This window comes from Papio anubis, chromosome 2 (assembly GCF_008728515.1).
Source record: "Papio anubis isolate 15944 chromosome 2, Panubis1.0, whole genome shotgun sequence".
Taxonomy (NCBI): Eukaryota; Metazoa; Chordata; class Mammalia; order Primates; family Cercopithecidae; genus Papio; species Papio anubis.
In genome coordinates this window covers 111,874,561-112,451,276 of record NC_044977.1, presented here as the reverse complement: position 1 = coordinate 112,451,276, position 576,716 = coordinate 111,874,561, and the positions used below count along the sequence as shown (strand labels likewise).

At 38.3% G+C, this 576,716-nt stretch overlaps 1 protein-coding gene and 2 long non-coding RNA genes across 4 annotated transcripts in view; 1 reads left to right on the top strand and 2 right to left on the bottom strand.

Annotated features, from left to right (window-relative positions):
• Positions 1-287, bottom strand: part of LOC108584625 — a 51,660-nt gene extending 51,373 nt beyond the window's left edge. The window contains exon 1 of the long non-coding RNA XR_001899925.3: positions 1-287. This exon is cut by the window's left edge and continues 2,936 nt beyond it. This is a non-coding gene — a long non-coding RNA (uncharacterized LOC108584625).
• Positions 288-53,670: 53,383 nt separating this feature from the next.
• On the bottom strand, positions 53,671-72,621 carry LOC116273797. The gene is made up of 3 exons (XR_004182214.1): positions 67,761-72,621; positions 64,257-64,382; positions 53,671-57,468 (listed from the first exon to the last, which is right to left on the bottom strand). It is a non-coding gene; the product is annotated as an uncharacterized LOC116273797 (long non-coding RNA).
• Positions 72,622-120,371: 47,750 nt separating this feature from the next.
• KCNMB2 (potassium calcium-activated channel subfamily M regulatory beta subunit 2) lies at positions 120,372-426,074 on the top strand. 2 transcript variants are annotated; one of them, XM_017955685.3, is made up of 5 exons: positions 120,372-120,873; positions 383,831-383,953; positions 408,227-408,397; positions 410,809-411,004; positions 424,277-426,074. In XM_017955685.3, exons 2-5 carry the CDS (start codon positions 383,898-383,900, stop codon positions 424,559-424,561), a joined length of 708 nt encoding a protein of 235 aa, XP_017811174.1. In that variant the 5' UTR covers positions 120,372-120,873; positions 383,831-383,897; the 3' UTR covers positions 424,562-426,074. The 2 variants fall into 2 exon arrangements, with proteins under 2 accessions (XP_017811174.1, XP_017811178.1); XM_017955689.2 differs by lacking the exon at positions 120,372-120,873 and adding an exon at positions 128,526-128,629 and having other exon boundaries at positions 424,277-426,055.
• The last annotated feature ends 150,642 nt before the right edge of the window (positions 426,075-576,716 follow it).

Genomic DNA, 576,716 nt, shown 5'->3' with positions numbered 1-576,716 from the left:
TTCTATCTAACTCTGTTTGTATTCGTTAACCAACTCTTGTTCATCCCCAAGCCCTCGTCTTTCCCAACCTCTGGTGACCATCATTCTATTCTCTGACTCCAAGAGATCAACTTTGTCAGCTCCCATATATGAGTGAGAAAATATCTTGGCTATTATGAATCGTGCTTCAACAAACATAGGGTGAGAGGTACAGGTATCTTTTTGATATATTGATTTCTTCTCATTTTAATAAATACTCAGTAGTAGGATTGTTGAATCATATGGCAGTTCTATTTTTAGTTCTCTTAGAAATTTGTCTTTCTAGTCCTGGCTTATTTTGCTTGACATAGTGACTTTCAGCTCCATCCATGTTGCTGAAAATCAGAGCACTTCATTTTTTTAATGGATGAATAATGTACATATACTACATTTTTTTAATCCACTCATCCATTGATAGATTTAGGTTGATTCTATATCTTGGCTATTATGAATCGTGCTTCAACAAACATAGGGTGAGGGGTACAGGTATCTTTTTGATATATTGATTTCTTCTCATTTTAATAAATACTCAGTAGTAGGATTGTTGAGTCATATGGCAGTTCTATTTTTAGTTCTCTTAGAAATCTCCAAAGTGTTTTCCACAATGGCTATACTAATTTACATTTTCATCAACAATGCATAAGAGTTCCTTTTGTTTTCTACTTTTATTTCAGGTTTGGGGTACATGTGAAGATTTGTTATGTCGGTAAACATGTGCCATGGGGGTTTATTGTACAGATTATTTTATCACCAAGGTATTAAGCCCAGTACCCGATAGTTATCTTTTTTGCTCCTCTCCCTCCTCGCAGCCTCCCCACTCAAGTAGATCCCAGTGTCTGTTGTTTCCTTCTTTATGTTCATAAGTTCTTATTATTTAACTCCTACCTCATGAGTGAGAAAATATGGTATTTGGTTTTCTGTTCCTGCATTAGTTTGCTAAGGATAATAGCCTCCAACTCTATCTATGTTCCTGCAAAAGATATAATCTCATTCTTTTTATGGCTGCATAGTATTCCATAGTGTATATGTACCACATTTTCTTTATCCAATCTATCATTGAAGGGCATTTAAGTTGATTTCATGTGTATGCTATTGTGAATAGTGATGCAATGAACATTCATGTGCATGTGCCTTTATGGTAGCATGATTTATATTCCCTTGGGTACATATCCAGCAATGGGATTGCTGGATCAAGTGGTAGCTCTGCTTTTAGCTCTTTGAGGACTCACCATACTGCTTTCCACAATGGTTGAACTAATTTACACTTCCATCAGTAGTATATAAGTGTTCCCTTTTGGTTGAAGTAATTTGCACTCCCATCAATAGTATTAATATATAACTTTCCCTTTTTTTCACAACCTTGCCAGCATCTGTCAGTTTTTGACTTTTTAGTAATAGACATTCTGACTGGCGTGAGATGGTATCACATCATGGTTTTGATTTATATTTCTCTAATGATCAGTGATTTTTTTTTTCATATGCTTGTTGGCTGCATGCATGTCTTCTTTTAAGAAGTGTCTCTTCATGTCCTTTGCCCAATTTTAATGGGGTTGTTTGTTTTTCTCTTGTAAATTTGTTTAAGTTATTTATAGATGCTGGATCTTGCACCTGTGTCAGATGCATAATTTGCAAATATTTTTTGTCATTCTGTACATTGTTACTCTGTCGATAGTTTCTTTTGCTGTGAAACGGCTCTTAAGTTTAATTAGATCTCACTTGTCAATCTTTTGTTTTGTTGTGATTACTTTTGGCATGTTTGTCATTAAATATTTGCCTGTTCATGTGTCCAGAATGGGATTGCCTAGGTTGTCCTCCAGGCTTTTTATAGTTTTGGCTTTTATGGTCTGAGTCTTTAATCTATCTTGAGTTGATTTTTGCATATGGAGTAAGAAAGAGGTCCAGCTTCAATTTTCTGTATATGGTTAGCTAGTTATCCCAGCATCATTTATTGAATAGGGAGTCTTTTCCTCATTACTTGTTTTTGTCAATGGCTTTTGGGTAAGTAATAAAATTAAGGGGGAAATCAAGAACTTTTTGAAAATAATGAGAACAAAGATACATGTACCATAATCTCTGGGACCCAGTTAAGGCAGTATTAAGAGGGAAATTCATAGTGCTAAATACCCACATCAAAAAGTTAGAAAGATCTCAAGTTAATAACCTAATTTTATGACTGAAAAAATTAAAGAAACAAGAACAAATCAACCCTAAAGCTAACGGAAGTTGAGAAATAACACAAATCAGAGCTGAACGAAGGGAAATCGAGACATGCAAAACCATTCAAAAGATCCATGAATCCAGGAGTTGTTTTTTGAAAAAATTAATAAAGTAGGTAGGCCACTGGCTAGACTAATAAATAAGAAAAGACAGAAGACCCAAATAAGCACAGTTGGAAATGATGAAGGGAATGTTACTACTGACCCAAAGAAATAAAAGCAACCATCCCAAACTGCTACACACACCTCTACGCACACAAACTAAAAAATCTAAGAGAGATGGACAAATTCCTGGATATATACACTTTCCAAGACTGAGCCAGGAAGAAATTAATTCCCTGAATAGAACAATAACGAGGTCCTGAAATTGAATCAGTAATAAATAGCCTACCAGTCAAAAAATGCCTGGACCTGATGGATTTACAGCTGAATTCTACCAGATGTACAAAGAAGAGCTGATACTATTCCTACAGAAACTATTCTAAAAAATTTAGGAGAAGACACTCCAACCCAACTCATTCTATGTGGCCAGCATCATCTTGATACCAAAACTGATATAGGCACAACAGAAAAACAAAACTTCAGGCCAATATCCTTGATGAACATTGATGCTAAAATCGTCGCCAAACTACTGGCAAACTAAATCCAGCAGCACATTGAAAAGCTAATCCACCATAATCAAGTAGGCTTCATTCCTGGGATACAAGGTTAGTTCAACATACACAAATCAATAAATGTGATTCATCACATAAACAGAACTAAAGACAAACACTGCATGATTATCTCAATAGACACAGAAACGTCTTTTAATAAAATTCAACACTGCTTTATGTTAAAAATTTTCAATAAACTAATTATTGAAGGAACATACCTCAAAATAACAAGAGCCATCGATGACAAACCCACAACCCCCACAACCAACATCAACTGAATGGGCAAAAGCTGGAAGCATTCCCCTTGAAAACCTGCAAAAGACAAGGATGCCCTCTATCACCACTCCTATTCAACATAGTATTGAAAGTCCTGGCCAGAGCAATCAGGCAAGAGAAAGAAATAAAAGACATCCAAATAGGAAGACAGGAAGTCAAATTATGTCTATTTGCAGATAACCTAAATCTATACCCAGATAACCCCCTAGTCTCATCCTGAAAGCTCCTCCAGTTGATAAATAACTTCAGCAAAGTTTCAGGATACAAAATCAATGTACAAAAATTACTAGCATTCCTATACACCAACAGCAGCAAAACTGAGAGTCAAATCAGAAAGGCAATCCCAGTCACAATCCCCACACAAAAAAATAATACCTAGGAATACAACTAACCAGGGAGGTGAAAAATCTCTACAGTGAGAACTACAAAACACTGCTCAAATAGAGAAGACACAAACAAATGGAAAAATATTCCATGCCCATAAATAGGAAGAATCAATATCATTAAAATGGGTATGCTGCCCAAAACAATTTACAGATTCAATGCTATTCTATGAAACTACTAGCGACATTCCTCCAGAACTAGAAAAAACTATTTTAAAATTCATATGGAACCAAAAAAGAGTCCAAATAGCCAAGCCTATCCTAAGCAAAAAGAAAAAAGCTGGAGGCCTGATGTTACCCAACTTCAAACTATACTACAGGGCTGCAGTAACCAAAACAGCATGGTACTGGTACCAAAACAGGCACTAGGTATACAAAGAAGAGCTGGTACTATTCCTACAGAAACTATTCTAAAAAATTAAGGAGAAGACACTGTATTCTGATATAAGCTCAAAAATAAGGCTGCACATCTACAACCATCTGATAGCCTGTCACCTTTGACAAAGCTGACAAGAACTATTTTTTCTCTGTATCCTCACTGGCATTTGTCATGTTTTTGATAATAGCCATTCTAACTGAGGTAAGGTGATATTTCATTGTAGTTTCTATTTGCATTTCTCTGATAATGTGATATTGAGCATTTTTACATATTCTTGTTAGTCATTTGTGTGTCTTTGGAGAAAAGTCTATTCAGATCCTTTGCTCTCTTTTTGATGAGATTTTTTTTTTTACTGTTGAGTTGTTGGACTTCTGTGTATATTCTGAATATTAGCAGCTTGTTGGATACATAGTTAGCAAATATTATCTTCCATTCTACAGGTTGTCTTTTCACTCTGTTGATTGTTTCCTCTGCTATGCAGAAGTTTTTTACTGTAATATAATCCCATGTGTCCAGTTTTACTTTTGTTGCTTGTGCTTGTGAAGTCTTAGCCATAAAATCTTTGCCTAGACGAATGTCCTGAAGTGTTTTATGATTTCTTCTAGTAGTTTTATATGTTTTGGTCTTACATTTTAGTCTCTAATTCATTTTGAATTGATTTTTGTATATGACGAGAGACAGAGATCTAGTTTTATTCTTCTGCATATGGATATCCACTTTTCCCAGGACCATTTATTAAAAAGAGTGTCCTTTCCACAATGTATGTTCTTGGTACCTTTGTTAAAAATCAGTTGACCGTAAATGTAGAAATTTATTTCTGGATTTTCTATTCTGTTCCATTGGTCAATGTATCTGTTTTATATCAATACCATACTTTTGATTATGATAGCTTTATATTATATTTTGATGCCAGATAATTTGATACTTCCACCTTTATTCTTTTTGCTCAGAATTGCTTTGAGTGTTAGTGGTTTTCTGTGGTTTCACAAAAATTTTAGGATTGTATTTTCTATTTCTGTAAACAGTGGCATTAGTATTTTGATAGGTATTACATTAAATCTCTAGACTGACTTGGGTGGTTTAACCATTTTCATTAAATTAATTCTTCCAATTCATGATCATGGGATATATTTATATTCTTTGTGTGTGGCCTCTTCAATTTCTTTCATCAGTGTTTCATACTTTTCATAGTAGAATTCTTTCACCTCCTTGGTTCAATTTGTTCCTAGAGTTTTTTGTAGCTATTTTAGGTGAAATCACTTTCTTGATTTTTCTTTTTCTTTTCTTTTCTTTTTTTTTTTTTTTTTAGATGGAGTCTTACTCTGTGGCCAGGCTGGAGTGCAGTGGTGCGATCTCAGCTCATTGCAACCTCTACCTCCCAGGTTCAACTTTCTTGATTTTTTTTTTTTCCAGCTAATTTGTTATTGGTGTATAGAACTGCTACTGAATTGTGTATGTTGGTTTTGCATCCTGCAACTTGACCAAATTTGTCAGTTCTAAGAGTTTTTTGCTGGGGTTTTCAGTTTTTTCTACATATAAAATTGTGCTCTCTACAAAGAAGGACAATTTGGCTTCCTCTTTTTTCAATGTGTATGTCTTTCATTTTTCTTCTCTTGCCTGATTGCTCTGGTGAGGGCTTCCAGTATTAAGTTTTAGAGTGATGAAAGTGGGGATCTTTGTCTTGTTCCAATTTTTAGATGAAAGGCTTTCATCTTTTCCCCATTCAGTATGATGTTAGGTGTGGGTTTATCAAAAATGGACTTTATTATATTGAAATGTGTTCCTTCTAGGCATAATTTGTTGAGAATTTTTATCATGAAAGGATGTTGAATTTTATCAAATGCTTTTTCTGTATCTGTTAAAATAATCATATTTTTTGTCCTTCATTTTGTTGATGTGATATATTACCTTTATTAGTTTGTGTGTTTTGAACCATTCTGGCATCCCTGGGATAAACCCCACTTGATAATGTTTGACTCCTATATCAGCGAGTTTCATCTTTGTGTGTTTTCATTACGGCAAATATCATCCTTTCACTTCCAAATATAGTACCTCTGTAAGCATTTCATGCAGGGCCAATCTAGTGATGATGAATTCTCTCAGTCTTTGTTTATATGGAAAATATTTCATTGCATTTTTTAAGGATGGCTTTCCTGGGTAAAAGTATTCTTGGTTGGCAGCATTTTTTTCTCAGCAATTTGAATATATCATCCTATTCTCTCCTGACCTGTAAGTTTTCCATTGAGAAACCAGCTGTTAGTCTGATGGGAATCTCCATATATATGACTGGACTCTTTTCTCTTGTTGTTTTTAGAATTGTCTCTGTCTTTGAATTTTGACAGTTTGCCTATAATGTGCTTTGGAGAAGACCTTTTTGAATTGAATCTATTTGGGAATTTTGAGCTTCCTGTCTCAGACTGTCTATGTCTCTTGCAAGAATTGAGAATTTGGGCCACTAGGTGACATATGTAAGTAGCAGCAGTGGAGAATTCAGGTGAGTTGGTCCTCAAGCCTCCAGGAAGCATGCTCAGGTGCCAGCAGTGGCAGCAGTGGGTCAGGTGGGTAGGTCCTCAGACCGTTAGGTGGTGTGCATGACATTGGAGTGGCAATAGTGAAGGAAGATTAACCTTTGGGTTCCGAGTGGCATACATGGGGGCCAGCAGTGGTAACAGCCAGCTGGGTAAGCCAGTCCCCAGGTCCCTGGGTGGCATGCATGAATGGGTACCAGTGGTATTGGCAGTAAGCTTAGCAGGCTGCTCTTTGGGCTCTCAGAGGTATGTGCAAGGATGAGTGACCAGTTGGGTTAGACCCTTCTTTAGGCCCCTGGATGGCTTGCATGTGTACCAGTAGTGGCAGGCAGAGCTGGTCAATTGGAAGGCCCCCTACACAGTGTGCATGGGCAGTGGCAATAGGTGGGATAGACCACCCTCAGGCCCCAGACAGTGTGCATGGGTGCCCACAATGGCAGGCATGGCAGCTCCTTGGAAGATGTACACAGGCACTGGGAGCAGGGCAGACCTGTCCTCAGGCTCCTGGATAGTGCATGCAGGCACTGGTGGTGGCAGGTGGCAGAGATGAATCTCCAGGTCTCTAGAAGATGCGTCCAGGTGCCAGCAGAGCCAGCAGCATATGGGCCAGGCCTATCTTTAGGCTTCTGGATGGTGCACACAGGCGCTGGCAGCAGCAGGCAGGCTAGGAAGCATAAGACATTTTGCAAATATATATTGTTATTCTTCTCCATATTTATTTCCCTGCCCCACCCATGATCATCTTTCATAATAAAAATAAATCATCATATGATAATTAGAATAATAACATTAACAACTAAGTAATCACATAACACATACTTCTTAATATGCAAATAAATCTAATTTATGTTCTACTCTGTACCACAGAGATAAAGAAGAAATCTAAATATAAGATAAAACATAGAAAAGCAATCTTGTTTCTGCAGTTTAGTAAGTGCTAAGCATTGTGCAATTAGAGTTATAGGCATTATTTAATTTAATCTTCATAGCAACTCTATAAAGTAGAAATTATCCTGTTATGTCAGTGTGATATGTAAGCATTTAGGTAACTTTTCTATGGTTCACATAGGTAATGCCATATCATCCTCTAATCTAGGATGATAGTAACATTATTGTTTCATTTACCACTCACGGGGACAAAAATATGGCCAATTAGACTATAACATGCCATCAATTTCAATTTGTGCCTCAATTTCAGAAATGTTACATGTACAGGAAAAAAATGCATCTTGTTAATTGATGAAGTATTATAATTGATAGCTATGAATCCTTTTTTGCTGTCAATCAATACACAATACCACCTCCCAAAAGAAAACTGATTTATAAATCCCTGTTTCAGGGGTGTCATTGTTTCTCTAATACTTGGTACCACAATCAGTTAGATTTGGAGTATGGTCCAATAAGCTTTAAGCCAAACAAGCAAGCAAGGAGACATATATTGTTTCACCAGCTGTACCCCATTTTATTTCATGGTATTTCCCATTAAGAAGAATCATGGCAGGATCTGAGACTCTCAAGCTGTTCTAAACATGAGACCACTACTGATAGTGCTGAATTTTTTGAAATTTACAGCCAGAACAGTTCTTCTGTGATAAGAAAGAATCAATTGTCCAAGAGAGATTTAGAAATGACTGAAAACTCTCTTACAAAGAAGAGAGACCATAATACCCAAATAAGTTGTCAAACAGATGTCTAGTTGGCTTCATTAAAAGCCTTACAATCAATGAGGATTCAAGATATATTTTGTTGCATTACTAATATGAGGTTTTTTTTTTATCATGATCCCAAAAAATAAACACTGAGAATGCAAACAACACAAAAAATATTTGTTTGGCTTTACAAAGTGCATTGAAAATTATTTATGTTATTTAACTCACATATTGTTACTTTGAAATTATGTCTCCCCTCCAAGTACTAACCATGCCAGATCCTGCTTAGCTTCTGAGATCAGATGAGATTGGGTGTGCTCAGGGTGGTATGGCCATAGACACTTTGAGATTATGTCTATAAAGCAATCAATAAAGGTAATACTGAAGCCACTTGTGAACCATATACCACAAATGAGAAATTACATTGTAAGTAGTCAATACAATATTTCCACAAAGCATCAACTACCTTCAGTCTCTCTAATGCTGTCTCCAACCTCCAGTCCTATGTATCTCTCTAAGACTACACACCCACACACAGTTAGAAGGAGCAGGTGTCACCTCAGAAATCACCACTCAGCCTAGTATATACTTCCGATCCCTTAGACATGTTAGTTAAGGAACCATAAAAAGCCATGAGACAAACCAACGATCAAAGAGAAAGGGAAGGCAAACACACTCATCCCAGTTATTTGCACTAAGTTAAAAAAACTCCAGATAGAATCACAAGTGTTTACCTGATCCATATAAGACTGTGAACTCCAGGAGGGCAGTGCTGGAACCCACTCATCTGTATTCCCAGAGTTTAGCATGGGGTGACACTCAGTAAAAATTGGATGGGGCAAGGCATGATGGCTCACACTTATAATTTCAACATTTTTGAAGACTGAGGTGGGATGATTTTGAGACCATCTTGGGCAATAAAGCAAGACCACATCTCTACAAAAATATTAACTGTGTATCAGGCATTGTGGCACATATCTGTAGTCCCAAAATCCTGATCCTAATAGTTATGTAGGAACCATCCAACCCAGTTTTGCATAACTAAGCAAATATAACTTAAAATAATTTTTGACCAGGAGTTTTATGACAAATGAATTTGTTAAGAATAATCAAAGCCACACTTTTTAAATGAGAAGATAATCACATTTACATATACATGATAAGCTCTAAAAGATAACTTAAGGATATTCAGTGGGTTATGCTATCAAACTCTAGATTCTTTTGCACATATAATAACCCATAACTGGTGAAGCAGGGGAGTAGCTATTATCCTCTGATAGCTCCCAAGCTATTGTTTGCTTCAATTGTCAGCAACTGAGATGCTTATGCTTGACTTCAGAGCCCTCCTTAATAATTATTGGTCTTGTTTGCTTGCTTTTTGTGTTTTAAGTGTTATATTTTATCATATTATTAAAACATTTTATGCTCTTGGTGATGCATTTCATACATAGTTCTTGGGATATAGTTGGTGCTTCCATAAACATTTTTGAATGAAGGAATAAATGAGTAATCATACTTGTGCTGTCAAAAACTTCTTAAATGCTAGCCTCTCTGAAGACGAGAACTACAACTTAGCAAAGCAGTGCAATGTGTACAAAAAAATTTCTATAGGAACCTTTATGATTCACAATGTATTTTTATGAACAGCATTTTATTTCATTCTTGCGATAGCCTTGTGACTGACATGAAAGTAAACACATTACATAGTAGTGAGTGGCAGTATGTATAAGACACAGAGGGGCCGGGCGCGGTGGCTCAAGCCTGTAATCCCAGCACTTTGGGAGGCCGAGACGGGCGGATCACGAGGTCAGGAGATCGAGACCATCCTGGCTAACACGGTGAAACCCCGTCTCTACTAAGAAATACAAAAAACTAGCCGGGCGAGGTGGCGGGCGCCTGTAGTCCCAGCTACTCGGGAGGCTGAGGCCGGAGAATGGCTTGAACCCGGGAGGCGGAGCTTGCAGTGAGCTGAGATCCGGCCACTGCACTCCAGCCTGGGTTACAGAGCGAGACTCCGTCTCAAAAAAAAAAAAAAAAAAAAAAGACACAGAGGAAGGAATGATGGACTCTATCTGGGAAGGCATCCTGCAAGTGTTGACCTACAAATTGAGTTTTGAAGGAAAAATAGATTGCTTTCAGGTGGGCCTGAGCAGGATAGACATTCCAGATAGAAGGACTAGCATGTTCAAAGGCAGATCAGGCATCATTATTCCCATTTATTAAAGGCTTAAAACCCAGTTAGTGAGTGATAGGTAGGACTTGAATCTACTTCTGATTTTTAAGTCCTGCATTATTTCACTACATTATATTATCCTTCTAGTTCATTTAGTATTAGCCAATCAGTTGGTATACCCTGAAAGACAGGAACTGAAAAAACAGCTGCAGGCTTCCTCAGAAATAACTTGTTGGGTCACTACAGTAAAATCTATAAAGAAGAAAATTCAAAGATAAGTAATAATCTGTGAAAATAAATCTAGACAGCAACAGGAAATAAGGACACAGCATCAGAGGCAACCAGCTGAAGGAAATCAAACACCTAATAGGTGCCCTGAATAAACATAATAACAACAGTAATCCTGAAAATAAGTCACTGTGAGTATCCAACTTTGGAATACACCCCAGGAGAAGATTAAATAAGTCATCATGAAAACAGACCAAGTATGAATCCACTAAAAGGAAAATATTTTATTTTTTAAAAACCACACTAAGTTAATAACTATTTTAAAAAATCTTTATATAAAACCTATTAAAAGGTCCTCACATCCCACAGTAAACATCGTTTTTGCTATAAAAATGTGAAAATATTTTTATAATTTTCCTTTTTAAGTGCTTTAGATCTGACTAGTTTATTTAATTTATGATCATCAAGTATCCAGCATTCATGGTACATGCTTCAGAATTCTTGTAAGTGAGGAAACTTAACCTAAAAATTGTTTTCAAATATTATAAAATGTTTGTAAATATTAACTATTAATCAAGCTTATATAATATTTCATTTTAAGGCTACTAGGTATTTTCAAATTAATATTACCACGATTTTTCATATTTAGGGGCCGATAAATTATATCTTTCACATCTACTAAAAAAGCCATAAATCCCTGGCATTGTATCTGTATGTCCACATTGGCCAGTGTGTAATAAAGGACCTACTTAAAAATTTATATATGTACATATGATGTGTGCAGATTTAAAGTAATGAATCTAAGTTACAGGGTCAGGTGTACTCTTCTATTTTTAAAATATTTATATTTTATTTTGATATTTTACCTGATTTTGGTAACAGATTTCTAATCTCAAGAAGAATAGCATCCAGGTAGACTATTGCAGTTTCTTTCCCTATGGCTTACAACATTTTCAAATGCAGAGCTGACCTTTTGTCATTTACATACAAGTCTACTTAGAGATAGTAGGATACATACAATGAGACCTGTCACAGTGCTGCTTTCCTGCACAAGCTGTCAGGAATTAAACAGTGTTAAAAGTGCACACTTTAAAAATGCTCAATGAGTTGAAACTAAGTGAAATAAAACAAAACAAGAAAGGCAATCATTTTTTTCCCCCAAAAACTATGTGATGTGGTTTGGATGTCTGCCCCTCCAAAAGTCATGTTGAAATGTGATTCCCAGTGTTGGAGGTGGGCCTGGTGGGAGGTGTGGATCATGTGGGGGGGAGGGGGTGGTTCCTCCATGAATGGTTTAACAATATCCCCTTGGTGACAAGCGAGTTCTGACACAGTTCACAGGGGATGTAGTTATTTAAGAGTCTGGGGCCGGGTGCAGTGGCTCACGCCTGTAATCCCAGCACTTTGGGAGGCCAGAGCGGGCAGATAACCTGAAGTCAGGAGTTTGAGACCACCCTGGCCAACATGGTGAAACCTCGTCTCTACTAAAAATACAAAAATTAGCTGGATGTTGTGGCAGGCACCTGTAATACCAGCTACTTGGGAGGCTGAGGCAGGAGAATCACTTGAACCCGGGAGGCAGAGGTTGCGGTAAGCAGAGATGGCACCACTGCACTCCAGCCTGGGTGACAAAGCCAGACTCCATCTCAAAAAGAAAAAGAAAAAAAAAAAAAGAGTCTGGGACTTCCCCCTTCTCTCTTTTTCTTGCTCCCTCTCCTGTCATGTGACATGCCTGCTCCCCTTTTACCTTTTGCCATGATCGTAAGCTTCCTGACGCCCTCAACAGAAGCAGGATGCTGGAGCCATGCTTGTACAGCTTGCAGAGTCTTGAGCAATTAAACCTCTTTTATTTATAAATTACCCAGTCTCAGATATTTCTTCATAGCAACTCAAGAAGAACCTAGTACTCGATGTCAATAATCTTGCCATCCAGCCTTCCCCAAAAGCTTTCTATCAGAAGCATATACTAGGAGACTTTAACAAGAAGGGAATTTGATTTAACTATAAATGAGATTAAGTCTCCCTTCATCCACATATCTAAGCAGATTTTGTGAAGAAAGAGTTTTTGTGGGTTTTGTGGGGGAAACACCTTATTCAAAGTATGAAGACATTCCAGCTTGAGTACTTTAAAATCATGTTCTAAGTTTAACCTGAAAAGTCAATTATCCCAGAAAACACCCAGGAAATCAGAGTGAAGACAGGCATCGAAATGAAGCTACCAATGTTTCTCCAATTCTCAGTTATTTCTTTTAATGACTGAAATTCTCAGTTATTTATTTTTCGTTTCTGACTCTGACCAAGAAATGGAGCAATAACAGAAATTATGACTTGTCTGGATGCATCTTTCCATCTGGCTTATATTGAAGCCCTGTATTATTACACAGGATTACAGAGTAAGCATCAACAGTGACAGTGGGTGGTAGCTCAATTAATAGACATTCATTCATTCACCTATTTATTGCACATTGATAGTGAGAATGTGGTCTGTTCTTAATGCTTGGGATACAGAGACATCTCTGCCCTAAAGAAGCTCAAAATCAGGTATAAAGCTATGAATAAATTATTTATAAATTGGAATCAATATATTAACAAAGAAAGTGATAAATATAAAGTAGAAGCCTGTATAAATGTAGAGTCACAGAACAGAGAAGAAAGAGATTAATAACATTTGTGGAGACCCAAGAAAGAATCATGGGAAATGGTAATATTTCTTCTAAGCATGTAAAGATGAGTAGGAGTTTACCAGATGAGAGAAAGCTCATTCCAGGCAGAAAAAAGACTGTGCAAAGGTCCATGGTTTGAAACATAACTAGTGTATTTGGGGAACTTACATTTAGCTTGAGATTCCTGGAGCTGAGAATACACGTGTCTATTGAACACTTGAAATGTGTGTAGTATCAAAAGTTAATTAACATGATAATATTCTGAGTAACCTGTTGTTGTTTGGATGTATTTCTTTTATTTGGTTAGTTGGTTTTTCCTCTCATAATGTGGCTACTAGATAATTTTAAATTACATACGTAACTTGAATTATATTTTTATTGAACAATGCTATCCCAGAGTGTAGAAAACGAAGAACTGGCTGAGCGCGGTGGCTCACGCCTGTAATCCCAGCACTTTGGGAGGCCAAGGTGGGTGGATCACGAGGTCAGGAGATCAAGACCGTCCTGGCTAACACGGTGAAACTCCGTCTCTACTAAAAATACAAAGTAGCTGGGCATGATGGCGGCGCCTGTAGTCCCAGCTACTCGGGAGGCTGAGGCAGGAGAATGGCGTGAACCCGGGAGGCGGAGCTTGCAGTGAGCCGAGATCGCGCCACTGCACTCCAGCCTGGGCAACAGAGGGAAACTCCCTCTGAAGAGCCTTTTGTGACGTGAAAGATAGTCTCCACTTGCTCTCCAGAAAAATCTCGTGTAATAATCAAAGAGCAGTCACGGGAGGTAGTGTGATAGGGACATTGCAGGGTAGGAAAATCTTGCAAAACTCCTAGGGAGGCAAAAAGGAGAGGATTGAGGCAAGAGCACAAAGGTAATCACCACTTAGGTGGGTAGATCTGCATGATGAGAAGAGGAAGATTAGTTGGACGGAGTGATCACAGCCCAGAGCATAGCACACATGGTTTTACAGTGGCTTGCATCACAAGTTCTCATCATCTTCATCATCCAATTATTAGGACTTTGTATTTCCCAACGGAAGCAGGAAATAGTGCCTGGCTGCACTTTAGACAGTGTAACTGCGGGTTACACTGGGCCTCGTAACTTGGCAATGTGACTTTACTTAATGAACACTCTTCCTATCATTTAATACCCAGCTTGGGAATAGACCTTATCTTGGCAGACAACTGGTCATACTCTCCAGGAACAAGCAGAAAACTGAAGGAAGTAATGTTTTCAAGGCAGCAGATGGCACTCTTTTCTATGCTTCAGTACTAAAAGTTTCAATGAAAGAAGCTCTGTCTGCTACAGAGAATCAAAAATTTAAAAGACTGCAGCACTTTTCAGGAAAGTGAGGGGTGCTTGGTTCTGAAGTCTAATCTACACAGAAATGTTCATGCCAAGTTCTAGAAATGTATTCTAAGGAAATGATTTGAGAGAAGGAGGGCATGGAAAACATGCCCATCCAATAATGGGCATTGCAGTACCGTTTGTAAAATTAAAAGCAATATGAATACTCATAGATAGGATATGGGGAAGTTTTTGTCCATGTAGTTAATACAATGTAATACAATATAATAATATAATATAATATAACCATAAAAATGATAGCAGTTGAAAAATGCTTCCTGGCTAGATACAGTAAAAATGATATTTATATAAAACAATCTTTGATCTGTAAATACATAAAAATTATATGTATTATACATGTACATATATACACACATGAATATTAGACTGAAATTTTTGATACAAAAATAAACGTAGTTGTTTAAGGGTGCTGGTATTATTAATGCCCTCGTTTTTCACAATTCAAGTAGTATCTAAGTAATTGTCTAAATATGACAGCATAGCTTCCCCTCCTAAGAGAGACTTACCCAGGAAGCACCAGGGTAATCTGTGCTTTAGGTAATTTTGAAATAGGGAAAGAAAGTTAAAGTAGTCAAAGACTCACCAAAGCTCTACCAAGTTGTCAGGCAATAGGAAAATTGACCTAGCATAGTGTCTAGAGCTAGCTTTCTCTAGAGTTGCTATTGGACCTGATGCAGCGTTTCTTACCTTCCTTGAGGAAGCTGTTAAGAACTGGCTACTCAAAAGTGAGGCTCTGGTGTTACAATTCCAGAGCTCGCATCCAAAAAGTACATGAGGCTGTAATGATGGATAGTTGTTGGAATTACCATTGATCTCACTGGCCCCAAGAAAGGGATCTGTGGCTCTGCAATGGGGAGAAAGACAGGTTGCTCCTTGCTTTCCATGTCAGCAGTATGGCTCAGAAGGAAGCACCATAGCCGCAGTCACCCCAAGGAAGTATGAGGCACAGTCTCTAAACACCACTAAGGCATCACCGCTTCAAGATTCATTCCACCTTAGGGGAGGCAAGACAAGGCTGAGTGTGCACTGTGTAATTACCATTTACTGAGCCTCCATTGTTAAGCAATCTTCGTGTCAGGTGCTTTATGAATGTTATACACCTTACCTTCAGAGCAACTCTAGACAGGTTTTACAAGCTCGACTTTGCCCAGAAGGAAACTGAGACCCAGAAAGATTGAGTATTACATCCAAGATTTCTTAATAAGAAAGTTACTGAGTTGAAATGAAACTCAGCCAGCTGATGCCATGCTCTTTTCACAACACTACATGAATGCAAATGGTCTCCTCTCCTGAAACCTGGCATACAGTGGCTCCTGGAGAAGCTTCTCCTTAGCTCTGAGGGACTAAAGAAATGAGAGCACAACAGAATACTGAGTTTCAAGTTACTCAGAACTCCCTCAGGAAAACTTCCGTGTTTTACAAATGTGGAAAATGAACCCCAAGGGGATAAGATTCTATTTCAAAACAATATTTGCACAATACTGTTATGGACTGAATTATGCCTCTCCAAAATTCATATATTGAACCTCTATTCCCTAGTACCTCAGAATATGACTGCATTTGGAGTAAGAGTCACATTTAGGTTAGTTTTTATGAAACGAAAGGGTCGTATAATGCCAGGGAACAGGCTTTCATTCTAAATGAGATTCTTTCTCCTTCTGAGATTAAGCTAAGTAAAATGTCTTGTGGGCAGAATCACAGAATATTAGAGACTACTTGTTGAGATTATCTCACCTCTTCTCATTGTCTAGATGAATACATAGGACCGAGAAAGACTTTTTGTGCTTATTGTACCAAGATATGGTTCTCTCTTTCATGAAATTGAGAGAACTAGAAATCAACAAGTAATTGGCAGCAATTCGTGTCAGTATTGCTCTTATGCATTTAGCTATAAACAGAAGGGAGATATTTTTAATATTTTCTTTACTTAAAAAAGAAATACTACAAACAAGTTCATATTCTTGTGGCACAGTAAAAATCCTTTGTCTATTCCCAATTTGTCAAAAGCACAAGAATTTTCAAGCTCTTGACAGGACCCTCAGAATGTAATCATTTAAAAAAAATGTTTTGTTTCTATTGAGAGTTCTTCTCAATTATGTCCAGTAGGTGGCATTACTTTAACCACACAAAGCAAGGAAACCATGAAAAAGCCAGAATAATTCTGACACAGATCAGAAGCTCTCAAATGTTGGTCTTCAGACTAGCAATATCACCATCACTTTGGAACTTGCTCAAAATGCAGATTCTTAGACGCTACCTCAGACCTATTGAATCATAATCTCTAGGGAGGGGGTCCCAACAATCGTGTTTTAATGAGTGATTATGTTGCATGCTAAAAGGTGAGAACCACTGAGATAGAAAATCAAGTTTGCATGAAAATCAGACAATAGTTTTTCACGCTGAGGCAACATGATAATATACATTGCAAACGTTATTTCCTAATGAATGCAATGTTCTTTTTTCAGAGTCAGCGTGGACAAACCTCAATCATCAATATCATTTCTGTTGGCCTTATTAATTACTTACTATGGGCCTAGTATTTCGCCAGTATCAACTCATTTACTCTTTATAACAACCCAGCATGGCCAGTGCTCTTATCTCTGTTATTACAGATGAAGAAACAGAGGCTTTGATGTCACAAGACTGACTCCTATTATGCAACAAGTAAATGAGAAGACAGTACTCAATATCAGCGAGATCTTGACACCAAAGCCCTTGCTTTTTTTCTTTATGCCCATGTAGGGCTGTATTTTAGTGAATAAAAATACAGAACTTCCAGTTAAATTTTAATTTTAGATAAACAACACATTTTTTTAGTATATATCCCATGCAATATTTGAAACATACTTATACTGAAAATGTATTTGCTGTTTATCTGAAACGTGATTTGATTAAGAGTAATTTTATCTGACAACCCTATGCCATTGTCTCTATCTGTTTGCATTCCAATCAGTTGCAGAAAAAGGAGCTAGAAAATAATCTTTCTTAAGTGTTCTTAGGAGTAAATCTGAGCTTGGGCCTCACTCCAGAAGCTGCAGTTTAACATCAGTCCCAGGTGATTTGTATGCACATTACTGTTCAAGGAGCAATGCCCTTAGAATGCGTACAATCCAGAATGACTGTGGTCTAGAGCTAGGGACAAAATTTAAAGACCCCTCTAGACCTGAGAGTCTATGAATCTATGAAGGAAGTGAATGTGAGACAGAATAACAGTTTACTATTTTTTGCACTTACTTAAAATTCTGATACAACTCCATATGAGGCAATCAAAACATTTAAAAATCAGTAAATATTTTATGTATAGAATTACAATACTTGAATAGGTTTTTGAGGATAGGAACAAAATTAAGCAGAATTTTACAATTCTTTTGTAAAGCATCACAAGAAATATCTTTAATATTGGATTTCAACTCTCTTCTTCAAGTCACAAACAGAATAGTTACAGCAGAAATAATGCTACTCATTTTATGAGTAAGAATACTTTTGCTTAAATTCATCACATCAAGTATGAGATGCAGAGAGAGTAAAATAGTTTCCCAAATGGTCCATGTGCTTGTTGATTCCATGTTTATTGAAGCCCTGGGGGCGGTGAAATGTGAAGATGTGTTATGATAAACATGTGCAATTCATGGGGATGTTATGTCACCCCTTTATGCAAAACTTTAAATAAATGGTCTGTTCCGGGAACCTGCTTCAAGTTGCTAAGACAAGAATGACATCCAGGCTACACACGGTGGCTCACGCCTGTAATCCCAGCATTTTGAGAGGCCAAGGCAGGCAGACTATGAGATCAGGAGTTTGAGACCAGCCTGGCCAATATGGTGCAACCCCCGTCTCTACTAAAAATACAGCTGGGCATGGTGGCACACGCCTGTAGTCCCAGCTACTCAAGAGGCTGAAGCAGAAGAATCACTTGAACCTGGGAGGCAGAGGTTGCAGTGAGCTGAGATCTCACCATTGCACTCCAGCCTGGTCGACAGAGTGAGACTCCGTCTCAACAAAACAAAACAAAACAAAACAAAAAAAAGAGTGACATCCAACAGTTCCTCCTGCCATGCCTACAAAAATCATTACAGCTCAAATAAACGTATGGGCAGTTCATTTAGCAGACATGTATTCATTTCCTAGTATGTTCCAGGCTTTAAAGAATGGGCGTATATGTAAGAAAAAAGGGACAAGGAAATACCATCATGTGCCATGATCCAGAGGACTAGGAATGATAGTACTATCCAGGACAGAACCTTGAAATGGAGAGAGAGAGAGACATGTGTGTGTGTGTGTGTGTGTGTTTGTGCACGCGTGTGTGTATGTATGGTGTTGGTGAAGAGAGGCTGGATACAACATCGGGAAGCCAGGCTGGGGGATCTGATTAGAAAATCTCTGCATTCTCTATTCTTAGACTTACTATCTAGCCACTGCCTTGCCTCTAGCCACAATTAAAGAAAAGTAATTCATTTCCATCTGTCTGGTTTTAAGTAACTGGAAAGTCTTTCTGCTTTAATACATATGCATTTTCCATATTTTTTTCTCTCTGACATTAATTTGCACATGGCTTAGAAAAAGGTACTTCACTAACTATTAACCATGGTACTTAAGAAGTTGGGGACTTCCAAATCATTAATCATAATAAAAATATATAAATCCATCTCTCTTACTATTTGGCCCACAGAAGTTCACATTATGAAAAGAGTTTTAGTGATTTATTTGGTCTTGAACCCCAAGGTTCTATTTTTCATAAATCCCTTATAAACAGTCTCCATTTTGGACAGTGAACAAGTCAATGCATGTTGCATTTTTTCACTGAATCCACAGGGTTATTAAAATGTATACTTATCCTCCAAACAAGAATCCAAGCTCAAGCACTTGAATAAGAATAGCTCAAGCCTTTCCTCTTTCATTTGCTCTGTGGAAAACAACTACAAGGCAGGGATGAGTCAGTATGTGTGTCCATATAGCACGAGTAGGCAGTAGCCCTGGTTTATGCTAAGTCATAGGGGAATTTTGCAGTCATTTTGTGCTGTGCTGTCCAGGTTTTTCAACATCAGTGGAACCTTTTGGGTTTCACCCACTGTATGGAAAAATCCACGACTGTCCTAAGAAACCTAAGAACAAATCACCGGTCTGCCTATCCTTCCTACACAGGCTATTAACCACAGTAGCAAGTACCCCGTTCTGGGCTGATACTTAACATTTTGGGTTTTCATCCTTACAAATTTACATAAAGATATGTGTGATTATCTCATTTTGACAGAGGAAAAGAAAACACAAAGTCAATCAGCGAACCAATGTCAAGGGGAATCTAACAGATCTGTCAAAAGCCAAAGTCAGTTTTGTGTTCACTAAGTTGTACTATTTCCTTACTCCACATAAAATGTGATAAAAAACAAATGAAAAAAAAGCAGACTTGGAAGGAAAAGGCGATGACTGTGGCAAATGGGCAATATTAGGTTCAAGCATGGAGCAGGGTGGAGCTCAGAGCAAAGTCAGCCAGCCAGGCCTACTGATTATGTAAATATTAAAAGTGTTTATACGAGTGTTCATTAATCTCCATTTGCACCTGATGGGAGGTAACTCTCCACAGCATTTCTGTGAGTCTCATGACAGCTTTTGTTTAGGATGATCTTTTCAAGGACGTGTGCATAGCAAACAGCCTTGGAAAGTAGATATAGTCTGTAGCGTACCTCTCTAGGATAGAGATAGGGAAGATTTGTTTCCTGACCAGGATAATATAGATAACTTCTTCCCCAGGGGACAAAGATGTTTTCTAGCATCCCTCTTGAGTGGCTTCCTAAGTTCAGTGTTCCTCAGCTGTGACACAACTCACAGTGAGTGCAGTATCCACCAGGACCTGACTTCGCATGGGCGCCATGGAAACTGGAGAGTAAGGGGAGCTGAAGCCAACATGAAGCTCATCTGCCTGTTGTCCCACGAGCAATCAACTGAGCAAATCAATTTGTGTTCATTGTCTCCTTACCAGTCAAACCTATGGACTTCTGCAGAGCTGACCTAAACCCTTCCTGATGCTGTTTAAGGACTGCTTGACATCATCATCAGCTCCTGCATCCCCATCCCTTCTCCACACTTCTCTGTCTTGTTCTGAGCCTGGGCTTCCTTGCCTCTGGCTTCCTGGTTAGAATTGGCATAATGGGAGGTGTTTGGGAAGATGGGAAAATAGGAAGAGTGAGAGGTCAGGATATTTATTCTTCTTGTTCCTTCTCTGCCCCTGTGGCTACAGCTCCTGCTCGTAGTCTCTCTTTCACAGCCATACTCTGGTAAAAATATTATGTCATTCTTGCTAGACCTTGGGTACATCACTATCACTTATTAAAAACTTTCACCGGCTGGGCGCGGTGGCTCACGCCTGTAATTCCAGCACTTTGGGAGGCCGAGGTGGGAGGATCACGGGGTCAGGAGATGGAGACCATCTTGGCTAACACGGTGAAACCCCGTCTCTACTAAAAATACAAAAAATTAGCCAGGTGTGGTGGCGGGCACCTGTAGTCCCAGCTACTTGGGAGGCTGAGACAGGAGAATGGCGTGAACCTGGGAGGCAGAGCTTGCGGTCAGCCAAGATCATGCCACTACACTCCAGCCTGGGTGACAGAGCGAGACTCCATCTCAAAAAAAATAAAAATAAAAAATAAATAAAAACTTTCACTCTATAAACAGCTTTATGAATCTCTATAAACAGCTTTCACAAAGCTATCTACAGTAAACTATTTTGGATGTGCCACCTTGTTTTTAAAAATAAGTTAAGGCAGTCTCTTACATGTATGAAACAGGTTATACGCATATACATACAAGACTGCTTTTAAAACCATAAATTACCTCTCGTCCTCATTGTACTGAGTCATTGCAGCTACCTAGGACCTCCATAAGGCAAAGATACTTGTCTTAATTTATGGTACTCTAGAGAAGTGTCTGACTGGACCATGTTACAAATGCATTTTCACCTGCTCCTGGCCATTTGTTTTGATGCCTATAGAAGTCCTGTGGCTGGGCATGTTAGTGGACATGTTAAAGATGCCTTCTTTGGGCTGGCGTAATGGCTCATATCTGTAATCCCAGCACTTTGGGAAGCTGAGGCAGGCGGATCACGAGGTCAGGAGATCGAGACCATCCTGGCTAACACGGTGAAACCCTGTCTATACTAAAAATACAAAAAATTAGCAGGGCATGGTGGTGGGCACCTGTAGTCCCAGCTACTCGGGAGGCTGAGGCAGGAGAATGGCGTGAACCCGGGAGACAGAGCTTGTAGTCAGCCAAAATCGTGCTACTGAACTTCAGCCTGGGTGACATAGCGAGACTCTGTCTCAAAAAAAAAAAAAAAAAAAAAAACACAAAGATGCCCTCTTCGTCAGTATGCATCTCACTGCACCTCTTCTCGCAGACAGTTATGGTTCCCAGTGTGCAAATAATACACTTTAAGTCTTGGTATAGTTAAATAAATGTATAGAAAATTAAATAAGGACCACAGCATAAAAACTTTCTACATAAACTTAGATCATTTGAGGAAACTTCAAGTGAACTCAGAACCACAGTTTGTAGTTGGAAGAGATCTTTAAAGATTTTTAATAAAACTCTATCATTGTACAGTTCATTTGATTTTTGGAAAACTGAAATTGCATGAGTTCTTTTAGTCCCTGTCAAAATCATCACATTTTCCCTTTTTTAAGTATTATTCCTATGACACACCAGAAGAAATTACAAGAACAGTTCTAAAATTCCAAAATAATAGAAAAGTATATTATCCCAGTAGTACATCTGAACAGAAACCTTTTGTTGACAATAATTACGACGATGAGACTGTGATGTTCATGCTAGGTCTCAAAGGATGAGCAGGTGTGGGCCAGGAGGATGAGACTGTGCAAGGTCAGCTCAAGCAGAGCAGGCAACCTAGGCAAAGGCCTGGAAGGGAGAAAGAAATTGATGTATCCAGGGAGCTATAAGCAGGTCAGAGTTATAGGAGCATCAGCTAGAATTGAGGGAAAACAGAGGAGAGAAAGGTGAATGCCACCATTTAAAATTATGTGTTTCTAGCCACACAGCCAGGTTTTCTCACCATAAATGCCTGCCAGCACTGGGCTGGAGAATAGCCAAGATCAAAAACACTCAGATTCTCAATTGACGAAACAATCATGATTAACTATTTGAGAGCCCTATTTCCATTAATAGTTCTTGAGCACTTGCTGTGTGTCTAAGCACCGTGACAAGTGATTCTATCAAAATCCTAAGTAATTTGATTCAAATTAAGTGGTCATTATGAACCAAGGTCAATGCATCTATTGAGCAGTTTTCATCACCAGTGTCTCTCCCAAGAGTTGGTTTTTTATTCTCTCCCATGAAGTCTAAATCCCAAAAGCATCTAGATCAATGCAGTTCAAGATAAGGCTAAGTTCTACATGGATGAATGTGAGTTTGCACAAGGAGTTGTTTGTGGATAATTACCCTTTCCACAGTCTACATCAGTAACTCCTAAAGCCTCACCTAAATAGCCATACAAATATAAGTAAAAACAGAATGCTTTTTATTTTGATACAACTTCCAGGTGGGTTGCCCATCACTTAGCATCTCCCCAAAAACCAGTGTCTTCTCTAGACTTCTTTATATAGAAATGTGACCTAAGTAGAATTTCTGCATAATATTTTTAAGGGAGGATTTTTGAGAAAGAGAAAAGTTGTCTCAGAAATTAGAACAAAGGTAGGAATGAATAAAAAGACATTATGTTTCTGCTAGCGAACACGTTATATTATAACTAAATAGATAATTATTTTAAAAAGCAATTAATAAGAGACAGTTAGACAAGCCCCTTTGGTTTAATGCTCTGCTGCTGCCATCTTGAAATTCTTAATGATTTTTAAGCAAAGGGTCCCATGTTTTCATTTTGTATTGGACTCCACAAAGTATATCTCTACTCTTGCCTGTGATATGGGAGTCCTCAGATGGGCAGGCATTGCATGCACAGCTGGTCAAGGAGCAAATGAAAAAGAAAGACTTAATCCAGACTTTGAATAAAATTTAGGAGGTAGATAATTTAGGCAAGGGGAGGGGGAGACTTAAAATTATGAAATAATATTCCTCCTGGGAAAAGAGCAAACAAAAAAAAAGTAATAATAATAAAATTAAATTAAAGCCTGAAATTAATCTCCCAAAATGGTTTCAAAAAAATAAGTTACTCTGCTTAGGCTTTGCCTGTTTTCTCTGATTTAAATAGCCAGTATATTTACTGAAATCTACATTGTTGTTTCAGCTTCCAGAAAGTATTTATTATTGTACACAGACCATGAAATAAGTTCATAATTATCAGAGAATTCCACAAGGTGTCAGCCTCAAGCTAAAATGATAAATTCAATGCTGGGAAATAGTTTTAATTTTAAGAAATGAAGATTTGAAGTCTCCATTTTGAATTCTGTGTCTGGGGCCTATAGTAATGTAGCAGCCCCTATTTTTTGGGTGCCTCATATATGCTAGGCACTTACCATACATTATTTCTAGTCTTTAAAATAACCCTGTGCTATGGTATGAATGTTTATGTTCCCCCAAAATTCGTATATTGAAATCCTAAGCCCATCGTGATGTTTTCAAGAGGTGGGGCCTTTGGGAGGAGATTAAGTCATGGGCCAGAGCCCTTATGAATGGAATTAGCATCCCTAACAAAAAAGGCACAGGGGAGCTTGTTTGCCCCTTCCACCTTGTGAGGACACAGCTAGAAGGCACCATTTATGGGGAAGCATGCCCTCTCCAGACACCGAATCTTCATGCACCTCGATCTTGGACTTCCCAGACTCCAGAACTGTGAGAAATAAATTTTTCTTGTTTATAAACCACCCAGTCTATAGTATTCTGTTACGGGTGCCCAAATGGACTGAGATATCTCTATTGATTTTAATCCCCATTTTACAAATGAAAAAATAAGGTTAATGAGTGTTAAGTCAATTTCCCAAGGCATACAGCCAGAATAAATATTCAAAGACAAAACTATCTGAACCCAAATCCTGTGCAATTTCTGCCATACTGCCTCAAGGCCTCAAATAAACAAAGCAGTAAAAAGAGTTCAAGAATGGATATAAAACAAACTCTGGGACTGTCTCCTGTCCAGGCTCTATTCTACAGCAGCTAAGGGTGCTGGACCGTCACACTGGACCTAATAAGCATCAACCCAGCAGCTCCTGTCTCCTGGGTTTTTGAGCACAGTAGGGCCACCTGCCAGAGCAACTCCCAGGATATAGAACCCTGCAAAAGGGCATTTCAATATCCATTGGTTTTTATCATCATCTATTATTGTTGTTATCTAGTATTGTATAAGTTTCAAAGTAATGTTTGGTGGAAATCATAAGCGTTAATATTACTGTTGCTTCAGATGTTTCTGATTGGGAAATCACAACGGCAGGAATTTCTGCTCTCAGGAGCCTCCTCTATAACCATAGTTTCTTGACCAGACCTACAAATTCAGCCCTTTGCCTTCTGAAGCTCTGGGGCCATTCTTCTCTTATTTAGAAGGTGATTTAATATTAAGCTTACTGCTGATTGTTCTGGGCAACATGGTAGTTGAACCTTAGACAATCCCTTCTCTGTCCCAGGCTCTTGTCATTTGGACCCATTGCTTTGTTGTGCTGAACTTGAATCCCTGCCTTGGGAAGGCAACAACTAGCATGAGGATTAATATCTCTGGCTCTGAGTTTGAGTCCCAGTACCGTCACTTTTAGGGTGACCAATCATCCTGGTTTGCCTAGGATTGTCCTGGTTTCAGCACCAAAAAGTCCAGGATCCTATGAAATTCCTCAGTCACAGGCAAATGGAGATGGTGAGTCACCCAAAGTTCGCTTCCTAACTGCTCAACCTTGAGCAAGTCACCTAAACTCTCAAGGCCTGATATGTAAAATAGGCAAAATACTAATATTTACTTTATCACATCCTTGTGAAGATTAGATGAGAAATGTATACAGGGCTTAGCATAGAATAAGCATGCAATACATTTTAGTTAACAATATTATTACTCTTAGCCCACTAGTACTCACTCAGCCTATCATTCTTCTAGAGCTCCTAGGACTGGAAGACTGCTTTGTTCTTGCCAATCATTTCCAAGAAAGGGAAGTCCTGCCCTAGAGCCCAAGATAAAAAATGGGGGCCCTTCCTGCCCTCTATCTACCCTTGCTTTTTCATTTTTCTTGTTCCTACGCTATCAACTCTCCTACTTAACAAGCCTCTGGGAGCTCTTTGTTTTTAAGCATCAGTAACCATTTTGACAGTTCACACTCCCAAAAGCCTCAGTGACCATGAGAATGTCCCTCTAAAAAGGCAAAGCCAGTGATCACGGGCCCAGGAGGGAAAGCCTGAGCCTGGTGGTGCCTAAAATCTGAATGTGGCTGAAAATGTACACCCTGATTCTATTCACAGGTATAATAACATGAATCTAGCCTCAAAAATAATTTTGTTTACTTGGCCAATAATCCTTCTCAATTCAACTGCATCTAATGTCCTGTGTAATTAATGATCTTTCTCCAGCCAGGCATTTAATGGCTGTTATGTTTGACTACACTTTGACATGTATATCTTCATCATTATAAATATTGCATTTTACCACTTTATAAAAAATCATATATATAATTAGATTCTGTTTTATTTTATAAAATAACATTATTTTTCTTTGCAGCAAGAAAAGGAAAACATGGCTAGAAGTGGTGCCTGCTCTATTTTCTTTTTCAATCTTCTGTACACTTGTGTTTATGTTCAAACACATTAAAACTATCTGTACATATTGCCTCACTTAGGAAAGCTTGCCAACACTTTCTGGCTATATGTTATCTACTACTCAGGAAATCATAACCAAGAGTCTACAACTGAAAATAGTGTGCTTTATTTCTATCTTCTAAAGAGATACTCGGGGTTTATATTTCCTCTTCATAGGATACTGTCACTAAATTTTTAGATTTTGTCCTTTTAAGTAAAATCAATACTATGGGGCAGTAATATCTATATTTTATCCATTATCTTCTTATCTAAAATGTCTTATTAAACAACTGAATGGCTTATTTGTACAGGAGAGCCATTTTAGATAATTTTTCATGCAGATTTCTGTGTAGCTAAAGTCTACCTTCTTCCCACGGCTTAAATGAAGTTCTCAGGTTATTACTCAGTAGACTTCCTTCTTCCTGTTCTAGCCCATTATTGAATCCTTCTCAGAGAGAGGGATACAAGATGGATCCCCAAAAGCTGTACTCCCCTCTTAACTCTGTGGGAGAGATTCACCTATCTACACAATATCTAGGCCTATTCTCTGGTTGGCTGCATAGGCCCAGTCCAAAGAGAGAGCTGGAGATAGAGTATTTGCTAGTTCAGCTGGGGAGGCATCTGCATCTGGATCCCTGATCCACATGCCATGATTAAACAGGAACACTCAAATAATTAAGATATTACTATAGATGATCTCTCTATTAACCTCCAACCTTTGGGTTTCATGACTTTGCGATTTAAAATGAATGGACTTGAACTATATAAATTACCATATACTCATGGTGAAGAATAGATCTATGATGCTGGAATGGGAGGTTCTGGTTTCTGGAAAAGTCAATCAGGAAACCACATAGTGGGGATAGAGATGGCAGGAGCTTGAGGGTGGAAAAAGAGAGAAGAACTTCAAGGCACTTTCCTTTGACATGTTCGAAGGAAACATTGACTGTGTCAGCATTACTTGCCCAGCACAATTGCCAATATACTATCAGGAATACCAGAGGCAACAAAAAGGACTTACCTAATGAAAGAATATTATCTTATTATAAACCAATCGATCCTTTAATTAAAGACTTCTTGGTCCCATGAAGGTGAATATATCACCATCACGCCAATGCATGTTTTTCTTGTTGTGAGCATCTGTTCTTTGGATATTCCCAGAAATGAAACTTCATGGGATATAAAATCCTGCATCCTTAGGACGTTAGACCTGAGGATATTAGCGAATCATCTAGTCCAGCTCTCTCATTTTTCAGATGAGAGAATAGTTCAAATTGTGAAGCACAGGTTTATCCAGACAGGACTTCACCTCTCCAACAGGGTTTCAGGATTATAACTTTTCATTACCACAAAGAAGAGATGTAGAAAATTACAGGTTTTGAATGTGATGATAATTCTTTTAAAATACTCCTTGCTCTTGATCTCTGAATTATTGGACCAGTTCCAATAAGTTAAGGTTGTCATTAATTTTTAACTTAATCTCGAAAATAACAAAGAAAGCTACATGATCTCACAAGGAGAAATACATGGAAAATTTTCCAGCTCATTGTCCATTAATTTTTGTACAATTATGCATTTGTAAATCCTAATTATACCTCTGCAATCTATGTCAGCACACTCTATTGGAAGTGGCTCTCATTATGATCTCAGACCTAGCACAGAGTTCCTAAAGTACATACATTCTAGAAGACATGGAAAGTTTCTGAGAGTGAGAAAGTTATGCGCAATTTCAGATTGGTTCATTAGCATAATTGTTTCAACATCAATAAGAAAGATTCAGGCAATTTAAGATGTTTGTGTAGAAAAATATGTCTATAACTGTCTCCTCGACAATGCAACATGGAAGAACCACTGATTCACTGTCCAGAATCACCTCATCAATAGCAAAAAGAGCTTCCACTTCTTTAACTGTTGCTCGCAAGTGTTGACATCCTGCTTGTAATTTCTTTCCTGAAGAAATTCTGTCCCATTAATTCTGAAATTCAGACACTTACATATACTCACTTAATCTTACACATCCATGCTAAGAACAATTACTTACTTAAAAATGAGTTGATGACTCTAAAGAATGACAGAGGGATCCAGTCACACCATTTGTGGCAAGTATTCCAATCTTTGATTCGGTGGATTAATCACCACCAGATGAAACACAGTCTCACCCACAATACTGGATAGGGTATAACTAACAATGATATAATGATATTCCAGACTTTTGTATAAATTTATTCCATTTCCAGGTTTGTTATATGACTTACTTCCAAATCAGAAGATTATCTCTGCTCAGAAAATTAAAGTTGATAGTTTCCCAAGAGAATAGAAACATCAAAGACAGAAAGCCTTACTTTGATCTTGATTCCTCAAGGGTAGGGATAGGAGGATGAGTTCACCCAAGAATGAAACAAAACTTGACACCATGCAGCCCCCATCTGATTTATAAAGAATCTTTTCTCTCAGGTCTCATTTATTCATTCATTAATTTGGCCAATATTTGCTGAGCACCTACTATATGCCGGGTACTAGGCCAACACCAGAAATTCAAAATCAAATAAGCTATGTTCCTTCTCTCAGGGAGCTCATCATTAATTAACCATGTTAGCAAATAATTACAGTGCTCCATTCAGGCTGATATCTAAAGTAAATGCTTGTGTAATTCATGAGCAGATGGCACAGATCAAGCTTCAACCCTTTCTGTACTTATTGAATTGGTATTAGTATCTCTGCATATCCCCTCAAAGACTAACAGTTTCATACTTTAGATGATTCTTTCAACAATGCTTTGCCTTTGACTAAAATAATCAATACCTGACCACAAAGATGCCCAAAGTTATTAACCACGTAATTTCGCATCTTTCAGGAATTTAATTCCCCATTCCCTTCCTCCCCATACACATACACACACAAAGCATTTGTCTCACAGTGAGTTAATTCCTGAGTGCTTTTCCAGCCTCCCTTGGCCTATAGATACCGTTCAATTACAGTGACAGGCAGTGAGTCCACTTACCACCTGATACCCCAAAACACTTCAGGAACATCAGGTAGGTAGCTCTTGACATCAGGAAGACTGACAGTTAAACCAAATCCTAGTTATAGGACTGGAGTTTAGAGACATGAATTTTCTACTTGTACAGATGTTACAAGATCAAGAAAATAGTCACTATTATTCAGTCCTTATCATAAGCTAGGCACTGTGTGTTAAGTGTTTAGCAGGTATTATTTAATCCTCACAAAAATGAGGTAGATACTGTGTATTAGCCCATTTTCATGCTGCTGATAAAGACATACTCAAAACTGGGCAATTTACAAAAGAAAGAGGTTTAATCAGACTTACAGTTCCACATGGCTGGGGTGGCCTCACAATCATGATGGAGGGCAAGGAGGAGCAAGTCATGTCTTACATGGATGGCTGCAGGCAAACAGAGAGCTTGTGCAGGGCAACTCCTGTTTTTTAAAGCTATCAGATCTCATGAGACCCCTTCACTATCACAAGAACAGTATAGGAAAGACCCACCCACATAATTCAGTCATCCCTCACTGGGTCCATCACACAGCACGTGGAATTATGGGAGCTACAAGATGACATTTGGGTGGGGACACAGAGCCAAACCATACCATACTGCTATTATTCCCATTTTAGAGATAAAGCAATTGAGGTCAAATAACTTGCTGAAAGCTACATAGCAGTAAGTGGTGAGGCCCTGATGGAAAGTCCAGCATGCTGACTTCAAAGCCTACTGATTAGGAGGACATAGTTAAAGAAACTGGAACCCCAGATCTTAGGGTGGCACTATTAAGACATTTGAACGCTGACTTTAACTCTTCATATTTTCTTTGAGGACAAAATTATCCTTAGATTTTGATGAACACCAAGTGCCATGGCAAAAGTCCATTAACCACACAATTTTGTCTCATCTCAGTAGAGCCTGATTTGCACAGCCATCTGCTTCCAAATTTTACTGTTTCTGCTGTATCACAATGGCTGTTTATAAAGCTTATCTCTGGTACAGATATAAAAGACAATAAGAAGTTCTGAAAGGATCAATAGGACTATAAAAAATAGATTTTCAAGTTTTACCATCTCTGTTTTATTAAATTTAGCCATTTATTTATTTATTTATTTATTTACTTATTTAGCTAGGAGTGAGTACAATGCTGGTTGCATCTGAAGAACATTTTATATTCTGTTTCAGAAACTTGTTGATACCTTGCTTATTAATTTAAAAATAGTCTGGGTGCCTTGTATTCAGGCTAAGAAAGAGACTCCCATTGCCCTGAGTCTCCACTAAAACAGAGCACAGAGTCAACCACTTTTAACATTCAAAAATGAGCCTCATGGACACATCAAAGTAAGTCTAGTTGAGAGCTGTGTAGCAGCCAGCCACAGGGCCCCACCATTATTAATGGTGTCAATATGAAGTCCCATGTCTGTAATCTGGGGGCAATGTTTGTGATGATGGCATATTCCTCCTTTCAATTCTCACTTTCCTCTTAAGGAAGACTGCTCATTTTTATCCCCTTGTTAGGATGTTCCTAACAAGACGGATGTACCATCATGCCTTTAAGGAGGAAGAAAAAAGGGCAACTGCAGGAGTTCAAGTGAAAAATGAAAGCTGAATCATTCTCAGTAATATCGCAAATTTATATCCCTTAGTGTCACAAACTGAATTACCTCTATAAACATTCATTTAGAAAAACAACTTTTCACTTACAACTGCATGGTGAAGAACCACATCACATCCATACAGGAAGGATCTTATTTTCAATCTAATGTGCCAATGGCAGTTTCCAATAAGAAGAAGCAATTTGCCAGCCTTGCCAATTACAATTTGTCCTTGGCTGAAGATGACAGCAAAGTCTGTGCCTCTGGTTCATTGAAAACATCAGAAAGATATCCCTAATACTTAGTCTGTTTCTCTGTGAAGTTAAGCGCTAAGGAGGTGATTAAAATTCAGCTTAACTTTGGTACCAAATCAAAGGAAAGATATTGCTGTCTGATGGTAGGAGAGGGTTTCAAAACTATCCAAAGCAGCAATAACATGCATTTAAATTCCAAGCCCTGTGGATGACATTGAAGCTTGGTGCCTCCAGTTTCACACTCGCCAGGAAGCTGAGGCTCTGTATCCTGTGGATATAGGGCCAAAGAAGGTATTGACACTACTGCACACAGATTGATATAAACATGCAGCTCTTGCCTCATTTAACACCACTTCTATTAAAAGATGACCCTTGGCCATGAAAGAAAGGTCTGGGAAGAAATGGCTCATATTATGACACTGATTTTCTGTGTAATGACTAGAAAATTATTTTGCCTCTTTTTGCCCAAGCTATAATGTTAAGACACATCAGAGAGTTGATTTGTGAGGTTGCTATGATGACAGAATCACATGAAAAAGCAGATTGGAGATATTAGCTGTGTTAATCGGCTTTTAAAGATAAGTAAACCGATGACACCCAAACAATTATCCAAGAAAACACTTTTGAAGTTGATCTGCCACTATTACATCAATGCAACACTGGATTATTAGTGTGAGGAAGTGGGAGACTTTGCTTCCTAATTAAAGGTATTTCTTATGTCCTGACAATGATTTGATGCACAGGAAATTAAGCCTAAATTATCTCCTCTGGTTCAAGCTGTGTGATAAAAGTTTTAGGGAGAGACAGGATCTGGTGATGTATTTATTAATTCAACAACCCTTCACTGAATATCAACTCCATGCCTGATTTGGCTTCACTAGAGGCACAAAGATGAGTAAAACTGGGCTCGTGCCTCAAAGTACTTGCAGAAGACTGAAGGGGGCATACCTGCTCCCCAGCCCTAGCCACTACAGCTGCCCTCACTTGGAGGTTCACATTCTCCATGAGCTACCTGCCTGCTTTCCATGCTGATCTCTGTGGGAACACACTCTACTCCATTTTTACCTAATTAACTCCTACTTATCATTCAGATTTTAGCTCTGTGCCTAGCACATGGTATTTGCTCGATAATTATTATTGAATGAATGACTAAATAAACAAAAATCATAATACAATACGAGAAGTTCTCAGATACAGGAGGAAGCAAACAGCCCTTGGGCACTGGGACCATGGTAAGGCTATCAAGGAAGGCTTCACAAAGGGCATTTGAGCTCCTGGTATTTAAGATATATTTTGAATGGAATTGAAGGATAAATAAGGACAACATGAAGAGAGGGTTACAAAGTGATGAGAAAAGAGGAAAAATTATACTAAACAAAGGGAATATAATCTGCAAAGTCATGAAGGTATACATGAGAATGAATTGTTGGACAAACAGCAAGTTTAGGGTGACTAAAACATAGAGCACGTTGAGAACAGTTTAAACTGGAAAGTATGTGTGAACCCTATGTTGAAGGCCTTAGATGCCATAGTTAAGAGTACTGATTTTTTTCCTAAGGTGATGGGAAGTCTGTGAAGGCTTATACACAGGTGTATGCATTGAGATTCAGAGGCAAAGTAAGTGAAAAACAGTAACCACTCTAGCTTAAGGAGAAAAAGAAGAATTTATTAAAGAATATTAAGTAGTTCAGAGACACTCTGGGAGAGACTGTGAGTCCAGACTTAGAGGCTCCAGCAAAGACCACTGAGCACATACTCTAGCAGTCACATCAAGACCCTGGGCACTAGTCAGCAAAACCTCCACCAGTGCTCTAAGAAAGCCATTCCTGTCACCCTCAACAGAAATGAATTTCACACAGCACCTCCTTCCTCCCATTGCTTTTCTCCAAATCAAAGTCATGCTCATATTCTTCTGATTGGCCCAGGTCATATGCCAGCACCACAGCTGCAAGGGAGACTGGAAAGTGAATTTCTAGCTTCTATGTAGGAACCCATGATGTGAAAAATTTCAAGCATAGCAAAGGTATTCTAAAGAACGAAAAGGCTACAAATCATAGAAACTATCCACTGCCACATGGAAGATGCATAATCAAACTGACATCATAAAAAGATTCATTTGGTAGCATTATTGAAAATGGATTGGAGAAGAGGAGAGTTGGGAGACAAGGTGATAAATATAGAAGGTTAGAGCAGGCAAGAGACGAAAAGAACATGGACTTTAGTGCTGACAATGGACACATAAGAGTGAACACAGAACAAGAATATGAGATCATAGGAAGCAAGAACCTGGACTGTCTTTTCACTTCTGGGACAACAGCACATAGCAGTTACTCAATTATTTTTGTTTTTATTGTTAAGGAGTCATTTACATACAATAAATTTCACCTTGTATGTGAATTCCGAACATTGTTGTTCATAATGTAACCACTACCACAATCAAGATATAGAACAATTCCATCACCCCCTGAATTGCTTCATGTTGCCCTTTAGTAGTCAATCTCACAACTCCAGCCCCTGGCAACCACATACACACAGTATGTAACCTTTAGAGTCTGACTTCTTTCATTTATCATAGTGTGTTTGAAGTTCATCCTTATTGTGGTTGTATCAGTACTGTGGTACATTTTTGTTTTTTCCTTAGTAGTATTCCATGGTACAAATATACCAGCATTTATCGAGGCCCCAGTTGAAAGATATCAGACTTGTTTCTCATTTGATGGAAAATAAATCATCCATATGTTTGTGCCAACATAATTTTTATTTCATTTGGGCAAACACCTAACTGTATTTGGCACTGGGTCATATTATAAGAAATGATTAAGTTAATAACATACAGGCAACTGTTTTCCAAAAGCAATGTATTAGAGTTTAAGTTACTCTGCATCCTTTCATGTGCTTGAGATTGTCATTGTTTAAAGTTATTCTACTAGGTATCCAGTAGTACCTTATTATGGTTTTAGTTTGCATTTCCCTAAAGACTAGTCATGTTAAACATCTTTTCATATTCTTATTTATATATGATTGATCTTTTTTGGTAACACGTTAAAATATCTTGCCATCAAAATAAGTATTTGATGAATTTATAAGTAAACTTATATTAAAGATATTGAGAAAAACAAGGTTGCCTTCACCTGAAATAATTGGACATTGCGAGGGAAAGGGAAAGGATGGGGTTGAGGAGCACACCACACTTTTAAGTGAATATTGATTAACAGAGTTTGGCTAAAGGATTTAGAAAGCATGACCAAAGATGGCTGTTCCTGAGCCTAATTAATTATTACAATTCAATAGTTTGCACCCAAACCTAAAATACATAGAACTGGATAGCTTAATAATGCTTCCTAGAAATTTTCTGCATTTGTAAAAACAGATAAACTTCAATTAGTTTTTACCTCCTTCTTGTAAAATAAATAAATAAGTCTTGAAAGCCAATTCCATATCATTCACCAGGAAATGCTGGCAGTGGCTGGGTGTTTGCTCTCGCAAAGAGTACTAAATAAAATATTCAATGAGGAGAAAGAGAAATGTAAAACTGCAAACTGTAGGCCCCAGAAGCTAATTAAATGGTTGATCCTTTGTAATCACCTTCACTACAGTGAAGGAAGCTGAATAGCAAGGTCAAGAGATTAGACTTTGCTGCCTTCTGAGTCATTGAAGAACCATAGGTTCTTGGACAGTAGTGGGTAGCTAGTACCTGATGGAAGAAGAGTTGCTTTCTTTGCCTAGAACTTTCAGATTATAAAAATAACACTGTAGGTTGCATCTGAGCCAGGCCAGCACTCCACTGCATCTCTTGCTGCAGCTGGGAATGAAGATTGCTGCATGGCCAGAGTAGCTGACAGTCAAAGGAAGCTGAAGCCAAAGAGTGGACATGGGCCTGCCAGCATTTGGAAGCTTCATGAAAGATGAACTAATCTTGTTCTCTATTTAAACAGTTATAGTAGAGCAGTAGACATCAAGAAAAACTGAAAGAAGAAAATAAAATATGGAATACATATCATGGTGTTACTGTGAAGTAAAAACATTAGCTGAAAAAAAGTGCACTGTACCTTGAATCAGCCCAAGCAACATTATGAAAAGGCCAGACTAGGGGGTGCGAATTTTCTCCATCCTCAGTTGAATCTTCCACTGGAGTAAAACAACAGTGTGGAGACCTCAAAGATCACTGATTTCAGCCCTCACTTCCTCGATAATATGCGTGATAGAAAGGTATGGTATAAGAGAGTTTATGACTCCCCCATGCACAGGAAATTATTTGGTGGCATCACAAGTTAGAACTTGGATCTGGTGATTTGCCACTCAGTCACTCTGTCAAAAATGTCAATGAGAAAGAATGCAGCCACTATGGTGTCTGTAACTACACACTTCCCAAAATTTTATATAGGTATTTTGATGAAGCCTTTGCTTTACCCCAACCCTATTTCTGCTCCTAAAAAGTAAACAAGTTATCAGAGAACTTATCATTTAATAATTTTTAAATGCATGTTATACTTAATGTAAAAAAAACACTTTATTTAGTGTAAAGCTAAGAGAGATGAAAGAGGAGAAATAAAATTAATAGAAGAGCATTTCTATAGCATGGTCTTATGGAAATGACTGCATCTGGAGTTAGGTGTTAGTCCATGAACTTGAGAAATACTCCTGGGGTTCTGTTTGTTACTAAAATGAACATGTTAGTGCTTTCCTATTAGGGATGTTGTTGGCTTCTCCAGATCTCCAGGATTGTGCACATCCTACACCACACTATTGCAGGACTTTTCCTTAATTCAGCTAAAGATGGGGTTCTTTGTCCCACGGCCATGAAAATTCAGGCTCACAGACAATTTGAATGATGAGTGAGACAGGGTTTTATTGAATGAAGAGGAAGAAAAGGGGGGAAACAGGGACTCTTGCTAGGTCAGAGTCCCTTCTAGAGCACTTCATGCCCATTGTTAGAATCCCAGGTTCCACACAGGAAGAGAAAGAGCCAGACTCCTCCCTGCTACAAACATCATAAACTTCCCAAGGCTCCACCTCAGTGGGCAGGCTGCCTGGAGATTCTCTGAGGACTCCCTCCCACCTGGCTATCTCAATACTGCCTGGGCATAAAATCAGAAGCCACAAAAGAGAAATCTCCCTCTTCCTCGAGGACTTATTTAGTTCTACATTAAATACTTTTAATTATTAATTTTTTATTCAAATAAAGACACAGATAATAGGAAAGAATGCAAAATGTTAAGAAATTTAATGTACATTACATGATTTTCAAAAAATTGAAGGTTGTAGCAAGTTCCTTTGCCTATGCCTTCAAATATATTTTCTCTACTTCACAAACACAAACGAAAACAAAACTCACACTCTTGAGAAGTGGCAGCGTTATTCAGTGAAAAGAGTTTTGGAAAGGAAATATTTTGCTTGTCATTAACAGTTTCTTTCCTCTGACAAATTGTCTCTAAGGTGGGAAACTACATGTGCATGCTTGACACAACTTGAAAACAATACAAAACAACAAATCACAATTGCAAAATCATACAACACAAATGGAATCACAATCCGTAAGGGTGGCAAAGAAAGAGAGTGCATGTGGTGGGCAATATTAAGCTGATATGCAGACCTGGTAAGTTTCCAAAGTGTTCTGGGACTAAATCAGGGACGGGAATACACAGAGGGAAGCCCATACGTGGTCGAGGTTGATTCACGGCAGAAATGACAGTTTAAAGATCTATGTAACAGTCCCTTGTTCCTGAGAGGGCACCGTTTTCACATTCAGAAGGGCTTGTCCCTGGACTAGATAACTGCCCAGAGTTATTTTTCTTCGGTAAATCAAAGCTATCAATTACAACCTCCTAGAGCAGCTACTCCAGCTGCTGTAGGATAGACAGGGATGAAAAGGAAAATCATTGACTGTGCATAGCTCCTTCTGGGGTTGTTTCCTGCCAGGGATGGTGTCAGACAAGTGCTAAAGGCACTGTTTGTTTCCTGCCCCCATGCTGAGCTCAGACCACAACCGAAACCAGAGCCTGCCATTTATCACTTGACCACGTACATCTGAACCTGCAAGACCCTTGCACAGCCTTCACTGAGGTGTGAAAACTGACAGTTTCCTTCTCCTGCCACTGGTTCTGCAGTAATTAAAGCTTTTTTGCTATCGCACTGCTATTAGTCTCTTGGTTTTAAAGATACTGCTAACACAGATAAGTGTGTATGACCAAACTCTGAATTAAATTGCTTTTACAAGCCACAAGAAAACCAGATTAAGCTTGCAATTTTCATAAGAAAATGTCTTAGTAAAAGGTTCAAAAACAATGGCTTTTTGAGCAGAAGTTTAAATAATTCACAAACGGTAATGATTTTTAGAAATCATTTGTTCAGATAGTAACTATTGATTGCTATTTTGAGCTAGGCACTGTTCTAACCTTTACACTAACACCATTTGATAGTTGTTCATATGGATTAAGCTTAAAAGAATTGTTTAAAAGTAAATGATTAATACATGCTTGTAAAAAATAAGTTAAAAATGCTTGAGGACAAAATGAAAAGCAAATGCCTTTCCCATGAGCACCATTCCCATCCTATTATCAATAATCTGTTGTTAATTCTGCAGTCATTTTTCTCTCTGTGTGCAATGTGTGTGTGTGTGTTTAAATATAAACTGTTTAATAGCGTTTTTTCTTTTGGAAAAAAGTCATAATGCTATACATACAGTTTTTTGACATAATTTTTTAATTCAGTAATGTATTGTGGACATTCCTCCATGAATCATACATATCGTTTTTATTCTTTTAACAGCTATATAATGTTATACAAAATTAATTTACCTTATTTCCTCTATCAATGAATATTAAGTTTTTTTCCAAATTTTCCCCATGACAATAAGCTGGTTATCCATGAGCACCCTTATATTTATATCCTTGTGTGTTTGGGATCGCAATTCCTCACACCCCTGTCAATATTGGAGATTATCAATCTTATTACATTTTTGCCAGTCTAAATCTTTTTTAAATGCATCAGTTAAGAAGTTTATTTTGTTTTTGATGTAAGAGATGGCGTCTCACTCTGTTGCCCTGGATGGAGTGCAGTGGCAGGGGTTTAAGTGCTCACTGCAATCTTGAACTCCTGGACTCAAACAATCCTCCCATCTCAGCCTTAAGAAGCATTTTTAGTGTCTTCAATAACATTTCCCAATCACTATTAAAATTGAACATTCTTTCATTTGCAGGCAATTTTCACATGTGTGTTCTACAGATTGCCAACCCATATCATGTACTTGACTCTTCCACGAGGCTGAGCTCCAAAACACAATGCTTTATCTTCGCATATTTGCTTGTAGAAGCTTTTCATAGAGATATATGTCCTCAGTCTTCCATATATATTTTGCAAGTCAGGTTATGTGTTTTTCTATTTGTTTTCGTCTGTCTTCCATGTGGCATACTTCCAGTAAAACCTGTTCCCACTTGGCTGTTCTTATTTAAAAGTGAAGCATTTAAATCCAGGTTTAAAACTCTGGGTGCAGAGATGGGACTTGCCAAACAGCAGACTTCATTGAGAGGTCTGATGGAGAGCTGATTCCTCCCTGAGGGACCCCAACATATTAGTGTCTGTAAGTCTTTTCCCTGAAACTCCCCAGCTTTTCCAGAAAACAATCTGCCTCTGCCTGAGAGAATTGGTGAGGTGGAAGCTTTTCACAGATATTCTGGAAGGCTGTCAAGGGAAGTGAGCTTGGGATTTCACTTTTCAACCTTCAGACTTTTAACTAATTCCTCTGTTTTCAGCCTGGGTCCTTACACCCGCCTGTTCTCTGAGTTAAAAAGATCTCTGGTCAAATTTCCCCAGAGTATAAATAAGCCCATCAATCCCCTGCTGGGGAGATGGCATTCACCTGGTTTCATAGATTAGAGGTGGGGAGCTGGTGGCCTGACTACCCCTAGAGCCTTTTAACCGAATGTCTCGATTCAGTTCACTCCTTACTTTATTGCTCTATGGTCCCTGGCGCCTCTATTCCGGAATCATATGATGCTTTGTGATGAATGAGTGTGCTTGTCATGGGGATCCCATTCTCAAAGTACTAAATTTTTGCAGTTCTTCCAGCTGTCTGCTTTCCATCTTCTAAACTCTTATTAAAATCTCAAGTCCACTATTGTTTCCTCTTTTGTTTTATTTGCCCTCATGGATTTATGCATTCAAAAATTTTTTTACTATTGTTTTAGCGGAATGAAGGATGAGAAAAAGATAAAGTTCTGAGTCCAGTGGTTCCTGTCAGTCTTTCCTAAATCTTGTCTCGACTGCAGATATTCCTGTGAGAGTCTGTCAAACAGAAATCATCAGCGGCTCTCTTTTGGTTTATATATAACATTAACTTATGTGACAAAATTTTCCTAAGTAATCCTTGTAATTGGACAGAGAAATATTGGGACCAATAGAAAAAGCCCTGAACTAGAAATCAGGAAATAGGCTCCAGTTCTGATTCTGCTATGAATTAGCTCATTTTCATGGACAAATCACTCTACCTCTTAGAGATTACGTTTGTGGTGGTTGTTGTTTTCATCAGTAAAATGAGAGGGTTTAACTGCAGGAGCACTAATGTTTCTTCCTTATTTTATAAAGTGATGGTTATTTGAATGAAAATGTTGAGACTGGTAGCAGGATAATTCTGGATCATGGGGCATGTCTGAAAGATGGAAGTAACACAGAATGCTGCAGCCTAAGATGCTGTCTGTGGTATATACCTGGGGTTCATAGTCTGGTACCAGGAAAATTTAGAACACAGACACACACGAGGAATTTAGGAGCAGAGAAAAACAGCTCTCTGTCTATAAAGGGGTTGTCAGAGTGCAAAGACTGGCTGGCCGTGGATGCGCCGGATTTTATAGTCCAGCTTGAGATGGTGGTGTCTGATTTACATAGGGTCCACCGATTGGTTTGATCAAGTGTGACGTTTACATAGTGTGTGGGGAAGGTTGGTCGACCCTCCCTATGCAAATGAACGCTCTCTTTGGCCTGCACCATCTTGTCTGCTCCTTACTGTACAAGTGGCTGACACAGAAAGGAAGATGGAGCCACCATCTTGAAGATGAAGTCTCTAGTTCCTGGTAGCATTCATTCATGCAAGCTCCTGGCTTGCTTATGGATGTCTGCAGGTCGACTCTACAGGCTGTTCTTTGTTAGAAAATTATTTGGGGCTGCTTTTCATTAAAAAGAAAGCCTCACTGAGAACCTAAGTGATTGCTTCTTAACTCCTATACCAATACCACTTCACAAAGAGACAACATAGCTAGCGCACAAGAATTTGGAGATTTGGAATCAGAGACCCTTTGTTCAAATCTTCAACACATAAATATATTTGAGTAACAGCTGTGTAACTCCAGAGAGCCTCATTTTTCTCACCTGTAAAATGTAATTTATAACACTTATTTTACAAGATTTGTGCTTTTCTGTTTTTAGGGTGCTTTTGATAATTATAATTTGTAATTTTCTATACAGATACTCTGAACAACTTTTCTGCCACACTTATTTTCTGAAATGCATGATTCTGTCTCCATGATCTGATGCACAAGAGCCCAACATAACTCAGGGTGAGACTTGGCTATATGGTATTGATAGGGTTTGACTGTGTCCCCACCCAAATCTCAACTTGAAATGTATCTCCCAAAATTTCCATGTGTTGTGGGATGGACCCAGAGGGAAGTAATTGAATCATGGGGGCCGGCCTTTCCCATGCTGTTCTCATGTTAGTGAATAAGTCTCACTAGATCTGATGGGGCGATCTAAGGGGTTCCTGCTTTTGTTTCTCCCTCATTTTCTCTTGCCACTGCCAATCATGATTCTGAGGCCTCCCCAACCATGTGGACTTGTAAATCCAACTAAACCTCTTTTTCTTACCAGTCCGTGGTATGTCTCTATCAGCAGCATGAAAATGGACTAATACAGTAAATTGGTACCAGTGGAGTGGGGCATTGCTGAAAAAATACCTGGAAATGTGGAAGTGACTTTAGAACTGGGTAACAGGCAGTGGTTGGAACAGTTTGGAGGTCTCAGAAGAAGACAGAAAAATGTGGGAAAGTTTGGAACTTCCTAGAGACTTGTTGAATGGCTTTGACAAAAATGCTGATAGTGATATGAACAATAAGGTCCAGGCTGAGTTGGTCTCAGATGGAGATGAGGAACTTGTTGGGAACTGGAGCAAGGGTGACTCTTGTGTTTAGCAAAGAGACTGACAGCATTTTGTGCCTGCCCTAGAGATTTGTGGAACTTTGAACTTGAAAGAGATGATTTAGGGTATCTGGTGGAAAAAAATGTCTAAGCAACAAAGCATTCAAGAGGTGACTTGGGCGCTGTTAAAGGCATTCAGTTTTATAAGGGAAGCAGAACATAAAAGGTTGGAAAATTTGCAGCCTATGTGTTAGAAAAGGAAAATTCATTTTCTGGGGAGAAATTCAAGCCAGTTGCAGAAATTTGCATAAGTAGCAAGGAGCCTAATGTTAATTTCCAAAACCATGGGGAAAATGTCTCTAGGTCATGTCAGAGACCTTCACAGCAGTCCCTCCCATCAAAGGTCCAAAGACCCAGGAGGAAAAAGTGGTTTCATGAGCTGGGCCCTAAGTCCCTGTGCTGTGTGCAGCCTAGGGAGTTGGTGCCCTGTGTCCCAGCAGCTCCAGCTATGGCTGAAAGGGGCCAACGTACAGCTCAGGCTGTGACTTTCAAGGGTGGACGCCCCTAACCTTGGCAGTTTCCACGCAATGTTGAGCCTGAGAGAGCACAGAAGTCAAGAATTGAGGTTTGGGAACCTCCACCTAGATTTCAGAAGATGTATGGAAATGCCTGGATGCCCAGGCAAAATTTGCTGCCAGAGCGAGGCCCTCATGGAGAACATCTGCTAGGGCAATGTGAAAGGGAAATGTGGAGTCAGAGCCCCCACATAGAATCCCTATTGGGGCACTGCCTAGTGGATGGAGAACATCTGCTAGGGCAGTGTGGAAGGGAAATGTGGGGTCAGAGCCCCCACACAGAATCCCTATTGGGGCACTGCCTAGTGGAGCTGTGAGAAGAGGGCCACCATCCTCCAGATCCCAGAATGGTAGATCCACTGACAGCTTACACTGTGTACGTGGAAAAGCCACAGACAATGCCAACCTGTGAAAGCAGCCAGGAGGGAGGCTGTACCCTGCAAAGCCACAGGGACGGAGCTGCCCAAGACCATGGGAACCCACCTCGTGCATCAGTGTGACCTGGATGTGAGACCTTGAGTCAAAGGAGATAATTTTGGAACTTTAAAATTTGACTGCCCCACTGGGTTTTGGACTGGTGTGGGCCCTGTAGCTCTTTTGTTTTGGCCAATTTCTCCCATTGGGAACAGATGTATTTACCCAATACCTGCACCCCCATTGTATCTAGGAAATAACGAGCTTGATTTTGATTTTACAGGCTCATAGGCAGAAGGGACTTGCCTTTTCTCAGATGAGACTTTGGACTATGGACTTTTGGGATTAATGCTGAAATGAGTTAAGACTTGGGGGACTGTTGGGAAGGCATGCTTGGTTTTGAAATGTGACAACATAAGATTTAGAGGGGTCAGGGGCCGAATGATACGGTTTGGCTGTGTCCCCACCCAAATCTCAACTTGAATTGTATCCTCAGAATTCCCAGGTGTTGTGGGAGGGACCTGGGGGAGGTAACTGAATCATGGGGGCCAGTCTTTCTCGTGCTATTCTTGTGATAGTGAATAAGTCTCAAAAGATCTGATGGTTTTATAAGGGGTTTCTGTTTTTGTTTCTCTCTCATTTTTTCTTGCCACTGCCACATAAGCAGTGTCTTTCACTTCCAGCTATGATTCTGAGGCCTCCCCAACCACGTGGAACTGTAACTTCAATTAAACCTCTTTTTCTTCCCATTCTTGGGAATGTCTTTATCAGCAACATGAAAATGGACTAATATAGGTATGCTAAAATCGTTTAAAATATTTGTGTTGTGGGAAAATGTAGGGAGAAACTGCACGTTGATGAGTCTGGATCTAATATATTGGATTGGAACATGGAACTGCCCTCTGAGGGTCAGCATCCAGTTTTGGTCAATCTGAGGGGTCTGCTATCAGCATTAAAAGGTACAGTTCAGTTGGTGGGGCACAACCTGATAGGTGCAGACAACGCGTGAGCCTTGAAATCAGGCAGCAGAGGGTGCAAAGACTGTGAGTAGACTGAGCTATTCAGAGAAAAACTAGTCCTGTTCCAAATCTGGTGACTAGAGATTTTTAAAAGTCATCCCTGAAAAGGGAGACTAGACAGAAGGCTAGGTCTCAGCCAAGTGGGCTGAGGCTGTGAGGACAGCTTTGTGGTTACAGCAGGAACTTAGATATCCAACTTAAAAATATATACAGCACTGAGGCAGAGGAGCAGCTAGTCACGTGGCTGGGTCAAGAAAACGCCATGGCACGATATGCTTGCACATGTCCAGAGCTCCCATCAGTGGCTATGCAGCCAAAATTAAATCCAGCTTCCTTCTACTTCCATGTACTGTCTGCCTTACCCTAGAATGGTCCCAGAGTTGTACAAAACCATACCTGCAGTGATCTCAGTTGAGCTAGGCTTGAGGAGACAAAATGCAGGCAAATCATTATACCCATGTTGACTTTGCAGCTCAAACAGAGGATAGACAACAGTCAACTGCATTTTAGCAAAAAGTCAAGGAGGACATTGAAAGGAGTGTAACTGTTACAGGTGTTGCACAATGGACTTAAAAGAAGGAAAAATTGTTTGGGAAGAACAGCTTCATGCCTATCCTGGTAACTCTTTTCTCCAAAAAGGGAGTGGTTGGGAGAAGAAAAGAGCTAAATGAATGTGTTAAATATCAAAATTTCAAACTATGAAATTAAGATAATTTCTTGGAAGAGTGTGATCTAAGGCATATGAATTCAATGAGACTGAACACAGAAGCAACCAGTCTGTCTGGGACTTTATTACTGACTCTGAATGTTTGGTTTGCTGAGTACCAGGCTTTCAACGGAGACACAAAAGAGCAATATTTTAAAAAGAAATTTTATTTCAATGTTGGTAATCAAGTTTATTAACATTCTCAAAGCTCATTTAAAAATGAAATTTCAAAGAGCTGTTTCTTTTTCAATTACTCAAGCTGACGGGTCCATTTTTGATGTGTCATTTCTGATGGATTAGGCCAGTCAACTTGCACAAGATTATAAGTGTCACACAGCACAGCATTAGTAACGTCACTGAACAGGGCATACATATCAGTGATGACTGTACCAGAGAAGCTGTTTTATGGAAGACATATGCATCTCAATATGGATTTCTCATCTTTGATTCTTTCTCTAGAACTTCATTTTCTCTCCATTGTGATTTTTCTCGTATCTTATATCTTGGCCTCTTGAATGCCTTTCCTGTGTGTTTGACCTTCAGTTTGCCCATTCTCCAGAGAGAACTGATTAGTGAAAAAGCATTTTTCTAGCTTACCTTGCTCAGTCTCAATATGAACACCACAGGAGAAGAAGACACACGTGAATGGCTTGGCTTACCTTGTTGAGACTTAAAAAGTACTCTAATAGTATGACTGAAGTTTCCAGGGTTTTTACTGCTGAACCTATTTCATTTGAGGTTCTTTTCCTTTAAACAATGAATATTGAGTCAACTACCTTTAAAACATTATACAGGTATGATATGGGGTAACTCACAGCACTGAGTGGAAAACTGAAGAACAGTCTTTGAAACAGGCAAAACCCAAAGATCTCTTGAAATCTACATGGTAGGGATAAATCATTGTCATTGGGACTCCATCATTTTTGGGTGTTAGGTTTTCTACTTTATGTGCTAATTCCAAGGAGAGAGGGCTAGTGTTCCTAACTGGGTCTTTTTCCCACTTTTCAGCTAAAGGAAAAAAAGAGCTGCCTGATTAATCATCCCACTAGCCTATACTCATTGTAGAAGAAGAGATTCCCTTCACTTTCATTGGAAAGTGAAGGGGAAGAGCTGCTTGGTCTGCAAGCCCCCAGATATCCACTGCAGCCCTGAAGGAGCTGGTTGCCATGAAGCTGGATCTGAGCAGTAGAGATAGCATGGTAAATAAAACATTGTGCTAGAATTTCGGTAGTGTTGGGAGATCACTAAGTGGGAGAAGCTGGGGATGAGTGCCAGGTCACAAAAACCAAAGTCAAGGGGCCCACAACCAGCTGGTATAGTGGAGGGGTTAAGAACTTAGGCAGCAAATTCAGGGAAACATGACTGCATAGCTTAACCTTTCTAATTATGTTTCCTCATCTGTATAATGAGGATAAAAATAACACCTCCTTTGAGAACGTTGATGTAAGACATGCATGATGTAATGCCCGTGAGGGGCTTAATATAGTACCTAATACTTAGTAAGCATTGATATATGTTCTCCTTCTTGAGATAGTCCCAAGATTGTCAAGTGGACATTTCTTCATATGGCTTATTCCTTTCAGATGCTCATGCTTTGCCTCTATTATCTGGGAGAATTTTCCGCCTGAAGGAAGTGTGTTCAGAAGCCTGTGTTCAGAAGGCTCTGTTAGACATTTGCATGACTCAGGCTGGAGTACAAAACAAAAACAAAATAGTTCCCTTTTACCCTTCTATACTCAACCTGACCTTTGTCATGATAAGCACATTTCCCTCCTGTATGTTACTCTGTACCTCAAGGGACCATATAGGATGAAAGTTTGACAGAGGTACGAAGAGGAGAAGAGAAGAAAAGTAAATGAAACCAGGAATAAAATGTATGATGAAACTCTGAAAGTCTACATATTCTTAGAAGCCAAGAGTGAACTGAACCTACTCAAGAGCTCCTCCTCACCTGCAGCCCTCATGTTCAGCAAACCATAACCAGGACTTTTTAACGGGCAGTGCTCATTCGAGGCACCCATCTTGTAGGGTTATATACAAAGAACCAAAACAAATGTAACTTCTCAGTTATCCAGTTTCAATCAAAGACCTCCAGAGAAATGCTCAATTCCTTAGTCCCAATTGGTTTCAAGCAATTAGAATTCCATTTCTGCAGATTAGAGAATTGCTAACAACTTTCTCTTCTCCAAAGGTCATTTAGGATTTTAGGAGGTTGTACTTTCACCAGGTTAACACTAATTGGAGCTGGTACTGAGATCTGCAGATATTGGAGCCACAGACATTACATCGACTCCTGGTCTTCCATCTGATCTCATCCAGAAACATCACTTTCCCTTGTGGCTAGCAGTTCCTACCTTCTTTTCTTTAAGACTGTTATAAAATTTAGCTTGTTAATTGTGTTATATGGTGCTGTAAAAATATCTGGGGAGAAAGTTCACATTAATGCTTGTCTAAAGCCCAAAGAATATAAAGCATTATTATTGGCAGAGGAGATACAATTATAGTGACATAGAATTCAGCAGATAGTATGTTTTTCATAGTCTAGGGAGAGAGAATAATCTTAGGTTTTATGAAATTTTAATTAAATGAACATATAGGCTCAAATAATATATAGCAGACACAAGACATACAGATTTTCAATTAATCTCCAGTGAATTTTCTGTTCTTGAGGTGCCAAAACGAGAAATACTTGGCAGATGGGCCATCTATGCAACACATTATGCTGATGCCCTCACATGGCTTTGCATTCTGCAGGAAAGATGAATCTGAAACTTCAGTTGTATGATATAACTGAATACTAGATATAATATTCAGTTAGTATATATGTAGTATATATATACTATATATAGTATTCAGTTATATATGATATGTATATATAGTATTCAGTTATATCATATTACATATGATATATATATCTCATATATATGAAATACATATATTTATATTTAGGACTCTCTTGAATATATATATATGTGTGTGTGTGTGTGTGTGTGTGGAGGAGCTCTTGAGTAGGTTTAGTTTGCTCTTGGCTTCTAAGAATATGTAGACTCTCAGAGTTTCATATATACATGAGATATATATATCTATATATATATATTCAAGAGAGTCCTAAATATAAAACAATTTTTAGACCTAAGTACCTTGAAATGTCCAGGATTTAATTAATTTATAACTTAAATTCATAATGACTTTGCCACTTGGGCACACTATTGATAACCTGTTTCATAGGCTATCTTTTATTGCTAAATTATAGAAATCAGCAATTATATCAGGATGGGTCCATAAAGGGGCATCAACTCCATTACTAAGGAGACAATGGAATTTGTCCCAAGTCAACTTCAAGTCATCTTCCTGAAATTGTTCAATAGGCATCCTTAAATAATTTAATTGGACATCATGAAGACATCCTAGTCTACATAGCAATGAAGACAACTTTGATAACAGTAAAGATGCTGCCACACATCATTAATCTTACTGTTCAAAGATGAAAGATGCATCCATGTGTCTACTGCCAAATAGAAGTTTATGAGAAAAGCATCCAGATAGTTGACTAAAATTTTCACATTTTTTGCTTAACATTTTGGCACCAGGAAGATAGCCTCACATGACACACTCTGCAACTACAACATCCTTGCCTCAATTCCAAAAGCACTTTGTGAGTGACGTGTGAGGTCCTGTGGAAAACACTGAGATAACTGAGAATACTTCAGACTCCAGAGAGATGGAAGACTGGTAGAATATAGTAGACACATTGGTAAACCACTATACTGTAACCTGAAAGAAGTAGTGCCATAAAGAAATGATGACATGGAAAAGAGAAAGGGGGCAGGTGTGTAGAGAAAGTGATGACCCTGGAATTGTGCAGTGCAGGAGCCTTGAGAGTAGCAGGTCCAGGACTTTGAGCCAGACTTGAATTTGAGTCCCAAACTGGACATGTATGACTTGGGCAAGTCATTCAACATGTCTGGATCTTCCTGTCCTCCTCTGTAAAGTGGAAGTAATCTCTCTTCACCAGGTTGCTTAAAATTTAGATAATGTATGTCAACCCAGTATTACTTGAAATGCGGATAGATAAGTTTCTAAGGTGGAATTTATTGGCCATGTAAAGCATCATTTAGTAATTATTACTGGTTTTAATTTTGAGAGCAGTTTTAAAAGGCCTCTAGAAACTTTGATGCATGCTAAATAAACAAACATTTAAAATGTGTTTGTTTACAGTAAAATGTAAAGAAAGAGATTTAAGTGTAAAATGGCAATGTAATTCTGTTTAATAATTTAAACTTTATAGTCTGGTTTTAATAAGTTCAAATACAAGCTGTTGGATGACATAAAAGTGACATAGTGCTACTTCATTTGGATGATTAATGCAGCATTAACTTTTTTCTTTTACACACCCAGCTAATGTGCTCATGTATGTACATATTCTGTCCTGGGAATAATTATTATTGATGAGGTGTTTGCTCATGGATAATTTTTAACTACTTTGTAAATCTTTTCAGTTCAAATGTCACTTTCTATTGCAAGATTAGTTTTTGAATTAAATGAAGATGTAATTTTAAGTGTTGGAGTCTCCTCTGAGATTAAAGTTAATCAAATAACATTAGACTGAATTTACACAATACTGCAGCAAAAATAGAAGTTTCCAGATCCCTTCGAGAGTGGAGAGTTAAATATGCAAAGTAATTCATATGAAGTACCCAGAACAGTCAAATTCATAGAGACAAAAACCAGAATGGTGATTGTCAGGGACTGGGGGAGGGGGAATGAGGAATAATTGTTTAATGGGCACATAATTTCAGTTTGGAATGATGAAATGGAGACAAATAGTGGTGATTGTGGCACATCAATATGAATGTACTTAATGCCATGGAACTGTAAACTTAGTAACAAGACGGTAAATTTTATGTTATGCATATATTACCACAGTTAAAAAATGTAACTTAAAAATTTGCATATCAGCTCTTTTTTTTTTTTTTTTTTTTTTTGAGACGGAGTCTTCCTCTGTCACCAGGCTAGAGTGCAGTGGCATGATCTCGGCTCACTGCAACCTCCACCTCCCGGGTTCAAGCGATTCTCCTGCCTCAGCCTCCCAAGCAGCTGGGATATGCCACCTCCAGCTAATTTTTGTATTTTTAGTAGAGACGGGGTTTCACCATGTTGACCAGGATGGTCTCGATCTGTTGACTCCGCGATCCACCCACCTAGATTTCTTTTATTATTATTACTAATTTTTTACTGTAAGTTCTGGGATACATGTGCAGAACATGCCTGTTTGTTAACATAAGTGTACATGTGCCATGGTAGTTTGCTGCACCTATCAACCCATCATCTAGATTTTAAGCCCTACATGCATTAAGTATTTGTCCTAATGCTCTCCCTCTGCTTTCCCCCGACTCCCTGACAGGCCCCGGTATGTAATGTTCCCCTCCCTGTGTCCATGTGTTCCTATTGTTCAACTCCCACTTATGAGTGAGAACATGCGGTGTTTGGTCTTCTGTTCCTGTGTTAGTTTGCTGACAATGATGATTTCCAGCTTCATCCATGTCCCTGCAAAGGACATGATCTCATTCTTTTTTATGACTGCATAGTATTCCATGGTGTACATCTGCCACGTTTTCTTTATCCAACCTATCACTAATGGGCATTTGGGTTTGTTCCATCTTTGCTATTGAAAATAGTGCTGCAATAAACATACATGTGCATCTATCTTTACAGTAGAATGACTTATAATCTTTTGTGTATATACCCAATAATAAGATTGCTAGGTCAAACAGTATTTCTGGTTCTAGATCCTTGAGGAATTGCCACATTCTTCCACAATGGATGCACTAATTTACACTCCCACCAAAAGTGTAAAAGAGCTCCTATTTCTCCACATCCTCGCCAGCATCTGTTGTTTCTTGACTTTTTAATGATTGCCATTCTAACTGACATGAGATGGTATCTCATTGTGGTTTTTATTTACATTTCTCTAATGACCAGTGATGATAAGCTTTTTTTGCATATGTTTGTTTGGCCACATAAATGTCTTCTTTTGAGAATGTCTGTTCATATCCCTCACCCACTTTTTGATGTTTTTGTTTTTGTCTTCTTCTTGTAAATTTGTTTAAGTTCCTTGTAGATTCTGGATATTAGACCTTGGTACGATGGATAGATTGCAAAAATTTTCTCTCATTCTGTAGGTTGCCTGTTCACTCTGATGATAGTTTGTCTTGCTGTGCCGAAGCTCTTTAGTTTAATTAGATCCCATTTGTCAATTTTGGGTTTTGTTGCAATTGCTTTTAGGGTTTTAGTCATGAAGACTTTGACCGCGCTGGGAAAACTGTCTAGCCGTATACAGAAAACAGAAACTGAATCCCTTCCTTACACCTTATACAAAAATTAACTCAAGATGGATTAAAGACTTAAATGTAAAACCTAAAACTATAAAAACCCTAGAAGAAACCTAGGCAATACCACTCAGGACATAGGCATGGGTAAATGAGCTTTTAATGATATCCCACTTCTAAATAATCCTGGGGTTGGGAGGTTTTGTTGTTGTTATTGTTTATTTGCTAATTTCAATTCACTAGGGGTAAGAGGAAATATTAAAAATAAAAAAGCGCTGTAGTGAGCTATGATCATAGCACTGCACTTCAGCCTGGACAACAAGTCTCAGTAAATAAGTAAATAAAAGAGAAAGTTTAAATTATAGTGGCATCTGCAAAAGTTTTTTCAAATTAAAGTTCTTTAGAGATTGCACAGACAATTGAAAATATCTCTAATGTTTTTACCCATGTGTGTCTGGCTTCAGATAATGCACAATTTCAAGGAGGAAAAGAACTGGTGTTAATCAAGTGCTGAGCCAGGTACTAGATGCTTCCTGATGGCTTTGTCCCACTCTATTCTCACAAGAACTTGTGTAGCACATTATTATTCGCATTTCACAAAAGAGGAAAGTAAGACTTCAAGATTTTAACTGACAAGTTCGGGTTTATGTTCCTAGTAATCTATGAACTTGGTGATTTGAATCCATGTCTCCTAAATCAAGGCCCTCGGTAGACTTTTAAAACTTTGGTTTTATTAATGCGTTAAAAAATTTGTATTTTGTTTCCTTCCCCTGTATAAATAGCTAGTTGCTTCAGCAGTATTTCGCCATTCCTAGGAATTATATATGGTATACCATAGCAGAAGGAGTAATAGCTAGGAGTTTGGAGCAACACTCCAGTCACAGCACTAACCTGCTCTCCTAATCACTTGAGTTGATCGGTGAATCCTGTCTGTGCCTTGCTTCCCCCAGCTGTGAAGAAAGAGAGTAATATCTATTCTGCTTGAGTGAGTTACGCATGAAAGGCCAAAAATGATCATATGTGAAAAAAATGCATGATTATGACAGTGATTAAGAGTTATAATACAAGTGAATCTAGAATTTGCAACCACAATGTTTATTATGGCAAAGATCTGTTCAGGTTGTCTGACTAACCTATAATCATGCAATAATCTAAAACCTTTTTATTTGAAATCTCTTATATTCATTTTCTCAGGATAATCTCTCCATCCTTCTTGATAATGTTAGTCAATGCCATTCTAACATCATCTGGTGTGGAGACAGTGTAGAGTTTTATGAGGTTGAGAAACTTGTCTCCACAGCAATGTTGACTACTTCCCTTCTTGCTCCACAAGCTCTCCAGGCCCTAGCCTTCCCCTTCTCAAGTAGAATCTTGGAGTCAGTCACTGACAAATGAAAGTTCTTGGTGCCTATGCAACAGTTTGGGAGCCCTGGTCAAATTATGTGTCAACATGACATTTCTAGATGTGTAACTGGCTTTATTGTTTGGAACTGCCTTGGAGATGGTGTACTGAGAGCCTTCTGGACTGGTAATAGGTGATAATGAATGAGGTGGTTGTCATGAAGATAAACTAGGCTGGCAGGGAGGACAATTAAAATGATGTGGCCACAATGCCAATGCTATTTTAAAATTTAATCATGCTGCTGGGAGGCTTATTGGGAATTTATTTTCCATAATAAAGAAACCATGCCGGATGCTGGTGCTGTGAATTAGAATCTATCCACACAAAACAGCAAAATGCTGTTCTGAAGATGAACCAGGTTAATTTATAAATGTAGACAGTAAAACAGCATGACTCAGAACCTAACATTATGTTTTCTCTCTCTGATTTACTCCATTGTTTGCACTTTAGTGAAGCCAATCTAGTAATTACGAATTGGCCTTACTTTTGCTATATGGACTCAGCCTGAAGAGGGTTATACTCACAATTCAGGGTGAAAAAAATGCAAACACTCCGGAGAACTTTAAGAATTCACCTGATAAACTTAACTTCCAAACCAAAATAATTTAGTTCTAATAAGTAGTATCTTCGAAGGAGTTATCCTTACTAGGTGACACCATTAGTATTAGACACACTTTGCGTTTTTCACTCTTTGATATGTGCAAGTAAGTAGGAATACAGTGGCTAAGATCTCACCCTCTAGAACAGAAGTTGGCAATCTACAGACAATAGGCCAAAATGTTTATCATAGTTTGTAAACCATTTTTTAAAAATCAAAACAAAATAGTTTGTGACAGGTGACAATTCTATAACATTCAAATTTCAGTGACCATAAAGTATTATTGGAACACAGCCATACCCATTCATTTACATGTTATCTATGGCTGTTTTTGTGCTATAACGACAGAGCTGATTAGTGGCAATAGAGATCAGATGGCCCTCAAAGCCAAAAATACTTAATATCTGACCCTTGACCATAAAAAAAGTTTGCCAGACAATGACCTAAAATTATTCTACTTAAATTCACATCCTTCCGTAATTCACTTATTAGCTGGGTATTCTTGGGCAACTTAGCCTTCCTCTGCCTCAGTTTTCTCATGTGAGGGTTATATTACCAAATGCATGCTATTCAACAGAACTGAATAAATTTGTATGACAAGGACAAAACACTCCCTGGTGCACAGTAAACATTCAGTAAGTGTCATTATTATTATATTTCATCTTATTAAAAGTTAAATGGTTATGCTAGTGTGGAAAACTGTAAGAAAAAGTCTTTAGTAAGTGAGAAAATAATTGAAAATACAAAATCAATATAAACATTGTGTTATGAAAGGTCAGCAAAAAAAAAAAAAAAAAAGTCATAGGGAAAAAAAGTAGTGCACATGTATTATTCACTCCATCACCCTGCAATGTTCTCAACCAAAAATCTTAGTATAATTTTGAAGCCTATTAATTCAAAACTGAAAATACACTTAAGTAAAAACAATTGGATTGGCACATTGGCCATATAGCTTAAAGATAGGATTAAGGCCCCTGGAATTATTTCCCTAATATAATACATAATTAGATATTGATCGTGAGGCTGAAACACCAGCTTCAATTTAAATACTTATTACCAATTCTATCAGCTCATTGGATTACCTTATGTATTATAAAATATAAGACAAGTGGTTGAAATGCTAAAAATATTTTAATTTCAAAATTTTGCTTACAGGCTTTTAAGCAAACTTTGTCTACTTTTACCTTGAATCAAATTTAATCTGGATTGAAATAGATATGCTTAAGAAAAAAACAAAGCAAAGGTGGGTGGTGGAAGACAATCACCAACACAAAAAGAGTTACTTGAAATTATTAATGGTAAAGAATTAAAAATGGATAGGGAATATAAATAATAACTTTAAGAAAAAACACAAGTGGTAAACAAATCAAGAAAGAATGCAAATGGTAAACAAATGAAAAAAACTCTTTGATTATATTGATTCAATTAATGTAAGATATATTTACTTGTAATATAGCACAGATTTTAATGATAATAATGTTAAGGGTAGAATAATCATAGCAAAGGCTGATGCAATGTTTACTAGGGGCCATATTCTTTTCTAAGTGCTTTGTATGAATTAACACATGAAATTGTTAGAAAAATCCCTTAAATATTTTACTAATAAAGAAACTATGGTCCAAAATTATATACCTAGTTGGAGGTGGATCTGCTATTTGAACCCAAGCTGTCTGGTTCTGCAATTGTGACTTCCAATCATTATGTTATTGATGGAAATATACGGATGCATTCATTATCTGCTGATTTCAGAGAAAACATTGCATATTGTGAGCTGAGGACTGACAAAGAAGGGGAAAATGTTCTTCATTGATTTCTTCTTGACCTTAACCTCTTCCAAGTGACTATCCATTCTTAGTATTCTACAGCCAATGGTAAATATGTTTTCAATAATATTTTTAAGACAACATAACAAAAGACTTTCCAGGGCTCATGACAGCAGTTATTGGTCAAGTCAGAACTACTACACGAATACACTGTTTTTGTTCCCAGGTTTAGGGTCAGATGAGCAATCACAAATTTAAGTTACAGATGGGGTTTTTGTGTTGATATGCAGAAAAGAGAAGGGACAAGCATTTATTGAGGTTCTGCTAAGTCCTACGAGCTCGGCATATGTTGTCTCATACTGACCTCATAACTCTATGAGATATTATTATCTACACTTAACAGAAGACATCTCTAGATCAGATTAGCTGAGTTATTTTAATTAACAAAGCTCACACAGCTAGAGACATAGCCTGGTTTTAACTCGTTTATCAGATTCCAAGACTGTGTTCTTTCCAGTACACAGCACTGCGCTCTATCTAAAGAGTTCTTATCTCTGATTTTATCTGTACACCACGAGGAAATGGAATTCTGATATGTCTTGTTGCAAGCTGGGGAACAAAACCAGGAGAGTGCAGAGGGAGTAACAAATACAAGAGCAGGAAAGGACACTTAAACAGAAAAGAGGGAGGACAGCTTGGATAAACAGTGGGATCAGTAGCTGGAGCCCATAGTTGATTTTTATGTGTTTCTTTGGCATGATATGTGAGTAGATTCGATCAAAGGGTTGAGGACACACACTTTGTTTACAATCTATCATTAATATCATTGGAAGGCAGCATGGAATAATCCACTTATGTGGGCCACTCCTCATCTATGATGATGAAAACATACATCAATAACACCCATAAAAACTAATGTAGGTCAATACCTGGGCATCCGGTAGAACCACAAAGAGGAACAGGATGCAGATTCTCCGGAACAGGAGGACTCCAATATGTGGTGAAATGACAGCATTACAAAGTCAAGCTAATGGAGGGAATCCTGCCTCGTCAGTGCAGCTGATAGGTAAACACCTAGCCAGCAGTCAGTGCCAGAGGGCCTGCTATAAGCTGACAGGATCCCAAGATAAGAAGAACTTGGGCCTAGAGGAGCAGAACTACACCCAGCAATGGCTAATGAGTTTCATGCTGATCTGTAAAGCACTCTTAAACCACTTTACCAAGCTCTGTTCTTATACAATGATGTGTCTATACATCTTTCCCACTAGACTGGGAACTCTTTAAAGGCAGACCCTAACATAGATTGTAAATTTTATAGAAGATGAATAGATGTAACAAATGAACTTAACTACATGAATTTGATGGAAACCCACTTACCATATTTGGGTCACAAAAGCTCAGAATAGGCGTGGCAGCCAAGATAACTTGATACTGATTCACAAGAGTTACCAAATAAAGGCTCCTAATATTCTGTTAACCAAGATCAAAACTGTTCCAAGGCCCGTATATGGTTGGGTCCTCAGGCGGGCTACTGTAGCCACTGCAGTGGGATAGGAGCTATGCCAAGGGTTGGAGCCAGCTGGTCAACACAGTGAACTTTAATGACCATGCATTACCCCCTTGCTTCTATGAAATAGTATGTCATAGGCATTACTTGATGCCTCCATGAGAAATATCAACTACCCCTCCCCTCAATTTCAAAGCAAATAAGTTTAATTGACCAGAGTCATACTGTGAGTCAGCAGCAGACCCAAAACATGAACTCAGAACTCTGACAGTCCAAAAACGACTCTTTATCCCTGTGTTTCCCTTGCCCTTTAAATGTAAGGATGATGCTGTGGGCCTGCTAACCCAAGACGTGATACATTTTCTTGAGCTGATGAAGCTCTATAGAATCATCAGCACTCTCTAATCCAGCCGTTTATTCATTCATTTAGCCACTAACTCAGTATTAAATAATAAAAACACGAAGAACAAAAACAGCTTGGCCCTACCTTCCTGGAGCCCACAAACCTTTCCCAATATATTTTTGAACGAATATGACCATAGATTTAAAAGTGAGTTAAAAAAAGATTTTCTAGGTAGGGAAAAGTCTGACACATAACTAGATACATCTGACTATGTATGTATCTAGTTTATGTCTGGATATGTCTAGACATATCTAGAACTAGAATGTCTAACTGGAACTGCCAGGCATTGTGATGATAATAAATGAGATGAAGATAGAAGACTTGTTTAGTTTCATTGCAAATTTTATACTTCTAATGATGTGAAGGTCTTTAAACTACATGGGATCTGAAATCTTAAGCCTTAACGGCCACTTTTCAGTTCAAAGTAGTTTTGAATTTTTACTATGTACCAGGTAATTGTATGAACTGGTATTACATTTCCAAATAACCCAATTAAATGACATCAAGGGATAACTGAGCTTCAGAGAATTAAGTTGCTTGCATAGGATCAAAACTACAAAATAGCAGAAGGAAAATTGGGATCCAGAGCTCTGGGTCTTCAGAGTCCATGCTTTCTTCACTTCCCCAGGCTACTCCCCTTACAATAGGTGAAGAACAATTGGTGGTTTGGGGAGGGAGAGGAATCTCTCATGATTCCATTGTAGCAATTAGTGGGTTAATTCTGGCCCCCCACAGGGAGTGTGCTTAGAGACTTGGAGTCACTCTAGGGAGGGAGCATCTGTACCATCATCATAGCAGCCAGATTTTACCAAGGGTTGGAGGAAAGGGAGAATAGGAGGGTGTTTACTTTGTATTGGTACCTGGGAGACTGAGGCTTCCAACAACTTCACCAGTAGTCTAGGTTCACAGGGAGTGCATTTTATTTAATGCTTTTGAGTTTCATGAGGCCACAGGATTTAGTGAAAAGAGTGAAAGTGAGTCAATAGGAGCAGCCTAAGCCAGCAGTCAATGACCTGGGCTTAAGTCAGACTCTGCTCTGATGCCAACCAGCTCTGAGCTGGCTCTTTGTCCCTGAGTTGCCACTTAGGAAGCAGTTTCTCTACATTATGCCTCAGGTTACACGCTGGTCTTAGCCACATGGAAATGATCTGATGATACCTTAAAATAAATGTGAACAATACAAAATGCACTATACAAACCCTAATGTATTATTTTCTTCTTTTAATATTTTAAGACTGTGAAAACCAAGGCTTGTTAAAATACTGTTCCGAAGGGTCACTTGAGTAATCTAGGCATGGGCTATGCTCTGTGTTGCAGCTCACCCGTCTTCTTCGAAATATGCAAAACTCATAACTAAGAATTAAGACTTAGTTATCAGTATTTTCCATCTGACTGCATAATTATAAGAGTTGATTAGAAAGTCTCTTTTTAGCTCATTTGTATCTCCAGGGTAGACACAGAATTAGGCGGCTGTAATTGCAGAGGCTGGAGAAACGTGAGGCTTTAAATGGGTGTCTATAAAATGAAAAGGGGAAAAAACAACCCAAAATATACCCAGTTAATTTAGCGTGAGTTTTTATTCACTTGCTTCTGATTCTCTAGTACAACCATACAGGCTTATAAACAAGTTTTCTTTTAGTCTACTGCTTTTCTCTTATTCTCCACACATGTGTTAATGCATTTTGATATAAGGGTGAATTCTCACAAACAACATTCATCTCCTCGTATGTATATATTGCTAACCCAATGACTGGCTAGAACATTAGGAAATTAGTTCTTAGTCACACACTGTGATCGATTTAATATGCAGAGACCTAAATCTTGCAAAAAGGAAATCATGTTATCTAGAAACTTTCATTTAGATGCAGCTAGAAGAATAAAACATGGCCCAAGAAGCATAGAGAGTCTGAAGCATATGGCAGAATTTGACCCTATTTTATTTTTTGCTTCTACTCTGTAGATTAAAATTTTATTTTAACTTGAAATAAACAAATACACACATCTTTCTTATTTCCCCCTTCCCCCAAAAGATAACAGCAAAATAAAATTATCTTTCATTTGCAGCTGCTACGAAAACCATCAAGAGATAACACTAGTAAATAATGTAGCTACATAAAAAGCTTTGAAGCCCACAAATAAGCTCTTCTTTTGCTAGAGGTAGGGGTAGCAATGCTAAGTAAAGAGAACGAGAAACAGTCAAGCCAATAATTCCTGGTGACAGTCTCTGCATCTATCTATGTCAGAAGGTTCTTTGAAATATGAACCTTATTATCTCAGGTAGCTCGGCTCTCAAAGAAATCATTAATTTAACAAATACATATGAGAGTTTATTCTGAACTGGGTAAGGTGTGTTTTAAGAGCAATATGAGCACATGAAACACAAATACATCTGGCCAGGTAGGTCAGGGAAGGTTCTGTAAAGGAGATGACCTTTCATTTGAGTTGGATCATCAAGTTAACAAATGTGGAAGAGTATTCCAGGCAGAAGGAACAACATGAGCAAAGTGCTGAAGACATACAAGTGCATGGAAGACTGAAGTAATGATTTGAAAAATCCCACAGAGCTAGAGCATAGTGTACTTAGCAGGAATGGGTAGGAGATGGGGCTGGAGAAATAGATGGGGCCAGATTATAAAAGCTCGTATCTGAAGCTAAGGAGTTTAGGCTTTAGCCTGAAAGCTGTGGAGAACCATTTGAGGTTTCTATGCAGGAAAGCAACATGAAAGCTGTAGGAGTTCTATTCTGTTTGTTCAATAAATTTTGTTGAAGTATAATAGGGACACAAAATAAGTGTTCAACTTATTGAATTTTACAAAGTGAACATATGTCCACCTCAGGCCCTGGTCAGCCAGATAACCAGTAATTGGGTCAAGAAACATAACATTGCCAACTCCCCAAGAGACTTCCCCCCCCCCGCCCCGCCAACCCCATGCTCCTGTCATAACCTCCCCCGCCAACAAGGGAATAATTACCTTGATTTCTAATACTGTTGATTAGTTTTGCTGATTTTGAACTTCATATGAATGTTGGCTTTTTTGGCTCAATATTAAGATTTGTAAGATTTTATCTACATTGTGATGCAGATTGAATTCATTCATTCCCATTGATGTATAGTATCCCATTATATGAATATACCATAATTAATCAGTTCTAATGTTGAGGTGTGCATCTGGCTTATTTTCAGATTTGGATGATCAACAAACAATGCTACTATGAACACCTCATACAAGACTTTTGATAAATATGTGAGCTTACTCCTGCTGAGTATATGTAGGAGGAGCAGATTTGTTGGATCAAAGGGTATGCTGATATTCAACTTTAGTAGATACTGCTAAACATTTCTCTAAAACATGCAATTCACACTCCCCCTAGCGGTCTATGAAATACCAGTTCCTCCACATGCTCACCAACCTTGGTACTATCATATTTTCCATTTTAACCTTTATCAGGGCATATGGTAGTATCCTGCAGTTTATTTTGAAGAGAGTGATAGTGAAGAGAGATTAGAGGTTGAACGGCCAGTTAGGGAACTATGGCAATAATCCAGGAATGAAGGCATGGATCCAGGGCAGTGTCAGTATTTGGAAGCCAGCTTCTGCTGAAGCTGGTATTTGTCACGTGTCATACGTATCCAGTAAAAAAGATCATATGCAATAATATGAAGCTTAGTTTCTCATCATTTCATGCACACTTGTACTTTTTCCTTTCAATGATAAAATAATTTCCATTTATATAGGATCTTTAATCCCAAAGCCCTTTTCAAATGAAGCCAAAGAAATGCAGCACAGTCCATGTCAGTTATAGCAGAAAACAAAAGGCCCAGGTGTGCCACCCACCCCCACCCCGACTGCCTCCTTTGTCAGGAGCAGGGTTGTCAGGCTTGCCTCCCCAGCACTCCCTGCCTACTGTGCCCTGGAGTGGCCTTGGACCTGTGAGTGCTGGGCCCTCAACTGCCATGAGGGTGGCTTGGGAGGTAGCCTGCAGGGAGACAACCTGGCCTGATCGGCACCCATAAAAGCATTTGCTCCCTGCTCTAGGAGTCCTGGTCACCAGGGCAGCCAGGCGAGGATGAGGGACCTGGAGAATGGGTGGGAGTCCAGCCAAGGCACCTGCAAGCCAGAGAGGGGGTTTCAATTTCCTCTGAATAGCTTGACTAATGATGATCACTTGCTATAGGAACAAGAAAGCTTTTGATCATGAATTTTAACTTTCAATCCCAAGTGTTTTAAGACAGTTTTTAGAAAGTTGGTAGGTTATACCATTTAAAGAACCGTTTCTGAGAGGCAGGGTCTGTGTGAGGTGTCAGGAAAGTGGTATACCCCCATCTATTATACCCGGCCTTCCAATACAGAGAGAGGCATCAGTTCCCTTGCATCCACTTCGCACCATCTTCCCCACCCCGCTATGCAACAAGCCCAGCCTGGTGCCTGGGGGCAGTGCGCTTTGTCACCCACACAACCAGCACAGTAGCATTTGCTGGGCTGAAAGGGAGGGTCATGCAGGGGTGCTTCTTCGGAAGGGCTGGCACCTGGAGAAAGCCATGTGGGTTGGAATTGGGATTGTGAAAGAGTTTATAGAGGAGGCTTTTCCTACTAGATCACCTTATTAAATAGCACAGCATTCTTTCTTTAAAGCAAGTAAAAGTGTATGTCTGCTTTCTTCCTTTTTTGGGGTTAGTTCCCTCTTTCAAACAAATCTCTCAGCCCATCAACGTCTTTTTAGCCGCCCCTACAATCCCTAACTAATTTGAACTCTGGAGTCAGTACCTTAAATTCCTTAAGCAAAGCATCCCCTTTCTCAAAGCTGTTCTTCTCCTTTTGGGTTGCCTTTCCTGTCTCTGCTGATAGCATAATCTATACCACCAGTCACTGATTCAGAACCTTGGGGGCAGCTTTGACTTCTGCTCCTATTCTGACTTCTACCCACCCTACTCCATAGAGTCCCATGAGTTCTACCTCTCACACCACTCTGCATTTCACTTTCTGACTTCTATTATCTTGGCTGGGTGCTCTTGCTTGGAACCTTGCTAGACCCCACCCTGAACTGCTCACCTCCAGCATCTCTATTCTGATGCATCCCACATGGCACTGAAAGCTCAACCTTCCTCAAATACATATACATATGTGAAGCATTTATTTCCAGATGTTGGGGTTTAAGTGCCCAAGTTTTTCCAGTGTCTCCAGAATAAAATGCAAGCTTTTTAGATGGGCCACTGAATAGATGCCTTAACCCATCTTTCTAACATCCTCTTCATCAAGTACTTTGCAGTCTGCCCCAGCAGATTTTAAATTGTCCTCAATTAAAGTTCAGTGAATTTATATTTTAGTGGAATTTGTATTTTTAGCGGAACTTAGGCATTATTTTGGGCTAGGTTAGGGAAGATATTTGAGGTCCAAACAGACCAAGAGCTAAGGAAATTCAACAAGATTAAAAGTGTTGGGAAGGAAATCAAATGAAAATCTAAGAGGAAATAGATCAAATCTGAAGAAGTAGACAAAATTGAAGACAAAGTAAGCAAAAGGCCTCAAATCCAGGAGTTAGCTGAGACAGTAGCAGGAAGGAGGAAAAACAAAAATCTGAGCCTAGTGCTAAAATAGAGACAGCTCAGCTTCAGTCTTTTTTATGGTTCTTCTAAGGATGAGTGATCCTTACTAATAGATGTTAAAAGTTAGAGCCTTGCACTTTGGGAGGCTGAGGCAGGCAGATCACAAGGTCAGGAATTCGAAACCATCCTGGGCAACATGATGAAACCTTGTCTCTACTAAAAATACAAAAATCAACCGGTTGTAGTGGCATGCACCTGTAATCCCAGCTACTCAAGAGGCTGAGGCAGGCGAATCCCTTGGATCCGGAGGCAGAGGTTGTAGTGAGCCGAGATCGTGCCACTGCAATCCAGCCTGGGCAACAGAGCAAGACTCTGTCTCAAAAAAGAAAAAGAAAAAAAAAGAAAAGAAAAAGAAAACGTTAGAGCCTTTACTTGTGGCGTGACTCCAAATGTGGTAGCAGCAGGAAGTTCTGTAATCCTTAAGGTACTCAAATGAAAAAAATATTTCTCATAGAAGCAGCGTATGATGTTATTAACTTGACTTCATTCTGAAGGATTATGTTCAGATTTTGTCAGGCATTTGATACAATCATACCAATAATGAGAAAGGCAAAGATAGATTCAACATGCAGCTAACGTTTTGTCCATACTGCCAAAACTTTGTGATGGATTTTAATGAGAGATCAATTGGAGTCAAGGGGAGTGGGGGGAACTGGTCACTTCATTCAGCAAGCATATACCAATCAATTAAGTGGTCCATTAAGAAACAGTCGATTCAGTCACAAATGGTTGAGATTGTGTATGTGTGTATGTACTCAAACAAAAGTAGGAAATATTGATAAAATAATCTTTCGGTTATTACAGCCACTCAGAAAGCACTCAGGTATGTTGTTTGGTGACCTCTAATGGCCCTTGGTATTAAAAACAATTAAGCAGAGCAAAGATCTGTTTCCATATCTACTTTTAGAAGAGATAATGAAAACAGCAAAGTCGTGAAAAGATAAATTACTCTGTGTGCGTATGTGTGTATGTTTCTCCCACATGGGGTAAAAGACACAAAAGTTCAGAAGTGAGTCACCATCTCTAGAACCAGTGAGTGCAGGCTTTAGGTCTAACTTCATTTATGTAGAAATGAGGCAGTTCAGCTATGCACAGAAATTAAAGTGTACGGGGGAAAGCGCTAAACAAAATATGAATTGTAATGAAATCTAAAATGCCAGTGGTACTATTATTGTGTGTTTTATGTGGCCGTGAGGTCAAACAGCATGGGTAATGAGAGGTCATGATAGCTAAAACTCAGAGCACTAATGGCTCTAACCCACTGGTGAAAGCAGTGATCTCACTAAAATGCAGCACTAATGGAAATAGCTCCATTGGGAAAAAGCCAGCATCTGTATCTTATGAAAATGGAGAGAAAGAGAGAAATCTTTTTAATCCACCTAAAAATCTATTGTTTCAAAGAATCATGCTTTTAAAAATCGCTTGGGAAATTTCTCTTGCAAGTGCTTGCTTCTAATGCTTCCTCTACCCAGACTCCAATCTTCTAGTTTTCCCTCCAGTGAGCGAACCAGCCAGCTGTGTCAGTGCCATTCGGAAGTGCATTCCTGGATATGGCAACTGTGATCAACATCCCCATGATATGAGAGATCTGTGGTTAAGCAATGTACAAGGAGGCTGCCAGGAAAAAAGATGGCACTAGTTGGAGCTAAATATTTCCTGAGGCTTATAAGTATCCAAAAAGCCCCTGAGCCTCCCACCGCAGCCAAAACCAAATCAGTCAAAGAGACCCTCCCTGTTCCTGTACAGCCCATTGGAAGAGATAGCTTCCCATTGCCTTTTACTGTTTTTTGTTTGTTTTGTTTTTGCTTTGGTACAGTTTTTACCTCATTTTAAGAGAAAAATGGTAAAGAGACCAACTTCAGGTTTTGCCCCTAGCCATGGAAATTATAAGAGGACCTCTACTTTGACCACTCTCTCTGTTCAAAGAGTTCTTACATGATACATTTCACTAGATGTTAGGCCAGGATTATTTCTAAACTTTTTAAAAAAGTTATCAGTATAATGTTCTCCATTTATTTAGGAGAAAGATGGCAAATGAAACATAAAACTCCACCATATATCAGAATTGCTGAGATAACATTTTTAGTCCCATATCATGGAAATTGAAAAAAATGGGAAATTTTAAAAGATAGTGAAATATACAGACAGGCACACAGCGAGAAAGAAGGAGGAAATGTATTTAGGAAGAAAAGAGATTAGATCCTTCTATTCCCTAGCGTTCTGCCAGCTGTGGAATCGTGATGGGAGGCAAACATTAAGCTCATTTCTTACTCAACCATTCATTCCTTTCATTCCTTTTGAGAGTATGAAAACACATCCAATTTGCCTCTCTCCAGACAAACAGAGTGTTCCAGAGTCTTATAGTATGATTTATATTTTTACAAGACAGTTTTATATAAAGAAAAATTTCATATATTGTTTTAATCTTAAAACAATTATTAGCAAATTGGATGAAGAGGCATAGAGAAGCCAATGTGAAAAGTAAGGATGGGGAAAGAAAGATGTGATAAAGAGATCAATACCCAAACAAAGACTAAAAAGAAGAAACAGAGGGTGAGGGAGAAGAAGCAGAAGAAGAATTGAATACATTACAAATGGAGTGTTCATCAAAGCAGGTAAATTAGTTTTGTGAGTTATTCTTGTAGCCCCTGTATTGTTTGCATAAGCTATTGAATGGCAAGGCAATGAGGATTAATACCTCTCTTAACAGTATTGTTGGTTAACTTGTGAAAACAGTCTTCAGTTGTCTTCCCTAGATCTTAAAAGGTTGTGTTCTGAATTATAGACGAACAACAGTCCATCTGGAGTAAATTATTCTCTTGGTCTGAAAAACAGGGAGCAGAACATCATCCCACTTTCTAGCATATTGATTCTCAACTTTCTCCTTCATCCAATCACATAAGAATGTCACATTCCCATCACTCATGCAGTGATCCCCCTTGAGAAAGGATGGTGGGGGTGCAGACTCCTCAAGATGGAGGCTTCACAATTCCTGGGATGGACGCTGAGGGGTGTGGCAGGGGAGCAGGGGCACAGTCATGTGGCTGTTGGAGTTTGAATCTCCTTGCTAGGAAAATCCCAGTGCTTCCAAAATAACCCCTACTGCTTGCCACACCTGGTTGTGAATTATTGTTGTAGAATTTTAGTATAAATCAAGATCCCCAGTTCTAAACTAAAGCCTGATATTCAGCCCAGAGAGAGCATGGAATGACAGAAGTTTATCTGGATAGCCAGAGGGCAACAGGAAAATGATGTTATCTTGCCTTGCGAAGAAAGGGAATAGGGATACCCACACTGATTGCCTGAGCCGCCTGCCTTTTATTCATTCCCCATGTCAAGCCATCCCACCTATCTTCCCCAAATCTCCATGAATCATGGCACCTTCTCACTTAGAGCCCACTGTGTCAACGCCCTCAGTATAATAAAGCGTCTCCATGAACTACCCCTACAACCTTCTCTAGCTTCACCTGCATAGTCTACCCCCTCCAAATGACCCATGACCCGGTCACTGTTCCCCACATGGTTCCCCTGAACTTTCAGGCCCCCAAGCATTCCTCAAACTATTGTCTGCACAATTGAGCTTCCTTTCCCTCACATACAATTCTAACAATGTTCTTGCTATTATTTGTGATCTAGCTCGAATCACAAATCCTCTAAGAAATGTCCCCACTTCAAATCAAAATAAGTCTTTTATTCTATTTATGTTTATAGCACTATGGACTATATTTGTATTTTCTCTTTCATCCACTCACTGCTGTGGACTGAATTCCATTCCCCCCACAATTCCTATGTTAAAGTACTTACTCCCAGCATGACTGTATTTCAGGAGGTGATTAAGGCTAAACTAGATCATAAGGATGTGACCCTAATTCAATAGAACTGATGATGTCCTTATACAAAGGGGAAAAGATAGTAGAGACCTCTCTCTCTCTTTCCTGCCCTCAACTCCAAGCACACAAAGAAAGAACAACCATGTAAGGATACAACAAGAGGGTGGCTGTTTGCAAGCCAAGCAGAGAGGCTTTCGGAGAAACCAAATCTGCTGGCACCTTGATCTTAGACTTCCAGTCCCTGGAACTGTGAGAAAATAAATTCCTGTTGTTTAAACCACTCAATGTGTGATATTTTGTTAGGGCAGCTGGAGAAAGCTAATACATTTAGCCAACTTGTGTTGGGAACCTAATATATATTAGACCTCTTGATCATGCCCCCTGTGTAACACTGCCAGCTGTGCATCAGTATAACTGCCCAACGGGAAGCTCTTTGTGGACCGGTAAGGCTCAGAGTCAAGTACATGCCTTCTTAAGACTACAGGCTTACTCATCTTCTGAATTAAAACCAAATTTTGCTTAAACTACATGTTGGCCCTAGAGAAGAGGAAGACATTTGCAGTATGATAGACAATATTGCCTTTCCTCAGGGCACATTTCAGCTCCTCTTCTGAGCATCCCACTGCACATGTTTATCGCATTGTTTCTGCCTGAGCCCTCCTGGCTCTTGAACGAAGACACTTCTAAGCTAAGGGAGCACAGCCCATGAGTTGGTTTCTAACCATGGCCATGGCTGCTGGCTTCCTCTTACCACCTAGTCTAAGAAAGACAAATGCATTTGAAATCCACTTCTTTTTCTCCAATGTACACCCTCCTTTTCTTTGTTTTAATAATTCAGTTTGTTTTCACATTTGGAAAAGAACAAATGAGATGCACAAAATTCCCCTCTTTCTCTACTCCCTTTGGCTTTTTACAATGGACTGCAAAAGACTGTCCAAGTTCACGAAAATTGACTATTGCCATTTAAATAATCTAATCTCCACAAACCTCTTAACACCTAAACAATAACCTTTTAAGGCACAGCAAGATAATTAATACTGAAAATAGTCTCTGCAAGGGATCTGTGTATCTGCCTGCCCACATTTCCCATTCTGAAGAAATATCTAGCTTGTAGTTGTAAGTTTATGGAAAGATTTACCACACCAAACATGAATTATATTTTAATAGGCCTCTCCTTCCACATATTTTACAAATTGATTAACTTAACTGACCAAATACTAATTAAATATGCATTAGGAAATGGTTTGTATTCAACAGCTTCGCTAATATTCTTGCTGATGTTTTTGAACCCACTGAGTCGGAAAATCAATGCCATAGAGTCTGTTTCTCTGCCATATCCCTGCATACCGCACCAGCTCCCTGGTGCTGATGGGTAGTGCACTGGGAGGAAAGAGTCAAGCCAGGGGGAGGTGGGAAATCATTATTTAAAGGCCAAATGCCACCATTAGCATTGCTAGCAAATTCAAAGATGCATACGAGTATAGAGATAGCTCCCCCTTATTATTCACCTTGTTTTTTTGTGAATTGAGAGCATCCAATGGAACTGGATTAATATACAAATCCTATCTAGCAAGAACCCTTGTCCCTGACAATCCTGCAAACACTGCTCATTCTGAACACTACTCTTGCTGAGGAAACACCTTTTTCTCCTGAGTACCAGGCCCAGTCACACCCTGTCCCTAAAGCAGGAGTTCTTATTCTGGAGTTTGAGGACAGGCTTCTGGAAATCTGTGAAGCTGCTGAATTTTGAACGTAGAGCACATTTTGGAGCGAGGATGCATAGCTTTCAACAGATCTTAAATATACCCGTAAGTTCAGAAACATCAGGAATGAAAATTCTCCCCAACTCAGTCCTCTAATTGCCCTGGCTTATTGCCTTCCTGCAGATAGGCAGTTGCCTTCCTTCTCCACCTTACACCTCTTTCTGTACATGCCATGTCATATACCTAGAATCCTCCCCACCTCCACTGCCTGACTATCTCTTACTCATCCTTTGGATGTTTGATTAAACGTTGGTCTGACCGCTCTGCTCCAGACCATTTCCCCTAATAATTTTCTTTGAAGGCACTTAACACAGTGTATAATTTAATATCTGTTCATTTAGTTCACTAATGTTTGTCTCTCCCCTTAAACTATAAACACCATAAGGATAGAGACCATATCAGTTTTCTTTTCCATTTTATCAGAACATGGAATATTGTACGTGACTTATATAATGTTTGCTGTGTGAATGAAAAATACATGAATAATAAATACATAACAAATACATTATAATAAATATATAATAAATATATATAATTACATGTAATATATATAAATATATAATATATAATGTAATGTATAATAAATACATAATAAATTAATGTGTATACCAAGCCTCATTCTCTATGCCTCCTACAGCTAAACTGGCTTATACTGTCCTCTTAATTTTCTGAAATTCTAAATTCTCAAGCACACAGTGACATCATTCATTTGGACAATGTTACTTTTTACCTGCCTGCGTCATCTAAGTCTTAGTCACTCAGGTGACCTAAGAGTTCTTTGGGACAGAGAAAGGTCTTACAACCTTTGTGTAACTCCCATTTCACTTGGCTCATAATTGAGTGTGCATTAGGAAATAGTGAGATGCACATGTTGAATATAATAAACTCAACCCAGATCTGCTGTCGAGTACCCCAAAGCCAGCCAGTCATATTTAGCTCATTCTGTTCCATACTAATTTACAATAATTGACAAGGTGTTAAGTATTTGGCCTGCCTTCCAAATTGATCACCAGCTTCCTAAGAGCCTGGATTCTTCCTTCTTTTCTAGGACATCTAGCGTGGTGCTGGATGCTCAATGGATTCACAATCAGCCTTATGGCTGACCATAACACAAAGAATAGGGTTAAACAATCAGTAGCTATGTTTTCCATGAGACTTAAAAAAATGTAAATGGGAAAAAAGTCAAGACTGGCCTGAGTTTTCTGATCTCCTTTGGTTTCCACAAGTTTTAGCTTCCCCATTGCAGAACGCTAAAGAACATCACACTAACTTCTGTCGGGAAATCTGAATGGGTATCCATTAGGGCTCTAGCCCTCATTTCTCACAGATGAGCCACTTTTTTACTGAATCACTTTATGCTGCTCATCCTGATGCCCTGACAATATTGTCTTCTCAGTTAGAAACCTGCAATATGAACTACAGGGGTAGTCCATATCTTTCTCATTCACTTCCCATCTGCTGTTCACCTTCAGGGCAAAGCCCACACACTTAATCAGACCTCACTGATGAGTAAATTTTGGACAGATTAGGGAGAGAAAAATTAAGATAGATTACTGTATCTGGATGCCCAGAAGCTCAGGCAATGGGAATATTTCATACATCAGTCAACAAATATCTGAAGGTAGCATCTGTTCAGTATCATTATTTATGAGAAAGGTAGGAGCAAAATGCATGGAGTTTGTGAAGCAAAAGAGATTCTGTTACATATTCTGAAAAGAAGCAATATTACAGCAACTATAAAATTGGTATTACCGTTGTGCCTTTTGATGCACCACGCTTTTAGAGTTGGAACATGGCAACGGTATACCTCCTTTTGGGAGGTAATGAAACGAAACTGAGTGTCCTTATATTAAGGTCAGACACAACTCTATCTAGGAGAGCGAATAACACACATCAAAAATCTCCATGTTGAATGCTTTGTTGCAAAACACCCATAGGAAATCCTTTGTATTAGTTTGCTAGGGATGCCGTAACAAAATATCACGGCCTGGGTGGTTTAAACAACAGAACTTTATTTTCCCACAGCTTTGGAGGCTAGAAGTTCAAGATCAAGTTGTAAGTGGGTTTGGTTTCTTTGAGGTCTCTCTTCTTGGCTTGCAGATGCCAGCCTACTCTCCATGTCCTCACATGGTCACCCCTTGGTCTATGTGTTGTCTGTTTCCTAATCTCTTCTTTTTTATAAAAGATATCAGTCATATTGAATTAGAGCCCATTCATATGATGTCATTTTACCTTAATTATCACTTAAAAGATGCTATCTCTCGATAGTCACATTCTGACATACATACTGGGGTTAGGACTTCAACATATGAATTTTGAGGAGACAAAATTAAACACCCTAGTTTCTTGCAATAGTATTATCTCCTCCTAACCTGTCTCTCCCTACCTTCAGTACCTTTCTTCTCTAAATTATACCACGGCCAGAGATTTTTCCTGAACACAGGTCTTACCTTGTCATCCTCCTGCCTAAAAAACACCTTATTTTCTATAGATTATAAAATGAAATTCACACTCTAACTGGGCACACAAGGCCATTTCTTGTGTGTCTTATCTGTGGCTCTTCCATTCACAAATTAATTGAACTCTGCCCTCTTCTCCGGATAGGTCTCCCAACTGACAGCCTATGGACCTTTAATTGTAAGTTTCCTTCTGCCTGGAATTCACCACCCACCTCTACCCCTTCCCAAAACACATCTACTCAACAATCCCAGACGCACCAACCTCCAGCACCATCATCATAAGCCCGATCTTTCTAAATCACAATTCTGTTCATTTTAAGAGAATTCTCAAATCCTTCCTCCTTTAGTAACTATGTCCTGATCCCCCTCAATAGAAAGAAATCTCTTCTTTCTCCAAATTCCTATTATAACCAATCTTATTGCATTGAACAACAATATAATATACAAAGAAATATGTTATCTTATTTGGAGACTGGATCTTCATTAGTTTCCTGAGGCTGCCATAACTTATTACCACACTTTTGGTGGCTTAAGCAACAGAAATTTATTGTCATAGTTCTGGAGGCCAGAAGTTCAAAATCAAGATATTGGTAGAGTTGCATTCCCTGTGAAAATTCTAGGATAAAATTAATTTCCTTTCTCTTCTAGTTTCTGGTAGCTGTGGGTATTTCTTGATTTATGGCCACATCATCACTCCAATCTCTGCCTCTGTAGCTATGTTGCCTCATTTGTTCTTGGAATTAGGCTTATCTTGATAATCCAGAAGTATTTCTTCATCTTAAGATTCTTAATTATATGTGTAAGGAACTTTTTCCAAATAAGGCTTTGGGAATTAGGACTTGCACATATCTTTTGTGGAGGCCAGCATCGAACCTATTACAGGATGCAATCTGATCCATTTCTATATCCCCACAATGTCTAAAAGTGTCCTACATAGGTAGGTGCTCAATAGATATTTGTGGAATGGATGGATAGCAAGTAAAATAATCTAGTTAGTTCAATCCTAACTGTTGATAGATAATTCACTGAATGAACAAACTGTTACTCTGAAATAACAAAATCAGTGGATTGTTTTGGTGTTTCCAAAATAATGCTTTTGAGCATTGCCGTTGCAAAAAGGAAACAAAAATCATTGATGGGTTTCTAGTATAATTAAATGTCTTAGCTAGATAAACTACTTAATAATAACGTTTATATCAAAGACAATTTTTTATATGTTTCAATTAACATTTTCTCTCCGTTCTGTTGTATTCTAAATACCTGATATTTAGAATACATTTGATAGAATGATTCTTATGCAAAACAAAATAAAACTGACTTATAGTAAGTTTTAATTTCATACATTAACAAACATTTCTTGCAAAGCAACAGACTTGTATATTACTCATAGTCAAGTGTTGATCATTAATTATTTAAAATACGCATCATTTCTTCTGAAATCATTTATTTTGTGGCCAGATATTGCATGAAATCATTTAGTTTGTGGCCAGATATTGCAAACAGCACACAGTGCAGCTTGAAGTAGACGTTTAAAAGATAATTAAACTTACTTTTATTTTAGCATAGCTGCATTTTTGCAATGTAGAAAAGACCTGTTTAAGTTAGCACCTTAACAGTGGGCAGCACTTTATGCTCTTTAAACTCCTTCCCTGTGTTGTATTATTTCATGAAATCACATGACAAGCATGAAAAGAAGATAAGACCTACTTGATTCAAATTTCTAATCACTGGTGAGGCTCTTTTCAGAACGTACTTTTGTAATGGTCAATAAAATCCCTTTCACAGGGAACAAATATTCACCAGGATCTATAAAGATAAAAGACTTTTATTTTTTCCTACACAGCTTGCTAAAATCCATTCTGTCCATTTTGTCTGTAGATAAAAAAGACACGTGACCTAGGAATAAGCAAAGGAAAGCTGTATCCTTAGAATTATTGATTGTTGGCTTTTAGAGTTGGAAAGGGTCTTAGAAACGCTCTAGGCTTCAGACTTCGTTGAGTCTTAAAGGGGTTAAGTGACTTTTCCAAGGTCACTGCATTCCCAAAAATTTAAGACTTGATTCCCAGGCCTGTGACTACCGCACCGCAGTTGGAATTCTCAGTCATAGACTTTATATAAATATATATTATCAATGTGTCACATGATGCAACCTAGATAATGTGATTTTGTAGCTCTCGTGTATTATGTGGGTTCAGGAAGATGAAAAACATCCAGTGGCAGCTTGTTAACGTCTGCTGTCGGCTCTGTGTTCACTGACATCACATTGGTAGTGTTTATACCATGGAAATCAGCAAACACTACAGATTAGGACTTAACTAGTGAGGAGGTGGGTATAGTTAGCTAATTTTTAAACATTTGTTAGTATATCGCTGATAAAATTCTCACCCTCCTCTGTAAGAAGAACATTCACCTTTGATTCCCTGGATTCATCATAGAAAAATGGGCTTAGAAATATTATTTTTTCTTTAATATCTGAATGTGAAATAACAAGTTACTATTCATTATATGATTACCAATATGCCAGGAACTCTTCGTGGGATTTTACATGTTTTGCTCTTTAAATTTGCCCTGATAGTCCTTTAAGGTTGGTACTCTTACTACCCTCATTTCACATATGAGGAAACTGAAACCTAGAGTTAATGTATAATTTACCAACCTTTGCTGATAACAAGCAGAAGAACTAGAATTGAAAACCAGATTTTGCTCCAAAGTCTTTGTTCTTTCCTCAATATTATATTCTTTTCATCTTAGCCCTATGAACTATATTCTTTGAATTAATAATTATAGCCACAGCTACTGGGTGTCTACTAGTGCCTGATGTTGTGTTAGGCCATATACAAATATAAATTATCTTGCAAAGTGGGTGTTATTAGCACCTTGCATTGTACTGATGAATAAACTGGCAGAAAGGTTAAGTGATTTGCTCTCAGTCACAAAGCCAGGACGCTGTGGGTAGAATCTACAGGAGGCCTGCCCACCCCAGACCTCTACTTCTCACACCCTCAAAAGGACTGTGAGCTGACAGCTCCAACCCATGATGACATTTGGTGAATATGACTGATACACCACAGCTGTAACCTCCGCCAAAGTTCCACCTTTTGTTTTTTGTTCCCCGTGTCACAGGCAATGCAGAGGCACTTTAGAATTCTTCTATAAAACAGAAGTTGTAGTAACATATGTATCAAGACTTTGGTGAAATTACAGAGCTGAGCAGAGTGACTATGATCACCCAAACAACGTGACCTGAGCCTTCCAAAAACCATCATGGTTATTGATAGACCTTTCATTTCTACTTGGAATGAGCATACAGCAATTTTTTTCTCTCACTCATTTGCAGACAGCCTCAGCACTCAGATCAAAAATGAGAATGATTTTTGCTGCTGTTATTATTTAATTTTTTTCATAATCATAAACTTAAGTCTGCAATACAGTTAGGCATGGAAGGGAATAAGGAAAACATGGAACCCAAAGGGAATGAGAGCACAAAGATTATAGAATACTGCAAACAAATGGGGTGGAGGGGTGCTCTCCTGAGCTACAAAGGAATGGTCTGGTGGTTAAGGTAAAACACAAGTCAAACTTGTTGGAATTGTCCACAGTCAGCAATGGTGATCTTCTTGCTGGTCTTGCCATTCCTGGACCCAAAGCATTCCATGGAGTCCACAATATTTATGCCTTCTTTCACCTTGCCAAAGACCACATGCTTGCCCTCCAACCACTCAGTCTTGGCGGTGCAGATGAAAAACTGGGAACCATTTGTGTTGGGTCCAGCATTGCCATGGACACGATGCTAGGACCTGTATGCTTCAGGATGAAGTTCTTGTTATCAAATTTCTCCCCATAGATGGACTTGCCACCAGTGCCATTATGGTATTTGAAGTCAGCACCCTGACACATAAACCCTGAAATAATTATGTGAAAGCTGGAACCCTTATAACCAAATCCTTTCTGTCCAGTGCTCAGAGCATAAAAGTTTTCTGCTGTCTTCTGAACCTTGACTGCAAACAGTTCTAAGGCGACACGGCCCAAGTGCTTGCCATTGACAGTGATGTGGAAGAATATGGTGGGGTAGATCATGGCTGACAGTACGGGGCTATCAGTGTTGGTGGTGTCTGCAAAGCAGCCGAGAATGATTTTAAAATGCTCAGCCTCCCAAATGGCTTTTGAGGTCCAAGTTGCATAACACAATAGAGCAAATACTTTGAACTACAAAGAAGAAAAAAACTTTATGCTTATTACCCATCACTGCTTCTGGCCTTCCTCTACTCCAAATTTGTTGATAGTGGTGGTAGAAAGCCCAAAAACTCACATGAAATATAATAGGAAATGTGAAAAGTGATCATGGTGGATTTAAAAAAGAAACACTTCATGGTAAACCATGAGAACTGATGTAAGTGGTTAGAATGGAAAGGAGGACCTACACATTTTTCAGCCAAATATAAGTTATTAAGTGTCTGGTGGAACTCAAATCTATGTCTCTAAACTACTTCAATTATCTGGCCAATTTATATGGCTGTATTTAGCCCCATATGGTTCTTCAGTGTTGTGTCAAGTACTAGGGAATGGCTGAGAATATGCGGAGTAAAGGAAACTTTTGTTTCCTAAGTATTATTTCATTTCCTTGTTATTGTAGTAGCTTATTATCTATCTAAGGAGATAAAGCTAACGTCTTCTAAACAATCTAGGAATAATTACATGTTAAATAGTGTGTCTCCATACAAGAGAAGTATGTATGCCGGCCACATGGGCTAAACTTGTCTGGATATCCTTGAGAGAAAATAACTAAAGAGTAGGAGAGACATAGGGCTTGACTGGCTGTTTAATAATGAATATCATTTACATAAGTAGTGAGCAAGTCATTCCAGCCATTTAAAGTGAAAACAAAGGGAAAACCAAAATCCTAGGTAGGAATGAGCCCGCTGTGGTCTGGGAACATTTCTCAAATGTTATTTTCAAAGTGAGAAATAAGACTGTAGAGGAAACATGGGTCCAATCTGAAGGCCCCAGCTGGCCACTCAGGGGAGTTTGAGCTTAAAGGGCAAGGCATCAGGAACTCATTCTAAGTCTTCGAAAAAGAATAACACAATGAAGGTGGTGACTCAAGAAGAAAGGTCCGTTCTGCCTCTGCCACCCCATGTCTCTACATGTTTGTCTCCCAGTGCTTTCCTGCAGCTCCTGAGCCAGTCCTGGCCAAAGCAGGCCACAGAAACCTTCAGCATTTGGAGCAACTGTCCCCTTAACCCTATTGGTGGATCTCGGCAATATTTTCCTTCACATTCTCAGTATTTCAACGCTGACTCTTCACATCTTTCCCTAACCTGCCAAAAGGTGTGGATATCTGCTGATAACCCCTAGGCTCCTGGGTGACCCTCCACCCTCCGGGTGCACAGGGACTATGCCTCCTAAAGTCTCTACATTGCCTTGTCACCATCCACTCCTGCAGAGGTAAGATGTTTACTCTACAGGCTTTTTTGGTGCCTAAGGCCTTGCAGCTTCATGTGCCATCTCTTAGGTGAAGACTGCCTGGATTTACCACCTCTGTGCTTTGACCTCCCGGGGACCCCTGACCTTTGGAGAGCTAATGCCTGTCATATATATTTGCTGTGATTTCACATTTTGTGTTTTCTGAAGCAATACTAGCCCACTTAGCTACATCTCCACTATTATAAACAGCTAGAGCCATCAGGCCTAGACCTCCTGATCCATCCTTCCTAGAATATCATTTTTTTTTTTTTGGTCTATCAGTTAACCTGGTAAACATTTATTCACCTCCTGATATGGTTTGGCTCTTTGTCCCTACCCAAATCTTGTTGAAATGTAATCCTCAATGTTGGAGGAGGGGCTTGATGAGAGGTGATTGGATCATGGGGGCAGACTTCTCCCTTGCTGTTCTCATGATAGTGAGTGAGTTCTTATGAGATTTGGTTGTTTAAAAGAGTAGCACCTCCTTCTTTACTGTCTCTCTCTCTCTCTCCTTGTCCACCATGTGAAGATGTGCTTGCTTCTACTTCACCTTCTTCCATGATTGTAAGTTTCCTGAGGCCTCCCCAGCCATGCTTCCTGTACAGTCTATAGAATTGTGAGTCAACTAAACCTCTTTTCTTTATAAGTTACCCCCTCCAGGTAGTTCTTTAGAGCAATGCAAGAACAGACTAATACAGAAAATTGGTACCAGGAAGTGGGGCATTAATATAAAGATATGTGAAAATGTGGAAGCAGCTTTGGAACTGGGTAGCAGGCAGAGGTTGGAATAGTTTGGAGGGCTCAGAAGAAGGCAAGTTGAGGGAAAGCTTGGAACTTCCTAGAGTATTGTTAAACTGTTGTGATCAAAATGCTGACAGTGATATGGACAATGAAATCCAGGCTGAGGTAGTCTCAGATAGGGATGAGAAACTTTGGGAACCGGAGCAGCAGTCACTTTTGTTATGCATTAGCTAAAAGGATGGAGGCACTATGCCCCTGCCCTGGAGATCTGTGGAATTTTTAACTTGAGAGAGTTGATTTAGGGTGAAGAAATCTAAATAACAAAGCATTCAAGATGTAGCCTTGCTTCTTCTAACAGCATATGCTTATATTCATGAGCAAAGAGATTATCTGAAACTGGAACTTACATTTAAAAGTGAAGCAGAATATAGAAGTTTGGAAAAATTGCAACCTGACCATGTGGTAGAAAAGAAAAATCCATTTTCAGGGGAAAAATTAAAACCAGCTGCAGAAAATTACAAGAGTAAAGAGGAGCCAAAGGTTAACAGCCAAGACAATGGGGAAAATGCCAGGAAGGCATTTCAGAGACCTTCACAGTAGCCATTCCCATCACAGGCCCAGAGGCCTTGGAGAGAAAAATGGTTCTGTGGGCTAGGCCCAGGGCCCCACTGCCATGCACAACCTCAGGACACTGCTACCTGTGCCCCAGCCACTCCAGCTCCAGCCATGGCTCAAAGGGCCCTGGATACATCTCAGACCAATGCTCCAGAGGGTGCAAGCCATAAACCTTGGCAGCTTCCACATGGTGTTAAGCCTGTGCATACACAGAGGGTAAAAGCTGAGACTTGGGAGCCTCTCCCTAGATTTCAGAGGATGTATGGAAATTCCTGAATGTCCAGGCAGAGGTCTGCTGCAGGGGCAGAGCCCTCATGTAGAACCTCTACTAAGGGAGTGCAGAAGGGAAATGTGGGGTTGGAACCCCAACACAGAGTCCTCACTGAGGCACTGCCTAGTGGGGCTGTGAGAAGAGAGCCATCATCCTCCAGATTCCAGAATGGTAGATCCACTGACAGCTTGAAGCTTTCACTGTGTGCATGGAAAAGCCACAGGCTTTCAATGCCAGCCTGTGAAAGTAGCCACAAGGCCCATACCCTGTGGCACCACAAGGGTGAATCTGCCCAAGGCCTTGGTAGCATACCCCTTGCATCAGTGTGGCCTAGATGTGAGACATGGAGTCAAAGGAGACTATTTTTGAGGCTTAAGATTTAATGACTGCCCTGCTGGGTTTTGGACTTGCATGGATCCTGTAGCCCCTTTGTTTTGGCCAATTTCTCTCTTTTGAAATGGGAGCATCTATCCAATGCCTATTTCCCTATTGTATCTTGGAAGTAACTAATTTGTTTTTGATTTTACAGGCTCATAGGCAAAAGGAAATTGTCCTGTCTCAGATGAGAATTTGAACTTGGATTTCTGAGTTAATGCTAGAATAAGTTAAGACTTTGGGAGACTGTTGGAAATACATCATTGTGTTTTGAGATGTGAGAAGGACATAAGTTTTTGGCAGGGCCAAATGGTATGTTATGGCTCTGTATCCCTACCCAAATCTCATGTTGAATTGTAATCCTCAATTTTGAAGGAGGGATCTGGTGGCAGGTGATTGGATCATGGGGGCAGACATTCCCCTTGCTATTTTCATGATAGTGAATGAGTTCTCATGAGATCTGGTTGCTGAAAAGTGTGTTGCACCTCCCACTTCACTCTCTGTGTCTCCTGCTCTGCCATGTGAAGACATACTTGCTTCCTTTTCACCTTCCACAATGATTGTAAGTTTCCTGAGGCCTCCCCAGCCATGCTTCCTGTAAAGCCTTCAGAATTGTGAGTCTTTTCTTCATAAACTACCCAGTCTCAGGTAGTGTTTTATAGCAGTGTGAGAATGGACTAACACACTGCCCAATTCATAGCTCGAGAAACCTCTGCCCTCCCCCTACCCCTCCAACACATACATGCACACATGCACGCATGCGCGTGTGTGCGCGTGCACACACACACACATACACACATTGCACTTTAGTGCAGACCTCACCTTGTCCTCACTATGCCCTACTGGATCTAGAAAGCTTTGAGGGCAAACCTGTCACATTTCTCTCTCCCCCAGCAGACCAAGAGCCCTTTGAGGGCAAGGACATGAGAGTTTCTTCCTTCACATAGATGGAGAGTGAATTCCTTAGTGATGAATCCAGAGCCATGTCATAGCTCTTTTCTCCTCTCTGTATGACCTGGATTGATAACCATAACCAGTGATATGAAAGAACAGTGTGGTCCCAGCCTTCTGAAGGAACAAATAATTAGTAGATTTTCTTTTTTTTTTTTTTTATTATTATTACACTTTAAGTTCTAGGGTACATGTGCATAACGTGCAGGTTTGTTACATATGTATACTTGTGCCATGTTGCTGTGCTGCACCCATCAACTCATCAGCACCCATCAACTCGTCATTTACATCAGGTATAACTCCCAATGCAATCCCTCACCCCTCCCCCCTCCCCATGATAGGCCCCGGTGTGTGATGTTCTCCTTCCTGAGTCCAAGTGATCTCATTGTTCAGTTCCCACCTATGAGTGAGAACATGCGGTGTTTGGTTTTCTGTTCTTGTGATAGTTTGCTAAGAATGATGGTTTCCAGCTGCATCCATGTCCCTACAAAGGACACAAACTCATCCTTTTTTATGGCTGCATAGTATTCCATGGTGTATATGTGCCACATTTTCTTAATCCTGTCTGTCACTGATGGACATTTGGGTTGATTCCAAGTCTTTGCTATTGTGAATAGTGCCGCAATAAACATACGTGTGCATGTGTCTTTAGAGCAGCATGATTTATAATCCTTTGGGTATATCCCCAGTAATGGGATGGCTGGGTCATATGGTACATCTAGTTCTAGATCCTTGAGGAATCGCCATACTGTTTTCCATAATGGTTGAACTAGTTTACAATCCCACCAACAGTGTAAAAGTGTTCCTATTTCTCCACATCCTCTCCAGCACCTGTTGTTTCCTGACTTTTTAATGATTGCCATTCTAACTGGTGTGAGATGGAATCTCATTGTGGTTTTGATTTGCATTTCCCTGATGGCCAGTGATGATGAGCATTTTTTCATGTGTCTGTTGGCTGAAGGGAGCAGGGGAATACATTTCGCACACTGTATTCCACTCTACTTAGGTGCCAGGGAAATAAGAAATGGCATGAAAGAGTATATGCTCGCCCCTATGTTAGCAGTTATCACACTGTATTGCAATTTAATTATCTGTCTCCTTATTAGATTCTGGACTCCATGGGATTCAGCATCATGTCCTTTTCATTTCTGTGTTCTCAGGCCCATCTCAATACCTAGCCATTTGCAGCTCAGTGCTGAGGGCTACTCTCCATCTCCTGCCACATCATGTGCTTACACCCTCTGCCCCTAGAGAATCAGAGGGAGAAGTATTGGCAGGTTTTGAAGTGGGGAGTGATAGTACGCATTGATCTAAGCATGCCCCAAAATTGAGACCTGTACACTACCTGTGGCATAAACTCCATGGATGGCTGACCTCTTATCTTCAGTCTACATCTAGTAACTTACAGTTGGTTTTAAAGAGTAAACAGTATCTTGGAAAAAAGATCTGTTAACTCCAGCAATCCCAGACTTCCAGTGATCACTGGGACAGGAAGGTGACACAAGGTGAGGGGGCAATCTAAAACTTGACAAGAAGAAAAGAATATTTGGCTAATCTCCCAACTTCAGGAAACACAAAACCCTATCAGCCTGAAGAAACATTAGAAGTTTATGATGCAGAAATAAGTAGCTTGTGTGTGACACATTCCCAACTTATGTTAAGATAGCTATTACAATGGAATGCTCTCCAATGGATGGGACCAGATTAGACTCCATTGCTACCAGCCAAATGCAGCTCGGGAAAATTGGCAATTGCATGCAAATGGGAAGTGATTAGTATTATCTCTGCCATTAGACTCTTCCCAATGGGAAGGTGACAGAGCAGTCTTTGAAATAGACTATTAGAAGAAGCAGACATGTGTCTGGCTTGTCTTTTAAAGACATTGTTTTGTCTCTGCATTTTTTTCCCTGAATAGTGTTTAATTATGTATTCATTAATTTAATTAACGTCATTGATTGAGCACCTCCCAGTACTAGGCAAAGTGCTCATCTCTAAAATTCTAAGATAGATAAGAAGATCCTTGCTTTTCAGACTAGTAGGGGAGAAAGGTGAAAACAGTTAAAATTACAATGATGTAGTCAGAAATGGCCAGCTGAATAAGACTTTGTTTTTTTGTGGAAAGGATAAGAAGTCTGGAAGGTCAGACTTTCTGGTGAATCTTTTGTTATGCCAAGTCCTGAAGTGTGTACAAGGAGTGGGCAGGCAGAAGGTTGTTCACCAAGGCATGCAGGTAAGGGAGAAGGTCATGCTATGGGAGAACCTCAGGTCTCTCATTAGAGTAGGGGATCAGAGGCATGAGGCAGGAAAGAGGCAGTGCTAAGTTGGCTTGATAATCCAATCCAAGGCATACCTTAAAGGATTTGATCCTATAGAGATTTCTTTTTTTTCTAACGACAAGGAGAATGAAGTATTTATCAATCTCACTACCCAGATGAGGACTTTCTATTGAGATATAGTCCACTTTTGTTCATTTGCTTTGCTTTTGGTGGAGAGAAGGGGAGTGGTAGATAATATTTTTAATCCTTTTAAGTATTAATGCTTCTAATCTAATAGATGTCAGGACTTCAAGGGACCTTAAAGATTATTGAATTCAATCTTGTTATTTTATAGATGAGGAAATTGAGCTCTACAAAGGTTAAATGACTTACTCAAGGTCATGTAAATAACAAAGAGCCTAGAGCCCACTTTTCTTGCTTTTTAAATCCTTTGAGTATATCACTGAAATTTACGAACCAGCCCAACCTTAACATACTTCACTTTTCAGAAAGCTCACCTTTTCCGTTGTGTCAATGTACAAGCTTTCATCTAGATACTGCTCTTTCCTGGCCTCTTCCCCACATTCTAGGGTTGTGCCCACTTTGAAGGCCATGAAACTTCTTCTTCCTCCTCTATACCCACCTCATCAGACCCCCTTGGTATGTGAAGAACATAGAAATATATTCTAGCCTGCCAGGTATGGCTCAAAGATGCAGTCTTCCAAGCTGTTGGGAGTGGTATGGGTATATTGCTTTAGTTCTTGTTAAATCCTTTTGCTTTTATTTAAAAAAATTAATATTTAAGTAATTGTCCCTGACTTAAATATTCCCTATAAATATGATACTGACAGACCTCAGAAAACCTCCTAACCATTTCTGGCATCAGCCATCAATCTTACCTTCTCTTTGTCTCCCACTTCTTCGAAACTCGGGATGTAGTCAAACTAAAATGCAAATATGTATTGACCTATTTTTCTTTATTTCACAACTTAAGAGATATCTTTACCAATCCTTGTAAAGTTTGGTCCTATATCACTGTCATCACTAAAAGTGAGTCAAAATTCTTTTTGTTTTTTTGTAAATTATGTTCGGAGGAAGTGATTCAGATAATGGAAAATTTTAGCCAGGCTGGCTTCCTTTGACAAATCTCATATCAGAACCATATTCAATAGTAGTCTAAAAGAAACCCTCCTGGAATGATGTAAAAGTGTTTGTCTCCCTCAAGAAAAATGGTCAGAACTGTAGTGTATGCATCACTCCTAAGACATCAGCTGTGGACTTGACTACCGAAACTTGACCATGGCTTTCACCACCTTATCCCAGTAAGTGAAGGCGGAAACCGGCTTAATAGCTATCCATGTTAATGCAAGCAGCTTGGGTTACTTCTTTACACATCACCTAAAACATAGGTGATCGAAGATTGTTTGAGTTATTTCTCCATGCTACCTAACACAAGTGATCAAAAATCGCTTGTAGAAATGAATGAAATAAGAGTAGAAAGGAGACTTGCCAGGCTTGAATTCTTCTGTCATAGGGGTACTTTTAAGCCTAGGGTTATAAATGCATTCCTCTGGGACTATGTTTCTGCAAAACATGTCTCTTGAGACCAGGTTGTAAAATTGTTGCCATGATCCTCTCAGTCATGTTCACATCAGATGCAAGAGTCAAAAGTGTGGTGGTAACTACTTCTATGTTGTTTTTAGACCAATCCACACCATTGTCTTGTATGAGAAAATGTTATCTTAAGAATGAGTATGGAACAGAGCGATATTACATCTCAAAAAAAAAAAAAAAGAAGAAGAAGAAGAAAAGAAAAGAATGAGTGTGCTTATGCTCATCACGATGGAGACTTTTGATCTTCACTTTTAGAAAGCTCTCTGGGAAAATATTTGCCAGCTCTTTGGATTGGGAAATAAAATGGAGTTCATTAGGTTCCTCCCTCAAGTGCCATGTTCAAGAAACCATGTATTGATCAGGCAGTCACTTTAGAAATGTGACCTCCAAAATTCTCAGTGAGGAAGTAATCTATTGCCTAGGAGATGTTTATTTTCCACCCCTCTGATGATTAAATTTAAATCTTAGCCAAGGTTTAGGCTTCCTACCAAGTCATCCGAATTTTAAAATAATACGACTGTGCATGGACGTACAGAAAAATATAATTTAATACAGGGTGGCAATTAATACAGTTTAATACAATATAGAATACATATGTGTATTTGTGGGGAGTGGATATAAGATTATGAAAAGTAGTAAAGGATGAAGCTGAGAAATTAGGCTAGTGCAAGATCACAAAACTCCTTAACTCTCATACTTCAGAGTTTGGGATTAACTACTCCTGCCTTTATACTCTCCGTTTCCCAATCAGTGTCATCAGTGTATCTATAACATTCATTCACCTGATTGATTTATGTTTACCTTTCCTACTAGACAGTAAACAACACGAAGGCAGAGCCTATATCTAAGCAGTCTCTTTCTTCAGTGCTTGGCATCATAAGTAAGGGGACCATTCCAACAAATGTTAGTTGATGTCAACATGATTGCTGTACAGAATCAAAACAATGATTTTTTTTTTTTTTTTTTTTTTTTTGAGTCTCACTCTGTCGCCCCAGCTGGAGTGCAGTGGTGCGATGTCTGCTCACTACAACCACTGCCTGCCGGATTCAAGCAATTCTCCTCCCTCAGCCCCCTGAGTAGCTGGGATTATAGGCGCATGCCACCGTGCCCAGCTAATTTGTGTATTTATAGTAGAGACAGCTTTTCACCATGTTGGTCAGGCTGGTCTCGAACTCCTGACCTCGTGATCTGCCCATCTCGGCCTCCCAAAGTGCTGGGATTACAGGTGTGAAAAACAATGATTTTTTAAAGTAAAAGCAAGAGTGAATGAATGAAGAATCTGGGTATGTGATCATGTTTCATTGCTTCTCATTGTGTTGTATGTCACTCTATAAGAGTAAACCACAAGGGAAAACTTCACTGACCCCAGGCTATCTCTGTCACCTGAGGCAGTTCACTTCAGTCATATAGGATGCAGAGCAAAATTCAATAAAGTAAACACCATTTGCTCATTGACTTTTACATTAAAATTAGATTAAAATGGGAGTTAATAGGCTCTGCTGTGTTGCTTGTGCTTATCAGCTCCTGAGGGAGTTCCAATTAGGCAGATTAATTCTATGAATCAGTATAAATTTAACCCATATAATATTCTAAGACTATCATTCCATATACTACTACAAAACTTTCTTCTATTTTATAAAATAAGAACAGATCTTATAGACTCTCTCTCTTACAGAAAATGTTTAATTCACAACTCAGCCAATAAGGAAATATATCATACCTTGGTATCCATGCAGTATTGATTCTAGGAATCTTCCCCACAATATCAAAATCCACAGAAGTCTCTTATATAAATGGTCCAGTATTTGCATGTGACCCACACCATCCTCCCATATACTTTAAATTGTCTCTAGATTTCTTGTAATACTTAATACAATCAATGCAAATGCTATATAATGGTTATTTTCCTATATCGTTTGGGGAATAATGCCAAGAAAAAATTCTGTACATGTCTGGTGCAAACACAACCATCCATCGTTTTTTAGTATTTTTAATTTTCAATTTTTTTTTTTTTTTTTTTTTTAGAGAGGGTCTGGCTCAGACAGGAGTGCAGTGGCATGATTTCACCGCAATCTCCTCCTCCTGGGCTCAAGAGATCCTCCCACCTCAGCCTCCTGAATAGCTGGGACTACACGTGTAAGCCACCACACCTGGCTAAGTTTTTTTTCTTTTTCTTTCTTTTTTTTTTTTTTTGTAGAGATGGGGTTTAACCGTGTTGTCCAGGCTGGTCTCAAACTCCTGAGCTCAAGTGATCCACCTACTTCGGCTTCCCAAAATGCTGGGATTACAGGCATAAGCCACTGCACCCAGCTAAAGTATTTTATTCCAAGGTTAGTTGAACCCATAGATATAGAGCCCCCGGATATGAAGGCCAACTGTAGATAGGTTCTAGGACTTCTTTATATTTGAGATTTTTGCCATTGAATAACAAATAATAATAGTAATAGCAATAACATCTGAACAATAACAACCACTTTGGTCATCTGTTATGATTCAGAAACTTTTCTAGCTGCTGCTGAGTAAGAATATTACTCCTATTTTCCAGATAAGAAAGCCGAGTTTAAAAAAAAGTCAAAGCATTTGCATGAGAAAAACTAGTAAATAATTAAACCAGAAGTAAATTCTTTGATCTATCCAGTTCCAAGCTTCAACTCTTTTCATTATGACACTTCCTTTTATGCATCCTTTTATATACTTTATAACAAATTATTACATTCAGGTCATCCAATTTCAGTATGAGTCAAATCCCAATGTGGATGCAGGAAAATGCACAAACCCCTGACAGCAAGCTTCTTGGCATGACCATGAGGAATGAGCTTGTTTGGGGTGATATTATTATGATGTTACATGAGTCATTTGGCTAAATTGAGTTTAAAGGGGAACTAGATTTGGGGAGAAACAAAGAGGCATATGGGAAAAGAACAGGTGCTTTATTTGGTCTTGCCTATAATTTACAAAAGGCGACAATCCCATCAAAAGAAAAAATAAGCAAATCTACCAGTACATAGAAGATAAATGGCAACCTGAGAATATGTGTCTCTTATGATCATCTCTGATACATTTACCTTAACAGATAGAGAATAGAAATTGTGAGGGAGGAAAAAGAGAGGAGTGGTGTTGGGGAGGGGGGCTGGAGAGGAGTATTCTGTGTGTATGCTCCCAACATGTTCACATGGTTAACAGTAAATGCAAAGAGCATGTCACCTATGAAAATAATATCCTTTGAGGATTTGAAGCCAGTTATCGCTACTCTGAAACAATAAACCTGATTACATTAATAAAAATTCTTTTTATTTGTCCAAAATTTTGTAACTTTTTGTGATTTCTTCAATTTTCTCACAATTAAAATCCATTGATTCTTATTCATATATAAAATTCTAAGTAATTAATCCAAAGTTTTAATTTTTATCCAGTCTTAAGTAGTAGAAAAACTATTCTTACAAATTAACAACTAAAATTTCTTAGTTTTTAAAAGTCTAAATAGAATGAGTTTAGAAAGGGAGATAATATAGGGTGATATTAAGAGCATGGGATTTGATTGATACCAAGAAAGCCTCAGATACCCAAATGTTCTTCCCCAGTGTTCTCATCTACTCTGCTAACTTTTTATTGTCAGGGAGTCTTTGCTTCCCATTAAGTGTTGTACTCCACCCATCCTCTCTTGCATGTGTAAAAATATCTAAGAGGGACTGATATTACAACTCATTAATGTGAGCTTGAAGAAGCCAACTAGTCATTGGACAAAAGATGACAACTTGCTTTTACCTTGCATTAATTCGATCAATTTGAAACACTAGAGATTCATGTTGAAAAGGACAATGAAGCCAGACAGATTCTATGGATATGAGAGCAATGCCTGACCCACACCATCTAGCATGTCACTTGTCGAGTGCTTCCATGCCTGTTCCAATATGTTCATGTGGCAGAAGAGAAAACCTTAGCCCACATTAACGATGGCTTGCTGTCTGCCACATAGCCAATCTAGAGGTTGGACAAAGAAATTAAAAGCAAAGATTATCCAGCTCTTGAATCTGCAGGTACAGTGTTCCTCTTTTAAAAATATATTCATGTGTCTGTTGGCTGTATGAATGTCTTCTTTTGAGAAATGTCTGTTCATATCCTTTGCCCACTTTTTGATGGGGTTGTTTGATTTTTTTCTTGTAAATTTGTTTGAGTTCTTTGTAGGTTCTGGATATTAGCCCTTTGTCAGATGAGTAGAGTAGATTGCAAACATTTTCTCCCATTCCTGTAGGTTGCCTGTTCACTCTTGGATGGTAGTTTCTTTTGCTGTGCAGTAGCCTTTTAGCTTAAATTTAGATCCCATTTGTCAATTTTGGCTTTTGTTGCCATTGCTTTTGGTGTTTAGACATGAAGTCCTTGTCCCATGCCTTATGTCCTGAATGGTATTACTCTAGGTTTTCTTCTAGGTTTTTATGGTATTAGGTGTAACATTTAAGTCTCTAATCCATCTCGAATTAATTTTCATATAAGGAGTAAGGAAAGGATCCAGTTTCAGCTTTCTACTTTTGGCCAGCCAATTTTCCCAGCATCATTTATTAAATAAGGAATCCTTTCCCCATTTCTTATTTTTCTCAGGTTTGTCAAAGATCAGATGGCTGTAGATGTGTGGTATTATTTCTGAGGACTCTGTTCTGTTCCATTGGTCTATATCTCTGTTTTGGTACAGTACCATGCTGTTTTAGTTACTATAGCCTTGTAGTATAGTTTGAAGTCAGGTAGCGTGATGCCTCCAGCTTTGTTCTTTTGACTTAGGATTGTCTTGGCAATGTGGGCTCTTTTTAGGTTACATATGAACTTTAAAGCAGTTTTTTCCAATTCTGTGAAGAAAGTCATTGGTACCTTGATGGAGATGGCATTGAATCTATAAATTACCTTGGGCAGTATGGCCATTTTCACGATATTGATTCTACCTATCCATGAGCATGGTATGTTCTTCCATTTGTTTGTGTCCCCTTTATTTCACTGAGCAGTGGTTTGTAGTTCTCCTTGAAGAGGTCCTTTACATCCCTTGTAAGTTGCATTCCTAGGTCTTTCACTCTCTTTGAAGCTATTGTGAATGGAAGTTCATTCATGATTTGGCTCTCTGTTTGTCTATTACTGGTGTATAAGAATGCTTGTGATTTTTGCACATTGATTTTGTATCCTGAGACTTTGCTGAAGTTGCTTATCAGCTTAAGGAGATTTGGGGCTGAGATGATGGAGTTTTCTAAATATACAATCATGTCATCTGCAAAGAGGGACAATTTGACTTCTTCTTTTCCTAACTGAATACCCTTGATTTCTTTCTCTTGCCTGATTGCCCTAGCCAGAGCTTCCAACACTATGTTGAATAGGAGTGGTGAGACAGGTCATCCCTGTTTTGTGCCAGTTTTCAAAGGGAATGCTTCCAGGTTTTGCCCATTCAGTATGATATTGGCTGTGGGTTTGTCATAAATGGCTCTTATGATTTTGAGATACGTTCCATCAATACCAAATTTATTGAGAGTTTTTAGCATGAAGGGCTGTTGAATTTTGTCAAAGGCCTTTTCTGCATCTATTGAGATAATCATATGGTTTTTGTCTTGGTTCTGTTTATATGCTGGATTACGTTTATTGATTTGCGATGTTGAACCCGCCTTGCATCCCAGGGATGAAGCCCACTTGATCATGGTGGATAAGCTTTTTGATGTGCTTCTGGATTCAGTTTGCCAGTATTCTATTGAGGATTTTTGCATCGATGTTCATCAGGGATATTGGTCTAAAATTCTCTTTTTGGTTGTGTTTCTGCCAGGCTTTGGTATCAGGATGATGTTGTCATCACTGGCCATCAGAGAAATGCAAATCAAAACCACAATGAGATACCATCTCACACCAGTTAGAATGGCAATCATTAAAAAGTCAGGAAACAACAGGTGCTGGAGAGGATGTGGAGAAATAGGACCACTTTTACACTGTTGGTGGGATTGTAAACTAGTTCAACCATTATGGAAAACAGTATGGCGATTCCTCAAGGATCTAGAACTAGAAGTACCATATGACCCAGCCATCCCATTACTGGGTATATACCCAAAGGATTATAAATCATGCTGCTATAAAGACACATGCACACATATGTTCATTGTGGCACTATTCACAATAGCAAAGACTTGGAATCAACCCAAATGTCCATCAGTGACAGACAGGATTAAGAAAATGTGGCACATATACACCAGGGAACACTATGCAGCCATAAAAAAGGATGAGTTTGGGTCCTTTGTAGGGACATGGATGCAGCCGGAAACCATCATTCTCAGCAAACTATCGCAAGAACAGAAAACCAAACACCGCATGTTCTCACTCATAGGTGGGAACTGAACAATGAGATCACTTGGACTCAGGAAGGGGAACATCACACACCGGGGCCTATTATGGGGAGGGGGGAGGGGTGAGGGATTGCATTGGGAGTTATACCTGATGTAAATGACGAGTTGATGGGTGCTGACGAGTTGATGGGTGCAGCACACCAACATGGCACAAGTATACATATGTAACAAACCTGCACGTTATGCACATGTACCCTACAACTTAAAGTATAATAATAATAATTTAAAAAAAGGAAGGTAAGAGGATTGAAGCGACTTAGATAAATTCCATAGTCTGACTTAGATTCTAGAAAATAGGTCAAAAGAGGGTAGGACTGTGTTCAATGTGGTGGACCCACTTATATTACTTTCAACTGTGTAACATTTTTGTTAAATAGAGAAATTATTCTCCAATAACTGTTTATCTTATTTCATTTAAACTTGTAGTGTTTCCTGAATAAGAGTTTAAATAATTTTATACTTCTTCTTACTGAGGCATATGTGGTCTTGGTATATGTAGTTGTGTTTTTTAAAAACCAACATAAATGATTCATTAAAAAGTATATATAATGCAAAAATTCTACCAGTCATATGTAAAATTATGTATATAATATGTATCATGTATGAAATATGCTCATATTGAAATGTGACTGAATAAAAATGAGATTTTCTTTCCCTATGAAATATTGAGCAAAATTATTATCTCTGATCCCCAAATATGATTATATTTTAAAATAAATCAAAATTATATAATAAAAAAATAAATAAACAAAAATATATTCATTTATAACACAATTTGATTTAATTGTATAAGACCCCTAATATATTCATTTATAACACAACATGATTTAATTGTATAAGACCACTTTTTACTATGCAAAGGGTCACTGAATAGTGAAGCTGGCAGAAGGAAAAAATGTAAAACCTCTGAAGTTTGGCGATAATTGTAGAATTCATTGGCCTAAGTCTTTATAACGTTCTTTAAGAAAGAAGACAATGAAATCCAAAAACACTAAAAACCCAAAGCCAGAGATGTAAGCTACTAATTTCTATAGAACTTCATATCCTGAACTGATGGAGCAATTTGTATAAGCAATTCAAGTATACAGAGAACATTACTTACGGCATTTTCTAGACAATTTATCTATGTGATAAGCCAGAAAATAAGGGAGAAATATTGCTTGCCTCTGCTGAGCTGTCAACAATGAAACATACAGGAATCAAGCATTATTAGAAACAGAATGGGAAATCCTGTATCTGCGTTTCGTAACAATGGCTTATTATTGATGTATACATAAAGGTCTCATATCTAACTTCTGTGCATGATTAGCCACATTAGCTGATTTTGCAAAATGGACTCCCATGTTCCGTAGCTGAGAATCAATTGACTTGTCTTATTTATTTAACAATAGCACCATACTTAATTATCTAAAGTCCCGACTCAGAGCTTTCACAAGTGACACATATTTATCCTAGCTAAAAAAATCAAAAGTCCACAGTTTCAAACAGTGCCTTATTTGCCTCACAGAATCATTCCTACGATTTGTTAGAAAGAAAAACTGACTCCTGTGGAGATGTTTGATTTCTGTAGCATTCCTTCTGTTCCTAATCTGTACCAACGTGAAGTAATAAGTGACACAGGAAGAGGCTGCCTTGAATCTCTTTCTAGAGGAGACACTCCTTTCTTGGCATGCCTGAGAGGGCTCTAAGACAGTGCAAATATTGATGCTTCACCCTAGTGCAGGCGTCTCACTTAATTCCCTGAAACGAGCCTTAATGAGGACAGGAAATGGATTGACGGGCAGAAAAAAAAAAAAAAACCCTATATTATCATATGCAATATGCCACATACAATTTTTTCACATTTAAACACAAACATTGGCTAAATGTGGTGGCTCAGCCTGTAATCCCAGCATTTTGGGAGGCCCAAGTGGGAGGATCATTTGAGCCCAAGAGTTAGAGGCCAGCCTGGGCCACATAGTAGGACTCTATCTCTACAAACATAAAATAATTAGCCAGGCATGGTGGTGCATGCCTATACTCCCAGCTACTCAGGGGGCTGAGGCAGAAGGATTGCTTGAGCCTAGGAGGTCGAGGCTGCAGTGTGCCATGATTGCACCACTGCACTCCAGCCTGGGTGACAGAACAAGACCTTGCCTCCAGATTGAAAACAATAAAGAAAGAAACAAATGTAAACAGCAACTATAGTAATATGCCCAATGCAAACAATTGTTTATTTGATATGTCAGATGAAGAACAAATTACTAATTATATTATACAGCTTGGTAGAGCAGAAAGTCTATGGCTTTTATAGCAAAATGTAAGTTTGAATGTCGGTTCAGTCACTAATCAGCTGCGTAAGTGCATAAGCGTAGGGACATTGCTGCACTTCCTTGAGACTGCTTGGCCTCTATAATATCTACCATGCTAAGTTTCTTTAAGGGTAGAAATAGTACGTAATGTTTAGCTCTTACTAGGTACTTATTTGGACATTATTGTTATCATGATTGCAGTATGATCCTGGTGTTTGTGTCCATATCTAGATGATGCGGGGGGAGGTCTGTATTGGTCTCAATAGGACAAGACAGGACCCCCCCCCCCCCGCCCCGCCCATCCCATCACCATTTTTTCTACCCTGCTCCATGCCTTCTTTGGTTGAATGATCTTTTTTCAGTTTCGATCTGACATTTTTTTGGTTCAGCCAAACGTTTGAAATCAAATGTTCAGCAACGTTTGATTTCAACTGTACGGCTACTATTATATCTAATTTCAAAAATTTTAGCCATAGGCATCTTTCAAAAAAGTTTTAATGATACAAAACAGAAAAAAGTAGAAGTGTTCTGCCGGAAGTCTCCTCAACCCCATAGAGATTCGTAAGACGTAGGCAGAACGCCTGGCACTTTTTAGAGTGAGCAGTGGTTCTCAGCCAAGGTGCTGGTGAGCCCTGGCATGCACTCGGAAATGTATGTGAGCCATTACAGCTGTCACAGTGATGTCTGGAGTCACTGCTGGCATTTAACAGGAGAGAAACAGAAAAGCTAAATAATCTACAAGGAGAAGGACCCCCTCACTTTGGAAGACTATCACCGCCCCCAATGCCATTAGTGTCCCCAATGAAAAATTTCAGAGCTCTATCTCTTCTTTCTTTTATTTGCACAAGCCTGTGTGTGACATAAACGAGTCACTCTGGCAATGCCTTGTACACACAGCCTTCTGCTCCACTCTGCTTGAGTGTGAGAGGTGTCGTTTACCTCAGTGGCTATAGCATGGAGTGAAAGACTATCTTCTAGGCCAGATACCTCTCTTGTAGCCTCAAATTGTGAAAGTCATAATGACGCCAAGCAGAAGTCTGAAGCCGAGAGAAATTATGTGTCTTTCCCAAGGTCACACACATAACACTGAGGAACTGGATCTACTGGACTCCAAAGCCCATTTCTGAAGTCCGAGAAACTGCCTCACAAGCCAGTGATATTAATCTCCATGTTATCAACAGATGCTCCCTGTTAAGCACGGTGCAAAGTCCAAAGTAAAATGAAGGCACAGTCTCTGCTCACAGAAAGTTCACAATCTGGCTGGATCCATGGGACATAGACATTGGAAGCACAAATCCCAATATAGCAAAATTGCTGTGTGCCTTATAAGTTTAGAGATTGGAAAGCTCAGTAAGAGTAGGAATCATTCAGAGTGCTGAAGGGGGAAGGTGGTATGTTTCCTACTGCTAAAGGTTTATTTAGAGGAATTAGAGGATCTGCAAACTTTACCTGTAAAGGGCTAGACACTAAATATTTTAGGATTTGTGGACACTACATTTACTGTTGTAACTACTGAACTCTGCTATTGAGCAGAATCGTAATGCGATAGCCACAGGCAATATGTAAACAAAAGGGCATGGCTGTGTTCCAATAAAATTTTATTTACAATAACAGATGGCAGACTGGATTTGACCTGAAGGCTTTTTTGTCAGCCCCTGGGTTAGACTGCAGATTTAGTTATAAACCTCTTAATCTGGACTTCAAGGCCTTTCCAATTGGACTAAAATCTACCTTTTCAATACCTCTGTACTTCTCATCAGGTAGACCATTAAGGCAGGAGTTCCATTTGCGCAAAGATGCAAGAATGCAAAAGTCATGTCCTAGGCAAAGACATGTCAGCATGGCTAGGGAAGAGGATTCTTTTGAAGAGTAGAGAGAGTCTGGAAACATAGATTTGACTCCAATGGCAGAGTATCTGTCTCTTGAGAGTCAGGTTAGGGGATTTAGACCTGAACCTATAGGCAATGGAGATACTTTAGGCATTTAAGTAGGGAAGAGAGACATTTTTATAAGGTCAATATTTTTTCAGATCAAGGTTTTTCTGACCTTCATAGAGATCAGTAACATTCACTATATTTGTGGTAGACATGAATTTCTCCCACCCAGATCTCCCTTTATGGAAGAACTTGCTGTCCCCATGAGGAATGCAGCCTGTAGCTGGCCTTCCACTGTCTGCTCCTTCAGGGTCTCCCTCTACTTCAGAAACATGCCCCATCCAAGGTCAAGTCCTTCCTAGCAGCCCACACCCAATGACTGAGTGAGGCAAGGGTGTGAAGGCTCACCACTGCCTGTCAAAGGACACTCTGATGGGCAATATTTCTTCCAAAGCTCACTGCCAGAAGGTCCAAGATTTTGGAGGCTCTGCATCACAGCTTAACTTCTTCCTCTGCCCAATGTCACTTCTTCCTGCTTTCCTTCACATATATATGTCTTGTACCTTGTATGGGTTGAATTGTGGGCACCCAAAATTTGTGTGTTGACGTCCCAGCCCCTAGTATCTCAGAATATGACGTGATTGGAAAACAGTCATTGTAGATGTAACTTGTTAAGATGAGACCATAATGGAATTAGGTAGGCTTTAATGCAATATGAGTGGTGGCCTTACGAAAAGGGGAAATTTTGACATAGACACACACACAAACACAGGAAGAACGCTATAAGAAGATGATGGTAGAAATTGGGGTGATGCTGCCACAAGCCAAGGAAGACCAAAGAATGCCAACAAATCAGCAAAAGGTGTGTGGAAGTCATAGAAGAGAGCCTTCCCTCATAGCCCTCAGAAAGAACCAAGCCTGCCACACTTTGACTTCAGATTCAGTCTCCAAAACTGTGAGACAATGCATTTCTGTTTTGTTTGTTTGTTGTTTGTTTTGAGATGGAATTTTGCTCTTGTTGCCCAACAAGTACATTGCTGTAGTGCAATGGTGCAATCTAGGCTCACTGCAACCTCCACCTCCCAGGATCAAGAGATTCTCCTGCCTCAGGCTCCTGAGTAGCTGGGATTACAGGCATGTGTCACCATGCCTGGCTAATTTTGTGTGTTTAGTAGAGATGGGGTTTCTCCATGTTGGTCAGGCTGGTCTCAAACTCCCACCTTCAGGTGGTCTGCCCGCCTTGACCTCCCAAATTGCTGGGATTACAGGCATGCACCACTGCACCCAGCCAAAGTCTCTGTTTTTTAAGTCACTCAATTTGTGGTACATTGTTATAGCAGCCCAAGGAAATTAATTCATACCCCAAAGTCTGTCTCAGTGTCAGAGAAGCCAAGCTAGGGCAATATTATCTTAATACAAAGATAACTTGAAAATGTTAAACAATAATGTAGCATGCCCTGAAGTAAAGAGTAAAACAAAATTAATAAAGAAGGTTTCACGTAGACTTTTACATCAAGTATAAAACCTTCAAATTATTTTCATTTACAAAAGGAAAGATTTGTGTGTGTGTTTGTGTGTGTGTATTTGTTTTTCTAAGAAAAGTAAAATAAAAACAGACACCAGAGCAAAAGTAAAGAAGCAGAGGCAAGAATGAGCAAAAGTAAAGATGCAGAGGCAAGAATATGGGAGGATAATAATAAGTATAACAATATTTTTATGAAATATTGAAAACATGGTTTAATTAGGTAACATAAAATTGTTGATTATGTGGAGTATCCACAATGCAGGGAAAATAAATGATCCAGGTGAAAGTTCTGCTTTGGTCTATCTTTAGATAGAAACCACTGTGTTCCAAATTTTTACTGTAATTAAATTATGAACTTCCTATTAAGCTTAATCTACTTGTTGCAATTGTGAAATATGCTTTCTTTGTTCTAAAAGGTATCTGGATTAAATCCAATGCAGCAAACATTCCTTTCTTATAACAAGACATTTTCTACAGATTTTTTATTTGTAACCTTTATTTACGCTTATATTATACATCAGTGACAAAGTTTGGGATTACCATGGCTTCAAAGATCTTAATTTATCATAATGGTACCCAAACAGATCAAAGGTTAAAGCGAATGAGAGAAGCAGGGTACAGATGGAAACAATTAAACATGACCATCTGGACTTTACTCTCAAATCAACCTCAGATGAGGGTGTGACCTTGAGTAAAGTCTCTTCCCTACTTAATGCCTAAAGTATCTCCATTGCCTATAGGTTCAGGTCTAAATTCCCTAATCTGGCTCTCAAGATACTCTGCCATTGGACTCAAATCTGTGTTTCCAGACTCTCTCTACTCTTCAACAGTACTTGCTCTCTTTAATTGTCAATTTTCTCTTCTGTAAAAGTGAGGGTTAAACCAGATGACCTTTACGTTTTGAACTTTGTTGTTTTAAGTTTTGAAAGAGTGGACGTACAATGAGCAAAAGAGTGAGGGATAGCCACAAATATAGGCTTCAGGAGAAGTGGTTGTAAGGCACCAGTTTTCAGCTGTAAGCCATACCCTTCTGTAGCACATCCCAAACACCCATGCGTTCTGGCATGAGAAGCGATACCCTCAGCACGCACTCAGAGTAAAAATTGCTCATTTCACAGGGCATCCCTTCTATACTGCTGTGATCGTGTTCTCCCCTCCAGCAGAGAGGAGAATACACAGGCCTTTTAACAAGGTTGATCTGGGCTCAAGTCATACTTTTAGCATAAACAGTAAGTTCCTTTGTATATACAACATAAGTCCTATGAAGTTCTTTACCTTGCTGGTGAAAGGAAGACAACAGTGTGAATTATATATCAATAAAACTAGTTTTTAAAAAAAGATGACAGTAGCTGCCTTAAAAGGTCACTGAAAAGAGTGGTCATGATATGTGCAGAGAATCTGAATTTAGGAAGTACTCAAGTCAGCAGCTACTGATACTCTACTCTCAATAACATATGTTAACATGAGCATTTTAGAGTTTTCAATTCTCTTTTACTAGCATTTGCTTCTTTAATCTCCTCGGCAGAATTAATGAGTCTAAAAAGCAAATAATAAAGCTAGGGAGGTTTCTAAGAATGTACCCACAGAGCACGTAAAACCATGAAATTATCTTTCCTTTTCCCCTCATGCCTCAGCTGATTGGGGAAATAAATGAATCTTCAGTAAACATTCCTGGCATCAGATGATATTTCTAAGAATTGTATTATGCCTCCAATGTCTGTGTAAGTTAATTATCTTCATGAATATTGGTAATTATTTGGAAAGCGTGCTCCTAAATCTATTCAAACCATCATTGAAGACTCAATCAGGAGTCTATTCGCACTCAAAGCAGATGTGAAGTAAGTTATCTGCTATATGTGTACCATAGTCTTTTCACATGAAAATGGGGCAGTTATGATGGGGTGAGGGTAGGGGTGATGGTTTCATCAAAAAAGTCTTTGAGAGCCTTTAAAAATCATTTAGTATTAGACTTAGAGGAAAAATTAGAGAAACAGTAATTTAATCTACTCCTCATTTTCATTTGAAGTTACTGGGGCATAGAAGTTTAAATAATTTACCCAAAGCTACAACTTTGTGGTGGTGTAACTCAAACTAAAATCTTTATGGCCTAACTTCCATATAAATATCCTTTCCACATACTACCCTGCTTCACCATGGCAAAAAAAAGATACAAACAACAATAGACATGGGAGTGCAGCTATCTCTTCAATATACTGATTTCCTTTCTTTTGGGTAGATATCTAGCAGTGGGATTGCTGGATCATATAGTAGCTCTACTTTTAGTTTGAGGAACCTCCAAACTGTTCTCCAAGGTGGTCATACTAAAATAACATTGACACATACTTCATGTTACTGGGCACATTAAAATCCGGATGTTTAATCTTATCATGTAAACATATATTTCCTCCCCTGCTGCCAGCCCAGAAGCTACAGAAAGTGAGAACATGCCAGAAGACACAAGTGTGCTAATATGGTTTGGGCCTGTGTCCCTGCCTAAATCTAACAACGAATTGTAACCCCCAATGTTGGAGTGAGGCCTGGTGGGAGGTAATTGCATCATGGGGGCAGTTCTTATGAATGGTTTAGCACTATCCCCTCGGTTGTGTTCTTGTGATAGTGAGTGAGTGAATTATCATGAGATCCGGTTATTTAGAAGTGTGTAGAACCTCCCTGCTCTCTCTCCTCCTCCTGCTCCTGCCATGTAAGATGTGCCTGTTTCACCCTCACCTTCCACGATGATTGTAAGTTTCCTGAGGCCTCCCCAGAAGCAGAAACCACTATGCTTCTTGCATAGCCTGCAGAACCATGAGCCAATTCAACTTCTTTTCTCCACACATTTCCCACCTTCAGGTATTTCTTTGTAGCAATGTGAGAATGGACTAATAAACGTGCCCTATGGAGCCCTGTGATATCATAGGAAGAATGCAGACTTTGACTCCAGAATGATAGGGGCTTAAATGACATTTTAGTGTAACTTTGAGTTTCTTACTCCACCAATATGAGCCTCAATTCCCTGTCATTCCAACAAAGTAGAGATGATGCCTGTCTTGAGGGATTAACAAGGAAGCAGAGAGTGCACATGTAAAGATTCTGGCACATAGTAGGCATTCAATAAATGCCACTTATTTATTACCTTTGAGGTTCACTCATGGCTCAGTCATTTTGTTCACCACCACCACCACAAGGTCGTTTGGAGAGGACTGAGAATATCACGTTGAGAAAAGGCTTGAGGTCTAACTGCCTCCAGCTGCAATAGATATTGGAGCTTGGCCTTCCTCTTGCCTTGCTTGGGCCTTGGCTTTGGTCCATAAGTGGGGTCTACAGCCTGCTTTCTTCACCAGGTGGTGAGCTTTTGAGGATATCTTTGTTTCCCCAGTGCTTTTCCCAGAGGCTTACAAGAGTCTTAAATCAATCCATGTGTATGAAAGGAGAACACTGCAGAGGAATTCAGAGTAGGGGAGACCCACCTGTCCTGTCTTTCCCTTCTGTTTCAAGGAAGCATTCTCCTAACTACTCTGAACACTCCTGCTCTGAGGTGTCCAGGCATTTCATTGTCTGCATTGTTCTATTTCTAATACACACACCCTCACAGAAATCCACAGCTCTCACATGTTCAGTTTCATCTGAAAAAGTCACATTTTCTCAAGAAAACTAAGTTCATGCTCTCAGGCAATAAAAATACCTTGTTTGTTTATTCATTTCCTCCTCCATTCCCAAACCCCATATTATACGCCTTGATGTGATTCAAAAAAGCTGTTCTCAACAGCATCTCCCCTCCCTCCCCCATTTCTTCTTTGAAAATATAGCATGACATTACTAACCAAAAAGACATCTGCCATCTGGTGAAGTCCTATTTTTACTGCCAAGGAAGCCAAAATATTAATTACCTTAAAATAGTAACACCTTTTTTTTTTCCTACTGATCCTCTTTTTTTTAGTCTTTAACATTTATATATTTACTTATTTTTAAAATACAACACAGTTATATTATTATAATTATCTTTTAATTTGACACTTTTTAGTTTTTAAAAAACGTTCATCTTTATTTTAGATTCATAGGGTACATGTGCAGATTTGTTACATGGGTATATAGTGTGATGCAGAGGTTTGGGGTATGACAGTCTCTGTCACCCAGATAGGGAGCACAGTACCCAATAAGTAGTTTTCAGTCCTTGCCTTCCTGTCTCTCTTCCCCTGCTAGTAGTCTCCAGTGTCCATCCACATAAAGACACATCCTATATTTATATCCATGTGTACCCAATGTTTAGTTTCTACTTATAAGTGAGAACATGCAATATTTGGTTTTCTGTTCGTGCATTAATTTGCTGAGGACTTTTTTTTTTTTTAAGAGACAGGGTTTCACCATGTTGGCCAGGTTGGTCTCAAACTCCTGACCTCAAGTGATCTGCCTACCTTGGCCTCCCAAAGTGCTGGGATTACAGGCATGAGCCACTGCACCCTGTCCAAAGAACATAATTTTGTTCTTTCTTATAGCTGCATAGTATTCCATGGTGTATATTGTACCACATTTCCTTTATCCAATCCTCCATTGATGGGCATCTAGGTTGATTACATGTCTTCGCCATTGTGAATAGTGCTGCCATGAACATATAAGCACATGTCTTTTTGGTAAAATGACTTATTTTCCTTTGGGTATATACCCAGTAATGAGATCACTGAGACAAATGGTAGTTCTGTTTTACACTCTTTGAAAAATCTCCAAACTGCTTTCCACAGTGGCTGGACTAATTTACATTCCCATCAGCAGTGCATAAGCCTTCTTTTTTCTCTTCTGCAGCCTCACCAGTATTTGTTATTTTGACATTTAAATAACAGCTAGCTGGGTGCAGTGGTTCATGCCGATAATCTCAGCTCTTTGGGAGGGCAAGGCAGGTGGATTACTTGAGCTCAAGAGTTCAAGACCAGCCTGGGCAACATGGCAAAACCCTGTCTCTACAAAAAATACAAAAAAAAAAAAAAGAAAGAAAGAAAGAAATTAGCTGGGCATGGTGTCACATACCTGTAGACCCAGTTACTCAGGAGCCTGAGGTGGGAAGATAAGTTGAGGTTGAGGCTGCAGTGAGCCATGATCGCACCACTGCACTCCAGCCTGGGTGGCAGAGCAAGGCAGCATCTCAAATAATAATAATAGTGATAATAATAATAATAATAGCCATTCTAACTTGTGTGAGATGATATCTCATTGTAGTTTTGATTTGCATTTCTCTGCTGTTTAGTGATGCTGAACATCTTTTCATATGTTTGTTGGCTGCTTGTATGTCTTCTTTTGAGAAATGTCTGTTCATGTCTTTTGCACACTGTTTAAAAGGATTACTTTTTGCTTGTTGAACTGTTTAAGTTCCTAAGAGATTCTGGATGCTAGTGGACCCCTACCTTTCAGCATATATAAAAATTAACTCAAGATGGATTAAATATTTAAATGTAAGTCCTCAAACTCTAAAATACTAGAAGAAAACCTAGGAAATACCATTCTGGACATCAGCCTTGGCAAAGAATTTATGGCTAAGTCCTCAAAAGCAACTGCAACAAACACAAGAATTGATAAATGAACCTAATTAAACTAAATAGCTTCTACATGGCAAAAGAAACTATCAACAGAGTAAACAGACATGCTACAGAATAGGAGAAAATATTTACGAAATAGTTATCCTCTTTTATAAATGTCTTCAAAATACGTTTATCAGAAACAGTCACAGGCTATTTGAGATTAAGAGGTGATCACCCAACCACATATGTCATAGATAGTCCTGTGATTTAATTATCACCCAAGTATTTAAATAAAATAAAGGTCCAAAACATGCATTTGGAGATTCAGAAAATAAATGACAAATTGCAACTTCTAGATTTACATAGATGGAGCCTTCTCTCTTTAATGCTGCCAGCAGACAGTCTGAATATTGAAGCTTTGGGCTCTTTTGAGCTTTTTAAGACATTTGAAAATCAACACCTTGAAAACCTTTAGACATTTTCCATCGTAAAATGTAGAGTTGATTTTTATATATAAGGATTTGTGATCTCCAAAAGCGTCAGGGAATGTACCTGTCTGAATGAACTCTGCTGAAAAAAATGCATCTTCAACTCCATCATCATCTTCATTGTCACCATTTACCAGGAGTTTACTATATATCTGAAATTGTACGAAGGGCCTTACATGTTGCAATTCACTTAATTTTGACACTAACTCTAAAAAGGGTGTAATGCCAATCTTATTTTATAAGTGGGAAACTGAGGCACAGAGAAGCTTATTTCCCCAGTCATGCAGGTAGAACATAACAGAACCATAATTCAGATTCAGGTGAGCCCGGTTCTCAAACTCATGCTATCGCCACTACCAACCAATTTCTCACTGAGGTCTTGATGTCTGTGACTGATGAAGTACGTCTTCTAGAATCTTAAGAATTGAGCTATTCATTAAAATATCTACAACTCATTTGTTAATAAAAGGAATTAATAGAATCATGGGATACTGTGAAAACCATGATATTCTAAAATAGAAAATGAAATCATGACACTAATAAATTTGTTGAGGCTGAGATTTTTTTTAAAAAAATTAGCTAATATGTGCTTTTTAGACTCACTTCTTGGAGGGGAGCCTTCTCTAACTGTCAGGGGCTACAGACTTCCTGCTGCTGTTGTTTGCTAACACCTTAGTCAGCCTGCTTAGGAACATGCTGACAACATTAAAGACGGGCTGGATGTACTCATGGAAAGATAAATATTAAAAATGAGCTGGTGGACAGGAGTGAGGCTTTTGTTTTTCTTCTCTCTCTCTCTGTGTGTGTGTGTGTGTGTGTGTGTGTGTGTTTTCAGCACATGTCATTAGGCAAACAAATGATGCCATTTTCTTTGCTTTGTTTCTGAAACAAAAATGGTAGTAGGTAGAATAAATCACATCTCAGAGATCAGTAACTTTACAGTCAGAATCAGACCATTAAAATCCTCAACAGGCATCAAACATCAAAAAACAGAAACAGAACACTTGGAGACAATACTATGGTAAAGATGCTTCTTTCCCTCTAATCAAACCTACCCTGATAAAAGAGATTTACAGAATGAAGAAGATATGTCTGTACATTGTTGCCTTAAAAAATATTTGTTGGCTTCACGTTTCCCCTTACTATTAAATGAATGTGTGACATTATGAAAATTTGATCACTTGCTAAACTTTTAGTTCACTTCAACAGATGAGGCCTCTTGTAGGTTGCTGAAGGTGGAATTGGGCTTTTCAGGATGAGTCTGTCTCCATCATGGACCCTCAAGCAACTAGTACAAGCCAAAGAATAGAAAATGCTGGAGCTTAGCATGATGTAATAAAGAACTTAAAGTTAGAAGAAACTTACTGTAGTTTATCCTCTGCATGTGAAGGGAGAAAAGACTATGCTTAGTTGTTACTGGCAAGGACTTCTTTCTTATAGCTCATGGGAAACTCTCAAAATTCTTTTTAAAATATAATGCCTCACCGTGTGGTACACTATGGACTGCAAAAAGTTGGAGTTGCCTTTTTTCTAGTGAAATGCCAGACTTTTTTTTTAACCTATTCACATAGATCTTGTAGTTATGTACTCATTTTCATTCATTCCTTCATTAAATCATTTCATAAATAATTATAGAGCACACACCATGTGCCACGGGCACTTCTAGGTCTGAGAATACAAAGATGAATAGATGAGTAAGATTTGATCTGTACTTTCAAGAAGCTCACATTCTAATTCTATCCAGTGTGATTAATGAGCCTTTAACAGGGGAATGTACACAATGCAGTAGAGGCGAGTGTAAGGGATGTAACTCTACCCAGGAAGGTCAAAAAGGGCTTCACATGGAGTGAGGCTTCAGCTGAGACCTGACGGATAAAGAACAGTTCGCCAAGTAGACATAAGGAAAAGGGGCTGTCCAGGAAGAAAGTGAATTTAGACGAGACACAGGGTGCAATGGTCTTCATGCACAGTCGGACCTTTACAGGTAGTAAACTTAAGGATTCAGTTATTCAAGAGATAATATGGGCTGAAAATTAGAAAATCTTTAAAATATTTTTGAAACTTTCTAAACAACTGACAATAGTTTAATAAAGGAGGCTAAGGAGGGTTGGGGTGCCTCCTGCCCTAAATAAGATTAGGTTTCTTCATTTTTAGATAACAACTCTCCCATAATGGATCCCTTATGGCTCACATTAGAAAGAGAAAAGCCATCTTCACTCTGCAGAAGTGATCAGAGTAGATGTCCTAAATAAATATAGACAGGTATTTAACCAGAGACATAATCCAAAGCTGAGAAGACCACAGGCTTCAAACTAATAATCCATATGTGATCTGTCCAGTTATCCCTCTAAGAGGAGGCGCACCTTCAGATTTTGCTCCATGCCACCTTCCTGTCGTGCCCTGCAGCACTCAGCTGGCTCTTCTAACTGCAGTGCCGCATTGCTGACTCACAGGCAATCTGATAACTACCCAGAACCTCACTTTCTTTTTCTGCCTTTCCACACATAGCTGGCTCTTTCCCCTCATAAATATGGGCACATATGAGCCTTCTCCCTATCCCCTGTCTTCCTCTGCTCCTAGTTAGAAACGAGTTTTCTGTATTTATTTTCTAAATCACCAAAGTCACTTTGAATTCTGAATCTATCTTTTATGAAAGTAATAGAGCCCAGTTTACACAGCCTTGTCACTGATATACTTAATAATCTCCACTGGTCTCTGCTGTGTCATTGATTGAAATGTGACTTACCCTGGTTCTAAGACTTCTTGCTACTGAACATCACTTGTATCTCTAACCGTTAATTTTCAAAGACTATTCTCAGATTATGTTTTTAGGAAGATGCTATGTAGTTAGAAGTGTATGTGTTCTTAGTCATATTTCCATAAGGACCGATACTGTGCTGCAAACTCAATTTAGAAACATTACCAAGGTCAAGAGAAATGACATCTATAGAAACCAAAACTACCCTTCTGCCCTACGTGAGACTAGGTTTTTCTGATGGGGCTTGATCTTGACAAGCAATAACCTCAAGACCAACTGGCAGTTGTAGTCTTTAGAGTATTCAAAGGGATTTTATACAGCTGAACCTAATGTTGATTCTGTGAGGTAGGTATTTGAAGTCCTATTTAACAGATGAGAAAGCTGAAGAACACAAAAGTTAAAGGATTTGCCCTGATTCGCACACAAGTAAATGCCTAAACACAGATTTGAAGGCAAGTATTCCTAGGTCAAATCCTGTATCAACTCTAGGGTTCTGGAAAGATGAATTTTATAATAGTTTCCCCTATTAAAAAGGTAGAGTTATAATCCTATAATCTTCCATGCCATCTCTAGGCACCTTCCAGGATTCCTATTAATTCTTTTTAATTGAGCTAATATTCCATCAACAAAAGCAGGTCATGGAATGTAAGTCAGCCCAGGTTTTCAAATAAGAAAATCAGTGAACCACATCTGAAAACACATGTTAGCCTAGGGACCTAACGAGTGACATTCAGTAGAATAAAGTCTTGCAGGCAAGGTAAGTAACGTTTGAGCAGATGGCGTCTCGAAGAGCTCAGACTACAGATCTTGTGTGACCATTCCTTGCTCCATTTCTTTTTCTGCCTTTTAGTTTGCTGTCTGCCCTTTTCTAAAGAACTTGTCTGTATTTTCTATCATGCTGAGTTTTAGCATATTGTTTCTAAAACACTAAGTAATTGAAATTGAAAAATGGCAATAAGAAGATGAAATCAAAGTATGTGTAAATTTTTAAAAGCATTATACCAGATTTTTAATCTGTTTTTTTTTTTTTTTTTAAGATAGAAGGAATGAATTAGCCCCAACACTTTGATAGGTGAAGCTAATGGCATAAACTTAATTTAAGGTCATAGACCCAAAAAAAGCCTGTTTTATGTGATGAAGACAGCATCTTAGGGAACTGATAAGAGCTCTGTGTGTCAAATTTTCCAGATTATGGATGGATAATTTATTCTCTAAACTGCTTTTGATTACCCTAAAGAAGGAACGGTGGTAGTAACTACTGGAAGGCTTTGGAGAAATTAACAAACCTAAGAGAGTAGTGATTGTGGGACCCCTAAATAATAGTGAAATGTGAGGGTTTCTAAGTCATTGTAGGCTCTGCCAGAGAGATAACGTTTGATCAGTAATCCACTACACCAGCAGGCATCAATTGACTCTCAGCAGAATATGTAGAGGGAGGGGAAGCTGAACCAACTTCCCAGCACTCACATGGGTCTATTTGAAGCCAAGTGAATTCTGTGACCTATCAAGGAAAGCAAGAGTTGGAAATTCCTTTGGAATTACCCAATAAAGCTCTTATACAGACAGCCCAATTTGGTCAAATGCCACCTGCATATATAAATATAAGGAATCTCATATAGTTTTGGGAGAGAACTAAAAAGTCCGTCAGCAAGCAGTTTTGAAAAAGGATGCTGCGATTATTCTATATGCTTTCCCTTTAGTTATAACCTGCCATAATTCCGTCTTTGAAGGATTACTAAAGCCTTGGTTATGCCCAGAAGACAAATCACTTTTATTATCCTTTTTAGAGTGCTCTATATTCTTTATGTGACAAATATTTTTTAAAAACAGTATTTAAGTGTACTAAATTAAATATATCATGTGACCGAGATGTATACATTGAATATGTCAAAAAGAGCAGAAGCAACTTTAGCAGCTTCGTTCTGCATATAGTTTTACATTTTATCAAATGCTGTCTTATTTGGTTCTCACTATACTTTTATGAGGTGGGGATACATATTAGTATCCTTATATTAGAAATGAGAAAGGTGAATGTACATGACTTTTCCAAGATGACATTCAAAATTACTCCATGCAAATTTCAAAAAAGCAGTCATGATACTGAAATCCACATTTCCCAACTATAAATACAGTGCTTTTGCCTCCAAGCTAGGCGTCTAGAGAAATATCACCAAAGTGGCCGGGTGCGATGGCTTACGCCTGTAATCCCAGCACTTTGGGTGGCAGAGGCAGGTGGATCATGAGGTCAGGAGTTTGAGACCAGCCGGGTCAGGATGGTGAAATCCTGTCTCTACTAAAAATACAAAAATTACCTGGACATGGTGATACGCACCTGTAATCCTAGCTACTTGGGAGGCTGAGGCAGGAGAATCACTTGAACCCAGGAGGAGGAGGTTTCAGTGAGCCGAGATCGTGCCATTGCACTCCAGCCTGGGCAACAAGAGTGAAACTCCATCTAAAAAAAAAAAAAAAAGAAGTATCACCAAAGATTGCTTATTAAAATTTTCCCTAGCACTGGTCTCCTTCATTCTTTAAGAACCCACCAACATGGATATAAAGAGTTCAAATGAAGGCAGTTGGTCAGTCAGGCTACCTGTCTCTACTGAGCACCTGTTAATTTCTAAGCAATTGCTAACAGCATTAATAAACGAGATTATGGAAGTCGAAAGACATATACAACCCAACCTCATCTCTAGAGATACAAACAATTGTAATTAAATATGGCACATTATAAAATACTGACATGAATAAAGGAAGAAATCACAGCTTATTCTGGGTGGGGTCAGGTAAGATTTCCCTGAGAATATGGCACTTGAAATGAGTTTTGAATTTGGAGGGGTGTGGCCTTAATTTCCATATGGTACATTTTACATGCCCTAATAAACAGGACAACTGACTATAAATTATACTGATTATTAAAAATTTTGCAGGTTGGCTGGAATTAGGAGAAAGCAGTTAAATATAAGCTACTAATTGCCAAGCATATTACCTATTCTTCATTCCCCTTGGAGAAGTAGCATCTGGAACAGATGTTTTAAGGAACGGTCAGCCAGACCCTCAACAATTTGATAACTAATGACCAGACAAATGAAAGGGATGACAGAGTCATGTTTACAGGAGAATAAGAAAATCTTTCACATCTGGGCCATGTAACAATGGCAGATGGCAAAGGCTAGAGTGAGAGACAAAAAAAAAAAAAAAAAAAAACCTACAAGAAGTGACAAGTTCTAGCAGCTGCAGAATCAAGCTCACCTACTGAACTCTTCTGAATTCATTCAGAAGAAATTTTCCCCTTGACAGCCTTGAGATTTGTAGTTAAAAAGATGCATGCTGCACAAGCAATGATTGTCAAAAGTGTTCACTGAGTCATCAGCCAGCAAAATACCATAGCAAAACACTAGAGAATTTGTATAAAACACCATGTAAAAGGTGAAGACTTCTTCTGGATCACTGAACAGGGCTTCTGGAACATCTCTGCCCCCACCCTCATCCCATTCTTTCAGGACACAATGGCAAGAACAAAGGAATAAGCAAGTAATCTAGCAGATATGGACACAGTTGGCAGTTCATGAAGTAGAACACGAGTAAAATCCATTATCAGCACCATTTGTCAGGTGTGCATGTGGCCATAAAACAAAAGAACACAATTCATCCATTCACAAAGAGACAAGTTTTGTCATCATCATGAATGGGCCTCTCAACAGGAAGTAACCACCATTGCTGTTACCAGGGGTAGTAAAAGCAAGGCAATAGAGGCTTTAGTATTGGTGGATTGTTCATCTCTTCATACATTGATTCAGTTAACTTTTATCGCACATGTTCTATGTGTCAGGCACAGAGCTAGATACTGGGTGTGCAAAGAGAAATGGACCTCATTTCTGTGCTGAAGCAGCCTTTCTTATGAGGAATGCATGGGCATCTATGGGAGGGCCAGGAGTAGGTCTTAAAAATGAGACATTCCCCAGATGGAAAAGAGAGGAGAAGCATGAGCAGTCATGGAAGGCAAAGAGGGCAGCACGAGCACAAGCAGAGATGGCAGAAAACATCAAACATGGGGGCTAGACAAAGATCTCAGTGGATAGTGACCTGTAAGTAACACAGTGAAGAAAATGAAGCTCCAAAAGAAGGCAGGGCCATGCAAGAATGCCTTCGTATGTCAGGAAGCTTGAACTTCTTGATAGACCAATGTGGAACCAATCACGAGTTTTGAGCTAAGAATCCCTAACTAATTTCTTATTTTAACTGAAATTTCCTTAGAGTTTTACATTTAGAATATTTGCCATTGAATTTTGGAAAACAGTCTTTATTATATTTAAATTGTCTTTCTTTTTTCTTTTTTAAATTTTACTTAGAATTTTATTAGGACTGGATATTGACTTTTATGAAATGCCTTTTAATGTATTTTAGCAAGATAATATGGCTTTTCCCCTTGAATTTGTTGAAAGCTTATATTAATAGATTAATAGATGTTGCATTTCTTGAATGAATCCTAGTTTGACACAATGCATTATTACTTTTTCCAGAGTAACTTTATTCTGGTTTGTTACTGAAGTCATTCTGACTTTATAGAAATCAAATTAAATGATTTACTCATTTTTTATGATCTAGATTAGAAATAGCTTTACAATTAACTATTCTTTAAAATTTAAGTAAAATTTCAGCTGTGAATACATCTGATCTTTTATGTGATGATTGGTTTATTAGCATGCTTGTTATCTAAGTTTTCACATGTTTTATTTTATTACTATTTTCAGTGTATATATTTACAGTTATATCTTCCTTCTATATTTTACAATTATATCTTCTTTCTAATTGATGTCATGTATTTGTGCTCATTGTGTTTTCTCTAATTGCGCTCACAGTATCTCTATTTCATTAGTTTTTTTAAGGTTTTAGATTAATTTGTCTTTCCTTTCATTTCCTTTTTTCCTATTCTATTAATTGCTACTTCTTTTTAAAAATTACTTTTCTAATCTTTTCAGATGTATACTACTTGCTTTCCTTTCTCATCTTTCTTTTCTAATAGTACAGGCATTTGGAGCTGTATATTTTAAGAGTAGTAACTTACAGAATAAAGAGTCTCCCTTTGTAGTTCTTAGACAAATAATAATTTCCATTTGACTTCCCGTTTCTACAATGGTAATTCAAGAGTACTTTTTAAAATTTTATTTATAAGAAATAATCTTTCTTTAGCCACGTCTCATTTATTTATGCCACAAATTATACTTGACAGAAGACCATGGCTCATGGCTCACACCCAACTTTTAAAAATTTGTAAGGTTTTCCTTTGTTAGTCAAGTACATAATTATCACCATTATTATTATTACTATGATTATTTCATAATTGTAATTCTCTATTTGAAAGATGGAAGCTTTTTACAAATACTTACTGATGTATGATACTCTTCAATTGCTTTATGATTTTACTTATTTTTTGCCTATTTAATCTGTCCAATTCTTAGAGAGAGCTATCACTTCCTTAAATTAGCGTCACCTATTATAATTTTTTAAACGTTCTCAAATTTTTAATTGTTTTTGCTTTGTGTATTTAACTAGTTGATGTTTTCTAATTAGTGGGTAAATATAGGTTTATGATTATCATTACTTCCTTAAGTAGTATCAGTTTTATCATTATATAATATTTCTTTTTATCCTCTATAATGCTTTGAAGTTTAAATATATCAACTGCCACTAATAGTATAACTTTCTATTAGCTTGCATTTGTATGATACCTCTTTTTTCACCTCTTTATCTTCAATCTTTGTTCACCTTTATCTTATTTTCTTTTAAATATGGGTTTTCTTTTAAATATGGGTTAAATTTGCTTTTACCCAATCTGACATCTCAGTCTTTCAAAGGGAAAATTTTGTCAAATGACATGGTAACCATTGTACTTGATTTTATGTCTTCCTTTACACTTTATTTTAATTATTTCTTTTAATTATTTTATATTACTTTTTTTTTCTTTCCCCTATCTTTGCTGATCATGCTATTATCTATTGTGGTTTTTCTTTTCTTTTTTTTTTTCTTGTTAATTTGGGACTTTTATGGTACTATTATATCAATGATTATCTTTTCTCACACTCATTATTTTTGAGTGTTAAATGCACATTTTCACACCAGAACACACTGTACAATCAAGATGCTATATTTCCTCTCAATTTGCTCCCTCTCCTGTCCTCTACAATATGAGATCTTAAATGCCTGGCCTTCTCCTCCTTTCCCCAGATAGGAATCCTTTGGAAAGTTTTTACTTATTCCCTCCCCTAGCCTGACTCCTAGTTTTTGCTGAGTCAGCGTAGAACTCTTGTTCTAAGCTTTTTAAAAATAATAATCCAAATTCCTCTTTCAGTAAGACTATTTATTCTACTTCAAGAGTCCTTACAGAGCACTGTTGCCAGCCTTTTCCTGTCCAACATTTGTGTATGTGTCTGTGAGTGTGGATGTGCGTACCAAGTGTCACCGATCGCCATGTATTCTTTTCATCAGCCTCCACCAGTTGTTTGATTCTTTCAACAAATCCTGTTTTAGTAAACAAGGACCTATTGGAGTACTGCTCTTTTAAGACTATGATGAGAAAATTCAATAAATCCTGCTTACAACAGGTTTTCAGTTTTACCTCTGCTGGAAATAATATCTTGTCTCTTTTTAAAACTTTTTCTTCTTCTGCCCCTATAGCTGTTTTTAGCTGTTCAGTTGTTTGGATTAAATCCTCAAGTCTCTTATCTTTTTCTGATTCTTTACATTTTTGCTCTGTGCCTCAAACTGTACCTCGCACTTGATCCTCACCTCAACAGTGACCAGCTTCTTTGATATCTAATAAAAAGTGTAGTTGGAAAGTCATGTGTTCAGCTCTAAAAATTGTGTCCAGAACTTGAATTTTGTTATTTACACACACACACACACACACACACACACAGAGAGAGAGAGAGAGAGAGGGAGAGAATGTTGTATTTTGTCTCCTTTTGAAGCTCTATTTTGCTGATCATGTATTCAGTTTGTTTGGCATACTCATTTTCTTTCTAGCTGCTGAATCCTCTTAGATGGGTTGTTATTTTCTTTGTTAGCTGATTGGTATCACATATGATCCCTGGAGAATCCAAATGTAGCATTCTGGGAGTGTCTACTCCCATGGGCCCTTGACATACAAGTAGGCAGTGTTGCCCCCTCCTGAACACCTGAAGGAAGTCTCTTTGTTTTCAGGTATCTTCACATTCTCCCAGGATCAGTGCCAAAGAGGAGACAACCCACATGTTTTGCTATTTCTTTTCCTGTTGGATTCCATAGAAACCAATCAAATTTTAATAAGGAGCTTCCCCAGGAATTTATAAATCCCATGGGTTAAGTCTTCCAATGATATGCTATTTTCTTGTCATTGCCCTGTGACTTCCAGCAGTAAGTTTCCAGGCATTCATCCATTCCTTGGAGTTCTCTTCACAGGAAATTCAACAGAGTTCAGGGTCACACCTGCAAAGGGCCATCAGTCTATTGGAGAAAGGAAAAGAGTGGAAGTGAGCCACACTCAACTAACTGCATCATAAAATCTCCTCTTCTTTGTTAATACATTTTTGCACTTACTATTGTTTTTGTTAAATAACTCACTAAACATTTCTTCATCATTTAATACAGCTGAGTAATTTGAAAATTAATATCACAAACATGACCATTAATAATACAGTATTAAATAAAAATAGACAATTATCCAAGTTATCATGAAAATATAAGGAAAAAAGGAAAGTTAATCCTAATCCTTTTTAAAACACAAATTTGCCACAATTATTTTAGCCTGTGCTACCACTTCTCAGTTGAGAAATACAAGACTATCGCCTGTAGTCATGCAGGTTTTCTATGCTGTGATTCCAGAACTGCCATTCATATATGTAGACATCATAGTGTTTTTCTACTTATTGAGACTATTTTCTAACAGAAAGTTCATAAATTCTGATGAAGGGGTGGCTTTTTCTAATTTTTACAAAGTCACCATCTGGCCACATGCATGGTTAAGATTTCACCAAAGTGTCTCTATTTTATGAGCTTCATTTTCTAAGAGAAATAGGAAAGGTAACGCTTTAAACTTAAAGATAATGTGGGCCGGGCGCGGTGGCTCAAGCCTGTAATCCCAGCACTTTGGGAGGCCGAGACGGGCAGATCACGAGGTCAGGAGATCGAGACCATCCTGGCTAACACGTGAAACCCCCTCTCTACTAAAAAACACAAAAACTAGCCGGGCGAGGTGGCGGGCGCCTGTAGTCCCAGCTACGCAGGAGGCTGAGGCAAGAGAATGGCGTAAACCTGGGAGGCGGAGCTTGCAGTGAGCTGAGATCCCGCCACTGCACTCCAGCCCAGGCGACAGAGCAAGACTCCGTCTCAAAAAAAAAAAAAAAGATAATGTGAGGTTGTTTTGAATGGCTTCTTTGATTTTGTAATGCATTCTAGTACCTCTACCCAAGACTTTTTCTTGTAGTTGGCAAAACTCTAGTGATTTTTTTCTTCAAACATTCTGTGATTGTTTTTTAAATTTCCCTTCAGAAATGATAGATTCATGGAATGTTTATCCATTGTATTCTTGTATAAGAAAAAAGGTCATTCTCTATTTCCATAATAATATACACAAATTTTAAATAAACATTTGGGTACATTCTACACTTTTTGACAAGTCCAGATGCTTCTCATTATGTATTTTCCAGACATAGTTGGGTCATGCTATCAACAAGCTTGATAGCTTGTTGCTATCAAGCACTTTGTAGAGAGCTTTAAGGATGTAAGTTTTGACACGTGTCAATAATTTCAGGTTATTTTTAATTTCCTTCATTATCTTGCATATTTTCTCATATTTCAAGCTCATTTTAAAAAAGTTACTGTTTTTAGCTAGCCAGAGATCTATCACAGTTGAAAATATAACTTTAGAATTAGCATACTTTAGACATAAATTAGGTATGGCACTAGAATCATGCACACACACACAATTTAAGTTACTTCACTGGTAGAAATTAAAATAAAACAGGGACTCATTTAAATTAACATTTAATTGAATGCAATTTTAGCAAGATGTTGATCTGATTTGTATGTGGGCAGTTTTCTTATGTGTAACAACCAAAAAAATACTGAATCTTAGAAAGGAAATAAACTCTTTCTTCATATAGCAAGCAACATAAGTTTCTTCTAACTTGCCAAGAAATTGTATGCTCCCACCCTTTTGTATTAGCATCACAGTTCCCACTGAGGGCTTGTTTTCTGTTCATTTTGACTTATATCACAAAAGCTCCCTGAAGACAAAAAGCTTCCAGATCCCAATGACTCCTAGTTCATAAAATTGCTCTTTTTTCCGAGTTTACATTATTAATGATGTTGAATAACCTGATTTTATGCATCTGTTAAAAACTTTGCAGAACACAAAAATTCAAAACTCCTGTCCCTACAGTCTTTGATCAAATTCATTTTCCAGGAAAACGCACCAGATTTACCATATGGATTTGCATACATCAGAATCCCCTGGAAGTAGAAATACCCAAAGTTTTAAAGGACACAGTGAGGAAGAGATTCTGCTTTGAGCAATAGGAATAACATGAATCTAGGGACCAGACTTTGCAGTAGTTCTTCACTTTCCCTCTTCCCACAATAAGAATGAGAACATTTCTACTTCAAGAAACTGAAACAAAAATGCCAACACTAGTTATCCTTTTCTTTTGCCCCCTCTCTTCCCTCTTGTTATATGACGAGTGATTTCCACTTTAGTCCCCAAAGCAAAAAGAAAGTGAAATAAACCTGTGTGGAAGATTGGAATAAAGCATTCTTTTCTCACCATGATGTCTCTTCTGCCAAAAGTAGAGTCATACTCCACTCATGGAACTATGAAAATACTACAACCCTTCAACAGAGCAATTCAGCAAGAACATACCAAGACCCTTTAGAATGCTCGTACATTTCAGCCCAACAATCCACACATAGAAATCTATCCTAAAATAACGTAATTGGAGATGTAGACAAAGATTTTGGTACTAAGCCTTCAGCAAAGCCATTTTGCTAATGAAAAATGAAAATAACTTGTGTGTTAACCAATGAGGGTTGTTGAAACAAATTATAGAGATGCATATGATAAAATACTATACTTTTATTTAAAAGATTTAAACATTTCAAAATAACATGGAAAGCATATTGTAAGGATAAGGAGAAAATAAATATATAAAACTCTATGTAATGAAATTCTTACTTTTTAATATTATAATAGAAGTTATCTCTGGATTGTGGGATCATAGGAAACTTAAAATATTCTTTGTATACTTTTGATTTTTATGTGTTTTCTATACTCTGATTTTTCAGTACTGAGTGTATATCCCTTTTATAATCTGAATTAAACAAGGTTTAGGGATTTTTTGTTTTATTTTTAAGGAATAAAACAGGACATACAATGACACTACCATCCTATCTTTATGAAAACAACTTTACAAAAAGACTTCAATATACAAATATATGTGTTTATATCCATTTTGCTGATTCTTTTTCTAAGTAAATTATGAAACAGGGAAATATGTATTAAGACTTCCTAGATGCCTAGCATTTAATAAGCCCTTAAAAATTCTCCACCTAGCAAAGATATAATACATTTATCAGAATTATGCTATCATTTGGTAAAGCAAAACGTTTCACAAAAATATCCACATTTTGATAAAAAGTATTTTGTTTGTTAAGTGTTCCTTCTTTTACTCTAAGAATCTAGCAACATAAAATGAGCTAATAAAATATACACATGAATGTAAACACCAACATACATATAAATTTTTGCGTTTTATAGCTAACCTTGGAGCTCTCTGCATACCAAAGATTTTTGTTTTTGTTTCATTTCGTTTGGAAGACAGATGTCTTTTAATTAACATGATATTGAAAGCAGCAGGTATCATATCTAATGCTATGTTGTATAGCAACCAGTATCATCTTCCCATTGATTGCACATAGATACACTGAGCCTGGAGTGCCACATTCATATAGTCCGTGTTTCCAATAAGCAGGAAGACTGCAGCTAGGTCCTGGGAAGTAGGAGATTCTAAATGAAATAAAACCTCAGCAACTGTCAATCCTCTATTTTATATTTTATTTTAAAACTGATTTATGTTCAGTACTCTGACAGGCTTCAGAAGGATGGTAATGAAGCCCCAATAAGCTGTCTGCCAAATGCAATGCCTCAGCCAAAGAACTATGGCTTCTGAAAGTGGTTAAACTAGCTTATTCCAGTGCTTTCTCATGCGATCCAAGAGTGGGCTCTGCAGCATCTCTATCTGTGTTTGGTGGGGAATCAGAGAGTGTTGGAGAGGGTGTTACTGTTCTGAAAATTCGGATAAAATTAATTAACATGTATATCATATTAGCACTTACCTCCTTCTCCCATTTAACTATATGCATACAGAATGGTAATAACACTACATAAAACCTGCAGGTAAGGCTAACTGCCACAAGGTTGGTGGTGGGGGTTAGGTTCTATAGGACTTGCTCTCTTAATTGTGGTAAAGAGAGACAGAAAAGCAGTCAAAGAATCCAAGAACATGACCCAAATCATGGTCTTACTGGGTGGATTTTTGCTTGTAGCCCACAGGTCAGGAAGTCCTGTGCAGCTGCAATTATTACAAAATGATTCAATATTGATTCTATAATTAGAATGATTATGAATTTCTATAGCTTACCTTTTAAAAATATTTAGCAACTATATCATAATTTGCAATAAAACAAAATGTTTCTTAAAAGCCATGAGTATTTGCCACATGGGAGGAGAAAATATATATATTTTCTAGCAATCTCTTATTTTATGCTTTTTTTCTGTAGTTTATTTTAAAAACTTTATTTTTTTAGAGCAGTTTTAGGTTCACAGCAAAGTTGAGAGAAAGACACAGAGGTTTCCCATATACCCTCTCACTGTATTCCTTGCCTCACATATGCAGTGCCTTCCGCATTATCTACATCTCCCACCAGAGTGGTACATTTATTAAAATTGATGAACCTATACTTAATTTTAAAATTGTTGAACCTATATTTAGGTTCATCATAATTACTCAAAGTCCATAGTTTACATTAAGGTTCATGCTTGGTGATGTACATTCTATGGGTTTGGACAATATGGCATGATCCATCATTACAGTATTATGCAGACTATTTTCACTGCCCTAAAAATTTTCTGTGCTTTGCCCATTCATCCCTCCCCTGACCTCCCATCCCCTGCGATGATGATCTTTTTACTGTCTCCATTGTTTTCACTTTTCCAGAACATCAGGTTGCTGAAATTAGTATGTAGAATTTTCAGATTGGCTTACTTCACTTAGTAATGTGCATTTGACCATCCTCCATGTCTTTTCATGGCTTGATAGCTCTTTTTTTCAGTGCTGAATAATATTCCATTGTCTGGGTGTACCACAGTTTATTTATTCAGCTACTGAAGGACATCTTGGTTGCTTCCAAATGTTGGCAATTATGAATAAAGCTGCTATAAACATTTGTGTGCAAGTTTTTGTGTAGACACAAGTTTTCAGCTCCTTTGGATAAATACCAAGCAGCCTGTTTGTTGGATCATATGGTAAGAGTATGCTTTGCTTACTGTCTTGCACAGTGGCTGCACCATTTTGCATTTCCACCAGTAATGAATGAGAGTTCCTGTTGCTCCACATCCTCTCCAGAATTTGGTGTTGTCACTGTTCTAGATTTTGACCCTTCTAATAGGTGCACAGTGGTAGTGCGTTGTTTTAATTTGCATTTCCCTGATGACATATGATGTGGAGCGTCTTTTCATATGCTTATTTGCCATCAATATATATTTCTTGGTGAAGTGTCTGTTAAGGTCTTTGGCACATTTTTAAATCAGGTTGTGTGTTTTCTTATTGTTAGATCTTAAGTGTTCCTTGTGTAGCTAGGATAGCAGTCCTTTATAAAATATGTTTTGCAAATATTTTCTACCAGTCTGTAGCTTCTCTTTGTGTCTCTTATTTTTAAATTAAAAAAAAAATCTTCTGCTGCATATATTTCTGAAGTAGAAGTTTTAACTAAAAAATATAGGACCTAGGTGAAAAATTTTATGAAATAAGAACAACACTGGATTATGATGACATACTCACAGGCTACATGATTGTAAAAAAAAATCATTAAACCTCCCTTATCTTCAATTTCCCTAGATGGAAATGTAATTGTTAATATTTGCCTTATATTATATATGAGCAAATATACTCCAGAAATGTAAACTTTTAGAAATTATAATTTCATGAAAACTTTTTTAGAAAAATTTAAATTTGAAGGAAAATTTTTGTGAAAAGTGATACAGACCAATCATTTCTATTTAAGAAATAAGACACTAGTTTAATGTTAGATTTTCTTCAACTGTTGTCTTTAATTGCCTTTTAAATTTATGCATTTGAGTTTATACTAGAAAATGCTTTTTGTATGCACCTAATGTGGAATTGTAGATCACTTCAGAGTGAGTCAGCTTCGACATTCACAGAAATATAATAATAAGGAAGCAGTGTCTAAACTAACTTTCCTGTTGTTTCTAGAAAAATAGTCATAATAGGGCAAAAGCAGTTACTTGCTGTATTATTCAGAGCATAAATTATAGACTCCAAAATATAATTAGCACTTGTGTCTGTAACAGATAGCTACATTTTCTGGTTATGTATCTATCAAATTTTCATTTTAATAGTGATGACTCATAATGAAATTATGCATTCATCGTTCCATTCATTAAACCATTTTACTAGCAGGCTGTGCATGTGAACTGCAAATTCTGTGCATGTGTGATCACACCACTCTCCCCCAGTCTCGAGTTCTTAACCTAGTATTGGTTAACACACACAAATTCTTTCCAGAACAAGTTCTCGGATGTACATTCAGGGAGCAGATGCAGTTGAAATGTTATCAAGTTACAGATGCACAAAGTATTCTTGCTGAATGTGTTTGGTAATATAGCTCTGAAATGTCACTTCAGACCCTGCCTTCTCCTGGCCCAAACTTCACTCTCCAGGGAACCATCCAGAAAAGTGATGCTAAGAGTTACTAAATTCACTCCTCAGATCAGCTGTTTTCAAAATGGTAGAATAAGCTTTCAACAAATTCAGCATAGGTTTCTCTCTTGTTGAAGAAGGTATGAGCTTCAAAGACACTTTATTATCTGAAACTTCATGATAGAGGTAGAACTAAATCAACAGCTATTGAAATGTGATCCAGAAAACAAAACAAACGCAAGAAAGGGATTGTATTGGCCGGGCGCGGTGGCTCAAGCCTGTAATCCCAGCACTTTGGGAGGCCGAGACGGGCGGATCACGAGGTCAGGAGATCGAGACCATCCTGGCTAACACGGTGAAACCCCGTCTCTACTAAGAAATAAAAAAAAAAAAAAAAATAGCCGGGCGAGGTGGCGGGCGCCTGTAGTCCCAGCTACTCGGGAGGCTGAGGCAGGAGAATGGCGTGAACCCGGGAGGCGGAGCTTGCAGTGAGCTGAGATCCGGCCACTGCACTCCAGCCTGGGCTACAGAGCCAGACTCCGTCTCAAAAAAAAAAAAAAAAAAAGAAAGGGATTGTATCTTATATGATTCAACAGCAGAAATTTTTCTCTCTTCTACCTCCCCTAGAGAGGTTCTTTTCATGCTTCCTTTTCTTCCTATCTCTTTTCTCCTCTTTTTCGTTTTGTGGCCCTCTCCTCATCTTCAGTCATGCATCTCTCTCTTTCTTCCTGCTCTGTAATAACTGATATTTATTTCAGTACGTCTCTTTATAAAGAGCTTTACTCATACATTATGTCCCTTCACTCACATCACTGCAGTCTTAGAACAGCCGTTGCTATCATTTCATTTGATCATAGTGAAGTGTAAACAGGCTAGCAGACTGTTTCAAAGTCAGGCTGCCTTATTTCATACCTGTTTCCTCTTCCAACACCACGCTACCTCAATAAATTCTTTCCTCCCTTCCTCATAAATCTCTTTTCTCCTTTTTCTCTTCTTTCTCTTCCTTCAGCTTCCCTTCCTCGTTTCCTGCTCTTTCACTACCTCAACAAACCACCTTATGCTCCACCCCTATTCCCATCTGAACACTGCTCCTTCCAGAAACCTCCTTTATTCTCAGATGGGTCGAGTTAGGCACTTTCTTTGCTCCTCCAGAAACAGAGTCTCAAGAAAGCATCACTAACAATCCCCGCCCCAGGCCCACCTTCTCGCTTTATCCCATTATCAAAATCTTATTCGTTTATCTCTTGTATTTTTAGCCACTGTTTTCTGAATTAACCACAGATAAAAATTGGAGGGAAGTATACAACTGGGGTATTTTTTCTGATTCCTCCTCTCTGCTTTCTTCCCCTCCCCTTTTCTCTTCTCCCTTCTCCTCTCCTTTCCTATTCCTTTCTTTTCTCTTCTCTTCTCTTCTCTTCCCTTCTTTCTCTAAATCATATAGTGGTGTTTAGGTTATAATTTAAATATTTCCTTACATTTGAAAAAATAACTGTGATATATAATTTATAATATTACTTTTCCTTTTTTTATTATTTATTTATTTATTTATTTTTGAGATGGAGTTTTGCTCTTGTTGCCCAGGCTGGAGTGCAATGGCATGATCTCGGCTTATCGCAACCTCCGCCTCCAGAGTTCAAACAATTCTCCTGCCTCAACCTCCCGAGTAGCTGGAATTACAGGCATGTACCACCAAGCCCAGCTAATTTTTTGTATGTTTAGTAGAGATGGGGTTTCTCCATGTTGGTCAGGCTGATCTTGAACTCCTGACCTCAGGTGATCTGCCCGCCTCGGCCTCCCAAAATGCTGGGATTACAGGCATGAGCCACCACGCCCAGCCCCATTATTTTTAAAAGAGAATATCGCAAATACTTTTGCGCTGAAGTAATTTTTCTATTACAAATGTTTGGATTATTTGCTTGCCTATAAAAGACAGGATTTTCCTAAAATCTTGAAGCATTGTTTTCCAACAATTTCTTTTCGGAGTTTTTATACCCTCACTTCAGTGGTGTCAGTTACTCCAATTATGAACTGTGAAGCTGAGGTACTAAAGAAAATAATTTTGTATTCCCTGGACTCCTCACAACTGTGAAAATTTAATTACTCTGGTGAGAAATAGTTCCTCCTGGATGACCATGAGGCTAGTGAAATGTTTTGGACACTTAACATGAAAGAATTTTTTTTCTTTTACTACTCGGAAAACTGAAAATTTGAAAAAATCTTTTTCTCTTTTTCCTACCAACTAAATGGGCAAAGTTTTTTTTTTTTTTTTTTTTTAATTTTAGTTGCAATAAGTATTTTCTGACTTTGGTTGTCCCAGGAAAACCACTATAAAAGATACTCAAAGAGAATAAAATATAATTATGGTTTGTGATACAAGGAAATTTTTCCTCTAAATCACATTTCATTCCTGAGAAGAAACTGTGAGCAGTCAAGCAACAGCTAAAATTCACACACCATCAGGGCATATTCAAACTGACAACCAGGAGTCTAGAAAAAGAAAGGTTCGAGAACACCCTGGTTAACATAGTGGACCTCTGTCTCGAAAGATAGAGAGAGAGAGAGAAAGAAAGAAAGAGAGAGAGAAAGAGAGAGAGAGAGAGAGAAAGAGAGAAAGAGAGAGAGAGAAAGAGAGAAGGAAGGAAGGAAGGAAGGAAGGAAGGAAGGAAGGAAGGAAGGAAGGAAGGGGAGAAAAGAAAGAAAGAGAGAGAGAGAGACAGAGAGGGAGGGAGGGAGGGAGGGACAAAGGAGTGGAGGAAACAGTATCTTTGCTTTATCAGACATCTGAGCAATTCAGATATTCGGTTATTACATTAATAAAATAATGGATGCTATGACCTGATCATTAGAGCATTTCTAGATTACAAAACTACCAGTAATTAAATAGTGGTGATTTATAATCATTCTCTCCAAGATTTTGTTGTAGTAGTTTGTAGCAGTTTTTGTTTGTTAATTACTACTCATTTTTAGTTCTATAGGCCAGTATAATACACATCCGTCCATATTACATCTGCTGCTCTCTTTAACCCCTTCCCTGGAGCAGACCGTCTGGTTTCCGTAGTAACTACTACAAAACTATTGCTCCTGGGGTAGCAGGAAGAAAGGAAATGCAGAAGATAATGAATAAGTTGGGTAGTTGGAGGATAAAATGTTACTTGAGCTACTAAGAACTTTCTCTGCTTCCTTACTTGCAAAGGTACTTAACTTTTCAGAGTAGCACTTCCAGCAGACTAATACCCTCTTCTTTGACCAATGTTAAGAAATCCCTCTTCTATCTTCCATGATCATGACTGTCCAAAGTGGAACATGACAGTGTACACATTCCCATTCTTTCCGTCCACCATTCATTCTTTCCGTTTGACAATTGTGCCTGACATGTGATTGCTTCGGTCTGAAACACAAAGCTTTGCGAGTCAGCATAAAATAAACACTTTGTGCACTAAATGATCCATTCAGTCCAGTTGATCTATAATTTGAGATTTTGTGTACATGTGTACCTTAAGTCATACCTCAGTAATAATGAGAACTTTTCCTCTTTGGATTGATTCTCATACCTAACTCCAGAGAATACTTATTTTTGTAACTGGGAAGAGCAGGTATCCCTTACTGGGAGTAAGAGAATTGCTTGGAGAATCCTAGATTGTTTACTACCAAGTTCACTTTCCGTATCGAAAATACCTATTTGGCTGTCTCTCCTATAGTTAAGGAGGATTTGGAAATCTGATCCAGTGCAGGGCGATGTCGGTCTGGGAAGGAAGACTGTGAGCCCTCTCTCCCTTTTTAATATGAGAATTCGAAAGCAGTGGGGAAGTGATGTTGGACCTATCACAGCATTGCTAACAGACAGCCTATTACAGTATTTAATAAAAACAGAAACAGCATGCCTATCATAGGCTAATAAATCCTACCTCCTGCACGCTTTAAAACAGTATGAAGCAGCTTTAACGGAGCTCCAGATAACTAATTTCAAGCATGGCTGTCTAGCGTGCCTGTCACTCCTATTGTCCTTCCAAACTCTTTCAGACATTTTGAGCAGGGAGAATTAAAGCTATGAGTTAGAAAGGGTTGTGACATTAATGGTCCACAAAGGCTTTAGGCACAAGAGGTAATGATGATTACCGGTGGCTATTTGGAGGACTGCACTGGATCGCTGTCATTAAAAATTAAGCGTGGCTTTTGAGGAAGATGTGACAACTACCGGAGGTAGGATTTGCATGTAAAACAAAGGAATCTGTTGCTGTTTCATGCTTTTTTGTTTGCTCTGTGGCGTGCGGATCGTGAATTGCAGCCAGGTGCGGAGTGAGAAGCAGGAAGAGGAGGGAGAGGGGAGTGGGAGATGGTCTGCTTAGAGCAAAACACAGTGGCTAGTATTATGTTTTATGGCAGAAATGCCTCCAGGACAAAGTGGCACCAGGCTTATAGCCTGCTGAGTGTACATTCCACTCTGCTTTTCCTGTGGAGTAGAATGTTTAGAGGTCACGAAGGAAACACTTTGCCTCTTATCTGTGGTGCCAGCTGGGCTATTGGTGGGGCTGAGTGAAGACTTTGGTGGGTGGAAGGCATAAAGGTCCAAGAAAAATAAAGAGGAAGCGGTCCTTAAGGTTTGAAACCTGTTAGATAAATATTTTATTTCTACAGTCAATGTGTTTTGATGGTCAGAGTCTGATTTTTTCAAAGGGGAAATTGGAAGATTAGGACAAATTTCCCTGACAAAGAACTACTTCCTATGTAATCTATTATAAAAGAAAATTGGGTACCTTCGTCCGCTTTGCATGTTGAAAGGCTGACCCACACTGTTTGCGTTCATGATTTTGCTAAGCAGAGCAAGAGTTTTCGACTAAAAGAAGGGGCTTTCTCTCGGTTCCTGCTCTTGCTTTTCAACAACTGCCGGGGCTGCAGATGGAAATGGTGATTTGTTAGAGGTTATGGACTTGACATTTTACCTATTTGTTTTGTTTTGTTTTTCAAATGAACAGCATAAAAACACAATTCTCCTTCAAAGATGAGAGGGGCAGTTGGGTTCCAAAGTCCGGTGGATAATGGGTAGATTTACAAAGGAACTTACTATACTGCTTTGTACTTTATATGGGATCGGTATAGCACAATCAGAAAAGGAAATGTCAGGAAATCACAAGCTGAGATTTCTAAGGCAAAAGTACAATGATCAGAAACCAGTGTTTTCTCAACTTGATCTATGGTGCAAATTTCAGTCTTTGTCATTGCATATGACCCTCAATGTGAAGTGGCAGGAACATAGTAAGTGAATTTCCCAGTGCTGTTGTGTTGTTTCCCCAGTGGACTTCACAAACTCTGAGCTGTAAAGATGTTGCTTTATATTCTGAAAAACTCTATATTCTGAGGCATAGATTGGTTATAACGAATGGCAGATACATGAAATAATTATAAATTTATAAAAGAATGCAATATTCTTCAAATGCATCTAAAACTTCCATACTAATGCAGAATTAACTAGAAATAAAAGTGTAAGACAATTAGAGTATGTTTGTTTTCAGTTAAATACTGCAATTAAGGATAAGTAGGGCTTTTGCTCTTCTCTGATGCAGTTGAGTTTGTGTATTTGTGAGCTTCTGTATATATACTGTAATCCACATACAAAGTTGAAATCATTGCCCCATAGTAGATGGCATCTATGTTAAAGTTTCCTGTTTGTTTTTCCTAACAGTGTGGTGGATTTTACTGAACCAGCCGAACACTCTTGGCTGGTCTTTACGTGACCAGACCACATGTCCATGAAATGACTGTATGGAATTCTTGGTGCATTTGATAGCTATGACATCGTTTTCTGCTTCTATGTGGCCAGTGGAATGTGTGCCCTTGACCTTGTAAAGTCCCTTCTCCAGCCAATTGACCTCACCAGTCAAGAATGCATGTATAGAAAGAGAGAGCTCAAAATACACAAACAAAAATACACACATACATTTTACTTACTGTTGTTAGAGGTTTAAAAATCGATATTATTTCTATTATTTTCATTAATTTCATTCAGGGTAAAAGGACTTTCACTGCCTCTAGTCTTACCAATATCTTCTGAATCTAATTGCATCAAGTATTTACTTTGGAGGCAATTCGTGCCATGAAAGTTGTGAACAGGAGAAATTATTTTGCTGTGGTTATGCTCACAACACTTTACTGATAAACTAAAATGAATTTTTACAATTTTCACAGATTGATGAGGAAAAAGTTTCCGTATTAATTCTTGATGATATATGTGTCTGGACTGAACGCCCACAACATGAAAAATATAGAGGAGATATGGTGCTTGTTTTTCCTCTTTGTAAGCTGTGAGGAAAGCCAAACCAAGTAATTTAGTCAAAACAATCTACTTTGTATCACAAATTAATTTCATTGCCTGTTTACATTGGTAGATATCAGCCAAAACATTTTGAGATGTCTTTTTCTTTCAGCTTCTGCTACATCTAGTAATAAAAAACAAACAATTCTCCAGCTATGCAAAAAGCAAGTCTGCAATCCCCCTTGATATAAAAAATAAGCACAGCTTTAGTCAGTCCTGTTTCCTCAGTCCCCATGGATAACACAGCCATCGTATCGTCACCAAGACACTTAGAATCCGAAGTTGTCCTTGTTCTCTGTCTCTCTCATATACACAGACAGTCATCATCCTGCTTTATTGGAAGACATTGGACCAGATATTTCTCAAACTAACACAATCTTCCCTTGGATCATCTCTCCTTCTCATCAAAATATAATTAAAAATAAATCTTCCAAAGATAAATTTCTGCTATTATATCAAATAAAAAAGCAGACTGCAAGAATGTATATATAATTTTGTTAATGCATATGTGTGTGTGAAAAAAACTAGAAAAAAATGCATCAAAATGTTAGCAGCAGTTATCTCAATGAGGTGGAATTGGTGCATTTTATTCTCTTCATTCATTTGCACGGTTGCTATATTTTTTTCAAAGAGCATCTATTATATCAATAGCAAGAAGGCATGTCATAAAAGTTTATTTCTAGCTCCTGTTGCCATCTTTGCCCATGATCCTCCTGCATATCATGTACTATGTCTTCACCTCAAATTCCAAAGTCATTTGCTTGTCTAAGCACAACTGATTAAAGATGCCATTCCATTGTCAAATCCTCTTCATCCTTAGGTTTCTTGGTACTTCATGAAAAACAACATTGTCCTTTTTCAGGGACTGACTCCTACCTCTTAACTCAGGTTTCTGAAATAAAAGGAAAGAGAGAGAGAGTGTGTGTGTATGTGTTGAGTGTGTGTGTTTATCTGAGATGTCTCCCTATTTTGTAAATGGAGACTTTTTCAATCTCCTGCTGGTTCCTCATTATTTCCTAAATCTTTAAATGTTGGAGTGTTCCATGGATCAACTGTAAATTTCTTCTTTATCTATACTTAAGCCCTAAATGAGTTCAATCTAGTATCAAGCCCTCAGAAACTTCCCATATACAGAGAGCTCACAAATGCTAATCTCTAACCTTGACTTTTCCTCTAACTTCCATACTTACATATCCAACTACCTATATAACATTTCCACTTAAATGTCTTACAGGCATCTCACACAGGATATGCTCAAAATCAAATTTCTGAATTGCACAAAATGTCCTCCTTCTATATTTTTCTCCATCTGGGTAAATGGGAACTTCACCATTGCACTTGCTCAGAAAAACCTTGGAGTCCTCGGTGATCCTCTCTTTCTTTTGCACATCACAGGAAATCCTAGTGCCTCTACCTTCAAACTATGCCTAGCTTTAATTGTTTCTTATCATTTCCACTGCTGCCACTCTGGGCAAGTCACTACCAACTCTCACATTATTACATATTTTTCACAGTTGGTCTCTTACTTCTGCCTCCCTTCTCCCACCCACATGTTCTATTCTCTACCCAACACCGGTGGTCATTTCAATATTGAAGTTAAGTCATACCTTCTGCTCAAAAGCCTCCAATGTCTTTCTGTATGACTGCAGATAGAAGCCAAGGTCTTACAGTGGCCCGTGTGCCCTGGAATAATCTGGTTCCTCCCTGTACCCTTCTGCTACCACTCTTTCCCATTCCACTGCCACCATGCTGGCCTCCTGGGTTAGGGCTCAAATCCACCAAGCACTCTCAAACCTCAGAGCCTTTGACTTGCTCTGCCTGCTGCCTAAAGAATTCTTCCCCTGCATAGTCACTTGACTCAGTTCTTTACTTTTTTTTCAGGTCTCTGCTGAATGTCAGAAAACTTCCCTGAAAACACCTTTCAAATCACAACCCTTTGCATACTTCTTATTCCCAGACAATGCTTTCTTTTTCTCTGCAGCATACCATATTATCCCCAGGACATTACATGCTAAGATTTTATTGTCTATCTCCCTTTCCTCAATTGTAAACTCTATGAAAGCAGAAATTTTTATTTGCCTTCTGAAGTATTCATAGCACTTAGAATAGGGCCTCTTATGGAGTAGGCACTTAATGAGCAATTGTCAAATGAATGAACAAGTTGTTCAATGTAGGAATTAAATGTTTTCCTTCATCAAAATCCATTAGTAGCATTAGATTCCAAGTATAAGTTTTTCAACTTGAGAGTCAGAGCTCTCAACCTGAGTGTCATAACATTCTGTTGCTTTTTCCAAAGAGAAAAATACTGAGCACCTTCAAGAAAGTTAAGGAAATTCATTAAGATGGTTTTCTTTCCCCTCCCTGCACAGGAGGGGGGGAAAATCACATCACTGATTCCAATCCATGTCAAAGCAAATGAAAATTCAATTTGTCTGAATTTGATCTTATCCAAAAGATGACTTCTATTTCAAAAAGGACATTTTCACAGATCTCCTATACAAATGACTGTAAATGTTGACATGTCCTATATTTTCTTTGCTCTTCCCTGGTGATAAGGAAAGGAATGGTAAAATCAAGTTGGAAGGGATGATTGGGGTCAGTATGGCTTCCTAAGGGTACAAGCCCCAGTAGCCTGTGCAGCAATAGGAATCAATTAATACTAATCAATAATCGTACTGTTCATTTACACTTTCAAAATCAGCATTGTACAATCTCATGGTCTATTAAACAGTGACTTCTCTACCATTTATACATTTTTTTCAATCAATTAAAATATAATACAATAATCTTATTGTACAAATTGGATGTAAATAATAATGTCCAATATTTCTAGAATGTTTTATAGTGTCAAGAGGTTGTGTGATGTGAAAAGGATGCAGCATCGGAGATAAATACAAGTATTAAGACAAGATAAACTTGGTTTGAGTCTCACTTCACGTTGTTAGATATGGGTTCTAAATTTCTTTTCAAAGAATTAATATCAGTATGTTCAATTCTTTGCCTTCTACTTTTAAACTTAACTTCCTCGTAAAGCAACCTTTTTTGATTACCTACTCCACCCTGACTCATTCTGATCACCTGCTCCACCCTAACTCATTCAGATTGCCTGCTACCTGCTCTTACCTGACTCCCGCGGAAGCACTCACCCTGTCATTCTCTTTAAATTAGCCAATCGGAATTAGTTTATCCTGTGCAGTCTAACCCTAGCCAATAGGGGAACGACACAGCAGCAGGGGCCACGTGTCGTTCCCCTCCCTTGTCCAAGTGTGCGCTCACCATTGCTCCATCTGTAAGGGTGCACCCTTCTATAGAAGTAACTTGCCTTGCTGAGAATTAAAAAGAAAATTTTACATTCGAGTGCTATTCCTTTTGCAGCACCAAAACTTTAAATATAACAATAGCTACATGATGTTGAGCAAGTTTCTTAAATCTTACTGAGCCTCAGTTTCCTCAGTGGTAATTGGTGACGGTAATAACTACCTGGTTGGGTTGAAGATTAAATGTCATAATATATACCACTTTCCCATTAGAGTAACTGGCTCAGAGGAGAAGCTCAAAAAGTAATAGTTATCTTATTACTATTGTTATTTAATCTTCACAGCATACCTCAGCAGTAGATATTATACCTTCCATTGAACAGATAAGAAAACTCAGAAGTAGGAAAGTTAATCAAATTGCTCAAGGTCAAAGAGCTACTGTGCTATCAAAATTTAGTCTCTATTCAGCTGTAAAGACTCCTGATAAATAGAATGTTAGATTAACCGTCTTTAATGTATTTGATGACTGAATGCTACCAGTGATTAGGGGGATTTTTTTAAAGGAAGAATCTAAAGAATAGAATCGTCTTTCATATTTGAACAATGCAGGTGTCTCATGTGCTCTTTCCCTAAAGAAAGTACACTCAAACTCCCAGGAAACAATTTGAATGAATGCAAACTAACAAATTAAGAAGGCCCTCTCTAGACACGCCGTATCATGGAGTATTAGAAAACCAGTTTCACAGCCCTGAATATCTTCCTTTGAATCCCAATTCTGCATCTTGCCTGAGTCTCCCTTTCCTCAGCAGGAATGTAGGTAGTAATGGTATATTATTCATGGGGTCACAAGGATTAAATGAAATAACCTGTGCCCAGGTATCAGCACCATGCTTGGCACAAATTAGTGCATAATGCCTTGACCCATTTGTATGAAACTATTATGATCTTAGATGAAACTATCAAGTTGAATTGTGTTTATTATAATACTGCGAGATTTGGTTTAAAAGTCTCCTTTAGTTTTTACTTCTTGGTATTTCATGTCTCCAAATTCATTCAATGGATGTCATTTAAGAGTCATTTGACCAGAACCAGAAACCAATTTTCCTGAAATGTATGACATTTGCTCATTTCTTATTAGACCCAAAATGAAAGAAGCAATTCTGGAAAAATCAAAGAAAATGTCTGCCTCTCTGAGATACCAAACCTAATTTTATAATTCACATACCTGGGACAGAACTTCAACCCAGTGCCTTCCGTTGGCATTGTCAGGCTTCAACTTCAACATGTCCAGTGTCTTCACTCTGTGGCTGCACTGACAGAAACCCTGAGAAACTGACCAGGTGAATGCACGATCATACAAATGACTTCAGTGCACAACGTGCGTGAAATTGGCAATTAGCCTCATCAGTTACTCTAGATTTAGCATGAATTTTTGAATCCAAAGGGTGTTTCATTTAATCACTCAAAAAAAATCACTACCTCCAATTAAGCTATTTGGAAACTTTCAAACCCTGGTCTACTACATAGGTTAAACTTTTCTTTGGTCAATTCTGAGCTTCATTCTGCACCAAATAACTTCTCAAATTTATGATTCCTGAAGCTTGGTAACTAATGGTTGAATTTTGGGGGATGTTTTCCTTAACATTTTGTAATTTCTCAAGTCTTCCTCTGTAAGTGCAACTGGTCCCAACACTAATATCTCTCTCCAAAAGTGTGTATGTGTCACTGTCATAAAAATGTCACAGATTTTTAAGATTTGATTTTTTTTCTTAATCTTCACAATATGTTGCTCCTTTTTGTTGCAAGAATACTCTGTGCATGGCCTTTATTACACTTTGCTATGATCTTTGGTTCACTTATCTGCCTCCTTCCACCCCTCCTTAAACTGTAAGTCTCTGAAAGGTTAAGGACTAGGTCATCATCATCACAGTACTTTCAGTGCCTAGCAGAGTTCACGGCAGTAGTTAACGCTCAATAAGTGTTTCTTGAAAGAACAAATCAATCATATCTATAGTAGATTTCTTAGTGTCCAGTTTGACCTAAAAAGGGTAAATGCCCACATGGTCAAAAAAAAAATCATACACCGCAGAAATACAGTACTGCAGGGAATTATTTTATAATAATTAAGCCCTGGATCTGCCATGGGCTCACTAACCTCTCATTCACCTGTTCTCTCACCTCTTCTCTTTATATTCCCAGGCCCACATCAAATGCTCTTTTTGACTGTTTCTCCCTTCCTTCCTCTCTGCTGTCTGCCTACAGCCACTACCCTATTTTTCTAAAGCACATGGTGGGAACTTCCATTCGAAGCTGACTTTGAGTTTGACAGCCCAGACAGCAAATGCCTAAACCCCCTCCTCATCAAAGCCAGGGTGACAGATGAGCCTGGGTGAGTATTTCAGCTCTGGGAAGGGGAGAAAATGAATCAGCAGTCAAATGTCAAGTTTGCTGACTCTTTAGGAAAGAAAGAGAAGATACTTATAATACTGGACAGGAGGGCTTTGGCTTACATTTGCCAGCTTTATACTAAATAGGGAAAATGTCAGCTGAATCCCACATGTAGATTCCTTGTCATCTTGGTGTTTTCCTGAGTGTAAAATTAAAACTCCAAAAGATTCTGGACATGAGAGCTCATTTTCAGTTTTCAACAAATCTAGCTGATGAACAAAAACACAGGCAAGTAGTAAAATATGCAACTAAAATTTTAAAGTCTAATTTTTAGCCAGATAATTAGGTTGCAAACTCATTGAAAGCAGCAACGATGTTTTTATAAATCTCAGATGACTAGAACTATATTAAAAATATACAATAGGTTTTTTAAAAACAATTTCTTGATTAATATATGTCCTCCTCCTCACCCTATCCCCTAAGGTAAAGCCATGTTAGGGAAATCAAGAAAATGTCTTATCTTTATTTACCAGGCTGCTTGACTGGGGATTTAGGGTTCCAGAAACCACACAAGTTTTAATTCCACAGAATCCCCTTTGCACACCGTGGTGTAGAGAGGGCACTTATAGAAGGGGAAGGAGATTATAGAAGGGGAAGGAAAGAGCAGCGTATGAGTTCTGATGTTGTCTGTTTGTTTGTGGAATCCTGTCACTCACAGGCATTTCTATGATTGGAAATCATTTACAAAATTAGTCCACATGGATTCTTACTAAGGAGGATTCAATTTGGAAATTTCTTGAAATAAAGCCCTTACTACACTCTGTGTGTCTGGGAATGTCACTGACATAGTTCAGGACTTCATAAATAATGAGTTTGGTTTTGTAAGACATTTGAAGTCTTTTCTTCATTGGATTTTTCACTGGAAAGCTGGTAAAGGTCAAGCACCTGACTCCATAACTCATCCACAAAGGTAAAATATCTCTCAAAGTAAAACTCTGAGAAAGTTAAAAATAGCCAGCAATTCAAATGCAAATCTAGAATCTTTCTTGCTTTGCATCAGATGCAGAGAATCATTCCGGACATGCTGCATAAGGCACTTTATGAGAAGGATAGAGAAGCAGTTGGTAAATCTTGCTCATGAGATAATTCTTGAATGTCTTCAGTTTGGTCCTGCATAAGCATCTGAAAATTTCAGACTACATGAAGAACGTATAGTCCATGAAATTGAACTCCTACAGAAGGATTCTATTTCTGTAGAAATGCTGGAACTATTGGTTGTCTCTGGATTGTTTGTTTGTTTCCTACTATATTTCAAATGAGGAAATTAGAAGAAGGGGAAAAAAAAACCTGACATCCAGAAGAAAATAATACCTAACTTTAGAGGCCACATTTTAATCACGTTTTAACAGGATTAGTCCCATTTCTCCCTCTCTGTGAAGGTGATCATTCACTGGTTTAACTTTGCTTCATGGTGGTTTTATTTGGTCCTGTGTGGTGCTTGGGAACAGCCATGTGAGGCTGTCTGTGTAGATAACTCAAGGTAACTGTTTGCTTTGAAAACATAAAAATAGAACAGCACAGGATTCATTTCTCTGTTGGAATGAATCAAAAGAAAAGTTGAGAGAGAGAAATAAAGTTTATGTATAAAGGAGAAGGAAAGTTTATGAGAACTTTCAAATATGAGAAAATTTTTGTAGGTATAGAAAACATAACAATAGAACTGGTACAAAGAAAACTGGCTAGAGAATGTCTGTAACAATCTGCTTCTCAATCTTCTGGGTCTATTTCCCCACTGACAAGTGGATTTAGTGTTTGCTGAACTGAAAGTGAAAAATAAATGGTATAAAGAAAACAAATGTGCTCTGATTTACATGCCTATATGAAGAAAGCTGTCTTTTTTCATATAAGCATATAAAGTTGTAATTTTGATTTCAGGCACATGGTGGTATTTAGTATGTTCATTGCAGCTTACATCCTAGTGAGAAGTAATAAGAAAATTAATAAACAAGATAAAAAGGAAGCTATTTACATCACCTCAAGCTATGAACGTCCTAAGGTGTCTACACATTTTAAAAACTCATTCTCCATCCTACTACCCTTTAAATTATAGCCTATTACAGGGAGTAAGTGGGGACCATGCCCTGACAGAGTGTCAATGTGTCTGGAGAGCAAGGGTCAGCAGCATGTATTTGGAAATAAGGCTAAAAGGTAGAAAAGAGCCATGCTAGGTAAGACCTTACAGGTCACATTAATGAGTTTGCTCATCATTCTAAGAGCAATGGAAAGCCATCCAAGGTATCAGGCAGGGGGCTGACAAGGTAGTTGCACTTTCCAAAGGTATCTATGACTGCAATGTTGTGATCAAAATGGAGAAGAACAAAAGTGGATGCCAAGAAGCCAGATGAAAGGCTACTGTAGTAATCCAGACGATGCTAGCCTAGCCCAGGCAGCAGTGAAATGGCGGAAAGACAGTCAGAAAAATATGTGTCTGTAAAGTGCTATATTTGAATACATTCCCAATGATCATGTGACAGAAACTTAACCCCCAATGCAACAGTGTTAAAAGGTGAGACCTTTAGGTGAGTAGATCATGAGTGCTCTGCCCTGAAGAATAGATTAGTGCCATTTTCGCCGGAGTGGGTTAGTTATTGTGGAAGTGGGTCCCTAATAAAAGGACGAGTTTGGCCCCCTTTTCCTCCTTCACCTCTCTGTTATGTGTGTGCACTCTGTTGCTCTTCCGCTTTCCACCACTGGCCCCTTGACCTTGAACTTCCCAGCCTCCAGGTGTGTAAGAAATAAATCTCTGTTCTGTATAAATGACTGAGTCTCAGGTGTTCTGTTATAGCAGCATAAAATGAACTAAGACAGAAAATCACTTCATAGAGTTGCTCATAGACTAAATTTGAGAGGTGGGTAGAGAGAGAGACAATGTCAAGGATAACTCTATATTTCTGGCTTAAACAACTGGATAGATGGTGAGATTATGGAACATTGGAAAAGGACTAGAGTTCCCTTTCATCAAAAAACATTTTAAAATTACGTGTGTGTGTATGTGTAAGTGTGTGTGTGTGTATATATGTATATGTATATGTATGTATGCATGTATGTATATTCTTCAAATCCTCTCTTTATTTGACTTGAATTATGTTTAACTATTTAACTTCCCAGGTTCTCTCCTACTTTATAGTTCTTTTTATCTTTTCTCCTTTCCTGGATTCTTTATCTTCTCTTACTCTTTAGAGCTTTTTTCAGTAATTGCAAATATCATCCATCCACACTTAAAACCCAAGCCAGCTGCAACCTTGCTCTTCTAACCCAAGTCCTATGTTGTCTACTACCTATGTTGACATTTCCCTGCTGCTGCCATTTTTAGACTTCAAAATTCACTTGGCAAAATTAAACACTTATCAGACCTAATAAATCTATACAGTCTGATGTTTCTATTCATTGTACCACAAATCTTCCAGCTATTAAAGCCAATAATTATCTTTGAATCCTCTTCCAATGATAGACCTAATTGACCTACTGATTTTTCCTTCAAAATATCTTTTGTTTCTGTGCCTTTTCTCTTCATGGACAAATAAAGTCCCTTTACTGGCACACTTTGGTTATTAGGATAGTTTGCTAAATAACCTCCTCAACTCTACTCTCACACTTTTCAAAGTGGTAGTTATTGAATCACCTGCACAAGAAATATCTGGGGAGCTTTGTAGAAATATCAATTCATGTGGCCCATATTTAATCAGAATCTTTTTGTGTAAGGCCTGGAAATTTATCAAATACTATAGATAGATCTAGTATATATTATACATTTTGAGAAAAAATGTTCCAATCTCTTTCTGCCCTAGGTTTCTTCTACATAGATCATCCAAATGAGTAGTTTCAAAGCATGACCTCAAGCATGGAACTTCCTTCATCACAGCCATTGGCTCTCACTTAACCAAGCAAATCAAGTCTCCTAGGACTAGATGTCAAGACCCTCCAATTTCTGATGGCCAGATAAATTTCTAGCCTAATCCTTACCTCCCTTCTCTCACTCTGTTACAACTAAACTATACTACTTGCCATATCTCAAACATGCCTGTCATGTCTTTATACCTCTGTCCATGAGCCTCATGCATTTCAAACCTCCAGAAAAGGTCTCTTTTCCCTCTCATTTTCACCTGTCAAAATCGACCAGTTCTCAATGCTTCCTCCTAAATGAAGCCTCCCCTTAATCCTTTCCCATTTTTCCTCTTCCTTTTCTATTCCTTTCACTCCAAGCTAGAAGGAGCCTCTCCAATCTTTGAACTCCTTCAGCAGATTTTACCTTTTGGTACTTACTTGTCACATAATTACATGTATAAATAAGTTTTCCTTTTTCACTTCTACTCACAAAATTGAAGACAGGAACTATGTTTTATGAAAAGATGAATTGATGAATGGAAAGAAAGTTGACCTGAGTTCAAAATCCATCTAGTGCATGTCCTTGGGCAAATAATTGAGTTCCCTTATTAAGTGAGATTATGTCACTTACTTTATAGAATTTTGGTCAGTGTAAGTAGAGGTATCTTATAAAAAGTTGAGCAACATGAAATGGCAAATATTTCATTTTCACTGACAAAATGGAAATTTCATTATACTTGGTGGTTCTCTACATTTTAGTATGTTTTTCTTTAAAATATTGTGTATACTATGCTTTACATCCACTTTACACATCTTGTCCACTGAATATATAAATGAACATAGTAATGCTATTCTTATTAGCATGAAGAGAGAGAAGAATTAGAGAGACTCTGAAATAGAGAGAAGAGAGAAAAGAAGGGAAACTCAATCTGCCTCAGGGCTTACCTTGCCTCTTCCTTTTTCTTTTCTTTTTTTTTTTTTTTTTTCTTGAGATGCAGTCTCACTCTGTTGTCCAGGTTGGAGTGCAATGGCACAGTCGTGGCTCACTGCAATCTCTGCCTCTCGAGTTCAAGCGATTCTCCTGTCTCAGCCTACCGAGTAGCTGGGATTATAGATTTACAGGCACACACCACCACGCCCAGCACTTTTTTTTTTTTTTTTGTATTTTTAGTAGAGACGAGGTTTCACCATGTTGGCCAGGCTGGTCTCGAACTCCTGACCTTAGGTGATCTGCCTGCCTCAGCCTCCCAAAGTGCTGGGATTACAGGCGTGAACCACCGCGTTGGGTTGCCTGTTCCTTTTTCAAAGCAGGTGAGCACACAGCAGTTTTAACAATAAGCTAAAGCAAGCTCTTTTCTAATGAGAAAGTTCTGTTAAATAAAGGTCAGCAAGAAAAGTAGCAACACTCATTGTCTCTTGTTTATGGTCCATCTGAGCATCATGTAAACTTGCTCAAATTTCTCTCCTGTGCATTGTTATTTTACCTAGAGTTTACCTAAATCACATTCCGCTCTACCCTGGCTGGAATTCTTTGTCATTAATCAGAATAACAATAATGTTTCCAAATGTAACTTACAAGAAAAGTATGCATTTTTTTTTTCTTCTTTTCAGCTATCTTTCCATCCCCTTGCATTATTTATGAAAAGAAAAATACCTCTTGACCAGTTAACTTAAAGGAAACTCTTACCTTGATAAGGTCAGTGTTATGTCGGCTATACAAGTAAATTAACTAAGGAATTGATGTCATTTTCAGGTTCTCGCTTTAAATCTTCAGACTTTGCAACCCCAAGGAGAGATTCTTTGTCTAATACTTCCTTTGTTAAAAAATAATTTGCCCCATGAAGGCATTACATTAAAAGAGGTCCTTGAGGATTATACATTATTCAAGAGGTATGTCAAGCTCCCAGGAGTTAGGAGTGAGCTAGTGAGACAAATACCATGCAAAGGTACACAGTGCTTTGGATATTTTCATAGAAAAAATGTTACTAACAGAAGCTAAGAAAAGAACAAAGCTCTAAGAAGGAACATCAGTATTAGCAGGGTTCCAATCTCTTTTTTGCCACTAGTGTGGCAATTATGTGATATTGAGCAAGTTAGCATCTTGGTGCCTCAGTTTCCTCCTCTGTAAAATGGGATCGGAATACCTGCCACGCAAGGGCTTCATATAAGTTAAATGAAATCATGTATGCCACATGGCTGGCCCAGTGCAGCACATAGTAGCATTTCAATAAATGATTCCTGTTTTTATTATTAAGATGAGAGTGGGTAATCATGTCAAATATTACAGAGAATTCAAAGGAAAGGCTTTGGATTTTGTGATTTGGGATCTGAATTCAATGACAAAGTGGGAGACCATTTTCCACAAAGAGGATAAGCACCAAAATCAGGTTGCAATGACATTAAAGGACTGAGCAAGTGGTGAGGATGTGGATTATTCTTTCCAAGAAAAAATATTCCCCAAAAGGAAAGTAAGAGTGAGGGCAGTTGACAAAGGGCTGGTGAGGATGAAGGAACAGTACAGATGCTTTTTCTTCCCAGAGGCTGGCTGTGAGGGCCTTTTGGTAGTTGATGAAGTAATATCTTATCCTATTTTGTAGATTACACATTGAATTCACTCAAAATTTATCTCCTATTGTTCTCACAACTCTGTGTGGTGAGCATCACCATCCCCATTTAGGACAGAAAAACTGAAGTTAAAAAGCATTGAAAGCCCTATCCCATGTCCCATGACAAATAATGGCAGAGCCAGGATTTCCACCAACTCCTCTAACATAAACTGCAGGCCACACCGCCTGACCTAACTATGAACCCATCACTTCTGCCTTTCGAACCTTCTTCACTAAGACATGTGCATTTCCGGAGAGGATTTGGAGGGAAAATCCTGGGAGAAATAGTTGTTTGTTTTAAGGTGGCCACTGCTGACAAGTCCTTAAAAATATCCACAGTGTTACACAACATTTATTGAGCACTTTGCAGATGGCAGACAGTTTACACAATAATATCAGTTATAGCTTGTGAACCTTTATTAAGTCAAGGATTGTACTAGGCATTTTACTTGCATTTGAAGTTCAGAACAGTCCTAAAATCCCTATCATGCACTTGAGAAATCTGTCACTCAGAAAGCATGATCAGCTTGCCCAGGATCCAATATTCAAGCTGAAGCCCGCCAGACTGACAGACTTTCAAGTATCCCATTTGACACCTGCTGGCCATTTGGCACACTTTCTCCCTAGGTACCAGTGTGCACAAGCCCCAAGTGTGCAGGTCTGGACTATGAGGTCCCAAGAGGGCCACACCCAGAGCTCCAGAACCCAGAAGAAAGCACATGACTCACACACAAACATCTGGGGCAGCTAACCCAGGCAATCTGCTTTTCTGTGGATCAAAATCTATCTTTTGTCTTTCTATATGCACAAGGTAATGCATGGTGCTGGTCCCCATCCAGACGCTGACCAAGGTTTACAGATACGATTCTAAATGTCGACTGTGGAAGAATGATGTAACAGCACTCCCACCACAAACTCCCACACTGAGGAGTTGTGAAAGAGAAAGAAGAGTCCAGCAAAGAAGGAAAATGTTTTATAACAGATTTCCTATTCTTTTCTTAACATATCATCAAATTGTTTCTCTATTTTTCTGCAGTTTTATTTTTTGAATAACCCCCCCACCAAAATATTCTATTCTTTTGCCACCATCTCTAAGACAGTTCAGTTTGACAACCCGTTTCAGACAAAATACAATTATGCCTCTATTTTATTTACCTAATAATTTCCATAACTCTGTATATCAATGGCAATATAAGCTTTATTTTCTTTCTGTCTCATTTCCCCAAAATCAGCCTTGATCTCATTAACGTGATGCATGGGCTGCTTTTCTGTAAAATCACCTTTCCCAAAACTAGGTAGAATTTAGGCCACAGTTCTTTCCATCTCTATTAGTTTTTTAAATACGTATTTGTAACTGTTTTAACTCAAGCAAATATAATAAGTATCCTTGCTTTCGCTTTTTTCTAAATTATCGGAATTCAAACAATCTATTATTCTAAAATTATTATAATTTGTATTCAAAAGCAATGTCCTAATAAGTCACATATTTTAAGCCTCAGTAGTCTGCTAGATTTGTGAATAAATACCATAGTCACTTGTGACAGCCCCCATAATGATGCTTAGATTTCTCTCTTTGCCAACTAGTGCAGAGTTTGATGTTATTTGTGTTTCGAAGACATAATAACGCCTAAGGGTTTCTTACTGGTAGTTCTACAATAAAGATAAGCAGAAAAAAACTGCCCTATGTTGTTATCTTAGCTGGATTTTTCTCACTGCTTGTCAACTTGCTTCCTCTGCAGTGATATTGCATTCATTCATAATCACAAAAGAAAATCAATTTTAATAAAACATTAAAACGAAATTTCACCCGAACCTTCACCTGAAACTTGAACTTCTAAATTGCAGTTCACCTAAAGTCAGTTAAGATTTATGACAGATACATAAAATGTGAGGAAGGAAACAGATTTCCCTTATTATCCTACCTAAGTACCATCTGGCACCATGCTAGAAAAGAACCCAAAATCCTGGTTTGCTGCTAGTCTTAATCTGGATATGTTTGTAAGATTTGATTTAAAATTTTGAAAAATGAACTGAATATTGGCCAACACAGACTTTAACAATGCCCACTGAAAACAAAATTAAAAGGCATGGGCAAGCCACTCAAATGCAAGAAATTATGGGAATTGTGACCCAGACACAAAAAGAGAGTTTTTGGCTGAGGAATGTCACTCAGCACTGAGCGTTCTCTGATTAGCTTCAGAGAGATTCCTTTTTTTTTTTTTTTTGGACAGTCTCCCTCTGTGGCCCGGGCTGGAGTGCAGTGGCACCACCTTGGCTCACCGCAACCTTCATTTCGTCTCTTGGGTTCAAGTGATTCTCTTGCCTCAGCCCTCCCAGGGAGCAGGGATTACAGGTGCACATGCTACTACGCCCAGACAATTTTTATATTTTTTAGTACAGACTGGGTTTCACCGTGTTGGCCAGGCTGTTCTCAAACTCCTGACCTCAAGGGATCTGCCTGTCATGGTCTCCCAAAGTGCTGGGATTACAGGTGAGAGCCACCGCACCCAGCCACAGTTTCTATAGTACTGGAGGATTGTTCATATCAGTTTTCCTAAAAATAAAAGAGGGAATGAAGGTAAGCAGAGAAAAAAAAAGCAAATAATTAGACGAAACCATTGAAAAGAGATATACCAGAGCCAGATTGTTTTAACAAAAACTATTCAGAGTAATAATAGCTAATATTTACTGATTACTTACTATATTTATGTGTCAGGTGTTACGCTTACATGATTATCTCATCTCATCCTGATGATAAAGCTATGAGGTAGGTTTTTTTTTAAATATCTGTTTCTCAGATGAGGAAACTGAGGCACAGAAAAGACCTTCAACTTCTTCAAAGTTATAGTTAACAAGAGTTACGGCCTTGATTCAAGTTCAGCTGATCCAGTCCTGATTCCAGAATGTATATACTTTATCCCTATTGTAATAAAATTTCAAATCACTATGCATATAAAATCATAACCTTCAGAGGATATGGTTGTAGATACATTTGAATCAGCTTTTAATAAGAATTCATACGTGAAATATTTATCAGAGTCAAATCTCAAAACTTCATTTGGTACCAAAGAACCATGCCTATTGTCATCTGGTGTTGTAGAATGGAACTTCAAATCATAGTGATATTTAGAGAGTTCATAAACATGTATGTTTAAAGAAGAAATTTTTTTCTCTTATCAGTGTCACCTAGAACCTTATGAGAAATGACAATTCCTTTCTTTCTTTCTGATGTAGAACAAGTGACCCAACTTGCAAATTAATTTAATTCAATTCTTTTTTCTTTCTTTCTTTTTTTTTTTTAAATTATTATTATACTTTAAGTTCTAGGGTACATGTGCATAACGTGCAGGTTTGTTACATATGTATACTTGTGCCATGTTGCTGTGCTGCACCCATCAACTCGTCAGCACCCATCAACTCGTCCTTTACATCAGGTATAACTCCCAGTGCAATCCCTCACCCCTCCCCACTCCCCATGATAGGCCCCGGTGTGTGATGTTCCCCTTCCTGAGTCCAAGTGATCTCATTGTTCAGTTCCCACCTATGAGTGAGAACATGCGGTGTTTGGTTTTCTGTTCTTGTGATAGTTTGCTAAGAATGATGGTTTCCAGCTGCATCCATGTCCCTACAAAGGACACAAACTCATCCTTTTTTATGGCTGCGTAGTATTCCATGGTGTTTATGTGCCACATTTTCTTAATCCAGTCTGTCACTGATGGACATTTGGATTGATTCCAAGTCTTTGCTATTGTGAATAGTGCCGCAATAAACATACGTGTGCATGTGTCTTTATAGCAGCATGATTTATAATCCTTTGGGTATATACCCAGTAATGGGATGGCTGGGTCATATGGTACATCTAGTTCTAGATCCTTGAGGAATCGCCATACTGTTTTCCATAATGGTTGAACTAGTTTACAATCCCAGCAACAGTGTAAAAGTGTTCCTATTTCTCCACATCCTCTCCAGCACCTGTTGTTTCCTGACTTTTTAATGATCGCCATTCTAACTAGTGTGAGATGGTATCTCATTGTGGTTTTGATTTGCATTTCTCTGATGGCCAGTGATGATGAGCATTTTTTCATGTGTCTGTTGGCTGTATGAATGTCTTCTTTTGAGAAGTTTCTGTTCATATCCTTTGCCCACTTTTTGATGGGGCTGTTTGTTTTTTTCTTGTAAATTTGTTTGAGTTCTTTGTAGGTTCTGGATATTAGCCCTTTGTCAGATGAGTAGATTGCAAACATTTTCTCCCATTCTGTAAGTTGCCTGTTCACTCTGATGGTAGTTTCTTTTGCTGTGCAGAAGCTCTTTAGTTTAATGAGATCCCATTTGTCAATTTTGGCTTTTGCTGCCGTTGCTTTTGGTGTTTTAGACATGAAGTCTTTGCCCATGCCTATGTACTGAATGGTGCTACCTAGGTTTTCCTCTAGGGTTTTTATGGTATTAGGTCTAACATTTAAGTCTCTAATCCATCTTGAATTAATTTTCGTATAAGGAGTAAGGAAAGGTCCAGTTTCAGCTTTCTACTTATGGCTAGCCAATTCTTTTTAACATCAATTATCAAGCCCCTTTCAGAAAAAAAAAGCACTTATGGTTTTCCTTCCTCTCAAAAATAAAGAACTCAAGTTTGCATTATTTCTATGAAATAAGTATAATTTACATGCAGAAGTCAGTAGGCTAGTGAGAAACTAAGGTTGATAAACACACTAGAAGATATGTTCCCTTACTCTCAAGTTGCTTGCAAATTAGTATTGATTACTACTCAAAAGAAAGCACTGTCTCGCTTTTCAAAAGCATATGGGTCTTGTGTAAGGATATGGGTCTCTGCTCTCTGCAAGTGACTTTATTATGGATAGAAGTTGTCTAGAGAGGACTTCACAAGACTGTCAAACTAATCCTTCCTTAGCAGGTAGCTGATAAGAATATATGACCAAGACCACTGTTCTTGTCATTTACATTGGGATTACTAAAAGTTGATGCCTTCAGGATGAAAAGAGAGGTGATAGAAATGTTGGCCTGACAGATCAGAGGAGCTGGCATGTTAGAAGAGTGTCCTCACACATGGAAAGCCCCCATGCTACCTGCTGCTCAGGTGGACTCTGCAACTGGGAAGTTCCAAGAGCAATGAGAGTCAAAAGAAAGACTGAACAGAACATTTTACTCTTTCTCAATAAAATAACTCTTCATCATCCACAAACCTTCCCCTAGCAAAAAATTTTCTTCCCTGTGCTGCCAACTCCTGTTGTCTGACACAATACACAATTTAATCTAATGGAATCACATGAAGTTAAGAGCGTGAGCTTTCACACCTGGGATTTGGCCCCTATCCTCTCATTACTAGCTATGTCATCTTGGGCAAGTTACTTAAGGTTTTCAGCATCAGTTTCTACATCTATAAAACGGGTGCTCATAATGTTTATCTAGCAGGTCTTTTGGGAAGTTTGCATGAAATGACATATATAAGACATGTGCTCATATGATGGGTGAGCAATCAAAACTAGTCATTGCTATAAAAGCACGGGCTATGTTCACAAAGCCCTATTGTCACTGTTCACTTTATGGTGAATAGCCATTTCCACTGTATTGCAGTTTGTGGGGAGGAGGCCCAGTGGGAGGAAGAATGGGGAGATATTTTTGTTTACTCAGATAGATTGTAAGTCCCTGATCCTTGATACTAACTACATCCAAGAAAGAATATCATATCTGACATTAAGGGCCTAACCTAAGTGGTGGAGACTATACACATGGTGCTGTATTAGAAAGTAGAATGTGCTCACTATTATACCAGACTCACAAAGCACTTTGGGATCACCAAAGAGGGGAAAGCTAATTTTGACCAGGAGTTGAGGATGCCATCATGGAAGCCTGCATATTTGATCTGTGTCTTAAACAAGGGACTGAATACAAATTAGAAATAAGAAGGAAATAGACACCTCGAAATTTCAAAAGCAAAACAGTCACAACTTGGGATGCATAGGATATGGAGAGTAAGTAGGAAAAAGAAGAGTGAAAGATAACCAGAATTTAGAAGCCCTGAAAACTGGAAGGACAGTGCTGACTGAAGTTCAGCAGGATGTCACAGAGAAGGAGTGAAATCAGTAGAAGATGATAAACTCAGGTTGAGTTTGAGGTGGAGGAAGAACATCCAGATGAGGATATATCCCGGTGAAGTATAACTTACAACTCAAGGAAGAGATGTAGATTCCAGAGTCATTTTCATGGATATGATCATTTAAACTTAAGCAATCATTTTAGGGGAGAGAATAAATCAGTAATTTAATGGCAACTAGTATAGAACAGTAAGAAGCAGCTATGCTTTGGGGACTCATAGACACACAGTTTTGTTTGTTTGTTTTTTGTTTTATGTTTTTTGTTTTTTTGAGACGGAGTTTTGCTCTTATTGCCCAGGCTAGAGTGCAGTGGTGCAATCTTGGCTCACTGCAACCTCTGCCTTCCAGTTTCAAGCGATCCTCCTGCCTCAGCCTCCCAAGTAGCTGGGATTACAGGTGCCTGCCATCACGCCTAGCTAATTTTTTTGTATTTTTAGTAGAGACAGGGTTTCACCATCTTAGTCAGGCTGGTCTCAAACTGCTGACCCCGTGATCTACCTGCCTTGGCCTCCCAAAGTGCTGGGATTGCAGGCGTGAGCCACCGCGCCCGGCTGACATATAGTTTTATAGGAAACTTTGTGCAACTGAGAAGGAAACCAGGCGAATGTAGAATCACAGATGCCAAAGGAAGAGCGAATTCTATAGTGGCAAGGGTGATTGGGAATGTCAGGCCCTAAAGAGAACCTGAGTAGCATGAAGCATGAGGGACTGTGTATGCCACATGGTGACTGCATAGAAAGCTGTTTCAGGGCTACCAAGGAGCAGAACCATTGAGAAGGTAAAGTAGGAGAGAGATGCATAGAATCATAGCTTGAGGGACAAGGGAAGGTGCTTTATTAGGATAATAGAAGCCCAAATACGTTTGCAGGTTGGAGGCAAGGAGCCAGTAAAATGGATTAAAACTGAAGAATAAACAAGGATTAATTAATCAATCAAGACCTCCAGAGCACTGGTTGTCAACCCTTTCTTAACATAAAACTCACCTAGGACCCTTATTATAATACTAACACCTGCTCCTGATTCTGATCAGGATTATTTACTAGTTTTCCCAGGTGATTCAAATCTGTATCTAGGTATGAGAGTCACTGACTTAGAAGAACTGGACATTGATGGCCGGGCGCGGTGGCTCAAGCCTGTAATCCCAGCACTTTGGGAGGCCGAGACGGGCGGATCACGAGGTCAGGAGATCGAGACCATCCTGGCTAACACGGTGAAACCCCGTCTCTACTAAAAATACAAAAAAACTAGCCGGGCGAGGTGGCAGGCGCCTGTAGTCCCAGCTACTCGGGAGGCTGAGGCAGGAGAATGGCGTGAACCCAGGAGACGGAGCTTGCAGTGAGCTGAGATCTGGCCACTGCACTCCAGCCTGGGCGACAGAGCGAGACTCTGTCTCAAAAAAAAAAAAAAAAGAAGAACTGGACATTGGATTAAGACCACTATAGATGGTTATTTTGCAATGACAAAGGCTCTCTTTTTCCTCTGAGATGAGGGTAGTATAGTACTGGGGTGGAGGAGTAAGAAAAGGATGAATTCAGAGCAGAAACATTTAGAAAGACTTTGAAAGAACTCTTGATGAATGGCTTCAAACCGAGAAAGTAGAAGGTGAGATGCTTACATTAAGGGTGCAAAAGTAAGATTGGGCCATGAAAGAAATTTAAAACATTTCAAATAACTATTAAGATTTCCACAGAGATAAACAAACTGTCCAATTACTGCTTTATTCTCTCTACCCTTATTAGTTGGCCATGCCTTTACAAAGAAAGGGCATTACTGTGTTTCCTGTTACTCTTATGAAAAAGTGAAAAAGAAATATTATAATTGGGGAAGAGCTAGAACAATAGTAATGTTAATAGAGCCTTAGTGAAGACTTTAAGTAAGGGGATCAACAATAAGGAAATCTAAGCAGTGCATTGAGATCTCTGTGAAATCACTGACAATTCATCCTTGATGGGATCTTGGATTTATCTCACCTATCTCCTCCCATTTAAATTATGAGTAAACTAGGATTCAGGGAGATTCTGTGATTTGACCACCATCAAACAGCAAGTTAGCAACACCAAGAGACGCTGAAATGAAGCCTTGGAGCCCCACACCAGTGCCTTCAGCTCCTGCACACACTTGGCCTCCTGACCTCTGTCATGAGGTTCCTGGTTAGAAATGGCTGTCGTTCTTTTGGGAGGATTAATAAGAAAATCTGTATGTTGCTTTTAGCCCTTCACAAGAGAGAGAAAAAAAATATGTTCGATTTCTTCTTTATTGCTGTTATTACGTGAACCAGATTGAATTGCTGCATCTCTGAAGAGTTTCTTACGACTAGTGTGAAGTGTCCCATTTTAACCCACGTCAATTTTAAATTGCCCATAGAATACACAGATAACTGACTGAAATAATTCAGTTGCCACACTCAATACATTGTTTGAAATCCAATGAAAGGCAAAAGGAAAACTTGCAATCCTACAGAATCAGCAGGATAGATCCTGCAAGCTGTAACAGGACTTATTTGAATTAATTAAAAAGGAGCTAGGTGTGTAGTAACAAGATCAGTGGGTCTCCTCTGCGTGGCTACAATACAAGGGTAGGAACTGCAATCCTCTGGGCTTGGGGTTTTTTAAATCTGTAAAACAAGATGAATAAGCTAGAACACTTCTTCCAGAATTAAGACTCTCTCATTTTTGTCTGTATTTTAATTTTTGTCATCCCTCCACCAACATTTCTAAAATAGTTAAAATCAAACTATAAAGAATATTTCAAGGATCATAGTTGCAGGTTTTTTAAATTACAAATAAATTTATGGCTCAATTTCAGGTTCCTTATCTGTAAAATAGAGGAGCGTTGGTGTAAATATTCTAAACTCAGCTCTGTGCTTCAGTGGGCTTTTCACTACCTTTAGTTAGTTGCACTAGGCTGGTTGCTATTTACTTTGCATGGTTGACTGCTCTCTTCCCACATTGTGTGCCAGGAAGGGCACTGCACCTTGGTACAAACACTGCTGGGCACCTTTCTGTTTTCCTTCTTTGCTTCATCCTATACAAGTATGCAGTACACTCTTGGGTTGTTTCATGAGCCCTGGGGGCACGTTGGAAGGAACTGAGAGAAAGAGCAACAAAGCGGCGAGTGGTGTGACAGGGCAGCATGCACTGTGGGTAAGCTGGACTCACCAAAGAACTGTGTTTATTTTGCATTCATCTCCATGAATTAATAAAAAGAACTGGTGACACACAAAGAGAGGAGAGGCTACGATTTAAAAGAGCTGTATTGGTTTAGATGTTTTGTAAAATGATTACGTTATGGAAAAGTGTAGAAAATGTGATATTTCCTGGCTTTGGAACTATCTGTATGACTATAAAGTCAGGAGTGGAGGCACATAAGGACTTGTGGGAATGGTTTCTTTCACAGGAAAGTGATTTTTCTTTTCTTAGTTCGATTTATGGTTATTCTTGATTCTAATGCATATTTTCTCATATTTTAAAAGATTGCATGATGTTAATTCACAAGTCTCAGATTTCAACTCTAATATAATACATCGGAATCATGACTTTTCTCAGCCTTTCAAATTCTCAATTATTTTACTATCAGAATTTTCTTGTATTTGAACAATTTTTTAGAAGAAGCTCTGTCTAGACATGCAAACTGAGTTGGAAAATGGATATAAGCATCTAGATGACTCTAGAAAAAAAATCTTAATTGTTTTAGGCAACAAGTGTCTAGTCTTCCCTGGTGTTAATTATCCAAATATGTATTTTATATCACTAATTAACTTTTCACACGTATAAATTGTCTTACAAAAACATTTAACAACACTATTATTTTCAAAGACTCGTTTTTCCTCTGCATACTAGATCACAGTATTTTTAGTGATGAGAAAATGTATACAAATTCAAACTGACAGCAATTCATGAATCTCTAATATTCCAATATGCTCTGGTATATGTTGTCCACTTTGCAAAAATGATTATTAATAGCCTGACTGCAAAATTGTTTAAGAAACATTTCATTTTAAATTAGCCATAATTAATTTTTTCAGACTATACAGATGCATGAAGTTCATTTTCCTTGCCCATATTTAGTTTTTCCTGTTTAATAAAAATTATATATAATATATATAAAATATATATTAAAACAATATATGTATTTTATATATTCCTTTATGTGTATGCAGTATATTTATTATATATATTATACATATGCCTTTTATTAAACAGGGAAAATGAGTATATAAATTACTAATATATATAAATTACTTTATATATATATATATATAAAATTAAGAACTACAAGAAAAAAATTGGCAAGTAATTAGTCATTTCATTTGATTATTTTAGATCACCAAACAGGATACTTCAAGTTTTCCAAGAGACTTTGTACCGTTTGGTTCAAATGTTTCCTCTGAGAGCCTAATTTATTAGCAACAACAGAGTGAGTTAGAGATAAGAAAGGGTGAGAACCCAAGTAATTGACATCCAATCAGGAGGCCTTTGTCTGAGAACCTGAGGTGACTAATAAAAACTGACAATCAAAGGGAGGGAGACTTCTATCTGGAGAGTATTTCTCCTGAAAACAAATAATGCACAATTAAATTAAATATATCACCCCACTGAAGCAATTGCTATTCCCAACTTTATCCTTAGAATTCTTTTTCCAAGCTTGAGATTGTTGTATGGGCAAATATTCTCCACTGAACCACACAAGCACAACTAAATCAATCAACCAGTAGTCAGTCAATCAATGAAATCTATCTAAAGCCAAAGTTTTCTTCTCCTAAATGTAGCGAGATAATTGACTTTGCTCTACACTGTGCTTTGAAGATAGAGAGTTCACTGACATAAGGTAATAAAGAATTTAAACATTAGCTAATACTTTTGAGCACTACGTGTCAGGGATGTGCTAAATGATTTCTGTCTCGTTTTTTATCAGAATTTTTGAATTAACTATATGAAGTTAGTGCATTTTTGTCCCCAAATGTGGACACTAAGGCTTGACTACAGTTGCTTGCCCAAGATAACACAGCTGCTAAACAACAGAACCAAGATGCAAACCCAGGGCGACCTGATTACCACACTATACCATCTCCTTAGGCACAGCACTGTTTTGCTTCAGATGTTTCTGGACACTCAGAAGCACAGAGCAGAGTATCAGTTATCTGAGGCTAAAAGGCATGCCATATGTTGCCTCTGCATCCAAAAAAGTGCCAATGATAATGCCACACTCAGAGTGTTGTTTGAAAAATATCTATTGAATTGTATTCACAAATGAAAACTCTTTTCTCTAATGATGTATCATCTCACTCTGCTAAGAAATCAAGTATGGTTTCATAAAATTTTAGTCATAAAGATAATGTTATTTGAACAGGAACAAGATGGCATTATGAATAATAGATTTCAATCTATTAAGCACAGAGCTACAGCAACAGTTTAACAGGATAATGCAAGGATTATTATAAAATTTTTAGAGATTACTGTAAGTAGCACATGATCCCCTTTGCTATTAATAAAAACAAAACAATGCTGAGAAATAGGCCATTTTGTGTACTTGCTTTTACATGAAACCTGTATGGAGTTGTGCAACTAGACTACGGTTAGGACAGCCGAGTTCTGGTCTTGGTTCTGAAACTAAATGGCTCTATGACTCTCAGCAAAAGACTGACCTTTTCAGGCCTAAATCTCCTCATGGTTAAATGTAGGGAAGGATCAGATGAGATAATTTATAAGGTCTTTCCAACTCTAAAATCCCATCATTCTGTAATAGTACTACATTAGATTCCAATGTTAGCATAGTTGGAAATGCTCACTTCACAATTTTTTACCTTTTGCAAAATTCCCTGTATCAGGAGATTCAAAACATACTTTATGACAAAACTCAGAAGGGAAAGAAATACAGCAGCCTTTTAGCTATAATCTGGTATGTAGCAACTATAGTGTATGTGCAAGGTGAAGGAAGAGTGACAAAGTGAGACTAACAAAAGGAAAAACAAAACTGTCACCATTACAGGACACCAGACCAGCCAAGACATGATGAAAGACATGGCAAGATTCACACAGGGAATTAGAGCAATCTGAGCCATTTTCTAGAACTTTCTCATAACACAATATTAATTGGGTTTACTTAAAATTCAGTTATCCATTTTGGTGTACATAAAATAAAATCTAAAATATTATAATCAGGACTTACTGTACTTACAATTAGTGACAGTTCCTGTACAAATACAGTTTCTAGTAACATTGTATATAAAGCAATGCTATATATATAGACCTGGAACCCTCAGTGCCGGGTTCTGTGCCTACCTTTCTATAATTAGCTGTGTTATCTTGATTAATGAATGTGACCTTTCTGACAGATACGTTGCTTAGCTCTAACACAACTGATCTTATACTGATAAAAAAAATATGTTTTGGTTATTGCAATCACTCACTGACTTCTATGAAGTAGGTTCTGGTAAGTGGAGGGTCTGTTGTTAGCTGAGGGGATGACAAATGTGACCACTATGTTTGGCACAGCTGGGCCAAGACTGCATAATAAAGGGAAAGAGATTGAGAAGCCCCAGAGAGAGGATTCTGGGAAGGGAATCAAAGTAGACTCTTTAATGTTGAATCATTCAAAATAGAAATCCGTGTCTTAAAATCCCCAAAACATAGAAATGAAAAGCCACAACAAGAAAACTGAGAAGACATCTGCAAAGTACTTTTAAAACATTGAGATTCTGGCCGGGTGTGGTGGCTCACGCCTGTAATCCCAGCACTTTGGGAGGCCAAGGCAGGCGGATCACGAGGTCAGGAGTTCAAGACCAGTTTGACCAATATGGTGAAACCCTGTCTCTACTAAAAATACAAAAATTAGCCAGGTGTGGTGGCATGTGCCTGTCATCCCAGCTACTCAAGAGGCTGAGGCAGGAGAATCGCTTGAACCCGGGAGGCAGAGGTTGCAGTGAGCTGAGGTCGTGCCACTGCACTCCAGCCTGGGTGACAGAGCAAGACTCCATCTCAAAAAAAATTGAGATTCTGATTACGGTGGGTACCATATGTCATAGAAGGACAATGATTAATATATAACAATAGTGACTAAAACAAACTGTGACTGAGACAAGAAATACAGTACCGATGTAGGTCTGAATATCATAGTACTGAGAACGGGACATTTAATCCGACTGGAAAAATTGAGAGGAAAAATCAGACCTACCTAACAATTGCATGTTGTTGCTTTGTATAAAGTAGAGTAGTTAGAAAGTAAACGGATGGGATTAGAGATTTATCAAACACCCACTTCTGGTGAGGCACAGTGCTAGGTGATGTGCATGCATTGCCTTATCTAATCCTCATATTAATCTTGAGAAAAAAGGTAATTTATTCCCATTTCTGCACAAGAAAATTAGAGCTCAGTTTTAAAAACTTGCCCACCTCTCATAAACTTGATGGATTATAAGTCAATACAAATGTTTTGGAGGGTAATTCATCCAAATCTATCAAAAAATTTAAGAAGCAAAATGATTACCTCAGTAATGAGAGTTTTAGCCATTTATTCCTCAGAAATACTTTTTCATGTGTGCAAAGATATTATGTGCAATTTTCCTCATTGCTGCATTATTTGTAATATTTAAAATTTTGGAGGCAACCTAACAGCTATTTGGTAAAACAACTTATGATACATCTATATTCTAGAATACTTTAAAGGAAATAAAAATATTAAAGTATAAGAAATTAAATTCATTTGGAAGAATATTTTAGTAATATTTCTTAGTATAAAGATCAAAATACAAAAATATAATAAGTAGCAAAATTAACTTTTTATTAATAAAGTATATATCCATCTGTATGGATATAGTGAACGATCTGGAACACTACATGCCAAGTGATTAATAGTAGTTACAGCTATAGAATGAGATGAAGAGCTAGAACAGAAGAGACCACATCCTACTTTCTGCTGTTCTGTATCATTTAAACTATCTCAAACAGAAAAGTACCATTCCATTAAAAAAGGTGGAAAGGCATAATGAACCCAAAGTCACACGAGCAGCCACCAGCATTTGGGACTTACAGTTCTTGCTTCAGTATTGACTTCTAAGTTTACATTTTGGGATCCCTCTTCTTCTGAAATGACATTACACTGTCTAGAGTGGAAAATGATGACGCACAGCAGAATTATGTGAGAGAATAGAAAAAAGTGTCCAAGGAAAATCAATTAAAGCATGGATGAAGGCCATGGCAACAGCCACAAACTCATCCTTTTGCCAAGAATTAATATATACCTCTAGACATGAAGATTGATACAAAGAAAGTGTTGTGTCACATGAGTTTGTTTTTCTAAGAGTGTCATTCTTTAGAGCAGGTCTAACTATGTGATTAAATTACCCCCAGAAGACATGGTCAAGTACACATAGCTATCATTGATAAAACCACTTTCAAATTCTCTACCAATGCATTTACAGCTCCAAACTTAAATCTTCAGCATCTCCTCTGGCTTTTCTCATATAGTATCCTGCTGAAAATCAGGATGCTGATCAATCACATCCTCACAATATAAATCTCATACCAGGAAGAAGAGCTGGATTTTTAGAAACACTACAATATTTAACAACACTGATTATAATTATTAATGAAGTCTAGAACCCAGAAACAAGGTAACAAAGAGTAAAACCTAAATATAAAAAATTCAGAAATATGTCCGAAGTTCCATGAATATTGAAGGTAGACAAACTAAATGACAGTAACTTATCTCTTCGAATCTTACTGGCAGGTTCTTACTGGCAAGGGGAATATCATGAGAATAAACTGAAGCACCCAAAGATGGTTGAACCAGATGTCCTCTAAGGTCTTTTCTTCTCTTATATGCATTTCTTCTAAAACATCTAGGTAATAATACATGAAGTCTTTCAGATGAAAATGATCAAGGCTGATCTGCTAAGGTCTATGGTAGTCTATAACTTTCTCAAGGTATAATTTTAGTCCAACTTTTTTCTGGCCTATTAAAAAACAGGATAAAACCACGTTTAGAATGTGCAGTTTACTAAAGGTATTAATTTTCTATTAGATACTTTTAGAGGTAGGTCTAAATACAAATTGAATCACATCTGTAAAGTTCAATGGTCTCAGCACTTGAGTGGCAGTATCTGGCTGTATCACACAAACACACACGCACACTTGCACATGTGCACATGCATGTGTGTGCACACACACATACACACTCCTACTAGGCAATGTTAGCTCAGAGAAAACTCATAAATACTATGACACACAAGCCATTCAAAAACTTTCTCCAAAACCAAATCAAAAGAAATATCAGTCTATCTAGACATTACATCCTGTCTTCTTCAAGAAAACCACTCTTTCTTTCTTTTTTGTTTTGAACCCAATGTCAGAGAGGAATAGCATATTAATTTAATTTTTTAAATCAAGCAAACATAAAAAAATCTATCCCTTACTTTAAATTTAGATAAATGTGTACAAATACAGAAAACTCCATATGAATGTTACTCAAGTGGGGGCATTTCAGTAAAAATTCATTTTACTAAGGATACATTCACAATGCGCGCTTTGCAAAAGTTACCAAATATTACTATGCTTAACAATGTGCATTCATATTGTATGAATTAACCACCTAATGGTTCCCCAGGAAATATTACCACAAAACACATTGATGTTGGTATAATTGAGAAGCATTCATTTAAAGAAAAACTTCCTATCTTTTGTAGCTCTAGGTACTGAGGATGCATTATGATGAATAATTACACGGATTAATAAGATGTCTTCAAACCTTCTGGTACTTAATGGAAGTAGTTAGATTATCTCCAAACAAGCATATTGAGACTCTATTGAAGGTGTACTTTGCATATCACTATTCTAGGTTTTCTCATTCTGATCTTTATCCTTGCCAGTATCTGACCAGAAGTAGAAAGATCAATGAAAGTAATGTAAGTTTCTGAGTGTACATGTAGATGAGAGTACACATCTGTGAGAGTGTGTGAGAGTGTGTGTGTCCAAATAGCTCACTTAAGCATGGTATCATTTATCAGCCAATATCTGTTTGAAAATTACCTGCAATGTAGAAAATAGTTGAGGGGGAAGTCCTGAGTAACAAATAGAAATGTCCAAAAGTGGAGATTAAGTAGACACGTATGTAATACAACTAGTGGCTTAGAGAAGGTATTCAATAAATGATCACTATATTATTATCATCATTATTCCCTCTGCATGGCTACACAGAGAACCTGAAATCACTAGCAAACTTATTTAGCCTTAAAGCAGATAAGAAGCAATCAGCTGAAATGGAGGACACATTTTGCTATAGTCAGGCCTGCTTATAATAGCAAAGAGTTACAGCTAGCATTCTAACAATAAAGAAAAAATATAGAGAATATTATCAAAGACAGACATAACTTAAAGAGCAGCATGTGCCAGGACATTCGCACCAGGACAAATAGTTTAGACTATTTGTAGCCAGAGAGAGCATCATTTAATATTTGCAAAACACACACTTTATGTTCTTAATGATGACACTGTTAAAAATAGCAGCTGTGGAGTCAGACCTATCTGAGTTCAAATCCCAGCTCTACCACCCTGTGGTTTTGTTATCTTGGCTAAGTTACTTAACCATGATTCTCAATTTACTATTCCCTTAAATAAAGAGTCCATCTCTTCCTCACAGTACTAGGTCTAAATGAAATGTTGAATGTAATTGACTAACACAGGGTCTACCACATGGATTCCATTTAGGTAACTACATTATTATTACCACATTTTGCTTAAGAAAACACAAAAATGTGTGATTTAAGATCCCTTTCAAATATTTTAATGTTATAAAACAATGTTTTCACTTAAAGAGGTAGTTTTTAGTTATCTAGAAAATTAACATATGGAAAGTCTAATTTCCACATGACACTGCTGTTAGACTTGGTTTATAATATATACTCAGACACAGATAAGAAGATATGTAATCAAAGACAGAAAGAAAAAGTAGTTTCCCTTTCTCCTTTTTATCTGAGTCAAAGCAAGTTCATAAATGTCTCAGATTCTAAAGGCTGTTGACTAATTGTTGAAACAGGGCCAGCCACTACACCACTGTGAGTGTAACTACACCAGCTTGGATGTATGTTCCTGCTGTGTTTCTTTCATGATACCTTCCTGTTTCCCTTTTTGAAACAACAGGCAAAATCTGGATCCCTCCAGAAAACACATTCATAAATGCCAGTGATATCTTGAACACTCACAATGTCAGAGGAAGGAATTCCACTTGGAAAGAGCACAAAACCTTCTGATGACATTCATGCTATAATCATGGGGAGAGTCAATCAGTTTAACAGTCACAGTACTTCATAGCTCTTGAGAGGAATGGTAAAAGAAAAGGGAGAGAAATACATCATAACCAGCACTTTTCCAGTGCTTAGAAGACACTCAATGAATACTTATTGAACTAATAAATGCATTTATCCTACCTGGAATGCGTAGAGAAATTTTTAAGATGATAGATAGATAGATAGATAGATAGATAGATAGATAGATAGATGGATAGATAGACTGAACTAGGACCTTGGTTCAAAAGAACTGAGTCTCTGTATTATTCAGAACTGTTTTGGATATAACTGACAGAAACACATTTCAAATACATCCCACCAAATATTAATTATACTGGCTTACATAAGTAAAAATATCAGGCATTCACTGGCTTAGCATAGCTGCTCAAAAGTGTTCTCTCTTTATTTCTAGGCTCTTTTTCTTTTGGGTTGGCTACATTTTCCAGAAGTTTTCCCCCATGTATTAGAAATAGATAGCCACCAGAAGCTTCAGAGCTACACAGACTTTGCCCTCAGTAGGACAGAGAGGCTCTCTCTTCAAACATCCAAATAATTACCTTAAAAGAGAACTTCAAGTGACGTGACCCTGCTTAAATCTGATTGGCCCCACACGATCATGGTGGCTAATCACAATGGTTAGAAACATAGCACATTCTAATTTACCACTTTGATTCATGTAACCACATCTATGGTGTAGAGGGGCGCACTACCCTTTGATGGATAGCCTCATCCAAATCATGGTAAGAGAAATAGGCAATTTCCAAAAGAAAGGATGTAGAAGAAACAAAATAATAGATGTCACCTACAGCTTCCTCCATAAATTACTTTTACATCCTTGGTTGGTTCCCTCCTGGAGCCTCCACAGTACTGTAGTCAGTTGTTTACAACTGCCAGACTGCCTCAGGGTTTAAACATTCTGAGCAGAAAAACATGTTTTCCTCACAACCTGATGTGTTGAACACCATCTGCACTCTTTAATTTCAAGGGGTAACTTACGCAAAACCCCTTTGTAAACTGTAAAGAATTATATAAATGTAAATATTTAGGAGAACTAACTTAATTGTCTTTACCCTTCTGAAAGAGTTAAAAAGTCAGCCCTTCTATCTCAAAATTCAGTGATTTTCAAGGGATAACGCAGAACTGCTTCCAGCAATAGCTTCTGCATCTATGCCTCCTTTACCTTATATCTGTTTATTGCATGCCTTTTTTTCCCCTGATTTATATCATGAAGGGGCTGAAGATGAAATTTTAAAACTGTGTTATTATCTTGAAACATAACTCCTGTAGTATTCATTGTAATATTATTTCTCTACTCCTGGCACGGAGCAAGATTATTTGGAATGTAGCCATGTCTGTTTTTCTTTTCTTTTGTTAGTAATGACATCTAATCTGGTATGCATTGGCCCTTTCTCCTGTGCATGTTATTTATTTTAATCTTCAGAATGAAGTAGTTTGTTTTCAATACTCCCCAATTTATTTGTAGTGTCTTACAAATCATCACTATCTTGAAACTTCCGTCTCTCACCCATTGAAAATGGTTTCCTAGTTTTCATGTATTTTTAATTATGCTGGGAGACAAATCATAACCCTCTCAAGGAGGACTATGTTTTATACATTTTTAAAATCACTCACAATGCCCTGCAATCAAACAAGTCCCCCACAATTTTTTAAATTTAGTCTGAGAAATTAGGAAGTCATTAGACAAAATGTGAAAATATTTAAAGAAAGACTAGAAACTTATCTCCTTAAAATGAACCCAACTGCAATAGAAGGTCATTATAATTAAAATATTTCCAGTCCCTTCTGGACAGTGACCAATAGTAATGATGCCTTTTTTTTTTTTTTTTTTTTTTTTTTTTTTTTTGCTCTTGGTAAATGTTTCCTTTGTTAATAACTCAGTATAACAAAGACTTTTAGTCCTCAGTTCTTTTCACATAATTGTCACTAGCTATTGTGGAGAGGAAAAAACATAAACTCTTGATTCTGGAACAAAGAACAAGTGAAAAAGGAGCAGAAGGCACTAGCTAAAAGAGCAAAAACCTGGCAAAGAAATGACTGCCAAGAGAAATATGAAATGCAGCAATTTTTATTCTCACAAAAATGGGGGTAAAAGGTAATATCATTAATGAACTCTGGTAAGAAGAAAAGGAGCTTTGACCACAAATATATGCTATCTTACTTTACAATTTACACCAAAGTTTTATCTGTTTTGCCTCATAGGATGTAACCATTCAACAATGCTTTGAAATAGCTATTATATGTTCATCACTTTGGGATTGGGAAACTGTGTTTCAGACTTAAAGTGGTTTTTCCCAAGAAAGCAAGGTTAGCCATATTCTGATGTAAACATTTTGTACTGTTTCTACAATGTCACAGAGGTTTCTATTTTCTGTATTATTAACTGTAGACTTTTAAAACACTGAATTACTATCTGTATTTATACAATCTCTAACTTATTACAATTTTATTCTTTCTACTTTTTAGTTGCTCTATGTATGTATATGTACATGTAGCAGAACCTTTTGTGATTTTTTTTTTATTTATCAGGCGTCATGGCTTTCCCTGGCTCTGTTGGTCAAGAGTGTTTTCTTGTTGTTGTTGTTGTTGCTGTTTTAACACAAATGACTGTTTTGAAACTGACAGCTTTCACATTTCCCCTTTTGATCAAAATCTAATAATGCGTTACATAAATACATGGTAAATAAATAAATAAAATAGAAGGAATATTTGTAAGTAAGGCAAATTCTGTGGATCTGCCTTTTCCTTATGGATATTTTTTTTCTGTTTTATTTATTTATTTATTTATTTTAAGTTTTGGGATACATGTGCAGAACATGCAGGTTTGTTACATAGGTACACATGTGCCATGGTGGTTTGCTGCACCTATCAACCTGTCATCGAGGTTTTAAGCCCCACATGCATTAGGTATTTGATCTAATGTTCTCCCTCCCCTTCCCCCCAACCCCCCAACAGGCCCTGGTGTGTGATGTTCCCCTCCCTGTGTCCATGTGTTCTCATTGTTCAACTCCCAATTACGAGTGAGCACATGCAGTGTTTGGTTTTCTCTTCCTGTGTTAGTTTGCTGAGAATGATGGTTTCCAGCCCATCCATGTCCCTGAAAAGGACATGAAGTCATTCCTTTTTATGGCTGCATAGTATTCCATGGTATATATATGCCACATTTTCTTTATCCAGCCTATCATTGATGGGCCTTTGGGTTGGTTCCAAGTGTTTGCTATTGTAAACAGCGCCACAATAAATATACATGTGCATGTGTCTTTATTTGTTTCCCACTCTGTAAATTACTGTACAAGTGTAAGAATTTATTTTTTGAATTTTAAATTCTGCCATTGTGAATATTTCCAATGAATGTTACACAACCACTTCTCCAAGCAAATGGAAACATTTTCAGGGGTAGCTGCACAGCACATACAAAGGAAGGGTGGTTGTTCAATGCCTATTTTTTGTGTGAGTGAGTATAACAGTTTAGTACAGAGAGAAGAGACTTTCTGGCAGAATCATGCCACTTGCTTATTTAACTGGCTCAACAAAGCTATAAAATTATATCCATACATAGAATGCATGATTACCTATTTAACAAAGTTGTTGAGGAAACAGAAAATCACTGATTTTCTCAAGGGAAGAATCATCCAAAGAACAAATGCTATCTTGTCTGTTTTTATCTATATGTTACTCTCAACTAATACTGATGATGAAAGATTATCAAGAATCTCAAACATATTACCTTAGCATATAACAATATAGTTGCATAGAACCAGTAGTAATAACAAGGGAAATGTGTTAATTTTCTGCAAAATGCCAGTGCTATCTCTACTACCTTTGAGAAAGACTTGCAATTTTGTGCATTTTGGTTGTTGATTTACTTTTCCCCATGTCATTTCTGCATCTTTAAAAATAAGACAGCAAGATAAAACAAAGGGAAAACCTCACATCTTTGAGGGAAATGTGGATCCTATGGATAATGACCTTATTCATCCAGACTCAATCCTCAGAACACCACTTACATAGGAAGAAAAGCAATAAGCAAATATAAATAACCTAATCAAGTCATAGTCTAGGAAGTTATGACTTGAAAGAATAAAAACCCTAAGCAAATGCTTGGAAAAACTGAAATAAATGAATCTAAAACTATTTACTAATTTTATAACTGGACACATGCTTTAAGTAAGATTTTTCATTTATTTACAAATTCATACAGTAAATGTTGTAGTAGGTTCTCCCTAAACTATTATGAACAAAATGTAAAACTGTAAATACATTTGAGGAAGAAATTTTTTTTTTTTTTTTTTTTTTGAGAGTCTTGCTCTGTCACCCAAGTTGGAGGACAGGGGCACAATCTCGGCTCACTGCAACTTTCACCTCCCAGGTTCCAAGATTCTCTTGCCTCAGCCTCCCGAGTAGCTGGGATTACAGGTGCCCACCACAACACCTAGCTAATTTTTGTATTTTCAGTAGACATGGTGTTTCACCATGTTGACCAGGCTAGTCTCGAATTCCTGACCTCAGGTGATCCGCCTGCTTCGGCATCCCAAAGTGCTAGGATTACTGGCATGAGACACCATACCTGGTCAGAAATATTCTAAGTAACAACTCCAAAGGTTTATAAATTAAGTAGTATAGATATTAATAAGTGCAACCAGAGTCTCTGGAATTGTTTTACATTCAGTCTTAAAGCCAGTTCCATATTTGACCAAAGATTTGATTTGGCTGTGTGCAGTGGTGGTTCATGCCTATAATCCCAGCAATTTGAGAAACCAAGGCAGGAGGATAACTTGAGCTCAGGAGTTCAAGTCATTGGACATTGTGGGGAGACCTCGTCTCTACAAAACATAAAAAAAAGAACTAGCCAGGCATGGTGGTGCAAGCCTCAACTCAGCAACTTGGGAGGCTGAGGTGGGAGGATTGCTTGAGCCCAGGAGGTCAAAGCTGAAGTGAACCATGATTATACCACTGTATTCCAGCCTGGGTAACAAAGTGAGGCTCTGTCTCAAAAAAAAAAAAAAAGAAAAAAAAAAGAAAAAGCTTTTATTTAGCAACATTGTTGTATGAGATATGACACTAAGCAGTATTAGAGAGAAACTGCTTTCTAGATGCTTAGTGTTTAACAGAAAAATGTAAGGCATTCACTCAAATAAAGCTGTGGTGCTTGTGAAAGGAGAGATCAAAATGATCAAGAAGTGTGTAAGAGACAAATTTCCCACCTAGAGGAAATAAAGACATTTCACAGAGAGGTTGCTGTGAGAAGCAAGTGGCATAATATACATTAAAGCACTCTGTAAATTATAAAATTGTGTTCTAATGTTAGATTACTTTTTCCAAGAATAGAGCCAAACATGTGACAGAACGGCAGTCTTTTGGATATAAGAACAGAGGTCCTCTAAGAACACAGAAACCAAGAAAACACACCTCTTGCCCCAAACAAGGAGATGTTAGGTAGTGCAGGTTCCCATGGAGGAAACAAGGGAAGCAGAAGCTTGTTTGGAGATCAGGCTGCACTGAGTACCCAGGCAGCAGGGCTGTGCCTCTCTGACTCTACCATTTTAACCTGGCTCCTCATGGGGCTTATCCTCCTCCTCCCACTACAGAACTAAGTGAGCCTTTTTCCTTCTGGACATATCTTATCTCTGCCGTTTAAGTATTTCTTCATATTCAACTTGTCTCTATCCGTGATGGACTCATTGCAGCTTAGAACTGCTTTCTATCCATGTTTTCACTTCCACAGCCATGATGTAACATTGATTCTCTTTATGGGTCTTGCTGCAAATTCCTAAGGGAGGGAATCTGTCTGTTTGGCTTACTTTGTCTAATCCAGTCAGTGTCAGACATCCCTGTCGAACTTAAGGATTGACTGCCCCTGAGTCAAGTACCCAACTGTTGCTCAATCAGCTTTAATCAGGGTGGAAGTGTTGTGTGGTTCAAGGCCTGACCATTTAGATTTTATCCTTCATTCACACACCTGTTGCTGTACGTGCTGGATGATACAATATACACAATTTAAATAAATAAATAAATCTGGGCCAGGCGTGGTGGCTCATGCCTGTAATCCCAGCACTTTGGGAGGCCGAGGCGGGTGGATCACCTGAGGTCAGGAGTTCGAGAGCAGCCTGGCCAACATGGTGAAACCCCATCTCTACTAAAAATGCAAAAACTAGCCAGATGTGGTGGTGCATACCTGTAATCTCAGTTACTCGGGGGGCTATGGCAGGAGAATCACTTGAACCCAGGAGACGGAGGTTGCAGTGAGCCAAGATCACGCCACTGCACTCAAGCCTAGGCGACAGAGCAAGACTCTGTCTATAAATAAATAAATAAATAAAATCTGTATCTTTGTGATGCTTCCATTCCAGTTGTAAGAGGCAATAATAAAAGTAAGAAAATAAACAAGATAAATTCAACCGTGATAAATACTATGGAAATATTAAAATACCTAAGAAGAATGGGAGTGAGGAAAGAGATGAGATGCTGGTTTGGGCCTGGTAGTTACAGAAGGAAGGGGACTCAGTGAGTAGAGGAGGAGGGTGAGTTGGGTTCTGGGTTAGGGGGTTATGTCACATCACCACAAGTAAAGCATACCAAGACTGCTAAGTTGTCATTCCAATCCTCCTCCCAACCAGGGTTAATATTAACATGCCAAATTTAAAATATGTACACTAGCAACTGTGAACTGCGACTAATCAACTTCCAAACGTGTAGAAGCACAAATCCAAGAAAATAAAGATACTAATCTAGTGATAGTCAGAACTGATGGTAATTTTGCTGTGATTTCTACTCCACAGGGTTATTGACAGGATACAACTAATATGAAATAAAAGATAGAAAAGCATTTGTGAACCAAAGGACTTTATATAGATACACAGGATCATGATCATTACCTATATAAACTACAGTAAAGGGAAGAACAGTGAGTCCCATGCCAGGTAGGCATCCACCAATCTCACTTCTTAAAAATTGTGAGTAATAAAAAAGTGCTTGCAATACATACTTATGATGTGTGAGGGAGAGAATATCACCAAGCTTGAACTTGGTAGGGAAAAATTTTTAGGTATATATATTTATGTCATCCTGTTGCTAACACTGTGAACACTGTTTAAAATAAAAATCTCTTCACTTCACCATTTATTTAGCCTAAGTACATTGCAATTTCCATAGCTGGATCTCACAAAAATGTGATTTTTAAGTCAGAAATTTGTTCCAGTTTTAGAGGTTATATTTTCAGTCCTGCTACCTTTCCTACATCACTCTAAGCTTACACAAAATCAGATAAGGGGATGGCTGGTAACATGGCTGAATAGGAACAGCTCTGGTCTGCAACTTCTAGTGAAATCAGTGCAGAAAGTGGGTGATTTCTGTGTTTGCAACTGAGGTACTTAGCTCATCTCATTGAGACTGGTTAGATAGTGGGTGTAGCCCATGGAGGGCAAGCAGAAGCAAGGTGGGGCATTGCCTCACCCAGGAAGCACAAGGGATTGGGGAACTCCCTCCCCTAGCCAAGGGAAGCCATGAGGGACTGTGCTATGAGGAACCACGCACTTGGCCCAGATACTGTGCTTTTCCCATGGTCTTTGCAACCCACAGATGAGGAGATTCCCTTGGGTGCCTACACCACCAGGGCCCTGGGTTTCAAGGACAAAGCTGGGCAGTCATTTGCGCAGACACCAAGTTAGGTGGAGGAGGTTTTTCATATCCTAGTGGTGCCTGGAATTCTGGCGAGACAGAACCATTCACTCCCCTAGAAAGGGGACTGAAGTCAGGGAGCCAAGTGGTCTAGCTCAGTGGCTCCCACCCTCATGGAGCCCAGCAAGCTAAGATCCACTGGCTTGAAATTCTCACTGCCAGCACAGCAGTCTGAAGTCAACCTGGGAGGCTCCAGCTTGGTAGGGGGAGGGGCATCTACCATTACTGAGGCTTGAGTAGGCAATTTTCCCTTCACAGTGTAAACAAAGCCACCAGGAAGTTCAAACAGGGCGGAGCCCACCACACCTTGGCAAAGCCACTGTAGCCAGACTGCCTCTCTAGATTCCTCCTCCCTGGACAGGGCATCTCTGAAAGAAAGGCTTTACATATAAGCCCCAGACAGGGGCTTATATGTAAAACTCCCATTTCCCTGGGACAGAGCACCTGGGGAAGGGGTGGCTGTGGGTGCAGCTTCAGCAGACTTAAACATTCCTGCCTGCTGGCTCTGAAGAGAGCAGTGGATCTCCCAGCCCAGTGCTTGAGTTCTGCTAAGGGACAGACTGCTTCCTCAAGTGGGTCCCTGACCTTGGTGCCTCCTGACTGGGAGACACCTCGCAGCAGGTCGACACCTCCCACTAACGAGGTGTTGACAGACACCTCATACTGGAGAGCTCCAGCTGGTATCTGGTGAGTGCCTCTCTGGGACAAAACTTCCAAAGGAAGGAACAGGCAGCAATATTTGCTCTTCTGCAACCTCCGCTTGCCTCCACTCCAGGCAAACAGGGTCTGGAGTGGACCTTCAGCAGATTCCAGCAGACCTGCAGAAGAGGGGCCTGACTGTTAGAAGGAAAACTAACAAACAGAAAGGAATAGCATCAACATTAACAAAAAAGATGTCCACACCAAAACCCCATCTGAAGGTCACCAACATCAAAGACCAAAGGTAGATAAATCCATGAAGATGAGGAAAAACCAGCTCAACAATTCTGAAAATTCCAAAAACCAGAACATCTCTTCTCCTCCAAAGGACCACAACTCCTCACCAGCAAGGGAACAAAACTGGACAGAGAATGAGTTTAATGAATTGACAGAAGTAGGCTTCAGAAGGTGGGTAATAACAAACTCCTCTAAGCTAAAGGAGCATGTTCTAACCCAATGCAAGGAAGCTAAGAACCTTGAAAAAAGGTTAGATGAATTGCTAACTAGAATAACCAGTTTAGAGAAGAACATAAATGACCTGATGGAGCTGAAAAACACAGCACAAGAACTTCATGAAGCATACACAAGTATCAATAGCCAAATCGGTCAAGTGGAAGAAAGGATATAAGAGATTGAAGATCAACTTGATGAAGTAAAGCATGAAGACAAGACTAGAGAAAAAAGAATGAAAAGGAACGAACAAAGCCTCCAAGAAATATGGCACTATGTGAAAAGACCAAACCTCCATTTGATTGGTGTACGTGAAAATGATGGGGAGAATGGAACCAAGTTGGAAAACATTTTTCAGGGTATAATCCAAGAGAACTTCCCCAACCTAGCAAGACAGGCCAACATTCAAATTCAGGAAATACAGAGAACACCACAAAGATACTCCTTGAGAAGAGCAACCCCAAGACATGTAATTGTCAAATTCATCAAGGTTGAAATGAAGGAGAAAATGTTAAGGACAGACAGAGAGAAAAGTTGGGTTACCCACAAAGGGAAGCCCATCACACTAACAGCAGATCTCTCTGCAGAAACCCTACAAGCCAGAAGAGAGTGGGAGCCAATATTCAACACTCTTAAAGAAAAGAATTTTCAACCCAGAATTTCATATCCAGCCAAACTAAGCTTCGTACGTGAAGGAGAAATAAAGTAGTTTACAGACAAGCAAATGCTGAGAGATTTTGTCACCACCAGGCCTGCCTTACAAAAGTTCCTGAAGGGAGCCCTAAATATGGAAAGGAAAAACTGGTACCAGCCACTGCAAAAACCTACCAAAGTATAAAGACCATCAACACTATGAAGAAACTGCATCAACTAATAGGCAAAATAACCAGCTAGCATCATAATGACAGGATCAAATTCACACATGACAATATTAACCTCAAATGTAAACAGGCTAAATGCCCCAATTAAAAGACACAGACTGGCAAATAGGATAGAGTCAAGACCCATCAGTTTGCTGTATTCAGGAGACCAATCTAACGTGCAAAGACACACAAAGGCTCAAAATAAAGAGATGGTGGAATATTTACTAAGCAAATGGAAAGCAAAAGGAAGCAGGGTTTGCAATCCTAGTCTCTCATAAAACAAACCTTAAACTAACAAAGATCAAAAAAGACAAAGAAGGACATTACATAAAGGTAAAAACATCAATGTAACAAGAAGAGCTAACTATCCTAAATATATATGCACCCAATACAGGAGCAAATAGATACATAAACCAAGTTCTTAGAGACCTGCAAAGAGACTTAGACTCCCACACAATAATAATGGGAGACTTTAACACCCCATTGTCAATATTAGACAGATCAACGAGACAGAAAATTAACAAGGCTATTCAGGACTTGAACTCAGCTATGGACCAAGCAGACCTAATAGACATCAACAGAACTCTCCACCCCAAATCAACAGAATATATGTTCTTCTAAGCACCGCATCACACTTATTCTTAATTGGAAGTAAAACACTCCTCAGCAAATGCAAAAGAACAGAAATCATAACAAACAGTCTCTAAGACCACAGTGCAATAAAATTAGAACTCTGGATTAAGAAACTCACTGAAAACCACAGAACTGCATGGAAACTGAACAACCTGCTCCTGAATGACTACTGGGTAAATAACGAAATTCTGTCAAAAATAAGTAAGTTCTTTGAAACTGATGAGAACAAAGACACAGTGTACAAGAATCTCTGGAACACAGCTAAAGCAGTGTTTAGAGGGAAATTTATAGCATTAAATGCCCACAGGAGAAAGCAGGAAAGATCTCAAATCAAGATCCTAAGATCACAATTAAAAGAACTAGAAAAGCAAGAGCAAACAAATTCAAAAGCTAGTAGAAGACAAGACAAGAAATAACTAAGATCAGAGCAGAACTGAAGGAGATAGAGACATGAAAAACCCTTCAAAAAATCAAAGAATCCAAGAGTTGGTTTTCTGAAAACATTTAACAAAATAGATAGACCACTCTCCAGGCTAATGAAAAGAGAGAAGAATCAAATGGACACAATAAAAAATGATAAAGGGGATATCACCACCTATACCACAGAAATACAAACTACCATCAGAGAATACTACAAATACCTCTATGCAAATAAACTAGAAAATCTAGAACAAATGGATAAACTGGACACATACACCCTCCCAAGACTAAACCAGGAAGAAGTCGAATCTCTGATTATACCAATAACAAGTTCTGAAATTGAGGCCATAATTAATAGCCTACCAACCAAAAAAACCCAGGACCAGATGAATTCACAGCCAAATTCCATCAGAGGTAAAAGAGAATCTGGTACCGTTTGTTCTGAAACTATTCAAAAAAATAGAAAAAGAGGGACTCCTCCCTAACTCATTTTAGGAGACCAGCATCATCCTGATACCAAAACCTGGCAGAGACACAACAAAAAAATATGAAAATTTCAGGCCAGTATCAGGCCTGATGAACAATGATGCGAAAATCCTCACTAAAATGCTGGCAAACTGAATCCAGAAGCACATCAGAAAGCTTATCCACCACAATCAAGTTGGCTTCATCCCTGGGATGCAAGGCTGGTTCAACATATGCAAATCAATAAACATAATCCATTACATCACCAGAACCAATGACAGAAACCACATGATTATCTCAATGGATGCAGAAAAGGCCTTCAATAAAATTCAACACTTCTTCATGCTAAAAACTCAATAAACTAGGTACTGATAGAATGTATCAAAATAATAAGAGCTACTTATGAAAAACCCACAGCCAATATCATATTGAATGGGCAAAAGCTGGAAGCATTACCTTTGAAAACTGGCACAAGACAAGGATGCCCTCTCCCACCACTCCTATTCAACATAGTATTGGAAGTTCTGGCCAGGACAATCAGGCAAGAGAAATAAATAAAAGGTATTCAAATATGAAGAGAGGAAGTCAAATTGTCTCTGTTTGAAGGTGATATGATTATATATTTAGAAAACGCCATCACCTCAGCCCAAAATCTGCTTAAGCTGATAAGCAACTTCAGCAAAGTCTCAGGAGACAAAATCAATGTGCAAAAATCACAAGCATTTCTATACACCAATAATAGAAAAACAAGGAGACAAATCATGAGTGAACTCCCATTCACAATTGCTACAAAGAGAATAAAATACTTAGGAATCCAACTTACAAGGGATATGGAGGACCTCTTCAAGGAGAACTACAAACCACTGTTTAAGGAAATAAGACAGGATACAAACAAATAGAAAAACATTCCATGCTCATGGATAGGAAGAATCAATATAGTTAAAATGGCCATACTGTCCAAAGGAATTTATAGATTCAAGGCTATCCCCATAAAGCTACCATTGACTTTCTTCGCAGAATTAGAAAAAACTACTTTAAAGTTCATATGGAACCTAAAAAGAGCCCGCATAGCCAAGACAATCCTAAGCAAAAAGAACAAAGCTGGAGGCATCATACTACCTGACTTCAAACTATACCACAAGGCTACAGTAACCAAAACAGCATGGTACTGGTACCAAAACAGAGATATAGAACATTGGAACAGAACACAGGCCTCAGAAATAACACCGTACATCTACAACCATCTGGTCTTTGATAAACCTGATAAAAGCAAGCAATGGGGAAAAGATTCCCTATTTAATAAATGTTATTGGGAAAACTGACTAGCCATATGCAGATAACTGAAACTGGACCCCTTCCTTACACCTTATACAAAAATTAACTCAAGATGGATTAAAGACTTAAACATAAGACTTAAAACCATAAAAACCCTAGAAGAAAATCTAGGCAATATCATTCAGGATGTAAGTGTAGGCAGACTTCGTGACTAAAACACCAAAAGCAATGGCAACAAAAGCCAAAATTGACAAATGGGATCTAATTAAGCTAAAGAGCTTCTGCCCAGCAAAAGAAACTATCATCAGAGTGAACAGGCAACCTACAGAATGGGAGAAAATTTTTGCAATCTATCCATCTGACAAAGGGTAATGTCAAGAATCTACAAGGAGCTTAAACAAATTTGCAAGAAAAAAGAACAACCCCATCAAAAAGTGGGCAAAGAATATGAACAGACACTTCTCAAAATAAGACATTTATGCGGCCAACAAACATATGACAAAAAAGCTCATCATCACTGATCATTAGAGAAATGCAAATCAAAACCTCAATGAGATACCATCTCAAGCCAGTTAGACTGGCAATCATTAAAAAGTCAGGAAACAGATGCTGGAGAGGATGTGGAGAAATAGGAATGCTTTTACACTGTTGGTGGGAGTGTATATTAGTTCAACCATTGTGAAAGACAGTGTGGCAGTTCCTCAAGGATCTAGAACCAGAAATACCATTTGACTCAGCAACTCCATTACTGGGTATATACCCAAAGGATTATAAATCATTCCAATATTAAGACACATGCTCATATATGTTTATTGCAGCACTGTCACAATAGCAAAGACTTGCTAGCAACCCAAATGCCCATCAACGATAGACTGGATAAAGAAAAGGTGACATATATACACCAGTGAATACTATGTAGCCATAAAAAAACGATGTGTTCATGTCCTTTGCAGGGACATGGATGAAGCTGGAAATCATCATTCTTGGCAAACTAACACAGGAACAGAAAACCAAACACCACGTGTTCTCTCTCATAAGTGGGAGTTGAACAATGAGAACACATGGACACAGGGAGGGGAACATTACACACCGGGACTTGTCGTGGGTGGGGGACTAGGGGTGGGATAGCCTTAGGAGAAATACCTAATATAGGTGACGGGTTGATAGGTACAGCAAACCACCATGGCACCTGTATACCTATGTAACAAGCCTGCACCTTCTGCACATGTATCCCAGAACTTAAAGTATAAAAAAAAGAAAAAAAAAATCAGATAGGGAGCATAACAAATATTTTAATTTATTTCCTTAAGACATGTCATGTAACTACAAGATAATGGGTTGTCCAGTTTTACAAATACAGGGCAAATCATTCAATAGGTCACTTTTTTGATTGACCTCTTCCCACATCTATCACTGATTTTCTTTAAAAGTTAATTTACATTGAGCTTTCCCTCCAGAATAATTATTTTTCTATATCCATTGTCTATATCTTTCTTAGGCCTTCCATAAATAGGAAGACTTTGCATATTATTTTGTTTATATGCCCATTTATAAGAAAAAAATAATAATGTCACTATGAATCAGCACAATGCAGAAAAAAAGACCTTGGACTGAATATTATTTTTACTGCTAAACTATTGCATGACCACGAGCAAATTATTTAACTTTTCTGAGAATCAGTTCCTCAATGGTAAAATTGAAGAAGGAAAGACATGGTATATGTAAAACTTCTGGTATAAAATAAGAATCTAATGATATTGGTTCTCTTTAAAAATGGAATAATCTTCTAGAAGTTCACTTGGTTATAAGAGGAAAGAGAAATAATCTATGTCTTAGGACTTCAAGTGAACAATCGTAAAGTATACATTATTCACTTGAGGGATGAAATGGCAACCTAGAGTTGTTAATGCATATTAAAATGCATGTTTCAGAAATAAAAAAGTTACTATAAAAATTGCTAATATACTTATAGGGTAATTGGCTGTTTAAAGTATGATCCATTTGTCATTTGCATTCCACAAAGTAACATGAGCAATTACATTAGATTATACTAATCATTGGTTAAATCTTATTTTCTTATTTAAATCAAAATTAAGCTATACAAATATAAAAAGGGAACTTAATAATGGCAAGTTTCTGTTTCTTTTTGGCTGGGAATTCATCAGAAACCTTTAATTCAGTAATTGGAGGTGATATTCTATAGTTGTAAATAGTTAAGAACTTTAAGCTATTTATTTCAAATATGACTGAGTTACAAAATATAAAAACAATAACTGTTTCTCACTGATTGGATCTTTTACCATGATGTCCTCAAGAAGACAGAATATAAAAGCAGCATAAAAATTTCCTTTTCACAGCTAAAATCTACTAGCTGTGTAATCCTGGCAAGTTACTTAACTTTTCTGAGGAACAGAAATTTTTATTCCTAAAAGTGGGAATAATACCTTATTCTCTTCACAGAGATGTTTTGAAGAACAAATGAGACAATGCACATAAATGTACTCAGAAACACTAGGTCAGAAAGGAAGGAACTGACCAGAGTTAATGGTTCCTTTCTTTGAGTTCCAATAGCAGGCTGTTCACTGCACTCCACAGTATAATAATTACCTGTTCTCATGGCCTGAAAGTGATGCAGTAGCAGGTGGAAGAATTAACCGGAGGTCTGTGAAGCTCCACACTAAGCTATCTTCCCTGTTAGGAAAACTTGGGTTAAATCATTTATTTAACCAGAAATTGTGTTATTTTTGTCATGTTTTGTAATGTCTAACTTCTCCAAGGGTGCTGGCAAAGGAGATGTACAGAAGACAAAAGGCAGCTAGCCAAGGGGTTGTCCTAACTGGCAGAGCTAACATGTCTGCTTTAAAAAGATGATGAAAGGGATGGCTTATGTATCTGGGAATGGCTTTTACATCCCAGCCCACACACAAGTTTAGTGGCTCAAAGCAGCTTGCTGCTCACCTTAAAAAACCCTGAATGAGAATGAGAAACTGATCCAAGGTTGGTGTATTAGAGGATTCTTACATGTACAGACTAAGACAAATTAGGGAGGCTTAGTGAGAGACAGTGCTGGGTACTTTGCCACAGGCAATAGTTGTTCTGACTTTATAGGAGAGATCCTGCCCAGTCTCCCACAGGTGCTCTTTCCCTCCTTCCCTCCCTCTCCAAAAGAAAAAGTTTGTACGAAAAGTCATCCTTATTATTTTTGTTTTGGATTAAGTAGTCAAATTTCTACTATATTAATATCATGTAAGTGGCAGCCATTTAAATTCACTCTCTTGATAGAAAGGTGAGTTGATTATCACACCTGCTATTTTTTTTCACTGCCAAAAGATTGCAATAAGCTCCCTCCATCACCCTCAAAAAACAAACAGAAAGCATCTGAGGCATAGCCATTGTTTACATATTGTATTTGTGTGCAGCTATCTACAATGTTCTTTCTTCTAAGAAGGAGTTTATCTGCCAGTATTTTTGGCTTTAGTAGCAGAGCTCTTCTTGATAGACTAAGAGAAGGATCTACAAAAAAGTCATCTGATTAAGGTTTTGGGTCAAATTAAAACTCTCTGGACAGGATCCTCTTTCCTTCACTTAGATTTCTGCAAACAGAAAGCAGATTATTCTCCCGGCAAATAGCAACTCTAGAAACGCTTGTGGTTTTCAGACTTTGGCAAAACTTGTTGAAAACAGCATCATCATAATACATTTGTACAAACGCGAATTTCAGTGGCTCTTTTGTCCCACATGATGCATGATGACATTTATGAAGGTCTGTTTTACCCCCTCAGGGTCATTTCTTTTGTGTTCCTACAGAGCCAATCGGCTTCATGTAAGTCCAAGTTATTATATTAATCATCCCTTTCACTAGACTAGAGAACTTCTTTTTCATGGTCCATATCATGGCCACAATGCATCAAAGGTAGGATCATTGTTTTCCACTTATTTTTGCTACTGGAACCCCAAATTCTAATAAAAGAAATTTTTAGGGTTGGGAAGGGGAGAGAGACAGGGGCCAGAAACAGATTCCATCATCAGCGATCTTATCTGGGTATTTGAACATACCAAGCCTGGGATACTTCCTGTAACACTGTGTTCAGGGTTCAGTCTGACTTGCTTTCTTCCAGATGTAAGGTGGGCTGACTTGGGCTTGATCCAGAGACTTAGGCATCTGATAAAAGCTGCCTGAGTAGTTTTGCATTTTTATTAATAAAGCAATATAACGCTGGTTTTCTAGGGCACAGTAGTCTCACTTAAAACATGTATAAACTGCTTTATTAGAGATTATAGCACTATTGGGAGAGAAAATAAAAGTGATCATTTATATGATAATGTGAGCTGATAATTTAGGAATGATTCATTCTCATTAATGTTCGCACACTGCCATGTAAGTTTATTAGTTAGTGTGTGTGGTAGAACAGAAGGTAAGGCCTTTGATAAAACAATCTTTAATTGAGGATTTTTTCTGTATAGTAGAGTGGTATAGAAAACTTAGTAAGATTGTAAGGTGCAGAAACAGCCACTGCTCCCCTTTTGCTGTTTCTCTACCCTGTCCCTTGCTCTTTGCCTCGTTTACACAGGCTGCGGCAACTGCGATAAGCACATGGATGTGTCAAGAGGGGATTTTGTGGAGGAAATTCAAGTTCAGGATGGAGGATTTGACTAGATGAATTCTAAGATTCCTTCCATCTTTGACTTTCCCTTGGCCTAAGCAGGAGGTGGAAATAATTTCCAGCTGCAAACACCAGCAGAGAGCCAAATTAAAACGAAATTTTGTGATATGCCACTGGACAGGCAAAAAAAAAAAAAAGAAACAAGTAATTGTGGTAACAAATCCAGCATGTCAGGAAGTCTAAAGATGAGCTCTTTCAGTCAGCATTATATTTTAGCATAAAATAAATCTTGTGTCTTTAAAATTTACTTTTTGAAGACAGTCTCTCATATATATATATATTTTTTTTTTCCAGAAGAATAGAAGGAGGGGAGGAGAGGGCACTTTTTTTTTTTTGAGACAGAATCTCACTCTGTTGCCAGGCTGGAGTGCAGTGGCACGATCTTGACTCACTGCAACCTCTGCCTCCAGGATTCAAGCGATTCTCCTGCCTCAGCTTCCTGAGTAGCTGGGCTTATGGGAACACGCCACCACGCCTGGCTAATTTTTGTATTTTTAGTAGAGACAGGGTTTCACCGTGTTGGTCAGGCTGTCTCAAACTCCTGACCTCATGATCCACCGACCTCAGCCTCCCAAAGTGCTGGGATTATAGGCATGAACCACTGGGCCCGGCCCAAAATGCCAATCTTTTCTCTTGTGGTTTCTGGGTTTGATGTCAAGATTATAAAACTATTCTCCTATACTTTTTCTAGTACAATATTGTTTTTTATGTTTAGATTTTTTAATCCACCTGGACTAAAATGTGGATTAAAACCACCTTTTGGATACCAAGGAGGAGTATACTTTTATTTTTCTCTAAATATATGTAATAAAATAGTCTCTTCTTCCTTTACTGATTCAAAATGCCACATTTACTGTGTGAACATAGTAATTGGGGAAGAGGACGGGATACGAACTCTATTTTGCTCTGTGGGTCTATTGATCTATTTCTCTTTTGTTATTAAATGGCTCTTAACTTCTTCAGTTTTTATACTATATTTTCCAATTTCCTAGGGAAAATCTTTTTAAGGTATCTTCATTTATTCATTTTTACTAGATAATCCCTAATAAATTTTCCAACAGAAATGGATTATCCCAGGCTAACTTAAGGCCTGGGAAGTGTTGGGAAACAGAGAGTGGAAGAAGGACCCCTGGAGTCCAAGGACCTTTCTCCTGCAATGAACAGAACTCAGGGGATTGATTACCTTTGCCAGAATTTTTTTTTTTTTTTTTTTTTTTTTGAGATGAGATTTCCCTCTTGTTGCTCAGGCTGGAGTGCAATGGCACCATCTCGGCTGACTGCAACTTCTGCCTCCTGGGTTCAAGCAATTCTCCTGCCTCCGCCTCCAGAGTAACTGGGATTACAGGCATGTGCCACCACGCCCAGCTACTTTGTGTGTGTGTGTTTTTTGTGTGTGTGTGTGTGTGTGTTTAGTAGAGATGGGGTTTCACCATGTTGGTCAGGCTGTTCTCAAACTCACAACCTCAGGTGATCCGCCCACCTCGGCCTCCCAAAGTGCTGGGATTACAGGTATGAGCCAGTAATCATTTTATCAAGGGCTCTGTCTGACCTGCTAAGAGACGGCAGGTAACAGAGCACCTGTATAACATCAGGCACTGTGTCAAGGACTTCATTGACCAGATCAACCCTGCCTTTAAGAAGTTCATAGCCTATCAGAGAGAGGTCCCCTGTGAAAAAAAGGCCTCATTCCAATGAGAGGTTAAAAGCTCTGTCACCATTACCCGAGGTGGAAGCAAAAGAGTCCTATCAGTGTATAATTTATTTAACTAGTGGGAGATTTACAATTTTCATGGAACTTTAAGCAGGGAGATGGTAGAAAGTAATTAAAACTCTGCCTTAAGAGAGCGTTAGCAAACCTCAAATGAAAGCTTCTTCATTTACTTGTCGCCAGTGTCATGTCATATATTCCTCTACAGAAGCAAGTTTCTCATTGTAGAAAGGTGATCTCTGTTAATATAATGCTATTTATCAAATGTTTTTCATATACCAGACACATACATACATGCATATATGTGTGTGGGTATAGATATAGTTTTTAATTTGATTTTTATCTATATTCATAAGTATCATATGTATATATGTGTGGATATCACATATTGTATATAAACATGTATACATATACACATATTCCTGACAACCACTCTAGGAGGTAGCTATTATGACTTCTGTTTGAAGACACTGAACCCAGCTACCCAGCATCATTACACCACTTATAAAACCTTGGGCAATTACCACAGTACTCTAAGGCTCGGGCTTCTCATGGAGAAAATAAGAGGGGCCATTCAAAGAACTATTGTGAGTAATTTATGAGATAATGGATATCAAACATGGAGCAAGGACCTGGCGCAAAGAAAGTGCTCGACAGCTAATGACTGTTCAGGTCACGCGGCTATTAAGTGGTTTAACAGAGCCTGTGTGAATGAAGTGATTCCCCTCAGGCTTAAATCAAACACTAAATACTTAGTAGGGTTGCTTTTTAAAACCATCTTCTATGGCCCTAAAAAAGACTCCTCACTAAAAAGAAGGGCAAGTTTATCTAAGTAGAAAATTACCTAAAACATAGAATCATTATCAAATAAATGTAATGGGTTTCTACTCCAACATTTTAACAGCTCAGCTTCCCCACTTCCAAGCCCTCCAATTAGAAAATAGCAGGTTTGCAGAGCCCAAATTTCTGACAGAAACACTAGGTGCATTGTAAAAATCACTGAATTTTGTTAGCACGTTTGGTTCTGCCTGAGCTCACATGTAAACACCACAGCCAGTGCTAATTCAATGAGATCTGTCTCCACACCCCACTTCTTATTCCCAATTATAGTGTCTCAGAAACAACCAGCAGATCATAGGGACTCACACCATGGTTTTTTTTTTGGGGGGGAGGGGGTGGGGGTTGTGTTTTTTTGTTGTTGTTTGTTTGTTTTTGAGATAAGGTCTTGATCTTTCACCCAAGCTATAATGCAGTAGTGCAATCATAGCCCAGTGTAGCCTCGAACTCCTGGGCTCAAGTAATCCTCCAGCCTCAGCCTCCCAAGTAGTTAGGACAACAAGTGTGTGCCACCATACCTGACAAATTTTTAAATATTTTTGTAGAAACCAGTCCCTTGCTGTATTGCCTACGCTGGTCTCAAACTCCTTGACAATCGATTTATTTCAGCCTGATGATCCCATTCAGGGTTCCCTCACATTTGAAAAGAGTTTGTGTGAGGCCATTTGGAAGGGTACTGACCTGTCCTAGATGAAGTTTTAAAACCTGGACCCAGAGTAATTAACCATTCAATAAATTCTTGCAGTTTAATTCACTGAAGTGGCAAGACCAGGTAAAAGTGAGATCTCAAAACTCTGTTCTGCAATCCCCTAAAGAAAGTCATAACATTTTAAATTGTTATATACCCGGAGCTGGGAATTTTTTTTTAATGGCCTACCATGTAAGACGAGATCAAGTCAGATCTGTATCCATAACAATACACATAAAATTACTGGCCCAAATGTATGACAGTGAGAGGTAAGGTTTGGTATGAGACTAAAATGTTATTCCATTGAGATTGGGGAAGGTTTAACCAGAAAAATTGCATCTAACCATTTTTATTCATCTTCTTCCTCTTCTCCTCCTCCCTTCTCTCTCTTGTTTAGTGCTGGAAGGTCATAGTGACAAGTGTTCATTGAGAAGAAAAGCAGGAGAATGGGTATTTGCAAAAAGAATGGGTAGAACAATTTTAACTGTACATTTTTTATACTTTTTTCTCCCCTTCATATATACACTATTCCACTAAAAAAATTGAACCTCATCTTAGTTGTCATTGGATTGAAGGGAAAAAAAGAGCTTTTCAACATTTTCAAATTTCAAAAATTTTTACCTTTTATTTTGTATTTATGAATTTAGTTTCTGTCATGATGTATCATATAACATAATTGCATTAACTTTTTTAAAAAAATTAAGGGAAAAAAGCACTCATTGTCCTACCACTTGGAAATAATAATAGCTGACATTTATTGAGCACTTTGTATATTCCAGGTACTTCTCCAAGAGCTGTATGCATTATCTTGTTTAATCCTCATCAACGCTATGAAGTAGGCACTACTAGTATCTCTGATCTATGGTTGAAATTAAGGCACAGAACAGTTAAGTAACTTGCCTTGAGCCATACAGTTTGTAGTTGGTGAAAACACTACTCAAACTAAGAGTACATTGTGACTGATCATGATTGAGTATATCATGCCAGTGTCCAGCCCCTCCACGACTCTACTTTTATATAATACTTTAATCACTTTTTAAGGTAGAGTTAGGATCCTACTGCACTTACAATTTTGGAACAGCACTAGTAAATTCTTTTACCCCCCAAATTTCCTCCTATTTGAATGAAAAAGAAAGCAAGTCTACTAACTTCATTTCGATTTTTTTTATTATGTTGCATCATCCATGGGTCACTAAAAAACAAAGCACAGATTAGTGACTGAAAGCCAGTTACTTCAGAATTTGGCTCAGGAAACTTGTAAAACAAAATGGTGTAATCTGCAATGGAGAGGAAGCTAATATTTCATAAGTCACATTTTGATAGGTCTTTAGTTCTCATCCTCTCACAGTTAGTTCATAGATCGGAGGACTCCAGTAGAAAAAAATCCCAAACATCCCTGTATATAATCAATACTCAATGGTTAAGACTAATAAATACTCATTTGAGGAATCAGCATATACATGAGTCCACCAAAAGAAAGAGCTGTTTCACATTCCTTGTCTTTCATTGCACAGATCACTAGGTTTTCATTGCTATTCCCTTCTTCAGGGCTCATTCTGTCTTTTTCTAGAACCAAGTGCTCTACCAGTAAGATTCAAAACATGAGGAACTCATCATTTCCATTTTCTTAAAAACTTTTCGCATGCTCATCCCCAAGCCTTCTCAGGAGGAGGTAGCACTCCCCATCTCTCATTGTTTTAGATCAGTCTTCCCCAAAGAAACCCACATTGAAGAAGGAGGCACTCAGCCAGACTGTCACATGACTATAAAGAGGCTATAGATGCCAGTGGGACCTCCATTGCTGATGGTGTGTTTTTATAATCTGGCATCCGTATCAAGGAGTGAGAGGCAGCTTGGCCTTCAGAGAATAAGGGCTGGTCCCTGGACTCCTAAGTTTAACTTGAAGACTCCAGCCCTTCTTGCTATAGGCAAATCCCTCAATGTCTTTGGTCACAGTGCTTTCCTGTGAAACCCTGGGACTCTGATGTAGAATATCAAGTTGGTCAGTCAGCAGGTTGAACAGATCAGGCTCAGCTTTTCCCTACTCCCCTGGCTTCATTGAGAGCAGCTCTACTTTATTTTTTTTAGAGTTCTATATAAAACTTTGTTTGAAAACAGGATTTTCAAACTTTTTTTTCTTTTTGGTAAAAATTACTGAATAAGATGATTCCTAGTGTTGGTTTTAGTCCTATGTGAATTTTCATAATAACCCAGTTCAACTTTGTATCTTTCCATGTGAGGGCAAAAGTACATTCCCTTCGTATCTGTGGCATATATTGCTTTCCATAGGATTTTCTTATTTGCTATAACTGGCAGTATTTATGAATGGTCTGAATTATCTTAATGACACCAGCAGTTGTAAATCATGTTCAAGTTACATAATGTGTGATCTCTCACCCTTAGCCCTCAAACAAAGCATTCCTGAAAGGCATAGTTTGTCTGCATTATTTCAGACTATGGGAATGTAAGAGTGCAGGTGGAACACAAAGGTAATACAGATGAGCTTCTGCCTCCCACAAGAGAGCAACCACATCTGTTTTCCTAAGCCAGAGGTCCATTGAGGACAAAGACATCATTTAATACTTATGTTTATCTCACACTCTGTTAAGGAATGATGCCTATGTGAAATGCATCAAAATCAGGAGGACTTGATACACAAATGGTTGAAAAGGGATAACTGTATTTGCAATTATTATGCTATGTTGGCATCAGCCACAAAGGGCTCTATGATGGCCTATGTGTGCTATGTGTGCTTTCCATAAAAAGAGATGTTCATAGAGAAGTAATATCTATCAACCTGAAATCTGGGTTATACTATAGTCTCTTTAAAGTTCTGGTAGGTCTATATGTTTTGGTAAACTCTTGGTTTGTGCCTGCTTATTTTGTTTTATGGGAGTCATTCTTAAAATATGACACATAGACCATCTACATTAGCATCACTGCAGTGAGGTATTTTTTTAAAGTGAAGCTTTCTATGGAATCAGAATCTCTGTGAGAAGGGCCCAGTTTGTTACCATACTCTCTGGACCTTCTAATGCACACTGAAGTTATTTTCTTTTTTCGTGTGACTCTTTTGCTTTAATATGGCCTCAGAAAATACCATTTAATATTCCAAATGTTTTGGTCACTAAAGGTATAAAGTTTGACAAGTCCTTTTACCCTTCAATTTATTTGTTTAAGAAATGAAGCAGGAGCAGAGGGAAGGCGGCTCTAGTGTTAGGAGTGGGGTGTTGTAGATGGTCTCTATGGGTCCTGCCAACTAACATGCCATTCCTGAGTTTTAAGTTAACTTAAGCTTGGAGGCCAGAGCAGTTTGTTACGTAGGTATTTTTGGAGTTATTATCCATTATATGGCACCTACTCAACCCGGAGAAACAGAAACTTTTAAAATATTTATGTACATATTTATGACGTGTAAAATGGAAAATGATACATCTGGGAACAAGTACCAAAAATGAAATACGTGTCTAATAAAATAAGCAAACCAGTAAGTAGTCATATATCACCTGACTCAGTTCCTTCTACAGGGACTAATCAAATGAAATGCATCTTGAAATCCACAATTAAACATGCCACAGAGTCTAGCCAGGGAAGACTGCATTGAAAGACGTGACTTGACTTTTATGAGTCCACTTTTTCATTGGATAAGTTAAATTTTGTAAACTGATTTCAAAGTGGTTTTGGAGTCTTAAGCTGAATTCTCCCCACTGCAGTCTACTCTGAAAACTAACTGGTGACAAAGTTTTATTCTATTGATTTTGACCAATGCTTATTTTGTTGACCAATAGTTATTGAATGTCCATAATATGGCATGTTCCACTTCCTGGAATGACCTAATCACCTCCCATCTCTATCTACTACCAATTCCCTGGCCTCAGATTGGGCTTTTGTGTCTCTTTCCCATGTTATTGCAATGTCCTTCCAAGAGGTCATCCTTTTCCTTTCGATACATCTCCACCCTAGATTCTTAAAATGCAAGTCTGATTATGTCAGTCTTCTGCTTGAAACTCTTTATTGGCTACTCTTTACCTATTGGATAAAGTCCAACCTCTTGGTCATGGCATACCAGACCATTCATTACCTGACTAAGCCTTTATCTCTAATCATGTCTGCATGACCCCAGAGACACTGAAATTCCAAGCAGGCAAGTTCTTTGAGAGCCATAACTTTGAAAATGCTATTTTGTCTTCTGGTATGCCCTCTTCTCTATCTCCCTCCTTACCTACCCAAGAGTGCCTGGTGTATTTGAGGAATATCAGGAAGACCACTGAGGCAAGAGTAAAGTGAGTGAAGGGAAGACTATTAGGAGATTAGGTGGGAGGCAGAAAATGGGGCAGATCATGTAGGACCTTATACTTTGAGTAATATGGAATGTCACTGGAAGGATTCTAGCAAATAATTGGTGTGATCTGTTTTGTATTTTAAAGACTCACTCTGGCTTCCATGGTGAGAATGTCTGTGAGAGTGAGAAGTGTGAGAAGAGCAAAAGCAGAGAGACCAATTATGAAGAAATTACACTGACCTGAGCAAGAAATTAGTGTGGAAGCAGTGAAGATGATGGGAAGTTGCCAGATTCTGGACGAGTTTTGAAACTAGAAGCAATAGGATTTGCTGGTGAATTGATGTAGAGTACGATAGATTGAAGAAATCAAAGATGACCCCCATGTTTGGGATCAAAGGAATTGGAAAATTGAAGTAGCCATTTACTGATATAGAATAGAAAGAGCATATTTGCAGAGGATAGGAGCACATTAGAAGTTCAATCTTGGAAATGGTGAATTGAGATGCTTATTAGACACTGAAGTGAGGATGCCTTGTAGACAATTGGATGTTTTAGTCTGGAATTCAAGGGGGAGGCTTAATCTGGATAAATTAACTCAGAAGTTGTCAACATATAAGCATTATTTATAAGTGAGCGTAGATTAAAAAAAAGAGGAATGTTAACACAGAAAAAGCACTAAAAATGTGAAATGAATAAACAAGATCCCAACTTGCAGAACAATACTAAAGTCTCATATCAGTATCATTAGAGAGATTTCATTCTTCACCATACTCTCTTATGAAAAATCCGTTTGCAATTCTCGTTTCCAATGACACACTACTAATGAAGTTATTTATTAGGCTAATATAGACATGGACATACAATTATCTGTTTGAATATTGAATTACTAATGTTTTATTATCCCATGCCTTAGTGGTCATATACAGTATTTGCAAAAAAAAAAAAAAAATCAATGCATCAATATGATGAGGCTGTCAACTGTTAGATGGCTATCACTGCTAAAAGAGATATTTTGGAATATTAAAAATTTGTCATATCCTCACATGATGCCTAACAGTTTCCAGTGTGCTTTATCATCCGTTATCTCTGTTTGACTTTGAACCTCATGACATCCAAATACTAGGTAGGTCAGTGTTATTATCCCTGATTTAAATTTTGAGAAACTAAGGCTCAGGAGGTGAAGTGATTTACTTGAGCTGATGAATGGGTCATCATGGTTTGAATCCTGGTAATCCAAGTGCCTGCTCCTCTTCAATTTGTCACCTGAAAAGCCTGAGGTCCTGCTCATCCTTAGCTGCTGATATGGTTTGGCTGTGTCCCCACCCAAATCTCATCTTGAATTGTAGTTCCCATAATCCCCATATGTTGTGGGAGGGACCAGGTGGTGATAATTGAATCATAGGGGGCAGTTTCCCCATCTTGTTCTCATGGTAGTGAGTTAGTGCTAACGATATCTGGTGGTTTTTATAAGGGACTTCCCCACTAGATGGGCATTCATTCTCCTTCCTGCTGCCATGTGAAAAAGGATGTGTTTGCTTCCCCTTCCACCATAATTGTAAGTTTCCTGAGGCCTTCCCAGCCATGCTGAGCTGTGAGTCAGTTAAACCTCTTTCCTTTAGAAATTACCCAATCTCTGGTATGTCTTTATTAGCAGCGTGAGAACAGACTAATACAGCTGCCAAACCAATAAATGGCGCAGGATGGCAAGTAGCATAGGTCTTTTTCACATTTCAAATTGAAGTCCAAGGAAATGAATGGCCTTTACTGGGCACCATTCAGTAGGTCAGATGCTCTGTGTGTGGATCTGGGTTTAATCACTAGAAACCCTCAGCCAGGGGATCTTGAGCTTTCTGAAGAAGTACTGAAGGGAAGGAGAATTATGACCCCAAGAATATGTTTGGACTCAGCTTGAGACGCACCTTCCACTCAACCACCTCACCCACTTAGCTCTTGCACCTTTGAGCTGAGATTTGTTCCCACAGATGCCAACACATTAACATTTTATCTTGCTCTTCAATCTTAATCACTTGAATGCTTTCCTTCTATTAACTAAGTTTCTAAGTCCTACTCACAATTTCTGATGCATCCAGTTGCATATTATCTATTTTCAATTTTAATAGCCTCTCCTCAATAATGATGGTTCAGAATAAGAACATATATCATTGATTTTATACTTTTATATACACTTGGCCTTTGCTGATGTTATTTAAGCTGCACAACAATCATATTAGAAAGGCATTATTTTTGTATTTTAAAAATGAGAGAACAAACTCAGAAAGACTAAAACATTCTTTCCTTTGATCACAAAGCTACTAATAATTGGAAGAGTTGGGATACAAACTCAATGAACATATAAATCCAAATTCCAAGCTTTCCCTAACTACACTACCACCTCCCCTCATCATGACCGTATGCTACTTTCCAGAAGACAATATCAAACATGAGCCAAATTGTAGTCTATCTCATCCTCTGGATGAGATTAATTTGCTGCTTCTTTCTGCCTTAAAAGAGTCAGCAAGTTTTTCTGTGGTCCTCTCCCATCTTCTAGCCCTACATTCCCAACACCACCCCACTACCCTGCCAGGGACTGCCAAACCCTGATACAATTAGTGAAGTCCAGGAATGAATGAGATATCTTTACAACAGCCTGATTGAAAGAAACTTCTATGCTTCTAAAAGGCAAGAGATTCAATTTTGTACTAGACACTAAATCTCAAACAGGACCCACAAATCTCTACCAAAACTAAAAGATATAATTTATTGGAGAAACTTTTTCAGTTAATACATCCAATCCATTGTCTGCTTCACATTTAAGGTTTCTGTGTGGCATATGGCTGGAGAGGAGAGAAGAGGGTGGCTGGAATTTCCATCCTGAGGTTCGGCCTTCACAGGTGTGCCTGCTGCTCTTCCCCACACAGATGCCATGCATGCTGAGGAGACTCATGAAAGAACAGGGTTAGTAATGCACAGTCTCAGGCTACCTGACTTAAACAGGCATCATGGGGAGAAATTTAATTCACACACTGGCATTCTTATGCCTCTTTTCTATAATGGGTTTTGATCACATCATAAAGGAGCCCCTCAGCCAGTTGAAAATCATTGCCTTGCTAATGAATTATGATTGCGGGCACTCTGGAATGCTATGTTGATTGTGATGTTAATAGGTACAAAGATATACAATGTACAGCTCAATAACCATTCCATTAATGTCTAGTTTAAAGTTTATTTCGGATATCATCATTATGAAGGAGAAAGTGACCCACAGGACAGCCACTGGGAAAAGTAAAGCTCACTTATAAGCAGGCAGGCATCTAAAAGCCATTTGCCTCTCCCAAGCTTCATTCCTCATGAAATGTGCACAATATTGAGTTTGCACAGTTAGGCCCATTGAATAATGAAAGAGAAGGTTTCACTTGGATAAAATTGGCATGCAAAGCATGAGTGGGAACAAAGTCACATTGTCATTTCCACTTACTGACACAGTGATACAACAAACACATTATTCACCATGAATTGCATTAAGACTCCTGAAGCAGAAATACTAGAGGTTCTCCAGTATCACAGTGTCAGTAATTTCACACAAATACACTCAAATGATGTGCTCTTCACCATTCATTTTCCTAACTATCGTGGGTTATGTTTGACAAGGTTATAGGCAAGATGTTTAGATGGTGATTTTCATCTTTCCCTCTCTAAGCAAGTTATGCTAGTAAGAGTGGTCCTGTTGGTAATCTCCTTGGCTAAAACTTCTTCTTTTGTGTTGGCTCTGAAATATCTCAAATGTTAAAAAATTGGGGTGGGAGGAAGAAATGCCCAGAAAAGTGAAACATGGAGCCTTAATAAGAACTCAGATTTTTAAACCTTTAGAAAACAGTTTGATGATCAGGAATTCAGGAAAATGCAGGACAAAAAAACAAGAAATACAGACTTCAAGTTTCTAATTAGAGTTTAAAACCAGCCTCAAAACTTGCTACATGAGCTCAGGTACCTGACCATTTGCTATAACCCCTCCATCTTAACCTCTAAACTCTCTAACCTGGAGAGTAGTTCCGTATATAAAAGTGTTTGTTGGGATGAGCTTGGGATTTGTAAAGAACTCCAGGTTTGAATCCTGGACATAGCCACACAGCAGCACTTTTCTGCGATGCAAATTATAGACACTAAAGGTCTGTAAAGCGCTGAGAATATGAATTGTTATATGGAGATAGAGTGACCAGATTTCTTAGCAAGCTAATAGGTATTATGATTATTTACTTATTTATTCACCCATTCACTCATTCATTTATGTACTCATTCTGGTAAGGAAACTTTTCCCAGTAATTCACATCAGTAATGAACTAAACAGAGAGAGAGATTTGTTTTTTAGAAAGAAAGCTATGATTACAGTAGAGTTTATTCATTGGTTAGAAGAAAGGGGGAAGGAGGGACAAAGGAAAGAAGGAACCCGTATGGAACTGGTGATGTTTGAGCTGTGTTGTCAAGATGGACTCTCAGGGGTCAGAACAGAAAAGGCCAGGCCCAGGGGGAGCAACCTGAGCAAGGAGGAAGCGGTTAGAGTGCACACGTGACCAGGGACCTCATTTGATCCATATAGGGGGCCATGTTGAAGTTAAGCATGACTGGGGAAAGATCAAATCTTGAAGCTCTTGTGTGTCATATTAAGGAGTGTGTGCAGTCTCCTCTAAATCAGTCAGTCTTCATTCTCGCTGCACATTACACTGCAGGAGTTTTAGAAATACATTCAGAACCCATCCCAAAATATTTGATTATTTGGTTTGGGGATAAACTCAAGATTGGAATTTTCAGCGCTACTCACAGACAGCTAGGGATCACCACTATGCTGCACAGATGGAGTTATGCCGAGGATTTTTAAGCAAAGACACGTCAAGGTCAGTTTTGTGTTTTACAAGGACAAGTCCAGCAGATGTGTGGAGAGTGGATCGAGAGAGGGTGAAAACCAAGTAGGAGATTAACATAGTGTATTATAACAGTAATTTTCAAACTGTGGCTCACCAAAGCTCTAAAGTTTTATGGAGTTTCTGCAAAGGTTGTAAAACACTTGCTTTCAATTTTATTTTTAAAATATTTGCTTAATTACTATTAAAAAGAATAATTGACAAAAATTCAATGTGATATGGATCAAATTTTAATACATCAGGAATGGTTGAATTTATTTTTCCAATTTAATTCAATAAAGATGCTCCTGAAATCTTAATTGATGAATAGCTTGGAATTATATGGCAAGCTACTAAAAAAGCAGGAAAGAGAAAAAGTCATCAGGCTATGGGATTTTTAAAAAAATATGTGCTATCAAAACAATACACATCAAATGTTGACGACAAATCACAACACACAATTCCAGATTTCAAGTATTTTGTGTTCCTCACACTCATTGTCCTTACACATGACTTTTTTTATCTTGTGCATTTCTTTAAGAAAGTGGCAATATACACATAAAATTTTATTTTTGTGTGTATTCATTATTCATTTTATGCATGCATGATAGTATTATGCTTAATAGTATTAAGCACGTTACTTTGTTGTGCAACTAATTTCCAAAACCTTTTGATCTTACAAAACTGAAACTTTATACCCATTAAACACACATCTCATTTCCCTCTCCCCTGCCAGCCCTGGGAACCACCATTCTACTTTTCTGTTTCTATGAATTTGACTAATCTAGATACTTCATACAAGAGGTATTCTGCAGTATTTCTCTTTTGGTGACTAGCCTTTTTATTGAGTTGGAGTCTCACGCTGTCATCCAGCCAGGCTGGAGTCAAGTGGCATGATCTTGGCTCACTGAGATCTCCGCTTCCTGGGTTCAAATGATTCTCCTTCCTCAGCCTCCCAAGTAGCTGGGATTACAGGTGTATGCCATCATGCCCAGCTAATTTTTGTATTTTTAGGAGAGATGGAGTTTCATCATGTTGGCCAGGTTGGTCTTGAACTCCTGACATCAGGTGATACACCTACCTCGGCCTCCCAAAGTGCTAGGATTACAGGTATGAGCCAATGGGCCCAGTTGTGACTAGCTTATTTTATTTAGCATAATGTCCTTAAGATTTATTCATGTTGTATCACATGTCAGAATTTTCTTCCTTTTTAAGGCTGAATATTCCATTGTACATATATGCCACATTTTGTTTATTCATTTGTCCATCAACAGGCATTTGGGTAGCTTTCATGTCCTGGCTATTGTGAATAGTGCTGCTATGAACGTGGGTGTGCAAATATCTCTTCAAGACCCTTCAATTACCTTGAATAGATAACCAGAAGTAGAATTGCTAGATCATACAGTAACTCTATTTTTAATTTTTTAAGAAATACATTGACTTTTAATAAGTAAAAGCTACATATTGGAAAATAAATATATCCATATAAAAAGCAGCCTTATCTATTTTATAAAACAGAATTCTACATAAGCATTTGTTTCATAAAGGGTAGGAAGGGATCTGCTGCTTTGGAGAGAAAGGAAAGGGAAGATGGGGACTTCAGGACAGAGCTGGTAGGAATGAAGGACAAGGGCAGACATTGCTCAGAGAGGTTAATGAGGTGATTTTGCTGGTTCCAAGTCTTTGCTAGTGTGAATAGTGCTGCAATAAACATATGTGTGTGTGTATTTTTATAGTAGAATGATTTATAACCCTTTGGGTAGATACTCAGTAATGAGATTGCTGGGTCAAATGGTATTTCTAATTCTAGATCCTTGAGAAATCACCACACTGTCTTCCACAATGGTTGAACTAATTTACATTCCCACCAACAGTGTAAAAGTGTTCCTATTTCTCCATATCCCCCCCAGTATCAAAGATAGACTAGATAAAGAAAATGTGGAACATATACACCATGGAATACTATGCAGCCATAAAAAAGGATGAGTTCATGTCCTTTGCAGGGACATGGATGAAGCTAGAAACCATCATTCTCAGCAAACTAACACAGAAACAGAAAACCAGACACTGCATGTTCTCACTCATACATGGGAGTTGAACAATGAGAAGCATATGGACACAGGGAGGGAAACATTACACATGGGGCCTGTCAGGGGGTGGTGGGGGTAAGGGGAGGGATAGCATTAGGACAAATACCTAATGCAAATGATGGGTTGATGGGTGCAGCAAACCACCATGGCACATGTGTACCTGTGTAACAAACCTGCACACTCTGGAAATGTATCCCAGAGCTTAAGTATAATAAAAATAAATAAATAAATAACAATTTTAAAAACGAAGGTGATTTTGTTAAGATCTTTAAGACCTCCCTGCAACCACCCCTGGTCTTTTTAATGAATGTGGCCTTGTGAGGGGTTTTTCAGTTGTATGAAAATAACGCAAACCTCTTTGGATAGCATAATCTTGAAGTCAGTGAATATCCCTGTCCACAGCTGACTCAGAAAGAACACTTCTACAAGAAGTATAGAAAAATTAAACATTGCATCACTTTCCTGGCCTTTCCTCAGCAGGGGCCCTCCTTTTGAGTCACAGGGTAAAGGAAGCCTACAGAAAAGTTCCTCATTCTATTTTACCTGGAAGCCTTGGTGGCTTTTTTGATATTTTAAAAGTTAGAGAACCACCAGTAAAGTCTGCATTGTGCTGTGAAAAAGCAGATTACCTAAGATTTCCATATTAGTACACAGGGTTTCTGTCAGAAAGAGTTGAAAACTAACAGTGGCACTCTCAAGCAATTAGTTGGGGCCACAAAGGAACAAAGACAACAAAAGAAAAGCCATTATGCAAATATCTGGCCAGTAATTGTCTGACCATTTTGAAGAGCCTTGGCAAAGAATTGGAGGAGAGTAGGTAAATTAAAGGGTTTTCTGCCAGACTGAATTATTAGATCTCTCTATAACTAATAACAGGCTGCTGCATGATTTTTCCTCAACAGGCTTATTGACAGCCTTGATATGATAGAGGAGAGAGTTATAAGAAGGATGGATCCAGGATAATACCCTAAGCACCGCTCAGATGACTTAGCTGGTATGGCGGAAACCTGGAATATAGGGGAAAGTATGACTTTGGAGAATTAGAAGAGATTGCCAATCTAGAGTAACTATCTCCTATGGCTGTAGAGCAGCATGAACCCAGAGGGATACAGGGCTGAAACCAGAGTCATTCATTCCCCTCCCCCCACATAAAAAATACATATCGATTTTTTTTGGTGATTTACCTACTATATGCCTGAATAATTCTGGTTTAGTTAATAGCTTCAGTGAAATAAAGCTTTAGGAAATGGAGTAAACACGGTCCAAATCCTCAGAAAGTTCCTAGAGAATGTGACAGACAAGGAATCAGCAATTACAATAAAGGGGACAATAAAAAATAACCATTACCACAGAGTCCTGTGGGACACTTAGGACAAGCCCTACTACAGCTCTGGGTACTGGGCGGTTCCAGGGTGGGGGGGGGGGGGCGGGGGATGAGGAGGGTCCTGCAGCTGGAGAGAGGAGGCAGGGTGAGTAAAGGACTGTAGCTCAGTAGGACAAATATGAAGTGACTGGATTGAGGTTGATGAGGATCTCATATTTTGCAAACACCAAAGCCATCGGGAGGGTTTGTTAAAGCACAGACAGCTGAGTCCACCCCCAGAGTTTCTGATGTCATAGTGCTAGTGAATTTGCAATTTGAACAAGCTCCCAAATGATGCAGATGCAGCTGGTCCAGGGACCACATACTGAGAACCACTAATGTCACTAATGTAGAGAATATATTGGAGTTAGAGATTGGAGAGGATGGGAAGCACATCTTCCAAAACAGGTGGCCATTATAGTAAGAGATAGTGACAGCCTGGACGAATGACGTGGGAGAGGTGATGGACTGTGATCAAGGTGTAGAACTGAGAGTTCTCAGTGACTAACTGGATATGGCAGGTGATGAGGTGTTTGAAGTGTGCAGTCAGAAGGATTACGTTATTCCCAGAGGCAGGGAAAAAAGGAGGAAGAGATTTGGGACAGAAAATGACACTTGGGTCCTGAGGGTGGTGCTTATAAGTCTCATAAGTAGAAAGTAATAATCAAATGTAAGTTATTTCAAATGTATATATCAGATTTCTACAAAGCAGTTAGTTAAATATATGTTATTAAGGAGCTAAAAGAAATGAAAAAAATAGACACAGACACAGGTCAGGGATCTGGAAAGGTATGGAGATAGAGATTAAAGCAGTAGAAATGCCCCAGAGAGAACATGTAGATAAAAACAGAAGCCCTAGAACAAAATTTTGAAAAAAGAAATGTGCCATTTGAGAAAGGGGCAAAGGAAAGAAGGAAGAAATGGGCAAAGAAAGGAAAAAAGGAAGACCCAAAAGGTCAGGAGAGGCAATCAGAAGTGCTCAAGAAACGAACAGAATAGAACAGAACATTTCCAGGAGGGGAGGATGCTCTACAACTGCAGAGAGGACCAACAAGAGAGGGTCACAGACATCCATTGTCTTTAGGAACATGGGAGAGTTGAGACCATAGGGAGAGTAGGTTAGGTGAATGACAAGCACGGTAACCAGATGCTGATAAGCAGGGTAACCAGTACTGACATGATGATACCATATTCTAGGCACTGGAGGGTCTGTTGGGAATTGGAAATTCTACTGCTTATTCTCAAGTTTAAGCATCTTCATTCTGTGTTCAGGGACATTTGAAAATTTCATGTCTAGGGGAAAGCAACCATGAAGGCTGGTAAGTGAAACTGCCATTACACATATATTCGTCTAAAAGGAAGAGTATCAGTGACACAGTCCAAAGCACTGGAGCAAGAATTCTCACACTGAGGAGACACCACCATCCCAAGGCAACTGTGGCAGTTGCTTTCCAGAGAGATTCAGCAGGTTACCCCAACATGGCTCTGCTCACCTCTTTCTCTAAAGGGCTTCTTGTTTCTGGTCTTAGTCTTTCATCACCTCATCCTCGGCATGTCCTCATTCCCTGCCCACCTCCCCGCAATAGTCTTACCCCTTTGGAACAAAGCAAATGGGAATGCTGTTCCTTGCCAAATAAGCACTGTTTGCAGGTGAGAAAGAAAATTAAACCACAGAACTGACATGCAACTGGAGTGGAGTACGAGTAGCATGAAGACAAGATGGACAAAGTCAGATATGATCAAGATAAATTACAAAATTAATTCCAAAATATGGAAAATAATGCTACAAACAAAGTTTGAGTAAAATTCAATACAAAAAACATGCTGAAAGAAGCAATTAGAAGAGGAAAAAAAAAAAAAAAGCACACAGTGTAACCCAGAACCATGAATATTTTATAGCGTGCAGCCAGTAGCATTTCAAAATGTCTGAAATCCACATCATTTTCTCCTCAAAACCTAAAATTACCCTATGGTTTTAGTGCAAAAATTCAAGTCTGATTTTAAATAGTTTATGAATATTTTTAAATGAACTAAAGAAATGTAAATGAAATTTACAAGTTTGGAATTACAAGATTTGGTTTTTAAAATTATGAAGATCTAGAAAAATCTCATTTTCACCAATACCTGCTAGCATGTCCCTTGCTAAATCATTCATCTGATTCATTAGTGATTAATGATACTCATTCTGAAGTTACTTGCCTTGTATGAGAAAGCATAGAATCTGGTCCTGCTGCTGGCTAACTTATCTGACACAAAGTAAATCATTTAAATCAATCAGTTTCCTTGTAAGTAAAATTATTCAATTTGATTAGACAGTCTGTAAGTTCCTGGCTAGCCTAAGAATTCTGAAAACATGACACATTATACTGATCATTGTGATACAATAGCTTACAACCAACAGAATCATAAAACTGATGAAAGCTTAGACAATATTCAATTTGACCTATTTGTTTTACTGATCTATAAAAAGAGGTCCCCAAAGATTTATGCATTGCCTAAGGCCAAGTAGTTTTTTTAGGATCTGCTACAGACTGAACATTTGTGTTCCCCTAAAATTCATGTTTCGAAATATTATGGTATTAGGAAGCAAGACCTTCGGTTGTTGATTAAGTTGTGAGGACCAAGACCTCATGAAGGGGATTACAGCCCTTATAAAAGAGCTCTGGAGAGCTCTCTCACCCTCTTTCACCATATGAGGACACAACCAGAAGATGACCAGACACTGAATCTGTCGGTGCTTTGATCTAGGACTTCCCAGCCTCTAGAGCTGTGGAAAAATAAATTTATGTTGTTTATAAAAGCTGTTTAGTCTATGGAATTCTCTTACAGCAGCCCAAACTTACTAAGACAGAAAATTGGTCCCAAGAAGTGAATGTGCTGTTGTAACAAATACCTTAAAATGTATCTTAAAACTGGATAAAGGGTGAAGGCTGAAAGAGTTTGTATGTACATGCTAGGAAAAGTCTGCATTGCCATGAATAAATGTTTAAAGGTGATTCTGGTACAGGCTCAGATAGAAAAGCAACAGAGAAAGCCTCAGTCTTCCTAGGGAATAGCTAAGTATCATGAACAGAATATTGGTAGACATATAAACAGCAAAAGTCAGACAAAAATGAGGAATATTTTATTGGAAACGAGGAAAACTGATCTTTTTCATAAAGTGGCAAAGAATTTGGCTGAATAGTGTTTATGTTCTAGTGTTTTGTGGAAGAGAGAACCCGTAAGCAATAAAATTGGATATTTAGCTGAAATAATTCCCAAGCAAAGTGTAAAAAGTACAGCTTGGTGCCCCCTGACTTCTTACAGTAAAATCTAAGAGGAGAAAATGACATAACAATAGAATTGTTAGGCAAAAAGGAACGTTCACTTAAATATTTGGAAAATTTGCAGCCAGATTGAGAAAAAAATGTTTGGAACACGAAGGGTATGGCCTAACGACCATTTGATAAGATTTGTGTGGGCATAAACTGTAGACTTAATCAGTCGCCCCAGAAGGAATACCACCCATTTGAACTGAAGGGGAAGGAGATAGGAAGGAATGAAGGGAGATTGTTAGACTTCTGACATCTTATAGGATAAGACCTATCTTATAGATACATTTTATAGAATGGGACCTATTCAGCTGCAAATGTGCACTGTTGAAGACAAGGGAAGAAGGACTCCAAAATAAATTCAAAGATCATCAGAGATGCCTCTTCAGTTTCAAAAAGAGGAGCCATTGCCTGGGTTTCAACTGGTTAGACAGGTTCTGCCCAAAGCTGTGGGTCCATAGAGAGGTACCTCCCCAACTAGTGGACCTGGAGGACAGAGCCACAAGCCAAAGAGGTTTATTCTGGAGCTGTAAGACCTTGGAACCTGTTATGCCTTTCTTCTTCCTTATTTCTTTTTCTAGTGGAAATTTCTATCCTTTGTCTGAGCCATCTTTGTATTTTGGAAGTACCTAACTCGTTTGGTTTCAGAAGCTCACAGCTGGAGAGCAATTTGTCTCTGGATTAATCATACTTTGAGTCTCACCCATCTCTGGAGCTATGATGATGACTTTAATGTATTTTTCATGTAAGAAGGATGTGATCTGGGGGTGGGGGCAGAAACTGAATAATATGGATTGAATGTTTGCATCTCCCTCCATCAAATTCATATGTTAAAATCCTCATCCCTAATGTGATAGTATTAAGAGGTAAGGGCCTTTGGTAGGAGAGTAAGTTACAAAGGCAGAGCCCTTATGAATGGGATTTGAGCTATAGAGAAAGCTTCAATCTCAGGAAATACAAGATGAGATACCAGAAATCTGTCTCTCCCCTTCCGCCATGTGAAGACACAGCAAAAAGACAGCCATCTATGAACCAAGAAGCAGGCCCTCACGAGACATTGAATCTGCCAGCACTTTGATCTAGGACTTCCCAGCCTCGGAACTGTGAGAAATACAATTCTGTTGTTTATAAGCAACCCAGTTTATGGTAGTTTATTATAACAGCCTGAACAGACTAAGACAGGACCAGCTCCAAGGTCAGATTTAGGATCAGTATTATTTCCACTGGAGCACATTCCTCTTAAAGAGAGGTTAGGACAACACAAAGAACTGAATATAGAAACTTAATGGTGATTCAGGTGTAAAACACATCAGGGCGGGTACACTGTGCAGTGACAAATGTGCTAGATCTCCTGGAAGAAAGGTATTTTGACTGAGCCCTAAAAAATCTGAAACATGTGGAATGGCTAAGTTGATAATAAATTAAGAAATCAAAAGACAGGCAGGATTGTGGATGGAATATATCAGTGGTGATTTAAAATCCATGTTTTTGTTTTTAAAATGCCTGCAAACCTTTTCAAACCTCTGATTACAACAGCCTGTTAACTTCTTGTTCTAGACTGCCCAGATTTTAGGACTACAGAGTTGTGTGTTTCTCAATATCTGTAATGTAGGCATTTTATCTTATTTGACAGTTTAGATACAGATTGCCAAGGTAGTGATCACAGTAAATGCAATTGTCAATTTAATTAGCATTAGTCCCTCCAAATTCATTGTGCATGTGTGTGTGTGTGTGTGTGTGTGCATAAACACATACAAGTTTGTGTTTCAGGTTTGCTAACTGATAAAGACAAAGCCTTAAGAAAGCATTCGTAATTTCTCAGGTCAGCTACTGAGTATCTAACATAAGTAATTTCCTTCTATGCTCTGTTATCTTGTTAACACAGTCATTTAAAATGAGATTTTCTTTATAGGTTTTAATAAAAAGAACAGATCAATTTTTGTGGGATCCATGTTCCTACTCAGCTAGCAAGAATGAATACCACTTCTCTAGTAGTTCTAAAATTCTTCCTTAAGTAAAATTGTAATGTTTAGGAGACACAGAGCACATAAAGGGAGTAAGAGAGCTTAAAAACGTGGGTTTATATTTTATATTTTGAATCATCCTAAACAAGCACGGAAATATACATCAGAGGAAGTAAAATCATAGTCACAGGATAGAGAGGCTTTGAAAGAGGTAAGAGCAAAATAGATGAGATAAGAAAATTAAATTCAAATTTCTAAAGTAAAGATACAGACCCTATAAATGCTTCGGAGAAAAATTGGACTTTGTGGGATTTTTAACCCACGAAGGAAAGTATACAAGGATGCAAGAGTATTTTATAATTTTACCCATGTAATTTTAGGATTATTAAATGATCATTATATTCCTGAAGGATGTGGAGTTAAAACTGAAATGCTCAAACTGGCTCTTAATTCTCTCATTAAAACTGTCTTAAAATATACATAGGGTTGGTTTTACTTTTATCTTTTTTTTTTCATTTTTATGGGTACATATTTGGTGCATATATTTATTGAGTACATGAGATGTTTTGATAGAGGCATGCAATGTGAAATAAGCACAATTATAGAGAATGGGATATCCATCCCTCAAGTATTTATCCATTAAGTTACAAACAATCCGATTACACTCTAAGTTATTTTAAAATATACAATTAAGTCATTATTGATGATAATCACCCTATTGTGCTATCAAACAGTAGGTCTTATTTATTCTATTTTTCGTAACTATTCCCACTGTCCCCTCAGCCCTAAACTACCCTTCCCAGCTTCTGGGAACCACCCTTCTAATCTCTGGGTCCATGAGTTCAATTGTTCTAATTTTTAGATCCCACAAATAAGTGAGAATATGCAGTTTGTCTTTCTGTGCCTGGCTTATTTCACTTAACATAATGACCTCCAGTTCTATGTTGCAGAAAATGACTGTATCTCATTCTTTCTTATGGTTAAATAGTACTCCATTGTATACATAATACCACATTTTCTTTACCTATTTATCTGTTGATGGGCACTTATGTTGCTTCTAAATCTTAGCTATTGTAAACCATGCTGCAACAAACACAGGAGTGCAGATATCTCTTCAATATACTGATTTCCTTTCTTTTGGGTACATGCTCAGCAGTGGGATTGCTGGATCATATGGCAGCTCAATTTTTAGTTTTTAAAGGAACCTCCAAATTGTTCTCCATAGTTGTTGTACTAATTTGCATTCCCACCAACAATGTGCAAGGGTTCCCTTTTCTCCACATCCTCGCCAGCATTTGTTATTGCCTGTTTTTTTGGCTATAAACCATTTGCCTGTTTTTCTGGCGACACGATATCTCATTGTATTTTGGCATTTCTCTGATGACTAGTGATGTTGAGCACCTTCACATGTGCCTGTTTGCCATTTTTATGACTTCTTTTGAGAAATGTCTCTTCAAATCTTGTGCCTATTTTTGATCAGATTGTTAGATTTTTTCCTATACAGTTGTTTGAGCTCCTTGTGTATTCTGATTATTAATCCCTTGTCTGAGGTATTTTTTTCCCATTCTGCCAGTTGTCTCTTCACTTTGTTGATTATATCCCTTGCTGTGCAGAATCTTTTTAACTTGATGTGATCCAATTTGTCCATTTTTTTGTTTGGTTGCCTGTGCTTGTAGGGTATTGTTCAAGAAACCTTTGCCCAGACCAATGTCCTGGGAATGTTCTCCAATGATTACTTGTAGTCATTTCATAGTTTGAGATCTTAAACATAAGTCTTTAATCTACTTTGACTTTTTTTTCTGTGGCAGATTGTCCCTCTGTCACCCAGCCTGGAGTGCAGTGGTGCCATTTTAGCTCACTGCAACCTCTGCCTCCCAGGCTCAAGCAATCCTCTTGTCTCAAGCAATCCTCCTGTCTCACCCCATTGAGTATCTGGGACTACAGGCATGCACCACCATGTCCAGCTAATTTTCATATTTTTTGGTAGAGACTGAATTTTGCCATGTTGCTCAGGCTGGTTTCAAGCTCCTGGGATCAAACAATCCACATGCCTAGGCCTCCCAAAGTGCTGGGATTACAGGTGTGAGTCACCATGGCCAGCCTGGTTTTATTTTTGTGTATGGTAAGAGATAGAGGTCTAGTTTCAATTTTCTGCATATGAATATCCAGTTTTCTAGCACCATTTATTGAAGAGAATACCTTTTTTCCAGTGTATATTCTTTGCACCTTTGTCAAAAATGAGTTCACTGTAGGTGTGTGGATTTGTTTCTGGGTTCTCTATATTGTTCCATTGGTCTATGTGTCTGTTTTTATGACAGTACCATGCTGTTTTGTTTACTATAGCTCTGTAGTATAATTTGAGGTCAGGTAATGTGATTTCTCCAGTTTTTTTGCTTAAGATAGCTTTGGCTATTCTGGATCTTTTGTGACTCCATATAAATCTTAGCATAGTTTTTTTTAATTATTTCTGTGAAAAAATATTGGTATTTTGAATCTGTAGATTGTTTTGGGTAGTATGGACATTTTAGCAATATCGATTCTTTCAATACATGAACATGAAATATGTTTCCCTTTTTTGATGTCCTCTTCAGCTTCCTTAATCAGCATTTTACAGTTTTTATTATAGAGATCATTCACTTCTTTGGTTAATTCCTAGGTATTTAATTTTATGTGTGGCTATTTTAAATGGGATTGCTTTATTTCTTTTTCACATTGTTCACTGTTGACATATAGAAATACTACTGCTTTCTGTACATTGATTTTGTGTCCTGTAACTTTACTGAATTTGTTTATCAATTCTAATAGTTTTCTTGTGGAGTCTCAACGTTTTTCCAAATCTAAGATCATCTCATCTACAAACAAGGATAATTTGACTTCTTTTTCCAGTCAGTATGCCCTTTGTATCTTTCTCTTGTCTGACTGCTCTAGCTAGGATTTCCAGTACTACTTTGAATAGTATCCTTGTCGTGTTCCAGATCTTAGAGAAAAGGCTTTCAGTTTTTCCCCACTCAATCTGATACTAGCTGTGGGTTTGTTGTATATGGCTTTTGTTATGTTGAGATATGTTCCTTCTATACCCAGTCTTTCTGAGGGTTTTTATCATGAAGTTATGTTGATGTGTTTTTTCTGGTTTTGGTATCAGGGTAATACTAGCCTCATAGAATAAATTTGGAAGTATTCGCTCCTCCTCTATTTTTCGAATAGTTTGAGTAGCACTGGTATTTATTCTTCATTAAATATTTGGTAGAATTCAGCAGTGAAGTCATCAGGTCCCAGGCTTTTCTTTACTGGGAGACTTTTTATTACAGCTTTGATCTTGTTACTTGTTATTGGTCCGTTCACACTTTGGTTCAATCTTGGTAGGTTGTATGTATCTAGGAATTTGTCCATTTATTCTAGATTTTTCAGTTTATTGGCATATAGCTGCTCATAGTAGCTACTAGTAATCCTTCGTATTTTTGCAGTATCAGTTGTAATACCTTCTTTTTTATTTCTCATTTTATTTATTTGGAACCTTTCTCTTTTTTTCTTAGTTAGTCTGGCTAAAGGTTTGTCAATTTTGTTTAACTTTTCAAAAACTCTCCAGGCTGGGCGCAGCGGCTCACGCCTGTAATCCCAGCACTTTAGGAGGCTGAGGTGGGCGGATCACGAGGTCAGGAGATCGAGACCATCCTGGCTAACACAGTGAAACCCCGTCTCTACTAAAAATACAAAAAAAAAAAAAAAAAAAATAGCCGGGCGTGGTGGCGGGCGCCTATAGTCCCAGCTACTCCAGAGGCTGAGGCAGGAGAATGGTGTGAACCCGGGAGGCACAGCTTGCAGTGAGCCGAAATTGCACCACTGCACTCCAGCCTGGGGAACAGAGTGAGACTCCGTCTCACAAAAACAAAACAAAACAAAAACAAACAAACAACACCACCACCACCAACAACAACAAAAATATATATATATATATAGTTGCCTTGATTATATTTTCTTCATTTTATTTATTTATTTATTTATTTTTGTACTAATTATGGGTATGACTTGCTCTTGCTTTACTGGTTTGTTTGTTTGTTTGTTTTGAGACGGAGTATCGCTCTGTCACCCAGGCTGGAGTGCAGTGGCCTGATCTCCACTCACTGTAAGCTCCGCCTCCTGGGTTCACGCCATTCTCCTGCCTCCGCCTCCTGAGTAGCTGGGACTACCGGCGCCTGCAACCACTCCCGGCTAATTTTTTGTACGTTTAGTAAAGACGGAGTTTCAACATGTTAGCCAGGACAGTCTCGATTTCCTGACCTTGTGTTCCGCCCGCCTCGGCCTCCCAAAGTGCCGGTATTACAGTCCTGAGCCACCGCGCCCCACCCTTTACTAGTTCTTTAAGCTACATTGTTAGATTGTGGATTTGAAGTTTCTTCTCTTTTTTGATGTAGGCACTTACAGCTATAAACTTCCCTTTTAGTATTGCCTTTGCCGTATCCCACAGGTTTTGGCATGCTGTGTTTCCATTATTATTTGTTTCAACAAAATTTTCAACTTCCTTCTTAATTTATTCATCAATCCACTAATCACTTAAGAACATAGTGTTTCATTGTCACGTATTTGTATGTTTCCAAAATTTTTCTTGTTATTAATTTCTAGTTTCATTTCATTGTGGTCAGAGAAGATTATTGATTTTATTTTAATTTTTGTAATGTTGTAAGACTTGTTTGGTGACCTAATTCATAGTCTATCCTTCAGAATGATCCATGCTCTGAGGAAAAGATTGTGGGTTCTGCAGATGTTGGATGAAATGTTCTGTAAATATCTATTAGATCTATTTGGTCTACAGAGCAAATTTAGTCTGATTTTTTTTTTGTTGATTCTTCTGTCAGGAAGATTTGTCCAATGCTGAAAGTGGGGTATTGGAGTCCCCAGCTATTGTTATATTAGGGCCTATTTCTCTTTAACAATATTTCCTTTATATATCTGGGCTGCAGTGTTGGGTGCATATATATTAAAAATTGTTGTATCTTCTTGCTGAATTAACCCCTTTATCATTATATAGTGACCTTTTTTGTCTCCTATAATTTTTGTCGTGAAATCTATTTTGTCTGAAAGAAGCATAGTGACTCCTGCTCTTTTTTGTTTTTTATTGGTATAAAACATCTTTTTTCCAACCCTTTATTTTCAGTCTATGTTTGTCTTTATAGGTGTAGTGTTGCCTGTAGGCAGTGAATCAATGGGTCTTGTTTTTTCATCTGTTCAGCCATTCTGTGTCTTTTGATTAGAGAATTTAGTCCATTTTACATTTAATGTTATTATTGATAAGTAAAGACTTAATGCTGTCATTTTGTGATCTGTTTTCTGCTTGTTTTATGATCTTCTTTCCTTCTTTTTTTTCCTCCTGTTTTCCTCTAGTGAAGGTGATTTTTCTCTGATAATATGATTTTGTTTCTTACTTTATATTTTTTGTGTATCTATTCTATGTTTTTTGGTTTGAGGTTACCATGAGGCTTGCAAATATTATCTTATAACCCATTATTTTAACCTGATAATAACTTAATACTGTTTGCATAAACAAAAAACAAGCAAACAAAAAGAACACTAACAAAAACTCACCATGACTTTGTCCTTCCACTTTTTAATATTTTGTTATTTCTATTTATATCTTACTGTAATGACAAAAAGTTGTCAGGCTGACAGCAGTGGCTCATGCCTGTAATCCCAGCACTCTGGATCACCAAGGTAGGAGGATTACATGAGGTAAAGAGTTCGCGACCCACCTGGCCAACATGGCAAAACCCCATCTCTACTAAAAATACAAAAATTAGCTGGGCATGGTGGTGGGCATCTTTAATCCCCACTACTTGGGAGGCTAAGGCAGGAGAATCTCTTGACCCTCTTGACCCAGGAGGCAGAGGTTGCTGCGAGCCAAGATTGTGCCACTGTAGTTTTCACATGGTTACAGTGTATTAATATTCTGTGTTTTTCTTTGCACTTACTATTACCAATAAGTTTTGTACCTTCAGGTGAGTATTTATTGCTCATTCATATCCTTTTCTTTCTAATTGAAGTATTCCCTTTAGTATTTCTTGTGGGACAGGTTTGGTATTGATGAAATACCTCTGCTTTTGCTTGTTTGGGAAAGTCTCTACTTCTCCTTCATGTTTGAAGGATATTTTCAAGGGTAAAGTTCAGCAGTTTAAATGTGTCATGCCACTCTCTCCTGGACTGTAAAGTTTCCATGGAAAAGTCTGCTGTCAGAGGTATTAGAGCTCTATTACGTGTTATTTGTTTCTGTCTTCTTGATGCTTTTAGAATCCTTTCTTGATCCTTGACCTTTGAAGTTTGATTATTAAATGCCTTGAGGTAGTCTTCTTTGGGTTAAATCTGCTTGGTTCTATAACCATCTTATACTTGGATACTGATATCTTTCTCTAGGTTTGGGATGTTCTCTGTTACTATCCCTTTGAATAAGCTTTCTAGCCCCTCTTTGAGGACAATAACTCTTAGATTTGCCCTTTTGAGGCTATATTCTTGATCCTGTAAGTGTGCTTCATTTTTATGTTTTTCTTTTGTCTTCTCTGACTGTTGTATTTTCAAATAGTCTTTCTTCAGGCTCACTAATTCTTTCTTCTGCTTGATCTGTCCTGCTATTAAAAGAATCTGGTACGTTAATTAGTATGCCAATAGCATTTTCAACTCTAGAATTTCTGCTTGATTCCTTTTAATTATTTCTATCTCTTTGTTAAATTTATCTTATAGTATTAGTCCGTTTTCACACTGCTGATAAAGACATACCTGAGACTGGGCTAATTTATATATATATATATACACACACACACAGATATATGAGGTTTAATGGACTCAGTTCAACATGTCCGGGGAGGCCTCACAATCATGGCAGAAGGTGAAAGTCATGTCTCACATGGTGGCAGACAAGAGAAGAGGACTCCTGCAGGGAAACTCCCCTTTGTAAAACCATCATATCTCATGAGACTTATTCCTTATCATGAGAACAGCGCGGAAAAGACCTGCCCCCATGATTCAATTACCTCCCACCAGGTCCTTCCCACAACATGTGGGAATTGTGGGAGCTACAATTCAAGGTGAGATTTGGGTGGGGACACAGCAAAACGATATCACTTATAAAATTCTGAATTCCTTCTCTGTGTTATCTTGCATTTCTTTGAGTTTCCTCAACACAGCTATTTTGAATTCTCTGTCTGAGAGGTCACATAACTCTGTTCCTCCAGCATTGGTCCCTGGTGACTTATTTAGTTCATTTGGTGAGTTCACATTTTCCTGGATGGTATTGATGATAATAGATGTTCTTTGGTGTCTGTGCATAAAGTGTTAGGTATTTATTGTAGTCTTCACTGTCTGGGCTTATTTGTAGTTGTCCTTGAAAAGGCTTTTCAGATATTTGAAAGGGCTTGGGTGTTGTGATCTAAGCCATGTCTACTTTTGGGGGTACCACAAGACGAGTAATGCTGTGGTTCTTCCAGACTCATAGAAGTGCCGCCTTGAGGGTCTTGGACAGGATTTAGGAGAATTATCTGGATTACCTGACAGAAACTCATTTCCCCCCTTACTTTCTCCCAAGCAAACAGAGTCTCTTTCTCTCTCTGTTCTGAGTCACCTTAGCTGAAAGTGGAGTGACACAAACACCCCTGTGGTGTTTGTGCCACAATGACTGCCCTGGATCAGTTCTGAAGCAGCACAATGCTGCATCTCGCCCATGGCCTGCTGTAATCATTCCCTGACTACTGCCTATGTTCACTCAAAGTTCTGGGGCTCTACAGTCTATAGGTGGCGAAGACAGCCAGGCCTCTGTCCTTCCCTTCAGAATGGTGAATTCCCCCAGGCTCCAAGTGGGTCCAGAGATGCTGTCCAGGAGTCAGGGACCAGAGTCAAAAATATTAGAAGTCTACCCGATGTTCTATTGTATTGAGGCTGAGGTGGCAATCAAACCACAAGATGCACTCATTCCTACTCTTCCCTCCCCTTTCCAAAGGCAAAGAAGCCTCACCCTGTAGCCATCACCATCCCAGGCTACAAGGAGAACTGCCAGACTACCAAGCAATGTTCCCTTTAGGCTCAAGTGCTCTTAAGTCAGCTTGTGATGAGTGCTGCCTGGCCTGGGACTCACCTGTCAAAGCAGTGGGTTCCCCTCTGGCCTAGGGCAGCTCCAGAAATGCCATACAAGAGTCAAATCCTGGAGCTGGGGAATCCAAAAGCCCACCTGATGCTCTGCCTCACTGTGACTGTGCTGGTGCCTGAAGGCAACAAGTCTCAGAGGCTTACCCAAGGGCCTTGATACAGTACCTGAGTATCATTACTCATTATTCAGGGCCCAAGAGTTCTTCAGGTGGCAGGGGATGAATGCTGCCAGCGCTGGTTCCTTTCCTTCAAGGCAGTGGGTTCTCTTCTGACCCAGGTGTCTAGAAATGTCATCTGGGGGCTAGGGCCTGGAATGGAACTCTCACGACTCTGACTGGTGCCTTATCTTGCTGTGGCTGATTTGGTATCCAAGATGCAAAATGAAGTCTTCCCCACTCTTCCCTTTCCTCTCTGCGGGCAGAAGGAAGGTTTCTCTCCTGGATCTGTGAGCTATGCATCCTGAGGTGAGAGGAGGAATGATGCCAGCAATCCCTTGGCAGCCCCAGCTGATGTCTTAGTAAGCAGGTGCCCCCAAAGTCCACCATCTCTGAACCTACTTTGACATTAGGACTCACGTAAGAGTTGCAGTCCTTATGTCCTGGACTGCCTTTCAAGTTTACTTGGAGATATAGAGTGCTATAGCCCTCAGTGGCAAGGTGTTCAGGCACTGAAGTTCACACCACTGGAATCAGAAATGGTGCTCTGGCTAGGGCTAGTTTAAATGCTCCCTCCTTGGGTGGGTGTTGGCAAAGTTTTGTTTGATTTTCTTTTCTGCTCTAACAGGATAGTAATGTATTCAGTGCCTCAACATTGCTGTGTTCTCCCTCCCCCAGCACCCAGAGACACTGCACCCAGCCTCTGCTGCGTGGGGTGGAAGAGGGGTGGTGTCTGCAATTCAGGACTGTGTTTTTCTTTTCTGCAATGCCTCTGTCAGTGACACAAAGTTAAACCCAGGTACTATGAGTGCTCACCTGATTTTTGGTTCTTATGAAGCTGTTTTTTTCTGTGTGGATAGTTGTGAACTTGGTGTCCTTGTGGGAAAAACAATCGGTGGAAGCTTGTATCCCACCATCTTGCTCTGCCTCCTGTGGGGTTGGTTTTATAATCCCCATTTCATAGATGCAAAAACAAAAAGGAAGTAAACTTCCATGATATGCCTACAGATTCATACCAAATCATTTTTAAAAATGGAAAATGGAAGCTAGGTGTCTTATCTTCAACCCATGCCTTTTCTACTTGATCAGGCTGGATCAATGACCACAGGGATAACTCCATTTACTTCCCTGTAGAGATTTTAGGGCTACATAGACATCCATCTGTCTCACTGGGGAAATGTGGTATGGGCAGAGGAGATACAGAGGTTTTATTTTTGGTTTTGTTTTTGTTTTTGCCTAGATTGTAGTGCTCTTTAAGATGATTTTTGTTGTGTGTGTTTTTTATTTTTAAAAGAACACAGTAACAAGTAACAATTGTTCAAATTCCTACCACTCAGAATTAATTATTATTAGAATGTTGAAATATTTGCTTCTAATTATGATTCTTAGCTTGTTTTAAAATATTATTATTATTCAAAAGAAATATTACCATCTAAAAAACTACAGTACAGGTGTGGTGGCTCATGCCTATAATCTCAGCAGTTTGGGAGGCCAAGGCAGGCAGATCATGAGGTCAGGAGATCAAGACCATCCTAGCTAACACGGGGAAACCCCTTCTCTACTAAAAATATAAAACATTAGTTGGGTGTGGTGGCTGGCGCCTGTAGTCCCAGCTACTAGGGAGGCTGAGGCAGGAGAATCGCTTAAACCTGGGAGGTGGAGCTTGCAGTGAGTGGAGATCGCACCACTGCTCTCCAGACTGGGAGACAGAGTGAGACTCCATCTCAAAATAAATAAATAAATAAAAACACAAAGGTGAAAGTATTGAAATAACACAAAAGAAAACCCAACACCTGGCCAGGCACGGTGGCTCATGCCTGTAATCCCAGCACTTTGGGAGGCCAAGGCAGGCGAATCGCAAGGCCAGGAGATCGAGACCATCCTGGCCAACATGATGAAACCTTGTCTCTACTAAAAATACAAAAAAATTAGCTGGATGTGGTAGCACGCACCTGTAATCCCAGCTACTCTGAAGGCTGAGGCAGGAGAATCGCTTGAACCCAGGAGGTGGAGATTGCAGTGAGCCAAGATCATGCCACTGCACTCCAGCCTGGTGACAGAGCAAGACTCTGTCTAAAAAAAAAAAAGAAAACCCAACATCCAAAAGCAATCATCCTTCATATTAAGAAAACATATTTCTGACATATTTCATTGTAGATATGCTTATAGACAAAAATGATATGCAGACAGATTTTTAATAAACTTAGAATCATTTTGTAGATAGTATTTTTAAGTAAAAATAATACATTTTATCTTATTTCCTATAGGCAATATATAAGCAAAAATGAGGGGAAAAAAACCTTCAAGCAATATCAAATTATGGTTCCACAAGCTCAAATTCTTACTTTTCCACATTATTACAAAAATAAATAAAAGCAAAAATAATACAACTTTTTATTTGTGTTTGTGTGGATTCCCTTCTAGTTATTACCATTAACATTATCATTATCATCATCATCTATTACTGTCCTAATTATTGGCATTATTTACGGCTCACAGTGTGCCAGATACCTTGCCAATGTTTTCTTTACATGAATTTTTTATTTTATCCTCATAACCCATCTGCCCACAGAGACTGTGTGCTGAATCATCCTGCCCTAATCCTTCTCTGTCTTCACCCTACTTCAACAGAAAGACCAAATACATAGCAAGAGCCTCATTCTTGCATTTAGGGGTCAAGCATAAGGAGTTTTGACACTTCCTTTTACTCTCTTTATGCCTCCTTTCACTTACAACTTAAAAGTGAGAAGAGAGGAGGTAAAGGGAGGGGAATCCATCTGATTGGCAAACAGAAACCTATTTTTGTAAAATGACAGTTACTGAAAGACATAAAGAAGTTTAAAAAATTCTCAATGCCCTTTCCATTTTCCCATCTTTCTACTGCTTTTTATAGCCGTTTACTTACGTAGTTTATTCTCTTCTGAATTTAGCCTCAGATAGAGGAGAGGCTAAGAGAATTTAAAAAGGAATGTGAATTGGGATATCTCAAAAAGGAAGGAAAGATACCTTTTATGGTGCATGTTCTATGTGCCAAGCCCACTTACACATATTATTTCCTTTAGTCCTTAGGTAAGAATTATTTTTTCACTGTAAGATAAAAAATTGGGACTAGGGAATACAAATCACCTGTCCAGGAACGCACAGCCAGTGATGGTTTAAAACTCAGCTCTGTTTGATCCCAAAGCCAATGTCTTAAAAAGGTTTCTCTAATAGAGTGAGGAAACAGCAGTCATCGTTAATTCTTTCAGCCAATACTTACTGAGCAGCTGTCATGTATCAGACACAGTTTAGGTTCTGAGGGTACAGAGTAGAGCATTATATGACCTCTGGATTTGAAGAGTTTGCAGTCTAGTAGGGGAAGGAGAGTGAGACTGGAGGGCCTTACATACTATCTTTCCTTAGCTGCAGGTATGGCAGACATATTTAAAATAAGAAACTGTTCATCTCCGCTAAGAATAAATGTCAGAAGTCACATGGAAATTGAACTATAGAGACTAGAACAGTCTCAAGCAGCCTGCTCAGTTTTGATCAAGGAAATAAAAACCTAAAGAAACACTCAAAATACTAAACACGTAACTTTGAGTAAAAGATGGCTGCAACATGAAATTATCAAGGATTTACAGACTCTAAATACCAAGAGGATTAAAATGCTCTTGGACTTGCAATCAGATTGGGAGTAATTGGATAAAATTACTCCCTTTAAATAAAATAAGACTCCCTTTAACTCAATTTATTATAAAGATTTATTAGAGTATGAAAAACTGAGGCCTAAAGATATTTCTGCTTGAGACAGTTAAACCAAAAAAGTCTAAAGTCAATCCATGATTATATATGGAAATAAGGACCACAGAAAGCAAAATGAATTTCATTTCCATCATCTTTAAACCACATTTTGCTTCCAACCTTTTCCTTGATCCACATAATTGCTAGAAATAAAAATTTACATGTTTTGGATAATTTTTACTGAGTCTTGTGAGAGAAATGGAAGCCTTTTGTTTCTTGTGGGCAGAATAGTCTTTGTTTTTAATAGGCAAAGAGAAGTTCCTCATATAAGAGCTTCCTCATTCTTACCCCTATATACTCCATCTTTCATCTGAGAGCAGGTGAATCCTAAGGAAATTTTTCAGCAAGAGAAAAAGAACAATGATTATTACTTACTGAACATCTACTATGTCTTAGTTCCTTTTGTAAGCTCTTTAATATGTTTCTCATTAACCTTCACAATAATGCTGGAAGATAGGCATTCTTATTGACTTACTCTATGCATAAAGAAACTGAGGCTCCCATAGGGGAATGTTTATATATATTATGATATGTTCCTACACTTGAATATTAGGCAGCCCTCAAAGTAATATTTTTAAGGACTTGTTATGAACATGAGATTATAACAAAAAGTATATAAAAATTAAGTTCTCAATATTCATAAATATAACTAGAAAATATGTCAAAATGCTAATAGCTGGATAAGTTAATAAAACTATGAATAGTTTTTATATGCAGATTATAAATTGAAAAAAATTTAAATTTTTTTTAGAGAAAAAAGTATATACAGGAAAGATATTTTTGTCCATTAAGCTGCTGTAAGAAAATGCCATAGAATGAGTGGGATATACACAGCAAAAATTTATCTATTACAATCTATTACAATTCTTGAGGCTGAGAAGTCTAAGATCAAGGTGCTGGCAGATTCAGTGTCTGGTGAGGGCTTGCTTCCTGGTTCATAGATGGTGCCTTCTCATTGTGCTCTTGCATGTTGAAAAGAATGAGCTAATTCTCTGAGGTCTCTTTAATAAGAACACTAAGCCCTCATGACCTAACCTCTTACCAAGTTCCCACCTCTTAATACCATCATTTTACATGTTAGGATTTCAACATAATATATTTTGGGGAAACACGAACATTCAGACCATAGCAAAAAACAACCAAAAAGGTGTAGGATTTTAAGGATGAAGATCTAACTCCTGGCAATATGATAAGATTTGATACAACTGCAAAAGATAAACAGGACTTACCAGTGCCAAGACTGGATAGAAAGGGGAAAGAAGGATGCATTGTAGGCAGAGAAGGGCACAGCAAAATTAGTAAGAGTTTTGAGTATGTAAAGGAAGTTGTGAGATATAAGACCCAAAGCGGCTTGAAGCCAGGTTGAAATTACCACTGTATGCTTGGCTAAAGAGTTTGGAATTATTTTCATAGGCAATGGCAAACTTTTGAAAGTTTTTTAGTAAGGCAATGCCATGGTCAAAGGGATGCTTTAGGACCTTAATTTGCCGGGAATGTGCACAATGAATAGAAGACGCAAGAGAGTACAAACAGGAAGAATAATTACAAAGTCATTGAAATAATTTAGACCAGAAATAATAGAGCCTGAATTTACATGATAGCAGTGGAACAGATAACAAGGGAGGAACAGATGGAGAAGTTCCTCTTCTGCCTCTCCAACCAACCCCCTAATTCCTGCTCCTCTTATTCTCTCTGTTTTAGCTATTCTGGCCTTTTCTCTTTTCTGGAAGGAACTAATCTAGTTACCCAATGTCCTTACACATTCTGCTTCCTCCACCCTTCTCTCTCTGACGTCTTTGTTCATTATTTCTTTGGGTCTGTGCTTAAACATCTGCTTCCTCCACCCTTCTCTCTCTGATATATTTGTTCATTATTTCTTTGGGTCTCTGCTTAAATATTTTTTCCAGGACTGTTTTCATGCCCCTCTAGGCCAGTCTAGACTAGGTCTTCCTGTTTTACTCCCTCACAGCACCTTGCAGTTTTTTTCCATTGCACTTATTGTCATCAATAACTAAAAACTAATATTTGCTGTGCATTTGTGAGATAAGTTACTCTGTTAAGTTTTTTTACAAGGATTATCTCCCTTTATCCAAAACAAAAAAACAAACAAAAAACACATAAGTAGACATTAGTATTATCCCCTATTTTCCAGAGACGGGAATTCAAGATCATAAAGGCTAGTTAACTATGGAATTTGGAAGTGACTGCTCTTACCTACCTAGGTGGATGTTCTGGCTCAAGTAAGGGAGGTAATTTGATGTAGTGATTATTAGGTTAAGCATAGAATCTAGAGACAGACTAATTGGGTTATGATCTTGCCTCTGCCACTTACTAGCTGTGAAATCCCTCAAGCAAGTTGTTTAAGCTCTCTGAGGCTAAATTTCCTCATTTGCAAAATAGGATATTGTTGCTTCTCTTATAGGATTGTCAGGAATACTAAATGAGATAAATGCTTAGAACAAGACTGGTATATAGGAAGTGAAGTATATCTGAAAACTATTACTAGTCATGTAATAAGTTGTTTAAAACCTGCCTTCTCATCTATTCTGTGAGGGCAGAATCTATCTGTAAGAGGTCGAGAATGTGTTTACCACTATGTATCACAGTGCCTAGCACAGTGCCTGGACACAGTGGGTGTTTGATAAATATTTGAATGAATGAATGGACAAATGAAAAGCTGAGTGTGCAGATCTTACTGCCTAACATCACCACATGCATAGAGCACATTAAAATGTATTGTACCTGTTTCATGACCATTTTATTTAATTTTAACCACAAAGTCAAAGAAGGCAAGGAAAGAACTATTTTCCGTATTTTACCTTTGATAATGTTGAGTCTCAGAAAGTTGTTTGCTCAAGGTCATCTAGCCAATAAACGGTAAAGCCAAAGGAAGATCCTGACTCTCAAACCTCCCAAGGCCAGAGTTATCTTAAAGACAACCCAGATGAGAGTCACCACAGGCAAGGTTGAACCATTCACAACGTGGAATCATTTACAAGGTTGAATCACCATTCACAATGCCCTCTTGAGTTGCCCCAGTTCCGAACCTTGATCTTGCTATGATTCCTGAAAACCTCTTTACCTGCTGCTTCAGCTTTGTTAAGTAGCCTCTCCCATAGCATCTGGTGGTGCCTGCTTGTCCAGGCACCCCTGCTGACTTCACTGGCCACCCGAAATCTGAGTACAGCATCACAAACCAAGCCTGACACAAACGTAGGGTGCTTTAATTGGACCATAACAAGGTGGGACACTGATTTTTTTTTTTTTTTTTGGTTGAATTTGAAAAGAGATTAAATGAGTTAACTAAGTTTCAAGCCCAGCTAACCAGGAGAATGACATTGACACAAATAGTCAATACAAGAGTAGTTTGTTTGAAGGAACATAGAACTATTCAACATTAGACATGTCAAGTTTGGGACACCAGTAAGGAGTCTAAGTGAATAGCAAATAGAAATAGATTAACATTCAGGAGAGAAATAAAGCCCAAGAAATCATCTACACACACAAAAATGGTTAAAGCCACAGAACTCAAATCCTGCACAGTGCTATTTAGTGTGGGGCTTTCCTGTGTTTGATGGTGTGCTGACATTCCCTAGAGGGGCAGCAGTGTCCAGCTGCCTGGACTTGGGTTCTCAGATCCTGCTTCAAACAACATAGGGCCACATTTATGTGATTTATATTGAATCTGTGTCAGAGTTAGTTTGATTAACAAAATTAGCTAAAAGAAATGTTCGAAGCATTAATTTAGTAGGTATTCTCTCTCCCTATTCTACTACCAAAGCCTCTGTTATAGTGTCTCTACCCACACCCAGATATATGGCAGGGAGAAATCATCAACTTGAATTTTAGTTCTGACAGTGAACAAGCCAGGAACTCTCAACTAAATAATATTCAGTTGACTCATGTGTGATTTAGAAAATATTTTGATGTTCTAGTCTGGTTCCAGTTCAGTGAATCAGTGACAGGTTCAAACTGGTTCACTGCAGTTTAACTAAGAAAATAAAATAAAATAAGCTTTGTTTTATTTCTCAGTTCCACAGAAAATAAAATAATAATGTTTAGTATTTGAGTTAAAGTTCAGCAAACTTTTATAATTTGTCCCAGGTTTTTGTTTATTGTTTCCTTCTGCATCAACTCCTCCTGTTTTGGAAACATGCCCTGTAGATAGCTACAAATCCATACGGGTGGACTGTATTCAAGGCCTCAATTTAAAATGATGAGTCACAGCTATTTATGATGTCAGGGGTAAACCTCAGCTAGCCTTCTCCTTGAGTGCTGGGCAAGACTCAGGCATAATCTCATTGGAAGAATACTTGCCCAGGAGCTCTCCTGAGAGAAGGTCCCAGGCTGCAGGACACCTTAAGGACAATAGTGTCACAGGGATGAGAAATTACATCAGACACAGCTGCCCACTTCAGTGCCTCAAGTTTCACGTGGATTAGCACCTACTTGCTGTGTGCATCTGGGCCCAATTCCCAGGCTGTTAACTAACCCAAGGCCCCTAACCCAAAGGAGAGCTGAGCTGAGCAAATTGCCACAAGCATTCAAGTAAGGGCCGATTTCAGCTTTCTTTTAAGCAAACCTCAGAGAATTAAAAAAAGAACAAAACAAACACAAAACTTGCTTACAGGAATTTTTTTTTTTTTTTTTTTTTTTTTTTGCCTTTTTCTGGATTGATACCCAACCCATGAACAGCTCAACTTAATAATAAAAGTTTCTCATTATTGCCTGGGATTTTTGAAAATACACAAATTCGGGTTTTGCAGATACAAAATATCTGTACTAAGATGTCTATACTAAATAGTTGACTTCCACTGTGGAAAATGTGTAATGTTGCATAAAGTCAAATTTTTCTCTTTCCAACATACTCATTGAGACAATACATTATTTATCAAGTGTGATCCATTTGACCTCTAATTTGTTAGTAATTTCATAATATCTTGAATTGGCGGCTTTTAGAAAGATTCAGCAGCTTTCTATGTTTTCCTTTTTTTTTTTTTTTTTTTTAAGGCATTTAGTTTGTTCTCCTCATCAGTTTCACTTATATTTTCATGGTTCACATTTGCCAATGCCGCTCCTCTCCTTACAGTAGTTAAATGTGTAGTCTCACTTGGGGGCACAGGGAGGCGGGGGGCTCGGTCCAGGGTTGGGAAGGTGTCGGCACTTCGTGGACAGGACGGGCATCCTGTCCTGCATGAAAGAGGTGTGGGTGGGCGGCCAGGGAAGGGGAGTTGGCAGGGGAGGGCTCCACAGTCTTTTCTCTGGTGGTTGGTGATTCTCCATTCAGATTCCTTCCTGGCTGCCCAGAGTAGGGGAAACCATGCAGCTTAGGGAAGGGCAGGGGAAAAAGATAAGGTAAAAGCAGCAACTTGCTCAGGGGAAGGGATAGGGGGTGAACGGCAGGGCAAGGGGGGCACAGGAGTGGCTCCTGGGGTAAGGCACAACCCTGTCTTTGGCTCTCCTGGTGAGGAGTTTCCTCCCCTGCATCCCCTGTCTGGCCCGTCTTCCCCCCATCACCCCCCAGACCGACACCAGTGACACAGGGGTTTGAGGAGGGACACCCAAGCAAAAGGCAGAAAGGGGCAGGCAGGGGCCTACCCAGGACAAGGGGGTGGGGCAGAGAAGACCCCAGGCCCAGGAGCTGCACCCCCACCCCAACTAAGGCCTGGAAGGTGGGGAGCACCCGCTTCTTTTCAGGGGTCTGGCTGGAGCTCCAGCCCGCCCCTAGGCCTCCGTCAGGCCCAGTCGCTTGCCAAGTGACCAGGGCATTGCACTTTGGGGTCAATGCCGGGGTGGGGAGGCAGGCCAGGAGGCCAGGGGAGAGGAGGGGCGACTAAGGTCCTGACTATTTTCTAACTCATACCAAAGTCTATCAGGAAGATAGAGAACAGAAATTGCCACAAGTCAAGCAGTGAATTATTACATAGTGTAGAACAGTGGAAAATAGGGAAGAGAAGATGAGTCATGGAGTTAGACAGCCCTAGTTTCAAATACTAACCCTTCACCTACTTGGTAGGCAAATTTGGTGAAGTCATTAAACTTTTCTGAACCTGTTTCTAACTCTGCAAAATGGACTATCATCAGTGTAGTATATGCTCAATATCCATTGTTCACTTTTCTTACCCTTCTTTCATAAATCAGGAGTCATGTGTTCATGTTCTTCCAAATGCATCAATGGCAAAAAGTAAAACTTTGACATGATTCACCCTGTAGAGTAAGACTTGATCTCGCCATAAGTATTAGTGAAAGACATTCCCCTGTCTCATTTATTATACAGTGAAATAGACCTAAAGGACACAGAGTATTTTTTAAGAAGAAATTGATCAGGGAAACTATTTTAATGAGTGTCCAGCTGAAGGTTAATTTCAGAATGCTCTGGTGCCTGAGTTCACGCTCTCATACCACTGAGGAAAATGGAAAATGATGGGACAAAATGCTTCTGTAAATTTCTATTGTTGGCATTGCTCTCTTGCGCAGTATAAGACATCTTGCAAAAAGGCAAAGGGGACCTGGAGTCAGAGATACTTGAATTTGAACACTAGTACTGTCATTAACTGTCAGACCCATGCAAGTTATTAAACATTTCTGAGCATTAATTTCTCATTTATGAAGTGAAAATTATAATAGTGTACCTCACAGGCTTGTGGGAAAAATTAAATAATTTAAGTAAAACGGCTTGCAAAGTACCTGACACATGGTAAGTATTCAACAAGTGATCTGTATTACTAAGTATTAGTCCATTTTCACACTGCTATAAAGAACTGCCCAAGGCTGCATAATTTATAAAGAAAAGAGATTTAATTGACTCAAGTTCCACATGGCTGGGAAGGCCTCAGGAAACTTACAATAATGGCAGAAGGGGAAGCAAATATGTCCTTCTTCACAAGGCAGCAGGAGAGAAAGGGTATGTAGTGAAGTGGGACGAGCCCCTTATAAAATCATCATATCTCATGAGAAGTCACTCACTATCACGGGAACAGCATGGGGTAAACTGCCCCCAGGGTCCAATCACTCCCCACCAGGTCTCTCCCTAGACACATGGGGATTATGGAGATTATAATTCAAGATGAAATTTGGGTGGGGACACAAAGCCTAACCATATCATACTATAACTAGGCTAACTTACACTGGCCAATGGCAAAATCCAAGGTTATAAAAGTTATTTACAAGGATAAATGCCTGTCTCCTGTGTAAAAGTATTAAGTGCAATTAATGCCATCTTAGTAATGGCCTCATAGAGGTTTAAGGATTTGAGTTGGCTAGGTTATCTATAAACATTGAGATTTATTTTATTCTTTCTGTGTTAAAAGCCTAAACTTCTGAAGTAACCAGAAAGAAAAGTTGAAATTCTTTAATTTCATTCATGATTGGCCTTACATTTTTGTTATCTGGTAATATTTTTCCTTAAATGTACAACTACAAAGAAAATACTAAGACTAATTTATACTGTTATTCCATTAATTTTACCTTTGAAATAAGAATTTGAAGTCTGATTTTGTGGCTTTGAACATCCATTTTGGACTATAGTAGAATGTCCTAGGAGAACAGTTTTATGTATAGTCCAGAGCCTTTTCAGGACTGATGCTGAAACCTAACACCCAGTTCTTTTCTGAAAGAAACCTTTTACATTTGTTCTTATAAAAGCATGTAAGAAATGATATCCCATTTTGACTCATTCCACTTTCATAATAACATTCTATATGAAACAACTTTCCTCAAAAAATGTTCAGACACTTTCTCAACTTTGTCCCTGGAAAACTTCTCTTAATTTTCTTTCATCATGGTGACCATTTGATTTAAGGTCACAGGGAAAAGAAAAGACCTGAAGCTGCTAATCATGCTGCTCTATCTCCACCTGTATTTTATGAGCCATCTCAGCCTTGATTATGCTAATCTGATAAAATTGTATTGAAATAAGTTGTTGCTTCTCAAAGACTTGAATAGTATTATGGGGACAGCAACCAGTTCAATCAAATATTCTGTTCTTGTATTTCAGTCACTGATTTTCCAAAGAAGAGCAAAGAATATAAATTCTGATGGAAGGAAAAAGTGAAACTTGAACACCCAGAAAATGCTAAAAAGAGGCAGCTGTAATTGTGTGCAATTGACTAGTGTGAATTTCCTGGCTAATGACAATGAGCGCAAACTAACCACTTAGCCTAGTTTTAATTAAGAAAATGACTTCGCTCTAAATTAATTATATAAGAGTTTGTTTCATATTTTTAACAGTTTCAAAATATACTCATAAACAAACTTCTAATTATTAGAATTATCTTAGAGGTAGATTATTGTGTCTCATAGGGTAACTCTCCCCAAGCCCCTCTCCCTTCTTGTCAACATCCATCTTCCTAAACACTCCTTTCTAGGATTCTGCTTCAATGTTTAATGCTAAAAGGAGGACTGAACGCAAGAAGACAAGAGCACTTGGTTTTCCTTTGTGAATACCAGACTCTAGTTCCATTTGATTTTGTAAGTAAATAGTTCTTGAAAAGAAATCCTATGAAAGGAAAAATAATGATCCTGGTTTTCGCCAATTAAAGTGCATTTAACTCAACGTTTTACTTCCTATAACACAGAACATGAATTGGAGAATAAATGTAATCAAAATGCTGGAGAGGGTAGGCTAGCCATCATTTCTGAGATTAGAGAATGAGGTTTGATGATTGTGATCCGGCAATATTTTCAAGGAATTGCAGTCTAAAACTATACAGAAAATGATGGGCCTTTTTTAAGTATCCAGCTCAGGGTTTGAGTTAAACGAACTGAAGAATCATTATGGGAAGATGTCACTGCAAAAGACCCTCTAGGAGTACATGTGATAAACTTTACCTCAGAAGGATATTTTCTGGTATTTATATTAAGGACTACTGTGTAGTTTCCTGGGATTTAGGAAAGAGAAAATCATTCTTAAAAATGGTAGAGATGTTCAAATGCCTAAGTCTTTTAAAGAATTCTGGTTGGGCTGCTCTGGAGAGAATACTTCCAACTGTGTGTATATTATAGCTATTATATTTATATTTAGGAAAACACACACTTAGTTTTAAATTGCTCATGGCCCAAGAACATGGACTACTTTTATCATAAGACCTCTGTCTACTTAAATATCTTCCCCTGATATCATCTCAAAAATATAAAAATGCTTGTTTAACTGAAGCAAATTTAACTACTAAATTTAATGTATGGAATGAATATTTTCATTCAGACCTCTCCTTTTCTTTAATATTTAAAATGGTTCCTAATTATCTATGTTACAACCCCCAATTCCCTATTTCAGTTCCCAGTTAGCTTTCCAAATTTCTATTCTTTTACTCCTTCCTGTATTTTAGTTCCAGCCATATTAAGCTACTCATTGTCTTCTATACATGGTCTTAAATTTTTCTACATTTATATATCTGTTCATTCTACTCACCTGGATTTGTTTGATTTGTTTATTATAAATGGTGTGTTCTGCCGGGCGCGGTGGCTCACACCTGTCATCCCACCACTTTGGAAGGCCGAGGCGGGCAGATCACAAAGTCAGGAGATTGAGACCATCCTGGCTAACACGGTGAAACCCCGTCTGTACTAAAAACACACACACACAAAAATTAGCTGGGAGTGGTGATGGGTGCCTGTAGTCCCAGCTACTCGGGAGGTTGAGGCAGGAGAATGACGTGAACCCGGGGGGCGGAGCTTGCAGTGAGCCAAGATCGTGCCACCGCACACCAGCCTGGGCGACAAAGCGAGACACCCCCTAAAAAAAAAAAAAAGTGTGTTCTAATTTTAGAGCAAACAAGGATAAACTAAATGCAATCCTGTAGGAAAAATTAACAGGGGCAAAAGAGGTGATTCCTCCTGAAAGGGAGAGTGGTGAAGGGCAAATTTCTTATTAGAAGTCTGAGGGGCTGGGTAAAGTTCAAGAGCAATCAAAGCAGTAGGGTGTTACTTGGTTGGAGTGAGAATGGGGTGGTTGCAAGGCATAAGAGGTGTTATAATCAGAAGATTCAAAACAATATAAACAGAATCCTGGTCTGGAAAATGAGGTCACCAATAGTCCAAGAGCACAATCATCATTACACTTTGTTATGTAATAGTCACAGAGCACCTCTTACAGTAAAAGCTTTGTGCCAGACACAAAGATACACAAAGATAAATAAGACAAACTCCTTGACCTCAAATAAATACACAACAAACGCAAATAATTCAATAAATAAAATGTCAAGAAGGAGGAGTAGTACATTTGTGCTCATGGAAATGAATAGTCAACCAGCAGTTTCCAAATGGAACCTCCTCATTAGTTTGGGTCCGTTTAGGGTAAGGCAAAATGCCCTACATACCTCTGTACTTTCAAAGGGCATTTCTGCAATACAAACTACAGTAAACTGTATAGGCTAGTGATGGTTCTTAGATTTGGAAAGATGAGACAATGTTTAATGTACTGCCAATGTTACCTGACACCACCAACAGACTAACAGTTACAGTTATGCCCAAATGACAGTTATGAATCTCCAGTGCTAAGGGAGAATCTCACCCTGACCCAGTGTCCACCATATTGCTTTCATTCCTGCTTTTACTTCCATGTATAAATGATGGCAAAGTCCATTTCCCTGGTGCTTCTTTTAAGAGACTCTCTGCTACAGTTGAGCCATTTCTGTTTACACAAAGACTGTGACAAGAAAGATGGTATCAAAGGATGGCTTGATTGGACGTTAGTCCCCTCCCTCTCCCACAATTTTCAGCAATACTCTCCTAGAACCTACTGACAAATAAACATACAATCTAAATTAAAATGTGTGTTGAACACAAAATCATCTTCAAAATAAAATAAGTGTTCCAGCATCTCCTACCAACAGGACTGCCACCAGTAAGCTGTTCCATATAAGAATTTTGGAACCACCATTAATGCCAAGGTCGTAGACTGTCTCAAGTTCTGTTTCTGCCAGTCACACACAGAACAATCTCTTCCAAACTCTTTGCTATACTTTGCCACCTGGTCCCTAACTAGACTTATATTGGGTCTGGAATATCACAAATTCTTTCTTGAAAATGGTTGTGCCAGCTTCTGGTCTTCATAAGCATACTCTGGGCACCACAGTCTGGCTTCTAGTTTATAGTAAATTCAAGGAGGTTAGAGGGCTACAGATACCATTCCATTCCCTCCTCCCTCCCCCTTTTCTTCTTTTCCCCATCTCTTTTTTTCAAGATACAAAGATGCTATTATATGCAATAGTATATACAAATTGATGTGAGGAATGGAGACCTGAACTTCTGTCTTCTAAGCAAAATGTTTCATTCACTGGTGGACTCTACTCTTAAGAACAGAAATACTGGAATAGTTTTTAGGAAAATGTTATCCAAGCCTAACCAGCTTTAGCATTTTAGAAAGCAACTTTCAATTATCCGGAAAAGTGATTTATGTGAAGCACCTTATTTTTCAGTAATTCTGAATATGTTAGGCATTATTTATAAGCAAAAAAACAAGTCAGACAACTTAATAAAACTATATAACATTTTTAATACAAAGAAAATGTTTCTGCTCTCCCGGATGGAAGCTTCTCTCTTAAAAGGATTCAGATTGCTAAACTTTAAGAAAGGCAGAGACCATTCCTACCTCCTTATTATGGTTCATCGGGGTAAAAATTACTCCTTACTCACTACCCAAACCTCCACGTCATCTTTCCACTTCATATTCCTTCCTCTCTGTGACTGATTAACTGCTCAGTACTTTCTGAGATTCCTGGTAAAGATGGCATTCGCAGTGGTGCTTGCTGCTTAACACATGGCAAAAACAGACTGACAGCTTATAAGTGCTGTCAGTAACAGCTACACTGAGACTGAAAAGGCTAGGGGACCCAAGCCACATAGCTATTAATAAAAGGACATGAATGTCTTTAACCCCACAATCCATGATATGACAAAACTACCCAGCTTCTGCCTATTCAGCTGGCATTCCGTGATTCCCTTTTGCTGCCCATGGTTAGGCACAAAAAACACATGGTGAACACTTGATGGGGGGGTGGATGGATGGGTGGATGGATGGATGAATGGATTAATGGATGAAAAGATCAATAATTGCTCCTTGACTATAGCCAGGGTAGACAAAGTATGAGAGAAGGAAATTCAAATCCCAGGTATGCTACTTGTCGCAATTCAGAGATTAAAAGCTGTTGCGAGAAAATGGGACTACAAACTAAAATTCAAATTATGGATTTCATCTTGTTTTGCCACTCGTTTGGCTAATTAATTTAAATTTTACTCAAAGTTAAGTGCACTAACAATTCTCAAGCCACAGAAGCATATCCAGCATAATGGATCCAGATGTTAATTCTCATCTGGAGAAAACAGTGATTCTAGCCACAGCTTCACATCATGCATGGTTTCCACCTTTACTAGAAAATACTTTCAGTTAAAATAGAAATATGGGCTATTTAATTTGCATTCACTGCAACAGGTTGACAGTGCAACAGGTTTGGAAGCAATTTAATTGAAACTATAAATTATTCTGAGTCATCTGGAAGGCAAGACCATATTAACCTGATGCTTTTGTTTCCTTTGGAAACAGGAATAGCACAGTGCCTCAGGAAATGTATACATCTCAACACAGAGGCTGAAACACACAGGGCTTTATCTGACTGTTGGGTATGTCCCTCTGCCTTTATCTCCACAACAAACAATAACATTACAGAAAAGAGTGGCTAGATCGAGGAAAAAAGATAGCACACACAGTATGCTCTTTATCCCTCAGATCAAACTAAGACCCATGGTGTATTAGTCCATTCTCACACTGCTAATAAAGACATACCTGAGACTGGGTAATTTATAAACGAAAGAGGTTTAATTGACTCATATTTCAGCATCACTGGGGAGGACTCAGGAAACTTGCAATCATGGTAGAGGGGAAGCAAACATGTCCTTCTTCACATGGCAGCAGCAAGGAGAAGTGCTGAGAAAAAGGGGGAAAGCCACTTATAAAGCCATCAGATCTCGTGAGAGTTTACCATCATGAGACCAGCATGGAGGTAACCACCCTTATGATTCAATTACCTCCCACTGAGTCCCTACCATGACACATTGGGATTACAGGAACTACAATTCAAGATGAGATTTGAGTGGGGACACAACCAAACAATATCATTTCACCCGTGACCCCTCCCAAATCTCATGTCCTCACATTTCGAAACATAATCATGCCTTCCCAACAGTCCCCCAAAGTCTTACTTAGCTCATTCCAGCATTAACTCAAAAGTCCAGGTCCAAAGTCTCATCTGAGACAAGGCAAGTCCCTTCTGCCTATGAGCCTGTAAAATCAAAAGCAAGTTAGTTACTTCCTAGATACCATGGGAGTGCAGGTATTGGATGCCCACAGTATACTTATAAAGACCAGAAGCTGGCACAATCATTTTCAAGAAAGAATTTGTGATATTCCAGACCCAATATAAGTCTAGTTAGGGACCAGGTGGCAAAGTATAGCAAAGAGTTTGGAAGAGATTGTTCTGTGTGTGACTGGCAGAAACAGAACTTGGCAGTCCATACACTCTTTCCAAATAGAAGAAATTGTTCAAAACAAAGGGGCTACAGGCCCCATGCAAGTCCAAAATCCAATAGGGCAATCATTAAACCATGAAGTTACAAAACGATCTCCTTTGACTCCATGTCTCACACACATCCCGGTCACACTGATGCAAGAGGTAGGCTCCCATGGCCTTGGGCAGCTCCACCCCTGTGGCTTTGCAGGGTACAGCCCCCTTCCCAGTTGCTTTCACAGGCTGGCATTGAGTGTCTGCAGCTTTTCCAGGTGTACAGTGTAAGCTGTTGGTGGCTCTACCATTCTGGGGTCTGAAGAATTGTGGCCCTCTTCTCACAGACCCACTAGGCAGTGCCTCAATGGGGACTCTGCATGGGGGCTTCAACCCACATTTCCCTTCTGCACTGCCCTCGCAGATGTTCTCCATGAGGGTCCCAACTCCTCCAGCAAACTTCTGACTGGACATACGGTATTCCTATAAATCCTCTGAACAAACCTCAGTTATTGACTTCTGTGCACCTGCAGACTGAACACCACATGGCAGCTGCCAAGGCTTGGGGCTCATACCCTCTGAAGCTATGGCCCAAACTGTACCTTGGCCCCTTGTAGTCAAGGCTGGAGGGGCTGGGATGTGAGGCACCGAGGCCTGAGTCTACACACAGCAGTGGGGTGGGGGACACACCTTGACCTGACCCAGGAAACCATTTTTCCCTCCTAGACCTCTGGGCCTATGATGGGAGGGGCTGCCATGAAGGTCTCTGACATGCCCTGGAGACATTTTCCCCATTGTCTTGGTGATTAGCATTTGGCTCCTTGTTACTCATGCAAATTTCTACTGCTGGCTTGAATTTCTTCCCAGAATATAAGTTTTTCTTTCCTATCATATCATCAGACTGCAAATTTTTCAAATTTTTATGCTCTTCTTCCTCTTGAACACTTTGCTGCTTAGAAATTTCTTCTGCCAGATACCTTAAATCATATCTCTCAAGTTCAAAGTTACACGGATCTCTATGCCACTAGTCTCTTTGCATACAAGACTGGCCTTTACTCCAGTTCCTAACAAGTCCCTCATCTCCATCTGAGACTACCTCAGCCTGCACTTTACTGTCCATATCACTATCACAATTCTGGTCAAAGCCATTCAACAAGTCTCTAGGAAATTTCAAACTTTCCCACATCTTGCTGTCTTCTGAGACCTCCAAGTCTCCAGAAAGTTCCAAACTTTCCCACATTTCCTATATTCTGAGCCCTTCAAATGGTTCCCACCTCTGCCTGTTACCCAGTTCCAAAGTCACTTTCACATTTTTGGGTATCTTTACAGCAACACCCCACTCTCTGCAGTCCCAATTCACTGTATTAGTCTGTTCTCACACTGTTAATAAGGAAATACCTGAGACTGGGTAATTTATAAAGGAAAGAGGTTTAATTGACTCACAGTTCAGCATGACCAGGGAGGCCTCAGGAAACTTAAAATCATGGCAGAAGGGGAAGCAAACATGTCCTTCTTCACATGGTGGCAGCAAGAAGAAGAGCCAAGCAAAATGGGAAAAGCTTCTTATAAAACCATCACATCTCATGAGAACTGACTCACTATCATGAGAACAGCATGGAGGTAACCACCCCCTGATTCAATTACCTCCCACCAGGCCCTTCCCACAATACGTGGGGATTATGGGGACGACAATTCAAGATGAGATGTGGGTGGGGATACAACAAAACTATATCACACGGTTTGGTTTAACAGAGCAAAATCCAAGGCTAGACTCCTTCAAAAGTGTAAGTGAACAGCTGCCATCTTTCTGATGTGAGATCTCAGGGAGAAATGTTTAAGAAGGCAGAGGGGAATAACCAAGATTAAGTTTATGAGTACCTATGACCCTGAAAGCCTCTATACCTCTATATTTGTTTGAATTGCTTGAACTCTGAGGAAAAGGGCCTTTGAGCAGAAGGTCTTCCTCATGCCAGGCCTGGGGTAAAATGGGAGAGATGGAGGCAACATGGGGTGCAAGGGTACAAGTCTGAGTTCAATGGGGAGGAAAATTTTCCCCTTTCCCTGGCCCATATTGAGGCTCCTGGACTGTAGTGATGGAAGGGAATTGAATTCTGTTTTGGTGTATGACTTTTCAGCTTTGAGGCATAGCAGGAGGCAGCACCCCAGACAAGGTAGTGCTTCTCTGCAGTGGAAAGGCTAGAGAGGAAACAGCAATGCCCAGTGCACAAAGATTTTACTGCACTCAACAGCCTTGGAGATGAGCCAAAATACCAGCCAGAGGAGGACACTTTACCAACCTGCTTGAACTAAGAAAAGCCAAAAGCCAGCACCATTTGGATACAAATTGCTGATTTATTGCCTTCCTTACCAGTAGGCTAGTGAGGCCTGGGGACATACATGTTACTAAGACAAGTACCCAGCAGTTACGGGATCCTGGTTTGCAATCATTATAATATCCCTTACACAGGTGCTTATGTACACACGCACACACACGCGCACACACACACACTCCCTTCCTCACAATAAGCTCAGCTTTGACACCAGGCAGAGGGAAAAACAACAGACAACTTTAGATGTAGCTGGAGCGGAATAGCTCTGAAATCTCTGTGTCACAGTTTTCTATGAATGAATAGAAGTGTCATTTGGCGTCTTGCCACATTCTCCTCAGCAGTCTCATCACTTGCTCTGCAACTCTGCCCAGTTTTCTGTGTCATAGTCCTTCTTCATTCAGGCTGTGTGGTACCGTCAAGAGCTAAATTTATATTCAGGTATGCATTCTGTGTTTTCTTCACATACCAGTCATTCGCCCCTGTGTGTATATGATGACATTTAAGAATTTATATTTGGGCATGAAATTATCTTTTAGCTTAGTATCATTTTAAAGATCATTGCCTGGTAAACTATAATAATTACAAAAATTCAATATTTCAGTTCTTGTTCATTACCTACTAGTTCATAGTCATTAGTACCACAAACACAATGATTATTAACCAAAAGCCAGAGTTTCATAATTTCTTTGATATCGCTGTGATTGGAGATGTAGAAGACTTGTTTCACCTGTGCACTTCATGCTATATATGGTTTGGGCATTTTTCCCAAGTTAAAGTAATTTTGAACTTTGATTTTAAATTAGATATAACGTAATTTATTGTTTGGGTACTTGATGTCCCTGAAATCTGTGTCTCGGATATGACAATAAGTCAGTGTCTGGTTTCTTCCAAATTTTCCAACCCCAGCCCAGGGAGTTACAGAAAATTGCTTCTCAAAAAAGATCGCTTCAGCATAAAAATGATACAATGGATTGTAGGAACTTGGGTGGAAGAATGGGAGGGGAGTGAGGGATGAAAGAATACAAATATAATGCAGTGTATACTGCTCAGGTGATGGGGGCACCAAAATCTCACAAATCACCACTAAAGAACTTACTTATGTAACCAAATACCACCTGTACCCCAATAACTTATGGAAAAAATAAAATAAAATAAAGTAAGAGGCACAAGTAACATTTAAAAAAAATCCCTTCAACTTAGGTGAATTATGTTTTTCAGGCATGTCATTTAAAAACAAAACACAAATAGAGGGACCCATGTCCTAATTCATTGCCTTGTGATATCACTGTGCATTGGGGACTTAATACATAATCAGAAACAAAAACTGCCCTCACTCTCTTAGCTCCTGGGCACCTTGAAGCTTCCAGCATTCTTTTCATCCTCATGTGGGACAAATATGCAAAACTGCTTGATCAAGCTCTCTGGGACCTCTTTCCAAGAGCTGTCTTTCTCTATCATTGGATTCTCTTCTAAGCATTTCTTTTATTTTCTTCAACTTTTAAGTACGGGGGTACATGTGCCAGATGTGCAGGTTTGTTACAGAGGTAAACACGTGCCATGGTGGTTTACTGCAAAGACCATTCCACCACCCAAGTATTAAGCCCACTCCCACAACAGGCCCCAGTGTGTGTTGTTCCCCACATGTGTTCACGTGTTCTCAGCATTCAGCGCCCACTCATAAGTGAGAACACATTGTGTTTGGTTTTCGGTTCTTGCGATAGTTTGTTAAGGACAATGACTTCCAGCTCCATCCATATCCCTGCAAAGGACATGCTCTCATTCTTTTTTTGTGTCTGCATAGTATTCCATGATGTATATGTATCACATTTTGTTTATCCAGTCTATCATTGATGGGCATTTAGGCTGATTCCATGCCTTTTCTATTGTGTATAGTGCTGCAATGAACATATGCAAGCACATATCTTTATAACATAATGATTTATATTCCTTTGAGTATGTACCTAGTAATGGGATTGTTGGGTCAAATTGTATTTCTGCTTCTAGGTCTTTGAGGAATAGCCACACTGTCCTCCACAATGGTTGAATTAATTTACACTCCCACCAACAGTGTAAAAACATTCCTTTTTCCCTGCGACTTCACAAGCATGATCAAATTATCTTTGTTTGCTATTTTCTTTTCTTGAGGTTAGGAGTTCCTGTGACATAGGGATGGGCAGAACTATCTCATGACACAGCAGAACTTGGACACTGGAAGGAAGTGGTGAGCAGGTTCTTCATTAGTGTCTAATAACATTTAGAAGATAGTCAATTACATTGATCTTTAGTTTCCCAATCTATAAGGTGAAATTATAGAACAAGAAAATTTCTGAGGTACCATACCTGTTGTTCTAATTCAGTAACTGAATGTAAATGGGCTAACACAAGTGAAATGAAGGTCATACGGGGATAGGTGGTTTATGAAGAAACCACTAACAAACTCATGGGGCAAACCTGAAGATACTAGGTAGTCACAAGGCTCCTAACAAACCCTGCATATGGTAGTTATTTTCTGTCTCTAATAGACCATTCTCCCTTTGCAACATCTTACTGGACATGTTTCTACTTGGGTGTTCTATAAGATGAATTCAAACTTATTAAGTCCCACAATGATTTCAGTATTTCTGTCAATCCTGAGTCTTCTAATACTTCTGTTTCTATTAAGAAGTCCCAGCACCCTCTTAGTTATACAGCTTTCAGATTTACTAAACTCCTTTCTGTTCCTGGACACTCATCTAAACAGAGCTCAATCCTGCTGATTCAACTGCCACAATTCATCGCAGTTATGTCCTCTCCACCATCAGCACTTTGATTCAGACCTTGCTGTGAATTTCCACAATACCTAATCCACGGCCTCACTTCTTTTCTGTCTTCCAACCCATTCTGGAAATAGCTACCAGAGTTATTTTTCAAAGGATGGGGAAAAGTCTACTATTCTTAAACACATTTAATAGTACCCTTTAGCCTGTGCATAAAATTCAAACTCCCTAGACTGTTTTTTGAGATTCCCACAACTTCATTTCAACCAAACTTTTTTTGGTTCATTTCCTTCTAATCTCTTTCAGATACACTTCTAACTCACTGAATTGCATGGTCCTTCCTTTATATTTTCCTGTTTTTGGTCCCCTCTAGATTGCTTTCCCCATTATCTCTACATGTCTGAATCTACTTTTGTGTCAAGGCACTAATAGATTGCCACCTCTTCTCTAAATCTTTTCCCCATCCTCTTGCTGGAAGGAATCTTTTCTGCCTCCAAACACCTCCAGTGTGTTATCTGCAATTCTCTTATGGCACTTCTCACTTTTTATGATAAAATACTTACTTAAAAGACATTCTTGACAAGAATGTAAGCTTAAATAACTCATGTAGTGCCTTGTATATATTTTGGCCACAATTCATATGAATTGAGGTTGAAGTCTCATCAGAGGAGACAGATATGAAAGAAATTACATTTTGACCAAGAAGTATTTTCTTAGATAGTAGAAAGAACATATCAATTAGAGGAGTGGTTTGGATGGGCTGTTCAAGTACAGACTACCAAATGCTTGTAGACTTCTTTCATACATGCCTTGTAAAATATCATTAGTCAATCATTTCCTTATGGATATTCAAAAGCTTAAATTGTTAAATATATTTTTTAACATCCATGTAATTTATATTTATTCTAGTAATATAGACCATTGACTTAAGGTAGGTTTCTACATTATACAGTGGAGCCTACAGATTTAATGTGTAAGATGTCTTTCTACTCTTGTTTGTTTTATCAACTTTAGCTATACTAGAGTTACCCTTGCATAGATTTTTTTAATTTCTGTAAATCCAAGTAACATCTTCAAATATTGTTTGCTGTTTATGACAGAAGCAAATCCATGTTAAAATAATTCTAGCTGATATGTATTGATACATTTTATATACCTTGTAATATATTAAAAGTTTAACATTAATTATCTCAGTTAAGTCTCACAGAAATCTGATGAGATCATATCACCATTTTCAAGATGTGAGCATTGAGGCACAGATAGGTTGAATAAATTATCCAAGTTTAAACAGCTAATAAATGAAACTCACAGAAAGAGATCAAAGTAATTTGTCATTGGAATCTACCTACTTGATCACTATACTGTACAATCCATTGGCTGTAGAGTTAGACAAGGAGTAAATCCTTCCTCTGTTATTTACTACTAGTTGTGTGATCCTGAGCAAAGTATTTAACCTCTCTGAGACTCATTTCATTATCTACAAGATGGTTAAATAATACTTATATGACAAAATTAACAAAAATAAATAAAATAATATCTATATAACCCAGATCCCCGGCTTCTTCATCCTCAGGAGTAACTTTCCCCTTTGGGAAAAAAGGCTCTTCTCAAACTGATCCTAAATTGTCCATTCTCCTGTTGCATGTTCCTTTCCATTCTTCCATTCTCTGTGAGTTATCACTCACTTCTAAGGCCTCTTGGAAATTTTTTTAAAATGGGATTCGCTATAGCACATCCACACCTATGTGTACCATGTGGTTCTATACAACATCAGAAGGACATTGAAAATTAAACGTTTTTTTCAATTTTTTAAATCAAATTCTTAATTTGCATGTCTCGCATAACATTCTTCTATTATTTCTGTATGGAGTGAGGGATGGAATCAGTGTGAGCATGTATTAACCTCATGGCTAAAAGTGGGAAAGAAAAAGATTTCCTCACACTGTTATGTATGTGTCTAGTATAATGCCTGACACAGAACACATGCCAATAAATATCAAGTGTTTTCCCTTGTCCTAGAAAAAAAAAAAAGATTGCCATTAAATATTAAAATTTATTTTAAACTTCACATTCATATGTGGACTTTATATATCATGACTTACTACAACACAATGAAATGGGCACAAGATGCTACTATCTCTATTGGTAACTGTATTAGTCTGTTTTCACACTGCTATAAAGAACTACCTGACATTGGGCAATTTATGAAGAAAAGAGGTTTAACTGACTTATAGTTCCACAGGCTGTACAGAAAGCATGACTGGGAGGCCTCAGGAAACTTACAATCATGGCAGAAGGCAAAGGGGAAGCAAGCACGTCTTACCATGGCAGAGCAGGAGAGACACAGCAAAGGGCGAAGTGCTACACACTTTTAAACAACCAGATCTTGTGAGAACTCACTCACTATCACAAGAACAGGAAGGGGGAAATCCACCCCCATGATCCAAACACCTCCCACCACGTCCCTCCCCAACACTGGGAATTACAACTCGACATGAGATTTGGGTGGGGACACAGAGTCAAACCATATCACTAAGTCTCTATGCCTTGAAAATTTTCCTCTTTTTTTTTGTTTCTATATATTTAAAAACTCATCTGGACTAAAAGTTAATTATTTCACAACCAAAAATTAATTCTCAACTCATGGAGCCAAATTCTCATTTTTTAGTAAAGATCAACTTGATTTTTCTTTTCTTTCATGGATTGTGCTTTGGGGGTTGTACTAAAAACTCAGCACTAAATCCAAGGTCACCTGGATTGCCTCCTGTGCTTATTCCAGTTTTGTAGTTTTGCATTAAGGTCGATGATCCATTTTCAGTTAATTTTTTAAAGTAATAATGTATCTGGGTCTGTGTCCAGGTTCTTCTTTTTTGCAGGTGGAGATCCAATTTGTCTAATACCATTTGTTGAAAAGACTACCTATCCTCCATTGAATTGTCTGTGTTCCTTTGTCAAAGATCAGTTGACCATGTTTCTTTGGGTCTGCTTCTGGACTCTGAATTTAGTTTTAATGATTTCTGTGTCTATTAATTTACCAATACCACACTGTCATGATTTATTTAACTTTATATTAATTTTTGAAATCAGATAGTTTCAGTTCTCGAACTTTGTTCTTCTTCAGTATTGTGTGACTGATTATAGATTTTTGCCTTTTTATAAGAGCTCTAGAATCAGTTTGTCAATATCTACAAAACAGCTTCCTGGAATTTTGACTGATATTGTGTTAACTTTATAGATTAAGTTTGAAAGAATTAACATCCTAATATTAAGTCTTCTAAATCAATAAATGTGGATATCTCTCCTTTATTTTGATTTCTTTTCAAAGAGTTTTGTAGTTTTTCACATATAGAACCCACACATATTTGGTCAGATTTATACCTCAGTTTCACTGGTGCAATTTTATGTGGTACTATTTTTTTTAAAAAAAATTCAAATCCATTTGTTTATTGCTGGTGAAAGGAAAGCAATTGGTTTTTATATATTAACCTTATGTTCTGGGACCTTGCTGTAATCACTGATTCATTCCAGGTTGGGTTTCTTGTTGATCCTTCGAGATATTCTGCACACACAATCATATCTGTGAATAAAGAAAGTGTTTTTTTTTCTTTTTTCCCACTTCGTATGCATTTTACTTCTTGTTCTTATCTTACTGCAGTAGTTAGGACTTTTAGTACAATGTTGAATAGAAGTAGTAAGACATAAATTTTTCCCTTGTTCCCTAGAGAAAATGTTCTCTTTCTCTTCAACATCATGTTAATTCTAGGACTTCTGTACATGTTCCTTTCAAGTTGAGAAAGTTCCTCTCTATTCTCTAGTTTCTTGAGAGTTTTTATCATGAATGGGTAAATCGCATTTTTAAAAACTTGCCTTTTAACTTTCATATTTCATCTCAATATGTTTCTAAATTATGCTTATTTATCCATTTTATTTTTATACCCTTAGTTTCTAAACTGGTATAATTAAGCCATCTGGAGATTTTTATAAAACTCACTAAATAGCTAGGATTTTGCCCCCAGGTAAAATAAATTACTGCAATCATATGTAATAATATACAGCAGTTTATTCTAAGCATCTCTAAGATTTGTTTGGGAAAAAACAATCAAGATAGAGATTTTGTTTTTTACACACATGACTTTCAGCAAGTGATTGCTACAGAAATACATATATGGGATATTTTGACATTGGGATTGTAAAGGTCAAATGATGGAAATAGTCCCCAAATAAAAAAGCACAGATTTCTCCTTTTCTAGAAAGTGTTTATTTATCCATGAGAAATAGGGTGAATGTAGAATGAAGATCAGAGTTCTACCAGGTTTATTAATTAAGTAGTTGTGCAATCTTGGACAAATAAGACACCTCTGTAGTTCTGTTCTTTTATGTGTCCAGAGAAATGACAATAACACCCACCACCAGCACCACCCTGTGCTACCCACCTTCCTCACAGTATTAATTCAATACTAAGCACAATGCTATGTATGAAGCTCTCATTTATAATTTTCAACTGCAATAGAATTGAAAGGTATTAATATTATTAGAAGTGTAAGTTAGGGAGAAGATGTTCTGAGATCCTCTGATCAGGTTTTTATACATGAAGTCCATCATTAATGCAATTTCATTTCCTGGGATTTCAAATTTTTTGTTAAACTCCATTGCTGGGGTAAAAATCTTGTGGTGCAATCAAGACATTAAAAACTGAAGTTTTCAACTGTATCACCAATTTAAAATTTGGCCCGATCATGGCAGCGTGCAAATGCAGTTGTTGTATCATTTGGTCTTATTTGATCTACTTCTTCATCAGTCAAATGAGGTGACTGGTCGTTTAAGTAGATTCATGGCAGTGGATTTCAATCAGAAGGTCAAAACAATTACCTGTTTTTAATGATATGGAAATAACCAGCTTCAACTTTCCCCACCTGCAGAAGATGTTTGACACAGCAAGTTATTTGTACAGTCAGTTATTCTCTTATGTAGCTGACACTGAGCTCCAGCTATGTGCCAGGTGGGACAAGGTCTCTGTGGTACACAATAGCATAGAATACAACTCAACAATAAAAAGGAATGAACCACTGCAGGGAATAACCTGGATGAACCTCAAGGAAATTATGCCAAATGAAAGAGCCGGTCTCAAAGGATTCATTCTTTGTGATTTTATTTGTGGAACATTCGTGAAATAACATAATTATGGAGCTGGAGAATGGGTTCAGAGTTGCCAGGGGTTAGGGATCAGAGTAGAAGGGATAGAAGTGGTGACTATAAAGATGGCAGTCACATGACAGAGTCATGTGATGATGGCACAATTAAGTACAATTGATTGTAGTAGTGTTTACACAAGGCTAAACGTGATAAAGTTGTATAACCCTAAATATACACACACATACATGCATGTATAACTGATGAAAACTGAATAAGCTCTACGGATTGTAGCAGTGTCCATTTCTTGGTTTTTATATTGTATTACAGTTGTGCATGACACTAATGTTGGTAAAGAGTGGGTGAAGGGTGCATGAGACTTTCCTGTGCATTTCTTTGCAATATACTGTGAATCTATACTTATTTCAAGTTATTGATAATCTTGTCATAAAAGATAAGTTCACTGCTCTCCAGGAGCTAAAAGTCAGGCATCCTTGATCTCCTCAGCCTACAGGAAACAGTAGGTTCCAGTCATAGAAATACCCCAAATTTCAAACCCTTTAGCCTGACCTTCTTAGGGACTTGCCCTGTTGTTTCTAGGTACTTTCAAGGATTCCTCAGACACGTTGCCTTCTTCTTTCTCAATCTACATTGCCTGTCATGATACCACTGTCCAGATCTCAGAGCTGTCTGAGAATGCTGAGTCTTTCTTCAATATAATCATCCCTCAAGAGTTTAGACTTTGCCCATGGAACTACCAGAAGGATATAGAGGCATATGCCACTGTCTTTTCTATCCCTTTTCACACTTCACACCTTTAGATATCCAAACAACAGCCTTCTCACAGACAATATCTCAGAGACAAGCCAGCACATTAAATACTCCCCCAGTTCCACCACATCACTAACTGTACCTGGTTTTCAGGAGTCCTTTTAGGATATGAAAGGAATGATAATACCCTCCGAGCAAGGCAAAAACAAAGTACTCCACCAGAATGTCTAAATCAGGGAAGGCTCCCAAGAAGGTGGTACTTGACTGGGACTTCAAGATACAGGAGAAACTCTCTAGGTAGAAAGGAGGCAAGAAAGAACTCCAGGCAAAGGGCACCAATGTGTAAATGCACTGAGAGAGCACATTTAGCTAAGGAAGAGAGGTGGGTCATTATTGGAGTGTTGTTGGAGAGGGCCGGTGGGGAAGACATGAATTGGACCACAGCCCTGCTGACTTTCAAAGTCCGTGTCCTCCATGGTGCCATGTGACTAAGTATCATCCCCAGACACAACTATACAAAAATCACTGCACACTGTCACACGGAGGGCTTACGCTCACCCTGAGACACCTGGAACTCCACCTGCCTGGCTTAGCAGGCCCTCTGCAGCAGTGCTGCATCTGTGAGATGATTGAGGAAGGCTAAGATGGGGCCACTTTTGCCCCAATGTGCTTACATATTGTCCTTAAGCTAAAGACATGTGTATGTGTGCATCGTCAGCTTCTCCTCTTGGCTTTGCATCAGTTTCTGCCATAGACCCATGCTTTCATTTTCGCCCTACCCAAAATTGTGAGGCAGAGTAGCAGGCAAACATTGTGTTATGGAAGAAGTACTGAACTTGGAGCCACACAATCTCAGTATGAACCAAAGTTCTACATCCCTTACAAGCTACATGAATTTAGACAAGTTCATTTTGTAGAGCCTGAGTTTACCCACCTATAAAATAGGGATAAGAATGTACCAAACAGAACTAGATTAGATTAAACTGAGTTAAAAGAAGACATGTATATGAAAATGCCTTTCAAGGTCCTTAGCACCTAAGACATAGGTACTTGTTTTTTAAAATGTTGCCTTCTTTTTCTAGTGGTAATTCCCCTTCCTTGTTTAAGATCCAAGATTTTTTTTTTTTTTAATGGAGTTTTGTTCTTTTTGCCCAGGCTGGAGTTCAATGGCGTGAACTCAGCTCACCACAACTTCTGCCACCTGGGTTCAAGTGATTCTCCTGCCTCAGCCTCCTGAGTAGCTGGGATTACAGGCATGCGTCCCAATGCCCAGATAATTTTGTATTTTTAGTAGAGATGGGGTTTCTCCATGTTGGTCAGATTGGTCTCGAACTCCCAACCTCAAGTGATCTGCCCGCCTCAGCCTCCCAAAGCGCTGGGATTACAGGCACGAGCCACCGCGCTCAGCATAAGATTCAAGATTATTTGTTTTCTCTCCTTGCCTTTCATACTTAGAATCCCCTGAAAGCAAACTCCTGAGACAATGATCCCAGTGCCATTCATTTCTTTGGCAGGGGAAATAAACATCTGTAAGGGGGATGCAAATTAAGTCCAGGAAGGAAAGGCAGTCAATGAAGGGGAAAATATCAAGTCAGCTACCTCTATGGGCCACTGATATGCAATCCACCAGGGCAGCCCTGGGAGCCAGTGTAGGAGAATAGCTCAAAGAGAGTGGAGGTGTCTATTCATTCACTGGTTAGGGTGTTCCTGGATCAGTGTTAGTGGCACTTCCGTTCTGCCAACCAGGCCACAGAGCCGGCTCTGGGGGCCTGAGAAAGCCCTCAGGCAAGACAGACCAGTGCCCACAGCAGGCAGTTGGAGGGTGTGCTCTGACTGAGGTGGGGAGGGAGGGCATACGGGTGAGGCACAAGCATGAAAGGGTCTATGAAATATATATGTGTCCAAATGTCCTCATGTGCCTATTACCTTTTAATGGAATAAAAAGCATTAGGCATTTAACAAATCTGATAGAATGTCTGGTGCTGCTTGACGGGGGACAGGAGTTTTATGAGGTCCTCCTGGAATCACATAATGAGGGCACATATTTTTTTCCACTTAGAAGTAAGGCAGGCCCTAGCATCTCGCATCCATCTGCATGCAGTTACCTGCATCCACGGTTATCAAGAGAAATGTCTCATCTGAACACAAGAAAATGCAGCTCGGAACAAAAAAGGTGACAGTGTCCAGAGAAGTGAGCTTGAGAACATTTATTTCCTGAGGGTATCTGTGTCCCTGCCTAGATGATAGTCCTGGAGAGATAGTTTGAAGATCACAGGGAAATCAAACAGCTGTAGGGGAGAGCCCAAGGTTCATTTCCATCTGTGCTGGGCAGTGGACTCTTAAGGACTCTGAAAACAGGCAAATATCTGACAATGGCTCAACATCTGTGACGAAGGTTTTGATGAATCATCAGCACATTCATTTGTTTCCTCTACATTATAAGTTTGGTTTAATTACCGGCTTCATTTTGGCCCAAACTTAGTGTAATTTAGCTATGCCAGCCAGAAAAGAATCGACTGAATCTCCCAGGGACAAAGGGCATCTGTTTCTCTGACTTACAGGAAGATAAAAGGGAAAGAGTTATGGGGCCAGAGATGTTGATGTTGTAGTCCAGGGAAAGCACGACACTCACTGTAAAGAAGTAAGAACCTGCTATTATAAGCACGACTGAAACAATCCTTTTCGGCCAGTAGGTCTGAGAATTAGTTAGGACTACAGAAGGCAGGCTGATGGAAGCATTCTCTGGCATCCATCTCCCAAGCCACAGCTCTGGATAGTAAGTTAATAGTGTGTCGTGCTGTTAATGAACTTGGTCTGGTCCTGGTGACAGAATTCATTAAAGAACATTTATCCTCCACTCAATAAGGAGAAAAATGACTTCAATAAAAACTATGCCAGCTCTACAGATAAATCATCTTTATTAAAACAGCATTTTCAATAGTAAATTCATTATACAGCCACATAATTAATCTCTTGAATCAACTTCTCCATATATATTATTGTTGGATAAATGCTAAGAAGCTTTAAGAAAAATAAGTATGATCTTATAGCTATACTGTAATTGAAAATAGACACAATAAAGAAGACAGCTATGAAGGATGTTTCTATGTTGATTCTGCTACATCAATTTATAATCTATCCAGTTCTAACTTAAGTCTCAGCTTGCCTGCTGCTGGACCTGTCTGGTTTGCATGTCTACTAATGCCAGTTGTAAGGATAAATATGCTTACCAGCCTGTCAGAAAGACTTCTCCACAGGCTGCAATGCTTTATAAGACATAACGTTCTCCTTCCAAATTAAAAAAAATAAAAACAAATAAATAATAAATAATGGAATACAGGGAGAAAATTCCTATTAGGCAGATGAAGTTCATTACCTGTGTGCTTTTTTCCATCTTTCCCTTTTTAATTCTAGAAATGCACTACAGAAAAAAATTGCAGATGAAAATAAATGAGAAAAAGAATTTAGCTACTTTCTACTAGAATTTAGCAATGTCTTATGATTACTTACCTGCTTCCAGAGCCTTAAAAGAGTGCACTAAAATCATAATAACCTGAGTTAAAATCCTAATTCCATCACTTACAAGCTTAGAAAAGTTATTTAAATTATCTGAAGCCAAGTTTTATCATCTATAAAATGCAAACAAGAAAGACTACCCCATAGTGTTTTGGTGATTAAATGAGAATACATGTTATTTACCTACAGAACATTAAGTACTTAATAATAGTTAAGTAGGCTTCCCTTCATGGTTTTTGGATAATCAAGGCAGTTTTATTTATTTATTCATCAAACCTTTACTGAAAATCCATCATGGTCCAGCAATAACGTTTTAGGTGCTGGGATATAGAAATGAGCAATGTGGACACAGTTCTGAACATACTAAAATATAGTAGGACATAAAATCATAGAACAAATATTTGCTAACAATTCATGAAAAATAAAAGTCTCATTTTAAGTCAAATGATGAAAGACAGTTATTACTTTCAAACACGAGAATATCAGTAATGTTTTGATATAATTATATACAAATAATTTCATTTATACAGTACATATTGTCTTTTGTTTTTTCTTCTGACTTCAAGTGCACAACACTGAATTAATCACATTACTTAGCTCATGACACACTCTCATCAAGTTCATACAAAGCCCTATTTTTCCCTTTGTTCCTTACCAACACTCTTATTCTTTGCACCATAGGTATCCACACTAATGAATTTAATACTCTACTTTCACACATTCATTCAGAGCTCTGTGTATTCTTAAAATATATATTCCCATATATGATATACACAAAAATATTATGTTATAAATAAGTTGTTTTGCCAGCCACAATGGCTCACACATGTAATCCCAACACTTTGGGAAACTGAGGCAAGGGGATCTCCTGAGGCCAGTAGTTTAAGACCATCCTGGGAGACATAGCAAGACCCATCTCTATAAAAAGATTTAAAAATTAGCCAAATGTGTCGACGTGCACTTGTAGTGCCAGCTACTTGTGAGGCTGAGGGGGAAGATCACTTGAGCCCAGGAGTTCAAGGCAGCATGCTGTGAGCTATGATCGTGTCACTTTACTCCAGCCTGAACTACAGAGTCAGAGTCTGTTTCTTAAAAACAAAACAAAAACAACATAAAAAATAAGTCATTTCTTTGTTCTCTTAACACTCCTTGAGTGAACCATTCTGTTTTCATATAAGCCTAACTTGTCTGCTTTAGTATTCCATGGAATGCATAGATTGCATTTTACTTATCTGTTAGCCTAGCTGGACATTCAATTTGCTTTCTTTCCTTGCTGCCATAACAAATAGACATCAAATTCATATAAGTCTGTTAAAGATTTTTTAGTTTATAGACATATCTAAGCATCAGGATTTGCATATTTGATGTCACTGATAGTTTGCTGCGTATTTTTCCAATTTTCCAATTCCCCATATCCTTGGCAAAGCATGGCATTGTTTGGTGTGCTAATATATGTTATCTGATGGATGTAGAGTGGTATTTCATTGCTTTTTGAATTTGCACTTCTCTAATAAGTGTGATGTTGCTTATATCTTAATGTTATTATTCATCATGTCCCTCAGTTCATAGACATAGGTAGCCCATTCTCTAAATTGCCTAATGGTATTGCCCATTTTCCTAGGTTTCCTGCCATTTTTTACAGATTTGTAATGCCCTATATGATTTAGATGCTAGTTTCCTTTATCTGCTTTACACTTTGTAAGTAATTTGTCTTAGTTTTCTATATTCTCTTTCCTATATTCTCTTTCATTAAATATAATTTACTTTTTTATGTAGATCAATCCATCATCTTTGCCCTTTATGTTCTAAGCTCTTTCAGTCTTGTTCAATCAATTCTTCTCCACGTAAAAATTAGAGATACTCATAAACATCACCTTCTATTCTTTTTATATTTTCACTATTCTTGTTTAGAAGTTATTTCAGTTAGAACCTTTTTGCATATTCTGAGGTAGGTATCCAGCTTTATTTCTTTCCATATGCTTCAACAATTCTCCCAACATCGTCTGTAGAATCATGTATTTTTCTTCTTTGTACTCTGGCAGAATTCGGCTATGACTCTGTCTGGTCCTGGGCTTTTTATTGGGGTTGGTAGCCTATTAATTACTGCCTCAATTTCAGAACTACTTATTAGTCTATTCAGGGATTCACTTTCTTCCTGGTTTTGTCTTGGGAGGGTGTATGTGTGCAGGAATGTACCCATTTCTTTTAGATTTTCTAGTTTATTTGCATGGAGATGTTTTTAATATTCTCTATGGTAGTTTGTATTTCTGTGGGATCAGTGATGATACCAGCTTTATCATTTATTTGCATCTCTCTGATTCTTCTCTCTTTTATTCTTTATTATTCTGACTAGCAGTCTATTTTGCTAATCTTTTCAAAAAAAACAGCTCCTGAATTCATTGATTTTTTTGAAGCATTTTTTATCTCCTTCAGTTCTATTCTGATCTTAGTTATATCTTGTCTTCCACTAGCTTTTAAATTTGTTTGCTCTAGTTTCTCTAGTTCTTTTAATTGTGATGTTAGGGTGTTGATTTTAGATCTTTCCCACTTTTTCCTGTGGGCATTTAGTGCTATAAATTTCCCTCTAAATGCTGCTTTAGCTGTGTCCCAGAGATTCTTGTACGTTGTGTCTTTGTTCTCATTGGTTTCAAATAACTTACTTATTTCTGCCTTAATTTCATAATTTATCCAGTAGTCATTCAGGAGCAGGCTGTTCAGTTTCCATGTAGTTGTGCAGCTTTGAGTGAGTTTCTTAATCCTGAGTCTAATTTGATTGTGCTGTGGTCTGACTGTTTATGATTTCCGTTCTTTTGCATTTGCTGAGGAGTATTTTGCAATTATGTGGTCAATTTTAGAATAAGTGTGACGTGGTGCTGAGAAAAATGTATATTCTGTCGATTTGGGGTGGAGAGTTCTGTAGATGTCTATTAGGTCCACTTGGTCCAGAGCTGAGTTTAAGTCTTGAATATCCTTGTTAATTTTCTGTCTCGTTGATCTGTCTAATATTGACAGTGCAGTGTTAAAGTCTCCTACTATTATTATGTGAGAGTCTAAGTCTCTTTGTAGATCTCTAAGAACTTGCTTTATGAATCTGGGTGCTCCTTCTGAAACTAGAGGGACTCCTCCCTAACTCATTTTATGAGGCCAGCATCATCCTGACATCAAAACCTGGTGGAGACACAACAACAAAAGAAAATTTCAGGCCAATATCAGGCCTGATGAACATCGATGCTAAAACCCTCAATAAAATACTGCCAAACCAAAGCCAGCAGCACATCAAGAAGCATGTCCACCATGATCAAGTTGGCTTCATCCCTGGGATGCAAGGCTGATTCAACATAGGCAAATCAATAAACGTAACCCATCACATAAACAGAACCAATGACAAAAACCACATGATTATCTCAATAGATGCAGAAAAGGCCTTTGATAAAATTCAACACCCCTTTATGCTAAAAACTGTCAGTAAACTAGGTATTGATGGAACGTATCTCAAAATAATAAGAGCTACTTATGACAAACCCACAGCAAACATCATACTGAATGGGCAAAAGCTGGAAGCACTCCCTTTGAAAACCAGCACGAGACAAGTATGCCCTCTCTCACCACTCCTATTCAATGTAGTATTGGAAGTTCTGGCCAGGACAATCAGGCAAGAGAAATAAATAAAGGGCATTCAAATAGGAAGAGAGGAAGTCAAATTGTCTCTGTTTGAAGATGACATGATTGTATATTTAGAAAACCCCATCATCTCAGCCCAAAATCTACTTAAGCTGATAAGCAACTTCAGCAAAGTCTCAGGAGACAAAATCAGTGTGCAAAAATCACAAGCATTCCTATACACCAACAATAGACAGAGAGTGAAATCATGAGTGAACTCCAATTCACAATTGCTACAAAGAGAATAAAATACCTAGGAATCAACTTACAAGGATGTGAAGGACCTCTTCAAGGAGAGCTACAAACCACGGCTCAAGGAAATAAGAGAGGACACAAACAAATTGGAAAAACATTCCATGGTCATGGACAGGAAGAATCAATATCGTGAAAATGGCCATACTGCCCAAAGTAATCTATAGATTCAATGCTATCGCCATCAAGCTACCATTGACTTTCTTTGCAGAATTAGAAAAAACTACTTTAAATTTCATATGGAACCAAAAAAACAAGCCAATATAACCAAAACAATCCTAAGCAAAAAGAACAAAGCTGGAAGCATCACACTACCTGATTTCAAACTATACTATAAGGCTACAGTAACCAAAACAGCATGTTACTGGTACCAAAACAGAGAGATAGACCAATGGAACAAAACAGAGGCCTCAGAAATAACACCACACATCTACAACCATCTGGTCTTTCACAAACCTGACAAAAACAAGCTATGGGAAAAGGATTTCCTATTTAATAAATGGTGTTGGGAAAACTGGCTAGTCATATGCAGAAAACTGAAACTGGACCCCTTCCTTACACCTTATACAAAAATTAACTGAAGATGGATTAAAGACTTAAACGTTAAGACCTTAAACCATAACAATCCTAGAAGAAAACCTAGACAATACCATTCAGGACATAGACATGGGCAAAGACTTCATGTCTAAAACACCAAAGGAAATGGTGACAAAAGCCAAAATAGACAAATGGGATCCAATTAAACTGAAGAACTTCTGCACAGCAAAAGAAACTATCATCAGAGTGAACAGGCAACCTACAGAATGGGAGAAAAATTTTGCAATCTATCTATCTGACAAAGGGCTAATACCCAGAATCTACAAGGAACTTAAACAAATTTACATGAAAAAAACAAACAACCCCATCAAAAAGTGGAAGTTGAACAATAAGAACACATGGACACAGGGAGGGGATCATTGCACACTGGGGCCTGTTCGAGTTGGGGGGCAAGGGGACGGATAGCATTAGGAGAAATAGCTAATGTAGATGACGGGTTGATAGGTGCAGCAAACCACCATGGCACGTGTATACCTATGTAACAAACCTGAATGTTCTGCACATATATCCCAGAACTTAAAGTATTACCAAAAAATCATGTATATTTTTCATCCACTGATTTGTGAAGCTATTGACACATATCTATGATATTGTAATATGTTTTAATGTTTAAATTTAATTTAATAATGTTATGTATTTAATATTGGCAAGGTAATTCCTCCTCTTAGTGCCTTGTTTTTTTCTTTCTTAGCTATTTCTAGACTTCCTTTTTCTTTTTTTAATAGGTATTTCTATATACTTTTTTATTTATTTATTTTTTTTTTGAGATGGAGTTTTGCTCTTGTCACCCAGGCTGGAGTCCAATGCTGCAATCTCGGCTCACTGCAACCTCTGCCTCATGGGTTCAAGTGATTCTCCTGCCTCAGCCTCCCATGTAGCTGGGATTACAAGCATGTGCCACCATGCCTGGCCAATTTATTTTTATTTAGTAGAGACAAGGTTTCACCATATTGGTCAGGCTGGTATCAAACTGACCTCAGGTAATCCACCTGCCTCGGCCTCCCAAAGTTCTGGGATTACAGGCATAAGTCACCGTGCCCGGCCCTCTATATACTTTTTTAAATTCAACTTATTAGGATTGCCCTAAAAACGTTGCAGTATTTTAATTAAATTTATATCCATATATTAATTGATATATTAATTTAAGAATTATTAACACCTTTACAACAGCAACTTATCCATAAACTAATACTACCACTTCATTTATTCAGGTTTCTTTTATATTCTTCAGTAGGATCTTACACTTTCTCCATAATGATCCTATGGATTCTTTGTTAAGGTAATTTCTATTTAGGTAGTTTATATTCATAGCCCTTGGATAGTATCATATTTTCTTTCTGATTTTTGCTAATATAAAAAATACTAAGTTAATATTTTATCTAGTAAACTTGCTAAACACTCATATTAGTTTTTATCATTTGTGAATTCTTTTTTATGTTAGATGTCAATAATTACATCATTTTCAAATAATAACAGCTCTGTCTCTTCCCTTCTAATTGTTATTCTTTATTTATTGTCTTATAGCACAGCAAGGACACTATGTACTGTACTGAATAGTAATAGAGATAGTGGCCATCCTTGTTTTGTGCCTGACCTTAAAGTATCTCAATTAAGTATGATGTTTTGCTCTAGCCTTTTGATATTTAGCTTCTATAAAGTTAAGGAAGGCCTGGCCCTCAAGGATATTTTTAGATACCATAAATCTTCATCAAGTGTTCTTGATATTCTTTAACTAAAGTAGCAATGGATATAATTAAATAATTTTTCTCCATTTATTAATGAATTGAATTACATTAATATATTGTTAATATCAAATCTTCTATGTTTTAAGATTAAATCATGCTTAATTATAATTTTTATAAAATATACTGTTAAATTTGGCTAGCTGAGATTTTGTTTGCAACATCTGCATCAATAGCTATCATTGAAATTGGCCTACAATTTTCATATGTGTCCTGAGCTTATGTGTCCTTCATCTCAGTATTACACTGGCCTCATGAAATGAGTTAGATAATCTTTTTTTTTTTTTCTATTTTCTGAAAACTTTTTCATAAGATGAAATCTACCATTTCTTGCAAGTTTGAGTGAGATAATCTGTGAAATGGACTGAACCTAGAAGTTTTAAATTATAGATCTAGCCAAGTCTCTTCTTGAGCCAATTTTAGCACTTTTTACAGTTCCAGAAATTTGTCCACTTCATTTTATTCAAACTTATTGTCATGCAGTGATTTAGAATATTATTTTATTATATTATAAACTGATTTTATATTTGTGACTATTTCCCTTATTTCATTCTGGATTTTATGTATTTTCATCTATCTTTAAAAATTAGCCTTGCCATAAGTTGATTCTTCTTGTTTGTCTTTTCAACAAAGAAGATTTTGGTTTTATTCATGCACATTTATAAATACTTTAAACTGAAAGATAGTAAAAGCATCTCATGTCAACATGTGAGGGACACAGATAAAATAGTATTTACAGGAAAATTTACAGCGTTGAAGATATTTATCACAAAACAAAGATGACCAAAAATTTGAGCTGAACATTCAGCTCAAAGGAGAAATAGAGCAAACCCAAAGAAATGAGGAAGAAAATAATAAAATTAATGGCAAAAATGAATGAGATCGAAAACCACAACAAAAATTGGTCAAAACTGACAATTTATACCTTTCAAAGAACTTTTATATACATGTTATCTCTTGAGGCATAGCCTTGAACTGTATTCCGATACTTACACGTTTTTTTAAAAGCTGGGATTTTTATGTGTTTGCTTTTGATTTTTGTTTTTTAAGTGTAGAGTTTTTGGTGAGGAAAATATAAGAGGCAAAGACATTTTGAGGTGAAGGCATTTTGACTAGCAAAACGGAAAGTGGAGCTGTACTGTTCTTATTGAAAAATGGTATCGCATACTTGTTTAAGGGAGTAAGCGCTACAGTCAGCCTGAATAGGTTCAAGTTTTGGCTCCTCCGCTTATTTGCATGTTATCTCAGGCTAAGCATCAGTTTTCTCATTTGTAACATGGAGATTATAGTGGTTTCTACCTCAGAGAGCAGTCATGAGAATTAAATGAGATCAAATAAGGTATATAACATGCTTAGTGTGAAGTTCAGTAAATATTAGCGCTCTCTCTCTCTCTTTCTCTCTCTCTCTCAGTCTCTCTGGACTTAGTGAAATGAATTATATTTAAATATACTTTCCATGCCCAAGAAAAGAAAATCTTGCACAAACTAGGAATGAGAAGTTCAGTATTAATTTTAATTATCTCAAAAATGTATGATAATTATTGTATTATGTATTAGTAAGAGTTTACCCAAATTCAGACTTAAAGCAGTGTAAGGCAGTCTCAAATGACAGGTGAAAACTTTAGTGACAAAAAGCTGATATAGAATGATCTCTGGGTTCTATCTATAAGAAGTAGATAAAGGAATTGGAAATTAAACATCACAGCTGTAGCCCAGATGGAGTACTGAGAAATTAAAAGAGAAAGCTTTTAGAGTAACTGGTAAGAATTAAGCACCTACAAGGACAGTAAAGATTCCCCCTTGGTTGATTTGCCTTTGAGCTTTCCCAATCTTTTCTAAAGAATATTCTCCAAAAAAGACAAAACAAAACTGAGAGAAAATGCAAGGAGAGAGTTAGCCCTGTAGAAGGAGCAACAATGCTGTGGTTTACTGGTCTGAAGAGTGAGGTTTCCAGAAGCCAGGAACGCCCAGGCCCTGGGCTCTGGGCAGCACCAGCAAACAAGACCCTACCTGCCACACTTCTAAGCAGACAACTTGGTCTTCTGAGGATTTCCCCAAAGCCCGATGCGTGAAAGTTATTCATATAAAAGTAGGTGCTTCCCAGACTTCCTGAATTCACAACCTCTCATCAGAATTTACTTTTATCACAGGGAAAACAAGAGATCTGAATCACAATAACCGTCAGCCTTCTTTTACTGGGGATGGAACAGCAATGAAACCAAGTGAGACTCATGTATTCTCCATAAAGGAGGCCCACAAAAGGCCTTTTCTCCTTTAGTAAAAGGAAATATTTTTCCTTGTTGAAAGTGGCAACAATTGTCTTATATCCAGACACGTAAATAAGACCTAAACATGATAGAAAACAGGCTTGCCTATCAATATGACCTAGGAAGAGCTGAGTGGGACCTCAATTATATTACATTAATGTAAACGAACATGTATATTTAATTTCTTCTGAGATATCTTCACAGTCTATTAAACGCAAATAGAATTATTTCTAACAACTGAACTCCAGCAGTCCAAAAATGATTCTCCAGGAACAGGCAAGCTTTCTTTCATTAGCTAATAGGCATTCATGCTAATGAATGCTGAATTCAAATGATATTCCTACAAAGTAGAAATTATCACCTGAGAATTCTTGAATAATGATATTATAGCATATGTCAGAAATGTGTTAATCAGTGTAATAGCAAAGGTAACAGGATGTTCTTGCAACCGTCTAAAGAAATGCTATACTCAGGCTGGGTGCAGTGGCTCATGTTCATAATCCCAGCACTTTGGGAGGCTGAGGTGGGCAGACCACCTGAGGTCATGAGTTTGAGACCATTCTGGACAACATGGTGAAACCCCATCTCTACTAAAAATACAAAAATTAGCCGGGCGTGGTGGTGGGCGCCTGTAATCCCAGCTACTTGGGAGGCTGAGGCAGGAGAATCACTTGAACCAGGAGGTGGAGGTTGCAGTGAGCTGAGATCGTGCCACTGCACTGCAGCTTTATCAACAAAATGAGACTCCGTCCAAAAAAATAAATAAATAAAGGAATGCTGTACTCATTTTGGCCTATATTCTACGTCTTACGTGTGAAGTTTAAACAGCACGTATTGCCATGATTAAAACATGTGTTTGTTGGCGGGACGGGGGAGTGGTAAACAAGATAAGTAGGTGTCACTGAAGTTAAAAAAAAGAAAAAATTCACTCAGTCAAACCCAAATGCAGGGTGTGCCTTTCAGGGTTTTTGTTGACTGAGCATCTACTATGTGCTGGCCCTCTGCCACTTGCCTGCTAGTTGCTCTCTGTCTCTCAGTACCTCAGTTGTTATTACATTCCTGCAAAATGAGGGAAATAGGGTTCACAAGTTGTCTTAAGTCTACACAGCTAGTAAGCAGCAGAGGCAATATTAAACCTCAATCTGACTCCAGAATCCATATACTTTCCCTGCTGCTATGATCTCCACAAAAGAGGTCCTGTGCCACACAGGATAGCTCTGAGTTCATTTCTTCAGGCAGCTAGTGTTCTCTCTTACTTGTTCTGAATTCTTTGAAAGATATCTCAAGGTTCTCTTTCATTGTTGATTTTTAGTCACTCCAGCCTGGAGTTGAGGGCTCTTGCGCTCAACATAGGGTTTAGCCTTTGAAGCTGGACTGACCTGGGAACAAACTCCACCTCTTAACCTAAGTGACCTTGTTCAAGCTATGTCATCTCTCTAAATCTTGGGTTTTCACCTGTAAAATAAGGATAGTTATACTTACCTCAGATGAGACCTTTTCAAAACGAGGTAACAGTACACAGCAAGTTTACCATCAATGGATAAAAGCTATCCTCATGTCTGTGGCCTGTCATCAGTTATGGTTTTTCCCCTATAATTAGTGTTTTGTACCACACTGTCTTAGCCTGTTTTCTGTTGCTATAATAGAATACCTGAAACTGGATAATTTATAATGAAAAGAAGTTTATTTGGCTTACAGTTCTAGAGGCGGGAAGTTCAAGACCTGGGGGCTGCAGCTGGTGAGGGCCTTATGCTGTGTCATAACATGGCAGACGGCATCACCTGGCAGGAGCACGTACAAAAGAGAACAAACACAAGAGGCAGCCTCACTTTATAATAACCCACTTTTATGGTTACTCATCCAGTCCCACAAGAACTAACCCAATCCCACACAAAGACAAAAATGCATCCTAATGACCTAATTGCTTCTTAAATACACCACCTCCCAACACTGCTACACTGGGAACCAAGTGTCAACATAAGTTTTCATGGGGACAAACCATCTTTTAACCATAGCACTTACTCTCTCAAGTATCTGACTTTGATCCAGTCCTATTTTGCCATTACTTCTATCTTGGTATTGGCACTTTAGAATCCCATCCTGCTTAAATGCATGGGATAAGTCCAGGAAAGAGAAGTAAGGAAAGAAAGAGAGGATAAAGATAGAGACAATAAGAGGGAAGAGACAGCCATCATTGGCTCTGAAACTTAAGATCTTGTCAAAATAATGCCATTTTTTTCATACCAGTTGTCAAACTTCCAAAGTAAGCACTTTAAGAAACAAGTTTCCCTTATAGTAACAAGGGCTTAGTCCAGTAAGCTGCTAGTTTTTTCATCATTGAGAAATGAAGTCAAAACCATCTGTTCATGAAAGTTAAATGAATCTTCATTATTTAATCAAGATAAAGTTACCTCTTCTTAGTAGTACTTCCTCCCTTTTCTCTAGCACGCACATTTTATGCTCTCAGGAAAATTAATAGTACTAATTACTCCAAGAAGCTTTTTCTCACTCCTGCACTGATCCCTCTCTTCCTTTACTTTTTCTTTCCTCTGAACTAAGATATCTGTGTCACATTCTCCTGAATCGATATAAAAGATGATTTTTTTCTGATTAATTAATGTGTGGATGGTTGCCTTCCAATCTAGATAGAATGTATGCCAGCCAATGAACAGAAAGCCCAGAGGGCCATGCCTTCTGCTTTCTTTACTTCATCCAGACTCCTCTAGCTAGTACCATACCATGACTATAATATATTACTCAGTAAATAATGCTCAAAATAATAATACACGTGAAGGACTGCTCAGATTATTACATCAAAAGCCTACAGAATGCTCAGAATGTTATCTTCCTGAATTAGGATAATCTCATCAAGTCTGGCATGCACAGTGTTGAGTGAACATGAATGACATACTTGAGAGATAGCTCCCACCTCCATCAAATTATTAAGAATACCAGGTTATCTCTTCAGGCAAATGCCTGAGCTTGGGCCTCAACAGAAAGCCAACAGTAAAGTGAAGGGGCTCTCAGAAGATGCACATTTCCTTCTGGCCTCTACTCTGGCTAAGGGAGCTTTCCCAAAGCAATAGGCTAAGGATATTTTCAACATTTCAAATAGCAAAGTCAGCTCATGCATGAAGCAGTCACTATGGAATTCTGTGCATGTCTCCAGAATGGAGGCCAGATCCGATATGACAACTGCCAGGTGAAAATCACAGAAGCATTATATTATGCAATTTGATTTCAAGGCAGAATGTTCTGCATCCTCAGGTTTCCAGCCAGGCAAAACATTTGTGAAGAACAAACCCACACTTAGACGTAGAGGCCCCTCACATTTAAACGTTTGTATGAGTATTGTGAAGCTTGAGAGTTAAAGCCCTCAACATGTTCTTTAAAACCATAATTTTAAAAGTTCGATTTTCTCCAGATAGTGATATTAGTCAACTTTGATGTCAATTTCACAGAATCCTAAAAGATTGGTGTTAGAATATCCATGATATATTTTCTGGCACAATTACCTCTGTTTACAGGTAAAGAAATAAAAACTTAGAAGGGTACATGATTATCTCAAGTTCACTCAGTTAACCTCAAAGCCAAGACATGGCCCCAGATTTGGTCAATTTCTGCACTGTACAGCTTGGCTTATGTGCACCCTCTGATATATAATGCAAGCCACATGGGCTTCATGAGCGAGTTACTCAATGCCTCTTAAAATAAAATGAATAACTCCTATTTCATAGGAAAGTTGTGTTAATTAAATGAGATAGTGTGTGTAGCACATGGCCCATTAAATGAGATAGTGTGTTTAGCACATGGCCCATTATAGTTCTTTATAAATGGCAGATTTTGCTATGATCATTATCATTACTATTATTATTATTATCCAACCTGCAGTTTAAGCTCCACACAGTTTCCCACCTAATCACAGACATCCTGGCTTTGTTTTTAAGAGACCACTTTCAGCAAATGGAAAATGGTGTTGAAGTTGGAATTTTCACAATTGGCTGTATTCCCAATAGGCCTAAGATCAGCCATTCCTTCTATCCTGCAGCATGAGCGCCTCATAGCCAAGCAAAAAGAGCATAAATTTTGAATCACAGTCCTGGATCTGAGTCCATTTCTGCTACTTATTACTTGATTGCCCTTTGATTAAGTACTTAATTTTATTGAGCATCAGTTGTCTCATCTCTTAGTATTTACATTGCAGAGTTTGCAGAGGATAGTAAATAAGAAAATGTATGCAAAATACCTATTACAGCACCAGACAATTGTAGGCACTCAACAGCAAATAGTCATTATTTTTATTATTATGAATATTCTCTATCTGTGTAATAAGGCTTTTGTCTCAGATTCTGAAATATTGCCATCAGGACTAGAACTCTGTCATGAACCCCAACCCACTTGGCTGGGACTGAGTTCTCACCAGGGCCCCTTCCCAAGAAGGACCACCTGGAACCAGGAAAAAACCACCCACTTGACCCTGAGCATCACAATAACTTAGAGATTCCAGCCATGTCTCTCATAGCTGACAAGACCCTCTTTGCTTAGCCCATGCCCTGGTAACAGTTATTTTATTGTCTACTCTGTGGCAGGTTATATGTTAAATATCTTTCATACATAATCACTAATCTTCCAAGGGAATCCAAGAGTTGGTTTGGTGAATGCTATTTTACAGTTGCACAAACTAAGACTCAGAGAGGTTAAAATGACTTGCTCAGGGTCACAGAGCTGCTAAAGGGCAGGTCAAGACTTCAAATCCTGCACACTTGTCATCAGGTCCTATTGCTTCATATACACAGGGCCTGACACTGACACTTATTCCCAGCATCTTCTTTCTACATGATGGTCTAGCGGGATCCAATAAAATAACCTGATTCCTCAGACAGATCCTTCTATGTCCCTCTAGCAGCATTATATTGCCCCTTCATGATGTTACAAACCTTCAGTGTTTTTTTTATATATATATATAAAATATATATATTATATATTATATATTTATATTATATATAATTATATATTATATTATATATTATAATATATTTTATATATATTTTATATGCACACACACACATATTATTATATTTTAAGTTCTGGGATACATGTGCAGAACGTGCAGATTTGTTACATAGGTATACACATGCCATGGTGGTTTGCTGCACCCATCAACCTGTCATCTACATTAGGTATTTATCCTAATGCTATCCCTCCCCTAGCTCCCCACCCCCGACAGGCCCTGGTGTGTGATTTTCCCCTCCCTGTGTTCATGTGTTCTCATTGTTCAGCTCCCACTTATGAGTGAGAACATGCGGCGTTTGGTTTTCTGTTCCTGTGTTAGTTTGCTGAGAATGATGGTTTCCAGCTTCATCCATGTTGCTGCAAAGGACATGAACTCATTCTTTTTTATAGCTGAATAGTATTTCATGGTGTATATGTGCCACATTTTCTTTATCTAGCCTACACTGATGGGCATCTGGGTTGGTTCTAGATCTTTGCTATTGTGAATAGTGCTGTAATAAACATTTTTTTTTTATAAAGAGACAGACACTAAACAGCTTTGTGAGCTACACAGTCTCTCTTGCAGTCACTCTACTTTGCCACTGTAGTGCACAGATATAGACAGTAGATAAGCAGGTATAGACAGTAGACAAAGAAATGATCTTGGCTGTGTTGCAGTAAAACTCTTCTACAAAACCAGGCAGTTGACTGAATTTGACCCATGGGCTACAGTTTACCAAACCCTGATCTTTATGCTTGCTACTCAAAGTGTGGTCCATGTTCCAGCAGCATTAGAATCACTTGGAAACTTGCTGGAAATGCAGAATCTTGGATCCTGCCCCAAATCTACTGAATCAGAATCAGACTTTTAACAAGATTCCCCAGATGATTCGTACACACATTGAAGTGTGAGAAGCTCTGCTCTACATGTCGTTAATTCACTGAATGCCTCTTATAGTCCAAGCATTCTTCCAGGCACAATACACACTACTAGATCTATAGTCCTCACAACAGGATAAGGTGGCTGTTATTATCCCATTTTACAAAAGCTCAGAGAAATTAGACAAATCAAAGAGACAGCAGATGGCATTGAAATTTAACTAGAAATTAAACAATCTGTCATGAAATTCACCTCAGAAATGATATAACTAAGGCCACACAGAATATTCCATAGGTACTAACCCTAGATGTGAATAAATATTGTTTTCATGATTATGAGCACAGGTGTTTATATCCTAAAGTATTGAAATGATTGCATAGCCACAGAAATAAATTTTTATTCTCAAAAGTAATCCTAAAAGTAGAAAGCGTTTGTTAAACTGTTTTCTTTGCATTTTCTCTTCACAAGTTGCCATTTACTCAGCTTTACCCAACATCATAAAGTATTCAAGGGGCCATGTCATTACTTGGGCAATATTTATATAAATTTTATATTCTTTTTCTAATGCCTCAAAAAGTTTTGAAAAAGGATTTGAGGTAGCTTAGAGACAAATAAAATGCAAAATAAATATGATGTAAACAATGATACAGATCACTGAGGGTTATAAAATATGACCAAAGATGAAGACTATATACAAAATTCACACCACTATGGTCTTATACCTTTTCTGTGGTATAAAAAGTACAAGAGCTTGTATCATCTGTTATAAGGTGCAAAGAGCCCAGGCTTAGAAAACATTTGCTTGTCAAGGATATGATTTAATTTCCACTTGTTTAAATATAAATTGTGGATAATAATATCTCATAGAGAAAGTGTGAGTATGAAATAACAAATATAAAAAAATACATTTTTTCACTGCAAATTTTATTTTTAATTATAATAATTCCTGATATAAAATATAATTATAACTAATATTTATTCATCACATATGCTAAGATCTCTAAATGGATTATCTCACTATCTTCACAGCAACCCCAAATTACTAAAATTATCCCAATTTACACACGATAAAACAGGCCTAAGAGAAGTTCAGTAATTTCGTCATCCAATGTATCAGTTAGCTATTATTATATACAAAACCACCCAGAAACACAGTGGCTTAAAAGAATAATTATTTGTTTGTTCCCAGTTCTTTGGGTCAGCAATTTGGACTGGGCTCAGCTGAGATGGTTCATCTCTACTCCATGTGGTGTTGGCTAGGCTTACTTCTTATCTGGGAGAGCTAGGACAGCAGAGCCTCTCTCTCCGTTGGTCCCTCATCTTCAAGGAGGCTGATATAGGTTTCTTTAGTTGTTGCCAAATGGGTTCCCAGGGAGGAGTAAGAAAGGGCAAGCCTCAATGAATAAGCACCCTTTAAGCCTCTGCTTGTGTCACATTACCAATGTCCCAAACCTAGGGTTAATATGGAGAAAGCTCAGTAAGGGTATGCATACAATAGGCATGATTTTTTGAGAGTCACTGTAGTAATAAGGTATCTTATCCAGAATACAAAAGTGTTCCAAGTTTGAACTGAAGAGCTGCAAATTCATATCCCATGCTCTTAACCATGACATCACACTTGCCTCCAAGAAAATTTCCCCTAATGTTTTCTATGTGATATCAGTTTCTCTTTTAACTCTTAAACTGCCACCTTATGAAACAGCAAAGATATTACTAATCTCATCTCCAAATGATCTGTTTCTGACTTAGAAAATCCCTTGAATCTCATGGTAAGCTTAGCAAAGTACAAGTTGGAGACAGATTATGTTTTCATTCCTTAAGTCATTTGTATCACTAGAAAGATTGAACTTTACATAGCTGCTCTCTAGGGACCTAGCTGATACCAAAGTGACACCAATGCATTAAAAGACAACACTATTACCTCATTTTGTATAACACTTTACTATTAGCACAGAACTTTCAAAATGAATATAAAACTCATGCACCTGGGCTTTCCCTATGGGCATCTGGAAGCTACTGAAGCTATCTTAGCATGGTGCAAAGGAGTGTTTTAAGGGTGTTAAACTGATGTGAAAGAAGTACTGTAGGTGAAACACTGGTGGCAAGAAGACTAATCCAGAGATTGTGGCACAAGTTTGAAACAGTTCTGGCAATGAAACAGATACAAGACTTCACAGAAGAAAAACTGGTCCTTCTAACCATCTAGAGGGGAGGGAAGAGAAAAGTTGGGGTGTTCAAGGATTACTGTTCTTTTAAATGTCCTTAGACTTGACACTTTTCTGTTTACATAGTACTTTTACCTCCTGATGGTTGGGGAGGACAGGAATGCATGCTCATCCTCATTCAGAAAAGTTTCATGTGGTACACTGGGACCCACAGGAACTCACTGCAGCTAGCCCTGTAAATTGTAAATGTCCAGAAATGGAGGAGGAGGGTCAAGATTAAAATTTTAATAAAAGTAGAGAACAAATGACATGATTAGATTGGAATTTTAGAAACATCTCTCAGGCAACAGAGGGAAAGATAGGTTGGAGAAAGCAGAGATAAGAGGGAGAACAATTGAGAGACTTTTATAGTAATCTGGGTGAAAGGCTATAAAAATCGAAGTCTGAATGACAGAGGGGATGATTCTAAAGTCAAACAACCTGGGTATGCACTCCTCTTTGCTACTCTATTATATACTTTTTTTTTTTCTTTCCATCAATTTTGGCTAGCAAATATACTTGTGATGGTGTAAGGAGGGTATTATGAAGATTGGCTTGTTTACTCTGTAAAATCTATAATTATCATTCATTCTTTGTACCCAGAGGATTAAGGAAGGCCTCCTTGTATCTGAAATACTCATTTTTTTTCTACTTATCTTTTTATAAATAATCCACAGTTAAAAGAAAGGAGAGATGAAGGAAGGAAGAATGAGAAGAAAGAAGAAAGGAAGGGAGGGAAGGAGGTAGGGAGGGAAAAATTGCATTTTCGTGTAAATAATGGCATCCTTCTTAAAGAAAATTTTTTTTAAAATGTAGCATTAGATGAAGTTGTATCAGCATAATTATAATCATACAGTGAAATCCTAAAGAGATATATTGTGAAGATAATTTTTCTTGTCACAAAGGACAATCTATACAAAAGAACAAAGGAAATAATTTTAATAAAACATTTTGCCCTGAGCAAGAAATGTGCTTCATGTATCATACATGAGAAAGGATAGTTGTTTGACATAAAATGGAACTGTGACCTTGCTATAAGAGTTTTTATTACTTGATGCCATTGAAAGTAAATTAATGGACTCCCAAAAGGTGTAAAATTCATTCTGCTTTGTGGCATTTGTTTGCTGACAGACAAGTTTAAGAGGAATCTTTTCATGTGATTATTTAAACAAAGAGCTTCTAGGAATTCTGATCAACCTTTAAGCTTCCACCAGAGGACATTTCTCATAGACAGGATTCATTTGAGGGAGAAGTCACGCTTTTAAAAGAGTTTATTAACAGGAGAAGAGAGGATCATGTGCTATCTGTAAATTCGACAATTTTTGCTTTCAAATATAATTTTGTTTTCTTTTAGATTTCTCTAAACAAGTTCAACATTTTTTAAAAAATGATAAGCTTTTTAAAAATACTGAGCTGGCAACCCAGGAAATAAACTGGTTTTTTAAAAAGCTTTTTACTCCATCAAGTCTGAAGTCCTTACATAACATTTTATTATATAGTGTTTATTTATTGTGTTTCAAAACAACATATATTTATAACTGTTTAACTTATCTTTGCAAGCTACTTTGCAATATACAAATTGCCTTTATGCCTCTTTAGTTGTTCTCAATGACTCTGATTTTAGGCATAACAAATATTGGTATTATAATTTGACATACGAGCAAGTTTAACCTCAGAGAATCTGTCACTTGCTTAATATCAGGAACTGCTCTGATGGTTGGCAATAGAGCAGCACACACGACCGGCAAAGTTTCTATCCTTGTAAAGTTTATCTTCCAGAATGAGATACTCATGAATGTGTGAATAAATAAATATGTAATATAATGCCAGGAGAATAACAAATGGCGACACTAAGACCATACAAGTGACCAGTCTCAAATTTCAGAACTATGCCTAGCACCTTTTCATCAGCACAAATCCTGTCAAGTGAGGTTGTCCCAGAATAGCATCCCCATTAAGCCTTTCTATTATGCCTCCAACTAATGCTGATAAGTATGTATGATGTGGCTTTCCTGGGCACATGAAGCAGCTATGGAGGCCTCTACACTTTAGCTCTACTTGTCTATTCAATGTAGATGTGTGCATGTCATTGGAGAGCAGCAGACCGGGGACGTAGGTGTAAATGTTCTGAAAATGTTACTTAAATCATGGTTTGTGAACCCTTAAGAGTGTGACATTTACTAGACACCAGCATGGTTCACTGAGAACAAGTAAGACCAGCAGATCAACACTACTTACGTTTGCAAGAGAGTCATGAAAGAGATAGATGAAGACAATGCAATAGAAACACTGTGTCTAAATTTTAAGGGCCACCTCAAATCATTTTTTAGGAATCAGTTTTGTGATAAGCACATAAAAATCCATAAATACACTTGGTAAAATAAACACATAACAAAACATCTTTGTAGAGGCATGTGACCTGCATGGCAATATAGTTAGTTGAATTTAAAATTAGTGAAATAAACCTACCAAAAATTATAGCTATTGCCAATCCAGAGGAAGGGTGTACAATGAAAGGCCTTGATCCTTGATCCTGCGCAGTGTTTTCTAAAATTATTTAAATCAGCATGTCAACAAAATGCTGATAAAACTTGCATATGAAATAAAGGCCAAGAGGGAAAGCTTGCATGTTGAAAAGACATAACCAGAATCTTATTTCACTTCTAAGTAAAGTCTGTCATTTAATTCCAAAAGATTTATTAAATACCCACCATGAACAAGGCACTGTGAAAAATGCCAAGGCAAGGAATAGCTCCTGCTCTCCAGAGTTTCTTGTGAGCAACCACTGCTGTCCCAATTACCACCCTGTTAACAACTAAATTGTATCCCCCACGTCCAAAGTTCGTTTAACAAAGTCCTAACTTGCAGTACCTCAGAATGTGATTGCGCAGGGATTTGTTCCAGGACCCCCTACAGATACGAAACTCTTCAGATGTTCAAGCTCCTTATATAAAATGATGTAGTATTTGCACATAACCTACGCAAGTTTTCCCAGATATTTTAAATCACCACTAGATTACTTATAATACTTAATACAATGTAAATGCTACATAAATAGTTGTCCATTATATTCTTTTTGATTCGTAGTGTTTTTATTGTTGTATTTATTTTTTTAAAACATTTTTAATCCATGGATATGGAGGGTCAAATGTACTTACAGATAGAATCACGAAAGAAGTAACTAAGTTAAAATGAGGTTATTAGGATGGGCCTAATCCAATCTGATTTGTATCCTTATAAAAAGAGAAAATTAAGACACAGACACACAGAGAAGACCATGTGCTACAGTTTGAACATGTCCCTTCCAAAGTTTAGATGGTGCCAATGTGAGAGTGTTAGGAAGTCAAGGCATTTAAGAAGTGAGTAGGTCATAAGAATTCCTTCCTCATGAATGGGATTATTACCCTAGTAAAAAAGTCTTCACACATCATTTAGCTCACTTTCCCTTCTACCTTCCACCTGTGAGGACACAGCAAGAAGGCCCTCCCAAGACGCCAGATGCTGATGCCTTGATCTTAGACTTCCCAGCCTCTACAACTGCGAGAAAACACATTTTCATTTCTTATAAACTACCCAGTCTCAGGCATTTTGTTGTAGCAGCACAAAACAGACTAAGACACCATATGAGGACACAGTGAGAAGGTGGCCTCGATTTACGGCCAGAAAAAGAGGCTTTAGAAGAAACCAATCCTGCTGACACCTTGATCTTGGATTTCCAGCCTCTGGAATGTTGAAACAAAATTAATTTCCGCTGTTTAACCATCCAGTCTGTAGTACTTTGTTATGGCAGACCTGGTAAACTAATACACCCTACCTCTCCCATCAAACCTCTACCACCCAGGACTCTGCCCCCTAAGGCCCCACTCTTGAGTATCAGCTTTCCTGTCCAAACTTCCATTCCTTCCCCTACCCCAGATTTCTGGTCAGCCAAGGCTGACAGACAAACAGTCCACAGTGGGTGGTTGGGCGGGGGGAATAATTACTGTGAGGATGGTCCTCTTTTGCCCCCATGAGATTTTGAACAGGGGAAGTATGTGTCTCTTTTTACGTAAAAACCATATTATACATGTATCAGTCATGTTGGACTAAACTTACTTATAAGCATCCAGAGGAGAAATCATTTATAAGGCAAAGATCCTTCTTTCAATTTGCAAGGTCGGTTGTCTGTTCATTCATGGAACACGTATTTGCTGAGCCGCTTCTTTGCAGCAAGCCCTCTGCTAGTCCTTTTCACATTTATCACTTCATAGGAGGAAGTGGGGTTATGTCAAGAGGAGATAAGGAGACGGGGGTGAGCAGAGTCTTCCAGGAAACAGGAGGCTTTTGTTCAGAGGGTCCAAGGCACAGAGGGGTCCACAGTATTTTCAGGGAAGAGAAAGAAGTTTGCTGTGGCTAAAGCGTGTATTGAATACAGGAGCCAAGAGATAAATTTGGGTGGAGTGTAAGAGCTTTTTCTGCGATATTGAGGAGTTGCAGACCCTAAGCTGTACACAATGGAGACTGTGAAATTTTTCAGTACATGAAACATAGGATAATCTTTAAAATTATAACCTTAGCAGAAGTGAGGTTAGATAGAGGTAGGAGAAAAGAAATGTCAGGGGGCTAAGCTTGGAAGCTCTTTAAAGTCATGAAGTAATGAATCTCTTCCCTACGAGGTCCTAAAGTTATGGATCTGTGCATCGATCTAATAGTATTACTACAGTGTGTGAATCTGAGTTACAACTCCTATTTATATATGTGTGAACATTGTGTATTTGTGGGCAGATCCAAATGTAATTCAATTCATCAGCACTAAAAATAAAGCTATGATTACTTATGACTTACTGCAATTGTCCATATCTTCTGTTCTTTAATAGCAAGTAATTATAACATTAAATGGTTTATATATCACCACTTTTAATAAAACACTTAAGACTTTGTAAAATGGCACATTCCTATGATCAAATTACAGGGACAGAAAGTTCATCTTTCCTTCAGTAATGAAGCGCTCATCTCCAGCGGTCCAATTCATAAAAAGATATTTACATAGCTCAGAGGGATTTCCCCCTGTCTTCTGCTTCTTATGAGAAGAGAGAAGTAAGGAAAGAATCTAAATCAAATGTAAAATTAAAGCCAGGACAAAAATGAAATGAAAATTCTCAATGATTGGCGTTGTGTGTAGGGTGGGTAGTATGATAGGAAAAATGTAAATCACCTGGGCTCATAGGAAGCACCTCTCAAACATAAGTGAAGATGGATGGGCATGTGACCTGCAGGGGAATTCAGGACTGCTTCTTATTTTATAAATAGCAGCTGCAACCTTTTACTGCATTCCTAAAATAGCTTGCATGTTAACGGAAGAGGACAGATAAATGAAGTATATCACGGCAGATTTCATCAGTGAAAATAATTAACCTTCAAAAAAAAAGAGGAGAGAGGAGAGAAGGAGAGGGCACAATATGGACATTACAAACGTAATACGTAGGAACGTTAAAACAGGAATTCTAATGCAGGCCTAGGGACGTCCTGGGCAACTGCAGTAAACATGTAGGGGTGGAGTTTAGTCATGGGAACAATACTGTAATTCACCAAGTGTCGGTTGAAGCCTCACTGTATGCAACACATTGGCTAAATTCTAAACATAATTCAAAGGTGAGTAAGAGCCAATCCCTGCCTTCCAGGAACTTAACATTTAGGAGAAATGATTACACAAATATGTCAATACTTGTGGTACAGGGCAAGACATGAGATACATCATGAAACATAAAATCATAGGCTCTTGGAGCCAGCAGTAAAAAGGAAACTTTTGGGTGTTTTGGTAAAACATCAGGGAAGGAACCATGTGTGGCGGGGGTCTTAAAGGATGAGCAGAGTTTTAGTAGGTACAGAAGTTGAAGGGATTAACAGCAGAGGGATCCCCTGTCCCAATAGTGGGTAGAGTGTGAAGCAGCAGCAAACCACAGAGATAAGAGAAAGCAAGCAAGAAGTGGATATACAGCCAAGAAAAGTTTCATTTTTAGGTGTCTGGAGCTGGTTTTCGCTGATTCTTCTTGACTAGAAAACGCATATACATATTGATTGATTTGCGAGAAAGGATTCAAAGTTGAGCTTTCTCAGTGGAAAGTGAAGGATATAAAACAGGACTTACTGCCCTCCTCTATAACCACTTATTGAGCCAGAAGCATCACCACTGCCAATAAATACTAATTTGGCAAAGGAAAAAACACATCACCAAAAGACACTCAAAGCAGGTTTCAATCCTCAAGAACAGGACAATTCTTTGTTGATGGGAAGCAGGGCTGGCCTGTGCACTGTAGGACATCTAGCAGCACCTCTGGGCTCTACCCACTAGATATCATTAACACAGTCATGACAATCAAAGAACTTCTGCAAAGGTGGAGATTGTAGAAGCAAATGGTATTAAAACAAACAAAAGAAAATTTTAAAACTGGGAGACTCTTTAGATGTCTGTTAGTAACAACAACAGTAATGAACACTTTTAGTGTTATATGCCAGTGTTCTGAGGTCTTTATTGTATTGGTGTTAAGCAAATTTAAAATTAGCAGAATAAGCCTACCTAAAGATGATGGCTCATTGCTCAAATCCTAAGAGGGTTGCACAACAGAAGGCCTGAATCCTTATAAACTATATGCCATTATTATCCCCATTTTACAGGTAATAAAACTGAGACTCAAGTCATTCAGTTCTTAAGTTTTGAATCCAGGCTTTGAACCAGATCATCTGACTCCTGATCAAAAGTCTTAACCACTCTGCTGCATTGCCTCACCTGTAAGGCAGCTCAATGTGCTTACTCTGCTACACAGGAAGCTGAAGCTGGGACAGGTGATGTGATTTGTCCAAGGCTACTCATTTGTTGGTAACTGCTCTGGGTATAAAATCTAGGTCTTCTAACTCACACTTCAGATGCCTTTCTGATACCTAGAGGCCTCTGAGAATGTACAAAAGGGAGATTGATTCTTCCCACTGGGAGACCTGGGTATGGCAGAGGTTGGAGCAAATAACAGTGACATTAGAACTAGTTCTAGAATATAAAGAAGTTTCAGATTCAGTCTGATTTCTGCATTAAAAGATTAACTCTTGAAAGTCAAACACCACCACTGCCCCCCTCACCCCCCCCTGCCCCCCTCACCACCCCTGCCCCCCAACACACACGTACAAACACACAGGCCTCAAGGAAATAGAGCATTTGGTTGATATTGGTTTGAACCTGCAGAGATCTAAAGAAATCAAGAGAATCAAAATGCCTGTATTGTTTCCAAAAACTTCTAGGCCCATTGAAAGAAAATTGCTCTAATTAAAATTTCCAATTCAGGGATAATTTCACTAAACTACAAGAAGAAGCACTTTTCAGCAGCTTTGAGGGTTGATATAAGATGTTTTGATTCAAACTCTCCCTTAATTGTGTAACCTTGTGGCATTTGGAAATAGAAAGAGGGTCCAAACGCACCACTACTGCCCACCTCTAGAGAGGCAGTCTGCCCACACATGACCGGTGCTCCCATCTGCTTGGCAGAGCAAATGAGCAGTCTAGACTCATTATCTCAGCCCCCAGTGTCTCAGAGCAGCAAGCTCTGAGCTTAGAGAGAAAATACAGAATACAGAGAGAAGGTGAAATTGATGATCCACAGCACAGTTTTCTGGTCAAAAGGTTGAGGGGCTTAACAGAGAGCAGAGAAAGGCTGCATTGTATTAGACAGCATGCATTTCAGCCCACGTCACCCGCTCTGCTGTCTGTCCTTGCTTCCCTGCAAACAAACAGCCTCAGAACAGTTCCTTAAGTGCACTTTTCTGAAACAGTAATTTTTGTGCTTATAAATGAGTATTTATCATATCTGTGTGTTCTAGCTTAATCAACATGTAATACAATCATGTAATCATTGACAACATAGGGGCTGGAACTAACAACACTATTTCAGTTGGTTGGGTAACTATGGAAACGGAGACACTGCATTTCCTGGGCTGTGCATACAGAGAGGTGCACACCTTTGGCTAAGAGAACTCATGAAATCTTTTCTAGTAATAACATTCTTTCATCATCTCTCACTGGGCATGTTACCAAACTGCTGGAGACTCCTGGAGAGTCAGCTTCCTCCTAACACCCTTTTTCTCTGAAGGACTGCAGCACAGGACTGGCTGATGTGGAAGTCTGGCACTCTGGAAATAACACAAACATGAAGTTTTAATGCCTTCATGCAACAGCAATTAAAATGTATAAAGCATTTTCTACGTCCCAGGACTCTACTGAGCGCTTTCTATGTAAAGCCTTGTCACATGGATTCCTTACCACTCCCCTGTGAGGGGTGCAGGAGGTAGTGGGGGGTAATGTCTCCATTTTACAGATAAGGAAATGGCCATAAGTGTCTTTTCCAGAAGTATTTAGCTAATAAGAGGTAGCTGGAATTACAACCTAGGTCTTTCAGATTTCAGAATCAGTGTTCTCAACCATTATAAGTAACAAATATCTATTGAGCACTATGCCAGCCTTTAAGGTTACTATGACTAATAATACATCCATGTCCTTAAAGAGCTTGTAGTTGGGTAAGGAAAGCAGATTAAAAAGATGACTGCTGCGTAACTGATAGCCTAGAGGAGATAGTTTGCTTATGAAAATGCAGAGGAGAGGCACTGAATATTCACAAGGGTCTATACTAACATTGACTTCTTGAGTTCATACACCCACAGCAAAGTGTGGTCATGAACATTTGATTTGAGGAAGCTGATGGTGCATCCTAAGCTAATGTCTTCAATATTTTTACTAGGGAAATTCTTTAAATTCATAGTGACTTCAATGTCTGCAAGATGAGACTTCCAAAACTCTGGCCTTTCCGTTTCCAAAACTGCTCTCCTCTAGTGATATTGTCCATCTTCCTATTTCAGCCACTCACTTCCAGGGTCACACCTCCAGGCTTGTCCTCCAAAGCTGCAAAACACTTAAAATCTAAATTTGAAGCATCCCATTCTCTGACCACCACTTTCTGTATCTCTGGTTCATTTGCTCTTACACATTACCAAAAACCATCAATGGCCCAAAGAGCCACAACTCATTGATCAGACTATTCTTTTATTGTCCCTTGCCTCCTTATTTTCCCTTCTCTCTTACCAAACTTAAAGTGCATAGCCAATTATGTGTATCCCTCCTTTGCATGCACTCTCAATTCTCTTGCCCCTCTTATACTTCATTACAATCATTCAGCAAAACCTCAACCTTAGTTAAATTCAACTCTCCACTTAATCTGTACTTGTACCCATGCAGTTTATTATGGCTGGACACAAGCATACAACAATGGAAAGTCTCACTTTTTATTCATGGCCATAAACCTCAAGTGGGCCTAAGAGAAAACATATTATTAATACACTTTCCTATTACCAAATGCAATATTCTTCTAGAATATTGCAATATTCTATTAGTCTATTACCAAATGCAATATTCTTCTGTTCATATCTCAATATTTCTTATGTCTCTGGTTCTATTCCCATATCTTCACTCTCAGCTAGACCTTCTTATTTTACTAAAAAAAAAAAAAAAAAAAAAAATAGAAGTAACCATAAGAGAACTCCTTCAAGCTCCCACCGTCATACTTACCCATTTACCAGCATCTGTGCCTATAAATTTCACCTTCCCTCCTCTTACTATAGATGAACTGTAAGGGCACCTGTGGGAGAGCAACCCCTTCACTTTGCACTGGAGCCCATGTCCACCCAAGACAGTGCTCCAACACTGTACGATTAAATTTTTCTTCTCTATGGAAACTACCATCAGCCTAAAGGCAGGCACAGGCTAATTCTCCAGTCTTTCAAGAATCTTTTCTTGATTTCACTTCCCTGCAGGAACTGCCTCATTTTTCTGCTTTTCATTACAGTAAGGTCCTTTAAGGTCTGCTTCTCATTATAGTAAGGTCCTCATCTGTAAAAACCGAACAAGCCTCTGCCTACACTCTCACCAATTCTTTCTTTCCCCTTCGTTCTTAAATTCATTTCAGTTAGACTTTTACCCACATGTTTTAATCAAGTTTACTAACCACTCTACCAACTGTTTGAATCACGTTTACTAAACCTCTACTCGTTAAACAAAATATCAATTCTCAGGCTTCCTTTTCTTTATATCTCAGAAACGTTTGACACCATTGACTCTGTCCCTTCTTCATCCATCAATTACTTTCTTGACTTGCTTCCAGAATGCTATGATCTTCTGATTTTTTTTTTACCCCACTGGCCACTCTCTCTCACTCTCCTCTGCTTTACTCCTCATCTCTTCCACCTCTTCTCTTCTCTTTCTACACTCACTCCTTGGATGAACTTATCAGTGCCATGGCTTTAAATACCTTTTGTAAACTCACAACTTCTTATATTTCTACTCTGGACTCCACTCTAGCTTTCTACTCAGCATCTCCACTTAGGTGTCATATATATATATCTTTAGCTTAGCATGTTAAGTTAAATATCTGGTCCCTCCAACCCATTTCACCTACACTCATGTCTTCACCATTAGTGGTAACTTCTCAGTTGCTCAAGATGAAAGTCTAGAAGACATCCTTGACTCCTCTCTCTCTCTCATTTCCTACATCTAATCCATCAGTATGTTTGATTGACTTTACCTTCAAAATAGATTCAGAATCTGACACCAAGACTTCTGCCACATGAATCCAAGCTACCATTATCTCTCACATCGATTATCGCAGGTCTCCCTGATTCTACCTTCCCTAACAACCCCATCATGGCCTATTTCCAACAAAGCAGTCTCAGTGACCCTAACAGGCAAGACAGATCATGGTTCCCCTCTTCTTGAAACCCACCTCTCTCATAATAGAAGCCAGTGTTTGCAATGGTCTCCCAGTCCCGTCACCATCTGGCCACCACAATCTGAGCTCTTCCACTGCTCTCCCTTGCTTGGCCCAGTTCAGCCACCATGGCCCCCTTGCCATTGCTGGAACACACTGGACATTGTTGCAGGAAGAGGGCTTTTTTCTCCTTGCCTAGAATGCTCTTCTCCCAGAATGCCATGTGGTTCCCTCTCAAATTCTCAGCAAGACTTTCTCTGACCACAGAATTATAATTGCAGCTCCTGCACTTCCTATCCTCCTTTCCTACCTAGTGTCTCCTTATAACACTTCCCATCCTCAAATGTAACACATCATTTATGTATGTCCTCTGCTAATTGTTAAAAGAGAAGGCAAGCTTCACAAGTACAGACGTATTTTTATTGCTTTTAATCCTTAGCACCATATCCAGCACACGGTAGGGATTCAGTAAATGTTCGCAAATGTTGAATGAAAGATAATACAGTTTTAAAATATAATTTTGATTATTTTTAATTCAACCATCGGCATGTCCTATTATACAAGCTATTCAGTATTTAAAAGCCTAATGAGCCTCTTAATAAGCACTTGTGAAAAGCCTGGTGTATTTAAATTGCTGAATAGTAAACATCAGCCCAGACTTGCAGAACCTGATGAGGTTTAAAGCAAAGGATCTTATCCTCAAACTTGCATCAAACTAAGTACCAGTTACCACGTTTCTGAGGGCATTTCAAGGAGACTGAGGCGATGTTCAGCTGAGAGGGATGAACTCCCAGCTTTCCCACAGGGCTGGATCTGTTAGTGTCAGAACTTCCGACACACCTGCTTGGGGTGGACTCAGGGCAAAATCTGATCAAGGGCAAACCTAGGTAAGTAAAGAGTGCAAGTTAGCATCTGACCACTTTTTCCTTAGAAATAAAAAAAAAAAGTTTTCTTTAATAAATGTGAAAAATATTTGATCAACATTCACACATTTTCTTGGAAAAGCACTTCTAAAAGTGGAACTATCTGCTCTTCTTGAGAAACTTCTAGGGGCAAGAGAACAGAATAGCCATAACAGAGACCAGAGTATAAGTTAGAGGGCTGACAGCATCATTACAAAATGAGGATTGGTATCTAAAATGCTAGAGTCAGTGGCTAAAGGAGTCTCCCGCCTCCTGTCAGACAGAGAGAAACATGGTTGTTCCCAGAAGTTTCTCCCCCTGTGCAATAACCTTAATAATATCAATCAGCTATAAACAACATATTCTGTGTTGGGTCTGTTAGATACTTTATCAACATTATTTCGGAATTGTTCAAAATACTTATTACCCCCACTCTGAAGATGAGAATACTGAGGCTCAGAAAGGTTAATCAGCTGCCTAAAATCACCCAGCTAGTATGAGATAGGGTCAGTATACAAACTCAAGGCTCTATGACCTCAACCCTATGTTACTCCTCTAATACTAGGCTGAAGCTGAAGCTGGGGACTAACTCAGCGGGCACAAATGATAAGGGCTTCACTCCATGGTTAGGACTACTGTCTAATTCTTGGCAGAGAGGTGAACTGACTGACAGACATGTGGAGATACTGACACAGATGGAGAGGCACAGTGCAGGGCTGGGACTGACAGGAGGGACCTTTACCACTCTCCTCTCTCCCTAATATCCAAAGTCCGTCTTCACATCCTCTCCAGCCATCCTGTTTTCTCCTCCAGCTCCACCATTTCTCGAAGCATGCCTTAGTGGCTCTACAAAGGGAGTGTCCTGGGTTTGAATTTTACCACCTTCTGCCTCCCAAGAAGGCCACTGAGCCCTAAGCTTGAGTTGTTTTATTGTCACCCACATAACGATAATCCATAAAAAGGCAGAAAATAAGCCACTTGGAGGTAAAGTAACCTGTCACAGCAAATGTCCTTACAGTAGTCTTTAGAGCCTGACACACGGACTTTAGGTAGCAGAGTCAATATACTTGCACGCTATGCAAATTTCTCATGTTTTGCCTGACACTCACTTATTCCTGACCTTTCCATACTAGGGAAACACAGTACCTCCCATTTGTTTAGCATTTTACAGTTACCAAACACTTTCCACCGCATTACCTCACCGAGCTCTCACTAGAGTGTGGGAGGGATAATCCCCGTGTCAGATGAGGAAATTGAGCCTGGGAGAAGGTGAATAGTCCACCCTAGGCCACAGGAGTGGCCAACCTCAGACAGCGGTCAGAACCCAGAGCCGGTGGTCTCTATTCTGACCCTGCCCATCTGACCACAGCAAAAGAGAGAATCACTCCACCTGCAATCGAAGTGAAGTCTTCTTCAGCCCAATTTCATTTCCTCATGGCGTAACCTTTGCCTCAGTTAATATAAGTAAAACCAGCTAAAACAAAAGCACTTGCCACAACTCTGGGAGTGAGACTCAAACTCCCTGCGCTGACCTCAGTTGACAGAGGGCCTCCTGACTCAGAGATTTCCTCCTAACCTCTACATATTTCTATCTCTTTTCCTAATGAAAACACTGGCAGCCATAAGGAAGGTATTTACACAGAGGACAATTTTAGACTGTGAACAACCCAAAGAAATGAGGAATACAGGTCATGGAAAGGACAAGAGACAAGAAGACATGAGGAGGGACTCACACAGATAGCCTGGGCATGTGGGAAGTCCCTGCCTGACGCAGACAGCGCTCTTCATCGTCAGCCCTTTGTGCGGGCCCAGATGATGCTCTGCATCCAGCCTCCTTCCCCTGCTGCCCTCAGCTCATTTGTTTTGTCTTCCCACCAGGAACATGTGTTTCACTTCCCAGCCTCCTCCTGACACCCCTGGCCTGTCATCTGTATACCGTGTAAAGAGAACCAGGTGTCAACTCAAATATCATGAGCTTTTCACAAATTCAGAGAGCAGACTTTATTTCTTAATGAGGGTTACACCCTGAGAGGTGATCATTTTGATAGGCTGGGAAGCATAACATCTAACGGAGAAAGCAAGCAAGCCCTTCAAGGGGGAGAAGGATGAGACAGGAATTTATACTGAACAGGTTGGTCAAGTATGCATATTCAACAGGTTATTGGAGGAGCTATGAATATTCAGGAAGGGGGTCCTAATGCACACATACTAAATAATCATGTAGGTTACATGTGACCCATGCTCACTTTGGGGTAGAGACTTAACATTTAAATGCATTACAATTAGCCTGCATGCGTCAAAAGATAAAAGAAGGATATGAAGTTTCCCAGTTCAGTTCAGACCCTCTATAAAGGAGCTAGAACTAGTTCATCATCAGTGGTCTCTAATTAGGAGAAAGTTGCTGAAATCAGTCTCTTGTCCAATCAAAACGGGAGTTACGGCTTATGGAACAGGAGGATGAGTTAGTCAGTGCCAGGGTCAGCGAGCTGAAATTGTTTTAATATTTTTTTGTCTTGAGACCAGTGCTTGTTTAGCTGTCAGAGGAAAAAACGAAAACAGAAACTGTGGCAGTTAGAACATAGTTTATTCTTTAAGTGAGGGGGAGGGGAGCGGTGCATTAATTAACCCTTGCCCGACATGGCCCGTTTATAATTTGGAATCTTATTGCCACAAAGAGCCCATTCCCTCTTGCCTGTAGGCCTAAGTGGATTTATTTTTATTTTACACAAGTAAATAAAAAATTAACCAAAGAGACATAAAAATAAGAGGAAGATAGAAGAGAGGAAACCTGGCAATAAAATTCTAGCATAGCAGAACTTGATTTATTTACCCTCAGTCTTATGTGAATGGCTGATCAAACTGGAGTTGCCTTGGAACACATTTTGTGTAGGCTGATACCCTCACTTCTGACACAATCCAGTACCCAGAACACTGAGAACCACCAGCAGATGAAAACTCAGAAGACTTCACCTATTGGCGATGCTGCTGTATCCAAAAGAGAAAGAAGAGAAAGATACGCAAACATTTTCTGTGTTCAATGGGCAAAGCATGCCAGTGAGTGGAGAAGGGGAGACCAACAAGTCCTGGAATAACATGGGTACCATGTTGTCTGCTGTGGGCTGCAGGCTTCCCCTAGTCACTAGCATGGTTACGGCTTTCTCTTCACATTACCGGGCTCAATGTAAAAGAGATCCAAAGACCTTTCCTGATCTTCTTTCTAAATACACTACATTAACGTTAATCACTAGTGTGATATTAACTAAGGGCTCGATTCTCAATTTCTCCTTTTTTTTTTTTTTTTTTGGAGATAGGGTCTTGGTCTGTCACCCAGGCTGGAGTGCAGTGGTATACTCATGGTTCACTGCAGCCTGGAACTCCTGGACTCAAGTGATCATCCTGCCTCAGCCTTCTGAGTAGCTGGGATTACAGGTGTATGCCACCACACCCAGTCTATGGGTTCTATTTGTATCAGTGGAATGAATGAATGAGGATTAAAATCTTTAGCACAGTGCCTGATTTTTAGTAGGTATATCATATACCCAAGTTTTCCTCTCAGAGCTTTCCAACTGTCTGTTGGGGCTTGCACAGATAAATATATGATTCTACACAAAGCTCAGAGTGGCATGTTGATTTAGATCTGCAAAAGAAGAACTGGTAGTGAAGATTAGGTTCAAGGACAGTCTTAGGTATGGCAGTAGGGGCCACATGCACATTTCAAGGATCTTTGGAAACAAAAGGAAGTTACACCCAAGTTCATGCCCACTTGCCCTGTACCCTTTGACCTCTGGGGGTGTTGGTTAAAATAAAGATGACCAAAGGCCTGGTGAGAACTAACGGAGACATTAAATTTAAAAACTCCCCAGTGCAATAAAGCCTAACCATTCCAGAGTGCCTATCATTTGATTTTTGTATGTATTTCCCTTATTTTTTTCCAACAAGGATTTGAAAGAGGGTGAGTAAAAATGCCCCCATTCACAAAATGCTCTGTCCTCAGAAATGTCTCCTAAGGATACATTTCAGAGCTTTTCCTCCAAGCAGTTGGAGGACAGCATAGAGTCTGACCTTGGCCCGTGACAGTGGGGAAAGATCTGCCCCAGACTCCAGGGTTGTTAGCGGACAACTCTCTGGAGACCCCAAGGAGCTCAGGAGCATCCCTCTGCACATAAATTAGCAGCTGATTGTTTCTGCCCCCCACTTTCTTGTCTTCTTGAATGAGACTGCACACGTCTTCCCTAATCCCAGTAAAGGTACTGCAAAGCCTGTGGGAGAGAGATAAGGTGAGGGAGAGCTGGGGAATGCAGCGGGGCTGTGCCTTTTCATTTAATCTGACTCTACCAGCACCTGCCTAGGGAGGCCCAGAGGTCTCTTTAGGGCCTGTCTGGCTAGAAGCACACTTTTTCCATGTGCTCCAGCTACACTTACAGCTTCTACAACACCTACCTGGGCTATCTGGAGGCTGGTTGTCACTCACACAGGCTATTCTTCATCCAGACTTTTTTTTTCTTTATTTCCAAAGATTTTTGTTTCATTATTTCGGGAATTGAACACGCAGGAAAATCAAGACACAACTAAAACTCTTTATATTACATTTTACTGAAAAAAGAAATGTTATAATCCAACTCTAATGTGAGGAATTTCTCATTTTCCTTCTTGGCTTTTGAAGTTACTGAGGTCATGTCTCTGATATCCTCCACCAGAGCTCTCTGCTGGCAACTGTACAGATCTAATCTAGGTGTCCACAAGGGACACCACGCTCTCCTGGTTTTGCTCACTCCTCATTCAACAACCTTGCTCAGTGACTTGTTTTCTAAACCTTGTCTTTCTATCTTCTCTCAGCAAAATGTATTCCAGTAAAGAAATTTTAGACTTGGAGTCTGAAGACTGTTAGAATAAGCCTCATAGGAAACGGGCCCCCCAATTCCCTAAACAGATGCCCCTGAAGATAAGTGTCTGAAGGACTGTCATTGAAAGATTTTCAGGCTACCTCTGTGTCCCTGCAGGGTAGGATTGGGGCCAATCAGTAGAAGCTCCAGGAGGCAGATTGTGACTATTCTCACAGTCAGAGCTCTGAGTTGCCTCACAAGACAACTCCTGTCACCAAGGAGCTTCCTTAGCTTAGCTGCCTATTAAAATCTCTGAAAATTTTAACAGATCTACAGATACTCCAGACCCAGAGAATCAGACTCTGGGGGTCAGAGGCCAGAGTGCAGAACCTGAGTCAGAGAGCACAGATTTCAGATCATCATCTCACACTTACTAATTAGAGTCACTGAAACCTGGAGCTGCAGTTTTCTTGTTAGTAAAACAGGGCTAACAATACCAACTTTACAGGATTGTTGTAAGCAGTGAGAATTAGTTATGTGCTCAATAATTTTTATAGCTAATTCACATTCAGGTGCTTCTGGGAATGAGTTAGAAGCCTGCCATCTGTGGATTTAATAGTAGCCCCCAAAAAAACAGTGGACCTATATCTGTCTAGCTTAATAGCATCTAATAAATGAGTTTTCAAGTCAGGTATGGCACTTTACAATTCACAAGGCACATTAATATATATTGTTTCATTTTGACTTTGGTTCTTACAACAACCATGAAAGGTGGGCTAGATAATGTTATGTCAAGTTTACAGATAAGAAAACTGAGCATTAGAAGGGTTAAGTAATTTGTCCAAGGTCCTACTGCTAGTTATCCAAAGGTCCTTAGACGAATACCTAGCTGGATACTGTCATATCGACTACCTGAAGCTTTGTTACCACTCAATGGATTCAGAGGCGTACTTCTTGCCTTCTCATGTAGACAAAGGACTAGAAAATGTATTTCGTTGTGCTTTTTGACCCCATCATCCTGTCTGGCACTGTCTTGCATATAGTGGGAGTCCACTAAATGTATATTATTAGAATGGATTTATGGAATGATTTGTGGGGAGAGCAGTGCTATTTTACCAGCATAACCCTCAACTTGAGACTTAGAACTTTTTCTCACCACTCTCAGTATCCCCAAGGCTTTTGGTCCTAAGGTTTATTTAAATATCTTCTTTCTTAACTGTTTGCACTAGATTTTTCTCAAAGCCTGCTAATTTTTGTGCTGCAGTTTTCTAAATGTTCCCCATCCCTATACGTATGTCCCCAGTATCTCTGCCATTCTTCTCCACTTCCCTCGTCAAGTGGAAGGACATGGAGTATACATGAGTTTGAACCTCCAATCTTATTTCAGTGGTTAAGTAATTTGAGGAATGTTACTTACCATTGCTAAATGTCATTTTTTTTCATCTGTGAAATACAAGGAATACTTACATACCAAGGTTGTTGTGGAGATAAAGAGAGATAGTGGACCAGTGTGCCAGACACATAGTCACTACACAATAATTGCTGTTGGTCATCTCTTCCCTCCAACTGCTGTCTTCTCTTTGCAAATTTTTCTAAGCTGCCACAACCACAAGAACATAATCCTCAAGTATAATATTGATTTTATCACTTATTTACTGAAATCTTCTATTTAGCATCTCCTAAGCAATAGTCCTGTCAAGTTCTAACTCTAAATCAACACTGTCCAATCGAAATTTGATGCATGCCACAAATGTGACTTATATATGTAATTTTTAAATCACCAAGTATCTACATTAAAGCAAAGTGAAAATAAATGGCTAATTAATTTTGATGATTTAATTTAATTCAATATATCTAAAATATTATCATTTTCTATAAGAAACTTAAACAATTGAACAAGCCAAAAAAAGCCCTATTAAAAATGGGCAAAAGATATGAACAGACACTTCTCAAAAGAAAGCATACAAGTAGCCAAAAAACATACGAAAAAATGTTCCACATCACTAATTATCATATAAATGCAAATCAAAACCACAATGAGATACCACCTCACACCAGTCAGAATGGCTATTACTAAAAAGTCAAAAAAACAACAGATGTTGGCAAGGCTATGGAGAAAAGGAAATGCTTATACTGTTGGTGGGAATGTAAATTTGTTCAGCCACTGTGGAAAGTTATCTCATTATCAACACAGTGATCTCATTATCGGGTATGTATCCAAAAGACAATAAATCTACCAAAAAGATACATGCACTTGTGTATTCATTGCAACACTATTCACAATGGCAAAGACATGGAATCAGCCATAGTACCCATCAACAGTAGATGGTACAAAGAAAATGTGGTACATACGCACCATTTAAAAATGATAAAAAATGAAATCATGTCCTTTGCAGCAATATGAATGCAGCTAGAGACCATTATCCTTAGAAAATTAATGCAGAAACAGAAAACAAAATACTGCATGTTCTCAGTTAAAAGTGAAAGCTAAACATTAGATACTTGTGGACATAAAAATGGCAGCAATTAAGACTGGGGACTACTAGACAGAGAGGGGAGGGAAACAAGGCTCGAAAAACTAACTGTTGGGCACTATGCTCAGTACCTATGTGGCAGGATCTTTCATATCCCAAACCTCAGCATCATGTAATATACCCAGGTAACTAACCTGCACATGTACTTACTGAATCTAGGATAAAAGTTGAATAATACATGAAAATTATCATTTTAACATGTAATCATATAGAAATTACTAATTAGATATTGTACATTCTTTTTATGCGAAGTCTTCACATTCAGGTGTGTGTTTTATACTTATAGCACATCTCAGTTCACACTAACCACATTTCAAGTGTTCAGTGGCGACACGTGCCTAGTCATTATTGCATCAGACAGTGCAGCCCAATCCTCAGTTTAACCTTCACTCATCAACTGCTCCTGTTTGCTAGTGACTCTGATTTCCTGGGCTTATCAAATGCTTAGCAAAACACTCATCTGCCTGGTTTTTATCAAAAAGTCAAAAGGTAAATATTGGCAAAGGTGTGGAGAAAAGGGAATGCTTGCACCTTGTTGGTAGGAATGCAGAATGGTACAACCATTATGGAGAACAGTATGGAGGTTTCTAAAGAAACAAAAAATAGAACTACCCCACGATCCAACAACCCTCTTCTGGTCAAATACCCAGAGGAAATGAGAAGTGGAGATATTCACCACTATACTTATAGGGACAGCCCAGAGGAAAGGAAATCACCACTTTGTATCCGCACTCACATGTTCACTGCAGCATTATTCACAGTAGCCAGGACATGGACACAACCTAAATGTCCATGACTAGATGAATGGATACAGAAACTGTTCTACATACATACAGTGAAAAATCATGTATCCCTAAAATATGAGATATTGCCATTTGCCACCACATGGATAAGTCTGGAGGACATTATGCTAAGTGAAATAAGTCAAACACAGAAAAAAATTGCATAAACTCACTTTTATGTGGAATCTTTAAAATCTCAAATATATAGAGATAGAGGACAAAACAGTGGTTGCCAGAGTAGGGGGTGGGAGAGGAAACGGAGAGATGTAGATTGGAGTATACAAAATAGCACATATGCAGGATGCACAAGTCTAGAGATCTAATGTAAAACATGAGCACTATAGGTAATAAAATCATACTGTGTATGGGATTTGTGCCAAATAAGTAGATTTTAACTGCTTTTGCCAAAAACAAACAAAAAAATGAGTAATTATTTGAGATAATGGGTAAGTGGCCCGGCTTTGTGGTTCACGCCTGTAATTCCAGCACTTTGGGAGTCCGAGGTGGGTGGATCACCTGAGGTGAGGAGTTCATGACCAGCCTGACCAACATGGAGAAACCCTGACTCTACTAAAAATACAAAAAAGTTAGCTAGATGTGGTAGCACATGCCTGTAATCCCAGCTACTTGGGAGGCTGAGGAAAGAGAATCACTTGAACCTGGGAGGTAGAGGTTGTGGTGAGTCGAGATCGTGCCACTGCACTCCAGCCTGTGCAAAAAGAGCGAAACTCCATCTCAAAAAAAAAAAGATAATGGGTATGTTATTTTGCCTTGTTATAGCAATCTTTTTACTATCTCCATATATTCCATAACATCATTTTGTATACCTTAAACATACACAGTAAAATTTATTTTAAAAGCACTCGTATGTGAAATTTTCCCTTTCTTACCTGAACAAATGCATACATCTTTTACCCATTTGGAAGGCCCTCCCTCCTTCCTCTTATACTCTGCTACTTCAGAACCTTGAGCATTGGACAGCTCCTCCGGGTCCCATGCCTACCTAACTCCACCTGGGTGAGAGGCCACAAACTGAGAAGAGAGATCTATTGATTACAAGGTAAAAACTGATCTGGTGACAAGCAAGGGCTTGAAGTGAGGCAGGCCTGGCTTTATGTGCATGCCTAGCTCTACCATTAGCTTCCCTTGATAAATAGGGGTGAAGGTGGGGCTGGGACCAGTAGCTATCAGTATTTTAAAAGCTCCTGGAATAGGCCATAATCATCAATAATAATAATCTAGTTTAGTCCAAGGAATCCACACTTGAGAATGCCTTTTGATAGCATCTTTGCTTTTTGGCAAGATCTTTCATAGGTACCTTGAGGTTTCTATTGTCTCTTAACATTAAGGCATGTGGTTACAACTACATTTTGGCCTGTGGGTGTGAGTGCCATCCAAAGGCAGCCAGAGATCAAGGTGACTATTGCTTATTCTTGCCAAATCCATCAGCCACATCAACACTGGTTCTGTTTTATATTTAGAAATTAATATTTAATACTTTAACCACCTTGTTTTTATATAACATCATCCTATTGCCTTGAAGGGCTATGCACATGGGAAGCTTTCTGTTAGGAAATTATTAACTCCAAACCTGAGCAATTGTTTTCTCCTCACCATGAAGTTAATCAATAATGTTCCCACAGTCTAGCAAGTGCTTTCTTTTAAAATGGTGTCATTCTGAAGGAATAAGCATTGATAGATAGAAATCAGAAGAAAGCCCAATAAAATATTTAATAGTTCAGTTAATACCTTCTAAGTAAGTTATTCTTTACTTTTTAAAAATAGAGGTAAGAGGCATCCAAGTTGCAAATTCTTGTTAGTCAAAGTAAAAAGTCCTCCAGGCTTCATGAAAAAGCACTGACTACCACAAACCGTGTTCTTGCAATATCATTATGAAATACTCTTTAGAAACTCTAGTATTCTTTCATAACTGATTTCATTGTGTGTGTGTGTGTGTGTGTGTGTGTGTGTGTGTGTGTGAGAGAGAGAATAAACCTTGATGGTCCCATACTTTTGCAAATAGTAAACTCACTTTTTAATATAGATAGAATGAGAAATATATTTTTCTCACCCATTCTACATTGATGGCTGAGGCCCCTATAGGCTGAGCCCCTGTAAAGAAAGAAAGATTAATGAGAGAAAAGCATACACATTTATCTAATACAAATTTTACATGGCATGGGAGACTTCATAAAGAAATAAAGACCCAAAGAAATGGATAAGCCTGTGCATTTTTCATACTAGGTTTGGTGATGAAGTTCGTAGTCATGAAGAAATATGACTTAATTTTCTGTAAAAGTGATCTATTGGTAAAAAACTGTAAAGAATTAGTAAGAACTGTTTATTCCAATTCCTCTCTGTGCCCTGTGTCTTTAGAGGTAAAGATGTTCTTTTCTTCCGAGTATAGGGAGGGCACCTCTCAAATGAGAGCCTTATAACCTGCTTCGGGCCAGAAAAATTCTTCCTACGTTTTATTACCTGCTTCAAGGGAGGAGGGAAGGTGAGAGTGACCTTCCTGCTTTTGCCGTTCTCTCAAATTCCAAGGTATCCTATTTGGTGATACCATGTCCTAAATCCCATCAAGTAACACTTCTTTGTGTATGTAAGCACCTAAGTCCATGTCTGTATATGGTGTACAACTTTTAGCTACTTCTTTTAAAATTTTAAAAACTTTCCCAACACCCAAATAATCCAAAGAGGAAAGTGTAGTTACCACAGAGACTCCCTGATGAATCAGAGAGTGGTATCTGGACATACTGTCTCTTCTTCATTCAGGAAATCTTACATTTAAAAGAAGAACAAATAATGTTCCAACCAACTGTAGATCCAGAATTTCTACTGGCAAGAAGTGCAGACAGCTTTTATTTATCTTTTTAACCATGAAAGCAAATTAGCAAGTATCTCTATATTGAATCCATTAATAGGTTTAGATGGACGGGAAATTTCTCTTGAGCATGCTTGATTTAGAAAAACAAATACCACACAAGGACAAAGTGGTCCAGTAGGTGTGGCTAAGGATAACAAAGGCATTTGGCATTTCCATCCAGGAATCCATATGAGGATGCTCTTAGAAATAGGAACTAAGAAAAATACATCTCTGGCTGTAGCCATGACATTTTCCAAAATAAAGGCAGTGCCATTAAAAAAGGGCTGACCCAGATTTACTTTCACATGACTGGAATGAACTGCATGAACAATTCAAAAAGTCAGATCAGATTTCTTGGTTCCTATCCTGATAAAAGGAAGATTAGTGTTTACATCCAAAAGTTTCCTCATTGAGTCTCATCGTATTTTTGTAATATGCTTCAGTGTACTTATGGGTCTGGAGTTTCTACATTGCTGCCCGATGGGAATGAAGTAGCGTTTAAAGAAAGACTTTTGCAAAGATAGCATGAGAAAAACATATCTAGTTGAATGCTGAACTGTCCTGCTGCTTATGGGAATTAACATAATGCTCAGAAATCAAGTGAATAAAACAAGTGGAGGATGATACGCAACAGCACTGTAGGGCAGAGGAAGAGTTTCAAAATTGTGGAGGTAACCAGGATTTTGTAAAATAAAGTTTGAATGCAGAACTTCAATTTTTATTATTATTTATTTATTTATTTATTTATTTATTTTTTGAGATGGAGTCTTGCTGTGTTGCCCAGGCTGGAGTGCAGTGGTGCAATCTCGGCTCACTGCAAGCTCTGGCTCCTGGGTTCACGCCATTCTCCTGCCTCAGCCTCCCGAGTAGCTGGGACTACAGGCACCCGCCACCACGCCCGGCTAATTTTTTTGTCTTTTTTAGTAGAGATAGAGTTTCACCATGTTAGCGAGGAGGGTCTCGATCTCCTGACCTCGTGATCCGCCTGCCTCGCCTCGGCCTCCCAAAGTGTTGGAATTACAGGTGTGAGCCACCACGCCCGGCCTATTATTTATTTTTATGACCGCTGCTTTTGTTCATGAGCAGCCAAGAGAAACTACTAGGAAAATATTCTAATTTTGACACTTTTAGTACTTTCATTATTATTTTTTTCTTCTTGGAAAATACCTTCAAAAATTTGAGTGAAGAAAAAGAAAGAAAAAAATTCAAAACTCCTTGGAAGCAGAAGATTTCTGCAAACTAATTTTTAAACAGACTTTCTTCCAAAAGGTAAAACTATAAATGAATGCAACTGAAAGGAAAAATATCTTTGCCTGACAAAATTGAAACCTTCTTACCAGAAACTTTGGGTCCACTGTTACTAAGGTAACTCAATCAATGAAAGTTTGGGAAATATTCCTGAAATCATTAATGGAATATAGGAGGAGGAAAGAGATTAGGTTTTGGGTGAGAAAAATTGAGAATCAAGGATTAAGTGGGTTGCTGACAACCCTGTCTTCTGCTTTTGCATTTCAAATAAGAATTTTCAGAACTTGCTGATTTGAAAAGATAAAGAAACTAATGAGATTCTGAGTAATCCGGTGAAAAATATTTTATAGGACAATAATTGAGGTTTAATGTTATGGCAAATTTTGCTACTTTATCACTAGAAAAAATAAAGCTAGTGATAGCAGTTATAACCTGAATTTTAAAATCAAGTATGTGGTCATATTTTTCTGACAACTTTATAAAATTTATCATCAAATCGTATTGATTTATGATACATCGGGTTCTAAATTAAGTAAGGACACAATAAATAACTACCTTTTTAATTAAAAAACAAGTATAATGATGAATTTATAATGGGAAGAGATCAAGAAATAGAAATTGTGCAGCACATAACAAATAAATATGCTAACTCTAAGCTGAAGACTCCATAACAATGCGTTTTCACTTGTCATTTGTTCTATTGTACATGGAGGATACGTATCCCAGAGGCCTGAAAAGGTTTTGCCCAATCTGCAATTTCAGGAAAAATGAAAGGACAAGCAAATAAAAGAAAACCCTAAAGATAGACTATCTGATGTTTGATTTTTTTTTAACCGTTGAGTTTCCACCTCAAATTTAAAGTTTTTGTGGACTTTGTATTTATTTATATTTGCACAGGCTTTAATTTTTGTGGAAGGGCCAAAGGAAAGTTATTGAACATGAGGCAAAGAAAGACAGACTTAACTAAAGGTGGTAAATGCTCTTCATATTTCTATCAAATAATTTGAATATCTATATGTACCAGCTTTGTTACCAGTATTTATTTTTATTTGAGCAGCAAATGTTTCAGTAAGTATTTATACATAAAAAATACTCTTTGGGAATTAAAACTATAAGAAATAGAGAAAAGAGAAAAGAAACTAAATTTATCCTCAGTTTTGGCTTAAGTCAAATCAGTCTTCAGAGAAATTGCTGTGTATTATAAAATTTTAAACAAAGTAACATTCAGAAAATCTTGAGTCTAAAGAAAATACTGTTGTTTATTATAATGTAAATTTCTATTGTTATAGTGAATTTGTGCATTCTCTCCTCAAAAATATGTTAGTTAAAAAAATAAATATACATTGACTCGATAATGATGAGCGTCTTTATAACCCTGGACTTTTCATACCATATTTTTTTTTAACTCATTTTATGGAGCTTTGTGTACTGTTAAAAAGGGTGTTATTAGCCAGAACCGCCTTGCATTTGTATAGCACCTTAGAAGTTATGGGCCTGGAGCGGTGGCTCACACCTGTCATCCCAGCACTTTGGGAGGCCGAGATGAGCCGATCACGAGGTCAGGAGATCGAGACCATCCTGGCTATCAAAGTGAAATCTGGTCTCTACTAAAAACACAAAAAAGTTAGCCAGGCGTGGTGGCAGGCACCTGTAGTCCCAGCTACTTGGGAGGCTGAGGCAGGAGAATGGCGTGAACTCGGAAGGCGGAGCTTGTAGTGAGCTGACATCGCGCCACTGCGCTCCAGCCTGGGCGACAGAGCGAGACTCTGACTCAAAAAAAAAAAAAAAAAAAAGAAGTAATGGAAGAAAGACATCCAAATGATCTGATTTAATACCCAAATACTCTGGAAAATACCTAGTTCTCCCTTTCTTTGTCTAGAAAAGAAAACGTATACCTTGCATTGATAAGACTTAAAGTGAGTGAGTAGTAAAATTGTAGTTTGAACTTGGGTCTTCTCACTCTAGTGACATATTCATACACTACTTTACAATATCTCCACTGAAACAATGCAATATTACTGTGGAAACTTACCAAAGAAAAAGAGAATACATCACCTATGCTTTCTTCTCCGGACAAAGGAAGGGAGAGAGACCTTAAAGTGTAGTGTAAATTGACATTTTACGCAAATTTAGATTATGCAAATTTGAAATACTGTGATATAAAATATTAAAATCACTGTATACACAAAATTTTATATAATAAAATATGTTTTCAAAAATCAAGAAACGTATTATTTCTGAAGTAGAAAGCCAAGTGAATTATAAACTGTATTATGCAGTCACCAAATGGCAAAATAACTTATCCCTTGCCAAAATCATGTGAATCTTATCATTGTACGTATCAGAACTTTGGCAGATAATTCTGGTGACTATTTGACTGTTAGTGTGATGCTCACTATTATGAATGTATGTAGCCTTTTAATATATTTTAATAGCATTTCTAATTATTCATCAAATCATAGTGCTAGGGCAAAGAAAAAAATCTCCAAAAATAACAACTTTGGGACAAAGGTTAGATATGCTAAAACACTTTAAAGAGGGCTAGATCACTGCCATGAAACAATGAGCTGCTGATTTAGGAAATAAGTGTGACAAATAATACATAATTTTGCACCTAAATATATAAAAGCATTATTGAAGGAAGAGGAGAGGGATAAGAGGAAGAGGAGGAGAACGAGAAGGAAGAAGGAAGAGAAAGAAGAAGGAAGTGAGGGAAGAACTGAGACAATGGGGGTATAGATTTTTGTCCTCTGACATGCACTTTTCTCCTTTACACTTCCTACTTTGGGAAAATTAGCCTTGGATTATTTAAATTATGTTTTTATGCAAAGTCATTAATAACAAACCACTCACCTAAAATAAGATTTCCCTTTATAAATCAATGCACTCAGATTCAGCACTATGGATAGTTCAGCCACGGAAGATTCAGTCATATGGTGAACTCAAGTTGGAAATGAAGCTTAGAGTTCTTCTGCTTCAAACATTTTGGCAGCGAATCTGTGAAATCATTTTTAAAAGTGACTCAAGTCATCTAGAGATCTATAGGTCAATTAGGCCTTTGAGTTTGCAAAGTATTTTTATGTTTATAATCTTTTAACTTTTTTTTAAGTTGGGGGTCTCACTGTCTCCCAGGCTGGAGTACAATGGTGTAATCTCAACTCACTGCAACCTCCGCATCCCGAGTTCAATCAGTTCTCATACCTTAGCCTCCCGAGTAGCTGGGACTACAGGTGTACAGCGTAATACCCCACTAAGTCTTGTTGTTTGTTTGTTTGTTTGTTTTTGATAGAGACAGGGTTTCACCATGTTTCTCAGGCTGGTCTAGAACTCCTGACCTCAAATGATCCACCTGCTTTAGCCTCTCAAAGTCCTGGGATTGCAGGTGTGAGCACACCTGGCTTTTTAATTTTTTTAACTTTTGTTTTAAGTTCAGGAGCACATGTACAGGTTTCTTTTTTTACATAGATAAAATTACATCATGGGCATTTCTTATTTCATTACCCAGTTATTAAGCCTAGTACCCATTAGTTCTTTTTCCCAGTCCTCTGCTTCTTCCCACCCTCCAACCTCTGCTAGATCCCAGTGTGTGTTTTTCCCGTCTATGTGCCCATGTGTTCTCATTATTTAGTTCCAACTTAATAAGTGAAAACATGTGGTGTTTGGTTTCCTGTTCCTGTGTTAGTTTGCTAGGGATAAAGGCCTCCAGCTCCATCCATGTCCCTGAAAAGGATACAACTTCATTCTTTTTATGGCTGCGTAGTATTCCATGGTGTATATGTACCACATGTTCTTTATCCAGTCTATCATTGATGGGCATTTAGGTTGATTCCATGTCTTTGCTATTGTGAATAGTGCTGCGGTGAACACACACATGCATGTGTCTTTATAATAGAACAATTTATGCTCCTTTGGGGATATACCTAGTAATTGTTGAGTGGAATGGTATTTCTGTCTTTAGGTATTTGAGGAATTGCCACACCATCTTCCACAATTGTTGAGTTAATTTACATTCCCACCAACAGTCTATGAATGTTCCATTTTTTTCCACAACCTCACCAGCACCTGTTATTTTTTGACATTTTAATAATAGCAATTCCGACTGGGGTGAAATGGTATCTCATTGTGGTTTTGATTTGCATTTCTCTAATAATCAATGATGTTGAGCTTTTCTTTATATTCTCATTGGCCACATGTATGTCTTCTTTTGAAAACTGTGTATGTCTGCCCAACTTTTAATGGGGTTCTTTGTTTCTTGTAAATTTGTTTAAGTTCCTTAGAGATGCTGGATATTAGACCTTTGTCAGATGCATAGTTTGCAAAAATTTGTCTCCCATTCTATAGGTTGTCTGTTTACTCTGATGATAGTTTCTTTTGATATACAGAAGCTCTTTAGCTTAATTAGATCTTATTTGTCAAATTTTGCTTTTGTTGCAATTGCTTTTAGCATCTTCATCATGAAATCTTTGCCCATGCCTATGTTTTGAATGGTATTGCCTAGGTTGTCTTCAAGGGATTTTATAGTTTTCGGTTTTATATTTAAGTCATTAATCCATGTTGAGTTAATTTTTGCATATGGTGTAAGGAAGGGATCCAATTTCAATCTTCTGCATTTGGCTAGCCAGTTAACCCAGCACCATTTATTGAATAGGGAATCCTTTCCCCATTGCTTGTTTTTGTCAGGTTTGTCAAAGATCAGACAGTTGTAGGTGTGTAGCCTTATTTCTGGGCTCCCTATTTTGTTCCATTGGTCTATGTGGCTGTTTTTGTACCAGTACCGTGCTGTTTTGGTTACTTCAACTCTGTAGTATAGTTTGAAGTTGGGTAGTGTGATGCCTCCGGCTTTGTTCCTTTTGCTTAGGATTGTGTCAGCTATTTGGGCTTTTGTTTTGTTTTGTTTTACATAAAGTTTAAAATAGATTTTTCCAGTTCTGTGAAGAATCTCAACAGTAGTTTAATAAGAATAGCATTGAATTTATAAATTGCTTTGGGCACTATGGCCATTATAATGATATTGATTATTCATATCCATGAGCATGGAATGTTTTCCCATTTGTTCGTGTCATCTCTGATTTATTTGAGCCATGTTTTTCAGTTCTCCTAATAGAGATCTTTCACCTCCTTAGTTAAGTGTATTCCTAGATATTTTATTCGTTTTGTGGCAATTGTGAATGGGGCTACATTCCTGTTTTGGTTCTTGACTTGACTCTTGGTGTATAGAAATGCTTGTGATTTTTGCACATTGATTTTGTATCCTGAGACTTTGCTGAACTTGTTTATCAGCTTAAGAAGCTTTTAGGCTAAGACTATGGGGTTTTCTGTATATAGGATCATGTCATCTGCAAATTAGGATATTTTGACTTCCTCTCTTCCTGCTTGGATGTCCTTTATTTCTTTCTTTTGCCTGATTGTCCTGGTCAAGATGTCCAATACTATTTTGAATAGGAGCAGTGAGAAAGGATATACTTGTCTTGGGCCAGATGTCAAGAGAAATGCTTCTAGCTTTTGTCCATTCAGTATGATGTTGGCTATGGATTTCTTTATATGGCTCTCATGATTTTGAGGTATGTTCGTTCAATAATGAGTTTATTGGGAGTTTTCAACATGAATGAACACTGAATTTTATTAAAAGCCTTTTTACATATATTGGGATAATTATGTGGTTTTTGTCTTTAGCGCTGTTTATGTGATGAATCAGATTTATTTATTTGGGTATGCTGAACCAACCTTGCATTCCAGAAATAATGCCTACTTGATCGTGGTTAACAAGTTGTTGATGTGCTGATGGATTCGGTTTGCCAGTATTTTGTTGAGGATTTTTACATTGATATTCATCAAGAATATTGGTCTGAAGCGTTTTTTTTTTTTTTCTGTGTCTCTGGCAGGATTCAGTATAAGGGTGATGCTGGCCTCATAGAATGAGTTAGGGAGGAGCCCGTAGTCCTCAAAATTTTGGAATTTTTTTTTTTTTTGGTTAGTAGGCTATTTATTACTGCCTCAATTTCAGAGCTCATTATTGATCTTTCCAGGGATTAAATGTATTCCTGTTTCAGTCTTGGGAGGGTGTGTATTAGTCTCTTCTCATGTTGCTAATACAGACATACCTGACACTGGGTAATTTATAATGGAAAGAAGTTTGACTCACAGTTCAACATAGCTGGGAAGGCCTTAGGAAACTTACAAGCATGGCAGAAGGGGAAGCAAACATATCCTCCTTCACGTGGCAGCAGGAAGAATGAGTAGACAGTGGACTGGAAGCCACTTTTAAAACCTCATGAGAACTAACTCACTATCACAAGAACAGAATGGGGGAACCACCCCTGTGATTCAATTATTTCCACCTAGTCCCTCCCATAACATGTGGGGATCATGGGAACCACAATTAAAGATGCGATTTGGGTGGCGACACAACCAAACCCATTCCCTTCCTGTCCCCTCCTAATTCTCCTGTCCTCATAATTCAAAACACAATTATGCCCTTCCAACAGTCCTCCAAAGTCTTAACTCATTCCAGCATTAACTCAAAAGTCCAAGTCCAAAGTCTCATCTGAGACCAGGCAAGTACCTTCTGCCTATGAGCCTGTAAAATCAAAAGCAAGTTAGTTACTTCCTAGATACAATGGGGTACAAGCATTGGGTAAGTACACCCATTCCAAATAGGAGAAATTGGCCAAAACAAAGGGCCTCAAGACCTCATGCAAGTCTGAAATCTAATAAGGCAATTTTTAAACCTTAAAGTTCCAAAATTATCCTTTTAACTCCATGTTTCGTATCCACATAATGCTGATTTAAGAGGTGGGCTCCCAGGGTTTTGAACAGTTCTGCCCCTGTGACTTTGAAAGGTACAATCCCCCTCCCAGCTGCTTTCACAGGCTAGTGTTTAGTGTCTGCAGTTTTTCCAGGTGCACAGTGCAAGCTGTCAGTGGATCTACCATTCTGGGGTCTGGAGGATAGTGAGCTTCCTCTCACACCTCCACTAGGCAGTGCCCCAGTGGGAATTCTGTGTGGTGGCTCCAACCCCAGAGTTCTGTTCTGCACTGCCCTGGCAGAGGTTCTTCATGAGGGCTCCACCCCTGCAGCAGGTTTCTGCCTGGACATCCAGGCATTTCTATACATCCTCTGAAATCTAGGCAGAGATTCCCAAACCTCACTTCTTGTATTCTACACACTACAGGATGAACACCACATGGAACCTACCAGGGCTTGGGGCTTGCACCCTCTGAAGCCACAGCCCTAGCTGTACCTTGGCCCATTTTAGGCATGTCTGGGGCAGCTGGGATACAGGGCATCAAGTCCCCATGACACAGAGCAGGGGGGCCCTGGACCCAGCTCAGGAAACCATTTTTGCCTCCTAGGCCTCCAGGCCTATGGGAGGGTCTGCCATTAAGGTCTCTGACATGCCCTTCAGACATTTTCCCCACTGTCTTGGTGATTAGCATTTGGCTACTCATTACTTATGCAAATTTCTGCATTAGGCTTGACTTTCTCCCTAGGAAATGGGTTTTCTTTTCTACTGCATCATCAGGCTGCAAATTTTCCAAACTTTTATGCTCTGTCAACTCTGCAATGCCTTGCCGCTTATAAACTTATTCCTTCAGATACCCTAAATCATCTCTCACAAATTCAATGTTCCACAGATCTCTAGGCCGGGGTGAAAAATCCACCAGTCTCTTTGCTAAAGCATACCAAGATTCACCTTTATTCCAGTTCCCAACAAGTTCCTCATCTCCATCTGAGACCAACTCAGCCTGGATTTCATTGCCTATGTTACTGTTAGCATTTTGGTCAAAGCCATTCAAAACGTCTCTAGGAAGGTCCAAACTTTCCCACATCTTCCTGTCTTCTAAGCCTCCCAAGTCTCTGGAGTTCCAAATTTTCCCACATTTTCATATCTTCTTCTGAACTTTCCAAATGGTTCCAACCTCTGCTGTTATTCAGTTCCAAAGTTGCTCCCACATTTTTTGGTATAGTTATAGCAGCACCCCGTTCTCCCAGTACCAATTTACTGTATTAGTCCATTCTCACTCTGCTAATAAATACTCACCTGAGACTGGGTCATTTATAAGATAAGACGTTTAATTGACTCACAGTTCAGCATGGCTAGGAGGCCTCAGGAAACTAACAATTGTGGTGGAAGGGGAAGTAAACATATCCTTCTTCATATGGCAGCAGGAAGAAGAATGAGTGCCCAGTGAAAGGGAAAGCCCCTTATAAAACCATAAGATCTCATGAGAACTAACTCACTATCATGAGTACAGGATGGGGGAAACCATCCTTATGATTCAATTATCTCCACCTGGCCCCTGTCATGACCTGTGGGGATCGTGGGAACTACAATTCAAGATGAGATTTGAGTGGAGACACAGCCAAACCATATCAGGTGAATGTGTACAGGAATTTATCCATTTCTTCTACATTTTCTAGATTGTTTGCAAAGATGTGTTCTTAATATTCTCTGATGGCTGTTTGTATTTCTGTGAGATCACTGGTAATATCCCCCTTGTCATTTCTGATTGTGTTTATTTGAATCTTTTCTCTTTTCTTCTTTATTACTCTAGCTAGAAGTCTGTTTATTTTATCAATTTTTTTCAAAAATCAGCTCCTGGATTAGTTGATATTTTGAACGTGTTTTCGTTTCTCAGTCTTATTCAGTTCAGCTCTGATTTTTGTAATTTCTTATTTTCCACTAGCTTTTGGATTTATTTGCACTTGATTCTCTAGTTCTTTCAGTTGTGATGTTAGGTTGTTAACTTGAGATCTTTCTAACTTTTTGATGTGTGCATTTTGTGTTATAAATTTCCCTTTTAACATCACCTTAGCTGTGTCCTATAGATTCTGAAATGTGGTGCCTTTGTTCTCAAAAGTAAATAATGAAACTATTTCCCAAAAAAGTAAATAACTTTTACCAAAGTACTTACCAAAAAGTAAACAATGAAATTCAGAAGGAAGTTATTCAATTTCCTTGTAATTGCATGGTTTTGAGTGAATTTCTTAGTCTTGATTTGAATTTGATTGTGCTGTAATCCAAGAGATTGTTATCATTTCAATTCTTCTACATTTACTGAGGAGTATTTCACTTCGATTATGTGATCAATTTTAGAGTATGTGCCATGTTGTGATAAGAAGAATGTATATTCTCTTGTTTTGGGGTGAAGAGTTCTGTAGGTATCTATCAGATCCATTTGATCCAGGGCTGAGTTCAGGTCCTGAATATCTTTGTTAATTTTCTGTCTCAGTGAGCAGTCTAATATTTTCAGTAGGATGTTAAAGTATCCCATTATTATTGTGTGGAAGTCGAAGTCTCTTTGAAGTCTCTTTGAAGAATTTGCCTTATGAATCTGGGTGCTCCTGTGTTGGGTACATATATATTTAGGATAGCTAGATCTTCTTGTTGAATTGAACCCTTTACCATTATGTAATGCCCCTTTTTGTCTTTTTTTGATCTTTGTTGATTTAAAGTCTATTTTGTCAGAAACTAGAATTGCAACCCCTGCTTTTTTCTGTTTTCCATTTGCTTGGTAGATTTTTTCTTTCTCCACACATTTCTTTTAAACCTATATGTGTTATTGCATGTGAGATGGATTTCTTGAAGACAGCAGTCCAACAGGTCTTAGTTCTTTATCCAGCTCACCTCTCTATGCCTTTTAATTGGAGCATTTAGCCCATTTACACTTAAGGTTAGCATTGACATCTGTGGACTTGATCCTGTCATAATGTTAACTAGTTATTTTGCAGACTTGTTTATGTGGTTGCTTTACAGTGTCACTGGTATGTGTACTTCAGTGTGTTTTTGTAGTGGCTGGTAATAGTCTTTCTTTTCCATGTTTAGTGCTTCCTTCAGAAGTTCTTGTAAGGCAGGTTTGGTGGTAACAAATTCCCTCAGCATTTGCTTGTCTGAAAAGAATCTTACTTCTCCTTCTCTCATGAAGCTTAGTTTAGCTGGATATGAAATTCTGGGTTAAAAGTTCTTTTTTTAAGACTGTTGAATATTGGTCCCCAATCTCTTCTATCTTATAAGATATCAGCTAAGAGGTCCACCATTAGTCTGATGGGCTTCCCTTCGAGGTGACCTGACCTTTCTCTCTAGCTGCCTTTAACATCTTTTCTTTCATTTTTACCTTGGAGAATCATGATTACATGTCTTGGGGTGATCTTGTGAAGTACATTACTGGGGTTCTCTGTGTTTCCTGAATTTGAATGTTGGCTTGTCTAGCTAGTTTGGGGAAGTTCTTATGGAAAATATCCTGAAATAAGTCTTACAAGTTGGTTCTATTCTCCCTATCTCTTTCAGGGACACCAAGGAGTCATAGATTCATAACACCAAGAGTCACAGATTTGTCTCTTTACATAATTCCATATTGTTTGGACGTTTTGTTCATTCTTTTCCATTCTCTTTTCTCTATTCTTGTCTGCTTGTCTTATTTCAGAAAGCCAGTCTTCACGTTCTAAGAGTCTTTCCTCCACTTGGTCTATTCTGCTATTAATACTAGTGATTGCATTATGAAATTCTTGTGTTTTATAGCCCTGTCTGGTCAGTTACATTCTTATCTATACTGGCTATTTTGCCTGCCAGCACCTGCATTGTTTTATCATAATTTTTAGCTTCATTGCATTGGGTTTCAGCATACTCCTGTAGCTCAGTGAATTTCATTCCTATCTATATACTGAATTCTATTTTCTGTCATTTCAGCCATCTTAGCAGTTCAGAACCCTTGCCAAAGCAGTGATGCAGTTGTTTGGATGAAAGAAAGCACTCTGCATTTTTTAGTTTTCAGACTTCTTGTGCTGATTTGTTCTCATCTTTATGAGCTTATCTCCTTTCAGTCTTTGAGGTTGCTGATTTTTTATTTTTTTCTTTTATTCTATTTGATGACCTTGAAGATTTAATTGTGGTACAAGGTGGATTCAGCTGACTGACTTTGTCTCTAGGAGATTTTAGGGGGCCAACCCTCAGCTTCCAATTGCTAGACTGCATGCTCCAACTCTGGGGGACTTGTATTCAGCCCTGACTTTATTATCTGACTCTTCAAGGTTTTGGGTCCACTGTGCTGGGAGAGCTGAGGTGCAGCAGCTGCAGCAGAGTGCTAGCAGATGCAGGGGTGCCTGCCTTCCTGTGGGCATCCACCACAGTGGTAGGGGCAATGCAACCAGGGGGTACAGAGGACCCCTGCTGGAGCCTGTGTGTGCTGTTGCACTAGAAGTGGTGTTGGCTTGGGGCTGGATGCTGACCAGCGCAGGCCTGGGTGCCTTCTCCCTGCCCAGCAAGCAGGATCACTCAGGTCATGGAAGGATCCATTGTTGTCTGCACAGTGTTAGTGCAAAAGCAGGACTCTGGTGGGGGTGGGGCTTGCTGGCTCTGTGCCAGCCAAGGATCCCTGCAATGGTGGTTAGTGAGTGAAGGGGAGTGGACTGCACTCTTGCATCCTGATGGGCAAAATAAAGCAAAACCCACCCCTGAAGACACACACCAGCAAAGAGACGTGGGGAACTGGTGTGGGCTTGGGGGAAGCTGCAGTATGGGGAGGGGGCATACAGGCTGGTGTGAGGCCATAAAGGTTGGCTCACTGGAGCTCTCCACCAGTCAGGTAAGGTCTGCCAGTGCAGAAGCTATGGTTTGAGCCCCCCAGGCACCCAAAACTGCCCTGTAAACTGGCATGACCAGGCTGGGGCCCTGGGAGATGCCAGGAGACCAAGGGGTGCTCAGGTCAGCCCAGCCCTGTCTGATGTCCAAGACCACCCTGCGGAGATCAGAACTGACAGTTCCCCTAGGACTAAAGTCTCCCATGAGAGCAATTTGAGCTTAGGGGGATGGCTGTCCTTGACCATGCTCCACTACAGACACTCCTGCCTGCTCCAAACTCTCTGGGCTTCATATCAGCTGGCTCGCCATCCCACCACTTCTCTAGGCAGCTCTTGCTGCTGCCTCAAGTGTCATGTGGTGGTCAAGGGTTCCCCTCCTGCCGGGATTCTAGAGGCCTGTGGCAAGAAACAGTTGCTTCTTGTCAATTCAACTCACCCATTCCCCTAGAGCTGTTGTGGTTCAAAAATGAGTCCCAGTGTGCGGTGGCCCATGCAAGGTCGGTGCCTTTCCTCTGAAGATCTGAAAGTTCTGGCCTTTTTCCAGCAGCTTTAGGCATCTATCCAAGCCAGTATTACCAAGAAGACTGAGAATTCTTGAGTCAAGCCTACAGAAGACACTCACTTTGCCTCTTTTCATTTTCAGAATAATTCTGTGCAGATGTAATTACATTAATTTTACAGTGCAAATATTAATGCCCATGTTAGTTGCTTGTGGATACTAAACTAGCTAGAAAAAGACCAGATCTTCTCACAACCAATTCAGTACTTATCTACTATCAACTAAATAATTCCACTTCACTGTCTAAAACATTTACAGAATTTCTTTAAAATTCCATTTTAAGCCTAAAGCCTTAATAAAGTACACATATATTTTGGAAAGTATATACACAAGCTCTCTTACAGCTTAAATCCCTAGACCTCTGGAACTTAGATTCAGTGAAATGACTTTTTCGGGCCATACAGTCATGTGGGGCTAGCCCAATGCCCTTCTTTCTCAAAAGGAAAACAAGTCCAACAAGGTGAAGAGATATGCTCTGGGTCACCACGTGGCCATTTCCTTACAGAAAATAAGAATTCTAACTATTCTCCCATGCCTAATATGACTGAGATTTAGGAAGAGATCTGAGAAGACATTTGCAACATATATTATTCATGACATAGAAACAAGAGCTCATTACTTTTTCCAACTAACTCATCCCCAATCACCAATATCTTTTTGATGAGTAGTGTTTTTAAAAAAACCAACAACAAGAAATTGATGATGCTTTAAACTACTCTTCAAACAGAGTTTTAAAGCTGTAGAGAGAATTTGCCTGGTTGAGTGTGAAACTGAGCCCCACTCAGCCGTATTATAAGAGCCAGAGGTCCTCCCCTACAGGATTTTACTGTGACAGCCTATCTAAACTCAGTTAATGCTGCTTACAATCTACGTAGACTTTTCAAGCAAAAATAGATTTCATCTAATGATTTTTAAAGCTCCAATAGCATTCACATCTATACAAATATCAGTGCTAAAAGACTGTTAGTCAAGGGATATGAACTGAGTCTGAGACCATCACTGTCAAATCTTTGTTCATGGAAGCAGGTGGAGTTACGGCAGATACACCAGACATTCTTCCTTACTGAAAGCATCTAGTCCCACTGCCTGATACAAAGTGGGTTCTTAACAATTTTTTCCTGTACTTCTGCTTAAGTAGCTTTATCTTTCCTGTTTCCTACAACTTTATCATCATGTATATAGTAATGGGCTTGTGGGTAGGGATGTATTTTCAGGCCAAGGAAAGGTTGGGAGACAAGAGGAGAAGGATGAAGATTAATTATGTTGTTAATTGTACAGACAGCCTTATTCCCTTAAAGTTTTAAGATAGTCAAGAAAAATATTTGAAAGGTGATTAATATTAACATGAAAAAAGGGAAAATGAAAAGGGAAAGAGGATCAGTAAATTAAAAAAAAAAGAGACAGATGATGACAATGACCATGAGTTCTTGACCAATAATATTACTAATTATCTATTCAGGAGCTCCTATTTGCTAGATGCTGAATACATTCTTATCTCTGTTAGGTACTCATAGACTCATTTTGCAAGTGAGAAAAGGGATTGAGTGCAAGGCCACAGAACTGGAATGTTTTTGGAGTTGGGATTTTCCTACATGCTTTCCACCATTCCATTATTCCCAAGGCTTTTAGAAAAACAGAAATGGCTGGATAAAGTGGGAGGTAAAAGGAAAAGTAAGATATTTAGTTTTCCATTTGTACTCCTCTGGCCTCCTGCTGGTCATTTCAGTAAGGTGATGATATGGAGACCCTGGTAAGTCCCATTCAGGCACCCACTCCCCAGTAAAGTAGCTGTTCATGTTCATTATTCATGTTGAAATTGAAAGGTTTTAATCACAGCAAACGAAACTGTTATTCTTTAGCTAACAGTGCTCAGCTAATGCTGGACCAAAATTATAGGAAAATATATATAGCATAAATGAGTCATAAAAACTTTGAGAGTCACATGAATGTATGAACATTCTCCACAGGCCTTGTTTATGTAATCATGTATCTACTTACATGGGTGTGTTTATCTTAGCTTTTCCATGTGGAACATTGCTTGCTGTAGACCCAATCTCTTTCTAAATAGTGAGTAATCAAAAGGAATTCATCTGTGAGTAACTTCACACATTTATTATAAGATGTTAGAGTGAGGAATAAGGTGGTTTAAATGATGGCATAAAGTAACACGGTTCCCAGAGTTTTAAGTCTAGAAAAAATTCAGGAGTCAGGTCTGTGGTGAATCTCTCAAGCAATAAAGAAAATGCTTTCGTTTATAGACCAATTAACATGAGGACTTGGAGAAAGGAGTCATTTCACTTTATAATGCCGGAATTTGAAAGATATGGCATTAGTAGTTGATAAAGTCTTTTTATGTTTAATTTTATTTAAAATCTCCATCTTCCAGGGAAAACAACCAGGTTTCAAGTGTCATTGTAAAAACTGACATGCCCTGTGACACTCCCAAACAAATGTTTTCTGATCGTTCAAACTCATGATGGCAACTCCCAAGCAGAGAGGTCAACTAATAAGAGATAGTCTCTTCTCTCTTTTATGCTAGCTGTAAAATATTCTGGGTATCACCCCTGCATACATTCCAAACCTAGAAGCATACTATGTTTCAAATTTATCTAGACCTAGATATCTGTCTAGATATGGTAGTCATTAGCCAAATAAGGCTAAATTAATTAAATCCAACAAAATTAAGAATTCCAAAATTCTGTCTCACTAGCCATATTTCAAGTGTTCAATTGCCATATGGGGCTAGTGGCTATTGTATTTGTCAGCACATGGTTATAGAATGTTTCTACTATTGCAAAAATTTTCTTCATCAGTGCTTCTCTAGACAAGTATCTTCCCTTCACAAAGATGGAAATCTGTTTTTAAAGATACCTTGTTGGAAGGGAGAACAAGAAAGCAATCACCTTACTTCCTCTCCTACAATTTAAGAACATGAGACTCAAGAGGTTAACTGGCTTTGTCAAACTCAACACCAGTTAATGAGAGAACAAAGACTAAAGTCCACCTTTCCTGCATCATGCTCATTCCCAGGCTATTCCAGGGTCATTTCATTAAACGCTATGAATAAATGGTATATTTGAATGGCCAAGTATTTTCCAACCATCTTCAGTTCCTGACTCCTATCAGATGAAATTTCCACAAGTCTCCAGGCTCTCTCATTTCTATTTCTACTTCTCTAAGTACATACCACCACCACCACTATCATCCTTTCCTCCTCTTCAAACTCAAGTCCAAGTTAGCATAAACTCTTCTGTAAGCTCCTTTCTAGGGTTCTCTAAGCCAAAAACCCAGGCTCTCTCCCATAAATCATGGTTCCACATCTCATGCTCCCAACCCCAATCCTCAAGCTGGTGGCCTAAACCAGTCATATCCTAGGAACCTGCCCACTGACTACATCCCTATACAGCTCTTCTGGTAGCTTCATCTCAGACTTTTGAACAGAAGCCTATTCTGAGTCCCTGAACAGTATCAATGGAGGGGTGATTCCTTCGACAGTTTTCTAGGTAGTCACTTCCTGTCCCAAGCAGCAAAGAAGGGAATGAATCTCAGGCCTGTGAAAACCATGCTGCCACTGTGCAGCAGCTTCTTGGGGGTAAGAGATAATATCCTCACTTGTCTCTTAGGTCGTTCCATTGGCTAAAGCTGGCCTAACCAAGAACATGTATCAGGTATTGTGAAATTATGAAAAGTTGTTTCATTGTCTCCCTTCAAGTAATACAAATGAGAGAGTAGGTTTTATTTTCATAAAGTTAACGATTACAGAAATGTTGTTCAAATTAGAGCTTAATCACACAGGAAAGAATGCTTAACAATGAGCTCCAGATATACACACACTCCAGAAGGGTTATGATGTTTGTATTTTGGGAAAAACTTTAAAAAACAATGCTTTTTATAGTTGTCTGTAATAGCCTTTTCTTTGCCAACAAAACTTTAAAAAAGTATTGTTATTCATTCCTACGCTTTTGAACTGTAATTTATATTCAGCATATCTGAAATAATCATAGTTAAAAGGAAATACCAAAATCAGAGTCAAAGCCATCTCCTCCAGGAAACAGAATGTCAAGTATCCTGGAGTCAGTGGTAGGAGGAATAAAACCCCATCTCCTTCAGCCAAAAACATTACACAGAAACATAGATGTGGAAGCAGAGAAAGAAAGGCACAAATGTTTGGCCTTCATTCTATGAAGCTCCTACTTCTACCACCCACACATCAGACCAAGACACATCTTTAAATGTGTAGGGAGGGAGGGGAAAATGTTGTCTTGTCAGAGCTCACAGTCAGTTGCCCAAGGCTGAACGTGAATAACCACTCCAAGGCATGCACTGATGACCCATATTTCCTGCCTTTGGTGTCAGCAACCAGAGGCAGAAGGCATTTATTTGCCTACTTCTCAAATTACCAGCTGCTTGATCTTGCACAAAGTACTTAGTCTTGGAGATTCAGTGTTTCTATTTGTAGCAAGGTCATGATAATTCTAAGCTCATAGGAATTTTATAATAATTAAATGAGATAATGTATGCAAAGCGCCTGGCACGGGGGGACCTCCCCACATAACAGTTGACATTCCTTCGTGCAATTATATGCCCTTGACAAAGGTAAGGTGACATTAGCAACCCTCACCATCTAGTCTTTGATTGTGCAGAAACAACCACATCTGGAGCATTTAGAAGGTCCCCACTATTTCCCAATCGGTGCAGATGAAATTTGACTAGACACAATGTCTTTCTAACCTCAAAACTTTCAACTCTCAATCCAAGCCAGCACTACTGAACCCTCAGGAACTTCATAAAAGAGAGGAAGTCATTCTTTCCCAATTTGTGGTCCCTCTGCCAGGCCCCAACTTTATCCTTTGATTATTAAGAAAAGTTCTCTCTGCACCCCAGACTCTACCCAACTCTAATATAACTTGCTATCTGCACCTTCCCAAACCCCCAGTTTTTTGCAAGTGCACATTATAGTCCACACCAATGTTTCTGTGCCTCCAGGAAAACACCAGACTCCTCTACCAAAGAAGTTTTACAGTTAGCTTGACTTATTTACCATATCAACATGAAACCAGCCATCAGAGGACCCAGAGAAAGAATACAAATACTTAATGTGGATGACGGGTTGATGAGTGCAGCAAACCACCATCGCACATGTATACCTGTGTAACAATCCTGCACGTTCTACACATTTATCCCAGAACTCAAAGTATAATAACTATATATACACATACAGCCAAAAAAAGAAAAAAAGGAATACTTAGTTCTTTTCATTTGCAAGTGCAAGTGGAGACAGAAGGAGAAAAGGCCTAAGGGAGGATATGAGTGGCAAGTGGTACTGATTTTCAGGGTCAAATTTCAGGGCATCTGGTATAAACTTTTAGGCGAGTGGAATAGAGACATCTGCTACTTACCAGCTGTGAGACATTGGGTAAACTAATTAAATACTTTTATCATTAGTTTTCTCATCTGAGTAAAGAAGAGAAAAGTAGCTCTCAGAGTTGTTGGGATGGTTAAATGATATAAAATATTCTAAATAAATGAGAGCAATTACTGTCAGTATTTGTATGCCAGCACTACTACTTGGAAAAATCAGAAGTATTGCTACTGTTGCAGGTGGTACTCTGAAGTGCCATGCTCTTGGCAGGGGTAGAGATAACAAGGGTAAGAACCTCACAACTCCTCTCAGATACTTGTGCCAATTTTGCAGTAAAGATGATCAGGATCAAGTGCTGATTACCTCACAGTAATTCTGCACTTGGCTGCCCATTAAAATCATCTGAGAGCTTTAAAAATTCCTGATGCCCAGGTGATGCCCTGTGCCAATTCTCAGAATCTCTGGGAGGAGAAGCCAGGCATAAGTAATTTTTAAAAGTGATGCTAATATGCAGCCAAGAGTGAAAACTGTTAAAATCATTAAATGGAGCCATTAGACTGAGGTGATTCTCGCACCCTGGGTTCCTACCTAAACAAACAGAAACTTAGTTCAGATTCATGTCATGTAAGGGACTAATTTAAAAGAAAACAAAACTTCAGCTCAGCCAATCACAGGAGGCCAACTAACCACTGTTATATCGTCTTGAACTTCCCACCAGGACAGACCAAGTAAGGCAATAGCTCAAACTTTAACCAATTGAATAATTTATTTGCTCTACTTCCACATTCAACCTATTAAATCCTTCCCTTTGTGCCTCTTGGGCAGAGCCCTAAATCACTTCCAGTTTGGAGCTGGCTGATTCATGAATTGCTATCTGCTCAAATAAACTCTTTAAAATGTTAACGTGCCAAAGTTTATATTTTAAGAGAACCATAGTTTCAGTGTCTGCCTTAGGAGGTTACTACTCTTATTGGGGTTTCTAGGGCTTTCTGTTTGTAACTCTATTATCATACCTGTCCCCTTCTAGGTAATCATTTTTAAGTGTGCTTCGGTGAATGCATATACCTTCACAAGACTGCTCAAGAACCGGGACCATGGTTTATTCATCTTTGTACCACCAGTGTGGTAATATGTAATAATGATAATGGTGATGGAAGCCAACTTCCATGGAACACTAGCTCTCTGTGCCTGGCATTGGGCTATGCTGGTAAAAAATATTCTCTTTAATTCCCTCAACAATCGGTGGGGTAAAATGCTATTGTTTACCTCATTTTACATCTGAGGAAACTGATGCATTGACAGTGTAAAAAACTTGCTTAAAGCTATACAAGTAGTCTGATGGCAGAGCTTATGCTCTTCCATTAAGGTATAGAAACCTCCATATCATAGTGTGGACTTAGAGTGGGACTTTGCCAACAAAAATAACAACAGTAGCAATAGCATCACCTACAACTTATTGACAGCTCCCTCTATACCATGAGCTATGTCGATCGCTTTACCTACTTTATTTCATTTAATTCTCACCAAAAAAGCCCCTATAACACAGTTCCTATTATTATTCCCTTTTACAAAGAGGATATTGAAGCTTAGTTATAGGTTAAATAACTTCAAATGTGGTCATTCAGGCAGATAGATTTGAACTTAAGTGTGTCTGATTTCTGGCTCTTAATTACTAAACAATACGGCATGCATTTGTTAATTTACCAATCTGTGGGTGAGAGAACAAATGGATGAATGATCGAATGAATAAATAATACTCTAAAGTCTCTTTCTAGCTTTACCTTCTTTATCAACATTCCCAGCAAGCATTTCTGGTTTATAAGAAGCTTAACTCCTCTTATAGGTTAAAGGAGGAAAAAATAGCAGTGTACTAGTTCTATTTAGGGGAAGAAGAAGGGAAAATCAGCATGAAGAAAATGAGTCTCTGCAAATTCCCAAAGATTTGGAGCCGAAGCCAATTTGTTAGTTTGCAAATGAAAACGTTGTTTCCACTTTTCACTACTCTGTTTCATGCCTTTAAAATTCAAACAGGAGGATTAACATCTGCTATGTGTATTGGAATATCAAGAGGGCTGTGAACACTAAACAGAAAATGTACTGGATATTTTCAAATGTTTCCAGTTGCCAGGCAACAGTCTTCCTGCTTTCCAAGCATCGTGGCTAAATCACCTGGGCTCCAGCTCTAGGGAAGTCTTGAATTAAACTTCCAGCTATAGGCTATGGTAAAGTATTGAAACAAAACCATAGAAGACGGCATTTAATTTTACACTGGTTTTCTGAGATTGTCACTAGCAGTGGTCACTGTCAGTGCTAGGTCAATAGCAAAAGATGGGTTAACACAATGTGGGGTTTTAAGACTGTTTTATACAGTACAATTCCCTAGCTCAAACATCCGAAAGGGCACATCTGAAATGGTAAAAGTATAAATTGCAGAATATTTCACAGAATGGAATTTTGTTCATTCGGTTAAGTTCGGTGACTTCAAATGAACTCACAAAATTTTCAAGTAGAAATTTTGTTTTAGTGGAAGTTGAGAATTTTTTAAAATTAACACATTAAGACACCAGTTTAAGCAATTCTGGTATTTGTTTCCCAGTCTCCCCCAGATTTTATTTGTACTGCTCATTTAAGCAATTCCATATACATCTTGTTTCATCTCCACTACAATTCTGGGGGGAAAATATTTTCACTGATTTTACAGATAATAAGCAGCTGAGATTGTATGGATAAGATCCCTGTGTGGAACATAATTAGGGTCCAGAAACTTTCAGAGAAGCCCAGGATCAAAAGCACTTTCTACCGAGCACTTAAATCTCCGTCGAAGCTCTGGAAATGCACATTTACCTTCTCTGAACTCTGAAACTCCTGTGTGTACCTATCCATTCAGATAACCTCCTATCCCTGACAGGTAGCCTCCAGGGACCTGAAATAATATAGTTAACCAAAAATTAACTATATTCATTTAGTTAATATAAAGGTTTGTTTCCCTACCACTGGCAGGAGGAACCCAGACATGAACTCAATGGCACCCTGAAGCCACTGGAGTCAAGCAGGGGCTTACTTCAGCTCGTTCTCAGAGCAAGGCCTTCTCAGGGCCCAGAGGTATATTCATTTCTGAACGTCCCTTGAGGTTTTTTTTCTTTCCCCATTGTAAGAAAGTACTACCTTGAACTGCCCATATTCAAACTGGGGGAAGGAATGCAGGGCAGTCTAGGACTTTAGAGAGAACCTCATTAGGAAGACACAATTCTCAGGTGCCTTATTCCAAGCCTCAGACCTCAATCATCCTAAATTCTAGATTTGCATGACAGCTAAAGGAAACCATACTTGTGTTTCTTCTCCCCAACCTATATGAACCCCTGTTTAGAGAAGGCTATAACTAAGCCCAAGGCCTGGAGGCAGGTTGTTTTCAGAGGTTCCCCCGACTCATATGTGTATGTGTGTGTGTGAGTGGGTGTGCGTGTCTGTGTGTATAAGAGGGAGGCCAAAAAAAAGCATTATGCAGATGAAAGCCATTTAAAACATTCGAGTTCTCCCTAGTACTAAATGGGGTAGAAAGCACTTTGAAAGTTTTCCTTGAGGCTCTTACTAATTTTATTTTAACATTAAACCTCCTTATAGTATTGATATTTTACTTCATCCTCCTGATCTGAGGTCCTTCTAATGCTTCTTCTGTTACATCTATTATGCATTCATTTATTTATCCAACCCACAGTTAATATTTGCTGAGTGCCTACTATACAGAAGGAGCTGGAGACACGGGGCTGAATTGAATGGACATGGGTTCGGGGCTGAATTGAATGGACATGGGTTCTGCCCTCAAGGAGACTGCTGTCCATGGGACATTACTTGAGTGCTTGCTCTGTTTCAGGAACTATACCTATCCCTTTATAGTTTATTCAATTTTCATTGCATTCAATTCTCACAAAAATCAGCTGAGGTAGATATTATGATTAATATTCTTTTTACAGTTAAAAAAAACTAATGAGAACGTGGTACTTGCCAATAATGAGTGAAAATTCAAGCCAGGGTTTTCCAGAGCGCAAACTCTTCACCACCATGCCGTACTGCATTTATTTTAATTGTGTATATTTGCAAATATTTCAGTTATAAAGATTAAATATCACAGTAGAAGTAAAAACTCTTAATATTGTGCCTGGCATTTGGTCTGCAGCAATTTGTTTTTATTCTTGCATCCTGCATGGAGAGAACTTAACTAACCCTGAGCTCCCAAAACTTCTACCGTACCCATCACCCCTTAATATAGCTCCAGACAATCATTCTGGCCTTGTGCTGTCTCTCCCATCAAGACAGATTTCTACCTATTCTTTAGGAACCAAGAGACAAGATTTGGTCATAAGACAGTAAGAATGCAAGATAAGAACCAACTTCTGAATTAGATTTAATTGGGACTGGGAGCAGTCTCAGTCAGTAAAGCCACTTCCTATATGAAACCCAGAGAAAACAGAGTCCTTAGAACAGTCCAGAAGCCCCAGTTAAAATTAAAGGCAGGCTAAACATCACTTCCACCATCATCTCTGACCAGCCAGAAGAAATAAAATAAAACTTTCTTTAATATTCTCCACTTACGGAGAATTTTCTATGTGCAGGCTTAATGTAGTGCAGAAAGGACTGGTTTTGGATAAGATGACCTCCTTTCAAATTATGTTGTTTCCTTGGAAAATTATGTAATTTCCCTGAACTTCTGATTCCACATCTGTGGAGTGGAAAGTGTAAAATGCTGTGTTGTTATAAGGACTAACTAAAATCACTTATCTGGTCTCTGATGACATGCAACAAATGTTGGTTCCCTCAGTTCCATCCACTCTCCGTCAGACAAAATGTTTGCTTCTGTCACTGTGACTAGGGAGTATTCAATTCTGTGTTTTCTACTTTGATGTTGTGAGTTTAATCCTTGTATTGTGCCACCTAAGTTTGAAAAGATCTCTACCTTAGCGTGTCTGTTCAAACCAGGAGATTAATAGTGTACTGTTAGCACCATGCCACTTTTTTCCTAATAGAAAATAACAAGAGTAACATATTTACAAGGGGGCCTAATCACCTGCGTGCCATAATAGGTAGATGTTGTGTATAATGGGAGGAACTTGGAACTGATTAGAAGTTTACGTGTTGTTTTGAACACCTATCCCGAGATATTCTCTAAATATTGTTCAGTTCATAGTGCATGCAGTCTAATTGAAGGAGGTTGCAGTCATGTGAATAAGTGTGGGGTTATGTTGACTCGACAAATATTTATTGAATGTTTCCTAGGTGCCAGCCAGTGGTCTGAGTGCTGAAGATGTTGAACAAGACAAACAGTGTCCTGGCTCTTGTAGCATGTGACTCCAGTGAAAAAATTCTGCCTATGATAGCTGACATCTATTACATGCACACTGTATGTGAGGCACTGCAATACTAGGTGTTGTTGATGTGTGTTATTTTCTTAGGAACCCAACAAGCATTTGCTGCTTTTATTATCTTCACTTTACAGATGGGGAATCTAAAGCACGGAGAGGTCAGTTAACTTGCCCAAGATCGTACACATGATAAATATCAGAGCCAGGATTCAGACGGACTCCAGAGACTTCTGCCTCAATCACAGTGCAAACTGCCTTTCTATATAATCTGGAGTTTTGAGTGGTATTTTGTATTATTCAAAGATATTTTATATTTTATTCTGTGAACTTTGTAACACATCTGTGAATTGGGAATACTAGGTATTACAAATCCCCATTTTAGAAACTAAAACTAAAAAGAAAGTTAAAGCAACTGAAAAACTCATAGCCCTAGTCCATAGGGGACGGAAACAAGAACCTAGGTTTCTCATACTTTTCGTCTTTAGTATTCCTCTTGCTACATATACATACACATTTAGTTGGGAAAAGAGAGGAAGAGTCTGTTCAAATATGAAATGGGCTGAGTGATCTTAGACCATGCTCAGTCTCCTCCTTGTAAAATAAGATTAAAACTGTGGCTTTGGATTGGTTATTACAAGGACTGACAAAGCATGTATAGTGATTAGCATGTAACAATTACTTTGTAAATGTTAGAGCCTCTTCATCCTGTGATTACAGATTCGTGTTTTTATTCTTTCACATTGGATATGAGCAAATACTCAGAAAAATTGCATTTCCTTCTTGGGAAATTTCTGAACAGTCAAATCACTGTTAATTATAATACAAAACCAGCTCTATAAAGCGGGTCCACATGAATGTTTAATGGGCAGACAAAATAAGAAAAATAATATTGTAGCTGAAAATTAAGAGATTTACTTACTCCTGAAGTCACCCACTCCTAGGGCAAAAATATTTCTTAGAGATTACTTTATAGATTTGGTTCAACAAATCTAGAAACCAAACACAGATATGAACTGTTCTGTCCAAAGTTCCACATCCAATTGGGGCAACATCTTGCACTAGACTCCTGCTCTGCCAGCCTGCCCCCTACCTCCACTCTTCACCCCACCCCCATACATATGGTCTGTGCCACACAGAAGGACTTCCCCAAGGCTCTCCATGGACTCTACAAAGCCACCTGATGAGCCATGCTCTGACACTGCTTCCACACAAAGCCACCTTCACATGGTCTCTCTTTAGTACAATTTAATGAATGGAGGCCCTTGAATGTGCTCTGAGAATGACCCTCATTATAAAAATCTCAGCTCTGTGGAGCAAACCTACGTGGAAGCTCCCGTAATAGAGCCCCTGAAATGCATGAATCCCTCATTATTAACCCTGTGGGAAAAGCATTCATGTTTTTTTACTAGTCTGCTCATGTAGTTAAGAAAAATTCCCCTTGTATATAAAAATATTATCATTATCTTGTTAAACTGTCAAATATTTGTTGTCTGTGAAAAATAAAACCTTTCAGAAAAGTAGCTACTGATCAGAAAACTTGGTATTAATTTTTCAAGGAATCGATTCCTGGTTATACTTGAGCTGCATGCCTCTTCTGTCAGTCACACACACACACACACACACACACACACACACACAGTGGAAATACCAGACACACTCTTTCTTCTTCAGTGCTCCTGGACTTACCATGTATTTCATTGCAATATTTTTTCATTTATTCATTGAGCAAATATTCCTTCAGATCTGCTATGCATTAGGTCCTACGCTAGACATAAGCTACAGTTCTTACTCTGGAGGCATTCACTGGGGAGACAGACCCTCAAACAAGTAAGTTACAAGTGCTCTCCTAGACTCATGAGGAGGGACACAGTGTTGGCTAAGGCAGCAGAAGGAGCAGCCATCTCTTCCTGAGACATCTGTGAGGCTTCACAAAAGAAGTGACTTTGCACTAGGTCTTGGAGGACCAGTGGGAATTTGCCAGGTGATGACTGGGGAGGGTTTTTGGAAGGGAGAAGAGCATGTGTAAGGATGTAGACTCGGGAGAAAGCATGATATGGTTAGCGAATGACAAGGAACAGTGCGCAGAAGTGAGCGAGCCCAGTTTGGAAAGATAGATTGCAATCATAATGAGAAGGCTCTTTTGGGTCAAATGAAAGCATTTGAACTTGTTCATGGGTAGGTGGGCAGTTTTGCTCTGGTGAAGGCTTCTAAACAGTAGTGAGCAGACTCATGGTCATTTTAGGAAAATCTAATGTTCGTCAGCCGCTGGTAAAGCTTGTGCCCCTGAGGCTGGGTCCACTTTCTTGGACTTTGAGAAGAGATTGAACATGGAAATCACAGGTCCACCAGTCTCCTGTCTAGAAAAACATCTAGACTTCTGTTTAGAAAAAACATCTAGTTGCATCTGCAGCTTCCTGAAGCTCTTCATTCTTGAATATGAAATTCTATGTCTGCCCGGGCATTTTTATAGCACTGAAAAGAAAAAAATATCTGACCACTTTGTTTATTTTGGAGGAAAATTACAGAGAGATTTTGAAGGTTCCAGCCTACTTTTTCAGTTTGAGGTTTTAAAAAGAGAGAAAGAGAGAGTTTAGGTCTGATTTGAATAACGGCCTGTGTTCCCGAGAGCTTTGTGCTTTGGTAAGCAATGTGGGCTGATTATTGCCTCATGCTTTTCTGAAACAGCTGTCTGTCTGCTTTTAGAGCTCTATTCTAGGGGGATTGCAGGAGCCACAGAAGAAAATTTAACTCCTAAACACTCACATTACTTGGGAAGAAGAGATCCGAAAGAGCAGTGGTGTGGTTTTGTCTATAGGTTTGTTTGTTGTTGTTGTTGTTGTTGTTGTTTTGGCTTCAGAAAGTTCGTGGTTGGTTGAGGCAAATAGTGAAAGATTCCTTCTGTGGGCTCACATGGAAGGTTTACACAAGCCATTCCTCTGAAGTTCACCTTCTCAACATTTTGATGTATGTCTCCCTGTGTCTTTGAGCTAAGTTTTCAGCTAGGATTCACCGTTTCAGGGAGGAACAAGTTAGGACCTGTATCACTAGGCTGCTTTTCTGGTTTCTGAGTCCTACTGTAAATCAAGCATATCTGGAAACCACACCATGCTGCTGTCATGGGTTTTATTGTTATATCCAACTTGGACCTGCCTCTTCTTCATTTGGTGATTATTTACTAAACACCATGTGCAGTTGGCATTTGTTAAGTACTGTGTGTGTTTAGTTGATGAAGTTTGTTTCCTATCACTGGTGTAACAAAGGGCCCTTGGCTTAGTGAGCTTCCCTTTCATGGTAGGATGACAACTAAACAGAGCTGACCAGGAGACCAGGGCCCTGGGTGAACAGAAGTCAATTTTTCAGGTAGCAAGTCCAAGACCTGTAGTGGTCCAACAGCCCTGATTGAGATCTGGATAAGATGCCAGAACTGCCTGCCCTTCTCCTATGCTTTATAAGACTTTCCTGTCATTGCCTCCGACCCTGTGAGGTATCTTCCCATACTGTCAGTTATTCCCAACTGAATACACAAATCTCTCTAACCAAAGCTTACAGTTCAGTCAACTCCCAATGGTTCTTCTGAATTAACAGAATTAGCAGAACATTCTGCAGTTTGATCACACATGCACCAACAGTGAGTTCAGCTTCTCTTCCACATTTGATATTTCTGAATTTTTCTGAATGCCCACATAATGTACATAATAACATTGATAATATCAAATATTTGTTGAGCATTTGCAATATGTCAGGGTCTCATTAAACATTCATGTTATCACATTTATCTCCCTCACAACAACCTCATGGGCTACATACTATCGTCCTTTCCATTCAATTGAGAGAAAACTGAGTCTCAGAAAGATGATTCATCAGTGGTCACCGAACTGGTAAGAGGTGGAGCCACAACTAAAACCTACACTTCTTTTTTTTTTTTTGAAACGGAATCTTGCTCTGTTGCCCAGGCTAGAGTGCAATACGATGGCGCAATCTCAGCTCAGTGCAACTTCTGCCTCCCGAGTTCAAGCGATTGTCCTGCCTCAGCCTCCTGAGTAGCTGGGATTACAGCTGAGCTCCACCATGCCCAGCTAATTTTTGCATTTTGAGTAGAGATGGGTTTTGCCATGTTGGCCAGGCTGGCCTCGAACTCCTGAACTCAAGTGATATGCCTGCCTCAGCCTCTCCAAGTGCTGGGATTATAGGCGTGAGCCACCACCCCTGGCCAAAACCTTCATTTCTTGATACCACAGGCCTTGAGAGCATCTCAGGAACAGGTTTTCCACATATTTGCACATTAGTAACTGCAGGAAGTTGGGAGGAAGAGGTCCCTGGACCAAATTACATTTCACCCCCAAGCAGAGACTGAGGATATTCCAGGGACACCCCTTCTTTCTCCAGGATATCATTCATATCCACAGGTCATAGTAGAGTCAGTCTTTCGGCATTGCTTAAAAAAACATAAAGCACTGCCTTTTTGGAATAAGTTAAATGATCAACTTGTCAGGCTTATGCCCATGTTTTATGTTTGGGCAAATTTCAGCAACTTAACAAAAAAAATGAGTTATTCAAGTTCCAACATGTCTAACCTAAAATAAGTATATGTCAACATCAAGATGTATCCATACATAAATGGAAAATTAAAGAGAATAAAGCTAGTGTGTTTCTATTATGTTTTTTAACCTCATATCTAGTTTGACCTGGGCTTTTAAACTGGCCACCTGTTTCCAAAGCATGGACTTCCAGCACTACTGTGTTCACGAAACATTTACCTTCATCCTGCCTTGCATCAAATTTTTTTCACCCATTTTTAACCTCCTCAGATCCTGCCCAGGGCTTCACATTCATACTTTGGGTCCTTTGATTATGTTTTTCTTAAGCTGACATTGATTTCCTTCCTTGCCTATAAATTGCTAGAAAATTGCTTCCAGGTCATCCAGTTAATGATGAAGCCTAATACAACCTCAGAATAGGATGCTGCCCAAGTGCCAGCCTGCCACGTCCAAACTCCCCTGGGTTTGCTTCAACTCTCCCAGAGAGAATGGGACAATTGAAATTAAACACCCTTTCTGTTCACATCAAGCGTGATAACTGACTCCCGGAATTGAAATAGCTTCAGGGAAGCATCTTCTCAAGAGACACAATAATTCCTTATGTGGCCGTTTAGAGCTTACAAAGTCGACATTATCAACTTATTCAGCAAGCATTTATTGAGTACCTGCAGTATGCCAGGCACTTTACTAGAGTAGTCTAATAAGTGATACAAAGATGAATAAGGCAGCCTTGTGATAACCTGGGGAGTAGGTGGACAAAGTAGATAGTGATGGGAACTTACGCAGGAAGGAGGACCAGAGTCAGAATTTTGTCAGTACTTTGTTTACCAAAACAAACAAACAAAAAACAAAAACAGACATCTTCACCTTTTGTGACTCCTGAGAATCTGAAGTGAGATCACCATTCCTAAACTGTATCCATTTCTAGAGACTTACCTGTTTTGTTTCAAAACTGCCGCCATTTCTTTATCAATAATAAATGGATATGACCTATCCCTTTTGTAAATAGATTTTACTTTCATGCGTTTCCCTCTGAATAATCAACTTGTCAGGCTTGTGTCTTGTCACTTGTTAGCAAGTGTTTCTCACTTGCTGTCCTTCTAGCAGCAGTCTCTGATCTGAGCCCCTTTGTGTCAGCCACTCTACATCCCTTCTGTGGTAGAAGTAGATCAGAATAACACTTAACAAATTACAGGTATTTGGGATACAAGTGTCTTGCAGCTTTGTCCCTGAGAAGGGAGTTTTCCTTATAATTTTCTCTCCAGTAGGTGTTGTTCCATTGCATTGCCCTGCATGCAGGTAAAAAACCAAACAAGAAAATCTTACCAAGTCCCTGAGTTTTTTTGTGTGTGTATCTATCTCTGTATGTATGTACGTATGTGTCCAGCTAGCTAGCTAATATTCCTCTCAAGGAAGTAAACTTTTTCTCTCAGAAGTTAGGTAGGCCTGCCTGTAAGACAAAAATTATTTCCTTACATGTTCCCTCACTCTGGAATCAGAAGATCTGAGTTAAAGCCAGTATGGCACTAAATGACAGTGTTACCCAAGACAAGTCATTTTGTCTTTCTGGGACTCAGTTTCTCGGTTTGAGATCAGAAGTGGCATAGATTAGGTGAGCTGTAAGTTGGAATACAGTGGGAGATTGCTCTAGACCACATGTTGAGTTGGGATAGAGCAGGGGTTTAGACCAATTCCCACTATGTTTCCACGGTCCCACACCTTCTCAGAAAGTCAAATCATGAAGCACTTCAGCACACTTTAGTCTGATGTTTTTTCTCTATGTTGTATATGCATCTTACTGACCTAAGCAAATATATGGTCATACCAACATCATAGGGACACAAATCTCTGTCTCATTCTAAACTCATAGTCCAAGTCTAATGAGATCTGTCCCATCACAGAAGCAGCCAGACCCCAAGTGGCTATAAGATGGGGTTTAACACGAGCTATGGACAGCTAGAGGTAGGGCTGGGTCTCTAAGCGGATGAGCTCTCACAGCCTCCAGCCCAGCCCTGTGACGTTTTCAAAAGCATCACTGCATCAGTCTGGACCTATTATCTCTTGATTAGGGCTGCTTATAGAGTACAACATTTTACAGCTTAGCCCAGCTTCTTGCATTTTCTTTTTTTTTTTTTTTTTTTTTTTTTTTGAGACGGAGTCTCGCGCTGTGTCACCCAGGCTGGAGTGCAGTGGCGCGATCTCGGCTCACTGCGAGCTCCGCCTCCCAGGTTCAGGCCATTCTCCTGCCTCAGCCTCCGAGTAGCTGGGACTACAGGCGCCCGCCACCACGCCCGGCTAGTTTTTTGTATTTTTAGTAGAGACGGGGTTTCACCATGTTAGCCAGGATGGTCTCGATCTCCTGACCTCGTGATCCGCCCACCTCGGCCTCCCAAAGTGCTGGGATTACAGGCTTGAGCCACCGCGCCCGGCCGGCTTCTTGCATTTTCAACACTTGCTTTATTCTTTTCCTTAACAATTACTGCATGTCAACACCCTTTCTCCTGTCGGCATACCAAATCCTGCACAGGAGGCTGGCATTGTTCCAAGTAGACTAAAGTTGGGCTTTCCTCTTATTACAATCTTTTAATCCCAAGAGAGTTGCAGGATCTTTGAACATTCCTGGGGATTCCATTTCAAGATACTTCCCTACAGGCTGTGGCAATGCCACATTTAACCTTGATCCCCAGAAACTAGGAATGGCCTGGCTTTATAACTCATAGGTGATGGCTCATGTGACTCTGCTCTGGGCCTCTTAACCACTTCTGAAGTGATTAACCCTGTTATCAGAGGGCAGTGGGAAGCATTTGGCTTCACTGTATTCTTTCTCCAAGTTTGGTTCCTTTTTCTTTCTTTTTTGCTTATAAAACCTGGCTGAAGAATACTTATAATTTTCAGGTGGAATAAACTCATGATTTTTATGTTCTCTCCTGTCCCACATCAAAAATACCTTTGCAAACTGGAGACATAAGAAGATTTTTCAGCTTCTACCATCTTGATGTCCAAATATACATTGTTTCTCAGTTAAAAAAAAGATAGCATACAGTAAAATTGACTCTTTTTTGGTGTTTGGTTCTGTAAATTTTAATACATGTATTGTGTCATGTAACTATCACCACAATCAGGATACACTGTTCTCTCAATTTCCTCAAACTCCCTCCTGCTGTACTCAAATCTCTGCCCTTTGCCCAGTATCTAGCCCCTGGCAACCACTGTCCTAAAGCTTTCCCTTGTCCAGAATAACATAAATGGAGTCACGGGGTATATAATCTTTTGAGTCTGGCTTATTTCAATTAGCATAATGCATTTGAGATTTACTCTTGTTGTTGTTTGTACAGTTTGTTACTTTTTATTGCTGAGTAGTATCCCATTGTAGAGCTGTAGGACAGTGGTTTATCCATTCATACCTTGAAGGATATTTGAGTAGTTTCAGTTTATGGTGATTGTGAGTAATTTGCTATAAACATTTGTGTGTACATTTTATATGTAACATAAGTTTTTATTTTTCTGGAATGAAAACCCCAGAGCACAATTACTGGGGTCATGTCATAAGTGTGTGTTTAGCTTTGTCAGAAACTACCACACTGTGGATGAGTGGGTGTACCATTTTGAATTCCCATCAGCAATGCAAGAGAGTTCCAGGTTTTCCACATTTTTTCAAACACCAAGTATTAATTGTCAGTGTGTTTCCATTTTAGCCATTTTAATCAATGTGTCATACTATCTTATTTTGGTTTGAACTCACATTGCCCAAACAGCTAATGGCATTGATTACCTTTTTATGTGCCAATTTTCCATTTTTAAATCTACTTTGGTGAAATGTCTGTTCAAGCCATTTAACCATTTAAAATTTTTGAATTTTTAGAATTTTTTTACACATCCTTCTTACAAGTCCTTTGTCAGATATGTAATTTCAAATATTTTCTCTTAGTCCATAGCTTGTATTTTTTATTCTCTTAACAGAGTCTTTTTCAGAGCAAAAGGTTTCATTTTGATAAAGTACAATTTATCCTTTTTGGTGTCATATCTGACAACTTTGCTTAATTCCAAGTCACAAAGATTTCCCTGTTTTTTTCCTAAAACTTTATAGTTTAATGTTATAGCTTTTACCTATCATCTATTTTTAGTTAATATTTTAATAAGAGGTTTAAATTGAGGTCCTTTTTTACACACATGTATACATATATAATTGTTCCAATTGCTTTGTTGAAAAGACTTGATCGGTTTTGTGTTGCTAAAACAGAATACCACTGACTGGGTAATTTATAAAAAAAATAAAAAATTAAAAAAAAAGAAATTTATTTCTCACAACTCTGGAGGCTGTGAAGTTCAAAATCAAGCTTTTGGCATCTGGCAAAGGCCTTCTTGCTGCATCATCCCATGGTGGAAGGCAAGAGGGTGACAGAGGATAAGAAAGCACATGAGAGGGCTGAACTTATCACTCTCATGATAATGAGCCGACTCCAGAGATAACAATATTAATCCATTCGTAAGAATTCTGCCCTCATATATTAGTCACCTTTAAATGGTCCCACCTTTGGTGGGGCACGGTGACTTATGCCTGTAATCCCAGCACTCTGGGGACTGAGATGGGCAGCTGGCTTGAGCTCTGGAGTTCAAGACCAGCCTAGGCAACATGAAGAAACCTCATCTCTACAAAGAACAAAAATTAGCTGCATGTGGTGATGCATGCTTGTGGTCCCAGTTACTCAGCAGGCTGAGGTGGAAGGATGGCTTGAGCCCTGGGGGCAGAGGTTGTCGTGAGCTGAGATTGCACCACTGCATTCCAGCCTGGACAACAGAGCAAGACCCTGTCTTAAAGGAAAAAAAAGTTCCCACCTTTGCTTTGGGGATTAAATTACCAATACATGAATTTTAGGGGACACATTCAAACCATAACAGTGTCCTTTCGATATTGAGTTGTCTTTGTATCTTTGTTAAAAAAAAATCAGTTGACTATAGTTGTGTGAATCAGTTTCTGGACTCTATTCAGTTTCATTCATCTATGTGTCTATCCCTTCACCAATACCACATTGTCTTACTATAGCTTTATAGTAATCTTAAAATCAGTAATATAATAATTCCTCCAACTTAGTTTTTCATTATCACATATAATGGTTTTGGCTATTCTAATTCCTTTGCCTTTCCATATAAAATATAGAATCAGGTTGTGATATCTTTAAAATATCCTGCTGGAATTTTTATTGAAATTGTACTAAATCTATGAATCAATTTGGGGATAATTGACATCTTTACTATATTGAGTCTTCCAATTCATTAGCATAATGTGTATCTCCATTTATTCATGTCTTTCATCAGCATTTTGTAGTTTTCAGCAAATAAAATAGGTAGAATGCTCTTTAGAAGAGTCTTTTTAATGTCTAAGTGTTTGGAGATTTTCCCCAATATCTTTCCTTTTTTTATTTTTTGTTTTATTTTAGATTCAGGGAATACATGTGCAGGTTTATTACCTATTACATTATGCTGAAGTTGGCGCTTCTAAGGATCCTGTTGCTTAAGGAGTGAATATAGTACTTGATAGGTAGTTTTTCAACCCTTGCTTCTCTCTTTATCTCCCTCCTTGGAACCCGCAGTGTCTACTGTTCCCATCTTTGTGTCCATGTGTACCCAATGTTTAGCTCCCACTTACAAATGAGAGTATGTGGTACCTTATTTTCTGTTTCTGTGTTTATTTGCTTAGGATTATGTCCTCTAGCTGTATCCATGTTGTTGCAAAGGATATGATTTCATTCTTTTTATGGCTGCATAGTATTCCATGGTGTATGTATACTGGTCTTTATCCAATCCACTGTTAATGGGTGCCTAGGTTGATTCTCTGTTTTTGCTATTGTGAATAGTGTCGTGATAAGCATACAAGTGCAGGTATCATTTTAGTAGAACTATTTATTTTCCTTTGGGTATATACCCAGTAATGAGATTGCTGAGTTGAATGGTAGTTCTGTTTTAAGTTCTTTGAGAAATCTCCAAACTGCTTTCCCCAGGGGCTGAACTAATTTGCATTCCCACTGACAATGTATAAGTATTCCCTTTTCTCTCTAACCTCACCAATGTCTGTTTGTTGTTGTTGTTGTTTTACTCTTTAGTAATAGCCATTCTGACAATTTTGAGAAGGTATCTCTTTGTGATTTTGATTTGCATTTCTCTGATGATTAATGATGCTGAACATTTTTTCACATGTTTGTCAACCACTGGTATGTCTTCTTTTGAGAAGGATCTGTTCATGTCCTTTGCCCACTTTTTAATAGGGTTATTTGCTTTCTTCTTGTTGACCTGTTTAAATTCCTTATAGATTCTGGATATTAGTCCTTTGTCAGATGCATAGTTTGCAAATATTTTGTCCCATTCTCTAGGTTACCTGCTTTCTCTGTTGACAGTTTCTTTTGTTGTACAGAAGCTCTTTAGTTTAATTAAGTCCCGTTTGTCTATTTTTTATTATCTTGCATTTGCTTTCAGGGTCTTCTTCAGAAATTCTTTGCCTAGGTCAGTGTCTAGAAGAGTATTTTCTAGGGTTTCTTCTAGGATTTTTATAGTTTAAGGTCTTACCTGTAAATCTTTAATCCATCTTGCATTAATTTTTGCATATGGTGAGAGGTAGGGGTCCAGTTTCTCTCTTCTGTATATGGTTAGCCAGTTTTCCAGCACCACTTACTGAATAGCATACCTTTTCCCCACTGTTTATTTTTGTTAACTTTGTCAAATATCATTTTGTTTTTGGTGTGCAGCTTTATTTCAGGGGTCTGTGTTCTCTTCCATTGGTCTATGTGTTTATTTTTGTACCAGTACAATGCTGTTTTGGTTACTGTAGCTTTGTAGTATGGTTTGAAGTTGGGTAATCTAATGCCTCCAGCTTTATTTTTATTTTTTATTTTTGCTCAGGGTTGCTTTGGCTGTTGAGGCTCTTTTCTTAGTTAGAAATGAATTTTGGAATACTTTTTTCAAATTCTGTTTAAAATGACATTGGTAATTTGATAAGAATAGTATTGAATCTGTATATTGCTTTAGCAAGTATGGACATTTTAACAATATTGATTCTTCCAACCCATTGCATGGAATACTTCTCCACTTTTTTGTATTATCTCTGATTTCTTTAAGCAATGTTTTATAGGTCTCCTCTTAGAAATCTTTCATCTATTTGGTTACATGTAGTCACAGGTATTTGTAAGTGTGTGTGGCTATTGTAAATGGGATTAGATTCTTGATTTGGTTCTCACCACTCCTATTCAACATAGTACTAGAAGTCTTAGCCAGAGCAATCAGGCAAGAGAAAGTAATAAAAGGCACTGCCCTCCCCCCACCAGAAAAGGAAAAAATTATCACCACTAACAATATGATTCTATATCTAGGAAACCCTAAAGATTCTGCAAAAAAGACTCCTAGACTTGATAAACAACTTGAATAAAGTCTCAGGATAAAAATAGTCAATATATAAAAATCAGTAGCATCTCTATACACGTGATATCTTTCAAATAGATTTTCTATTTTAATTCTACTATGGTCAGAGATAATCTTTTATTATTTCAACTTTTTAACTTGTTAAAGTTTGTTTTTTCCAGAATCTAATCTATCTTAGTGAATTTCCCATTCACACTTAAAAAGGAATATTTCATGTGCTTTTATTGGATGGAATGTTGTCAGATATTAGTATAAACATTTCCATTTACTTTTGATTAGTGTTTTCATGATGTATCATTTTCTAACCTTTTACCTTTAACCTACCTATATTATTTCCTTTGAAGTGAGTTTCTTGTAGATAGCATGTAGTTGGTTTATTTTTTTAATCCATCTATCCTGACAATCTGTCTTTTAGTTGGTATATTTAAACCATTTGCTTTTAATATAATTATTATGAATTTAGCTCTCCCATTTTATTTGTTTTCTCTATTTTTCTTACCTTTGTTTTCTATTCCCTGACTTTTTTGGATAATTTAGATATTTTAATGCTTAAATTTAATTTATCTAATGTGTTTTAATTATCTCAGTGAATAATACTTTAGTAGCCCTTTTAAAGTTACAGTCTACATATATAACGTTTCATAGTCTATGTAGAATCAATATTTTACTAGTTCAAGTAGAATGTAAAACTTTCACCGCCAGATAGGTTCCTTTATCTTCCCCCTTTATCTTACAATTATTTTATATATGACATCTGCACATACTGAGAACCTCATATGACAATATCCTAACTTTTACTTTCAACCATCAAACACACTTAAAGAATTCAAGACGAAAAAAATAATCTACTGTGTTTACCATTTCTGTTGGTCTTTTCTCATTTGTGATGTTCTGAGTTTCCTTCTAGTATCATTTCTCTTCTGTCAGAAGACTTTCTTTACTGATTCTTTTAGAGTAGGTCTGCTGGCAACAAATTCTTTTGGTTTTCCTTTAACTTGACTTGAAAGTGTTTTTAGTTTACCTTTGTTCCTGAAGAATATTTTCCCCGTGTATTGAATTCTGGGTTGACAGGATTTTTTTCAAATATTTCTTTAGATATTTTTTAGATATACACTGACTCTAAACAACACTGGAATTGCTTTTACAAACCAGAGTCTGCTCCATTTTTTCTCTTTATGATAAGAATATGTATGGTAAAATAGACATTCAAATATATTACTTATTTGCACTTCTGCACTTGCCTTGAAGATTTCAAAGTAGAAAGGTTTCTATAGCAAACATAAAATGTTTACTTATGAAAACATGAGACATTGAGCCAATGTAGCTCAAGATCACAGCCTGTCACTATTTTTATTAATTAGTCTTTCTCCCATAATTTATTGAAAAGATGTATTGTCTTTTTCATTACAGTTTCAGCTGTTGTTTCATTTGATTTTTCCATCCTATTGTGATCACATTTTCGTTATTGCCCTGGCTAGAGACCTAAAAAGCAAACAACAAACTCTATCTTCATTAATAATACCACCTGCTTCCCTCGTCAGGCTGCTGATTAAATTACAATAAGTAAGCTAATAATAGCAAAACTCTTGGCTATTTAGGTGTGTATTGAAGTAACAGGAAATAGCCATATACCCTTGTGAAATACTAAGGAAGTATCTATTCTAGCTCTCAATGTTCTTGAATCTATGTACTGGCCTCTATTCATAGTGCTCTCATCTAATCCAAAGTTCCCATCTGGTCAAGATTCTCTTCCCCATATTTTTCCCCTTTCCCTATTCACCTGAATAATTTTAGTTTTGCCTTTTAGGACTCAAATAAATTGTTACCCCCATTTAGAAGGCTTTTATTCATGTCCTCTTTCTTCACTGCGGTAGGCAGAGTAGTAGACCCCCCTAAAGATGTCTATGTCCTAATCTCTAGAACCTGAGAAGATGTTACCCTACTTGGTAAGAGGAAATTTGCAGATGTGATTAAGTTAATAACCTTGAGATTTGGAAATTATCTTGTATTATTCTTGTGGGTCCAATCTAATTAAATTAGTTTTTAGAAGTGGAGAAAACTTTTGTTGGCTATGGTCAGAGAGAGACATGACTAAGGAGGAGAAGTCAGAGAGATGCAACGCTGCTGGCTTTGAAGATGGAGGAAGGGAGTCATGAGCCAAAAAATGTGGGCAACCTCTAGTAGCTAGAAAAGAAAAGGAAATGGTTTTCCCTTAGAGCCTCCAGGAAGGAATGCATCACCGCTGACACCTTTATTTTAGCCCCATGAGACTTGTATCAGAATTCTAACCTCTAGAACTATAAGATAATAAATTTGTGTTCTTTTAAGTCACTCAGTTTGTGGTAATTTGTTACAGTAGAAATAGAATACAATAGAAAACTAATGTAATCCCCTCCAGGTCAGGTCAAATGCTACTTTTAAAAGTTCTTGCCACATTCCATACATATTGCTAACAATATGTGCATAGCACTTACCATACAGTATTGGTTCCATTTGCTTATTTGTCTGTTTCTTGCAATAGACTGTGAGTGCCTTGGAAAGAGGTATAGGCCTTATACATGGAACTGGATATCTGTGAATTTGTTCATTAACCACCCAAAATTGTTGTTGCATCATCACTCACACCAGGCTCTGGGATAGACTCTGATAATGGCAATGCATGTAATATTGCCTTTTCATTCCAGTCAGTGTCCTTCCTGTGATTTTTCTTTAAAGAGACTGGGCAGGAATCAGACGTAATAAAGATGGGTGGCTTCACCCAGGCATGGACCCTAACAGTATTCATATCTTTAGATCTAGCAGTCAGAGAACATTAAAGACATACTTGTATCCACAAAATCTTTTCAGTGAATCAGTGAGGTTATTTTGGGAAACATGATGGGCCAAAATGGGGGAGAAATTGCAGAAAGGAAATGCAGTTGCTTATTTTTCACACAAAAAGTGTTGGGCAGGAGGCATCAAGCAATGCTGCCCATGACACCACCAGACAGATGACTATTTCTAAGCCAAGTTATGAATCACGTGAGCACTGTCCATCCAAGAAACAAAAGAGATGAGATCAACTTTGAGATGAATCTGTGTTCTTGACAACTCTTTGCAAGAGACACCTACCAGTCACCTCCATTAGCCTCAGGTCTAGGAGGGTTCCATTCTCTCTCATCCACTTTCTCCCTCTACCTGTGCTGTCCTTTTATACACAGGGTGACTGCCTTGATCCAAAGTTGCAATTATGCTTCTTCAAAGTGAGTTTTTCTATGGGGACACACTCTACCTACAAAAAATAATATATGCACTTGAAACTTGGTATCTCACCCTCTATTAAATTGAGAACTTTTCCACTCCTGGAAAGTTACGCAGGGATGTGATCTTATTTCATCATTTGCACTTATCTCCTTTTTCTGGAAACCTGCTTAGTCTATTCTCAACATAGAACCAAAGAATCAAGCATTGGTAAGTTGATACATAGCCCTAGTTAACGTTTTAGGAGAAAGCTCTGTGTGTTATTCTGGCCTATCACATAATTTTCCAGATGAAATGTAAGATAAACAAACAAAAGGAAGTTAACCATGTGATACCAGGTTAGAAAATCTTCACAAACATTGCAAAAAAACAAAAAAAGTAAAACAATTACTAGTCAGGTTTGTTAACTGAGAAGACACTTGGACGTGGAGAAGGAGGAAAGAAATGGTTCCTCAGTACTGTATTTTTGTCAAAAAAGGACCCAGTTGTGAAACAGAGTAAGTTAATAAGTCAGGCAAAATATATAATGGTGTCTAGGTCTCATCAGCTTTTCCTGGGCTCTGCTTCATGTACCACACAATCAATTTGGTCCCAGCTCACAGTATTGATTAGGAAGATGGCCAAAATGGTTATACCTTCCCGAATCAGGTTCAGCAACTGTAAGCTGACAAAAATCCAGTTAAGTATGTCATTCACTCTCTATCTTCTCCTTCTAAAGTTTTTTAACTCCAGCACAATCCATGATCTTGCAACCCTTTATCTCTCTGAGACATTCTGTTTCTAGGTTCCTGCTATCTTGACTTTTATATTTTATGTGGTAAGATTTTCAATTAGCCTGGTGCTGTAGCGAAGTCAATCAGGTGAAAGATTCCTTCCAAAAGTTCTTTTACTGATAAATAGACTAATAAAATTACCACACTGGGCAAATTACAATTTTATTTCATTTCCAGGCATATTTTACACTTTGTGTATTTCAACATACAATTAACAAGCTGGGATGAAGCAAATGCTCTTTGAAAAGTTGTCTTTCTCAGGTACTTCCTGGAAGACGGTTTATTTTTCTGTCTTTAAGATTTTGCTTTTGTGCCACATACCAATCATCATGGGCTAGATTTTGCTGCAGTTACAAACAAATCATCTAAGTTGATTAAAACAACAGAGGTTTACTCCTTACTCAGGCTACATGCCCACTGCTGGCTGACAAAAGGCTCTCTTCATTGTAGTCACTGAGCAGAAAACTGAGACTGACAAAGTAGCCATAATCTCACCGTCTCCATGGAAAAAAAAGATCTCTAGAGAATCTTGCATTTAAAATTAAGTGCTCTAGCCTAGTTTGACACATATCACTTTCATCCACAACTCACTGACCTCAACCAACCACAAGAAAACCAAGAAGACAATTCTATCATGTTCCAAGAAGTTAGAGACTCAAACTATTGGTGAATGACCCTAATAACAATCACATACTACTAAAATGTTTGTGCTTTGAGGTGGCCATATGATCTACAAATTATCAAATTGCACACCCTGCTCATGATACAGATGCTTATTATCATAATAACCTACTACATATTTAAGGTAATTGCATGTATAAAGTCAGAACATATCTGTATGTTACAATTTTTCATATTTTTTTATCACTATTGTCACTACTGTCCCCCATCTCACTCCCCACTCCCCGCCCACCCACACACACACACATCCCCTCATCCAGTTCTCAACTACACCAATAATTTCCTGACTGGTCTCCTTGTTTCCACCCTTGCCCTGCAAAGGCCATTTCTTCACATAACATCCAGAGCACTTCTTTGTAAAATGTAAATCTAATCACGTCTTCGCCTACTGAAGACCTTCCAATTTCTTTCCATCAAACAATAAAATGGGAGCTCTTTGCCATGACTTATGAGAGCTCAATCTTGCCAACTTCTTCAACTTTACCTGGTACCATTTCTTCTTGCCCACTCTGTTCTAGCCACAGTGGCCTTCATTCTGACCTTTAAATAAGCCAAGCTAATGCCTCCAGTCAACCCTTCGCATTAAGCCTTCCCCTTGCCTGGAATGCGCTTTCCTCAAATCTTCACATGACGGGCACCTCCTCGTCATTCAGGCTTTATATCAATGCACCATCTGCAGGGAGGCTACTCCTGACCATGCAATCTAAAAGTATCCCCTTCATTGCTCACTGTTATTCATCCATTTAACAAATATTTAAGGGTTAACTATGTGCCAGGCGTATTCCTGCTTTAGTGGGGGAGACGTACGATATACAATAAATTTATTAAATTATGTGTTTTATTAAAAGATGAATTTTAATAAAGTTAAAAGAAAGAAAAAACAAGGAAAAGGAAGAAAACCAGAGCCAAGCCGAAGCTTATATGAATAGGCTCCTATTGGCCCAAGCTGGAACAATATTGAGCATCACAGTCTAAATCAGACCACTTCTATATGATTTGTACCTCAGGATACTAGAAGTTTATGATTAAAATTTGAGGAGAAGTTTCTCTAATATAAAAGTATTTCAGCTAATCGGTGGAGCAGAAATGATAGAGTATCACCATTTTCCAACATTTCGGGCTGGATAATTCCTTGTTGTGAGGGACTTTCCTGTGTATTATGGGATAGTTAGCAGCCTATATGGTCTTTACCTTCCAGGCATTGCCAAATGTCCCCTGTGGGAAGAAACGTATTGTCCCTGCTTGAGAACCACTGGTCAAGGAAATGAGCATCAGTGGCAATGTATATGACTAGATGAGAAACAGACAGACATTATGTGCTCTCTGACGGAAGCACAAAACAGCCTATAAGCAGTCTTGCCAAAAAATAAAAATAAATAAAACTTAAATATGATTAAGCCTGTAGGTCTAACTATGAATATACAGGAAGTACAAGTGACAGAGGACCTTATTAGACAATGCCAGAAGAACCACAAGCAAAATCTAGACTGTGGGAAACAATCTGTTTCTGCAACCAAGGATTGCAAGGTAAAAACAAGACAGAAAAAAGACAAAGAAAGGTAGAGAGAAAATGTACAGATTAAAAGAGATTTAAGATATATTAAAAAAAAAAAGCCAGATACAATGACTGGATATTTGATTATACTAAGGAACTATTAAAATTTTTGTAAAATAATAATATTGTGATTATGCTTTTTAAAAGAATCTCTGTTGAAAATAGATAATAACCTGCAGTAGATTTTTATTATTTGCAGATTCCATATTTACGAATTTACCTATTTGCTATACAATTTATTTGTAACCTCAAAATCAACACTTGAAGAATTTTCACAGTCATTCAGAGACATGTGCAGAGGCAAAAAATTTAAGTTGCCTGAAGTACACATTCCCACCTGAGGCTGAACAAGGCAACAGGCTGCCTTCTTGTTTCAGCTCTCATCCTATAAACTATCCTTTTTATGATCTATTTAGTGTCACATTTTTGTGGGTTTTGTTGGTGATTTTATTGTTTAAAATGTCCCCCAAGCATAGTACCAAAGTGCTTTCTAGTGTTCCTAGGTACAAAAATGCTGTGATGTGCTTAATGGAGAAAATACACATGTTAAATAAGCTTCATTCAAGCAAGAGTTATGATGTTGCCCTGAGTGCAATATTAATGAATCAATAATGTATATTATATAAAGTGCATTTAAACAGAAATATACATGAAACAACATTGTGTATTGATCTATTGATGAAAATGTGACCAGAGGCTCACAGGAACCTAACCCTGTATTTCCTCCAGGAGTCAGGGTTTAGTACCCGCTGGCTCAGTGTTCACAGTAGCTTTATGGAATGTAACTACCGCAAATAATGAGACAAGGCTGTCTTACAAATGTAATTATATGACTGTGGGATTCACCTTAAAGTAATCTGGGATGAAGAGTAGTGATTCGGGATAGATAGTAAAAGACTGGCCATAGTTGATAATTGTTAAAATTGGGCAATAAATATTTAGGGTTTCATTATCCTCTACTCTTGTGTATCTTTGAAATATTCTATAATAAAAAGTCGTAAAAATAGAGTAGATAAATGGGGTAGAAATTTTAGGAGGCAGGCAGCAAAGTTTACTATTTCAGTTAAGATGGGAAGGTGACATTTCAGAAAGAGGTAAGAGAGTTGGCTATACAGATAGTTGGAACAAGAGCAATCAAAGCAGAGAGAATTGTTGATGCAAAGGCCCTGAGGCAGGACATTGCTGATATATTCCAAGCACAGCAAGGAAGCCAATGTGGCTGGAGTAGAGTAAGCCGGGGCAGATGAGATCAGAGAGGTCATGAGAAGCCAAACACAGGACATCATAGACCTTTGTAAGGGGTTTGACTTTTACTCGAATTGGATAGACAGCTAATGGAAGGTTTTGAGAATAGGAGGGATATAATCTGAGTTAAATTTATTTATTTTAATTTTAATTTTTATTTATTTATTTTTTTGAGACAGAGTCTTGTTCTGTTGCCCAGGCTGGAGGGCAATGGTGCGATCTCGGCTCACCACAACATCCGCCTCCTGGGTTCAAGCAACTCTTCTGCCTTAGCCTCCCTAGTAGCTGGGACTACAGATGCATGCCACAATGCCCAGCTAACTTTTGTATTTTTAGTAGAGACGGTGTTTCACCATATTAGCCAGGATGGTCTCGATCTCCTGATGTTGTGATCCGCCCGCCTCAGCCCCCGAAAGTGCTGGGATTACAGGCATGAGCCACCGCGCCCAGCCCTTACATTTTTAAGTGATCATCTGGTTTCTATATTGAGTCTAAACTCTAAACTATGAAGAATCTACAATAAAAGCAAAAAGATTCAGAAGAACATTATAGTAATGCAAGTAAGAAATAATGGTAGCTGTATTGAGGTGTTGTAGCAGTGGAGGAGGTGAAAAGTAATTTAATTCTAGGTGTATTTTAAAAGCAGAGCCAATAATAGGATTTTCTGACCAGTTGAATGTGGGATATGAGAGAAAAGAAGGATCAAAATTCTGTAGCTGAGCAACGGCTACAGGTTGAGTAGCCCTGTGTTTGAAATCTCAGATTTTCTCAGGTTTTGAAGTATTTGCATATACATAATGAGATAACTTGCGAGGGTGCCCAAGTCTAAGCCCAAAATTCATGTATGTTTCCTCTGCACCTTATACACATATCCGGAAGGTAATTTTAGACAATATTTTTTACTAATTTTGTGCATGAAACAAAGAAAGCTTGTGTTCGTACTTATGTTTGAAGTTTTCCACTTGTGGCAAACTTCACCCAAAACTGTTGGATTTTGGAGCATTTTGGATTTTGGACTTTCAGATTAAGGATGCTCAAGTGTATCTTGTTTATTTTTATGCTTCCTCAGTCTCCCTTGACTAAAATAAAAACACCATTAAGTGCAAGGACTTTAGCCATCTGGTCCACTGATATACCTCTGGCACCTGGCAGAGAGCCTAGCACATGGTAGGTGCTTAGTGACACTTGTAGAAAAAAAATAGCTGCACAGCTTCTCTGCTTGAATGTTGGCATGCACAATTCTAGAGTTACCCATTATTTTGTGCAATCTTTAAATTCCTGACCCAAGGCATGAAACCACTTGCCTGCGTTCAAAGAGTATGTTAAGTGGCAAAACCGGGTTTTAGATCCAAGTCCTCTGATTCCAAATTTGGAGCCAGATTCCAGAAGAATCCTCTATTCTAATCCCACCTTCTTCCTACAAGTCAGTGAACTGAGTTAACTGCTGTCTTCAATCAATTGATTACAGTGTATCTATTAAAAGGCCTACTAAGAACCACTTTTGTATCATTTTTAATGACTTCCAAAGATTCCCACAAACTCTCACTAACGTTCATATTCAAGTTTTCTGAAAATCCTCGTTCTTGTACACCAGCTAAGATCTTTTCACCTTCATAAATCTCTGCCACAATTAACCCATTATCAGATCAATATTCTCATCAAGATTTGTCTCTGTAAAGACAGAGGAGAGTAGTGAATAAGACTAGGGGGTCAGATTTACCTTCTTGGCAGCTCTCCAGCCCTGAATTAAACAAGATGCCCCAGCATGTTGCCTTCTGCTACAAGCTTTATTATCTATCTGTAAACAAACCCGAGTAAGGTTGAAAAAAACTTGTTATGAACTAAGACAGCCAGAGAGTAACAGGGATGCCACACCAGAGAAGCTGAGCAGTCTGCCCTTGGGTAGCATCCAGTCTGCCACCCGCCAGCTGGTCAGAACTAAGGCAGGGCAGAGGGATGCAGAAGATGGCCTGGATCACAGTTCTCAAAACAGTATGACTTCACTCCAGGGTGCCAAGACTGGCTGTAAGGAAAGGCACCAAAAATAAAAACTAGTAACAATAAAAAACCCAAAGCCTGCAAATCGGAGTTGCTTTCTACCCATAAATAGAGCAGATTATCTGCATAATATTCAGTTCACTCGTTAGTATGCGAGCCAACACACTCTGAAGGGTCCTGTCTTAGGGGTTGAAAGCCCAGTTTTGGAGGGTGTATTTAAAACAACTGAGTTGAAGTTCCAGATCCTTCACAACTCACTGTGCCCTGACTTTTTCTAAGCTCAGTTTCCAATCTTTACATATCTAAATCAGTACGTATCTAAAGTGGAAGTAAGATCTATTTCTGAGCATTGTATACCTTTTAAGTGAGATGATATGCATGCCCGGCTTAGTACTGGTACATGTAACTCCTTGATAAATTGTTTTATGGTTATTGTTACATCTCAAAAGACAGAGCAGAATCAGTTAGAAGTGCAAGCTGAGAGTAAGGATTAATGGAGAAGGGGTTGGATAAAGAGATTCACTTTTTCTATGTAATGAGAGTCAGCACCATGCTTGATGACAATAGCACAGAGGGACAGAGATAATCCCAAGAACACAAAATATAGATGTGTCCACCATCAGGGATAATTCAACTATGTCCAGTAAAATGTTTATAGGAGTACAAATAAAGTCCGCCAGTTTTTGGTGTCTGCTACACATTTAGCACATTTCACACATCCTTTTTAATACTCATTACATATCTGAGGCTCAGAGGAGACACAGGGATTGCCCTGGGATTCCAGACTAGTGAGTGATAGGGCTAGGCTGCAAACTCAACACTTCCTTGGACACTGAATAAATGTCTTTTCCAGAACAGCATGTTTATTTGAAAGTAGTGTTTCAAATATGGCAATAAGAAAGCTTTCAATTACATTTAGTAAAATGGAACAATCCATGTCATGCTGCTTATGAGGACTCAATAAACTTACTTAAAAGATAACCCATCTAAATGGGTTAATTAACCGTTTAAATACCAAGACCATGATGAATGTTGGCTTTAGATCTTCAAAGGGCCTGCTTCTGAATTCTGTACCTGTTTTGCTAGACTGAGACTCCTGCATTCACACCCACTCAGACTTTCTTGTCTTTCTCACCAAAGAACAGACTGTACTCTCCTTTCTAGACCTTGCCATTCTGCAGCTAAAGAGGAATGTCTAGGACTAAGCCCCAAAAGCTATACAAACTCCTGACACAGCGCCAGAGGTGCATTCACCTCCGCCCACGCGGTAACCAGTTTGATGGATGGCTTTGGATGACATTCAGAATGGGCACCAGCTTTCAGAAGGAGGGCTGATAAAGGAGCCTCTTTAGAAACATAGACCCTGAAGGCTCCTAATGGACATACACAGGTGCCTACCAAGTAGAGTTATAGAAAATAAGTTGAAAAGTCTGAGAGAGAATTGATGCTAACGAAATATGTTTAAAGCTAACAAAAAAAATGTTTAATGTTTTAAATTAATTTAAGTGCTGATGCCAAAACAATGATATATGATGCGTAAAATGTCCCTGGTCAGGTAATTATACAAGAAGTCTATGGATGAAAGACTGTCTAACCAATTTTATCAAAGAACAGCAAAAGTTAAAGTAAGACTAGCACCTGATTTTTTCCCTCCCGAACTCTGTAACTAAACTTTGTTACAATAGCATTATGGGCCAGGCACAGCAGCTCATGCCTGTAATCCCAACATTTTGGGAGGCTGAGGCAGGCATATCACTTGAAGGCAGGAGTTCAAGACCAGCCTGCCCAACATAGTGAAACCCCATCTCTACTAAAAATACAAAAATTAGCCAGGCATGGTGGCACCCACCTGTAATCCCAACTACTCAGGAGGCTGAGGCAAGAGAATCACAGGAACCTGGGAGGCAGAGGTTGCAGTGAGCCGAGATTGTGCCACTGCACTCCAGCCTGGGCGACAGAGTAAGATTCTGTTTCAAAAAAACATTATATTATGGAAAATTTTAGTTCCATCTCTTCCCCCAAGATAAACCACTAATGGTTGTAGGTATGCACTTCAGAATGCAAGAATAAAAACAGGGTTCTTTTATTTGTTTGTTGGTTGGTTGGTTTTTTACTTTTTAACAAACTACAGCCTAAGGGATTTCAGTTTAGGTCTCAAACTTCGTCTTTATTACTTTCTAGGAAATGTTCCTACATTTACATTACAGCACATTGTTAGTAGAATAAAAAATGAGATTGAGGAATATCAAATTTAAAAGTTGTCTATAATATCAAACACTCAACCAACAACCATTAGCTAAAGAATTTCCAAGTGCTAGACCTGATCGACACTTAGGAAACAAAGGTGAATACAACATGGTCCCTGTCCTCCAGAAGCTTCCAAAGTAGTGATGGAAACAGACAAAGAATGTATACTTTAGTAAGAAAAAAAAAAGACTCTAATGGCTTTGGTATAGTGGCTTAAGAGAGCTACACATAAAATATAAGTTGAGGGTATATCACGAAAGACAACTCAGAGATGAGGATTACTCAGGATTTGATTAAAACTTTTCTAAGTGGATCCTCAATGTTATCACTTTTTCCAGTGTAACCTAAGATATTCACTTTGAAGAAGGCTGTTAGATATCTGCATTTGCTAACAGCACCGCTATTTAGCAAATACTCACCTAGGTATCAGTAAGTGTTTACTGACTGAATAGCTAAAAACTGTCAATATCTTCCCCCCCACCCAAGAGATCAGAAGGTATTGGTGTTTCTATTGTCAAGAGAAAGTCAGTGTGTTTGCTGATTGATTAACCACTTTTATTAACCTTTAGTACTAATTTCCTTTCCTCCAGAACTTTTCCCCCTCCACTACTCCTTATCTCAATGAGCGACACCACCACTACCCAAGACAGAAACATAGCAGTCATCCTAACACCTTCTCACTCCCCATCTTTAACCCCATACCAAGTCTGCTCTCCAACTTCATTCCTACCGTTAGTCCCAGCCACCAGCATCTCCAGTCTTCTAACCTGTGCTCATCTATTGGGCCCTCCCTCCATCAATCTATTCTACGCTAGCAGCAAGATGGACGTTTTCACAATTCAAATCTGATCGTGTCACTCCCTTGCTTAAAACTGTTACTAACTCCACATTGTTTTCAGAATACTGGCAAAGATCCTCAGCATGGCCCCAAAGTCCTACGTGACCTGGCATCTTCAGGTTGTACAACACTTCTCATTATTCAAGCACGAATCCACTGGCATTCTCTAAGTTGTCCCCGTAAGCCAAACTTCCTTCTGTCCCAGGCCCTTTGAATATCTTCTTTCCTCTGCCTGGAGCCCTCCCACCCAACTTAAAGCCCCATTTTTGACCCCAGGACAAATTTCACTTCCTGAGAAGAGCCTTCTCTGACTCTCCATAGTAGATTCCTTCCTAAACCCTAATTCTCCCCACTCACCCTCCTCCTAGCCCATTGAGACCTCTCAGTACTTTTCCTTCACTGGAATATAAGCCCCTGAGGGCAGAACCTTTGTCTAGACCGACCAGCATCTATAGTTTGTAATCACACACCTCGTGCTTATGTGACTGATGTCTGTTCTCCGTGCTCACCAGACTGTAAGTATAATGAAGTCAGAGACTACGTCTAGTCCATGATGTGCCTGCAATGAATACCTACTGAATCAGTTTGTTTCCCAACATGTAGAAAATAATGCTGTCCAGGACAAGGGCATATATTTTTATAAAAATATATAATTTCCAGTGGTCAGTTGATATGTAGTTAGGAAAACATTCATAAGATGAAAGGCTAGGGGTCTCTAGCTTAGAAAAATTTCCCTAAATTACAGAAAAAAAAAAAAAAACACGTATGTCAGTGAAAGGTAGAAAGAGCATAAAGAGAAGAGTTAGAAGTGGGTCAACCCCACTTTCATAACCCACAGGCTGTGTGACGTTAGGCTCTGTCACTTAACCTCTCAGTCAGCTTCCTCATCTATAAAACTAGAAAAAAACACCTGCCCACCTCAAGTGAGGAGCTGAAGGAGAGACTTCTATGTCAAAGGAAAAAAGTTATACAAAAGTAACAGGCCATTATCATATAGCCATGGAAATCATATCTTCTTATTCCTGCTGTTTGAGTGTTTCAAAGAATGTACCTCTGTGGACAACTCCAGATTTTTTTATTGCAGAGATGAAAGAACTCCTCAAAGGCAAATGAATTATCTAGTTCAACATACTGAGTCTGACCAAAATTTCCGGCAAATGATTGTGCTTGGTAGAGGCTCTCCATAGGACAGATAGAACTTAACAGGACATTGTCCTTTCCTTGAATTCAAGAGTGACTGTTGAATGTAGTTTCTGAAGGTAGAGAAGTTAAATCTTTCTGACCTCTAAATCCTTTGGAAAACAGTGTGCTACTGAAACATAGTCTACGGGAAAAAGACGCCCATAAAAAGAGGTCACAAACTCTAATGCTTACAGGGGCAGGCAGGTAACATAAAGGTGAGAGGCAGTGCAAGTAGGCTTGGAGCATACGAGAGATGAAGGGAATACATAAAACTTCTCCAAATCAGAAGAAAAGAGGATGCTACTAATAATGATGCTAGGTCAGTGGGCACAAACCAAGCTGTCCCAGGAAAACCAGAACATAGACTCACCCTGGCACTATGTAGCATAATCCTGCTGACAAGGGACAGCTACTACTCAGCTCCAGCTGATGTGGGAACACTAACCTACTCTTAACAAATCTTCCTATTTTTCAAGAAAATCAGAAATTTAGAATTTTATGTAAATTTTTTTATTTTAAATGTTAGCAAGTGATTATTTTTTCCTTCTGCTGCTGCTTCTGCTTCGTAAACATTTTTTATTATAGATATTAACAGTTGGTTAGATTTTCTTTATCTGCCCATGATGTTCATAAATCAGTGCATCCACTATAAATAAGAAAGAAGAATTTGTTAAAGTTTACATGTATTCTTCCACATAATAATCTTAGGAGCTATTGTTAATCTTAGTATGCCACACAAAATACATCTTTAGGACGCCTACTTGTGCTCTGTCGTTAAGGATTTTCTCCATCATTATCACCATCATCACCATCGGCAGAGCTATTGTTCTCCAAGGAGACATTCTCTGTGCCACTTTCTGCTTCGGAGGGAGAATCTTTGGTGACTACCTTAATGAACACACATGTTGAGCACCTGCCATCTGTCAGGCACTGTGCTCTTTCACATATATTACCTCATTTAAACTACCCAACATTACAAGAGAAAGAGTCTTACTATCTTCTACTTTACAGAAGAGAAATCAGAGGCTCAAAGTAACAACATGATTTAATTTCCTGAACAGCAGACCTGGGATACAAAATCATCAATTCTTCACGAGTGACAAATTTAAAAATACTTAAAAGGATATAAGGCTTAGAGGCAAGGAGAGGAGAGACGCATGAAAGCCCAAAAGTAAGGAGTGAGAGAGAAATATCCTCGACTGTCTGGCAGATAATAGGGCTCAATATTTGTTGAATTAACAAATGAACATGTTTGTCAATTTGCACTTGAGGTCTTGGCATCTGTCATGTAAAAGAGAGTGTGTTTGGAGACGAATACACCTGTGTTTGAGCATCACTTTTACCATGTATTGGAATGTGAATTTTGGTAGATATTTAACCTTGCTCACTTCATTCTCCCACCTATAAAATGGACATAACATCGACTTAAGGTCTGTTTTAAGAAAAAATGGAACATCTGTGAAATACCTAGGACACTGTGTGGCACATAGCAGAAACCCAATGAATATTTATTTCCTCCCATTCCTCCTAGAAGGAAGGGGAAATATTCTTGTTTTTCTTTTTTCCACTGGCTTTATTAGTTTTCTACAAAGACCTCTTACCTCCATCACATTTATCCCTATCCCATGCTTCCTTTTTTACTTTCCTCCCCTTAACTGAATCTGGCTTACCGCCAACAGGTCATCCCTCCCAGTCTTCTCGCAGGAAGACTCCTCTCCCCACAATCCTTTGCCTCTAGGCTGAGGTTAAAAGGGGAGGACGTTGATCCTCTCCGGGCTTCCAAATGTCAATTTCAGACCAGGGGTCCACAACCTTCCTTCAGCTATGTGAAAGCAAGTTCTTCAAGGGTCATGTTGACTTATTCTCCTCATGTTGGTGAGACTACCAGCCTAGGGTATAGTCTGGTCAACAACAGACCTTAGTAGATGCCTGCTGAGGGAATGAACTTGCCCTTATGAACGATTTAAATATTTATCATGTAAATCCCAACTCTGCATCTACCCAAGGCTCATAGGATAGATTTAGTTTTCTATTCATTCTGGAGAAGCCCAACATTAATTGGTAATGAATAAGCACCTATCTAGCTCCTAAGATTATTATGTGGAAGAATAAATGTAAGCTTTAACAAGTTCATCTTTCTTAACTATTATAGATGCACTGATTTATGAACATAATGGGCAGGTAAAGAAAGTCTAACCAACTGTTAATATCTATAATAAAAATACATTTGACTACAGAATGATAGCATTGGAAGTCATAGAACACCTTATAAAAGCAGTTTCACTGTCAGCATGTATTTCATGGAGTACAGCCATTAAAACTACTCTACGGTTAATGGTTAGGAAAATCAGGTTCATTCATTTAGAAAGATTCAAATGATACTCACATTCATAAAACCTCTAATGAAATAGCACATTCTTCCAACAGGGGTGGGGGCTTTGTTCAAACGTGTTGTACACCTGCACTCCTAGGCCTTTGCTCTATAAAACCCCTCTGATCTGAGGCTTGTTTTGTGCTGTAAGGATCATGGCTGTGGCAAAGCAAGTAACTCTAAATAACATTGGATCTGTCTCAAATTTTATTTCCATTTGACCCCTAATACATCACTATACAACTTATAGGAATAATAATTATTTTTTGATCAAGGCAAAACTTAAGCCAAAGTTTAAATATTCTTTGTTTAGGTTTCTCAAACTTGAGACAAAGATGTCAATTAAGCCCTATTAAGGCAAGTCTGTCACTGGTATAATTAACACCTCAGCTGAAACCTGAGCCTCATCTCTCTCCTGCCTGCACAGCAACAAGGCAGTCATTGGAGAGCCCTTGTCAAAAAAATTCCCAAGTGGTAAAGGCAGAAAAACGTACCTGTAGCACCAAACATATGACTGGGGATAGGGAAATCTCTCAAAGGGTTTTGAGTTGATGGTCTCACACATCTTGGAATATTGCTTCAATATGGCTGTGGGGTATTATTTTTCATCACTGTGCTGTGTGTACACTGGCCAATAAATATGCAATCCAGTGACCTGACAGAGGGAAACTTGGTAAACATCACTAGGGTCTTGTCCAGGCTGTCTTAGAGGCCTGTGTGGTATTCAGGGTAAGGTAAATTGATTGATTATTTTTAGTCTGGGGCAGTTACAAGAAACACTATTTTAAGGGAATACCAAGGCCTGTGGGCAAAATGAGAGGGATTCCTAGAAGGGAAAGTAAAGCAAAGAAAAGGCTTAAGATAAGACACTGTGCCCTCCATAGCAGTGTAGCAGAGTGTGCAGAAAAGGAGTCCTGGGGCCCTGTGACCGTATCATGTAACAATGTTCTTGCTTGTCACACGCCCTCTCCCCAAAGTTTCTGTATCCTAGAAAAAAGTTGTAAGTGTCTGAAATATGCTTGGATAAATCTACTGTAGAAATTGTACACATAAATTTATATTTCTAGTTTTTGTCAAGACAGATACAAAAACAGATTACGATGGTAAAACCTATGATGGCCATTGCAGATGTCAGATGACGCCCACCACTCTTCCTCCTTAAAGCACTATCCTCTGAGGATACAGAGGCTCAGAGATACTCAGAGCAGCTAAGCCTTCTCATCTTCTGAATTTTCCCTGAGAAAAAGCACGCATAGACTCCTAAGTACTACTTACTACAAGTGGCCTGACTCCCCAGGCTCCTGCTGTGTTGACAAAATTCTGCAAGCACAAATGGACTTGGACAGAAAGAGCCCTGGTTACTGTAATTCCCTAATAGTGACATTTTCCAATCTCTGTGTCGCGTCGATCACAAAGTTCCTCTGACAGTAGAGTGTTCTGATAGCAAACTGTTTCATCTGCCATTGGGGGGAAACACAAACACAAAAGCCTGGCAGAAATACAGCCTGAAAGGTTGACTTTTCATTTACTTCTATCTCTGGAGCTCAGGGCGCTGTAAGCTCCAGCATTAAATTTTAAGCATTTGATGCAGGAGGATCAAAGGGAAGCCTGAGAGATGTTTGGCTTCATCGACCGCTGGTCTTGCTATGAATTTTCTGCAAGAAAAAGAGAGGCATTGTTTGAAGAGAATGTATCATTGGACAGAATTAAAGCATCTATTTCTGGAGATTTGTGAAATAGCATTAGCAAATTTTAGTTTAGAGGGTATAGGCATATGACCCTCAAGAAGGTCAGTATTCACTAGAATATGATTTGCTGTAGCGATAGAAGTTAAATCTTATTTTAACTACCGGCAGAGATGGAAAGAGGCTGTGAGCTCTTTGAAATTTCTATGATTAGGATGAAATACACATAATATAGTAAGTTAATAACACAGTATTTCATGTTAAATGAAGCTATAATGGGGCTTTTATTGTTAGGCATTATGCCTGATAAATTGTTGACATGATAAATATAGATTAATAACCTGAAATGTCTTTTTGCTCTCTCAGTCCTTCAGGTAATAGGAATTTGAAACACTTATTTTATAACTATTGTACAATTCCTTCTGTTTTTCAGCAAAAGGTCATTTCTCTATAACTATGTAGACTACTGCATGAGGAATTAGTCATTGAAAGAAATAGTCATATCAGCAATTAGAAGAAAGAAATGCTTTACATTTGTTTTACTCCAGTTTTTTACTCATTCTCTCAAAAAGTTATTTCAGGAACCCCTACTATGTGCTATGCTAAATGTTAGGTGAATGATGATGACCAAACCAAACAAATCCCTGTTTCCATGGAACAAAAATCTTTGACAAACCTTGTTTCTTCAAGACAGAGCAAGTGTTGACACCCAGTGGCTCAGTGTGTTCACGCTTGGAACAGAGGCTCAGTGGAGCCTTCTCCTGAAACAGCAAACTTCCTGCAAGGACACATAGGATCTTGTGGGATCCAAAAATCAAAGGATTAGTCATGGCCAGGCTTCCCAGGACCTGCAATGAACCCAGGGCAGCCATAAATCCCCACAGGCTGATTTTGCTCTTCTTACACAAGTTGTCAGCCACTTCTAGGACTCAGCCCTTCCTATTTGCCTGCTCTACATTCCTCTTGCTGCTACTCATCAATTATAGAGAAGTAGAAAGAGCCCTGGTTACTGTAATTCCCTAATAATGACATTTTCCATTACCTTCTACTGGTAATGGTGAACAAGCAGACTCTGAAACCATAAAGCCCTACTTCAAATGTCAGCTCTGCCACCTACTAGCTGTGTGACAGGAAGATGTTAATTAACCTCTGTGTGCCTTAGTTTATTCATCCACAAAGTGGAGATATTAATAAAATCTTCCTCATAAAGTTATTGAAAGATTCGTGGACATAAATCATATAAACACTTAGTATGGTACCTCTCAGGTAATAAGACAAACACTGACTGTATTAGTCCGTTTTCATGCTGCTGATAAAGACATACCTGAGACTGGGCAATTTACAAAAGAAAGAGGTTTAATTGGACTTACAGTTCCCCGTGGAACTGTACAATCATGGAGGCCTCACAATAATAGCAGAAGGCAAGGAGGAGCAAGTCATGTCTTACATGGATGGCAGCAGACAAAGAGAGAGAACTTGTGTAGGGGCACTCCCCCTTATAATAACCATCAGATCTTGTGAGACTTATTTACTATACTTGAGAATAGCACGGGAAAGACCTGCCCCCATGATTCAATCATCTCCCACTGGGTCCCTCCCACAACAGGTGGGAATTCAAGATGAAATTTGGGTGCAGACACTCCAAACCATATCATTCCACCCTTGGCCCTACCCAAATCTCATGTCCTCACATTTCAAACCAATCATGCCTTCCCAACAGTCCCCCAAAGTCTTAACTCATTTCAGTATTAACTAAAAAGTCTACAGTCCAAAGTCTCATCTGAGAAAAGGCAAGTCCCTTCTGCCTATAAGCCTGTAAAATCAAAAGCAGGTTAGTTACTTCCTAGAAACAATGGGGGTACAGGCATTGGGTAAATACAGCCATTCCATATGGGAGAAAGTGGCCAAAACAAGGGGCCCCCATGCAAGTCTGAAATTCAGCAGGGCAATCAAATCCTAAAGTTCCAAAATAATCTACTTTGACTCCATGTCTCACATCCAGGTCACATTGATGCAAGAGGTAGGTTCCCATGATCTTGGACAGCTCTGCCCCTATGGGTTTGCAGGATACAGCCTCCCTCCCAGCTGCTTTCATGGACTGGTATTGAATATATCTGTGGCTTTTCCAGGTGCACAGTACAAGCTGTCAGTGGATCTACCATTCTGGTGTCTGGAGGATGGTGACCCCTTTCTCACAGCTTCACTAAGTAGTGCCCCAGTAGGGACTCTGTGTGGTGGCTCCAACCCAACATTTCCCTTCTGCATTGCCCTAGCAGAGGTTCTCCATGAGAGCCCCACTCCTGCAGCAAACTTCTGCCTGGACACCCAGAAGATGTATTTCCATACATCTTCTGAAATCTAGGTGGAGGTTCCCAAACCCCAATTCTTGACTTCTGTGTACTGGCAGGCTCAACAGCAAGAAGCAGCTGCCAAGGCTTGACACTTGCACCCTCTGAAGCCATGGCCCATGTTCTACATTGGCCCCTTTCAGCCATGGCTGGAGTGGCTGGGACACAGGGCACCAAGTTCCTAGGCTTTACACAGCAGGGGCCCAGCCCACTAAACCATATGTTCCTCCTAGGCCTCTGCACCTGTGAGGAAAGGGGCTGCTGTGAAGACCTTAGACATGCCCTGGAGACATTTTCCTCATTGTCTTGGGGATTAACATTTGGCTCCTTGTTACTTATGCAAATTTCTGCAGCTGGCTTGAATTTCTTCTCAGAAAATGGGATTTTCTTTTCTATCACATTGTCAGGCTGTAAGTTTTCCAAATTTTTATGCTCTCCTTCCTTTGTAAAAGTGAATGCCTTTAACAGCACCCAAGTCACCTCTTGAATGCTTTGCTGGTTAGAAACTTCTTCCATCAGATACCCTAATCATCTCTCTCAAGTTCAAAATTCCACAAATCTCTAGGGCAGGGGCAAAATGCCAGCAGTCTCTGCTAAAGTATGAAAAGAGTCACCTTTGCTCCAGCAAGGTTCCTCATCTCCATCTGAGACCACTTCAGCCTGGACCTTATTGTTGATATCACCATCAGCGTTTTTGTCAAAGCCATTCAATAAGTCTCTAGGAAGTTCCAAACTTTCCCACATTTTCCTATCTTCTTCTGTAGCCTCCAAACTGTTTCGACCTCTGCCTGTTACCCAGTTCCAAAGTTGCTTCCACATTTTCAGATATCTTTTCAGCAACATCCCACTCTACTGGTACCAATTTACTGTATTAGTCTATTTTCATGCTGCTGATGAAGACATATCTAAGACTGCACAATTTACAAAAGAAAGAGGTTTAATGGACTTACAGTTCCACATGGCTGGGGAAGCCTCACGATCATGGCAGAAGGCAAAGAGGGGCAAGTCACGTCTCACATGGATGGCACCAGGGGAAAGAGAGAGACCTTGTGCTGGGGAACTCCTCTTTATAAAACCATCAGACTTTGTGAGACTTATTCACTACCATGAGAACAGCATGGAAAAGACCTGCACCTGTGACTCAATTACCTCCCACTGGGTCCCTTCCACAACATGTGGGAATTCAAGATGAGATTTGGGTGGGGACACAGCCAAACCATATCACTGATGTAGAATTAGAAAAATGCCAGCCACTGTTCTACAGGTTTATCATGTATTAATTAAAATCCTCACAACAACCTTATAATGAAAATTATTTCCATTTTACTATTTATTTACTATTATCTTCATTTTACTGACAAGAAACCAGAACCTTAGAGATGTTAAGTAAATTACTGAAGATCACACAGCTAATAAGAATCCACATTCATTTCACTCCAAAACCTATGGTCTCAATGACTATGCTAATGTAATAACTGACTTAGTCTTGTCTTTGAGTCTATAAATCTTTTCTCAATCTCACTGTTACTTGATTGAAATGCTCCTAACTTCGGCTCACCAAGACTTCTCTTGGCCCTGATTCTACCTCATGGTTTCACTCTGTTTCCTATTTCAAATCCAGTTCATCTTTTTATGATAAACCTCCTCAAAGTTAGCTAGTCCACCTTATGACAGGTGTTCACCGTGAACCAGTTTTCTGTTGCTGTAGGCAGGAAAGTCACTTGCTTGAAACAGCACCAAATAGAGGAGTCTGTTGGCATGGCAGCAAGATGATTGACATTTCTAATGTACCCATTCTGCAGATTCAGCAATCAAGGTTTTTAAAAGTCTGATGACTAACCCAACTTCATTCCACTAATTGTTGCCAAAGATAGGACTTCAATTTGGAACTTTTTACTCTAGAACTTTTTACTCTGAGGCCAGTGAACCTTCCATATTTCCTCTTGGATATTTCTCTCTATGTTTCTAGAGGCCAAATTCTGCCTTATTTGGAACCATCACTTCACTCAAAGTGACTATAGTCAAAGTTATATTCAACAATAGCAAGTTAAAAAAGGAAACTGAGAAATATTCCATATCCTGGAGTTTAGTCTACTGTAAAATAAGTGTTTTGTTCACTTAAATATAATAAATTTGTTCTAATAAACATTTTGTCTTTCCCCTTATTGATTCCTGTATCAAGGTTTCCTGCTTATGTGCTGAGAGAAACTTTTCACAGCTCTGCCAACTCACAGATCTACAGATCTTAGCTCACATAGTCAGATGCCATTGGAGTGTTGAAGAAAAGACTCCCAGAATCTCCCAGAATAATCTTTAAAATTCAAAGTTTAGAAAAGAACATTGATGGCTTATGAATGGGAGTAGGGAATTAGGCAGCATGAGATACAATCCTTTTTCCCACTCCTAAGTAGAGAGTTTGTATAAAAACTAATTCTCTATAACAAGATTAGACTTTAGTATGTACCTTTTCTTACAGGCCTGCAGGAAATATTCTGAACTTTATGCTTTTAACAATTTTGGATTAATGCATACAAATAGAAGCTAGTTATTGAAAATTGAGAACACTTGGAGTTACCTTAGAATACAAAGTATTTCTTAACTATCCTGAGACTTTGTGTCTTGGTGACACCATGTCCACTATGTTGAAATATTGACTGAGACATGTCCTCTGCTAGGGGAAGCAAGACAGGTGCTCATATTTAAGAAACTCAATAAATTTATCTCTTGTTGACAAGTAATTGTGACCATAACAAAACAAAGATTCCAGTTTAACAAATCAATGGTTTGTAATCTCAAGGAGAGCACAAGGAACTTTATTAATGACTTTCTTAATGATTGAACCCTGTTTATCAAGTGACCCAGAGGCAGTGTGGTTTAGTGGTTTCAACGGCATGGTCCCGAGAGTCTGACAAACCTCAGTTCAAATCCTTCTTTTGTCTTCACTTAGTTTTTCTTCCTGAGATTTAGTTTCTTCATTTTTAACAATGAGGATATTAATATCTATCACACAGTTGTCATGAAGAATGCATATATTAGAATGCCTACAGAGAAAAAGGAAACAAAAAAATGTATTCCTTTCCTTTCTTTTCTCATGAGAGATGTTTTGTAAAACAAATTTCTACAACAACAGTAAAATTTGGCATCCGTGATAATCTTATCTCTCTTTAACTGGTAACACCTAGCACAAAGCCCCTAGAGATCTAAGAGAAGTTATACAATAATAATTCTAGTCCAACTTACTCAAAAGCTGGTTACACTTTTCCTTTGAACCTTCCCACTTTTTCAATAAAGTAAAAGAGGATGTTTCTGGATACCTGTATCACAGTTGAGAGAGAAACTTTAGATATTGTTCTGTGCCATCTGCTCATTTCGTATCCAGCACAGCTCTGTGGAGGGCAAGGAAGCTCAAGTCTTTGAAGATATGATGCTGGCACTCACCAAGAATTTTTATAATTCGCATCTAGGAAATGCTTAAAGCAATACACTTGGATAATTAACTAACTTGGCATTGCTCAAAGTTCTGAGTGTGGAGAATTAATTAAAGGCAGCATTTCAAGTGTTAGCAAGGGGTAAATTGGGGTGAAATTGTGACAGCTGAATTGAACAGATTGGAGGATAGATGTATGAGTACAGAGGTAACTGAGAAGTGTTTCTAACCTCTGGGAAAGCTGATTGAATTTACCACTCAGCATTATCTTCTGCTCTTAATTTGGTTATGAGACCCAGAGTAACTATGTAAGATTGAAGACAGAGGCTCTTTCCCATAGGCATGGACATGAAAATCACAATAGAACCACAGGAGAGCTTCCTTTAAGTAAGTATGTTGTGTGCCTTTAAGACGCTAAATTTGTAGGGAGAGACACATCCATTAACCACTTTTAGAGCTCAGATGTGGGAACTCTTTCCTTATTGCTGAGGAAGTCACTTGGAAAAGAAGTCAAATGGGAATTAAAATAATCCACTTACTTTGCCAGTAAGATACCATGATCTTATTAGTCAATAACTTTGGCAAAAAAAAAAAAAAAAAATTATAAAATAGGGCATGTTGATGTAGGTGTTTTGGGAAGGAAAAAAAAAGGAAGTAAAGTTTTGACTTTGACTTTTTTTCCCACAAATGAATCTAAAGTACCTAATTATGATGTCATTTCATGGTATTATTTTACTCTGTGACAGCCTTCTACAAAAAAAAAAAAAAAACAAACAAACAAACAAAAAAATATTGCTCAGTCAATTCAGCTTTAAACACTTTTCATTGATAAGGGCAATACAAAGGCCAGTCAGGCCGGGCGTGGTGGCTCAGCCTGTAATACCAGCACTTTGGGAGGCCGAGGCGGGTGGATCACGAGGTCAGGAGATCGAGACCATTCTGGCTAACACAGTGAAGCTCCGTCTCTACTAAAAATACCAAAGATTAGCCAGGTGTGGTGGTGGGAGCCTGTAGTCTCAGCTACTCCGGAGGCTGAGGCAGGAGAATGGCATGAACCCGGGAGGCAGAGCTTGCAGTGAGCCGAGATCGCACCACTGCACTCCAGCCTGGGCAACAAAGCGAGACTCCGTCTCAAAAGAAAAAAAAAAAGCCAGTCAGCCATTCTACTCTGAAGGGAGAATCTAACAGCATCTGATTCCAGAGTCTGGTACATGGAGTTTCCTAGATATCTGCCCTTGCCCTCGTCTAATCTGGGCGGAAGGAGTCACCTTGTCTCCTTTAGACTCACCTTGTCGTTCAGCACACACTGCCCAGAGCATCCAGACAGACTTTCGCACCCACATGGACAATAGAGTCAGTCTTTCCAACAAAAATCCTCATTTTGCACTGCTTTTCAGACAGTAGGAGCTTATGGGGTACCCAGTTGGCAGAGCCTGGTTAGATAATAAGAGAGAAAACTTTTCACCCTGGCAGTCCTAAAGAGTTGAATAATAATTCCCCAGTGTTACTTCCTCATCAACTCCTGCAGGCAGATTAACTTCCTGCTTCTTGTAATGCTCATGTTCTTTTAAATTCTGCCTGAGTACACCACAGCACCTTCTTCTCAAAGGATCTACTTGTTCTTTAAGGGAGGAGTAGATTAATCTACCCCCAGATATTAAAAGACATTCTCAGATATGCTGCCTAGAAACCCAGGCTAGTTTTGCATGACTAATATAGACAACTCACATAACTAAATAGTTTGCATTTTTTTGCCTACTGGGAGCATGGAAGCCATTCACTTATTCCCCACTTATTGAGTCCACAAATACTTATTTATTGATATTATATTTCAGGCATTATACCCTGCAAGACTGAGGCTTTCTTTTATGTTCCAAGAAGACCAGAGTAAGGGTATACAAAGAAATAGTTTAGAGACAAATAGATAATAATAACCTTTTAAATCCTTCAAAATTAAAAGTAGTTACAGCCAGGCACAGTAGCTCACGCTTGTAATCTCAGCACTTTGGAAGGCCAAGGCAGGTGAATCACAAGGTTTGGAGTTTGAGAGCAGCCTGGCCAACATAGTGAAACCCCATCTGTACTAAAAATACAAAAAACAAGCAGGGCATGGTAGCAGGCACCCGTAATCCCAGCTACTTGGGAGGCTGAGGCAGGAGAATCGCTTGAACCTGGGAGGCAGAGGTTGCAGTGAGCCGAGATCACGCCATCGCACTCCAGCCCAGGCGCGCTGCGAGACTCTGTCTTAAAAAAAAAAAAAAGCAGTTACAAGACACTACTGAGTAGATTATTTTACAGCAAATGGAGACATGCTGGCAGTTCACAAAGGTACAATAGGGAATAGGAAATGTTTATTTGGAGAGTATGCTAGAATTAAACTGCACACGTGTTTTATTATGGGAGACAATCAATTCCCGAGACTGGATGTCTCATGCCAAGACTCAGTAACATAAAATGTTGTGCCAACTTCAAATATAAAGCAACCAATCAATGGCTACCTTTTTTGAGATCCTAACATATCCAGTGCTTTGCAGATGTTACTTCTCTTAGTCCTCATAGCAATCATTGGAAAAATGAATTAGAATAGCTTCCTTTTGGCCACCTGCACAAGGATGTTAACTGGTAGAAGCAAATTTAAAGTTAACACCCTAAATACAGAAGCAAACTCGTGTTGCAAATGGTCACTGTCTGCCAAAGCCAACAGTCTATGTGGCCAGATAAGCCCTACATATTTAAAAAGCTAAAAATATATGACATCTATGCTGGTTGTTATATAGCTACAAAGATGAATTATTTTTTTAAGTTCAAGGAACTTCCAATCTATTCTATAAAAGGTAAACTACTTATCTCATAATATAAAACAAATAAGTGTCAGAAGAGAATTATAGTTCGAACATAGAATTGTTCCAAATAGCAATGAATTTTAGTTCAGGATAATCAGAAAATGACATTGAGCTGTGCCTTTAAGAAAAGCAAACTTTTTAACAGGTGGAATTTTTGACAAGAAAGTAGGGTGTGTGTCCTGGGAACATGGGAGCATATGACCCATTTTGGGAATGGTAAAGAGCAGTCTGGTGTGGTTACAGTATATATAATTAATAAGGAAGTATGATGGGAAATGGTGTCCGAGGAGCAGGTTGGGGTCACATTGTGGAGTGAATTTATGGTCTATCTTGGAGGTAAATGGAAACCATTAATGACTTTTAACAACAAGTGATAATATCAGATGTGCATTTCATAAATGTAAATTAGAGAATGGAAAATTGGAGGAAAAACTGGAGAAAATACAGATCATACCCTGAGAGGCCAGTTAGAAACCTGTTACTGTGGTGTAATCAAAAATACTGAAGTTAATGGCAGTCAGAGTAGAAGAGAGGGAATATCTTTCAAAAATACTTAGTGGGCAGGATTTAGCCACCAATTGCAGGAAAGTAGAAATTAAAGATGACACGATATTGTCTAGCTTAAGTACTAAAAAGGATATATTTGAGAGTAAACATAAAGTCAGTGAATAATCAGTTTGTATAAGAGACAAACTTAATGAAAAATATTTTGGGGAAGCAAAAAACTAACACTATGGGCTGAGGCTAGTAATCAGAATTCACCCAGAATTAGTCCAAATACTATGGACCCAAGCATGAGGATAATAAAGCAAAGACTTCTTTATTTCTAGCTTTCCTACGGCTGAACTTGCATTTTATACTAGCATTCATTGCTCAACTCTCTGATCAGATGCTTGCTCTCTACATGTTACTGAGCACCAACATTAGTAGAATGATGAGACTTCCTTCCTCCGAAAATGTTACAGGATGTCAATGGCAATCATGTAGTAATAGTTATGTCCGTAGTAACAGTAATAATCACTTAACCTTATAAAGCACTGTAATCCTTTTAAAACACTGTAACACTCATTCGTTCAACAAATATTTCTGAACCTCATCTACCACGGGAGGTAGCCACGATGATCACAAGTGTATGTTCTGGAGTCAGGCTGCCTGGGATTGAGTCCTGGCTCTGCCACACACTGTGTGACCTTGAGCAGTTCTTAACTCCTCTGTGCCATTTTCTCATCTTGTCTATAAGATAGCAACAACCATCGTATTGGAATAATGACTGAATGAGTTAATTCATGTAAAGCATTTACAAAAATGCTTGGGACTGTAAGTGTTCGATATGCTGTCATTACTTTCTATGAGACATTCTGGTGAACGCTTTAAAATGGCCAAGGCAGTTATCAAAAAAAGAGATCTTCTCTTATGAAGAAGCACAAAGTTATTGGGAGAAAATTAGATGGAATATAGAAAATTCATAATATATTTTAATTGATAACTAAAAATTATATATATTTATGGCATACAATGTGAAGTGTTGATATATGTATGCACTGTGGAAAAGCAAAATCAAGCTAATTAACAAATTCATTACCTCACATATTTATTTCTTTTGCGGGGTAAACACTTAAAATCTACTTTCATAGCAATTTTCAAGAATACAATACATTGTTATTAACTATAATCACCATATTGTAGGATGAATCTCTTGAACTTATTCCTCCTCCTAACTGAAATTCTGTGTACTTTGACCAACATTTCTCCATTCTCTTGTCCCGTCAGACTCTCATAACCACCATTCTACTTTCTGCTCCTATAAAATCAATGTTTTTAGATTTCATATATAAGTGAGATTATGCAGTATTTATCTTTCTGTGCCTGTCTTATTTCACTTAACATAGTGTCCTCCACGTTTATCCATATTGTCACAAATAACAGGATGCCCCCTTTTTATGGCTGTACAATATTCCATTGTGTATCTATACCACATTTTCTTTATTCATTCATCTACTGATGGACACACAGGTCAATTCCAGTCTTAGCTACTGTAGTAATGCTTCAATGAACACAACAGACAGACATCTCTTTGACATACTAATTTCATTTTAGTTTGTATTATTTTTAAACCAAACCTTCAAGAACTTGGTTATCTCTGTACCTGATCTCACTACTCCACCCCTAACTACCACTGAAGTCCTTAGAATAGTAGCCAGAATAAAGTGGGCACATCTAATAAATGTTTGCTAATATATTACATGTCCAAAGAAAGATGCTATTAAAACGCCAATAGAATTCAAAAGGGAAGACTCTGTTCAGTTGGAGGAATCAGAAATGCCCTTTGGATGACCAGAGAGGAGGCAGCATTTGTGCTGCACTTGGATGAATCATTGAGATTTGATGTTATGTCATGCGTCCCCACAACAGGGGAGGTAGGTATATCACATTCTCTAAGCTGACTTTTATAGATGATACTTTGCTGTTACAAAGCATGAAGGTGAAGTGACTTGCTCAAGGTCACACCACTGTAGTAACATCAGTGGGCTAGGAACTGAGTGCTCCCAGCCTCTAGACCAGTTCCATCTGGTTGGGATGGCATAGACCCTGCAGCTTTACAGACAGCCTGTTTAGCACATTTGGCCTTCATTCTGGGTTATGGGCTATAAACAGACTGACTAAAGTTCCTCTCCCCCAGCCTCTAAGTGCCACTGCGCACTCCATGTGCGGGTATCAATCTGCCTTGCAGCCGTCACTGGCAATGAAATTAAAGCTCAGCGCAGAGCAGATGGACCATTTCCCCATTCTGGCAGGCACACATTAGGCTCCCCTACCTCATCTAGGAGATGCTAACACCAGCAGCAAAGGAAGGGAAGCATGACCAATAGCTATGAGAGCGCCATTTCCACGGCAGGCAGTGTCAGCAACTCCTCCATCTGGGGCAGCAGCGACAAGGAGACATGCCTGGGCACCTGCATAGCAGAAGCACTCAACAAACGCCCCGTGAAGGAATAGTTTCGAGATAGCCAATATGAGAAAAATCATAGTGAGAACTTCCTCACACTTACTGTACAGTTTCACGTTATGTTTATTTCCAATTACGCACCACACTGGGGGTGGGAAGCACCGTTGTCTTTTCAGGTTTGACCCTTTAACAGTTGTGATCTGTTCCAATTTTCGTTCAAAGCTTAATGTAGAGTGGGAAAATGTATTTTACTATCTTTCCTTTGGTTGAGGTTAAGAACAAAAATATTTTTAACCTCAGTAGGACCATAGCCACCCTTTTGTATCAAGCAGGTAAAACAAAACGTCAATGTTATTGTTACGATATTTTCGGTTTTGCCCAAGTTATTTCAAATATTAACTTGGGGCAGGCAGTGAGATTATTTGGGTATCAAATTTTTGATATTTCCTAGGCTATGCAAAGGACGCTCTCTGGGTTATTATTCCCTCACTTTTTTAAAAAACTTTCGGCTATTGGAAATTTGACAAATTTAATTTCTGGGCATGGCTGTATCAACTAAATACAACCATTTTCTGAGTTGCACTCAAAACACTGCTGTCAAAGCCAGCAGAACTTTTCAAAATTAGCCTCATGCCTACAATATGATATTTCAAGTCACCCAAGGCAGAAACAGAGAAAGAAATTATGCCAGATAAAGAATGAGAAACACAGCAATGAAATGAGGAAGACTTTCAGACAATACTCAGTTGAGGTCAGGGTTCAGGCACTGCTGAGGAGGATATAAATTATTACAAACTTTCTTGGTGAAAATTTGATATATTCATAAAATGGAATAAATGTTATGCAGCCATTAAAATTATATGACAGAAATCAGTTCATCTGGAAAGATGATCATGATGAAATGTTAAAATAGAAAAAAAGCAAATTATAAAATTGTGACAAGCATGATCCCATTTTAATAAAATATACATATTAAAGGATATATATAGTATATGTTTTCCACATATGGGTGTGTATATGTGTGTGTGTGTGTGTTTGTGTGAACTGACAGGGAAAAGTATGCATATGGGCAGTTGATTCTCGTTATTTGCATTATTTATGTTATATAAAGTCACATGAACACTGAATTAGCCACTGTTCCTATGGAAAATAAAGAGTTAGGTTTCTGTGAGCCTCTGGTCACAATGTTTCTGTCAATCAATCAGCACAAAACCTTGTTTTATGTGTGTTTCTGTTTAAAATATGACTTATTTCTTTATAATAACATACTAGTCAAGAAGAGTTTAAATTTGTCCTGAACCTGGGTAAAATGAATGTAAATTCTCTTTCAGCCTCAGAACAATGTTGTCCGTTATGCCTATTTTTATCAGGCATCAACTCATGAATCCCCAAATCAGCCATTTCTCCATCTTTTCCATAGCTTTATCATGCACTATTGATGCTACTTTAGCACTTTCCAGAGCAACCTCACCTACATGCACGTATCAGCCAATTTCCTCTTTCTTTCTCTGGATGTACCCTATTGTGGATTGCTTAGCATTGAGCTTAAAGTTAACGGCACTAAAACTCATGCCTGAATGAGGTTTATCTAACACATGCATTTTCTCCATAAGGCACATCACAGCTTTCTTGAGCTTAAAAACACTGGACAGCACTTCAGCAGTACTCTTGGGAGTGATTTTAAACAGCAAAATTGCCACAAAAAAAAAAAAAGTACAAAAATGGGAAGAAGTGGCACTAAAGTGACAATGAATAAACACTCTTGGAAATATATGTATATTTCAAAGCCTTTCCTCACTACACCCATCCTTGCTTACCTCTCTTACATTTCCACTGTGTCTTTGTTTCTTCTTTCTCCTTAAATTTACTTCCTTCTTGTAAAAGAAAATTTAGCTAAGATTGATAGGTTCAAGGAGAAGTAAAACCAAAAAAAAAAAAAAAAAGAGTTACAATCAAAAATTACCAGTGAAAAGTGTGGTGTGGATAGATATATGTATATATACACAGGGGTGTGTGTGTGTACATTTATATATATCCAAGAGGTATATACACACATATATATGTGTGTGTGTGTATATATCCAAGAGGACATATATATATATATAAAATCCTTGGTTACATATATATATATCCATATCCAAGAGGTATATATATGTGTGTGTGTGCATATCTATATCTATATCTATGTAATAAAGATAGATATAGATATAGATATCTATAATATCTTTGTAATAAAGATAGATATAGATATAGATATGCACACACACACATATATATACCGATATAGATATAGATACAGATATAGATATAGATATAGATATAGATATCTCCAAAAGCTGTGTGTGTGTGTATGTGTGTGTGTGTACCACAATTTTCACTGGTAATTTTTGATCGCAACTCCTCTTTCTTTCTTTGTTTTTACTTCTTTTTGTACCTATCAACCTTAACTAAATTTTCTTTTAGAAGAAGGAAGTAAATTTAAAGAAAAAGAAGAAACAAAGATGCAGTGGAAGCGTAAGGGAGGTAAGCAAGGATGGCTGTAGTGAGGAAAGGCTTTGAAGTTGGCCCAAACAGCAGATTTAATAACAAATATAGTCTCTAAAGAAAATGTTTATAACCAGTTTCTTCCTTAGAGACAAGTAACAAATAGAAAAATACATACAAGTGTTGGCCATTGAAGGAGAGAATGATTATAGAAGATATTTAGTGTTTACTTTTTTACTGCTTATATCATTTTCTGATCAAAATGTTATCTAATAACTTGATTTACTAATAACAATATGCACCACTTGCAATTCTGGGCTCTAGGGCCTCGGCATTAAGAAATTGGATAAGGTCTTTAATCCCTTGAATTTCATAAAAAATGGGAAGGTGTGAGACCTTCAAGGTGTCACATCTTTAATTACTCAGATACTTAAGTTGAAGTGTGGGCAGTTTCTCTGAGTCTGCACTAACTCCGAGTCTGAATGAACTTTAACTTAATTTAAAGAAAATCTCCATGCTTAGACAAAGAGACTAGAAATGAATCACAGTGAGTGACACAATCTGATTCTCATTCCTTGTCTCTCTGACATCAGTGTTTCAAGGCAGTTTCCTGTGATGCCAGAGCAATAGTAGCATCGTGCATTTTTCTCAGGTCATCACCTGGAACAAGCAACAGAAATCCAATATCATTTTTTAATGCACAGAAGAAATAAAATTATATTTCTTCTATGCAACATCATTTCCCCATAAATCTTTCTTAACAGATATTATTTATCTGAGTCAACACTTCCTTACAGTCTATCCACATCCTATTAGTCCTAGTTTGGAGTTGGCAAAACAAAAGGTAGATTTTCATGTGGGAAGAAGAACTGTTGAATGGCAAATGTAGCCAAGATGGCTTGTCATTTTGCCTTTTGGTGCCCAATGCAGCTCACCTGTGTCACGGATCAGCTAAAGCAAATCCTCCCATCCATAAAGAGTAGAAAGTGTTGTACCACAGTAAAGGAGTCCTTTATGTTCATGCGCTACTCAACAAGTATTCTTTTCGAGAGCCTAGCATCTCTGAGAACGATGCCAAGCACTGAAGAAAAGCGATACAAAAATATAGACAATGTCCCTAATGTCATGCATTAGCCCTTTTGTTGAAGGAGATACACGATAAACAAACAGACACACAAAGTAATTTCAGATTGTGAGGACCTATGAAGAAAAAAAATTTAACAACAGAAAGTAATTGGAAGAAAAAGGAAAAGCAGGTGGAGCTCTTAGAAAGTGTGGTCATACAAAGAATACATGCTATTGAGCTGAATACAAAAAGGTGAGAAGAATCCAGCCAACCCAAGAGTAACGAATGGAATATTCCAGGACATGAGAACAGTATATGCAAAAGCCCCGAGAAGACGTGGCATGTCCAGTGTGGCTATATCCCAGTAAGAAAAGGAGTACAACACAACCGCGTTAGAGAGAACATGCAGGGCCTGTGGGGAATTCAGATTTCAAGAGCAATGGAAGCCTATTAATAGATTTAAAACAAGGGAAGCCCTGATATAATTTCCTTTTTTAAAATGCCTCTCCATCTGTTGCAGGGTGTAAAATATAAGGGAATAGTCAAGAAAAAATAATACCAGTAATGAGGCAACAACAGAGATCCAGATGAGGGAAAGGTTGAAAGTTGAAACTGGGGTGGCAGTAGTGGTAATGAAGAGAAATGAACTGGTTAGAGAGATATATTGGAATTAGAAGCAACAGAGCATAGAGATTTCTGGATTTAGGAAAGCATGATGAAACAGAGAAAGAAATTAAAAGTTATTATGACATTTTAGGCTTGAAAAACTGAGTAGATTGTATGATCACTTACTGAGTTGAAAAAAACATGGGAATGAGTACCTGTCAGGAAAGTAATCAGAGTCCTTTTGGGATGTGTCAAGTTTTGGATGTCTAGTAGATACTTAAATAGTGTCAGGCAGAAGTATATGTGAGTCTAGAGTTTAGGAGACAAATCCAGAGATATAAATTTGGAAGTCACTTAGCGATAGATGATAATTAAAGGCCTGGAACTGGATTAGGTCATCTAGGAAGGAAGGAGGTATAGATTTGTGGTGGAAAAGGCAAGCTATTAGTTAACGAACTGAAAACTGTGAGAGGTTTGACAAGAAAGGTGAAGATATGAATTAATTGTTTCAAAGAGAGAAATCAAACTCATTAGGGAACTGTAGGTGATGGTTGAGTACCATTTGAAATGTATAGTCATTCTTTAATGTGAAGCCAGTAAGCCAGGCTTTGTGATTTTCTTCAGTAAAGGTTGGCTGCTGCTGTACAGGACCAGAAAAGATAGCTGTTTTCACCAAAGGTTGGGGTTCAGTCAGACAAGGACAATAAAGGGAAAATGAGGCAAAGGAGTTAAGGGTGACTGTAAGGGAGGGATTATAGGAAAAGACTATGAAATCGATTTAGATGAGGAGAGAAGCAAAGAGAAGAAGTGAAAAGTTGATAGATAATGAAAAGTAGCTGTGCCATTGGGGTGGAAGATTTGGTAAGATCCAAAAGCTATTGCACAGAGAGTCTTAGATTAAACAATCTTCAAGTTGAATGCTGTTGACCAGGAGTAAGATGTTGAAAATCAAGATTTCTGAGATGGTGCAGATACTAGTGATGATACAATTTAGGGTATGACCATGGGAGAGAGTGGGTAGGTAGAGACAAAATTTAGATCATGTCTTTTGATACCCAGCAATTTCTTGTGAGAGAATCAAACCAAACACACCACTGCGGAGTGGTAGAACAAATATTCTTTTTGGAAGTAGAAAGCCACAGGTTATGTTATACTTCTGTCCTTTACGGGTGGCATGTCTTGGAAAAGCCTTCAGTGGCTGTTTCATGATCTGAAAGAATGGGGCTAACAATAGCTAAGTTAACATTCATAGGATTTTTGTCATTGTTAAATAGAATGACATATATCAAACTCATTTTAAAGTAGAAAACCACTATAAAATGCAAGCCATAATCAGCATTATTTTATAGGTAAGAAGCAAGGCTCAAGAAAACTAAATGTTCAAGGTTAGATGATAAATGAAGGACCTAGAATTAAAACCCCATTATCTGATTCATAGTCTACAGCTCTTTCCACCACACTATTTACAATTTTGTCAAACATAAAATCTACATCTCATTATTAAAAACAAATAACTTTGCACATTTTGATCTTTGTGCAAATACATTTATTATAACAAGAAATGCGGTGGCACACTGAATTGTAAACTGATTTTTCATGAATTGTCACCCAAAAAGCAGATATTCTTAATACCATACCATTACAACATATTACATTCATGCACCTCTTTTCTGGTCAATGATGAACTATATATAGGACAATGGTCACATAAGATTATAATACTGTATTTTTACTCTACATTTTCTATGTTTAAATATACAAATACTTGCCATTGTGTTGCAAGTGCCTACAGTGCTCAGTAGAGTAACAAAGTTCAGATTTGCAGCCTAGGAGCAATAGGCTGTACCATACAGTCTAAGTATGTAATAGGATATACCATTTAAGTTTGTGTAAAATACATTCTGCATTACTCACAGGACAAAATCAACACATTTCTGAGAAAATATCCATGTCATTAAGCAGTGCAGTGTGTGTACTTCCTTGAGTCAAAGAATGAGACTCAAAACAACTCATTATTTTGCATACTAATGCCCAGTGCAGATCCTCTTAAGACCGGTGTGGTCGCAAGAACAATCTACATTATGAACACTGTAAGTTTTTATGTTTGCATTACCCAGAGTGACACACATATATAGGAACTAAACTTTGTCCAAAAATAAAATAAAATAAAATCTCTCTCCTGGCCCAGAGCATTGTGTTAGCCACAGAAGAAAATGGAAGAGTATTTAAATAGCTATTTAACTCACTCAGATAAATGAACTAATACAAGTAAAGTGTAATACTTTGTGTGACTCTGAAAATGAATCAATGAGAATAAAAAACTAAATTTAGAACAAGGAAAAATATTGCATATTTATTACTCTTCTTTGATGTCTAGAATGAATAATGTAGTTTGGGAATCTTCACTAAATTACAGTGTAAACACATCCAACCTAAATTGTGCACTATTTCTCACGAATTATACTTTGCTGATCAGGTAATGGTGCTGTGTCTTCTTACAAAGTAGGTACCAAAAAGTAGTCATCTCAGCATGTGAGACCGGGTATGGACTCCTAGAGTTCACTCTTTCTTTCCCAAAGCGCATTGTTGTCGCAACTACCCCTCACACACGTGTTATCAACCGCCCACTAGAAAAAGATGCCTATCACTGGTCAACTATTATAAACCCGTCTTTAAGATACGGGGTAAGTGTCTGCGAGAATACGTACTACAGCCTGGCTCTTTTTCTGTTTTATAAAATAAAACCGCCTCCCATTTCTTGCTGACTTTCACTTTCTACCTTTTCTTCTTTATTTTTCCAAAGGGAGCCTGAGGCCAGATTTTTAAAAGTGTGTTTACTTCAGCAAACACAATTTGGCCTTGCCACCCACACAATCTGTCACTAATTCTTCTTCCACAACCCCATTCACGTTCTCAGCAAATGCCTAAGTGGGCTTCTAGATCAGTTCTGCTAGAATTTGTGTGTGTGTCTGTGTGTGTGCGCGTGCGTATGTGCACGTCCACACGTGTGTGCATTGGAGAAACAAGACTGAAACCCTATACTTTCTGGTTTTGTACAAGACAATACTTTTATTAATCACCTGTCTGTTCCCTAGTACCTATAACTCCTTAAAAATTGCTATTCTAGACCACCTTCCTGCTCATCAAGCCCTCAATCCCATCTCTATTCTCCTTACATTTAATTAAATGCCTTTTCTCCTACTTCTACCAGAAGATGGTAATTGTAAGATATGAACCACCTTATCTTTCCTACTCCGAATATTCTAGAGTCTACTTTCCTCTGTTCCTTTGATTTTCTTCCTTCTTAATCTAAGATCTTCTTTCTTCCCCAAGACACTGTGCCTACAATATAACCAAATGTTTTTCTACCTCTCCACATCTCCACTCCTCTTTGCCTGTCCAAGTCTCATTGAACAAAAAGACCCACCTCAAATCCCACCTCCTATAGGAAGACTCCCCTTACTTCTCCAGAAGAAAAAAGAGATATACCCCTCTTCCTTATTCTTATCACAAGTTTTGTTTTTATTTTCATTTTGAGATAGGGTTTTGCTCTGTCACCCAGGCTGGAGTGCAGTGGTGCCATTATAGTGCCCTAGAACCTCAAATTCCTGGACTCAAGTGATCCTCCTGCCTTGGCCTCCCAAGTAGCTAAAATTAGAGGTGTATACCACCACACCTGGGGTTTCTTTTTTTATTTTTTTTATGCTAATGAGTCTCACTGTGTTGCCCAGGCTGATCTCAAACTCCTGGCCTGAAGTGATCCTCCTGTTTCAGCTTTCCAAAGCACTGGGATTCCAGGCATAAGATACCCTGCTCAGCCCACAAATATTTTTCATACATGTGATTTGGCAGTTAACCTAATTCTGCCTTGTGACAATTGCATAATTATCTTAAATTGCTGTTTTATTTTCCTATTTTGTTATTTAACCTTGTGCATATTTCTGATATGCCTTCCCAACTAGATTTTAAGTGTTTTAAGGAAGACACTATAATAAACATCTCTTTTCACAATTTATTAAATATGCATAGAATTATTCACTTGATTCGATATGTGGACATTACTTTAGATGCAATGTCAAATAAAAACATAAATGGTTTTAAAAGAGTATCATGATATTGATATAATTTCAGAGAGTAATTTAACAACTTAGATGCCCTGAAACCCACAATTCTGCTTCTAGATGTTTGCCCTAAGGAAATGCTTACATGTGTGTGCCAGGAGCATGACCAAGGAAACAATACATTATTGCTTGTCATAATGAAAAATTGGAAACAATCTAAGGCAATAGTTCTCAATATGTGGGTTGCCCTCCAGGGGACATTTGGAAATGTCTGAACATATTTTCTGTTAGTCATAATTGATGTTACTGGCATCCAGTGAGTAGAGGCCAGAGAGAGTACTAAATATCCTACAATGCACCCAACAATCCCCCGAAACAAACAATTATCTGGTTCAAAATGTGAATAGTGCTGAGGTTGAGGGACCCTGATCTAAGTGTTCATCAGCAGATAAGCAACTGTATGATATCTATTCAAAGGAACAACACTAAAGCAAATGAAACAATGTGTGTCAAAAATAGGTAGATCTTGAAACACAATGTTGAGTGAATCTAGAATGTGGTGAAATAATGTACACACATGGTCTGAATGTTTGTATATTCCAGAAGCACTCAAAGCCATGTTATAAATAGAACATGAACTGGAAAGGTATGAATCAAATTCACGATTTGGGGCTGCTTCAAGAATGGGAGGAAGAAGAATGGACCTAGAGAGGATGACTTGAAATAGATTCCAATTTTATTATATTACTTTATATTTAAAAAATCAACCAATATTCTCTAAAGCCCACATAAATCTGTTCCATCTTGTGGTTAATGTTACCAAGATGTTGTTGCAAAAAGAAATGCAAATTAAACTGCTAAAAACTAATTATGAGTGTAAAACGCTCAAAAGAATGCCAAAGGTAGAAACTCATTTTATAAGGAGATGATGCCCCAAAAATCTTCTTTATTCGTCTACAAGCCCTGTGAGTGGGACTATTTGAGGTTGGTGCCACAGCTGTACCGCTGTGACTACTGGTCCCTTTCCAACTTCTCTCTCTCCTCACTCACATGTCTCATTCAAGGCCAACCTGACATCTGCAGCCCAAGGCTGAAGGTATTGTGTAGATTTGTGGCTCTTCAGCCATGGATGAAACACTCCCTATCTACACACACACACACTCCATACTGGGCCAATCCATTGGAAAGGACTTTTGTCAAGACACTTTCTCCTTTAATCTGATCATTTCCATCACCACAGGCTGCAGTGTTCTCATTTGACATTGGTTCTTGCTCAGTCTTTTTTTTTTCCAGGAATGCTATCTTCCCCCACTACCTACTATGTGCAGATAGGAATTTAAGTGAAGATAGATTCCCCAATAACAATTTATTCAAAGATTATTTTAGCAAATATTTACTCGGCACTTGCTGTGCTCCTGGACATAAAATCTTGATGCCTGGGCCATCTGCTGCCCCACTGCTGTGGCAGCATCTCTTCTAAGCTCAGTTTTCCCCTGATTCCCTATGCTGCTTTAGCTAATGAGTTTCTACCTGACCCTACTTCTTCTCCTTCTCCACTGACTTCATAAGACCGAGATCATTACACTCACCCCAGCCCATTACACTCCCCATCATACTCTCCATCTTACAAATTGCAATGCCCTTGAGCATTTTAAAGCATCAGAGCAAGTGAAGACTATACACTGTACTCTAAATGATAATCTCAAATCAAAGAAATGGTTTGAGAAAAAAAATATATTCAGTATATTTTTGTTTTCTATAATACACACTATGGAAAGTAAAACTTGACAAAATGTTCTTGGCAGGCAGAAAACAGAATAAAAAGCACTGCAGGAGGTATGGATTTTCAAAGGTCAAGAAGCCTTGCTCTCAGGACACCTGCTTTGCCATTTCACTTCCCTAAAGGAGCTCTGCCCATTTCTAGAGAGAGGCAACGTGCAATTACTTGTCAGGCAGATCTGCATTTTCGCCTCATGGATCTTACTGACCTATGTCTTATTTCCCCCACATAAACAATAAAAGTAATAAAAAAGAGCCACATGTATATTTCACAGAGCAAATAAAAAACCAAGACACACTTATCAATTTGGTGTATCTAATTTTCACATTTTCCTTTAGTTTCGCATGAGTGAAATCTAAAAGGAAGAATACCCCATAATGTACTAACATTGCACAGTGAAGTGATAGCAACATTAGAGAGCTGTCTAATGTTCAAAGCAAAACAAACCCAGCAAACCCAACCCAATCCCTCCTCTGAGGAAGAAACACATTTATGCCATCTACTGAAAGTTCACCTGCCACTTGGAGTGCAAGACACTTTTCAGTTTTCTAAATGTGTCTTCTTTTATTGACTTGATCAATTTAGTTTTTCATTCATGGTGTATATGGTCTCTGATTTACCTTGAATTCACTGGAACCATTTGATGTTTTGGCCATGATTTTCCCATTAAAGTATATATTGCGTAAATGGATTTTCAGGTTCACTGAGAGTACAAAAAGCTTTCACTGCTTAATGAAAGTGCGTTCTATCATGTCTTATGGTTAGTGCCTACGTAACCAGTTCTTGCACCAGGACAGGGTAAAATGGGAAAGACCAGCACCCTCTGTTGGGGTGGGGTAAGAGGGGGGTCTGACCCAGCTGTTGACACTAAAACACGGTGCAGTTTGTGCAAGGCATAGATCCAGCATAAGGTAAAAATAAAAACTACGGGAGAGAGACAAAGAATCCTACCAGTAGGGTACCCCAAAAGGTGGACAAAGAATAAGAATTGCAAATCCATTAATAATACTCCAGAACAAGAAGGTAGGAAGTATAAAAATACTTGATTTCGTAAAAATGTTGATTCTCCCTAAATTAATTCAAAAATTCAGAGAAATTCCAATCAAGATCCTAAGAGAATTTTTAAACTTATAAATGTGGCAAACTGTTTCTAATGTTTATCTGGAAGAAAAAGTGCTGAAGAATAGCCAATAAATTTTTAAGAGAAAAAATTACAATGATGGTCTAGTGTTAGCACATATTAAAATGTGGCATAAAGCTACAGCAATCAAAACCTTGTGGATGCCAGAATATGCAAATTATATAAATAAATTAGAGTATAATTTAAAAACAGATCTATGTATTACATAGAAATGTAGTCTCTAGTAAAATTAGCTCTTAACAGAAAAAAAAAGTCTGTAACTCAGTCAATAATTTATACAATTTATTGTCCAAATCAGAACAATTTGAGAGTAAAAAGGAATACCAGTAAGATGATAGACCAACAGCCAAATATTGAACTGTCCTATGCAAATCTTAACATATGGTTACATAGTTACCTACAGGGTTGTTTCTGCATAATTTATAGCTCCTCATTTCACTCTCAGAGCCAGTTCAGGTACTAAATTTTTCAGTTGCCCAAGTGATAGAGCCTGGTTTCCAGGCAGGTGTTCAAGAGCCAAGCTCCAGGCTCTACGAGAGGTGATGCCAAGAATAAGACAGGACTCAGATTCTCAGACATGATTGGAAGTTAATATCTAGGTTGCATCTACAGGAATTTGACAGCAATCAAGGCAGAGATCTAGGTTCAATGACTTGAAATACAAGAGATAGGAGCTTCAGGTTATCTTGATGTTGAGCACCAAAATGCTGATCAAGAGGGACTGCCTCAGGTTTGGTGTGAACAGAAGATGAGGACCAAGTGCGGTATTGTACAACAGACAGGACCTAGCAGAGTTTTCACTTTACTTTTACCTACTTCATAAATGTCATGAATTTTTAGGGAAATTCTTGAGACAAACTGACCATTATTTCTACCAATATAAAAAAGCAAACTACCATAAAATGATTCTCAGTAAGAAAGCTTCAAAAGTTAAAATCAAATAAAATATGTGAAAATGGTGCAGAGGGCTGCCAAGAACTCTGATAGAGTCCGTACACATTTTACTATCACTGAAATTTACATAAAGCAGTTATTGCAGTACACTTTACATGCACTATCTCCTTTAACCACAGCCACCACTCCAAGCTATTGTATTAGCTTCACCTAAGACAAGCTGAGGCTTCCAGGAGAGGTACCTCACATCCCGGCTAATTGGCAGAGTCAGAACTCAAGTCTTTTGGACTCTTAGCCTTTATGTCTTGTTGGTATCGGGATTGATTTGGGGGTAAATGAATAGATATGCCTGCCAGCACAGGATAAGTCCAACAGATACTCTCAGGAAAAACAATTGCACAAAATCTAGTCACTTATGTTTTAGTTTTGAAGAAAATACTCATTAAATTATAATTATTTGGCTTACCTGATAACACCAAAATCACCATATCAATCTTAGAATAATCCTTGGCTCTTCTTTTATTCACACACTCTACAATCAAATCCTGTCAGTCCAGTCTTAAAAATAGATTCAGCATCTCCATCGCTACCCTACTGCTCCACAAGTTCATCATCTCTGTCCTGACTCTTTCTAAATGCAACCTCAAAATGGGTCTCTCTGCTCCAACCCTTGCCCACTGCAAGGATTCAACCTATAAGCCAGAAGGACTCCATTAAAAGTTACATTGATCATTTCCATTAGATGCTCTAAGCCCTGCAGCAACTCTCCACTTCACTCCAGGCAAAAGACAAGTCCTGGACATTGCCTATAGGTCTTTTGTGATCTGGCTTTCTGCTGACTTATTTTCTTTCTTTCTTTCTTTCTTTCTTTCTTTCTTTCTTTCTTTCTTTCTTTTTCTTTCTTTCTTTCTTTCCTTTCTTTCTTTCTTGGACAGGGTCTCACTCTGTCACCTAGGCTGGAGCGCAGTGGCTGCTCACTACAGCCTCGACCTCCTGGGCTCCAGCAACCCTCCCAACCTTGGCCTCCTAAAGCATTGGAAATATAGGCATGAGCCATGGCATCAGACCTCTACTAACTTTCTAATGCACCTCGCCCACTTCCATGTGACTCACTTTGCTTCTTTGCTGTTCTTCAAATGCAATAAGTACATTATCACCTCAGGGTCTACCTTTGCCATTCTCCTGCCTTGAATGGGAAATCCTCTACTTGCTTACCTCACAGCCAGATCCCAGACCTCCTTCCCTCACCACCAAATCCCTTACCCCCTTATCTCATGGCCAGATCCCTTATTTCTTTATCTCTTGGCCAGATTCCTTACCTCTTTATCTCATAGCTAAATTTCTTACCTCCTTACTTCATGGAGAGATCCCTTACCACCTTACCTCATGACCAGATCCCTTACCTCCTTACCTCATTGCTAAATTTCTTATCTACTTACCCCATAGCTAAATTCCTTACTTACTCACCTCTAGCTAAATCCTTTACCTCCTTCAGGTCCTCATCAAAATGTTGGTTTATTAGTGAGGCCACTAATATATTAACTATCAACTCCCTCCTCCCATGTATCTTCTTCCCCTGAATAATATTCTCCAAGGCATTATCACCAGCCAACATAATATATGTACAGTCTTAATTCATTATCTGTATCTCTTTATCACACTTGAATGTATTAGCTTGAACCATATGACATTGCCTCTTATGTAGGTAGAAAATGGTCAAATGTCTATAATTTCATTTTGTTTAACTTAGTAGTTGATATGTTTTGGCTGTGTCTCCACCCAAATCTCATCTTGAATTGTAATTCCCATGTGTCATGGAGGAGCCTGGTGGGGCGCAATTGAATTATGGGGGCAGGTTTTTCCTGTGCTGTTCTCGTGATAGTGAATAAGGCTCACAAGATCGGATGGTTTTAAAAAGAAACAGGGGTTTTCCTGCACAAGCTCTCTTGTCTTGTCTGCCACCATGTGAGACGTGTCTTTCACCTTCTGCCATGATTGTGAGGCTTCCCCAGCCACGTGGAACTGTAAGTCCAATAAACCTCTTTCTTTTGTAAATTGCCCAGTCTCAGGTATGTCTTTATCAGCAGTGTGAAAACAGACTAATACAGTAACTTTATAATGATCTGTTTTATACACTGCTAAATTTCCTAATGCAGATAACAGTGCCTAGCATATAATAGGTGTTCAATAAATAATTGTTTTAAAATGACTTGTTTGGCACAAGTTTTAAAAAACTGAAACATGTAGGAGTAGGTAGATGTCTTGTCTAACCGATGGTAATTAATTTCCTTCTCAGCCCAATTTAGTCCTCAATTATAACATCTTATATATCCAGTTAGGAAATTAGTTCAACCTGAACCACCCTTGTGGTTTCTTTGGAACTCAAAGCTAGCGATATTCACCCCACTTGCCTCTGTCACTTCAAAGACTTCAAAGCTCTGAGTTTCTCCTGTTGACAGTTTCCAAAAAGATGAAGTTATCTATTACTTTTTGCTCTTGGACCTCCCCTACATATTCCACACTTTGGAAGGGGAACCTGGCATTCTGGGGTCCCTGGCAGGCTGTTCCCAGATCACAGAGTCATGGCAACTCTTTACTGAGCTGAGAATAGGAAAAAGGTAGAAAAGCCTGTCGTCCTCCCTTTCTGCTCTCTTTGTTCAAGACTTAGAGAGTCCTGATCTCCAATCTTAATATATACTAAATAACATTTTATTTCCAATTCATTATTTTCTTGCAATTTGCTCTTAACTGCTTTCTTACTATTCAACATGACTTTTATATATTCCATGGAAGATTATACATTTATAGCAGTAAATGCTCAATAATATTAATATCAGGCCTGCTTTTTCCCCCTTTTTGAATCTGGGTCCAAAATAATCAAATAGGCTTTACCCTATTTGTTCTGTCAAATGCATTTTTACTGGGTCTGAGACACTAACACAGAGAACATAATCATTACTGGAATGTGATGAGGAGAATGTGCATAGCTTGGGAATTACCATATATGCATGTTCACCACCTCTTCCTCCCCACTCTTCCCACTAACTCAGACTCCAGATCCATATTCCTTTTTGGGACTCCAGAAATTCACCAGGGATATTCTTCCAAAGGTTATGATACCTCCTTTTCTCTTGCTAATATAATTGCCAAGCTGCGTGACATAAGGAGCTCTCTATCCCGCCAGTTCTCATTTACAGACAGAAAGTCATTACATCTTAATTTCAGCCACAGACCAAATGTTCAGTGTATCTTATTTAAAAATATTAACTCAAAGTTGTTTCATTACAGAACTTTCTGTTTCAGTTACCGTCTTAGTCCATTTGTGCTGCTATAACAAAATGTGACACACTGGGTAATTCATAAAGAACAAAAATGTATTTTCTCACAACTCTGGAGGCTGGGAAGTCCATGAAGAGGTCTGAGCATTGGTTTCTGGTGACAGACTGCTCCTTCGACGAAATCTTTGATGGTAGCATCCTCACATGACAGAAGGCAGAAGTGTGGAAAGGGTCAAAGGCTGTGTGAAGCCTCTTTTTTTAAAGGCCCTAAGCCCATGAACTTGGGCTCCACCTTTATGACTTAATCACCTCATAAAAGCCCCACATCTTAATACTATCAGGCTGGTGAGTAAGTTTTAGCAGACGAATGGAGAAAGAGGCATTCAGACCCTACCAGTTACAGTCCTACTTTTCATGTCTACACCTTTCTTCAGACTGAGCCTTGGGAAGATACAGGTGCAAAAAAAAAAAAGAAAAAAAAGAAGAACAGGATAGGAAACGTATCTATAGAGCCCTTTCTATGTCCCAGGTTCCTGTTCCATATATTGCCTTGTTTCCATCTCATGGTTTTGGGGAATCTGTTAAATCTGGAGCAGGTGAGTAAGAAAATACTTGAAGTCAAGGAATTAAGTAGTCTAAGACAGTGGCTGTGTGGGAAGTTACATGGAGATGGGCTCTGAACCATCATGGGGACTGTGAGCACTCTACTCTCATTTATATTCCGGCAGAGTTGTGGACATTCCTGGTCAGACCTGTGTAACAGAAGCCAGGAAAAGCACACACTGAGGGCACCCCCACTCTGGACTCTAATGAAGGCAAAAGCGTTAGGCTTGCCAAGAAACACTTCTACTTCCTTTTTCTCCATTTAAACTTGAAATGACTTCACTATACTTCTTTCCCCCTTTGAAGTTTAGGATATATCCAAAACGAGCAGACAGTAAGAACAATAGCTCTAAATTATACCAACAGTTTAAATATCATTTTAACACTTAGTGCAATTTTAAATGTTATGCATTCCTTCTACCTAGCATCTCAGTATTTTCCTTGTTCCTTTGACCTTAGTTTTGACTAGAAGCTCTTCTGTGAGGTAGCAAAAGAGTTCAACTTCTGGAGGTTACCAAGCCTCCCAGAACCATCTTTACACAAATGCAGGTATAGATCTGCTATCAGAAACAGATTCACTCTCTTTATGCCACAGGATATTAATATCCTAATTCCAGAAATGCATCTAAAGTTCAAGGACGTATTGTAGCATTTTGACTTTCTGGACCAAGAACTAATATATGAGTCACACAAAAATAAGAATGCTATTAAAAATTGTCTACAATCTACCAGTTAATATTCACTGCCAAATCATAAATTACATCATTGTTTTTTTAAACACTTGATTTCTTTTAAGGTTTACCATATTCTTGATACTGTCTGAAAACAGGGAATTAATCCTTCACATCTAGTGTGATATCTGACACCTACTATATGTTATATAACAAATGTTATATAAATAAATTCATCAGTAAATAAAAAGCCCAGAGAAACTGTTTTAAAGACAAAGAAAAGGAGATTAACTTTTTTTTAGAGAAAATATTGAGGAGGAATGATCTAACACATTCTAGATAAAATATAATTTTAACTATCATTTTACTGAAACCTAAACTTCCTGGATTTTCACACTAAAAATACTAGATTCTTAAAAAAGGAGTTCTTTTTCTTAAGAGATAATCACTTATCCTCAGATATACTATGCAAAACATGTCCATTTCATACTAAATAGCTACCCTTCTAGAGTATTTGGAAAACATTTTGATATAATGAATATGGCTCTTGTCAAACATATTATTCTCTATCTAAATGCAAATTCATTTACAAATGACAAGAATAAAGAAAATTAGAATCATTTTTGCTTGAGTTTTGACACAGGAAGTCATCAAGGACAGCTCAGGGACTTTCTCCTCTGGGGCTCCCAAGAACAAAAGCTAAACTGCCGTACTCTCTCTCTATCTCGAGGGAGATTACCTTTCTCCAGACTGGTTTAAGTCAATGGATCCTGCTTTCACTTATAATTTTCAAAGGTATTCCGTAACTGATGCTTCTCCTCGGGGTTCCACCTTAAGCACCCCTTCCCTTCTCACCCTGCATAATTTTCTTAAAAGTTCTTACACTCCGAGGTCTGTATCTACAACCAGGACCTTTGTTCTGAGTTCTAGCATGTGTCAACTGCCTATAACACTTTCCCCAAGTGTCCTCTTTGTCATTTTCTTTACCTTTCCCAACCACTCCCTGCCTTCCTCAAAAACTCCACAACTCAACCCCTGCTCCAAAGAACCTCTCATTTTATTATTTTATTATATTTCCCACATTGGTTAATAATGACACCATCTACACAGTCCCCAAAGAGAGTCTAAAAATCATTTTTAATTCCTTCCTCCATCATCTTCACTCTCTTTAGTCCAATCAGTCACCAAGTCCTGACCCTACATCTTCTAAATACTGCCTGTATTTGTTCATTCTTGTCACCCCTACCCTTGGTTGGACTATGGCCATTACCATCCAATTCCCTGCTCATCGTTTCATCTGCTCTAATTTACCCTCAACATTACGTTCTCAGTAGCATTTCAAATACGTAAATATGATCATGTGGCTTATTCCCTTGCTTAAAAATGTGTGATGAAGTTCAAATTTTTAAAAAATTATTTAAGTGTTTAATGAGACACCATCACCTTTCAAGATAGAGCCTGGTACCTCTGCATGGTCTTCACAAGGCAGGTGGGGAATTTCAGAATCTGACTCTTCACTCACAACTTCCTGTATGTATCATAGACGACCATGCCAGCCAGGAACGTTGACATGATCATAGAATACATAAATAAAAGGAGGTGATAGTTTTGCCATTCTCAGAAGTAAATAGATGCCAACAGAAGTTGTATATTCAGAAAAACAGAATCGTGCAGTGTTTAAAAGTGTAGACTCCTAATGTAGACTGCTGGAGTTTATATCCTGGCTCCTCTACTTACCGCTTTTGACCAAGTTATGAAGCTATGCAACCTTCATCATAAACCTTCATTGTAAAATAGGAATAATAAAAACCTTCATCGTAAAATAGGAATAATAAACCTTCATCATAAAATAGGAATAATAAAAATACTATCTTATAGGGGTTTGTGGCAACTAAATTAATTAAAGTATATAAAGCAACATGAAACAATAAATGTTAATATTGTAATGTACATAATACTTTAAGAGAGATATTAACCAATGGAGCATAGCCTGACAAGGGGACCAGAATACGAAGACAAACTGAGATTATGCTATGTGAAGAATAATTGTAGTTATATGCAGCTCACGGTAAAGAAATGTTGGCCAGGCGCGGTGGCTCATGCCTGTAATCCCAGTACTTTGGGAAGCCAAGGCAGGCAGATCACAAGGTCAGGAGTTCAAGACCAGCCTGGCCAACATAGTGAAACCCCATCTCTACTAAAAATACAAAAAGTTAGCTGGGTGTGGTGGCTGACACCTGTAATCCCAGCTACTCAGGAGGCTGAGGTAGGAGAATTCCCTGAACCTGGGAGGCAGAGGTTTCAGTGAGCCAAGATCACGCCACTGCACTCCAGCCCGGATGACAGTGCAAGATGCCGTCTCAAAAAAAAAAAAAGTCAGAAATGTTGTCAAGACATTACATGGCAAGATGTACAAAAATATCTGGAAAGCAATCCAGAGTGCTGAACCAGGAACATTAGTGGAACTCTTGGGAAACAATTTCTAGCTCAAATTCTAGAAACACTTTTCATCAAACAAAAATGTATAACAATAAGAGGGGTTGTCTTCAGAGAAAGTGGGTTCCCATCCACTAAAGGTGTTTAACCAATAGCTGGATAACTCCTCATTTACAATATTTCAAAGAAATTGATCAAAAAATGCAGGGGAGAAAAAATGACTTCTAAGGGGCTTAGGAGTCTCAGATGACAAAGGACTTAATACATCACCTAACAGTAAATAGGTGTTTATAGTATTATTTTTAGTAAATTCCATAAAGCATAAATAGTCACGGCACAAGCTTAGGTTGATTTGTCATCGAGTTTCCCTTAATAACCCTGTTTACCCAGTGATGAGTAAAATCCAGCTCTAGGGATGCATCACATCATCTGAAATTATTTCCCCAGCTCCGTGATTCATCATGGACCACTCTAGACAAATGCTCCCTGGCTACTGCAGCTGCATTTCCTTTGTTCCCATGGAATTTTCTTGAAAAACACAATGACCATTTTTTACCTCTACAATTTGCTTGCAGTGTTTCTTTTCATTCATTTAACATGCTTTGAAAGCAATATGCCAAAGGGAATTTGAGAGGAGTTTTATTTTGACCCTATGTATCAGTTTCAAGAAGGTCAAAAAGTTCAGAAACAAAGAAATTGAGTCATCTTTTGACCTTGATACAACTGAAATTTTAAGATAAATCCATTAAGAAGAGCTATTCGGTTGAATTCCTACTATGTACCAATAACAATTCTATTTTAAAAACAAAAAAAAACAGGCTAAGACAGGCTTAATGGCCAAGTCAAAGCCACATTGTCAATAAGGAGGAAAGCTGATAGTCAGTCATGTGAATCTAATGTCAAATATACTATGCCTGATTCCTACCCTTTAAGACACACACACACACACACACACACACACAAACACACACACACACACCTGTTCCAGACTCATTCCCTGCATCATACAGTCAAGCATGTCTCAAATCTTGAAGGTAGGAGAAGTCAGTGTACCATTCTCTATGATCCTGAACCATCTTTCACCCTGAGGAACACATCGAGGTCAGTCTGAATTGGCATATAATATTTGATGTTAGAGTTTGTACCTGCACGTTACTGTTTGGCCTGGATTTGTCTACTGGCTCTGGACTAACCAGCTAAGGTCTCCCTCCCTGTAGCACCAATACCCTCCAACCGGACTCCTGGCACCTGACCACTGGGCATTTCCTTACCACCACCTGCACAAGAGTGATGTTATAATTTAGTCATTTAATCATCCATTTCAGTTGAAGTGTCAAGACATCTTATGCTGTGACTGGTTATGAATGGCACAGCATAAAGTTATGCATAACTGGGAGTCTCTCCGTCAGCCTGACCTTCAGCATCTGGAAATTCCATGGCATGGACTACAAGAAAATGTGTGAAATGTGAGCGGAAAGGATGAAGAAAGCATCATCTCGTATTGATACTTAAGGGGCAAAAGGAATGTACAGTGATGAATCCCACTGTACCAAGGACCAACTCCTCCCATACCCAAGTCTGGATTTTTCACAGTGCGTTATTCTCCAGCTGCACAACACGGACCTTCGACTTGAAGAGGCCCCAGCCTCCCACCCAGCCTTCACACAAAAGGCTCACATCAGTGAGCCTATTTGATGGCCTTTTCCAGACAGTCTTCCCACTGTTATTCATTTTCTTTGGCTATCAATATCCACCTCTTCCAGGAGACCATCTCTAAAGTTTATACTTATGGTCGCCTCCTTGAAGTAAGGCACTGCAAAAATCTTTCTTGGGTTTACTTACAGATGATGGGAAGCCATTGATGGATATACGAAAAGAAGTAAACTAGAAGAATTGTAATGGCATAGATAAAAATTAAGAAGAACAAGGGAGAACATGACTTTTTTTCTTTACAGTGTGTAAATTAGAATTTGAAAAAGTGCAAACATCATAGTCAATATGTCCTTTAAGTTACATTTAATTTATAGATTCTTTCTCCAATTTATCTTTGCAATTTATTTATTAAAGGCTCCACTTTGTAGTGTAGAGTTTCTCAGTATCAGTTTTGCTGACTGACTCCCATAATATTTTATAACATGTTCCTCTGTCCTCCTTACTGTCTATAAATCGTTCATAGGACCTAGGGGATTGATTATATTCGGGTTCAGGTTTTTTTGTCAGACTAAATCATAATTGATATTGTGGTTGTTCTCTTTTTGATAATAAAAATCATTCATGATCAAGGTCTCAGTACATTAACCCATTATGAGTTGCAAAGTGATGATAGTTTAATTCTACTATCCCATCCTCATTAACTAAGTTAAATACTTCTACAAAGAAAAACTTTACTTCACCTACTATTTGGTTTCCCAGTGCTTTAGTTAATAAAAGAAATATAGGATAAATGATGGATTCTTTTCCTATACTTACCAGGTTTCAATATAATAAATTGATTACCTAGCATCTTCTAATGGTGACCAATTAGTTCTTTTTAAAGCACTATGAAATTATGGGTTAAATATATCTGCTGGATTTCTATCCATTTCAGCTGTCATCCTGATTGATACTTAGATTGCCCTTTCTTTGTTCCATCTTCAAGTTGGTCCCTGAACTCTTTTGAAGCAATCCTGATAGTCTTTGATAGATGCCCTGCTAGTTAGTATAATTCATCTTCCATATTTCCTGTCCCACATCTGGAATCAGTCTTCTCCCTAACGAATCTTTATTCCTTATAGGGACAATGCTGGCATTTTCTCCAACAATCTTAATCCATCCTGAATATCTATTGCATTTCTGCACTTGACCCCAACCCCATGCCTCCCAGTTGAGGTTCAGGGATGCAAGGAGGGATTGGAAGTTCCTCATGAATATGATGACAGATAGGTTTAGGCTCAAAGATGGTTGAAGCCCAGGGATGTCCATGACATGAATGACTTGGTAGAAATGACAAAATAACGGTATTACAATTTCAAGTGGCTACTACGACACAGCCATATCAAAACGTCCTGCTGTAAGGCAAGCCAACCAGTTAGGAGGAAATTTGATTATTACAGGAAAAGCAGCATGATAGGTATTGGAGTCAAACTAACTTGGGTTTGAATCCCAGATCTATTGCTTGAAAATCTGCATGACCTTGCACAAATTAGTTAACCTCCCTAAGCCTCAGCATCCTCATTCATAAAATGGAGTAGTAATAACACATATCTGATAGGGTTATCAATGTAATACATATGAAACATAACACCTATTACATACCAAGTGCCCAATAAATAAAAATAGTGATGATTTTTGACATTTTATTATTGTTGCTAAAATTTATATATTGACAGAGAGCAGATTCTAAAACAGTGCAAAATAGTAGCCACTAGCCACAGGTGACTACTGAGCACTCCAGATGTGGTTGGTCTGCATTGCAAAGTGCTATAAGTATAAAATATGCACTGACTTTCAAAGCATTGGTGAAAGTAATGTAAATTATACCTTTTTTTATTTTTATTACATAATGATATTATAATATCTTGGGCATATTAGGTTAAATAAAATATATTATTAGAATTAATTTTTCCTGTTTCTTTTATTATTTTAATGTAATGCTAGAAAATTTAAAATTATATACATGACACACATTCTACTTCTACTGGACAGTGCCTCTCTAGAGATATTAAGAAGATATTTTTGTTTTGTTTTGCTTTGTTTGCAGCGAAGGGGACCAAAGGAATTAAGAATATATGATGGGCGTGGTGGCTCACACCTATAATCCCAGCACTTTGGGAGGCTGAGGCAGGCAGATTACCTGAGGTCAGGAGTTTGAGACCAGCTTGGCCAACATGGTGAAACCCCGTCTCTACCAAAAATACAAAAATCAGCTGAGCATGGTTGCACATGCCTGTAATCCCAGCCACTCAGGAGGCTGAGGCAGGAGAATTGCTTGAGCCCAGGAGACGGAGGTTGCAGTAAGCCAAGATTGTGCCACTGCACTCCAGCCTTGCCAACAGAGTAAGATTCTGTCAAAAAAAAAAAAAAGAATATATTATAAGCAAAAATTTGGTGACTGCTGGGATGAGGGGTGAGGAACAGGGAGGAGTGATGGACCACCTCTAGTTTTCTGGCCTAAATCATTTCTTTCATGGAGCCTACGCACCCGACACCTTCTAACATGAAGCCACTTTTAATGAATGCTTCTTAACAGACTGATGTCTATTTTCCCAAGAAAACAACTATCTGTATTGGCTGCTTTCCCTATGGGCAAAGAAGCAGTTCTTCTGGGTCTTGATAGCAGATGTTGGACAAAATAACCAAATCTATTCTTTTGGGAGAAATAATTTACATTTATTAGTACCTACCATGTTCCAGACATTTAACATGTCTTCTTGCGTCATACCAAAACAATTGTTGGAGGTAGCTATTACAACCTTCATTTTTACAGATAAGGACAATGAAATTCAGAAGTTAACTAGCTTACCACATGTCATATAGCAAGGAAGGAACAGAAGTGAGAGGTAAAACCTAGTTCATCTGCTTTCTTGATCCATGCTTCCTCATTGTAAACTGGGTTGTCTTTTAGGAGTACATGTGTGGATTGAAGAATTCAAGATCCCAAATTCTGTTAGTCACTCATCTAAAGTGATTTCTCCTAATCCTTTGGGTTCTAAGTCCCTAATTTAGAACTCAAGAATCTATATGCTACAAAATGTAGGAGATGCAAGCTCTTAAACTATTCTAAGTTATTTATGTTATTTATAGGGCTTTCTTGGCACCAGAGTCATCCTATCAAACATTTTCCAGGCAATTCTGAAAGCACAGATTTTTTAAAGGGGGTATCTAATTTAATATTTCTCAAGAGTCTTTCACCATAGAATCCAAGCAATTTGACCTGACCTGGTTTTTCTTAGACCTGTAGCCATCCAAAGAGAATCATTATTCCTGTTAACTGATTTTTTAAAATATATCTTTAAGTATAACCCTTCAATGAGTCAGAGTAGGATTTAGAATTTAAAATACATTTTCCTTTATCTGCTTAATGTCTTTTGCATTGTAAAAGTCTGCTTTTACTATTGGATCCATTTGCTTCTAAGTGGACTTTTACCTGAAGCCTTAAAAAAAAACTATCCAAGAAACCCAAAAAATATCCACTCTTAATGTTGGCATCTGGCCCAGAATATCTCTGACAAATGCTAATATTCAATGATTTCTCTGAATTATGTCTCAAATCCCTTCAGTCAGGCTAATGCTGTTAATTTAGCATGCTAGGAATCAGGTAGAAATATGGCCAAAAGTCTTAAATGAAAAAGAATTAAAGATGAAAAAAAAATCTAAAGAGATAATAAACATCATTATTAATCAAAGAAATGAAAATGTTCAATAAGATACCATCACACACTCACGAAAATAACTAGAATGAAAATTTAGGCAATGCTAATTTTTTGAAAGATTTAGAATAACTGTTAACTATTGTGCTCAATAAGTTATAATATAAATTTGACAATCACATAGGAGAACTTTTTGGCAGTTTCTAATAATACAATTTAAAATACACATATTCTACATCCTATGAATTTACATGATGAAATATTATACAGTAATAACAATAATTGGTAATTGCCATACAGAATGACATTGAGGAATATTAAAAATATAAAACTACAAATATAATATTTCAAATATAACATTACAAATAACATTATAAGATAGAAAAACTACATATTGACTGATTCAAATTTTGCAAAATTTAAAAACTTATGAAATGAATATATAATATTTAAAAATCAGAATAGTGGTTATCCCTGGAAAGTAAGTAGAGAATGGAAGGTGAATAAAAACGGGTTCTGTGATTCTGCTACAATTCTGTTTCTTGACTTGGATGCTGGTTTTACATGTGTATTTGGTTTGTAAAAATTTATTCAACTGCACACTATGGTTTATAGAATTTTCTCTTTTAAAGTATATGCGCATATAAAGTTAAAACATTGGCATGTTAGGTATATTAGGATATACAAAAAAGCATATTCATTTGTATACATATAAATCAACAGCTATGTGTAAAGAAATAGCTACTAATAATGTCAGGCCTATTATTTTAATTAATCTTCACAAGAAATTTTAAAGGTTGCATTAACAGTCTCATTTTAGAGACAAGAGTATTAAGACAAAAAAGTTAATTGGCTTGCGCCCAATGTAATACTGGTAGCAAAAGAACAGAAATGGAATTCAAACTCAGTCATCTCTATCTCCAGAGTTTCTTACCACAATTGCACTAAGCAATAAAAGACATGAATAAATCAAAGGAAGTTTTGTCCTATTGGCAAAAAGAAAGGGCTGAATGACTCACTTTCAGGCTGAGAACACTGAGTTCAGTATGCTGGTTCCCTTCAGGAATAGAATTTTACACATATTATGAGTTCAGAGTGGCTGTGGACAAATTTAATTATAGTTCACCCAATAACCACCACAGTTGGATAGAATAGGTCCAGTGAACCATATTTTCTTGGCCACAAAATACCTCCCTTACCAACTTGCTATAACATTTAAAATTTCCACAATTAATCATTAGCTCCCCTTTGGGATGCAGTAGTAGTTTATCCATTGTTTTAGAGATGGGGCTCCGTGGGGAAATGGAATAGGGTGAGGAAGAAACAAGTTACAAAAACGTAGTTGGATCCTAACACCATAAGGTTTGTGCCCAAGATGCCCAACTCTATAGAAATGCAGCCTATAGAAATCATTAACAAGGATCAATGGAGGGCTTTCATTTTGCCTTCCCATTTGATGCTTAATCTTTCTGCCCTCAGCTTTACTGGATTTGCCATGAGCATTACTGAATATTCATTTAAGAAATAAACAAAATGTAAAATAGAAATTACATTTAACCAAAGACAGATTATAAGTCAAATAAGTTGCAGGAACAGACCTTGATTGCAACTTTCCAAAGTAGAACATAAGAAAACTTTTCAGGTGAAAGGAACCTTAGACTCATCTTTTTCAATCCCACATGTTACATATAAGGAATAGGAGACCAGGAGGCAAAAGGACCCCAGTTACAGATGAGTTAATAGCAGAGCTAGTGCTCTTCCCATGGTTCACTCTTTTCTTCATGCCTTTCTCCATAAAAAATTAAAGATCACATCTATGAATGTCTGCCAAATACATTTAACTGTGTGAACCTTTACACCGATTTTGTCTTTCAAATCTAATATATATGTAACTCATTCTTAAGTGGTAATAGCATATACTTACTGCTTCCCATCTTACAGACATTTTTCACACATTAACTCACATATATATATCATATATATTCAGGAATTAACATATATATGTATTAACTCATATATATTCATGTTACATATAGTAGGTACTGTTACATATGCACATATATGGTATAAAATTATCGCATTGTAACATCACAAAGTATACCACATATGTTAACTCAATCTTCACAAGAACTGCATGAGGTATATACTGTTATTATCATGCTAATTTTACAGAAGAAAAGACAAATGTAAAAAAGTATTAGAAATTGTCCAAGACCACTCAGATAATAAGGAGCAAAGCCTAGGTTTGGGTCCATCTGTCCATATTCTTACCATTATATTTTATTCTCTTGTCCTTTTCTCAGCCTGCCACAGTCTTCTATCATCCCTCATTTTCCCTCTCTCTCTAAATTTTGTGTCATGAAGAATTAATGGAAGAAATAAGCTGAATGTTGCCATCATCACTTAACAACCATTATTTCTTTGATAAGGGTTTTGGTACTTAATTTGCCTAGCAAAAATGTACTGGTTCAGGGAACATTGGTTTTGAAGTTGTACAAGCTTGGATTGAAATTTTATCTTCACCAATGAACAGCTATGTGACCTGAGAAAATTAGTTTTCTGAATATCAGTTTTCTCTTTGGGTAAATAGAGTTCTCATAATAGTTACTGTCAGAATTAAATGACATAATGCATATAAATGCATTATGTACATAGGTCTAGAGAAGTACCTCACATCTTCATGTCTATTGTTGTCATCTCTAATTCTTCTCCATAAAGAGCTCTTCTTATAGTTTAAATCCCTTGATTATCAATTGAGATAGAAGCAAGAGTTCAAGATGGATTAGAGACTTAAATGTTAGACCTAATACCATAAAAATCCTAGAGGAAAACCTAGGTAGTACCATTCAGGACATAGGCATGGGCAAAGACTTCATGTCTAAAACACCAAAAGCAACGGCAGCAAAAGCCAAAATTGACAAATGGGATCTCATTAAACTAAAGAGCTTCTGCACAGCAAAAGAAACTACCATCAGAGTGAACAGGCAACCTACAGAATGGGAGAAAATTTTTGCAATCTACTCATCTGACAAAGGGCTAATATCCAGAACCTACAAAGAACTCCAACAAATTTACAAGGAAAAAACAAACAACCCCATCAAAAAGTGGGCAAAGGATATGAACAGACATTTCTCAAAAGAGGACATTCATACAGCCAACAGACATATGAAAAAATGCTCATCATCACTGGCCATCAGAGAAATGCAAATCAAAACCACAATGAGATACCATCTCACACCAGTTAGAATGGCGATCATTAAAAAGTCAGGAAACAACAGGTGCTGGAGAGGATGTGGAGAAATAGGAACACTTTTACACTGTTGGTGGGATTGTAAACTAGTTCAACCATTATGGAAAACAGTATGGCGATTCCTCAAGGATCTAGAACTAGATGTACCATATGACCCAGCCATCCCATTACTGGGGATATACCCAAAGGATTATAAATTATGCTGCTATAAAGACACATGCACACATGTGTTTATTGTGGCACTATTCACAATAGCAAAGACTTGGAATCAACCCAAATGTCCATCAGTGACAGACAGGATTAAGAAAATGTGGCACATATACACCATGGAATATTATGCAGCCATAAAAAAGGATGAGTTTGTGTCCTTTGTAGGGACATGGATGCAGCTGGAAACCATCATTCTTAGCAAACTATCACAAGAACAGAAAACCAAACACCGCATGTTCTCACTCATAGGTGGGAACTGAACAATGAGATCACTTGGACTCAGGAAGGGGAACATCACACACCGGGGCCTATCATGGGGAGGGGGGAGGAGGGAGGGATTGCACTGGGAGTTATACCTGATGTAAATGACGAGTTGATGGGTGCAGCACACCAACATGGCACAAGTATACATATGTAACAAACCTGCAAGTTATGCACATGTACCCTACAACTTAAAGTGTAATAATAATAATAAATAAATTTAAAAAAAAAAAAAAAAAAGAAGCAAGAGTTAAACCACATTCACCATGAAGGAAAGGGTGGTTTCAACATAAATCTGTCATTTATACTGATCTAGGAGGAACACGTGAGTCATGAGCAGGTTTCCTCACACCAGTTGGGTACGTGTGATGCCCAAAAGAGTGAATGTTTAACAATTAAGCTGGTTTTAAATGTGTAGCATGGAAGGAATCAAACTGAATGTCGGTTGTGATTATTCACTTGTACAGCGCATTAAAGGTAAATTATCAAATAGTGAACGAATTAAGATCATGTAAAAATGTGTTTGCCATTTCTTCAGAGAGCTTTCGGGTTCTTTGGAAAAAAATCAAACAGAAGGGCTTTATGTATTAGTATGGCCAAATTTTGAAAAAAAAAAAATCTGCTATTTCCCCCAAATGGAGGAAACTAACATTTACTGAGTACCTACTGAATACCATATATATTATTTCAAATAACTGTCACATAGAAATCCTATAACATCTGCTATTACTCTAATTTTCTTGATGAGGAAAATGAAACTCAGGGAATTTAACAATGTATTTCTGTCATATAATTACTAAATAATGGAGCTGGGATTGCACTCTGAATCCAATTTAAAAGTGCTTTCAACTAAACCCTGAGATGGTCATTTCTGACAGCTGTGATGACCAGAGAAGTGATGCAATGCAAAACTTATTTTATTATTTATGAACATGCATAGCAATCTTATATTAAAGACACCCATCCACACTTGCCTGACCTCCTTGTCTACTCCTCTAGACCAAAGTTCTATAAGAGTAGAGGCATTGTGTGATATGTTTATCAATATGTTCCCAAAACCCAACTTGGTGCCTGCCACCTAACTACAAGTTCAGTAAATATTTGTTGGATAAAGAAGTGAATGCTGAATTGATTAAAAGAATACAGATTAGCTCCACACTCATATTTTCACAGATGGTGAAACTGGGGGAATAGCGGGTGTTTTGTCTGCAGTTTACTATTGCTCGGTGACAGAGTGAAGATTAGAAACCCAAAGCTCTGAATAAAAGCCCATTGTTGAGTCTAATGAACCAGGTCAACAGCAGGCTAAAGGACAGGTCCATTATTTAACTTAAGCTGCTGTCCTCCTGAAACAGATGTCAATGTGTCATGATTACATGAACAACAGTTGTTTTACATAACACATGACGGAGGTCACAAGTGACCACCACACCATTGCCAGTCAGAGGAGTCCATACATGGTTGCCCCAGCTACTGAAAAGCAGGTTGCAAGACAACCAAATAGAACCCTCCAGTGATCCCCACCACTGTCAAGCCATAGGAACACCAAATTGAAAGACTATCCACACAAGAAAATGCCTTCATAAGGAGCAAAAATCAGGTGAGCAATCACAGTACCAGGTTTTAACATCATAGCAAGGAAAGATACATTGAAAAGGGTAGGAAAAACAGTCTTGAATTGCCCACATTGCCACCGCCATCCCCCAGTAGAAGCTGCATGGCACAGAGACAGAATCTGTGTACCTGGAAGAGAGTATAGCGATTGTGGGACTTTGCATTGACATTCACAGCTGCCCTGTCACAGTGGAAAACATGGGGGCAGAACTCAGCTGGAACCACCAGATGGAATATTTAAACAAGCCCTAGCCAGAGAGGAATTGTCTACCTCAGTGGTCAGAGCCTGAGTTCCAGCTAGCCTCATTACTGTGAGAAAAAGTGCTCTAGGGTCCTAAATAAACTTGAAAGGCAGTCTAGGTCACAAAGACTGCAATTCCTGGGCAAGTCCTGATGCTGTGCTGGGCTCATAACCAGTGCATTTGGTGGGCACACAACCCAGTGAGACACCATCCGGGGCAACTAAGGGAGTACTTGCATCACCCCTCCCCCAAACCAGGGCAGTGCAGCTTCCAGCTCCAGGAGAGACTCCTTTCCTCTGCTTGAGGAGAGGCCGGGGGAGAGTAAAGGGAACTTTGTCTTGAAACGTGGATACCAGCTCAACCACAGTGGAATATGGCACCAGGCAAAGTCCTAAGGACTCTATTCCAGGCTCTTGATTATGGATGACATTTCTGGATACCCTGTGGGCCAGAAGGGAACCCACTGCCTTGAAGGGAAGAACCTAGTCCAGGTAGGATTTATCACCTGCTGACTAAAGAGTCCTTGGGCCTTGAATAAACATCAGTGATTGCCAGGCAGTACTTATCACGGGGCTTAAGTGAGACCCAGGGCCATGCTGGCTTTTAGTGTGACCCAGCACATTCTCAGCTGTGGGGGCCATAGAGAGAGACTTCTTCTGTTGAGGAAAGGAGAGGGAAGACTAAAGGGCACTTGGTCTTGCAGCTTGGGTACCAACTTGGCCACAGTAGAGTAGGGCACCAAGCAGGCTTCTGGGATCCCCAGTTCCAGATCTTGGTTCCTGAAAGGCATTTCTGGACTCACCCTGGGCTGGAGGGGTGATCACTGCCATGAAAAGAGATGCAGGCCTAGCCGGGTTCACTATCTGCTGCCTGAAGGGATTTTGTCCTTGAATGAATATCAGCAGTAGCCAGACAGTGGTCACTGTGGACCTTGGGTAAGAAATAGTGCTGTGCCGACTTTGGATCCAACCCAGTGCAGTCCCAGTGGTGGTGGCCACAGAGGTGCTTATGTCACCCCTCCAACAGCTCCAGGCAAATTGGCACAAAGAGAGAAACTTCATTTGTTCAGGGAAAAGTAAAGGAAGAGAAGAAGAGTCTCTGCCTGGTCATCCAGGGAATTCTACTGCATCTTACCAAGACAATCAAGGCAGTAGCTCTACAAGTCTGCAAAAGCCACAGTGTTACTGGGCTTGAGGTACCCCATAATGCAGATAGAGCTGCAGTGACCAAAGATTTAGATCACAACACTTTATACCTCTTGAATACCTGGAAAGCCTTCCCAAGGACAGATACAAACTACCCCAGACTGCAAAGACTATGATAAATAGCTAACTCTTCAATGCCCAGACATTGCTGAATATCCACAAGCATCAAGATCATCCAGGAAAACATGACCTCACAAAATGAACTAAATAAGGCATAAGTGTCCAATCCCAGGATGACAGACACATGTGACCTTTCAGACAGAAAATTCAACATAACTATTTTAAGGAAGCTCAATAGAATTCAAGACAACACAGAGAAGGAATTAAAAATCCTACCAGCTAAATTTAACAAAGAGATTGAAATAATTTTTAAAAATTAAGTAGAAATTCTGGAGTTGAAAAATTTAACTGACATACTGAAGAATGTATTGGTCTTCCAACAGCTGAACTAATGAAGCAGAAGAAATCATTAGTGAGCTTGGAAACAGGCTATTTGAAAACACAGTCAGAGGAGACAAAAGAAAAAAGAATAAAAAACAATGAACCACACTGACAGGATCTGGAAAATAGCCTCAAAAGGGCAAATCTAAGAGTTATTGGCCTTAAAGTGGAGGCAGAGAAAGAGATAGAGTAGAAAGGGTATTCAAAGGGATAATAACGAGAAAATCTCAAATCTAGAGAAAGATATCAAATATTCAAGTACAGGAAAGTTATAGAACACCAAACAGATTTAACCAAAAGAAGACTACCTCAAAGCATTTACCAATCAAACTCCCAAAGTTCAGGAATAAAGAAAGGATATTAAAAGAAGCAAGAGAAAAGAAGTAAATAACATACAAACACGTTCCAGTATATCTGGCAGCAGACATCTCAGTGGAAACCTCTCAGGCCAGGAGAGGGTGGCATGACATATTTAAAGGGCTAAAAGAAAAGAAAAAAAAAAAAAAAAAACTTTCGTTTTAAAATAGTGTACCCAGCAAAAATATCTTTCAAACATGAAAGAGAAAATATTTTCCCATACACAGAAAAGCTGAGGGATTTCATCAATACCAGACCTGTCCTATGAGAAATGCAGTTCTTCAGCCTGAAAGAAAAGGATGTTGAGCAAGAAAAATCATCTGAAGGTACAAAATCCACTGAAAACAGCAAGTACACAGACAAACTCAGAATATTATAACATTGTAATTGTGGTATACAAAGTACTCATATCTTGAGTAGAAAGACTAAAAGAAAAACCTATCAAAAATAAGAATTGCAACATCTTTTCAAGACATAGTATAATAAGGAATAAATAGAAATGACTAAAAGTTTAAAAGTGGGATGAATTGAGTTAAAATGTCAAATTTGTATTAGTTTTCCTCTTTGCTTATTTTTCTGCTTGTTGTTTTTGTTCGTTTTTGAAATCAGTGCTGTCATCAGCTTAAAATAATGGGTTATAAGATGTTGTTTGCAAGCCTCATGGTAACCTCAAATCAAAAAACCTACAGCACATATGCAAAAAATTAAAAGCAAGAAATTAAAACATACCATTAGAAAAAAAATTACCTTCACAGAAAGGAAGATGGGAAGAAAAGAAGGAAGAAAGAGAAGACTGCAAAACAACCAGAAAGCACATAATAAAATCACAAGAGTACATCTTTACTTGTCAATAATAACATTGGATGGAAATAAACTAAAGTCTTCAATCAAAAGACACAGAATGGCTGAATGGATTAAACAAAAACAAAAAAAAGACCAAATGGTCTGTTGCCTACAAGGAACACACTTCGCCTATGTATACCCATAGGCTAAAAATAAAGAAGTAGAAAAAGATATTCCATGCAAATGAAAACCAAAAAAGAGCAGAAGTAGCTATATTTACGTGGTATGAAAGAGATTTCAAGACAAAACTAGTGATGGACTAAGAGTTCAGCTGGGGAAGTGCCACTGCCAAGCCTGCAGCCTGACGCCCTCTCAGTAGTGCCTGCATTGGGTGCCACAGTACCTGTCTGAGCACTGGGCACACCCATGCTCCCACCCAGCCCTCCCATCTTGGCTGGTGCTTGGAGCCTGCACTGCCACTGCTGCCCTTTCTCTCAGGCCACACAGCCGAGTAAACAGCCACAAGCTACATCGACAGTGCCCATGTTCTGCTGCTGAGCCACCATGGAGTCACTCAGCCCTTGGAGCCTAAATGTACACAGTCCTGCTCTCAGACATACCACCATTAGATTTAATAGTCAGCTTTCATCAATACTAATTTTCAGCTATGGAATCAAAGATATACTGCCCTACTCTGGGACACACCTCCACTGGATTTAATTCCTCACTAACACTTTCAGCTGTGGAATTGCAGACAGGTGATGACAAAGGAATGACATTGCAAATGAATATCAAGTGAGGGGAGCAGAATGATGCCCAAGGGTAAATGTTCTAAAACATGACAAGAATTTTCTCTCAGTGATGACATGGCAGATAAATAAACTAGGGAAAAAAATGATAAGATAAAGTTTCTCTAACCAAGACCTCAAAGCTGGACTAGAGTGCTGGAGGGAAGGAAGTGAGAGAGCAAGCCACCAAGCAGAAGCTGCTCTTCACCATGGGGGCCAATGGAGAGTAGAAGGACTCAGATACAGATGCCTCCAGCCCAGTCTCTGTTATGGGACTGCAAGGCTGATACACTCCATGGCATGAGGTGGAGGTTCCTATAGCCAAGAAGAAAGAGAAGCAGGTTCTGAGAAGAGGATTAAGAAGGAACCTGTCATCCGGAAGTCCAGCCTGCTATTTGGCATGGGGCTATCTGGGATCCAAGCCAGCTACCTCATCTCTGAACACCAGCAGGTGGCTCTTCTCATGCAGATGACAGCCAAGGAGTCTGAAAACAGCCCAGAGGACAAAACACCAAATCACCCCTCCCAGTCTACAGTGTGTTGGACGGGAATAGCTAACTCTGCCTCAAAAAACAAAGATAAAGGGAACAAGAGAAACGAACAAGGAGAGACCTTTCTGCACTGAGCTGCCATCTGAAGGGATATCCAGAACATCAAAGGACTCATATGTGAGTGAATGGACATCAACACCAAGGACTTCACAGGCTGGACAGTGCCGCATGAAACATTTAACCAGGGATATTACAAGGTTGCAAAGCAGCCACTGGCCCCAGGTACAGAGGTGAACACCAAAGGCCTGGACAGTAATACGCCTTTGCAGAACACCACCACCAACAGGCATGACAAGGTTGGCATCTTCCCTTGGCCCTTCACATGTCTGCCCTGTCCTGATGTCTGGGTCATTCTGTAGCTTCATGTTCCCCTATCCTAACTAGTCTCATGGTGCTGGGCTAGTAAGTCAGTCTCATGGTGCTGGGCTGAGGAAGTACGTTTTTGCCTCCCGGACCTCAAAGGCCAGCTGTCCCCTCTATCTGCCCCCAGCTTTCTCACCTTGGATCAACACCTGAACAGCCTCTCATAGTATTCACAACAAGCACCATCTAAAAAAAGGCTTGTATCCATGAGACATGTAGGTCTGGTTGTGTTTTATCAGGCGAAGGATTATACCAAGTGGAAGGAGGGCTGCAGGGGTTGCTACTGGTCCCTCTCTTTGTTACTGTGGGACTGTTAGACCTGCAAGGCAGATCCATCCAAGTCTGGAATGAGGAAATACCATTCCACAGGTATAGCCAGTGCATAGGATGATAGAATCAAGATTAGACAAAATGACCATTATAACCAGCCCAGGAGCAGTGAGCACTAAGAGGACTCAGCCTTCATGGGGAAGTGACTGCTTCCAGGTCTGAAGCAAGGAATAACATGATGTATTCAAAACCCTCTGTCCTGCTGGAAAGGAGGGCTGGTAGTCACAGGTGGGAGGGTCTTAAGTCATCACCAGAGCTCTGTGAAGAGCTCCCTGGTCATAGACAGTATAGTTGGAGTGTGGTAAGGACAAGGCCAGGGGGACAAATGAGGCCACATTTGCTTGCATCCATCATACTTTATGGCAAGTCATGCCTGGCCATCATGGGAGATGCTGGAATCCACAGCACCTAGGGTGTAAAAAGCATTTACGAAATGACAAGTCACTGTGGGGGATGGAGGGGACTCTGAATTAAAGATTTCTGTGACAATCAGGGAAATCTGAACTGATTCCATATTTGATGTTAAAAAAAATTCCCATTAAATTTTTAGGTAAGATAATGGCATTATGGTTTGTTTTGTTTGTTTTTATAAGGACCCTTCCATAGAAATGTACTGAAAAAGTCTATGCAATGTGATTTGCTAAACAATACCCAGAAAGCAGACAGGTGTGAGTGGAATGGCACTGGCTGTGGGCTGACAGGTGATGCAGCTGGGGAAGGGGGCATCCTTTGAGTTTTTATATTTTTGTAACTATCACTTTTAAACTTTTTATTATTGAGACTGTCAAAGACTCTGTAAACATGGTGAGCTAAATAAGATAATGGTCCCCAAGTGCCTATGTCACGACCCTGGAAGCTATGGGTATGTGACTTCACATGGGAGATTATCCAGGATTATCTGGGCTGGCCTAGGGTAATCACATGGGTCCTTGAAGTTTAAGAGCTTTTCCTGGCTGAGCCACAGCAATACCAGAAGAAGCTGAAGACATTAGAGCCTGAGGTCCCTCCTCAGGCTTCTTCTGGTATCTGGCCTTGCTGGCCTTGGAGTAGGAGGCCGAGGAATGTGGTGACCTCTAGGGGCTGGGAACAGGAACCTCAGTCCCGCTCCTGCCAGTACCTTGACATTAGCCCAGTTAGGGAGGCAGATTTTGGACCTCTGACTTCCAGAATTGTAGCCTAAGAGTGCAGTGATTTGTTGTAAGTTGCAATAGGAAACTCATACACATAAAAACTATGTGCTGATTAAATAATATAAAATATAATGTACTAAATAAAAATAGATTATGTGTATGACAAGACTCTATATTAAACCTCATTACAGATTCTTTTAATGCACTAATCTCAGACCTAAATAAAGTTGAGATTAAATTTAATATTTGTACTTGAGTTATGTCCTGGGTGTATGAAACACAGTTTGCTGATGATAAACAGCTGGACAGAGCTCTGGAAATGTCATCATGGGTGTTCCTGCCACTAATATTACCACTCTTATGCTTGTAAAGCCAAACAAGGAAGATACCATCTTACATTATAATGTAAATGAAAATGAAAAATAAACCAGTTTACAAAACTTGGAAAAAGAAGAAAATTTATAAAAAGAGACAAAGAAGGTCATTATGTAATGATAAAGGGGTTAATTCAGCAAGAGGATATAATAATTATAAATATATATGCACCCAACACTGGAGCCTCTAGATATAAAAAGCAAATATTATTAGAGCTAAAGCAAGAGATAAATCCCAAGGCAATAATAGCTTCAACACCCCACTTTCAGTATTGGACAGATCATCCAGACAGAAATCAGCAAAGAAATATTGGATTTAATCTGCACTATCACATAAATTGACCTAATAGATATTTACAGAACATTTCTTCCAATGGCTGCAGAATGCACATCTTTCTCCTCGGCACATAGATCATTCTCAACGATAAACCATATGTTATGCCACAAATAAGTCTTTAAATATTCAAAAAAAATTGAAATAATATCAAATATCTTTTCTGACCACAATGGAATAAAACTAGAAATCAATATCAAGAGAAATTTCAGACACTATACAAATGTATGGAAATTAACCAATATGCTCCTGAATCACCAGAGGGTCAATGAATAAATTAAGAAGAAAATTAAAAATTTTATTGAAATAAAAATGGAAATACAATATACCCAAACTTATGGGATACAGTGAAAGCAGTAGTAAGAGGAAAGTTTATAGCAGTAGACACCTACATCAAAAAAGTAGAAAAACTTCAAATAAACAACCTAATGATGCACCTCAAAGAATTAAAAAAGCAGAAGCAAACCAAATCCATACTTAGTCAAAGAAAAGACACAACAAAGATTAGAGCAGAAATAAAGAAACTGAAATGAAGAAAAACAACACAAAAGATCAATGAAACAAAAAGTTGGTTCTTTGAAAAGATAAAGTTGAAAACCATTAGCCAGACTAAGGAAACAAGACTCAAATAAATAAAACCAGAGAAGAAAAAGCAGGCAGTACACCTGATACTACAGAAATTCAAAAGATCATTAGAGACTACTATGAGCAACTATATGGCAATAAATTGGAAAATTTAGAAGAAATAGATAAATTCCTAGGCACATACAATCCACTAAAATTGAACCAGAAAGGGACTCAAAACCTGAGAAGACCAACAATAAGTAATGAGATCAAAGCCCTAGTAAAAAGTTCCTGCAAAGAAAAGCCCAGGACCCAATGGATTCATTGCTGAATTTTACCAAACACTTAAAGAACAACTAATACCAATCCTACTCAAACTATTCAAAAAAATAGAGCAGTACAGAACACTTCCCAACTCTTTCTATTAGACCATTATTACCCAGATACAAAAACCAAAGACATCAAAAAAAGAAAATGACAGACCAATATCCCTGATGAATATTGACGCAAAAATCCTCAACAAAATAACAAATCAAACTCAACAACACATTAAAAAGATAATTCATCATGACCAAGTGAGATTTATCCCAGAGATGCATGGATGGTTCAACATATGCAAATCAATCAGTCTGATACATCATATAAACAAAATGAAGGACAAAAACCATATGATCATTTCAATTGATGTTGAAAAAGCATTTAATTCTCTGAAGAATGTCAATGGTAGTTTAATAGGAATAGCATTGAATCTATAAATTACTTCCGGCAGTATGGCCATTTTCACGATATTGATTCTTCCTGTCCATGAGCATGGAATATTTTTCCATTTGTTTGTGTCCTCTGTGATTTCCTTGGGCAGTGGTTTGTAGTTTTCCTTGAAGAGGTCCTTCACTTCCCTTCTTAGCTGTATTCCTAGGTATTTTATTCACTTTATAGCAAGCGTGAATGTGAGTTCATTTATGATTTGGCTCTCTGCTTGCCTGTTGTTGGTGTATAGGAATGCTTGTGACTTTTGCACATTGATTTTTTATCTTGAGACCTTGCTGAAGTTGCTTATCAACTTAAGAAGCTTTTGGGCAGCGATGATGGGGTTTTCTAGATATAGGATCATGTCATGTGCAAAAAAAGACAATTTGACTTCCTCTCTTTCTATTTGAATATGGTTTATTTCTTTCTCTTGCCTGATTGCCCCGGCCAGAATTTCCATACTATGTTGAATAGGAGTGATGATAGAGGGCATCCTTGTCTTGTGCTAGTTTTCAAGGGGAAGGCTTCCAGCTTTTGCCCATTTAGTATGATATTGGCTGTGAGTTTGTCATAAATGGCTTTTATTATTTTGAGGTATGTTCCTTCAATACTTAGTTTATTAAGAGTTTTTAACATGAACGGATGTTGAATTTTATCAAAGGCCTTTTCTGCATCTATTGAGATAATTATGTGGGTTTTTTTTTTTTAGATCCGTTTATGTGATGAATTACGTTTATTGATTTGTGTATGTTGCACCAGCCTTGTATCCCGGGGTTGAAGCCAACTTAATTGCGGTGGATAAGCTTTCTGATATGCTGCTGTATTCAGTTTGCCAGTATTTTATTGAGAATTTTTGCATGTATGTTCATCAGTGATATTGGGATATAGGTTTTCTTTTTTTGTTGTATCTCTCTCAGGTTTTGGTATGAGGATGATGCTGGCCTTATAGAATGTGTTAGGGAGAAGTCTCTCCTTTTCAATTGTTTGGAATAGTTTCAGAAGAAAGCATATCAGCTTAGTACTTCTGGTAGAATTCAGCTGTAAATCCATCTGGTCCTCGGTTTTTTGGGTTTTTGTTTTTTTTGTTGTTGTTGGTGGTGGTTGTTGTTGTTGTTTGTTTGTTTGGTAGGCTCATTGCAGCACTATTCACAATAGCAAAGACATGGAATCAACCCAAATGCCCATCAATGATAGACTGGATAAAGAAAATGTGGTACATATACACCATGGAATACTATGCATCCATAAAAAGTAACAAGATCATGTTCCTTTCAGAGACATAGATGGAGCTGGATGCCATTATCCTAAACAAACTAATGCGGTCACAGAAAAGCAAACACCGCATGTTCTCACTTATAAGGAGAGCTGAACAATGGGAACACATAGACACAGGGAAGGGAACTACACACACCAGGGTCTGTCAGGGAGTGAGGGGAGGGGAGGGAGAGCATTAGGAAAAATAGATAATACATGCTGGGCTTAATTACTAGGTGGTGGGTTGATAGGTGCAGCTAACCATCATGGCACATGTTTACCTATGTAACAAACCTGCACATCCTGTACTTGTACCCCATAACTTAAAAATTAAAATTAAAAAAGAAAAAACAAAAATAAATTAAAATAAACAATGTGATGTTAGTCACTGACTCAAAAAGAAAGCACTTAATAAAATACAATATCCCTTGATGATTAAAAAACTCTCAAAAAACTAGGCATAGAAGGAACATATCTCAACATAAGAAAGGCCATATATGACATACCCATAGCTGATATCATACTGAATGGGAAAAAAGTGAAAGCCTTTTCTCTGAGATCTGGAACACACCAAGGATGCCTACTTTTACCACTGTTATTCAACATAGTAATGGAAGCCCTAGCTAGAGCAATCAGACAAGGGAGAGAAATAAAAGACATCCAAATTGGAAAGGAAGAAGTCAAATTATCCTTGTTTGAAGACTACATAATCTTATAAAAACCCTAAAGACTTCCCCAAAAACCTATTAGAACTGATAAACAAATTCAGTAAAGTTGCAGGATACAAAAATCAACACATAAAAATAGTGGAATTTCTATATGCCAACAGCAAACAATCTGAAAAAGAAATTAAGAAAGTAATTCCACTTACAATAACTACAAATAAAATAAAATATCTGGAAATAAACTTAACCAAAGAGGTGAAAGAACTCTACAATGAAAACTATAAAACAATGATGCAAAAAATTTGAAGAGTTCACAGAAAATGAAAAGATATTCCATAGTCATGGATTGGGAGAATCAATATTGTTAAAATGTCCATACTACCCTAAGCAATCTACAGATTCAATGCAATCCCTATCAAAATACCAATGACATTCTTCACAGAAATAGAAAAATGATCCCATGATTTATATGGAACCACAAAAGACCTAGAGTAGCCAAAGCCATACTGACCAAAAAGAGCACAACGGGAGGAATCATATTATCTGATATCAAATTATGCTATACAGCTATAGTAACCAAAACAGCATGGCACTGGAAGAAAAAGAGACGAATAGACCAATGAGACAAAATAAGAACCCAGAAATAAATCTACACATCTACATTAAACTCATTTTCAACAAAGGTAGCAAGAACATACATTGGGGGAAAAGATAGTCTTCTTAATAAATGGTGCTGGGAAAACTAAGTATCTATATGCTGAAGAATGAAACCAGACTCCATCTCTTGCCATGTGCAAAAAACAAATCAAAATGGATTACAAACTTAAATCTAAGATCTCAAACCATGAAACCACTGTAAGAAAACATCGAGGAAGCTCTCCAGGACATTGGTCTGGGCAAAGATTTCTTGAACAATACCCCCAAAACACAGGAAAACAAAGCAAAAATCGACCAATGAGATCACATCAAGTTAAAAAGCTTCTGCATAGCAAAGAAAAGAATCAACAAAGTGAAGAGACAACCCACAGAATGGGAGAAAATATCTGCAATCTATCCATCTGACAAGCAATTAGTAATCAGAATATATAAGGAGCTCAAACAAATCTACAGGAAAAAAATCTAATAATCTGATTAAAGAATAGGCAAAAGTTCTGAATAGACATTTCTTGATAGAAGACATACAAATGGCAAACAAGTATATGAAAAAGTGCTCATCATCACTGGTCATCAAAGAAATGCAAATTAAAACTATAATGAGATATCATCTCACCCCAAGTTAAAATGGCTTTTATCCAAAAGACAGGGAATAACAAATGCTAGTAAGGATGTGGAGAAAAGGGAACCCTTGTACACTGTTGGTGGGAATGTAAATTAGTACAACCATTATGGAGAACAGTTTGGAGGTTCCTCAAAAAAATAAAAATAGAACTACCATATAATCCAGCAAATCCGCTGCTAGATAAACCCAAAAGAATGCAATTCAGTATATCAAAGAGATACCTGTACTACCATGCTTGTTGCAGCACTATTCACAATAGCCAAGATTTGGAAGCAACCTAAGTATCCATCAACAGATGAATACATAAAGAAAATGTGGCACATATACACAATGAAGTACTATTCAGCCATAAAAAAAATAGATCCTGTCATTTATTCCAACATAGATAGAACTGGAGGTCATTGCATTAAGTGAAATAAGTCAGGCACAGAAAGAAAAAGTTTGCATGGCCTCACCCATTTGTGGAAGCTAAAAGTTAAAACAATTGAATTCATGGAGATACAGAGTAGAAGGATGGTTACCAGAGGCTGGAAGGAGAGTTGGAAATGGAATGAGGATGGTTAATGGATACAAAATATAGTTACATAGAATGAATAAGATCTAGTATTTAATAGCACAACAGGGTGACTGCAGTTTACAATAATTTATTGCACATTTTAAAATAACTAAAAGAGTAATAATTGGATGGTTTGTAACATGATGAAATGATAAATGCTCGAGGTGATGGATACCGCATTTACCCTGATATGATTATTACCCATTGGATGCCTGTATCAAAATAACTCATGTACCCCATAATACATGCAATACTATGCACCCATAAAAATTTAAAAGAAAGACAGAAAAGCAGTCTGCAATAAAAATCCAAAGAATATATTATCTCTTATTTCATTCTTCTCAAAAGACAATAGTGTTCTGCAGTTCACTCTTCTTTTCCTCTACAACTGGGCAGCAAGCAGGGCTATTCACTCAATCTTCTAGGCGTCAAATTGGGAGAGAAAAGTATTTTTCATTCTTATTATGAAGCATTATCAAGAGACTATTCAGTGGTACTTACTATTTCCCAAAATTATACTGACATTTAAGAGGTAGGTAGAGAAATAAGAATCCACAAAAGAAATTGAAGGAGCAGCTAGATAATGAGAAGGAAAGCCGAGAGATCATTGTCCTCTAAGTCAAGGTTGCAAAGCATTTACAACATTTCTCTTTAGAGTAGAAGGAAATGAGCAACAATATCAAATTCAGCAAGCTGAGAGCTTAGGTAAATGTCGAGAGACAACTATTATACACACCTGCTGGGAAGTCATAGAAACCTTAGAAGGGAGCTGGTCTGGCGTAGCGCAGATGTTGATTTGTTATTCCGACTCTTCATGGACTGCACTCCTTAGAAGCAGATCTGAATGTTTTGGTCCCCACAGTACCTAGGACAGCACCTGGAATGTAAGAGGGACTTATAAATGTTTGGCAAATCAATGAACTAAAACAAAGTAAAGTATGTAGTGGATTTGGAGGGAAAATATCCCAATGACATTTAAAATAGATTGTAATAAGATGCACCAATATTTTCTTAATTAAATCACTAAGTCTAAAATTATCACCATATATTTAGCTTCTTCCCTGAGGGTCCTGAAGCTAAAACAACTCAATTCCTAAGGAGAACATATAATTTACCGCCTACAAAGATAAAGTCTCATACATTAGAAGCAGCCCTAAGTTTCTGTGCTTAGAGTGACCTTTTGAGTTGCCAGAGCGATGTCATTAGTGTTACAGTTTTATGCAAGATTAGGCATGTAATTATGTGTTAAATAGTTCCATGGGCTCCTGCTTGCTCATTTAATAAAGCAGAGTTCATTAAGATTATCCCAAATGCGTAACTCAGGGCCACTGACACCAGAAAACTGCAACCACTTTGTTCTTTTCCTACCCCATATCTCACTTGCCCTTGCAGCTGTCACCTTGAGGCCTCAGCACTGGTAGGAAGTGAGAAGCCACTGCAAAGTGGCACCCAGCAGAAGCTTCTAGAAACAGAAAGAGTATCCATAAATAATAAAACTTAAATGAAATCAGAACCTGAGAGGTTATAGTCGTGTTTCTTGGCTGCCCATCACAATTACCTTGACAGCTTCCAAAAATACATTAATGCCAGAGACTCACCCCCAGAGGTTCTCATCGGTCTGGAGTGAGACCCAGGCATCAGTATTTTTTAAAAGTTCTTCCAGATAATTCTAATGTGTGGCCAGCATGTGTGGCCAGCATTCAGAGGCACCGTCTTTATGTTTTTCTCTCTCAGAATGGGTATCCGAACTTAATGCTAATGAGAAAGTACTTCAGATTTTATCACCCTATATCTCGGAAAACCACTTTTCCTCTATTGAGTGCCACTGACCCATAAGAAAAAAAAAAAGTCAATAGTCTAAATGTACAAGCACGAAGTGAATTAATTGAATTTTTTACAAAAGGAAAAAATTCAATCCATTTGTTTTTAAGTTTAAAAATGGGGTGAAAAAGAAGTAACCTATCGGTTAGTGTGTGCCACTAACCAATTATTATGTTATTATGTTATTATGTTTCATGGTCTACTTTAAACACTTTTACATGTATTGTTTTATTTAGTCTCCCAAGCAACGTAGAAAGGCAAATATTATTATTCCCATTTTTACAGTCAAAGAAACAAAAACTCAGAGATGTTAAATTGACTTGTCCAAAGTCATAGAGTTGGCATATGGTGATGCCAGGAGGCAAACAAACAAATGGCCCCATCTGCTGCTCTCACTCATCTCTTTTCATCAGGCCATGCTGCCCTATCTAAAGAAAACCTTAGTGAATGATACTTCACCAAGCAATAGAAATTTTCTCTCCAAGCCAATGAAAGGGATAGATGGAGCTGGACAATCAAGAGAAGGAAAGAAAAGAAGTAGAGTAAGAAGAATGAAATTCAGTGCAAGCTAAGAGAAGGATCAGAAAGGAGACATCAACTGCATCCAGCAGATGAGTCACAGTGCGTGAGGCCAAAGTCATACTAAATGGCCACATTTCCCAGTAGCTACTTAGATGGTCAAGGCAGCAAATACAACCAGTGTGTTACCATGTGCCCTGGATTGTGCTGTAAGGGTGCATAAGACACAGTCCTGCCCTACAGATGCTTATAACCTAGCATGGGAGGCAGATTTGCACACAAACAGGATAGATTTTGCCTTGCCTTAGCCAAAGTAAGTACCGAGAACTGGGAGTAGAGATGAAGAAACTGTTCATATGGGTCAGAGAAGACTTAGATGGCTTTGAAACAGGGTAACTCATTCATGATGAAGACAGAAGGAATGGTCGAACTGAATCATGGAAATAGAAACTAGCAAGGTGTGTGTTTGAGAAATGGAAAGGGCCCTTTATAAATTTCTGAGACAGGGAAATGATCCCATTCTTACTGACTCCCTCCTTTTACTCAGGGCTGAGATTGTATCTTCTAGCTTTGAATTTTCACATCATACTCATCTGCAGTTATATAGGAATGGTTCTGCCAGGTTCACTCCAGTTCCTAGATCATTTAATAGTGGAATTAGATTCAGGTTTCCTCTCCTCATTGCCCACAGCTCTGTGCAGCCACTATACAACGCATATCTCTATTTTATGTTAGGATTCCAAATTACAAAATTGTATGAAGTACTTTCTTTTTTGGTCTCTATATCCCTATCCTGATCACAATTCAAATGAAAAGTTTCTTGTCCTATAAAATGAGCAAAATTGAATTAATTTCTTAAGGAACTTCCAAGCCAGCTTCCATTAACACATTTGGAATTCTAGGTGTTTCTTTGAAGCCCGGAAATTTTTTTTTAACCTTCACAGAACCTTTACACTATTGCCTTTAAAGCAGATACTTCCTTTTGTTTTAATTAACAATGACTTTAGCAAGTTTTAAATAATGGTTTGTCTTTATGAAAGAAAACTAGGGTGGAAACACTCCAAATCCACTTTTTGGGATAAACTGAGGAGTCATTAAGTCCTTTCCAACAAGATTTAGACAGTTCATTAGAATAAATATATTTTCATCTCCCACTTTCTATATCATCTTAAAACAGAGCAAAGGTACAGTGCTGGAATAATGAGACACAGTCTGAAAAATATTCTAAATGTACTGAAATCACTGCAGTGCCTTTCACTTTGTAGTTCCAAAACATTTATAATTTGTATGATGTGTCTATTAAATGCTGCCTAATAGCCAGGAACAGGACAGCACTCAGGAATTTATTGGTTTACCTAGACTCAAATTGTGACCAAACCCTGTGAAGGAATGACTAAAGCAATCAGAAGATTCTACTGGAGTCCAAGTTGAAATAACTTCTTGAAAGTTTAAGCCAATGCTCATTCTTATGAAGTAATTTATTCAATTTAGATTAAAAGTATTCTTATTTCCTGAAAGTTAACTAGTTTTAATAATGGATGTAGTCCCTATTCTATTTGATATTTTAGAGATGCTCAAAAAGAAACATAAATGACTTTAAACAACCCAGACCTAAGCCATTTAAACAGACAGCAGATTTGATTTCTATGTCTTTCTAAGTCTAGAGTCTAGGACATCCATGCAGGTGAATCCTTTGATTCCTGCCATTATCCCAGAACAAGGGTAGATGTATGAATTCTTGCATCTATACTGGTTACTAAACTCCCAGCCTCTGTTCTACCTCCTACAGTCTCTGTTCCTCATAGCTCTGATGCTGACCCAAGGGTTATAAAAGGAGATCAATTCCCAGACCTAATCCCAGAAAGTAAATACACAACAACAGAGTATATGCTTAGATCCATTCTTCAATTTATTGAATCACAAAATATTGGCGCTGAGAGGAATCTTAGAAGCTAACAGTTTCAAACTCTCCATGGTACAGAGTAAGCCCTAGAGATGTTAAGTGACTTTCTCAAGGTCACACAGCTAGTTAGTGACAAAACTGGGCCCATTACCAACCTCTTACTATGAGTGCATGCTCTGATCCCTTGCTACTCAGTGTTGTCTGCAGACCAGCAATATCAGCATCACTTGAGAGCTTGTTAGAAAGGTAGGCTCTCAGGCTCCACCCAAGACCCTCTAAAGCAGAATTTGCATTGTAACAATTTTTTTTTTAAACAGGATGTCCCTGTGTCATCCAGGCTGGAGTGGTGCAGTGACACAACCACGGCTCACTGCAGCCTGGAACTCCCAGGCTAAAGCTATCCTCCCCGCTTAGCCTCCTGAGTAGCTGCCACTACAGGCACACCCTACGACACATGGCTAACTTTTTTATTTTTAATTTTATGTAGAGACGGGATCTTGCTATGTTGCCAGGTCTGATCTCAAATTCCTGAACTCAAGTGATCCTCCCTACTAAGCCTCTCAAATTGCTGAGATTACAGGCATAAGCCACCACAACTGGCCCAAATCTTTAGGTCATTCATAGGCACATTACAGAGCTGAAGCCAAGCCAGGCACATTGGCAAGAACCTGTAGTCCCAACTACTGGGGAAGCTGAGGAGGTAGAATTTATTTTTTTTATTTATTTATTTAGTTAGTTAGTTAGTTAGTTAGTTAGTTAGTTAGTTAGTTTTGAGATGGAGTCTCGCTCTGTCACCCAGGCTGGAGTGCAGTGGCGAGATCTCCGCCGCCCGGGTTCATGCCATTCTCTTGCCTCAACCTCCTGAGGAGCTGGGACTACAGGCACCCACCACTACGCCCGGCTAACTTTTTCCATTTTTAGTAGAGACAGGGTTTCACCATGTTAGCCAGCATGGTCTCGGTCTCCTGACCTCATGATCCGCCCGCCTCGGCCTCCCAAAGTGCTGCGATTACAGGCGTGAGCCACCGGGCCTGGCCAGAGGTAGGATTTCTTGAACTCAGGAGTTTGAGGATGCAGTGAGCTACAATTGTGCATGGGAATAGCTGCTGCATTTCTGCCTGGGAAATGTAGCAAGTTCTCATGTCTAAAGAATATATTTTTAATTTAAAAACTAAAAGAATTGAAGGCAAGTAGATGTTGGTTTGAAGCATGGCTCTACCTATTCCAGCTGTAAGCAAAAATCTCAAACTCCTGAAAGCATCATTTAGAATCTGGAAATGATATCACTACCCACCTTGCAGAGTTTTCATTGTATAAGCATAACATAGATATATGCATATGCATTTCATGAAATATGTATGTGCATAAATAATATATTCAAAGTGCATGGCATATAGTAGAGAATATGGTATACAGTAGCTAATGTTATTTCCTGTCTCATGCTTATCATTAGTATTGTGCTTAACCATACTGAAAGCCACTAATGACTGCATCCATGAAGGAATCACCAGTCTTCCTTCCTTGGTTCTAATGTGTTAAATATCATTTTAACTTTTATATATGATTAAGACTTCTTTATTTAATGTTCGTAACTCCCAAGAAAATTATTATTATGTGGAAAACAAATAATAATAGCTAACTACTTTTAGTGCTGTGCTTAGAGAGGAAAGAAGATCTGCCAAAGCCAAGTCCTAGTAACAATTAAAAAAAAAAACCCACAACATTCTTAATACATCTTGACTCTAGATCCTACAAACCTGGCTTCTCCAGAAGCCAGAGAGTATCAGCTGCCACTGATGCTGTAATTTTCTTAGGCAGAGACTCAACTGCCATGGGCAGATGCCACAACAGCGGCAAAAGTGGGGCACGGTTAAAAGATGACATTTCATCACCAACATGTCACACTTGTCAGCATTTAAAAAAAAAAAAACCAGATTGAAAAGAAGAAGTCAAATTTTAGTATCCAAATCTGAACTAAAATTTTGGAAAAATACAGCATAGTAAAGAGTGTGAAACTGTACCAAAGTGATATTTTGAAGGAGATATTTTGGGGAAAATGTGACTTTAACATCAATTAGAAAACCATGTTTTCCTAAGGCAGTAATTCTCAATCCCAGCAGTGCATTACAATCAGCTAAGGAAGCTTTAAAAAGATTGAATGCAAATTTCTGAGAGAGGACCAGGCTCCAGTGTTTTTTTTAAAAATTCCCAGTCAATTTTAATATGCAGCCGGGATTGAGAACCACTGCCTCTATGGCATCACAACCCTGTTGTTAAGTAAGAGTCCATCCACTGAGAGCTATTCGTTGCTGTTAACTTCCATGTGTACCTCTTCTAGGTCTTTTTGCCATTCCTCCAGGACATCCACCGTAAGGAAAGGAGACCCTGGACCAACATTCTCTAAGATGTTTATATGGACCAGTGGCCGGACCTCTTCATCTTATAGACATGATGAAAAAAGGTAAATGCACTGGGATTCTGGGAACTTTTCAGAAGCATTTAACCTGACTTTCCAAAGAGGAAACTGACAGGAAAGTAGTAGGCAACTGAGCCTTATGCTTTGCAATGTGCGGACGGACTCTACACTACAGGAGTAGGGTTTCAGACACTTCGGCCTTCCTTCTCTTTGCACTTTACATGTTTGCTTTCAGCACATACCCTTGCAAAAGTTGTTCCCTGTCAGAAATTCCCATGTCACAAGCTCTTTGCTTAGCTAACTCCAGCTCTGCCTTCAGATATCCAATGTGAACCACCACTCCCATCAGCCTCTTTAGCCAAACGGACTGTGTTGTTGAATTTCCAGCACCTAGCACTGTACCTGGCACACGGCGCTCAATAAATACTGAGCACCAAATGTATTAATAATAATTTATTAACTGAATTAATTTTTTTAATGAATAATAAAAATTAAATAATAAAATATAATTAATAAAATAATAAATACTGAGAACCACTGGCAATTCAGTTTCTTCTTCCAAAGTGATGAAAACTGCATTTCTGGGTACTGGACATACGGCAGGGAAGGAAAACAGAAACTATGAGAGGAGGAAAAGAGGACAGACAAATCCACTGAGCCCTCAAAAATCATTGGAAGAATAGTCTGGGGGAAGGGAAAAATGAGGGAACAAGAAGAAAGATAAAGGGCAAAGGCAGCATTAAGAAAAGACAAGATGACCATTGTGCAACTCAATCCAGTCCTCTCACTTGGGTTTAGGGAGTAAATGTATTCATAAAATTCTCTAGTCATTTTTAAATATTTAGTCTTCTTCTTTCCCATGACCTTGCACTATTATTTGGGTTAAGTGAAGCTAAATTTTAAGTACAACTGCCTTTACCAGCATATTGCAACAGAAGCAAGTTGCAAATCAGGCAGAATCTGATAGAAATCAGGATCAATTTGGTTGAAGGAAATTTGTGAAACACTGATAAAATAAAAATTAAAATTAAATAAAAATTAAAAATTACAATTGATAAAAGTTGGTAAGGCACCAGGAGAAGAATCTGAAGGAGGTTTGCCTGAATACTGTTTTCAGAGCTGATACTTTTATTCTCCTTCTAAAACCTCAATTGCCTCACGGATAAAAATTATTTTAAAAATTTCAAAAGCAAAGTTGTTCTTCATAATAATTATATATTACAGCAAAAGTTGGGAAGCGACTTGAAAATTCACAATAGAAAATCTGCTAAATAAATCACTGAATGTAATATACCACTTAGCACTTTAAAATGCTTTGACATAATATTAACTGAAAAAAGCAAGTTGAAAATTTGCATACAAACTATGATTGCAGCCACAAAAAATATACATAGGCAAAAGCCTGGAAGAAATAGCATGGTTTTTACTGCTCTACTTTCCAAATGCTTTGTAATATATTGTTACCTTAATTATGGAAAAAAATAATTATATGATATTTAACTAAAATTATAGCCCAGAAGGCAACTAATGTTGCCTTGTCAGCATTTAAAAAACAAGTCCCAGTGCTCACCACGACACCAAGCAAATTAACTGAAAATTTACGTTACTTGATCATCTCTAGGTTTTCACTGCTTTTTCTCAAGGTTTAATCAAATTATTTTTCATTTGCTTTCAAGTTGAATCATCTTTCAGCAAGATCATTTCTTTAACACTGTAAAATTTCACATGTCATTTCAAATTCTATATGTGAAAGTGCAGAAAGGCAGAGATTTGGTCCTGCAACTTCCGTCCCAGGACCAAATCCAAGAGTTTTGTTGCCCTACAGGAATATGGTAATTGTCAACAGCCAGCTGTCCTGAAATTCTGAAGGCAAGTGAAGTGTAATGCATTTCTTTCACCTTCTATTTACTCTCAGCAAATAATTCAATACATTTTGCTACTTTTTATGAACAAAGGAATTAACATTTAAGAAGCAATTACTGTGTACTGCAGGTTTTAATTGTGTTCTCTTAAGATAGAGATTATTATGCCTGCTTCACAGATGAGGAAACTGAGACTTTTTAAATAACGGAGAGATTTTCAACAACTTCCAAAGGCCCAACAACTAGCCAGTGATGAAATCAGGATTTGAACCCAAGCTGATGCTCTCTCCCTGTACCCCAGTACCTGCCCATGCTCTTGTGATAGTGAACAGCCAAGCCCACAAGGGGAAAAGTATGTTAAAATAGAGTTGGATATTGCATATCAAAGAAGATAATAAACATGTGACTGACAAATTGGTAATATTTGTGGAGTCTGAAAGGCGTGAACAATTAGCTTACTATATTCTGCATCAATAAGGTTCTATGAAACTGAAATTACTGTTTTAATTTTTTATTTTTAAAGTATGATTTCACGACTATGGGATTTATAATAATTAAAATATTGACTATGAAGAAATCATTTTTCAGCAAGCTTTATTTATGGGATGGGGATGCAAAAGCTTATTAAATAAGTCTGCATGGCGAAAAAGTACAAGCAATAGAATCTGCCATTAATTAGTTTAATGTTGGAAGTTCATTTGCCTGTGCTTTTTTCTTGACCACATCTTCGTCTTTGCTGCTTAATTCACAAACTCTTGGAATATCCGACTCAGATTTTAAACTGACTTTGAGCAGTATCTGTGGCTCTGTTTAAGGTGCTCTCGGTGGCAGTAAACATGGTGATAATGAAGATGATGATGGCTGATAATTAATCTACATAATTAAGGTCCTCAAGTTAATTATTTGGAAATAAATTAACTAGATTGTCTGACAGCACTGCCTCAAATTGCTGGTAATTCAGTTTCTTCTCGTTCTGCAAACCTGGCCTCTGTGTATGCCTGGTTTCTCCAGCTGTGTTCCCACAGCAATCCCAGAAGCCAGGCCATCCAAAATCCTCAGCTGCTCTCCACACCTCCTCTTCCTGAGAACAGGGCCAAGTATGTCAGGATATTGGATTCCCTGGGATTACTCAAACGGTAGAATACCAGGAAACCAGCTTAAGGGCAGGCAGAGCAACTTAAGAGGAAGGAAAAGTTCACTGAAAATTCTGAAACCAAATGTTTTCTTGCTCAGAAGAGATGGAAGTTAGTTTTACTTTTTTCTTCATTTTAATTCCAAGCCAGATCTTTTTCTGATCATCTTCTATACGCAAAACATAAGGTCCTATCTTCATCTTCCATTCTGCAACCCAGTAATGTGGAGAAATATTTTTTTCTTCTCATAACAAACTTGTTAGTTGAACTCACTTTAATCCCTAAATTTCTTTTTTTTTTTTTTGAGATGGAGGCTCTTGCCCCAGGCTGGGAGGCAGTGGCTAATCCTACTACTGCAAACCCCTGCTTCCCAGGTTCGTCGCTTATTCTGCCCTCAGCCTCCTGAGTAGCTGGGACTACAGGTGCCTGCCACCATGCCTCTGGCCACTCTTTTGTTTTTGTGTGTGTGTGTGTATTTTTAGTAGAGATCTGGCTTCACCATGTTAGCCAGGATGGTCTCCTCTCATCTCCTGACCCTGGATTCTCAGCCTCCCACCTCAGCCTCCCAAAGTGCCATGACACAGGCGTGGCCACTGCAAGCTCGGCCTGATCCCTAAATTTCAAGCAGCAAAAAAGCAGAATAATTAATTTAGAAATTTAAAAAGAGAGAGGTTTTTAAGCTAAGGTCATTACAGACTGTTAATCAAATATTCTTTAAATTGTCTATATTAAATATTGAAGTGATACAAATAAATATTTATTACATATGTTAATATACAAAGAATGATATTATAAACATCCAGGTACCCATCATTCAACTTAAAAAACAAAACAATCAGAATTTTTGAAGCCCTGGAGGATGCTTTCCTAATACTATTCTACTCCCCATCCCAGCCCCCAACCCAGAGATAATCAATATCCTGAATTTTGGGTATATCGTTCCCCAATTTTTTTTCATGAGTTTATCGTATTTGGATCTTCAAACAATATATTGTCTACATCTGAATGTTTGGAGACTTCATATAAATGGAATCATGCCATATTTATTCTGCAACTTGCTTTTTTCACCAAACATTATGTTGCTATGATTCGCCAATGCTGGCGTGAGTCGCTGTAGTTCATTTTTTCTGCTATGTAGTATCCCATTACATGAACATACTACCATTTAATCATTCAGTCCACTGCTAAGGGACATTTGCATTATTTTCCAGTTCTTTTGTCTTTGCCAACAATGCTGCTATTCTTGTACATGTCCCTTTGTGCATGTGTATGAACATTTCTTAAGATTTATGCCGAACATGGGAATGGTTGGTTCAAAAGTATACACAGCTTTAATTTTACCAAGTAATGCCATGGTTTTCCAAAGGAGCCATACATGCGATTCCCATTGCTCTACAGCCTTGTTTAGAGTTTTCAGATTTCTAATTTTCATTAATCCAGAGGGTATTGTTATTTTAATTTTCATTTCTCAGATTAGTAATGAGATTGAATCAATTTCCTTAGTCCTTCTTTCTGAGTTCACTGTTTAAATATTTGGCCCAATTAGGTCAAATACTTGATCGTTCAAATAATTTGCAATTATTTCATTAGATTTATACTTAAGTAACATTTTGCAGCAATTATAGTCATACTTCTATCATTTTTCTACTGGATCATCTTTTACTTGACTTGTAGGAATTCATTATAAAAGTCCATGTTAATTATTTATCTGCTATATGTATGCAAATAGCTTCTCCCAGTTTGTGGTTTGGCTTTTCACTTTCTTTATCATGTCTTTTGATAAATATATTAATATGTTCTTAATTTTAATATATTCTAAGTTAACAATTTTTGGAAAATTTTGAAATCCCATCCTACTCCAGATTCAAATAGACATCCTCCTGCACACAGTTTTCTAAATTTTATGTAGCATTATCTTTCACAATTAAGTATTTAATCATCTGGAATTGATACCCAACATCCAGTTTTTATATGGATAACCAATTGCCCCAGCACCATTTATTGGAGAGTTTATCCTTTCCCCATTGATCCAAAAATCACTTGTCATTTATTACATTTCCATGTGTACATGGATATGTTTTTGAATCTCTATTCTGTTCTACCAGCCAGTTTTGTCTACCTCAGACAAACACCACACATCAGTTTAAATTTTTAGCATTATGTCTGTTACACATCTTGATATTTAATAGGACTAGTCACCCATCTTGTTATTTGGTAGTCAGAAGAGTATTTACTATTCTTAGCCACTTGCACTTCCAACTAAGTTTTAAAATCAGGTTGGCAAGTCATACCTATCGTACTTCCCAAAAAAACTCTTGAGATTTTTAATAGAATTTTATAAAATTAATTAATTTGTGATAAATTTACATCTTTATGTCAGAAAGTCTTTCTCTGAATGAGTACGATTAACCTTTACATTGGTTTGTCTTCCCTAATATATCTTAAGAAAGTTTTGCATTAAAAAAATTGTACATCACTTATTAGATTTATTCCTAAGTACTATCTTTTTTATTGAAATGGCATTGAATTTATTGAATAACTGAATTGTTTTAAATACTGAGTCTCCACTTCCCTGAATATAATTCCTTATTTACCCATGACTTTTATATTTCATCCAGTATCATTTTGCAATTATTTCATTAGATTTTTATTTAAGCAACATTTCGTGGCAATTATTATCATACCTCTTAATGTTTTATATGTATTTTTACTGCTGATGTATAGAAATGCTACCGCTTTTGTAGTTACTGATTTTTTTCTATCAATCAACCTTGTGGAACTCAGTATGTTTTTAAATAGTTGCTGATAGATTTGTATGGATTTCCCATATTTGTGTTTTCTTCAAATAATAATATTGTTTCTTTGTTTCTAATCCTTATGGTATTTTTCTCATGTGTTACATTCTTAATCTATTGTCAGGGACTTTCAGCATAATATTGTAGAGTAAATCAATTATGATTATTACTAATATATTTGGGCTGCCTTTTTCAAACTCAAGTGACTTTTTAACTCATCATTTATTTGTTTGTGTAATTTTGGTTTGTTTAATTCAGCCAAACTAATTAAGTCTTTAAAATTGTATTTTATTTTCTCCCATTTGGAAATTTGGATATTTCATTTATGTTTTTAGATAATTACATTTTCATATGTGTGCATGAATTGACCAATATGAAGATAATTAACGCTTTCATTATCCTGCCAAAAAATAAAGAAACTTCAATGACCCTACTCTCATAACTTCACTACTTTGTCATTTTTGTTGTTGTTGCTGCTGCTGTTGTTTTTTTAATCGTAGACTCGGGAAGTACATGTGTAAGATTTGTTATATGAGCATATCGAGTCATACTGAAGTTTGGGCCTCTGTTGAACCCATCATCTCAAATAGTGAACCTAGTACCCAATACGTAGTTTTTCAACTTTGTTCCCTTCCTCCCTGCCCCTTTTTGGAGTCCCCAGTGTCTATTGCTTCCAGCTTTATGTCCACATGTACCCATTGTTTAACTCCCACGTATAAGTGAGAACATGCAGTATTTAGTTTTCAGTTTCTGCATTAATTCACTTAGGATAATAGCCTCCAGCTGTAAACGACATAATTTCACTCCTTTTTACGGCTGTGCAATATTTGATGGTGTATATGTACCACATTTGATGAACACTTAGGTTGATTCTATGACTTTGCTATTATGAATAGTGCTTGGATAAACATATGAGTGCAGATATTTTTTGACAGAATGATTTCTTTTCCTTTGGGTAGATATCCACTCCAGTAATGGTATCAATTATGGTTGCTGGGTCAAATGGTAGCTCCATTTTTAGTAATTTGAGAAATCTCCACACTGCTTTTCATGGAGGTTGAACTAAGTTACATTTCCACCAACAGTGCCTAAGTGTTCCCTTTTCCTCTCAGCCTCGCCAACATCTGTTATTTTTGACTTTTTAATAATAGACACCCTGCATGGTCTCATTGTGGTCTTAATTTGCATTTCTCTAATGATTAGTAATATTGAGTATTTTTTCATGTTTATTGGCTTGCATATATGTGTCTTCTTTTGAGAAGTGTCTGTTCATGTCCTTTGCCCACTTTTTAGTGGGTTGTTTTCTTCTTGTTAATTTGTTTAACTTCCTGATAGATTCTGAATATTAGTCCTTTGTCAGGTGCAGAGCTTGCAAATATTTTCTCTCATTCTGTAGGTAGTCTGTTTACTCGGTTAATTATTTATTTTGCTGTGCAGAAGCTCTTTAGTTTAATTAAGTCCCATTTGTCAATTTTTGGTTTTGTTCCATTTACTTTTGAGTGCTCTGTTTTTTTTTGTAATGTGGAAATTACACTATTTTTGCTAATATATAAAAAGGCAATTGACTATTGCATATTGCTTTGCTTTCAGCAACTATACTAGTTTTTGTTTGTGCTTTGTTTTTTGTTTTGTTTTGTTTTTTGCAAGAGGGTCTTGCTGTGTCACACTGGCTGGAGTACAGTAGCGTAATCCTGATTCACTGCAGCCTGGAAATCCTGGGCTCAAGCAATCCTCCCACCTCAGCCCCCAACCAGCTGAAACAACAGGCATGCACCACTACGCCTGGCTAATTTTCTTTTTAGAGATGGTGCCTTGCTGTGTTGCGCACGCTGGTCTGGAACTCCTGAGTTCAAGTGATCCTCCTCCCACCTCAGCCTCCCAAAGTGTGGAGATTACAGGTGCAAGTCATCACAACCAGCCTAAATTTTCTTATTAATAATTTATCTGTAGATTCTTCTGTATTTTCTTCATAATTACATCATTGGTGAATAATAAGTTTTTATTTCTTCTTTATCAGTAAATATACTATTCATTCATATGTTATACTGCTAGTAAATCAGTAAATTATGAATAAAACAGGTAATAATGGACACCTTTACTTTTGTTTCTGCTCATAAAATGCATTCTGTCAACATTTCACCGTTAAGTATCAAGTTTACTATAGGTATTTCTTCTATACCATTTATCATATTAAGGATGTTCCTGTCTATTTTTAATTTGATAGGAGATTTTATCATGAATGAATGTTAAATTTTGTCAAATATGTTTCTCTACATGTATTACATTATTATATGATTATAACCCTTTAATATATTTACGTAATAGATTACATTAATAGTCAAATAATAACCCACATTATAAATTCCTGGGATAGCCACAGCTTGATCATGGTATCTTTTCATTTTTATACACTTCTAGTTTAACTTGTTTTTAAAATTTCACATTTATATTTGTGAAAGACATTGACCTATAATTTTTTTATTATATTTTAAGTTCTAGGGTACATGTGCACAACGTGCAGGTTTGTTACATATGTATACATATGCCATGTTGGTGTGCTGCACCCATTAACTCGTCATTTACATTAGGTATATCTCCTAATGCTATCCCTCTCCCATACCCCCTCCCCACAATAGGACCCAGTGTGCGATGCTCCCCTTCCTGTGTCCAAGTGATCTCATTGTTCAATTCCCACCTATAAGTGAGAACATGTGGTATTTGGTTTTCTGTTCTTGCGATAGTTTGCTGAGAATGATTTTTTTGTGTGTATTTTTCTGATTTGGTTTTAGTATCAAAGTTTACTAACCTCATTAATAGGTTGGGTAGCATTTCATCTTTTTCTATATTCTGGAATGATTTGTATACTATAAGTAGAGCTTAACTATAAATCATCAGAGAGGGGGGCGGAGCAAGATGGCCGAATAGGAACAGCTCCAGTCTCCAACTCCCAGCGCGAGCAACACAGAAGACCGGTGATTTCGGCATTTTCAACTGAGGTACTGGGTTCATCTCACTGGGGAGTGCCAGACGATGGGTGCTGGTCAGCTGCTGCAGCCCGACCAGCGAGAGCTGAAGCAGGGCGAGGCATTGCCTCACCTGGGAAGCGCAAGGGGGAAGGGAATCCCTTTTCCTAGCCAGGGGAACTGAGACACACAACACCTGGAAAATCGGGTAACTCCCACCCCAATATTGCGCTTTAAGCAAACAGGCACACCAGGAGATCATATCCCACACCTGGCCGGGAGGGTCCCACGCCCACGGAGCCTCCCTCATTGCTAGCACAGCAGTCTGTGATCTACCGGCAAGGCAGCAGCAAGGCTGGGGGAGGGGCGCCCGCCATTGCTGAGGCTTAAGTAGGTAAACAAAGCTGCTGGGAAGCTCCAACTGGGTGGAGCTCACAGCAGCTCAAGGAAACCTGCCTGTCTCTGTAGACTCCACCTCTGGGGACAGGGCACAGTAAAAAATAAATGCAGCAGAAGCCTCTGCAGACGCAAACGACTCTGTCTGACAGCTTTGAAGAGAGCAGTGGATCTCCCAACACGGAGGTTGAGATCTGAGAAGGGACAGACTCCCTGCTCAAGTGGGTCCCTGACCCCTGAGTAGCCTAACTGGGAGACATCCCCCACTAGGGGCAGTCTGACACCCCACACCTCACAGGGTGGAGTACACCCCTGAGAGGAAGCTTCCAAAGCAAGAATCAGACAGGTACACTCGCTGTTCAGAAATATTCTATCTTCTGCAGCCTCTGCTGCTGATACCCAGGCAAACAGGGTCTGGAGTGGACCTCAAGCAATCTCCAGCAGACCTACAGCTGAGGGTCCTGACTGTTAGAAGGAAAACTATCAAACAGGAAGGACACCTACACCAAAACCCCATCAGTACATCACCATCATCAAAGACCAGAGGCAGATAAAACCACAAAGATGGGGAAAAAGCAGGGCAGAAAAGCTGGAAATTCAAAAAATAAGAGTGCATCTCCCCTGGCAAAGGAGCGCAGCTCATCGCCAGCAACGGATCAAAGCTGGACGGAGAATGACTTTGACGAGATGAGAGAAGAAGGCTTCAGTCCATCAAATTTCTCAGAGCTAAAGGAGGAATTACGTACCCAGCACAAAGAAACTAAAAATCTTGAAAAAAAAGTGGAAGAATTGATGGCTAGAGTAATTAATGCAGAGAAGGTCATAAACGAAATGAAAGAGATGAAAACCATGACACGAGAAATACGTGACAAATGCACAAGCTTCAGTAACCGACTCGATCAACTGGAAGAAAGAGTATCAGCGATTGAGGATCAAATGAATGAAATGAAGCGAGAAGAGAAACCAAAAGAAAAAAGAAGAAAAAGAAATGAACAAAGCCTGCAAGAAGTATGGGATTATGTAAAAAGACCAAATCTACGTCTGATTGGGGTGCCTGAAAGTGAGGGGGAAAATGGAACCAAGTTGGAAAACACTCTTCAGGATATCATCCAGGAGAACTTCCCCAACCTAGTAGGGCAGGCCAACATTCAAATCCAGGAAATACAGAGAACGCCACAAAGATACTCCTCGAGAAGAGCAACTCCAAGACACATAATTGCCAGATTCACCAAAGTTGAAATGAAGGAAAAAATCTTAAGGGCAGCCAGAGAGAAAGGTCGGGTTACCCACAAAGGGAAGCCCATCAGACTCACAGCAGATCTCTCGGCAGAAACTCTCCAAGCCAGAAGAGAGTGGGGGCCAATATTCAACATTCTTAAAGAAAAGAATTTTAAACCCAGAATTTCATATCCAGCCAAACTAAGTTTCATAAGTGAAGGAGAAATAAAATCCTTTACAGATAAGCAAATGCTTAGAGATTTTGTCACCACTAGGCCTGCCTTACAAGAGACCCTGAAGGAAGCACTAAACATGGAAAGGAACAACCGGTACCAGCCATGGCAAAAACATGCCAAAATGTAAAGACCATCGACGCTAGGAAGAAACTGCATCAACTAACGAGCAAAATAACCAGTTAATATCATAATGGCAGGATCAAGTTCACACATAACAATCTTAACCTTAAATGTAAATGGACTAAATGCTCCAATGAAAAGACACAGACTGGCAAACTGGATAAAGAGTCAAGACCCATCAGTCTGCTGTATTCAGGAGACCCATCTCACATGCAGAGACATACATAGGCTCAAAATAAAGGGATGGAGGAAGATTTACCAAGCAAATGGAGAACAAAAAAAAAGCGGGGGTTGCAATACTAGTCTCTGATAAAACAGACTTTAAACCATCAAAGATCAAAAGAGACAAAGAAGGCCATTACATAATGGTAAAGGGATCAATTCAACAGGAAGAGCTAACTATCCTAAATATATATGCACCCAATACAGGAGCACCCAGATTCATAAAGCAAGTCCTTAGAGACTTACAAAGAGACTTAGACTCCCATACAATAATAATGGGAGACTTCAACACTCCACTGTCAACATTAGACAGATCAACGAGACAGAAAGTGAACAAGGATATCCAGGAATTGAACTCATCTCTGCAGCAAGCAGACCTAATAGACATCTATAGAACTCTCCACCCCAAATCAACAGAATATACATTCTTCTCAGCACCACATAGTACTTACTCCAAAATTGACCACGTAATTGGAAGTAAATCACTCCTCAGCAAATGTACAAGAGCAGAAATTATAACAAACTGTCTCTCAGACCACAGTGCAATCAAACTAGAACTCAGGACTAAGAAACTCAATCAAAACCACTCAACTACATGGAAACTGAACAACCTGCTCCTGAATGACTATTGGGTACATAACGAAATGAAGGCAGAAATAAAGATGTTCTTTGAAACCAATGAGAACAAAGATACAACATACCAGAATCTCTGGGACACATTTAAAGCAGTGTGTAGAGGGAAATTTATACCACTAAATGCCCACAAGAGAAAGCAGGAAAGATCTAAAATTGACACTCTAACATCGCAATTAAAAGAACTAGAGAAGCAAGAGCAAACACATTCGAAAGCTAGCAGAAGGCAAGAAATAACTAAGATCAGAGCAGAACTGAAGGAGATAGAGACACAAAAAACCCTCCAAAAAATCAGTGAATCCAGGAGTTGGTTTTTTGAAAAGATCAACAAAATTGACAGACCACTAACAAGACTAATAAAGAAGAAAAGAGAGAAGAATCAAATCGATGCAATTAAAAATGATAAAGGGGATATCACCACCGACCCCACAGAAATACAAACTACCATCAGAGAATACTATAAACACTTCTACGCAAATAAACTGGAAAATCTAGAAGAAATGGATAATTTCCTGGACACTTACACTCTTCTAAGACTAAACCAGGAAGAAGTTGAATCCCTGAATAGACCAATAGTAGGCTCTGAAATTGAGGCAATAATTAATAGCCTACCAACCAAAAAAAGTCCAGGACCAGATGGATTCACAGCTGAATTCTACCAGAGGTATAAGGAGGAGTTGGTACCATTCCTTCTGAAACTATTCCAATCAATAGAAAAAGAGGGAATCCTCCCTAACTCATTTTATGAGGCCAACATCATCCTGATACCAAAGCCTGGCAGAGACACAACAAAAAAAAGAGAATTTTAGACCAATATCCCTGATGAACATCGATGCAAAAATCCTCAATAAAATACTGGCAAACCAGATTCAGCAACACATCAAAAAGCTTATCCACCATGATCAAGTGGGCTTCATCCCTGGGATGCAAGGCTGGTTCAACATTTGCAAATCAATAAACATAATCCAGCATATAAACAGAACCAAAGACAAGAACCAGATGATTATCTCAATAGATGCAGAAAAGGCTTTTGACAAAATTCAACAGCCCTTCATGCTAAAAACGCTCAATAAATTCGGTATTGATGGAACGTACCTCAAAATAATAAGAGCTATTTATGACAAACCCACAGCCAATATCATACTGAATGGGCAAAAACTGGAAAAATTCCCTTTGAAAACTGGCACAAGACAGGGATGCCCTCTCTCACCACTCCTATTCAACATAGTGTTGGAAGTTCTGGCTAGGGCAATTAGGCAAGAGAAAGAAATCAAGGGTATTCAGTTAGGAAAAGAAGAAGTCAAATTGTCCCTCTTTGCAGATGACATGATTGTATATTTAGAAAACCCCATTGTCTCAGCCCAAAATCTCCTTAAGCTGATAAGCAACTTCAGCAAAGTCTCAGGATACAAAATTAATGTGCAAAAATCACAAGCATTCTTATACACCAGTAATAGACAAACAGAGAGCCAAATCATGAATGAACTTCCATTCACAATTGCTTCAAAGAGAATCAAATACCTAGGAATCCAACTTACAAGGGATGTAAAGGACCTCTTCAAGGAGAACTACAAACCACTGCTCAGTGAAATAAAAGAGGACACAAACAAATGGAAGAACATACCATGCTCATGGATAGGAAGAATCAATATCGTGAAAATGGCCATACTGCCCAAGGTAATTTATAGATTCAATGCCATCCCCATCAAGCTACCAATGAGTTTCTTCACAGAATTGGAAAAAACTGCTTTAAAGTTCATATGGAACCAAAAAAGAGCCCGCATCTCCAAGACAATCCTAAGTCAAAAGAACAAAGCTGGAGGCATCACGCTACCTGACTTCAAACTATACTACAAGGCTACAGTAACCAAAACAGCATGGTACTGGTACCAAAACAGAGATATAGACCAATGGAACAGAACAGAGTCCTCAGAAATAATACCACACATCTACAGCCATCTGATCTTTGACAAACCTGAGAGAAACAAGAAATGGGGAAAGGATTCCCTATTTAATAAATGGTGCTGGGAAAATTGGCTAGCCATAAGTAGAAAGCTGAATCTGGATCCTTTCCTTACTCCTTATACGAAAATTAATTCAAGATGGATTAGAGACTTAAATGTTAGACCTAATACCATAAAAATCCTAGAGGAAAACCTAGGTAGTACCATTCAGGACATAGGCATCGGCAAAGACTTCATGTCTAAAACACCAAAAGCAACGGCAGCAAAAGCCAAAATGGACAAATGGGATCTCATTAAACTAAAGAGCTTCTGCACAGCAAAAGAAACTACCATCAGAGTGAACAGGCAACCTACAGAATGGGAGAAAATTTTTGCAATCTACTCATCTGACAAAGGGCTAATATCCAGAACCTACAAAGAACTCAAACAAATTTACAAGAAAAAAACAAACAACCCCATCAAAAAGTGGGCAAAGGATATGAACAGACATTTCTCAAAAGAAGACATTCATACAGCCAACAGACACATGAAAAAATGCTCATCATCACTGGCCATCAGAGAAATGCAAATCAAAACCACAATGAGATACCATCTCACACCAGTTAGAATGGCAATCATTAAAAAGTCAGGAAACAACAGGTGCTGGAGAGGATGTGGAGAAATAGGAACACTTTTACACTGTTGGTGGGATTGTAAACTAGTTCAACCATTATGGAAAACAGTATGGCGATTCCTCAAGGATCTAGAACTAGAAGTACCATATGACCCAGCCATCCCATTACTGGGTATATACCCAAAGGATTATAAATCATGCTGCTATAAAGACACATGCACACGTATGTTTATTGCAGCACTATTCACAATAGCAAAGACTTGGAATCAACCCAAATGTCCATCAGTGACAGATTGGATTAAGAAAATGTGGCACATATACACCATGGAATACTATGCAGCCATAAAAAAGGATGAGTTTGTATCCTTTGTAGGGACATGGATGCAGCTGGAAACCATCATTCTTAGCAAACTATCACAAGAACAGAAAACCAAACACCGCATGTTCTCACTCATAGGTGGGAACTGAACAATGAGATCACTTGGACTCAGGAAGGGGAACATCACACACCGGGGCCTATCATGGGGAGGGGGGAGGGGGGAGGGATTGCATTGGGAGTTATACCTGATGTAAATGATGAGTTGATGGGTGCAGCACACCAACATGGCACAAGTATACATATGTAACAAACCTGCACGTTATGCACATGTACCCTACAACTTAAAGTATAATAATAATAAATAAATTTTAAAAAAAATCATCAGAGACTACTGTTTCCATTATGGTGATTTTTTAACTGATGATTCAAATTTTTAATGATTTATAACTATTTGAGTTTTCTATTTATTTCTGAATTGGTTTCAGTAAGTTATATTTTTGAAAACTTTGCTGTATATTTCAGGAAGTTATATACTTCAGAGTTTCCAAATGTCTCATTATATAGCTATTTTCAATATTTTCTTTCTAATCCATACCTTATCTGTAGTTATAATTTTCAATTCCTTATACTTATTTGGCCCTTTTCTATTTTTTCCCTGATCAGTGTTTTTCAATTTTTCATTAATCCTTTCAAAAGAAATTAACCTTTGAACTCATTAGTGCTTTAATATAGTTCATCTATTTCATTTATTTCTGCTCAAGTTTATTATTTCCTTCCTTATACTTTCTTTTAGTATATTCTGTTAATCTTTTTCTAACTTACTAACTTGGATGCCTAGTGCATTAATCTTCAGGCTTTCTTCTTATCTAATGTAAGTATTTAAAACTACATATTTCTATCCATGGATTGCTTTAGCTGCATCCAACTAGTTGCTCTATAGTGTTTTTCATATCATTTAATTCTGATTTTTAATTTTTGTTGGACTTTATTCTATGACCCATGAGTTCTTTGTACTATAGTTTTACTTTCGTCTGTAGATGTCATTCTAGTTATTTTTTGTTATTTATTTCTAGCATTATTGCATTAGAGCCAAATAATGTGGTCAATATAAAGGTCAGTACTTCTCAAAGTCTCTCTAGGTCATAACACCCTCACTTATCTAGACAATTCACATAATTTCCTGTTTCCTTCTATATCTTGCATTAAAGCTTTTCATAAAATTTAATATGCTAATTGGTCCAACAAAAATAAATATGAATTAAAATATTAAGATGTCATTGGGAGAGTATGTTATCTAATAAGCTAAAGGCAGGACTAAAAAGAAATAATTCCAACCTTCATTTCTGTAATTTTGTTCTCACTTTTAGTGTCTTACCCCTAAGACCTGGGTCACAGTGTTACAAGACTTCCTGGGAAGTCTCATGAATTAATACGTTGGCAATAATAACGTTAAGCTCATGGACAAAATCCTTCATGTTAATGACATATACAAACATAAATGAAGTGTGACTGTCATTTCTCCCCAAACTCAAAAACTCATTGCTCCTGATGAAATGTACACATTAAAAGACCAAAAATGATAATAATAATTAAACTAATCAAATTGTACCATAAAATATATACCTACCAGCTCAAGGAAAAATCCATGAAATCTGAAACTAATTGAAGATGAAGACAGATGTAAAAGGAGAACATCTCAAAAATGGAGGAGGCTGTGGTGGACAGAAGGCAGAACAATGGTTGTGTTCGTCAATGCCATGCCTTCTCTGCCATATGAAATAACAGGTGTGTTCTCATGGGGCAGAGATGTATAGCAGCTCTGCTCACTGAAGCTCTGAAGGCACTCAGCAATCCATTGCCTCACAAGTTCACCTTAAGATCTAACAGAAGGGCATGTTTCCCTAAGTCTGGGAACTAGACGGTTCAGTGCCTGGAGAGTTTGATTTTTTTCTGGAAAGAATACTAAATTTGTTGGTGGTAGAGTCCAATGGACACTAATGGGAAGACAGAAACTTGAGGTATGTTCTAGCCATGCTTCCCTGATTTATTTAGTTTTAATAGACCATTCAGCTTCCCTATAACTGGCTATTTCACAACCTATGCTTGTTGTAGTCAGTCTAGTCCAAATAAAAGGAACATATTTTATAAGCCTAATAAATGCAAGAGACTGAACTTACAAAGATGTGGCCTGTCTTTAACTCTTGAACAGCTCAGTATTCACTGGGCCAGAGAGGCACAAACATAAATATTCGGCACATGTAAGTTCTGGAAGAGCTCTCAGCCAGCTAACTTCAGATATATTTAATTCTTCATTTCTAATTAATGCTTTCCCTACTTCTCTTCCTTGCACCCACCAGGTGCCCCATCACATATCTGAGAGATTCAGGATTCTGCAGAATTCTCTTCTGCCCTTTCCATGTTTTAGTGGCCAAGCTGTCTTTTGTTTCTCTGACTACCTAGAGAGTCTCATTAAAACCCATAGTGTTGCTAGTTCTAGACACAAATGATGCCCAGATGTAAATCTGTTTTTTGTCTGTTTGTTTGTTTGTTCTTAAGTTCTGGGGTACATGTGCAGGATGTGCAGGGTTTTTACATAGGTAAACATGTGCCATAGGTGGTTTGCTGCACCTATCAACCCAGCACCTAGGTATTAAGCCCAGCATGCATTTGCTGTTTTCCCTAATGCTCTTCCATTCCCACTCTTCCCCAGCACACCCCAGTAAGTGTTGTTCCCTTTCCTGTGTCCACATGTACTCATTGCTCAGCTCCCACTTTTAAGTGAGAACATGCAGTGTTTGGTTTTCTGTTTCTGTGTTAGTTTGCTAAGGATAATGGCTTCCAACTTCATCTAAGTAGATCTAAATATTAATCTCCTCTATCACTTCTCTTTTTTTAAACCCCTCTGTATCTAATACCTGAAACATTGGGAGAGTTTAAGAATCAGTCCCTTTGTCTCCATATGTAAACATTTCTAAACAACCAGCCACATTAATACAAGTGATCTTTCTAAAGCACGTATCTAATCATTGCACTTGCTTAATTCTTTTAATCCCCTCTCTAACTTCAAAAGACATACAAGATCCTTTTTCTCTGGCCCCTGCCTGTCTAACCAGCTCACTGTCTGACATTCCCCACCCACAATATCCTGGAATCCAACCACACTCTCCTACCTCTATTCTCTCATATTCTGCCTAGATACTCTTCCCTTCTCAATCATTTGCTCGTCCAAGACTTAATTTGGTCTGTCAAAGGACACTTAATCATCACGATTTAAATCAAGTTATGGTCCCTAACTGGCAGGCTTCCTAAACCACCTTTGTGCTTGTAAATCATAGCCCTGGGCCAATTTAATTCATAACGTGTCTGTAGTTACGGTTTTCAATTCCTGACATTTATTTGTCCCTTTTCTGTTTTTTTCTTCTACCATCGATCTACTGAATGTTCATTTTAAGGAATGCCTGAAAAAGTAATGGCCAATGTGCCTGAGGCCAATTTGCCAAAGAATCCATTTGCCATCAGTCGTTTTGGTGAATTTATCGAATTTCGCTATATACCACAAATTTTGTATGATCATTGTAACCCTACACAGTTCTACAATAAACCACACTAAATGGAATGAAAACATTTACAAGGGGGCCAGATTTAGGGCCTTCAGACTCTCTCCACTCTGTGTCTCTCTGCAGCCATTGTCTCTCAATCTCTCTGCCCCTCTGTCTTTCCATCTCTTGTCCCAGACACCCACTGCCTCCAGTCTCCCTTTCTCTCTGTCCCCTGTTCCTCCCACCCCCATCCCAGCCATGCCCTCCAGCTTCCTCTGCCCCCTAGTCTTCCCTCCTGTACCCTCTGGGTGTCCCCCTCTCTAGGTCAGTGGGCCAGACTTCGTGTTTCACTGATTCTTCTTTTCAGCTTAGCAGATGGTCCTACTATTCTTACCACAACCTTTATCAATGAGTACAAGAAACAAATTTTGGTTAATTGATAAAGTTGATAAATCCATCAAAGGGGTCATAATGTGAAATTTGCCACAAGAATTTCAATAATACTAAAATATTAGGAAAACAGCCAATGACTTTAAAAAGAATTTGAAAACTAGTAAAAATTGAAAGGCTCCCACATGAAATGCCAAATTTTTGTTATATTTGTTAGAAGGATATATTCACAAACATATTCAAGAAAGGCATATTTATAAATATATTCATAAGAATATATTTACAAAGAGACTAAGCCTCCCTAGAAAACTTAGCTTTCAAAAATATCAAACTGATCCTAAAATACTGCTAAGATGAATACATCTGTAAGAAAAACACACTTTATGGTTGAATGGATTTTAAAAATATAGTCTTAAAATATTCATACACAAATTTATTTATAATCCTTTACTATATTTAAAACAATACTCCTTAAAATAAGTCTTTGTTAAATCTGTAAGTGTGGTAAAGTTGGCAAAATATTTATGTAGTAAGCTGATCCTTCAGTAAATTGGCTTTTGGGGAATTAGCCATTGAGAAACTGATCCTTTAGCAAATTGGCCCTTGGTATATCAGTTTGCTTCCCTTGTACACACCTCTCTAATCAGTCTCATTGCTACACATTGCAATGACTGACATCTCCCTCAGCTCCCTTGGGACACTAAGTCTTATTTATTTGGTATCGCCAGAACTTAGCACATTGTGTTTCATCTGATGAAGACTTAGAAATGTTGACCAATGAATAAACAAATTAATTCATAAATGGCCTTTATGCTGCCGTAACCTGAGTACTTCTCTCCTTCTCCTTATGGGATAGATACCAAGGGAATCTGAATTTAAATGGGTGACAGTCAAGGAGAAAACATTTTCTTGCACATTTTACTCTTTATATCCATATTTATATATGCATAGCCTTATAAATAATGAGCCCCAATATCAAACTTCAAGAAACTATACAAAAGGAGCTCAAAACAAAATTTTACTAGGTTGACTATTACTTGGGGTAAAATTTATTGAAGCCTTACTAAACAATTGAAAATATTTTGTTTACAAGACATTTACCACAAACACTTTTGTTATACTTGGATTTGCCCTGTAGATATATTAATAACTTCTGTTCTCCAAAGGCTTTGAGCAGAATGTTCCCTATATATAGTAAAGACTGCACTATATCTACTATTTGTTGTTGTCAACATGTGGTTCACCATGAAGCCAAGACTATCTCAACAGACCTTAAATGTGTCCTTGCAGGACACATCAAGGCTAGATCAGCGTCAAACTTATAAAGTCAAATTCCTGCTCTACACCCACTGCTGGGCAGCACACTTAGCCAAAACTGAATTTGTAGTCATACCCCAGACTCATTCTTCCTCCTGAGCTCTCTACATCAGTGAATTGTACTGGCCCTCATTCCATTTTTCTCAGCACTACCACCTCCACCCTCAACTCCTCTCAGATAGATTCATAAAGAATAGACAGAAAGAACCAAAGGGTGATGAGCTATCAGCCTTGTTAGTAGTTACACAGTAACTCATACATTACACGGCTTCCTAGTATAGGAGAGGACGCATAGGCCTGTGGCCCAAAATATGGCATCATGCTCCTTCCAGCTAACACTGAAGACAACATGGTGTAGAAGAGGCCAACTAACCCACTCTGTCTCAGGCTGGGAACACCCTCTTTTCCAACTGAGACTTACTACCCTTACTACCTGGACATGCAAAAATCCAACGCACACCAGGCCTGAACAAAAACAAATCCAAAATGATATATTTTTTTACAAAAATTATGCCACTCATTAGCAATGACCCAGAAAATAGAGGTGGCCCTCTGACTCTGGCATATCTCACCACTGAGATTAGTCATTCCTCTGCCTGTACTTAGGACACTAAACCTGTGGGAAGAGAATCTGTAAATGTACAATCACTTTCTTCCTCTTTAGCAAGGTCAGCAGAAGTCACCTCTTTGGATTCTGGAAGAGCAGGGAAACAGAGAAACAAGGATCTCACCTTACTACTCTCCACCATTTCTCCAGTCATCCACACCAAGTACTGGAGCATAAATCTAAACTACATCATTTTTCTTGCTTCCTCATCATCCACTGTATTCTATCAGCCACCAAATCCTGAAGTTCTGTCCCGTAGATATTTCTCCATGTACCGTTTCATCTTCATACATCCTACCTTGACCCTAGATCCAGCCCTCATTGTCCTTTGCCAACACTACAGTAATAGTCCCCCCATTCCTCTCTCTGATTTAAGCCTTATCTTGTTTCTTAAACTCTGCACAGAAGCCAGAGTGATCATTCTGAAACTCAGTCATGTCACCTTCTGACAGATTCCCATTCACTACAGAATAAAGGCCAAGCTCTTTAGAATGACTTACAAAACCCTTCATGGCCTACCTACCTTTGCAAACTCATCTGCCTCTTTCCCTGTCCCATAGGCATCTCAGTAATATTAAAACAGTTATAGTTTCTGATATTCACCATGCAATTGCAAGTTTCCATCGCTTTGCTCATGTGAGTCCTTCTGTCTAAAATACCCTTGACTCTGTCTCATTTGGTTAACCCTGATTAAACCTTGAATATTTTGTTTAAAGTGTTTCTCCTTCAGGAACCCTTCCCTAAACTCAACCCTGGCTCTCCGTCCTGCTTCCTCAGGCTGGGGTATCCTCCCCTCTTCTTTATTCCCATAATACTCTGTGAATTGCTCCACCATTATATTTTTCATCCTATGCTGATATTTATATACTTATCTGTTTTCCTTTTGGGCAGGGCCCATATCCCCAATAACAAGAGGTTACCAGAATTCAGGAGAAGTTTGTGAACCTAAACTGAATTCTTTGCTCTTCCAAATCATGTATTCATTTCTTTATTTTCCATTAATTCGATCATCATTTACTAATGAATTCCATGGGCACGGCCCACTCCACTCACCCACTTTCATTTTGCTGGGTAGTATCCTGATTTCTCAGATATTTTGGGGGCTCTATGAAAATTGTTCACTTTTCCCCTCTCTATACATTCCAGAGCATATCAAAAACATTTGTTAACCACTTTCAAATTGTGATTTGTTTTTGAATTACAGGTTTGAATCATTTTTATATGCTTCTTGTTCTGATGACACAACTGACTGATTACACTTCTCTTTTACCAGTATAGGCTGACATAAGTGATGCTGTGTGACAGTCTAATACCATGGAATTGTGAGATTATGCTCCCTCCTTGCTGTCTTCCATCTGCAGGAAATACAGACCTCGATGGCAGCCATCAGAGTTAAATACATGTTGATAAATAACATTAGTGAAGTAACAGCAGATTATTATTTTACAGCAGGTCTTTGAAGCTACTCAGACTCGGCCTGTCTCTTCCTGATTCAGAAAAGCTTTCAGCCCACTGGCTTTAGCCACCAACGGACACTGATTTTTTTAAATTTGAGTTCATAAAGGGTGAAGTTTTAAAAGCTTTGATGTAAATCCTATAATTTCCAAACAAAATCTCAAATACAAATGAAGAAACACAGAGGGTGGGTGGTTGCCAGTCTGTGGAAGTCAAAAGCAGGGCAGGCCAGCTAATCCAGGGGCAATGGGATTGGGAGCTGGGGAACAATGAAAGATGTGGGCTCTCCAGGCCTCTAGTAATAACCGTGAACAGCCAAGAGCAAGTGACAGTGGGAAGAAGCCAGGAAGGACAGGGACATGAAAAGATGATAAACAAAGGCCTGTATTTAGCTCCGACTCTCCTACTACAATGAGCTGACTTCGCAAGGAAAGAGTAAGATTTATATAAACCACCTCATAAAGAGAACTTTAATAATAAGAAGCTAATCAGTTAATTTTGCACAACCAATACTTAGATTAATAAATACTCAGCCCTACAACCTCATGGAAATATATTAAGTACATACGCACTCTATTACCTCTATAAGGAATCAAAATATTTACCAACCAGCCCAGAATGGATCAGCCAATCAGAAGAGACATTGGTTATAGACACCAGTCAGGCCATCCTCGAGCACAAAGCTAAATATAAGCCCTGAATAAACACACAACTGCACAAGCAACAGGCATATCTTCCCTCCCCTGCAAAGTTCCACTTTAGAGTCTACTCTGGTTCCTCTCCCAAGCAACAAGAGTGATTAGCGATAAAAATTTGAATGAAAAATCTGAAGTTATTCTTGTGCATATTGGTTTTTGCCTGAAGCTAAAAAAAAAAGAAAAGAAAAAAAAATGACTTAAGAGTTTCTTTTTCCATTTTCAGCATTTTATTTGTCCTCGCTGTTTCTAGACTCTAAAGGCCAGCGATTTTCCCATTTCCACTGCCCTGCAATCCAAAGCTCCCTCCTCAAAATAGACACTGAGAAATCATGAGCTGTTTCTCGGTCGCAGGCCTTGCAGGAATTCCTGAGCATTGCCTTCCTACTCAAGCTTCTCTTCATCTCACCGAGCATCCAGCACTTCCGCATTTCTTTTCTACCTTCTCCTCCAGACCTGGTTTCAAATCCAATCCTCCATCCCTAATCTTTATACACTATTAATTTTCTTGCAGTTTTGTCCATTAGAAATTCTTTGGAGAATAGTAGCAATTTTAGAGTTTTCTGAGGTCCGTGTCATTGAGCTGTAGCTCCCCACTCCATTTTTTGAATGGGACCATTTATTACTAATCTCATGTCAGTCATTCTCTTAAATGATTTGCTTGTATCATGTCACTTAGCCATTAAAATGCATTTAAACATTATTTTCACTTTGCAGGCAACTGGGGATCAGAAAGTCTAAGGAACGGCCGGGCACGGTGGCTCATGCCTGTAATCCCAGCACTTTGGGAGGCCGAGGCGGGTGGATCACGAGGTCAGGAGATCGAGACCATCCTGGCAAACACAGTGAAACCTCGTCTCTATTAAAAAAATACAAAAAATTAGACAGGCGTGGTGGCGGGCGCCTGTACTGCCAGCTACTCGGGAGGCTGAGGTGGGAGAATGGCGTGAACCAGGGAGGCAGAGCTTGCAGTGAGCCGAGATCGCACCACTGCACTCCAGCCTGGGTGACACAGTGAGACTCCATCTCAAAAAAGAAAGTCTAAGGCACTTCTCATTGATCACACAGCTAATAAGCAGTGAAACCAGTCTGAACTCAGGAGACAGTTGATTTCAATTTCTTGTTTTCTTATCCTACGTTGCTGCTCTAAAATAAAAAACAAAAATACTAATAAAACTGTCCAAAGTTATAGAGTCTGGCCTCAATTTGAATGACACTTTTCTAACTCAATCGAATGTTTTCACATATAAGAATAGCTGGGTCACCACTCTACATCTTCACACTGCTTATCAATCTCAAGCCAACAAAGCCCTAAGCAGCCCTCAGCTTGAGAAAAATGTTAATCAAAATAACTTCTGCCTATCTTTACTGAAGAGAAATGAAAGATTAATTTGATATATTCCAAGTATATGTTGCCATTTATTTGAATCAATGCTCCATTAGGTATTCCAAAATTATTTAAAAATCAATAATGATCAGCTTTGGGTTAAATGGTAAAGTCAACAAACCCAAAGCATTATTTTGAGGGTTGAGGGGATTGGTTTCTTTCTTTAGAATTAGATAGAATGAAAATTAATTTACAGTTAGACATTGGCCCCAAAGTAAAAAAGGAGGGCTTATTTCTGCTCAGGACTGGTACATGTACAGGCGTGCATGTGCTTGTGAGTGTGTGTGCATGCATGTGTGTACTTGTGTGGGAGGTAGTGGACACACAGTGAGGTCCAGCTGCATTGAGGCAGGTTTGGAGGGCCCTAGGAAGGCATGGACAGAAACTGACCTGCTCTCTAGGGGCATGCTGATTAACTAAACTTTATGTAAGATCATATTGTTTTCAACCTCAGAAATATTTACCAGAAAATCAGAGACCATGACCTCCTGGACAAAAGGAAAACAGTCACAGCACTGAAGGCAGGAGAGGACCGAGCCATTCTCCTGGGACTGGCCATGATGGTGTGCTCCATCATGATGTACTTTCTGCTGGGAATCACACTCCTGCGCTCATACATGCAGAGGTAATACCACTGGGAGGGTGGGACCCTGCTGTTTGTCTCCTCCTCCATCCTCCCCCATCACTTAGGCAACCCTAAGGTCATCTTCCTCGCCTTCTTTCCTGATAAGAATTTTGAGAAGTTCCTGGTAAATAATACTTTTCAATAATGTTATCTAATAATAATAATAAATATAGCTCTATGTATAACATGGATACCAGGCGTTAAAGACTTGTACTTGTTTAATTATCACAATTACTCTATAAGGTTAAGTATAAATATACTCATTATAAAAATGACAAAACTGAGGCTCAAGAGAAATATGATTTCCTCAGTGTCTTACAGCTCTTACTGGTGGCAGAGCTAAGATTCAAGCCCACATCTCGCTTATTCCAAAGTCCCTATTCTTGCCACTTCACACTTCTGTCCGTTCCCCACCCTCCTCCCTTTTCCACCCCAACCAACCCCTCCATCACCTTCCACGTGAGTGGTTCTCAACTGCATATTCCAACTTCCCCAGAAACTCTAAAAATGACAATACCCAGCCCCCATCATCGTCACCCCAGAAGGTCAGATTTAATTGCTCTGGAGTGGGACCCAGTCACCAGTATCTGTTAAAGCTCCCCAGGTGATTCTAATGGGCCTTCTAGGCTGAGAAACACTGCTATGCATCTACTTTTAAAAATAACAGATTTTGAATCTTTTCATTTCAATATTTGCCGTAGGTTTATTGAATGGATAGGGAGGCAAATAAATTGTGAGACAGCAAGTGTACTCTCGCCCTCGGTAAGCCACGTGGTAAATCCCACCAGCATGTCTAGCTGTTGTCCATAAATTGGACATTCTAAACACAGGCGAGCCCAGCCTTGATGTATCGAATGGGGGGAAGTCTCACAGCAGTTCAGCTTAAAGAAACAAGACCTTTTCTAATGAAAAATTGAGGTTTCAATCCAAAAGAAAATGAAACAATTTTGTGGCATTTGTTTCTCCATCTAAATTAATACTTTCATTTTAGAAGCAAAATCTAGCTGAAATACAGTAATTTGCTGAAATTAAGGCATCATCTTTCACATTTGTGGCTGCTCTGCTCTGTTTCTCTGATGGCCTTCAGCTGTGCTCATTTTCAATGAAACTGCTGATGCCTCAGGCCCCAAGTGGTCGCTGATTCCAAAATGCTTTCAGATCTTCACATCTGCTTAGAACCATCAAAGATTTTTTCCTCAGTATATAAGCAAAATGTGACCACCCATGTTCCAGGAAAACACAATGTGCCACACCGAGGGAGGGGATCAGGTCTAGTATCCTGCTTCTGGAATAAAACTTCACACATGCAAAGGGGCAGCAAGCTGTGGATGCCTGTCTAGCAAAAGGAAAGGGTATCAATCTGCAAAGAAAACACGTCTCTCATTGCTGTGGTGATCAGCTTATACCCAAAACCAAACCATTGATTGCTGGTGTGTTAACTCCTAATTACAAATGTTAATCTTGATCATAAAATTAAAGGTATATTAAAATGACAAGTTGACAAATGGGCAGCTGGATTCTTCCAGGTGAGAGGTAACAGGACACCCTTATTCATCCATTAGTCTGCATAAAAGAGTTTCTTTTCCATTGTGTTTGTGGGGAGACAGCACAACACAATAGAATGAGCCTGCGCCTTAGAGAATTACAAGATTGGGTGGGATCACAGTTTCCATCACTTACTGCCTATATGTCCTTGCATGTCATGGGATTTCTCAGTTCACTCACTTTTAAAAAGAAATTGCTTCCCAACTTGCACAGTTGTTGAGAGAACAAAAGAAGGTATTATATATGAAGTACCAATTAGGGTGAAAGGAATGTGCAGCCAGTGACTGCTCATGATATAATGAAAGGGTTGAGTTATCCTTTTTCCCTTATTAGAAAGACCTTAAGGCATTCTGTCACTGTCCTTCCATCTGTCAAGCTGGACCACACAACCCTCCACTCCTTTGTCATCTCCCCGCTCCTTCTCCCTCACACCTTCTGTGACTGCAAACGGGGCAGGGAAGGGATCTGGGATGCAAAAAGTACAAAGTAAAACATACAGAGGTAGGGGCTGGAGCATGTCAAGAAGCTGCCGGCAATGTGTAAATACAGGGTGAGAACAGGTGATGATTTTAAAGCATGCTTCATGTTACCAGGGAGTTCAATAAGGGAAAAAAGAACTTAAGTCAAATACCAGAGAATACCACATAAAATGGAAGTCATTGAAAACGTTCTCGCGTGTCCAAGTTTGTCTATGTTACATGCTTAAAGCTGTTCTATACGAAGGCCTAAACTTTACACAGATAGATCATATTAGAGATTTAGAAAAGAGTTTTCAGCTTCAGGAGCTGAGAAATAATTCCCTCAGATGATGCCTTTCTCACTATTAGCTCTTGGGCCTGTGTTTACTCTCACCCCTTTCTCTGTAGCGTGTGGACCGAAGAGTCTCAATGCACCTTGCTGAATGCATCCATCACGGAAACATTTAATTGCTCCTTCAGCTGCGGTCCAGACTGCTGGAAACTTTCTCAGTACCCCTGCCTCCAGGTGTACGTTAACCTGACTTCTTCCGGGGAAAAGCTCCTCCTCTACCACACAGAAGAGACGATAAAAATCAATCAGAAGGTAGGAACTTGGCGCGCTGCATTTCAGTTACCCCACAGAGCTTCACACCAGGCTCTCTGCCTCTGAAGTTCCCCTTTGCCAGCATTTCAAAGGAAAATACTTCAGGAAGCAGAGCCTGCCTCTTCCATTCAGAGAACTTGCTATGTGACTCTTGTCTAGAAAATATTTATTTTCTGTGCAAGTTGTGGGCAAATCATTCCTACATTTGTGGTAGTGCAGATTTAGCTTTCACTTCCATTTGAAAGGGTAAATATTAATATATCTTTACACAAATAGACTGAGTCTTTCAAAGCAACTATGCAGCTTAGAGATGTACAAGACAAAACCATATGTTTGTCCTGTACCTGGGAACCATCAGCTAAAGGTGTGTTCTGTTTGTCCATGGTCATTGTCATTTAGTTCTGTGACCTCAGGGATATAACTTAACGTTTCTGATCCTCAGCTTCCTTTTCTCTAAAAAGCAACAAATGGACACCTTGCAAGGTCCTTATGAAGATGAGACCTCAGCATATACAATGTTGAGCAGAGCATGCTACTTTCGACCCATGGTCACTGTGTGTGTGTGTGCGTGCACGTGTGTGTGTTCTTCTTCACATATGTCATATTCATAGAGGCTGAATTTTCCAGCACTAATATATTCAAGTCCACATGGTAGATATTCAACAAATGTGTATTTTATTAAAGTTTTACATAAAATTTACATTTGTAAGGTCTGGAATGACCAGGAAGGCGTCAGCAGAACCAACTTGCCATTACAATTTTAAGTTAAATATATTGAGTTTTGGATTTGTGGTAACAATTAGATATGCAGAATAATCTCATATGCCAAGACAACTCAATGCCACTCTTGGCTCTTATTACCAGGATAAACCCTTCTGACCTCTAATCTTTCTTGTAAAAGCTTTTCTTTTCATTAAATTGTCAGCATTTAAATGATATAGCTTACAGTTATTGAAAAAATGCAGTAGATTCAAAGTTCAATACTAGCACATAGAGAGTGAATAGGATTTGTTTCTGATATATCGACACAAAGTAAGGAAAACAACCTTGAACTTTTGTTGCAATAACTTAAAAGAATTCTTGCAAATATCTCTGAGGACTCAACATAATAAATATTTCAGAGAATGTTGTTTGAAAATGCTGGCTCTGATTTTCTTTCATTTGTAGTAGCCACAAATAATACCAGTCCCAGTGCTGTGCTGCAATATGCAAAGCCTAGCTCTCTCACAAAGTGTTTGTCTTTCATGATCTTCGCTTAAGTCAGATTTTAAAATCAAAGCTGACCGGTAATGACAAATGCCTATAAAACTCTTAAACCTGAATAGGCATCAAAAAAAGGGACATATTTTCATTTCCTCATTTTGGCAATTTATCACTACAGCCCTGTGAATGCATTATTTAGGCTATAAACAGAGAGGGAAGCTACCAATAAATGTCCCAGTTACGTATTCAGGACTGGTATCTTACTTGCTCTCAGCATAACACTAGGTCATCATTTGGTTTATTGGTCCCACTATCTTGTTTTTTCAAGTAAATTATAACATAGAGAACTGTGCATGAAATGAAAAAGTACAGCTCAAGTATTACAAACAGATTCATGACCACCATGTAACCACCTTAAGGTTCAAGAAATACAACATTTTCTGTACCTCAAAAACACCTTACATGCCCCCTCTCAATAACTACAGGCTCTGTGTCCACCAAAGACAACAACTATCCTGACTGTTTATGGCAATTACTTTCTTACTTTTCTTTGTACTTTTATCACCTAAGGATATATCCTTAAACACTAAATATTTTATTAATAGTTTTGCCTCATTTTTAAACATTATATAAATGGAATCACATAGAATACTTTCCTTTCTGTCTGTTTTTCTTCACATAGCATTATGTTTGTTAGATTTATTCTATTTGGTTACAGTTCATTCATTTTCATTACTGTATCATATTCCATTGTATGAATATGTCTGTTTATTCATTCTACTGCTGATGGACATTTTGAGTTGTCTACAGTTTGGGACTATTACAAGTAATTCTACCATGAATATTCTCATATATGTCTCTGGTGCACAAGCACACACACTTCCATCAGTTATAAACCTGAGAATGGAATATTTAAATCATAGAGTATACATATCTTAAAATTAAGTAGATAATGCCAAGTAGTTTTCCAAAATGTATATGCCAATATACATTCTCACCAACCCTGTGGGTATGAGAGTTCTTACTGCTCCAAATCTTTACCAACACTTGGTAACATCTGTAATTTTGATTTAGCTAATGTATATTTCCTCATGATTCTAATAGCTAATGTTATCAAGTGCCTTTTCATTTATTCATTGGCCATTTGGATATCCTTTTTGTGCAATGTCCATGCAAGTTGTTGCCCATTTTTTATGGAATTGTTTCTTCTTTACGTTCAATACAGGAATCATTTAAACATGAACCTCTGTTGGTTATATGTGTTGCAAATATATTCTCCCATTATGTGGCCTTTTCACTCTCTGAATGTCTTTCAATGAAAGAAACTTCTAATTTCAGTGCAGCCAGATTTTGTCAATCTTTTTCTTTCTGTTCAGTGCTTTTGCTGTTCTGTTTAAGTCTTATACCCACCCTAATATCATAAAGTCATTCTCCTAAATGACATTCTAAGTGTATTATTGTTTTCCCTTTCATGTATACAGTAAAATCTGACTGGAATTAATTTTTACGTAGGGATCAACTTTCTTTTTTGTTTGTTTTTTCATATGGACACTGACGTGCTCCAGTCCATTTTTGAAGAGACCACACTTTTCCTCACTGAATTATTTTTATAATCTCATTTCTTCCTCCATTTTATCAGAAGTTATCTATTCTGTTACTATTCTTTTTAAAGTCAAAAAATAACAGATGCTGGCGAGGTTGCAAAGAAAAGGGAATGCCTATCCACTGCTGGTGAGAACATAAACTGGTTCAGCCATTGTGGAAAGTAGTTTGGTGATTGCTCAGAGAACACAAAGCAGAGCTACCATTCGTCCCAGCAATCCCAGTATTGGGTATATACCCAGAAGAATACAAATTATTCTGCCACAAAGACACATGTACATATATGTTTATGGCAGCACTTCTCACAATAGCAAAGATGTAGAATCAACCTAAATAAATGCCCATCAACAGTGGAAAGGATTTTTTGCTTCTTTCTGGATACATCCTATCTTCTAATTCAGCAATTCTTTACTCTGCAAATCAACTGTTAAACCCATCCATAGAGTACTTAATTTCTCTTACAGTATTTTCAATTCTAGAATATCCAACTGAGTCTTGTTTTATCATGTCCAGTTCTCTGCAATATTTTAATTATTGTCTTTTAAATCCTTCAACATAAAAGTAAAATTATAGTTGTTATAAAATCTATTTTGATATCATCACTATTTGAAGCCCCTATGTACCTGTTCTGTTTTTGTTTTCTCTTGTTTGTTTTCATGTTGTCTTGTAGTATCTGACTATTTTTATTAGGTTTCAGATATTATATTTGTAAAATTTTTATAAAAAATAACTTTAATCCTAGGATAATGTTATAATGTCATCATTTCCAAAAATTATTTCCATTTGCTTCACCAGCCACAAGCCATTCAGGATCACCTCATTCTGACTTCATAAATTGTGATACTCAAATCAGAACTGAAGTCCCTATGAGGACCTATCTATTTCAGGCTGACTATTCTCCCAGGATGCAACCCTTCAGAATCCCAACCCAAAGTGAATAGGGGAATTATCAAGACCCCAGCTTGATAGGCCCCCAATAATAATTCCTGCTCATAGCTCTGCAAGGCTGCCAAAAATGCCAGTTAATCTCCTAGGCTCTCACCCCCTCTTCTACAATCAGCAAATGCTCCCAGGGAAAAAGGCAGCAAACATTTGGCTCACTTTCCTGGCCCAGTGATTCTTCACTTTCTGGAAAGCTACCCTCTGCTTTTAATCTGAAATATACACACTGAAAATACACAATTATCTCTATGTCAAAAGGTCATTAAACTGTCTTCATGCAAAATGAGGAATATTCAAGATAATTATGGCAAAAACATAAAAAAATTTTCAATGTCAGCTCTCTTTCCTGTTATCCTTCCCAGGCTCACCAAAAATAATGGTCTCCCTCACAGTTACCAACAAATAGGCATGGTTAAATTGAGATACATCAGGAGCTGTTGATAATAACTGTCCTAAGACAATAGGAGGTGAAAGGATATTAGTCAATCTGTCTGCATCTTGGTAGAAAGCATTTTATTTTTACATTTTTACCCTCTCTCATATAGTTTTTCTTTAGCCTTTAAACCCAGTGACCAACCTCTTGTCAACATTATGACCGAAGCTGCTTAAGCTGATAAACTGTCATGCACTCCTAGAGCCACTGGCTGACTAATGGGCCCTGGGAGCTACAAGAGGGCTCAAGGGTCCCTGCCTCCCTTGGCTACAAGGCTGTCACTAGCATCATAAAAAACAGCAGCTGAGTATTAATTCACTATGGTTGTTGCTTGTGAATTCCTCAATGCCAATCTTCTTCAGGATTTTAAAACCTCTTTTCCTCACCGGGAATTCCCAAAACATGCCCCTATGGTTTGAGGATAGATTTAAAATGTAGTTTGGTGCAAAAAAAAGGAAACTATACCCATTTTTTTGGTATATGGCATAATACTATATATCTGGTCTGATGATGTAGAAAAATCCCAATTCAGTTTCTCCTACTATACTCTCACAACACACTGCCAAATCCAGGTGTGGGGGTGCTTTTCCCCACACATAATGAAGGTGAGTTCAGAATAATAAAATAATTTTCCCAGAGTTGCACATTCACTAACTAATTATGTCTCAATTAAAATCTAAGTCTTTTTACTTCATCATCCTTGCTCTTAAAGAGTAAAACATTAGAGCATCCCCTTGAGAGAGTAAAGACAAGAGTTCTGAAAAATCCAAATTCTGTGAACTATTTATCCTTCTGATAGATATTTTGGTGAACAGGTGAGAATCTACATCATTCCATCCTATTCCAAGAGGCACTTAGGATCAAGTAAGAAACAATGAGCAAAGAATAGAATTATCTGTGATCCATAGGTAAGATTAGGACTGTATATTCAGCACCAGTTTATGTAGAGTAGATATTAAACAGATAGAAGCTTACCCTGAAAGGGGTAAAAAAAAAAGTGGGGGTTGGAGGTGGGGAATATGCCCTGAAATTTGGCATTTGACATCGCATAATTAGCATTTTAAATTTGAGATATTTCTTAAACATTTCCTGAAACTGCCGGCAGACCAGAGATTCAGAAACACTTTTGTGATTGACAAAGTTTAGTCACTCCTTACCAAAGTTGAAATCTGGGAAAACTGAAGAGAGCACCTTTGTGTATAAGTAAAAGAAAGAATGTGCCATAAAGAAGCTGATACTGAGCATCAAAAAGGAAAGCAGGAGGAAGGAACCTAGTGCTTTTCAATTGCCAAGAGGGAGGCGCGTGGTGAAGACTCAAGGTCAGATTAAATATCTGCCTCACTTTAGGACTAATTGGATACATCAGAATCCTAGGGACTCTGTGGTTTAAGCTTTCTGGATATTGTCTAATCCCAAAGCTCCAAGAAGATTCTATCTCCTTAGTCAATTTCCTAGGTCTTTCAAGTTTCTTCTCTACTCCAAATCAAGCAGAAGTGTCATAATAGATATGAGACCTGTGGGCAAATATAGGAAAGGAAAATCTCTCTGTAATGGGACCTTTGTCTCAACACTGAAACAAACAGTCATGCATAGCAGTGTGAATTCTATTTTCCTTTTCACTACTAAATACTTGGAACAGTCAACTTGCCAAAATCAAGCAGATACTAGATATTCAAACTAAACAAGTCTAAGGTAAACGTTGTAGGATCCACTTTTTAAAAAAGTGATGGTAAAGAGCATGAAGTCTCAAAAGGAGTGGGAAGAAATGAAGTCTCAATTTACTTTCTCAACTCATCTGTTTATCACTAATGTTCAAAAAATTCAAAAGTTGAAAATATATTTGTGAATCCAAGGCTACCACCTGGTGAACTATACATTCTTTGAACATTCAAGTTATGTCCTGCTCTCGAGCATAGAATGCAGTCTGGTACATTATATATGCTTAATAAATATGTGCACAATATTCATTATTTGAGACTACTAGAAAACGTTCCATTGACTTTGGAACCAATAATATTTATGTTTCACATGAGCAGTGTTTTTTTCCATTTTTGGTTTTTGTTTGTTGTTTGTTTACTTCATGGACATTGTGAACTAGGACCTGGCTACTAAGGAGTTCTGACAGTACCTTTGTAACCCACCTCTATGATTGTACAGTCTTTATTGAAAGGCTTTTTAGCCACATTCTCATCCCATTTCATCACCCATCTGTGTTTTTTTTTTTCTGTTTCTCTCTGTACATTCTATAATCGTTTATGTTTTTGTCACCTATATACAACATGCTACATGGTATATTGGAGACAATAAATATTGAATGGATTTTATTACATTTCTAACCCCATTTCAAAAATAAGATACTTCCCTCTTTATAAAAAGGCAAATGAAGAACACACCCTTCCCTTGAAGTGATCTGAGAAATTGATAGCTCCCTTCCTACCATCACAAGGAAAGGAGACTGACAGTGAGGTTATTCAGCCAAAAACACTCTCTTATTGCCTCATCCCTTCCCCACATCTTTTATTTTTAAGATGAAGGCATGTCTCTCTTTGCTTCACACAAGCCTAGTAAGGCATGTCTGAAAAAAAGCCCAACAGGTAGTTTCTTAAAACTTCTGTCCGTCATGAGAATAAAAATAATTGTTCTAAAGGATTCTGGAAGAGAGGCTAAGGAAAAAAAATTTAGTCAGTTCTCCAAAAATTGGAGAGAAGATGCAATTGCTGGACCTTCATGGCCCAGGTAAGGGAAAGGATGATCAGGAGACATAGACAGGACCCAAGGTTTTTCAGCTGGGAAAGGAAAGAGCATGATCTTGGGTCCATCCCTGTGGTTTTCAGTACTAAAGAGAAGTTTCTATCTGTCAAGAATTTAAGGATTGGGAAAAGCAATAAGATTTTATTAACAAAACTCAGGATTAAGAGAGATGTAAGTCTAAATCTTCCACTGAATGGCTGCTTCAGAGGTTTGATAGATTTATATAATCACATGTTAAGGCACAAAAGAAAAAATTACCTATAGCCATAGTAAAATATTAACATATTTTTATCAGTACGAAAATATATTGTATATATAAAATTATTACTCATATGTTCTTTCTGTTAAATATCATACAGAGTCTAAAAGCTAAATCTTCCCCTTCCCACACCTCCCACCAAAAAAGAAAGATCTAAAAACGATAGATGTTTATTTTCTATCTAAATTACATTTTTCCAACTAAGTGTATATCTCACTTAGTAAAGTTTTGTTTATTGAAATGCATTCTATGTATTCGAAACCAAAGACATAAAAATGCCCTCTGAACACATGATAAAATCATGAGATAACTAAATCTTCACTCTAAATTCACACCTGCCTAAGAAACATACTCATGACTATTGTTTGAGCCACAGAAACAAAAACCTAGGCTCCTAGTGTAGAATTCAGCATAATGCAAATCTCCTAAGACAAAAAGGCAAGGGACACGAGATGACAGCCATTAAACAGGACTGCTTCTGTGAAAACCATGCAGCTAGTAATTTTGTTCTTCTTAGAGATTCCATAGTTTAGTATGTGATGCTTGATTGAAGACTTTTAGAAGACCATGTGGATATATGTGAAATTCCAATAGAAAAACATGTTAATGAAAATTTATTGAGCCTTTATGCATATTCATCATTTAATTGTCACAAAAAAAATCCAAAGAAAACCTGCCATGAAGGCTCTATTAATCCCATTATATAGATTTTAAAAATTTATTCTGCGAGGCCACATAACTTGCCTACAGTCACACAGTAACCAGATCTCCTGAGCACAAGTCAGGAGCTTGTTATACTACTCATACATTCATCATCACCAAAGGACTTATCACCAAAAGACATATCAATAATAAAAGTAGATGATCACCAAAGGACTTATCAATAATAAAAGTAGATGACTGATTGACAAATAGTAGAATTTTAATTCTCAGGGACGGTTAATGGTCTAGTGACAGCTGGTTTATATGTATGTTAAAAAAATGACAAGATGAGAAAGAGCTAAAAACACCAGGGGAGAGGACCTTTTCTCCACTGGTATCTGCCTGTTGCTCATATGTGTACCATTGGCCCTGAGGTCCCACGATCAATCGAGTATGAACCATGCCTCATCCATCCAGCCCACATGCATGTAATGAAAGTCCAATGACTTTCAACTTTAATTAGCAGCTCCTGTATTACAGTTCTGCCAGATGGTCTCAATGGTAGTTTATATGAAGAATCTTACCTAGTGACAGAATTATTGCCATTTGTCTGACAAATGTTTATTTAAAAATATATATTTTTAAGCTTAATCAGTTCACAAAAGCATAAGAAAAAGAAAAACTTCACTTTCAATGGAATGCCATTCTTACTGAGATCATTTCAATAACTTAGCACTGTTCACCACTGAAATTGCTACTATAAACTATCTTGGCACAGAAATATACAGATACCTGAAGCATTCATAATCTAAATTGGTTTGGTTTAAATTCAACCAGAAATAGTTTGTCTGTTATTTTTTAAATGCTTTGGTTCAAAAAACATTTCTAAAAACATTAAAGCAATGATCAGGGCATCTTCGAAGATGTCCATCTTCGAAGGACAAAAATTAAGGTATTCCCACACTGCCTTATACCCTTTTGATCCGGAGGCATTCAACTGGTAGGAAATTCGCTTCATGACAGTCAAAGTCCAGTTGTCATACTAAATTATAACTGACTGAAAAATTCTGCTTTCTTGGTGATACTTTCACCCCCTTAGTGCCTTGCTAGTACCAGGGAATTCTCTGCTCCACTCACCTATACAAATGTATTCACATTTATTCTTAGCTGGTTAAATTTTAAGGTGTCAACCAGACCTTGCTACAAGAACATCACATTAAACATGGTTTATGATAAATGCCAGCATGCTCATCCTTCATTCTTAACTAATCAAAGAACCTTCCTGCTGTTTATAGTCAAATAATTCAATGACTACAGCTCAGTAAAAAAAAAAAAAAAAAAAAAAAGCAAGGTGCCTGTGTGCTCACTGATAAAGTCCAGGGAAAGAGTAATTCAAATATATTTCATTAGCCAAAACTCTTTGTTTTTTAAATATTTTGTTTCTGGGAAATCTACTGGTCTACATTTTTCTGAAATTTCAGGCTTCTACCCCAAAACCTGTATCAATGCACCTCAAAGCTCACCTTATCTGTGTCTCTGCATATAGTCATGGAGGTTGTGCATTGCACAGAGGTTCTAATCACATTGTAAAAGTCATATATGTGAATATTTACAGTTACAATTTGTAAATTGGTAAATGACAGTAAGATGTGAGTTTTATAAATAAAATAAATTTATTAGGATAATTTTCCAACTGAAAATGATAACGTTTTGAAGAAGGAGCATAGTGTTTCAGCTCACACTAAAACACTCTATAGATAAGCAGTGATTCTGTCAGAAACTAATTTAATTCTGATAAATCAGATAAGTTAATCATTTGATTTTATATATATATGTATCAAGGGGCAGGACAGTAAAAAGTCTATTGAGAGGTTCTTACCAATAGAGAAGAGAGTTAGCCAAAAACCCAAACATCTCCCAGAAAAGCGATTTAAATCACTTTTTCCAAACTTAAAAAAAACCCTCATTATTATATCACTTTTGTCATGGCACATTTATAAACAAAGGAATATAAGTCACAGAGATTTCCTCAGAGATAGCTTTTTTAATTAAAAATGTGTCCAACTATATAACATAAAATAAAAAGAAAAACTACAAGAAAGGTATTTAATTCCATCTGTATCTAGATAAGAAAGAGGAGAAAGGGAAGAGTGAACAGGAAGAGGAACAGAGAGAAAGATTTAAAGCCAGGTGGGGGTTGAGGGAAGGGCAAGGAAGGAAGAGATACAAAAGAAAACAAAATGCAAAGATATAAGTGTGTATTAATCTGTTTTCACATTGCTATAAAGAACAACTGAGACTGGATAATTTATAAAAGAAAAAGGTTTAGTTGACTCACAGTTCTGCATGTCTGGGGAGGCCTCAGGAAACTTACAATCATGATGGAAGGCAAAGGGGAAGCAAGGCATGTCTTCTCATACTGGCAGAAGAGAGAGAACATGAGGGCGGGGGTGCTGCCAAACACTTTTAAACCATCACATCTCATGAGAACTCACTCATTATCATGAGAATAGCATGGGGAAACCACCTCCATGATCCGGTCACCTCCCACCAGGTGCCTCACTGACACCTGGAAATTATGATTTGAGATGAAACTTGGGTGGAGACACAGAGCCAAACCATATCATTCTGCCCCTAGCTCTTCCCAAATCTCATGTCCTCTCTTCCCAAATCTCATGTCCTTTGTACATTTCAAAACCAATCATGCCTTCCCAACAGTCTCCCAAAGTCTCAAATCATTCCAGCATTAACTCAAAATTCCAAGTCCAAAGTCTCATCTGAGACAGGGCAAATCCCTTCCGCCTATGAGCCCATAAAATCAAAACCAAGTTAGTTACTTCCAAGATACGATGGGGGTACAGTTGTTGGGTAAATAGACCCATTCTAAATGGGAGAAGTTGGCTAAAACAAAGGGACCACAGGCCCCATACAAGTCCAAAACCTAGCCAGGCAGTCATTAAATCTTAAAGTTCCAAAATAATCTCCTTTGACTCCATGTCTCACATTCAGGGCATGCTGATGCAAGAGGTGGGTTCCCAAGGCCTTGGGCAGCTTCACCCTGTGGTTTGGTTCTGCAGGGTACAGCCCCTGCAGTTGCTTTCCCAGGCTGACTCTGAGTGCCTGTGGCTTTTCTATGCACATGGTGCAAGCTGTCGGTGAATCTATCCTTCTGCGGTCTGAAGGACAGTGGCCCTCTTCTAACAGCTCCACTAGGCAGTGCCCCAGTGGGGATTCTGTGTGGGGACTCCAACCCCACATTTCCCTTTTGTACTGCCCTAGAAGAGGTTCTCCATGAGGGCTCCACTCCTACATCAGAATTCTGCCTGGACACGCAGGCATTTCTATATATCCTCTGAAATCTAGGTGGAAGTTCCAAAACCTTAACTCTTGTCTTTTGCACACCTGCAGTCCCAACAATCCCTGAAGCTGCCAAGGTTTGGGGTTTACACCCTCTGAGGCAATGGCCTGCACTGTACATTGACCCCTTATAGCCACAGCTGGAGCAGCTGGAAAACAGGGCACCAAGTTGCAAGGCAGCATAGAGTAGCAGGGCCCTAGGCCATTTTTCCCTCCCATGCCTCCAGGCCTGTGATGGGAAGGGCTGCTACAAAAATCTCTGACATACCTAGGGACATTTTCCCCATTGTGTTGGCTATTAACATTCAGCTCCTCATTACTTATGCCAATTTCTGCAGGAGGTTTGAATTTCTCCCCAGAAAATGGGTTTTTGTTTTCTACCAACATGGTCAGGGTGCACATTTTCCAAACTTTTATGCTTTTACACATAAGCTCCAATTTCAAATCATCTATTTGTGAATGCATATAACTGCACATTTCAGGAAAAGCCAGGTCACCTCTTGAATGCTTTGCTGGTTAGAAATTTCTTCTGTCAGATATCCTAATTCATCTCTCTCAAGTTCAAAGTTCCACAGATTTCTATGACAGGGGCAAAATGCTGCTAATCTCTTTGCTAAAGCATGGCAAGCACAACCTTTGCTCCAGTTCCCAGTAAGTTTCTCATCTCCATCTGAGACTACCTCAGTCTGGACTTCTTTGTTCATATCACTATCAGCATTTTGGTCAAAACCATCCAAAAAATCTCTAGGAAGTTCCAAATTTTCCCTCATCTTCCTATCTTCTTCTGAGTCCTCCAAACTGTTCCAACCTCTGTCTGTTACTCAGTTCCAAAGTTGCTTCCACATTTTCAAGTTATCTTTATAGCAATACCCCACTGGCCTAGTACCAATTCTCTGTATTAGCCTATTTTCACACTGCTATAAAGATATTACCTGAGACTGGGTAATTTATAAATGAAAAAGGTTTAATTAACTCACAGTTCCACATGGCTGGGAAGGCCTCAGGGAACTTACAATCATGGCAGAAAATGAAGGAGAAGCAAGGCACATCTTCTCATGGTGGCAAGCAAGAGAGAGAACATGAGGGAAGAACTGCCAGACAGTTTTAAACCATCTAATCTCATGAGAACTTACTCACTATCATAAGAACAGCGTGGGGGAAACTGCCCCCATGATCCAATCACCTCCCAGCAGGTCTCTCTCCTGACACATGGGATTACAATTCAAGTGAGATTTGGGAGGGGACACGGAACCAAACCATATCAAAGTGTGTAGAAATAAAGAGAGGAGAGACATGTAAAAGAGGTAGCCAAAGAAAAGAGAGGTGAAAAGATCAAAAGAAAGGTAGCGTAAGTTCTCAGGTGAGTGGTGATTAAAGAACTGTTTTATTCTTCCTTGGCTTATAGGAAAAGCTGTTTTATTTTTCCTTGGCTTATAGGAAAAGCTACTTTGGCATGCTAAATGGATCTGACCCACTCATCTCAGCTTTTTAACTATTCAATATTCCTACACATTACAGATTTCTTTTTCAGTAATTCAACAGAAGTGTGGCTGTTTTTTTTTATGACAGTTGCAAGGTAACCAAATAAAATGAAACCAAGAAAAAACGATAAGAGTAAACTACTTTCCCCGAGAGAACTTTTATGTTATGTGGACAGATGTGGACAGACAAAATGATGGCAGAGTTGACATTCTGATTCCAAAGAGAAGTATGTTCAATAGAAAATAATTAAAACCGATCATACCTAGCTATGGCAAAAAGAATCCTGGGAATCATTTAATTTATTTTATGTACGCAACATGGAATGATTAAATCAAGCTAATTAACATATCTATCATTTTATTTCAATCAATAAATAGTATATGGGTGAGCAATCAAGGGACATCTTGGTCAGATACCTTAAAACATTGTTTTAATCAATGTGTTATTTATTAGGGTTTCCCAAGGCACCAGTTTGAATATGAAAAGAATAATCACCATGGTTGTTTCACAGATCACTAATTTGAACACAATACTCCAACCCTGCTTAGAGTCTGAAACACACAGAATATCTTCTAGTAACAGTTTATCTTATTCTCCACAGTGCTCCTATATACCTAAGTGTGGAAAAAATTTTGAAGAATCCATGTCCCTGGTGAATGTTGTCATGGAAAACTTCAGGAAGTATCAACACTTTTCCTGCTATTCTGACCCAGAAGGAAACCAGAAGAGCGTTATCCTAACCAAACTCTACAGTTCCAACGTGCTGTTCCATTCACTCTTCTGGCCAACCTGTATGATGGCTGGAGGCGTGGCAATTGTTGCCATGGTGAAACTTACACAGTACCTCTCCCTACTCTGTGAGAGGATCCAACGGATCAATAGATAAATGCAAAAGTGGATAAAATAATTTCTGTTAAAGCTCAAATACTGTTTTCTTCCATTCTTCACCAAAGAACCTTAAGTTTGTAATGTGCAGTCTGTTATGAGTTCCCTAATATATTCTTATATGTAGAGCAATAATGCAAAAGCTGTTCTATATGCAAACATAATGTCTTTATTATTCAAGAGAATAAATAACTGTTTTGTGTTGGTTGGTGGTTTTCATAATCTCATTTCTGTACTGGAACTAGTACTTTCTTCTCTCGTTCTGCCAAAATAGGGCTCAGTTATTCATTTGCCAAGCTTTGTGGAGGAATGTAGGTGACATCAATGTGAAAAAGTCTGTGTTCTGAGTTGTCAGATCTCTTGAAGACAATATTTTTCATCACTCATTGTTTACTAAAGCTACAGCCAAAAATATTTTTCTTTTCTTATTCTAAACTGAGCCCTATAGCAAGAGAAAGGACCAGACTTCCTAATTAAAGGAAGTTAGGTACTTTCCTTGTATTTTTTACCATATCACTGTAAAGAAGAGGGGAAACCCAGCCAGCTACTTTTTTTCGTCACTTTTTATTCATAACTTCAGATTTTTAAAACTAATTTCCAAAATACAAGCTGTTTTCATTAGCCAATTCTATAATATCTTCCTGTGATTTATGTAGAAAATGAACAGACCCCTTTTCCATTTAAGACCCTTCTACTGTGTGAAGAGATGATACCTACAAGGAGTATCATTACCTGTGAGTTGACTGAATGTTGGTAGGTGCTCCATTACAATCCAGAAAAGCCTGTGTTACTGATACTTGTGTGGAAATCTTTATTTCATTTCAATTTACCTGTTAGATGGTAAAATTAAGATGCTACTTGCTGGTAAAAATTGGTGGACCGGTTTCAATGGGTAAATCTGTTGTAGTAAATTAATGTGTTGGAATATTGCTCTTTGGGAATTTGTGTTTAAGTTAATGAATGTGTAGTATCTCCTTCTGACAAGTGTTCCCTATTGGGATTTTAAAGCTATGTGCACAGAATACTAGTCTCTTCTACATGTTTTATTTTTCTATTTACAACTCCCTTTTTTGTTGTTATATTTTATACACAGAATAGATCTTTTTTCTAACACATATTTGAACTGAATAACAGACTTAAAGAAAGCCTTTGTTCACATTACTATTTACTTATTGTGTTTGGGGGAAAATATGAGGGATTGATTTTAAATAAAAAGCATTCCATCTTTCATTTAATATCAATATCAAAAGAAGAAGACAAACATCTATCTTTCTCATCTATATTTAAGTACCTTTTTGTAATGTAGTATCAAAGTATTTTAGGTATTGCAAAATTTTACAAATCATTTGTGGAATGAATGGTAAAACTAATCTGATGAAGTGGAAAATTATTCTGCAATATTGTAATTCATAGTTTGACTTTTCATAAGCAAATAAATCCTTAGGATGTAATCAGGACTTCAAATGTGTAATTAAAATTTCTTTTAAAAAATCTATTAAATTGCAAGATTTGAATACTTCTTGCATTCTGAGCTGACCAGCCCATGTTAGTCCAAAAATTTGTATTTCACTACCTTTAAAAATATTTTGAGTGATGACAAAGAGAGTTTCTTTTTTTTAACACCCAAACACATACACATAATGTTGTGACCATTTGAAAAATAGGATGAAAAATTCTTTTATTTCTACTCTACTTTAAAACATATAATTCTGAAGATACTAAAGAATTACTTGAGACTATAGAGCTGAAAATGTGCAGTCTTTAATGTTTTTTAGGCTTCCCTTCAAGTGATCCAAAGGTGAAATATATGTGAGTGAAATTATCAGATGGGTTATTTTATTTTTACTTAACTCTGAATTTTTATTAAAAATTCCCAAATAATGTTTAAGATAACAATGTAGAAATTTTTAAATAATGACACCAAAAAGATTAACTGGTGCCTTCTAGAATCCCAATACAGCAACAGCCCCTTCAAGAAATTTAGGTATATACACAATTAATGCTCATTATTAAAAGAGAAAGATCTGGGACTAATGATGTTTTAAATGCTTTGCACATGTTAACTAATTCAATCATTTAACAACTCTATTGGAGGAGGTATTATTATTATCTCATCCTACAGATGAGAATGTTGAAGCTAAGAGATGTTAAAGAATTTCCCCAAGGCTATACACATACTAAGATGGTGAAGATGTAAGAAAATAGTCTGTAACTTCCCTGCTATGGTGACCATTTCCATGACTTTGGCATCTTTTAGATAACACTGGGGGAATCTGAGGCTTTGAAAAAATTATAGGAGTGAAGAAAAAGCATTGAACTGGAAGTCAAAGACTTCACTGGAGATATGGTGACCAGATGACTTTAAAGTTCTCAATTAGTCTTTTGACTCCTTTGACTGTAAAATTAGGAGATGAGGTCAGCTGATCATCAAGGTCCCTTTTAACACAAACATTCCATCCTAGGTATGTGGAAGGAGGAATGAATACCATTTGCTAACCTTTGGAGCACAGGTCTGATCCTCAAACAGAATCTGTATATATTAATCTATGGATTACAAAACAGCTTTTCTATTGATATTGCTAGTAAGTCTTTCATTTTTAAGTCCTAAAGCTGTATTTCCGTCTGCTAGAAGCAGAGCTCTGATCTCCATATTATTCATCAAGAATGACTTCCCTAAATGGTATAAACATTTACACTTTCAAATCACTTTCATTATCCAATTGGCACATCCCATCTAAAACTTTATTGATTTCAGAGTCTCTGAGTTGCAATTGTATTAAAATCCAGAAATGGTAAATGTACCAATGATTGCTTGGAAATAGCTATAATAAAATATATGATTCTGTAGAAAGCTACTGGCAAAACACTAGCTGATGGTAATGACAGTGTAGGCAATCATAAAATACCTCTTCTGTAGACCACGTGACATTTAGAGTTCCAGCAGGCTACCCTTTCCTATTGCTGTGAATGACCATGCAGACCATGCTGTGAATGCATGGCATTTATAAAGCAAATATTATTTTCAGGATGTCAAGCCATAAATTTCTTACCACATTTCTGTGGGTGAAACAACACTGTAATCATTCCACTGGCATTAAAAGTGAGGCCAGCAGGATAGCAAAAACAATATGAGTAATTCACTCAAGTGAGTTAAAACAATAATTTTAAAGCAAAGGTTTGTTATAATACAAGCATAGTTAAATTTCCTCTCTCCTCCACCAAAACACTGAAATGAACAATGTTTAAGTAAGTAAGGTAGTTCTCATTGTCCGTATAAGGAAGAAGGTATGATTAAAGGGTAGACACTGATCCTTCTCTTCTTAACTTCTGCTCTTTTCTCTCTCCCTTGTAAAATAATTTAGTAAGAACAGTCACAGTTCTACAATAACCACTTCGATGTGTGGATCATGTAGGAAAGTAAACTCAAGAAAGAGTTTCAGGACTCCCCTGAAAAGTTTGCCAGCACGATAAGCACAGCAGAACTGAAGAAATAACTTCTATGTTAAATCTGTCCCACCTTTTCATATTTGAAATAACTGTAAGAAATAATACAAAGTATACAACACTGCCTTATATTTTAAGAATACCTTTGTAATCTACTAGAAGGCTCAACAAATACACATGAAAAAAAATAGAGAACAATTAGGTATCTAATCCGCATGGGTGGGGATAATATTTACAAAGTATTGATATGGGGCTTAAATGGCTTATGTATGTCAATATCAAGCATTGTATACAGCATATAATAGACATACTAGTAATAATAGTAATTATAATTAATAATAAAGGTACAAGCGGTATTAGTATATCCACTAGTAGTATATAGTCTCTTGGAGCTAGAATAGCTCTAAAATGTCATTTTGCCCAAAACACACATCAATAAATTCCTTCCACAAGATTTTAAGCAGGAATCATCTAGCAATATAAATGGTTACTACCTGAATCCTGCCAGTGATGGGATAGGTCACCACTTAATGCTAAAATGTTTTCCTCATAACAAGTTGAAATCTGTCTCCCTGTAATATCTACCAACCAAATCCACACAATAAAATCAATACTCCTGCACTGACTTATTTTATTAGCGTTATTTTATTGAAATGAAGGAGGGGATGGCGAAGAGCAATTTCCATTTGTCTCAAACATAAGACCAAGAAAAGTAACCCATTCAGACAAAATTGTGACATAAAGGGAATTTATGAAGGTAGTACAAAGGGCATCCATTTTAAAAGTTAAGAATGTACCCATTAGAACCTAAATATTCATGTATGAGTTAAACTGATGAACTAGCTAACTCCTTCTGATGTCTACATTAGTTTTAATCCTGCACCATCTCTTAAGTATGATTTGGCCTTCTGAAAAGTAACACTGCTGAAACTTTACAATATGTTCTAATTCAATTTGGTAACAACCAGATTCATATTACTTGAGAGCACAGCTGTGCTCCTAACACAATACTACTACAATTGCCGTGGTTTTGTCTCGGCTAAGGTACTATGAATTCTGCACTGCAGTGCCAAAGTATTGGAAGAAAATGTCAGTCTGTGAATTCCAGTTGTGACTTTGTGATAAGTGTCTCATTTAGGTGGAAAAAGAAGTCATTCTCTCAAACAATATAATCACTTAGGGTTTCCAGAACTGTTTTTTTAACCTTAAAACAAATTTAAGCCCCAAGCCCTTGCAAGTTGTAGTATAACTTGTTACCAACATAGTATATGAAGAGACCACAGAGAAAGCTTCAAAGTCCTCTATACCCTCTGCACAACTTCACCAACTAGTATATAGCATTACTAAAAATTTGTTTAGGTAGCAGACAAAACTTACCTTCATAAAATCCTCTCACTCTCTCTCTCTCTCTCCGCCTCAGTGTTTTTCCTTCTTTTGATCACACCTTTAATCACATACCAGCAAAGATAATCTCCAGCAACTACATGTTTACAAAATCCCTATTTCTATAGTTACAGAAGGAGAAAACCCCAGTATTAATATCAGTCCTTGCAAAAGCCAGATCCCTTTGTATCTCTTGTCCACTACTGGGCCCACCAGTATGGCTCAGAGGATAGTAAAGTCTTTTGGGCCAGACTTATCGCATGGCATTACATGCCCACTTCTGTAATGATGGAGGTAGGGCATGTGATTAGCTGCCACACTAAGTGGAAGTCAGATAATTCCTCAAAGGTCAACTGGTGTATGTAAAGAACAGAAGAAGGGATGCTGGGCAAGTAAGAACAACAGATGTCCACTACAGGAAATGTGGGGAAAAAAAAAAAAAAAAAACCTTACACCAGATTCTTGTCCTGAAATCTTCTGCCAGATTTTGGTTGAAGGTCCCACATGTATGGGAAGGAAAGCAAGTATTACTGAAAGCGTAAAAGAGCAAAAGAACCAGTGCTCAAAATTTACTTTGCAATTTTTCCATGCATGAGTCACTCAGTAATCTCATACAATGTAAAAGGGGAAAAAGCATTTCTGATTTTCACTAAGTGAAAGATGCAGGAATATTTTTATTTTAGCAGAAGACAAGAAGTTCCCTTAGAAAAAGATAGTGGGGGGCAACTGATATAATAATAAGAGTTTATAGGAAATGAAAACTAGTTTAAGAGAAAGGAAAGGAGTGATAATATATTAGGAAAGATTCAGAACTTTAAAACTCTAATTTAAGCAACCATTGCTATTCACCAGATGCTAAGGAATTTCTCTGCATTTTTCTTAAGGCTGTTGTCCCTTGGGTTGAGTAATACCTATTTGGTCTAGCAATTGCCTTGTTACCTGCTTATTTTGGAGTAAATCAACTTTAAGGAGCACAAAGAAGATGAAGGAATGAATTATCTTTCTCCCTACCTCTTAGTTTTTTCCCCACATCATAACATTTAAGAAAGTGAGTCCTCCTTGGACCATCTAGTGATATTTCTTATCACAGATAAACCAACAGAAAGCATTACTCACCAACTGGAACCCCACCTACTATTTGCAACACTGTGGTTATTTCAGCACCTCATCATCCATATGATAACCTCATGTGAGGTCTGCCCAAACCTATCAGCCTCTTCTAGTTGGACAATCATCACATTTCAACCTTTTTACTTGCTGCATTAAAATTCTAACAGTTTCCACCAGGCAGCTGCAAACCCTGACACTTAGCTCCTTCTCATGGTGAGCAAATAAAATAGGACCTCCCTGTGCCTTCTGGAGCATGACAGAAGTATCATTTCAGAGCAATTGACAGTGTCTGTCTCTAACCAAAAGCATTCAGCTGCTGTAGCTAACATCTAGCAATACTGAGAAGAAAACAGGGAGTTCAGACTGGTGACTGATGTAAAATAGGTCCCTTCCTTTCCAACAATTGTGACAGATGCAGAATTTGGTGCCAATTCTACATTTAGGTCCATCTCCAGAAAGTCATAATTAGCTGTGAAGTCTCCGCATTCCTAGAAAAAGTGAATGCTCTAAATACAGCTCAGGTATATGCCAACAGAAATTCCAGGAGCCAGATCTAGGCTGGCCAGTCGGGGCCCCTTGTTACTGATTCGTTTTGTGCTAACACTAACAGAGTCTTTCCCTTTTCCAATTCTCGATTTATTTGAAGATGTCACACGATCTGGCTGAATACATAACCCTTTGAATACTAACTATCCTCAAGTTCACCTGGCAAACATCCAAAACTGTTTAGAAGCTTTCATTTGGTATGTCTGAGAAGCCACATGTCCAAATTATCCAACGTGAAAATACACAACTGTCTCCTCTCTTAAGAAGGAAGTCTTTTAATAGTTGAGTAGCTCAGAAACTCCTGGCGTTAACCATCAAACTTGATTTGCAAAAATCCCAGGCAGAACTGGAACAAAGGAACTCTGGAAGACCAGGGAAAGCCAGCAATTTAATTTACCTCCGATATCACTGTAGTCCAAGATCCCCGAAAAGCAGCCACTGGAAAATGAAAAGCTATCTTCATGTGGTCATTCTTGCCATTTCCATTTCTGTTTTATGGGAAGCAGTAAGTCAAACCCAGCCCAAACTCTTGCGTTTGCAGGAATCAAAGCAAGCTAAAAGGAGGAGATTTCTCATTCAACAAGGGACTGCGGACCAGCCTTTATTAAGGAAGACTTACACTCCTAAGAAAAACTACTAACGTTTTGCTGCTGCAGATGACTTGGGTTGTACGGGGAACTGGCCCTTCAAGTCTGTTTCCCACTGTCACCTTATACCTCAGCCATTCCAGTCAAAGGCCATTCCCAATGTTCCAAATTTTTCACACCTCTGGGCTTTTGCACTTACTGCTTCCTCTGCTTCAGCCTTCTCTGATCTCCCTTCTCTCCACTTGGCTAAATCATACTCATCCTTTAAGGTTTAGCTCGAACCTCATTTGCACCAAGAGGTGATTCCTAACCTCCTGTGTCCCAGGCTAGTTGCCTATCTTCTATGTTTCACAAACACCCTGTTGCAGTGCCTCCAAACTCTTAGTGTACACTCTTAAAAATAATAATAATTACATATCCTACTGTATTCATCTGTTCTCATGCTGCTAATAAAGGCACACTCAAGGCTGGGGTAATTTATAAAGGAAAGAGATTTAATTGACTCAGTTCCAAATGGCTAGGGAGGCCTCACAATCACAGCAGAAAACGAAGGAAGAGCAAAGGGCCATCTTACATGGCGACAGGCAAGAGAGCTTGTACAGGAGAACTCTCATTTACAAAAACATCAGATCTTGTGAGACTTACTACCTCGAGAACAGTATGAGGAAAACTACCCCCACGATTCAATTATCTCCACCTGGCCCCACTCTTGACACGTGTGGATTATAACAGTTCAAGATGAGGTTTGGGTGGGGACATATAATTATTATTTTTTTAAGAAAGTGCACTAAGAGTTTGGAGATCAAGTAGAAAGATGCACACAGCATGTTTCACAACAATAAAAGATTCTTAAGAAAAGTTTCATCTCTCCTATAGTTTTTCCTACGTCTGCCCCAGCCTTAGCTCTGCCAAATAGAATCTCACAACTAAGGTCAGTTTCAGGAAGATTTAACAATTTCCAGATCAGAGGAATGGGGATGAGTCATCAAGAGACTAATGTGGGTTTTTATCACTTGTTCCCAGTTCCTTTCAGGGAGCAACCTCTGAGGAGGATTTCCACCCACTGCCCCAAGTGGTGAAAGAAGGAATTTGGTCCCAGTATTGAATCTCATCTGGCATGTCTGAAATCCCAGAAACTGTCTATTAACATAGAGGCATGAGGCTGAGCAAGGACGTGTCTGAGTGTAGAAAATTCAGAGTCACCCAAAAAGAAAACAAGAGGTACAGGGAGAGATGCAGATGAGCAGTAGAGAATGAATATATACATTTGAGCCAGGGTTGTTAACAACAAGGCTATATGCAAGAGTGCCAGAGACTGAACCCAAGTTCCTCTGTTTTTTTCCCCAGAAAAGAGTCAAGAACTGGGCTCTGATTAAACACACACTCTAAGTATGTTCACACTTTTTTTTTTTTTTTTTTTTTTTGGGGGCTGAGTCTCGCTCTGTCACCAGGCTGGAGTACAGTGGCGGATCTCATCACTGCAAACATGCTCCCAGGTTTTATACCATTCTCCTGCACTCAAACCTCCCTGAGTAGCTGGGACTTCTGGCTCCCGCCACCTCACCCGGCTAGTTTTTGTATTTTTAGTAGAGGCGAGGGGTTTCACCGTGTTAGCCAGGATGGTCTCGATCTCCTGACCTCGTGATCCGCCCGTCCTCGGCCTCCCCAAAGTGCTGGGATTACAGGCTTGAGCCATGGTGTGTTACTTTATGCAAGGATGTAGCATTTATTTTAACTTCAGATTAAGGGCATAAACATGAGCTATCAATTCAGAAAGTGAAAATATTATTTATCCTTTACTAACAAACTGAAAAAAGTAAGAAGAAAATTACCTGATATATGGCTAAATGTTATTATACTGGAAACATCTTTATTCTCCTAAAAAGAAAGAAGGACTATAGATGACCAACATTTTCTCCATATGATGAAACACTTTCTGCTCTCACAAAAATAATTTGATTACTCAGAAAGTCTGATGTGGTGGGAAAAGGGCCATAGTGTTTCAGAAGTCTACATAAAACACACACACACACACACACAAACACACATACACACACACTCTGGAAGAAATGACTTATTCGTGTTTTTCACTAGGCAGGACACATCTACATCCTGAATGAGTTGCAGCTGCTCTGTTCTACACATTTTGAAGAGGGTGAAGGTAGGGGATAGAGGTTTCAGAAACTGTCCCTTCTTATAAATAAGTCATGATTGATTGCTATCATAATTAAAATATAGAATAAGAAAACTCTGATGTTCAAAGAAAAGGATCAAGATAGTGATGTTTTTCTGCCTAAAAGGAAATCAGTCATAGGTTCAGACATCAGTATAATTGACTGGAAATTAAATAAAATAGCAAGAAGCTAAAAACACACCAGAAGTGTCATACCACAATCTGGGACCATTTTTCCCACCAGTGCTTAACATAAGCTTCAAGAGTTGGGAAAGCGAATTGCCAGCCACAGCAGAACATTACAAGCCCCTTTCTGCTCTCTGCGGGTTCAAGCTGCTCCGTTAGTCTGTTCAGCTGGGTTCTGGCATTGACTGCCCAGGGACGGAACGAGGGCCTGACTCACTTATATGTATTTGACATTGTCAGGATTTTTTCTTCAAATAAATAAAATATGCCACAAGTCATGTAAGTGTTTAAATGTCACAATTTGTCACATAACAAGGCCTCTTCTGTAACATTTTTTCAAATGTCAGTGTCATTTCCTGGGCAAATCACAGAGGGAAGCAGGTTTCCTAACATCCTGGCCAAAACTGGTTGAGTTCCTAGGTGGCTCCGTGTCAGGGTCCTTTCCTGACATGACTTATGGGACTATTTGGAGAGTGCTTTTCTCATGTCATAAAAGGTGGACAAGAAAAACCTCAGAAAGATTTGCTGTAGGCATTCGGGATGTCCACTGAATAAACGTCAATTATTACAGCCTAAAACTTAATCCTATAGAGTAAGGGTGGATGTTTGGCACATGGTCAAAAATAATGAAAAGGGAGACAACCATGGTGACAGGTGATGTAGAAACAAATGGACCAAGAAAAATGCCCCAGTATTAGCTGAGCCTCTGGGAATTCACCTGCAAAGAAAGCACTCCCCCTGAAAAGTGGGATTCAGTGTCATCTATGCCCAGGTGCAATCATTGACTTAAAGGTATGTCCAGTTATCAGTAAATAAGTATAAATTACAGAAAAGAACATTACACATCATGTTATGGCATATGCCAGGTTTCTACAATACAATACAGATATATATATATGAAAAATACAACACCTTCTCTTAAAAAGAAACTTTCCTAGAGAATACCTAAATCGCTCAACACAGGCATGCAAATATATTTTGAGATGTCACCAGTGTGGTGGGATGGGAAAGGCACTGGACTTGGAGCCAGTGGATCCAGTCTTTGTCTCAGCTCTTTCCCATCTCCAGCTAAGGAAGTAAGTTTCCTAACCTCTCTCATGTCTCAGCTTTCTCCCTTACAAGATGATGATGAAAATAATGTCTTTCACCTTCATATTAGATGATTATTATGAAAATTGAATGAGATAATGTGTTTGAAAATACGGACTGTCCACAGCAGGATTTTTGCCTTTTGGAGTTTTCAGGGAACTCCATTCATGCCCAGGGCTTTAATACCTTCAAATATCAAGTGACATCCCCAAATTTGTACATCCAGTTGTTGCCTCCTCCCTAAATCTCAGAGCTCTATTTTCATCTGCCTCTGGACATCTCTACCTGGATAGCCTTCAGACACTTATAACTTAGTATGTCCAACTGAAATAGTCCTTTTTCTAAACACACACTCTCTCACACACCCCAATCCCTGACCCCAACATATTCCCACCACAGTTAAAGTCACTACCCTCCACCCAAATCCTCAGATTCACCCTACATATCTCAATTTCCTTCAAGTAGGCACCTAACCACACCCAGTCACCACGTGCAAAGCAGCTTCACTGTGCACTGGTTATCAAATTGTCTGAATCCAGTGATACAGAACCCTCACATATAATAAGTTACTTACAAAGAGGCAGCAAGGGACAACAGGAGGCTAAGATTCATTGTAAGCTGGCCCCCCAAGGCTCAGGGCAAATGGAGTCATGATCGCACATGCCCACTGGCGCCAAAGCTGAGGAACTCCAGAAAGCAGCCCACCCTAGATTTTATACCTTGGGGTCATGTGATTTGCTAGGCTGAAGCATTGAAAGACATCCAGTGTCTAGGGGAGACTAGAACAGAGACTGAGCTGTTCCAGCCAGTCCCTCCTTATCTCAGGATGTTGCATTCTCAGCACATCCTATAGTTATTCTTGAGAACTACAAGTGACAAAGATGGAGAACTGAGTCAGTCCAAGGCCATCCACAAAAGTGCCCTGCACCATGTAGCACTGATCCTATGTCCTAAGGGCCTGTCAGGTCAGCCCCTTCTTTTCTATATAGACTGTTGTTCTCCTAGTTGCTGTAGCCTCAAACCACTCATCCTACCTGCAATCTCTCCACTCTCCCTTATTCCAATTCATCCTCTACATTGTCACCAGAAAGAACTTTTGTAAATATATATCTGATCATATCAAACCCCAAGCAAAACCATGCAGTGACTTCCCATTGCTTTGCGATTTTGTTTGCAGATCTACACGAACTTCATGCATTCATCCCACGTTACATGTTTGATTTCATCTCCCTACCTCTTCCCCATACCCCCACTCACCAGACAGCTCTGTTCTAGTCACACTGAACTTTCTTCAAACACAGATGACTTTCTCAGCCTCTTTGCCTATCCTGCCCCCTAGTGTCGGTAAAGGGATTGGTGAGAGCATACGCTCAGGGGTCCAAAGGCTGGGTTCAAATCTACCCTGGGTGTGTTACTTGTTTTGGTTTGGATTCACGCACAACTTTGGATTCACCCAGAAGCAGACTGAGACAAGGATTCAAGGGCTAGCAGTTGATTTGAGAAGCTTGGAAAATACCAGCAGGGGAATAGGGAAATGAGAAAGGGAAAAAACTTTGGAACATTATCATGCCAGCTACCTCTATGACGGCTGACATTTTATCCCACAGGGAAACTGTGCAATAGCAAAGAACTTGTGCCCCAGAGCTATGCCACCTAAGAGTTAGCCACCTGAGAGGCAACGTTCCTCAGTTACTAATACACCAGTTCCTGTCAGCCACTGGTTGAGGGTGAAACTAGTGGATGGAGGTGGGGGATTGGAATATGGGCCTCTGTCATATTCGTAAACCTCTCTATGTCTCAGTTCTCCCACTCCAAAAGCTGTCATAACACTAGTACCTACCTTTTAGAGTTATCGTGAGGATTACATGAGCTAATATATGTAAAGTACTAACGACAGTGCCAAGAACTTAGTAATCACTACATAAATTTTAGTTGTTGCTGTTAGTATTAATCTCTTACTGTGACCTAGTCTGTCACATTAAACATCTGCTGGCAGGAAAATACTCTCCTAGCTCCAAATGCATGTTCCTATCCTGGCATTTCCCACCTTACTTTTGATCATATTTGTAGGTGTCTTTCTTTTCTACTAGATAGTGTTCCGAGAGAAAGCTTTGTCAAATTCTATGCCTAGCACAAAGTAGACACCAAGTGTTTGTAGAACTGAGTTGAACTAAGTTGTCTTTCAATAATACTTGTTTCTATTTTGTGCCAAAGAAAACAAGAACACAGGAAAGAGTTATAGCCAGAAAAAGCACCAAAGAAAACAGAAAGGGAGTATTCACTCAACATGCATTAATAGTAAGGGCTCAGTTAATATTTGTTGAATGAATTTAAATGTGAATATAAATTGAGCCCCTCTGTGTATCAGGCATTATGCTAGGCACTTAGACTACAACAATGATTATATCAAGATGAGAGAGGATACACAGACTAACAAATGAAAGGAATAGACATCACTGAGTTAAAGAGAAGTTGGGAAAAGACAAGGACAGCCAAGGATAGTCATTGGTTTGGGTCAGTGCTCATGAGCTACTATGTGTTATACAGTCATGACCAAAACTGGACTGGACTCTGAAGCTTCAGGAACTTTCCTGGCATCCTGATGGCACAGGTTTCCTTCTCAGGTACTGAGTATTTCTAATTCCATGGGGTCAGCTCAGCACATCAGAAAATACCACCAGTTCAAGTCCAGACGTGCCCCTTTGTTGACTTTCACTTAAATCACATGACCATAAATTCAGTCTGGTCACATTATACAAAAGAATAAAAAATATCTTGAAAAGATGTGTTTTCTCAAAACTCTTCATGCACTGATACGGAATATTTGCAAGAGATTTATTAAGTAAAAGAAGCAAGGGAGAAGCCAGTATGTAATTCTGGCTTCAAGTACATAGGATGATTGTGGATGCCACTCAGCCTCTTTCCCTAGCCATTCCCCATCACCCAATGGGCTCATAAAAATGTGGTCATTGAGGCAGAGATTAAATTTATGCGTAGGTTCAGTAATACAAATTCCAAGCTACAGCCACCAATGAATGCCCAATCTGCCAGCATCAGAGAACAACACTGAGTCTCTGACATGACACCATTCATAGGGTGATCAATTTGGTTGCAGGTTGATTACTCTGGACCACTTCCATCATCATTAGGGGCAGAAATTTGTTCTTACTGGAATAGAAATTTACCCTGGATAGGAATTTGCCTTTACTGCACAAAATAATTCTGCTGAAAATGCCGTCTTTTGACTTACAGAATGTCTTATCCCTAGTATTCTACTCTCCAGCATTACTTCTGATTAAGAACTCACTTTACAGCAAATGTAGTGCAGCAATGGACCCGGGCTCACGGAATTCACTAGTCCTATCATGTTCCCCACCATTCTGACCAGCTGGTTTGACAGAGCGGTGGAATGGCCTTCTGAAGACTCAGTTACCACACCAGTTGGTTGACAAAGCCTTGCAGGGCTGGGGCAGTGTTCTCCAGAAAGCTGATTATGCTCTGAATCTGCATCCAATATGTGGTGCTGTTTCTCTAATAGCCAGAATTCAAAAGTCCAGGAATTAAGGGGTAGAAATGGGAGTGGCATCACTCAAAGTTAGCCCTAATCATTCACTAGCAAAAAGTTTGCTTTTCATCTCATGACTTCCCATCCCCAGCAGACCTCTGCCCTGCTGGTCCAAAGGTCTTAGTCTCAAAGAGAGTACAATGCTTCACTACACTGTATGATTTCACTACACTGTCAGTTAAGACTGGCACTCAGTCACTTACTACTCATGGCCCTGAATCAACAGGCAAAGAGGGATTTACTGTACTAGCTGGCGAGATTGATGTTAATTACCAAGGGGAAAAAAAAACGGGTTGCTATTACACAATGAGTGTACAGAACAGTATGTGTTGGAATACAGGCGATCCCTTATGGCCGCAGTCTCCAACCTTTCTGGCACCAGGGACCAGTTTCATAGAAGACAATTTTTCCACAGACTGGTGGAAGGGGGAGGCGGTTTCAGGATAATACTGTTTCACCTCGGATCATCAGGCATTAGTTAGATACTTATAAGGAGTGTGCAACCCAGGTCCGTCGCATGTGCAGTTCACAATAGGGTTTGCGCACCTATGAGAATCTACTGCCACTGCTGATCTGACAGGAGGCGGAGCTCAGGCAGTTATTCTCCTCACCTGCCACTTACCTCCTGCTGTGCAGCCCAGTTTGGTCCATGACCTGTGGATTGGGGAGCCCTGCCTTATGGCATCTCTTAGTATGGCCATGCCCATTGCCTTAAATCAGTGAAAAACTACAACAGCCCATTTCAGGCAGGATAATGGCCCAGATCCTTCAGGAATGAGATTTGGGTCTCCCCACCAGGCAAAGAGCCAACATAGACTTAGGTGCTTGCTGAGGGCAAAATGGCAATGGAATGTGTAATGTGTAGTGGAAGAAGGTAGCAACAAATACCAGTTATGATCATATGACCAGTTGTAGAAATGAGAACTGTGATAGTTATGAGTAATGTTTTCTCATTTTGTTGTGAATACATTTGCATATATTTTAACCAAATATATTTGTTTTCTTCCCGCTCTTATTCTCTTATTATCTAATATAAGATGTATTAATCACAGTTAACTTTACCTCAGTATACTTAAGTTGCAAGATATTAAGAATAAGAGTGAACATCACCCAAGGATTTGTGAAATAATTAGCATTCTGGGAAATAATTAGCATATTTTTATTCTACACAGGATAGTTGTAACATGTTAGGTGGAAGTATGACTTTGTCACTGTCTTTATTTGGAAATTATGTATAGTTTAAGGAGGTATGTATGAGTGCCAAATTGACAAGCAGTGGACTTGTGATGATCAGTTTTATGTGTCTACTTGACTAGGATATAGTCCCAGTTATTCAATCAAATACTAATCTAAGTGTCATGTGAAAGCATTTTGTAGACATGATTAGCATCTATGATCAATTGACTCTAAGTAAAGAAGTTTATACTAGATAATCTGAGTGGGCCCGTTTCTATCAGTTGAATTGCCTGAAGGGAAGAAGTGAGGTTTCTATGAAGTTCTGCCTGTGGCCTGAGAGTTCCCGTTTGCCCTTCCTGATAGCCTGCCCTAAGGTATACAGATACATATAGGTACACATTTGCTTACACATGACCATTTCTGCAAAATGCACAAGGAACTGATATTGTTGATTGCCTTCTAGGAGGGTACTTAGTGGCTGGAAGTTGGGGGATGCAAAGCTACTTGTCCCATATATCCTTTAGTAGCATTGAGTTTTGACCTATTGACTATATTACCTATTCAAAGAGTTTTAATTTCCTTATTTTTAAGAAATATAATTCTCCAAAAGAATTTGATTCTAACTCTCACTTATTTTCTCTTCCATTTTTCATATACTCTTACATATGAAAAGTTCTTATCTATGTCCACCTAGGTAGATTGGGCCAAAGAAAGTCACTTGAACCATACAATTTTCAAAATGTGGACTCCTTAAAAAATGTACATGCCTTGAAAAGTTCAATGATCAACATAATTTTAAAAGACTTTGAAATCATTCCAAATAATCTATCTTTGCCAAACTCACAGGCTACAAGCAGAATAAAGGAAAGGAGAATTTCCCAGTTACCTATCTCATGTATGAAAATATTGTTGAGATCCACTTTGAAATGGGCAAAACATCAAAGAAACAGGTGAGTACTCAATTGCAGCCCAACAGGAAGCCCCATTATGCTGTGTTACATATTTTATGCTTTCTGGCATTTGGGGGTGTCATTTGAAGTCATGTAACTTGATGGTGATGCATTGCCCAGAACCAATTTTTGCAGTGTGAAAAGGCAGATGCTGTTATAAAAAATATATACACAATTTCCATAGCAGATATCATCTCCGATTGGGATCCTTACCTTAACAGATAAAACTGGTGGGAACTAACTCTCAATCAATAAAATGGCAGGAAATAAAAAGCCAACATACAAATGATACAAAGAGAGACTGAGAAACAGTCCATCACCAGCATGATACTGAAGGTTAAGACTGAGTTTATCTGCTGACTGTTTGCTTCCTTTGGCATTAATTTTACTGTAAGTAAAAATGCCATCTCTGTGAATTATAGGATGGAAAATACAGCACTGAAGAAACTAGCTTCTGATGCTTCCAGAAGAAAATAAAATAACAGCTCCTTGATTAGTAAGCACAGAAAAGTTAAAAAAGTTAAAAAAAAAAAAAAAAGCTAGGCATGCTGGCACACACCTGTAGTCCCAGCTAATCAGGAGGCTGAGGTGGGGAGGTTGCTGGAGTCCAGGAATTCAAATACACTATGATTACAACTGTTAATAGCCACTGCACTTCAGCCTGGGCAATGTAGTAAGATGCCATCTCTAAAAAATAAAATACAATAAAATCTAGAGAGCTCAGTTCTTTCAAAGCTCTTTGAGAACAAAGTCTGTGGAAAATCATGATAACTACAGGCAACTATCAAGCCAGTGCACAGTCATCCAGGTTTGCTAGCACTATGGTGATCAAATATAAACTCTTTGCTAAAAATATAAAATCAATACGTTTTCTATTTCATAGCCTATTAGAAAATGGGTAAGACCTTCCTAAGCAAGGCACAAAACCAAGAAGCCATAGAGGAAAATATTAACAGATTCAAGTACATCAAAATATTGACAGTCAAAAAATCCATAAAACAAAATAAAATAAAGTTCACAAGCAAGTGAAAAACACAGGTAAAATGCTTGTAATTCATATAGTAAACAAATTAACAATATGTTGAATAAATTAGCTCCAAAAAAGCAATTTAAAAAGGCACCTCAAACAAGAATCAGCAAAGGATAGGCACAGGTAATTCATAGGAAAGGAAATAAAAATGGCCAATAAATTCTTGAAAAGATGTTTAATATAACATTAGTAATCAAGAAAAAATAAACCAAAACAACAAGGATATTTCATTCCCCCACCCCCAATCAAGCTGCAAAATATTAAAACATTACAATTCTCAATGTTGACAAGGGTAAGGATGAATGAGTACTGTACTCTGTGGTTGGGTAAAGACAAATGTATAGCCCTTATGAAGAACAATTTAGGAGCATTATCAAATATTAAAATGTGAATTCCATTTGACTTAGCAATTCCACTTCTAAGAATGTCTGCTAGAGACATAATCATTCTTAGATAGGTGATTAAGGGTTACGCACTGTAATAGTGTTTTTCATAGTTTAAAAAATGAAAATGATAGTCTATCACTAAGGAAAGTAGTTAAAGGTATTATGAGACATCCATACCTTGGACATCTATGCAGATAATTCTTAAAAATTGAAATAGACCCATATGTACAGACATAGAAAAATTTTGAGACATAATATTTTAAAAACAAGTCAAAATTGTAATACATATAAAATAGATTTATGCATATATGTGTATATTATGTGAATCTATAAATACATGAGGGAAGGTCTGAAATTATAGACACCGAACAGTTAACAGTGTTTCTTCTGGGAAGGAGAATAGAATAGGGGACAGAAAATGAACTAAGAGCTTTCACTTTAACTCTTCATCCTTCTATGCTATCTAAATCTTAATTTTTGTAATATGCAATAATATATCAAATGGTGCCCTCATAGATATAAGTCCTGTGACACATATGTCCATTTGGCCAGGCTATAGTACTCAGTTATTATTCATAAACACTAGTCTATGTGTTGCTATAGAAGTGTTTCATAGACATCATTAAGATTTAGTTAGTTGACTTTAATTATCTTCAATAATGTGGGTGAGCCTTATCCAATCAGTTGAAGGCTTGAGAAAAAACTGAGGTTTCCCAGAAAAGAAGAGATTCTGCCACAAGACAGCAACATCAATTCCTGCTTGAGTTTCCAGGCTGCAGGCCTATCCTACAGATTTTGGACTTGCCAACCCCCACAATCATGTAAGTCAATTCTTTAAAATGTGTGTGTGTGTGTGTGTGTGTGTGTGTGTGTGTGTGCTTCCTATTAGTTCAATTTCTCTAAAGAACCCAGATTGATACAAATAAACATCATCTTGAAATAAGAAAATCATCCTGTAGGGAGAGCCCTAAATGTCATTTCAAGCATCCTTATAAGAGCAAGGCAGAGGAAGATTAGATGGACACACATAAGAGAAGACAAAGACAGAGGCAGAGATTGAGGTGATGTGTCCACAAGCCCAGTTATGCCAGCAGCCACCAAGCACAGGAAATGGCAAGGAACAAGCTCTCCCCTAAATCCTCTGGTGGGAGTAGCCCTGTTGACACTTCTATTTTGGTCCAGTGAAACTGATTTTAAACTTCTGATTTTACACTGATTTAAACTTTTCATGGCTTCTCCAAAACTATGAGAGAATAAACCTCTGCTGTTTTAAGACAGCAAGTTTGTGTTAACTTGTTACAGTGTCAACAGGAAACTGATATACATGCACATTTCGTGTAGCACTTGTGTAAAAATATAATAATCCAAAACTTCCTTATGACCAGGGAAGTTACCGTGGTCTCACAGAAAGAATGAGATCTTTGGATTCAGAGAGACTTGAGTTCTGATATCATACAGCATCACTAGCTACATGGCTTCAGGAAAAGCACTGAAATGCTGAGTCTCAGTTTCTTCATCCATGAAATGGGTAATAATACCTGCTGTGGTAGACAAAGCAATGGCCCCCAAAGATGTTCACATTTTAATCCCCAGAATGGGTTAATATGTGACTTTACAGGCTAAAGGAACTTTGCAGATGTGATAGAGTTAAGGATACAGGGGACCCAGTGTAATCACAGTAGTCCTCATAAGAGGGAGAAAAGAAGGCTCAGAGAAGATGCGACAACGGAAGCAGAGGTCAAAGAACAAGAGATGTGGAGATGCTATGTTGTGAGCTTTAAAAATGAGGGAAGGAACTATAAGCCACGGAATACAGACAACCTGTAGAAGCTGAAAGAGGCAAAGAAACAAATTTTCCCCTAGATCCTCCTGCCTCTGCCAAAACATTGATTGTAGCCCAGTGAAACCCATTTCTAACCTTTAAGGCTATAAGGTAATAAATTTAGGTTGTTTTAGGCCACTAAAATTGTGGTAATTTGTTGCAGCAGCAGTAGGAAACTAACATACCTTTTTACAGAGCTATCATGAGATTAAAAGTATTCTTTTAATTATGGCAATGTTTATTATTAGAAAGGCTATTTTAAAAAATGATTCTGAGAAATGAGTTATCCATAAATAAACTATCTCTGTAAGCCAAAAATGTTCATATTCAATCATTCCAATTTTCACAAGTCTTAACTACAGGGTTCATTTTTGTGAATCCAGTTCTCCAGATGTGGGGGAGATTTGCTTCTCAAATGTCCCCACAGGGTTAAATAAATTTTGTAAATATTTTGTTTCCTGACTTACTGACCTTTAAGTCTACATTCAAAGAAGACATTTGGCCAAGAAAATTGAATGACCTCTGTGAATTCTTCAGTTTTATCAGAAGGACACAGACCCAAAGTTTATTTCTTTTTCTAGTGAAGGTTTGCCAAGGTTTCCTTGAAAAAAAATACCTTAGTTTTGTCCAATAAGCCAGTATCTCTCAAACTCCATGAGAGTTAATGTGAACTCTAGCAAGATGCAGTAAAATATCCATTACAACATCTGCCTATACCTAATTTTTCCATTCCCTAGTCTCATTTGAAGCATTGCTTGACGATTTCCAGCTGGACCTCATAGTCAGTTATCAACAATGCTTTCCCTTGCCCCAGATCCCTCTTCTCTAGACCTTCTACTGTACCTTATTGCCGGTTCCAGCTCTGGAGAAACTCCCCTGCCTACCAGTTGGGCACCTTCTTTCTTCCCAGAGAGCTTTGCCAATGTTAGTCTCATAACTCACCATTTGGATGTATGGTCCACCATAAAATCAGACTACCATCAGCAGACCCACAGAGCCTAGCTGTTTATCTTGTCTTGGGTTTTCCTTTCATTAATTTTCCACAGCAGATGCCACGACTATTCAAAATCATTTCTCCTCTACTAAGCCCTTAAACATTTACTCCATCCCCATTCTCTCAGCAAATAAATTTACCTCTGAGTTTTCACTCTTAAGGTTAGGATCATCTAGCAAGCTCTTTCCCTTCTTTGTACTCTGCCTGAAAAAGGCATGGCTGGCCAAGGCCTTCTTCCTTTCAGCTTTCTGACCTCACTCTCCTCTCACACCTCCACTAACCACCTTTTATCTCTTCTACACCAGTATGTTCCTTTACATTTACCATTTTACTGAGCCTATAAATGTCCTCAAGTTTTTTCCGTTCTTCAATTACCTTTACCTCTTCCTTTCTCAAAAATATCTAAATTTACTGCCTCTACTTCTTTTTCTGCAGCTAATATTTATTAAATGTTTCTTGTGGGTCTAGGACTGAGCTAAGTTTTATAGGCATTATCACATTTATTCGTCCTGAGGTAGATACTGTCATAAGTTCATTGGTAAAAATGAGGAAAGTGACTTGGAAAGTTTAAGGAACTCATCAGAAAGAGCTAGTAAATAGCAGGATGTAGAATTGGACCCAGACCAGCTAACTGCAAATGCCTGTGCTAACCACCCAGCTAGAGTGTCTCTTCCCTGATTGCCCTTTCCCTTCTCAACCCCTTGTGGTCTGACCCTCCTCTTCCCACTCTGCTGAAACTGTTCCATTCATGAATTCTTTGTTCCAAAAGCCAGTAGGTTCTCATCAGGCTTTTCCTGGTTCTCATTGAAATGGCCGTTTGCTCACCTGACTTTAGGGAGGCTGCAGCCTGTGATTTCCTTCTTCTCTGATTTCTGTAACTCTGCCTCTTCTAGATCTTTTTGCTGCTCAGGTCTGTTGTTTTCTTCTTTATTTTTATATTCTTGCCTTTTTCTGGCAGCCACTCCCAATAATTCACAAACCAGCCCTATTTATAGGAATCTTGAGTAATTCAGCAGCAATTTGTTGAGGATTTCCCCTTCTGGTCCTGAAATGTTTATGCTGACAAACATGGAAGCTCTTCCAGGACTTGGCTATGGTTTGCCAGCTACCACCTGGTGAAGGTAATGTAGCTAAATACACTATGACAGCTTTGAAGGTTCTGAAATGTGCACGAAACACAGGCACTAGGAAGGTTGCTCTCTTTTAAGCTTTCAATTTAGGAAAGCATCTCTTTTTCTCTACATGTAAAGTGGAAGTAAGACCATCAACTCACATCAGTAGCATGTGGAAAGTCTAGAGCATGATAGCTGCTCTAGAGCAACAATAGATGTTCAAACAACAGGACCAAGTACATGCATACATTATATATATATATATATATATATATATATATATATATGTATTGCACTACACACACACACATGCAAATCATAAAGGAAGAAGTAAAGGACCAACAATGGATGTCAAACACTAAACCCAAGTAAAATGCTCCTGTTCAGCCTAATTAGCCCTCATCACTTATAAGGTTACTCATATAATGTGATGTTGTTTTCTGTCTGGCTCCTCTTTCAGTTTGTATTTATGTTAAATTTGGTGGGTATTTTGTGTGCTTTCTCAGGTTAAGCAAACCTAGCTGAAACATGTTTTCTGGCAAATGTTTCAGATGACACCCAATGGACTGACTCCAATAAATTGTACTAAGCCAAACTGTAACAAAGTGATGTTTATTTATTAGGTTGGTGAGCAGTTTTATCTGCTCATTTTGCATTAAGGGCCTTAATTCTCCTCTTCTGGTTCATGAGAAAACAACAACATAATTCCCTGAGGAACACAACCCTCAGCCCATTATCCAAAAATATTCTCAAAAATGTCCAGGCCTTTTCTTCTCTAGAGCATCCTTCAGCTGTCATTGAAAGATTCTCATGGATGTGGTACTGGTGTTGGCCACAGAAAGGGAACTGAGGTGAAGAAGGTCAAAGGCATGCACATTCAAGCTTTATTGGCTCCATCTCTTCCTGAGCTTTGGCAATGCCTCCATTGTCATCAAAATGTATTTATTAACTTCCCTTTTTTTGTTTGTTTGTTTTGTTTTTGAGATGGAGTCTCACTGTTTTGTTTTTGAGACGGAGTCTCACTCTTGCCCAGGCTGGAATGCAGTGGTGCGATCTCGGCTCGCTGCAACCACTGCCGCCCGGTTCGAGCGATTCTCCTGCCTCAGCTTCCTGAGTAGCTGGGATTACAGGCACCTGCCTCCATGCCTGGCTAATTTTTGTAGTTTTTAGTAGAGATGGGGGTTTCACCATCTTTTCCAGGCTGTTCTTGAACTCCTGACCTCGTGATCCACCCACCTGGGCCTCCCAAAGTGCTGGAATTACAGGCGTGAGTCAACTCGCCTAGCCTTCCCTTTGTATTTCTAACAACCTTAGTTTTTACAAAAGAATTACAGGAGTCCACATGGCCACCAATCCTTTTATTTTTTCACTATGCTTGTAGAAACCATGGGTGAAGGGATTCATAGGCAATTTTCTCATACACACTCTAAATTTGGAAATCAGAAAATTAAGGGCACCTTCTGAAATTTAATCAAATTAAATCAACACTTTATAGGAGGAGACAGAAAGTCTCTTTGTCCCTATAGAAAGACTTACTCTTCTAAAAACAGCTTGCTAGCTTTTTCAGTAGTAAGAACATATCTAAAGGAAGAATGTGGCCAGGTGTGGTGGCTCACGCCTATAATCCCAACACTTTGGGAAGCCAAAGTGGGTGGATCACTTGAGCTCAGGAGTTTGAGACCAGCCTAGCCAACATGGTGAAACCTCATCTCTACTAAAAGTACAAAAAAAAAAAAAAAAAATGGACATGGTGGCCTGTGCCTGTACTCCCAGCTACTTGGGAGGCTAAGGCGGGGGGATCACTTAAACCTGGGAGGCCAAGGCTTCAGTGAGCCATAATTGTATCATTGCATTCCAGCTTAGGCAACAGAATGAGACCCTGTCTCAAAAAAAATCCACAAAAGAATATACATGTATTCAAAGTTGGTGAAATGGTTTGGCTCTGTGTCCCCACACAAATCTCACTTAGAATTGTAATCCCCATAATCCTCATGTCAAAGGTGGGATCAAGTGGAGGTAACTGGATTATGGGGGCGGTTTCCCCCATGTTGTTCTCATGATAGTGAGTGAGTTCTCACAAGATCTGATGGTTTTATAAGCATCTGGAATTTTCCCTGCTTGCACTCACTCCATCCTGCTTACCTGTGAAGAAGGTGCCTGCTTCTCCTTTGCCTTCTACCATGATTGTAAGTTTCCTGAGGCCTTCCCAGTCATGCAGAACTGTGAGTCAATTAAACCTCTTTCCTTTATAAACTACCCAGTTTTGGGTATTTCTTCATAGCAGTGTGAGAACAGACAAATACAGTCAGTGACCCAGAAAAATGCTGGATCTAGAAGGTGAATCCCTTAGGAGTATGTCTCTAGCACTAGGCAGGATAATAAAAATTGCTCAGGATGAAATCTAACATCTGGACCTGCAGAAAGTATTTGTTCCCTGCTTCAGATTTGAGAAAATCCATCAATTCCAATATGACCCATCTGAAATGAACTCCAGTTCCATTGATCTTCCTGCTCTCCAAGCAAATTTTTCATTTTAATTTTATTTCCTAGCTACCTCAAAATAAAGAATGAGAGTGCCTTGTATTGAACCATGAGATCATTCTCATTCTTACAAAGGGATGACTTTTCTTGGTATGTTAATGAGTTATCATTCTGGTTTATCCATTAGTCTCCTGCTAATGTGGATTTTTATCGATCTGTTGGGGTATTGGTGAAGGTACAGTTTCTATAACTACAGGACTAAAGTTTATAACCCTATTAGTGGCCAGTCAGTTGCCCCTTCCCTGGTTCCTAGGGCACTTGCTTTCCTCTCTAAGACACCAAAGATTATCTCATCTATTAGAAACAATAAGCAAGATTAGGAGGTGGCCAATATGTAATAAATGTAACAAAAATCTATCGCCTTTATCTATACCAAGTCATTCCAGCTATAAAATATAATAAGAAAATCCCTTTCTTGGAATTATTATATTATATATTATAATATATACTAATTATTATATAATATAATTATTATATTAATTATAATATATAACACAATTATTATATCAATTATAATATATAACATAATTATTATATTAATTATAATATATAATTATTATATTAATTATAATATATGATATAATTATTATATTAATTATAATATATGATACAATAATAATTATTTATACTATATAATTAATATAATAATTATATTTTATATAATATATTGTATTATATTATATATAATATATTGTATTATATTATATATAATATTATTATATTAATTATATATAATATAATTATTATTGTGTTATATTATAAAATATAATTATTAATATATTATATATTATTGTATATATACACAATAATAATCTAAATGTATGTCTATGTGTGTGAAAATGAATTTGTTGCACACTGATGAGATTTTTAATTCAATTTGAAAATAATAAGTATAAATACAAATAAGAAAATATATTTGGTTAGACATAAAATTTTTTGCAGTCATTATTAGGTAATTTTATTATCTTTTTTATTATCTTCTTTTTACTCATCAATGTATTCTATTGTTTTGCATTTTAATTTTTCGGATCTGTTATATTATTCTCATTCCCTCTCTATCCCCTATGCCTATATTACACCCATATCACACTCTATCCCATACCTCTCCATCCCCTATGCCTATATTACACCCATAGCACACTCTATCCAATACCTAAATGTTGTGAAATGGACCAGGCGCAGTGGCTCATGCCTGTAATCCCAGCACTTTGGCAGGATGAGACAGGTAGATCACCTGAGGTCAGGAGTTCGAGACCAGCCTGGCCAACATGATGAAACCCCATCTCTACTAAAAATACAAAAAATTAACCAGGCATGGTGGCAGGTAAGGTAACTGTAATCCCAGCTACTCAGGAGGCTGAGGCAGGAGAATCACTTCAACCCAGGAGGCAGAGGCTGCAGTGAGCCAAGACTGCACCATTGTGCTCCAGCCTGGACAACAGAGCAAAACTCCATCTCAAAATAAATAAAGAAATAAATGTTATGAAACATCTTCTGTGTTCAGGGAACTTTTCCTTATCTTCAGAGTTTGCCAACCTCTTTATGCATGTTTTTTAAAATAAATAAATAAATAAATGGGGATTAGGATGAAAACAGATAGGAGTAGAATAATTGGTTGAATAATTGGATGAAAAAAGATAGGAGTAGAATAATTGGTTCCACCAATAGCAATATAGCCAGAATCAAGTGATTTAGTAAGCATAGAAGAAGGCAAAAAAGCAGGCATGAAACTACTTCATTTACGAAACGATGAGACAAAGGAGCCCAGGAAGGAAGAAGTGGGAGGGCTGCTAAATCAACTTTGGGGCCCAGAACAAGAGAAATGCCTCTGCTCTCATCCTCAACCAAGAAGCTATGCTCCTTCCTTCTCCCAACTCACTCTCCACACACCTGCCTGCACTGTTTTTGGTCAACTGCCTTAACTGTTACAGCCACCATTTGCACCCCATCTCCCCAGCTCTCTCTTCTCACTCTGTCCTTAGAAAGTGAAAAAACATCCATAGTAGTCAATTGTTAATGACTTTGTTTAACTTTTGCAGGAATGGAGACACAACAACGGAGCTCACGCCATCTTTTACCACCCAGTCAAGTCCTTCACTCTGTTTAACCCCAATATCTCCTCTTTTAATCAAAACCCTTCTCCCTCTCTCTGTCTTCTGATGACCTGAAAATCAACTGGTCGGCATCTTCATAAACACCATAATTGAAGCTATGACCAAATTACCTCCTTGGATCACTTGACAGTACCTTTCCAAAATAAAGTTTCAGAGGTAAATAAAAGGGGAAGGGTGAGACAAGCTCTTCATGTATAACATGCACAATTTAAATGTGTTTGGTTAATATTTTTGTTTTGTTTGTCTTGCTCTGTTGCCCAGGCAGGAGTGCAGTGGCACAATCACAGCTCACTGCAGCCTTGATCTGCCCAGTCTCAAGTGATTCTCCCACCTCGGCCTCCTGAGTAGCTGGGACTATAGGCACCTGCCACCACCTCTGGCTAATTTTTTTTATTTTTCATAGAAATGGAGTTTTGCCATGTGTTTGGTTAACATTTACTATGCACCTGCTGTGCATGAGCAGGATGCTATACTCCTGATTTTAGAGCTCCAAGCCAGGGTTCATGAAATATGTTCATGAATAAACTAAGTGCCTGGCAGAAATAGGCACTGAGTGGTATCCATTAACTATTATTACCATCATTATATTATTTATATTAATTCTCATCTGCAAGAATAGTGCTTCATATATATTTAACAATATTGTATAATACTTAGTATTATACATATTTATATAAATATTTAATAAATATTCATTAAATATTTGAGAATAAAAGTTAGAGAAGGAATGAAAATGAGGGGGAAAGGATCAAAGAATTTTCTTGCCCTAGACATAAACTTTCATAAAATATGTACTACTAATACTTCCCATTTGCAAATCTAGATCTTCAGAACAAAAGTGGTATTGCCATCGAATTCCAACCCCCTCACAGAGGGATTCTTCATAGAGGAAGAAGTCAAACTTTAGGATGATTATACTTGAGAAAAAGCAGTAAATAAAATAACAAATATCAAGTTTGTGTAATTTAAAGGATAATTTGACTCTCTTTCTTAGAGAAAGAAAAAATTAAGTTTAAAAAAATCAAAATATTCCTGCACACCAGTTGGGCTGTCTCCTGGTAACACTTAGCATATGCTTAGCTAAGTTTATTCACGATCTGAATTGCTAGGCATAGTTCAGCAAATTATGATAAAGAATGACACTGTGGAGAGAATTCAAAAAGGTGGAACAAAGGTAATTACTTCAAATGAATTGTTTTAAACTTGCCCGACATTTCCCCATTCACAAATGCTAAATTCAGGCAAAATGCCTTTCCCTGAGAGTGCTCGCTTTTGCTTGCATTTTGAGTCCTGCCACCTAATTTGTTAACATATGGTCTGAGAGTTGGACAGTTCGTGCTTAGGAACTCAAAAATATATCAGGCATAAGAAAAACAGAATGGCTGTGATCTTGATGCAGAACATGTTGCCATCTATTGTTTGTCAGATGGAAAGGGATGCAAATTTCAGAGCCTAAATGAATAAGATAAATCAGGATCTATGTGGCATTTGCTCATAAACATTCCAATGGAAATGAAGAACCAAGACAATCCATCAAGGTTTAAAAAAAAAGAAAAGAAAAACAGTTTTAGTTTTTCAAAAGATGACTTATGACCATGGAAGTTTATAGATGAGTTACATTTGAAGTGCGAGATTTAGAGATAGAGATGTTTAAGGCATTTGACCAGAACAGTAATCTTAAGGTCAAGGCTTCCCAAGCTTTTGGTGATGGGCTTCTACAATTCCTTCAGTAGATGGAAATGGGTTTTTAATGTGTGCTGAAAACCAGAGAAATGGAACTCTCCTTTACAATTTATGAAAATCCCCCCAAAATGCTTCAAGAAAATCCTCAACAAATCTAGAGATTATTTTGAAAATATAAGCTCCATGAAGACATCAGTTTATATACCTTTTCATTGGCTGTATTCCTAGTGCCTAGAACCATGTCTGGAATATAGTAAGTATTCAGTCAATACTGTATACTTGATTCTATAAGACTTAATATTATACAGCAAGGAGTAAAACTAGAAGTTCCTAGACTCCTGAGTTAAAAAAGGAAGGGCGTGAATGGAGGGAGGAAGAAAGGAAAGAAAGGAAGGAGAAAAAGAAGGAAGGAAGAAGAGAAAAAAAGGAATGGAGGAAGGACCATTTATCTCAGTGAATAGAAGAAATAGCCCATTAAATCCTGTGTAGTCCATCAAAATACCATCACATTACCCTATTTGACTCTTTGGCAATTTATTCTAACCCAGTTATTATGTCTGCTCATGGGGTCTGAAAGCTAAGATCTAAAGTGTTTGAATTATGTAGTAAATTGCTATAAAGTAGGAAAACAAATAGGACAATAGCACATAAATCTCTTTCTATTGTAACACTTTCACATATGTTTTTCAAATTTAAAATACATCATGAAAAAACACAATTAAAGTAATTACCTGATAGAATATTTAGCTCACTTTAGGGGGAAAATTTAAGTAGGTCTTTGTGGCATTATATGAAGAGCTTCTATTTCTAGTACTCTTCATTTACATCTGTAACTTCTGGGTAGCACATTATTCTTCTTGACAGTAATGACCATCAATAAAGGGTGACTCTTAGAAATAAATTTTGTTCTTATACAAGTGGAATACTTACCTGAAAAGTAAAGCTTTCCTTTAAATGCTAATATCCTGAAATCAGCTTCCTCATGCTGGAATTGGAAGGCTACATTCTAACAGTCTTTCTTTTAGGATGGTTTTCTGGTTATTGGAAATTATAAGAATCAATTAAAAGTATAATTTTAAAAGTAAACTTGTCCCTCTAATACCAGGTTTTTTACTGAATAATGATAGTCATTGCCTTGTCCTGTTATCCCCAAATGTCCCCACAATATAGGCAGTCTATTGACAGGATAACCAGGTGGAACAGTTGATGGATTTCTTTTTGTTTTTTTCCTTTTTTATTTCAATAGGTTTTTGGGGAACAGGTGGTGTTTTGTTACATGAGTAACATGAGTAAGTTCTTACATGGTGATTACTAAGATTTTGGTGCACCCATCACCTGAGCAGTGTGCACTGTACCCAATGTATAGTCTTTTATACCTCACCACCCCCCACCATTTCCCCCAAGTTCCCAAAGTCCAATGCATCATTTTTATGCCTTTGCATCCTCATAGCTTAACTCCTACATATGAGTAAGAACATACGACATTTAGTTTTCCATTCCTGAGTTACTTCATTTGGAATAGTAGCCTCCAATTCCATCCAGGTTGCTGCAAATACCATTATTTCATTCTTTTTTATAGCTGAACAGTATTCCATGGTGTGTGTGTGTGTGTGTGTGTGTGTGTATGGTATATATATATATGGTGTGTGTATATATATATATGGTGTGTGTGTGTATATATATATATACACCATGGAATTTCTTTATCCACTCATTCATTGATGGGCATCTGGACTGGTTCCCTATTTTTGCAATTGCAAATTGTGCTACCATAAACATGCATGTGCAAGTTTTTTTGTATAATGTCTTCTTCTCCTTTGGGTAGATACCTAGCAATGGAATTGCTAGATCAAACAGTAGATCTACTTTTAGTTCTTTAAGGAATCTCCACACTGTTTTCCATAGTGGTTGCACTAGTTTACATTCCCAGCAACATCTATTTTTTTTTTTTTTTTTTTTTTTTTTTTTTGGTGGTCATTCTTACAGCAGTGATGTGGTATCATTTTGTGGTTTTGATTTGCATTTCCCTGATCATTAGTGATGTTGAGCATTTTTCCATATGCTTGTTGGCCATTTGTATATCTTCTTTTGAGAATTGTCTTTTCATTTCCTTAGCCTACTTTTTGATGGGATTGTTTGTTTTTTTCTTGCTGATTTGTTGGAGTTTTTGTAGATTCTGGATGTTAGTACTTTATTGGATGTATAGATTGTGCAGATTTTCTCCCACTCTGTGATGTATTTCTCACAGGGGCAAATGTGCATAGCCACGCCCAACAAATCCAGTGTGTTCCTAGGTTGGATCCACCTTGTTTCCATTTTGGCTACCAGAAACAATGAACTGCCACACTGAGCCCTTTCTCTGAACTTCCAGAAGTCACTTTTTCTTCACAATGTGAAGCCTCTGTTCATGTTGAAGAGCCTCACAATATCGTTACAGAAATTAGATAATAAGCACACCACCTGTGGAAGGAAAAACCAGAGGCCAAACAATGCTTCACCTTTTGTGCCTCCTTCAAGGCTCAAACTGATCTGCAGGCCACTCAGAGAGCTAGCTCTGGGAATATTTTTAGGAGTCCTACAAGAGGGCTCTACTTTTTTTATCCCACCCTAAATAGGCATCTTCTGGTGACTTGCCAATAATTAAATTTCTTTCACAAAGGAAGAACGTTTTTAACTAACTTCAATATGTGTATTCTGAGGTAGGTATTGTACACCCTCCCAATACTTAGAACCATATGAAATAGACATTATTGTCCTCATTTTATAGCAGAAGAAATACAGACTGAGAAGGGACAGAATGCTTCTCCAGGGTTGCATAGATGGTAGGGGGAGAGTCATATTTTCTAATACAGATTCATTATATTATGTCATCCTACACTAGGGCATGGTAATATAATAAGTCCATGCTAAGGAAGCAATGATGAATATACAATTTTTCCCTAAGATCAGTTCTCAGTGGGAAAAAAAGAAGAAGTAATATTTGGTGACTGTAAGAGGAGACTGTAACACTCAAAAGGAGAACAAAGCACATAAAAGGAAACTTGGAGCACCCAAGACAACCTCCCCCTGTATCCCAAGTGTTCCCTGAACACTTCTGTAGCCTTGGAATGGATATGAGTAGAAATGTGTTAAAAGAGTTTTTTATTCTAGCTGTGAGAATCAACTTTGAGTTCTACCCAAGGACCATAATAAAACAGGTAAATTCTAAAGTAAAGTTTTGTTTGTTTCCAAAAAGCCAAGAAACCTTGGTCAGCTCATTATGCTTGGGATTGCCCTATTCCCAAATAAAAGGATCAAGGTTAGGCAGAGGAAGTAAACACAGACAACCAATTGTGTCCTCATAGAGCTGTGCAATAGAACTTCTGCATGATGGAAATGATGTGCTAGCCAGTATAGCAGCCCCTAGCCATTTGTAGGTATTGAGCAGTTGAAATGTAACTAGCACATCTGAGAAACTGAATTTTTAGTTTTATTTAATTTTAAGTCACTTAAATGGAAATAGCCATATTTGGTTAATGGCTACCTTATTGAGCAGATTAGCTCACCAGGCCACAAGGACCCGCACATTACCATGCCATCCTCCCTCATGTGTGGATCACCCAGCTTCAACTCAAGCCAAACCCAGAGCCAAACCCAGACCCAGAAGTCTGGCCTGGGCTGAACATGGATTGGCAAGTGTCATTAAGGAGAAGAGATGCAGAAAGAAGAGAAACACACAGAAGAATCAATAATATCTATTGCATTTTATTTGTTTGACCCCCTAAAATTATCAATTTGTTGAGTACAGTTTTCTTCAGTGCAGAAGTAAGACACCGTGTTGATCTCTAGGTCACAGCTAGCAGGGACAAAGGTGATGCTTGAGGCAAGTAGAAGCTGACCAGGCAAGGAAGTGTAGAAAGAGCCTAGGTGCATAAAGCCAAGAAGTGAGAGCAAGTAACGCCCATTTGGAGAACTGAGGGTAATTTTGTGTGATTGGAGGATGGGTGTTGTTATGAGCTGAATTACATTCCTGAGATTCATATGTTAAAGTTCTGATACCCAGGACCTTTGAATGTGACTGTATTTGGAGATAGAATCTTTAAAGAGGTAACTAAGTTAAAATGAGAATCCTGGATTAGGGCTCACTCTACTGTTCTCATTTCAGTGTTCTCATTTTGTTCTTACAAGAGGAAATTTGGACAAAGATGGGCAGAGAAGGAAAACTATGTGAAGACAAGGAGAAGGCAGTCATCTATAAGCCAGCAAGAGAGGCCTCAGAAGAAACCAACCCTGCTGATTCCTTAATAACAGACTTAGAGCCTCCAGAGAAAATAAATTTCCATTGCTTAAGCCACCCAGTCTGTGGTACTTTGTAACAAAATCCTTAGCAAACTAACAGATACACATGCAAGAAATGAACCCAGAGAGTTAGTTTTGGACCAATTCATAAAGAATCTTTGTATCCTACTGAGGAATTTAAGCTTTATTCTGAACCACTGAAGGTGTTTAAGAAGGGAAGTGGCAAGATCTGGTTTGCTTTTTTTTTGTTTATTTTGCATTTAAGTTTAAACTCACCTTGACCCTCCCTAGTGACTTGCTTATATTTGACTTGCTAGTCTCCAGTCTTGGTTCTGATTTGACTTTAAATACTTCATGATGGCAGGTACAGCTGCAATAAAACAGACAGTTATTCCTTAACTGTCTGTTAATTCCTCTCTGATGTTTGCCATGGGTCAGTAGACAACCCTGTCTTAACATGTTTTAAAAGCCTGTACTTGCTGTGTCTGGGTCAAACATGATTATATTGTATTCACTGAATAAAATTCTCTAAGTGCCTAAGTAATTCTAAGGTAGAAGGAGTTCGGCAAAAGGGGAAGCACATTAACTCTTTCAGGTCACTAGGCTACCACTTAATGCATTATTGCAAATACACTTTTGAATAAATAACAGGTTGTAAGAGGCATTGAGACAATTAGCCTCATTAAGCTGACTTAAAAAAAAAAACATGAGACAGACAGCTCTGAGCTATATGCAGGATGACTATGATGTAATGAGGCTTTAAAATAAAAATAGATGAGAAAATTTACATGCAAATGAGTTTTGTCATCTTGGGAGTCAATTTGCTTATTCCAAAAATCCTTCTAATTACTTAGAACACTTTAGAAATCCTCCTTCTCAAGACGCCTTCAGAGCTAGTTGATGAGACCTCCAGTCCTCTGATCTCACTGGGGATCCAGTCTACAGTCAATTTAAGGGAGAATTTGCCCCATCTGGGGAGCAGAAAGTACACTTCTGGGCATTCTGGAAGCAGAGACTTCTGTGTTATGAGAACCAGGCTTTTGAGAAGATGGAGGACCTTTACATAATCATGCTCCCTATCACCTGCATCTGGAGATTAGGTAGAGTCCCCTTAAAGAATAAAGATCCCCTGTATTTACATGGCATCTTCAATGGCATGTTGCTTTCTTAATTTCCACAATAACCATGTCTTAGAGAAGGATGGGCATTGAGGATTGGAATGAGTGAATATAAATAAGTTGCATCTGAACACAGGATTGTGGCTATACTGTGGCACATCTATGCTTGATGAGAGGGCAAATGCTATTCCTTCTGAATCCCTTACTTCCACCCGGTGAACTGAACCCACTGTTCCCAACTTGTCCTTCTCTATTTCTTTGACTTTTCCCCCATACACTTTCCTTCAAATGTATTGTCTTCCTTTCTCTGCATGATGAAGCCCTGCTTCTTCTCTCAGACCCATTCAATTGCTACTTCCTTAATTAAATCTTCTCTAACCTCCTCAGCAAGAAACAATCCAGCCTTGCTCTAAATTCCCATAGCCTCCCTTTCACCCTTGTAATACAGTCATTTATAGTCTTCTACTAAAGGAGAAGTTTCATCAAGTCATGGTCTATATGCCATTAATTTTGGTATTGCAATACCTAAAACAATGCCTAGTACAAAGTTTAAAAGATTTCAAATTAATCGATTAAGAATAAAACCAAATCATATTAGTACTAGCCAATGTCATCTTTTCCAAAAATCAGCATGAAGGGTTTGAATAGACTGTGATAGCATAAGATCAAGACCCAGAAGGACAGAAAGAAAGGGGTCAATCGAGCTAAAAGGCCATGAAGTCATAGCCATGATCTGAGCCAGAAAAGCAGACATGGACTGAAACATCTGAAAACTAAAATCAACTGTTAGGGTATAGAACACAGAAACAAAGGAAACTTTAGTAACAATGCAATTTTTTCTTTCAGACCCAAGTCCTTCTGTTATCTGGAAGATACAATAGGAATAAGTTATGTTACAAGCGTTCTTTTCATATGATGGTTTTTTAGAATTTAGAATATATTTTCACAGATAAATGATGTTAAAATGGAAATAAGTTATCCAGACACCCCACAACTCTACTTAATTCATAACAAACCTGAAGGACACAACAAATGAAATGATTTAAGCTATAACTGATCACCACTTACAGAATAAACAAATGCTTTGAAAAAATAGGATGAGGCTTCCAGCTTGGGTTATCATAAAGTCAACTGTCTCTCCCATGAATCACAAGTAAAAAACTCTGTAAAGAATACATAACAACCCAAAGAAAACTACCTCAAGGCATTTAATAATCAAACTCCCAAAAGTCATGGATAAAGAAAGAATCATAATAGCAGCAAGAGAAAATAAATAAATAACATACAATGGAGCTCCAATACATCTGGCAGCAGACTTTTCAGTAGATATTAATACTTTATAGGCCAGGAGAATGTGACATTACATATATAAAATGCTAAAGGAAAAAAAGAAAAACATTTGCCCTAGGATAGTATATCCAGTGGAAATATCTTTGAAACCTAAAGGAGAAATAAAGATTCTCCCAGACAAACAAAACCAGAGTGATGTCATCAACACAAGACCTGACCTACTAGAAATGTGAAAGGGAGTACTTTAAACTGAAAGAAAAGGATGTTAATGAGCAATAAGAAATCATCTGAAGCTACAGGCTGGGTGCAGTGGCTCACACCTGTAATCCTAGCACTTTGGGAGGTCAAGGTGGGCAGATCATGAGGTCAGGAGATCGAGACCATCCTGGCCAACATGGTGAAACCCAGTCTCTACTAAAAATACAAAAAATTAGCTGGGCGTGGTGGCACATGCCTGTAGTCCCAGATAAGGCTGAGGCAGGAGAATCCCTTGAACCTGGGAGGTGGAGGTTGCAGTTACCGGAGATCATGCCACTGCACTCCAGATGGGGACAGAGCAAGACTCTGTCTCAAAAAAAAGAGGAAAAAAATCATCTGAAGGCAGAAAGCTCACAGGTAATAATAAGTGCATGGAAAAACAGAATATTATAACACTATAACTGTGGTGTGTAAACTAGTCTTAAGTTGAAAGACTAAAGGATGAACCAATCAAAAACAATAACTACAACTTTTCAAGACATAGACAGTACAATAATATATAAATAGAAACAACAAAAAGGAGACACAAAGTGTAGAGTTTTTCATCAGTTTTCTTTTTGCTTGTTTGTTTCTCCAGGCAGTGTTAAGTTGTTATCAGCTTAAAATAATGGGTTATGAGATAGTATTTGTAAGCCTCATGGTAACTTCAAATCAAAAAAACATACAACGAATAAAAAAGAAACACCAAGAAAGGAACACCAAGAACCCTACCACCAGAGAAAATAACTTTCACTGAAAGAAAGACAGGAAGGAATGAAAAATGAGAAGATCACAAAGCAACCAGAAAACAATAAATAACAACATGGCAGAAGTAAGTCCTTACTTATTAATAATAAAATTAAATGTAAGTAGACTAAACTATCTAATCAAAACACAGAGAGTGGCTGAATGGATAGAAAAACAAGACCCAATGACCTGTTGCCTACAAGAAACACTTTACCAATGGTAAAGGGTTGAATTCAACAAGAAGATCTAACTATCCCAAATATATATTCACCCAACACAGGAGCACCCAGATTCATAAAGCAAGTTCTTAGAGACCTACAAAGAGACTTAGACTCTCACAAAATAATAGTGGTAGACTTTAACACCCCACTGACAATATTAGACAGACCATCGAAACAGAAAATTAACAAAGATATTCAGGGCCTGAACTCAGAACTGGATTAAATAGACCTGATATGTATCTACAGAACTCTCCACCCCAAAACAACAGAATATACATTCTTCTCAGTGCCACAAGGTACTTACTGTAAAATTGATCACATAGTCAGAAGTAAAACACTCCTCAGCAAATGCAAAAGAACTAAAATAGTAACAGTCTCCCAGACCACAGTGCAATCAAATTAGAAATCAAGACTAAGAAATTCACCCAAAACCATACAATTTCATAGAAATAGAATAACCTGCTCCTGAATAACTTTTGGGTAAATAATGAAAATAAGGCAGAGATCAAGAAGTTCTTTGAACCTAATGAGAACACAGATGCAACATAGCAGAGTCTCTGGAACACAGCTAACACAGCTAATGTAGTATTAAGAGGGAAATTTATAACATTGAATGCCCAGATCAAAAAGTTAGAAAGATCTCAAGTTAACAAGCTAACATCCCAACTAAAAGAACTAGAGAACCAACACCAAACAAATCCCAAAGCTAGCAGAAGACAGGAAATAACCAAAATCAGAGCTGAAGGAGACACACAAAAAATTCAAAACATCAATGAATCCAGCAGCTGGTCTTTTTGAACAAAATTAATAAAATAGATAGATCACTAGATAGGCTAATATAGAAGAAAAGAGAGAAGATTTAAATAAACACAATCAGAAACAACAAGGGGAGTATTACCACTGACACCACAGAAATACAAACTGTCATCAGAGAATTAAGAATATCACTATGCACATAAACTAGAAAATCTAGAAGAAATTAATAAATTCCTGGACATGTATACTGGCCCAAAACTAAACCAAGAAGGAAACTGAATCCCTGAATAGACTAATAATGAACTCTGAAATTGAGGCAATAATAAATATTTTAACAACTAAAAAAAAACCAGGACTAGACAGATTCACCAGATGTGCAAAGAAGAGCTGGTACCATTCCTACTGAAACTATTCCAAAAAATTGAGGAGAAGAGGGACTCCTCCCAAACTCACTCTATAAGGTCAGCATCATTCTGATAACAAAACCTGGCAGAAATACAACAAAAAAAGGAAATTGTAGGCCAATATCTTGATGAACATTGATGCGAAAGTCCTCAACAAAATACTGGCAAACTGAATCCAGCAGTACATCAAAAAGTTTATCTACCACAATCAGTAAACTTTATCCCTGGGATGCAAAGTTGGTTCAACATATACAAATCAATAAATGTGGTTCATCACATAAGCAGAACTAAAGACAAAAAACCATATTATTGTCTCAATACACACAGAAAAGGCTTTTGATCAAATTCAATATCCATTCATGTTAAAAACTATCAATAAATTAGGCACTGAAGGAAATACATATGAAAATAATAAGAGACATCTATGACAAACCTATAACCAACATCATACTGATTGGACAAAAGCTGGAAGCATTCTCCTTGAAAACCAGCACAAGACAAACATGTCCTCTCACACCACTTCTATTCAACATAGTATTGGAAGTTCTAGCCAGGAAAATAAGGCAAGAGAATGAAATAAAGAGAATCCAAATAGGAAGAGAGGAAGTCAAACTATCTCTATTTGCAGATGACATGATATTATATCTAGAATACCCCATAGTTTCAGCCTAAAAGCTTCTTAAGCTGATAAACAATTTCAGCAAAGTCTCAGGATACAAAATTAATGTGCAAAAATCACTAGCATGCTTACACACCAACAACAATCAAGCTGACAGCCAAATCAGGAATGAACACCCATTCACAATTGCCACAAAAAGAACAAAATACCTTAGAATACAGCTAACTAGGAAGGTGAAAGATCCCTACAAGGAAAACTACAAACCACTGCCCAAACAAATTAGAGATGACACAAAAAAATAAAGGAACACTTCACACTCATGGATAGGAAATGGCTATACTTCCCAAAGCAATTTATAAATTCAATGCCATTCTCATTAAACTACCATTGAGATTCTTCACATAACTAGAAAAAAAAATATTTAAAATTCCTACAGAACCACAAAAGAGTGAAAATAGCCAAGGCAATCCTAAGGAAAAAGAACAAAGCTGAAGGCGTCATGCTACCCAACTTTAAACTATACTATAGGACTACAGTAACAAAAACAGAATGGTACTGGTACAAAAACAGACATATAGACCAATGGAACAGAATAGAGAACCCCAAAATAAGACTGCACACCTACAACTATCTGATCTATGACAAGCCCGACAAAAACAAGCAATGGGGGAAAAAATTCCCTATTCAATAAGTGGTGCTGGTATAATCGGCTAACCATATGCACTAGATTGAAACTGGACCCCTTCCTTACACCATATCCAAAAACTAACTCAAGATGGATTAAAGACTTAAATGTAACACCACTATGGAAAACAGTGGGGGGATTCCTTAAAGAACTAAAAGTAGAACTACCATTTGATCCAGCAATCCTACTACTGGATATCTACTCAGATGAAAGGAAGTCATTATACAAAGGATACTTGCACACTCATGTTTATAGCAGCACATTTGCAATTGCAAAAATGTGGGACAAGCCCAAATGCCCATCAATTGATGAGTGGATAAAGAAATTGTGAGAGAGAGATATATAATTATATATAACATACATATATTTATATATTTATATATATTTTATATATAATTATATATAATATACATAATTGCATTATATATTTTTTATATATATATAATAAAATACTACTCAGTCATAAAAAAGAATGAATTAATGGCATACACAGCAACCTGGATGGAATTGGAGACTATTATTCTAAATGAAGTAACTCAAGAATGGAAAAGCAAACATTGTATGTTCTAACTCATAAGTGGGAGCGAAATCATGAGGATGCAAAGGTATAAGAATGACACAATGGACTTTGGAGACTCAGGTGGAAAGGGTGGGAAGCGGGTGAGGGATAAGACTACAAATTGGGTTTAATGTATACTGTTCAGGTGATGGCGGTACCAAAATCTCACGAATCACTACTAAAGAACTTACTAATGTAATCAAACACCATCCATCCCCCCCAAAAACCTATGGAAATAAAATAAATAAAATTTAAAAAGAACCAAAACTATAAAAACCCTAGTAGAAAACCTAGACAATACCATTTAGGACATAGAAATGGGCAAAGATTTCATGACAAAGATGCCAAAAGCAATTGTAACTAAAGCAAAAATTGACAAATGGGACCTAATTGAACTAAGAGCTTTTGCACAGCAAAAGAAATTATCAACAGAGTAAACAGACAACCTACAGAATGGGAAAAAAAATCGCAAACTATGCATCTGACAAAGGTCTAATATCCAGCATCTATAAAGAACTAAACAAATTTATAAGAAAAAAAATCCCATTACATTGGGCAAAGGACATTACATTGGGCAAAGGGAATAGACACTTTTCAAAAGAAGACATACATGTGGTCAACAATCATATGAAAAAATGCCCAACATCACTGATCATTAGAGAATTGCAAATTAAAATTATAATGAAATACCATCTCACACTAGCCAGAGTGGCTACTACTAAAAAGTGAGAAAACAACAGATGCTGGTGAGGTTGTGAAGAAAAGGGAACACTTATAGACTGTTGGTGGGAGGGTAAATTAGTTCAACCATTGAGGAAGACAGTGTGGTGATTCTTCAAAGACCTAAAGACAGAAATACCATTTGACCAAGCAATCCCATTAATGGGCAAATACCTAAAGGAATATAAATCATTCTATTGTAAAGACACATGCATATGTATGTTCACTGCAGCTCTATTGACAATAACAAAGATATGGAATCAACCTAAATGTCCATCAATGATAGACTGGATAAAGAAAATGTGGTACATATACAGAATGAAATATCATGCAGCCATAAAAAAAGAATGAGATTATATCCTTTGCAGGGACATGGATGGAGCTAGAGGCATTATCCTTAGAAAATTAATTCAGAAACAAAACACCAAATACCACATATTCTCATTTAAAAGTGGGAGCTAAATGAGCAGAACATGTGGACACATAGAAGGGAACAACACACACTGGGGCATATAGGAGAATGGAGGGTGAGAAGAGGGAGAGGATCAGGAAACTAGGCTTAATACCTGGGTGATGAAATAATCCATCCAACAAATTCCCATGACACAAGTTTACCTTGTAACAAACCTGCACATGTACCCCTGAACTTAAACAGCAAAAATAAAAATAGAAGAAAGAAACCCACTCCACCTATAAAGACACAAAAAGACTGAAAATAAAAAGATGGAGAAAGATATTTCATGCCAATGGAAACCATAAAGAGCAGAGGCAGCCATACTTATATCAGACAAAATAGGTTTCAAGACAAAACTATAAAAGGAGACAAGGAACATCATTATGTAATGACAAATGAGTCAATTAAGCAAGAGAATGTAACCATTGTAAATATATATACACCTAACACTGCAGCATCCAAATACATAAAGCATTATTAGAGCTAAAGAGAAACATAGATCCCAATGCAATAATAACTGGAAACTTCAACACCCATTTTCATATTGGACAGATCTTCCAGACGGAAAATCAACAAAGAAACATTGAACTTAATCTGCACTATAGATCAAATGGACCTAACAAAGATTTACAGAACATTTCATCAGATGGCTACAGAATACATTATTTTCCTAAGAACATGTGCTATTCTCAAGGATAGACCACATATTAAGTCATAAAACAAGTCTTAAAATATTCAAAAAAATGAAATAATGTCAAGCATCTTCTGTGACCACAGTGAAATAAAAGTAGAAATTAATAACAAAGGGGATTTTGGAAACAATAAAAACACATGGAAATTAAACAATATGCTTCTGAATGATCAGTGGGTAAATGAAGAAATTAAGAAAGAAATTGAAAAACTTCTTACAACAAATGATAATGGAAAGACAAGACAACAAAACCTATGGGATACAGCAAAAGCAATAACAAGAGGGACATATAAACCTACAAACAACTACATCAAAAAAAGAAAAACTTCAAGTAAACAACCTAATGATGCATATTAAAAAACTATAAAAACCAGAGCAGAGCAAATCCAAAAATTGGCAGAAGAAAAGAAATAATAAAGATCAGATCAGAAATAAGTAAAATTGAAATGAAGGAAACGATGCAATTCATCAACAAAACAAAAAGTATATTCTTTGAAAAGATAAATAAAATTGACAAACCTTTAGCCAGACCAAGAGAAAAAAAGACCCAAATAAATAAAATCAGAGGTGAAAAGGGAGCCATTACAATTCATACCACAGAAATTCAAAGGATTATAAGTGGCTACTATAAGCAACCATATGCCAATAAGTTGGAAAATCTAGGAGAAATGAATGGGTTTCTAGACACATAAAACCTACCAAGATTGAAGCATGAAGAAATCCAAAACCTGAACAGACCAATAAAAAGTAATGAGATCAAAGCTGTAATAGTCTCCCAGAAAAAAAAAAAGAAAAAAAAAAAGCCCAGGACCCAATGGCTTCACTGCTGAATTCTACCAAACATTTAGAGAACAACTCATACCAATTGTACTCAAGCTATTCCAAAAAATAGAGGAGGAGGGAATACTTCCAAACTCATTCTACAAGGCCAGTATTATCAATACCAAAACCAAAAACACATCAAAAACAAAAAACTATAAATCAATATGACTGATGAATATTGATGGAAAAATCCTCAATAAAATACTAGCAAACCGAATCCAACAACACATTAAAAAAATTATTCATCATAACCACGTGAGATTTATCCCAGGGATGCAAGGATGGTTCAACATACACAAATCAATCAAATTGATTCATCATATCAACAGAATGAAGGAAAAACCAAATGATTATTTCAATTGCTGCTGAAAACACATTTAATACAATTCAATATCTGCTCATGATGAAAATGCTCAAAAAACTGTGTATAGAAGAATGTACTTTAACATAATAAAAGCCATATATAACAGACCTATAACTAGTATCATCTTGAATAGGGAAAAGGTGAAAGCCTTTCCTGTAAGATCTGGAACATGACAAGGACGCCCACTTTCACCACTGTTATTCTGCATAGTACTGAAAGTTCTAGCTTGAGCAATCAGACAAGTGAAAGAAATAAAGGGCACCCAAATTGGAAATGACAATGTCAAATTATCCTTGTTTGCAGATGATATGATCTTATATTGAAAAAAAAACTAAAGACTCCACCAAAAAACTCTTCATACTGAAAAACAAATGAGTAGCATTTCTATATGCCAAGAGTGAACAAACTGAAAAAGAAATCAAGAATGCAATCCCACTTACAATAGCTACAAATAAAATTAAATACCAGTAATTAACCTAACCAAATAATTGAAAGATCTTTACAATAAAAACTATAAAATATTAATGCAAGAAATTAAAGGGGACACAAAAAAATGGAAAGATAGTCCATGTTCATGGATTGGAAAAATCAATATTGTTAAAATGTTCAGACTACACAAAGCAATCTACAGATTCAATAGAATCCCTATCAAATTACCAATGATATTCTTCACAGAAATAGAAAAAAAATCTTAAAACTCATATGGAACTACAAAGAAACCAGAATAGCCAAAGCTATCCTAACCAAAAAGAACAAAACTAGAATAATCACATTATCAGACTTCCAATTATACTACAAAGCTATAGTAACTAAAATGGCATGATACTGTTACAAAAACAGACACATAGACCAAATGGAACAGAATAGATAACTGAGAAACAAATCCACACATCTGCAGTGAACTCATTTTTGACAAAGTTGCCAAGAATGTACATTGGGGAAAGGACAGTCTCTTCAATAAATGGTTCTGGGAAAACTGGATGTTCATAAGTAGAAGAATGAAACTGGACCACTATCTCTCACCACATGCAAAAATCAAATTACAATGTATGAAGGACTTATATCTAAGACCCCAAGCTATGAAACTACTATGACAAAACATTGGAGAAACTCTCCAGGACATTGGAGTAGGCAAAATTTTCTTGAGTAATGCCTCACAAGCACAGGCAACAAAGCAAAAATGAACAAATGGGATCACATCAAGTTAAAAAGCTTGTACAAAGCAAAAAAAAAAAAAAAAAAAAATCAAAAAAATGAAGAGACCACCCACAGAATGGGAGAAAATATTTGCAACCTATCCACCTAAAAAGGGATTAATAACCAGAATATATAATATAATAATCTGATTTAAAATGAGCACAAGATGTGAATAGACATTTCTCAGAAAAAGACATACAAATGGCAAACAGTCAGATGAAAATGTGCTCAATATCATTGATCATCAGAGAAATGCAAATCAAAACTCTGATGAGATATTATCTCACCCCAGTTAAAATGGCTTATATGCAAAAGACAGGCAATAATAAATGTTGACAAGGATATGGAGAAAAGAGAACCCTCATACATTGTTGGTGGGAATGTAAATTAGTACAACCACTATGGAAAATAGTTTGGAGTTCTTCAAAAATCTGAAAATAGACCTATCATAAAATGCAGCAATCCCACTGCTAGATATATACTGAAAAGAAAGGAAATTAGTAAACTGAAGAGATATCTGCACTTCATGTTTGTTGCAACACTATTAACAATAGCCAAGATGTGGAAACAAACTTAGTGTCCATCAACAGACAAATGCATAAATAAAATATGGTACATGTCCACAATGGAGTACTACTCTTCCATAAAAAGAATGAGGTCCTGTCATTTGCAATAACATGGATGGAACTGGAGGGCATTAAGTGAAATAAACCAGGCTCAGAAAGATGAACATCACATGTTGTCACTTATTTGTGGTAGCTAAACATTAAAACAATTGAAGTCATGAGACAGAGAGTAGAAGAACAGTTACCAGAGGCTGTGAAGTGTAGTGGGGCTGGGGGGTTCAGGGCATGGGGATACAGGAATGGTTAATGGATACAAAAAAAATAGTTAGAAAGAATGAATAAGACCTAATATTTGCTAGCATAACAGAATGACTATAGTCAAAAATAATTTAATAGTACATTTTAAAATAACTTAAAAGTGTAATTGGATTCCTTATAACATAAAGGATAAATGCTTGAGGCATTGGATACCCCATTTACCATGATGTGATTACTACACATTGCACTCCCATATCAAAGTATCACTTGTACCTCATAAATATGTACACCCTGTTCTCACTCATAGGTGGGAACTGAACAATGAGATCACGTGGACTCAGGAAGGGGAACATCATACACCGGGGCCTATCATGGGGAGGGGGGAGGGGGGAGGGATTGCATTGGGAGTTATACCTGATGTAAATGACGAGTTGATGGGTGCTGACGAGTTGATGGGTGCAGCACGCCAACATGGCACAAGTATACATATGTAACAAACCTGCACGTTATGCACATGTACCCTAGAACTTAAAGTATAATAAAAAAAATAAAAAATATATTTAAAAAAAGAGGGACGGACAATAAACCAGCTGAAAAGAAAAAAAAAAAATATGTACACCCATTATATACACACAAACATTGGAAATAAAAATTAAAAAGGGACCCAATAAATTCAATTACAATACTAAATAAAATAATAATAATTCGAATAATCCAAAAGAATTCAGGAAAGGAAAAATATACACATTAAAAATAAGAAAAACAGTAAACAGATTTTAAAATGGTAGGCCTAATTACAACCATATTATTAACTACATTGAAAGCAAATGTTCTGGATATAGCAATTAATATGCAGAAATTGTCAGAGTGGATATATTTTAAGACTATAGGGTAAAAGTAAAATGATGGTAAAAGATCTACCTGGAAACACTATTCGAAAGAAAGCTGCAGGACCTTTATTAATACCAGACTAAAAACAGATTTTAGGGTATGGAAAGTTACCAAAGGTAAAGAAAGACACTGCATGAGAAAAGGGTCAATTTGTACCAAGAAGACATAAAAATTCTAAATTTGTATGACCCTGAATACAAACCTTAAAAATACACAAAGCAAAAACTCACAGAACTAAAAGGAGAAATTGACATATCATTTATATTAGGAGTCTTCAACATTTCTTTCTCAACACTCAGTAGAACTAATAGAAAAATTAGAAGTAATATAGAAGAACTGAACAACACCATCAACCAACCAGACCTAATTGACATTTGTTGAACATCCCACCCAACCGCACTAGAATAGATATTATTTTCAAGCACACATGCAACATACACCAAGATACATCATATCTCATCTTGTAAAATGAACTGTAACACATGTTAAAGAACTGAAATCATAGAAAATATGTTCTCTGACCATAACGGAATTAAACAAGGACTCAGTAACGCAAATATCTGAAAAAAAAAAAAAAACCCTGAATATTTGGAAGTTAAACAACATACTTCTAAGTAATCAATGGGTCAAATAGAGCTCAAAGAAATCGGAAAATATTTTGAACTAAATGAAAATGAAAATACAACACATCAAAATTTATGGAATGAGGCTAAATCAGTGCTAAGAGGTCAAATGGATTGTACTTAATGTTAATATCAGAAAAGATGAAATATTTCAAATCATTAAGGTGCACCTCCACTTAAGTTAGAAAATAAGAGCAAATTAAGACCCCCAAAAAAGTACTCCATAAATATATACACAAGTGGAAAAAAAGAATTAATTATTATAGCACTGGAAATCAATAAAAATGAAAAAAGAAAACAGAAAATTAATGAAAATGGGTTCTTTAAAAAAATAAAATAAAATTGATTAATCTTTAGCCAGACAGGTCAATAAAAATAGGAAAAAGATAGAAATTATTTATAACATAAATGAAACAGAATGTGTCACCACAAACCTCACATTAAAAGGATAGTATGCTGGGCATGGTGGCTCATGCCTGTATTCCCAGCACTTTGGGAGGCCAAGGTGGGTGGATCACCTGAGGTCAGGAGTTCAACACCAGCCTGCCCAACATGGTAAACTCCCGTCTCTACTAAAAATACAAAAAATTAGCTGGGCATGGTGGTGGGCACCTGTAATCCCAGCTATTCGTGAAGCTAAGGCAAGAGAATCGCTTGAACCCGAGAGGCGGAGATTGCAGTAAGCCAAGATCACACCGGCGCCCTCCAGCCGGGGGTACAAGAGTGAAACTCCATCTCAAAAAAAAAAAAAAAAAAGCTAGTAAACGAATACTAAACACAACTTTGTAGCTGTGAATTCAACAATGTAAATAAAATAGAGCAATTCCTTGAAAGAGTCAAATGACCCAAAACCTACTCACAAAGAAATAAATAACCTGAATATTTCTATTTTTACTAAAGAAATTAAATTTGTAATTAAAATCCTCCCAACAAAGAAAATTAGACTCAAATGCTTTCACTGGTGAATTCTATCAACTGATTTTGACAAAAATGCAAGGAAAAATTCAACAGAAAAACAATAATCTTTACAAAAAATAGTGCTAAAACAAACGTACATATATATTTTTAAACCTTGACCTATAGCTAACACTTATGCAAAAAAGTAACTCAAAATACATCTTAGATTTAAATGTAAATTATAAAACTTTAAACTTTCGAGGAGAACACAGAAAAATTTTCTATGACCTTGAGTTAAGTGAAGAGTTCTTAACTGGTAAATCAATCTTCATCAAAACTAAAAACTTTTGTTTGGTGACAGACACTATTAAAAGAATAAAAGCACAAGCTACAGACTGGAAAAAAATATTTGCATATCACATACCTGAAAAGTGAATTATATTGGGAATAGATAAAGAACACTTGAAACTTAACAAGAAGATGAAAATTGGGCAAAAAAAAAATAGACACTTCACCAAAGAAGATGTGCAAATGATAAGAAAGCAAATGAAAAGGTGCTCAATGTTAGGCAAATGCAAACTGAAACCATAATAAGATACCAATGCAATTCTAGTGGAATGACTTCTTTTTTTTTCAAGCAACTGATATGGTTATAGGTTGGTGGTAGGAATGCAAAATGGTACAGCCACAAAGTTTGGCAGTCTCTTACAAAGTTAAACACACACTTACCATATGACTCTAAGTCAACAATCCCACTCCTACTATTTACACAAGAGAAGTGAAAATTTATGTTCACTCATTATTGGACACACAGATCCAACCAACGTAGACATGTGACTAATCAGGACCAAAGTCCCTCCCTGAGACTGAGATAAGAACGCTGGAAGAAAGAAGATTCCTCCCCTGTGAGGTGACTGTTGAAAAGACGTGAAGGTAGAAATATTAGTGACCATCTTCTTTTTCTCTCGTGTCATAGAAGGAGGAAGTCAAGAAGACAAGGTGTCACGTAAGAGTGCCGACAATGTCATTTAAGTCCCTGGATCCAGCTAGGCCTGAATTCTCTGATTATGTGGCCAGATAAATTTATTTTTGCTTGAGATACTTGGATTTTGCTTCAGTTCAGTTGGGGTATTTGTATTTTTTTGTTTAGTCTGCATCAGAGAGAAGACTGACTCCCCATCACTACCATCACTATTATATGGCATTCAAGTTCCTTCGCACACTGGCCCCAACTTGCACTTCTAGTTCTATCTGTCACTGTTCATCTTCATATACCCAACAACATGGTAATCTTAACTACAGAAAACTCCTCCAACCAAGAATTTCCAATAAGCAAAGTTCAACTTATACCTATTTCCAAATACATTTTTGATAATCAATTGGTCAACTTGTTAAGAATAATTAGAAAATATAAGAATCTCACACCAGTCTAGGCAACATGATGAAACCCTGCCTCTACAATAAATACAAAATTAGCTCAGAGTGGTGGCACACGCCTGTAGTCCCAGCTACTCGGGAGGCTGAGGTGGGAGGATCACTTGAGCCTGGGAGGTCAAGGCTGCAGCGAGCCAAGACTGCACCACTGCAATCCAGCCAGGGCAACAGAATGAGACCCTGTCTCAAAAACAACAAAAAAAGACTCTTGGGATTAGAAACAGATATTTTTAAGTGGGGGAGGGGGTTTTAAGGCAGATGGCAGGCAGGGGAAGTGGTTTTTGCAGAGAAGTTTTGAAAGCTAAAGGAAGCCAAAAAATGAAAGCCTGGAATTGGCAGCATATGCCTTGGCATGACACTAAATACCCTACGCATGGGAGTGAGGTATCTGAGGACTTCCTAATCAGTCATGCCAACTAAGTTAAATAAAGTTTATCCCAAGATGTATCTATCCACTTTACCCTTTGGCCACAGGGAGACCCAGGAGTCAGCAGTCAGCCTCTCTGACTGAAAGGCACTGAACGTTTGTATAGAGAGCCTGGCATGGAGGAGTGCCCTTGTGCATGAGAATTGTACACTGACTGTAATAAAACAAAACCACTTGTAAGCATTTCACTGTAAGGGGTGGTGACAGCCTACAAAACAGCAAGAAGTAACTGGAAATTCACTGTGGCACACTGCTCTTACCAACATAAGAATTTTAAGTTTCTTGAACACAGGAGCCATATCCGATTAATCATTATCTGGAAATGGGTCCTTGGTAGGAAGACAGATGCACTGTCTGACACGGACAAGCAGGACAAGGAGTGGGGAGGAGCAGCAGAGATCCCCCACCAGCTGTGACCTGGGGTATGGAACATCCCGCCGCCGTGACCCCATTAATAGTTGACTAAACCAGAGATTGTTTCCAGGTACACACTCTCTTTCAGTAACCACTTCAAAGCAATCACGATTTCTCAGCCCTATTCTGCAAATGGGAAGAATGCAGATCAGGAGAGTTCCACTACTTTGTCCCCTGTCACATACCCCTGGCTATCAGCAGAAACCAACAGCCAAGTCCTAAACCACCTGCTGTCCTGAAAATGAAAATGCCTTCCCCTAAAAAGAAAAAAAAAGTCTAAAGTGTAATCAATAAATTTATTCTTCGTGGAAAAAAAAAAAATTTATGTTCACACATACATACACAAAATTTGACACAAATGTTTATAGCAGCATTTTTTATAGTCACCAGAAACTGAAGACTACCCAAGCGTTCTTCAATAGACGAATAAATAAACAAACGGTGGAATATCCATACAATGAAGTACTGCTCAGCAGTCAAAACCAAATATAAACTATTCATATGTAAAACAACGTGGCTGAATCTTAAATCCATTAGCCTAAGTGGAAAAAGCTAGACTTGAAAGACTACACACTCTATGATTCCATTTTGTTGTTGTTCAAGTTTATTAAGAAAGTAAAGGAATAAAAGAATGGCTACTTCATAGACAGGGCAGCCAATTCCCTTTTTTAGCACTTTAGAAAAGGCAAGACCGGACCAGTCTGGCCAACATGGTGAAAACCGTCTCTACTAAAAATAACAAAAATTAGCCAGGCGTGGTGGCGGGCGCCTGTACTCCCAGCTACCCGGTAGGCTGAGGCAAGAGAATTGCCTGAACCCAGGAGGCGGAGGTTGCGTGAGCCGATATCCTGCCACTACACGCCAGCCTGGGCGACAAGAGTGCGACTCCGTCTCAAGAAAAAAAAAAGAAGAGAGGAGGAGAGGGGAGGGGACGCGAAGGGCGGAGAGGGGAGAGGAGGAGACAGGAGAGGCAAGACTGTAGGGACAGAGAACACATCAGAGATAGGAGAGAGTTTTAATATAAGGTGTAGTAGAAGGAAATTTGGGAGAACAAGGGAACTCTTGTATATCCTGATTGGGATGTGGGTACACAATTTTTTGCATTTATCTAAATTTGTAAATTGAAAAATAAAATATAATGAAATAAAAGTAAGGGGAAGTAAACTTCAAAAGTAATAGAATCTCTACTTCTCTCTTCCTTGCTCACTTCTCACCAGCAATTTCCCAGAAATAGATTGAGCACCACTAGGGAAGGGAGCAATTAGGGAGAAATGGGCTGATCTTTGCACATTCTACCTCTCTGTATTTTCATTGAAAAATATGTTTTCAGTTCATCGATCCTTTCAGTAGTCTTTAAATGGGGTCTAAAGTCCAACTGTCCCTAGAAGAGAATAACAAGAAGCATCTGATCTTGTCTGCATAGGCAGATTCTTCCTAAATTAGCCATTCTTAAATTAGAATCTACCTGTACTTCTTTCAGTGCCCGTGGGCAGGACTGAAACCATCTAAAACTTAATTCCACTATTTAATAATTAAAAATCTGTTGCTGCATTACTAAAACTCTTTACAAAAAAAAACTTTACAACACAAAATCCTCTCCTTACATCTTGGTTTTAAATTGAAGTAATTTAAATACTTCTATTTATTTTTCATCCTATTGTATTTTGTATATTTCTGTAAATTACCAGATTTTATTTTTGAATGAGTAGCATAATTTGTTTTTTATTTATGCCTCTGGATCTTTCTTGTTTTTGTGTTTAACAGCCATTTGTGTGCCTATATGCCCTATTATAGTTTGACCACCTTAATCTTACAGGTTTGGAACCATAATTTTCTATTACACAAAAAGGAGTTTGTTTCTGCTGTCTTTTCATACCCTTAAATAGATTTTGGTGCAGTAAAATTATTTTTCCTTGATTTAAAGCATTTTACAATGTTGTATAGCACTGAATATTCACTTAGCACAATCTTATGGAATGAATTAAAAACACTTCTACTGTAGTTGTTTTAATTAGCCTGAAAGCTCTAAAAACTGACATTCTTAACATCTCTCCAGTATTCAATCTACAAATCAAACTAATAAATCAGAGGCTGAAGTGGGTCGGATTATATTATCTTTGGCTAAGATCTTGGAAACACTTCAAAGTTGATATATTGTGAAACAGAACTAATAAAAATGCAATCGAAGTTGTCTCACGTGACTTTAACCAAGCAGCAAAACCTAAAGAGAAAATGAAATCTCTCTCTGAACTTCACACACATATAAAACAGAGTGCAGGTTTATAAGACATGTAGACAATTTGCTCAAAAATAGAGTCTGATTAGGAATGTAGAAATCCATAACTGGCACTGAAAAATAATGGAGGTAAACTGAAAAATACTTGGAGGAAAACTGTATAACTGAAATTGCCTCTGGATCTTCCTTTTTTTATTAACAGGGTAAACATGGAGATGAACTGATTCTTTCCCTTAATTCAAAGCTATAGGATGAAAGGCTATTCTCTTTCAGAAGTTCTTGAATACTGACTGGCAGGTAGGTCAAAGGCAAAGCAATTGCTAACTTGCTTTCCATTCATCCAGCCCTCCTTTCCCACTTGGGACATGTCATCATTCTTGGTGTGATCACCTCAACCTCCGGTTGTGTTCAGAAATCACTAACCCTGGCAAGTTTTTTGTTGCTTTTATTCTGACAGATTCCTCAATTGTCTCATTGAGTATCTATAGAAGGCATGATATATAAAAATGATTATCAAAAATAGTAAATGTAACACAACAACTACTACTCATACCTATTTATTCATTTAACAAAATTTTTTTTGAGATGGAGTCTCACTCTGTCGTCCAGGCTGGAGTGCAGTGGCACAGTCTCAGCTCACTGCAACCTCCACCTCCTGGGTTCAAGCCATTCGCCTATCTCAGCCTCCCAAGTAGGTGGAACTTACAGGTGCCTGCCAGCAGGCCCGGCTAATTTTTGTGTTTTTAGTAGAGACAGGGTTTCACCATATTGGTCAGGGTGGTTTCGAACTCCTGACCTCAAGTGATCTGCCCGCCTCAGCCTCCCAAAGTGCTGGGATTACAGGTGTGAGCCACTGTGACCAGCTAACAAATATGCTTTAAGCTGCTTTTATGTGTGCAGCTTCTCCCAAAAGCTAGTGACACAATGAAGAACAAGACAGAGAGTTTTCTGTTCTCGTGAACTACAAATCTGCTATGGAAAAGAGACATTAGGAAAGAATGACACAAATAACTATTAGTTGTGATGTATGCTCTGAAAGAAAACTTCAGGGTGACCTGAGAGCATGTAACAGAGGGACTCCTTTGTCTGGAAGGTCTGAAAATTCCTAGAAGAAGTAACATTCAACAAAGTGAAAACTATTTAAACTGTGACTTGAAGGGGAAGATAGGTAAAGGAAAGTGGGAAGAAGGAACAGAATAGGAGAAGCAAAGCGAAATAAGTACCTGGAAGTTGATGTATGTTATCTTATTGAATATGCAAAATAGAACTTTGCATGTAATCAGAGAAAAAGTGTTTCCAACCCAGCTTTGTCACTTAACTGCCATGTAATTTTGAGTAATTCATGTAATATTTTATATTTTCAGTATATTCCTCTATAGAATGGGGATATAGCAGCCCTGTACATTTCACAACATTGTAAATACCATCATTTAACAGTGGCTGGCACAAAAAGAGGTTCTACAATTTTTAATAGTCTCAGTCATAATTTCTGCCAAGTTTTGTACAAGCGTGAAGAATATGGCATAAAAAGACCAGGCACATAGCTTCTACTTTCTGCTTTCCACTCGTTCTAGGCTTTTGTACAGCGTATTCTTCAGTGGGAGCTAGCTCATCTCTGGAATCGTCTCTCCTTTCTTCTTAGCAGGTGGTAAATAGTTTAAAAATAGAAATAGGATCAAAGAAGTGTCACAAAATAGAGGTATTTAGAGAAACTAAACTTCTTCCTAGAGAAATTCCAAATATAGTTTTAGACTTCCCCATGGCTGGAAGTCTTACATGTCTAAGCTACTCTGAATCTTGACTACTAGAGACTACGAGTAAAGAGGAGAAAATGGCAGGAGACACATCTTCTACAATTCATCTTTTTTTTCCTACAATTAAGTTAATGATACAAGTTAAGGAAAGCAGGGTAATACTAAACAGCAGATATCGATAGTGACCATCTGAGAAATCTCGACCGAGACTTTGTTTTGTTTTGTTTTTGAGACGGAGTTTTGCTCTTATTGCCCAGACTGGAGTGTAATGGTGTGATCTCGGCTCACTGCAGCCTCCGCCTCCCAGGTTCAAGTGATTCTCCTGCCTCAGCCTCCCGAGTAGCTGGGATTTCAGGCACCTGCCACCACGCCTGGCTAATTTTTGTATTTTTAGTAGAGATGGGGTTTCACCATGTTGGCCAGGCTGGTCTCAAACTCCTGATCTCAGGTGATCCACCCACCTTGGCTTCCCAAAGTACTAGAATCACAGGCATGAGCCACAGTGCCCGGCCTGGACTGAGACTTTGATCTAGGAAGAAAACTTAATGGATCTATGCTCCCCTATCCAAACATTGGCTGAAAAAATCACAATAATGACAAGACCGAATAGCATATTTACCTGTCCATGAACCAAGTTTCCAAAAGACTGCAGAACATAGCCAGCAACTCAGAGGAACCTCATTACAAGAATAAGGCAATGAAAAAGCTACTATTTTGCAAGGCAGATGCATCCCCTTTATGTCACCTTAGTAATGGCATTAATCTTTTAGCTTTGTGTAAAAGATTCAAAATTGCTTTCTGAGTGACTGGCTATTTTACAAGGATTCCAGAGAGATAAAGCCTTTTACCTGTAGCTGTTCAGAATGAAGCAGTAGTGCCTGAAATTTACTACCATTTAAAAGTCAAGTGGTGACCTATGTGAAACAAAAGATCACTTAATATAATGCCACATAGGCAGGCTTCAACAACTCGGAGTGACATTTGAGCCAGTGATGCAAATGGAACAGCTGGAAAACATGGAAAGAGTTAAATCACTCTGGCTGGGTACCTATTTTTCAAACAAATACAAGAAGGAAATTTGACAGGCCATAATTACAAAGTAGATAAACAGAGGAGGATTATTTGATGTTTCAGAGATCACACGACTCACTCTCTGGGCACCAGCTGTACCTACACTTTCTCAAATGTTTAATGCATGAGGCTCCCTCTCTCACACACACACACACTCTTGGACAATCCATTGTTGTTTTCTTCCTAGTGAATTTATACTTTTTCTTAAGATCATCTCTTGCAGTAACATTCTGACTCTTCTGAACCATAAGGGTGACCTTTCAGCTATTATATCATCAAGAAGAATCCATCAGGAAAAAAAAAAATTAAATGCCCATCTTGATCCTTTTATCATCCTCTTGAAAGGGAGTTTCTACATCTACATTGTTCCTCTGCATCAAAGAGCCCTGATGCTTATCTCAATAGGTGGGTTCTGCTAGATGGAAAGACCTAGTGGGATGTTGGCTGATGGGAAAGCATTGAATCAACACTACATTCAGTCTCACTCCTGTTCCACTGAAACTGCTTTTTGAACTAAAACAATAACAGAGTATCACTGAAAAAATCTCCTGCTATTCTTTTAATAGACCTCTAAAGGCTAAAGCTTTAAAGAAGAATGTTTTACTTATTCTGATGACAGAAGCATCTTCATCCACAAATACTATAATTGTATGATCTTGTTTAAACAAAGATAGATATTGTTATGGGTTGAATGTCCGCTCCAAAATTCATGTTGAAATTTAATTGCCATTGTGACAGTATTAAGAGGTGAAGCCATTAAGAGGTGATTAGGCCATGAAGGCTCCACCCTCGTGAATGAATCAATGTCCTTATTATTGGAGTAAGTTGTTATAAAAGTGAATTCAGCCCTTTCTTGCTCACTGGCTTCTGAGCTGTCTTGCCCATCCGCCTTCTGCCATGGGATGTTACAGCACAAAGGCCCTTGCCAGATGCTGGCAACATGCTTTTGGACTTTCCACTGTTCAGAAGCATGAGGCAAATAAATTTCTGTTCATTACAGATTACCCAGACTGTGATACTCTCTTAGAGTGAAATAAAATAGACTAAGCCAGAAAATTGGTCTCAAGAGGTGGGGCTGCTGTTTACAATTACTTGAAAACGTTGAAGTGGCTTTGGAACTGAGTAATGGATAGAAACTGGAAGAATTTGGAGGAACGGAAAAAGCCTAGATTCATGAATGGAGCATTAAGGGTGATTCTGGTGAGGGTTCAGAAGAAGAGAAGAACTGTAGGGAAGTTCAAAACTTTAAAGATAAATACTTAAGTGGTCATGGTTAGAATGCTAGTAGAAATATAAACAACAATAAAGGCCATTCTAATGAGGTCTCAGGCAAAAATGAGAAATATCTTTTTTTTTTTTTTTTTTTTTGAGATGAAGTCTTGGTCTTGTCACCCAGGGTGGAGTGCAATGGCGCAATCTCGGCTCACTGCAACCTTCACCTCCTGGATTCAAGCAATTCTCCTGTCTCAGCCTCCAAGTAGCTGGGATTACAGGCACCTGCCACCACGCCTGGCTAATTTTTGTATTTTTTTTTTAGTACAGACAGGGGTTTCACTATGTTGGTCAGGCTGGTCATGAACTCCTGACCTCAGGCGATCCACCTGCCTCAGCCTCCTGAAGTGCTGGGATTACAGGAGTGAGCCACCACACCTGACCCAAAAATGAGAAATGTCTTATGGGAAACTTGAGTAAGGGTCATCCTTGTTTTAAGTTGGCAAAGAACTTGTCTGAACTGTATCCATACTCTACAGCTTTATGAAAGGCAGAATTTCATAGCAATGAACCAGAATCTCTAGCAGAAGAAATCTGTAACCAAAATATAGAAGGATCTGTGTGGCTACTTTTAACTGCATACAGTAAGATGCAAGTGGAAAGAAATGACTTCAATGTGGAATTTATACACTGGATTTTACCCAAAAGGCTGAAAAGCAACGTTAAATATGAAATTTATCATGAAAAGAGAAGCAACCAAATTTTGTTTAAACATTCTGCCTGACCATGGAAAGAATGAGAAAGCATATTCGGGAGAGCAAACTGAAGGTTTGGCCAAGTGACCATCTGCTAAAGAGATTAGTACAAATAGAAGAGATCATGAAGATCATTAGAAGATCATTACTACAAGTAGAAGAGATCATGAAGACAAGAAAGAATGGTCCTAAAGGCATCCATCACAGACTCGGAGCTCTAGACAGACAGAATGGTTTCAGGGGACAGAACTGGGGCACCCTCCACAGGCTTACTGCCCAGAACCACCTTGGTCATCTGCTTTCCACATTCCAGCACAGCACTCCTCAACTGCCCCAGCCATAGCACAAGTGGGTCCCAACGTGGCTCAACCTGGCAGTCCAGAAGATATTTGCCACAAGCCTTGTGTAAAAGATTGGTCTCGAACTCCTGACCATGTGACAATAACTCTACAGCACACAGAGTACACAAGTTGTGGAGCCATGGTAGCCTCCATCTAGATTTAAAAGGATGTCACAGACAGCCAGGGGTGCAGGCAGAGACTCATCGCAGTGGTGGAGCCACCACAAAGAGCCCACACTAAAGCAATGCCCAGTGAAGCCATAGGAACAAAGTCTCTGCAGAGAGTGCCTACGAGAGTAATACCTAGTTTCTAATAGGTCAATACCTACTAGGGCAATATCTAGTAGAGGCATAAAACTAGAGGTGCCCCCAAGATCACAGAACTGTAGGGCTACCAGCATACAACTCAGCCTAGGAAAGCTGCAGGCACAAGACTCCAATCCATGGGAGCTTCTGAGTGGACTAAGCCCAGCAAAACCATAGGGACACAACTCCCCAACCCCATAGGAACCCAATCTTTGCCCCAGTGTGTCCAGAAAGTGAGACATGGAGTCAAGGAAGATTATTATGGAGCTTTAAAATTTAATGCTGTTTTCCCTTTTGGGTTTTAGACTTACTTCAGGCCTGTTACTTTTTTTTCTTGCCTATTTACCCCTTTTGGAATGAGAATATCTATCCTATGCCTACCCCACCATTGTATTTTGGAAGCATATAGTTTGTTAATTTCACAAGCTCATAGCTGGAGAGGAATTTGCCTCAGGGTGAATTGTGCCTTGATCTCATCCACATCTGAATTAGATGAGGCTCTGGGTTTTGAACTTTTGAGTTGTTGGAATAAGTTAAGACTTTTGAGGCATTGGGATGGAGTGAATGTATTTTGTATGTGAAAAGAACATGAGTAATGGGGGACAAGGGGTAAAATAATATTGCTTGAATGTCTCCTCCAAAACTCATGTTGAAATTTAATTGCCATTGTGACAGTATCAGGAGGTGGGACCATTAAGAGGTAGGACCATTAAGAGGTGATTAGGCCATGAGGGCACTGCCTTCATGAGTGAATTAATTCCATTATCTCAGGAGTAGGTTCATTATTAAGAAGATGGATTTGTTATGAGAGTGAGTTATTATAAAAGTGAGTTCAACCCTATCTTGCATGATTGCTTTTGTACTCTCTTGCCCTTCTACCTTCTGTCATTAGAAGATGCAGCACCAAGACCTTCACCAGATGCTGGTGCCATTCCCTTGGACTTCCCAACCTATGCAATTGTGAGCCAGATAAATTTCTATTAATTATGGATTACACACTCTGTGGTGTTCTATTAAATTAACATAAAACAAACTAAGATAGATTAGATACATAGATAGATAGATAGATGATAGATAGATAGATAGATAGATAGATAGATAACTACAGTTATAAAAAGAGAAAGAAATAAAGGAAGAAAGAGGGGAAGAAGGGAGGAAGAAAGAAATTTGCAAGCCATTTATGGATATACAATGTACATTCATACATACATACACACACTATGTAAATATAGTATTTCTACTTATGTTGCCATTTATCTAAACCAAATGGTTTGATCTAGGATACCTCTCAATTCTGAAATGGTTTCACTTTGGAAAATAACTCCCTTAGCAATATTTCTTTAATGTTTTTATTAGCTTACTTCCTGTTGAAATTGCATACATGAAAAAGACATTATTTTTCCATTGTTTAATCTGATTGATATCTTTAAAAATCTGTGATATAACATAAAAGTATACGAAAGTGGTGTTGCAAAAATAGTACATTTTCATCCTGGCACTCTACAAAGAAGAAAAATTGTTGCTGTAGATGTGAACTAATGTCTGAAGCTTATAACTAAATACGCCAACTAATAATTGAAGTAGGAAAAAAATAATTAGAAAGCTTTTGAATTATTCTTTTGTTTATGCCACAATCCCGAATCTGTGAATGAAATCTGGGACTGCCACCGCTCAACCATTCCTACTTTGTCTGTACTTTATCTCTTTAGACTGAACCTCTGACTATATGTTATTTTCTCACCAGCATAAATGCCAAAGTTGATTATATCAATGATAATCTCAGAATAGTTCATTAAAAATAACAGAACACAATGTCTTCTTCACCTTTTCATAGCAATAATTGAATGTCAGCTATATTAATCCCTGCACTTAATACTTTGCCTGATATGTAGAAGGCAATCAATAAATGCATATTTAATGATTGGGTGGAAGAATTGAATAACAAATAGATGGAAGAACAATGAACCTAAGACCTCTGGAAATAGAGTAGATGATGATGAATTTGTTCTTGCTGGTCCTAGTATTTAAAGCAGCAAGAAATAAGTCAAAATCAGCATCAAAGACAGAGAACATGGTCCACATTATCTCTAGTATCCCTGTCAGCTGGTGGTTTTCCTATTTGAGAAATGGAACTCATGAAACTGATGGAGGCAGCATTGGTGACCTTGCACATCCCCCTCTAAAACCCATGTATCCCAGGTTAAGATGACTTTGAGCATGATCTCTAACGGACTGAGACTTATTTTGTATTTATGCTTAAACCCTCCCACAAATAGATAATCACAGAACTTTTTAAGTCTACCTTATCATTAAAATAGATAAATTTAAAGTAAGATATTTCCACAAATCTGCTTTCCCGCCCCCATCACAAAATCTATTATAGAACAAAAATGTTCATGCTATAGTGACCCTGGCAAAAATTAAATTATGTGATAGGACTACACAACAGCTGCAGCTCCCCAAACCATGGAAAATGACTCTGAGAACCTAGATATCTTTATGCAAGAGTTCCTCCAGAGGTGGAAGTCAACTTGGTTTCTACTTAGACCCTATAAGTAAAGGGCAGGTACACAAAACACTCAGCCTTTCCTTAGCAAAGGATCCAACCCAGAGTGACCTACAAAATTATGTTAAGGAAAAGAATCGATAGGCTCCCACCAGTAAAACAAGGCAAGCAGTTCTCTTCTCTTCTCTTCTCTTCTCTTCTCTTCTCTTCTCTTCTCTCTCTCAAACACACACACCTTACACACACACACACACACACACACACACACACACACAGAGCTCAAGTCACTAGAGTCTAAAAAACCACTCGTTGACCTTAAGGCCCATATCCAATACAGTCGGCACAAACCCTGGAAAGTGCATGTTTTTGAGCTGAAGGTTTTCCCCAATCTCAGAGTATTTGAAGGGGTCCATATCACCTATTTTGTCTTGTCAGGCCAAAATAGTGCAAAAGCAAGCAAGCAAGAGAGGGCTGAAGTCACTTTATAATAACCCACTTTCATGCCTCCACCTGCTAGCCAATGAAGACCACCTGTAAATAAAAAGCAATTGCCTAGCCTGCAATCTAGGAACTCCTGTAGCTCAAAAGCCCACACTAGAATGCACCCCTTTGGGTGACATCCCCAGGCCTGATAATGTCACTGCTATTATTGTAACTTGACATATAGTCTCTGGTAGAGGCCAGTAAATTTTCTCTCCAGGCCTCCTTCCCATTCCAATATTCTAAAACCTCTGAAGTCTCCACATTCCTTAGAACTTAGCCAGCTCTAAGTCACTGGTTTTGGGTATCCAGCCTTCCCTATTACAATTTAACCTTTTCACTTTCCATTCTCTTCCCTTCTCAAAAAGAGTCAATGGTCACCATTGGTTTTTACTACATCAAACTTAATTTTACTAACTTTCAAGGCCTTTCATAAATGGTAATACCCCACCTGGTCAACCTGATTTCCCACAATTTGGAGTGCTCTAGTCAGGCCCATCACTTCACAGTCCCAGACAGACCTTATTTCCAAGGTTTTCCAAAGCTGTATCCTGGAGCAAAGGAGAAAAATATTCTTCTGGACTGATATATCGCATTACAACAACTTCGTAGTGGTTTTTCAGTAATTAAGATGGTATAGGGTCTTGATTACAAATAAGCTATTTTTAAGTGATTGCTTGAAATGCAAATTAAGGAGACTGGTTTGACTATTTAAATATAATTCTGGCCAGATGCAGTGGTTCATGCTAGTAATCCTAGCATTTCAAGAGGCTGAGGCAGGCTCAGCCTCAAGAGTTCAAGACCTATCTGGGCAACATGGTGAGACTCCATCTCTAAGATAAAAATTAGCCAGGCATGGTGGCATGCATCTGTAGTCCCAGTTACTTGGGAGGCTGAGACAGCAGGATCGCTTGAGCCCAAGAGGTTGAGACTGCAGTGAGTCATGATCATACCACTGCACTCCAGCCAGGGCAACAAAGCAAGACTCTGTTTCTAAAATTAATTAATAAATTAATTTTAAAATTTTTAATTTAATATGTTATGAGGTGTTTCTTTTTAGATAATATAACTACTAGGTTGTGTTTGTTGTTTGAAAAGAGAGCTGGTGGGAATAAATTAAATAACCACAAGTAATCTTTAAAATTTTGCCCTCAAACTTTAGCTAACATCAGAATTGCTTGGAGAGCTTGTTAAAATGCAAATTGCTGGGCCCCAGCCTGAGAGTTTTTGACTCAGTAACTCTGTGATGGGAACAAGGAATTTTCATTTCTAACAAGTCCTCAGGTGACACTGCAGCTTCTGGTCTGGGGACCACACATTGAGACTGACCACACTTTTGAGACTCACTGTCCTAGTATTTACTATGTCCCAGGACGTTTTCTACATTGTTTCCTTATATTATATCATCTAATACTTACAATAAAAACCTATGAACCTAGAGGTCATTATGTTTAGTGAAATAAGCCAGGCACTTAGAGACAAATGCCACATTATCTATTTCATATCTAGATTCTATAAAATCTGAAACAGTCAAACTCATAGAAATAGGGAGTAGAATGGTGGTTACAAGAGGATTTTTTTGGTGGGGTGAGGTTGACAGGGAAAGGGAAGAGGTTGGTCAACAAATACAAAGTTTCAGTTAGATAGGATGAATAAGTTCTGATGTTCCACTGCAGAGCATGATAACTAGAGTTAATAATAATATATTGTCTGTTTCAAAATAGTTAAAAGAAAGGAGTTTAAATGTTCTTACCACAAAGAAATAATAAATATTGGAGGTGATAGTTATGCTAATTAGCCTTATTTGATTATTTCACAATATATATGTGTATCAAAACATCATATTGTAATCCATAAATACATATAATTATTATTTGTCAATTAAAAATAAAATATTTTTTAAACTATAAGGTTTGTGTTATTAATATTTGTATTCTACAGATAAAGAGGTTTAAGTAACTTACCTAGCTAGTAAGTGGTAGACAAAGCACTCAAAACTAAGCAATCAACTCCAGATCCTGCATGCTTCACTCCAAGGATTTAACTATGTATTGATAGGAAAGTATCCATTTGAAATCAGTAAATGGATTGATTCCCTTTGCAGGCAAAATTATGTCCCCAGAGAAAAGGCAGAGGTTACATTAAAGCCAGCATTAAAAGGGCCACATTGCTCCAACCAAAATAGAACAGTTACCTAGGGCAGATCCATGAGGACTAGTCACTGAGGTCTTTCTAAAGAAAACAACCCCAGCTTCCCTCCACTCCTAACCCCTTTAGAAGGCAACCTCAAGACCTCCAGAATGTAGTGATGAGTGATGACTTAGACAACTCTCAGGCAGAGAAAATCCTGTACTCAAGGAAAAACTGTATCACATGGACTTCTGATTCCCACTCCTTGCTTACCCAGACTTCCGTGTTTTTAAACTTCTTCAGGTGATTCCAGCGTACAGCAAATTTCATAACCAGTGCTCCAAAGCAATCGCTGGATCTCCCACCACAGCTTGATTCTTTCTCAGGCAATAGAACTTTGACCAAGTTCATCTCACCAACCTTCTCTGGGTCACTGCTTCTGCTGTAGTCATTAAGACAGCCCTTCATCCGGTCTGCACACATACTAGGTCTCTCTCAATACTCCATATGCCCCTCTCTAACCCCTGGGGCCCTGTCTAGGATGTACTAGGTCTTTGAATCAGAAGATCTATGAACAACTACAAAATTATTACTGTTCATCATGGGGGCTGGGAATACTGACAAAGAGAGTCAAAATATTTATTTTGGAAAAAGTCTGTCTCAATGTACATTGGAAAGTTCTACTTCATATGAAAATACTAAACAGATGGCACCTTCCTTTGTTTTAAATCATATTTAATATTTTCATACAAGATATTTCCTTATAATAGAGCCTGATTCACATTCAAAAATACTTGTGGAATGCAAGCGATTTCATCTATTAATGGTAGTTTCTGGGGCAGCATTTTAAATATATATATATCATATATTTTCTGCCTATTTCCAAAAATAAATTTGAAAAAATATATAGTATCAAGATACATATGAAACAAAATAGATGAAACAGATATAAAATGATGATTATTAATCATTAGAAAGGTGAGGCTGGGCACAGTGGCTCATGCGGTGGCTGCCAGCACTTTGGGAGGCCGAGGTGGGTGGATCACGAGGTCAGGAGATCGCGACCATCCTGGCTAACACGGTGAAACCCCGTCTCCACTAAAAAATATTAAAAAATTAGCCGGGCGTGGTGGCGGGCACCTGTAGTCCCCGCTACTTGGAAGGCTGAGGCAGGAGAATGGCGTGAACCTGGGAGACGGAGCTTGCAGTTGTTTTAACATATAACAGTAAAACTTATTTTCATATTAAGCAACAGAGTACTTTCTTAGCACTCTAAGTGTGGGACATCCATCCTTTGACCTGCTCCATGAAAAACATTGCATGGTCAAATACACATATATTATGTTCTTCTCAGATATTTACCATACTCATTAGCTCTGATAAAGAAATGTTTAAAAGCATGAATGCAGCATTTTCTAACTCATTTAACCCTATATCTTTCCAAACCCCAACCCCATCCATTAGCATTCCACAGTCCTGCAGAACACATTGAGGAAAATGTTTGCTTCTGAACATTCTTTTACTCTATCCTGGTGCTATCACTCAGAGCTGTATACTAAATATGTTACATTCTTCCTCCACTTGATGAACCTTCAAGTATCTGAAGATAGCTCTCATATTCCTCTGAAACCCTCCAGAGGCTGGTTGCACATAAGCTCAGAGAAACTTTCATCAGACCAAACAGGCAGCCTACAGAATGGGAGAAAATTTTTGCAACCTACCTGTCTGACAAAGATCTAATATCCAAAATCTACAGGGAACTTAAACAAATTTACAAAAAAAAAAAACAAGCAATGCCATCAAAAAGTGGGCAAAGGACATGAACAGACAGTTCTCAAAAAAAGACATTTATGCGCCCAACAAACATGAAAAAAAGCTCAACATCACTGATCATTAGGGAAATGCAAATCAAAACCACAGTGAGATACCATCTCACGCCCGTCAGAATAGCAATTATTAAAAAGTCAAGAAACAAAAGATGCTAGCAAGGCTGTGGAAAAATAGGGACGCTTTTACACCATTGTTGGGAATGTAAATTTTTTCAGTCATTGTGGGAGAGACAGTGTGGTGATGCCTAAAGGATCTAGAACAAGAAATATCATTTGACCCAGCAATCCCATTACTAGGTATATACCCAAAGGAATATAAACCATTCTGTTATAAACATACATGCATGCATATGTTCATTGCAGCACTATTCACAATACCAAAGACATGGTATCAACCCAAACATCCATCAGTGATAGACTGGATAAAGAAAATGTGGTACTTACACACCATGGAATACTATGCAGTCATAAAAAGGAAGGAGATCATGTCCTTTGCAGGGATTTGGGTGAAGCTGGAAGCCATTATACTCAGCAAACTAATACAGGAACGGAAAACCAACCACCACATGTTCTCACTCATAAGTGGGAGTGGAACAATGAGAACACATGGACACAGGGAGGGTAAAAGCACACACCGGGGCGTGTCGTGGGGAGGGAGAGCATCAGGATAAATGTCTAATGCATGCGGGGCTTAATACCTAGGTGATGTGTTGATATGTGCTGTAAACCACCATGGCACAGTTTACCTGTGTAACAAACCCACATGTCCTGCACATGTATCCCGGAACTTAAAATAAGAAAAAGTAAGTGGGAACCCTAATGGCTTTGGAGGCACTGACGATCTTTAAGTCCATGGATATTTCTGGCACACACACCCAGAGAAATTTACAAAGGATGTTAAGCAAAGAGAAATCTCCAATGTCAACTGGAGGTCCTCCAACCAAAGAACACTGAAATATCCAGCAATCCTGAAAGAAAGTGTAGGGATATTTTTAGCAGTTGTTTCACCAGATTAATTAATTGCTTCTGAAAGAATAATTTTTTTTTTCTTTTCTTTTTTTTTTTTTTTTTTTTGAGACATTGTCTCACTGCTCTGTCACCCAGGCTGGAGTGCAGTAGTGCAATCTCGGCTCACTGCAAGCTCGGCCTCCTGGGTTCACGCCATTCTCCTGCCTCAGCCTCCAGAGTAGCTGGGACCACAGGCGCCTGCCACCATGCCCGGCTAATTTTTTTGTATTTTTTAATAGAGACAGGGTTTCACTGTGTTAGCCAGGATGGTCTCAATCTCCTGACCTCGTGATCCACCCGCCTCGGCCTCCCAAAGTGCTGGGATTACAGGCGTGAGCCACCACCCCGGCCAAGAAAAATTTTTAAACAAAGCATCGCTTACCTTTCCCCGCTCTGAAGACCCAAAACAAAAAGAGAAAGGAAACAGAACCCTGATTACTATTCAGGTTGGGTTGAACACTTCTAAATGTTGTTTAATGAAGAGGAATATTTCAAAGAGGGGCAAACTGGTCAACTCCAAAAACCTTTTATTCAGTATTAATGAAAAGGAACAATGAATTGTATGGTATAAGCCTTTAAGCAGTCTTTTTCTCTGCTAAATAGAAATGAGTTTGAAAAAAAGATCTCTGCCAGGGTTTTCTTTTGTCTTTATAGATTGTTGCCCTAACTGCTCTGGGGGAAAAAAATTCTAAAACCATAGGTGTCTTTGCTGCTTTTTCAAAAGGACAAAGCATGGGAGTTAAAACAACAACAACAACAAAAAAATGACATGAGCAAATAAAGGGAAGGTTTATATAGGAAATATAACTTGGAATTACAAACGGACACTCTTCAGACCTGTGCAGGGTTTTCACAAAGCTCTTGATGAATTAGTTTACAGGTAACATAATTCAAAACACTTGAGGTAGGGCATACCATAATAAAACTCTTGAAATCACTGTGCATCTGAAGAAAAGATCTTTCCATTTGAGAAAATAACAAGAATTACAGGTGAACAATGAAGGAAGACCATTCAGAATTCTTTTAGACTTTACCCTGCAGCAAACCAAATAAAATTAAATATTTAATGAAATCAGCCTAAATCCAATCAATGCAAGCAGAAAAATGCCAAGATGGCTTTTAAACTTAATCCTTAACTCTCCGTCATTCACCTAGGGATATTGCTAATGGTGTGACAAGTGAAGCTGAGGAAGGACTAACTTCTGGGGCAACTCAAAACTCATGCATACTCAAAGCTACAATTCTGTATCAAATAAGTTTTAACCAATCCTAGGCTGCATTGGCTACAGAAAGGTTTTCAAGTTGACTAATGCCATGTAGTGGCTTTATGCCATGAATTATAGTATAGAAAGGACTGGCTTTTTTATGTTGTGCTTTGGAACAAATAAAATAAAATAGAAATAAAAAAACAAAACAAATGAGTAAAAAATCCTCCTACTCAACCCAAAAACTCAATGGGAAGAGCAGTCATTAATAGCCCATCATATTAAACTCTCACATGACGTCTCCCCATGGATTAATGAAATAGCCTCTTCAAAGGGACTCCTTGCCAACCCTCCAACTCACTGCAATCCATCTTTTACAGCAAAGCCAATGTAAGATTACAAATCTGATTGAAATTACTTCCTTGCCTAAAGACTTTCGTTGGTTTCCTACTGCCTAGGAGGAAAAAACTAACTTACTGGTTTAGCATTAAAGCCCTTCCCAATTTCCCCTTGTCCCACATCTCTAGTTGTATCACTTGCCATGCCTTCCCTCATCCCTAGCTCCAGCATTCATCCAAAGCCCCATGCACAGTACATTTTCTATTCTATGTCTCCTACCTGAGCCTTTGCATCAGCCTTTTTCTTCTCAGATTGCCCTCCTTCCAACCCAACTTCCGGGAACATACTCATTGATCAAAACTCTGCTCCAGTATCATGGTTTCTATGGAACTTTTTGCAGCTCTCCTGAGCCAAATTAATTGCTTCCTTCCTCGTGCGTCCAGGGCACTCTTACTCTAAATAAATAATAATAGATGAAAATCATTAAGCACTTAACTATATGCCAGGCATAGTTCTAAGCACTTTTATTCATTTAATTTAATTCTCATTTAATCCTCACAACAACCCCATGAGGCTGGGACTATTATTATTATCTCCATTTTTTAAATGAGAAAACTGAGGCACAAAAAGTCCAAATGTCTTGGATAGGGTCATATAGCCAGTAAGTGGCAGACACAAGATTCTGACACAAGCAGCCTTGTTCTGAGGCATTCATTCTTTACCACACCACATTGCCTTGCATCAGTCTGTTCCCCTAACAGACTGAGAGGCTCCTGGAATCAAGTTGAAGGGAGTCCAGGGCTTGGGTTGGCCAAAGAGTTTCTTAGAGGTTGGAGTCAACTGAGGGAGCCACGAAAATCAGGAAAATAAGCAGGGCCAAGAATTGAGAGGGAAGGTGAATCAAGCAACCCAAAATGGTAAGAGTTCATAAGTGCCCCAAATCTAGGGACAAGTGCACATGTCAGAAGCTGGCTGTGCAGTCAAGGATAAGAGAGCCAGGACCAGGCTGGTTTCAGAAGCAGGAAATGTTTTTATTCTGGAACCACGATCATTCAACTCGGCACTAGACTAACCCGTAAGGCCTGCTGCCAGGGCAGATCCTTTGGCCCACCCAGCTAAGGCATCTGGGTGGGTCCAGGGCATCTGTGTTGGTCTAGGGTGTGGGAGTTTGGTGGTCCCCATGGTCACCTGCTGGGCTGAAAACCCCAGATCGCCCTCTTCTTTTGAGCAGGTTTAGTGGTACAGGAGAGGCACCTCTGCTCTTACATGGAGGGTGATAACAGCAGCCTGAGAGCTTCCCCTAAATCTCCACCGAGGTCAGCATTTACACCTGCCCTGGAAAACTGAGTTGCAGATTGCCCAATGCAGCCCCAACCAGCTTTATTCCCTTCAGCCACCTTGGCAGCAGAGCACAGAAACAGGATGGGACCCCTGAAAGTCCCATGACCTGCCAATCAACAAAAGGTCAGGTTAAAATTCCACTGCCATTACCATAACTGCCTCTCATCTGAAAGTTCCACCTACTGGTTAGGAAGTCAAACTTCAGGACCCATCATGACTGTTGACATCTTTGTACAGTGCTCAATGACTTTTACATGCAAGCACCAATGACTAGCCTGTAGAGTAAACTGCACAACCCAATATAATTCCTGCTGACAGAATTGCATAGCAGTGGGAGATAAGATGAGTCTCCTGAGATCTCTCTTTTCCCATCTCTGTAAGAGATAATGAGCCTGACCACACATACATCACTGCACCACTACAACCTACAAGCTACTAGAATTTGAGAAAATAACTACACCAAGGCTATCTATAACCAAGGAATTCATGCAGAGCCGTGGCCCTCTAAAAGCACATAGACACAAAGCCTAAGAATCCTACTCAACATATATAACAGTCACCTCTCAGGGAGGAGAGAAGAAAAATCCCACCCAAATGAAAATAACTTCGAAAATAACTTCAAAAATAAGAAGTGACAGCTTCTACAGATGAGAAGAAACTAACATAAGAACTCCAGCACCACAAAGAAACAGAATGTTGTGACATTCCTAAAGGACCACACTAGCTGTCTAACAACGGATCCCAACCCAAATGAAAACTTTGAAATGACAGATAAGGAATTCTCAATACAAATTATAAGGAAGTTCAATGAGATCCAAGAGAAAGTTGAAAAACCACAAAAGAAACCAAAAAAAAAAAATTCAAGAGATAAAAAATTAGATAGTTATATTTTTAAAAACCAACCACAATTTCTGGAAATGAAAAATTCACTGAAAGAATTTCAAAACACATTTGAGACCTTTAACAACAGACTAGACCAAGCAGAAGAAAGAATTTCAGAGCTTGAAGATCAGCCTTTCTAATTACTTCAGTAAGACAAAAACAAATAAAAAGGAATTTCTAAAAAATGAACAAAGCCTTTGAGAAATATGGGATAATGTAAAGTCACCAAACCTATGATTTTATAGGTGTACTTGAGGGAGAAAAAAAGTAAGAAGTTTGGAAAACATATTTGAAGGAATGGTTCAGGAAAATTTCCCTGATCTTGCTAGAGATATAGACATCCAGATACAAGAAATACAAAGAACATCTGGAAAATACTATACAAGATGAACATCACCAGGATATATAGTCATCAGACTACCCAAGGTCAATGTAAAAGAACAAATCAAAGGCAAATACACAGAACATAACAAAACCTCTGGGATACAGCAAAAGCAGTGCTAAGAGGGAAGTTTATAACATTAAATGCCTACATCAAAAAGATAGAAAGATCTTGAATTAACAACTTAATGTCACACTTCAAGGAACTAGAAAAACAAGAACAAACCAAACCCAAAGTTAGCAGCAGAAAATAAATAACAAAGATCAGAGCAGAACTAAAAGTGTCTAAAAGGTTGGTTTTTATTTTTTTTAAGTTTATTTTAGTTTCAGAGGTATATGTGCAGGTTTGTTATATAGGTAAATTGCATGTCACAGGGGTTTGATGTACAGATTATTTCTCCACTCAAGTAATAAGCATAATACCCAATAGGTAGTTTTTTTATCCTCATCCTCCTTTCCTCCTTTCCTCATCCTCCTCCACTCTCAATTTCCCAGTGTCTATTGTTCCCTTCCTTGTGTCCATACGTACTCAGTGTTTAGCTCTCACTTATAAGCGAGAACATGTGGTATTTGTTCTTCTGTTTCTGTGTTAGTTCACTTAGGACAATGGCCTCCGGCTCCATTCATATTGCTGCAAAGGATATAATTTTGTCCCTTTTTTTGTCTGTGTAGTACAGAATGCCTATTAAAATGTCAAAATCAGTAGATGTTGGCAAGGATGCAGAGAAAAGGGAACCTTACACATTGCTGGTGGGAATGTAAATTAGCAAAAGTGTTATTAAAAATAGTATGGAGATTTCTGAAAGAACTAATAAATAGAGCTACTATTTGACCCAGCAATCCCCTACTGGGCACTTACTCAAAGGAAAAAAAAAATTATTATACAAAAAAGACACTTGCACTTGTATGTTTATCTCAGCACTACTCACAATAAGCAAGTTATAGAATAAACCCAAGTGTCCCTCAACAGTTGATGAGATAAAGAAAATATGGTGTATGTACATCATGAAATACTATACAGCCATTTAAAAAATGAAATCATGTTCTTTGCAGCAAAATGGGTGGCGCACAAGGCATTTTTCTGTCAGAAATAACTCAAAAATAGAAAACCACATACCACATGTTCTCATTTATAAGTGGGGGCTAAACAATGGGTACATATGGATATAAAGGTGGAAATAATAAATACTAGGAACTCCAAAGAGGGGAGAGTGGCAAGGGGGGTGAGGGTTAAAAATTCCCTATTGAGTACAATGTTTACTATTTGAGTAATGGGTTCACTGGAAGCCCAAACCTCATTATTGTACAACATATTCATGTAACAATCCTTCCCATATATCCCCTGAATCTAAAATTTTAATTTAAATTTTAAAAAATTCTTATTCAATTTGTGTTTCTATAGCTGAGCTCAAACAAGTTCTTTTCATTTGAAGAGATATAAATAAATTTAGTTGTGGAGGTGCTTCAAACTTCTTCTCATAGAGCTGGGTTCCATAAATTGGGCTGTTTCACTCCCTAATCTGGGATTGCAAAGGTCAAACATTAAGATGGTCCTAACTCAGATAAGCCTAGCTGAATAGCACATTCCCAAAATAACAAAACTGGGATTGAAGTCTTTTGTTTATAAAACAAAGACTACTGACTCATAACTAATATCAGCTTATTTGTTATTTGTTCATATCTTGTTTTTCATTTCAGGTCAAAACACACGGAAATTTCCTCAACACTAATGGTCTTCCCCTGATGCCTCAGTCTCTACAAGGTTGCTTTTTTCTCCAGAGATTTAACTTGCAATGCTCTGACTTAACAATTTTTCAACTGTATGGTGGTGCAAAAGCTATATGCATTGAGTACACTACTCAATTTACCACCATGGGGCTAGGTCTCGATAAGCCCATCATGGAAGCATCTGTATTTAAATCCCTATTTTACAAATGAAGAAATCAGGGCACAGAAACATTAACAAACTTGTCAATGCATTTAGACTGCTGTCACGTGCCCAATGGGTGAGAGCAAAACAAGGAGCCAATTACAACAATGTGTGCCTCTTCTGAGCTGAGGCATTTAAAAGTAGTAACTCTCAAAGCCATGAGTTGAGATGGTACACTCTTGAAATACAGAGCCTAAATTCATGAGACACCATGTGGAAGAGGGTTACTGTGAGGAATCATGCGATGATTCTGAAATTAGACTTTCTGAAAGCAAGAAACAAACTTTTGTTATGTTAATCCCCCAACACTCCAGAGATGTTCTGGTTTTGTTGTTCTTGTTTTTGTTGTTGTTGCTGTTGTTGCTGCCACAGCATATTCTTGCATTACCCTAATACAGACCCCAAAACCTGTCCCTCAACCCTAAAACTCTAGCTTTTTCCAACTTGTCTTTTCAGAGTACTTATCTAGTGTAAGGCAGAGAAAAGAGATGAGGAAATAAATACATCAAATGCTACCATTTTCTTCAACAGGGATGTGGGAATAAAATATTTGTGCAGGAGCCACGTGAATACCAGGAGGAGATCATTAATAACTTTACAAGACACCACAACAGAACTGGTATCATGAGGGAGTCCACACGTTGGCTTAGAGCAAGAGGAGAAGTGGATAAAATGCAAATAGGCTGTGGCATTATTCTACGCCAACAAAATCCTTCTTCTTCTTGCTACCCACACTAAATTTACACTTTTGATTAAACTTTAATGAATTTTCTCATACGCTGAAGATTGTCATATGCTGGAATACAAGATTCCATAACAAAGAAAGATTTTAAAGACCCACAGAATGGCTTTCAGATGCAGCACAGATTCTATCATCTATTCTAGGAAGTTTCTACCTACTCTTGGTGGAACAAAGCGTGAACTTCTTTCTCTCAATTCATTTATATTTAGGCATCCTCCTCTCCATTGTCTTTCCCATGCATTATACAAAACAAAAGATATACTCTCCTTCCAGTAATATTAAACTTGGAAATAATAAATGTGCTTACCTTTCTTCCAGTAATTTCCCTCTGAATTTACACTACTCATACAAAATTCAAACATATATACATATAAGTTCATAGCAGCATCATTTATAATAGTGAAAAAGTGGAAACAATTGAAATGTTCATTAACAAAATACTGGTCATATTAGTTATGGTATTTACCTGTAAAAAAATATTTTATGGTTCACAAAAAGTATTTTGTAGCTCTAGATTTACTGATACGCAAAATAAAAACCCATGCCAGGTTTGTGAGTAAAAACGTACATTATAAAAATATCTGTAGTGTAATCCTATTTATAAAAAACTGGGAAGGAGTGGCCAAGATGGCCAACTAGATGCAGCTCTCATGGAGAGGAATGGAAGGGGTGAGTAAATACAACACCTTCAACTGAAACATCCAGGTATTTGCATTGGGACTAGTCAAGAAAAACCTTGACCCATGGACAATGAAGAAAAGCAAGACAGGATAACAGCCCACCCAGAAGCAATACAGAGCCAAGGGAAACTCCCCTACCCATGGAAGTAGTGAGTAAATATGGGACCCTGGGAAACCATGCTTCTTCCACAGATCTTTGAAACCCTTGGGTCAAGAGACCTTGTGAACCTACTCCACCAGGACCTTCAGTCTGATAGATAGATATGTGGCATCTCAGCAGAGCAACCACTCAGGCTCACATGGAGACCCCAGAGCCTTAGATATTTGGACTATCTGGCAAAAGTAGCTGAAGTTCCGGCAAAGTGGGAGGCTAGACCCCTGTAAATACCCCTAAGGAAGAGGCTGAATCCAGGGGGTTGAGCAGTGACAGGCTGCAGGTCACACTTCCATGGCACTTCATAAGATAAGACCCACTGGCTTGAAATTCCAGACAGTCACCAATAGCAGGATTGCACCTCCCTAAGAAGGAGCTCCCAGGGGAGGGACAGGCCACTATCTTTGCTGTTTGGGTGCCTCAGCCATTCCAGCCTTCAGGCTTCAGAAAGCCTGAGCTGACCAGAGGTGGAAGGTATCCCCCAGCACAGCACAACTGCTCTACCAAAACATGGCCAGACTGCTGCTTTAAGCAGGTGCCCAATCCCATTTCTCCTCACTGGGCAGGACCTCCCAAGTCGGGCTTCCAGCCATCCCACCTGTGCTCTCCAGCAACAGAGATTTAAATTCTCCATAAGACTGCACCCCCAGAGGAAGGGACAGGCCACCATCTTTGCTGTTTGGGCAACTTAGCCCTTCCAGCAACAAACCTGTACCACCCTGGAACAGAGTTCCCAGAGGGAGGGACAGGCGCCATCTTTGCTGTTTCAAAACCTTCACTGGTTATACCTCCAGGTACTGGAAAATTCAAGGTGACTAGCAACTCAGGTGGGCCCCAAGCATACCACAGCAGCCCTACAGAAAAGTGGACAGACTGTTAGGTGAGTGCACATTCCCATATGCCACCTTTGGACTTGCAAAGGAACAAAGACCCTAAGTGCCTTATCCACACATCCAACAAGCTGCAGTCAACCCGAGGAGAGGAGACCAGTCCATCTCCCATGGGTCCCACATACCCACCACTGCTCATCACCAGACAGGGAACCCCTGGCTTGGGCCCATGGAACAGACCCTCCATCCTGAACTGATTGCACTGAGTAATTGCTGACCTTCATCTTTCTGCGGTGGAGACCCTAGGAGATAAGCAAATGACCCTAGACCACAATCACTAGTAAGATCCTGTTCTCTGCTGCCTCCTAGTCAGAGAAAGAAAATAAACACTGAGATCACCCCAGAGCTGCAGTGGGCAGCCAGGAGTGCCAAGTCACGATCTCAAGGGGGAGAGGAACCCATGCTTTCAGAGTATTGAGAGGGAACATGGCTGCAACTGTGTGGAAATATAGGGAAGCCACACAACCAAGCAAGAGTCTACCAACTGACAAAGAAGGCTGAGTACAACCTGCTGGATCACACCCCAAAGCTTCAAAACCACAAATATCTCACTAATACACCCCCCTCTGAAACCAGAGACAAGAAAGCAGCTTCAAATAAAGATCCTGCACAAAACCTACGCCCAGTGAAAACATGCAGAAAAGAAATCTACTGACTGTATTCAATCTACACTGCAGGTAAAGGAACACTCACACACAGATATAAAAAAGAACCAATGCAAGAATTCCAGTAACTCAAATGGCCAGAGTGTCATATGTCCTCCAAATACCACACCAGCTCTCCAACAAGTGTTCTTAACCAGATTAAGGTTGGAATGACATAAAAAGATTTCAGAATATGGATAGGAACAAAGATCACCAAGATTCAGGAGGATGGCAAAACTCAATCTAAGGAAAAGAAGAATCACAATAAAGTGATACGTAAGCTGGAAGATAAAACAACCAGTATAAAAAAAGAAGCTAACAGGTCTGAAAGAGCTGAATAACACAATACAAGAATTTCACAGTGCAATCACAAGTATTAACAGCAGAATAAACCAAGCTGATGAAAGAATCTCAGAACTTGAAGACTGGTTCCCTGAAATGAGACAATCAGACATAAATAAAGAAAAAATAATAAAAAGGAAGGAACAAAACCTTCTAGAAACATGGGATATGTAAATAGGCCAAGTCTATGAACATTGGCATCCCTGAAATGGAGGGGAAGAAAGCAAACAACTTGGAAAACATATTTCAGAATATCCTTGGTAAAAACTTCTCCAACCTTACTGGAGAGGCCAACAGTCAAATTCAAGAAACATGAAGAACTTCTGCAAGATTCTACACAAGAAGATCATCCCCAAGACAAACTGTCTTCATATTCTCCAAGGTCAAAATGAAAGAAAAAATGTTAAAGAAGCTATAGAGAAAGGGCAGGTCACCTATAAAGAGAACCCCATTAGGCTAACAGCAGACCTCTCAGCTGAAACCCTACAAGCCAGAAGAGATTGGGGGCCTATAATCAATGTTCCCTAAGAAAAAAATCTCCAATCAAGAATATATCCAGCCAAACTAAGCTTCCCTAAATGAAGGAGAAATAAGACCCATTTCAGATAAGCAAATGTTGAGGGAATTTATTACCACAAGACCTGCCTTACAAGAAATCTTGAAAGGAGTACAAAATATGGAAAGGAAACACCACTACCAGCTAACACAAAAACACACTTAACACACAGACTAGTGTCACTATAAAGCAACCACATAAGTAAGCCAGCATGATAACCAGCTAACAGCACAATGACAGGATCAAATCCACACATATCAATACTAAATGCCTCACTTAAAAGGCATAGAGTAACAAGACGGATAAAAAAGCAAGACCCAATGGTATGCTGTCTTCAAGAGACTCACCTCACATGTAATTACACTCATAGGCTCAGAATAAAGGGATAGAGAAGAATCTACCAAGCAAATGCAAAACAGAAAAAAAGCAGGTGATATGGTTTGACTCTGTGTCCCCACCCAAATCTCATTTCAAAATGTAATCCCCATAATCCCCATGTGTCTAGGGAGGTACCTGGTGTGAGCCTATTGGATCATGGGGGCAGTTCCCCCATGCTGATAGTGAGTAAGTTCTCATGAGATCTGATGGTTTTATAAGTGTTTGACAGTTCCTCCTTCACTCACTCGCTCTCTTTCTCTCCTGCCACCTGTGAGGAAGGTGCCTGCTTCCCCTTCCACCATAATTGTAAGTTTCCTGATGACTCCCCAGCCATGTGGAACTGTGATTCAATTAAACCTCTTTCCTCTATAATCCACTCAGTCTCAGGGAAGTTCTTTATAACAGTGTGAAAGAATACTAATGGGTTGCAATCCTAATTTCAAACAAAGATCAGAAAAGACAAGAAGGACATTACATAATGGTGAAGGGTTCAATTCAACAAGTAGACCTAACTATGCTAAATATATATGCACCTAACACAGGAACACCCAGATTCATAAAGCAAGTTCTTAGAGACCTACAAAGAGACATAGACTCCCACACAATAATAGTGGGAGACTTTAACACTCCACTGAGAGTATTAGACTAATCACTAAGGCAGAAAATTAACAAAGATATTCAGAACCAAAATTCAACATTGGACCAAATGGATCTGACAGACCTTTACAGAACCCTCCACTCAACAGAATATACATTCTTCTCATTGCCACATGGCACATACTCTAAAATTAACCACATAATTGGATATAAAACAATCCTCAACAAATGTAAAAGGACCAAAATCATACCAAACACACTCTCAGATAACAGTGCAATAAAAATAGTCAAAAAAAGTAAAACTATGGAAATAGCTCAAAGCCATGCAATTACATGGAAATTAAACATGATATTCCTGAATGACTTTTGGGTAAAAAAATGAAATTAAGGCAGAAGTCAAGAAGTTCTTTGAAACTAATGAGAACAAAGATACACATACCAGAATCTCTGGGACACAGCTAAGAGAGTGTTCAGAGGGAAATTTATAGCACTAAATGCCCACATCAAAAAGTTAGAAAGATCTCAAATTAACAACCTAATTTCCCAATTGAAAGAATTAGAGAAGTGAAAACAAATCAACCCCAAAACTAGCAGAAGATGAGAAATAACAAAAATCAGAGCTCAACTGAAAGAAATCAAGACACAAAATAACATTCAAAAGATCAATAAATCCAGAAGTTGGTTTTTTGAAAAAATTAATAAAGTAGATAGGCCACTAGCTAGACCAATAAAAAAGAAAAGAGAAAAGATCCAAATAAACACAATTAGAAATGATGAAGGGAATGTTACTACTGATCCCACAGAAATAAAAACAATCATGTATTAGTCTGTTTTCACGCTGCTATAAAGAACTGTCTGAGACTGGGTAATTTATAAAGAAAAGAGATTTAATTGACTCACAGTTCCACATGGCTAAGGAGGCCTCAGGAAACTTACAGTCATGGCAAAAAGGGAAGCAAACACATCTTTCTTCACATGGTGGCAAGAGAGAGAATGAGAGCCAAGTGAAAGGGGAAGTCTTTTATAAAACCATCATATCTCACGAGAACTTACTCACTATCATGAGAACAGTACAGGGGAGATTGTCCTATGATTCAATTATCTCCACCTGGTTCTGCCCTTGACACATGGGGATTATTACAATTCAAGAGGAGATTTTGGGTGGTGACACAGCCAAACCATATCAAACCACTGGAAACTGCTACAAACAACTCTATGCACACAAACTAGAACACCTAGAAGAGATGGACAAATTTCTGGACACACACACTCTCCCAAGACTGAGCCAGGAAGAAATGGATTCCCTGAACAGAACCAATAACGAGCTCCAAAATTGAATCAGTAATAAATAGCCTACCAACCAAAAAAAGCCCATGACCTGATGGGTTTACAGTCACATTCTACCAGATGTACAAAGAAGAGATGGTACCATTCTTACAGAAATTATTCCAAAGCATTAAGGAGGAGGGACTCATCCTCAATTCATTCTATGAGGCAAACATCATCCAAATACCAAAACCTGACAAAGACTTAAGAAAAAAAGAAAACTACAGGTCAATATCCCTGTTGAACATTGATGCAAAAATCCTCAGCAAATTACTGGCAAACTGAATCCAGCAGCACATCAAAAAGCTAATCCACTGTGATCAAGTAGGCTTCATCCCCAGATGCAAGGTTGGTTCAACATACACACATTAATAAACGTGATTAATCACACAGACAGAACTAGAGACAAAAGCCACATAATTATCTCAATCGATGCAAGAAACGGTTTCAATGAACATCGATCCCTTCATGTTAAAATGCTCAATAAACTAGGTACTGAAGGAACATACTTCAAAATAATAAAAGCCATCTATACAAACCCATAGCCAACATCATGCTGAATGGGCAAAACTGGAAACATTCCCCCTTGAAAACCAGCAAAAGACAAGGAGGCCCTCTCTCACTACTTCTATTCAATATAGTATTGGAAGTCCTGGTCAAAGCAATCAGGCAAGAGAGATAAATAAAGGGCATCCAAATAGGAAGAGAAGAAGTAAAACTATCTCTGTTTGCAGACGACATGATCTTAGGTTTAGAAAACCCCATGGTCTCTGCCCAAAAGTTCTTCCAGCTGATAACAACTTCAGCAAAGTTGCAGGATACAAAATCAATGTACAAAAAAAAAATCACTAGCATTCCTATACACCAACAACAGCTAATTTGAGAGCCAAATCAGAAAGGTAATCCCATTCACAATTGCCACAAAAAGAATACAATACCTAGGAATACAGCTAATCAGGAAGATGAAAGATCTCTACAATGAAAATTACAAAACACTGCTCAAAGAAATCAGAGAAGGAACAAATAAGTGGAAAAACATTCCATGCTCATGGACAGGAAGAATCATCATTAAAATGACTATACTTTCCAAAGCAATTTACAGATTCAGTGCTATTCCTATCAAACTACCAACAACATTCTTCACAGAACTAGAAATAACTATTTTAAAATTCATATAAAACCAAAAAAAAAGCCTGAATAACCAATAAAATCCTAAGCAAAAAAGAACAAAGCTAGAGGCATCGTGCTACTGAACTTCAAACTATATTATAGGGCTATAGTAACCAAAATAGCATGGTTCTGGTACAAAAACAGGCACATAGACCAATAGAAAAAAATAGCCCAGAAATAAGGCCTCACATTTATGACCATCTAATGCATCAACAAAGCTGACAAAAACAAGCAATGAAGGAAAGATTCCCTATTCAATAAATGGTACTAGGAAAACTGGCTAGCCATAGGCAGAAGATTGAAGCTGGAACCTCTCCTTACACCATACACAAAAATTAACTCAAGATGGATTAAATACTTAAATGTAAAACCCAAAACTTATAAAAACCCTGGAAGACAACCTAGGCAATACCATCCTGGACATATGAATGGGCAAAGATTTCATGATAATGACACCAAAAGAAATTGCAACAAAAGCAAAAAAAAATTGACAAATGGGATCTAATTAAACTTAAGAGCTGTACAGCAAAAGAAAATGTCAACAGGGTAAATAGACAGAATGGGAGAAAAATTTTACAAACTATGCATCTGACAAAAGTCTAACATCCAGCATCTAAAACAAATTTAAAGAAATTTACAAGAAAAAAATATCATTAAAAAGTGGGTAAAAGACATGAACAGGCACTTCTCAAAAGACAACTTACATGCAGCCAATAAGCATATTTTTAAGAAGGCTCAATATCACTGATCATTAGAGAAATGCAAATAGAAACCACAATGCAATACCATCTCACACAAGTCACAATAGTTATTATTAAAAAGTTAAAAAATAACAGATGCCGGTGAGGTTGTGGAGAACAGGGAACACATATAGACTGTTTGTGAGAGTGTAAATTCATTCAACCATTGTGGAAAGCAGTATGGTGATTCCTCAAAGAGTTAAAAGCAGAACTACCATTCAACCTAGCAATCCCGTTACTGGGTATATACCCAGAGGAATATAAATCATGCTACCGTAAAGACACACGCATGCAAATGTTCATTGCAGCACTACTCACAATAGCAAAGATGTGGAATCAAACTAAATGCCCATCAGATTGGATAAAGAAAATGTGGTACATATATACCATGGAATACTGTGCAGCCTTAAAAACAAATGAGATCATACTAGGCCAGATGCAGTGGCTCACACCTGTAGTCCCAGTACTTTGGGAGGCCAAAGCAGGTGGATCACTTGGGCCCAGAAATTCGAGACCAGCCTGGGCAACATGGTGAAACCCTGAAAAAGAAAAAAGAAAGAAAGAAAGAGAGAGAGAGAGAGAGCAAGTGAGAGAGGGAGGGAGGGAGGGAGGGAGGAAGAGGGAGGGAGGGAGGGAGGGAACCTGGCCTTCTCTCATACTTCTTTTGCCTCCTTCAGGAGAAGTGTATAAGCACCCGGGGGGGGGGGGGGGGGAGGGACTCCCTTCCCCGGCTCCCCCACTGGGGCACCGGGTGAGCTGTCTCTCTCTCTCTCTGTCTCTCTCTCTGTCTCTTTCTCTCTGTCTCTCCCCTCTCTCTTCCTCCTTCCCCTACACCTTTTATAACATGTTTCTGGTTCAGGGGAGGCCCACTTGTCTAATTTCGTTTCTTTGCCAGTGTTTTGGGGGGCAACAATTGTTGCCCAGATCAATATCATGGAGTTTTCTCTTATGCTTTATTCTTGTTGTTTTACAATTTCATATCTTATATATAAGTCTTTAATCCATTTTGAGTTGATTTTTGTATATGGTATGAGACAAAGGTCCAACTTCATTCTTCTGTACATGGATATCCAATTTATCATTTATATATGACAAATGTGAATCATTTATCACAGAGACTGTTCTTTCACCCATTGTGTGTTCTTGACAACTTTGTCACAAGTCAATTGACTGTAAACGTGTAGGTTTATCTCTAGGCTTTCTAACCTGTTTCATTGGTCAATGTGTCCATTTTTATGCCAATACCCTAATGTTTTGATTATAGTTGCTTTGTAACATGCTTTGAAATTGGGGAAGGTGATGCCTCTAGCTTTGTTCCTTTTTCTCAAGATTATTTTGGCTATTTGGGGTCTTTTGTGGTTCCATACTGGTTTAAGGATTGTTTTTGTATTTCTGTGAAAGATGACATTGGAATTTTGGTAGGAATTGCATTAACTCTGTAGATTGCTTTGGGCAATATGGACATTTTCACAATATTAATTCTTAGAAGCTATGAACACAGACTAGCTTTTCATTTTTGTGTTTTATTTAATTTTTTTCAACAATATTTTGTAGATTTTAGTATACAGATCTTTCAGTTCCTTGATTAAATTTACATCAGATTAATTTTTGTTGCTATTGTAAATTGGATTTTTTAAAATTTTATCTTGAGATAGTTTTTATTACTGTATTGAAACAGTGCTAATTTTTGTACATTGATTTTGTACCCTGCAACTTTACTGAATTTGTTTATCAGCTCTAACAGTTTTTTGGTGGAGTCTTAAGAGTTTTTCTGGCCGGGCGCGGTGGCTCAAGCCTGTAATCCCAGCACTTTGGGAGGCCGAGACGGGCGGATCACGAGGTCAGGAGTTCCAGACCATCCTGGCTAACACGGTGAAACCCCGTCTCTACTAAAAAATACGAAAAACTAGCCGGGCGAGGTGGCAGGCGCCTGTAGTCCCGGCTACTCGGGAGGCTGAAGCAGGAGAATGTCGTAAAAACCCGGGAGGCGGAGCTTGCAGTGAGCTGAGATCCGGCCACTGCACTCCAGCCTGGGCGACACAACGAGACTCCGTCTAAAAAAAAAAAAAAAAAAAAGAGTTTTTCTATATATAAAATCATGTTGTCAGCAAATAGAGACAATTTCACTTCTTTCCATATTAGGATGACTTTTATTTCTTCTCATGCCTAATTGTTCCAGCTAAGACTTTCAGTACTATCATGAAAAGAAGTGGTGAGAGTGGGCATTCTTATTTTGTCCCTGATCTAAGAGGAAAACCTTTCAACTTTTTACCATTGAGAATAGTATTAGTTATGGGTTTGTCATATATAGCCTTTATTGTTTTGAGGTACATTCCCTCTATACCTAATTTGTTGAGAGTTTTTATCATAAAGAGATGTTGAATTATGCCAAATGCTTTTTCTGCCTCTATTACGATGATCAAATGCTTTTTGTTCTTCATTCTCTTAATACAGTGGATCACATTTATTGATTTGCATATGTTGAACCATTCCTGCATTTCAGAGATAAATCCCACTTGATCGTGGTGAATGATTCTTTTAAAATGTTGTTAAATGCAGTTTGCTAATATTTTTTTAAAGATCTTTGCATCTATGTTCATGAAGGATATTGCCCTGTAATTTTCTTTTCTTGTTGTGTACTTGTCTACCTTTGGTATCAGAGTAATTCTGGCCTTGTGAAATGACCTTGCAAGTAGTCCCTCTACTGTGCTTTTTTGGAAGGGTTTGTGAAGAATTATTATTAAGTCCTCTTTAAAAGTTTGGTAGGGCCTGGCACGGTGGCTCACACCTGTAAGCCCAACTTTTTGGGAGGCTGAGGTGGGTGGATCACAAGGTGAGGAGATCAAGACCAGCCTGGCCAAGGTGGTGAAACCCCGTCTCTACTAAAAAATACAAAAATTAGCCAGGCATGGTGGCACACACTTGTAATCCCAGCTACTCAGGAGGCTGAGGCAGAGAATTGCTTAAACCCAGGAGGCATAGGTTCCAGTGAGACGAGTTCATGCTACTGCACTCTAGCCTGGGTGACAGAATGAGACTCCGTCTCAAACAAAACAAACAAAAAAAAAGTATGGTAGAATTCAGCAAAGAAGCCACCTGGTCCTGAGTTTTTCTTTGAAGAATTTTTATTCTTCAAAGTTTTTCTTTGTAGAATTTTTATTACTGATTCAATATTCTTACACATTATTGGTCTGTTCAGATTTTATATTTTTTCATGATTTAGTTTTGGTAGGTTGTATGTGTCTAAGAATTCATTCATGTCTTCTACGTTATCCGATTGGTTGACATATACTTGTTCCAGAATTGCATAATGACATTAGTTGAGGTGAAGAGTCTGTTTTCCAGCAATCAGGTCTGCCTACAGTTTTCATCCTAAGAGTGGTATCTGCTTACTCAGATAGTACTCAATAAAAATAATGATGCATATATAAGAGTATGTTGAAAATTATTGTTTTAGGAGTGCTTACATCAGACTCTGACATTCAAATGTGAAGGTAGATAGATCTGACAGAGAGGAGATATAAATCCATTTCAGTAAAATCTTCAGGTTATTTAACTTCTTGTTGCATAACTGGAATTCCTGAGGTGATCAAGGTTTTTTATCTCCGCTCAAAACTCCAGTTTATGTGGGCAGATGTTATGGCATCATTAGGTTGACTGGCTGTCAAATAAAGAAAAAATAAAACTGATTCTAAACTATATCTTTTAACACCCTCAAAGCTATCACAGGAAAGATATTTTGAGTTAAGTTTTCTTTATTTCAAGCTCTTCTCATCTGTTAAGTAAAGAGTTTTGTCAAAAAAGAATTTAATAAAAGGCAGAGTCAAAATATGCTGTCAACATTTTTATTTTAAAAACTGACACAAAGGCCAGAATTTAATAACTAAGATTCAAATAATGGGAGGATGAGAGTAAACAGGAGATGGATGATTTCAAAGTTTTAATGAATTTCAAGATGACAAAAATCCACTGGAACAGTGCTGTCATAGGGGTATTCCACCAGGAGATGTTATAAATAAAGTTTGATTTTTAGAGGTATCCCATCCCTTGAATATATTAGATTCTCAATAAAAGTTTGCTGAAAAACTGAAAGTTGTGTTTTATTCAGAAAAAGATTAGTTATGCTACTATAATAAATACACCCAAAATCTTAGAGGTTAAGGCACTAAAAGTGTATTTCTTTCTCAAATCACAGTTTAATGTGTTTGGGTAGCTATTCTGGAATGCTCCCATCCAAGTGGTGACTCAGGGATCTAGGATTCTTCCATATTGCAATTCGTCATTTGAAACATGTAGCCTCCAAGAGGCTGGGGAATCAAATCCAGGGATATATGGACAGACCTAATAGTAGTATATAACATTCCATCCATACTCTTCTGGCTAGAACTCAGCCACATGTTTGACCTGAGAAATATACTCTTCCTTTGTGCCCTGGAAGATAAGATGGATTTGTGAGCATGCCATATGCTGATGTGTTTACATGTTAACTCTTTTGATGATGAGCTTTCTACAACATATTATAATACTACCTTGTTTTCTTAAAGACAACAATAAACATTACACTCTCTTTTCTTCGTGCCTCAAGTTCATAATTACAAGGATCACTCACTGTTCTGAACTAATATACGGACCTGGAAGTTATGTTCCTTCTTTCCTTTCTCAGTGCTCCCACAGTTAGTCATCCACATTCACACTTAGTAATGACTCAAATGTTCAGCTTTTGCTTTTATCCCCTCCACTGTCACCCAGTTCAGGTCTTCACCAACATTCTCCTGGAAGTTATCTCTGCCTTCACTCTTACCTCACCAACAGCTAATCCATCCAAAAACACTACTTCCACATGAATCTTCCTAGAACATGCTTCCACCACCACTGAAACAATAAACTTTTGTTTTGGTATAGTATTATTATTTCCCTTTATCTTTCCAATTTTTACCTTGGCAATGAAGTTGGGTGCAAACGCCTTAGCCTCCATAAACTGAGACCACCTAGCTTTCAAATTTCCTTTAATATTCCATTTCAGCCAACTGTGTTGCATTTCCTCCTCTCTGACATTGTTCATTTGATTCTTCCTGTCTGAGATGCCCTCAGCATTTTCTGTAACTGTCTATATTCTACATATCCTTCAACATTCTGTTCTAGTCTCACTTTTTGTATTAGTTAAGTAACATAAGCTCTATGACACAAAAACACCAAAATCTCAATGGTTTATGTATTGGTCCATTCTCACACTGCTATAAAGAAATAACTGAGACTGGGTAATTTATAAAGAAAAGGGGTTTAATTGGCTCATGGTTTCACAAGCTGTACAGGAAGCATGATGCTGGCATCTGCTTGGCTTCCTGGGGGGCCTCAGGAAACTTAACAACCATAGTGGAAGGTAAAGGAGAAGCAGGCACATCTTACATGTCAGGAGCAGGACCAAGTGAGAGATGGGGGAGGTGCCACACACTTTCAAACAACTATATCTCTCAGGCACTTACTATCACTAGAGCAGCACACAGGGGGAAATCCGCCTCCGCGATCCAGTCACCTCCCACCAGGTCCCACCTCCACCATTGGAGATTACAATTTGCCATGAGATTTGGGTGGGGACACAGATCCAAACCTTATCGGTTTAACACAATTGAAGTTTATTTCTTGCTCTCATAAAGTCTAAATTGGGTATTCCTATTAGTCACATGGCTCTCCTCCAAGTGGTGATTCAGGAACCCAGGCATCCTGGCTCTTCCATTTGATAGCTCTGCTATCTTTAACACTTGGCTTCCAATGCCACTGTTGCACAAAGAGAAAGTGTATGGAGAAACATGCATGAGAGGACCTCATGAACTAGGCCTGGAAATGGCACAGGACATGGCTAATATTCCATTGGCTAGAACTCATTCACATGGCCACATCTAAGATGGCAAGGGAAGTTGTGGGCCTAGGGATAAGATGAAACACTTTTGATAAAAAGTTATGAGTGTCTGTTGTACTTGCCTGTGATTCCTTTCCAAACCAATCCAACTTTCCTTAATTCCTCCTTCCTCTGAACTTTTCTGTACTTTCCATTATCATATAGGCTGTAGTAACTTGGTTTCTTTCTCTTTTTTTTTTTTTTTTTTTTTTTTTTTTGACACATTTTCTATGTCAACCAAACTTTAGGGCAGAATCTGTACTAAATATTTCTTAGTATCTCCCGCAATTAGAACAGTGCCCAGCACAACCTAAGAGTTCAATAAATATTAACTGATGAGAAAGGTAATAATGTCCATACGAGTATGCAGCGTCAGTTCTCCATACACAAAATGGCCCCACACTGCTATGAAGTTCCTGGCCCATACTTTCGGGTTTTCTTTCTCTTGCCTTATCATCAGAATTTAGCTACTGCTTTTCGTTGCCTTCAGCACGTTTGCTGCTTCTATTCAGCCATCCTTATTCTACTTGTAATTTACTGTCTGTAATTACAGGGTTTTTGAATCTTAACAATTGGATTCTTTCTACAAATAAAATTGCCCATGGAACTCTAATAAAGGGAACAAATAATAGCAGAACTGTTGAGATTGTGGCAGGGAGGGGCATGTTCTTACTTAGCAGCTGCCTGGCCCCAAGGAGATACTCAGGAAACATGTCTCCCTTCCTCTCCTATCCTTGTCTCAGTATTACTGTGTGTTCATTGATAAGCACTTCAGTAGGCAATCTCATCTGAGAGTTCTTATTAATGCACAAAACCTATTAATTTTGTCAGCAGTTCAACCTTACACTATCCCAATAAGCTAAGAAAGGAAAGAGTGAGGAAGAGGGAATAGGAGAGGAAAAGAGTTTTAAAAGCTTTTTGGATAACAAAGTTGATAGTTGTCACAAAGATTTCCCAGACTTTTCAATGACATTCCATTTTTTCCCATGAAAATGTTCCATCTCGAGTAGCTCACAATGCCTCTTCTTAAATGCCACTTAAGGATGAAATATATGTATACAAATCTATATATTCATCACATATACATCATATATATTTATCATATATATATGTGCTTCAAAATGTCTTCATGAAGAACAAATGTGACTAGTCATAAATGTTCATTCAAACAAGAAGCATAAACATCTCTAGAGATAATTTGAATCAGGGGTGGTTTCCTCCATACTGTTCTCATGGTAGTGAATAAGTCTCACAAGATCTGATGGGTATTAAGGGTTTCCACTTTTGCTTCCTCATTTTCTCTTGCTGCCACCATGTAAGAAGTGCCTTTCACCTCCCACCATAATTCTGAGGCCTCCCCAGCCATGTGGAACTTTAAGTCCAATTAAATTTCTTTTCCTTCCCAGTCTCAGGTATGTCTTTATCAGCAGCATGAAAATGGATTAATACAGAGTCATATATTTTTAAACAAAAAAAAGTAATAATTTACATGTTAAAAAGTATGAGAATTAGTTCAATTATTTCCAGTTGTTAAAATCTATGGGCTCAGTGAAAAGTTCCGTGTGCCAACATCAATATTATTGTATATGTTAATGTTTATAATGGTTGTAATTTTGAATTAATTCCTATTCCCCTGGGCCACCATTTTATTGTCACCTTTGATTAAAGTGACTTCAATTAAGTGTTAACTGAATATAGTTTGAAACAAAGTAGAACAAAGTTTCTTTAAGCCACACTGACCTCTAGAGACAGAGGGATTACAAAAATGTTCTAGTAAAACCAAAATCTGCTTTCACAAAATTGCTGCAAAATAAAAGAATTTAATCTTTGGTATAAGTGTGGACTATCCTTTCCTCTCCATGCTATACTCCACTGACTAAGCATACTGCATTTCATGTTATTAAAATTTCACTGCAAATATAAGAAGAAAGAGGCAAAGAGAAATAATTTAAAGCTAAAAAGAAAAATGTATGGAATGCAAAAGTTGTTAAACTGTGCATTCAGAAATCTGAGTTTTGACTCTATTTCTCCCACATATACCTGTGTAACCTTGGGCAAGCCACTTTTCTCCCTGAAGCTTCACTTTCCCCATCAGTTAAATGAGGGTTTGACCCAAATTCTCTGATTCTCTATGCTAAATTCAAACTAAGAAATTCTAACAATTTATTTTCTAACCTGAAAAAAAAACCTAAATCACCATTTTTAGAAAACATCCTCTATTATTGACGCAATACAATCATGCATCACTTAACAAAGGGGATACGCTCTGAGAAATATGAACATCATATGTACTTACACATAAGTACATAGTACATTTGTAGTACATAGTACATTTGTAGTACATAATACATCCCCTAGATGGGGATGTAGTACATCCCCTAGATGGGGAAGCCTACTACATACCTAGGATGTATGGTATAGCCTATTGCTCCAAAGGTACAAATCTGTACAGCAAGTTACTGTACTGAATACTCTAGGCAATTGTAACATAATGGTAAGAATTTGTGTGTATAATATATCTAAATATAAGAAAGGTACGGTAAAATACAGTATAAAAGATAAAAAGTGGTACACTTATATAGGGCACTTACTGTGAATGGAGTTTGCAGGACTGGAAGCTGCTCTGGGTGAGTGAGTGAGTGAGTGAGTGGTGAGTGAATGTGAAAGCCTAGGACATCACTGTACACTACTGTAGACTTTATAAACACTGTACACTTAGACTACACTAAATTTATTTTTTAATTTTGTAATAAACCAACCTTAGCTTTCTACAACTTTTATTTTTTTAATTTTTTGGCTCTTTTATATAACACAGCTTAAAACATGAACATATTATACAGCGGTACAAAAAATATCTCATTTCCTCATATCCTTATTCTATAAGTCATTTTCTATATTTAAATTTTTTATTTTTATTATTTATGTTTTAAACTTTTCTTGTTAAAAACTAAGACATAAACACACACATTAGTCTAGGCCTATACAGGAGCAGGATTACCACTATCACTGTCTTCCACCTCCACATCTTTTCCCACTGAAAGGTCTTCAGGGGAAATAACACACATGAAGCTGTCATCTCCTATGGTAACAATGCCTTTTTCTAGAATACCTCTTGAAGGACCTGCTTAAGGCTGCTGTACACCTAATGTTTTTTACATGTAGAAGAAGTACATTTTAAAATAGTGGCCAGGCACGGTGGCTGACGCCTGTAATCCCAACACTTTGGAATGCTAAAATAGGACGATTGTGAGAGCCCAGGAGCTGGAGATCAGCCTGGCCAACATAGCAAGAACCCATCTCTACAAAAATTAAAAAATTAGCCAGGCAGTAGGATTGCTTGAGCTCAGGAGTTTGAGGCTGCAGGGAGTCATGATCATGCCACTGCACTCCAGCCTGGGCCACAGAGTAAGACCCTGTCTCAAAAAACAAAAATCAAAACAATAAAATAATAACAAAAAGGATAGTGTAATTAAATACACAAACCAGAAACACAGTCATTGACATGGTTTGGCTGTGTCCCCACCAAATCTCATCTTGAACTGTAGCTTCCACAATCCCCATGTGTCATGGGAGGGACCTGGTGGGAGGTAATTGAATCATAGGGGTAGATTTTTCCTGTGATGTTCTCATGATAGTGAACAAGTATCACAAGAGCTGATGGTTTTACAAAGGGCAGTTCCCCTGCACTTCTCTCTTGTCTTCTGCCATGTAAGACATGCCTTTGCTTCTTCTTTGCCATCTGCCATGATTGTGAGGTCTCCACAGCCATGTGGAACTGTGAGTCCATTAAACCTCTTTCCTTTATAAATTACCCAGACTCAGGTATGTCTTTATTAGCAGCATGAGAACGGACTAATACATTTATCAAGTATGATGTACTGTACATAATTGTATGTGGTAGACTTTTATACAACTGCTAGAGCAGCCAGTTTATTTATATCAGCATCACCACAAACATATGAGTCACACAGGGCACTAAAACATTAGGATGGCTATGATATCACTAGCAAATGGGAATTTTTCAGCTTCATTATAATCTTATGAGATCATCATTGAAGACATCATTGTACAGCACATGACTGTAGTTAGACGGGTCCATGTAGTACATTACTGGCAAAGATTATTGCATTCGTTTCTTAGGGTTGCTTTAACAAAGATCCAAAAACTATGCGTCTTACAGAAACAGAAATTTATTTTCTCACAGTTATGGAGGCTAGAAGTCTGAAACCAAGGTGTTAGCAGGCTATTCTCCCTCAGACTGTGGATAGAATCCTCCCCTACCTCTTCCTAGCTCTAGGGGCGGCCAGCGTTCCTTGGCTTGTAGCTGCATCACTCCGATCTCTTCCCCTATGGTCACATAGGGTTCTCCTGTGAGTCTTTTTTCACATTCTCTTCTCTCTCCTTATCAGGATGACAAATATATTGGATTAGTAGCCTACCCCACCTTGATATTACCTCACTTTAATTTAACTAATTACATGTGCAATGATCTTATTTCCAAATAAGATCACATTCTGAGGTACTGGGGTTAGTACTTGAACATCTCTTTTGGGGGGATATATTTCATAACAGAGATGATGGGGAAAATACATAGTCAGAGAAACTTGACAGTTTTAAAAACAAAAGCAAAGCCATTTGCTGAATTGACCACTTATAGGACAGGATGTGTACAATGAATCACTTCCTATTGAATTTTACTGCTAAAAAATCAAGTGGCTAGGAAAGATTTATTCAGTACATGAATTACAAGACCTGAGGCTGGCAAAGGTGACTCAGACAAGATCCTGGAACACTGTCAATGAAGGTAGGAGGAGTCCCAGGTACCTATGCTTCTGTGTAGTGCAGACTCAAATTCAGAACCAATGCCTGAGGGTTTATCCTGTAAAGGTAATAACCATGAAGAAACCACTGAAATTCAGCCTTACCATTCCTTGTCAGGAAAATTATTAAGAAATGTTTGTATTTTCCTCTTAAATTTTGATACCTGAGAAGGGAATATAAAAGATAAACCTGAAAAATCTTTCTATTGATAGATAGCAGGAAAACTATCAAAGACTACTGAGGTCAAGTTGAGAGGACCTAGGAGTCAAGAAGGGCTTGCACTGGCCAAAGATGGGGAAATTTCTACATGAATAAGAATAATAACTGCATTGGATTAAAACACATCAAATTCATTTAAATCCTATGAGTTCCCAATGACACTTGTATTAGGGTTCTCCAGAGAAACAGAACTAATGAGATATATAGAGAAAGAGATTTATTATGGAGGCCCATATAATTATGAAGGCTCATATAATTATGGAGGCTGAGAAGTCCCACAATCTGCTGTCTGCTACCTGCAAGCTGGCAGAAAAGCTGGTGGTGTGGTTCCACTCCAAACCTGAAAGCCTAAGAACCAGGAGTGCTAATGTTAAGCACAGGAGAAGATCGATGTGCCAGCTCAAGCACAGGGCAAAATTCACCCTCCTACCACATTTTGTTTCTATTCAGGCCCTTAATAGATTAAATGGTGCCCATGCACATTGGTAAGGGCAATCTTCTGTACTCAGTCTACCAATTAAAATGCTAATATCTTCTGGAAACACCCTCACAGATGTACCCAGAAATAATCTTTTATCAGCTCTGTGAACATCCCTTAGCCTCGTCTAGTTGACATATAAAATTAACCATCTCAATAATGAATAAAGAAGTGGGGAATCATTATTGCATGATAAGAAACCAACTCATTATTCTGAAAACTTGTAAATAAAGGGAAAGAATCAAATATTGATCCTACTTTTACTACACAAACTCCAGCAAATAGTGAATGAGGGAATTGCTATGGCTTGAATGTACCCTCCAAAACTCATGTTGAAACTTAATCCCCAATGTGGCAATACTGAGAGGTGGGCACTTTAAGAGGTGATTGGATCATGAGGACCTTCATGAATAAATTAATCCATTTCTGAATCATAGAATAAAGGGTAAATGAATTAATTGGTAAGGATTAATGGGCTATTATGTGAGTGGAACTGGTAGCTTTATAAGAAGAGGAGGACAGAACTCAGCCCCCTGGCCATGTGATGCCCTGTACCATCTCAGGGCTCTGCAGAGATTCTGCCAGCAAGAAGGCCTTCACCAGATGTGACCCCTTGGTCTTGGACTTCTCAGCCTCCAGGACTGTAAGAAATAAACTCCTTCTCTTTATAAATTACCCAATTTCAGGCATTCTGTTATAAGCAACAGAAAACAAATGAATATAGAATGTTTCTCTTTACAGAAATATTCCAGCCAGATGAGGATGCAAAGGCATAAGAATGACACAATGGACTTTGGGGACTCGGGGGGTGGGGGGGTAAGGGGTGGGAGGGGGGTGAGAGATAAAAGACTGCAAATTTGGTACAGTGTATACTGCTTGGGTGATGGGTGCACCAAAATCTCAGAAATCACCACTAGATGACTCACTCATGTAACCAAACAACACCTGTTCCCCAAAAACCGATAGAAAAAAATAAAAATTAAAAATAAAAAAGTATTCTAGCCAGTAAATTTGTAAAAAGAATAGAATTAGAATATCACTATTCTACAATCCCTAATGAACTAAAGGGTCTAGGTATTGATCGCCATCTATTGTTGCCCTTTTCAGAAAAAGAGTGAGAGGAAGAACTAGATATTCTGTCTGAGTCTTCTTATGGAAGATGAATGACCATAGTCCAATCTGTGAGGTAGTCTCACCAAAGTAATCTAACTTGAATCTGATAAAGCCTGTAGAGGTAACTACCAATTTACAGAAAATACCAAGGACAGAGGAACATATTGAACTACTGAACTATATCACAGGAACTATATCACAGGAATTCAGCAAGAATAATCAGATGTGGAAAACTCTAGAGGACAAACAAAAACTAGCAATAAAAAGGGATGCAGAGGGGAACCCATAGATTAAAAGACTTTAAAAATGTGTCAACCAATTAGCAGTGAGAATCTAGCCAGGATCCTGATTTTGAGGGGGAAATAAAGGAAAATATATCCATGACATTCATAAGACAATTTGGAATTTTAATATTATTAGCATATTTTATGACATTAAGAAACTACTGTTAGATTTTTAACAGTGGCAATAGTATTGGGCTTATGTTTTTCTAATAAGAATCCTTACCTTTTACAGATACATATTAAAATATTTACAAATTAAATGATATGATGTCTGGGATTTAATTCAATAATATGGACTGAGAGGGGAATGGATGGGACAGAAGCTACCATAGGTTGATTGTGGGTGAGCGCATGGGGTTTATTCAAGAATCTTTCTTCTGTAGTTTGCTTTTTTTATTTTTAAATGTGGAATAAGAAAGACACTAAGAACTAAATTTAATTTTTCTTGGAGAGGTAGGAAAAGTTGGTGACCAGCCAAACAATTGTCAGGTTTGTGTCATAACCAGCTGAGGGATCCTGGGTAAGTCATACAGTAACAGATCCTATTGACAAAATGCGGCGGTTGAATTAGATAGATTATCCCATATTCCTCCAAACTGAGTTTCACCACCAAACTGTAAACTTTCTGGGTGCAAGATCTGTTTTATTCATGTTTGTGTTCCTGAAAAATACATAGAGTGCTTCGTGTATCATAGACATTCATCACATTCATGCTGAATTGGGTTGAATTTCTCCCTAATGTATTATGTTACGCAGATAAAGTAATTACTTAAGCCACTTAAATCAAGGGTCTTTTCGGAATTCTCTTTCCAGTGTGACCTCTAATCTTGTAAAGTAGATACTTTTTCCCGGGGACCTTTGACACCCCTCAAATGTAATCATAAATGAAGCCATTTACTCAACCCACTTACAAAATCTGCCCTGCACAGTTAATATACTGTTATCTAGTAAGGTCTAGAAATGAGCTTTCTATTTTAGTTAACAGAGAATCTCAGCATACATTAAATATAGATTAATATTTTCCAAATTAGAATTTGATTTTTAAAATATCCTATATTAAAATCATGCCAGAAAATCCAGGCATGGTGAGAGCTAATACAGGGAGGCTACGTAAGCCAGGCTCAGCCCCTCCAACACTACAGTCCACACAGGCAGCAAACAGATCTGCTTTTTCTGTTTAATATGGTGGTTTCATGTATGATTTCATTTTTTAAAGGTTTCCACTCACTTTTCAAAATTAGAAACCAATTGCTTAGAAGGGATTTAGTGATCTCACAATGCCTCAGGGGATCCTTATTATAAATTTTCTTGCCCTGTAACCTCACAGAAGTATCAGATAATGAAACAATGGAGTAACTGGCATGTTAGAGAACAGAACATTTGTTGAAAATATTCTGCACACAATGCAATGCTTTTTTCGGTAATTAAAAAGCATACTTATTTTTACCTTCCTCTATAGATGTCACTGTTTATCCCAGGTCATTTCTGCTACTCTCCTGTCTTCTTAATTAACGCCAGTGTAGAAATAATGTTCACAGTTCCTTGTAGGTACTGAACATGGAAAGGTCCCTGTCACAAAGTAAACTCTGTTAAAGAGTAATACCACAGTGAAAAAATCTCAGAGCAGAGTACTCTTTGTAGAGTATTCAAAGCCACTTCACTTTTGCCAGAAATATACCCCTACAAGACTATGGAAACTCAAGATCTACAAATATTGAATATTTTTTTCAATTTTTGTTACTCAAGTAGGACCTCTAACTCTAGAGAACTAACTGCAAACTTTAAGATGTAAAAACACTACTTTTAAGTATGAAAACAGGTCCAATAGCTTCTCACTGGAGAGAAGGAAAATGTCAGCACACTAAAGCAGAAAATGAGAGATGATCCTAAAATTGGGAAGAGATAACAGTGAAATATGAAAGGAGGCAAAGGAGGTCTAAGAAATCAGATCAGCTGCATCTTAATTACCAAGATTCCAAAATAAATCTACGCACATATTTCTGAACACATCCCCAGCGGGTTTTATCTCTGTTCCCCTTTAATTTAACTCGATTGTGCATTGTTGTCAGAACATATCGATCTCATCTGATAAATTATATTTTAACTAAGTCATTACACACTGTTCAAGAAGATTTGTCATTCTGCTTTAGCCACATTTAAATAAGTGACTTAATATACTATAAATATTTCTGATCATAATCTAAGCAAATAATCCTTACCCAAACAGGAAGAGAGCATCGTCACTGAGCCACGGTATGCATATGTCAAATACCTTGACAGAATATCAATGGCCTGTTAATCAGAGCACACGTTACATGGCCCCACCACCTGCTCTACATCAACATTAATATTCTTATTAATTATTTAAAGAGATAAGCAATGTCACTATCATCCTACACCACCTTGAGCTTTCAGAATGAAAGACATTGGGTCAGTTATCATCTATTTTAATATAGTATTAACAGTTCAAGATTTTAGCAACTTAAAGCATGAATCTAAAACCTAAGTACCAAAATAAATCACTGTCTCCCAGAATTAAAATATTCAATTATGTTTTTAAAAATTTAACTCCTGAGTATTTTCTTTGATTCCTCAGTGCACACAGAAATTACACTGTACTAAAATCTACTGACAGCATTTAGTGATTGAGTACCCACTGTGAACAAGGCTCTGGGTCTCAGCAGTCATTGAGAAACACTGCCTTAGACATCATATTGCTTAAGGTGTAATAAGCCCTGCGTTCTAGTCTTAGATTTACCACTCAACTCGAAGTTAGTTACGTGATCTTGGACAAGTCACTTCATTTCTCAGTCTCTTTAGTCTCATCTGCAAAATATAGAAGTTGGGCTAGATTCTGTCTAGTAGGAAAATGCTATGAATATTTATGCTGCTGTCACTAATCAGTTATACATCAAAGGAAGCCGATGAAAGTACTCATTACCCAAATGTCTAACTGGACAGTATAACGCTAACTGACTTGTGCTTAACTATGAATGTACAGGTCAATTATATCTTCAAAGTTTCACCTGAGATAAGATTTCGAGTCCTTGAGAGACTGTAGGGAAAGGCATCCCAGGTAACACACATAATATTAAGAACATTTAAGAGCTTTCTTTCATAAGGTAAGAAGCTACAGTAGAGGAAACAAATAATTTATAATTGTGAAAATGTAATTCATGTCTTTAGCTATGAACCTGAGCATAACTGTCCTTTCATCCGTATAACTTATTCCAGCCGGGTATCTGTGCTGCTACTGATTCATCCAAAGGTCAAATGAATTGAAACTTGCAAAAGAAGAATATAGATTGATTCCCTTTTCTTTGATTTTTAAATTATTATTTATACTTACTTAGCATTATGTAATTACTGGGACTGAGAATTCAGAATTAGGAGCTATAATGTGAAGTCTAAAGTTTCTGGATCTAATTAAAATCAAAGATCTTCAAATGCAGAGGAAATTCAAGTTTAAGTCCCTCACTCTAGAGATCATATACATATACATACAAATTTACATATACATACAAATATAGCCCAAGGAATTAACTGATTTTCTCAATATCTCACAGCTAAAAAGTGACATTAAGACCTTGAATCCAGGCCTTCTATCTCCAAGCCTGGTGCTCTTTCCAGTATAGTGCATGATTGTCCTCAATCTATGCAGATGACAAAACCATCTCCAGAATTCTTTCTGGGTCTAAATTCCTAGGCCCCTGGGAGAGGGTTAAAATCCAGATAGCTCACTGTCCTATTGAAGGCAATTAGATCTTCTATTTTCTGGGTGAAACTGAGAAGAGTACTCTATGGATCGGCATTCTGAGTTGTGAGTAACAAAAAGACCGGCTCATTTAAGAAGGAAAGTATTTTCTGTACGATTTCTGGGTAGTTTTCAGAATCACCAAAATATGGAGATACAGGCTAAGAAAATAGACAGGAATAAGAGAGACTAGGCAGCGACAGGAGCAAAAATTAGGTCACAGACTAGATTGGTGGGCTCACCTCCCCTGCAGCTGCTGCACTCTGGACCCCGGACCTAACTGCAAGCCAGGTTGAGGAACATGCATCTGGTCGTTTCAGCTTCTACCATGAAAGTCAAGTTCGGCCATGGGACTTCCCAAAATAAAGGAAGGGGTCCAGACCCAGGGAAGCTAGCTAGCTGAGAAAAACAGCTAGATTAGATAGATGGATGATAGAAATAGACAGGCTCTTTTCCACAACAAGTAATATATTTGAGAAACTTAAAGTATAAATTCATGTCTACATAAATTAATTCCCCTTTAAAAGTGGCTGAAAACTTATTGCTATACAATATCTCAACTAATATCAAGAATTTATCAATAATAGTGTGAAAGCTCATTTTAACATGATAGACATAATATATCTAGGAGGATTCACATAAAAATGTTTATGCTGGCTGGTTGCAGTGGCTCACGCCTATGTAATCCCAGCACTTTGGGAGACTGAGATGGGTGGATCACTTGAGGCCAGGAGTTCAAGACCAGCCTGGTCAACATGGCAAAACCCCATCTCTACTGAAAATAGAAAAGTTAGCCAGGTGTGGTGGTGTGCACCTGCAGTCCCAGCTACTTGGGAAGCCCAGGCAGGAGAATCACTTGAACCCGGGAGGCAAAGGTTGTAGTAAGCCGAGATCATGCCACTGCACTCCAGTCTGGGTGACGGAGTGAGACTTTGTCTCAAAAAAAAAAAAAAAAAAAAAAAAAAAGGTTTATGTCATTAGCTTTGGTTCATGGAAAATTAGTGATTTTCTTCTTTATTTATAATTAGCTAAGTTGAGTGCTGTGGTCCTAGCTTCTTGGGAGGCTGAGGTGGGAGGATTAATTGAGGGCAGGAGTTCAAGTCCAGCCTGGGCAATATAATGAAATCCCATTTCTGAGAGAAAAAAAAAATCATACTTAGCTAGAGCTTCTAAATTTTTCTGCAATTTATATGCATTACATGCGTAATAATTTTTTACCAAAATAATAATGGAGTGAGGATCTTTCTAATTCTACTGGTAATTTTATATGACGCCAGAAATTTTAACAATATATGATGCCTTCTAAGAAAGTACATATGGCTTTTTATGCCATTCACCAAAAACACCTTTTTATTTTATTTTATTTTATTTTATTTTATTTTATTTTTCCATAAGTTATTGGGGCACAGGTGGTATTTGGTTACATGCATAAGTTCTTTAGTGATGATTTGTGAGATTTTGGTGCACCCATCACCCAAGCAGTATACACTGCACCATATTTGTAGTCTTTTATCCCTCGTTCCCCTCCCACTCTTTCCCCCAAGGCCCCAAAGTCCATTATATCATTCTTTATGTCCTCATAGCTTAGCTCCCACACATCAGTATTTTCTCCTTGAGAAAATACGTTGTTTGGTTTTCCATTCCTGAGTTACATCACTTAGAATAATAGTCTCCAGTCTCATCCAGGTCACTGCAAATGCTGTTAATTCATTCCTTTTTATGGCTGTGTAGTATTCAATCATATATCCACAGTTTATTTATCCACTCGTTGATTGATGGGCATCTGGGTTGGTTCCACAATTTTGCAGTTGTGAATTGTGCTGCTATAAACATGCGTGTGCAAGTATCTTTTTCAAATAATGACTTCTATTCCCTTGGGTAGATATCCAGTAGTGGGATTGCTGGATCAAATGGTAGTTCTACTTTTAGTTCTTTAAGAAATCTCCACAATCTTTTCCATAGTGGTTGTACTAGTTTACATTCCCACCAGCAGTGTAGAAGTGTGTTTACCGCATCCACGCCAAAATCTACTGTTTTATGATATTTTTATTATGGCCATTCTTGGAGGAGTAAGGTGGTATCACATTATGGTTTTGATTTGCATTTCCCCGGTCATTAGTGATGCTGAGCATTTTTTCATATGTTTGTTGGCTATTTGTATATCTTCTTTTGAGAATTGTCTATCCATGTCCTTCGCCCACATTTTGATGGGATTGTTTGTTTGTTTGTTTGTTTTTGAGACGGAGTCTCGCTCTGTCGCCCAGGCTGGAGTGCAGTGGCCGGATCCCAGCTCACTGCAAGCTCCGCCTCCCGGGTTTAGCCATTCTCTTGCCTCAGCCTCCCGAGTAGCTGGGACTACAGGTGCCCGCCACCTCGCCCGGCTAGTTTTTTGTGTGTTTTTTAGTAGAGACGGGGTTTCACCGTGTTAGCCAGGATGGTCTCGATCTCCTGACCTTGTGATCCACCCGTCTCGGCCTCCCAAAGTGCTGGGATTACAGACTTGAGCCACCGCGCCCAGCCGGGATTGTTCGTTTCTTACTGATTTGTTTGAGTTTGTTGTAGATTCTGGATATTAGTCCTTTGTCAGATGTATAGATTTTGAAGATTTTCTCCCACTCTGTGGGTTGTCTGTTTACTCCACTGACTATTCCTTTTGCCATGCAAAAGCTCTTTAGTTTAATTAGGTCCCAGCTATTTGTCTTTCTTTTTTTTTTTTTTTTTTTTTTTGAGGCCAGGTCGCTGTGTCGCCAGGCTGGAGTGCAGTGGCCGGATCTCAGCTCATTGTAAGCTCCGCCCCTCCCGGGTTTTTTAAGCCATTCTCCTGCCTCCAGCCTCCCGAGTAGCTGGGACTACAGGCGCCCACCACCTCGCCGGCTAGTTTTTGTATTTTTTTTTTTTTAGTAGAGACGGGGTTTCACCGTGTTAGCCAGGATGGTCTCGAACTCTGACACCTCGTGATCCAGCCCGATCTCGTACTCTAAGTGCTGGGATTACGGAAGAGCGAGGCCACTCGCCAACCTATTTATCATCTTTCTTTTTGTTGCATTTGCTTCTGGGTTCTTGGTCATGAAATCCTTGCCTAAGCCAATGTCTAGAAGAGTTTTTCCAATGTTATCTTCTAGAATTTTTATATTTTCAGGTCTTAAATATTTAAGTGTTTTATCCATCTTGAGTTGATTTTTGCCTAAGGTGAGAGATGAGGATCCAGTTTCATTCCTCTACATGTGGCTAGCCCATTATCCCAGCACCATTTGTTGAAAATGGTGTCCTTTCCTCACTTTATGTTTTTGTTTGCTTTGTTGAAGATCAGTTGGCTGTAAGTATTTGGGTTTATTTCTGGGTTCTCTACTCTGCTCCATTGGTCTATGTGCCTATTCTTATACCAGTACCATGCTGTTTTGGTGACTATGACCTTATAGTGTAGTTTAAAATCAGGTAGTGTGATGCCTCCAGATTTGTTCTTTTTGCTTAGTCTTGCTTTGGCTATGCAGGCTCTTTTTTGGTTCCATATAAATTTTAGAATTGTTTTTTCTAATTCTGTGAAGAATGATGTTGGTATTCTGATGGGGGCTGCATTGAATTTGTACATTGCTTTTGGTAGTATGGTCATTTTCACAATATTGATCTACCTATTCATGAGCATGGGATGTGAAAAACTCCCTTTTAAATGCTAATTTTATTTATGCAGTTGTTTTGTGAATATAAGGATTTCAATTTTCATATACAATACCCTTAAAGAGTGAAATCCTTTGAATTATTTTTTCAAAAACAGGCAGCACAGTTCTGATACAGAGGGAGTTTAGCATCTTGAAACACCTTATATTTTCCTTTTTACCAATTTACACATTTCCATTCCTGATGAGCTTCATTGCTGTCAATTGCAGTTGCCTATAGCTTTCCACGCTTTTGTTCCTGGAGGGTTAATTTCTAACACTTGGATTTCTTGGCACGCTTTCCTTTCTTTTTTTCCCCAAATACCCAAGCCCTATAACCCTTAATTTTGCTAGTTGATTTTGTGCCCAGTCGCTATTTATAAATGGAGATAATCCCAGATTCGGACAGCTGGTCTGGCCCATAGTTCTGAGATCTGTGATCCCATTTAGTTTCACCACATATGACCTAGGCCACAAACACGTTGAGGGCATGTATATAAACAAATAAGTTTAACAAAAATGAAACGTGCAAAAATGCGGATCCTATACTATAGAGTTTGCATACCATGCTTTAAGGGAAAAGGAACTTACAATACAGCTAAGAATACGTCTTTTTATGCAGGAGTGAAGCTTCCCCTCTATGCAGATAGGCTCCTAGCATCCTGTGAGTAGACCATACTCATTTTCTGTTGTATCTTTCACCTACAGCATTTTCCTTGAACCTCTCCACGAGCTTAAGTCTACATGTTTCTCAAAAAATAGTCTAAATTCTGCCTTTTCCCTGAGGGATGTACAGACATGTGGCTAAAAGTAAAAAAGAAAGCTACAAATCTTAAAGAGAGTCATAAATAATTATCATAGATAACCATTGCTACCAAGTACCAGACTTACTCCTCCAAACAACCATATAAGCATGGATTGAGGATACCTGCTATGTTATAGGTATCATTACCATTAAGGTAAACATCACATAATCTCAGCCCTCAGAGAATTTGTTCAGCCTGATAGAACCAAAGATAAGCAAAAACAATTAACACAGTGTCTAAGTGCAGAGATAAAGGGAAAGTTTGCCTAGAGAACAAAAGTTTATTACAGACTGGATTCAGGAGAAGGCTCCTTCAAGGAAGCCCATTTTACAGATAAGAAAACTGAGGTTCACAGAGGTTAAATGTTTAGGACCACAAACTAATAAGTTGTGGAGCCAGAAATCAGAAATCGGTCTCTTAGCCCAACATTCCCACAGGCTTTCACTTGCGGGAAGCTGGCCTAATTGTAACCTAATTAACACACGAAGTGTGTTACTTTCCTAAGCCTGCAGTACAAGTTACCACAAATTTGGTGGCTTATAGCAGTAGAAATGAATTCTCTAACAGTTGTGAGGACCAGAAGTCTGAAATCACAGTGTCAGCAGAGTTGGTTTCTTCTGGAGATTTAGAGGGGGAATCTGTCCCACACCTCTCTCCTAGCTTCTTGTGGGTTCCAGCAATTCTTGATGTTGATGCATCATTCCAGTGTCTGCTTTCATCTTCACATGGCCTTCAACTCCATGTTTATCCTCTTTGTCTGTGTGTCTTGAATCTGTCTTTCCATTCTCTTATAAGGACAACATGCACTGGATTTAGGGTGATTTAGAATGATCTTATCTCAAAAATCTTTATTACATCTGCAAAGACTCTATTTCCAAATAAGGTAACATTCACAGGTACCAGGAGTTAGGACCTGAACTTATCTTTGCAGGGGACAATATTCAACCCAGTATACGAAGGACACTGTTTACAAGCCTATTCCAGCTTTGACTTCCCCCTGGACCTTTCTGGCTGAAGCCCTCATGTTCAGCCAAGGATTTGTGGATAACTCCTGAGAATGTGCACAGCCTTGGGCAGTCTCCCAAATCATCATGGATAAGTAAGAGTTTACCAAGTCCCACTATGGCTATCTCTCTGTTAAATTTCTCACTGGTTTGCTGATGTCTTGCTGGTCTTCTGCTTCTTACCAAAACCAGGATCATAATGTTGGGCTAGCTGCAACATTTGTTTGCTATTTCTGACAATAAATACTCAAGGGTGTGGGGTTTTCTGCTCTCCTCTCCAAACCAAGTCAGCCCCCACCAGCAGCTAAGTTCCTCTTAGCTGAGTAGGGCTTGCCCTATTCTGTCCAAGCTATCACATGATGGGGCTGTGGGAGGTAGAAGGGAAGCAGCCCAGGTTAACACGGCACAGACTCTCCTCGTTTGTACCCATAGTTTAGTAGATGTTCTTAAATAAACACTAATCAATTTTCTGAATGTCCTTTGTCAATTCCAAGATTTCTCAAATGGTTGATTTTTAGAGTCTGGTTTAGTGTTATTATTGTTTTGGGAAGAAGAGGATTTGCTATATTCTTCACTCTCCCATTCTGAAAGTCCCAATTTCTAGATACTAACTAAAAAAGAGCCATTGCCCCATTGCAACCTGCAGCTGGACTGTCATCAGTGAAAGGAGAGGGGCAGGGAAGTCTCTAGAAATGTTCACTCTACACAGGTGGGATGGGACTACGTAGAGCAGGAATTTACAAAAAATTAGTCTCTTCTTCCCTTTAAGCGTATTTGTTGTCTAAAGTTTCTCAAAATCTCATAGTAAAAGAGAAGAGTAGAATTGCCTAAACCTGTGCTTTTACAGAATAAAGGAAGAGTTCAAAATTCTAGATAAAATAAGCCACCCATCAAAATGCAAATTGCTACAACAATTGAAGATTGAAGATTATCCGGTAGGTGAGAAAAAGACTCACCTATTATGATTGTCCGTAGATTATATCAATTCATTTTAAATATTTAGGAAGTTCATTTTTTACTTTATATATCTATAAGCCCATTATTATCACTTTCCAGACCTTTTATTTCTCTGACTTGAAAACCACTGCTACTTATAATACAATCCAGTTAAAGGATGATAAATGTAATTGTTCATTATTGACTTCAGGCTATTGTGGTACAAAATAACTCTATCTATTTTCCCATCTATTATTTCACCTGCACATGCCCACAAACACAATTACAAGATAGATACCCTTTCTTCCAGAGGCTACAAACCAGTAACCTCTGGCTGAAAAATAGGCTTTATTTAGCTCTTATTGTACCTTTTAAAACATTAAGCTGACAATTAAAATCTACATATTTTACACAAAAATATGAGTACCTGCCTTTTCTTGAGAAAGGATCTGGTGATAGTTCATAATGACTTTTCTTTTTAGAAAGTGCAAGTAATTTCCAGTATGGTGCAGTCCCCCCTGCCTGTATTGTCTTCCTAACACTGACGATGAATGTCAGCTATCATCAATTATTTCACTTGTACTCTTTTTCTTTTTGTGATAGGAAAATATTTTTCTGTAAAAATGTCTTTACGTTAAATACATTTTGAATTAAAAATGGAAAGAAAAAGTAGAAACTAAGATTATCCTTCTGATTATCCTTCACCCAGTCTTCCGTACTCATTAACACTACTTGCCTGCACCCCCATAGGAATTTGAGTGTGTTGTGTCTGTTTTCATCCTTAGATTAGAACCAAATAATCTCTTGAAATAAAAATAATTCAAGACTGCAAGGTTCTTGCTTATCAGATTGGCCTAGTCCAGAGGTGATCAAGAAGCTGGCCAAAGGTCAATTGATTATATACTATAGTGGGGAAGTGCTCAAATTCTTCTAGAGTCAGATTATTCAAGTTCAAATCCTCACTTTGCCACTATTAGTGCTCAAAAAGCAATGCCCCCAAAATATGGTGCTTTGGCATGCTGGCCGGGAGAAGCAGCCTTAAGTTCTCTCTAACCTTCTACCTCCAGCCCCCTCCCTCTGACCCCTGCCTCCTTATCCCTCTGATCCTCTTTCCCAAAGAACTAAGAGGGACTCTCTTTGGAATTCTTTATCTGACTAAGAAATTTTTCTTTCTTAAGACAATACAATTGTCTTAAGACCTCTTACCTAGGATCTCATCAAGTAACCAGGAAAGGTTAACCACTGGAAAGAGAAGAGACTGGGGGTCATGATTACAACCAGACAGACTTTTCATATATTTTTCTGAGGACAGCTCTGAGAGACTACCTGGGGGACTTTATCTTCATAATAAGACAACCTTTGTTCCTGTGAAGTTCTGCCCCTCTGCATTCTGTAACCTTGTCATCCAGCTTCCAAAGAGAATCATTTACAAAATAATGTCTGCCTTCTGTGTCCATACATCTCTCCTCTATGAAGACAGCATTTAAAAATCAAACATCTGGCTCCTCCTTAAGTCTCATATTTTGTGTGTAGCTTCTGTATTTACGCATGTTGAATACATTTTGTATGCCTTTTTCTTCTATTAATCTGCCTTTTATCAGTTCATTTTCAGCAAACCCTCAGTGGACAGAGATGAAGCGTTCCCTTCACTCCTACGCTACCTATGGATTTTGTGATCTTTGGTAAATTACTTAATGTCTCTGAGATTCTATTGTTCCATCTACAAAAGGCAGATAATAATAGCATCCACATTATAGGGTCATTTGAGAGTGAAATTAAGGGCTCAGAATAGTGCCTGTGTGATATAATAAGAAATATATTTAGTCTTTGATCCTAGTTTTTGTTGAAAGCCTTCTAAAATTTTTGGAAGTCCTGAGTGATAGGAACATCTTTAATTATTCATAATGATCCCCTTTATAATAACACTTGAGTTCATGCTAATGAGGTGACTTAGATAACCCTAGATAACCTCAGAATGGGGCCAGTCCCCAGAAAGACCAAGTGATTAAGGGATTGGAGGGTTGGAACTTTCAGCCTTGTTGACTAACCTCCAGGAAATGGAGTGGGGTCTAGAGATTAAGCTCTACAAAAGCTGTTGAACAACAAAATTCGACAAGCTTCACAGTTGCTGAACGTGTAGAGGTGCTGAGAGGGTGGAATGCCCCTCACGTCTATACCCTGCCTGTGCATCTCTTCCATCTGGCTGTTCTTGAGTGGTGCCCTTTATAATAAATGGGTAATTGTAAACAAAGTGTTTCCCTGAGTTCTGTGAGCCCTTCTAGCAAATTACTGAACCTGAGAGGGAGTCATGGGAGCCTCCAATTTATTGCTGGCCAGTCAGAAATATGGGGGGCCCAGACTGGAGATTGGCATCTGAAATGGGAGCAGTCTTGTGGGACTGAGCCTTCAACTTGTAAGGGCTATTCAGGTAGACAGTGTCAAAATCGAATTAAATTGTGGAAGACCCAGTTGATATCTGCTGGAGAACTGCTTGAAGTATGTGAAAAGACCCATACACATCTGGTCACAAAAATGTTCTGTGCTGAGAGTACACTAGGACAGAACAGTCTGTTGGTTTGTGTGTTTCCCAGTCTGGTAAGTAGTAAACACTATATACATGTTTGCTATTATTATTATAAGAAAGCAACTGCCCCCTAGAAACACTCCTGTATGGTACAGTGTTAATGAAATTGACAACTGTGCTTTGTGAAAATAGTCTATCCCCAGAATACTTATGTCATGCCATGCCTTTATTGACTCGAATAGGGATGACACTGCGTCTACGGGCTGAAGAAGAGACTTGGAGACGTGAATAAGACATAGGGCTTATCAGGGGAACTTACATACAAAGGCAACTTGGAAAAGAAACAACATGCATTTTGCTGCCTTTAAAGTGTTCACTTAGAGAATAAAACTATCTACAAAAGCATAAAACAAACAACACAGAAGCCAGGTATGGTGGCACGTGCTTATAGTCTCAGCTATTCAGGAGGCTAAGCAGACAGGCTCACTTCAAACCAAGAGTTCAAGGCTGCAGTGAGCTATGAACTCACCTGTGAATAGTCAGTGCACTCCAGCCTGGGCAACACAGTGAGACCCCAACTCTTAAAAAAAAAAAAAAAAAAAGCAACTCATATGTGTGAGCAGAGCAATATAAGAATTCCATAAATTTATGAATCCATGCAAACTTTCAACCAAACAAGACTCAGAGAAAAGAATGTGGACTAAAAGGTAAAAGACTGGTCTATACTTCTGATTTCTCATGCTCACTGCCTGTGTAACCTAGGACAAATCAGTGCTACTCTCTGGGACCAGGAATTAAAGTGACTAGGTTAGACTGAAAAGTTTCCTTTTGACTCTGTCTAAAACTTAATACAAAGAATATCAAAGAGTATCAAAAGGTTTGTTGCTACGTTCCGTAACAGTTATGGTTTAAATTATTAGGTAAGTCCTGAGGTTTTCATTCTAACAGTATTTATTATGACAGAATATAGAGTAAAAACTTGATTAGCATAAGGTAGAATTAAACATGGAAACTTCCTGGAGTTTTAACCCAGGAAAGGGTAATTTGATTAAAACTTCAAACCTCCTCTAGAAAAATACACAAACACATTTTGCATAAAATTTCAAACATTCACTGATGCTTAGAAAGATTTAATTTTGAGAAAAACTGGGATTCGAACATGAGGAGAAGAAGAAAGGAGGAGTTACCCTAATTAACTGGTTACCTAGCCAATAGAAAAGAAGGATATCCAGGCAGCTCTTTGTTTAAAATCTAAATGCACTGTATTTGACAGCCACTTTATAATACAATTAATCTTTTTATAGCTAGTCTCCAACTTAAACTCTGAGGTCTCTTGAAACTAGAAAGTGAATACAGCTTTTCTACTCATAGTTAAGCTTTTAAAAATATTAACAGAGTCTTCATTCATTCATCAGGAAAAGGAAGTGGTTTTTCATTTTCATTCAAAAGCCAGTTTCCTTTTCACTCTTAAAAAAATAAATAAATAAATTTGGCATAAGGAATGGTGAGGTGCCCTCTTCTGTTTCTAAACAGTTAATGCAGGCTTTTTGAATACTGGTAATTTGAAGGATTTTGCATTAAACTTCGAACACAGCAAGATTTTAAAATTTGAAAGCATTTCTGTTGACCTCCGGTGATTGGAATATCTCTTTATGCAGCAGAAGTTCCTCTTGGCCGATTAAAAAGTCCTCATTTCTCTCTGTGTAGTAGCACACCCTGTTCCTGGCTGAGAAGAAAACAAAATTAACCTTGGGCTGGCGGCTGTGCTGCCTGATTTCCCTGGGCGAGTGAATGAGCTCACCAAATGTATAAATAATGTGCCCAAGTCTCCTTGTTGTTCAGTTTTTTCATATTCATTGCCCAGAAGCCTTGAGCACAATTCCAAACTGCTAATATGTTAATACTTTCACCGGAGCTTGATTCCAGTTGCTGAAAAAACAAATAGAAAACAGTAAACCCAGAAGGATGACCCAAACTTCCTGTTCTTTATTGGCAAAATTTTGGTGTGCAACTTACAAAGTTTGACAAATTACGCAAAGAAGCAAATGTGAAAGGACAGCTCTGAGATCCAAATTGAGGTGCCGGAGCACACTTGTTTTAGCGGAACTACCACTGGGCTGCTGCCAGTCGCATCTGGGCAGGAAGGAAATGCAAATTAAAAGGAAAAATTAGGCCATTTTAGAGCAAAGTGAATTTTCAGCAAAAGCTCAGTTGCTAACACTAAAAAATAAAGAAGGTATTATTCCGTTTTAAATCGGATTGATTAGTTCTTTTTCTTGGTCATTCTAAAGTGCTTCTTTTGCTCTTCCCTGAGGCACTGAGGTGTTTTGATAAGGACTCATTATTTTTGCAGCACCAGTTCTTATCTTTGTGACTTCATTCAACCTCTTTTCATCTCATTCAACTACAGAAAGTGATTTTGACCTTCTACAGGACCCATAACCTTTACTGAAATCAAAGCTAATTGCTTTTCTTTTTAAATGTCTCTTAACCACCTTCAAAACTAAACAAATAACTTCAATCTAGAAAAATCAGACCTTGGAATCAGAATGAAATGTTAGACATCCTCTTCTGCTTAGCAGTCCTGTGAACCTGAGATTCCTCAGCTATTAGGTCCAGAAATACCTGTGCACTTATGTCATCAAATAGTCGTTAGGATAAAATGAGATTACATATGGAAATATACTTTAATAGCATTTATTGAGTACTTAATATGTATTAGGCACTATTCTTAACCCTTATTATTTACTAACTCATTTACTGTTCACGAGGACTTCAAGAGAGAGAATTTTATCCCTACTTTAATCAGGGATTAAAGATCAGGGGATGAGGAGACAATGGTGCAAAGCAGACCCCAATCCTCTTCACAGGCAGGGGCAGAGGGATGATGGGAGATAAGAAAACTGAGGCAGAGAAGCTAAGTAACCTGCCTAAAATCTCCTAGCTACTAAATGGAACCTGAAATTCAAACCCAGGTAGTCTGACTCCAGAGCTCACACTCTACAACCATACACACCACCTTCCAGTGTGGATGTGAGTGTGGTTATTCATTCATTAATTTATCAGCTGTTTATTGAACATCTACCATGTGCCACACTCTGTTGGATTATTACTGGAAAATAATCAAATCTATAGGATCCACTCTTTACTATCTTCACTCTTTTTGCCCTATAGGAAATGAAGAGGAGAGGGTATAGGAAGAGAAAAGAAAGAAAACTCTAAACCTATCATTAAGAACATTTTCCAAATAGTCACATAGAGCCTTAAGATGCCATAGTTCAAATGAGAGAACTCCTCCTCTCTGGCATAGACCCAGAGACCACGGATAAGAGATCAGCGGATGAGGAGACAATGGTGCAAAGCAGACCCCAATCCTCTTCACAGGCAGGGGCAGAGGGATGATGGGAGAAGCACAGATGAGATGAGTCAGGACTAGAGCCTTGAGCTCATTGAATGGCAGAGTCACTGAGCGGCAAACTCCAAACCCGCATGGCTAATCCTCACCGTTCACTTCGGTTGCTGTAAGACCTAAGAAAACTTCTGCAAAAGCACTTCCTGGACGGTGAATTTATCTACAATGTCAGAGGTAATGTAAAACCATTAGGAGGTGACTTCTGGTGACCTCCAGCCCCAAAAAGGACTCCAAAATTGATAGCTGCATATGAAAGACATAGATATTTAATCTGCACATATGCATTTAATTTTTTAAGTGGGGGGAAGAGAGACTCAAGTCCCAGAATTTACTGATAATCATCTATAAACAATTATTATTTAGAAGAAGGATAATTAACAGTTTTAACACTAATAGGTCTTTTTCTTCTAAAGCAGTCTTCTCCAGAAACTTCAAGTAGTTTAACTTCATTAGCTAATCACCTTCTTCAGTAATAAGCAGTCATTGTTATTATTTATCCTATTTGTAAGAAGGAAAAAAATTAAATAAAGCAAGAATAATTGGGACATTTAGGCATTTCTATACAAAGGCACAGCATGTCACCTGCCAGGAAGAATGCCTCTATGAGGCAACATGCACATTTTCTTCCACTTGAAGGTATCGGTTCCTCTTTGAAGGTGCTAGCTAAATGTGGACTCTATCCTCTTCCATCATCTACCCCTCTAATAAATACAGCATTAACTTGGAAAGCTCCATGCCCCTCTCTCATCATACGCTTTACGCTTAGCCCATCTTCTAGGACACCCAGAAAGGGGAGGATCATAGGGCCTATTGTTATCAATCAGTTCTCTATTACACACCAGACACACCACAGACACACATACGCACTGTGTATGAATGTTTACACACCCTCCTGACCCTGACCTTGCTGGTCATTTTCATGGACAAAGATGAAATGAGTAAGAGGTTCACTAAATTAATGGTTGTCAACTGGGCCAACCAACAGTAATCCCAGGCCCCTGAGTTCAGATGTTTACTGAAAAAAACAACTTCAAAATCATTTCAGAAGTGAAAGAGTAGACAGAAGTGACTACAGACATTTTTCAAAAGTAAAGTAGAAGACTGGAGAATGTGTATGATTGCAAAGTGGAAAAGAAGGAGAAGCTCCATCGTCAGTTTGCTTTTCTGCCCAGCAGGGCTGTTATTTCAGTCATCGAAGGGTAATGGAAGTCATCAATAACGTGGTGGTGCCGGGAACTTTTCATATTCAGCTTTGGAAAGACAGATTGGCTCTAGAAGAAGGCTCCATATATCAAGGGAGATTTAGGTCTTATCTGAAAAGGCACTTCCAAACAGAAATCCTGGCTATCAAGGCTTAAAGAGAGAAAGTTGTAAATTCTGTAAATTCATGAAATATATGTCTTCCAAAGGCTGAACTAACTAAGTGACATAGGATTAAAGATTCCTGGAAAATATTTTAAAAATGTAGATTCTTATTCCAGGTCAGCGAGGCCCTATACTCTTTCATTGAAAGTTTCCAGTGTCAAGAAGGTCACTACCAAGGCAGTCTTACATTTTTTGAATACTAAGTGCTGGGGCTCACAAAGTGATATCCCAAAAAAAAGGCCTCAGAAGCCAAGGTTTTTCCTCTAACTTCCTACCCTCCTATCTTTGCCTTTTTATTCTCCCCTAAGGCTAGTCATAGAAACTGGAATTCCTCTCCAAAGTGGACTATAGAAACCAGAACCCTTTTTCCCCACAGCCAGCCATAAAATCTGAACATATTGCTCTAACTTTCCTCCCACCTTTCTATGTAAAACCCTGCCATAAAGAAATTATCTAGCCTAGTTGTTCAATCATAGGTTATAAGACCCCACCCCCAATTCCAGAGAGTGTCTTGCCCCACACCCAGAAGGAAGGAATGCATGTACAGAGAGGCCAAGAAGAATCCAGACAGGCTGGGCACAGTAGCTCACGCCTGTAATCCCAACACTTTGGGAGGCCAAGGCAGGCAGATCACCTGAGGTCAGGAGTTCGAGGCAAGCCTAGCCAACATGGTGAAACCCTGCCTCTACTGAAAATACAAAAATCATCCAGGCATGGTGGCCGGCACCTGTATTCCCAGCTACCCGGGAAGCTGAGGCAGAAGAATCGCTTGAACCCAGGAGGCAGAGATTTTAGCGAGTTGAGGTCGCACCATTGCGCTCCAGCCTGGGTGACAAGAGCAAAACTCCATCTCATTAAAAAAAAAAAAAAGAAAAGGAAAAGAATCTAGACAGACAGGCCTTAATGGGCTTCCCTACTCACTCTCTTAGCATTAAATGATACCCTTTTTGTCCAATCATATTTCCACATAGTTGTCCATACTTTGTTAAACCTAAGCATAAAACTGGACAGTTTCCCCTGCTTTGGGTCTTTATTCTAAAGGTTCCTGTGTCACATAAAACTGCGATCAAATAAATTTGTATATCTTTTCTTCTGTTAATATGCCTTTGTCAGTGATTTTCAGCGAACCTGCAGAACGCAAAAGGGAAGCCTTCCCTTGGTCCCTACATGAGCTTAAAACCAATATTTTTCATTTGTTTCATAGGACTAGACTTTCTTATGTAATCTCAATACTAAAATCTTGCACATATTCCTGATTTTTTCCAAGTAAAATGTACCTGGGAAGATAGTTAATATGCTGAATCTAAATGTTAATGCTATTTGAAATAATCGATTGGATAAAATATTTTGTCAATTCTGCCCTTTGGGAACATAACTAAAAGGTACATTAACTTTGATGTCTAAGTGAGTATGTTTTATATGTTACACAAATCAGAATTGTGAAAGTTATATTTGGATTCTTATTATGATAGGAGCAAATAGAATTCAAAGGCAACCTTTCAGGTCCTGACCTGGTTCTGCCTGACAGGCAAAATCCTAACAGCCTAAGAGTATTCTTATGCATTATTTTATTTTTAGGTGAAGTTTTTCTTTACTCTTATTATAGTCTTTTAAAAATGATTTACTCTTTTAAAATGTAATTATTTTATATACATTTCCTCATTTTTGATCAGAAACCACCCTACCAATATCATTGATAAACTCCAATGTCACAGGTTATATAAACAATTACAAGATCCTCTTCCGAAAAAAGTAAGAGACAAAACAGATTCAGTTTTCAAGCAGGATCAAATGACAGGAGACACAGTGTCCACCTAGCAGAACAGTGAAGTGGGAAGTAGAAACTCCAAGTGTAGGTATGAGTCAGGAACAAGACATGAAGCAAGATCAAATTGCCTGAGGTGAAACTATTGCTCAGCTCTGCTTATCAGCAATGTCATGGCAAGTGATATGACACGCCCAACAGCAGTGAGGCCTCCCCATGGGCAAGGACAAGTGTCCATATCAGATTCAGCTGTGACAACTAGAACAGAGTCTTCACTTGTCCCTGATCCAAGCAGAGAAACTTAGGAAACTAGTTCAAGAGCCAGATGTTCAGACACGCCAAAAAAATGTTTATGAAAATAAAATAGAAGATTCTATTATCAACATTTGTTTGTTTGCTTTTAGCTTTAGTTTTTAAATAATTACAGGTTCACATGACGTCACAAAAATAGTTTAAAGAGGTCCCATATACCCATCAGCCAGTTTTCTCCAAAGGTAACAATTTATAAAGCAATAGTATAATTTTAAAATCAAGAAATTGACATTGGTACAACCCACAGACCTTATTCAGATTTCACCTGTTTTATTTTCATTCACTCATTTGTATGTGTTTCTGTGTACGTGTGTGTATAGTTCTGTGTAATTTTACCACATATGTAGATTTTTATATATTATCAAGCTTTAAATCTCATGAATATGGTGAATTACTTTTTAAACTTCCATGTTGTTGGTGAGTTTATTAAATTAGCATTGTAGTGAAATTCAGCCTCACTACTAAAGATACCCTATTTAACATTTAAAAACATTCTTTCTTCCTCTTAAATCAGCAACAGTTTTTAAGTAATAATATTCAACTTTAGAGTTTAGTAAGTCTGGCATTCTCATACATTACTTTTTGGCATCAAAATCGGTACCATCTTTCTGCAAACAAATATTTATCAAGGGGCTTTAAATGCTTTTATACTCTCTAATCTAGTAACTCCCCTTCTAGAAACAGATCCTAAGAAAACAATTAGAGAATTGGATGCATATTATGAGTTAATGTTCACTTAGTGTTACCTATACTAGTGACACTAATTTAGACTAAAATGGTCTAAATGTCAAAAAATAAATAAATAAATAAGGGATCAGTTGAATAAGTTAGAGCCCATTGATCCAATGGTATATTACACAATAATTTAAAGGAGCATTTTTTCAGGAACATATAGCCTAAAGAAAAACCCCATAATAAAATTTTAAGTAAAAACAGCCACTACAGCTCATAGTTTACATTTGTTTTGTGGACATATGTGTTTTAAAAGCTCTGGACCTCTGTTTCTGGGAGAAAGGCAATGTGCTTTTTCTTATTCCTCCTGCTAATATAACTAAAAGCCCTGGATATTATATGTAAAACAAATGTAAGAATACTCATAAAGGAGGAGAAAAGAAGGCAGACCCTGAGGTCTGGCTAGGAACCTCAAGACTTGAGGAACGACATGTTGAGTATCCTGGTCTTTCTGTTTTTATATATCCCAGACTCAGAGCTAAAGAAGACAGCCACACAGTAAACACCAAGTGTAGATTTTTTTTCTTGAAGCCCCAAAATGTATGCTGTCTAACCAAAGGACCAGGAAAGGAGCAGGCAAGCAAGACAGAAAATGCTCAGATAAAAACTGTTTTACTGCAGCCGAACACAACAGAAAAAAACTGTACCCCAATCCTATCCATACCAACAAAGGCTGAATGGGGAACCTAGATTCCCACCATCACCGGGCTATAATAATGTATCCCAACGCCCCTACCAGTGTTGCATCAGAGAAGGCCAAGCAGGGAACCTGAACTTTCACCCCCACTGGCCAGTAATGAGCACCCTACCATCCCCACTGGTGAATGTGAGATGAGGCCAACCTCTAAATCATAATTTTCACCAATGCCCAGAAGTAACAAGGCCACCTTCCTCCCATGGTGCCAGTGAAGACTACGTGAGGAGTAACATGGCACTCCTACCCCTTCCAGGTAGCGAAGTATCAGAAGAGATCTAATGGGAGCCAGAATTTTCACCCCTGACCAGCAGTAATAGGGCACCGTTTCCCTAAGTGTCAACAGGTGTCAAGTGGGAAACCTGGACTTCCAGCCCCACCTGGCAGTAACAAGGCTCAGCCTCCCTTTCTCTGCTAAAGCAGTGTTTCAGGAAGCCAGCAAATATAGAAGGTTTAAATAAGATCCACACATTCTTATAATACCATGAATATCCAGATTTTTATCAAAAGTCACCTGTCATATCAAGAAACAGGAAGATATCAAACTGAATGAAAAACATAATCAAGAGATGCCAACTGTGAGATGACACAGATGGCAGAATTATCTGACAAATGTTTTAAAGCATCAGTCATAAAAATGTTTCAATGAGCAATAACAAACACACTTGAAACAAATGAAAAAATTGAAGAGACTTAGTGAAGAAATAGAATACATAAAGAAGTAAAATGAAAATTTTAGAACTGAAAAAAATGCAATAGCTAAAATGAAAAAACTCAGTAGATGAACTCAGCAGCTGATATGGTTTGGCTGTGTCCCCATCCAAATCTCATCTTGAATTCCCACATGTTGTGGGAAGGACCTGGTAGGAGGTAATTGAATCATGGGGGCAGGTCTTTCCCATGCTGTTCTTGTGATAGTGAATAAGTCTCATGAGATCTGACAGTTTCATAAGGGGGAGTTTGCCTGCACAATCCCCCTCTTCGCCTGCTGCGATCCATGTAAGATGTGACTTGTTCCTCCTTGCCTTCCACCATGATTGTGAGGCTTCCCCAGCCACGTAGAACTGTAAGTCTATTAAACCTATTTCTTTTGCAAATTGCCCAGTCTTGGATATGTCTTTATCAGCAGCATGAAAATGGACCAATACAATAGCATAATGGAAAGGACAGGGGAAAGAACTAGAGAAACGGAAGATAGAACAATAGAAATTATCCATTTTGAACAACCTCAAGGAAATATAATTTTAAGAAATAAATATGGCTGGGCGTGGTGGCTCATGCCTGTAATCCCAGCAATTTAGGATGCAGAGGCAGGTGGATCAACTGAGGTCAGGAGTTTGAGACCAGCCTGACCAACATGGAGAAACCCCATCTACTAAAAATACAAAAATTAGCTGGATGTGGTGGTGGGTGCCTGTAATCCCAGCTACTTGGGAAGTTGAGCAGGAGAATTGCTTGAACCTGGGAGGCAGAGGTTGCAGTGAGCCAAGATCATGCCATTGCACTCCAGCCTGGGCAACAAGAGCGAAACTCTGCCAAGAAAGAGACTGAAACTCTGCCAAGAAAGAAACAAAAAATGAAGAAAGAAAGAGGAAAGAAAGAAAGAAAGAAAGAAAGAAAGAAAGAAAGAAAGAAAGAAAGAAAGAAAGAAAGAAAGAAAGAAAGAAAGAAAGGGAAAGAAGGAAGGAAGGAAGGAAGGAAGGAAGGAAGGACAGAAGGAAGGAAGGAAGGAAGGAAGGAAGGAAGGAAGGGAAGGAAGGAAGGAAGGAAACAAAGAAAGAGGAGAGAGAGAGAGAAAGAAGGAAAGAAAGAAAGAAAAAAAAAGAAAGAAAGAAAGAAAGAAAGAAAGAAAGAAAGAAAGAAAGAAAGAAAGAAAGAAAGAAAGAAAGAAAGAAAGAAAGAAAGAAAGAAAGAAAGAAAGGAGGGAGGGAGGGAGGGAGGGGAGGAGGAGGAGAAAGAAGAAAAGAAAGAAATAAATACAGCTTCAGAGACATTTGGGAAAAAAGAAAAGATGAAACATTAGTGTCATCAGAGTTCAGAAAAGAGAGAAGAAAGAATTTGTGCAGAAAAAAGACTCCAAGAAATAATGACTAAAAACTTCTAAAATTTGGCAAAAGACATAAACCTACAAATTCAAGAAGCTGATAAAATCCTCAACAGGATAAATCAAAGAAATCTATACCAAGAGACATCATACTCAAACTTCCAAAAACAAAGAAAAATAATTAAAAGCAAGGAGAGAAATGACATTTATCTACAGGGGCAAACAATTTCAATGACAGAATGTTGTGTCACTCCCTTCTGACCATGGTTTCTTGTACTAGTGCTAGTAAAAGGACATATACTAGTAAAAGGACACTTTTACTAGTGAAAGTAGTACTAGTAAAAAGATACTTTTACTAGTAAAAGGACTAGTACTAGTAAAAGGACACTTTCATTAGTAAAAGGACTTGTAAAAGGACAATTCCAATAAACTGACGTAAGTTATTCCATGGGTGCAACGTTAGTGTAATATCTGAAAGTCAATCAATGTAGTCTACTGCAGTAAGAGACTGAAGAGAAGAAACCATATCAATCAATGCAGAAAAAGCATTTGACAAAAATTAACACTTAGTTATAATAAAAACTCTCAGAAAAACAGGAATAGAGGAATCTTCTTTTACCTTGATTTAAAAAAAAAAATCTATTAAAAAAAACTGCGGCTAACATTATGACTAATGGGGAAAGACTGAGTTTCTTTCCCTTAAGATTAGAAACAAGGCAGCTCCACTACTCTTATTCAACTCAGTGATGGAAGTTCAAACCAATAAAACAAGGCAAGAAAAGGAAATACAAAGTATACAGAACTGGTGGGGAGAAATAAAACTGTCTCTATTTGCAGATGATGTGATTATCTACATAGAAAATTTCATTGGGACTACTAAAAAGTACTCCTAGGACTAGTAAATGAGTTCAGCAAGTTTTCAGGATACAAGATATATATATTAAAAATCAACTGTTTTTCTACATATTAGCAATGAATATATGGACACAAATTAGAAATATAAAATCATTTACAACTACCTAAAAAATGAAATACAAATACTCCTTGACTTATAGTGGGGTTACCTCCTGATAAACCTATGATAAGTCAAAAATATCATAAAGCAAAAATGCATTCAATGCTGGCAACACAGCAGACAGTCCCTTATTTACAATATTTCAACTTATGATTTTTCCACTTTACAATAGTGCAAAAGCAATAACGTATTCACTAGGAATAGTAATCCCATCATAAGCTGCAAGAAGCTCCTCAATTTATGATGGGGTTAAGTCTTGATAAACCCATCATAAAGCCCAAAAATCATAAGTAGAAGCATCATAAGTCAGGAACCATCCATACTGATGTTTATATAAACCTAATAAGTTATGTACAGGACTTGTATGCAACAAACTACAAAATGCCAATAACAGAAACCAAATAACCTAAATAAACAGAAAGACATTTTATATATCTATGTTACCTGCTGACCACTAAAGCCATTTGAGTTTGCCACTCTTTAGATGTATATGTCTGTTAACTTCCGCTGTATAACAAACTGCCTCAAAACTTAATGGTTTAAAATAACAGCTGGGTGTGGTGGCTTATGCCTGTAATCCCAACACTTTAGGACGTCAAAGCAAGTGGATCACCTAAGGTCAGGAGTTTGAGACCAGCCTGGCCAACATGGCAAAACTATCTCTACTAAAAATACAAAAATTTACCAGGTGTGGTGGTGTGCACCTGTAATCACAGCTACTCGGGAGGCTGAGGCAGGAGAATCACTTGAACCTGGGAGGCGGAAATTGCAGTGAGCCAAGATTGTGCCACTGCACTCCAGCCTGGGCGACAAGAGCGAAACTCCATCTCAAAAAATAACAAATAAAAAATAAAATAAAATAAAATAATGAAGATTTATTATTGCTCATATTGTGGGTGGCTGGACACCTCTGGTATGGGCCATTCAAGATGACTTTCTTTACGTATCTGAGGCCTCAGCTGGGAAGGCTGGGATAGCTAGAACAGTGGGAGCCTTTCTCCACGTGGTCTCTCATCTTCCAAGAAACTAGACCAGGGGTTTTCACGTGGTAATTAATGAAAGGGTTTTCAGCAGCAAGAGAGGCCAAATCTCAATGCACAGAACTTTTTGAGCCTCCGCTTACTTACATTATGTTTGATAAAGTACCATTGGATAATAACAAGTCACATGACCGTCCCCAGAGTCAAAAAGTGAAGACATAGGCTTTACCTCTTTCTGTGAGGAACTGCAAAGTCACTTGGCAAATGGCATGCATACAGGAATACAATAAATTTATTTCTTTTTATGCAGGTTTCTGCAATGTACTATGGTTTATTTTACCATTTTCCTGTCATGTTCTAATGTACATCCTTGTATGTAAATCTTTGTACATCTCTGATTACTTTTCTTTATGAAAAGCTCCTGGTTTCATAAGTGAGGCAAAGGATTAATATATCTTGATTAAAATTCCAAATTTTATTCCAGAAAGGCTGTGCTAATTTACTTAAGATATACAGCAATGCACATTTATCCAATATTTTCATCAGTATTAGACATTATTAATTTTTGTTTGAGACAGGTTCTCACTCTGTCACCCAGGCTGGAGTGCAGTGGTGTGATCACAGCTCACTGCAGCCTCAACCTCCCAGGCTTAGGCAAGCCTCATCTCAGCCTCCCCTAGTAGCTGAGATCACAGGCACACCTCCCAACTTCTGGCTAATACTTTTTATTATTTTTGTAGAGATGTGGTCTTCCTATGTTGCCCAGGTTTTCTTAAAAAAATTATTGCCAATATGAAAGATTTTTAAATGTTAACTTGTTGTTTTGGTTTATTTTTTCATTTTTTTATTACTGTTGAAGGCAAATATTTTTATAGGATTATTAGTATTTGTATTTCCTTTTTATGAATTATCTGTTTATATTCTTTCCTCACTTTTCTACTGTAATATTTGTTTTCTAATTTACTTATTAAAATCCTGCATATGTAAAAGAGGTTAATTTTGGTTTGTCATGTATCCTATGGCTATTATTATTAATAGTATGTTTTAAAACCTGTTTGAAGCAATCTGGGGAGGGTTTCAAGATGGGCAGGCCTATGCAAACCTACCCCAAAGTCCAAGGAGGCTGAAAGGCCAAAGAAAAGAGACTGATGTATCCAGTTCCTTAGAAAGAAACATTTAATAAGAACTTGCTAATAGAAGCTATGTCTGTGTCTCAGGTGGTAGTGAGACAAGATGGAGGATCCTTACACCATTATCCATCAGACCCAGGGCTTCTATACCATAGAGAAGGGGTGGTTCAGTAGGAATGTGTAAGACAGCTGAAGTACGATAACACCAAGGTTGCTTGACCTAAAGGCAGGATTTACAGTAAGTAAGTGCTGTTACACAAGGAACAATAGATAAACTGGAAATCTGAGAGGCCTTCCCAGAACATGTGTTAGTCAGAAGCGAACATGGTGGATTCCCAAGAACTCCCAAGATGGGATTGCTTTGTCCTCTACTGGGAGTACAGAAACTTTTCATTTTCATGTAGTTCACCCAATTTTTCTTTCTTCTCTGAAGTAAGATATTGAGCACATTTTATTCAAGTTTTTATTGCTTAATATTTTTACATTTATCTCTCCAATATACTAAGAATTTATTTGATTTATAGCAAGAACTAAAATCTAATTTTCCCCTTGTTTAACAAGTTGCTCAAGCACAACTTACAAAACAATGCAGCATTTCTCTAGTGATTTGGATGCTACTTCTATCATACGTGAAATTCTTTTACTGTTTTGTCTGCTTCCAGGCTTTCTATTCTATTCTACTGGTCTGACACTTACTAATTATTTTAGTTTTAAAATATGTATTAATACATAGCTGTAAGACACCTTCCATCCCCTCCACTCATCATTACTGTTCTTTATCAACATTTTCATGACTATTCTTATTTATCCACTTTTCATGTGAAATTCAGAATAATTTTGTCAAAACTCCCTCTAACATTTCCATCAAAACATCATTAAATCTATAAATTAATTTTCCTGTCATGGTATGTCTCTTTCATTTATTTGTTTCTTACTATCTCAAAATTTTGCAATTCTCTTCAGATCATATTTTTATTATTTATTGGTTTGGGGACAGGTTTGTGCTCTATCACCCAGACTGGAGTATAGTGGTGCAATCAGGGCTCACTGCCGTCTCAACCTCCTGGGCTCAAGCAATCCTTTCACCTCAACCTCCTGAGTAGCTGGGATTAGAGGCTCATGCCTCCACACCCAGCTATTTTTTTTTTTCTTTTGTAGCTATGGCTCTCAGTGTGTTGCCTAGACTGGCCTTAAACTCCTTGGCTCAAGCAATCCTGCTGCCTCGGCCTCCCAAAGTGCTGGTGTTACAGGCATGAACCATCATGCCCAGCAATTTTCTTGTTGGTGAGTCTGACAAGTGGTTTATCGATTTTGTTTATCTTTTCTAAACACCAATTTGTCATTCTGTTGCTTCCTTTCATTTTTTTAGTCTTTATTTCATTTTGTTCTGCTCTGATTTTTATTATTCCTTTCCTTCTACTAATTTGAGGTTTGGTTTGTTCTTGCTTTTCTAGTTCCTTGAGGTGCATTATTAGATTATTTATCTGAAATCTTTCTACCTTTTTGATGCAGATGTTTATTGCTATAAAATTTCTTCTTAGCATTGATTTTGCTGTATCCCATAGGTTTTGGTAAGTTGTGTTCCAAATTTCATTTAAGATTTTATTAATCTCCTCCTTGTTATTTTCCTTGACCCAGTGTCACTCAGGAATATATTGTTAATTTCCATGTATTTGTATAGTTTCCAACATTCCTCTTGTTGTTGCTTTCTAGTTTTATTCCATTGTAGTCTGAGAAGATATTTGATATGATTTCGATTTTTATAAATTGTTGAGTTTGCTTTGTGTCCTAACATCTTTCCTATCCTGGAGGATGTTCCATGTGGTGATGAGGAGAATTCTGCAGCTGTTGGATGCAATGTTCTGTAAATGTGTGTTACATCCATTTGATCTAAAGTGCAATGTAAGTCCAATATTTCTTTGTTAATTTTCTGTCTAGATGATTTGTATAATAATCACAGTGTGGGGCTGAAGTCCCCAACAATTATTGTATTGAAGTCTATCTCTTCCTTTAAATCTAATAATATTTGCTTTATGTATCTAGGTTCTCCAGTGTTGAGTGCATATATTTTTTTTCATAGTAATCTTTTAAACAATGCATGCATGTTTAGAATTTTATTCTCTTGCTGAATTGATCCCTTTGTCATCATGTAATTACCTTCTTTCTCTTTTTTGCTGTCTTTTACACAACGTCTATTTTTATCTAATATATATATATAGCTACTCCTGCTTGCTTTGGGTATTTATTTGCATGGAATACTTTTTTCAGTCGCTTTATTTTCAGTCTGTATGTGTCTTTACAGGTGAAATGAGTTTCTTATAAGCAGCATATAGTAGGGTCATGTTTTTATATTCATGTATTCAGTCTATATCTTTTAAATGGAAAGTTTAATCTGTTTATGTTCAAGGTTATTATGTGAAAGTTTATTTCTATCATTTTATTAAATGACAAATAATGCAAAACAATATCTCTGATTGTTTTGCATATCCTTTTTTCCTGTTTTTCTCTCTTATTGTTTATCATTATGGTTTGGTGGTTTTCCCATAGTGTTAACATTTGTGTTGTTTCCCTTCCTTATTTGTGTATTTTCTCTACCTATGATTTTTATAATGTTAGATGTTTTCATGGTAATAATGTTAGATGGTAAATAATGTTCCTTTACTTCCAGGTATAGAACTCTCTTCAGCATTTCTTGTAGGGCCAGACTAGTGGTGATGAATTCTCTTGGCTTTTGTTTGTCTGGGAAAGACTTTCTTTCTCCTTCATTTATGAAAGATAATTTTGTTGGATATAATATCCTTGGCTGGCAATCCCTTTTCTTTCAACACTTTGGATATATCAGATGGTGTGTGCATGTTGGTGCCAGCTGTCATGGTAGTGGCAGGGTATATAGGCCCAACCTCAGGCCCCCAGGAGGAGAACTCAGGTTCCAACAGTGGTGAAATGAGGCAGGCAATCCCCAGGTCCCTAGACTGCATGCCGTGGCATGGGGGAAGGGGCAGGCAAAGCTGGGATGGGTGGGTTTGTCTTCCTTGCTTTCAAAATTTCCCATCACTTTTCTGCTGAATTCCAGTGTTCTCTTTTGAATTACCCATCTGAAATGTAATTATCTACTCACTAGTTTGGTTCTCCTTATTGCTCAACGCATACTTCTTTCTTTTCTTTTTATTTCTCAATGCATATTTCTGAATGAGTTGAGGAATCTGAGTGGTCACCACCAGCCTGAGGACTCTGGGAAATGTAAACTTTATTACTTATAATAATACTTCAGTTGATAAGCATATGAAATGTTTAAAGAATATCACAAACCAATGTATCAGCAAATGAATACGTATGAATTAGATGAAAATGAACAGAAATAAAGAATGCTAAGGATACAGGTAAAAATATTACAAAAACTTAGCCATCACCACATGCTAAAACTCTCTCAGAGTTAACTAAATTAACATACTGGAAACAAGCAAATTAAGATGCAATAAAGTTTAAATGTATGCCAGCATATAATTAGAAATTAGGGGAGAGAAAAAGCTACTCTACAATATGTTTGATTGCCAGGCTCAGGGAAAATATAGTAAGCACTTATTAAGTATCAGGCAGTATTGGGGAATTTCCTATCAGTTATTGCAGTGGCTAACCATATAACACTCTGAGGTAGTTATGACACAGGTTCTGCTGATGAGGAACCAAAAGTTCTGAGAGTTTAACTTACTCAGGATAACACAGTCTGTAACTGGAGGGCCTGAGGTTTAACTTGGGTCTAATGCCAACATCTACACACTTTCCACTACACCATTGACCTTTCAGATCCTTTAAGGAATAAGAAAAGGTATTTGGAGAAAAATAATAATCATAATAAATAAAAGTGAAATTCAACCTTCGAAGAATTTAACAGATAAAAATATAGCTTAGCAATTTCCCTTAGAGTTAACATTCTATAAACTTGAAACTCCATACCCTTCCCTCACAGTGGCTTCTCTCTCAGGTTCAAGATTTACCACCTCAAAAATGAATAAATCTCATTTAAAGTACCAAAACTTTGGAGGTTTCTCATTTTAATAATTCCAGCAATAAGTTCATTTAAGCACTAAAAGAACACATTATTTTCATTTTCTTTACTTTCAAAACAAAATATTCTCTCTAACCAGTGTGGGTCCCCCTACATCAAGGTTACTTGTTGTTTGTTCAAAATGCAGATCTCTGAACTCCAGCCCAGGTTTACTTAAACCAAATCACTTAGGGTGAGGCTAAAAATTTCCTGTTGTGAGCAGGCACCCAAGGATCCTAATGCACACTGAATTTTGAGAACTACAACCTCAATCTCAAGAATTCATGAAGCCCAAAGAGCACTCTCAGTGTCTTCAGAACTTATCTTTTATTCTACATTCTTATTTTATCTTTTGTAACATCAGATGAGTTAAATCAAATGACAAATGCCTAAATACATAGTCCAGTGTCTGACTCCTAGAAGATATTGAAAGAACAAAAAAGTAGCCATATCTAAATCTCCTTGCTATTGAAAGGCTTCTAGAGATAATTGCCACAACTGAAGAGCTTTTAGTTTTGTTCCATAATAAAAGGATTATCTAGTAATACTATGGCAAACAATTTTTTGGCAAAACCAAATACAAAAAACAGCCACAACTGGGAAGTTAAAAAACGCAATTTTCCTTTCCAACATTTTCTTTTCTTTTTCAGTTTTACATTTTCTTTTTATTATTATACTTTAAGTTCTGGGATATATGTGCAGAACGTGCAGGTTTGTTACATAGGTATACACGTGCCATGGTGGTTTGCTGCACCCATCAACGCATCATCTACATTAGGTATTTCTCCTAATGCTACCTCTCCCTTAGCCCCCCACCCCCTGACAGGCCCTGGTGTGTGATGTTGCCCTCCCCGTGTCCATGTGTTCTCATTGTTCAACTCCCACTTAGGAGTGAGAACATGCAGTATTTGGTTTTCTGTTGCTGTGTTAGTTTGCTGACAATGATGGTTTCCAGCTTCATCCATGTCCCTGCAAAGGACATGAACTCATCCTTTTTATGGCTGCATAGTATTCCATGGTGTAAATGTGCCACATTTTCTTTATCCAGTCTATCATTGAGGACATTTGGGTTGGTTCCAAGTCTTTGCTATTGTGAACAGTGCTGCAATAAACATAGGTGTGCATGTGTCCTTATAGTAGGAATGACTTATAATCCTTCGGGTACATACCTAGCAATAGGATTGCTGGGTCAAATGGTATTTCTGGTTCTGGATCCTTGAGGAATCACCCCTCTGTCTTCCACAATGGTTGAACTAATTTACATCCCCACCAACAGTGTAAAAACATTCCCATTTCTCCACATCTTCGCCAGCATCTGTTGCTTCCTGACTTTTTAATAATCACCATTCTAACTGGTCTGAGATGCTATCTCATTGTGGTTTTGATTTGCATTTCTCTGATGACCAGTGATGATGAGCTTTTTTTCATATGTTTGTTGGCTACATAAATGTCTTCTTTTGAGAAGTGTCTGTTCATATCCTTTGCCCACTTTTTGATGGGGTTGTTTTTTCTTGTAAATTTGTTTAAGTTCTTTGTAGATTCTGGATATTAGCCCTTTGTCAGATGGATAGATTGCAAAAATTTTCTCCCATTCTGTAGGTTGCCTGTTCACTCTGATGACAGTTTCTTTTGCAGTGAAGAAGCTCTTTAGCTTAATCGGATCCCATTTGTCACTTTTGGCTTTTGTTGCCATTGCTTTTGGTGTTTTAGTCATGAAGTCTTTGCCCATGCCTATGTCCTGAATGGTATTGCCTAGGTTTTCTTCTAGGGTTTTAATGGTTTTAGGCCTTATATTTAAGTCTGTAATCCATCTTGAGTTAATTTTTGTATAAGGTATAAGGAAGGAGTCCAGTTTCAGTTTTCTGCCTATGGCTAGCCAGTTTTCCCAACACCACTTATTAAATAGGGAATCCTTTCCCCATTGCTTGTTTTTGTCAGATTTGTCAAAGATCGGATGGTTGTAGATGTGTGGTGTTATTTCTGAGGCCTCTGTTCTGTTCCATTGGTCTATATCTCTGTTTTGGTACCAGTACCATGCTGTTTTGGTTACTGTAGGCTTGTAATATAGTTTGAAGTCAGGTAGCATGATGCCTCCAGATTTGTTCTTTTTGCTTAGGATTGTCTTGGCTATATGGGCTCTTTTTTGGTTCTATATGAAATGTAAAGTAGTTTTTTCTAATTCTGTGAAGAAAGTCAATGGTAGCTTGATGGGGATAGCATTGAATCTATAAATTACTTTGGGCAGTATGGCCATTTTCATGACATTTATTCTTCCTATCCATAACCATGGAATGTTTTTCCATTTCTTTGTGAACTCTCTCATTTTCTTGAGCATTGGTTTGTAGTTCTCCTTGAAGAGGTCCTTCACAGCCCTTGTAAGTTTTGTTCCTAGGTATTTTATTCTCTTTATAGCAATTGTGAATGGGAGTTCACTCACGATTTGGCTCTCTGTTTGTCTATTATTGATGTAAAGGAATGCTTGTGATTTTTGCACCTTGATTTTGTATCCTGAAACTTTGCTGAAGTTGCTTATCAGCTTAAGGAGATGATGAGGTTTTCTAAATACACAATCATGTCATCTGCAAACAGAGACAATTTGACTTCCTCTCTTCCTATTTGAATAAACTTTATTTCTTTCTCTTGCCTGACTGCCCTGGCCAGAACTTCCAGTACTATGATGAATAGGAGTGGTGAGAGAGGGCATCCTTGTCTTGTGCCGGTTTTCAAAGGGAATGCTTCCAGCTTTTGCACATTCAGTATGATATTTGCTATGGGTTTGTCATAAATAGCTCATCATTTTGAGATATGTTCCCTCAATACTAGTTTATTGAGAGTTTTTAGCATAAAGGGGTGCTGAATGCATCTATTGAGATAGTCATGTGGTTTTTGTCATTGGTTCTGTTTATATGATGGATTACGCTTATTGACTTGTGTATATTGAACCAGCCTTGCATCCCAGGGATGAAGCCAACTTGATCGTGGTGGTTAGGCTTTTTGATGTGCTGCTGGATTTGGTTTGCCAGTATTTTATTGAGGATTTTTGCATCAGTGTTCATCACGGATATTGACATGAAATTTTCTTTCTTGTTGTTGTTGTTGTGTTTCTGCCAGGTCTTGGAATCAGGATGATCCTGGCCTCATAAAATGAGTTAGGGAGGAGTCTCTCTTTTTCTATTGTTTAGAATAGTTTCAGAAGGAATGGTATCAGCTCCTCTTTGTACCTCTGGTAGAATTCAGCTGTGAATCCAAAAATCTAGAAGAAATGGATAAATTCCTGAACACATACACCCTCCCAAGACTAAACCAGGAAGAAGTCAAATCTCTGAATAGACCAATAACAGGTTCTGAAATTGAGTCAGCAATTAATAGCCTACCAACCAAAAAAGCCCAGGACCAGACAGAATCCAACATTTTCTTTTCCATTACTCACACACATATGCATACACACTTTTAGTTTGTCTGTTTGTTTACTTCAATTTTGTTTCCTGATTATAGTTTTTAAATATAATAAGTTTGCATATTATATCCTTGAATTAGACACACCATCCTTCCATCCCTCCATAGATCTATATTGTTGCCTATGTTGAGGTAAATCTGTTGTGAGTCTGTCATGGTGGGATGGTTATGAGATTATAAAAGCTGCAGATATCTGGATTAAATTACTTTTGTCAGACCCAGACAAAACAGGGCCAAGAAGGCCAAGAAGGGAGGCTCATACTTACATGTCTAAGATAAGAACTGTTCCCAAAGACTTTCTAAAAAACTTTCATGTCCTTCATGCCTCTTTTCTTTTGGTATAGTTTATCACTAGATATTCTTTAGAACTGCAATAATTCATATAAGATGTTCTTGAAAGAGCTTTTGCCTAGTAATGGCATCTCCACAAATGAACTGACAGCAACTCTAGCTTTGAACCTCTAGATCCAATGAACTCAGTTTCTAAGCAGCTTATGTAAATCTATTTGTCTGCAAATAAATCTCCCTTTTTCCTTCCCTCACTGAATGCACTAGTGGCTTGCCATTTCACACATTCCAAAGCATAATCCTCATTTCTATGCCAGAGTAAAGCCAACATATTTAGAGATAATTTTCTCTAGTGTCTTTTTTTAGGTTGACAAGATGATAAAAAGATTTCCACATACATCAATGATATGAAGTTTCTTCAATGGTAGAGAATATAAAAATTTCAAAGATAGTTACACAAAGCAGGTGTAGGGGAGCCAAAAACGACTTCCCTCTACCCTTCTAGGTTCTTTGGCTGGGTTACAAATTAAATTAATGTGAGGCAGATTAATAGGAGAAAACATGTATTACATACATATGCATGGGAATTCCACAAAGTATGAGACTCCAAGAAAGCTTACACAGTGCCTGAAATAAAGAAAAGAGGCCAGGCGCAGTGGCTCAAGCCTGTAATCCCAGCACTTTGGGAGGCTGAGACGGGCGGATCACGAGCTCAGGAGATCGAGACCATCCTGGCTAACATGGTGAAACCCCGTCTCTACTAAACAAAATACAAAAAACTAGCCGGGCGAGGTGGTGGGCGCCTGTAGTCCCAGCTACTCGGGAGGCTGAGGCAGGAGAATGGCGTAAACCCGGGAGGCGGAGCTTGCAGTGAGCTGAGATCCGGCCACAGCACTCCAGCCTGGGTGACAGAGTGAGACTCCATTTCAAAAAAAAAAAAAAGAAAAGAAAAGAATAGGCACTGGGGCTTCTGAAGTGGTGGTGATACATACTATGTGACAATGAGGGGAGGAATTGTATGGTGAATAAGGTTGTTTTGTTATGCAGATAAAAAGTCTCTCAGGTAATAAAAGGTGTCTCTGAGTAAAACTGCCTTTGCAAAAATTACAACAGTGAGAGACATCTGACAAAGCTAACTCCACCTTGCTTCTGACTTCACAAGCTATCTTTGCTTATTCCTGGGCATAGGCCAAGCTAACTACAGTAAGGGTTTAGTTCTGGTTTACTTTAAAACAAAGGCGAGGCAGTGGCTCCAAGCCTGCTCAATCCCAGCACTTTGGGCCGAGGACGGAAGTAGGATCCCCAAAAGTCAGGGCTCCAGAGGCCTCCCTATTCTTCTGGGTAGAAACCGTCTCTACTAAAAATACAAAAAACTAGCCCGAGCACAGTGGTGAGCCTGTAGTCCCAGCTCTCTGAGGAGGCTAGAGCCCAGGAAGAATAGTGTAATGAACAGAATGGGCTTGCAGTGAGCTGAGATCCGGCCACTGCACTCCAGCCTGGGCAACAGAAAGACTCCGTCTCAAAAAAACAAAAGCCACCAAGTCTTGGGGTTTGTACCCTCTGAACCAATGGCCAGAGCTGTACTTTGGTCCTTTTTAGCTCTGGCTGGAGCTGGAGCAGCTGGGACATAGGACACCAAGTCCCAAGGCTGTGCAGAGCAGCAGGACCCTGGGCCTCACTTACAAAACCAGTTTTCCCTCCTAGGCCTCCAGGCCACTGTGTAGTCAGGAAGGGCTGCCTGCAAGAATCTCCTGAAACGCTTCTGAGACATTTCCCCATTGTCTTGGCAATTAACATTTAGTTTCTCATTACTTATGCAAACTTCTGCAGCCAGCTTGAATTCCTCCCCAGAAAATGGTTTTTCTCTTCTACCATGGTCAGGATGCAAATTTTCCAAGCTTTTACATTCTGTCATCTCTTGAACGCCTTGCTGCTTAGAAATTTCTTCTTCCAGATACCCTAAATCATCTCTTTCAAGTTCAAAGTTCCACAGATCTCTAGGACAGGGGCAAAATGCCACCAGTCTCTTTACTAAAGCCTTTTGCCTTAGGAAAGTTCCAAACTTTTCCACATCTTCCTGTCTTCTTCTAAGTCCTCCAAACTGTTCCAATCTCTGTCTGTTACCCAGTTTCAAAGCCACTTCCATATTTTTAAGTATCTTTATAGCCGTGCCCAAACTCCTGGTACCAATGTACAGTGTTAGTCTGTTCTCACACTGCTATAAAGAACTGCGTGAGACTGAGTAATTTATAAAGAAAAGAGGTTTAATTGACTCACAATTCTGCATGACTGGGGAGGCCTCAGAAAACTTACAGTCATGGCAGAAGGTAAAGGAGAAGCAAGTACCTTCTTTACAAGGCAGCAGAAAGAGAGAGAGAGCAGGGGAAACCTCCACTTATAAAACCATCAGATCTTATGAGAACTCACTCGCTATCACAAGAATAGCATGGAGGAAACCACCCCCATGACCTAATCACCTCCCACTAGGTCCCTCCCTCAACACATGGGGATTATAGCTCAAGATGAGATTTGGGTAGGGACACAGAGCCAAACCATATGAAAGAGCTGTGGAAAAACAAGACCAAGACCAATTTACCCTTTGTACTTCATATTCTCACTGGGAAAATTTAAATTGGGTCATTGCTTCCTATAATCATATCGGCTGGCTTTGTCTCCTGCTTCATTAAGAAAATTTAGACCAACAGACAGAAATCATCTCAGTTTTATTTTCCCTACTTATGTATTTTCTACATTAGCTTCCTTTAACAAACCTGCACATTCTGTACATGTATCAGAACTTAAAGTATAATAATTATTAAAAAAAGAAGTGGTAAGTCATAGTGATCAGAAGCATAGACTCCAAACAAAACCACACATCTACCTGACTACCCACTAGCTGTGTGATCTTGGGCAAATTACTCAACCTCTCTGTACCTCACTTTTCTAATACGTGAAATGAGGGTAACAATAATAATACATACCTCATAGGATCCTTGTGAGAAAGAAAGGTTAACATTTACTAAATATTTTGAAAGCGCCCAGAATAATGCCTGGCACATAATAGGTATAGGTCAGTGTTTCATATCATTATTCTAATCTCAGAAAATGAAGAATTCTTTTCTGTAGGTAAGCTCCTACACTTGCACCCCTGATGCCATTACCATCATCTCCAACAAGAGCTGGCTCTATCAGTGTCTTTTGCTCTAACTGCAACCTCTCACTCTCTTCTAGTTCCCTCTCTTTACCTTTAAAGGTGTGCAGGTGTGGAAGAATTAGGGAAGGGCTCACAGAGGAAGGTCAACTAAAACTATTCCCAGACGAAACTGAGGGTCAGGCTGCTTTTTCTCATGGCCCAATAATGAGATGCAGATGAACTGGGAAAGGAGGGAGTTTATTTCTGTAACTGAGTACAGGAAGAAGGCCTGGAAAATATCACCAGACCAACTCAAACTTACAAAGTTTTCCAGAGCTTATGTGCCTTCTAAGCTATATGTCTACTTATAAGTGTGCATTCATCTAAAGACATAAGTGATTAACTTCTAATCTGTAACTAAGATCTGAGTCCTGAAGACCTTCCTCTGGAGCCTCAGTAAATTTACTTAATCTAAATGGGTCCAGGTACTGGGGTGATTACCCTTATCTTGTATCCTGCTAAATCATGGAGGTTTGGGAAGTTCCTTCAGACCCCAATAAACTTGGTTGTGGAGGCCTGGGGAGTTTCTTCAGACCCCCAGTAAAACTTGTTTAATTCTACATGGGTCCTGTTAAGAACTCATTTGTTATCTTGTCAGGCCTCAAGGCCCAGGAAAAGCCTGGCCAAAACTCTTGATGGGCTTTTGTTCCATTCCAGCCTTCGTATAGGGTGCTGGCTCTTTCAGCTTTTAATATTTAACTTCAGCATTCGGTCAGTGCTGAAACAGTTGTTATGGAGGCCTGTCTGTTCAGTCTTTAGGGAGGCCCGGCCTGCCACAAAACCAGCCTTGAAGACTGAATAGGATTTTGCTTGATAGAAAAAGAGGTAGCCTGGAATCAGTGGGTAGCTGAGGGGACAGGATTTCCGGCAAGAGAAATAGCTTTGATATTGCGTGGAGTATTTGAGGAGTTGCTAGCAAATAGCTTTGATATTGCATGGAGTATTTGAGGAGTTGCTCAGGGTAATAGTTGCACAGAAGACCTGGGACTAGTTCCTAAAGGTGAGTCTCTAAGGTAGGTCACAACCTCAAATGCCTATAGGGTCATGAAGGTAAACTGACTGAGTCAAGTAAGCAGGTTAAGAAAACAGGGAAGGGATGGGTTCCCACCTAAAAACAAAGGCTTTCAACAGGGGCTTACCTGCAGAAAGCTTATTTTATGAAGTGTTCCCAAGAAATGAGAGTGAGGGACTGAAAAGAGCAAAAAGGAGAAGGGGAGAAAGCCAGTCCAAGGGTGAATGTGGATCAGGTTACTGCTGTGGAAAACTGAAGCTCTATTCCAAGGGGTACTCTGAGAAACTATGTAGGATATACCTTGCAAACATCCATCTGAGACACAAGAGTGGGGAGTATTTATTTATCAACTGTTATCAACTGACTCTTCATCCTTATTGCCCAGGGGTTACCCTATAGGGTATTAGTTTCTCACACTTCCCAGGTTGCATGTGCATCAGAAAGGCTGGTGAATTCCTACATGCAACCTACCCTGAAGTAGCAGGGGAAGCTCTAGGGGAAAAAGCAATATTTACAAAGGGAAACAGCAGCTCAATTAAGAAAGTAGCCCTAGGGGAGTCCAATACAGGGAGGACTGTTGCAAAGTGGAAGAAAGCTCATGCCCCTTCCAAAGAGTGTAGCCACAACTTCTTTCACCTGACCTATACAGAATGTTGGCCAAGATGACCAGAAACCCACATTTATTTATTAAATCCCTTGACCTTAATCTCTTGGTAATAAATTCTAATTTTTCTAAAACACTGTAGGGCTAGGCAAAACATATCTGCCAGCCAAATTCAGACCTAGGCTCCTGGTTTGTGACCTCTGCCAATAGAATTTAAAGTTTAGGCAATGAGAAACCCATAGAAGTTTTTAAGCAAAACGACGTCATGACCGGATTTTACTTGGAAATACTCCCCTTTTCGAGTTTGTCCACTTTCAAATGCTTTGCTCTTATTCTTTAGCCCATTGGTCCATGAAATTCAAAGGTGGCAATCACATGCAGTAGGACAGTTATGAGGCAGCAGACAAATCTCTCTTCAAATCCAGCATAGCCAGTTTTCCTAACTGGTAGTGACTTTGCAAAGTCCTTGAGCCCAAAGATGAATTTCCTGTTTTCCTCCTCAATTACCAAGTGATAAAATGATGATCACACGCAAAGAAACATTAAGCTCTCATTCTCTTTCCGTGGTCCACTAAGAAAGACTTGGTAGGAGGGCATATTGAAGAAATGTATAATGGCATTAGACAACAGTCATTCCGAGAGTGTCCATCTGCCGAACAGAATGGATATTTCCTGCGGCTCTTTCTAATAGCTTGAACCCAGTGGCTGGATGCTGTCCTGCCAGCTCTCTGAGAGAATTCTCTGAACCAAATTCATCAGTCCTCCTGCACTGGTAGAGGAAGGAAAGGGAGAAGGAACAGCATCTTACTCAGCAAATAAAAATCCCTCAGGCTACTGACTGAAGAAGCCACTAGCACTAGAAGAAAAGGAATCCAAGCGCAAAAATAAGGCGCATTCCTCACCCCCAGGAAAGGCCTCATCCTTACAATGTTATCCATCTAAAGCAGGAGATACATAGATGTTACTGCCTGCCTTTTAGAAATGTAATTCTGATATAGCAGTCAACTCTTCAACTTTGGTAATTTGTTTCAGTCCTCTGCAGTGTGTTTTTAAGCTGTATCCTGAGTAAATAAATTCATAGCTAGGATAACAAATGGAAGAGTTTAGCAAATCTGGGAGAGAGGTGAGAAAATACAGTTACATAAGAAGCACTATAATTAATATTAAAAGCATAGAGTTTAAAATTCTTCTCCAACAAAACAAAAAAAATTACATATGTAGAAATACACAGAAAAAGATTTGAAAGGATACACATTATGTCAATAATGCTATTTACCTCTGGGAAGGGGAAAGCAGGATTAGGGAAATAGGGAGTTAAAAGAGGCTTTTCCCTTTCAAAAGTGTTTGATGGTGAAGATGTATGTATGTTTACTTATGTGATTTACATATGAATTTGAGTAACGAAAAAAATGAACTTTCAGTTTTGAAGTTTCCGTTTTGATATTTGAAATCCAGTTGTGATTTAACTGCTCTGTTCTACAATTTATGTGCAAAGATGTGGAGTGACTGGAGAGATTAATAATTGCTCAGAGACTCCACTGAAAGATCAGGAATTTTCCCAGGGTTAATCACAATGACATTGCAGTGTTGGGCAGAAAAGCTCCAACCACTGAATCAACAAAATCCTGAGTTCTCTCTTCTTTTGTGTACTGAAAGTCCGTGCCACATCCAGGTGAGTGGGTGGCAGCTTTTCCTATGGCAGGGTCCAGACTGCATGCTGAAAGCATACTGCTGCACATTCTCACTCAACATCAAGCAAGGGAACCTTACCTTCCTTCAGTGTATTATTTCTTATGACTAATGTATTCTTTCTGACTTTCTGATAAACTGTACCATTTCATTCAAAATCTCAACATCTTCTTAAGTGGAAAGGAAGTTTTCCCACAAACATCCCACGATGATGTTAGTAACGTGTTTATTAGATTACCTGATATAGAGTTAGGGGCTTGTTAGTGTTTGTTCAACTAAGAACGAATTATACTTAAAACAGGACAAAGCATTTTGATAAGTTACTGGAAGTTCCATCTACCTATCTGCTCTAGCCCCTTATGGGTAAAAGTGTTCTTTCTAGAGAGGCATCCCAATAAAAGCCATGCGCCACACACACTGCAGCCATAGAAATTTCAGTCCAGTGGTCATGGCTACATATTAGAAACATCTAAGGAGCTTTTAAAAATCCCTGGAGGCCGGGCACAGTGGCTCATGCCTGTAATCTCAGCACTTTGGGAGGCCAAGGCAGGTGGATCACGAAGTCAGGAGATCAAGACCAGCCTGCTAATATGGTGAAACCCCGTCTCTACTAAAAATACAAAAAATTAGCCAGGCATGGTGGCACACACCTGTAGTCCCAGCTACTCAGGAGGCTGAGGAAGGAGAATCACTTGAACCCGGGAGGCGGAGTTTGCAGTGAGCCGAGATCGTGTCACTGCACTCCAGCCTGGGTGACAGAGACTCCATCTCAAATAATAATAATAAATAAATAAAAAATCCCTGGAGACCCAGGCACATCCTAGAGTAATTGAGTCAGGATCTCTTCCCTGGCTTAAGTTGTTTTGTCTTATTTTGGTTTTGAACTTCTCAGGTAATTCCAATTTGCTACTAAATTTTAGAACAACTGCTCAAACTTTAATAAGCCTATGGTTCACCTGGGGATCTTCAATAAATATAAGCTCTATTTCTGTAAGGTCTTGAGTGGGTCCTAGGATGCTGCATTTCTAACAAGCTCCAAGGTGATGTAACAAAGATTTACTCTCATGCAAATGTCTACGGAGATTATGTATCAAAACATTCACTGCAGTGTGGTTTGCAATAAGAAAATATTGAAAACCACCTAAACGTCTATGGACAGAAGGATAAATTAATTGTGGCATATTCACACAATGGAACTCTACATGGCATTTTAAATAAATTATGGCTTCCTGTATCATCATAAATAAATCTCATAAACAATGTACTGAGCAAGGTGTCAGAGCCCCGGGAACAGAAAGTGGTTGACTTGTGGGTTGGTAAGAAGAATTTACCAATAAGAATATATGTTTGAAAAGGAAAGTTTTATTAGATAGAAAGTACATTGCAGAAGAGCACAGCAGGGCACCTCAACAAGAAAGGACTGAGCGCAGCACTGTGGATTTTTCCTTAGTAGTATTTATGGACCTTAAAGCAGGAAATTAAGGGTAATTCGGATCATATTACCCATGTAGCTCATGACAAATGATTACAATTTGGGGCATTTTGGTGCCTTAATGTCAGCAAGGGTTGCACAATGACTTTCTTTACGCATGCATTCTGGAGACATATAGAAATTCTAGTTACTTATAAATTTTTGGAAAAGAAACCTGGAACCAGATGCCTGCTCTAGATAATAGAGAAGTCTAATTACTTCTGAGTTCCTGAGATCAGGGGTTTTGCCTCTGGCTGATCTGCTTCATGGCCACCAGGTGATCTTTGCTCTCTTCACAATGTTGAGTATAGAGATCCCATTTATATTAATTTTGAAAGCATAAGTAACAATACTGTGTATTGTTTATAGATACCTATGGTATTAATACTGATATGAACAGGAGACAGGAAATACCAGTGAGAAGATGGCAGTTCCCCGGCAAAGACCCCATCTTCAAGCCTGGATACTCATGGCCCTAAATGGGAATAGGCATTCCTGTTTTCACACCCAAAAAGTTGCCTTTTGGCCTCCCATGACCCTTATCCTGTACCCATAATAAACCCTGAACCCAAGGTTCCAGAAGGAGATCAACAGATGAGCAGACAAACAGCAGAACAGAGAAGGAGAGAAGAGAATGATCATCTGAACACCAAAAGGAGTTTGGCTGGGGATGATTAGAGAGGGATCGGCCACTGGATGGCCAACCTCCAGGGGAAAATCATCTTCCCACTTCACCCCTCTTCCAGCGCCCTATCCATCCCACTGACAGCCACCTCCACCACTCAATACAACTCCTACATTCTCTCTTCAAGTCCGTGTGTGACCCGATTCTTCCAGGATGCTGGATAAGAGCTCAGAATATGGAAAGCTATCACACTTTGACCTGGTTAACACTTAAGCCATCTACAGACAGCAAGGCTAACAGGGCACATTGTAACACATGCCCACTTGGGCTTTGGGAGTCGCCGACACCCACCCCTAGACGCTGCCATGAGGTTGGAGCCCAAAAGCATTCACCCCAGTTCCTGCACCTACCGTCTGTATGCTCCCCCTCCCGTAAGTGGTTTGAGCTCATGGTGGCAGAACAGAGAGCCATGCTTCTGTTGCACATCCTGTGAGGGGGCCCTCGGAACTCTCCCATTTCAATATAACAATATACATGGAAAAAATAAACAGAAACTCAAGATTAGGGGCTTATCTGGGAAGGTAGACAGGAGATTGATATTGGAGAGGGGTGTAAAATAGGCCTCAGCTAAATCTGTAATGTTTTGTTTATTTTAAAAATAGAATATGGTAAATGTAGAATAAAATATGACAGAATCTTAGATTTGATAGTGCTGGGGAGCTCAGTAGTGATATATGTATGTTGATTTGCTTATCCCCAATACTTTTAAAGAAAATCAAGAATATTTCACACCAAAATATACTTCTTTGACATATTTTGAGATGACTCTTCAGAGGCCCTACAAACACAAGAATCAGCCTGCAAAGCTGTCTTTTGTGGAAGATATTTGCATCTGTAGAAGAAATAAAGTGAAGTAAACAATAGATTCAAACAGGATTTCTCTGAAGTCCCCATTGCCCAGATCTGGGAAAAATTAACTGAAAGCCAGATACCTCTAAAGGTTTTATAGAAACATCTACCACAGGCTCCCACCTCTTCTTCCTGAAGGCTGCTACCTGTGAGATCACCTGCATAACAAGACCACCTTTGCAGCACTCCTTGCCTCATCTCTCCTTCCCATAACCTCTCATGCCACCATAACCTGTCTTGACAAGCTTCAAGCCCCTATTCTTTCTGTACTCTCGAGATAGTATTAAAACCAACCATCTGGCCATTTGTTTGAGTTTCTCACACTTTGTATAACTTCCATCTGATATGCACATTAATAAATTTGTATGCCCTTTTCTCCCGTTAATCTGTCCATTATCAGTTTGTTTTATAGACTCAAATTAGTAAAATTTCACGGGAAAATTTTCAACTTCCCTACAGTCTTGGTGTTGTCAGCAGGATAACAAATCACTCTGTTCTGGAGCCTATGGATGAGATTTGGGAACAACTGATCACAGCCAGCAAAGAAAGGTAAGAAATTTTTTCCCAAGTCACTTTTATCAGATCTTTGCCTATAGCACTCAGGTCAAATGAGGGAAGTAAGAATCTGTCTTGTTCCCTTTCCAAGTTGGATTAACAGGGGTAAAAAATGTATGGAAACTAGTTCACTTTTGGAATAAATAAATTGGCTATACTTAAAATAAACATTTTTTAAAACTTTTATCTTAAACAGCTATCTTATCAGTACCTATGAAAAGATACAAAAGGAATATAGCTTTAGAAACTCCCTTGGCAAGATTAAAAAAAAAAAAAGGAAAGCAGAAATCAGATTTAAACTTAAAATCTTTTCTATACTCAAACTGTCTGCTTTGGATCCCCTGTAAGATTTGCAAAGAAGGGCACTCCACCTAGTAGTCTGCTAGTTAAGATTCTGCACTTTCACCACTTCAGCCTAGGTCTGATTCCCATCAGGGAACCAGTGTCTTGGTAATGTAAGTCCTTTAACTCAGGAGGAAAAAAAAAAGAGAGAGAAACATTTATTAGGAAATTAAATTGGGTCAGGCACAGTGGCTCACACCTATAATCCCTGCCCCTTGTGAGGCCAACGGGGGAAGATTGCTTGAGGAGTTCAAGACCAGACTGGGCAACATAGCAAGATCGCCCCTCTACAAAAACAAAAACAAAAACAAAATGCATGGTGGCTTGTACCTGTAGTCCTGTAGTCCTACAGCTACTCAGAAGGCTGAGGCAGGAGGATCCCCTGAGCCCACGAGTTCAAGGATACAGTGAGATATGATTGTGCCACTGCACTAAACCTGGGCAATAGAGAAAGACTCTGTTTCTAAAAGTAAATAAATAAAAATTGGTGTAATATGTGTGTGATTCTTGACTTTTAGGGGTATCCATTTATTTTTTTATTTTTTTGAGATGGAATCTCACTCTGTTGCTCTCAGCATGGAGTGCAATGGCACAATCTTGCCTCACTGCAACCTCTGCCTCCTGGGTTCAAGTGATTCTCCTGCCTCAGCCTCCTGAATAGCTGGGATTACAGGCACCTGCCACCACACCTGGCTAATTTTTGTATTTTTAGTAGAGACAGGGTTTCACCATGTTGGTCAGGCTGGACTCGATCTCCTGACCTCGTAATCTGCCCACCTTGACCTCCCAGATCCTTTTCCCTTCCATGGACAGCTTCTGACCTTTCTTATTGACATTTTGTCTCTTTTAATCCTCCATCTATGGGGTATACAATTGTATGTACAATGTGTATGCTGATGGTCAGTTGAGAAGCTGACATCCTAGAGAATATTGCTGGACAGAAATGCAGATTGTATCCCATTTGTAGCTACTAAAACTTTCCTTTCTTTGACCTTTCTTGGGGGTGGTTTTGAGATGGTTGTAAGGATGATTGCCTCTCAGAAGATGCCTCATGCGTCTTTAGTTAAGTCATAAAAGGCTTATTGGTTTTGGCTCTGAGTCACTTGGAAAATACCTTTGGTTTAAAATCTGATAGTAAAAGATTTGAAAATATTTTTAAGAGCTCTGTAGGCAAAAGTCAGCTTAATAAAAAGCTGATATTCTGGCTATATATATATATATTTTTTTTTTTTTTTAAAGGTCCATCTGCTTTTTTTCTTTTGGATCTTGTTTCTGCCTAGAAGTTTTTCTGTTGAATGAAACCTTTTGTAAAAGAAGTTATATGTTCCATCCCTTTTTTCACTTTCTTTCTTGTTGGTATAATTTTTGCTGAGAAAACAATGTAAAACTTAATTGGTTTTTGGAAGGTTTAAAATCTTTCCAAATTGGTTGTTCTAAGACCTGTTTTCCCATTTACTTCTACTCCTTCCTTTATTGTGACATTCAATACCACATGAAGGGATCTAGAGGGGACTTCTCGTGGCCCTGAGACCACTTGAAGAACACAGAAAGTGGCAGCGCATACCTCTGTTAGTGAAACGAGAGTTTTCTGACCCCCTCACAGACCATGTGACAGGGGTGTGGCTCATCCATTCAGTTGCCACTGCTGCCCAAACCCCTTATGGGATGGGGAGCATGTAGATGGACAGGCACAGAAGCTGAAGCACTGGGCTTCAGCCTCACAGCAGCATCCAGGAGTGGGAGTCTGTGACTCCCAGATCCCAAGTTGGCATGTGTTACAGTACACTCTTTTAGCCTTGCCATCCACAAACAGCTTAATTGTTAACCAGCTCAGTGGAACATCTGCCTTTTTGCAAGGGCAGAGGGCCAGTGTGACAGCTTTCTGTCTTCCGACAAAAGTCCAGCATCCCAGAAGAAGTGAGTCACACATGGGCTTGAAGGATGGTGAATGTGGGGTTTTATTGGGTGGTGGAGGTGGCTCTCAGCAGGATAGATGGGGAACTGGAAAGTGTATGGAGTGGGAAGGTGATCTTCCTCTAGAGTTATCCAGCCAATTCTCTGACCTTCCCCAGCTGAACTCCTCCTGACATTCCTTCTCTTCTCTCCTCTGCTGCTTTTCTGCTCTTGTTTGTCTGCTTATCTCCTGCTGGAGTCAGGGGTTTGGGGGTTATATGGGTACAGGGTAGGGGGTGTGGTGGGCCAAAAGGCAACTTTTGAGGCATGAAAACAGGAATGTCTGTTCCCATTTAGGACCACAGGTATCCAGGCTTGAGGGTGGGGTCTTTGCAGGGGAACTGCCCTCTTCTATCCAGTATTTTCTTGTCTCCTGTCCATATCATTAGGGTCTTCTGTATTTCTCATGGAACCCCAAGAGTCCTGGACAGGCTGCTGTCAGGTCTAGAGCTCTACTCCGTTTTGCATTGAGTTTCCCAGTCTCCTTGGCTTTTAGGAATACCAGGGGTTACTTTTTACTTCAAAGAACACTTAACCTTTGGGGTGTTCAATGGTGATAGGTCCCTGCAGTTTTAGAGGTGGCTGACACTTGTTCAGTGAATGGGTATTACTGAAGTGAGGCTAATTGTTTGAGTATTTAGATAAGAAAAGCACAGTTTGGACACTTGGAGGCTGTAGGAACACTTGCTACCAAGGTATAAAATTCCCGTGGGGGACAGGCTGATCAGGGAGTGGACTAATTGGCATTAGGTTTCCCAACAGCCTCAAAGAAAATGTCCTTGCAGTGAGGTGTACTGTAGAAGTGCTGCCCAGCCTAACCCCATGACATTTCCCTCTTGACCTTTTGCCTCAGCTCGTGGGCACCTGGGATTCAGTGTAAAAATGGGATCCTTGGTTTCTGGGGATCTAGGTGCTCTGCCTTCCAGCTGCGCCTACTTTCCACATATAAAGTACTGGGCCCTGGAACCTACAAAAGCCTTGTCAGTCCTATTCACTGCCCTGAGCTCCATGGTCCGGTAAAAACACAGAAACTAAATTGGAAGTTACACATCCAACTAAAATTGGTCTCCTTATAAAGTATGTGATGAATTCCTATGATTTTGTGTTATCTTGATATCTATTTTTAAACTTCTTCTGTGTCTGTAACGCACACCCAAACTTTTTCTTGAAAAAGCTTAAATTCTCTCTGGTTTGACAGTAAATTTGCTACCCTGTTTCCTTTAAACTTAGTAGGGACTTAAACCATGTGGCACAGATAAATTTTAACTTGTTACATTTACAAAGGCACAGTTCAATCCAACAGTCCTTTTAAACTAGGGAGTTCTACCTGTCTCACGGCAAAATTTTAAAATCAAATCTATAAAATCTGTGTTTGTCTGCATTTTTATGTATACATTTGTACATTTCTCTGTTTATATATTGTCTACATGGTACAAAATTGACATAAATGATCCCTCATAAATTCAGTAAATAAGCCCAAATGATTTTCAAGTTCACATGACTAGCAATCTTAGATAAATATAGCTAGTTTTTAAATTGTTGGTATAATATAATAGAAATGTCTTCAGAATTTTAAGCATTTTTGCATGGGTCTACTGGTCAAACCAATTTATACTGTCTCTACTACATGTTTTAAAGTCATAAAACTTTTGCTTCTGTGATTTTTTTGACTTTATTTTTTGTATTTGTACAAATTTACAGGGTACATGAGAAATTTTGTTATATGTACATATTAGCAATCAAGTCAGGGTGTTTTGGGTATCTACGACCTGAGTATGATACCCTTTTGCTAATCGTCATCCTACTCTGCTATCAAACATTATAGAATAGGTTATATATATATATCTTACTGTATGTTTGTATCCTTTAGCCCACTTCTCTCTATCCTCTCCAGTTTCCCTCTCCCTACCATTCACCCTTCCCAGCCTCTGTTATATTTTTGTACTATACCTCCATGTATTCAAATTACTTAGCTCCCACATTTTGATACTTATTTGTCAGTGTGCTAAAGCTACGTGGGCTGGCTTCTGGGCTCCCCCAAACCCTTGCACACAACTTGCTGTGAGTTTATGTCCTTGATTTTGAGCCCTTAGATTCTAGAGTCTAGACAGGTGGCCATGGTGAGGCCTGGGGAAATATGAGTGTCCACAATGTCTGGGCTGCAGAACAGAGCTAAGCCCAATATGGCCCCATCTTCCCAGGCCCAGCTTGGTCTCCTGGGAAAGTTGGGAAATGTTGAATCCCTCAGGTGTTGTTATCACAGCTCCGTCTTCTGTCCTGGGCTCTCCATCTGGTACATAACAATTGAAATTTCTAACTTTCTTGGTTTTTCACTGGAAATGAGGGTTACTCATTAGTAGTAGTTAACATTATAGTTAATATATATACTTTAAAATACTAGATATAATAAAAACAATTCTGTATGGAAAGTATACAAGATAGAATGTGTTTTTGGTAGGGAAGTTTATAAATAAGACATAAAGATGTGGATTTTGTTCATGGAAATGCAATTTTGTCTAGTTTAGAGGTTATTTAAAGGTTATTTCACATTGAAGGAATAAAAGAAGAATGACATAGATAAAACAGAATAAGGATTGGAGGCAGAGTAAGATGGCAAAATAGAAGGATTCACTGATCATCCCCCCAACAGGAACACCAATTTAACAACTATCTACACACCAAAAGGCATCTTCATAAGAACCAAAAATCAGGTGAGCACTCAAAGTACCTGGTTTTAACTTCATATCACTGAAAGAGGCACCAAAGGGGTAGAAAAAGCAGCCTTGAGTTGCTGACACAAAACCCCTCCATCCTCCAGCAGTGGCGGCATAGTGCAGAGAGCATTTCTGTGTCCTAGGGAAAGGGAGAGCACAGCAATTGTGAGGCACTGAACTCAGTGCTGCTTTTGTTACAGCAGAAAGGAAAACTGGACCAACCTCAGCCAACACCCACCCACAGAGGGAGCATTTAAAACAGCCCTAGCCAGAGAGGTATCGGTGATCCCAGTGGTTGGAACTTGAGTTCCCACAAGCCTCACCACCATGGGCTAAAGTGCTCAGGAGATCTAAGTAAACTTGAAAGGCAGTCTAAGCCACAAGGACTGCAACTCATAGGAGAGTCCTACTGCTGAGCAGGGCCCAGAGACAGTGGACAATGGGAGTATGTGACCTACTGAAATGCCAACTTGGGCAGCTAAGGCAGTGCTGGCATCACCTCTCTCCTAAACCCAGGTTGAACAACTCATGGCTCCAAAAGAGATCCCTTCCTTCCACTTGAGGAGAGGTGAGGGAAGAGTGGGGAGGACTTTGTCTTGCATCTTGAATACTAGCTCAGCCACAGCAGAATAGGGCACCAGTCAAGGTCGTGAGATCCCCACTCCAGCCCTAGCTCCCAGACGACATTTCTAGGCACACCCCGGGCCACAGGGGAATCTGCTGTATTGAAGGAAAGGACCCAGACCTAGCGGCATACATCGCCTGCTAACTGAAGAGCCCTTGGGCCCTAAACAACCAGCAGTATCACCCACTTATTATGTTGAGGGCCGTGGGTGAGACTCTGAGACTTACTGGCTTCAGGTGAGACTCAGAACATTCCCACATCTGATGGCTACAGGTCAAAACTCCATCTGCTTGAGAAAGCAGAGGGAAAAGTAAAAGGGACTTTGTCTTACACCTCAGGTACCAGCTCAGCCACAGCTGGGTAGAGCACCAAATAGGCTCTTGGGATCCCGATTCCAGGACTTGGCTCTTGGATGGCATTTCTGGACCTGCCCTGGGCCAGAAGGGAGGTCACCACCCTGAAGGGTGAGTCCCAGGAGCCAGGGCAAGCACAAGCCTGCAAAGAGCCACCCACTGGGCAGAAGGCCAGTGGTGGCTCAGCTGTATCCAGCTGGCAACTGCACTGGGAGGCAGAGGCCGAGGCGGGATCACGAAGGTCAGGAGATGTCAGAGACCATCCCTGGCTAACTCTGGTGAAACCCAAAGTCTCTACAAAAAGCCACAGAAACTGGCAGGCTGGGTGGCCCAGGCATGAGATTAGCTACTCAGGAGGCTGAGAGCAGGGAGAATATATAAGCGTAAACCAGGAGGCTGCAGTGGAAGCAGCTGAGAACCGGCCACTGCACTCCAGCCCTGGGCTACAGAAATGAGACTCAGTCTCAAAAGAACCACTGGGCCTTGAGGGGCTGTGGCAGTAGTCTGTACAGGAACCCCATGGGCCTGTGGTGGCAGAGGTAGCCATCTGATGAGACTCCTCCACCTTTGAAAAGGGGAGGGAAGAGTGTTAAGGACTGTGTCTTGTAGTTTGAATGCCAGGTCAGCTGCAGTACAATAGAACAGCAGGTAGCCATCTAAGGTTTTTGACCTCTAATCCCTGGCACCTGGATGGCACCTCTGGACTCACCTGGGGACTGGGGAACTCACCACCATGAGAAGAAGACACAGGCCTGGCTGGCTTTGCCATTGGTTGATTGTAGAGCCCCAGGGCCTTGAGTGAACATAGGCAGTGGCCAGGGAGTGATTATAGCAGGCCTTGGGTGAGACCCAGTGCTGTGCTGGCTTCAGGTTTGACCCAGTGCGGTCATAGTGGTGGTAGCCATAACGGTGATTTTGTCACTCCACCACCAACTTTAGGTGGCTCAGAACAGACAGAAAGAGAGAGACTCCATTTGGGAGAAAGTAAGGGAAGAGTACAAGAGTCTCTGCTTGATAATACAGAGAATTCTCCCAGAGCTTGTCCAAGACCATCAAGGCAGTACCTCTATGAGTCTGTAAGAATCACAGTGCTGCTGGGCTTGGAGTGCCCTCTCAATCAGGTACAGCTTAGATAATAACATCCAAGTCATTTCAAATACCTGAATGCCTTCACAAGAAGGATGGGTACAAACAAGCCCAGGCTGAAAAGGCTATAATTAATACCTAAGTCTTCAATGCCCAGACACAGACAAACATCTGCAAGTATCAACACCATCCAGGAAAACATGACCTCACCAAATGAACTAAATAAGGCACCAAGGACCAACCCTAGAGAAACAGAGGTATGTGACCTTTCAGAAAGAGAATTCAGAATAGCTGTTTTGAGGAAACTCAACAAAATTCAAGATAACACAGAGAAGGAATTCAGAATTTTTTCAGATAAATTTAACAGAGATTGAAATAATTTTTAAAAATTAAGCAGAAACTTTAGAGTTGAAAAATGCAATTGGCATACCGAAGAATGCATCACAGTCTTTTAATAGCAGAATTAATCAATTAGAAGAAAGAACTGGTGAGCCTGAAGACAGGTCATTTGAATATAATCCTTCAGAAGAGACTAAAGAATAAAACACAATGAATAATGCCTACAGGATATAGAAAATAGCTTCAAAACAGCAAATCTAAGAGTTGTTGGCCTTAAAGAAGAGGTAGAGAAATAAATGGGGTAGAAAGTTTATTCAAAGGAATAAAAACATAGAACTTCCCAAACCTAGAGAAAGATATCAATGTCACAGTACAAGAAGGTTATCAAACACCAAGATTTAATCCAAAGAAGACTACTTCAAGGCATTTAATAATCAAACTTTCAAAGGTCAAGGATAAAAAAAAAGATCCTAAAAGCAGCAAAAGAAACAAATAACATGTGATGAAGCTCCAAAACAGCTGGCAGCAGACTTTCCAGTGGAAAATTTACAGGCCATGAGAGTGTGGCATGACATATTTAAAGGGCTGAAGGACAAAAACACTTTATCCTGGAATAGTATATCCATGAAAATATTCTTCAAACATGAAGGAGAACTACTTTCACAGACAAACAAAAGCTGAGAGATTTCATCAACACCAGACCTGTTATGCAAGAAATGCTAAAGGGAGTACTTCAATCAAAAAGAAAAGGATGTTGATGAGGAATAAGTGATCAACTGAAGGCATAAAACTAAGTGGAAATAGTCAGTACACAGAAAAACAGAATATTCTAACACTGTATGGTAATGTAAACTACTCTTATCCTAAGAAGAAAGACTAAACAATGAACCAATCAAAAACAGTAACTACAACAACTTTTTAAGACATACACAGTACAATAAAATGTAAATATAAAAAACAAAGAGTTAAGAAGTGTAGAAACAAAGTTAAAGTGCAGAATTTTTATTAGTTTTCTTTTTGCTCATTGGTTTGTTTCTTTATGAAAAGAGTGTTAAATTTTTATCAGCTTAAAATAATGGGTTATAAGATGGTATTTGCAAGCCTCACTGTAACCTCAAACCAAAAAACATTAAAAATAGATACAGAAACTAAAAGCAAGAAACTAAGTAATATCACCAGAGAAAATCACCTTCAATAAAAGGAAGACAAGAAGGAAAGAAAGTTGGAAGAGAAGACCAGAAAACAAACAACAAACTGGCAGGTGTGAATCCTTACTTATCAATAATAACAGTAAATGTAAATGGACTAAACTCTCCAATCAAAACACACAGAGTGATTGAATGGATTTTAAAAAAAAAAAGAAAGAAAAATACCCATTGATCTGTCACCTACACACACACACACACACACACACACACACACATTTACCTATAAAGATACACATAGACAGAAAAATAAAGGGATGAAAAAATCTATTCCATGCCATTAGAAACCAAAAATGAGCAGGAGTAGTCACACTTATTTCAGACAAAATAGATTTCAAGACAAAAACCATAAGAAGAGACAAAGTAGGTCATTATATAATAATGATAAAGGGGTCAATTCAGCAAGAGGACATAACAATAGTAAATATACATGCACCAAACACTGGAGCACCCAGATATATAAAGCAAATATTATTAGCGTTAAAGAGAGATAGACTCCAATACAGTAATAGCCAGAGACATCAATGCCCCATTTTTAGCACTGGACAGAAAATCAACAAGGAAATATATTACTCAATCTGCCCCATAAAACAAATGGATCTAATAGATATTTATGGAATATGTCATCCAATGGCTGCAGAATACACATTCTTTTTCTCAGCACATGGATCATTCTAAAATATAGATCATATGTTAGGTCATTAAAAAAAGTCATAAAACATTCAAAAAAACTGAAATAATATCAAGGGTCTTCTCTAAAAACAATGGGATAAAACTACAAATCAGTGACAGGAGGAATTTTGGAAACTATACAAATGCATGGAAATTAAACAATATGATCCTGAATAACCAGTGGAACAATGAAGAAATTAAGAAGGGAATTGAAAAATTTCTTGAAACAAATGATAATGGAAACACAACATACTGAAAGTTTTGGGACACAGCAAAAGCGGTACAAAAAGGGAAATTTATAGCCAGAAACATCAAAAAAGTATAAAAATTCAAACAGACAACATAACAATGAATCTTAAAGAACTGGAAAAGCAAGAGCACACCAAACCCAAAATTAGTAGAAGAAATAATAAAGATCAGAGCAGAAATAAATGAAATTGAAATGAAGAAAACAAAAGATCTTTGAAGCAAAAAGTTGACTTTTTGAAAAGTTAAACAAAATTGACAAACCTTTAGCCAGACTAAGAAAAAAAGAGAGAAGATTCAAATAAATAAAATCAGAGATGAAAAAGGTGATATTAAAACTGATACCTCAGAAAGCAAAGGATAATTAGTGGCTAGTGTGAGTAACTATATGGCAATTAATTGGAAAATATAGAAGAAATTGCCAAAATGCTAGACACATACAACCTACCAAAATTAAACCATGATGAAATCCAAAACCCAAACAGACCAAAAAAACAAAAAACAAAAAAATCTCCCAATAAGGAAAGCTCAGGACCCAATGGCTTCACTGCTGAATTCTACCAAATGTTTAAAGGAGAACTGATACCAATTCTACTGAAACTATTATAGAGAACAGAATACTTCCAAATTCATTCTACAAAGCCAGTATTCCCTGATGTCAAAACCAGACAAAATTCATCAAAAAAAAAAAGAAAACTACAGTCCAATATCTCTGATAAACATTAATGCAAAAATATTCAACAAAATACTAGCAAACCGAATTCAATAATATATTAAAAAGATCATTCATCATAACCAAATGAGATTTATTCCAGGGATGCAAGAATGACTCAACATATAAAAAATCAATCAATGTGATACATCATATCATCAGAATGAAAGACAAAACTATATGATTATTTCAACTGAGGCTGAGCAAGCATTTGATAAAGTTCAACATTCCTTCATGATAAAAACTCACAAAAAAAAACTGGGAATAGGAGAAATATACCTCAACATAATAAAAGCCACATGTAACAGACCCACAGCTAGTATCATATGAATGGAAAAAAAATGAAACGAAAGCCTTTCCTCTAAGATCAGGAACACAAGAATGCCCACTTTCAGTACTATTCAACATAGTACTGAAAGTCTTAGCCAGAATGATCAGACAAGAGAAAAAAATAAAGGTTATCAAATTGAAATGGAAGAAGTGAAATTATCCTTGTTTGCAGATGATATGATCTTATATTTGGAAAAACCTAAAGACTCTACCAAAATACTATGAGAACTGATAAATAAATTCAGTAAAGTTGCAGGATATAAAATTAACATACAAAAATCAGTAACATTTCTTTATGCCAACAGTGAACAATCTGAAAAAGAAATTTAAAAAGTAATCCCATTTACAATAGCCAAACATAAAATTAAATACTTAGGAATTAACCAAAGAAGTGAAAGATCTGTATAATGAAAACTATAAAACATTGATGAAATGAATTGGACACCAAGAAATGGAAAGAAATCCCATGTTCATGGATTTGAAGAATCAATATTGTTCAAATGTCCACACTACCCAAAGCAATCTACAGATTTAATATAATCCCTATTCACATACCAATGACATTCTTCACAGAAACAGAAAAAACAATCCTAAAATTTTTATGAAACCACAAAAGACCCAGACGAGCCAAAGCTATCCTGAGCACAAGGAACAAAACTGTAGGAATCACACTAGCTAACTTCAAATTATACTACAGAGCTATGGTAACCACAACATGGTACTGGCATAAAAACAGACACATAGACCAATGGAACAGAATAGAAAACCCAGAAACAAATCCATACACCTACAGTGAATACATTTTCAACAAAAGTGCCAAAAGCATACATTACAGAAAAGACAGTCTCTTCAATAAATTGTGCTGGGAAAACTGGATAACCATATGCAGAAGAATGAATTGTATCTATATCTCTTGTGTTATATAAAAATCTAAGATTCAAGCTTAAATCTAAAACCTCAAACTATGAATGTACTACAGTAAAACACTGGGGAAATTCTCCAGGACGTTGTTCTGGGCAAAAATTTGAGTAATACCTCACAAGCACAGGCAATCAAAGCAAAAACGGATAAAGAGGATCACATCAAGTTTAAAAGTTTCTGTATATAGAAAAGGAAACAAGCAATAAAGTGAAGAGACAACCCACAGAATGAGAGGAAATATTTACAAACTACCCATCTGACAAGAGATTAATAACCAGAATATATAAGGAGCTCAAACAACTCTACAGGAAAAAATTCTAATAATCTGATTAAAAATAGGCAAGAGATTTGAACAAACATTTCTCAAAAGAAGACACACAAATGGCAAACAGGCATATGAAAAGGTGTTCAATATCATTGATCATCAGAGAAATGCAAATCAAAACTTAACTAGGGTAAGATATCATCTTACCCCAGTTGGTGGGAATGTAAATTAGTAAAATCACTTTGGAAAACAGTTCTGAGATTCCTCAAAAACCTGAAAATTGAGCTACCATGCAATCCCATTGCTAGGTACATATGCAAAAGAAAGGAAATCAGTCTATCAAGGAGATACCTGTATTCCCATATTTGTTGTAGCACTGTTCACCATAGCCAAAATGTGGAAGCAATCTAAGTGTCCATCAGTAGATGAATGCATAAAGAAAATGTGATACCTATACATAATGGAGCACTCTCCAGCCATAAAAAAAGAATGAGATTCTATTATTTGCAACAACATGGATGGAATTGGAGGTCCATATGTTAAGTGAAATAAGCCAGGCACAGAAAGATAAACATCACTTGTTCTCACTATTTGTGAGATCTAAAAATCAAAACAATTGAACTCATGGAGATAGAGAGTAGATTGATGGTTACCAGAGGCTGGGAAGGGTAGTGAGGGGAGGGGAGGAAGTGGGGATGGTTAATGGGTACAAAAAAGTAGTTAGAATAAGTGAATAAGACCTAGTATTTGATAGCATACCAGGTTGACTATAGTCAATAATAATTTAACTGTACATTTTAAAATAACTGAAAGAGTATAATTGGATTGTTTGTAACACAAAGGATGAATGCTTGAGGGGATGGATAGCCAATTTTCTATGATGTGATTTTTACGCATTGCATGGCTGCACCAAATATCTCATGTACCCCATGTATACACCTATGTACTCATAAAAACTTAAAAAAAAAAAAAAAAACTACAACACAGGAAAATCTGCCAGATTGCCACTGCCTGTCTGTTTCAACTGAAGATGTTTCTAACCCAAATCTGGGCATCTTCTCAACTGACTGCCCTCCAGACTCTAAAGAAACTAATTTTTAGGCTGTTCCAAATGTTAACATTATTTTTCCTCTGTTTTCATAGAAATGTCTCTTATCAAAGATGTTTGGCCTAACTTTGAGAGCCCAACTGCAATGCCACCTGTTGTAATGGGAAACAAGTTTAACTGATGTAGTATCACAATTAAGAGATGGATTCAAGAAGATATGCCATGACATACTTATATTTGTTCTTTTCTGCTTATCACAATTTGTTTTCCTCCCTCTTATCTCAAAACTTCTAACCCAAATCTCTCCATAGCTACTAATCCTACTTTAACAAGTGAAACTTTTTTTTTTCCTGAGACAGGGTCTCTCTCTCTCTCTGTCACTCAGGATAGAGTGGCACAACCTCAGCTCACTGCAACCTCCCCTTCAAGGCTTAAGTGATCTTCCCACCTCAACCTCCTGAATAGCTGGGACTACAGGCACATGCCACCGTGCCTAGCTAATTATTATTATTTTTTCTGTAGAGATGGGCTTTTCCATATTTCCCAGGCTGATCTCAAACTCCTGGGCTCAAGTGATCCACCCGCCTCAGCCTCCTAAAGTGTTGGAATTACAGGCGTGAGCCACTGCACCCAAACATTAATAAGTGAAACTTTCTAAAGTTTCAAGTCGGGGACTAAAGGAAACCAAAAAATGTTTCACTCCAAAATATACTTCTTTGACATATTTTGAGATGACTACTCAGAGAGCCTGCAACACAAGAATCAGCCTGCAAAGCTGAGTCTTTTACGGGGATTTGCATATGTAGAGGAAATAAAGTGAAGTAAACAACAGATGCAAACAGGCTTTTTCTGAAGCCCTACCTTGCCCAGAATAAGGAAAGATTGAGAGCCTGACACCTTCAAAGGTTTTATAGAAACATCTACCACAGGCTCCCATCTCTTTTTTTTTTTTTTGAGATGGAGTCTTGCTAGTCGCCCAGGCTAGAGTGCAGTGGCATGATCTCAGCTCACTGCAACCTCCGCCTCCCGGGTTCAAGCTATTCTGCTGCCTCAACCTCCAAAGTAGCTGGGACTATAGGCACCCGCTACCACACCCAGCTAATTTTGTATTTTTAGTAGAGATGGGGTTTCACCATGTTGTCCAGGCTGGTCTCGAACTCCTGACCTCAGGTGATCCACTTGCCTTGGTCTCCCAAAGTGCTGGGATTACAGGTGTGAGCCGGCCTCCCATCTCTCCTTTCTGAGGGTTGCTACCTGTGAGATCATCTGCATAACAAGACCACCTTTGCCGCACACCTTGCCTCTTCTCTCCCTCCCATAACCTCTCATGCCACCATAACCTGTCTTGACAAGCTTCAAGTCCCTATTCTTTCTGTAACATCAAGATAGTATGAAAAGAGTTGTGAATGGAAAATAAAATTTTGGGACCCCATATTCTCCATACCTAAGGGAAAAAGTCAAGCTTGAGAACTGAGTCACACAAAACTGCCTCCCATTTTGTTCCTCAACAGCTACAAAGATGAAAGACTACCTACATACCTCCCTCCCAATTTGCTCACAAGGAAATTTTTTGTGGGCCCCCAAGATCCTTACCCTAAAACAGTTCTGTTGAATTTCACCCTGACAATAACTAATAATTTATCTTCAGAGGAACGGGACAAAGGATAGAACCACAAGTCATACCTCTGATCACCTAAGACAGATGCGTATTTGGCTGCTTCCTCTATTCTGTTTACTTAGCTTATGTAAAAATGTAGATTCACTGAGCATGAGACAAATGCCTCTACCCTCTCCTTTCACATGTAAAGTTTGGATCCACTGAATGCTGATTAAACCTTGAGAAGATTGCAATTCCTTGCCTCTTTTATCTACCGTTCTTTTCTCTCCTGCCCATGTTTTCCCCTTTAAATACGAAAGCACTCAAAATCCTCTTTGGAAAAAAAGTGTGAGCCACAGATTCTATTGTGGCTAGTGTCTTTTTTGCCTGGGTGTATCATCAACCTTGGCAAAATAACTCTAAATTGATTAAGACCTGTCTCAGATACTTTTTGGTTTACAGCATCAGCTGTCTGGACATTTCTTTGAGTTTTTCATATTTTGTATGACTCCCATACCCATATGCACAATATTAAATCTGTATGCCTTTTTTCCTGTCAATCTATGGTCAGTTTGTTTTACAGACTCAAATTATCAAAGCTTCAGTGAAAAATAATTAAACTTTTATACACTTTGCATATATAAAATAATTTATAATTTTCCAAGTCTTCAGCTATGTACACCTATGGTCACAGTAGCATTATTCACAATAGCTAAAGACAGAAGCAACGTCAGTGTCCATCAGCGGATGAACAAACAAAATGTCATCGATACGTGCAATGGGATATTATTCAGCCTTAACAAGGAAGGAAAGGTGATAAATGCTTGAGGCAATAAGATACCCAAATTACCCTGATTTGATCATTACACATTGAATGCTTGTATCAAACTATTACATGTACCCCATAAATATGTACAATATTATGTATCCATAATTAAAAATAATTTTTAAAAATGAAGGAAATTCTGATACATACTACAACATGGATGAACCTTGAGGACATTATGCCAAGTGAAATAAGCCAGGCACAAAAGGACAATTGTCGTATGATTCCACTTATATGAGGTACTTCAAATAGTCAAAATCATAGAAACAGAAAGTAGAATGGTGGTTGCCAGGGACTGGCGAGGAGAGAATGTGGAGTTATTGTTTAATGGGTCAAATTTCAGTTTGGGAAGATAAAAAATTTCTGGAGATGGAGAGTGATTATGATTGTACAACAAAGTGAATATACTTAATGCCACCGAACTGTACACTAAAAAATTGGTTAAAATGGTAAATTTTATATATTTTACAATTTTTAAGGGTTTAATTTTTTAAATTATTATTACATAAATGTCCATCAATAGCGGATCAATAACAGAAATTTTAGAACTCATACAAGGAAACACCACAGAATGAAAAATAATGAAATAGAAATCCACATGTGCTGGTATGGAATGCTTGCCAAGGTCACACACACACACACACACACACACACACACACCCCCGCAAGGTGATGAACAGAAGGGATGGAATGCCTCCATTCACGTTACATAGACTACATCTGGAAAAGACTCAAGAAACTGCTAACCGCGATCAATTGTCACTGGGCACGGGGACATAGAAGCATGGAGTTCAGCGGTGAGTTCGGGACTTATGTATTACAAAAAAAAAATCAATTCTTTTTGAAAACATCAAGCTTCTAAATTATCCATAGTACTGAGAGAGAGGAATAAAGAAGAAATAACCAAATCCACCCCTAATGCCCCAATTATGGGGATCTGAATTTCAAGAGATCAAGTGACAAGCCAAGGAACACACTGGTGACAGAACTGAGACCAGTTACCCAGTATGTACTCTTTCTGAATGTTTGAAATATTTAATACTTTTTTTAAAAAAAAAAGTCTCTTTCTTCATTGCTAGCTTATTAAAGCAGAAAATATTGTTTCCCCCCAAAATAAACTATGTTTGGGAAAACTTTAATATTTTATAGTTTAATTTTTATGTCAGCAAGATTTCCATGTTTGGTAACATCTGCTGCTGTATATAATTGTGTTTTAAACTCTTCAAGTCTTCTTTGATGAAAGATTTTTCTAGTCCTTCACTTCCTGGTTGGGGCTTTCATTGACCATTATTTTAATTTCCATGTTTGCTGTTGTTCACATAACCAAATATGTAGAGAATAGATTTTTTTAAACAAAATAGACATTTTTAAATAATCACAAAAAATGAGACATTCACACATGCCTGTGCAAATGTATCTATACATACATATATATGGATCCTGATTTCCAATTCAACACTTTCCCACTCTGTCATCCTTTAGCAGCTTAAGCTGTAAAAACAGTCCTCAGTATCTCTTAAAGACATGACTTCTTTGTTTTATTTACAGATAAAAACTCCACAAATCCTCCACAAGGTGGTTTTCAACCAAACATCCTGCTTTAAAGTTAGTTCACCAACCACAAACTGTTAACTGTAAAATCTAGAGAGTC

What these genes read in the sequence shown, in the direction of transcription:
- KCNMB2 (XM_017955685.3), top strand. Translation starts at nt 383,898, where the DNA reads ATGTTTATATGGACCAGTGGCCGGACCTCTTCATCTTATAGACATGAT. An exon ending in CTGCGCTCATACATGCAGAG is followed by an intron (nt 408,398 to 410,808) that starts GTAATACCACTG and finishes CTTTCTCTGTAG; the next exon opens with CGTGTGGACCGAAGAGTCTC. An exon ending in CGATAAAAATCAATCAGAAG is followed by an intron (nt 411,005 to 424,276) that starts GTAGGAACTTGG and finishes TATTCTCCACAG; the next exon opens with TGCTCCTATATACCTAAGTG.